General features: G+C 40.0%; 8 protein-coding genes, 1 long non-coding RNA gene and 1 pseudogene across 25 annotated transcripts in view; 3 read left to right on the forward strand and 7 right to left on the reverse strand.

The window, feature by feature from the left end:
* Positions 1–3,909, reverse strand: part of SHOX (SHOX homeobox) — a 25,358-nt gene extending 21,449 nt beyond the window's left edge. For all 3 annotated transcript variants that reach the window (XM_070751818.1, XM_070751819.1, XM_070751817.1), the window contains exon 1: positions 3,582–3,909. In XM_070751818.1, the coding sequence (XP_070607919.1) occupies positions 3,582–3,909 (328 nt within the window). The remainder of the gene's footprint in view (positions 1–3,581) is intronic.
* Positions 3,910–170,025: 166,116 nt separating this feature from the next.
* On the reverse strand, positions 170,026–279,687 carry LOC139167351 (uncharacterized). 3 transcript variants are annotated; one of them, XR_011559110.1, is made up of 4 exons: positions 279,545–279,687; positions 253,838–254,001; positions 228,860–228,961; positions 212,338–212,450 (listed from the first exon to the last, which is right to left on the reverse strand). It is a non-coding gene; the product is annotated as an uncharacterized lncRNA (long non-coding RNA). The 3 variants fall into 3 exon arrangements; XR_011559109.1 differs by lacking the exons at positions 212,338–212,450; positions 228,860–228,961 and adding an exon at positions 170,026–170,586; XR_011559108.1 differs by lacking the exon at positions 228,860–228,961.
* Positions 279,688–279,859: 172 nt separating this feature from the next.
* On the forward strand, positions 279,860–337,795 carry PPP2R3B (protein phosphatase 2 regulatory subunit B''beta). Its single transcript, XM_070750908.1, has 14 exons — positions 279,860–279,976; positions 285,006–285,426; positions 310,387–310,572; positions 321,059–321,162; positions 322,459–322,561; positions 324,235–324,309; positions 324,991–325,077; positions 327,067–327,223; positions 327,497–327,545; positions 328,264–328,353; positions 329,527–329,702; positions 331,463–331,581; positions 331,676–331,782; positions 336,678–337,795. Exons 2-14 carry the CDS (start codon positions 285,082–285,084, stop codon positions 336,820–336,822), a joined length of 1,743 nt encoding a protein of 580 aa, XP_070607009.1. The 5' UTR covers positions 279,860–279,976; positions 285,006–285,081; the 3' UTR covers positions 336,823–337,795.
* A 1,319-nt stretch (positions 337,796–339,114) lies between these two features.
* Positions 339,115–415,076, reverse strand: LOC139166809 (cohesin subunit SA-2-like). Of its 6 annotated transcripts, none has more exons than XR_011559048.1 (34): positions 414,973–415,076; positions 408,448–408,539; positions 408,064–408,208; positions 404,792–404,876; positions 402,027–402,173; positions 401,789–401,885; positions 399,299–399,375; positions 397,331–397,402; positions 395,861–396,065; positions 394,546–394,697; positions 392,991–393,064; positions 392,452–392,575; positions 391,446–391,544; positions 387,949–388,028; positions 383,810–383,929; positions 380,661–380,769; positions 379,673–379,790; positions 378,890–378,990; positions 375,188–375,280; positions 375,013–375,102; positions 374,342–374,545; positions 370,533–370,612; positions 368,483–368,570; positions 367,620–367,700; positions 363,816–363,908; positions 362,370–362,532; positions 361,073–361,224; positions 359,017–359,118; positions 350,996–351,222; positions 350,766–350,894; positions 344,756–344,946; positions 344,386–344,560; positions 342,014–342,092; positions 339,115–339,674 (listed from the first exon to the last, which is right to left on the reverse strand). XR_011559048.1 is itself a non-coding variant. In XM_070750903.1 (34 exons), exons 3-34 carry the CDS (start codon positions 408,111–408,113, stop codon positions 339,666–339,668), a joined length of 3,591 nt encoding a protein of 1,196 aa, XP_070607004.1. In that variant the 5' UTR covers positions 408,114–408,208; positions 408,448–408,539; positions 414,973–415,076; the 3' UTR covers positions 339,115–339,665. The 6 variants fall into 6 exon arrangements, 5 of the variants coding, with proteins under 5 accessions (XP_070607004.1, XP_070607003.1, XP_070607006.1 ...); XM_070750903.1 differs by having other exon boundaries at positions 350,996–351,159; positions 383,810–383,917; XM_070750902.1 differs by having other exon boundaries at positions 350,996–351,159.
* A 260-nt stretch (positions 415,077–415,336) lies between these two features.
* Positions 415,337–429,943, forward strand: GTPBP6 (GTP binding protein 6 (putative)). The gene is made up of 10 exons (XM_070750909.1): positions 415,337–415,811; positions 417,039–417,176; positions 418,770–418,840; positions 420,211–420,341; positions 421,903–421,973; positions 423,134–423,292; positions 423,629–423,837; positions 425,767–425,915; positions 427,538–427,690; positions 429,151–429,943. The coding sequence occupies exons 1-10, from the start codon at positions 415,403–415,405 to the stop codon at positions 429,290–429,292; spliced, it is 1,632 nt and encodes a 543-aa protein (XP_070607010.1). The 5' UTR covers positions 415,337–415,402; the 3' UTR covers positions 429,293–429,943.
* Positions 429,944–435,834: 5,891 nt separating this feature from the next.
* Positions 435,835–452,391, reverse strand: PLCXD1 (phosphatidylinositol specific phospholipase C X domain containing 1). The gene is made up of 7 exons (XM_070750910.1): positions 452,007–452,391; positions 444,853–444,989; positions 442,982–443,118; positions 442,454–442,582; positions 440,616–440,771; positions 437,044–437,227; positions 435,835–436,155 (listed from the first exon to the last, which is right to left on the reverse strand). The coding sequence occupies exons 2-7, from the start codon at positions 444,974–444,976 to the stop codon at positions 435,917–435,919; spliced, it is 969 nt and encodes a 322-aa protein (XP_070607011.1). The 5' UTR covers positions 444,977–444,989; positions 452,007–452,391; the 3' UTR covers positions 435,835–435,916.
* A 9,983-nt stretch (positions 452,392–462,374) lies between these two features.
* On the reverse strand, positions 462,375–474,007 carry RGN (regucalcin). Its single transcript, XM_070750911.1, has 7 exons — positions 473,605–474,007; positions 470,064–470,234; positions 469,584–469,766; positions 468,368–468,583; positions 465,409–465,540; positions 463,751–463,899; positions 462,375–462,679 (listed from the first exon to the last, which is right to left on the reverse strand). Exons 2-7 carry the CDS (start codon positions 470,224–470,226, stop codon positions 462,629–462,631), a joined length of 894 nt encoding a protein of 297 aa, XP_070607012.1. The 5' UTR covers positions 470,227–470,234; positions 473,605–474,007; the 3' UTR covers positions 462,375–462,628.
* A 7,565-nt stretch (positions 474,008–481,572) lies between these two features.
* Positions 481,573–538,145, reverse strand: JADE3 (jade family PHD finger 3). 7 transcript variants are annotated; one of them, XM_070750915.1, is made up of 12 exons: positions 537,809–538,113; positions 531,954–532,037; positions 514,804–514,863; positions 512,511–512,593; positions 506,047–506,204; positions 505,102–505,292; positions 496,655–496,866; positions 491,776–491,943; positions 490,737–490,853; positions 489,268–489,738; positions 488,528–488,645; positions 481,573–484,710 (listed from the first exon to the last, which is right to left on the reverse strand). In XM_070750915.1, the coding sequence occupies exons 3-12, from the start codon at positions 514,850–514,852 to the stop codon at positions 483,818–483,820; spliced, it is 2,460 nt and encodes an 819-aa protein (XP_070607016.1). In that variant the 5' UTR covers positions 514,853–514,863; positions 531,954–532,037; positions 537,809–538,113; the 3' UTR covers positions 481,573–483,817. The 7 variants fall into 7 exon arrangements, with proteins under 7 accessions (XP_070607016.1, XP_070607015.1, XP_070607014.1 ...); XM_070750914.1 differs by having other exon boundaries at positions 531,905–532,037; positions 537,809–538,000; XM_070750913.1 differs by lacking the exon at positions 531,954–532,037 and having other exon boundaries at positions 537,809–538,145.
* A 5,054-nt stretch (positions 538,146–543,199) lies between these two features.
* On the reverse strand, positions 543,200–553,551 carry RP2 (RP2 activator of ARL3 GTPase). Of its 2 annotated transcripts, XR_011559111.1 has the most exons (6): positions 553,253–553,522; positions 548,155–548,820; positions 546,866–546,980; positions 545,660–545,745; positions 544,690–544,831; positions 543,200–543,487 (listed from the first exon to the last, which is right to left on the reverse strand). XR_011559111.1 is itself a non-coding variant. In XM_070751821.1 (5 exons), exons 1-5 carry the CDS (start codon positions 553,385–553,387, stop codon positions 544,748–544,750), a joined length of 1,086 nt encoding a protein of 361 aa, XP_070607922.1. In that variant the 5' UTR covers positions 553,388–553,551; the 3' UTR covers positions 543,200–544,747. The 2 variants fall into 2 exon arrangements, 1 of the variants encoding a protein (XP_070607922.1); XM_070751821.1 differs by having other exon boundaries at positions 543,200–544,831; positions 553,253–553,551.
* A 12,807-nt stretch (positions 553,552–566,358) lies between these two features.
* Positions 566,359–569,513, forward strand: LOC139167153 (SCAN domain-containing protein 3-like; annotated as a pseudogene).
* Positions 569,514–571,684: the final 2,171 nt, after the last annotated feature.

The following is a 571,684-nucleotide window of genomic DNA, read 5'->3' on the forward strand; positions in this document are numbered from 1 at the left end:
GGCGTGGGGTGGGGAACAAGTCTCCATTCACGAGAAGGTGGTGGGAAATGTCCTTAACTTGCTCTTAAACAGTTGAAACTTGGAGGGGAATATAAATACTTAAATATAAATGATAATTTAAATATAAACGATAATATAAATATTTAGGAAACTCGACCGCTTGGAAAATAAACGTGCGGGAGACACGGAGTCTCCTCTTCACCCACTTTTGTGCAAAAATTTAGGCATCCCAAGGATTCCACTCGACGTGCGTCTCTTCCTCGGAGCTGTTGCCTATGGGGGGGAGTCCTCGCTAAAGACACCAAAGGGCCTTCTACCGTGAGAGACACACCAGCACACGCATAGCCCTCCGGGCGTCACGCTAACACAAAGAGCTTTGCAGAGGGTGACCACTGAGCGCCGGGAAGGACAGGAAGAATTTTCGCTGGATCGGGGAGGAGAAAGAGGGGAGCGTCCTTTTCTTACAAATTCAGAAAGAATGAAAAGGAAGGAAGGAAGAAAGGAAGGAAAGAAAGAAAAAAGGAAGGAAGGAAGGAATAAAGAAAGAAAGAAAGAAAGAAAGAAAGAAAAAGAAAGAAAGAAAGAAAGAAAGAAAGAAAGAAAGAAAGAAGGTTTGAGTTGGCAAGCTAGAAAGAAAACACAACCGCCCGTGGGGTTCTTGTTGGCAAGGGGGCATCTTATAAGGCCTGGGCCAGGAAAGGATGGGGTAGGCAGAGATGGGGCAGCGTGCCCTGGGCTCTGCCTTGGAGAAAGCAACGGGTCTCCGAAGGCAGATTTTGAGGGCCGTTCTGGAAAGCTCAGGATTAGATTCCCAGGTTCCCCCCAAAAAAAATCACTTAAAAAAAAAAAACGAGCGCGACTGAGCCCTCTTGGCTCTTTTTTCCAGCAATAGTTTTCTCCTGGCTCGTGCAGCAAAGGAAGCGCCAGGATTTCCCTTGGTAAAAGTTCCTTATAGAGATGGGTTTCCATATAAATGCACCCTTTAAAAAAAAAATCGGCTGCAATTTAAACCGGTTGCTGGTTTCCTTTTAACTTCCGCCCCCTTGGCTCAATGAAATCAGTTCTCTACGCTGTAGACCTTAAAATTCGGAGACTGTTCATTTTAGGAGACACTGCTTGGAAGTCGTTTCGAAAAGGATTCCTCTGTGGCAGCCCAAGAAAATTGTAGCGGAGATTTTTTTGAAAGAGCTTTAATTCTCAGTCCAAGTCTCCCAAGGAGCATAAAAGAGGCGGCGGGCCGGGGAAAGGAAGAGCAATAGTTCCGAATACAGTATATACTTCCAGACTATCAGAGCTACACATTGTAGTTAGATTTTTTTTTTTACACCATCACCAGATCAAAGTTATAGGAATCTAACCAACTACGGTCGCGAATACTCGAATCTTTTTAAACCCGGTCAAAGTCTCGATCCAGGATTTCCCCTGAGTTTTTTGCCACCAACTTCCAAAAAACAGTGCTTCCTTTACAAGCAATTTCAGATGTTTTATCCAACATGTTTATTATGCTGCTTTATGGACTTTTCTTATTTCTATGAACTCCAGCCTTGCGGAGCTCTAAACACTTCATTTCAGACTTTGACCGCAGACGTTAATTTTGTAAGGGAGGTTTGGATATTGTGGATAAACAGCCCATTAGAGATGCAGAAGTGGTAAGCATTAAAATCACTTTTCTATATAGAGATTAAATAGAAGATAGATAGATAGATAGATAGATAGATAGATAGATAGATAGATAGATAGATAGATAGATAGATAGATAGATAGATAGGTAGATAGATAGATAGATTCGTATATGGTGCATTCATATACATGCGTTTGGGGAGATTAAGCACACATGTATGTTGTAAAACTATTTAATCTTTACAGGGTTTTCTACATAATACGGGTGCTTTGGATTTGTTAGCACCTGAGTATCCTGGATAATCGTTAGAACTTTATTTATATTCAGTCATTCTTGAACTGATAAACAGATAGCTAGAGACCCATCGATCGATCTTAAAATCATTACAGTTAAGGCCGCTGGGAATATATAAACTATCACTTCATCCTAAAGCCAAACCTCTCTTTCTTTGATCCCAACAGATCTAATAAAAAGCATAGGCAAGTCCAGCTGATACTAACATGGGATTTTAGCGAAAGGGTCTTTCTAACACCGATTGAACATCTGCTCGTCTGAAACCTTTTAGAACAGAGGAACCTCCTAAAATACAGTTTATTATTTTTGTTTTTCAATACACACGTCGAGATTCGTCTATAAATTACCAGGCATCAATAATGCCAGTGCTTCGCATTGTTTTAGGGGGGGGAGGAGGAGAAGAAGAAGAAGAAGAAGAAGAAGAAGAAGAAGAAGAAGAAGAAGAAGAAGAAGAAGAAGAAGAAGAAGAAAGAGAGAAATGAAGAAAGAAAGAAAGAAAGAAAGAAAAGATTCCTTTAAAAAACGGAATTACAATTTTTTAAAGGAGTTGTTCTTCCCTGCTCCTGCTTTTAATATTAAATCAGTCATCACCGAAACTGCCCTGCTTCCGTTTCGAACCTAAGAGTGCCTTGGATTGCATTCTATCGGGTTTCGCCGGAAGCAAAAAGTGGCAATAAAACTCCGTCTAAAGTGGCCGAATAAATGCCCGCTTAACTTCCTATATTGGTTTCCCCACCCCACCCCTCCATTTTCCGTAGACCGCATTTAAAACTTCCTACACTGTAGCCCCAACTCTTTATTCAAACCCTTGAAGACCAAAAGCAAAAGCAGTAGAGCAGTTGAGGCGGAAAAACTCATCCCCACCCACCCTCAACTTAACAACAACAAAAAGATTTGCGGAATGTCCTAAGTGAGGGAATTTTTACGCGTTTTTCTCCTTTTGCCTGACAAAAGCTTTCCGGCCAACTCATCTTGAGTTTATTATCGCTCTTCCCCAATCCTCTAAAACTCCCCACATGGCTGAAATAACGTTAGCTATTCCGGCCGAGATTAATCAATTCTGCCTACTAAGTGCCCCGAACTTTAAAGTTGGGCGCGAAGGGAAAATGGGCCGCGCGCGCGCTTAGCCGAAGACAGGGGCAAACTCTTTTCCTTCTATTGTATTAAAGAAAGGGGAGAGGGGGAACCAACCGGGACTGTTGAAGTTTGAGATTCGTTTTTCTCATGTTGAATATTCTTTCGCTGCTGCTATTATACTGCTCAAAAAATAAAAAATAAAGGGAACACTTAAAGAACAGAATATAACTCCAAGTCAATCAAACTTCTGTGAAATTAAAATGTCCACTTAGGAAGCAACACTGATTGGCAATACTGTACATTTCACACGTAAACTTTGTACAGAACAAAGTATTCAATGAGAATATTTCATTCATTCAGATCTAGGATGTGTTCTTGGAGTGTTCCCTTTATTTATTTATTTTAGCAGTTTATTATCACTACCGCCACCACCTCTTCTCTTATGACCCGTTTCCCCCTCGGCCCCTGTTCTCTCTCGTGCCAAAGCGGCACCAGGGAAGGAAACCCGGGACAGCCAAAGAGGGGCATCCGCTGGGCGCCTGGTGTGTCTGCGTGTAGCCTGTGTTTGTGTGATAGATTCCTCTTTTACCTTCCGAGGTCCGGCTGGCGTGGTTGAAGTCCTTGAGCTTGTCCTTGTCGCTCTCTCCGGGCTCTTTGAAAAGGTGGACCGGACAGTGGGGTCCCCCTTCGGCCAGCTCCTGCAAGCTAGGGGCATCGGAGCCGCCCAGCTCCCGAGTCCGCGCCAGCCCGCTCTCCAAAACTTCCCGGTACGTGATGGACTCCTTCTTGTGACCTCCGCCGCCTCCTCCTCCGCCGCCGCCACCACCACCACCTCCGCTTCCGCCGCCTCCTCCACCACTGCTCTCTTTGCTTTTCTGGTCAAAAGATTTGGACACAAACGCCGTAAGTTCTTCCATGGCGACCCGGCCGGGTAAGGGGTGAAGCCGGGCCCTGCAAAACCCAGCCGCCACCAAAGCGCCAGGCCGGCTTGCGTTCCACCCGCCAGCGATCCTGCTTGTGGTTGGGCTTTTTGCGCAACTCGTCGGAGGAGAGTCCTGGCCGCGGGGTCCCTCTTGTCCAGGCTGAGGGGAAAGGAGGGGGGGCTGTGGAAGCGTGTGTGTGCGTGCGCGCGCGTGCGCTCCCGCCTATGTCTGGATGTGTGCGCGTTCCCTGGCTCGCGCGCTCGGATACCCCCGCGTCTAGGAGCTTTAAGAAACGGAGGATCGGGGTTTAAGATCACTCCCGTTGTTATTTATGCCTTTCAATTTGAGAGGCCACAATTTATACCGGGCTCCTTCAGCCCAGCCCCCCCCCTTTCCCCAATCCTCGCCGTCTCCAGCAATTATTGCCTCCTTTCCGAGTCGCGGGCAGACGCCCGGAGAGCGTTTTCCCCCCCTCCTCGGGCCAGCAATTGGCTTGCTTTCCGTTTCATCACGCGCCGGCGTCCGCTGCACCCTCGTTTTCGGGAGCCAAAGAGCAGAAAGAGGCGGAGGGAGGAAACCAAACGGCCCCTCCCTCCCTCCCCGCCTTCCCACTCTCTCCAAACAGGTACCTCGTGGCCGGCGCGCTTTGTCAGGGTTTGTCAGGAACTCCATCGACGTGGGGTGTGCGGTGATGGGGTGGCGTCGGGGGGAGGGGAGGACAAAAGTGGAAGAAGACTTTATCGCCTGCCACGAGCTCGCGTGCCACGCGTGGACTTAATAGGAGACGGACAAGCAGGCAGGGCAGGAGAGGAGAAGCCGAGAGAGGAATGAGCGGACGGTTCGATCCAAAGGTAAAATCCGGTCCTGCTGGAGAGATCAGCGTTGTTTTTGTAAGTGTTTGGATCTTTCTTGATTTTTGGGGGGTCGCCCTTCTGCCCCCTCCCTTCCCTAAATCGTCAATATGGGGCGATTTGGGCTGTGAGTTCCCTCAGGCTTTCGGTGTGGCGAGACCGTTGCGCGCAGAGGATGGAGAGCGAGAAGTCGGGAGGCTTCCAGGGCGTTTGTTTCTCTCGCCGCTCTTTATAAGTTAGGACACACAGAGAGAGAGACAGAGAGAGAAAGAGAGTCAGGGAGAGTCAGGGAGAGAGTGAGAAAAAGAGAGAGAGGGAGAGGGAGAGAGAGGGAGAGGGAGGGAGAGAAAGAGTCAGGGAGAGTCAGGGAGAGACGGGGGAGGGAGGGAGAGAGAGGGGGAGAGAGGGGAGGAGAGAGAGAGATAGGGAGGGAGGGAGAGAGAGCCCTCAGGTACCGAAAGGGAGGAGTCCGGGATCCAAGAGAGAAAGAAGACCCGCTTCCATTCTCACCTGACAAAACACTGCAGGCAATGCAAGCTTTGGTTCCGCGACCGATTAAAGAGGAGCGAGATCCTGGTGGGAAAAGAGCTTCCGGGGGAGGTGCTGTGGGGGGTTTCACCAAGTGGGGGAACAGCTCCAGAAGACCCAACGGCCTTTGCGGGCCTTGCAGCGCAATCCCCTGCCCCAAAGTCGACCCCGCTCAGATCCAGAAAAGTTCTGGGCAAAAAGAGCATCCCAGAAAGGCAAACTTTCGCTTTGGGGGCCCTTTTGCCTTCCTTTGCGCTTTCCTTGACGCCCCCCCCCCCTTCAATCTGCCAGAGCGGCGCCCGGGGCGATCGAATCGATCCCCCTTTGTAGATCGAAGCGATCGCTTCAAATCGCCCCAGGGAAGGAAAGAGAGTCATCTAAGGCGGGGGTGAAAAGCAGGAAAGGGTTCTCCCCGACGCTTTTTCCCCCTTTCTCCTGCCGGATTCAGCACTCAGAGGTATAACCTCCAGGACAAGAAAACCTACCCACGCAGGTGCCCAGACCGAAGGCAGCTTCCACGCTGGCTGGCGGTTCTCCTCCCCTGACCGTCCCTCCTCCCTCTCCGGGTTAAGGACCAGTTCTCAACGGCGCTTGGGCTTAAGAACGAACCCCCTTTCCCCATCAAGGGATGGCGGAGCGTCCCTACCGCCTCCTGGGCCTTTAGCTCCACTGAGCAGAGCAGAGCCGGCGCCGGCAGAGTTTGAAAGGCAACGCTCCGATTTTGCTCCGACGTTGCCACACCTCCCCCCACCCCTTCGAGGGTTACTCCAGCCCTTCTCTCCCTCCCTCGTTTACTCTCTCCCTCTCTCTTTCTCTGGCGAAAATCGCCTCTTCGGGGTGGTATCTTGGAAGGTCAAATTCTGGGTTCCCTCTTGCTTGGAAAACTTATCACCAAGCTTAAACTGCCCGCTCTCTCGCTCTCGCTCTATTTCTCTCTCCCTCCCTCCCTCTCTCTCTCTGACACACCCTTTCTCTCTCCCTGACTCTCTCTCTCTCTCTCTCTCTCTCTCTTTCTCCCTGACACAAACACACTCTCTCCCCCTCCCTCTCTCTCTCTTTCTCTTTCTCAGACGAAAAGCGCCTCTTCGGGAGGGGGTATCTTGGAAGGTCAAGTTCTGGCTTCCCTCTTGCTTGGAAAACTCACCACCAAGCTTAAAGTGCTCTCTCCCTCTCTCTCTGACATACTCTTTCTCTCCCTGACACACACTCTCCCTCCCTCCCCCCGCCCTCTCTCTCTTTCCCTCTCTGCGTGTGTGTGTGCGTGCGTTCTCGAAGTGCCCCGACTTAAATCCGGGGGACTTACTGCCCAGAACAAACCCACTGGGATATTCCAAGCCTGGATCCTGACCAAGGGCGGAAAAATCTCGCGACAGGATCTACCTCTTCTTTATCTGCCAGAGAGAGGGGCGGTGGAAATATTTTAGTAGATTTCGTTTCATCTTTTCCACGGGAATACCTTCCTCTCCCTCCCTCCCTCCCTCACTCTCACTCTCTCACTCTCACTCACTCCGCCCATGCACAATGTTTGCTCCTGAGTTCAGGGAACCCTTGAGTGCTGTAAACTATTTTGTAAAAACTAACTACAGTATACCTGTTCTGTGCACTTTTAGGAGTGAATCTTCTCGAGTGTGTTCTGCGCGCAGGGTAGCTAAGGAAGAGCGCCTTCCCCTCACCCGCCTTCCCTTTTTTTCCGCTCCCCCCCCCCTCCATCCCCTTTTCTCCAAGGGCCTTTTTTTAATTAATCCGCTGATACCCACAACAGCCTCAGTCTTGGCACTTCCACCAAGGGAGAGTGGAAGAGGGAGGGAGGGGAGAAAAAAGGAGAGGAAACAATTAATAAAAGCGCTTTTTTCCAAAGGAAAAAAAGGAGACCAATTCCGGCGTGCATTTTAAAGTAATTATCTGGAGGAACTAGGATTGGTCGTTTGATCTCGGTGCAGCGGGCGGGGGGTGTCGAGAAGGCCTGGCCGCCTCCGAGGAGGACAAGGCAGGTTCAAGTCAACGAAGACCAGGCGAAGAGAACCGAAGGTGGTATCCCCAGGACCGCGCTGATCGAGCGCCAGGAAACCGAGCCGTTTGGAAAAGGCGGCGGCGGATAAGAGACAGAGAGAGAGAGAGAGAGAGAGAGAGAGCGCGCTTCTAAAAGGAAACGTTTCGGAGAAGCCACCGGGCCTGTGTGGGGACTGTTGTCTGATCAGACCTGGCTTTCTTCTTCAACCACTTCACTTTACACACACACAAACACACACACAAACACACACACACCCTTCCCCGTTCTATTGAAAGTCTATTGGCTTTCTTTGTATCTCTTGGAGGAAACTTTGGGAACATTGTGGCTATCTCACTTTAGACCCCCCCCCCCAACAACTCTGCCAGGTAGGTCAGAAACATAGATACATACACACACTGCTGGGATCGTTTGGATTCAGGAGGAAGGAATTGCAGGTTTCACACAGTTCCAGCACCCAGCAGCTCTGGGGGAGGTTCAGGTTTAGGCAGGATATAAACGATTGGAAAAAAGCAAGGCAACCACCCCCCACTGAAGCAGGCAAGTAATTTACAAGTAAACTATCTGAGGGTGGCAGTGGCCAGAGGTGATTAAAAATGCAGATCGCTCTTGGACCTGGGGAGTGGTTCTTTAGGACTATTGGTAAACGAACAGGCGAGCACCAAGCAGAGAAGAAGACATTTTCTGGCCTAAATGTTATGCAGTCAATAACCTTGGTTGTTTTCTGAGTATTTGTTTTAGGAACAGTTACTAGGGACGTTTTCCTCTCCTATTTTCTTCACTTGCAGGGATGTTTCTCAACTTTGCTGTCTGTCTGTCTGTCTGTCTGTCTATCTTATATATTTATCTACTATACATATATATATATATATATATATATATATATATATATATAGAGAGAGAGAGAGAGAGAGAGAGAGAGGGAGGGAGGGAGGGAGGGAGAGAGAGACAGACAGACAGACAGACAGAGACAGACAGAGAGAGAGAGAGAGAGACAGAGACAGAGAGAGAGAGAGAGAGATCTATCCTAGTCTCCCTTAATTTTCAAATTCAGCAAAAACATGTGACATGTATATGTACATGTATATCTGTGTGTGTGTGTGTGTGTGTGTGTGTAGGGATTGGATACTGTAACCTAGACTAGAGGATAATTCTCTGCTTACAAGGCAAAGGTTGCAGATTCAAGTCCCAGTGGGTATGGCTAGCTGATGAGGCCAAAGTAAGGCCGAAATATATCTATCCTAGTCTCCCTTAATTTTCAAATTCAGCAAAAAAAAACAAACCAAAAAACATGTTATACAGTATGGTGAAATCACATTCACCATCATCAGGCTGAAGTTGTAAGCTTCGTGCTGCTGTAGATATAGTTTACATATTACACGGGGCAAAACCCGAACTCAGAACAATCTACATACATATACCCGTAAAAATCTACGAAACAAATAGATAGATAGATAGATAGATAGATAGATAGATAGATAGATAGATAGATAGATAGATAGATAGATAGATAGATAGATAGATAGATATAGATTAGATTAGATTAGATTAGATTAGATATCTATATCTATCTATATCTGTCTGTCTGTCTGTGTGTGTGTGTGTGTGTGTGTGTGTGTGTAGATTGTTCTGAGTTCGGGTTTTGCCCTGTGTAATATTTTGCATGTCTATGCGACGTTTCGGCGAAATCACATTCACCATCATCAGGCTGAAGTTTTAAGCACAGAGAGAGAGAGAGAGAGAGAGAGTGAGAGAGAGAGAGAGAGAGAGAGAGAGATTTACCTGGAGTTATATTGTGTGTTCCCTATATATGTATATGCATGTGTGTATGTGTGTGTGTCTATATATATATATGTATGTACTGTATATGTATACATGCATACATACACAGAGAGAGAGAGAGAGAGAGAGAGACATATGTATAGGGTTTTTTTGTCAGTAGTCCACATGACCTCACCAGAAGGAATGTGAAATCCTCAATCCGGCCAATGGCTTAGAGACCACAATTTCCACCATCCCTATCCCCGCTCCAACATAGCTGAACAGCACCAAATTGGAAAAGGCTGGACCTCAATGAGGCGTTAGCCTTCTCACCAATAGGGGAACCAGAAAGACCCCCTGCCTTTCACCCACACCTCCGAAATCGCCTCCCCCACCACTCGCAGTTCTTGCCAGGGCAATGGCGACCTCTTTCCGACCCTACCAAGTGCTACAACCCGGCACCCACGGAACAATGTCACCTGCTTATTGGCTTCCAGCTTTGAACCTTAGCAAGGTGTGCAACGTGGTCTCCTCCCGCCTGGATTGCCTTGCGTATTTGAAAAGTTCAGACGGCCTGGCAATCTGAAGCCCATTTCAGAAAAGTTGGGAGAACAATTTCCCAAGTAAATTCCGCAATGAATGAACCCCACCCCCATGTTAAAGCGAATCAATTACATGACAGAGATAAACCCCATGGATGCTAACATTGTGCATGTTTTAGATTCCTTTTTTAAGCGACTACGGTGTTTAATCGTTTTTTCCAATCATCCAGGGTATTTCCTCCTCGTAGAAGCGTTTACTTGGGCCATCCAGAAACGGGGGAAGGGCAAGCATCAAAGAAACGCGCTTTGAGATCTGCCTGAAAAGGTCTTTGCATTCCTTCACAGCAATAATATCTGCCTCCCCACCGATTGCCCTGCGGAGCCATCCCGACTGAACCCGATGCCTTAACCGTGGATTCCGTGCAGACATGGAAAGGGAAGGGAAGGAAGGAAGGAAAGAAGAAAGAAGGAAAGAAAGAAAGGAAGGAAGGAATAAAGGAAGGAAGAAATAAAGGAAGGAAGGAAAGAGGAAGGAAGGAAGGAAAGAGGAAGGAAGGAAGGAAGAAATAAAGGAAGGAAGGAAAGAGGGAGGGAGGAAGGAAGAAATAAAGGAAGGAAGGAAAGAGGAAGGAAGGAAGGAAGAAATAAAGGAAGGAAGGAAAGAGGAAGGAAGGAAGAAATAAAGGAAGGAAGGAAAGAGGGAGGGAGGAAGGAAGGTGTGTGTGAGAGAGAGAGGGGAGAGAAAGAGAGAGGAGGAATGGTCGCCTATATGCTGGACACAGGCCCGATTTTCCTTGGTAGATGTTAATTGTTTAAACTTTTTTAGAGAGAGAGAGAGATTGGGAGCTTCTACTTTGGACATTTTCGGTTCCTGGGAAACAGAGGAATTCTGCCATTCCCAATTATTCAGGCAGCCCTAAAGTGGGGGGGGGGGGGGAGCCTCAAGGTTGACTCAGCCTTCCATCCTTCCCAGGTGGATCAAATGAGAACCCAGATTGTTTGGGGCAATATGCTGATTCTTTAAACCGCTTAGAGGGGGCTGTAAAAGCACTATGGAGCGGTATACAAGTCTAAAGGCTATGGCTATATCAGGGCCCTACTAAACGATAGCCGGGAAGCCCAAAGCCACTGTGTATATTTGTTTTGCTTTAGACGATTTTACCACCATCCCACGCCAAAGACAGATTCGCCTTGATTGATTAATTGATTGATTTGATTTGATTTGTATGCCGCCTGTCTCCAAGGACTCGGGGCTGCTAACAGCATATAATATAACAATATAGTACAACGGCAAATCTAATTAAATTTAAAATTACAGTACAATCTAAAAATCCAATATTTAAAAACAATCATACCGGTTCAATCATACAACATATATGTCATTTTGTTGGCCAAGGGGCTGAGACCTAATTGCCCCAAGCCTGGCGACATAGGTGAGTCTTAGGACTCTTAACGGAAGGCAAGAAGGGTGAATATTCAGCACAAATGAGAATTCCTTCGGAGCATCGGATGCCACGGTAGAGCGAGAAAGAAGGTGGCACAAAAGAAAAGTTGTTTTTAAAAAAAATTACCAAACTTTTGCTTTCCTACAAAACAAGTTTGGAAATTGAAGCAACTAGCCCGCGATGTACTTGGTCGCTGAGAAAGGAGAGGACATTCTTCGCTGCCTCGCCTGGTCAAGGCTGGATGAAATCCCAGAATCCAACTTCGGGGGAGAGTGGGGGTACCGCCTAGGCTTCATCCCTAGGGGATTGGGGATAGGGGGCCTTTCGTACGCAAGAACGGTTTCAAAGAATGCCCCTTGGGCAGAAGCCGAGCTGCTTTCCTCAAGACCTGGCCTTTGAGAAGCATTATGGGGGGCGCCCCGGTAGACTCAAATGTGGGAACAGATCAACTTAACGAGTTTGCAAACCAGGCGGCCCACAGGGGGATTTTTGTGGGGGTGGGAGTAGGTTAATTCGATGCAGTACTGCCAGCTACTTCTGCTGATCACCGGTTGCCAGCAGTTTAGCAGATCGAATCCCACCAGGCTCAAGTTGAATCAGCCTTCCACCCTCCCAAGGTCGGCCACACGAGGACACAGATTGTTTGGGGCAATATGCTGACTCTCTGTAAAACCGCTTAGAGATGTCTGTAAAGCACGGTAAAGCGGTATATAAGTCTAAATGCTGTTGCTAACTCCTGATTTTGTCCATTCTCCTCTGAAACCGAATCGAACGATTCTCTTTAAAGTCGCCCTTATCGAATTCTCCCCCATTTCCCTCGCCCTCGATTTTTGATTAACTCCGGCTTCTATGGACACCTTTGTGGCAACCTTTCTGACGACCGGCACTCACAAGTTACACAGAGGTTCCACAAGTTTGGGGACCGGCTGGAGGCAAAGTGATCAAGTTTCCTCCATCTGCCTCAATTCCTCCAGGGACAGTTTGAAGCTATCTCTAATTTAATTAAGTTAATTTATTAGACTTGTATGCCGCCATTTAGCGACAAGCTTTTGCCCGGAGAGGCCCTATAACCAGTCAATATAGTGCAGTGAAATAAATCTGAAAAGCAACCTGGGGTAAAAAAAGGAAGAAAAGAAATGTTTCCCATACAGTGCTGCAATTTTCCGCACTTCCACTCGCCTTCCCAACTTTTTCCTGGACGTTTCCCCAGGTAATATTCCATTGTTTAGACCAGTGTTTCCCAAACTTTTTTGAGCCTCGGCACATTATTCACATTTAGAAAATCCTGGGGAACATTGAGCGGGGGGGGGGGGGGCTAAAAAAAAGTTTGGACAAAAAAATCTCTCTCTTCCTCCCTTTCGCTCTATTTCTCTCTCTCTCCCTCTTTCTCTCTCTCCCTTCGTTCCATTCTTTCCCCCTCTCTCCTCTCCATCTCTTTGTTTCTCCCTTCCTTCCTCTCTTTTTTGCCCTCCTTCTCTCCCCCTCCTTCCCTCCCTCTATGTCTTTCCCTCACCCTCCTTTCCCCTCTTTCTCCCTCTCCCTTTCTCTCTCTTCCTCTCCTGCTATCTCTCTCTCCACCCCTCTCTCCCTCTCTTTCTCTCTTTCCTCGCTTGCTATCTCTTTCTCTCTCCCCCCCTCTCTCCTCTCTTTCTCTCTCTCCCTCTCTTGCTATCTCTTTCTCTCTTTCTCTCCCCCCTCTCTCCCTCTCTTTCTCTCTTTCCCTCTCTTGCTATCTCTTTCTCTCTCTTTCTCTCCCCCCCTCTCTCCCTCTCTTTCTCTCTCTCCCTCTCTTGCTATCTCTTTCTCTCTCTTTCTCTTCCCCCTCTCTCTTTCTCTCTCTCCCTCTCCCCCCTCTCCCTCTCTCTCTCCCTCTCTTGCTATCTCTTTCTCTCTCTTTCTCTCCCCCTCTCCCTCTCTTGCTATCTCGTTCTCCCCCCCTCTCTCCCTCTCTCTTTCTCTCAGCAGCCGCAGCGGGTAGTAGCCGTGGGGCGGCGGCAAGGTCGTCAGCTGTGAGGCGGAGCTCCGGAACGGAGGCACCGACGGCGGCAGGCAAGTGCCAGCCACGCAATTCTAGCATGTCCAGCCGCCGCCGTCTGTCCCTCTGTTCTGGAGCTCCGCCTCACAGCTGACCACTCTGCCGCTGCCCCACGGCTACTACCCGCTGCGGCTGCCGCTGCCGGCGCCATCACCCTCCCGCTGCATGCTGCCCTTCCGCTGCCGTTCCCCTCCCACCAGGCCCCAAAGCTCACCTGCTGCAGCTGCCAGGGAAGCTCCAGCCGGGCGGGGCGCTGCAGTTGCCGGAAAACTTGGAAGGCGCTAAGAAGGAAGCTCAGCTTCCGTTCTTACAACTTTTTGCTCTTCACAAAAAGTTTCGAGACCAGTAGCTGAGCTGCTTTCTTCGCGGCACACCTGACCATGTCTCGCGGCACACCGGTTGGGAAACACTGGTTTAGACTTCCGAAAGGCTTAGACTTGGGGCCCAGACGGACCGATATAGGGTCCATTCTTGCCCTATAACTCAATCCCGGGACTAACCCAGGAAAGCTTTAGATGCAATAATAGGCTGCTGCCCCCCAGGGGGAGGGAATAAATTTAAGCACTATTTATTAAATACTTAATAGTATTTTATTGTCCTTCCTTCTCTAGTACCTTAGTATGATCCTTACTTACTTTTAAAATAGGGACTAATTAAAAAGTATGTTTTTACCCATAAACACTTTAATCGTTTTTATCATTATCCAGAACTGAATTTTTATAGCAATTAAAGAAAATCGAGCTACTTTACTAATCTGTTATCATACTGAACCTTGTGGCCTCAGTACAAACCTTAAAATGTTACTGTGCTCCTCAACAAATAACGCTGTCCATCGTTGGTCCTTTTTGTGCCTATTCAAATAATGTGACTTAATCAACTGGGAAAAAAAGAGTCCAAGCACCTATTTGAAAACTTATCTTGGTCGGTAAGCCACTCCCACCCAGTCACATGACCTTTAGAGCCACCCCATCACATGATTGTCAAGCCACTCCCACCTGGTCACATGACCAGCAAGCTATTCCTACTCGGTCATGTGACCATCAAGCCACACCCACAAAATAAGCCATGACCACAGCGTGGCAGTAAAAATTTTGGAAGCCCATCACTGATTAGATGGATGCTGATTGAAGCACTTGAGAGGCTAAGCCACTCCCACCTGGTCACATGGCCGGAAAGCCACTCCTACTCGGGCATGTGACCATCAAGCCACACCCATAAAATAAGCCGCCCACAGCGTGGCAGTAATGATTTTGGCAGCCGACCACTGCACAGGTGAGTGGCTGACTGAAGCCTTGAGAGGCGAAGGGAGGAAAGATCCCTTCTTGGTCGCTTGACTGGGGAACTCAGCGCGGAGTCTCTCTCGCTTTCTCGGAATGGCTTACTAGGTCCACTGTGGATCCCTTCTGACCCTTTTTGGCTTACACAATTTACACACCCAGGTCTTGGTCTTTCTAAGAAAATCACCTTCAAGTCTCTCTCCCCAAGCCCACTTCTCTCTCCAATCACAAACACAGCACGCACAACTCACACTCTCACACACTCACTCACTCTCTCACACACTCACTCACACACACACATATTTCTGACTGCTAGATCTGCAGGTCAGCGGTTCAAATCTCATCACCGGCTCAAGGTTGACTCAGCCTTCCATCCTTCTGAGGTGGGTAAAATGAGGACCCGGATTGTGGGGGCAATATGCTGCCTCTGTTAAAAAGTGCTATTGCTAACATGTTGTAAGCCGCCCTGAGTCTAAGGAGAAGGGCGGCATAATAAAAATCGAATAAATAAATAAATTTCCACAACGCATCAGTCCAGGGACAATTTGTTTTATAAGCTGAACGCCGGGGCCGTGTTAATTACGATAGCCTTCCTTGTATTTTTTTCTTCTCTCCGCTAAATTCTCCTTCCTATTTCCCCACTCCCCTCCTCCTTCCGTCTTCTCCTAGGCCGGTTAAATATTTATAAGGATCGAATCGATAAGGGGATATTTTTTTGGTCCTTAGCACATTTCGTACGAGAGGGTTTTTAAAAAAAACCAACCCACACAGAGAAAGCGAGACTCTTTTGTGCGTTTGATCGATTTGGACCCCGGGCCGCGTCTCTGGTGGAGGAGCTAATAGATTTTAATTCAAATAGGTGTCCTCGGACCTGATTATGAATGGATTGGATTGATCCAGCCCGGCCACATTGCCCATCCATACAGTGTAATAATAATTTAAAAAGCGCGATTTCACGCGCGGTTCCTCCCCGCTCAATCCCTCCCCCAACCTAAATTAAACTATTTCTCTGGACGTCGTCGGGTGGTCACTACAGGAGGGAAATGCAGGGGGAGGAATCCACGCTCCAAGGCCAACGGGGGAGGAGGGGCTCAGGGAGCCGGGAGCTCCATCCGTCTCCAAAAACTTGAAAGGGAGCTAATTTGCCCTCGCACATTATTTCCCCCTCGAATCTGGTTGATTGTGACGTCACCTCCTTCTCCTCCTCTTCCTCCTTCTCCTTCTCTTCCTCCTCCTCTTTCTCCTTCTCCTCCTCTTCCTCTTTTTCCTCCTCCTTCTCCTCATCTCACCATCATTCTTCTCCTCCTCTTCCTCCTTCTCCTCCTCTTCCTCCTCTTTCTCCTCCTCCTCCTCTTTCTCCTTCTCTTCCTCCTTCTCTTCTTCCTCCTCCTCCTCCTCTTTCTCTTTCTCCTCTTCTTCCTCATTATCCTCACCTCCTCATCATCATCCTTGTCCTCCTCTTTCTCCTTCTCTTCCTCCTTTTCTTCTTCCTCCTCTTCCTCCTCCTCCTCTTCCTCCTCCTCCTTATCCTTCTCTTCTTCCTTCTCCTCTTCCTCCTCCTTCTCTTCCTCCTACTCCTCCACCTCTTTCTCCTTCTCATTCTCCCTCTTCCTCTTCTTCCTCCTCCTTATCCTCATCTCATCATCATCCTTCTCGTCCTCTTCCTCGTCCTCTTTCTCCTTCTCTTCTTCTTCTTTTTCCTCCTCCTCCTTGTTCTCTTCTTCCTCCTCCTAATCTCCCTCTTATCCTCATCTCCTCCTCCTCCTCCTCCTCCTCTTCCTCTTCTTCCTTCTCTTCCTCCTTCTCTTCTTCTTTTTCCTCCTCCTCCTTCTTCTCTTCTTCCTTCTCCTAATCTCCTCCTCCTTATACTCATCTCCTCTTCATCATTCTTCTCCATCTTCTCCTCCTCCTTCTCCTCTTTCTCCCCTTTTTCCTTGACCTCATCCTCCTTCTCCCCCTTCTCCTTCTTTCCCCCCTTATCTTATTTCTTTTATGAGATAACTTTTAAAAACAGCCAAGTTCCTTATGAGATATCTACTGCAACTTGAGGTGACCAATAGCCAGAGATTTCTTTTCTCTCTTTTTTTTTTCTTTTTTCTATTTTGTAGGGAGAACCTAAGTTCAGGAGAAGATTTGTCCAGAAGAAGCTTCAAGAGTCACACGGATCTGAGTGCAACATATCCTGTTGGCAAATATTAGACCTCAGGGTTTGATCCAAGCAAAGTGAATGTTGGGGATTTATTCTGAAGTATCTTCGGACTTGCCTATGAAATTCTACACTTCCCTTCCATGAAAATGTAGGAAACCAGAAATCACTTTACTTAGGACCATCAGAGTTAATTTTGGCTAGCGCCAAAAACATTGATCATCATAAACAATCAATTCATGCATTTTTCCAAGGTAGTTTATTTATTTAGCATATAGCAAAAATGTTTTTTTTTAAATATATATACAGTATCACAATTACATTCTCCAAGATAAAATATGAAATTATGTATTTACAAATTCAAAGGTAGACTATTCCTGTAGTCAATTCATGATGGAGTTGCATACAAAAGCCAGGATTTCCCTGGCTCGGAGGCTCTTTTTTGGAGGCACCACTCCTGCTTTCCAAAGAGCAGAGCTTGCCCCATTTATGAATTACCACACCTGCCATGTGGAGTCCTCATCCTATTGAGGATTGAGATTATATAGCCAGTCTAGTTTTACCAGCTAGATTGAATTCTTTTGTTTTGGCTGTAAAATGGGGGATGTTGCAACACTCTGAAGAATGCAATAGAGAGGGGCAATAGGTGACAATTCTTTGGCCCAGGCCTAAAGCAGATCGAAGTTGTTATCCAGCAAGTTTCTGTCTGTCCTTTAAAAAAAAAAAAATTATTATAAGTTTTCAAAAGTTTTACAAACAAAGGTAAGGACAAAGAATAACAACAAAACATATGTAACAAAAATAATACAAGTAATATAAGTAATGTACAAAGAAAAAGGGGGGAGAAGAAACATGCAATATCATTATTAGAATTTAACTAATATTAGCTTCCTTGACATCCATATGATATATATTTCTTTCTTTTGTTCATTACGGCTGTCCTAATAGGTAGATGTCTGGAGTGAAGCCTGTTGTTCGTAGCATTAGTGATATCTGCATTGATAGGTGGGTGAATGTTCCTAATTATTTTCCTATACTCTCACAATGAAGCATTTTCCCTTTGTAGACAAGGTGAAGGAATGTGGCACAAAAATTGGTAACCAGAAAGTGGGGATAAACCTTATCATGCCCAATATGATGCACATGATATGATTCAGTGCATTGATCAGTCTGGGGTGGCTGCTAAACTGAGGAACAACATTCTGCTGTAGAAAAGATGCAGCCAAGAAGAGTTGGAATTCTATAAAATCTGGGATAGGGTCTATATTTGGTTGAATAAAAGAAATTCTCAATGAATTCAAAGGTTATATAAATTTATTATTCTGAATGCATTTAAATAGTGAAATGAAGTAGATATCTTTTTCTGTTTTCTCTGAAATCAACAAAAGTTTTTCTTTTCTTACTATGTAGACTTCTATTCTGAGTGGAGCAGTTGTAGCTCCTTTTTTTGTTTTGTGTTTTGTTTTGTATTTTTATGTATGTGTGTTGTGTCTTGTATTTAAAAAATAATAAAAATTTACAAAAAAGAAAAGATGCAGCCAAGAGTTGAAGACCACAAGGTGGAAACTGAGGAACCCCACAGTGTTTGCAAGACGTTCTTCCCTGGTCACCACCTGTTTTAGATGGGAGTTAATGCAGTTGATGATTTGAAGAGCCTGGTTTGGAACCCCCTTCATTTTCAATGGCACCTCATTTTAATTTTAGATTGTGAAAAATCTAATTTAAGTTAAAAGGCAGCCAATTCAAAATCCTGATACGGACTTCTATCAATTTGTGAGATCCAGACGCCTATTTTGTAATTATAGGACAATACACCCACAAAGTAGATTAATGTTATGGATTGGGGTCCAGACCTAACAACCTCGAAGCAATAAAGAAGATTCTTCAGAGCAAATGCAGTAGCCTTTCTTTGGCCACAGAATTACCCTTTCACATAGATTTGTGAGAGGAGAGAGAGACAGACAGACAGACAGAGACAGAGAGAAAGGGACAGAGAGAGAGAGAAAAACAGAGAAACAGAGAGAAAGGGACAGAGAGAGACAGAGACAGAGATAGAGAGACAGAGACAGAGTTAGAGAGAAAGGAACAGAGAGAGAGAGAGAAAGGGGCAAAGGGAGACAGAGAGAAAGAGATAAAGGGACAGGGAGAGACAGAGAGAGACAAAGAGATGGGGAGAGACAGAGACAGAGACAGACAGACAGAAAGAGCCAAGGCAGAGACAAACAGAGACAGAGAAAGAAACACAGAGGGGGGGAGGGAGAAAGAGTGAGTGAGAAATTTCCTATGCAGAAAGTATGTGGACATCCTTGTAAGTGCAATCCATATCCATCTCTCAGGTTAGGACATGTAGCAAACCTGAAAGGCTACACTATGCCTGTCATAATCAGACCAAAAAGTTTTCCACTGGACCAGAAGTTTTAGGGTTGTTGATGCCAAAAAGCTGAACCCAGATATTCCAGCTGATCTTGAACAATTTGGTTACCTTTACTGCTCAAGGAGAAAGATACCCTCTTGGCAGGAGTCTTTTGTCAGGAAGATCTGATCTCCCAGCAATTTTGGGGAAGTGGGTTCTCTCTTCCTGATATTTACATCAAAGGAAAATGTGTGATCTTTGCCATCCCCACTAAAGTAGAAATTTGCCATGGGGCGGGGAGGAGGGGCAGAGAACCTGCACTGTTTTGTGTCATTTTTTATATGTGTAAATGGCAGAAAAAGTAAGGAAAATTCATTAATGCGAGAAGGTGGGAGAAAACATTGTCTTTCCACAGTTTTCCAATGTTCAGAGGAATTTTCTGCAGGAAGAGGAATGAGAAAAGAAGAAAGAAAGGCATTACACTTACAACCCCCAAAGGATTTCCTTTTTTCTACTAGTTTTTTCTCATCATTCCTATCACCCATTTCCTCTCACTTATGACTGTATGACTGTAACTTGTTGCTTGTATTGTTAAGATTTTTATTAATATTGATGGTCTCCTCGTTGCTTATTTGACCCCTATGATAATCATTAAGTGTTGTGCCTCATGATTCTTGACAAATGTATCTTTTATTTTATGTACACTGAGAGCTTGTGCACCAAAGATAAATTCCTTGTATGTCCAATCACACTTGGCCAATAAAGAATTCTATTCTATTCTATTCTATTCTATTCTATTCTTCTCCACTATTTTCAGAAAATAATTTATGGAATTATAAAGTGATTCCTAGAAATATTGCACACTAGAAATTTATCAGGGATTGCACACTATTTCATAATTATTCCCATACATCAGAGGCCCCCAAACTTGGCAACTTTAGGACTTGTGGACTTCAAGTCTCAGAATTCTCCAGCCAGCAGAGCTCAGAATGTTTTACACACCAATAAGTCTAATCAGCCTAGAGTCCACTTTGGAGTTGGGAAGCTTATAAATCTAACAAGATAGATAGATAGATAGATAGATAGATAGATAGATAGATAGATAGATAGATAGATAGATAGATAGATAGATAGATAGATAGATAGATAGATAGAGATAGATAGATAATAGATAGATAATAAGATAGATGATAGATAGATAGATAGATAATAGATAGATAGATAATAGATAGATAGATAGATAGATAGATAGATAATAGATAGATAGATAATAGATAGATAGATAGATAGATAGATAGATAGATAGATAGATAGATAGATAATAGATAGGTAGGTAGGTAGGTAGGTAGGTAGGTAGATAATCAATTTGGTAAGGCTTGCTCTCAATGCTAGTGCATCAAACTTGCAAGGAAAGGTCCTGATGGGCCAAGTTTAGACTTAGAAACTAAGCAGGCTTAGATCTACTTAATCCTTGGATGAGAGACCATTAAGACAGGGGTTTCCACCCTTGGCAACTTTAAGAGTTGTGCACTCTTTATTAAGACATCTACATTAGGGAACCCCAGACTGAGCTAATCAGCTAGTTCCCCAAACCTTCCTTGAAAGAAAGAATTCAGGGTGAAACCGCTTAGTTACTATTACCAAGAAAACAAAACTGCATACACTGAGAACATGTGCACCAAGACAAATTCCTGGTGGGTCCAATCATACTTGACCAATAAAATTCAACTCTCCTCTACTCTACTCTCCTCTTGTCTGTCTGTCTATCTTTCTATCTTTCTTTCTTTCTATCTATCTATCTATCTATCTATCTATCTATCTATCTATCTATCTATTGTTTTTATATGCCACCCAACTCCCAAAAGACTCTGGGCGGCTTCCAATGAATAAAAAATAACACATAAAACAGCATAAAAGCAATGATAAACCCAGCCAGCATACATACTCTCACTCACATCCATAACAAATTTAGGTTCCCATTCACTCAATAGTTCCAGGCCTGCAGGAACTGACTAGTTCTCTAGAGTCGGAGCCCCCACAGAGAAGGACCTTCCCTGGGGGGCCCCGCCAGCCGATATTGTTGGGCGGATGGGATCCGGAGAAGGTAGTTTGGTCCTGAGCCACATAGGGCCATATTTTTTTTAATTCTAAAAAAAAAAAAATGCCTGCGCAGGACTCCAGCTCTTCGGCAATTAGTCTTTAGGATTTAAAGCGTGTCCAGTAGAGAATTTAGCCAAAGGCTGACTCAAGACGTCCCGAGTAAATTAACTCTTTGGGTTTGACTTTGAAGCGTTTACCGCCAATGAATGCGCTCGTTCGCCTTCCCAGCAATAGACGCCGAGACTGGGAGAGGACCGCAGTGCGCCCGGCATCATCCGCTTCTCCCGGAGTTCACTTTCGAGCCTGCTCCAATTTAACACCACCCGCCCGCCGTGCGCGCAAAGGCTGCCCGGCGGCGCATCCGCCAAGCCTTTAGGAAGCAGCGGGCTCCTTCGCTTGGAGTAGGGGCTCCGCGGGAGGAAGTCCGGCGGGTCTATATGGGGGCCCGGGGGGGGTGTCAGGAAGGGGAGGCGGGCGAGGAGGCAGGCCGGGCCCATCTGCTTTCCATCTCCCTCGGCTGGTGCAGACAATGCCGGGGGGCAGCGGGAGAGCCGATCTAATTGAGAAGCCGGTGATCCAGCTGCAGCCACTGGCCGGCCGGAGTTGGGGGAGGGGGGCAGCTCCTTCCTCCCTTCTCTTTGGGGGCTTCTGACAAATCTCAAGGAGCGTCCAGACGACCTCTTGGCCGGGCGCACGCGTCCGGCGGCCCCTCTGCAGCCCCTCTCGGCCCCGACGGGGTTTGCTGAAGCGAGGTGGCGGGCCGGTTCGTCTCCACACACACTCCCCGAGGCGTTGAGGCAGGTTTGCGGGTACAGCAGCCCCAGCAGCCCCAGAGGTGGGCTGCTAAAGTGGGACGGTGAGGTGTGCTGCCCCCCCCCCCGTCTCTGAGTGTTAGCGGAATCCAGCGCAATTGGAGTCCATTCTGCTGCTGCGCCTGGGCAGAAAGCGCAATCGCGCGCGGGCATGCAGATACAGTAGCAGAATTGCGCTGGACTCCGCTAACACTCAGAGCCACGGGGGCGAGCACACCCCACCATCCCACCTTAGCAGCCCATCTCTGTCCTTTTCGGGATTGAGTGAAGGAAGGGTTGCGGGTCCCGCCGAAGAGGACCTTTGCGTTGCGCTCGGTCTCCGGATTCAGAGGTCACCTTCTGAGCGCTTGGGAATGTCTCCCCCTGGCCATCAAGGGAATCGCCGTCTCCTTGGATTAGACCAGTGTTTCTCAATTATTTTGTTACGCACGCCCCCCCCCCAGGAAGAAGTAAACATTTCGTGTGTCCCCCCCCCCAACTCTCAATATTATTATTTTCATTATTATTTGCAATATTCAGCAGGTTTTCACTGAAAAAACTCAAGCGGCTTATCAGCGTGATTAGCGTGTAATATGTTTAAGTGACGCCCAGAGGTGGTCTATTGGGGGGGCGCATTAAGGTAGCGAAAATGGAGCTCCACCCCAGAGTATCTAATTTTCACTGAAAGGTGTTGAAAGAAAATGCATAAGCCACGGCCATAGTGTGGTAGTAAAGATTTGGGTAGTCCTTCACTGCTGACGCCTTAATTTATTTGGCTTCATGCTGTCCACTGCCAACATTTTTAGACACAGTAAACATGCTGGTCTTTCTTCATCTCCCACCATAGTCACAGTGAAGCCAAGTGCTACATAGGCTTCTTCGTCATATTTCCTCATCTTAGCTTTCGGGAGACTTACATTTGTCTCACTAACTCCGTCTCTCTCCTCCTTTCTTTTTATCCCTGTTCGATATTTTTCCTTGGTGTCTCTTACGGGTTTGTTATCTGCACTTCATATGTGCTACTCTGGTGCTATGTCCTATTGTTTGGTGCAAAAATACCCCTACTCCCTGCTGCAAAAAAAAGCACATTCCCAGGGGTCACACGCCTGCCCTGGCATCACTGCCCCCCCAGGGTGGGTCTGCCCCACTATTTGAGAAGCACTGGATTAGACAATGGCACATGTTGGAATATTGAATAAAAGGGATTAAGTAAGTGATTATTATTTTTTGCCAGGACTATTCAGACCTGGCATTGGGAAACCGAAGTAAAGTCCCAGGCAGCGAACCTTTTAAGCCTTAATTCTTTACTTTTTACCCTTAACCCTTTCATCTAAGTCAACCTTTCTAATGCCGCGACACTTTAATACAGTTTCTCATGTTGTGGCGACCCTCAACCATAAAAAAAGTCTAAAGCCAATTCTCCCAACAGAGCTTTAATCTGATTGGCAGGGAGGTCAGAGGGACACTCCCACTATAAATGCCCAATTGGTCAGATTGTAAAAAATATGTTCCAAGGCACCAGAATAGAAGCTTTAGTTCCTAACAGCACAGGAAATTTGTCTTTGCCCATCCTCTTAGGCGACCCCTGTTGAAATGGTTGTTGGATCCCCAAAGGGGTCCTGGCCCCCAGGTTGACAACCCCTGATTTAAGCCCTTAAGAACGGTGCTAGACAGAGAAGTTACTCTTCTGTCACAGGCCAATTGACATGCCAACATTATTAGCATTAGCATTTATTTCATGCTGGAGCCATGATTGTTACTTTCCACTTTGGACCTTTCTTCTGAAGAGCCAAAGACATTGCACATTCTCTGTCTCTTTCCTCTGATGATTTTTTTGCTAGCCAGTCCAAGTGGGATAGGCAGGAGTTGGGTTTCCTTCAGCCAGTAAACCACTAACCACCAGCACTATAGCCTAACGTGTGCTAATCAGGAAACGGGATGAAGCAAACCATTTTTCATTGAACTGTGGCTAAGCCCTGAGGTATCCAAGGCAGTGAATGTCTAGAGCCACTTCATAATCAATTAATGTCACTTATGTTCTGCTCTCTCTCCCCCAATAATTCAAAACACCTCATGGGGTTTTCTGGGTATTTTTTAAATTTTTTTTTTATTATTTAACCCTCACAGTAATGAAAGGAAAAGACAGTGAGAAAGAGCCAGAGTGACGCAATGGTTAGAGTGCAGGACTGCAGGCTGCTTCAGCTAACTGCTAGCTGTAGTTCAGCAGTTCAGCTCTCACCACTGGCTCAAGGTTGACTCAGCCTTCCATCCTTCCGAGGAGGGGAAAATAAGGACCCAGGTTGTTGGAGGCAAGTAGCTATTCTGTTTTTTTAAAAAATTATTTAATCCTCACAGCAATGTAAGGAAAAGACTTAGTGAGAAATAATTGATGCCAAATCAGCAAATATGTTCCCTGGCTAAGAGGGGATTGGGATCCTTATTACAGGTTCTAACGCCTCGGTATATAACAGTGATAGTGAACCTTTTTTTTGTTGGGTGCCGAAAGAGTGTGGGTGGGTACTATCATGCATGCGCACATGCCCACACTCATAATTCAATGTTTGGGGAGGACAAAAACAGCTTCCACCACTCCCCAGAAGCCCTCTGAAGGTCAAAAATGGCCTGTTTCCCAACTTCTGGTGGCCCCAGTAGGCTCGTGTTTTGCCCTCCCCTGGCTCCAAAGGCTTCCCTGGAAGCCAAAAATGCCCTCCCAGAGCATCTGTGTGAGCCAAAAATCAGTGGCTAGCACACACATGCACATTGGAGCTGAGCTAGGGCAATGGCTCATGTGCCAACAGATATGGTTCTTCATGCCAACTGTGGCACCCATGCCATAGGTTCACCATCACTGGTATATAACATTCCAACTGCAGGAGGGTAACCTCTTGTCTTGAAGATGTTTTGGGCTATAATTCTCTTAGTTCTTTTCCATTGCTCTAGTTCAGGGGTAGGCAAAGTTGGCTCTTCTATGACATGTGGACCTCAACTCCCAGAATTCATGAGCTAGCATGATTGGCTCAGGAATTCTGGGAGTTGAAGTCCACAAGTCATAGAAAAGCCAACTTTGCTTACCCCTGCTCTAGTTAATTGAGGCAGATCAAGGTTACAGCCCCAACATTCTGAAGAGTGGTCATTTGTCTGCCACCTGCTTTAATCACACTGGCATGATAAGCATTTATGCGGCAAACCTGTAAGTCCCACCATACCCCTATATCCCTCATAACTACAACTCCAGAAGATTGCAGATTGACTCAGCCTTCCATCCTCCCAAGGTGGGTAAAATGAGAACCCAAATTGTTTGGGGCAACATGCTGACTCCGTTAACCATTTAGAAAGGCCTGTAAAGTGGTATATAAGTCTAAGGGCTATTGCTATTGGTCTTGGTGATCAGAGTGGCTACTGCTGAAATATAGAGGATTCCACCTTATTGTATAAGCAGACTTTCAGTTCACAACAACATTAAAGTCTTTAAGAAAGTGGGTTTAAATAGGTTGGTTGGCTATATAGAAGTCCATCTAAGCATCTCCTAATGGTGGGCTCTTTCCACCTGATTACATATAAATATGGCATGGGATGGGCCAAAACAAATGCTCTCAACTCCAAGACATTCTCAGACATCTCTGGCTGCCTGGAGGTGGTGCTTAACCCTTAGATATCCAAAGAGAAGGGCTTTCCAAATAGGGAACTGGGTGAGATTTTTTCAGAACTCCAGCAGCCTCTGCAAAGATGAATATCTTGAGTCTCCTTCTATAAATAGGACAGCATTTATCAATCAAGAACCCCCATCTCACAATCGCTTCACTTTTGTAGGACTGCTGCAGAAAGGGTGCACATTTTCCTTTCCTTTCCTGCTTTTCTGGATAAATTTAAAAACCACCACCCGAATAGGCTGCTGAGTAAAAAGATCCTTCCAGGTGTCCAATCCCGATTCGTATTTGTTAAATCCCTTCACAGTTTCCCCCTCTCTTTTTAAACAAGTTCCACGTCGAAGGATGCCACATATAAGTTTCTTTTCTTGCCAGCGCAGCACCCACCAGAAACGAGAAGAAATTTAGTTCGGTGGGGGTGACTTCGATTTTTAAAGCAACTTAATTATACCTTAAGCTTTGGGGCTCTTCTCGTCGAGAAACTCCTTGAGTTCCTACACAGAGAGAGGGGGGAGAGAGACACAGAGAGAGAGAGACACACACACAGACAGACAGACAGACAGACAGACAGACAGACAGACAGACAGAGAAAGAGAGAGGCAGAGACAGACACAGACAGAGAGAGAGAGAGAGAGAGAGAGAGTAGTATAGGCAGTAAACAATCTGCTGCCTCGCTTATTGGATCGCAGCCCTGCCCAAAATAGCTCTATTTCACAGGAGAAATACCCACCCACCAATCAACCAAATTCTAAGCATTGAATGATCTGGTAAAGCTTGGACGCGGGGGTGCGCTTGAACCAAGCTGTCTTGAAATGGGACATGAGTTTGAATCCGTAAGGGGTTTTCTGCCTCGGAACCGAGTTCAACCAAGAGGCGACAGCTCTTGCCATTGGGGTGAGGGGTAAGGAAGTCAGCGGAACAGTCTGGTGGTCATCCAGCCCTTTTTAGAACCGGTGTTGGCGCTCAGAATTCCCTTCGATGTTTTATAGGTTCTTTTCTGCCCTTCTAACCCAAGGATTTCTGTTGCTCCGCCAGACGAAGAGGCGGTGCTGTTAAAAGAATCCAGAACGAGGCTTTTCAGAGTTGCAGTTAAAAGCAAGCGGATGAGAAACCCCGAAGAGTTTCCTGGCTGACAGAAGAAGAAAGAAAGATACTGCTCAAAAAAATAAAGGGAACACTCAAAGAACACATCCTAGATCTGAATGAATGAAATATTCTCATTGAATACTTTGTTCTGTACAAAGTTGAATGTGCACAACAGCATGTGAAATTGATTGTCAATCAGTGTTGTTTCCTAAGTGGGCAGTTTGATTTCATAGAAGTTTGATTTACTTGGAGTTATATTGTGTTGTTTAAGTGTTCCCTTTATTTTTTTGAGCAGTGTATAAGAACTCAACCGCGAAAAGGAAGTTCAGGGCAATCGCTTCAAATCCTGAGTCTAACTTTATTTTACTGGAAGCAAGGAATCCCGTTCGTTTTGGGGCATCCTGACTGCAATTGCATTTTTAGAACCGAGGAGACAGGTCAATCAGTCTTCCAGTTAGATTATAGCAGAGGTAGGCAAAGTTGGCTCTTCTATGACATGTGGACTTCAACTCCCAGAATTCCTGAGCTAGCATGATTGGGAGTTGAAATCCACAAGTCATAGAAGAACCAACTTTGCCTACCCCTGGGTTATAGCATCAATTCAGAAGAGAGGATCCCTTACGTACGATAGAGAGGGGCTCTTTCTCCTTCTCTTTGGGGCCCGAAGAAAATTTAAAGAAATTAGTTCTGATCTGAGTAGGTATAGCCATATACAGGGGCTTCTTTCCAAAGTCAAACAGCAAAAGATTGTGGGAAGTACAGTACTGTAAGCTTTACTGAAAGTTACTTCTGGGTGAACGCGCACAACGTGAGTGATGAAACTTGGTCACTCTATTGGAGTTCTTTTATGTTGGTGGTGGAGGAAATAAAGAGAAACGAGAAGCAGCACTCCATGTTTTGTAAAGTGAGTTGTTCCGTGTCTCATTATCCTGGAACTTTAAATTCAGCTCTCAGATTATTCCACAGCCACACCTTAACCCACAATTCTGGGAGCTGAAGTTCGCCAGTCTTAAAGGTGCCAAGTTTGGAGATCCCTGCTCTACAGTTTTGTTCATTAAATTTTATTTATAAAGTAGCCAGCCGCTACTTTAATTTTTAGCCAGTATGCCCAGGAGTTCTCTACTGTTTGCCTAAATTGGAAATAAGCGAAGTGGGTTCCTCTATTTTGACCAAACCTCCTGCCACATGAAGTCAGTTGATCTTGGAATTCAGAAAGGAAGCTCCATCACTATAGGACAAAAAAAATGTTTCCAAGGGACTTCTTAATGTCAAAAGTCAAACGGATATCTTTAGTGTTGACTAGGAAGAGTTTGCAAATTAAAAACAGTCAGTCTATACAAGAAATTGGGCTGGATGGATTAGTTTACCAATTCGATCCTGTACAGTATACACAGCACAGTCCTATCCTATGTAAGGATCCTGGTTCACCTCACCGATTGTGTTGATAGGTTTTATTACTTTATAATCCTAATCAAAATCGAGCTAGTTATAAAATGTCTAGACTCTTAAAGAGAGACTATAATTTTAATCATCTCACTCTCTCTTCAATATTTTCTTACCCATACTGCACTGAAATGAAATAGAATTTCTTTTCCCTGAGTCAGAACTCAATTTGGACAGGACAAATGGGTCAGCACATTTGAAGAAATCATGCCGCTGTGTTTAAACTTCTTAAATTTAAATTTAAACTTAATTTCCCTTTTCTCTTTCAGAAAAGGAATGAAGAATTCTAGGTTCCAAATTCATAACATTGTAAACTGGCCCCAGTTCTTTTTAGCCTCAAATCCTATTAGGTTTAGAAACTGGCTATGCTAACCAAGGGTGCTATAATAGGCTTGTTATAACTCATAGAAAAAAAACCTAGTAGGAATTATGATCTTGAAAAGTAAACTGTTTCCAAGTAGACATGGCTTCTAAGGTTAGATCTGAAATGCCAGAAAAACAATTCTGAAACACCTTTGAAGTATTGTAGGGAAAAGATGCTTACTCGTCTATTTCATATCCACATAGAAAATGTATTCCCTAGTTAAGGATCTCAATTTTCTTTCTTTCTTTCTTTCTTTCTTTCTTTCTTTCTTTCTTTCTCTCTCTCTCTCTCTCTTTCTCTTCCTTTCCTTTCTCCCTCCCTTCCCTCCCTCCCGCCCTCCCTCCCTCCCTCCCTTCCTTCCTTCATAACTGCAACCAAGCCTGCAGAGTTGTTGGTACAGTATTCCAGCTCTGCCTGCCTCTCCCGTCTCAAAACCCTTGTTTCATCACCTCTACGACCCGTAATGTTGGGACACAAAACAGCAAAAAAGCGCTTCAGCCCCGATTCAAACCCGTAGCTTTATCACGCTCCGCTTAGCGAGTTGCACGCGTTGCCCTCCAAGCCGCTGCCAGATAGTTCGTGGATATCGTGGGGATCAATCCACCACCGCCGCGAGATGCTCCGTGGGGAGTGGGGGGAGAGACAGGGTAAATTTTCCCTCTGAATACCTTTGCCAGCGAATGAACAGAGAAAGCTCCCCGCCTCCTCAAAGTAGGTGTTTTGAGACAGTTGGAGGGGAGTCAAGTGGAAGTTGCCACGCCAAACTTTCTCTTCGAGGCCTTTTTTTGTTTCAAACGCCCCACCCCCAAAATGTTGCCTAAGCATCTGTCTAGTAGCTAGGGTTTCCTGCCTAAGCAGGGGGTTGGACTAGAAGACCCCCAAGGTCCCTTCCAACTCTGTTGTTGTTGCATTAAATTGTTAAATAATTATTACATTATTACATTATTACATTATTACATTATTACATTATTACATTATTACATTATTACATTATTACATTATTACATTATTACATTATTACATTATTACATTATTACATTATTACATTATTACATTATTACATTATTACATTATTACATTATTACATTATTACATTATTTATTAGATTTATATGCCGCCCCTCTCCGGGTAGGCTCACAACAACAATAATACAATATACAGAATACAAATCCAATATTAGATAAAAAGCTAAATTTAAAACCCATAAATATTAAAAACAATCAGTACTGCACAATCACACCATTCTCATGTATTAAAGTCAGAAAAAAGATGTTGGTGGAGGAAGAGATAGATAGTCCCCCCCCCCATGCCTGGCAACATAGATAGGTTTTCAACATCTTGCGGAAGGCGGGAAGAGTGGGGGCAATTCAAATCTCCGGGGGGGGGGGTTGATGCCAGAGGGCCGGGGCTGCCACAGAGAAGGCTCTTCCCCTGGGTCCCACCAAACGGCATTGTTTAGTCAACAGGATTACATTGTTACATTATTACATTAATTATTACATTATTAATTTAATTCTTAAATTCTTAAATTATTATTTTTGGTGGATCTCTTTGCTTTTCCAAAGGCTCTGCTGACTTTCTGTTTCTGGGTCTTGAAGGAGTAAAGCTTCACCCTGCCTTACTTGGATGGAGGAAGGCCTAACCCAGGAGGATGAAAGTGGGGGAATCCCAGCAATTCCTTTTTCAGGAGAGTGAAATGCGGCTACAGCTGAACAACTGAGCAGAAGTGAGGAATGCTGCCTGTTCTATTATTTTGCTCAAGATTAAATTAAAGCACCAGTTACAGGTTCCAGTCCTAATTTTTCCATCCCTGTTGGTGAGATAATCAGTTTATTTATTCCCAAAATACTGTGGAAAACTCCCTGACTCCATAATTTGGGATTAAGAACAGGACTCTAATAAGCAATAGGTGAGTGGTTGTCTTCTATGGCTGTTGCTTCTAGTCACTTCTGGGATTTCACCAGCCAGTAGGGGGAAAAGTGGGACCCTGCAGGATGAATGACACAGGGAGGAAGAGTTTTCTCGGGAGTTTTCTAGACCAGTTTGCTTCCTCCTCCTCTCAAACCCCTTTTGGACACCTGCCAATTTAAAATAAAGTGACATGAGTGTAGACACTAAAGCAGAACTAGCCTTGGTGGGGAGGGAGACAAACTGTCCTGATTGTACAAAGAGCAAGGATATATATTGTAGATGAACCTAAACTAGTCTGACTGTATGTTTCAGGGTCAAGTGATTGAACCTGACAAGTAGAGAGAAACTGGCACAAAAAGGGCATAAAAGCACAGTTGTTTCTCTCCTGTGTAATATATTAAGGACCTGTATACTGCAAAAAAAGTATACAATATAGTCAAAAAAAGGGCTGTGAAAATATTTACAGACACCTCACATCCCGGACACAAACTGCTTCAACTCCTGCCCTCAAAATGATACTATAGAGCGCTGCACACCAGAACAACTAGACACAAGAACAATTCTTTCCCAAACACCATCACTCTGCTAAACAAATAATTCCCTCAACACTGTCAAACTATGCACTACTATTAATCATTGTTGCCATCATCCATCTCTTTTCACAAATAACTGCATGACTGTAACTTTGTTGCTTGTATCCTTACAATTTATATTGACTGGTTCCTAATATGATTGGATTTTATTTATTTTATTTTATTTATTTGATTGTTATGCCGCCCTTCTCCTTAGACTCAGGGCGGCTTAAAACATGTTAGCAATAGCACTTTTTTTAACAGAGCTAGGCTATTGCCCCCACAATCCGGGTCCTCATTTTACCCACCTCGGAAGGATGGAAGGCTGAGTCAACCTTGAGCCGGTGATGAGATTTGAACCACTGACCTTCAGATCTACAAGTCAGCTTCAGTGGCCTGCAGTACAGCACTCTACCTGTTGCGCCACCCTGGCTTATTTGCTTATTTGTAGCTGGAGTATCATTAAGTGTCATACCTTATGATTCTCAATGAACTTTTCTTTTATGTATATATATGTATACAGAGAGAATGTGCATCTAGATGAATTCCTTGTGTGTCTAATCACATTTAGCCATAAAATTCTATTCCATCTCATCCCATTCCATTCCATCCCATCTCATCCCATTCCATTCTATATGGCAGGATCAGTCAAGGAATGATGGTTAGTGGGGCCCAGGGTATGTGCTTTTTGTGTCATAACAACCCACCCAATTGAACATTTCCCATCCCAATGGCTCTTCTGACTTTTCAAAATGACCAGTGTCTGGGCCCTGACTCTGCTAGTGACCATTGGTTGTGACAATACGCAATACTACAATACTTTTTCAGAGTATAAGACACACCTTTTTCCCCCTAAAAGAGGCTGATAATTTGGGTGCTTCTTATACTCTGAATGTAGCTTTTTCAGCCCTAACTAGCTGCTAAGGATCTTCCCAACTCTTACCTTATTCTTTCATTGTTACTCTCTGCAAATAATGTTTTCCAAGCCCTAAATCTTTGCAGGTTTTTTCCCCATTGGTCTAACTTGCTCCAAATGTTTCTTTGCAACCTTAACCAGGTGCTAATGATGTTCTCAGCTCTTACTGGATTGAAAGCTCTTTCATTATTACTCTCTTCCAATAAAAAATTTTTTAAGTCCTAACCAGGGGATAAAATAATGTGCTGAAGCTGACCAGACTAAGGACGTTAGACAGGTGAATATCTGGTCAGCAGATTCTTTTCCCTATTTTCCTAGTCAAAAACTAAGGTGCATCTTATATTCTGGTGCCTCTTATACTCCGAAGAATACGGTGTGTGTGTATATGTGTTTCTCTGTGTGTGTGTGTATACACAACACACACACACACACACACACAGTATATATATTTTAACATTGTTTCCTGCCCAGAGTCATTGGCTGAGATGAGCAAGCACACTGAATGAATAACTTTTATTATTGTAGATCTCTTTCTCTCTCCCTTCAAGTGTATAGAATGGTAGCTGGAAACACACTAATGGAGAGAGAAAACTCTGCAACTTGACAGGCCATTGTGGAGATTGTATAGTGACCAAAAGGGGAGAGGTTACTTACTTATACCTCTCAAAGTCTCTTGTCTTTTTCTTAATTCACGTTGAACTTGCATGCTCATGAACTATGTCTCTACACATAGGCCCTGACCCAGGAGCGGTTTACTATTGCGCCAAGCCCAGCTTACGAAACTAGATTCTCCCTCTGCTTCCCAATATTCTGTTTTCTTTCTGCACTTTCTGAAACATAGGAAACAGCTGAGAGTCTCTGATGTAGGTTCTGCTTTTTCATTGCAAATAGTGCATTCCCCCAGAGAACCATAATTGTGGATGCATCCCTACTGAGTTCTCCACTTGTAGTTCAAAGTAGAATTGTAATGTCATGATAATCCAAATGTTTTCTCTTTCATCTCCTCTAAAATCCTGATTTAAATCATTGTATGATACACCTCAGGTAAATAAACAATTGACATAGTTTCTCTCCTACCTCTGTTAGGTTCAGGTAGTCCTTGTTTAGTGATTGTTTGAAGTTACAACCACACTGAAAAAAGTGACTTATGATCATTTCTCACAGTTTATGACTATTGCAGCATCCCCATAGTCATGTGATCAAAATTAAGGCACTTGGCAACTGGCATGCATTCCTGACAGGATCATGTGATCACCATTTGTAACCTTTCCAGGCAGCTTCTGATAAACAATGTCAATGGGAGAAGCCAGATCTACCACAGTGATTCAAACTGTAGATCACATGGTGATCAGCTGTAAGCTGAGAGCATATACCCAGGGGTGGGCTACTGCCTGGACGGGGGGAGGAACCCAGTGGGGTAGCAGAAATGGAGCTCCACCCCAGAGCACCCAATTTTCACTGAAAGATGTTGAAGGAAAATGCAGGGCGTCCGGCATAAGCTGCGTCCACAGTGTGGTAGTAAACATTTTGGTAGCCCTTCACTGCATACCACTTCGATATCGGATTTCTTTGATATACAGTGGTCCCTTGACTTTCACGGGGGATACGTTCCAAGACCACCCGCAAAAGTCAAATTTCTGAGAAGTGGAGATGCTCCCTTCCTTCCTTCCTCAACCTCCCTCCCTCCGCTATTCATGGTTTTACTTATTCCCAGAACCCACAGGGGCAACAGGGCGGCAAGCTGGGGGCTTTGCTGCGCTCGCTGCCAGAGTCTCCCATGGCAGCGGAGGCAGCACTGGTGCTCAGGATCAGGACAGGGGAAGGGGAAGCTCAAGGCAAGAGGGATCCAGGACAGGACTCAAAGCTTTCAGGCCGGTCAGCTGGGAAGTCGGACGCTACCACTAAGGGAGACAGCATACAGCAGTAAGCGGCAGTGGAAAAAGAGGCAGCTGTGCCTTTTGGTGCTTGAGATGACACTGAACTGTGGGCAGAAGCTACCGGAGGGTTGCAACAGGCCCACCACAAGCCATCCCCACGATTATCCCCCTGACCCAACAATTCCCTCAGCTCCTCCCCCCTCGGGCGAGTTAGTATGGTCTTGTCCGCTCTCAAGGCTCAGCTTCAAGTGGAGCGTACCAATGCTCCAAGAATTAAAGGGGAGGGATTGGGAAGCTGGGGCAGAAGCAGGCTATACCATGGGTTTTGAAAACCCGTGGTATAGACTTTCCGTGAAAGTCAGACCTGTGAAAGTCAAGGAACCACTGTAAACGATAGAGGGTCTAGACCCATGATAGTGAACCTATGGCACATGTTTCAGAGATGGTACTTGGAGCCATATGTGTCGGCACACGAGCTGTTGCCCTAACTCAGCTCACTGGCCAGCTGATTTTTGGCTCGTGTGGAGGTTCTGGGAGGGTGTTTTTGGCCTGCAGAGGACTTTGGGGGGGGGTTGAGGCCATTTTTGCCCTCCGCAGGCTCTAAGGAAGACTCTGGAGCCTGGGGAGGGTGAAAAACAAGCCTATGAAACAGGGAGGGAGGGCCGCACACACATGCACAGGGAGGCAGGGCACATGGGGAGCATTGAATTATGGGTGTGCATGCTTTTGCTACCTGAGGGAAAAAAGGTTCACCATCACTGGTCTAGATATTGGTTTTTGAACATACATATTTTTAATGTGTATATTTTATTGTGTTTTACTAATCTAGTATCCATCTAAGGAAATTCTATCCAAGTCTTCACAATCTCTGGAGCGGATATCAGAAACATGGCTTTGAATTCATCAGGATGATGATAATAATAATAATAATAATAATAATAATAATAATAATAATAATAATATATTGCTAGTTTATGTATGAGACGCTAAATAAATAACTGCAGTGACTTACTAACAACTGTAGCAAAAAAAGTCAAAAAATGTGGCACAACTCACTTAACAACTGCCTTGCTTAGCAACAAATTTTGGCCGCAGTGTAGTTGTAAATCAAGTACTATCCATAGTTATGAAATTTAGGAAACACAATTTCATGGCAAAGTTATGCTCATACTATAATTAATGATATCAGTAATCACGTGAAGAATAAATATTAAACTTTGTCTTGTGTGTGCTGTTGCCAAAAATTTGAAGAGACACATCAATTTTACTGGGACTTTGGTGGTGATGATGTTCAGTTGTTTATTTGCTTCCACCTCTAGATGACCTAATCAACATCGCATCACCAGAATTGTCTTCCAACAACTGCTTAAGGGCTTGTAAGTTCCTGCTTTGTGTCATCAGATAGCATTCAGCTATCTTCTCTCCTCTAGGTCTGTTTTTGAAATCTTTTTCCAAGCATCAAACTCTTCTTGCCTTGGCATAAGCTGTTCTAAATATTTAAACTTTGGCTTTGTTATTAGTGTGTCTGGTTTTTCTTGTGTACTGAGCATTTTTTTCTTTTCCAGTCTCAAGAATTTTCATTTCCTCCAGCATCACAATCTACATACATCAGTTTGTCTTTTTTCAGCCTTTCTGATGCTCCAGCTTTATCTTTATAGTTACATTCTAAGTCTAATATGTGTGTGTTATTTTTCTTTAATGAAATGTGAATTATGATTATATAGTCTGTAGGAATTAGAAACAAAATCTGTTAGAAATAAACCTGAATCAAAATGTGTTTCTTATATCTTAAATGTTGGGGCTTTTTAAAAACAATACAGCAGTTAGTATACATCTAGCAGTAAGGATATCAAATATAAGAAATAGTAATTAATTATGTACGTATAACTTTGCTATCATTATGGCACCTACGCACAGACACTGAGTCTAGAGATTGCAGATCAAATGATCAGATAATTATTATGGTCAGCTCACAAAAGTTGAGAAGCTGAATGTGGACAAGAAAGTAAGTTAAATTACATTGTCTGGGACAGTCAAAATGATGGCTATAATCTCAGTTAAAAATCCATCCACTTTTAATGTCACATCGCATGGTTGTAGCCCCTTTCTTTAGACACTAGAGATTTATGGTATATTTTGCAATAATGTGCAATTATTGTAAATCTAAAGGCTGAAGTACAAGTGTAATTGCAGATTAATCTCTTTTGCAAATGCACAAACTCAATAAATACAAAACCAAAATCAAAAAGTCCAAGTCAATAGCTCCTAGTCATCTTTATACAGTTTATGTATATATATATTGTTGTATCTGCTCAGTTACAGCCGCAGATTAGAGCCGGGCGATAGGCGTCCCTATCCAGGGTGCTGATTGGCCGCCAGCCCCAGTTACAATGTAAGCGGGAAGTTTCTCTCTGCGGGATTGGGTGCTGCCTCAGGCAGCTTGTTATATATAAACCTGTGTGTGTATTATTTGCTTAAGTCTGTACCTGCCAGGCCTGGCATGAGTTCTGTAATAAACTTCTGAGTTAACTGTGGCCTCTATTACATTGGCGACGAGGTAGCGAGCCTATGCTGAAGATTGACAGTGGAGACAGTAAGTCAGGATGTCTGTGCATTTAACATTCCCCCCCTTTGATCCTCAAGGGGAGACGTGGGACTCCTATGTCGCCCGTTTTGATTGTTTCCTGATCTCTAATGGATACCAGGACATTTCTGGGGATAGAAAGAGGTCCTATTTTTTGGGGTTTTGTGGACCCGATATGTTTGAAACAGCTCGTGCCCTGTTTGCCCCAGTTTCCATCCATGATGTGGCTTGGGATGATTTCTTGAAAACGTTACAAGATCATTATGCCCCTGCCCCTTCGAGGTGTGCTCGTCGCTACACTTTTTATCAGCGAAATCAAGCCGAAGGGGAGTCTATTAATGACTTTCTGGCTGCTCTCCGTAGAGCGGCGTTATATTGTGAGTTTGGGGACCTTAATGACTACCTTTTGGATAGACTAGTTTTCGGAGTCAGAGACGGTCGCCTCAAGCGGCGTCTCCTGGCGATCCGGGATTTAACCTTCCAAGCTGCAGTGGCGGAGGCTCGTGCTTTCGAGCTATCTACACAATCTTTGGCTTCTATGGACAGCTCAGTTAATGCCACGCAAAAGACAACCCCTGTCCCGGATAAACCCAAGCTGGCCCCGGAGGAGGTGGGCGATTTAGGGGGCGAAGAAGAGGAAGAGGTCTGCAGATTGACTACTAATCGGGCTAGGGAAGCACCGACGGGACGTCCTCGTCCTCCTTTGTCGCCGTGCCGTGGCTGTGGGGGGGGTCATTATCGTTCAAATTGCCCGTCCCGAGATGTGGCATGTTGGCGGTGTGGTGCCAAGGGTCACATTGCCAGAGTTTGCCGGTCTCGTAGATCCCCTGCTGCCCCGTTCCGAGAGCAGCGTGAGTTTTCTGGCTTCAGTTCTCGGGGTCAAAGACGGTTTCCCCCCCCCAGAAGAGATGACTGCAACGCGGTGTACAGCTGCCCTCGTCCTGTTCCATCTTATGTCAGGAGGACCGCCGGCTCGGCTGAGAAAATTTCTGTGGTGGTTCAATTGGGGGGTTCTCGTTGTAACATGCAAGTAGACACCGGATCTGCTCATTCATTAATTTCATGGGCCACCCTCAAGCGCTGTTTCCCTGCCTGGAGGAAGAGTCGTTTGCTGCCCTGCGCTTTGAGCCTGAGGGATTACCAAGGAGCTGCAATTCCTATCATTGGAGAAGGTCGTTTTGCAGTCCGCTTCAAGACTTTCGCTGGTCGGCTGCCTCTCGTAGTGGTGGATGGACCCTTTGCCAGCCTGCTTGGACTGGACTGGTTCTCTTCTCTGGGACTCTCCGTTGAGGGGGTTAATGCTATCGTGGGGGAGTCGGGATTTGAACAGCTGGCACAGGAGTTCCCTGCCGTTTTTGACAGCAATTTGGGTCGGTATACGGGCACCCCCATTTCGTTTAATTTAGATCCTAAGGTTCCAGCAGTTCGTTTAAAGGCCCGTCGTGTCCCCATTCCCCTCCGTCCTAAGGTAGATGCAGAGTTGGACAGATTAATTGCCCAGGGGGTTTTAGAGCCGGTAGATCAGGCTGCTTGGGAGACCCCTGTGGTGATTGCTTTCAAGGGGGATGGGGGAATCAGACTGTGTGGGGATTATAAGTGCTCTGTGAATCGTGCATTGGCCCACCATTCATACCCCTTGCCAGTGGTGCAACAGCTGCTTCATACTCTGGGGGAGGGTCGGGTGTTTGCCAAACTCGATTTGTCCCAAGCGTACCAGCAGCTCCCCGTAGACCCCCTGACAGCCGAGGCTCAGGCGATCATCACCCATAGGGGGGTGTTTAAGTGCCACAGACTGCAATTCGGGGTTTCCATCGCCCCCGGCATCTTTCAAGGTTTGATGGAGCGCCTGTTATATGGACTGGAAGGAACTGTGCCGTATTTCGACGATGTTCTGGTGTCGGGGAGTTCCACAGACGAACTAATGATTCGAGTAAGGAGGGTTTTGGCTAAATTTAAGGAAGCTGGGCTTAAACTGAAAGCTAAGAAATGCGTGTTTGGGGTGCCCAGAGTCGAGTTCCTGGGTTTCACGGTGGATGGGCAGGGAATACACCCCACTCCTGAAAAGATTCGTGCCATCAGGGATGCCCCCAGACCAAAATCCAAGGGAGAGCTCCAGGCGTTCCTGGGTTTACTTAATTTTTATGCGGTCTTCATCCCGCATAAAGCATCAGTGGCTGAGCCCCTGCACAGACTTCTGGACAAACAGTCCCCTTGGCATTGGGGAAGGAGGGAGGAAGCCGCGTTTTTGGGGGTTAAGGAGCTACTCACTTCTAATAATATCCTGGCTCAATACTCACCTGGACTGCCCCTGGTACTCACCTGCGACGCTTCTCAATACGGGGTGGGCGCAGTCTTAAGCCACAGACTGCCCAATGGCACAGAAGCTCCCCTGGCTTTCTTCTCCCGCACGCTGGCTAAAGCGGAACGTAATTACGGCCACATCGACAAGGAGGCGCTGGCTCTGATTGCTGGAGTCCGAAGATTCCACGAGTACCTGTATGGCCGTCACTTCGAGCTGGTGACTGACCACCAGCCATTATTGGGTTTGTTGTCTGGGTCACGTCAAAGCCCTGTGGTTATCTCCCCCAGGATGTCACGATGGATAGTTTTCCTTGCTAATTATAGTTACACTTTATCATACAAACCTGGGCGCCATATTTCTCATGCAGATGCCCTTAGCAGATGCCCCCTGGCCGAAGTTTTAGTGGACCCCGCACCTGCATGTTCTGTCTTTGCGTTGACAGATGGGGGTCATATTTTATCTGCAGCCGAGGTAGCCTGGGAAACGGGGCGGGATTTCACTTTGTCCCAAGTGAGGCAATGGGTGTTAAGGGGGTGGCCTGTCTCAGCCCCTGCCGAGGAGTATGTGCCTTTCTTCAGGTGTCGAGCCGAGTTCTCCGTGGAAAGGGGAATTCTGCTGAGAGGGTGCAGGGTGGTAATCCCGAGTAGGCAGCGCAGCCAGGTGTTAGCTCTCCTGCATGATGGCCATCCAGGCATTGTGCGCATGAAAAGCCTGGCAAGGGATTACGTGTGGTGGCCGGGGCTGGATAAGGGGGTAGAACAAAGAGTGGCAGATTGTAGGACATGCCAAGAGCACCGGCCTTTCCCTCCCCGAGGAGAGCCATTGGCCTGGGAGCCGCCTGCGGGCCCCTGGGCTCGGATACATATTGATTTGGCCGGCCCCTTCATGGGGCAGTCTTTCTTGGTAATAGTGGACGCTCACTCTAAGTGGGTAGAGGTGGTGCACCTTAAATCCACACAGTCACAAACGATTACAGAGGCTCTGATGACAGTATTTGCCACACAGGGGTTCCCTGACCTCCTGGTTTCGGACAACGGCCCGCAATTCACATCTGTACTGTTCGAGTCGTTCTTGGCATCGGTGGGCATCCGCCATGCGCTGACCTCGCCTTGGCACCCGGCCAGTAATGGGCAGGCGGAACGGGCAGTGAGGTCAGTCAAGGAGTCTTTAAAGAAGATGACTGGGGGTTCATGGCAGAAAAGGTTGGCAGATTTATTATTAGCACAGCACACGACACCCTGTGTGGCCACTGGCAAGACCCCTGCTGAACTATTAATGGGTCGCAAACTTCGAATAGTCTTAGATAGACTTCATCCGTGGTATTCACAGTCGGTGCCCTGGCCAGAAACCCCGGCTAGAAAGGTGAGAGTAGGTGACCGGGTGTTTGCGCGCTCATATTCTGGAGAGCAGAATTGGGCTGAAGGAGAAATAAGCAGGGAGTTGGGTCCCAGGTCGTTTGAGGTCATGTTACGGGATGGCCGAGTGTGGAGGAGACATTTGGACCAAATTCGGTCAGACAAGGGAATGGCTACTAGCGAGGAAAGAGGTCAAGGCCACCCCGGAATCGTTATGGAGGAAACCCTAAGCCGGGGCGGAAGTAATGGGGAAACTGACAGCTCGGCAGAAGCCTCGCCGTTTGGAAGCGAGGGAAGCAGAGAGGCGAGTCTGGAGACCGGGGAGGAACAAGTAATAGAGCCACGGAGATCGGGACGTCTTTGTAAGAGGCCGGAATATTTGAAAGATTATGTATGTGCTAGCGAAAGGGATAGGAGTGTTGTATCTGCTCAGTTACAGCCGCAGATTAGAGCCGGGCGATAGGCGTCCCTATCCAGGGTGCTGATTGGCCGCCAGCCCCAGTTACAATGTAAGCGGGAAGTTTCTCTCTGCGGGATTGGGTGCTGCCTCAGGCAGCTTGTTATATATAAACCTGTGTGTGTATTATTTGCTTAAGTCTGTACCTGCCAGGCCTGGCATGAGTTCTGTAATAAACTTCTGAGTTAACTGTGGCCTCTATTACATATATTTTGGCTGTAATTGTTCTCACACAGAGGTTTCTTCATAGTTGAGAGCTCTTTATTATTACTGGTTTGTCTCAGTCAGCCAGATGTCGGCCTATTGAGTCCTTCCCCAGAACCTGGTATAGTTTATTTTTTATTATGTTAAAGGTATTGTTGACACAAGCTGTTTTGAGTAAATCTTCCTTTTACAATTGACTGGTGATGATTTTGTCAGTGCCAATAGAATTCAAATGGTGCTCAGTTGTTTTGAGATTGTACCCAAAACAAAAGCATATAACTATTGCTAATACAAATACAAAGACCTACAAATAGAAATAGAACAACTCTGCAAAGTAAACAAAAGTAGAACCATTAGTATTAGTTTTGTTTTCTTTTGCTACAGTTGTTCTATTTTTATTTGTATGTCTTTGTATTTTGTTATCTTCTCCAGTTCTCTCTTTTCTCCAGGTACTGCTATATCAATAACAACAATAGCAACAGCAACAACAACAATAATAATAATATTCACACAGTCAGCCAGAAATAACAACAACAAACAACAACAATGATAGATATAGAAGTACCTGGAGACAGCAGAATAGGAAATAAAGAACTGAAGTAGATAACAAAATACAAAGACATGCTGCACCATCATCATCATTATCATCAATATCATAATTAATAATTAATACTGATATTAAATATTAATATCAATTTTATTTCCCATCTATCTGATGTTCAAGGTGACTTTGAGCACTTATACAACTAATTTGGTGATAAACCTGTTGTTACAGTGCCATTAGGTTAAGGTCAAAAACTTGAAAAACTCAGAGCCATTTGGACCCATTTCCCAGCTAAAACAAAACACTCAGAGCCACAAATATAGGTGGGTGTGGTCAACTCGATGTCACTCCCACTGAGTCATATGACACCCCCCAGCTGCGCCTACCCAGGTTTTGTGGCTCTGTTTTCTTTTCTTTTCTCCCTCCCTCATCTCTCTCTCTCTCTCTCTCTCTCCAATCTCACTCTTTCTCATCCTCTTTCCTCTTCTCTCTGTGTGTGCTGAAGAATAATTGCTACTCCCAGCTTTTCTTTGGATGACCCTCCTCTCCCTCTTGCGACTTCCTGGCTGGCAGTGGTGCGTATGGGGAGACATTCCTCAAGCGAGCGCCAAAGTGCACATGGAGGGCAGGCGGTGGGTGACTGATCACTTAAGGAAGGTCTTTGGAGCTTCTCTCCTATACTAAGGATCTGGCCATTGCCTTGCCATGTCCCACTCTTTAGCCAAGTGCACCTTTGCTGAAGGTCTCCCCATGCATGTGCACACTACTGTCCCCACCACAGCCATCCAGGCAGCCGAAGGGAAGTCTCAGCTGGTGGTAGCTATGTTCATCCATCAGTGCCAGAGAATCAGCCCCAGCTGCTTCTCCATTCACACCATCACCCTTATGTTCTCAGGGAGGGAAGAGTGAGGTCAGCCAGTGATGGGACAGGGAGCCAAAGCAGGGGGCCCAAAGAGCCGAATGCGGCTCTGGAGCTGTGGGTTGCTCACCTCTGCACTAAGTTAAAAAGAATTGTTCAAACATGAGCTAAAGCTTAGGGTAGATTACAACAGGCTCATAATAATGTTGTGCAAGACCTCTTATAGCGAGATGGACAGCATATAAATATAATAAGCAGTAATGGGCAACCAAAATTTTTGTGGGTGTGGCTTATTTTGTGGATGTGGCTTAATAGTCATGTGACTGAGTAGAAGTGTCTTGCCGGCCATTTGATCAGATGGGAGTAGCTTGAATGATAATCATCGTTCAAGTGAACTGTTAAGTCTTCAACTTACAACCTTACCAGTGTCGCTCCCTGGGGTGACAATTTGCTTCGTGTTTTCCATGCTCTCCTTCCTGGGTTGCCCCCCCACCCACTGCCTCAGGCTGGGTAGCTAGGCGAATGGGTGCTGCCAGAAGTAGAAATGCTGCCAGTGGCGCTTCCACCCATGCCTTCTGCTTGCACCTCAGGCAGGAGGTGTCCACATTAGGTTGGAGGGGAGCTGAGCAGGAGAGAGGGAAGCCCATCCGAGGCCAGGAAGGAGGAAAGAGGAAAAAAGCAAGGAGTGCATACACAGCAGCAGCCACAGGGGAAAAAAGGAGAGCCAAGCCGAGACCAGTAATCCAGGAAGTGGCAGCCGCCGATCAGCTGGAGCTGAGCACACATCTTTATTTCCACTGGTTGAACTGCGTTCCATCCTGTCCTGCCTGCTGCCCACCCCTGGTAATAAGTGAATGAATATTTTTTGACATATATCAATGTTTTGCATGCTAACAATATCAAGTCTGGATCATCTTTTGTAATATGATAATGCTGAAGTGAATGGATATAATACTGAAATATGACATTAAAAGTGATTTCAAGGTTACATTATTGTTTAACATTGTTTAGTAGGGGGGGGGTTTTTAGAACATTTTTGGAAATAATGATCCAAGCTAAACATGCTACAATCCTATTGAATACTCATTCATACAAAGGAAGAGTCAAGAGTTAGACTCATGTTGATGCCTTCTTCTTCTTTCTGGCACACCAGAAAGCTAACAATACAACTAGAATCGATGTCACTTTTGATTGTTGATTTTGGAGTTTATTTTATATAGATTTCTCACATTCCAAGAATATCTAGGATAGACCCAACATGATAGGCTAACCCACATACACCTAACTCAGGTATGGATTAATGTATACCCAATGTCACATACAACAGTTGGGATTGCTGTAAGTAGTTTTCCAGCCAATATTTCTATGGACACAATATACTTTGATAAACATGTTACTGAATGCAAAATTATAGTAGTTCTATCAAGTACAGTGGCAAGCTGGGTCAGATAGCACTTAGGTTTGTATACAGCTTCACAGTGCTTTTCAGCCCTCTCTAAGTGGCTTACAGAGTCAGCATATTGCCCCCCAACAATCTGGGAACCCATTTTACTGACCTCAGAAGGATGGAAGGCTAACCTTGAGCCGCTCGTAATTGAACTCCTGGAGTGAACAGTGAGAATACAGTACTGGATTCTAAATACTGTGCCACTGCAGCTAATAGATGTTAGTAACATTCTTTTAGGTCCACTATGGTCTGTGAAAACTCACTGACTAATATTGACTCAAATCTTTGCCAATATTGTCTGGCTCCACTTCACAGGCAGTGGTTCCCAAGACAAGTCATAATGACACCAAAATGACACATGAAAGATATCCTCAAAGAATGCCAGAATTATATAACTGTGTCACAATGTCTGGAAATGCACACAGAACACTTGTGATTGTGCCATCATGCACATATTATATTTGCCCCTCTTTTGCCCATCCGCAGGGATATTACAGGAAAAGAATGAAAGTGGGAGTGCTACCTAGATTCTCTTGAACCTGGGTAGGATATAAGGTAAAACAAATAAACAAAAAATAATGGTCAAAAAACCTTTCCATCTTCAGAGGAATGATGCTGAAGATTAGTCAAAACAGAGCTTTCCTTATTGTGAGGCAGTTGTGTGAGGTTATAAACAAGTGGCAATTATATTCACAGAAATGGTGCTTGTGTGATTGCAGAACATAAACCAAACAAAACAGAGATGTTTCCATCATGAAAGCTTATCTCCACAAGATCATGTTAAGCTTCATTTTCTACTAGAGGCATTAATGGGAGGAGATGAAGACTTCCAAAAAAGACAAGATGGTGCCAATGACCACACAAATAAATGTATGGATGTATTTCATGCTTGATACATATATAAAAAAAGTAATGAGGTTTTTTAATGTATAGCAGCCATCTTGACTATTTTGATCCCTCCTGGGACATCCCCAATTTGCTCATAAACTATGATAAGAAAAGTCTTCTATTCCAATTGTATAAGATGAGTATTTCTCAGATACCAGGATACATGTATGCAGATTGCATATACTTCAAATGTCAGACAATGATTATTTATTAAGAACAAAAGAAATATATACATATGCCAATGTCAACAAGGAGACTTGAATTCCAACTCTTCAGTTCAAAGTTTTGTATGCATGATAATCAATAGACAAAATGGCTACAAGCTAGCCAAATACTAAGAAAGCTCTTTTCCTCTAAATATACTTTTGACTAGGAAGAATCTCTTATTCTGAGAAACCAAATACAGTCTCTCACGAGTCACCTGTTTCAAGAATGATGTGAAATGATCTGCTCCCTGAGGCTGCCATTTTAGCTAATGATTTGCTTACACTTTTTATGTACCCATGATACAGATGCTGACTTCGTTTTGTAAACTTTGTACCTTCACATTATTGAATGTGATAGTTTGTACACAACTGGTGCTTATTTTTCCATTTGGACGTACACGCTATTTCTAACATGTGCTTTATATCTTGTACCTTCATGAAGGGATCTGGCTGTGTTTCCTCTTTACGGTGGTAACTCTGTCAATAACAGTTTAACTTGGACATTCCATGCATCAAATTATGGAAAAACAGTTGGCGGGCCTGTATGTAAATGAGCTTAAAATAGCTTTGTGGGAAGATGAAAATGATATAGCAGGTAGAACCTGTTTGTTTGGATCATTATTTCCAATGACTTGGTTGCTCAACTTGAGTATTTAACTCAAGTTAAATACTTTTAGACAGTTCATGCCACTGGCTTATGATATGAGAAGAACATCTATTATGACTTGATACTGAAGAGCCAGCCCCAAGCAAATTCCTTTATTTGCTTGGGGCTGGGATCCAAACCAGGAATCATTGTGCCAACCACATAGATTGTATGAAATTACTACCTCATCAAAAGAGCCAGTTGATACAAAACCACAGAAGTAGAAATATGGAAAGGGATTGTTTTGCAGTAGACTAATACTCTCGAGCAGCCAAACTTTTATATTCATAACTGATTGGAGATTAGGACTATGTGATTACTCTGCTCTGAGTCTTCGGAGAGGGGTGGCATACAAGTCTAATAAATTATTATTAATTATTATTATAGTCTCCCTCCAGAAGATAGCTTGACATCCATCCTGATGGTATTCCAGAAAAATGGTCAAAATTGGGGGGTTTTGGAAGAAGATTAAGGAAGATGATAATGTTACAATCTCTATTGGTTATGATACTGGTGGCTTTTATGAGTTTTCTATTAACATTGCTTTTTAAATATCTTTATAATATTAAGTGCTGGAAGTCATAGTATGCAAAAGTAAAAAAGGAAAGTAAAAAAAACAGTTAAATACAACACAACACAACTGAGCCCCAAATTTCTGTTGTTAAGTGAGACATTTGTTCAGTGAGTTTTGTCCCAGTGTATGATCTTTCTTGCCACAGTTGTTAAGCAAATCACTGCAGTTGTTAAATTAATAAGGTCAGAGTGAAAGTCCTATTTGCCATGTCTGGAAACACAGTTCTCACTTTCATTTGGAGTTATAGTCAGGTTGGGCAACATGGGTGGAACTAGGAAAGTTAAATTTGATCACATAAATTATATTAGTATAATTAAGATGCATATAATTTGACCTTTTCTGTAATATCTACAGCATATATTACTAAGTTATGTTCCCATAGCCTTTAATTGAACAAAACAGTACATAATTTTTGACCAAATGAGGTAAATGCATCCAAAATCTGGGGCTCACGATTTCAGTGGAATTGAAATTTGGCACCTTTTAATAATAATAATAAATAAATAAATTTGGCAAATTTTATGACATAATACAACAATACAATATATAAAACATTTCCTGTGTTCAAATCATGAAGTTTGATTGGGCTATTTAGGTTAAAGTGGGCTACTTTCAAGCAGATACATCTGTGAATTTTTAAATAAAGATACATCTCTTGCATTTTTAAAGAATTTTAAAGAACTTTTCAAGTACATTGGAAGCTCTATCATTATTGAAGGCATTGAGAATTATAAAAAGCAAATATTCCTAAATGAGAACCCAATTCAATTATTAAATTGAGAGATATAATTTGGAAACAACTTTTGAAGGAACCCCTGGAAGCCATACTTTTGAAGGCCATTCACAATCCTCAAATCAAAGTTGCATGGTAGTGTGCATAAATATTATCTTGTACTACATTTTTAAAGATGAGAAACCTTAAGATGTGTGGACTTCAACTCCCAGAATTGTGGGAGTTGAATTTTTCATATTTTATAGTTGTTGAGCTATAGAAACACCGATCTAGTCTATAATATATGTGACAAAACCCATTCTTTTTTCTCTGCAATATTTTTACAAAGTCATCCCAAGCTACGTTAGAAGTAGTTTCAGACACTGAAGATAACATTGTGAATCATTTGAAAATCAACATCTTTCCCACTGTTTTGGTTATGCCATGATAAATAAATTGGTATCACTGCCTAACTTTTAAACTTCTAAAACACTTCTAAATAAATGTTGACATGATTGATTTTATAGTTGCTGAGTTGGCAATGATTGATTTTACTGCCACTGGGGTTTTAGATTAACTAGTTTTAAATTAATTGGATTAGGATGTTGCATTTTTTTTAATATGTTGTAAGCTGCCCCGAGTCCTCTGAGAGTAGCGGCATACAAATCCAATAAATAAATAAATAATAATGATAATCAAGCTTCTCTTTATAGTCTTGTGTTGTGATACCACTGTGTGGGCAGGGTTTACATAGTGATAGTACTATACATGCAAAGATTTCCACCATTAACTGGATCTACTAACTGAAAGGATACTAGCTACAATTATCTGCTGCTGGCCTGGTTTTGTCCAGAAGGAATACCCGAAGGAAAGGATTACAACCTGAATTAAAGATCTACATATGATGTTCTAGAACTGTAAGTATTAAGTTGATGTAAATCTTGCCATCATGACAAAACATAGGGTATGTTAAAGATTGTTTCTCCAGCAACAGAAGGATACGTGCATTTCCCATTGAACTGCCTCAGAGGGGAACGTGAAAAGATTCTCTCAATCAGTATTTTAAAAATTAGGCATTTATCAGGCAAAGGATTTAGTGCAACGTAATTTGAGCAGCTATTCGTTTATGTTCCAACTTTAGTCTGTTGAAATCTGTTTAATTCAAATTCCTTAATTCTATATTTAGTAGGGGCAAATTCTTTTGCAATGCAGCTAGAAGCAGTGTTGATCTGAGTAGAGATGAGTTTGGTTAATGTTTAAATTTCTGTTTATATCAGCCTCTTAAGCTACTCTACTCTTTTTTTTAAATTAATATTTTCAAATTGACTCAAAAGAAACCCCTTAAACAAAAGTTCCTTTCACATGGCCTTTCAAGACCATTTTATGGATCCTTGCTTGGTCTCAAATTAAAAATTCAAAGATACTGAACTGTATACAATTTGAACTGTTTGCCCAGTTTTTGTAGGTTAACAAAAATAATTCAAGAAATATGGCAGCCTAGATATTTTTCCTGGCCTATTCAACTACAGTTGGCCTTTACATATCTTACTGTCACGACCTTCCTCAGCTCTTTTACAGGAGAAATACTGCAAAATTCCCAGAGCTCACCATCTCTACCCTTGTGACAGAGAAGTGGTAGAATCAATAGCATATTTTTAGTTTTATTATATTAAGGCAACAGAGCTGTCAGCTGGACAGTTCAGTGTTGATTATTTGATTATAAAAGTGTACGGAAGATTGAACTCTTACTGTAAATTTCTATCTGAATTTAAGCATCATTCTGTTCATTAGGTCAAATCCCAGCTAAAACTATAATACTGCTGCATTAATTAGAATGTTAATTAATTGAGGCTTTTTGTAAAGGAAAACTTTAATCAATAATCAAAGATATTCTTTAGAGAGACCTCTGCTTTTCTTATGTTAGTGCAAAACAAAAGGTAAAAAAAATAAATATTTTGCTTTAAACAAAAGTATTTCACAAAATATTTGATATTCAGGTTTTGATAAAGCTACAAATCGGTTTATATGTATTGGACAGTATTATCAGCTATGACAACTAAATAGTCCATAAAATGTATTTAATTGGGTGGAATGTTCATTAGCAAGTTTTGTGTACTTAATAGCTAAAGTTAGCCTATACTAGCTGAAGCATTTACTAGACAAGAACCATCTCCTTGCTAGAGTCCAAATTATTAAATATATTATGACATATGTGCATAAATTTGAAAAGGTTACATAAATAAATCAAATCCATTTTTAAAGATGAGAAAATAATAAACTTGAAACATTATACATGGAATTATTTTGGTAACTCATTTTTAATTTTTAACAATGTTTTGCTATATTTTTCTAATAAATGGTTTAACTGAAGATTAACAGCTATTACGGGTTACATTTTAATTGCATGATCAGAATCAGATTATATTCCCACCAAGTTTCTGCCAATAAAGTTTAGGCTATTTTTCAGCTAAATAGTAGGAGGCAGACCATGTGCTCTCTTTAAATTATTCAACACACAAATACATTTAATCTTGTAAAATAGGTTAATTCATAGCTACAATTTCTTTGCCACTTAGGATAAGAAAATGACCTCTATAATAATAAAAACTCCTCATGCAGTGCTTATAGTTCAGTTGCCAACTTGCCACTAAGGACCTGATTAGCTATAAATTTATGGGAATCTGCAATAACGGGTGTTTGTCTCCTGATAATGTTTTCTGACACATTTCAGGAGACTCAGCTGATCTGTGTTAGAGATCACTGTACAGATTCTGCAGTTTATACAGGCAATACATAGAAAGTAAGTCCATGTGAGACCTTTAACTATAGAAAAGCACATAAGGAAAGTGGTTTCCATAGAAACATGCCCCAAAGCTGTCGTTAGTATAGGAAAAATAGTTTTATGATTATTTCAATGAAGTCTCATCTTTTTGTTTTCAATACCAGGTAAATAAAATACACACAAGGCAAGTGGAGTATGAAAATGTTGCTTGGAACATGGCCCTTAGCACAGTCCTAGCAACTTGCATCATTGTCTTCCATCAAGAATTCCATTAGTTCATGGATACATTCTAAAATGATAACCGTGTTATTTGCTTGTAACCAAAAACAAAAGATTTCCTGGCACCTTAAGGATCATCACATTTACTGACTAAATCTTCGATGCATCAACATCAGCATTGGAGAGCAGATACTTAGTCTGCAAGTGCCTGTAAGTATGTAAGTATCCTCTGACTCATCATCCATATTATTAAATCGTGGGTCAGGGCTGACAGGAACAGACCAATACCTGCGAGATTAGGGGGTCTGTGCCAGATTGAGAAGCAATGTGGGTATCAATAATTGGGCCTAGGAGTTCATCTACAAGTAAGGCAACAGATGCTGGAGCAAGCTCCTCGAGGGGGAGGGGTAAGGGGCAGCAGCTAAGGTCATCCGCATAGCCTAACTGTCGGCCAGGGCAGTAGTGCAACTGATAAGAGTATGAGGCAAGAAATTCCAACCACTGGGACATGCAAAGTGAGAGGATGTGTGGGCTCTGCCTGTCGTTGGCCATCTACTCTAAGAGAGGTTGGTGGTCAGAAATCAAATAAAAGCACCTGCCATAAAGGTAGTCATGAAATTTATGGATGCTGGCGACACAGGAGAGGGTCTCTCTATCCATCTGGCTATAATTACATTATCCTCAGCATAAATAAAAAACCCCAAGAACTCAACTTTGGGGACTCCAGTGCGACATTTCCTCCCATAACCTAAGCCAGCTGCCCAGAAACAGAGGAGGACAGCCCGTAATTTGCATACGAGGTCAGAGTGGCTGGAAGCGGAGTTTAGGATGTCATCCAAATAGGAAACCATCCCCTGCAATCTTTGGAGTAGCTGTTCCATGAAGTTTTGAAAAATGCTGGGGGCTACACTCATCAAAAACTGAAGGTGCTTGCGCTTGAATGCTCTCTGGTGGGTGACAATGGTTTTGGCCAAGGCAGTGGACTCATCCTCCAGGAGTTGCTAATATGCTTGTGCAAGGGTCAGCTTGGCAAAAATGGGGTCCTGGCCCAAGGAGTGCAGGAGGTGCTGTACTACTCGGACAGGGTAGGTTTGGCCACACAGTGCCTTGTTAAGTGTTGCTTTATAGTGGGCACAAATCCTGATGGTGTCATTGGATTTTAGGGGAATTAAAATAGGAATTTCCCATTTGGAGTGATCTATAGGTTCTAATATCCCTTGGGCAGCAAGTTTATCCAGTTCTAGATCTACTTTAGGCAGCAGAGTTAAGGGGACATGGGCTTCAACCAGATTGGGGCCACCTGGGGGTCCAAATTGAAAGAAATGGGACTCTCCGTATATTTACCAAGGCCTGGGCTAAAAACATCACTGACAATGAAGTCAGGGGTGAGGGCATCCAAGGTGTCATCATGGTAGCATAGATACTGGTGAAAACAAGGTCCAATCGAGCCCCGGAAATGTTGATCTTATACAATGATGAGAGGCAGCTCTCCCTGGAAACCCGCATGAGAAACATGGAAAAATTCACAACTCATAGTAGGTATTAGCTCACCCTGGTAGTGTCTAAGAGACACTAAAAAAGGTTGGAGGCAGCTTATGTTGAAGTGTTGTGCCTTATGATTTTTGATTAAAGTATATTTTCTTTTATGTACACTGAAAGCATATGCACCAAGACAAATTCCTTGTGTGTCCAATCACACTTGGCCAGTAAAAAAAATCTATTCTATTCTATTCTATTCAACGCATCAACATGTTGCATATTTTTAGGCTTTGAGTCTTAGTCACTGAGTGTTAACTAATAGTGTTGCCTGCATAGAATATCATTACTATCGAAACATTTAGAATATAGACTATGCAATTTAATTCAATTTGGTAAGATTTATCTTATTTCCTTCAAGGTATATATCTAATTCCAAGTGGGATGAGGATTCTAATTAATTAATTGATGTGCTTAACTATTAAATCAGTACATTTAGCTTTGGATTCAAAATGAAAATATTAATGATCCAGTGTGGGTTTCAATGCTGATGGCATTTTGCTTTTTTTAAAAAATCATTTAGGCAATATATTCAAGAAGTTTCTTATGCACAAATTATTTTAAATGTTAATACTTGGTGTACTGTATGTCCTTATAATTACTTTATTAAATGACTCAATCAAAATATTCTGGCATTGTGTTTTTTATCAGAAAAGAGACTTGACAGATTATGTCTACACAATACATTTAACTCATAGTGGAACAAACTATGATTTATTTGATTGTGGGTGAAATATATCATGTAGAAAGAAAGGAAGATTTGATAATCCTCAAAATTGGGTAATTTTGAGGATTATCAAATCTCCCTTTCTTTTTGTGGTTTACCAATTTAACCAAATTTCCTGAGATTGTGTGTTATACAAACTCATAAACTGAATTTGTACAATACATAAACTAAAATGGGGCTAGACACAATCTGGGACACAGACACAATCAGTTTGATGGAAATTGCTTCTTCTTATATACAATGGCATTAATATATCTTTTGGTTGCTTCCTTCCATTCCAAAATCAAAATCCAAGAAAACAGAATTGCAGGAAGTATAATACCCAAATAAGTGTGATAGGAGCTGTCCTACTGTTAGGTAGAATCGGGGAGGGCTACTGCCTGGATGCGGGGGGGAATGCTGTGGGGTAGTGAAAATGGAGCTCCACCCTAGAGCACCCAATTTGTACTGAAAGATGTTGAAAGAAAATGCAGGGCGTCCTGCATAAGTCACGCACACAGTTGGTAGTAAAATTTTTGGTAGCCCTTCACTGGGTAGAATGTAATAAGCACTTCAGGGCATTCTGAAAAGGAAACAAATAATTACTTTATTCATTAATTCATGTTCATTCATTCATTAAATTTCTATAGCCATCCATCTTAGGTCAATGATTCTAAGCACATTACAATTCCAGAACTTAAAAAACAATAAAAACAAATTTAAAAACCTATGTATTTTATTCCCCAAAAGAGGAGAACCTTGTGGATTTTTTTTTTTACTGAATTGTCATTATAAATTATCCAAAAGTAGATACTAATGTTGAAAGAGCACAGGATTCCATTAACTAAAGTTTGTATTTTAAATCAGGGATCCCTCCTCGATGGGGATGGACTGATATCAGTCCACACAAGCAGTGGACAAGCACACAAAGCTCCATTTGCACATGTACAGGAGGCAGATTGAAAGCACAAAATCATCCCTCCCATTGCCACCACTGATGTGACTCTGCCAGACAGGTTGGAGTGGTGCTTTAAATGACAAATACATGGCACAAAACATTTTGCTATAAATTAACATTTTTGTTTTTCTATTTCTTCTTTCAATCTAATGCAACCTGTAGAATTGATCTAAGGCTATACAAGAGTTCGGAAAAAGAACATCTTATATGTTTGGAGAAATGGCAGGATAAAAACAATTTCCTTCTTCCTTTAATTTTATCATTTCTTTCTACCAGACTCTTTTTCTGTGGGTTACCAGGAAAGATACAGTATGTACCTATCATCTTTGCTACTGTCCAATTGTAGGCTAATAAACAAAAGAGCAGGAATAGTTAAGATCATAATAAAAATTTGTAACCTTCCAATGGTTGCTAAATTACAATTTCTACTAGAAAGGTCACTGTTGAAAATTGCAGTACAAAACATTTGGGTGGTCTTATCTGATAGATTTCTATATGGCTATAATTCTGAGATGACTCTTGGGTCTAACTCACAACCGGTATTGGACATGTCTATTTCAGTTTGAGATAATTTACTTTGACTGTGCTGCTTCTGTACTTTGTGCTCACATTTCCCAACTTTGGGCCTGCAGATGTGCTAAAGTTCAATTCCCTTAAATATTAGTTAACACAATCCTGTTGGCTGAAGATGATAAGTAGTTTGATACATCCGCAGAGCATCAAGTAAAGCTAATTGTACATTGTTTAATTTCTTCAGTGGAATTTCTGCATGTTTCTTTCTTTTTGGGTTTTTTTTTTGTGGTAATACAACTGGATAATTGTTACACAGTGAAAGGAAGTTTATTTTGACCTCTCTTCTAGGCAGAGTATCCCTCTAGAAAGGCTTAATGAAGAATGAATACAGGAATACCTTAAAGAGTAGTAATAATAAAGAGATGCTGTGGGATAGAGGGTGAGGTTAAAAAAGTCAAGATGATGTTGGTAACTGTTGTAACTCTGCCCCTTTGTTACCTTTATTGGGCTTTCACTGCATGGATGTAGCCACTATCTGGCCTTTTTTAGCAGTGGATGCCTCTGAAAAAGAAGAGAAAACAATAAAGACTGATATCCCATTTCAAACAAGGCCATGGCTTTGAAATGTCTGTTACTAATTTGGAAAAAACGATTCCCAAAGAGAGATCATTCCTGCAATTGGATAATACACAAAAACGTTGCTGCAAATAGTAAGAGCCAATATTTCATTGCTAAGCACTTTGTGGGTTGGAATAGCTGTTGCTTTTTAGGGAAATGTTATTGGTTACAGTCTGCAGACAATTCAGTATAGAAACATAGGAATTCCACAAGCAAATTGTTCATTGGAAACTGTTCTCTAACTTTAGCGTAATGAGATTGAATTAGACAAAGCCGAGCAAGGACATTAGAAAAAGTGTGCAAGAGAGCTACATTCATGAGGGCCAATTCTGTAATCTTTGCTTTTTTAACATGAAGCCAGTCTACAATATTTGAACTGAACTACCTTGCATGCAAAGAAATTCCTGAAGGTTTTATAACCCCAAATGTCTTACTGCTCAGAAATCTTTTTCTTTGGCCTCAATTATTTTTAATGGAATGATTATCTATTTGATTTGTATCCTTAAAAATAATTAAGGTAAATAAAGCATTAATATAAAAATTGGAAGGGTAATATGAAAAGGGAATCAGAGTGTTTTATGTGATTTTATGTGGGAAGATGACAACCATTTTAGTTTCCATAATTTATGTCTTAGTTAGATATAATAGATCTTCCTAACAGCAGCAATGAAAGAGAATACACATTAGTGACATTAAAGGAAGATGACTAGCTTATATCCTACACACTTACACACATTTACATACATGTTTACTTACAAGCCAAATGCAAGTTGTCACTGACATGATTGGCAGCATATACATTTAAATAAATAAATAAATTCCATTCAGATTAGTAGGATTAATTGCCAGGTAAGTGTCTAATTCATATCTACTTGTCCATCATGAATCATTTGGGTTTCACAGATGAATATAGATTTACAAAATACTATATGTTAAATATTTATATGAAAAAAAAAATCACTCTAACCACATAGTCCTATATTTTTCTGTATCTTTAAGTATATGATCTAGGAAGTAATGATGTTAAATCCAGATCTTCAAAGACTGTTGTCCAGCACACTAACAAACTAACATGCAGCAGTCCAGTAAATCTCCCGTTTTGGTAGTAAGGAACTCTATATAAGAAGTTATCCTATTTCTACAACATTCCTTCAAAACTATGTGAAACAAAAATAGAGTCTCATTTTACTATTCAAGTTCAGGTCCAAAAAGGTCTGGAAATCTGGCTTCTGCAAATACTTTCTGTTTTTCACTTTAAATAAATGCATTAATTGGTTTGCCTACAAATACAAAGCCTTGATAATGACCAGTCATTGCATGTAGCAGAGAATGCAAACTTGCCTCTTGTATTTGTCTAGTATTGAGTGCCTTTTTCTGTGATGGCTATTCACTTTCCTCTTCTTTCGTATTACCTTCTTAGGAGAGTTTGTACTATGTTTCCCTGAAAATAAGATCCTGTCTTATATTTTTTTGAACCCCTAAATAAGTGCTTGGCCTTATTAGCTCCCCTTGCCACCTTACCTGATTTCCAGCTCTATGTATCTAACCCTAACCAGAGGAAATGGCAGCAGCTGGCTGTGCATTTTGGGTAAGTGTTTATTTTCAGGGAGGGCTTATTTTAGTGCATGCACTCAAAAGCCTGATTGGACTTATTATCAGGGAATCTGTTTGGGGGAAAATATGGTAGTTCTCATTCAGCTGTCCACTGCCGAACACCTTTTCTGAAAATCTAGTTCATCCTCACCAATTCATACACTGCTTGCTAAAATCTGACTGATCACTAGATAGAAGCCAAGAAAAACCCAAACTTTTTTTCCATTTAGGGATTGCAAAGTCAAACCCTCCACAGATTGACTCAAAGTGCCAAGGATTTTTTTTAATTAAACCAATACACAAGAAAAGCTAAAAAATAAAATGAAATTATAATGTGTGGAATAACTAGAGGGTTCTACATGACAATTGGATGAATCTTTTAACATGCCAGATGACAATGGAATTTCAGATGAATTGACTAAAGAAAATTTGTACTATAAATTGCCATGAAGTGATTCTAAACTGAACAATTTACTCAAAAATAGAACTAAATGATCTCATTGTCCTTGTACACGTAAGCCCTTTGTTCTTTATTTCAGTGACAACAATAATTTTAGGCAATGAGGGTGATTATTGTATTACAAATGATTGTTGCATTTTGGATGTCATAAGTCCTTTAGATCTGTTTAAAATCATGTAGAAATACTCCCCCCTGCATTATGTTATACCAAAGATGAACAGCTTTTCTGTAAGAATATTCATGATTGGGAGAGCCAGTGGTAACAAAGTCAGCCAATGAATAGACATAGCATTTAGATATATAGTATTTAGACTTATATACCACTTCACAGCACTTTACAGAGAGTAAGCATATTGCCCCCAACGATCTGGGTCCTCATTTTACTGACCTTGGAAGGATGGAAGGCTGAGCCCACCTTGAACCTACTGTGATTCAATCTGCCAAACTGCTGGCAGCCGGTGATCAGCAGAAGTAGCTTGCAGTACTACACCCTAACCACTGCACCACTGAGGCTTTTTTGCATAGCCAACAGGAGCTAACCACTTCTGAGTATACAAAGAATCAAAACTGGAAATTTAGCTTATGGCTGGGCATGACTCAGCCCACTCTGTCCATTCTGAACTCTGCTGAAATGAAACTAACTGTTCTCTGATGTCTGTAACTGATTGAAGAACTCTGCCAATGATATTGTAAATTCATCTGTTATGATGTTTATAAAGAAATTATTGAATCCAGCTGAATGTCATTGGAGTGTGCTTCTGGTTTTGATTTTTATGCAACAAACTTTAATATTTTCTTTGTCTGATGAAGGTTGCCTTATTTAAGGAATAATCTATTGTAAAGCTACTACGCCTGTGCTTCAAAAATCTGAAGGAGCTGCAGATGAGAGTAAAGCCTTTGGTGCCATCAAAGATAAGTCTGAAACAAGCAACAAATGAAGCAAGAAACACAAATGAGAGTGGACAGCCATTTGTTCTCCAACAATTCCTTTTCCCTTCCAGCATCTCCTCTCAAGCACCACGCCTTGGAACGAAGCCAGGGAGCCCTTAGCAAAAATCTGGATCACCATATTTTTCAGAGTATAAGATGCACTGGAGTATAAGATGCACTGGAGTATAAGATGCACCTTAGTTTTGGTGGAGGAAAATAGGGGAAAGAATCTGCTTAACAGATGTTCATTTGGCTAGCATCCTTAATGTGGTCAGCTTCAGCACATTATTTTATCCCCTGGTTAGGGCTTTAAAAAACCTTATTTGGAGAGAGTAACAATGAAAGAGCTTGCAAACCAGTAAGAACTGGGAACATTGTTAGAACCTGGTTAGGTCTGAAAAGAAACATTTGTAGCTAGTTAGAGCAATGAAAAACCCCCTGCAAAGACTAAGGGCTCGGAAAACATTCTTCGCAGACAGTAACAATGAAAGAACCTGCAAGATAAGAGCTGGGAAGATTGTTAGTACCTAGCTAGGGCTGGGGGGGGGGGATGTTTAAAAAAAAGCTGCATTCAGAGTATAAGACGCACCTGAATTTCCAGCCTCTTTTAGGGAGGAAAAAGGTGCATTTTATACTCCGAAAAATACGGTAATCCTATGATCAGGATTATAAAATTAATTTATGGGTTGTAGGTTGTTCCCCTATATTATACCACACTCTTGCATTTCTCAAAGGTGACAGTGCTACATTTTCACCCTCAATATAACATGCAGGCCCTTTAGAGCAGACAAATGGGTGTCACATAAATATGGTAGATCTAAACTAATTCCTTCTTTTTTATGTATTTATATTATGGCATACTTAGGTTTTTTTGTAGGTTTTCCTTTCATGAATTCCCAACGATGAATTACTTAACAGTGTAACTAAAAAAATATTCTAGCTAGGCAGAGTATTGGCATAACAAATTATTTTAAACTAAACAGACTTGTTTTTCAAAAGGTACTCTTGAAATACTTGGCAGCATAAGAAAGGCTTAATTAGAGCTTTTAAAATGAAAACTAATGAGGCCATTAATGATTCTAGGGTTTGGATTGAGCAAGTGAGTATTCACATTAGGCAGGCCTAGCTTAAGTGGAATGTACTACATTTGGAAGCATTTAGTAGCATTTACTTCAATCACAGTCTAACACTCCTCACCTGGTGATGTACCCACAATCTGGGTATTTTCAAAAGCATCAAGATTCAATTTAAAAATGTTGAAAAGCAAAACCTTTTTAAAATTCAATTTTGTAATGATCATCCATTCATTCGTGAGGGCTTCCTGCCAAAACAAGTAGTGTTATGTACTAAAAATGCACATGGAGTTTGCTAAAACTATTACAATGTTTGTAAAGGCCTCTACTAATTCGACTAATCCAGATTCAGGTGCATTCAAATTTAATCCAATCAGGTCTACATCATATGTCTTCCAACATTTACAAAATATTTTTTTCTAATTGGGACTTGTATAGAAGCAAATGAATCAAGAATAGAATTAAATGAAAACCAGGTCACGTTATATACTGTACTTGTAACTTTACATCTGTATCTCATTATGATGTTCAATTTCCCTAAACTCAAGCAATAAAATCTGAGTAATCTGTGGCCTGTTTGTCCATCACTGCAGAATTGCAAACTTATAAATCAAACTGGCTGAAATGATCAGCATCTGGCTTTACCTGAACACTGAATAATGATGCATGATAGATATTTCTGAAAGCAGATTGAAAGGGAGCAAGATTAAAAAAGATGAAAATATATATGCAGAAGACATAGCTGTAGAGATATATTTTGGAATTTATAGAACAAAGTACAGTATTTTTTGGAGTATAAGACACCCTTTTTTCCTCCCTCAAAGAGGCTGAAAATTTGGGTGCATCTTATACTCCAAATGTAGCTTTTTTGAGCTACATTTATTTTACAGCCTTAACTTGTTGCTAACGATTTTTCCAGCTTCCTATTCCCTCCAAAGAAGGTTTTTTCCCCCTGTCCTAATGTGGTGCTAATGATGTTCCTGTCTTGTAGCATTTTTTTTTATTACTACTCCCTCCGAAGTAGTTTTTCCTGCCTTAAGTCTTTGCGGGCTTGTTTTCAATCTTACTCCCTCTGAAAAAAGCTTTTTCAGCCCTAACCAGGGGATAACATAATGTGCTGAAGCTGAACAGACTAAGGATGCTAACCAAATGAATACCTGGAAAGTAGATTTTCCCCCCCTATTTTCCTCCCCCAAAACTAAGGTATGTCTTATACTCCAGTGGGTCTTGTATTCCAAAAAATATAGTATATTAATGTGGTGTGAGAAGGAAAATTCATCTGGTTCAGTTCCAAGCTGGGAGAAAGATGCTGGAAATAAAATGAAGGCTGGAGCCTGATTGGAAAGAGGGTCCATTTATTGATGAAACAGAACAACCAACCACATGTGATTCTGGGCATTTGACAAAATCGAGTTGAGAGTGAGTGGGTTTTCATACCTTCTTTAGGCTTTGTATTTGAGCTTTGCAAGAACATGTCCTTTAATATTATATTGTCAGATTTCTCTGGGGATCATTTAAGTGTCATAGCTGGCTCTATAGGCAAAAGAGGAAATGCAAATCCTAGGTGTTTGTCTGAGCTAATCTGGCCAACTTCTGGCTTATTGTTTGTCTGAGCTCATGTGACTTTGAAGTTTGGACTGCTCTGGGGGTGGTGCAATGAATGGGCTTGTGTTCTAAAAGGGTGTTGGGCAATTCCTATTGTGGCTAATTGCTTTCATACTGTGTTGTATCTTGGATGAGGGGTTGCTTTCTAATCCTTTTATTCTACCCAAGAGTTTTGAAATATCCTGTTTGAATTGATTTCTGCCTGCAGTACTTGCATAGGATAGGGTAGGATAGGATAGGATAGGATAGGATGGAATGGAACGGAACAGAACAGAACAGAACAGAACAGAACAGAACAGAATAGAATAGAATAGAATAGAATAGAATAGAAAAGAATTCTTTATTGGCCAAGAGTGATTGGACACACAAGGAATTTGTCATTCGGGCATGCTCTCAGTGTATATAAAAGAAATGAGCAGGATAGAGTGCTGTACTGCAGGCCACTGAAGCTGACTGTAGATCTGAAGGTCAGCGGTTCAAATCTCATCACCAGCTCAAGGTTGACTCAGCCTTCCATCCTTCCGAGGTGGGTAAAATGAGGACCCGGATTGTGGGGGCAATATACTGGCTCTGTTAAAAAGTGCTATTGCTAACATGTTGTAAGCCACCCTGAGTCTAAGGAGAAGGGCGGCATAAAAATTGAATAAATAAATAAATATAAAAGAAAAGGTACATTTGTCAAGAATCATGAGGTATAACACTTAATGATTGTCATAGGGTACAAATAAGCAATCAGGAAACAATCATTATTAATATAAATCATAAGGATATAAGCAACAAGTTACAGTTATACAGTCATAAGTGGGAAGAGATGAATGATAGGAATGATGAGAAGACTAATAGAAATAGTAATGCAGCCTTAGTGAATAGTTTGACAGTAGTGAGGGAATTAATAATAATAATAATAATAATAATAATAATAATAATAATTTATTAGATTTGTATGTTGCCCCTCTCCAAGGACTCGGGGCAGCCTTATTTAGCAGAGTGATGGCATTTGGGGGGGGGAAGTATCCCTGTGTCTAGTTGTCTTGGTGTGCAGTGCTCTATAGCATTGTTTTGAAGGTAGGATGCAATTTATGTCCAGGATGCAAGAGGTCAGTAAATATTTTCACGGGCCTCTTTTTGACTCATACAGGTCCTCAATGCAATTCCTCTTTCAATAAGCTCTTTATCTCTCAAGTGCTGGAATCTGTTGTGGGCTATTGAAGTCTTCAAGGCTGCTTTCTGTCTTTACGAACATGTTTCTCCATTTCTCCTTTAAGGAAATACAATATTCTGCCTTTCTGATATTTACCACAATATTTCATTGTTCTGCTGGGGGGAACTTCCCACAATGGAAAATGTGTTATTCAGGCCATCTTTATGGCATGAGGCTGTTTCATGGGGAGAAAGAAGTCACACTCTCAAATTTTCTGACTTTTTGTAAATCTTTGCAATATAGAGTGTTAGCAGAACTTCTGGATTTTATAAAAATCATGGGTAGCAGATTTCTTCCCTACTTTTTGACCTGAGCAGTTTTTCACCATTGAAGGGAAGTTTTGTATCAGAGAATTTGACAGAATTTATCCTGATCAGCTGCTTATCAGCTGAAGTGGAAATGTATGGCTGTAAGCCCCAAATATATAAATGGGTAGAATATAAACTCCCCCCCTTCCTTTCAATCATGTCTAATTCTCAGAGACTACCTAGACAAGTCCCTGCAATTTTATTACATTTTGAAGAATCCCTGTCTGTGTTGTCTTTAAATGATTCCTTTATGTGGTGAAACTAACCCCCTCATGCTTCTTTCCTGCTACAAAATAGTTGGATGGTTTTACACAGAATGTTAATCTATAAACCATGACTTGCAAATCAGAGTGGTTGTGTTCACCCAACACCACACTGAGGATGAAACACCATATGTTAACCCAGCCGCTATGATGTATAAACTGTGATTTTTGATTTAGATTAGATTTATTAGATTTATTAGATTTGTATGCCGCCCCTCTCTGGAGACTCGGAGCGGCTCACAACAGCAAAACCCAGTACAAATCCAATGATTTTTTTAAAAAAGTTAAAACCCTTAATATAAAAAACAGTCATTCATCCCAGACAAACCATACATAAAACGGAACGGCCCAGGGGAATCAATTTTCCCATGCATGATGGCAAAGGTGGGTTTTAAGGAGTTTGAGAAAGGCAAGGAGGGTGGGGGCAGTCCTGATCTCCGGGGGGGTTGATTCCAGAGGGTCGGGGCCACCACAGAGAAGGCTCCTCCCCTGGGTCCCACCAGACCACATTGGTTCATCAACAGGACCCGGAGAAGGCCGAGTCTGTGGGACCTAATCGACGGGACCCGAAGAAGGCTGACTCTGTGGGACCTTTAGCAAATTGTGTGAAGTATGTAGCTCAGCCAGATCCAGTGTGAATATTAATTAATGTATAACTCTGTTGATTGATCAAATCTCCTAAAATTTAGAACGCACAGATCTAAAATAGCCAATAATTCAGAATTAATTCAGATTAATTCAGAATTAATCATATATTTTTGGGGGGGTATAAATTTTTTATTGTTTTTTACACCTTACAGAAATTCCAATTTACATACCTCAAATTAAAATATAATACAATATAATACCAAATGTCAAATTCTTAATCAAATTAGTCAAAATTTTCTAATTATTTATCCAATTTATTCTGGTATATATCATTCATCCTGTGCTACCTCTTTTCAAAATACTATCATCTGGATTTTAGATATTGTTCTTCACCTTCATTTGCATTTAAGTGCTATAGCTATCTAGATTTCTCTCGGCTATTTGCTGCTTTTCATAACTATGCAATCATGCTTCAGTCCATGTCTAGCATTCTTGCTAAACTCATTCCTGCTTTTATTTAAAATCCCTTGTTTTATCGTAGCTGCCCTTAACAAAAGAAATATCCAAATTTACTTCTCTTTAAAACCTGGGAAGGAACACCATTCATATCGTATCTTTAAGTATAACAATGTCAATATACATAGGAGGAAGGGTTGTTGTTAGAAATTTTAAAATGTATTTCCTACTCAATTCATTTCTTTCATTATATCAATATATCATTTCTACTTTAACAAATCAAAAAATATAAATCATATTGTTAGTAATCTGAAGTTAGCTGGGGGAAAGATCAAAAGCAACATGAGAAAATATTATTTTAATGAAAGAGTAGTAGATCCTTGGAACAAACTTCCAGCAGACGTGGTAGATAAATCCACAATAACTGAATTTAAACATGCCTGGGATAAACATATATCCATCCTAAGATAAAATACAGAAAATAGTATAAGGGCAGACTAGATGGACCATGAGGTCTTTTTCTGCTGTCAGACATCTATGTTTCTATGTTTCTATTGTTCCATTATTTTTTGCGAAAAGTATCTTCACAAGTTTTTCACTGCCGTTGTTAGTGTGATAGTCTTCCCTAATCTATAAATTCCACTGCCAATCCCAGTGTAATTTTCTTCCCTAATCTATGTGTCACTGTCATATCAGTGCAATAATCTTCCCTATTCCAATTGCTTTCACTGTTAAATGCAGTGCAATAATCTTCCCTAATCTATATATTTCCCTAATCTATATAGTTTCCCTAATTCTATATATCTTCCACTATCGAACTCAGTGTGATAATCTTTCCTAATCTATTCAATTTAGCTCTTCCTTTTTTCATCTGTCTTTCCATATGATGCCTAACATAATTAATACTAATTATTATCTCATATTAATCCTACTCCTGATATTATATCACTCTTTTCTTTTCTTTTTCCCCTTCCTCCTATTTTATTTATCACCATAATCAGATAATCAATTTATAATCCAATCAATCAGAAGAAAAAGAAAAAAGAACAAAAAAGAAGAGAAAAAATATCCAAAACGATAATTAGCCAGAAATAATGATAACCATTTTCAAATATCTCATCCATATTAAGCATAATCATAAGTATTTTCAATTTTCTCATTCATAAACCATTAAATTTTCTCCCCTTGTACAATTCTTCCATTTTAACATTTTATATCTCTTGCATATATATTTATGTGTAAAATACATTATTATTACTATTATTATTATTATTATTATTATTATTATTATTATTATTATTTAGACTTGTATGTTGCCCCTCTCCCTTTCCAATAATAAACTCCAATAAGATTAAAATATTAATAATTCCAATTCATTACGCATACTCATTTCTTTTTATAATTTATAACTTTGTGAGAAAAGAAAAAAACCATCCTCTTCCTCTGCTTTATGGTACTGGTAACTTTAATGTCTTTTAGTGCCTTCTGGATTTTCTTAAAAGTGTTTAATTTCAAATTATATTATCCAATGTGTTTTTAGTCAAATCAAGCAGTCCTATCAGATCAAATCAAGTCAAATCAGTCCAGTTCAGTCAATTTCATCTTGAATATTTTCTTCCTTCCATGCAATAGCTGATCCACCTTCTCATAGCCAGTCAATGTGAAAGCCAAATAGATGTGTAGAAATAAAGTATGTTTATAGAAGAAGAACTTGAAAGATTAAAGATAAATAAGGCAATGGGTCCAGATGGCATCCACCCCAGAGTTCTTAAAGAACTCAGATCTGTCATTGCTACCCCCCTGACTGATTTGTTTAACAAATCCCTGTTAACAGGAGATGTTCCTGAGGATTGGAGAATGGCCAGTGTTGTGCCTATCCACAAGAAGGGCAGTAGAGAAGAAGCTGGTAACTACAGGCCAGTTAGCTTGACAGTCAGTTGTAGTTAAAATGATGGAGACTCTACTCAAAAAGAGGATAAATCAGCATCTAAAAAACAATAACTTATTGGACCCAAATCAGCATGGCTTTACTGAAGGCAAATTGTGTCAGACTAATCTCATTGAGTTCTTTGACTATGTCACAAAGGTGTTGGATCAAGGTGGTGCCGTGGATATTGAAGTTAGTTGGGGGAAAGATCAAAGGCAACTTGAGAAAATGTTATTTTACTGAAAGAGTAGTAGATCCTTGGAACAAACTTCCAGCAGACGTGGTTGGGAAATCCACAGTAACTGAATTTAAACATGCCTGGGATAAACATATATCCATTGCAAGATAAAATACAGGAAATAGTAAAAGGGCAGACTAGATGGACCATGAGGTGTTTTTCTGCCGTCAGTCTTCTATGTTTCTATGTTTCTATGACTGCAATGTCAAAGTCTTTAAGGAAAATAAAAACTACTATATTTCCTCTGGCCACAGGATGGCACTAGATAACAGATTTTCCAGCTCTTTTCCGGACAGCTCTTTTTCATCTCTTTCTGGTTTTTGATGTCTTCTTCCGTTATTTTACATTCCTTTTTGTTCATATAAAAAAAGAAAAATATAGCTTCCACAACAAGAATTTAAGGTTCCAGATTCAAAAGGGCAAGTTTAAAAGAAAACCAATTAGATAATTTTAAAAAATCCAATGATGGGCAATTCACTACTTTTTAAAGCTATCGCTGAATGCCATCTTGCACAGATAGCTGCTTTCTTCAATCTCCGGCAGTTTTAGCTCCATCCACAAACCAATAAAAAAATAAAAGTCCAAAATCCCTTTCAGGCACTCTCAACTTACCACCAACAGCTGGATATCCCTTCCTTTCTCTGCAGGTAACTCCTCCAACTCTTTCCAGATGTTACCATTCGGCTTCCATCCCAACGTTGTGTTGTCTCCACAGCTGTATCAGCTCAAGCATGGCTTCCTGTCTGGCTTCACCACAGCCGGTGCAAGACAGGCCAGTTCGCCTGGCATGGCCAGGCCGGTCCCTGCAAGGCTTCTGGCAGCGTCCCATGCATCACTCTCCCTGCAGGAGGGATCTGGTCTGGTCCAAAAGGACTAGAAGCCCCGGGCAATGGGAATTCAGGGCCATTCCCAAGAGAGAAGGGATGGCCTCACTGCTGCGGCCATCAGGCCCCACCCCTCTTCCCCAATCGTGTTTTCATTGAGTCCAAATAAACAAGTGGGCCTTAAATAAATCATTATTGTATTATTCTACATGGATTTACAGTAAAAATTATTCAATCTGATTCAACCTAATAACTAGTTTCCACATTAAGGTCAGGTGTATGCAAGTAGGCCTGAAGAAATCAAATGGATAAATTCCCAACAATTGTATTTTTAAAGTGACAGGATATACAGTATCTGTCACTTTATTTTTAAAGTAATCAGGATATATTATCCTGATTCATTTTCATTGTTTAGAAAAGATGTTGATCAAGCAGCTGGACATATTTTCTATATTTTAGCAATTTTTCAGCCTTTTCCCCTTTAATTCTTTCCTGATTGACATAAAAATAACATTTAAATATTGAATAACTAAATAATGGTTATAAGTTGAACAAACAAATAATGGAAGATTTCAATTTAGCAGAAATGTTTGTATTATTATTAGAATTATATAAGCTTGTTAAAAGTAATAAAGATGATTAATAATATTTCATTCCTATAAAAAGGTATGACACTTGGAATAGGGTGATTGGCATAGAAATGACATGTTGAAATATTCAATGATTAAATAATGAAAGATTATAACTTAATAAAAATATGTGTATTGTAAGCAAATATAATTAATACTATTTTATTTGTATTAAAATGTATGACACTCAGGTGCCACACTGTTCACACATTAATATGTTTGTAAAAACTTATTTTAAAAAGTAGCTGACCATAAACTCACTGAAATACTTTTCAGAAAAGTAGATGTTCTTGCATTATTGAACTGGGAATGTATTCTGCTGTTACCCATAATACAATTTTGTTTTTAAATTTTAACTTCTGTAAAACTGCTACTGGTGTTTCTTGCTGTAATTCATTTCTGGATTCACATGAGCAAAGCTCATAAACATTTGAAATACATTTGTAATAATATGTTTGTGCCCTACTTGTTTACTTAATATCTAGAAATGGAAGTAGAATAATTCTTTTTAGAATATCTGTAGCCTTGTTTCCTCCTCCCCGTGGCATGTAGTTCAGTTAAACATTGGATGGGTGCATACATTGAAACTCATTTGTACCTGGTTATGTACAGTTGTGCCAACAGGAAACCTGGAAAATTCTTCTCATAGGTCACCCAAGACAACTTGTTCTCCTTTCTGATACCCAGTTTGAGAAGGTCTAGGACAGTGATGGCGAACCTATGGCATGGGTGCCAGAGGTGGCACGCGGAGCCATATCTGCTGGCACATGAGCCATTGCCCTAGCTCCGCTTCAATATGCACGTGTGTGCTGTCCAGCTGATTTTTGGCTAGCACAGATGCTCTTGGAGGGTGCTTTTGGCTTCCAGAGAGCCTCTGAGAAGTTGGAGAAGGGTGTTTTTACCCTCCCCCAGCTCCAGGAAAGCCTTTGGAGCCTGGGGAAGGCAAAACATGAGCCTACTGGGCCCACCAGAAGTTGGGAAACAGGACATTTGCAGCTTCCAGAGGGCTTCCGGGGAGTGGGGAAAGCTGTTTTCGCCCTTCCAAGGCATTGAATTATGGGTTTGGGCACTCATGGCGCACACCCATAGTCTTTCAACACCTGAGGAAAAAAAGGTTCACCATCACTGGTCTAGGACAACTCACCAAGCCAACTCACCCCAGCCAATTTTCCATGGCCAATTCACCAAAGGAGTTACACTAATATTGAAGGAATGGTGGAACAGAGTCCTCAAATAAATAAATAAATAAATAAATAAATAAAGGGAGGGAGGGAGGGAGGGAGGAAGACAAAAGTGAGACAAAATGAAATGTGAAATTATGACAAAAACTAAAATGTTGTTTTAATTACTTAAAATAGTTGACTTGAATTGTTGAATTGTCCTATGATGAGTTGTCCCATAGAGAGTTGGTAACACCGAGCTATCATGTGGCAAACTGGCCATAGTGAGTTGACCATGATAAGTTGGCTGTGGCCAGTTGTCCCATTTTGTATTGAGATTGGTTCGGGACTAGATCTGCTTCTGGAAGGCAGCAGACATGGTCTCACTTCCTCTGTCAAACTTTAGAATGTGCTGCTGATAGTGATAGTTGGAATAGTTGTGAGCAACACTTGATCATATTTTTGAACACAGAAATAATTTCACACCCGTAACATCATACACCGGCAATGCATAAACATTTGTACAAATGGCTGTTCTCAAGTCACTGAAGACCGAGAATACATTGTGTCCCATGCTTGATCTCTTATCCTTGAAATATCCACCAACATTGTGTTCAGTTGTGTCACAGTTTTCAAAGTGTGAAGATACAGGAAATCTCAGTAGAGGTGCTGTAAATCCACTTTTTCTTAAAGTGAGATTTCAATGCATCCATGTTGTATCTTCTATACAGAATTTGGTGAGGCTGAATGAACAGTTGGCCTTGAACTCCTCCTAGACCATTAGGTCACAATACAGGTCAGGAAAAAGGTAATTTCCCTAGATTTGTAATAAGATCTGGGAGTTGACTTCTGGCCTTAATGTCACCAGGTATTCATTATCTCCATACAAATGATATACACTGTCAAAGAAACATACATTTTTTATGGATCTTCATGAATGATCACGGATACCTTGCATTTGATAGGTTTATGACCTGAGTAAGGTCTTAATAGTACAGCTCATCAATTTATAAAGCATAGCTTGCTTCTTCATATTAGTACAGCCCATTTGTACTTAATTTGAAAAAGTCAATAAGCAAGAGTAGATGTCACTTAGCTAACATTCAACAAGCAGGTTATAGTGGCAATATCAATTTCTTTCTAATTAAGTGCTTAGCATGCAGGTCTTTCAATATTGACAGACTGCTTTGCTGAATGCAGATCTAAAAACTACAAATCAAAGGCTGTATGTATGCAGCTTTTTAAAAGCCGTTGATAAACATCTCAGAAGGAGAAGCATCATAATCGCCTTTCTGCTCCATGTTCCAAAAAGAGATTTTTTTAAAAAAAAATGTTGCCAGAGTATGCTTGTAATGATTCTGCTACATACTAATGCAGTATACAACAATTATCTCTTTTCACTATCTATATATCTGAAAGAAGCTTCATTTGCTAGCTACCTAACTTTAAGTTAAATTCCTATTGAAAGCACGTTGGAATAGGAAAAGCATACTGTACCTAAATTTTAGGTTTACTAGAGCTTTTTAATCTGTAAATCTGACCTAATATTAAGAAAGGCAAGGCACTTTAGTCTTTGCAAATTATTTTTAAAATATTGTGAGGTGTGTGAAGATATAATGGTACTCAACACTACCAAAAATATTAATCTTAATTGTCTTATGTTTCAGTCAGGTCATGTTTTATATGTTGATGTTATGTGGAGTTTGGTGTGTGTCTGATTTGTTTATATGTATATTTGTATATACATGTGTTTTTTTTTTAAACTATTCAATAAAAAAATTGTAAAATCAGTGCACTGGAGACTGATTCAATTGGTAAACGATTTATTCGTAACAGGAACAGAACAACCACAATCTTCTGTAACATCAAACTCCAACAACTCCTTTCTTAGCGCGGGAACTTTTCAGACAGCCGTTTATTTTTTGGCGGCTTTTTAGAGCTAGCCATGTCAGAGCCAATCAGCAACTAGTTAGCTTGTTTTAGCCAGATATAAAAAAAAATATTATTATTTTTTTAAAATTGTGAAGTGTGCATTGTTATACAGGCAGAAAGAGGGGGGGGGAACCACTTGCAGAGACATTTTCTTTTATTATTCAAGGACTGTGCCCATAGGGATAACACCATCTCAAGTCATTCTTTGATGGATGCCCAAATCCCAGTGTCTATTGTTGTTGGTTAGACTTCTCTACAGGCAGTCTATTCTAATGGATTAAAACAGGCTGGAAAATTACTCTTTTAATTTCCCACAATTATCCAAACAGACCATTTGTGTACAATAGAAGATAGGTGCTAGCTCTTATCCTTTTTCCACTTCAGCTAATTGAAATAAGGCCAGAAATTTAAGGTAATGCCTATTGCATCAAAGACAGGCTGGAGATGGCTGATTCACCCTTTCCCCATTTGGGAATTTGAGGAACTCTGATGGTTGGATGGCCCTATAAAATGAAAATATTTAAAAATCCAAACAATCATTTGATCCTTGCTCAAGAAAACCACTCTAATGAAAAGAAACCAAAACATTTATTTGGACATTTATAGCACAATGCTGAAATACCAGGCAATTAATAAATTGAAGAAAGAGTACAGAGAGAGAAATGTGTATCTTGACGGCACCTTTTGTCACACCAATTTTCAATGCAAATTACATATGTGTGTGTGTGCGTGTGTTGTGTGTATGGTTTTTTTCTGTCGAATCACCCTGGTATACCCCAATATGGGAGGAAGCATACTGCATCCAGGCAGTTAATTTTATAACCGACAAACTATTTTCTATGTGTGTAATATAGTTTTTGATAATGAAGGGAAAATAGTATAGACACTATTTCAAGCTATTTAGCTCTTATCAGCTAGCCACACCCTCACCGGGATTATTATTATTATTGTTATTGTTATGTATTTGTATTTATATTATTATTGTAAGCTGCCCTGAGTCCTTCAGGATTGGGCGGCATAGAAGTCGAATAAATAAACAAATAAATAAAATATAGATACACAGATATACATACATACACGCACACGCACACACAACACACACTCTTGTATTTTGACCTGGATTTGAACATATATATCCATAAACAACCAATTACAGTATATGGATGCCCAGAAAGCAAGCCAAATAAAGTTCACCACATTTGTCAAGGGAATCATTGCAGTTGTTAAATTAATCTGGCCTTCCCCACTGACTTTGCTTGTCAGAAGATCGCAATACTTGATCATATATCCCTAGGCAGGTGTCAAAAATAGCATCTGAATTTTGATCATGTAACATTGTAACTGTTGTTCAAGGTACTATAGTGCTCTTCTTTATGAGTCAACAATAGTGATGGGTGAACCGAACCCACACAATTCAGGTGCATACCGAATTTTGCGGTGTTCAGTATGGCGAACATGAACCCAAAATTTTTTCAAACTTTGGGCAAAGTTCGGGGTCGTGTTCGGCGTTCGGAGCTTAAATGTCATCGGCAGGTTGCTAAGGACGCCAGGGTGATCACTTCCTGGATTCCATGGAATCCAGGAAGTGATCACCTTGGCATCCTTAGCAACCTGCCCGTGACGTCAAAGCTCCGCCCCGGAATCTCTTCGTGGGAGGGATTCCCTGTTTGGGTTCGGATTCGGTTCGGGTTCGACCGAATTTTGCGTAAAGTTCATCCGAACTTGCCGAACCCGAACACCGTTGGGTTCACCCATCACTAGTCAACAACTTATAATTTGATTTCCATTTCATCACATTGTTTCCCATTTTTACTTGAACCTCTTTCAGCCGGTTTATTTTTAGTGTATCTTACCACTGTTTTCCAGGTTTTCACTCTTCCATGTCATATATACTTTATGTTTTATTAAAGTAAGTTAAACTAAGTAAGTTAAAATTATTGTTGATTTCCAGTTGCATGAGCTTTTACATATAATTTTACCAATAATTCATTGAATACCAACTTTTTTGTACAATGTCCTATGGCTAATATCATACAGTTTCTGCCTTTTGTACAGAAAATACATCATATTTCATAGCATATCATAGTTTGACTGACTGTGCAGAGTTTAGTACAGTAAGAAGTGTCACCAAAGCAAATCAGAGAGTTTGTCTAGATAAATAATTATTTGAGAATGCTCAAAAGCACTCCAGCTGAACAATAAACTGAGACAATAAACTGCATCAATTTTTACAAAATATATCATTTCATTCTCTCATCATACCTTGTTTGCTCTGCTAGTTCTGCCTCACAAAATATTCCCCACAACATGCAGAATAATAGTATAGTTAGAATGTGCTATATCCTGGACCGACATCAGTTAAATTGTGCAATTCTGAAGTTGTGATCCACAAAGCAGTGTGGATACTTTTTGAACAGCTCTCTTTTACAACATACATATTCATATATGCTTCATATTTCAGGAATTAAATGGACTGAAAAATCTACTGGTAATGATGCAGCTTTGTTAGCTATAACAGAGATTTCCCATTAAATATAAAGCAATTTTTATGCATAGCCCCTTAAAAACCATTGCCTCAGTGAGGCTACCTTGTTGAAGGTGGTCTTAAGGACTTTCAGCAATGGTTGGATTGTGCATCTTTTCACATTGCTCAGTTTCACTATGATAGTCTGTAGCATTTATTACACATTTTTGTTTTAATCATCCTTAGGTATAAACAAACAAGATATAAATGTTCATTATCAGCAGAATAGAAACAATAATGTGGAAGAAAGACAATATATTATCTACATATATAATAAAAAAAACTGTGGGGCTGAAGTGGCCATCCATTAGAGCCCACCATTTGGAAATACATTAAGGAACAAATTAGCAGGAAATAAGGGTTTGGGAGGGGGAAGAGGATTAATTACCACTCTGCATCTCAGAGAGTGTTTTTCCATTAGCCACAATTAGTACACGAAGCCTAAATTAAAATTATGCCCCATTTTCAACACTGCAAAGAAACATTAAAGAAAGAAAAGAAAAATAGCAGAAGGTTGAAGGAGAGGGAAAAAACCCTTAAGCAGAGTAATTAATATATTGGCATTTCTGAATTACCTCAGTGTTAATCAGTCAAGGAGTCTTTTTAATTGTTTATTATACTAATTCCTGTTAGGTAAGAATCTTAAAGAAGCTGCAGCTTTGTGGAAGGTATTTATTGGGGAAAAGGGTAGTTAAGAGCTTGGACTTTTATACAAGAAGGAAAAAGATACAATAAAGCTACCACTTATCCAAGACACGTTACTGTGAAGGACAAAATGTCGGCACTTAAAAAGCCATTTTATGAATCCATTGTTATTAAAACCATTGTCAAGGGCTATAACAATACAATAATACACTACAATAAACAGATGCTTATGGGCATCACTGCACCTGAAAATATCTCCAGAAGTCCCCCTTTTACTTTTGTGATTGACTACACCTAAAATTTTTGAGTAGTATGCAAGAAATGATATTCAAGAAATTATTTGGAATTTCAATATGTGTGAATTACATACAAAGGTTGGAGTTTGTGTGATTATGTATGTCTCTCTCCTAGACATTGTGGGTATTTAGGAGATGACCAAAATCATCTTAAATTCAAGTAGGAAAACATAACAATAATTACAGTGTAGTTTTATCTACGCTGAATTCAGGGGATTTACTCTCAGGAAATTATATTCAAGATTGATGCCTAAGAATTAGAAAAAATGCTTACAAAATATATTTAACTGTAATTTTGTAAATTTTCTTCTGAAAGAATAACAAAGATGTCCAGGAAAAGTATATCTAACAGAGGGAAGGTTATTTCTTTTCCCTTGAAAATAAAATGTTTCAGTTTAACATCTATAGACGTTTCCATTTTATATAATCTGCATCTTTATTAATATAAAGATTAATAAATATTTTTCTGGAGATGAATTTGGATTTTCTGGACAAAAGATATACTTCAAGAGTCTTTCTTTTCTCTCCCTTTTCCTCAGTCAACTGTAGCATGGGATATATTAGGGAAGAGTAGGTGTTTAAAGAAATTGATCAGCACAGCTCAGAGCTTTCCTGTTCTGATGGTTATATAGCATTCATCAAGATTGTTGCTTATTTCTTTAAGATGCATTTGATTCTTTCATGACAGTTTTGGAATCATTGCCTAGCAGTAAATAAGGAGCAGATGTGTGAGAGGAAGTAAAGAAAGAAAGTTCTGATTTTCTTGTTGGAATGATTAAACCTTTCCTCCCCCCAAAATAGTGATTGAAAGTGGTAAAGTCCTTTCAGAGTGAATATTTTATTTGATGGCTAAGCCAATATTAATGCAATAATAAAAGAAAGTCAAACACATCAAATGGCCCAGAGCATCACAAACATAGGCAGTTCCAAGGCTGTTTTTGGTTACCAAATGAGCAATGGACTAATTGTGTAAATGCTGTTAATTAGTTGTGCAGAGCCCCTAACTGGGCTTTCTCCTGTAACTAATAAGAAATCAATTAGCTAATGAAGTGGCCATTAAATGCGATGCTAATCATTGCTGGGGTATTTTTAATGTTTCTCCTTTTTTCCTCTTTCCTTATGATCCTTCCTAATTGCATCTGCCATACGGAGCTCACAGCTTTCAGCCTGTTTAATGAAACATCATTATATCATAACTGGCATTCTTGGAAGAGTTAGTGGCAAATCTGCTTCCCAATTATTTTTAATTGCCAGACATGCTCATAATTGGCCCTTTTACCAATCGGTTCAGAGCTTTGCACTGTCATGAACTAAACACAAAGATAGTGTTTGCCTTTCCTTGCATATAAAGACTGACAGAATTATTGGCCACACTGAAAATATATCTCGCAACTCATATGAGAATCCATGGCAATAGCCTTTTCATTGCTTTTGATGGGAATTGCAGAAGATCTACTGCTTCCCCATGGAGCCAGGCCAATCTTAGCATGCAAATCTTGTGGCAGCTATTCAAACAGTAAACTTTATAAAGGCAGATTTTAATTTTTACAGTGAGCTGATTGGGCATCAATACAGGAAGTAGAAATTAGGAGAAGCTGATATCCTAACATTTTCATATTAGATTACTCCAACAGAATGAGTTCTACATCATGGGCACAGAAAAAAATTGAGTTCTGATCAGTCTTACGTCTGAATACAATAGGCTATTATGAGTAAGAGGGATGAAAAGTTACAGAGAAAGGACCAGTATAAGGAAGGGTGGGGTTACAGTCAATTACAAGGCATAGAAATACATCAGACTCTTAAAAATAATAATTGTAAACATATAAAATATATAAAACAGAAGTATATAGATAAACAAAAGTCTAATAAAAATCTAAAAGGAGAAGTAGGGTATTAAATAGGTGTAGAGGAAATAAAGTTTAGTACACAGTCGATGAAATCCAGTGCAGAACATTCTAAAATGATCAACGAGTTCAGAGGTAGGCAAAGTTGGCTTTTCTATGACATGTGGACTTCAACTCCCAGAACTCCTGAGCTAGAATAATTGGCTCAGGAATTCTGGGAGTTGAAGTCCATAAGTCTTAAAAGAGCCAACTGTGCTTGCCACTGAACTAGATGCTAGTTAAGACTAGTTTATGGCACATATCATCATCTGTTGAATTTTAAGTGCTGCTGAGCAGAACCTGGCAACCTTACATGTTGTAGCAGGGTTAGCATTTAGCAGTAGGGAGGTATAGAATTGTCATGCGCACCCTGGGCATTTATGCAATAGTGGTGACACATTGATAATAATAGTGACACAATAATGGTATGAATGTCTCTGTAGTACAAGCATTGCAGTAATACACGTTCTGCTGTTTATAGGTGTCCAGAGTCACAGGGATGTTCTCCTAAGAAATATTCTTGTATCAGCCTTCAAGGACAGCTGAGGGGCAGGCATGTCATTGTATGAGAGTAAAGGCCCTCCAATGATCAGGTACTTTGAGATTAGTTAAGTAACAATAGAAGGGAAAGTAGAGTACCTGTTGGACTTATTGGAAAGGATCTGAATCTTGGGTCTTACAAGCCTATTGCAAGGATCATTGATGCTGAATTTTTTGGGTTTTATTTGCAAGTTGTGTTTGGGATGTTTCAATATAGTTTTTATAAATCACATAAAATTCCATTTCTCTAAATTCTCATTTTTGTATGAGGGCCCTTTTGCAATTGTCATCATTGGCAACCTTCAGTCTAGAAAGACTATAGTACAATGCTCTAAAAAGTAGTTCTCAACATGGGGCCCACGTCCCATGGGTGGGGGGATTTGATTTTTAGCGGAGGTGATTGGAACCTTGTTTAAACTAAATTAATGGCCTTTTAGGCTTCCTCTAGGTGAGTAGTATTTCACTTTTTGAATAGTAAGAATTAGATATAATGGGGGGGGGATCAGGATTTTAGAGATGCTTAGGTGGGGCATGGCCAAAAAAGAGTTGGGAACCATTCTGGGAGTGGCAATCCCTCCTACTCTGAGGGCAGATCCATCCTGAAATTGCATTTTCACAATAAAACACGCTTGTAGATTTTCGCGGGGGTTACGTTCCAAGACATCCCGCGAAAGTCGATTTTCCACGAAGTAGCGGTGTGGAAGTAAAAACACCATTTTTGGCTATGGACAGCCAAAAACTACCCCCATGCACCCTTTTTCAAGGCAGCGCAAGGAGCCGGGCTTGAAATTAGGGCAGGGAGTGACAAAAGTGCGGAGGCCGGCAAAGATTGCTTTGAATGTCAGCTGCCCCCGCCCCCCCCAGCGCCTCCGGCCCCCTCGCCGCTACCGCCCGCCTGCCCGATCCACCCCTCTCAGCGGCTTTCTTCGGACACGGGTCCTCCTGCAGTAGCGCTGGCGGCTACGGCTTCTCATCCTCCTAATTCGGCCGGTAGCCGCTCTGAGCGCTTTGAGAATGCCTGCCTCGCCCCTCTCACAGTCCCTTAGCTGAGAGCACTTTTGTCCCAGCTATCAGCGAGGGGGCTGCAGGAGAGGTGGGGCAGGCGTTCTCACAGAGAGGGAGAGGGAGAAAGAGAGAGAGAGCAAGAGGGGGGAGAGTGGAAGGTAGAGAGAGAGAGAAAAATGATAGAAAAAGGGAGAAAAAAGAGACATGAGAAAATGATTGAAGCAGAGAATGACAGGAAAGAAAGAGAAAGAGAGAGAGAAGTGACTCTTGATGATGACGTATGACGTCATCGGGTGGAAAAAACCGTGGTATAGAAAAAAAACCGCGGAGTATTTTTTTAATTAATATTTTTTGAAAAACCGTGGTATAGCCGTTTCGCGAAGTTTGAACCCGCGAAAATCAAGGGATCACTGTATACACATATATATGAAAATATATATGCAAATGTGCTGAATAGCCATTAGCTATTAACTAATACCTAGGAGCTCAGGTATAGGGTGAGGCAGGGATGGGCTTCAAAAATTTTAACAATGAGTTCTCTGCCTGGTTGCTGGGTGGGTGTGGCATGTTGGGTGTGGCCTAGACAACCTCCTGCACCACAGTGTGGCAGGGAGCAGTTTTGCCCTCCCCTTGAGCCTCCGAGAGCAGCAAAACAGCTTCCCCACGCTGCGCAGGGCTTCTGGAGGACAAAAGGTAGTCCATTTCCAGCCTTCCCAAACTTCTAGTGGTCCCATTTTTCACTTTCCCTGCACCTCCATGCACACCTGCACTTACCTGCATCCAAAATGGGCCACGTGGGGACTCTCACTACGAAACATTGAAATGGCATGCCTATATTGTTTGGATTTCCTTCAGGGATGGGCTATGTGCCAGAACAGTGGGAACACCATTTCAGTGATGGCAATGGAGTGTGTGGTTGTTGTTGTTGTTGTTGTTGTTGTTGTTGTTATTATTATTATTATTATTATTATTATTATTATTATTATTATTATTAATTAGATTTGTATGCCGCCCCTCTCCGTAGACTCGGGGGAGCTCACAGCAATAATAAAAACAATGTACAATAACAAATCTAATATTTAAAAATATCTAAAAACCCCTTATTTAAAAACAAGACATACACACAAACATACCATACATAAATTAGGTTAAATTAGGTTAGCTCCATTGCTGTCAGGCGCGTTTGCACTGTGCATGCCAAACCAGTGCAATTCCGGTAAAAATTATCAGGTTTTTTGCTCCCAGAAGGACATCCACGCATGAGATTTTGGCTGCTGCTCATGCGCAGCACCCGAATCTCACTGCAGCACCTAGAGCAGCAGCTTGGGCCAGCAACTAAAGCAGCCTACCTGAGCTCCAACCCTGTGGCCTGCTCTCTGATCTCCCATGCCATAGGAGAGAGATGCCTGTGGCATGTGCAGCCAGAGCTCAGGGCCACCCAGTCGGCTCCCTGAGCCATGGCCCATCCTCTCGGAGGTCATGCGCCGGAGCAAGGTAAGGCATGGCAGGATGGCAGAGTGGGCTGTGGGCAGGCCGCTTGCAACAGAGCTGAACCTCATGGCAGGAAGCAGGGGGACCAGCGGCAAGCAGGGCAAGTGGCAGTGAGCAGCGGGGAAAAGCGGCGGTGGTCACTTACCTTATTTTGGCATGTTCCTGGCCCATTCCGGTAACGCTCCTGATTTTCTTATATATTAGGAATCAGTATATGCTCTGATAGTACATTTCCACTTCATCCTTAAAATGCCATTTCATAGCTTAAGGGGTATTCATTTATATTTTCCTTCTTTGTTTGGACACTTCTTTTAAGAAGTGTCGCATATTGCATAAAGCTTTGCAGTGGAGCAAGATTAAAATTAAATACACAGTCTACTAAGAAAATTTCCAGATGTTCCACTCCATTTCAATGTTATTTGGGCCATGATGAAAGTAGTAATGGAGTACATCTGGAGAACACAAGGTTGGGGAAAGGTGACCTAAACAATTAAATTGATCTCAGTTGTTATCCACAATTTTCATAGTACTATTCCTTTGTTGATTGGTTAACTGTTTTTCTTCTTTTTCTTTTTTTACTTTACAAGGGGGAAAAGCTAAAATGAGAGAAAGTGACTCATAAAAGGCAATCCAGTGAGGTGATGTCTGGTTAGATTTTGAATTCAAAACTAAATCCCAGAACTTTGTTCAAATTTGGTTATAGATAAATATTGCTATCATGTATGATATTTAGATATGATATTGTATATCAGATCATGTCTTAAGTTAAAATGATTGAAAGAAATAGAACCTCCTTTTGATAAACAGGATTAGAATGTAATCTTACACATGCCTAAAAAGGAAATATCTCCCCTCAATTGAAATAGATTTCTTTTTTTATATAATGTATTTATTAAATACATTATTAAAAAAATTGAAATAGATTTCTACGACTTCATGGACTCATACATCTTTTTGACAACAAATATGGAAGTTATTTGCTATTGCCTTCATCTAAGACTTTTTGTTTTTATTTCCAGCCTCACCTAAACTCTGGTGGTCTTCCAGCCAAGTAATAATCAGTTACAATGCTGCTCAACTTCAGCCAAAGTTGCCTTAATTGCAAATAAAAAAATCTGTATATTTAGATTTGTGATGTTTGACCTCAACTGGAGAAACTGACTTCAAATCTCTGCTCAGCTTTATCTGTCTTTAAGTTTCCCTAACCAGGTTATTCTGCCATGACTATATGATCTCCTCCCATCTTTATCAAAACTGGGAAATGATCAGCCTTACGGGTTTGCTGCAAAAATGCTAATCCAAACTATAAGGAGAAATTTCACTTCATTATTTCTATAAATTGTAGTATTTTTCATGATAACTTCCTATATTTTTATCTCAAATATAAATACAAAAAATACATATTAAGTACAGCCATGATTGACATTTTTTCGTTGGACTGAGATACCACTGGATAATTAAATCACCATAATTCCAAACGTCCTGCAAATATATTTGCAATAAAGTTGGTTTGATTTTAGCAGGATTAAAAATGGCCTTTGCCTCTCTGCCATTTTATAGTAGTTCGCGAAACATCTGTTCACAACATACGCATATGTGCGTGCCCGCATATATAGACATTTAAAGAATATTTTCAAAAGGGATTTTGTTTGGGATGAAATGCAAATTGCCTTGGTTAATTCTGCACCTCTGTTTCAGGAAATCTGCCACTAGCAGCTGCCACTGTTTCAGATGTCAGGAGGATGCAGATACACTGTGACATTTTGTTCATTAAATAAACAAACCAGGTTCATGGTAACTACATTAGATAGAAAGCCCCATCAATTCTTGTACATTTTATTCATGCAATGGGACGTGACAATTGTTCCTTAGTTTCATAAGTGCTGTACTGAAGAACAAAAGGCGTAAAAGAAAACATATACTATGTGGCAACTGCAACCACATTTAGCATACAACCCAGGAAGCTGATTTGGATTAATGAGACGTATACGTTTTTTGCCCAAGGCTACTTATAATAAATATGGCTGCAAACATGGCTACTGGGGGAAAACAGCCATTGTTATTCATTCCTTTCTCCCCACGCCACGCCACCCCAAGCTCACACACATACACACAAAACACACACACAAAACACACACACACACACACACACACACACAGCTTTGATCTTGCTTCTTTGACTGAAACAAGGTTTTCCCCAGAACTGTAGAATAAAAATTCAAAGAGGAAACTAACTCTGCTTATTTACAAAGGTTTGAATTAATCTGCATGATAATGTTATAACTGTGGATATGTCATATAATTAGAAATACAATTAAAAGTTATATATGTATGATCATTATAAATAGGTCCCTCTGAGCTGACTTTCAGATAAGTAGATACAAGACTCTTTTCAATTTAGCAAAAATAAAACCCAGATAAGAGCTATCTAAAATCCCATCAATGTAAAATATGTTGCACAAAAATCCATGTCAGAACTCCCATTGATTCATATAGAATTGGACAACTCAATTTTTGAACATTCATGAAATGCTATTTCATCAGCATTTTAATTACTCAAATATGTTCATTTAGAAATGTCCCCATTCTGTGGCCTTTTCAATACACTCCCATATTTTCCTCAGAATTCCATGCTTGATTGAAATGTTACGGATTACAGTTGCTTCATAGGCCTAAAAGAAACCAGGATTCAAAAGTAACTTTCACTGAAAGCAGTATGCCAACTAATATTGACGAAGTCTAGAATGAAAAAAGGCCTAGTTTCAAATCCATTATGTTAGTCATCTTCACCTCAGCTTCATAAAGTGGTTCAGATCTGCAGTCCAGAGTGGATATTTCATTTCCATGACAGAAGAGACATTTGAGTCCTCTGGTTGATGACACAGCAGACTTAAAGTTTGCCTAATATTACACAGCCATGTTTGATTTCTCATGACTTCTCCTATTTTTAAACTACAGGTAATCTTCATCTTACAACAGACAGTTCATTTAGGAGCTGTTCAAACTTACCACAGCACTGAAGAAAGTGATTTCTCATTGTTTTTCACAGTGTTGTAGCATCCTCATGGTCATGTGATCAAAATTCAGATGCTTGGAAACTGATTCATATTAATGATGGCTGCAATATCCCAGGATCATGTGATCAACTTTTGTGACCTTCTAACAAGCAGAATCCATGGGGAAGCCAGGTTCACTTAACAACCTTGTTATTAATTTAACAGCGGCACTGATTCACTTAACAACTGTAGCAAGAAAGGTCATAAAATGTGGCAAAGCTTACTTAACAAATGTTTCACTTAACAACATAAATTTTGGGCTTAATTGTGGTCGTAAGTTGAGGACTACCTTTACTATTGCATAACATTGCACAGCACGCGACTCTGATTTGCCAAAGTAAATGTATGCACTAGAATGAAGTATTACAGAATCAAGTGGTGAGAGAATCAGCAAGTCTGAACCAAATCAGCAAGTCTGAATGGTACTTGTTAAAATCCATGATTTTTGTAAGATCAAAAACCATGATTTACAAAGGGCAGTTACTGAATTAAACAAAGGAACATTGCTGTCTTGTTTAGCCTTGAACATACACTTGAACATTCTGCATGCGCAGAAGCAAAAAACAAGATGGCAGCATCTATGGTGCTGCTGAGAAAACTGCCTCGGGGGCATGGTAGGCCTTGGTCAATGCCAGCTCCAGCAACCCAGGTTGCCAAGTTACTAATGATTCTATAGAACCAGTCTGAACAGGTAGGAACCCACCTCTGCTATGGACTTGTTTAGGAATAACATACAGATGATCATAGACATCGTCAAAAAATAATGGTACTTGGAATAATTAATTGACTCATTCCAATTTAGCTGATTATATAATCTTGAAAAAGCATAACAAATGAGTATTAATTTTCAAGTTGGTTTTCCCACGCTGGAGTACAATTTCCAAGATTCTAAACTACAACAGCCCTTCTCTAGCCCAAGGCTGGACGGAATTGATGTCTAAATAGCATGGAGCAGGATTACATCCAATTTAACCTTACTTCACAATTTCCTTCTGCTAACAGTAGTTTCTCATTTTCAATAATCAAAATTAAACAATATATGACATCACCCACAGATTATTTCAAAATATATACACGTACATAGGTCATAAAGCCAAAACAATTACAGTTATCATCCTTTATTAACTAAAGTTTCCATCTTAGTCAAACTTTATACTTATGGCTAACAGAGAATGGAAACGATTTCTTGATTATTTGATTTCTCATTTCTTATGTTATGCATATTGGAAGCAGAGTAGCTTTGAACCAAAAAGAGGCCTGAATTCTCAGCTCTATCAATTAAGATTTGTCTCCACCAACTAAGTCTTTGGGGAGGAAATAACTTATTGATTTAAAACAATCTAAGATTGTAGGTTTAAATGTAAGACCATTTTCACTTCCAGTCTTTTGCACGGGAAAATAGATTTGTTGTCTTCTGTGGCAATATATCCTGGGTGAATTCTGTAAACACTGGAAAAAAGAAAATGCAATACAGGTAAACCTGCCAATTTCTTCTGGCATGTCAGGTAACCAGAATCATGGAAGACAATTTTTGCTGATGTTCTCTTTTATTGAAGATTAAGCCCCCATTTGTTTTCAAGCATTTGATGTATCATTCCTAATGATCCTCCAGACTCAGAACCAAAGTTGTCTTCCTGACAGCAAGTGCCAAGACTGATTACACACACCATACCACAGATCCTCAGCTCGATCTAGCTTTTTCCCAGAATCCAATCATTGTCAAGCTAGACAGGAGCCTATGTTGCCAACAGCCAAAGGCATGACAGCCAACACCTCCCCACAACACTCCACCTAAAATAGCTCTACAGAGGCCATCATAAATAAAGAAAATCTATTTCCCTGCAACAGAGATTGACAAATAAAGATGGTATGTTTACATAATTAGATATTGCTTTTGCCCTGCATTGCTTTGTTCAGTGATGACTTTATAATACATATTCTAAATAACATGGGATTATCTAACTCTGAATCAATACTGATGATTGAGAAGTGTTCTAGGGGTACACAAGTATGACAGAGGGGAAACCTATAATATACACAGAATATATTTTTCAAAATATCCTTAATGTGGAGCTGTAGATGCTCCCCTATTTTGGTGCTCTGAGTATGACAGGCTCTGTTGGATAAACAATTCATTAAAAGTTAATTAAAAGGTGAAGTTCAACATGCAGTTTCTTTTAGCTAATCCTCATAAGACAACTCAGTATGGCAGAAACATATCTGTTGGGTTGTTGTTAGAAAACAAAAGGGCAACTTGTCTAATTAAGAGGTTGGTGTTTACAACGGAGAGATTTTCTGCCTGGCAAAGATGAATTCAAATTAATTTTAATGCAGTTTTCTTTTACTACATCATTCACAAGGAAAATTGGGCCATTCCCTAATGAGACCTTTACTATCATTCTCTGTAACAATTCTCCTACAGTCTTAATAATATTTTGTTTATTCTTAAAAGTACCACTTGTGAAATCTTCTCAAGCATATAGGCAGTCTTTCTTGGATCAAGTATTTGCACTTGATTATGCAAGTCTGGAAGAGAATTATTTGAGTTTCATATTCCCAATGTCATGGCTACATTTTTACATGACATGGAAAGCAAAAGCAAAAGCAAAATTTGAGCAATCACTTGAGTTGTTGTTAAAAAAATTGTCAGATAATAGACATGTACAGTATTTATCCCAAGCATGTTTAAACTCAGTTATTGAATGATGGAGTTAGACACAAGTCATTCCAGGATGCTAAGATGTCTTAGTGTTTATTCCTTTTTATACAGTTTTCCAAGCAGCACAAGGTAGAAGAAAGTAACAGCATGGGTGGGATGACAGCTGCTATTGCCAAAGGGCAGCTGTTGTATCCTGTAATGGCTACCTTGTAACTCTGTAAATAGTTTGTTCCTCTTTCAGCGCTGTCTGAGCCCAAGCAGGAAGTCGCTCCTGATTGGCTCAGACGCGGCCGGCTCTAGCTTTGGCGGGAACCGCAAATATATAAAAGGAGCGGTTTCTCCAGGCAGAGTCAGTCGGTACTCGCTGAATTGTCACTTTACCTTGCTGAGCTGTCACTTGTTCTCTGAGCTGAATAAAAGTACCGATTGCTCAAAACCCTGTCTCTGGGTCTACTTCACTGGCGACGAACGGACGGAAGAAACTTCGCGTGCAACATGGACAAAATCCAGATCGGCCAGGCTCCGGAACTCTTCGATCCCGAGAAATCGACATGGGACGAGTACATGGCCACCTTCGAGATCTTCCTCGAGGCGGCGGGAATGCAGGACGCCAAAGCCGATCGCAGACGGGCTATTTTCCTTAACTACTGCGGCGCAGAAATCCGTAGACTTGCCCAAACTCTCACCGAACCGGAACAAGCAAGAGCCACAGCGTGGGACGTCCTACAACAAAAACTGGCGAGCCATTTCAAGCCGACCAAACCAGCCATGGTTTTTCGGCATCAATTCCACATGATGGCTCAGAGGGAAACCGAGTCGATCAGCCAGTTTACAACGTGGCTTCGAACGGTACTTGCTCAATGCAAGTTTAAAGACCCGGAAGCTCGCCTCACCGACGCCTTGGTTTTCGGCATGAAAAGCAGCACGGTGAGAAATAAACTCCTCATCGAAGAAGAGCCGAGCCTACAAACCGTGATTAAACTGGCGCAAACCGCAGAAGCAGCCGACGCAGCGGCGAGAGAATTGAAAGAGCACGGAAGGCGAGAACTCATTGCAAAAATCGACTCCGCGTCTCCCAGCGCCGTGGAAACAGACAACAGCCAACAAATTCCCAGCGGAGACAACTGCCTCCTGGTGCAAGACCAGCCGAGACACCTGAGAGCTACTCACCCAGCCCCCTGCGCGGGCTGCCGGGGAAATCACCAGCGCCATCGATGCCCCTTCCGAGACGCTACATGCCGCCGTTGCAACCGGAGAGGCCACATCGCCATCGCATGCAGAGCAACAGCACCAGAGGAAACATTTGCCACACCGCAATACCAGCGACCTCAAAACCAGACCCCCCAAGCGCGAGAAAGGAGACCATTCCGCAACGCGGGTCAAAGGAACTACTCAACCGCTAACCGCGACTACTATAGAGGTAACTCTCAATTTTCCGTGAATAACACGGCAACCAAAAAAGGGGCTAAAATTGTTATATCACTGTTACTCAATAACCAACCTTGCTCAATGGAGCTGGATACGGGCTCTAGATATACCATCATGCCCTGGGAAAAATTTAAACTGTATATGCCTAATGTATCTAAGGCTGACCTAAATCAAACCTCTTTGGTGATTAGAGACTTTCAGGGGGGAGTAATCTCGGTCTTGGGAACAGCAAATGTACCTATCGCATTCAAGAATGTTAAATGTACCCTTCCCATGCTTATTGTAACAGGGGCCAAGCACTCTCTTCTGGGTCTAGCATGGATGGAACCACTGGGGATCGAGATTTCGGGTGTGTGTAATGTAAACTGTTGTGATATGCCTAACTTTGTGAAAGAGTTCCCTGAAGTGTTCAGCCCCACACTGGGATTGTATAAGGGGCCCCCTATATCTTTCTCTATTGACCCCAAGGTCCCACCGATCAGACTAAAACCTCGCAGGGTCCCCCTGCCGCTCCTCCCCAAACTAGACATACAGCTGGACAAACTCATTAGCCAAGGCATTTTGGTCCCTGTGGAGCAGGGGCCATGGGAAACTCCCATAGTTACCCCTCTGAAGCCAGATGGCTCTTTAAGAGTTTGCGCTGATTACAAATCGACCCTAAACAAGGCACTCCAACACCACCCCTACCCCATCCCGGTTGTGCAACAACTGCTACACTCCCTGGGGGAGGGGAAAAGGTTCGCAAAGATCGACCTGGCGCAAGCTTACCAGCAACTTCCGGTCGATGAACAAACAGCAAACGCTCAAACAATTGTAACGCACAGGGGGGCTTTCAAATGCACGAGGTTACAGTTTGGGGTAAGCATAGCCCCAGGAATATTCCAGAGCATTATGGAACGCCTATTGTCAGGGGTAAATGGGGCCATTCCATACTTTGATGACATCTTAATTGCAGGGGAAAACCAGGAACAAGTAAACAAAAGAATAAGGGAAGTACTTAAGAGGTTACAGGACAAAGGTTTAAGAATCAAGCCTGATAAATGTGTCTGGGGAACCAACAGTATAGAATTCCTAGGATATAAAATAGATAAGGAAGGTATCCACCCCACAACAGAGAAGCTGAGAGCAATTAGAGAAGCCCCAGAGCCACGAGATAAGAATGAGTTGCAGGCATTTTTGGGCCTCCTTAATTTTTATTCCGTTTTTTTAAAGCAGAAGGCAACAGTAGCAGAGCCTCTCCATCGTTTACTCCAGAAGGAAGCCCGCTGGACATGGGGGAAAACTGAACGTGAAGCTTTTTCTCAAATAAAAAATTTATTAACTTCTAAAAGTGTAGTAGTCCAATATAGTGCTTCACTACCCATTAGGCTCACGTGCGACGCTTCGCCGTACGGCATAGGAGGAGTCCTAGCTCACGTTCTACCTAATAAGACAGAGGCCCCAATAGCATTTTTTTCAAGAACCATGACCAGCACAGAAAGGAATTATAGCCAGTTAGACAAGGAGGCTCTAGCATTAGTGGCAGGGGTAAAGAAGTTTCACAATTACATATTTGGAAGAAGCTTTGAGCTAGTCACTGACCACAAACCCCTACTAGGCCTGCTAGCCCCCAACAAGCCCACTCCACCTTTTATGTCTCCAAGACTAATCAGATGGGCTCTTTTCCTCTCAGGGTATCAGTATGAGCTCACCCACAAGGGGGGGAAGGAAATCAATCATGCAGACGGTCTCAGCAGATGCCCCATAACAGACTTAGTGGAAGACCCTGTTCCTTCCACAGATGTGTTAATGATAGAACTCGAGGAAAACCCACTAACCACAGCAAAAGAGGTAGCTGCACACACGCAGCAAGATCAAATCCTTAAACAAGTGGTGAACTGTGTTCTAAAGGGATGGCAAAATGATGTTGTGAAACCTGAATTGTGTGATTTTAAAAACAAGAGACTTGAGTTATCGTATGTAAAAGGTTGTTTGCTGTGGGGGGATAGAGTGATCATCCCCAAAAGCCTAAGGGGAAAGGTACTCAAAATGTTACATGTGGGTCATCCTGGGATTGTCAGGATGAAGAGCCTGGCAAGGGGGCATTTATGGTGGCCAGGGCTGGATGCTGATATTGAAAGTTGGGTTTCAAAGTGTGATCCGTGCCAAGAGTCACGGCCCAGTCCCCCCAAAACAACTCCGGCTGAGTGGGAACAGCCTGCTGGTCCTTGGTCTAGAATCCACATTGATTTTGCTGGCCCAGTGGGGTCTCAGTATTTTTTAATAGTGGTTGATGCCTTCTCCAAATGGTTGGAAATAATAGCAATGAACAACATAACCACAAGTGCCACTATCAAGGTATTGAGCAGACTGTTTGCATCCCATGGGTGCCCAGATCTCTTAGTGTCTGACAATGGGCCACAGCTAACAGCCAGGCAATTCGAATTGTTCCTAGATGGCCTAGGGGTCAGGCATGCCCTCATCTCGCCTTATTCGCCCTGGGCTAACGGATTGGCAGAACGTTACGTACGGGTGGCAAAGGAGGCATTGCGCAGGTCAGGCCCTGGGGATGTGCAACAGAACTTGGACCAATTCTTACTCACCCAACACATTACCCCTAACTCGCACACACATGTAAGCCCTGCAGAGTTATTGATGGGAAGGAAGTTGAGGTCACCACTAGACAGGTTAAACCCAAGGTTCTGTGTTAATAATAACCAAATGTGTACAAAACCTGAAAGAGAAATGTATTTGGGACAAAATGTATATGTAAAAAGTTTTGATGGAAATGTAAACTGGATGAAGGGAATTATTGTTAAGCAAAATGCACCTAAGACCTATGTTGTTAAACTAGAGGATGGTCGTTTGTGGAAACGACACATAGACCACATTCGGAAGCGAACAGAAAATCAATTGCCACAAACCGCTGACATGGACTCTCCCCCTTCAACAGACTTTAGTACATTGCCCGAAATAAGAGACACGCAAAGAGACTTATCGGGCCAGGGGGAACCATCCAGCGACGCCGAACCATCCTCGTCCTCCGAAGCCTTCGTTGGGCCCGCCAGGCCAAGTCCGCCACACCGGGAGAACAGCGGCGAGCCATCCTCCACAGTCGGTGGCGAAGGAGAAATTGAACTGCGCAGGTCAGCGCGAGCTCCTCAGAGGCCCCACCGATTGGACGACTTTGTCACATGGCTTTCTTGATGGATGTGTCCAACTATGAGGGGAGGGGTGTTGTATCCTGTAATGGCTACCTTGTAACTCTGTAAATAGTTTGTTCCTCTTTCAGCGCTGTCTGAGCCCAAGCAGGAAGTCGCTCCTGATTGGCTCAGACGCGGCCGGCTCTAGCTTTGGCGGGAACCGCAAATATATAAAAGGAGCGGTTTCTCCAGGCAGAGTCAGTCGGTACTCGCTGAATTGTCACTTTACCTTGCTGAGCTGTCACTTGTTCTCTGAGCTGAATAAAAGTACCGATTGCTCAAAACCCTGTCTCTGGGTCTACTTCAGCAGCTATTGACAATTAAACACAAACTGTATGGAATTCCTGTATGGAATCCTCACTGCATAACAGACATTAATACAATTGAAGGAGTCCAGAAATACTTCACAAGAAGAGTCCTCCACTCCTCCTCCCACAACAAATTACCTTACTCCTCCAGACTTCAATTACTATGTTTAGAAAATTTACAGTTACACTGCCTCCGAACTGATTTAACTGTTGTTCATAAAATCATACATCACAATGTACTCCCTGTTGGCAACTACTTCACCTTTAACAACAACAACACAAGAGCATGCAATAGATACAAACTAAATGTAAATCGCTGCAAACTAGACTGCAGAAAATACGATTTCAGCAATAGAGTGGTCAATGCCTGGAATTCACTACCGGACTCTGTTGTTTCTTCCCTCAATCCCAAAATCTTCAACCTTACATTATCTACAATAGACCTTTCCCCTTTTCTAAGAGGTCTGTAAGGAGCGTGCATAAGTGCACCTTTGTGCCTACCGTTCCTGTCCTAATGTGTTTTTATCTTGTCACTGGACAACTGGAATGATAGGATCAGATTGGTCGCTGTGGCCATCTGGAGAGTCACCTTTGCCATTTCTGAGACGAGATCCATGACATCCTTGGTTAGGCGGACGCAACGCACCGGAGGTTTTGTATAAGCAAGCACAGCAGCATGTCCCCATCCCCACATTATCAGAGGGACTGGCCCCAACCATATTTTATCTGGAAATGTCCGATAATATACTAGAGGGGGAGACAAAGTTTTACTTTCTGTTGAAAGTACAGGTGAAACTTGAAAAATTAGAATATTGCTCAAATGTTTATTTATTTCAGCAATGTAACTTAAAAGGTGAAACTTAATATATGAGAGATATTAATAACATGCAAAGCAAGATAGTTGAATCCATAATTTGTCAAAATTGTGATGATTATGGAGCACAGTTCATGAAAACCCCAAATCCTCCATCTCAGAAAATTAGAATATTACATGCGGTCAATAAAAAAAGGATTGTACATAGAATAATATTGGACTTTTGACAAGTGTACTTGGTTTGGGCCCCTTTTGCAGCAATTACTGCCTCAATGCAGCGTGGCGTGGACGCTATTAGCCTGTGGCACTGCTGAGGTGTTATGGAAGACCAGGATGCTTCATTAGTGGCCTTCAGCTATTCTGCATGGTTCTGTGTCATGTCTCTCATCTTTCTCTTAACAATGCCCCATAGATTCTCTATGGGGTTCAGGTCAGGTGAGTTTGCTGGCCAATCAAGGACAGTAATACCATGGTCATTGAAGCAGGTTTTGGTGCTTTTGGCAGTGTACACAGGTGACAAGTCCTGCTGGAAAATTTAAGTCACCATCCCCATAAAACTCGTATGTGGATGGAAGCATGGAGTGCATAGTTCCCTCTAAGTTGAGCAGTGAGCAATCGCTCACTTAAAAATCATCATCAACTCAGAGTTTTCCAAACCTGCCCAGAAGCCGAGAGGGAAAGAGTGAGAGGGAAGGAGAGAGAGAGGAAGAGAGAGAAACAGATAGAAAAAAAGAGAGGAAGGAAAAGAGAAAGAAAAAGAATGGGAGTAAGGAAGAAAGAAAGAAAATCAAAATCTAGTTTGAAACTAGCTCAACTATTTAAGTGGCATTTTGATATTTATAGAGTTGCCCTATTATGAGCTCACTGTTATAGACACACAGTACAGTATTTTATTTTGAAATTCTCTGAGGCAAAACAGGGTGGGTTTTTTATTTGTTTGTTGGTTTGTTTGTTTGTTTATTTATTTATTTATTATTTCTGTGCCACCCAGTCCTGAAGGGACTGCCGCTCAGACACTATATTTTTCCGCCCACCCCCCCCAAAAAATTAGAGGGAACACTGATGGAGTGCTCCAAAATTTCCTGGTAGACAGTTACGTTGACCATGGACATATGAAAGATAGTTTTCCAATCTTCAGGTACTAAAATATGATTTCTCAGAGTGGCTTCCAGCATTCCCTGCATATAGGTACTTCCCAAGCCCATGTCTCTAATTCCTTTTCTAAGTTCCATTAAAATTGCATATGACAAAGGATGATATTTCACTACTTGAGCTACATTGATCTACTTGTCCTGTGGCATGCACTGGACATACAGAAAACATATTGGTAATTTCTTCTATATTCACCCTCCACCCCTTTTGTCTAATTGTTCCTCTAATATTTACCTTATGGGAGTGTACAATGGCCGTGGAGAAGCAAAAGAATTAGCCTCTCCAGGAGGAGCTGAAGGTCCCATTGGAGATGATTTCAGGGTGACAATTTTTATCTGATCATAATCAGGTGGGGGGCTGGTAGTTAATTGTCCTGCCAAAGCATCAAAGCCCAATTTTTCCTCTGCTTGATGGCATTGATACCATCAATGTAATATCTGTACTGGAGCTTGGAGTTCAAGATGTAAATTATGCCCTATCTTTATCCAATCCTGTAAATGGAGCATCCCATGCTCTGGATACCAGGGACAGTGTTTCTCTACCTCTTCAACCAGCTTCCTTATATCCACCCCAGGTGCTGCCACACCTGATTTATATAACAGGAATCGGAGTTCCTTTACAGGCTTATGCTGGTGTTGAGATAGATTGCAACCCATACTGACCTGTGAGGGATCCTGAAACTGAAGGATGAAGGTGCACATAGGGTCTGTTCCAGACAATGGTAAGTATGTTGGCTGCTGCTCCCCATGGGTGAGGGGCAGATGATGGAGTTAGAATCAAGTCATTTCAGAATGCTAAAATATCTGACTGCCTTTGCAGTGTTTATTGTTTTTTTTATAGTATTCCAAGCAGCAAAAGGTAGAAGAAAGTAACAGCATTTTTATTGGTGAATTCTCCTCGCCAATCCTTAAGAACATCCTGTTGATACAACCTAAATGAGATCACATACCAGCCAGGGATAATATCCTAAATCACTCTGGCTATGTGAACTGGGTGACATCATGTAGGCATGAGAGGGCTATTAGAGGTCGGCAGTTTGCTGCACACAACCTCCACATGGCTTACACCTCTACAATTGATGACTGATTCTCTACTTCTACTGAAAGTTGGTTCTGAGCTTCCACTACTCTTTCTGTGAACTAATAGTTTCTAACTTTATTTTCTTATTGGTTTTAGAAAAGAATCTTGTTAAATCTTCTTTGCAATGGGGCAAAGAAGAAATGGAGACCAATCAAATCCTACAATAATATTTGAATGAATTAAAGATTAATTTGTTATAAATAAAAGATAAGAATTTAAAGTTGGTTTATTTGATTAAGATTAAAATACGTTGGAAAGAGTTTTTTAAAAGAATTTGTCTAATATCTATAGACAAATTCATTAAAAAAACCTCTTATCAACAGTTCTGATTTTGTCTGCATGTTAGAGAGTATCAATCAATTACTTTACTTGCTTGAAGTTGCTTCCTTGTATTTTAAAATTTGCTGAATTAATATTTTTAAAATGCAGGATTTATGTAGACCTTTTTCTTTTACTTTCTTTTTTCATATTTTAAAAATAGTTTTGCTATTTTAAAATGTCTTTAGGCTGCTTTCATCCTTTTAAGGTTTTATGTAAATCCACCTCTGTTGAGATACTAATGCAACCTTAATTAGAGGCTATTTAATGAGCCTGATTTAGCTTTTTAATAGGAGAGTTACAAGCAGTCTAGTGGTCAGCAAAACCCTGCTTCAACTCTGGCTATTGTTTACTAAACAAGGTTGATATGATTTCTCGTATTCTTAACCTGGATAAAGCAGCTGGGTAACTTTTATGGTGACTGTAAATCCTACTGGATGAAGACTGTCCTGCATTTAAAATTTTCTTCTGTCTGAAGATAAACCACTATCAGAATGAATAATAGAAGTGTAGAAATCTTCTTTCAATCATCAACATTTGGGTAATTTAGACTGAGAGTCAAAACAAAGTCTTCTCTACTTTGAGAGGAAATATTAAGTGATGGCCTGCTAGCGGAACAGTAAGGTGTTACATTTCGGTAGCGATTTTTGGGATGCATGCACAGTTGCACACCCTTGATGCATGCATGTGCAAATACATGTGAGTTTTGGCTTCTGCGCATGCGCAGCAAGCAAAACCTCATGCAAAGATGCTTGTGCGAGTGAAATTTTGGTGATTTTTGCCGATTTTCTGCTTCTGCACATGCAGATGTTTGTTTATTGTATGTACTATTTATTGTTTTAAGCTGTCCTGAGTCCCATTGGGATTGGGCAGCATAGAAGCCAATTAAATTAAAAAATTAAATTAAATTAAATTAAATTAAATTAAATTAAATTAAATTAAATTAAATTAAATTAAATTAAATTAAATTAAATTAAATTAAATTAAATTAAATTAAATTAAATTAAATTAAATTAAATTAAATTAAATTAAATTAAATTAAATTAAATTAAATTAAATTAAATTAAATTAAATTAAATTAAATTAAATTAAATTAAATTAAATTAAATTAAATTAAATTAAATTAAATTAAATTAAATTAAATTAAATTAAATTAAATTAAATTAAATTAAATTAAATTAAATTAAATTAAATTAAATTAAATTAAATTAAATTAAATTAAATTAAATTAAATTAAATTAAATTAAATTAAATTAAATTATCAGAACTTTTATCGTTGTTTTGAAGGTTATCATTGCTTTGAAGATTATCATTCAACTTCTCAGTTTCCACCTCTTTATAAGGCACCAGGCTGGAAAGCAAAAGACTGTGAGTTTAAGACCTGCCTTGGCCATAAAAACCAGCTGAGTAATCTTGAGAGTCACTATCTCTCGGCCCAACCCATGTCGCAGAGGGAAAATTGGAAGAGGAAAGTATGTTGGATATGTTCACTGCCTTGAGTTATTTGTAAAAGGAATAATGGTGGTCAATGAACTAACTATGTTCTTTTGTTAGCAAAAACTTCAGAAGAAAAGGATTTAGGATTTAGGGGTAGTGATTTCTGACAGTCTCAAAATGGGTGAACAGTGTGGTTGGGTGGTAGGAAAAGCAAGTAGGATGCTTGGCTGCATAGATAGAGGTATAACAAGCAGGAAGAGGGAGATTGTGATCCCACTGTATAGAGCGCTGGTGAGACCACATTTGGAATACTGTGTTCAGTTCTGGAGACCTCACCTACAAAAAGATATTGACAAAATTGAATGGGTCCAAAGATGGGTTACAAAAATGGTGGAAGGTCTTAAGCATAAAACGTATCAGGAAAGACTTAATGAACTCAATCTGTATAGTCTGGAGGACAGAAGGCAAGGTGGGGACATGATCAAAACATTGAATATGTTAAAGGGTTAAATAAGGTTCAGGAGGGAAGTGTTTTTAATAGGAAAGTGAACACAAGAACAAAGGGGCACAATCTGAAGTTAGTTGGGGGAAGATCAGAAGCAACATGAGAAAATATTATTTTACTGAAAGAGTAGTAGATGCTTGGAACAAACTTCCAGCAGATGTGGTTGGTAAATCCACAGTAACTGAATTTAAACATGCCTGGATAAACATATCCATCCTAAAATAAAATACAGGAACTAGTATAAGGGCAGAACCATGGACCATGAGATCTTTTTCTGCCATCAGTATTCTATGTTTCTATGTAACTAAGACATAAGACAAGTTCATCTATGTCTTGTGCTAATGAAATGTCAATTATTTGCCCAAGCCATAGGCATCCATTGGACTAGGGTGGGGTAGGCAAAGTTGGCTCTTCTATGACATGTGGACTTCAACTCCCAGAATTCTTCAACTAGCATCATCGGCTCAGGAATTCTGGGAGTTGAAGTCCACAAGTCATAGAAGAGCCAACTTTGCCTACCCCTAAACTAGGGAGCAAGAGGTTGGAAGTGGCAAAATGGTAATCACAAAATATTTCTCTTCTTTGGTGGGCTTGAAATTACTATTAGGCAATAAAATGATAATCCTCATTACTCAGCAATACTTTAAATCCTCCAGTCCTCACTTACCATCTACAACCTTTCTATCTTCTTTCCACATACAGGATGCCTTCTTTCCCTTCTTTCCCAACCATACATCAGATGTGAAATCTCTCACTCCAAAAACACTCCTTTTCCCCCACCCAGCCTCCTGCGTTAACACCATCTCTTTCACAACTACGTTAATCTCTTCCATGCTTCACCTTCAACCACAGCAATACATGAGCACGTAATAGAGTCAAACTAAATGTAAACCCCTCCAAACTCAACTGCAGAAAATCCGACTTCAGCAATAGAATGATCAGTGCCTGGAATGCACTACCTGACTCTGTGGTTTCTTCCCCAAATCCCCAAATCTTTAACATTAGACTGTCTACAGTCGACCTCTCCCCATTTCTAAGAGGTCTGTAAAGGGCGTGCATAAGTGCACCACTGTGTCTACTGTCCCTGTCATACTGTCCTATTGTCCTCTTTTATAGTTACTTTTTACTTACCATATTTTTCGGAGTATAAGATGCAACTTTTTCCTCCCTAAAAGAGGCTGATAATTTGGATGCATTTTAAACTCTGAATGTAGGGGGGGTTTTCAGCCCTAACTAGCTGCTAATGATCTTCCCAGCTCTTCCCTTGCAAGCTCTTTTATTGTTTCTCTCTGTGAAGAATGTTTTACAAGCCCTAAGTCCTTCCAGGGTTTTTTCATTGCTCTAACTTGCTCCAAATAAATTTTCTTTCCAGCCCTAACCAGGTGCTAGCAATGTTCCCCGGTCTTACCATCTTGCAAGCTCTTTCATTGTTACTCTCTGCGAATAATGTTTTCCAAGCCCTAAGTCTTTGCAGGGTTTTTTCCACAGCTCTATTTGCTCCAAATGTTTCTTCTCAGGTGCTAATGATGTTCCCAGATCTTACTGGCTTGCAAGCGCTTTCATTGTTACTCACTCTGAATAAAGTTTTTTTAAAGCCCTAACCAAGGGATAAAATAATGTGTTGGCTAAGGACGCTAGCCAGATTAATACCTGGTAAGCAGATTCTTTTCCCTGTTTTCCTCCCCAAAAACTAAGGTGCGTCTTATACCCTGAAAAATACAGTATGTTATGTTTATACAAACTACTACTGTCCTATACATATTTGACAAATAAATAAATAATAAACAAATGCTCAATGCAGAAAATCAGAGAATTGAAATTTCTTGGAAACCCTTAATAGAGTTTATGAATCCAATTCATTTTTCAGGCACTTACTTTGCCTGGCTTGGATTGTTGGACGGAACAGGAGTTCCCTCCTCCTGCTGCTTTCTAAAACTAAGTACTGAGGTTTCAACCCACTGAAACTTAGGAAGCCTCCCAGGAAAACTTGTGTTCATTTCTGGCAGCCTTTAGAATGGCGGCGTATACCAGATGGACCCTATGCCATTGTTGAAAGGCTATGCAGTCAATCTTTGCCATTGAGATTAGACAAAAGTCAGGATTAGGCTCCTGCACGTGCAAGTATCTCTAAATAGGCTCACATGCTGATTAAGCCTTTTCTCTGACAATCTGGCTTTTGTACCACGTGTAAAAATAGACTGCGTCCAAGTATGTTGGGCATCACAGATGTCAGAGGAAAATGATATGTGAAAACACTGTACTTCTTGAAAAGAAGCTGCACTTCTCTGCCTCCTTAAAAGAAACTTTCTTTCTCCTTCTCCCCATTCCTCATCCACCCACCCCCTAGTCGCTAGTATTCCTTCCCCCCCCTGTTGCCAGTTAAAATGAACTGTCAGAGCCTGGATAAAGATACAAACAGGATTGCGTACCTTACTAAGGCGGCAGAGACTGGTAGACTTTGATCTAATTCTGTTTGCTGCTTTATGATGCATGGAGCTGTCAGATAAAGAGGTGTTCAAAAAAAAATATTCGCCTGAGCTGTCAGCCCTGACAAGCCCTGTGATGAATTACAGAGAAAACAAAAGGGTTATCACCTTAACCACAAACATTTATATCTGTTTTTTTTTCATAAGGGTGCCTGAATCAATGTGTAGTTACCAGGATGCAAGTAGTTGGGAAGCCTGTAGAAAAACAGATCCCATGGCACATGTTGAATTAGAATTTAGAAAGTATATCTTATCTACTCCAGTGCTAATATGAAGTTGAAGACATGTGGTCCTGCTCATTTATTTCAAGGAGGAGAATCCTATCGTTTTAACAGGTATGATTTTTCCATGGAGAGAAGATTTCCTTGGAAAAATGCTTATCCCATTTTATCAAAAGTTATCAAGGTTGAAAGTAAAAAAGGAAACTTACTTAAAAAGAGGCAGTGTTTCAAAGAGTGTTAATATTATATTGCATGTGAAAAATGAAAATTAATTCTATCCATCTATCAGTCCATCTGTTCATCCATCCATCCATCCATCCAACCAACTAACCAGTCATCCATCCACTGCTATTACTTTTACTATTAAATGAATTCAAGAAATCAAAATGGAGATTTGCTAGTTTGCATGCTCTTTTAGCACTCTGAAAACAATATCTAAGCAGCTTAAAATGAATTAGTTTTTTGCTTTCCAAAGGGTCTCAAGAAAATCATTATTACACCAAAGAAATTTAAACTGATCAGGATAACTTAGTATGTTGGGAAACAGTTAACTGTTTTTCTAGTTTGGGATTAAACAACAACATTCCTCTTGTATTTAACAGATATAGTTTCCTCTTTTTTGCTCACTATATTTCTAGGAATGTAAAATTAGCATGCTTATCTAGACTTCCATTCATCTACATGTTCATAGGTGTCTTAGGTAAAGTTTACTTACTTTACATCAGGGAAGGCACTTGGGATATAGTTTAAACCATATCTTGAATCCTGTTTATCAGTGATCTTTGTAATACAATGCTGTATTATTTACAACTACATGCTTTTCCTCTAAGAAATGACTTCTATTAATTCCTTTGATTAAAATATAGATGTCAACAACATCAGCTCCATTTTCCTGCATGCAATAATCAGTTCCCCATAATTGGCTGGTTGAACAGATTTTCCTAGAATGCTGTTTATTATTTTAAGTCATTCAGTTGCCTGAAAATGATTTTTACATCTCTTTGCTGTTCTACTAATGTTTGAGAGTCTATGGTCCTGGATGGTTAGATCTGAATATCATCAAGGAATATTATTAAAGGTGGAAAGCTTAAGACTTTTATAGTGATACTGTCTGAGCTCATTGTTATGTCAATTGTTTATAGTTTTAGAAATTTTGACTTCCATCTCTTTGTATAATACTACATATATTATTAAGCTGTCTTAAAAGAAATAATCATGCATATGATTCAACTTTTTGAAGTATTTTAGCCAAATCATCAAATAATCCAACACTAAGTACCTTCTTTTATGGGCTGAAGATCCTAGTTGTCTCCAGATGGTAAAAGACTGTAACTTTCAACACTTTAATCCCATCATTATCTGTGTAGTTGATAACTGTGGCATTAATATGGGAAATAGGAATGGCAATGACCATTTTGCCTTTTATTAATTTTTAAAGTGAATATGATTGAAACAAGACTATTAATAAACCTAGGTTACAATATATCATAATTGCTATAATTATTCCTAAAATTATAGATTGTTATAGATTGTTCTAATTAAGTAATTACCATTGGGACCAGCAGCTCACTCATTAAATGACTGCTTACATCAACTTTCTTTCTCAAATGTCATAGTATAAAATTGTGAAATATGGATGGTGATCCTAAACAACCCATAACAAAAAAGTTAACTACTGATTCTCATCATGAAAAAAAAATTAACACTCCGCAATGGTAGAAGTTTGATTTAGCTTCTTTGCTTGACCTGACTTTGCTTGAACTGTGACTTAGCAGGAGTAAGTAGGAAGAGTTTATATGGAATCATGCAGAAGACAATCAGAACAGTTTTGTTCGGTTTTCAACTATCCAAAGTTATTCATTTGATATAAATCCAGGAAACTATATCTACTTTCATCTGTATTTTAAGACAAGGATGGGAGGCAGTGAATATAGGTTCCAAGGTTCTACATTTAGGCAAGAAAAAACAAATGCACAGGCATAGAATAGGTCAGAAGTATCAAACTCTTGTCGTCATGGTAATGTCAAGTGACATATCAGGATTTCCTCCCCCCTCTGCTAAAATGGGTACATGCATGGCCAGCTTGACAGTGTTGGTATAGGTGATACCTGGCTCAATAATAGTAACTGTGAAAGGGGTCTTGGACTTCTTGTGAACAATCACTTAAATGTAAGCCAGCAGTTTTCTGCAATTGCCAAAAAAAAAAAGCGCTAATGCAATCCTAGTCTGCATTAAAAGATATACAGAATCAAGATCACGTGAAGTTTATAAAGTCTTGGTAAGACCACACAATACTGCATTCAGTTTTGGTCATCATGATATACAAAAACATGTTGAGACTCTGGAAAGAGTACTGAGAAAAGCAACAAAGATGATTAGGGGACTGGAGCCGAAATATATGAAGAATGGTTGAGGAACTGGGTATATCTAGTTTAATGAAAGAAGGACCAGGACATGATAGTAGTGTTCCAATATTTGAGTGACTGCCACAAAGAATAGGGGGTTAACCTATTTTCCTATTTTGTCCTGTACCTGAAGGCAGGACAAAAGCAATGGTTGGAAAGTAATCAAGGACAGAAGCAATCTAGAAATAAGGAGAAATTTCCTGGCAGAACAATTAATCAATGGAATGACTCGCCTCCAGAACTTGTAGATGCTCCAAGACTTGAGGTTTTTAAGAAGAGATTGGACAACTAGTTGTGTGAAATGGTTTAGAGTTTTCTGCCTGAACAGGGGGTTGGACTATAGGACCTCCAAGATCCCACCCAACAGTGGTGGGTTTCTCCTGGTTCAGACCAGTTCACCTGAACCGGTAGTGACCCACTGGTGACATCATGATTTATTCATTCATTCATTCATTCATTCATTCATTCGACTTCTATGCCGCCCAATCCTGAAGGACTCGGGGCAGATTACAATAGTATAAAACACAACGATATAAAGAAGAAGTCAAATATAAAACTGAGTTATAAAACCATTAATTAAAATTAAAATAATGTCACAGATCTTGTTCACTTGGTGCAGATCTATGGGTGCTGCCATTTAAAAAAAAAAATTCCTTCTGTGCATGTGCAGAAGGCAGGCTTCCAGCGCTGTGCATGCTTGCATCTTGTTTTCAGATTTCATTTTATTTTATTTTATTTTGCACATGCATCAAGGAAGAGAATCATCAGAGAGGCAAGTTAGAACCCAGCCTTGGGTTGGAAGGAGAGGACATAGGACCCAGGGAGCTTCTGCCTACCAGCATGCCATGGGTGGTAGGAGATTGTAAGCTGCAAGGGCTCTGGGTGGGTGTTTCGGTGCCAGTCATGCCAGGCTTCCTGGCCTGCTCCACCAGCCGCCATCCCCAGGGCATGGGAGACCCCAAGGAGCACCTGGTCTAGGGTCCATCTGGACTTTGCAGGCCCTTTCCTTGGGCATCAGTTCTTGGTGCTTGTGGACGCATATTCTGGTTGGGTGGAAATTGACCTCATGACCTCCATCACAGCTGAGGCACTCATTCATACCCTAATGAGATTGTTTGCCACTCATGGCCTGCTGGACATGGTGGTAACAGATAATGGGCCGCAGTTCACTTCTATCAGATTTCCATTGTTCCCCGCATCCACGGGCATTCACCAGACCTTAACTGCTCCATTTATTTATTATTTATTTATTAGACTTCTATGCCACCTGCTAGCAATGGATTGCCAAAAAGAACAGTGTGGTCAGCCAAAAAGGCCCTAAGCAGGCTGGAAGCTTCAAATTTATTTTTTTATTTGTTTGTTTGTTTGTTTGTTTGTTTGTTTGTTTGTTTGTTTGTTTGTTTGTCTGTCTGTTTGGTGTGTTCGTTCGTTCATTCGTTTGTTTGATTGATTTTTTATGCCGCCCTTCTCCTTAGACTCAGGGCGGCTTACAACATGTTAGCAATAGCACTTTTTTAAAAACAGAGCCAGCATATTGCCCCCACAATCCGGGTCCTCACTTTACCCACCTCAGAAGTATGGAAGGCTGAGTCAACCTTGAGCTGGTGATGAGATTTGAACCGCTGACCTGCAGATCTAGCAGTCAGCTTCAGTGGCCTGCAGTACTGCACTCTACCCACTGCACCACCAAATTGACAGGGCAGAGAGGCACATTATCTCTTAGCCCAGCACTCCACTCCCTGCCAAGGATGGAAGGAGGGAGGGAAAGAGGGAGGGAAAGAGGGAGGGAAAGAGGGAGGGAAAGAGGGTGGAAAAGAGGGAGGGAGGGAGGGAGGGAGGGAGGGAGGGAGGAAGGAAGGAAGGAAGGAAGGAAGGAAGGAAGGAAGGAAGGAAGGAAGGAAGGAAGGAAGGAAGGAAGATTGTAACGAGAGACAGTGAGGATCTGAGATAAATCATGCCTTAGCACTTGGCTACCAGCAGCCCTGCTGCCTTTGACATGTAGCTTCTGAGGTGTGCATTTTGTAGAATTGACAAAATAAATGCTAAAAATGGTAATCAGTTTGGGACTAAATTCCAAATGAAATTGGGTCTTCAGGGTAAGGAGACATGAAGAGCTATCAACTTCAGGTTTTAAAAATCTTATTTAAATGATGTTGTGGTTAGCTCTGGCCCAGCTCCTGCCCCAAGGAATGTGGAGGTGGATGTGGGGGAGACATCCACATGCCGCAGGCCTGTTTTGCTCCCAGTAGAATGTGCCAATGAAGTTTCCTCTGACCAAGGAAGAAGGGAAGAGGGGAGATTGGCAGACAGCCCAGGAGGAGATTAGTCATCTGTATCATCCCTGGATTCTGAACAAGAATTAATGACACATCCACACATGCGTAGAGTGATTCATAGGAGACAACAATTTAAGGATTATTACAAGAGAAAATGAGGCCACCTGTGGTTGAGTGGGGCTGCTGTAATTAGTGCTATAGATAAAAGTGCAGCCTGGTGTTTTAGCCTCATGGCAGTTTATCTGATTCATTGTTTTGTCAAGATCGTGGTTTTTGCTCTTCAGGATTGTGTGTGTGGACTCTCTGGACTTTAGAATTGGACTCAATTTCCCAGTTATTGGGTGAGCAATTGGACTGTATTTAACCTGTGCCTTGTGTGTACCAGAAAATCCCTTTGACATTTAAAAAGGGAGCTGTTTCTGTTTTTCTGTTTATAAAAACTTTTGGGTTTTCCTTTTATTGTGTGGTGTGTGTCTTCCTGGACTAATTACCCTGTAATTATGGGTGGTTAAATAAATGCTCAGAATGAGAGGGAGAAAAAGAGATGGGGTCCCAATGAGGGTCTTGGCTACTTAACTCAGATATAACAAAATGACAGACTTTGGAGGTCTTCTAGTCCAAGCACCTACTCAGGCAGGAAAATTGAGGATGCCAAAATCTGAGTAGAGGGCCTGGGAAAGGTGTCAGAGTAACATAATAACACTTAGAAGGGATCTTAGGGGACAAGGAAACCATATACAATTTCAGAGAAATGGCTGTCTGGTCTCCCCTTGAAAACCTCCAGTGTTGGAGCATCCAGAACTTCTGGAGACAAGCAGTTCCACTGGTTAATGTTCTCACTGTCAAGAAGTTTCTCTTTAGTTTTAGGTTGCTTTTCTCTTTGTTCAGTTTTCATCAATTGCTTCTTGTTTTGCCTTCTGCTTCTTTCGAAAATTCATAGCACCCTCTCCCTTCTTTGTGGTAGCACCTTAAAAGCCTGTTGCCTATCTCACTCTTGGGCAAAGCATGTGAGCCATTTCCTTCTTTCAATGGCCTGTAAAAGTACATCAATAGCATGTAGATAATAAAGTTGAAAAAAGGTGAACAACAGTTTTACAGAACTATATATTCGTTGGGGCTGGGTGTGACAAGAAAAGGCTGGGAGGAGGGGCCAGGTGAGACAATCCTTGATGTCAGTGATATTGAGTTGGCCACACCCACCCAGTCACATGACTGTGAACCCAAGCCCACTCAGTCACATGACCATGAAGCCATGCCTACAAAATAAGCCATGTCCAAAGAAGCAGCATTTTAGAACCCACCGCTGCCTTCCAACTGTTATTCTTTTATTCTCTCTCTCTCTCTCTCTCTCTCTCTCTCTCTCTCTCTCTCTCTCTCTCTCTCTCTCTCTGTCTATCTATCTATCTATCTCTCTGTATACATACATACATATATACAGTACATACAAAGATACATTACATACATATACATACACACTGATATGTGTGTGTGTGTGGCTAATTTCCTATTGCCATTCACTAATCTGCTTTCAATTGCCAAGGAATTGAGTAGAGAAAAAGGAAGGAAGACTCCCATGGACATCACAACCAACCTTCCGAATATTAGGTTGAGCAACTTTTAGAGACTAATTGAAATCTATCATACATATCTACATCTCTATATTAGAGGAAGGATTCTAAAGTAGGTTTATTCTGGCTATGCAAGTCTTCTGCATAAAAGATGTCCTTTTTAATTTGTGATCTTTAATCCTTTCCACTTAAACCACAGATACACTCCAAAGTGGTTAGTTGAAACTATTGATTTTTAAATGTAGAGAAGTAGAATTTCATATTAATTAATGTACATTTCATTTCTAGCATAAAGCTATTCGTGATTTTTATAGTATTAAAATATCATATCCCAAATTCCATTAATCTTTGTTGAAAACAAGAGAAATATCAGCTATTACAGACAAAACAGAAGGATACAAAGCAACTATAACTGCTGATTCTGCCTGCTACTTGTAGAATCTAATGAAAATCCATGGCCAGCAAGCATTGCCTGAATTATCCTCAGCAGTACATGCAATTATAAGAATGGTATTGCCTGTAAGCTGAATGAAATATATTAATATCTTTAAATTGTGATTTAATGTTAATATGTATATCCGAGTGCTACAATATATATAAGTACTCTCTTTTTTCCAACACTAACATTAACACAATTAATATAACTCATTGAGAAGCGTTGATAAAGAATGGAAAGAGAATATTTTCATTTTTCTATTGAGCTACCATGGGTTCTTTTTTAATGTGTCTGTGTGTGTAGGTGGGGAGGGAGGGAGGGATGGAGGGAGGAAGGAAGGAAGGGAGGGAGGGAGGAAGGAAGGAAGGAAGGAAGGAAGGAAGGAAGGAAGGAAGGAAGGAAGGAAGGAAGGAAAACGGAACCCTTATGCATGTTTGTTCCAAAGTAATCCATTATATTAAATGGGGTGTATTCCCAAGCAAATGTGCATAGGATTGCTGCCATAGAAAAAGAAGACAGATGGGCTGCTTTTACAACCCACCTGCTGTCATCACCCCATGGGAATGTGCTGGAATAAAAATGGGGAGAAAAAATAAGAAGTATGAATGTTTTAAAAATGAACAAAGTCAATTGCATAGAAGGGAGAAGTGCAATAAGGATTGTTCAGGCGTATATAAATCAAAATTTCAAAAGCAATGTACTGAGAAGGACACTATTATATGCAAGGGATGTTTAGAAGATGCTGTGAGTTTTGATTAGTCCCCGGAAGTAGGAGGGAAGAAAAGTAAGTTGGAGAATGTGGGGTTATTAAATACATTTTATTCAGGCAGGATATATATTAAAAAGTTTCTGTTATCTCAACAAAATACCAAACCTTAACAATTAATGAGGTGAAGTCCTCCATTTTTTTAAACAACAGTGGAGGCATCAGAATAGCTATATAGTAAAGATATGATTGGGAATAATTGTGTGGACATTTTGTGCACTGGGTTAACATTTTTACAGGAATCTTTCTGCAGAACTTTGAAAGAGTTGCACAGCTCATCTTTGTTCTAAGTATCCAATTAGTGACTTACCCAATTACAGTCATCCAACCCTTGTTGTGCAAAAATAACATGAATGTGCTGGAATAAAAATGGGGAAACAGTCTGCATTGCTTCAATGATGGCTGGGTAGTTTTACAAAAATGCTCTCAATCCCCAGTGGACAAGCCTAAAATTAGGTCACTACGCTAATCCTCATAACTAGGAAACAAATCATAGAATGCATTAGGGTTATACTTGAGTGGATATGTTTAGAAACGTATTAAAAACTATAGACTCTATAAAAAATTGGAGCACAGACTGCTATTAAATCAAGTAATTATGTGGAATTGTTAAGGACATTTTTAAAATTAAGTTTATAGTATTTTTAATAATTTTACAGCATGCCAAAACCCACATATGTGAAATCATTTATTTTGAATTCCATAGGGATGTGTATTTGTCTTGTTCCATGGAATTTGGAAGCAAGAAGCTGCTTTCCATTAATAATGAATATTAGGATTGTTTATCAGCTTTTATATAGAATTGCTATTGTGTGTCTAACCTGGCTCTTCAACTTTCCTTCTTCTAGTTAGAAAACGCTTGTCTAAGAAGAAATGGAGGCCCTTAGGTTAAGTTTAAAAATGTACACAACAAATGTTGCAAACTATATTTCTTAATTCCAGACAGGAGTAGTCATGTTTAGATCACCAGCCAGTCAGTTATTCCTCCTGCAGGATTTTATATGCTGTTAAATACTTCCTTTTCTAAGAGAATGTTCTGCATTTATATTATGCTCAATCTTTAATGAGCTTCCTCCTAGCCCCTGCTTGTGGGGTCTTTTTCAGTTTACAAGAGTATCTTTGAATTGTTTTGAACCTGCTTGCATCTTATGCCATATTTCAATGGCAGAATTTCAGCTTCTGCTGACTACCATTTAGATTTATATATCACCTCACAGTGCTTCACAGCCTCTCTAAGCAGTTTACAGAGAGTAATCATATTGCCCCCAGCAATCTGGGTCCTCATTTTACCAACCTTGGAAGGATGGAAGGATGAGTCAACCTTGAGCCTACTGAAATTCAATCTGCCAAACTGCTGGCACCCAATGATCAGCAAAAGCAGTTTGCAGTACTGTACTCTAACTACTGCGCCACCAAGGCTCTCTACCCAGATGGCTATTAAAAAGAGCATTTTTTTCACATATTGTCTATAACAATAATTATGTTGAAGATGTGAACATTAAGGATTGGTGGATTTCAGTTTTTAGGAAGTTGTGTTCACATTGTCTGTTGTGGTTGGCTCTGGCCCAGCTCCTGCCCCAAGGAATGTGGAGGTGGATGTGGGGGGAAATATCCACATGCCACAGGCCTGTTTTGCTCCCAATAGAATCTCCCGATGAAGGCTCCTCTGATGAAGGAAGTGTGAGTAGCAGGGAAGAGGGGAGTTTGGCAGACAGCCCAGGAGGAGATCAATCATCCTTATCATCCCTGGATTCTGAACAAGAACTTATGACAGACCCACGTATTCGTAGAGTGATGCATAGGAGAGAACAACTGAAGGATTATTACAGGAGATAAGTGAGGCCATCTGTGGTTGGGTGGGGCTGCTGTAATTAGTGCTACAGATAAAAAGAGCAGTGTGCTTGTTTAGCCTTGTGGAAGTTTATCTGATTCATAGTTTCATCAAGATTGTGGTTTTGCTGTTTCCCTGTTTCCTGTGTGGACTTTCTGGACTTTGGAATTGGATTCAATTTCCCAGTTACTGGGTGAGAAATTGGATTGCATTTAACCTGTGCCTTGTGTGTACCAGAAAATCCCTTTGACATTTAAAAAGGGAGTTTTTTCTGCTTTTCTGTTGATAACGATTTTTGGTTTTCCTTCTATCGTGTGGTGTGTGTCTCTTTGGACTAATTACCCTGTAATACAGGCGGTTGGGACACACCGGCAGAACATCGTCTTACCCCGAACTAGACTACTAATCAGAAAATGGTTAATCTAGCAATGCTTCCAGAATGAACAGATCAACCAAATAATGTGAAAGCATGGGTCGCCTTTCTTAAGATTTGGTGATAACTCTAGCAGGATAGTTTGATCCATGACAGCCTGTTCCATAATCCATGCTGAGGCAAATTTTCAATTTAGTCACTTTGGGATATTATGTCTGAATGGCACAAAGAAGATAAATTATGAACATAATCTATGTAACTTTCCTAGGAATAATATATAGTGAAATGGCTTCCCATTGTCTTTTTTAAAGACTGTATTCTGGTGTAGCCTACAATTATGGCATTCTTGGGAGATTTCCCATTCAAATATTAAATAATTTTCAAGCACAGATTGTGTTAGCCATGTGCCAAGATTAAACTGGAGTGATTAAACAACTGAATGCTCTTTTTCCTATTCTTGCCTGCCTCTTAAATGTAGAGCCATGGCACTCTACAAAATTGGCTTACATCTTTCCCTTTAAAAATTCAACAATACATTACCAATAATATACTGACTCTCCATGATATATAGAATCAGCCACTTTATTATTCCATCAGAGATCTTCTCTGGGTGCATTATGGATAGAAATATCATCATGAAAAAGTAAAACAACTTAAATCCACATCCACACTAAGGTCAAGCTCAATATTTATTGTCCTTATATCATGTACCCTGATAATGATACATTTAAGATACTGATCCACTGAAATCAATCACTTCCAGTCCCACTTCAAATATTTTAAAATATATTTTAAAGCTGAGGGGCCTTAACTAGTGAGGAAACAAGTATACATGTGTAGATTAGTGCTTTGAAAACTTGCATATAAGAATTAAGTCATGTTTTCTTATAATTAGGTTCACTAGAAGAGAAGGCAAAATCCTATCTTTTTCTCACTTCCAGCTCAAAGAGGCCACTTCAACTCAACGATTATTAAATGTGACAGAAGTATGCCTGGTAATGCTAACTACAGGATTAAAGCTTTATAGACCTTTTAAAACCAGTCAGACAGCTACAGTACAATAGTTTTCACCATGTTTTAAGGAAAAAGCAGGCTAGCTAAATCAAACTGTTTTTTAAAAAAATATTTTCTCCTCCTCTATTTTGACATCAAATAGTCTTATTAAGAAATATTGTCTTGGCTAGGATCAAGAAATCCTATAAATAGTTCAAATTAGATTGTTTTCTGAAAGAGACAGCAGCCTTTAGTTCATGTGATAAGATGAACTACTTTTGAATCAGCAAGTTTTTTATATGGTTCAATGGGCTGCTACCCAAAAGAAAAGAATTCTGTAATTTCGGTTGGGAATATTAAATATTTCAAGGAATGTGTAAGATACACAGGATGATAAGATATCAGAAACTAGAAGGTTTGCATATCATTGCTTTGTTTTTAATACACGTATTTCAGCTTATGGAATCTCTTTTAAATGAAATATCTACAAACAGCCAAGCTTAGAGAGCACCAAAGACTCTCCAAATATCTTCTCTTGTCATCAGTCTAGAAAAAAATGGTATTAGTGTTACATGATTTCTGCCATGAAACACAATGCTACTGGGTTGTATCTAGTCTGCATTTTATATGGTTATATTGCCTCTTTGAAAATATGTACCATCTAGATATTTAAATATACAGTATATATCATGCTACTGTATGTGTTTCTAGGATTTATAAACATGAATTCACCCTGCACTGAATGCCCTAGTTCACATGACACAACAATAACTTACTCGATAAGGGGAAGAGGAGGTAAAGCAGAGGAGAGGGGAGGGGAGGGGAGGGGAGGGGAGGGGAGGAGAGGAGAGGAGAGGAGAGGAGAGGAGAGGAGAGGAGAGGAGAGGAGAGGAGAGGAGAGGAGAGGAGAGGAGAGGAGAGGAGAGGAGAGGAGAGGAGAGGAGAGGAGGGACACAAGCTTCTATACCATGGTTGGATTCTGGCACACTACAAGAAGGCAAACTTCCAGTGACCAGATTGCCTAAGATTTAAAGAAAAGATGGAAATTATAACTGTAGCTAACAGAATGATAATGCACAGCAGGTGAAGCAATGTCACACATATGGGCCAAAACGTACCATCTAGAACTTGGTTTTGCCACTCTACCATTTGCTATTATGTTTTCCTCTGATTTCTCATTTGAGCTGTGGATGTGGATTCAGGAAGAGTGCAGTAGCAGACAGTTGAAAAAAATCTACAAAAATCAGAAGCTTAAAATGAGGAGATACCCAAAGGATGGCAATAGAACAAGGTATGAAACCATCGGTAAATACATTTTAGGATGAACAATTTGAAAATATGGTAGTAAATGGAAAGAAGGAAGTTATAAAAATCCTCAGCAAGTGTTGTGTACTGAAATTTGCATGTTAGCTGAACTGTTTACAACCTGGTCCGTTTTATTGATTAAAGGTGCTTATTGCTGATTGGTTCCTTTGCTGCTGGGGTGCTATATTTAAACTGGGGCTTCCCAGTAGACCTTTGATGAAGTTTGCTCACTGTAACTAATAAAGAGCTGAAGTCACTCCACCAACGTCCTACCTCTTCAATATTGAAACCCAGCAGCAAGTTCTTCTGAACATTTAGAAGAATAGAAGAATAGAATTTTATTGGCCAAGTGTGATTGGACACACAAGGAATTTGTCTTGGTGCATATGCTCTCAGCGTACATAAAATAAAATATACATTTGTCAAGAATCAAGAAGAGAAGATATATGAGATATAGGAGTGACAATAGGACAGGGGACGGTAGGCACTCTGGTACACTTATGTACGCCCCTTACTGACCTCTTAGGAACTTGGTGAGGTCAACCATGGATAGTCTAAGGGTAAAGTGTTGGGGGTTAGGGGATGATAATACAGAGTCCAGTAGTGAATTCCGTGCTTCGACAACTCGATTACTAAAGTCGTATTTTTTACAGTCAAGTTTGGAGCGGTTAATATTAAGCTTGTATCTGTTGTGTTGTGTTGTTGTGGTCTTGGTGCATATGCTCTCAACGTACATAAAAGAAAAAGATACATTTGTCAAGAATCATGTGGTACAACACTTAATGATTGTCATAGGGGTCAAATAAGCAATGAAGAAACAATCAATATTAATAAAAAAAATCTTAGGATACAAGCAACAAGTTACAGTCATACAGTCCTAAGTGGGAGGAAAAGGATGATAGGAATAATGAGAAAAACTAGTAGAAATAGAAGTGCAGATTTAGTAAAAAGTCTGACAGTGTTGAGGGAGTTATTTGTTTAGTAGAGTGATGGTGTTCGGAAAAAAAAAGATTAAGATTTAAGATGATAGAATATAGCTGGAATAGGCAATTTTACTTCTTTTTTGAAACTATAGTGCTCTTGGAAAAATCCGAGCTTGGCCAGTAAATAAATACTAAGATACTTGCCCATTCAGTGATCCTCTTGCCTGGTTCATCAAAGCAAAAATCCTCACCACACCACCCTCACTTGCAAAAAAGTGAATTGAAGTAAATTGACAACCTGCCATCTGATCATTATGGTGACTATAATATAGTACACTATACTATACTCCCTGTTCTGATGACTTTGTATTTGGACTTTTTTCTTCTCCTTGCCATAGCAGAATATCAGAAGTTAAAAGGTGTCAGTACTATACATTGCACTGGTTGGGCTTGTTAATATATGAACTAAGCAGCAGTGTATGTTTGGAGGAAATAGTATAATGTTACTTTTAAGGACTAGGCTGCAATAATGTTACTTTAAGGGCTAGGCTGCAATTAACCATAAAAGGGAGACAGATGTGCTACTCTCTATTGTATTGTATTGCATTGTATTGTTGGTTGTTGGTGGCTATTGCTCTTAGTCTTGATAATGCTTGTGCTAAGTCTTGATAATTGCTGTGTGCTAAGTTTTGCTGTGTGCTAAGATATAGCTGTGTGATTAATACTGCTGTGTGCTAAGATATTGTTATGTGCTAAATAATATACTATATTGCTGTGTGCTAAATATTGCCCTATGGATTGTATTATGGTATTGTATGGAACTGTGTGTAATATTAATGGTTAGTGCTGTATGTTTAGAACTGTTGCTTAATTTGGATTTGTATGTAGCTGACTGTATATGCTGGTAAGTCTATTGTATACATTGTGAATAATATTTATAATTTTACTATATTGGTCTGTGTTATTGGCTGAACAACCACCACTGCCACATATTCTCTGTTTGAAATCTGTTATTCTAACATTGGTTAGCCCAGTGTGGAATGCTAACAATAGGTCAGAAAAATCTACTTCAGCTATCATGCAAGTCACTCTAGGTGACATTGTAAACTTTCCTGCTCCTTGAAGAATGGAGTTACAAATTTTAGGTATGCAACAGAAAGATACTGGAAGAGAATGAAGGTCAGTCCCCTGTGATAGCATTAACTGATCAGTAGAGGGCTCTATTCAATATCACTTTCCAGCTGCCCTTTGTCTGGAAGCACCCTCGATTTTTGCTTCCTTGTTAGGAAAGGTGAATATTACAGTAAGACAATGAACAAATCCAGTTCTTGTTGGAGATGTCTACATTTGTTTTTGGTTTTTTGCCCTCTGCCCTGTCAATTTGGTGGCACCAAACCAAATTTTCAGGTTACAACTGTTGTGCAGATTTTGACAGGAACAGGTTCTTTGCTAAAATGGACAGAATGTGAAAGTAGCCACTGTATAGAATGGAATAATCTTCTGAAATATACCATTTGAGATTAATTAATTTCACCACTATGTTAAATATTGCATTGCATTCTAGCAAGATTTCATATAAGGGGGAAAACCTGAACAAAACATTTTTTCATTTAAAGAAATTGTTATGGTCATGGCCTGCTCCTTCATATTTTAAGACTTGGCAAATAAAAGGTGTTGAATCCTATGTAAATAGTTGGTTCCATGAAAAAAACGCTGTCTGTGCTGAAACAGGAAGTCGCGCCTGATTGGCTCAGACGCTGACTGCTCTCTTTTGGCGGGAGCCGCAAAAGTATAAAAGAGCGGCTACTCTCCATGTTAAGCCAGACGTGTTCCCGCTGATTGTCACTTCCCTTTAAGAGCTGAATAAAGGAACTGTCTTTACTTAAGTCTTTGTCTCTGGACTCTTCACTGGCGACGACGGACGGAAGAACCACGCGTGCAAGATGAACAACCTTCAAATCGGCCGGGCTCCTGAGTTCTTCGATCCGGAGAAATCCTCCTGGGACGCCTACATGGCCAAGTTCGAGATCTTCCTCGAAGCTGCCGGAATGAGGGACGCTGACGCCGAACGGAAGCGGGCAATTTTCCTGAATTACTGCGGCCCAGAGATATTCGATCTCGCCCAGACTCTCACCGATCCGCTTCCAGCCAAATCCGTCGCTTGGGACGTCCTGCAAACCAAGCTCACGAGCCACTTCAAGCCTACGAAACTAGCCGTCGTTTTCCGGCACCAGTTCTCAAGAATGGCCCAGCTCGAATCCGAATCCATTAACCAGTTCGCTATGCGTCTTCGAACGGTGCTTTCAAAATGTAAGTTTGATAGCCCGGAAGCTCGCCTCACTGATGCCCTAATCTTCAGCATGAGAAATGCCATGGTCCGAAACAAGCTCCTCACCGTAGATGAGCCGTCTCTCCAAGCAGTAATCAAGCTGGCACAAACCGCAGAGGTCGCCGACGCTGCTGCCAAAGAGCTGAAGGAGCATGACAAGCGGGAAGTCGTCGCCAAGATCGACTCCACGGTTTCCCGTGCAGAGGCCCCAGACAACCTCAGCCCACCTGCCCTCAACGAGGACAGCTGTTTTCTGCTGTAACAGGACCAGCCGAGACAACCCAGATACCCTCGCCCCGTCGCCCTTTCCGGGACGCCATTTGCCGCCGCTGCAACCGACGCGGCCACATCGCCGAAACCTGCAGAGCACCCTTGCCTGAGGAATCTTTTTCCACACCTCGTCCTCCTCGGTTCCAGACCCAAACACCTCAACCGTGCGAAAACCGGTTTCCTCGGTTTTCCGGCCGCAAGAACTACTCAACCGCTAACCGCGACTACTCAAGAGGTAACAATCAATTTTCTGTAAATAGCACGGCAACAAAAAATGGGAGCAAGATTGTAATCTCACTGCTCCTAAACAACAAGCCATGCACTATGGAACTTGACACGGGGTCTAAATACTCCATTATGCCATGGGAAAAGCTTATAATGTACATGCCTACCTCTCAAAGTCTGACCTTTTACAAACTTCATTGGTAATTAGATATTTTCAAGGGGGGATAATACCTGTTCTGGGCCAAGTGAATGTACCTATTATGTTTAAAACTGTTAAATGTACCCTTCCTATGGTTGTTGTTGCAGGGGCTAGACACTCTCTCTTGGGGTTGGCTTGGATGGAACCATTGGGAATTGAAATTTCTGGTATTTGTACTGTTAACTCTGATAGCATTCCAAATTTCTTACAGGAATTCCCAGAGGTGTTTAGCCCCACCTTGGGATCATATAAAGGGCCCCCTATCTCCTTTTCTATTGACCCCAAGGTTCCTCCTGTCCGGCTCAAACCACGCAGGGTACCCCTCCCGCTCCTTCCCAAGCTTGACCTACAGCTAGATAAGCTCATAAGCCAGGGCATTTTAGTTCCTGTAGAGCAGGGGCCTTGGGAAACACCCATAGTCACGCCTCTTAAACCTGATGGCTCTTTGAGGGTTTGCGCTGACTATAAGTCAACGCTCAACAAAGCCCTCCAACATCACCCTTACCCCATTCCAGTGGTACAACAGCTCCTTCACTCCCTGGGGGAAGGGAAAGTGTTTGCAAAAATCGATTTAGCCCAAGCTTGCCAGCAACTCCCTGTCGATGAACCGACAGCACTCGCACAAACCATTGTCACCCACAGGGGTGCGTTTAAATGTACCAGATTACAATTTGGAATAAGCATAGCCCCTGGGATTTTTCAAAGCATAATGGAACGTTTGTTGTCAGGAATTAAAGGGACCATTCCCTATTTTGATGACATTTTAATTTCAGGAGAAAACCAATCTCAACTCAACAAAAGAATAAGAGAAGTATTACATAGGCTACAAGATAAGGGGCTAAGGATCAAACCTGACAAATGTGTGTGGGGAACCAGCAGTGTAGAATTCTTAGGATATAGAATCGATGGGGAAGGCATCCACCCCACTACTGAAAAATTAAAAGCCATCAGGGAAGCCCCAGAGCCACAGAATAAAACAGAATTGCAGGCATTTTTAGGCCTTCTAAACTTTTACTCTGCTTTTTAAAACAGAAGGCAACAGCAGCAGAACCTCTACACCGGCTGCTTCAGAAAGGAACCCTTTGGACATGGGAGAGAACTGAGCACGAAGCCTTTTTACAAATTAAGCAGTTGTTAACTTCCACAAGTGTAGTAGTCCAGTATAGCACTTTGCTACCCGTCAGGCTTACATGCGATGCGTCCCCATATGGCGTGGGAGGGGTCTTGGCACATGTTTTGCCGAATAATACAGAGGCCCCAATTGCTTTCTTTTCCAGAACAATGCCCAGGCAACGGGGAAACCCCATCTTCGGCTCCTCGCTGCTGCCGCGCTGCGGAGCAGATCAGCTGTTGGGCGGCCGAAGGAACCTTCCCTGGGTCTTCCCGCTGCCCAGGCAAAGGGGAAACCCCAAGATTGCTTGCCGCTTGCCACTTGCCCGTCACCCGCTCGCCCGGCCGCTCGCTTGCCGCTTGCCGCTTGCCCGTTCGCCCGCCCGCCTGCTCACTTGCCGCTTGCCGCTTGCCCATCACCCGCTCGCCCGGCTGCTCGCTTGCCGCTTGCCGCTTGCCCATTCGCCCGCCCGCCTGCTCGCTTGCAGCTTGCCCGTCACCCGCTCGCCCGGCCGCTCGCTTGCCGCTTGCCCGTTCGCCCGCCCGCCTGCTCGCTTGCCGCTTGCCCGTTCGCCCGCCCGCCCGGCTGCTCGCTTGCCGCTCAAGAGCAAGAGGGGGAGAGATAGAGAAAGAGAGAGAAGGAAAGAAAGAGATGAGAGAGGGAGGAAGAGAGTGTGAGAGAGGAAGAAGCAAGATAGAGAAAGAGAGAGAGAAAGAAAGATGAGAAAGGAAGGGAGTGACGTCATCGGGTGGAAAAATCGCGATATAGCCTTTCGCAATGATCGGGATCGCGAAACTCGGGGGATCACTGTATATAAAAAACAGGCACACAGTCAATCAATCAACAAAACAACATGGGCAAGGGGGAGGTGTTTTAGTTCCCCCATGCCTGACGGCAAAGGTGGGTCTTAAGGAGTTTACGAAAGGCAGAGAGGGTGGGGGCAATCCTAATCTCAGGGGAGAGCTGGTTCCAGAGGGTCAGGGCCCCCACAGAGAAGGCTCTTCCCCTGGGTCCCGCCAGACGACTTTGTTTAGTCGACGGGACCCGGAGAAGGCCAACTCTGTGGGACCTAACCGGTCGCTGGGATTCGTGCGGCAGGAGGCGGTCCCGAAGATATTCTGGTCCGGTGCCATGAAGGGCTTTATAGGTCATAACCAACACTTTGAATTGTGACTGGAAACTGATCGGCAGCCAATGCAGACTGCGGAGTGTTGGAGTGATATGGGCATACTTGGAGAAGCCCATAATTGCTCTCGCAGCTGCATTCTGCACGATCTGAAGTTTCCGAACACTTTTCAAAGGTAGCCCCATGTAGAGAGCGTTACAGTAGTCGAGCCTCGAGATGATGAGGGCACGAGTGACTGTGAGCAATGACTCCCGGTCCAAATAGGGCCGCAACTGGCGCACCAGGCGAACCTGGGCAAACGCCCCCCTCGCCACAGCTGAAAGGTGTTTTTCTAATGTGAGCTGTGGATCGAGGAGGATGCCCAAGTTGCGGACCCTCTCTGAGGGGGTCAATAATTCCCCACCCCCAGGGTAATGGACGGACAGATAGAATTGTCCTTGGGAGGCAAAACCCACAGCCACTCCGTCTTGTCTGGGTTGAGTTTGAGTTTGTTGACACCCATCCAGGTCCCAACAGCCTCCAGGCACCGGCACATCACTTCCACTGCTTCGTTGACTGGACATGGGGTGGAGATGTACAACTGGGTATCATCGGCATATTGATCATACCTCACCCCATGCCCTTGGATGATCTTGCCCAGCGGTTTCATGTAGATATTAAATAGCAGGGGGGAGAGGAGCGACCCCTGAGGCACCCCACAAGGGAGAAACCTCGGGGTCGACCTCTGACCCCCCCACTAACACCGACTGCGACCGACCGGAGAGGTAGGAGGAGAACCACTGAAGAACAGTGCCTCCCACTCCAAACCCCTCCAGCCGGCGCAGAAGGATACCATGGTCGATGGTATCGAAAGCCGCTGAGAGGTCAAGGAGCACCATGACAGAGGACAAGCCCCTGTCCCGGGCCCGCCAGAGATCATCCATCAACGCGACCAAAGCAGTTTCCGTGCTGTAGTCGGGTCTGAATCCAGACTGCTGAGGACCTAGATAATCGGCTTCATCCAAGGACCGCTGGAGTTGAAGTGCCACCACCTTCTCGACAACCTTCCCCATGAAGGGAAGGTTGGAGACTGGACGGTAGTTATTAAGCATGGCTGGGTCCAGGGAAGGCTTCTTGAGGAGGGGGCGCACAACCGCCTCCTTATAAAGTGGCGGAAAGGACCCCCTCCCCAAGGAGGCGTTGACAATCTCCTGGACCCAGCTCCGTGTCACCCCTCGACTGGCCGAAACAAGCCAAGAGGGACACGGATCCAGTAAACAGGTGGCGGAACTCACAGCTCCAATGGCCTTGTCCACTTCATCAGGTGTCACCAAGTCAAACCAAATTTAACCAAATTGGAAAGAGACTAGAATGTGAACAACGTTCTAATTTTGTAGGCACACACCAATTGTATATACCAAGATACTCACTAATGCAGTTCTCTCATCTAAGAGGTGATATGTGCAGGGCTCAGGAGAAACATCTGATGTATCTAGTTTATTGCCTTCAAACATATAATCGTTGCGGCAGGTGCTTCACACTGCCTAACAATATGACCAGGTAGGTCTTCTAGCTTTATTTTCAAAATACATATCAAAACCAATAAGATTAAAATGTATGATGTAGCAGTCTGATATGATCCAGCCTAAATCTATTTGAAGCTGAATAGATATTTTGAAAGGATATAAAGAAAGTCCTGAAAGTGCTATCAGCTATTGATTTAACACAACTTTAACAAAAACAAAACTGCATTTGAACTGTTATTCCTTCCCCTGCAGGTAAACCAACATTGAAATTCACCTTCCATGTACAAATATATACACATCAGTTTTCAGAACTACTCAACGGGGAAAAAAGCTTTATTTTTATTATCTTTTCAGGAAACTATGGTTTTTTTCTTGAACAGACAAGGGTGGAGTCCTTAAAAATCAATGCTGTTATTGTGGTGCTAATAGACTTTGCCATATTCAAGACAATTTTAATTTTGGCAGTGGCAAATTTCATTAGAACATGTCTCAAGAGACCTTAGTGTTTCATATCCCTTTTAGAAGTCTGTGTTTTCCTTCAAAAGATATTCAAGTGAAGGTTTGACTAGGGGTGTTTTCCTTGATCACTATGCTACCCCTGGGGATCTCAAGTTATTGGAATTTTTGTTGCCTGATAATAGGGGTATACTCTTTGTCCTTGAAATTGTTTGAAGCAATCTACATTTCTTGTATTGTACTGTCATATGTGCAGTGCTTACTAGTTGAAGTATATTTGCTGTGTGTCTATGTCTATATGACTATGTGGATGAGGATAGTTTCCTTTCCTTCTGCTGTTCATTTTCTTTGAAGAAATACATGCTATGCAACGAGGGGGTTAAAGCTATGTCAGTGAAAACTATATGACTGTGCCATTTCGTTTAGACCTGACAAACTCTATGAAATTCAGCATGAATTTTCTGATGCCCATAATGTACTATACTGACATTGGGAATAGTTGACAAAACTCGAAAAATCAATTTCAAAAATGTCAACTTTTTGATAGACTGGAAAACCACAGAGGAAAGTGCTTCCCAGTCATCTCTCCTTTTATGACTTTGATAGATTGGTTTTATTTTGTCTCCAGGTGACCTCTTTTGTTGTTGAAAAACCAGATGAATGTAACTCATTTAGAGAGATAAAGTTCACAAAGGTTACATAACTAGATCATTGAACACAAGACACAAGTAGCACCTCGAAAGCAACAAAAATGTTTCTCCCCCTTTTATCTATTTGTTTAGTAATGATTGTCTTGTTTCTAATAATGAATGCATGTGTTATTGTATATGTAGAGTTGCACATTTGGAGATTATTATTTGGACTTGTTATAGATTCAGATATAGATATATGTATCTCCCCAAATGGAGAAAATCTGGCAAGAGATGATTGAAGTCTTTGTGATTTAGTGTCACGTTCTTTCAAACTTGGGGCTCTGCCTTGTAAATTAGGCCATTCAACCAACTGTCCTTTGTTAATTATGGATAGATAAAAGGAAGACAGACCCATAAATTTGAAGGTGAAAAAGAAGTCATTAGAAACATAGAAACATAGAAGTCTGACGGCAGAAAAAGACCTCATGGTCCATCTAGTCTGCCCTTATACTATTTTCTGTATTTTATCTTAGGATGGATATATGTTTATCCCAGGCATGTTTAAATTCATTGCCACCCAATTCCTCCAATATTATTGTGTGACTACCAAGGTATAGGGGTAATTTCTTGGTTGTGAACTAACAATCTTGTTTTCTATAATATTCAAGGAGTCTTCTCCAATATTTTTCTCAATAGGGTTATAATTATTAACACTAATTGTAATAATGTTTATAAAATAAATTACTAAATACTGCATAAAAATAGCCTAAGAGAGAAAATAAGGTGTTTAGCGCATAAAGTGTATTTTGTTTAAGTTTTCTGGGATTGTATAATTTAAAAAGTACAAATGAACATACATGAGACTTTCAACTTAAAAAACAATTAACAGTCCCTCTTAAAATTATATCTCAAACTATATTGAGACTTGTGAAAAATTGCATTATGATGTTATATACAGAGATACCTTTGAAGTTGCCTTTAGTACAAAATGTTAAGCAGCTAGCCATATGGCAGTGGAATGAGGTTGCGATGTCTGAATGGAAAGATCTACATTTAGCACTGCTTAGTAGCCATAATTTTTCATGTCATTATTTACCTTTAAAATCCTATGTCCCTTAGGTCTGATATGTGAAGATCTTTCCTGTTACAAATCTATCAAACCATGAAAAATCACCAGCATATACCCTTGCTTTTAAAAGACCCTTAAGGGAAAGGCTTTCCCTTGCACTGCTTCCAAACTATAGAACTATCAGAACTGTGCTACAAGAAAATCCAGATGTTTATTACACAGCTGCAAAAAGGTAATCCACACCTGACAGCCACATGGAATATACTCCTCCCATAATGCTATTTGGCCCCCACACCTCCATTTACCAAAAAAAATATTCAAAAACTCAAATTTTGCTCCAATCCAAATAAGTTAGAAAATTCATTTTATAATGATAATATTTTCTGTTTTGAGATTCCTGCTTTGAGCAGAAAGACAAGGTCTATCATTCCTACTGAATTCCTGATGAGCTACATAATATTCTTTTAAAATAGGCTAATTTTTTAAGGAAGGACAACCAATCTTATTGTGTTATTCATTCTGTGTTTAAGAGATAATGTCATATAGTAAACTTAGGCTAAGGTATCAAATTAGATACAATGGGTCTGTGTGATTTTTTTTAAAAAAGATAGTGTGGGGGGCAATCTTGCCTTTATAGAGTAGTAATGAACTACGCCAAAGGCTTAACTATGATTATGTCAATAGTTTAGCACTAATCTGGATCAAAACTCAATAGAGCATTTCAGTCTCTTTAAAAAATATGCAAGTTTAAGAAACAGCTTGGAAAGGGAATTAGTGCATGGGCAAAGCTAGGGATAATTTGCATACAGTTGAGACAATTAGAACAAGAGAGTTTTCCACTGAAAGAATAAGTTGTTCAGGGAAAAACAAGTTTTGCTTTTATAGAAGTCGGACTTTTGTTTATACCTGATTAGATCTCTTATGGAAAAAACAAAGAATAATATGGAATAATGTCACAAGCCTGGAGATCATGTTACTATATTTTTTCTGCATCCCTCTCTCTCAACTCAGTCTCACGAGTCAGACATTTGAATCAAAAGGACTTCTGGGATAGGATTTTCACTTAGAGATCTCCATTCTTACGTGGATTAAGAGGATTAAAAACCATTAAATGACCATCCTCTAACTCCTAAAACAGATTTGTCTTTCTCCCCTCCATATCTTTCTTCAACCAGGGCAGATTTGGGGAGGGGCTGGAGTGACACACAAAAGATCTCCCTTAGCATAACAAAAGATAAACCAATCCACTGAATGACCATCCTATTAGACAATGCAGTCCAGGCAGTCTCCTTGCTTCATTTTCCTTGGAACAAATTATATCCAACATGGCAATGACATTGGTTGTCAAACTTGAGCACAGGGTTGCATTTATTATTGTTGTTATTATTATTATTATTATTTTATTTTTCCCATTCAAAGCACAAAGTGTCATATTAATTATTTAAATCTTCAGAAAATTTCAGATGTATCCTCCAAGGCTCCACTCTGCACCAGAAGGTCTCCAATCTGCATTAGCTTTTGTTAATTAGAGCTGAAACAAGCACTTTGATCTGAATGAATATAATAACCAAAAAAAGGAGAGCAAAACTTCCTGTGCGATTTATCTTTTTATTTATTTTTTTCTGCCTTTGCTGTTTTTCTACTCTATTAGACTTTGATTTACCTTGTCTGGGTAACATTAAACAACTTGTCTACAAAAGAATTTAAGCTGCTGATTCAAAAGCCAGTAGATAAATGCTGCACAAAGCAAGCATCGGTTTTTAAAAGAGAATGACACTATTTTTTTTCCAAAGATTTATAAATGCTAGTTGCAATGTGTGTTCCACATACAAGAATGTAAATCTGAACTATCACAGGGTTTTCCTGTTGGGATTGATCTTACCTCATTAAGTGAATTGTTTCTCCATGCTTAGTGCTGGCTGAAGAGAAGACCGTTGAAATTCAGCAAGATGGGCTCCATCAAATCTGTCCTTGCCTGAGTTTTCAACTGTGCTTAGATCCAAGAGGGTCACTTCCAGGGCTTGCCTTGTTAAAAGTTTCCTCATTAACATTTCTTTTCCAGAAAAAGGTCTGAAAAGCAAATTTCTCAAGTCTGGAATATATATATATATATATATACATATACACACACACACACACACACATATATATATATATATATATATAATATATATATGAGCATAATAAGCTCTAAATAGATCTATACTAGTCTCCATTCCTTTTCACTATGAGCAAAAATATGTTACATGTATGTGTGTGTGTGTGTGTGTGTGTGTGTGTGTCAAATTCAGCAAAAACGAGGCCAAAATAGATCTATCCTAGTCTCCCTTAATTTTCAAATTCAGCAAAAAAAAAAAACATCTGACACATACAGATAGAATTGTCGGCTATCAATAAAATTAACTGCCTTGGAAATGGCCTTGGGTTGGGTCGAGAGGCAAAAAAGGAGCTGTGATGTTCCTTCAATACACCAGGGTGATTCGACACAAAAATATGTAACCCTTCCCTTGTGCAGAGCTGAAAGGGTTGGATACTGTAGCCTACAGTTTAATTCTCTGCCTTACAAGGCAAAGGTTGCAGGTTTTAGTCCCAGTGAGGGTATGGCTAGCTGATGAGGCCAAAATAAAGCCGAAATAGATCTATCCTAGTCTCCCTTAATTTTCAAATTCAGCAAAAAAAAACACGTGACACACACACACACATATCTTTATCTCTTTGCTTATTATACCTTTAGTTCTTTATCAGTTCTTTGTAATTTTGAAGCTATATGTGTGTGTATATATATATATATGTATAGTTAAGAACTGCTTCAACACAGCCCTGTGGTTTTATCTTTCCTTCATCATGCTTACATTTAAATAGGTTCTTTATTATCTCCTTTACTACTACTAAAAAAAAAATATTCCAGCCTATATTCAATGAATAGAAACTTATATTTACAGTATTTAAAATACCTGAGAGTAGTTTTTAAACAATAATAGGTGAAGAATTGTGCTTTCGAACCTCATTAACAAAAACATCGAGTTTTGAAAATGCAACCCAGGTTGCTTCACACAGGATTATGAAATCCCAAGAGAGTAGTCATTCCTCATTTTATCATTTTAGAAGGACCTAAATTAAAAGGCATATAGATTCTGAAAATCAGAGTAAACACAGGCTTAAAATAAAGACCAAGAATGCCAATCATTTACTGGATGACATGGTCTGCCAGAACAGAATTTTGAAAATAAAAAAATAATAAGACATAGGAAAGGATTAAAATGCGGAAAAAAAATAGGAGACAGTATGGTAACAAAAAAGGCTGTAATCCAGAGGTGGGTTGTTCCTGGTTAGAACCAGTTCTTTAGAATCCATAGCAGGATTTTCCTCCTATTCGCTGAACTGGGAACAATCACCGTTTGGCCACATCCCCGAACTGTTTTTGACTTCCATGCATACGGAAAAGTTGTTTTTTGCTTCCGCATATGCACAGAAGTTTGGGTTTTGCCACTATGCATGTGCACAGCCGCACAATGCACAATGCGCATGCACTGGTGTGGGAGGAAGTGAACTGGCAACAAAGTAAGTTAGAAGCAGGGGTGGGCTACTGCTCAGACGGGGGGGGGGAATGCAGCGTGGTAGCGAAAATGAAGCTCCACCCCAAAGCACCCAATTTGCATTGAAAGATGTTGAAAGAAAATGCAGGGCATCCTGCATAAGCCAAACCCACAGTGTGGTAGTAAAACTTTTGGTAGACCTTCACTGGTTAGAACCCACCCCTGTTGTAGTCCTGTTCTACCATTCCTGCCCAGAGTAGAGCATGGCAACCTTTTGTGGGTCAACAACTGCATGTAAGAATTGAATAGACTATAATTGACCCTACTGCAAAAGTTGGTAAGGTCAATTCCAAAAATTGCTCTCAAGGTTATGATAATTAATTATATTTGATATGATTTCCCATGTTTGATACTACATAAAATTTGAAAAAAATTATTTTGGTTTCTTCAAATCATATAAATTGTCTACCTTTTAAAAACCAATCGACATCCAGGACATAAAATCTATAATTGGGTCTCAAGTTTCCGAAAGGATCCCAGCGACCAGTTAGGTCCCACAGAGTGGGCCTTCTCCAGGTCCTGTCGACTAAACAATGTCATCTGGTGGGACCCAGGGGAAGAGCCTTCTCTGTGGCCGCCCTGACTCTCTGGAACCAATTCCCCAGAGATATCAGAGTTGCCCTCACCATCCTTGCCTTTCACAAGCTCCTTAAAACCCACCTCTGTCGTCAGGCATGGGGGAATTGAAATTTTCCCTTCTTCCCTAGGCTTATAGAATTTATAGATGGTATGCTTGTATGTATGATTGGTTCTTTAAATCGGGGATTTTAGATTATTTTTAATATTAGATTTGTTTACATTGTCTTTTTATTGTTGTTAGCCGCCCCGAGTCTTCGGAGAGGGGCAGCATACAAATCTAATAAATAAATAAAAATAAATAAATAAAGTAAGTTCTTAGCTGGGAAAAGTTGAAGACCAGTTTTATAACAAATACATTTGAAAAGCTCTATTTCCAAATAAAATTGTCTGTCTCTTGGCCTAGTCTATTCGGTATATCTTTTCAAAAATAATGTGAGGTAATTGTATTTACAGATTAACATGAATACATGTTTAACTTAAACTAAATTGTCTCTGTTGATAACAGAAAAGTTTGCTTCCCTAAGATTAATACATAGAACAGCTTTCTATAATCTGGCAATTTTCAAACATTTTGATATAAGACTCCCATAATTAATATCAACTGAGCATAATGCAGTGGTGCTGGCTTATGACTCCAAAGATACAGATTTAATTTTTCTCATAACCATGAGAGTTCTTTGGGTTATTTTGGATTTCTTATTCGTTCTCAGACAAGCCTACATTACAACATTGCTATACTGTAGAGCAGTAGGGAAAGGAAACTTCCATGAAAGTTACATTAAGATTCTGTAGAAATGATATATTTTAAAATAATGCATCTATTATTCTATATCCTGCATTCAGGAACAAGAGAGAACATATTTGACCTTCTTCTAAATGACATCATTTTAAAAGAAAGCTATCATATCCATCATCCTGCCCTGAAGCTGTCTTTTCTCAAGGCAAAATATATCCATCTCTTTCACTGTCTCATCATAGAAATTAGTTTCTAGTCCCCAACTATACCCATTGCCCTTCTCCAAACCTATCACATTTTTTCTGAATCTTTCTGAATATATAGTAATCAAAACTAGACACACTGCCTGACATGGCATATCACTGAGCAGAATAAAGTAGCATTATTACTTCCAGTGATTTGGAAATTATCCTTCAGTTGATGCAGCCTTCTTTTCTTCAACCACATTGCTCTGCTGACTTATATTCAAATTATAATTTTAAAAAATACAATAGTTTATTTCTAACTGTTATTATTGAGCTATTCTAAACTTGTGCATTAGACTTTTGCTTCTGAAGTGAGGAAATTACACTTTTATCTTCAGCCTCTTACCCTGTCAAAATAATTTTGAATCTTATTTCTATTTCTATCCCATCCAATGATTTGTCATTTTCAGAAATGATAACATTCCTTCAACTTTTTCATCCAAATCATTAACAGTAAAGAGTAAGAAGATGAAAATTGATCCTTAAAGCACCATATTCAATAATATTCTCTGGTTTCATAAAAAACCATTGATGAACACACTGTGAATATTATTCTGAGTTAGCTATGCATTTATATATCCTTCATTTCTCTTTCTTTTTATTTAGAATCATGAAAAAAGTGTTATGCTCCCCACTGTTTGTTATTCTTTTTTATTGAGACACTCAGAACACATAGAAACAAACACAAGTTTAAAACCTTTATTGCTTACAATGTCTGTCTCACATGCTTGCATTTACCACACTCTGTTAGTAATCTATCTCTTCTTTTGGGGCTGCTGAAGTTTTCAATTCTTTTAAAACTAATCTCAAGTATAATCACAGAGTCCCCTTTACCATTTTTTATCTAAGTATAATGCATTTATAAACTTAACCACTATGCTACAAATAATCAATAGTCAGCTATTTTTTAGGCAGTGTCATTTCCAGAATAACAGCTTGAGTTGAAAAAAGATGCTACACCTACCAAAACCAGTCTTCTAATTGGGCACATTAAAATTATAGTGTGTAAACTGATGTTGCTTATTAGCTAATTATATACATACTAGCCTACTTAACTGGAAAATACTTTTCTAGGAATACATAGCTTGGGAATAATGCTGGGTGGTTTAAAATATAAAAGGAAGAAATGCCATGATATCATACAATTATACAAAGAGTTTACAGATGATCCCTCATCTGTAAATTCATACAATCTTATGGTTACATCTCCCTCAAAGAAACTAAACGATTGCACAATTTCCAGAGTAGGAATAACTGGAAAAAGCCAAACTAATATTCAACTCTAATCCATTTTATCATAAATATTCTCAAATACATGTTATTCAAACAATCCATCACCCCTAACACAGGGCTATAATCCCAAAGAAATATCCTGTTATGGGATAGGATTGTCCTTTAGTGTGCTCTCTGTGCATTCTTTTACTTGGGAATTATGTACATAGTATGACATTTTTGACTGTAGACATTACCTGAGATATCTGACAAAAGATGTTAACAATCATGGTGGCCAGAAGCTATTGGAGACTAGCCAACTTTAGTGATAAACTAAATACAAAGTATCAGCCAGAGGTATTTCAAAGCACGAGGGTAAAATGTTATGCATTTCTGACTTAGGCAATGAAGAATTCAAACATCCCATTTCTAGAAATATTGTCAAAATGAAATTGAATGGGCTCTGTATGTCACTGAGAGGTAAAATAAACTATTTTTGAAAGCCACTGTGACAAATTGGGCATGAATGGGAAAAACGGCTATAGGGTGTATTTTGGCTTTACTCCTACATCACCCATATGATAAATTACAATAGGGATGGAAAATCTTTCAAATCCCAGTTATTTCTGATTGAATTCCCAGCAGCTTGATCCATGATACAGTAGTTTCTGGCAAACAGTACTAAGAGTATAATTTAGCAACCTCTACAAAATGTTGACCTTTTAAGTTAGGGGCTAGATGACAAATGATCCACACATGTATTCTTAGCTGATGTTTAGTTAATGAGTTGTGCAGAATTAATAGTTATATATCTAACTTTTTATTTGGTTGCAGGTGAACATCTCTAGAATGACTATCCGACTGGCTACCAATTAAATCTCACATTACTTTTTTTTATAGGTTAGTAGTCTTGCCAAAAGTCCTTTGTACAACTTTGTGCCATTTTATTTGACTTTGTCTGGACAAATTGCTAGTGTATTATAAAAGTTACATGTCCTTGCTTCTAAAGTATAACTGAAACTGTTTCAGTGCTTCCCACAGTATCACTGCTCTTGATTCAACCACTCGAGTCAATCATTTACCAAATATCTCTAGCAGATTGACAGTAATAAAATGCATATTTATACATATTTCATTTATATACGTGTATTTCAAATGTGGTTCACTATGCAACCATCAGTGCTGTTCCAGGTTGTTGACTTTGTTCTACCGGCGTGTCCCAACCGCCCGTAATTACAGGGTAATTGGTCCAAAAAGACACACACCACGCGATAGAAGGAAAACCAAAAGTCTTTATCAATAGAGAAGCAAAAAACCTCCCTTTTTAAATGTCAAAGGGATTTTCTGGTATACACAAGGCACAGGTTAAGTGCAATCCAATTTGTCACCCAGTAACTGGGAAATTGAGTCCAATTCCAAAGTCCAGAAAGTCCGCACACAGTCTTGAAACAGCAAAACCACGAACTTGACAAAACTATGAATCAGATAAACTTCCACGAGGCTAAATCAACACGCTGCTCTTTTTATCTATAGCACTAATTACATCTGCCCCGCCCAACCACAGGTGGCCTCACTTATCTCCTGTAATAATCCTTCAGTTGTTCTCTCCTATGCATCACTCTATGCATGCGTGGGTCTGTCATACGTTCTTGTTCAGAAACCAGGGATGATAAGGATGATTGATCTCCTCCTGGGCTGTCTGCCAAACTCCCCTCTTCCCTGCTACTCACGCTTCCTTCGTCAGAGGAGCCTTCATCGGGAGATTCTATCGGGAGTAAAACAGGCCTGTGGCATGTGGATGTTTCCCCCACCTCCACCTCCACATTCCTTGGGGCAGGAGCTGGGCCAGAGCCAATCACAACATGACTTAATGCAGAAATAGAAAACCTGTGGGCCTTCAGATGTTGCTGAACACTGGCCATGTTGTTGAAGCAAATAGGAAAGGCAATTCTATAGTATCTCAAAGGTCACGTGTCTTATATTCATGGCTTACCATCTTATAGGCTATTGCACTAATATATAGACTATTTATCTTCTCACAATGAAAAATTATGAAAATGGAGAGAGTAACAAACCTTTTTATTTAAGGGGAAAAAATCACTTATTCCTGAGCTGCCAGGAAAGTATATGGAAGCATTTTGCTCACTAATAGGTTTTGTTCCCTCTATTAACTTTGGTGGCATTTTGACTTTGTTATCCAACTCAATGAAATGAAAGTGTGGCTCCAAGTGAAATCAGTCCGTACTCTGTTCTCCCCTTCTCCTCTGAGAAGAGACTTGTATGAGATGGATTCACAATGCATACTTACAGCTGTTTGTGCTGGTAAGTATGAGAAGATTGACTCTCCTTGGACATGAAAGGGGCACGTCAATTTCCATCAATTTTCCAGACAGAATTACTGAAAGTAAAAGGCAGAAGTGTCAGAAATTCAGTTGATAAGAGACGGTGCTGAAGGCAAAAGAGCTGCTTAAGAGAAGCAAATACAGTAGAATCAGTCCCCTCAACCCTGCCTCTTTCTTCTCACTTTTCAGTAGAGCAAATCATGTTGTACCTGTTAGCCAGTTAGAGTAACTAGTGCAGAATAAGCACTTTTTTTTTCCAGATGGGATTCTGTAATAAAAGGTGCTCCTTGTAGTTTTGAAAGGAACAATAAAGTGGGGTGAAGAGATCACTTATTCCATTTGTTAAGAGGGCTTATCTGAAAATTTATTTAACCTGGCCTGAAAGTATGGCTAGCCCAGAGGAATTAATCTGGAATGGTGCCAAGTGCTCAAAAGAAAGTTAAGGTTTTAGTAGACCTGAATGTCTGCTGTTGAATAACCACTGAATGAATTCATCTTGAAAGAAGTATTCAAATATAGGTGCGCACTTGCAGGCATGCACAACAGAGAACATACTGAACAATATTTTGTATTAACTAACAGTCTATCCTTTGGCCAGGAACTGTTTCTTTACACTGCAATTAATTTAGAATAGACAAATGATAGATATAGACTATATATAAATCAATGCATTGAAAAAGAAAATATGAGGCCATTACTGAGAGCAGCAACTTGTATTATACACATTTATGATTACGTATGGCTGATTGACATTATAAAGAATTGTATTCTACATCTTTGTAAATCTTATTAAGAAAATTATGAATGTAACGTTTTAGGAAAATTGAAAAGATCTAAATCGATTGTGTAAAACTCAATGAAATGATACAAATACAAATGTGCAATTTAGTTTTATTCTTTAATTTTTCTTCACCTTGAAATTTCAAGTTAGATCTACAAAAGCCAGTAGACACTTTGCATAACTCTAGCTCAGTGATGGCAAACTTTTTCAGCACTTGTCTGGGATACAACCCGGAAGAGGAAAGCCTAGTGGGCATGCGGGCACTGGAAAATGAACTTCCAGTTTCTGGAAAGCACATGTGCACCAGCCAGCTAGACTTCTAGTTAATGGTGTGCAGGCATGTGCGACAACCAGCTGGCCAGCGCATATGCTCATGCTGGAAAACAGAAGACCGGCTCTTCCAGTTTCCAGCATACAGCATACTAAGACCAGCTGACCATCACATGCATATGAGCACCAGAAACCTGGAAGAGGAATGGGCAACACCACGTGTGCCAGGCAACATGACTCCATGTGCCATTTCAGCCACGTATGCCATAAGTTCGCCATCACAGGTCTAGGTGGTTCATCAATCCATTCAAATGACTTTGTTCTCAGTCCTTGTCCTTAGGATAATTTTGACTCCATGCCATAACCACGTGGAATCATAATGCTTCAACAACCTTTTAAGAATAATATCTGTATTATAAAATCATATTTTAGTCATTGGATGAAGCAGTGTTTTAAACCTCTTCCACATGTTTCCAACCAAGATGGTCCTGCAGGTTTTTTTGCCAACTGGTCCCGCAATACTTGCTAATCTCATCGATTCATTTTGTTTTAGGTTTCTTTCATGGACACTGAACAGGTGTGCTACTTGAACATAAAAACATAAGAAGAGCCATGCTGAATCTGGCCAAAGCCCATCGAGGCGATCATTCTGTGTCACACAGTGGCTCACCAATTGCACAAGGGGATTTTGAGCAGAAAGAGAAGGCAAAACCCTCCCCTTCCCTTGACCCCCAATAAATGGTACCCAAGAGAATCCTGCCTGCCTGAACCAACATAGAGGCAGCACTTGGACATCTGTTTCAATAACCACCAATACATTTGACATCCATGAATCGAACCTGTTCTAATATATGTCAGTGAAACATAGACACTAACCTCGTAAGTGTTACAAAAGTTACTGTATGAGTGGTGCAAGGAACCACGGATAGATATATCCTTGGCATTACAAAACAAGATAAAAAGATATGCATATGGATTATAGAAAAAATTGTACAATATTATCAAAAAAGTAAAAGCATTGAAATGGAAATGGGCTGGTCACATAGCCAGAAGAATTGATGGCAGGTGGATCAAGGCAGTCCTAGAATGGCTTGATTTTAAAAAGTATACTGCTCAAAAAAATAAAGGGAACACTTAAATAACACATCCTAGATCTGAATGAATGAAATATTCTCATTGAATACTTTGATCTGTACAAAATTGAATGTACACAACAGCATGTGAAATTGGTTGTCAATCAGTGTTGCTTCCTAAGTGGACAGTTTGATTTCACAGAAGTTTGATTTACTTGGAGTTATATTGTGTTCTTTAATTTTAATGAATTTATATGTAATTTTTATTCAAAATTATTAAAAAAAGTAAGAGCCTAATTATAAAGCAAAAGTACTTAGTGCCAAGCCATAATTCAATTCTTTATTTAAAAAATAAAATAAAACCATTGATCCGGTGGTGGATTCAAATATTACCCTAAGCAAGATGCAATCATATTATAATTCACTATTATGTGTGAAGCAGGTTTCTAACTTAACAAACAAATCTATAAATAAAGCACAGATGCATGAAGAAGGAAGGGGACGCCATGAAAGTTGTAATTGAAACTGATGTAATCCTCTAAAAAAAGAGATGAAAAGATTAAAGAACAAGCTTCAGCAAAAATGGTAGATATACTGTAATTAAGGATTATTTGCAAGGACATAAAGTTATAAAGAAACATAGTGCCTTTCACATGTTCATGTGAAACAGGAGCTATATTTTGTAATGGCAGGATGGATTTATAACAGCATCTGAATGACCAGTGGTCACACCTATTGGCTTGAGGTTTTGGAATAAATCAAAGACTATTTCATCCAAACTGCTAGTGATGATAGTCAGAGTCATTTGTTTGTCCATCAGCCACCCAAACTATTTTTGAATAGTTTGTTACTTGTAATTCTTTGCAAACAGTACAGAGACAATGCAAGAATATAGTACTTTGATTTATTCAAATGGAATAAATTTGTCATACATTCCATCATCTGTGTTAAAAAAAACCCTTAAATTTTATTTACTAATACAGAAGGAAGCAAAATATTTTTAACATTGGACATATTAAAATATATTTTTAACACCGGACTCAGAAGTTAATTTTAAGTTAATTTGTCTGCTATAGATAGGTCATGTTTTAAAGATGTTGTGAAAGAGGACAGGTTTTACATAACAAGATCCAGACCTATTTGAAAATGGACTTCATGATATCAGACTACATGAATGACAGAGAAAAAGATGTTACACAGGGCATATAACAGAAATGTGTTAATGTCTAAATAATTAAAAAGAATATACAAATAATAAACCAGCTAGATAATTTTCCTATATTGTATTTAAACTTTGAAGAATTTTGCCTATCTACCTATTCCAGGCCATTGGTAAAAAACTCATTAGGTAGACACAAATGCCAAATCTCCATATTAAACATCTGATTGGTTATGAGACAATCATCATCATAATAATTTCCATGTAATTTTACAAAAAAAACCCCATACTGTTGGGAACTGCATATAAGATGCCACCTTAGTAATTTATAGATCCTTGTAAATTACCCATACATAATAACAATAATAGGCAATTATTTTTTGATTGTGCCAAAGATACTCTCTCTGGAAATAAGTTGTTCCGAATAAAGCTGCCTTTTGTAATTGACATATGGTGGTTTTGTCAATGCTAATGAAGTTCAAGTAATGCTCCAATTGTTTTTGTGATTGTACCCAATGAGTTAACAGGTACCCCTTGACTTACAACAGTTCATTTTGCAATGTTTTCAACTTCAAAATGGATCGGACCTGCCGCAGCCATTTTCTCCATTTATCAGCTTGGGGGGACGAGAGAGCTCTGGAATGTCAGACCAGATATCAACAACCTACTATCTCATGAGAACCAAGGTCATCCCAACAGGTGCTGGCCAGAGACTGGAAGAGGTTACCAAGGAGATACCAGAACACCTAATTTGGCAATGTGACCTGTGAAAAGGAGTGGCCGGGGGGGGGGGTCTATTCTTTAGCTATAATAAAAGTGCAGGAATTAATCAGAGCTGATTTTGCGTTTCAAAAGTGCTGATATGAAATACTCAATAAAGCAGTTCTTTTAGAAAGCCGAAAGTCTCAGAGTTGCTAAAATGGTAGGGTTCATTACTCAGAACTTTGACAGATGTTCAAAGTTACAACAACACTTTAAAATGACTTATGACGTATGACTTCAGAGTTACAGCATCCCCGTGATCATGTGATCAAAATTCAGATTCATATTTAGGACAGTTGCAATGTCCCAGGATTATGGGATTACATTTTCCAATCTTCTGACAAGAAATGGTGAAACCAGGTTCACTTAACAACTTAACAATTGTGGCAAGAACTGTCATAAAATGGGGCGAAATTCAAACATCTCACTTAATAGAAGAAATTTTGGGCTCAATTGTGGTCAAAGGTCAAGGAGTACCTATATTACTATTGGTACTATCTTTGCTTCTTTTTGCAATAATTGGTCTACTTCTCTTTGCAGGTTTTTCTAATTTGCTGCCACTCTCCCAGATCCCATATGAATAAAAACACCAAATCCAGTCTAAATATCTGGCTGATTGTGTGACCAACCATTGCTTATTTATCTAAAACTTCAGGACTAACCTAAGTCTTAGTCATATAATAGTGACTTCTTCTTGAGACCTCCTCTTTCCTCTCATTTTTCTGCTCATACTTTCTTCCAAATTCTAATCATTTTTCATATCTATATTGTTTAGGTACTGGAAGTTCTAGCAATAAGTAAGCTATCCTGAATGTCAAGATCTTGAAGAAAGATGATGTCATTTATTTCTGAAATATTTCTTTCCCATCACTCAGCTTGAGATGTTCCAAAATTTATATTTACAATTTTGTCTTGACGCAAGTTATTTTGAACCTCCTTAAATTCCTCCTGGATCCCAGTGCCCTGTTATTAAAGTACCATTAGATTAGATTAGATTTATTGGATTTATATGCCGCCCCTATCCGCAAACTCGGGGCGGCTCACAACAATAACAAAAAACAGGACAGTACATAATACCAAATCCAATGCCCACCAATCTAATAACAATTTAAAACTAGTAATCTCATAAAAACGGTATATATAAAAAACAGGCACACAGTCAATCAATCAACAAAACAACATGGGCAAGGGGGAGGTGTTTTAGTTCCCCCATGCCTGACGGCAGAGGTGGGTCTTAAGGAGTTTACGAAAGGCAGGGAGGGTGGGGGCAATCCTAATCTCAGGGGGGAGCTGGTTCCAGAGGGTCGGGGCCCCCACAGAGAAGGCTCTTCCCCTGGGTCCCACCAGACGACATTGTTTAGTCGACGGGACCCGGAGAAGGCCAACTCTGTGGGACCTAACTGGTTGCTGGGATTCGTGCGGCAGGAGGCGGTCCCAAAGATATTCTGGTCCGGTGCCATGAAGGGCTTTATAGGTCATAACCAACACTTTGAATTGTGACCGGAAACTGATCGGCAACCAATGCAGACTGCGGAGTGTTGGAGTGATATGGGCATACTTGGAGAAGCCCATAATTGCTCTCGCAGCTGCATTCTGCATGATCTGAAGTTTCCGAACACTTTTCAAAGGTAGCCCCATGTAGAGAGCGTTACAGTAGTCGAGCCTCGAGGTGATGAGGGCATGAGTGACTGTGAGCAATGACTCCCGGTCCAAATAGGGCCGCAACTGGTGCACCAGGCAAACCTGGGCAAACGCCCCCCTCGCCACAGCTGAAAGGTGTTTTTCTAATGTGAGCTGTGGATCGAGGAGGACGCCCAAGTTGCGGACCCTCTCTGAGGGGGTCTATAATTCCCCCCCCCCCAGGGTAATGGACGGACAGATAGAATTGTCCTTGGGAGGCAAAACCCACAGCCACTCCGTCTTGTCTGGGTTGAATTTGAGTTTGTTGACACCCATCCAGGCCCCAACAGCCTCCAGGCACCGGCACATCACTTCCACTGCTTCATTGACTGGGCATGGGGTGGAGATGTACAACTGGGTATCATCGGCATATTGATGATACCTCACCCCATGCCCTTGGATGATCTTGCCCAGCGGTTTCATGTAGATATTAAATAGCAGGGGGGAGAGGACCAACCCCTGAGGCACCCCACAAGGGAGAAACCTCGGGGTCGACCTCTTACCCCCCACTAACACCGACTGCGACCGACCGGAGAGGTAGGAGGAGAACCACTGAAGAACAGTGCCTCCCACTCCCAACCCCTCCAGCCGGCACAGAAGGATACCATGGTCGATGGTATCGAAAGCCGCTGAGAGGTCAAGGAGCACCAGGACAGAGGACAGGCCCCTGTCCTGGGCCCGCCAGAGATCATCCATCAACGTGACCAAAGCAGTTTCCGTGCTGTAGCCGGGCCTGAATCCAGACTGCTGAGGACCTAGATAATCAGCTTCTTCGAAGGACCGTTGAAGTTGAAGTGCCACCACCTTCTCAACAACCTTCCCCATGAAGGGAAGGTTGGAGACTGGACGGTAGTTATTAAGCATGGCTGGGTCCAGGGAGGGCTTCTTGAGGAGGGGGCGCACAACCGCCTCCTTATAAAGGGGCGGAAAGGACCCCCTCCCCAAGGAGGCATTGACAATCTCCTGGACCCAGCTCCGTGTCACCCCTCGACTGGCCGAAACCAGCCAAGAGGGACACGGATCCAGTAGACAGGTGGCGGAACTCACAGCTCCAATGGGCTTGTCCACTTCATCAGGTGTCACCAAGTCAAACTCCTCCCAGACAGATGGACAAAGACGTTTAGCCCCAGTCACCTCGACTGACTCATTGTCAGTCGACTCTGTTTCACAATTGGAGTCGAGGTCCGCTCGGATCCGGGCGATTTTATCAGCGAAAAACGTGTTAAAATCCTCGGCACTACTCTGCAAGGCTCCCCAACTCCCCTCTGATTAAGAAGGGAGCGGGTTACCCTAAACAGAGCGGCCGGGCGGGATTCCGCTGATGCAATCAAGGCGGCATGATACGCGCATCTTGCCGCCTTGAGCGCCACTTTGTAAGTCTTAATATGAGCTCTTACAAGTGTTCGATCGGATTCGGACTTACTCTTCCTCCATCGCTTCTCCAGACGTCTCTTCTGGCACTTCAACACCCGGAGCTCCTCGTTGAACCATGGAGCTCTACGGGGTCTAGTGCCGCGGAGAGGTCGCAATGGCGCAATCCGGTCAAGAGCCTCCCCTGCAGCCTTGTTCCAGGCCTCAGCAAGAGACTCTGCCGAACTGTGGACAAGTGTATCTGGAATAACCCCAAGCGCCATCTGGAAGCCTTCTGGATCCATCAGGCGTCTGGGGCGGGGGAAGGATTGGAGCCAGGAAGTTAAGCCGCAGTAGGAAATTATCTGACCACGACAAAGGCAATACTTCTAAGCCCCTTAATCTCAGATCATTACTCAATTGCTCAGAGAGGAATATCATATCGGGTGCGTGCCCACCCTCGTGAGTCGGACCTGAACTACTTGAGTCAGGTCCATGGCTGTCATGGTGGCCATGAACTCCTGTGCCAGTCCAGAGGAACCGCCGAGCGACAGCAGATTGAAGTCCCCCAGGACGATAAGTCCGGGGAACTCCACCGCCAGCCCGGCCACCTCCTCGAGTAGCACAGGCAGGGCTGTTGACATACAGCTGGGAGGCAGGTGCATGAGTAACAAGCCCACCTGAACCCCTAAGTCCAACTTCACCAGGAGGGACTCGCAACCAGCAACCTCTGGAGCAATGAGCCTACGCAGGCCAAGACTCTCCCTGGCTATAATAGCCACTCCTTCCCCCCTTCCCTGGGGTCGAGGTTGGTGCCATACCCGAAACCCAGCTGGGCAAATTTCAGAGAGAGGAACTCCTCCCTCCGGGCCCAGCCAGGTTTCGGTCACACAAGCCAGGTCGGCCTCCTCATCCAGGATCAGATCCCGGATGAGGAGAGCTTTATTTACCACCGACCTGGCATTGAGTAGCAACAACTCCCTTCACCAGGCACAGTATGACATACAGTGGTACCTCAAGATACGAACCCCTCGTCTTACGAACAACTCGTGATACGAACCCGGGGTTCAGAAAAATTTTGCCTCTTCTTACGAACTTTTTTCGAGTTACGAACTGGCGTTCAGAGACTGCTGGGAAGCTGCGCAGCTGATTTAAAAGGTAACAGCCGGGCAGCGGGGCTTCCCAGAAGCCTCCTGAACACCGGTTCATAACTCGAACAAAGTTCGTAAGAAGAGGCAAAATTTTGCTGAACCCCGGGTTCGGTTCGGGAGGTTGCTGGGAAGCCCCCCAGGCCGGCTGCGACCTTTTAAAACACCTGCGCCGCTTCGCAGCTGTCTCCCGAAGCCGAACGCGGAAGTTCGGCTTTAGCGTTCAGCTTCAGGAGACAGCTGCGAAGCGGCGCGGGTGTTTTAAAAGGTCGCAGCTGGCCTGGGGGGCTTGCCAGCACCCCCCCCCGAACCCCGAACCCGGCTTTCGGCGACTGCTTCCGCGTTCGGCTTTCGGCGACTGCTGGGAAGCCGCACGGCTGTTTTAAAAGGTGACAGCCGGCCTGGGGGGCTTCCCAGCACCCCCCTGAACCCGGGTTCGGGGTGGTGCTGGCAAGCCCCCCAGGCCGGCTGCGACCTTTTAAAACACCCGCGCCGCTTCGCAGCTGTCTCCCGAAGCCTAACGCGGAAGTTCGGCTTTAGCGTTCGGCTTCAGGAGACAGCTGGGAAGCGGCGTGGGTGTTTTAAAAGGTCGCAGCCGGCCTGGGGGGCTTGCCAGCACCCTTCCGAACCCCGAACTTTTGCCGAATTTCTGGGTTCGGGGTGGTGCTGGCAAGCCCCCCAGGCCGGCTGCGACCTTTTAAAACACCCGCGCCGCTTTGCAGCTATCTCCCGAAGCCGAACGCGGAAGTTCGGCTTTAGCGTTCGGCTTCAGGAGACAGCTGGGAAGCGGCGTGGGTGTTTTAAAAGGTCGCAGCCGGCCTGGGGGGCTTGCCAGCACCCTTCCGAACCCCGAACTTTTGCCGAATTTCGGGGGGGTGCTGGGAAGCCCCCCAGGCCGGCTGTCACCTTTTTAAACAGCCGCGCGGCTTCCCAGCAGTCGCCGAAAGCCGTTTTTTTGCGGGGGGGGTTTTGGTTGCACGGATTAATTGACTTTACATTGTTTCCTATGGGAAACAATGTTTTGTCTTACAAACCTTTCGTCTTACGAACCTCCTCCTTGCACCAATTAAGTTCGTATCATGAGGTATTACTGTATAATGACAATTCCCATTATTAATCCTTATTTTTAATCCCCTCATTTTATGCATTCAGTGATACACCCTGCCTTTCAACTGGTTGAAGAGCCATAACTTATAATAAAGTACAATTTATGCATCAATTATTATTTGATAACTTTCCTAAAAATTCTTGTTTAGATATCTCTACTTCAGGAAACTTCACATCCTAATTTGGTGAATAATAATTACATGGAATTGAAAGAGACTAAACATTAAATATGGCTTCATTAAAGGAATATAATACAATTTCTGAAAATCTGTACACAGCTCTATGCATGGCAGCTAGCCACTGGCATAACTATGCCACAATTTTTTTTCATTCTTCATGAAAGCCATTAATGGATTATCTGTGGCAGTATATTTTGTAATAAAATACCCAGCCTTTTTGCTACACAGGCTTTATTTAAATAGAGAGGGGGTCAACTCTTGGGGTGAAGACTAGGACAAAGCATATTTTCACTTCAGTGAAACTAAATTAATTGCAGTTTATGATTATTGATTTTACATAATTTTCACCTTCTATCACTTTAAAAATGATTATGTTTGATGGCAATTTATGGAGAACCACAGAAAAGATTCTGTTGTGCCAGAAGATATTTATTTATTTTATTTTTATTTATTTTATTAATTAGATTTCTATGCCACCCTTCTCGAGATGACTCAGAACGGCATACAACATTATATATAACAATATACAAGAAATCTAAATAACTATAAAAATTATAAAAATTTATTTAAAAACCACATTTTAAAAGATCCCATATACAGTCTCATCACTCATGGCCCCCATGACTGCCGGCAGAGGTAGGTTTTTTAAGCTTTACGAAAGACCAGAAGGAGGGAGTTGTACGTATCTCTGGAGAGAGTTAATTCCAGAGGGCTGGGGCCACCACAGAGAAGGTTCTTCCCCTTCAATATTGTCTTGCCGATGGGACCTGGAGAAAGCCGACTCTGTGGGACCTAACTGGCCGCTGGGATACATGAAGCAGAAGACAGTCCCGAAGATAATCTGGCCCTAAGCCATAAACATCTATTCCATAAACTATCGTATTTTTCAGAATATAAGACACACCTTTTTCCTCCTGCTAATTTGGGTGTGTCTTATACTCTGAATGTACTTTTTCCCCCCCCACCCTAATGAGCTGCTAATGATTTTCCCAGCTCTTACTTTGCAGGCTCTTTCATTGTTTCTCTCTGCAAAGAATGCTTTCCAAGCCCTAAGACTCTGCAGGGTTTTTTTCATTGCTCTAACTTGCTCTGAATAAGTTTCCTTCCAACCCTAACCAAGTGCTAACAATATTCCCAGCCCTTACCGGCTTGCAAGCTCTTTCATTGTTACTCTTTGCATAGAATGTTTTCCAAGCCCTAAGTCTTTGCAGGTTTTTTCTTTTTTTCATTGCTCTACTTGCTCAGAATGTTTCTTTCCAGGTGCTAATGATGTTCCTAGCTCTTACTGGCTTGCAAGCTGTTTCATTGTTACTCTCTCTGAATAAAGTTTTTTAAAGCGCTAACCAGGGGATAAAATAATGTGCTGAAGCTGATCAGACTAAGGACACTAGCCAGATGAATATATAGTAAGCAGATTCTTTTCCCTATTTTCCTCCCAAAAAACTAAGGTGCATCTTATACTCCAGTGCATCTTATACTCCGAAAAATATGGTGTGTATGTTTTTGCAATAGGCAGGTTATTTCATGTTCTACACAGCCTGAAGGCATTCATGGCTACACACAGCCCTGTTCCCTTTGATATCTAGGCCTCTCTTTCCTAAAATTGGGGAAAAAATCCAAAATGTTGTTATTTTCTTCAGCTTCAAATAATAGAGTCATTTAATTTTCCAAACCAGATTTCTAATTAACTTTTTCCCCTAAGCTTCCTTGAAAGAAAGTCAGTTCTGTTCACAGGCTTCCCATTATATGCTCTGATCTCTAAAAAACGCTTTTGCCTTCCTTTTTTTAATTTTCTAAGAAATTTAAGGTACTTTTTAATCTCTCTGATTTCCCCATTGCTACTAAATTCTAATCATGCTTTCTACTCCATGCAATAAAGCATTTGCTGTGTTGACGTGCTAAACAAAGCAAGGTTCACATGCTTTTATCTTCTTAGTCACCTGCCCATCTTTTAGTCCCACTCAAGCAGTTGACAGCGAAGAAAAGGATACAGAAGATTAGCTGGTGGGACATTTGGCCAACACCATCCTCTTTTGGAAAAATTAGTTTTGCTTCTTGTGTGTGCCAGCCTCTTGTTCGAGGCTCACTGTTTCTGCAAGGATATCTTTTAATTACCCTTTCCTTCCCATCCACCCACCCCCTATCCCCCAAATGACAGCTTTCACTACTGGAGTTGGGTTCTTGGACATTAGCAATTGAATAGGAAGCCTTCATACTGTATATCATTTTAATCTTTCATGTTAAAGTCAGCCAGATGGCTTATTATTATAAGCTGTGTTTAAAAAGAGAGTGTGAGAGAGGAAAAATAAAACACCACAAACTTTCTATCAGAGGATTTGTAAGATGATTGGGGGGGAAGAAGGTGGGGATTGTGCATCACACAAAATAGCCTGAATTTTAATTGAGCCTCATAGTTTGGCAGTAATTTTTCCATAATTACCACTCTTGCTAAATGAATAGATGGATTAAATGGATAACTGAAATAGCGCTGAAGGTTCCTGGCATAATGATTTGTCCTTAAAAAATGGAATGGCTGAGTAAAGTTGTCACTTACTTGTGCGTAATTCACAAATCTTGAATGCTTTTCCCAGACACACAAACTGTTTTGCTATCTATTAAAGCATTGGTTGTACTTTAGCAAAAGGGGGGGGGGCAGGGAGAGCTATCTTTTCTTCTCTCCTGCCAAATACTCTTCATTATGTTGCATACAGAAGGCTTTGATTGATGAAGCAAAAATATGAAAACTACTTAATGTTTTGCTTTGGGTGGCATTTTGTAAATATCAGGCAAGATCCCAGCCAAGATCTCTTGGCAGAAGGCCCAAAATCTGCACAATATTGCTTGAACACATTACAGTTTACACGTGTGGACCATAAAAGTCAATGGGACTACTCAGATGAATTAAATTCATGTTATCCACTAAGGTTATGGGACCACTAAGGGCATATTGGTATTTCCACCTTCAACAGATTATATCAAATCATTTTAAAATCCCTCAGGGCTATAGGTTACAGATTGCTTAAATAAGTGTTATGTTGCCCTAGTAAATCCCTGGCATCTATATTGTCCTTTTAATTATATTTGGCCAGATAATATTAACTGGAATTTAAATGTTGCCATTTCCCAATTAGTGTTAATCTCCATGTAACATTATCTGTTGAAGCCTTGCGTTTTCCAAAACAAAACAGTCATTGATTGCAATGACATCAGGAATAGACAGGCAACCCTTTAAATAAAGAGCAGATGGCAGCGCAACTCAAATCCAAATTATATTACTGTAAATTCTAGTACAAATGGTGCATTAGTTTTTGAAAAGAATGCCATGCCCTTAAATTTACTGAAATAAAACCTGATTTTTCCAAACAACTTAGTTATTTCCAGATTGGGGAATTTCTTGGAAAGCTTGAGAAAAGTTTAATCAGTGTTCACTGCTTTTTACCCAAGTGGAAGGAAATATCTTTTACCAAGGCTCAAAAGTTCCATCCTGAAATGAATCTCTTTTTTTCCCAAGCCAGGTGCCAAACTTACCTTTAAACTATTCACCAAGATTTAGACATGTAACATCTACATGCTCCCAAAGGTTGACTGGGATTTTTCAGTGGGATTTTTAAAAATGTATTTCCTTTGCTCCTTTCTCATATATTTCAGTGCTAAAATGGAAAATTAAAAACAGAAGACTAGTGGAATGAAGTCAGCTGATTCTAATTGTTCTTTTTTCCCATACTTGGTACTTATCCTACCTTATCCTACATATATATACAAGACCAACATATATAAGAAAAAAAATTAAAAATGGGAAAAAGTTTATATATATGTATTACAGCATTGCATATCGCTATCTTAAGTCTGTTATGTTCTTAACTTTTTCTTCCTATCCTTATTATCTTTCACCACCCATCATGTCCTATATAATATTATTTATTGTATCAATTTTTGTGTGTGTTCTAATCATTTGTTTGTTTGTTTGTTTGTTTGTTTGTTTGTTTGACTTATATGCTGCCTTTTTCTGAAGAGGGCAGCTAACAACATATACCGGTATACCAATTCCTCCAAATTTTATAGAATTTTGTGTCTTTTTTATCCTGTAATAAAAGGATCTAATAAGCAGGCTGATGGCAGGAGAAGAAATGAAAGAGAACTGACAGGTATCCTTTCCCACCTGTATCCTACCGCATTTTCTCTAGTTGCCTTTCTATAATCAGAGTTGGGTTAATCCAAAGAGTTCTGCCAAATGAATTTGTCCAGTATTTCAACTGAGAATCCTTTTTTAAATATTAAGGATTCATCTGACTCTTGAAACCAAAAAGGAGAACCTAAAACCTTTTCAGCCTGCACTTCCAGAGCAACCATCCGTGAATGATAGCTCTGAGCAGCTGATCACTAATTCCAATAGTAAGGAATTAGACCTAGTTCTTTGGAAGATGCCAGGCCCCTAATTACCCTCCCAGTAAAAAAGACCTAAATAGCTGAAATTAGCATGTTTTTGAGAAGAGAGGCATTTTGGTAATGCTTAGTTTCATAGAGTTAAGATATTGTTGAAAACTATCTTGGTTATGTACCATATTTTTGGAGTATAAGACTCACTGGAGTATAAGACGCATCTTAATTTTGGGGAAGGAAAATAGGGAAAAGAATCTGCTTACCAGGTATTCATCTGGCTAGCGTTCTTAATCTGGTCAGCTTCAGCTCATTATTTTATCCCCTGGTTGGGGCTTAAAAAACTTTATTCAGGCTTGGGGCTTGGAAAACATTCTTTGCAGAGAGTAACATAGAGCTGCAAGCTGATAAGAGTTGGAAACATTGTTAGCACCTGGTCAGGGCTGGAAAGAAACTTATTTGGAGCTAGTTAGAGCAATGAAAAAACACTGGAAAGACTTAGGGATTGGAAAACATTCTTCACAGAGAGAAACAATGAAACAGCCTGCAAAGTAAGAGCCTCTTTTAGGGAGGAAAAGGGTGTATCTTATACTCCAAAAAATACTCTGTTCCTCTGACATCCTGTTCCATGTTCTTCCTTAGTTCTTCCCTGTGATCACACCTCTAATCTGATTTTTGCATTTGCCTCTGGTCAATACAGAGCAAAAAAATGATTAGAGAATCTTTTGATGATCTCAGCATTCCTTCCTCCAAAAACTGTGCTAACAGATGGCTATTTGATTACATTTTCTTTTAAATTATAAATTTAGGGAAAGGACTCTGAATTTCTGTACTCACTGACTGGGTTTTTATATCTTAATATTACATTGTCTTAAATAGTATTATGAACTTGTATTACAACAATGAATTTTTATAGTCATACTCCAAGCTTGGAATGATGATTGTAAATTTTTTTGGTGTGTTTAATAAATAGGAGCATTGTATGTGTTTGCTGCCTCTTCTATTTTTCCAATTTTCTATGCCCTTTCATTTTTCTTCTTATTGCATCACCTAGTTACTTTTCATGATTATCTCAAATACATATAATCCTATTTGTAATAACAGTCACAATTACCTAAAGTATTGCAAACAAGGAGTTTGTTTAAGTATTTCAAAGATTTTGTTAATAAATCTACCCTATAGCGAGAGAGAAAATGAAGCTAATTACTGAAATTGTATTTTAGTGTAAACACTTTATTAATAGATTAGCTTATACCATAGCAAATCTTTTAGACAATGGTATAGACAATGAGTGCACAAACAGCACACACAGGACCAAACTGAAAGGTGTGTACACACATGTGAGGACATGCGTGTGGACATGCACAGACATGAGCGCATGCACAGCAGAGATATGAATTTCAGTGGGAGGTGGGGCATCCCAATACCAGCAGCGTGGTAAGATCTTTTTCTTTCATGAGATTCTGTTTCTTTGTTTGCAGGGAAACAGAAGCTCACAAAAGAAACACTACGAAAACCTGACCTGGGGCGACAGTGCACCTACCAGCAGAGAGGGCTCTGTGTGCCATCTCTGGCACCCATTATTTATTATTTATTATTATTATTTATTAGATTTGTATGCCGCCCCTCTCCGCATACTCGGGGAGGCTCACAGTAATGATAAAAACAATATACAGTAACAAATCTAATATTAAAGTTTAAAATAACAATTTTACATTAAAAAACCTAAAAGCCCCAATATATAAAAAAGCATACACACAAACATATCATACATACAGCTACATAGGCAAGGGGGGGTGTCTGAGTTCCCCCATGCCTGACGGCAGAGGTGGGTTTTAAGAAGTTTACGAAAGGCAAGGAGGGTGGGGGCAGTCCTGATCCCTGGGGGGAGCTGGTTCCAGAGGGTTAGGGCCACCACAGAGAAGGCTCTTCCTCTGGGTCCCGCCAGGTGACATTGTTTAGTCGACGGGACCCGGAGAAGGCCAACTCTGTGGGACCTAACCAGCCGTTGGGATTCATGCAGCAGAAGGCGGTCTCGCAGATATCCTGGTCTGGTGCCATGAAGGTCATAACCAACACTTTGAATTGTGACCGGAAACTGATCGGCAACCAATGCAGACTGCGGAGTGTTGGAGTAACATGGGCATACCTAAAGAAGCCCATGATTGCTCTCGCAGCTGCATTCTGCACGATCTGAAGTTTCCGAACACTCTTCAAAGGAAGCCCCATATAGAGAGCATTACAGTAGTCGAACCTCGAGGTGATGAGGGCATGAGTGACTGTGAGCAGTGACTCCCAGTCTAAATAGGGCCGCAACTGGTGCACCAGGTGAATCTGGGCAAACGCCCCCCTCGCCACATGCCATAGGTTCGCTACCACACACTTATACAATAAGGATAAAGTTACTCCAAATTCACCTACTCCAAATTGAAACTTATTATGGAGGATTTGGTGGTTTACAAGTAGTACATAATCTAGAAGCCTGGGTTGGCAGTCTTGTGACAAAGCTTCAAATAGTCATGCTTTATCAGCTAAAAATAGCACATAATAGAAGCACCACCTTTTTGTCCTTGTGTTAGTTGATAAAAAGCCTACATGTCAATTGTGGTTACAGCCCTTCCCCTCGATTCTCCCCAGCAATTGTAATGATAAAGAAGATCCATCAGTGTTTTTGAATGCAATCAAGGAAGTTCCTAATGGCCAACCTGTCACCATCTTATCCTTATGAAACTTTCAAAATTCAATATCCCCTCCCCCCCATCTTTCTCTTGGCTTCTCATTCTGATAATTCTTCAGCCTACTCTGATGCATCTGATCAACCTTCTCTTCTCAACTCTAACACTGATCTAAGAAATGAACCCCTTCTATTGTCAATTCCCTCCTAACTCTGTTCAAGAGTGTCATCCTTCTGTAAAGGCCCCTCAACATTTATTTAATGTGAAAAAGACAGCTTTCTGGAGCAGGTTTATTTTAAGATTGCTTTCTATGGAAAGTATATTCAATAAAAGTAAAATGATTACTTATTCTTCCACAGTTATAAAAGATTTACAACTGATAGTTGTAAAATGAAGACATATGAGACCAGGCATCAAGGATTAAAATTAAATAATTATATGTATGCAAAGCCCCTCTGCTCTTGAATTGTAGACTGACAAGAAGATAGAAACTTCTGGGGAAAGAGCAGGAGGGAAAAAGCTCTGCTAAGCAGACTAAATGTTAAGCATATACTGAGGAAGTTACATTATTATAGAAATATTTATATGGCTGTTCATGCCAAATCCAATAATTCATGATAGCAAGAGGAAACTTTTGTTAGAGATAGTTTTGTATGTAGCAATTGGTTGCTGGAAATTTTTCAAAAGTAACTACTTGAAAAATAATGTTTAAACATTGTGGTATCATTTGGGTCCTGACATCCATTACTTTCAAATAACTGTGACAGTTTGGATCAATTGCAGTTATATTGTTAAGAGGATGGATTAATACTAGGGAAAACTGATCTACATTGTATCCTCAATGGGTATATAACTACCATCTTAAATGGAATTTCCTGATATTTTAAATGAACTGTGCAGTTTATTTTGGCAGTATCTACAGCACATAACTAACCAATTATAATAATTATTTCGGTGCCATTTTTAAACTGGTTTCATTTTGTTTAAAAAGATAAACATTGGAAACTTGAACATAATGAATAGAAGAAAGGTAAAGTCCAAACAATAAAACAAAACTTCTGGACTACAGTTAAAAAGAGTAAACTTCTTGACTGTTCCTTCTATTACTGCCGATGTCTTTTTATTGTCTGTTTTCATCTCCATTTTACTTTATCTGAGAAACTATTTTGCATTTCAAGACATTTCCACTCACCTTGAGTTCCTGGTTCAAAAAGAAACAATAAAGTTTAATCTTTTCTCTTGACAATGATGTATGGGTTTGCTGAAAAACACTTTTCAAGTATTATCTTTTTTTCAAGTCTCTCTCTCTCTCTCTTTAGTTTATCCTCTCCCTTTGATGCGGGAATAAATATAAAACGTAATACACCGGAAGAGCTTTATCAAGAGTTTGAATAATACCACTGAATTTGAAATTAAACTCTGAGTAAGTACGTTTTCTAATGCACAGTGTTCTTTCTAATTATCTAGACTTTCTTTTTTCAATTTACGTAGATTTTACAAAATTACCAACATCGAACAAAAGTTTCAAATTAAGATCTTTCTTACCTGTTCCAATTGTATTACTTATTAGTTGTGTCATTCAAAAGTTACCTACTTTTCTTCTTCCGTGGTGAATAAAATTGGTAAAGCCATAAAACTGCTATATATTCATCTAACAAATATTCTCCTTTATTAGAACAATGATTTTCATTTGGGGGGAAAATAGTGCAATTAATTCAGCACAAATTCTACCTATTTACTTTTTCTGTTGCTGCTGCTCCTAAGAATTCATCACCATCTTTAAAAATACATACATGTAGATAAGTGTGTGTGTGTGTGTGTGTGTGTGTGTGAACTTTGTAATATAAATGCTGTTGTATCCTGGAATGGCTACCTTGTAACTCTGTAAATAGTTTGTTCCTCTTTCTAGCGCTGTCTGAGCCGAAGCAGGAAGTCGCTCCTGATTGGCTCAGACGCGGCCGGCTCTAGCTTTGGCGGGAACCGCAAATGTATAAAAGGAGCGGTTTCTCCAGGCAGAGTCAGTCGGTACTCGCTGAATTGTCACTTTACCTTGCTGAGCTGTCACTTGTTCTCTGAGCTGAATTAAAAGTACCGATTGCTTGAACCCTGCCTCTGGGTCTACTTCACTGGCGACGAACGGACGGAAGAAACATCGCGTGCAACATGAACAAAGTCCAGATCGGCCAGGCTCCGGAACTCTTCGATCCCGAGAAAACGACCTGGGACGAATACATGGCCACCTTCGAGATCTTCCTCGAGGCGGCGGGAATACAGGACGCCGAAGCCGATCGCAGACGGGCTATTTTCCTTAATTACTGCGGCCCAGAAATCCGTGGACTGGCCCAAACTCTCACCGAACCGCAGCAAGCAAGAACCGTAGCGTGGGACGTCCTACAGGAAAAGCTAGCGAGCCATTTCAAACCGACCAAACCGGCCATGGTTTTTCGGCATCAATTTTCCATGATGGCTCAGAAGGAAACCGAGTCGATCAACCAGTTTACAACGCGGCTTCGAACGGTACTTGCTCAATGCAAGTTTAAAGACCCGGAAGCTCGCCTCACCGACGCCTTGGTTTTCGGCATGAAAAGCAGCACAGTGAGAAATAAACTCCTCACCGAAGAAGAGCCAACTCTACAAACCGTGATTAAACTAGCGCAAACCGCAGAAGCAGCCGACGCAGCAGCTAGGGAATTGAAAGAGCACGGAAGGCGAGAACTCATTGCCAAAATTGACTCCGCGTCTCCCAGCGCCGTGGAATCAGACGACCTCAGCCAACCAACTCACAGCGGGGACAACTGCCTCCTGGTGCAAGACCAGCCGAGACACCTTAGAGCTACTCACCCAGCCCCCTGCGCGGGCTGCCGGGGAAATCACCAGCGCCATCGATGCCCCTTCCGAGACGCTACATGCCGCCGCTGCAACCGTAGAGGCCACATCGCCATCGCTTGCAGAGCAACAGCACCAGAAGAAACTTTCGCCACACCGCAATACCAGCGACCACAAAACCAGACCCCCCAATCGCGAGAAAGGAGACCGTTCCGCAACTCGGGTCAAAGGAACTACTCAACCGCTAACCGCGACTACTATAGAGGTAACTCTCAATTTTCCGTGAATAACACGGCAACCAAAAAGGGGGCTAAAAGTGTTATCTCACTATTACTAAATAACCAGCCTTGCTCAATGGAGCTGGATACGGGCTCTAGATATACCATCATGCCCTGGGAAAAATTTAAACTGTATATGCCTAATGTGTCTAAGGCTGACCTAAATCAAACCTCTTTGGTAATCAGAGACTTTCAAGGGGGGGTAATCTCGGTCCTGGGAACAGCAAATGTACCTATTGCATTCAAGAATGTTAAATGTACCCTTCCCATGCTTATTGTAACGGGGGCCAAGCACTCTCTTCTGGGTTTAGCGTGGATGGAACCGTTGGGGATCGAGATTTCGGGTGTGTGTAATGTAAACTGTGATAATATGCCTAACTTTGTGAAAGAGTTCCCTGAAGTGTTCAGCCCCACCTTGGGATTGTATAAGGGGCCCCCTATATCATTCTCTATTGACCCCAAGATCCCACCGATCAGACTAAAACCTCGCAGGGTCCCCCTTCCGCTTCTCCCCAAACTAGACATACAGCTGGATAAACTCATTAGCCAAGGTATTTTGGTCCCTGTGGAACAGGGGCCATGGGAAACTCCCATAGTTACACCTCTGAAGCCAGATGGTTCTTTAAGAGTTTGCGCTGATTACAAATCGACCCTGAATAAGGCACTCCAACACCACCCCTACCCCATCCCGGTTGTGCAACAACTTCTACACTCCCTGGGGGAGGGGAAAAGGTTCGCAAAGATCGACCTGGCGCAAGCTTACCAGCAACTTCCGGTCGATGAACAAACAGCAAACGCTCAAACAATTGTAACGCACAGGGGGGCTTTCAAATGCACGAGGTTACAGTTTGGGGTAAGCATAGCCCCAGGAATATTCCAGAGCATTATGGAACGCCTATTGTCAGGGGTAAATGGGGCCATTCCATACTTTGATGACATCTTAATTGCAGGGGAAAACCAGGAACAAGTAAACAAAAGAATAAGGGAAGTACTTAAGAGGTTACAGGACAAAGGGTTAAGAATCAAGCCTGATAAATGTGTCTGGGGAACCAACAGTATAGAATTCCTTGGTTATAAAATAGATAAAGAAGGCATCCACCCCACAACAGAAAAGCTGAAAGCAATTAGAGAAGCCCCAGAACCACGAGATAAGAATGAGCTACAGGCATTTTTGGGCCTCCTTAATTTTTATTCCGTTTTTTTAAAGCAGAAGGCAACAGTAGCAGAGCCTCTCCATCGTTTACTCCAGAAGGAAGCCCGCTGGACATGGGGGAAAACTGAACGTGAAGCTTTCTCTCAAATAAAGGATTTATTAACTTCTAAAAGTGTAGTAGTCCAATATAGTGCTTCACTACCCATTAGGCTCACGTGCGACGCTTCGCCGTACGGCATAGGAGGAGTCCTAGCTCACGTTCTACCTAATAAGACAGAGGCCCCAATAGCATTTTTCTCAAGAACCATGACCAGCACAGAGAGGAATTATAGCCAGTTAGACAAGGAGGCCCTAGCATTAGTGGCAGGGGTAAAGAAGTTTCACAATTATATTTTTGGAAGAAGTTTTGAACTAGTCACTGACCACAAGCCCCTACTAGGTCTGCTAGCCCCCAACAAGCCCACTCCACCTTTTATGTCTCCAAGACTAATCAGATGGGCTCTTTTCCTCTCAGGATACCAGTATGAGCTCACCCACAAGGGGGGGAAGGAAATCAATCACGCAGACGGCCTCAGCAGGTGCCCCATAGCAGACTTAGTGGAAGACCCTGTTCCTTCCACAGATGTGTTAATGATAGAACTCGAGGATAACCCACTAACCACAGCCAAAGAGGTAGCTGCACACACGCAGCAAGATCAAATCCTTAAACAAGTGGTGAACTGTGTTCTAAAGGGATGGCAAAATGATGTTGTGAAACCTGAATGAGAAATGTATTTGGGACAAAATGTATATGTAAAAAGTTTTGATGGAAATGTAAACTGGATGAAAGGAATTGTTGTTAAGCAAAATGCACCAAAGACTTATATTGTAAAACTAGAGGATGGTCGTTTGTGGAAACGACACATAGACCACATTCGGAAGCGAACAGAAAATCAATTGCCACAAACCACTGACATGGACTCTCCCCCTTCGACAGACTTTAGTACATTGCCCGAGTTAAGAAACACGCAAAGAGACTTATCGGGCCAGGGGGAACCTTCCAGCGACGCCGAGCCATCCTCGTCCTCCGGAGCCTTCGTTGGGCCCGCCAGGCCAAGTCCGCCGCGCCGGGAGAACAGCGGCGAGCCATCCTCCACAGTCAGTGTCGAAGGAGAAATTGAACTGCGCAGGTCAGCGCGAGCTCCTCGGAGGCCCCACCGATTGGACGACTTTGTCACATGGCTTTCATGATGGATGTGTCCAACTATGAGGGGAGGGGTGTTGTATCCTGGAATGGCTACCTTGTAACTCTGTAAATAGTTTGTTCCTCTTTCTAGCGCTGTCTGAGCCGAAGCAGGAAGTCGCTCCTGATTGGCTCAGACGCGGCCGGCTCTAGCTTTGGCGGGAACCGCAAATGTATAAAAGGAGCGGTTTCTCCAGGCAGAGTCAGTCGGTACTCGCTGAATTGTCACTTTACCTTGCTGAGCTGTCACTTGTTCTCTGAGCTGAATTAAAAGTACCGATTGCTTGAACCCTGCCTCTGGGTCTACTTCAAATGCAATCCAAGATGCAACCTGACTGAGTAAAAATTTGGATTTGAATTTCCCTTTTACAATCAATTATTTTAATATTACAGTACACATGCTGTACATTGTTTCTATAATTCATCAAGTCAAGAATGAATCAAGAAATAATACATTTCTTTATGCTTTTTTTCAGTGCTAACCAATAGTAACCTTATGTTGGTCATTGTTTGAGCAGTAGATTCTTAACTAGTAATAGCTATTTATCCAGTTTGATTTCTTCAAGTCTGAAATCTGGAATATTTAAATAATAGATCACTGAGATGCTCTACTATTAAAGAACAGACATTTCTTGTACCTTCTATAGTAGTGATATTGAACCTTTTTTTCCTCGGGTGCCAAAAATGTTTGTGTATGTGCTATTGAAAACATGCTCACATCAATAATTCAATGCCAACCATGCACTATCTCCCCTTGTGCATGTGCGTGCAACCTCCCCGCTGCCCCCGCTCATACACATGACCCCCCCTTAACACCGCCATTCTCAAACTTCCAGTAGGCTTGTGATTTCGTCCTCCCCAGGCTCCAGGGGCTTTTTTTGGAGCCTGGCGAAAACAAAAATGACCTGCCCCACCCCAAGAGGTCCTCCAGAGGCCAGAATCAGTCTGTTTTTTGACTTCCAGTTGGCCCAGTAGGCCCATTTTTTGCCCTCCCCAGGCTCCAGAGGCTTCCCTCCAGCCTCTGGAGCCAGTTCTTTAGTTACTATTTTATTTTAGAATTTTTAACAAGAATAAAATTAAACAAAGTGGATTGTTTTAATTGTATTTGTTTTTGACTGTAATAAATATCTAACTGACTAAATTCTATAGGACTTGTCCATCACCCAGTATCCACTGTGTAGCAAGCAAATGTATTGTTCAGTTGCACAATAATCAGCCATAGTTGGAAATATTCTAAATGTATAGAAAACCTCAGAATATTTAATATTAGCCTGTTATCTCCAAATCCTTAAACCTCAATCAGGTTCTTTTAAAGTGGGTCTACAAAGAAAGTTCAATCAGACTAATTGTACCATTTGCATTAATAGATACTTAGCATGTTATGTTCTTTAGATTTAGGAAAATATATGATTCAGCATGTAAAAACAAACCTATACTCATTAGCACTGAAAATGAAAAACATTATTTGTTTTAGCTTGCTATTGAACATTGTGGTTCTTTTTTTCCCCTTCAGAACCTCAAAACCAACTTTCTGTTCTGCATATAATGTGAATGAAGTAGATAAAGGGATGAGAAACACTGGATAAAATAGGTTGTGTTAGTGTTGAAGCGTGGAACTCATTACCGGACTCCGTAGTATCATCCCCTAACCCCCAACATTTTATCCTTAGACTATCCACAGTTCACCTCTACAGATTCCTAAGAAGTCAGTAAGGGGTGTACATAAGCGCACTAGAGTGCCTTCCATCCCCTGTCCTATAGTCTCTCCTATATCTCGTATTTCTCCTCTACTATATCCTCTATAACCTTCATTATGTATTATTGTGTATTGGACAAAATAAATAAATAAATAAATAAATGAATGAATGAATGAATGAATGAATGAATGAATGAATGAATAAATAAATAAATAAATAAATAAATAAATAAATAAAGTTGTGTCCAACCCATCACAACCCTATGGACATTCCTTCAGGCCTTCCTGTCCTCTACCATCTCCCAGAGTCCATTTAAGCTTACACTAACTTACTGCTTCAATGATTCCATATAGCGACCTCATTCTTTGTCATCCCCTTCTTCTTTTACCTTCAATCTTTCCCAGCATTTGGCTCTTCTCCAGTGAGTCCTTCCTTCTCATTAGGTGGCCAAAGTATTTGAGTTTCAACTGTAGGATCTAGTCTTCTAAAGAGCAGTCAAGGTTGATATAGGACTGACTTGTTTGTTCACTTTGCAGTCCAATACACTCACAGGAGTCTTCTCCAGCACCATAGTTCAAAGGCCTCAATTCTTTGGTGCTCAGCCTTCCTTATGGTCCAACTTTCACAGCCATACATTGCAACTAGGAAACCATAGCTTTGTTTGCACTTTTGTTTGCAGGGTTATGTCTCTGCTTTTTAGTTGCAGTCTAGAAACTAAATTTTCCTATTCTTTTATTGACAATGAAGTCTATTCCTTTTCTTCTGAGGGATTCTTGCCTGTAATAATGTACCTGATGGTCATCTGAATTAAATTCACCCATTCCTGCCAATTTTGCTGATTCCTAAGATGTCAATGTTCAGTCTTGTCGTCTCTTGTTTGACCACATCCAGTTTGCCTTGATTCATGGATCTTACATTGCAGGTTCTGATAGAGAATAGATATTTACATTACATCAGACTTTCCTTTCACCACCAGACACATCCAGAGCTGAGTGTCCTTTCAGCTTTGGCCCAGTTGCTTCACTCTTTCTGGTACTACTAGTACTAGCCCTCTGGTCTTCCCCAGTAGTATATTGGCATCTTCTGACCTGAGGGGCTCATCTTTTACATCATATATTTTTGCCTTTTGGTACTGTCCACGGGGTTTTCATGACAAAGATACTGGAGTGGGTTGTCATTTCCTTCTCCTCTGGTCGTGCTTTGTCAGAGCTCTCTGCAATGACCTGTCTATCTTGGGTGACCCTGTAGCTTATAGCTTCATTGGTTGGATACTGGTGCCTGGTGGGTGGATGATGCTATGAATTCCTAACATGGAATTTGTGGACTCACATGAACATATCAAAAGTTTGTATTCATTAGATATGAATACTCATTCTTCATACATCAAAACAAGGAGAGGAGAAAAGCCAATGCAGATAATCATCACCACTCAAAAAGAACACAATCTGGGCAAAAGCATAATATATTCATTCTTCTTCAATGGCAAAAGGAATTCATATTTATGGATTTCTTGGAAATTTAGACAAGAATATTATATTCGCCTGAATGGAAGACTACATTTTAAAATAAAAAATAGGAGAATCCCACTCTATATGTTAGAGAGATAGAGACTGAGATGGTGTGTGTTACACATACATGAACCCACACACGTTTAGACACTCAAAATTCATATCATTCCTGTATGGCGTGATGAATTTACCATCAGATAAATTAACAAAACCATAATTGTGTTAATTAATGAATTATCAGTTCAAGCTATACTGAATTTCCCAAAGACACTAAGGAATTATTCTTAAAAAATAAAATTATGTTTGAATAAAAGATGCCTAAAACCTGTTTATAAAAAAGATTGCTTTAAATTTAGAGAGACTCTGTGGGCTTAATTTAGAGGGGGGATTAAACTTGGTCCATTAAACAAAGAACGCAAAGTTACTTCTCTTGCTATTAAAAAGATATCTCTGCACTGAGATGAGAACAAGGGCATATACTACATGCAAACGGTATGTTATAATAGGCCCTCACCAGTCACCATACAGCTCTTTGCAAATCCAGTTCTTTTGATCTCTACCATATTGCAATATCTGACAGAAATTAGAGCTTGTGCTGTTAAGGGCTAAATTGAGTATTCCTACATGTATCCCAAATTTAGACCTAAAGGTTTTGAAATGAAGAACCGATCTGCTAAAACATTGCCATATGCTATGGCTTTCTCATTCTTTTAAGCAATTATTGTAGTTAGCACTATTGCAAGTGATCCTTCAAAGTCAGCAGCAAAAGATCCTTTCCCCCAGGGTTTTCTACAGTCTTAGGTTGGAGTGTTTATTTTTGAGAATTCTTTTAAAGCCTTAAAATGAGTTCTAATTTGAATGTTCCAACATATAATATTGTACAAAGTAGGGACTGGTTTCTAGGAATTAGAAAGTAAGTTTCCCTTAAAAATTACTAATGGAATATGTAATCATGATATATGATTTAGCAAGTAATTAAAGATAAGAATCAGAAGCTAGTCTGTCATAGTACAATTATTGCTATCATTTGAGAATTGAGAATCAATTATGGCATACTGTTGTTTTTTTATACTGTGTTTTTATAAACAATTATAAGATGATTATTATTATTATTATTGTTATTGTTATTATTATTATGTCAATACAACTCAGCAAACGAGATCACTATGCTCGATTTTGCATTTCATCACAAGTCGGGCGCTTCCCAAGCACCTAGGATTGTGTGATGTAGCAGCGAATTATGTTTGCCGATCCCAGTAAAGCAGACTTTTGCAATTGACAGATGGAGATTTTGTCAATTCCAATGGTTTTCAAATGTCCACTGAAATTATTTATTATTATTATTTATTATATTTGTATGCCGCCCCTCTCCGAAGACTCGGGGTGGCTAACAACAATATAAAAAGACAAATCTAATATTAAAAGACAATCTAAAAAATCCCAATTTAAAGAACCACTCATACATACTAGCATACCATATATAAATTCTATAAGCCTAGGGGGAAGGGAAATTTCAATTTCCCCATGCCTGACGATAGAGGTGGGTTTTAAGGAGCTTGCAAAAGACAAGGAGGTTGGGGGCAACCCTGATATCTGGGGGGAACTGATTCCAGAGGGTCAGGGCCGCCACAGAGAAGGCTCTTCTCCTGGGTCCCGCCAAACAACATTGCTTAGTCGATGGGACCCGGAGAAGGCCAACTCTGTGGGACCTAACCGGTCGCTGGGATTCGTGCGGCAGAAGGCAGTCCCGGAGGTATTCTGGTCCGATGCCATGAAGGGCTTTATAGGTCATAACCAACACTTTGAATTGTGACCAGAAATTGATCGGCAACCAATGCAGACTGCGCAGTGTTGGTGTAACATGGGCATGCCTTGGGAGGCCCATGATTGCTCTCGCAGCTGCATTCTGCATGATCTGAAGTTTCCGAACACTTTTCAAAGGTAGCCCCATGTAGAGAGCATTACAGTAGTCGAACCTCGAGGTGATGAGGGCATGAGTGACTGTGAGCAGTGAGTCCCGGTCCAGATAGGGCCGCAACTGGTGCACCAGCCACCAGGTGAACCTGGGCAAACGCCCCCCTCGCCACAGCTGAAAGATGTTTCTCTAATGTGAGCTGTGGATCGAGGACGCCCAAGTTGCGGACCCTCTCTGAGGGGGTCAATAATTCCCCCCCCCAGGGTTATGGACAGACAGATGGAATTGTCCTTGGGAGGCAGAACCCACAGCCACTCCGTCTTATCCGGGTTGAGTTTGAGTCTGTTGACACCCATCCAGACCCCAACAGCCTCCAGGCACCGGCACATCACTTCCACTGCTTCATTGACTGGACCCTTTGGCACTGCACACAGCGTGCCAAGTACCACTGGAACCACTTTCACTGGCTTGTGCCAGAGTCGTTGTAGCTCGATTTTTAGATCTTTGTATTTCACTAATTTATTATTTTGTATTATTATTATTATTATTATTATTATTATTATTATTATTATTATTATTTTATTGTTGTTATTGTTATTGTTATTATTATTTTTGTTTTTATTTATTTATTTGTTTGTTTGTTTGTTTGTTTGTTTATTAGATTTGTATGCCGCCCCTCTCCATAGACTCTACCTGGGTCTACTTCATTTTTATTAGGAATTGGTTTCTGTTCTATTTCTATTTCTTCTATAGCCACCACAAGAACTTCCTTTAACCCTTGCTAATTAATAAAGACAATTCAAGTTTTTCTAAGGCAAAAGTCATCCCAACTTCTAAAGATTCTTTACTTGAGTTATGGAATGTTAAATTTAGACTTAGACTGCTTATTCATTTAGTTTTGGTTTCTTTATGCTTTTTGAAAACATATCAGTAGTTTAATAACCATTTTATGAATTCTTTAATAAACAAGACCAAGGCAAATTTTACTGCATTGTGATTCACATAGCTCCAGGAACTTGAAAATTAAATGTATTATTTAATATATTAATTATGGTGATAAATTTGGCAACAATGTGCCTCTCACTGCTGTAATTGTGTTGATCATCTTACTTCTATTTATCCTCTTCCTCTCTTCCCACCTGCTTTTCTCAGCATTACAGCCTTGTCCAAAAAATCTAGGTCTTTACACAATGAACAAAAAGTAGGATCATTTGTGCCTGGTCTTTTGTTCCTAGTGTTAGAACTGTACGTTGATTTATCTGATAATCTCTTTGTTTCTTTTCTTGGTATTTTCAGGTCTTCTTGGTCTTTTCAAACACCAATATTCAAAAGCATTGATACGTTTGCTATAATGTACTTTTTCTTCAAAATCTAAATTTTGATTCTATTGTCAGAGGAAAAATCACTGCCTGAATCATTCTGTTTTTTCATATTAAAATATTAAAATACAAGATATAATTATGGTTTATTTTTCTGTCTATATTGTTTTCATCCTTTGAGAGAGGGAGGGAAGGAAGGGGAAAGAGAGAGCGCTATTAAACAAAATCCTTATATTCCATTTCCCATATGGGGAAAGTTCATTCTGGTTAATTGTATTTTTAAAGTTCCTTTATTGTAGTGTGATTGCTGATAGGTATTATTCACAGCTAGAGAACAGGTGGCATATTCTTTCTGTAAAGTGCATAGCAAGGCAAGGCATCCATCATTTCTGAAATTGGAAATTGGAAAATGAAGGATTTTTCCCAGCAGTTGAAATAGAGAATGTGATGCTACACTACATTTATAATGATTGGTAAATCAAACTATGCATTTAATTCTCTGGGTGGATTTTAGGTGGGCACAAAAATTCACTTCAGGTTATTCTCCTCTTCCCTCCAAATGAATTAACTGCCTGAGGGAACATCCACTATCAATTTGACACTAATGCAGACTTCCCCAACTAATACCTTTCACCTATGACAGTCACAGGTCAATCCAAGCATTTGGCACTTTATGTAGATACAGTATCAAGCTGAATTTTTAGCAATGATGAATAAATAACTGTTGTGGAAATCTTGCAAACTATTTGGGCTGGAGATAAGTTTCTCTAAATGCTCGATAGATTTGTTGCAATGAGAAGGAATGTAGCTTCTCAGTAGTAACTTTTACTGTTATATCTGAAACCAAGTTTCAAATATATTTTAATCCAGTTTTACAAACATCCAGTTTCCCGATATACATGCAGTTCAATCCAAAATGACTGTCAATGCTATTAAGTATAATAATTGTTCATGAGTGAACAGTGTTTATTGTCTCTGTTCATTTTGCCTCTGAGGCAAGCTTCTTACTCAGCTGAAGCCAAGGGTCATCTGCTAAATCATGCATACCCACAATCCCTTGTGGATTATGCAGTTGACAAACTGCCGTTAATGATTAGTTCAACCTGCATTAAAACCCTGGCATTAAATTGATATTACATGAGTGATGGATTACACCTCTAATGAGCAGATTATTGCCACAAGTGACCTTGTTGACTAAAAGGATGTGCCCATATAACTCATATATCTAACCTTCTCCTGTCATAGCTGGACCACAAATATAGATATAGAGACATTTTTTTTCTTTTTAATATTTTTGTAAAATACAGATTTGTTGTTTAATAAAAATATTTGCTTCATTATTTCACAGCTGTTTCCCAGGTAGCAGAATGTCAAATGCAAAATGTTCAGAAAGCTGAAAAATTCTGAATTGTATACAATGCTATTGTCTCTTTTACCCAGTGATGGACTACCAAATTTTTTAGTACCACACTGTGGCCTTGGCTTATGCATTTTGTTTCAACATCTTTCAGTGCAAATTAGGTGTTCTGGGGTGGACCTCCATTTTCGCTATCCCACTGCGTCCCTCCCCAAACCAGGCGGCAGCCCACCCCTCATTATCTACTATATAAAGTGTATGTACATATACGCACGCACAGTTCTTCTAAAATTATACACATTCAACCTCATTTACTGCGATAGGAAAAACATACCCAGAGTCCAGAAGGGAAAAAAAGGGGGAAATATCAAAATTTTGTCACCAGTACTGTGTACCTGACTGTACCCGTAGGAGCCCACCACTGCTTTTACCTTTATAGTGTTAAAATTCTATTGTGAATTGCTATCTTGTCTGTAGAGACAATCCCATGCTTACTGTGAATTTTTTGGTAGGTGTCTTCTCTTCACAAAAGTGTATTTTATGCTTTTGAGTGACTCTATCTTAAAAAAGCAATGTTTCTTTTAGTCAGATATAAATATAGGTAGACACATGGCAATTTATACATTAAGTGTTTTCCATCGTATTGATTTGTACACTTTTCTTTATAAAACGTTAACTCTTGATAATCAATGATATCAAGGAACTGTAGAATCACAGATAATTTGCAAGGAGGAGGATGACAATTTTCATAAGGGTTTCAGTAAGTAAATAATGCCCTCAAAAAGTCCTTTGGCACAGATTAAATTACTTTTCTTTTTATTTTAATAAATCTCCCATATGAAGCAAGCACTGGCCTTTGTCCATATATAGTTAACAGTATATTCGCAAATACTTGTCATCTTGCCTGAGAACAGATGAGCCTGGGACAGAGGAAGGAGGTAGTTGAGAAGCTCTTTAATGACGGAATTAATTGAGCATAATCTATGATGACTGGTTAGGTGGAAAAGGAAATCACATGAGAAAAACAAAACACATATGCTTCACCGCTAATTTGCCCGAATCATGAATACACAGCTATGAACAGATAAAGAAAAGTTGTGAAAGGGTTGCGGTGGGAAGGGGACAGTGATATACACTCCCTATTATCAGCCACAAATCTGCTCCCATCAGTGTAAATCAAGAAAACAACCCTGTGGAGACAAAAAATAATAATGGAATAAAAACATAGCTAGAGTGTTATGAAGCTAAATGAAGAAACACAGCCAGCAAAGTTTGGTAGGAAGCATTCATTGGTATTTACAGCAGTATTTGCATTTATCCTATAATACAGAGAATATTTTTCTAGCATTATAAAAAGGAGGAAAATGCTTTTATATTGGGCATTATGTAGGCAGTTTTTGTTTGGAGTAAAAAATAGGAATAGTTTCCATGACGTAGTCAACCATTACTGACCATAAAGGAGACTGTCAAATTGTATGCCTTGCCAGTTACAGTACTGTCAGTCACTAGGACACATACACAAAGAAAATGTTTATTGTATAAAAGTCTTCCAGGTTTTTTTTAAGCTTTAAATTGTAGGCAACAACAGACAAACAATTGCATTGTGGCAAACTGTCCAGGGTCATGTCATACTGCATTCAATAAACAAAATCCTTTGTTATTGTTTGGAAGATAATAACTGTACTCTACTGGATAAGAATGAAGCTGAATAGATATTAAAAACAACAAGGGACAGAAGGATTTGGACTCATCAACAAGAAAATCTATAAATTATAAAAGGCTGTGGAATATATTTTGTTAGCAGCTGGACAGATAGTGAAAACTTAGTGACTGGTGACTTGAGGCTTGGAGACAAGTGATTAGGAAGAACTGGTGACACCTCTGAATGAAATTTGAAATTGCACTGATTCTGCCAAAAAAATTAAAAAATCTATTTTTTATCTGAGAAGTGTGATTTTAAAGTTATGGAGGGAATTGATCATGAAGAGATTGTTGATGTTTTTAAAGAATTACTTAACGATCTCAGAAGAGCTTTTGGAATCAAAGTACATGGAAAAGAAAAGAATGAAAAAATGGAGAAGATAACAATAGAAGAAAATGAAAATGATGATGAAGTGGGAAAGAATATTGATAATTAAATATTGATTAAAGATTATGTTGATGAATATGTTGATATTTATAATGATTCCACTGGGGTTTACAGTGACAAAAGAGAAAATGATATTAAAAATGACGATTTTCAGATTAATGATGATGATGATGAGTTTGAGAAGTATAAGGTTATATGTGCATAAGTGCACCAGCATGCTTTCCATCCCCTGTCCTAATGTCTCTCTTATATTTCTACTTGCTCCATTTATATGAACTCTATTATTCCCAATGATTATTTCTTCTATATTATTCCTAATGTCTTTCCTTCTATTCTACTATTGATCTATTTTACCATGATTATATCCTCTTAAACCTACATTATATATTAAACAAAATAAATAAAATATAATTGATCAAAATGTACAAGAATATACTTATGACAATACTGTAACATTTGAAGATATATCTGGATTTATGTATGAGAGTTGGATTTTAAAAAAAATTAAAAAGTTTTTGAAAAGAAAACAAAGTCCAGGTGGTTTTGACTTGCTTCCTAGAGAAAACAATGCTTTGTGGAATATGGATTCCATTCTGGTATAAAGGTATGTTCAGAATTTTCTTAAAATGTATGGAAAGCTCCAACTGTTGTGGCTCTCTTATTATTTTTAAAAGTTGCAGCTACTACACTCATTATTTTGGACTTCGAGCTTGTAGTCAATCCTAGCAGTTCAGATAAAGCTACCATTTCAGAGCAAGCTGTTTTTTGGCTATATCAATTTACTGCAACAAATTTATTACACAAATAACCATTGCATAATAACATCTAGCCTTAGCTTTGTATGAATTATTTATTTGACTAGAATGTTAATCTCCAATCTGATTGCTCATCAAGGTCTACTCTTTATATTTTTATCATTATTTTAATTTAAAACATGAGAACCTTGCATGCTACAAATCTAAGCAACCATCCACAGCATCATAGCTATTTCCAGGACTTTGTCTGGGCTCTATTCTGCCAGCATGTGCCACACGCCCTTAATTATAGGTTAATTAATCTAAGCAGACAGACACACACAAAATATAATGCAAAGAAATGTTCTTTATCAACAGAAAAGAAGAAAAAACTCCATTTTAAACTTCAAAGGAATTTCTTGTACAAACAAGGCGCACTTGGAATACAATCCAAGAATGATGTCCCGTAATAAATCTAATTACTAACCCAGTAACTGGGAATTGGCTCACAGCTACTGCTGTCCAAATGCTGATAAACACTCACAATGAATTTTAGTCCAGAGTCCGGGAATCCTAACAAAGTCTTGAATACAGCAAGGCACGGTCTTGACGAACTACGATCAGCTAATCTTCCACAATGGCTAAGCCAGCACGCTGCTATTTTATCAGCAGCTGTAATTACTGGAGCCCCACCCAACCACAGGTGGCCTCTCTTATCTCCTGTAATATGTCTTAAGTTGTTCTCTCCTATGCATAGCTCTGCGCATGCGTGGGTCTGTCATAAATTCCTCATCGGAATCCAATGAAGATAAAGAAGATTGATCTCCTCCTGGGCTGTCAGCCAAGCCCCACTCTTCCACCTCACCCACACTTCCTTCGTCATTGGATAATTCAGTAGCTGACTTAGTCGGTGTTGTGATTCAGCCTGAGGCTCCTCAGGAACCGGCTGCGTCTCTGGTGGATCCATGCCCAGAGGAGGAGGACAGTGAACAGGAGGGGGAAGACCAGGCAGACGGGGGAGAGGAAAGTCAGGAAGAGGAGGAGGGAGAGCAGCCTGAGAGCCCCGGGGGGGACTCTCCCCAGCTAGTAGCCTGGACTCATTGGATGAAGCAGCACAGGCTATAATTCACATGAGACAGTGACGTGCAGCTCAGAGACGGGATCAATTAGAAAGGTATTTGCATCACTGAATTGGCAACAGCTGGGTTTGGGTGTGGTTCTCCTCAGCAGAGTTTAAAAGGCAGGCCCGCCCTTGCAGCCTTGTGGAGAGTTATCAACTGGAAGTTCTGTGACCCTGCTTCACTTCTCGGCGTCTCTGATCTTGGCTTGTGGCCTAGAAGTCTGGAAGACTTGGGGGAGGCGTGGGTTTGTTATCTCCAGCGTTGCTTTTGAATCCTGTTTTCTTTCATGGCCTTCGTGAAACCTCTGTGAAGTTCCAGTGTGTTCCTGTCTGTAAGAACAGTTTCTGTTACCTGTGTTTGCTTTGAATTATATAAACTGTCTTTGCTTTTTACCAGTGTGTCTGGATTCTCTTTTTGGTTGGTGTTGGCTTCTGGAGCGACCCAGACAGAACAGTCAGGAGCAAAACAGGCCTGTGATTTGTGGATGTTTCCCCCACATCCACCTCCACATTCCTTGGGGCAGGAGCTGGGCCAGAGCTAACCACAACAGTCCCCAAATAGATACTATTCATTTTCTTAGAAAATAAAAATATCTCCCACTGTAGCATGCAAGATCCTGAGGGCCTTGTTTGCTCATGTGCCCACCCCTCTTCAAAATCAAAGCCTTGGGAGGAACATTAGACATCTTCTAAAGAAAAGGTCCAGGTTAAAAGGGGTAGGCACATTCATGATAGCAAATTCACATTTGATTCTGTCTTCTATTAATGCTACCATATGATTTATCAAGCATTCCCTACATCTGTTTTGTGAGAACATTCACAAATGTTCTTAACATTCCATGTATCTTGCCAACTCCAAAAAGACTGGAGACCCTGGGCTGTGGAAAAGGGATGAGAACCTTCCATCCTCCTATGGTAAGTATTGTCTCCAGTCATTGTACATTAAATGAGTAGATTCAAACCATCAAGACAGGTTGCATAATTTAAGAAAAATATCCATAAAACGGTCTAAGAATAAAGGATGCTAGTTTGCTTCATTATCCATTGGCTAGTGATTCAAATAATTGCATTAACAGTTGCCCATGTATTGCCATTTATAATGGAGCAAACTAAGGAAAATAGGTGAATCATGAGATATATATTTGCTAGAATATAGCAAATGGTCAATAGTCAGATGCAAAATATTGGCCATTTACCTTTCTGACTACTTTCCATGGTGTTCATGGATGTATGTGTATGTATACACATTTGTATGTATGCACAAACATATGCCCACAAAAATATTTGTGCAACACAGAAAGTATTTGGATATTGACTTCCTCACATGAAAAGTTGGGAATTGTGTAAATGGGGGGGGGGGACATGGTAGTATCTTTTGCACCTTACCTGTAAAAGGAAAAATCTTTTGCATGTAGGTCTAGACAGTTTATTCTTAAAATGGCTTAAACTTAAGCCAGAATCAACACAGGACAGTGTTGCAAATATGCCCAGAGACTGCAGACATGACTTACACATCAGCCACATTTTTCCTTTTTCTGCTTCCCAGTTTTTCCCCATTTTGTCTGATGGAGAAATCTTGGAACCTGAAAGCCTACCGTTGCTGTTGGGTTATTATGAATTTAGATTTTCTTCTAAAATTAGGATGTTATTAAGTTCTTTCCAGGAATATAAAACTAGCTTGTCCCCTAGGAAATAGCAGTAAAATGGCTATGAAAAAAGGTAATTGGGGTTGGCTCTGGTTATTACTTAGATGGAAAATTGCCAAGAAATTGAAGAATGGTTTATACTGGGAGGTTAAAATCATCCCAGAAATTGATAGCAAACTTTTTCCATTATTGCAAAGAAAACTACATCGACATCCTCATGTTGTTACAGGAAGCCAGTATGTTTCAAGAGAGTCTTTGCTTTTTCAAACAATTGTTTTTCTTCACTGTAGGCTTGCTGAGACTAATTACTGTAATTACAATTTTAAAAAATGAATAGGAGATAGAGCAGCCTTCCTGTACTGTATCCTTCAGGTTAGCCTATTGCCCTCCGATCAGTGGTGGGCTATGAGCCGGAATGCTAAATTGCTCTCGCCGCCACAGCTCATAAGTTCTTACGTGACCAGTGCTATTTTGCTGCTGCACCTGTGGAGGAAGCAAAATCACACATGGAACCACAGGTGCACCCGTATTTTGGTGAGGTATTTTTGCTTCCGCACATGCTGAAACTCAGGCGCACCTGCGGCTCTGTGCACGATTTTGCTTCCTCCACAGGTGCAGCAGCAAAATTGTGCTGGTCCCGCAAGAACTTACAAGCCACGGTGGCAAGCGCAATTTAGTGTTCTGCCTCATAGCCCACCGCTGCCTCCAATGAATGTTGTATGTCATCTGTCACCCATTTCTTTCTATGGGTGTTGTGGTTGGCTCTGGCCCAGCTCCTGCCCCAAGGAATGTGGAGGTGGAGGTGGGGGAAACATCCACATGCCACAGGCCTGTTTTGCTCCCAATAGAATCTCCTGACGAAGGCTCCTCTGATGAAGGAAGCGTGAGTAGCAGGGAAGAGGGGAGTATGACAGACAGCCCAGGAGGAGATCAATCATCCTTATCATCCCTGGATTCTGAACAAGAACTTATGATGGACCCATGCATGCATAGAATGGTGCATAGGAGAGAACAACTGAAGGATTATTACAGGAGATAAGTGAGGCCACCTGTGGTTGGGTGGGGCTGCTGTAATTAGTGCTATAGATAAAAGGAGCAGCGTGCTGGTTTAGCCTTGTGGAAGTTTATCTGATTAATAGTTTCATCAAGATTGTGGTTTTGCTGTTTCCCTGTTCAAGACTGTGTGCGGACTTTCTGGACTTTGGAATTGGACTCAATTTCCCAGTTACTGGGTGAGAAATTGGATTGCATTTAACGTGTGCCTTGTGTGTACTGGAAAATCCCTTTGACATTTAAAAAGGGAGTTTTTTCTGCTTTTTTGTTGATAAAGACTTTTGGTTTTCCTTCTATCATGTGGTGTGTGTCTTTTTGGACTAATTAGCCTGTAATTACAGGCAGTTGGGACACACTGGCAGAACATATGGGTGTCTTCTAAGGTGTCTTCTTCTCCCCCTTCAATGTCTTAGGGAGAAAAATACTTTGGGCTGGGAGATATGAAAAGGCCATTTAAATGTGAGCAAATGGGGATGATTTTCTGCAGTTCAGAAGGTTCCTTTTAGTCTTAATGTAAAGGAATGGAGACCAAAGCAATCAGAATGGGGCTTTTGTTGCTTACCAGTTGAGAAATGATGGTAGCAACTTCCCACTTCAAATCATTGCTGTTGCATTTCATATTTTAAAGCAGTTGCCTTGTGCTGTGGAGCTTTGAACATAATTACTTTCCACCGTAGTCTAACAGAGTCACTAAGCAGCTGATAAAAGGCAAAGGAATCAAGACTATTTTCAAATTGAAAAAAGGGCTTTTTTTATTGGAACTGATAACTCTCACCAAGAGCTCCAGGCTTTTGTTACATCAATTTGAGGAGCTCATAATCTTTGCATTATGAATGTTCAACCAGGCTATTTCCTGCTGAAGTGTCTGGCACACCGTGAGTATTGCCTGCTTCTCTTGTCATCATTGAATAAACAGATTTGGACACATTTTCAATATGATTACATTAGAACAAGTGGGCTGTGATTGATAACCTAATATTCAGGCCATGCAAATCATCAATCACTTGAAGTATATTAATTATTCAATGTAACCATCTAATGCAAGAATCAATGCTAGAAATGAAGAAAAGAAACTCACAGTTCCCAATAGAGTCTACAGTAGATAATAAAAAAGGAATACTAAATAATCTGAGTTTATAATAATCTTTTTAATAGAATCCATTTATTTAGCTGTCAAAAACATAGTTCAATTAAGTTTTAAAGAAGAAAAATTGCTGAATGTAAATTATTACTTTTCCTTTAAAAAGACATTCATACTTTTAAACCGGAATTGCATCAACGTTTTAAAAATAACCTGTAATGAGAAGCAGAGATAGATTCTAAGATAAACTGTACCACATAGGAATAAAGAAAGGATATGATACTTAGTTCCAAAACTATGTGTGTTTAATTTATACCTATGTATCATTTTAACCAGTTTCTTCAGGTAAAATCATGGGCACTACAATTCTATCAAAACTGTTATTCCTAGTATCCCATTGACAATGCTTTAAATGTCTTTTACCCAGATAGTTATGAAAAGGTTTTAATGAATTACAACTTAAAGGTGCAAATGTGTGAAAAGATAATATACAAATCAGTCATATTATTATCGCCCATCTTTCATTCTTAGTGAAATAACTGTGTTTCTCACAGTATTTGAAAACAACTTTACATTCTCCTTCTGCCCTGGTGGCACAGTGGTTATAATGCAGTATTTCAGGCTACCTCTGCCCACAGTTTGGAGTTCAATCTTTCCAAGGCTCAAGGTTGACTCAGCCTTCCATTCTTCCAAGGTCAATAAAATGAGGGCAAAGATTATTTTGGGCAATATGCTGACTTTGTAAACCATTGAGAGAATGCTGTAAAGCACTATGAAGTGGTATATTAGTTTAAGTGCTATTGTTAAAATCAAAATAGCTTCAACAAAGTAATGAAAATTTGGTGTGGGTCCTCAGGAATAAACACAACAGTAAGTGTGAGAAGTATGTAGGACAACCACTTGAGCCAGTAGTATACTGAAGCTGCCAAAAAAGCCAATGCAGTTTTACACTGCAACAACAAAGAAGCAGTATCAAAATCATGTATCATGTACTGCTTTAGTAAGATAGCACTTTGAATATTGCATCCAATTTTGGTCATTGGGATACAAAAAGATATTGAGACTCTAGAAAGAATGCAGAGAAAAGCAACAAAGATTATTAGAAGATGGAGGCTAAAACTTATGATGAATGTTTTCAGGAGCTGCATATGTTTAGAGAAGGATTTGGGATGACATGATAGCAGTCACCTCTCATACTAACCGAATGTGTTCTTCCATAATGTTAGTATGGAAGAACTAGCATTAGGATATTGTTCAGGTATACCAGGACTCCCCGATACAAGTGTTCATGCAGGAGCTCATTAATCAACTGCATGAACACAGCCAGGGCAACCTGCATCCCAAACGGCATGACATCAAATTGATAGCTCCCCTTGTTTTCCATTCATCTCTTGGTTTGATATGCACCCAGTAGCACGCCTCCCTAAGGTCAAGTTTCGTTAAGATGTGACCAGTCACTAGGGTGGCAAGTAGATCTTTCAAGAGAGGTAGATGGTAGCAATGCTTCACACATACTGCATTCAGGCTCTGAAAGTCCACACATAAGCAGAGACCACCATCGTTTTTATCTCAAATCAAATCAGGTGCAGCCATTCTTGACCTACTAGGTGTAATAAAACCTCTGGCCAAATTTTTATCTATGTAACATCGTAGCTCTTTGAGTTTTTTAGGAGTCACGGAGTATATGCACAGCTTAGGCAATGTCACCATGAGAATTAGTTCTATGGCACAATCGGTAGGACAATGGGTAGAACGATGAGGTGGTAGGATGTCACATTCCTCCTCACTAAAGACCTCTGCCAAATCACCGTATATACTCGGGAAATTTGACTGGATGGGAGATTCTTTTCTCTCACCCCCTTGTCTGTCTCCCGGCTGGTGGTTCTATGCCCACTGTAATCCACAATTTCCAGAAACCTCTTTCCCACCATATAGTCAGTTTCCATTTATACAACCAGGCCAGCTCCAATATGATAGGTTCAATCATCTTCTCTATGACAATGAACCAAATATTCTCCCTATGTTCACCTATCCCTAAGGTAACAGGTTCTGTAAAATCTCTTGTGTGGCTGGGAAACCGCCCAACACAGACCTGTCCATCTGCTCAAATTTAGTGGCACATCTGCACTGCCCTAACCCCCAATTCATCTATTGCACTATGGCGGATTAAATACTGAGTACACCATAAGTCTATCAGAGCCTTGTATATAGCTTCTTGTAATGTCTGGTGATTCTGGACAGATACAATGATCAAATCTTACATACATGCCTATATAACCAATTATTTGATTGAAGAAGAGGGCCACGTGGTCCAGACTTCCATCAAATGTTGCTTGTATTGGTGGTGGCCCCCAGGACGCAGGTTTAGGCTATGTCCCAGGACCCCACTGAGGTTGCTGATCCTGCGATGCGCCACCCCTAACATGGCCATTTCCTTGATCGGTCACTGGATCCCTTCCCCTTGTCTGTTGGTCCCTGTCTTGTAACATAACTCCTCTATGTGATGCTTTATCTAAACCTCGCATCACATCTTCCAAAGAAGAACTATATGTACATGAACTTAGTTGCTCTTTAACTCCCTGCCATCTGTTTATTGAATCCAATTGCAGCTTGCAAAATGAAAACGGGTATCCAGTCAGGTATCATTCTGTTAGGCCCCTGTAGGTTCCACCCCTTTGACCCGGGCTGCCAGGAGGGCGCATCACAAAACTAGCCTCTTGAACCATTCCATTAGTATCTCCATAATATTACTTCCAGGATCAGTGAGGTAACTCCGCTTCATCCTCATCATCCTCAACCCAGCGTTTTTCCCTCCATCCTTGGAAGGGGGCTCCATCATGAGAGGGTGTGGTTCTAGAATATGCAGGCCCAGTCAAGGCAGAGCTATGTCCCCACTCCCCTGATGACTTTTGGCAAGCCCAATTTCATGGGGGATTTGACTATCCTCCCTGCAACCCTCCTTCCAGGGTTCATGCTCTTTAGGCCTCACCACAGGCAGAGAAGTCTCCTCAATAACTGTGACCTCCTTCTCTTTTTCTGCCACAACCTCTACTTCCAATTCTGCTGGCACCTTACCTTCTGCCATACTGCAGCTCCAAGATTCACTCCCCTCAACAGAAATGGAAGTGATAAGGAATGGCTGACTTTCTCTCAGCCTATCCAGGAACAGCGTGTACAAGTAAAGAAGCCACAGCTGTAAAATGCTTTATTCTGCTGCAAGCCAAGACCTTGGAATGCAATGAATTTGATTATCAGTTAAAGTCAGCCCTGGGAGCGTTTGCTTACCAGCGCTGCTTATTTATTTATTTTATTTATTTATTAATCAGATTTGTATGCCGCCCCTCTCCGCAGACTCGGGGCGGCTCACAGCAATCGCCATACAATGTAAACAAATCCAATATTTAAATTAATTTTAAAACACCACAAGTTAAAACCAATCATACACACTAGCATACCATACATAAATTTTATAAGCCTAGGGGGAAGGAACATGTCAATTCCCCCATGCCTGACGACAGAGGTGGGTTTTAAGGAGCTTACGAAAGGCTAGGAGGGTGGGGGCAACTCTGATATCTGGGGGGAGTTGATTCCAAAGGGTCGGGGCCACCACAGAGAAGGCTCTTCCCCTGGGTCCCACCAAATGACATTGTTTAGTTGACGGGACCCGGAGAAGGCCAACTCTGTGGGACCTAACTGGTCGCTGGGATTCGTGCGGCAGAAGGCGGTCCCGGAGATATTCTGGTCCGGTGCCATGAAGGGCTTTATAGGTCATAACCAACACTTATACTCATAAGCTCACTCAGCAACCCAACCACCATCCATCAAGGCCACTATATAGCTCCACCCCTCCATCCCAGATGCATGCAGATTTCTTCCTTTAATGTTCAAACTGCCTGGCCAGCTCAGCTATTCACCTCTGGGTCACGTCATGTCATCATCCATCAGAGCCTCATAGGAGCTGCGTAGATCTGGAGTTTATCACCCTTCGTATTGCTGTTTGTTTTTTAGCACCGCTACCTCTTTGTTTGTTTGTTTGTTTGTTTGTTTGTTTGTTTAATTCAACTTCCATGCCGCCTAATCCCGAAGGACTCAGAGTGGCTTAAAAAACAATAACACAATATAAAAAGGTACAAAGCAATAAAATAAGTCAAATATAATATCTAAAAACCAAACCCCGTAATAAAACCCATTTATTATAAAAGAGGCATAATTGCATGCATTCACACCATTCATACAGTTTGGCTGTGAAAGATGTACAATTTATGGCCCCGAGGTCTTCTGGCAGAGCAGGTCTTCGTGGCCTTATGGAAGGCCAGTAGGGTGGGAGCAATATGGACATTTGAGGTATTTGTTTCCATAGAGCGGGGGTAGCCACAGAGAAGGCCCTCCCCCACGGTCCCGCCAACCTACATTCCTAGTCGACGGGACCTGGAGGAAGCCAACTCTGTGTGTTCTTATTTGTCTCTGGGAGGTATGTGGTAAGAGGTGGTCCCATAGATAGTCTGGCCCTGAGCCATGTAGAGCCATTTTCACACACACACACACACACACATGTGTGGCGAGCCTTGGAACTGGGCTTGATGCAAAATTGGTTCCAGAAAGGGACATTCTCAAATATTTGAAGGGAAATGGGCAAAGAACATCTACAAACACAGAGCAAGGATTAAAATATATATTTTTGATCATAACTCCCATCATTCCATGCCAGCATGAATTGTACTATCCTGGATTAGAATAATAGAATTGAGGCCTAATGCATATGGAGGACATCAAGTTGGTAAAAATTGACTTCTCAATCGTCATAAAAGAGAAACACTCATAAAATGAAAGCATTAATTTATTTTATGCCAAATAGTCCTCCTGTCTGTGATGTCAATTTGAGTCATTAAAACAATCTTGTTCTTTCTTCACAGGACAGTCATCAGCCACCTCACCATCAAGACATTGGTTGTATGCAAATAGCTGCCAAATACATCATTGCCTATTGCCGCATAGCCCCTGAGGGGGTTTGTACTTATGGGACATGCTATTGTCACTCCACTTCCACATGTACCTTAATTGTGTTATTCATTTGGCAAGAAGTATGTGGAAGAGTCTTTCATCCTTCTTTGCTGATGATCTGCCTGCAAAAAAGGACGTGAGAGCAGAAAACCTGGGGAAGAGAACTTTAAGGCAAGATTCAAAGACTATGATTTCTCTATTTTTTTAAAAGGTAAGGGCTTCATTACCAGATAATTATAGGAACTTGCTGAACTTCTTCAGAAGACATGTATCAAGAATAAATTGGCATAAAATCTCTGCAAAATTCAGAACTTTTAAACTGTTGGCCCACTTTGCAGTTTGCATTAATACCAGACATATTCATAACTGCAAGATGCCTTCTTGATCACAGAGTATTGGTTGCATCTTGCTTCCATCCCAAACAACAGTCTTAAACCAATTGAAGCCCCCCAAAAAACAGTCTTAAGATAGTCCTTTCTGCTCCTGACAGCAACAAGTTCTTTCTGAAGCTAACCAAAAGTCATAAGGCTCTGTTACTCCTTTTTAGGGAGGCAAAATTGGATAACCTGTTGCAGGAGTCTCTTGGTGGATAGAAAAATATACACAAATTTTTCCCTTAGGTGGATATACCAGGATATACCAGATATACTTAGCTGGCGGGATATACCAGCTATATCATTGATTTGATTTGATTTTAACCAATGGTTGGTCTGAAAATGTTGGCATCCTGTGTTAACAGAGAATGGAGCCATAGACAACACAACCCAAATTATCTGTCATTTTTACATCTACACAATGAGGACTGGCTTGCAGATTAAATCACTAGTGAAGAAAAAGAAGTGTTCTGGGTTTGCAAGATTGCTGATGCTAATCCCATTCCACAGTGTCTGAAATAATTGATACTTTTAGTGACCCATTACAGATTGCTCATTGGTTGGAATCTAACATTACATATAAAGATGTCCATCCATGCAGACCTTGTCCATTTTTCATCTTCTCACTGAATATCCTTTTAGGTGGGGGGGGAAGAGAAAATAACATTTCAGTAAAGACTTTGAATTACAGATCTGCACTGTATTTTATTTGCCTTCAATAGATTATACAAGACTGAACAAAAAAAACCCTGAATTTTGTCACTTTTGAATAAAATGAGAAGGCGGATAAGGGTAGAAAATGGCTGGAATTTCATATATTACCAGTTCTGAATATCAACCTATACTCAGAGAGTGAGATCCATTAGTTTTCCAATCAATACGATTTCTATTACTTACTTCATTAAAATCAAATTTAGCACATTCAAGCATTTTATTGCTTTACCTTATCTTAAAACAAGGAGAAAACCATTAAATTATGGCAAGTGAGTATCGATCAAAAGAGGAGTTCCAGTTATTCATGAAGACATATTTCAGCAGTTATTCTCAGTTATTCATATAAACCTGCACCTGGAAATATCTGACATATTCAGGTAATAGCCATCAAGGCATTTCAATTTGCAATTGCCATCAATGACAAAGATGATGGTAGCTCAGATAGGAGCCAGGCAATTTGTAGTCACTTTCAATCCTGACTGTAGGATCTTTGAGCACTTAGGACTTTGATGCTCTTTATGGATACTCGAATCTGGAAGAAAAAGAACGTGTGATAAATGGATTTTGTAGAAAATAGGATTTTGTAAATATATATATATATATATATATATATATCTGCAAGGGTCGTATTAGGAGGAATGGAACTATGTTGCTTTGGGAGAATCTCAGCAAATGCTTGATTTTGCATCCCTTTGAACCAGTACTTCAGTCCTTATCATTCTGGTTTGGTATTGATTTATATAGTAAATATTGATAATAAAAAAGCCACCACCACTCAGGTCAGCTAAGGACAAGACTAGAAGTTTCCAAACTTGGCAACCTTAAGATCTATGGAGTTCAGCTTCTAAAATTCCCCATGCTTACTGATTTTGATGAAATATCCTTACCTACAAATATTTTCAACTTATGCACATGTGCATATCAAATAGTTAAATAGTTTCTCAGCAATATGCTCTCCTCAAGCCATCCCAACTGGGAATAAGTCTTATTCTAAATGTTTTGTTTTCTGGTCTTTCAATTAAAGCTTAAGAACATGGGGGAAAACAATATCTGGAGAACCATATGCAATCAAGAGGCATTGTTGCTAGGTAAACATGTTTGATTAGCTATGAGACTTGTGAAGAACTCTCACTGAACTGTATTGAACAGTACTGAACTGTAATTTTGAGCAAGGTTAATATCAGGAAGATCTAGATTCTACTCCATTCTCCGCTACAATCAAGTTCTGTTAGCTAAGACTGCTTCAAAGGATTATTGTGGGATAAATAGAACAAGTTCTATGTACACTGCATTGGTTTTCCCTACAAAAGTTAATAATCAAAACTGCTGATTTTAGCTTATGTGTTGCATGTGTTAAAAAAAAAACCTGAATTGTGTCTTATTGAACAAACCAAGATTAAATAACTACCGCTTCTTTGGAATATAAAACGCATTGGAGTATAAGACGCACATTAGTTTTGGGGAAAGAAAACAAGGTAAAAAGGCCTCTGCCTCCCAGCAATTTGACAAACAGCAAACAGCAAATATACACTATTTGCTGTGTATTTCTTTGCATATGTGCCTGACCCATACAAATAGCAAAGAATTGGGGAAATGTACATTATGGCAGTATATTAACACCAGAATGTTTTCTTAAATGTAAGAAACTATTACATACCTCCCAATTAAGGGGCATGCATAAGTGCACCATTGTGCCTCCCATCCTTGTTCTATTGTCTTCTATCATTACTTTTCATCATTGATTTTCTAATGTTTCATTTATAAAAATTGCCATACTATAATTGTTTGACAAATATAAATAAATAAATAAAATTTAAATAGATCTACTCTAAAAATGACTGTCGGGATTTAACTCAGCTGCCTTATCTTAATCCTAAAACTGGACACTTATATTTCAGATTATACTTTTGTAAATCTTTAAAACTGACGTTGATTTCTGGAAATATACATTGTTCTCTATTATTTAAAAGAAAATACAATAGCACTGGGCCTCTTCTGATCAAACATTTATTTTTTTTAAAAAACTTCTTAATTTTATTAAGTTGTCTAGAACAATAATAAAGCAGGTTTTTTTTTTTAAAAAAAAGTCTAATATTTTGAACATTCTATAGACATTTATAGTTATTACTTACCTCCTTGCATCCAGATTCAGCAACTGATTAGCAAAAGAAAAGAAAATTCTGCCTCTTCCTCTTCCAACTACTATTCCAACAGATCCCCAGCTCTTCCTTAGCTCCCATCCAACCTGAAGGCCATCCAACTCTATGTCATCACTTTATATTTTATAAATAGGAGTTCTTTACTATTGCTTCTCCTGCACAGTATGAATTGATGCTTTTACCACTGTCATTAAAGTGATTTTGGCATCTTCCTATATAGTTGCTGGACAGTATAGATGCCTGCTTGTTAACTGGGTAGCTGGGATGACCTTCATATATTGGTGACCTTGTTGGAAAAATACATTCTTGACATATATTCCTGATATTCTTAATTCATCTCTCTTATGAACACACAAGCACACAGAGAGATATGCTGCAATAAGCAGCCTAGCAATATTGGTGGGGGGGAGTTGCATCAAATAGTTTACAAATATTTGTTTTTAAAAGGGCAAAAAGAAGTGCTACCTTTAATTATTTACATATTGTATTACTTTAAAATTATATCATATTGAATTTATCAGTTCTGCTTCAAAATGCCTATTTTTATTGTTTTTAAAATATTAAAATTTTATTCACATTCCTAAGACCTTCAGATGTTCAAGTTGGAGGAAATAAAAATAAAATAAAATAAAATAAACATGCTTTTTAAAATCACTTATTGGTCTCTGGAGATCTGTTCTCTGTCTCAGAGTTTTAGTTTAATAGAGAGATAGAAAAAAAGGAAAAGCTTAAGCTAAATTCCTCTGGAGTTCTTTATGTTATCCTATCATTATTTAGTTCCGAAAGCCATATTCTCTGCCCCAATCTCATGTTTTGTCCATAATACCTCCAGTCACCTCTATCCAGAAATTGTTGCAAAATCTCTGTAGCACATCACTACTACTGCCACAGATTTAGTTCAACCCCCAGTGACTTTTCCAAAATGAAAAAGTGCCATACAATATTACAAGTTCAGTTTATTTTACAGGATGTTAAAAAAAACAATTCAGAAATACAATTGAGCAGAAGGGTTCTTGCAGTACAACTCATCTCTTTTGAGAAGTTGTGTTCCCATCATTTTTCCATTTGTTCAAGGAGACTATAAGAAAAGTGGAAATTTACATGATCATTCCTGACAGATCTTGGCAACTAGGAAGACAAAGAATGGAAAGGATCACTCCCTTCCAATCCAAGAGTATATTTGGATTTCAGCACAAAGCTTATTTAGACAGCAATTACAGAACCACAAAGACTTGGAGGAAATTAAATGATCAATGCAAAGAGGCTTATTTAATGGGGATATTAAGTAAACTGCTGCTACAAATGCCCATTTATCATCTACTGATTTCTAATTGGTTTCCTGTTCTGCCAGCATGCAGCATTTTCTGAAGGGATTACCGTCCTTTAGAACAACTCTTGCAAATGCAATAAATCAAATCTATAGATTTGGATAGAAGCTATACCAGAGCCAAATTATCTGATAGCACCCAAAATTAATAGCCATTATAATTTTTAGTTTGGAATACAAAATACCGTATTTTTCAGAATATAAGACACACCTCGGAGTATAACACCCATCCCAGTTTGGGGGGATAAAAATAGGGAGGGAAATTTGCCTATCAGGTATTTTCCTGGCTAGCATCCTTAGTCTGGTCAGCTTTAGCACATTATTTTATCCCCTGGTTAGGGCTGAAAAAACCCTTCTTTAGAGAGAGTATCAGTGAAAAAGCCTGCAAGCCAAGAAGATCGTTAGCACCTCATTACAACTGGAGGAAAAAGCTTTGAAAAAGCTACATTCAGAGTATAAGAGGCATCCAAATTTTAACTCCCTTTTGAGAGGGGAAAGGTGCATTTTATACTCTTTTTTAATTAATATTTTTATTGAGTTTTATAATATAAAACACACACACAACATATAACATATAACATGTGCTCAGTGATCTCACCACCAGACAATCAATCATACCCCACTACCAGTTGGGGTATTTCTTGTATAAATCATTTTAAACCCAAGAGTGAAATATTTCTTTACATATTATAGAGTGATTCCAACTTGTTTCTTATAGCTTGGTCTCGGATCCTACTCGCCATATATCATCTTACCTTGTCCCATCGCCCCATCAGCTGTTGCAAATCAATTTCATTAATCGAATTCATCCCTTTATCTATAATCTCGAATTAAATGTGGTCCACCATATACCTATACCAATTTTGCATTGTCCATTTTGTCACATCTTTCCACCCCAAGACTATTACTGCCTGAGCGCTTTCTATCGCTGTTTGTTTATTTCTCTGTATTCTCCCATCTCACTACTTTTTACTAATACTGCCATTTCCTTAGTAATCACCCATCTTATATTTAATATCCTATTAATATCCTCTTGCACTTTTTGCCAAAGGTTCTGCACCACTGGGCATTCCCAGAGCATATGCATAAACACTCCTTTATCTTGGCATCCATGCCAACAGATACCTTTAACGTTCCGCTGAAAGTGTGCAAGTTGAACGGGTGTGTAATACCACTTATGTAATATTTTCCTTCTCATTTCCCTAACTCTTGTATTCTTGATTTTCCTTATATTCTCTACTGTATTTTCCATCTCTTGCATCTCTAGTTGTATCTCATTTTGCCACCATTTAGTCAATCCTTGGATCACATCCCTGTCTGACTTCACTAAAATCTTATATATATTGCTTGATTGCACCTTAGTACCCTCAGTTTTTTCTCTTATTATTTTCTCTAACTCTATCTCCTCCCTAAATAGTGCTTCTTTATTCTCCCTTTCATTCAGATATGGTGCGTTTTATTCTCTGAAAAATATAGTACATCTGGCCTGGAACAGCCACAATATAGAAAGTAAAAAGTTGTTTTGAAAAACACAGCAAGAGCATTTGTAAGATTCAAAGTGCCATGCCCATGTCAATGTGCTTCAAGTCACCTGCTTCTTTGATTTGCAGTTTTCAGTTCCATCTACTTTTTTTAAAAGTCCAAGGCTATACTAACAGAGGGATAGACTCAAGATCACATGAAGTGTTAATACCACTTTATAATGCCTTGGTAAGAACACATTTGGAATAGTGCATCCAATTTTGGTCGCCACAATATTAAAATGAGACTCTAGAAAGAGTGCAGAGAAGAGCAACAAAGATGATTAGAGTACCGAGGGTTAAAACATATGAAGAATGGTTGCAGGAACCATTTAATTAATTAATAATTAATTAAAAGAAGGGGTGACATGATAGCAGTGTTCCAATATCTAAGGGGCTGCTACAAAGAAGAGGGAGTCAAGCTATTCTAAGCACCTGAAGGCAGGACAAGAAGCAATGCGTGGGAACTAATCAAGGAGAGAACCAACCTAAAACTAAGGATAAATTTCCTGACAATTATAGTAAAACAATTAATCAGTGGAATGACTTGCCTCCAGAAACTGTGGATCATGGATGCTCTAATACTGGAGATTTTAAAGAAAAGATTGGACAATCATTTGTCTGAAATGATAGTTAGGACTAGAAGACTCCAAAGTCCCTCCAACTATGTTATTCTGTTAATTATTCATTTTATTATTAATGTTTCCAACTGAGCAAAGAAAAGAAAACATAACCAAAAACTCATCAAAAAATGTTTTTCTAAACTTACAGCTGAGTTACCAATAGTAGGGATGGATTCTAACTTATCTCACTGATGGTTTGCTTCCTCCTACACTGTGGCTACGCATGTATTGTGCACCCTGTGGCCACACCGCATGGACGCACAATGTCAAAAATTTGAATTTTTTTTTTAAAGCTGAAAACAAGATGGCAGCACATGCGCAGTGCCAGATACTCAGCTACTGTGCATGTGCAGGAGAAAAATCAGGGAAAAATTCCCCCGAAAAAGATGGTGGCATCCATAGATCGACACCAACAGAACCAGCTCCGTAACGTTACCAGCAGTTTGCTGCCAGTTCTAAAGAACCGGTGCAAACCAGGAGAAACCTACCTCTGGTCAACAGCATATTAAATATTGAATGCATCCTTAAAAATCTTCAGTTTAAAAAAATATTTTAATATCAAAGAAGTAACATGTAGTAACCTTCCCTTATCCATTTCTATAATTCCCTGTTTGCTCTTCAGATCATAACTCCTTTGAAGTTCAACTATTTTTTCTTAATAATAGTGAAGATGCCGTTATTGTAGACTTGATTATGGATTTAGAGTATCCACTCTCATTGAGACAAGCTCTGATCCATGAGAGGAGACTAGACAATGCCTATGGAAAAATGGCTTTCTGTTTGCCCATCATGTGCCTTTCAGGATGCTATCTTACCCAGAAAATAGGAAATTGGAAGGTAAAATGAGCCATACACCATACTTTATTTACCTGCTTTTTCTAGCAAAAGCTTTTTTCTGTACATGTCCCTATTTCGAATAGATTCAGACAATCTCTGAGTTTACCTCCTATTGCAGCAATGTATTATTAATCCCATTCAGTAATAATTCAAGAGAAAGGGCAACAAATTAGCTATGGAAATGCCAACTTAAGTCTATTTTGTCACGTACAAATTTTCATGGACTTTTATGTGCTGGAAGAAACTCATACAGCTCTGAGTATTTTCTGTATAGTCTGTTATATGTTATCAAGATTTTGGATCAGGCAGAAAAATTCTCTCTTGGTGGAAGCTTTATTCAACATTTGATGGAACCAGAAGAAAGCACCCACCTCGAGGACATGCCTCAAAGTTACCTGTAATTCTTTTTCAGCTGTTTGGACATAATAGTGAGGACTACTTAGAAAATCTACTGCAGAAAAAACAATTGCTATCAACCTGCCTTCCATTGAGGACCTGTATACTGCCTGAGTCAAAAAGAGGGCTGTGAAAATACATTTACAGATACCTCACATCCTAGACACAAACTTTTTCAACTCCTACTCTCAAAACAATGTTACAGAGTACTGCACATCAAGACAACTAGACACAAGAACAGTTTTTTCCCGAACCTTCAACACTGTCAAACTATTTACTAAGTATGCACCTTTATTAATCTTCTCACCGTTCCCATCTCCCATCTCCTCCCACAAATGAATGTATGAGTGTAACTTTGCTGCTTGTAACCTTACAATTTACATTGACTGTTTCCTAATATGATTGGATTACTTATTTGTATCCAGTCTGTTGTACCTTATGATTTTTGACAAAAGTATCTTTTCTTTTAGGTACATTGAGAGCATATGCACCAAGACAAATTCCTTGTGTGTCCAACCACATTTGTCCAATAAAAATTCTATTCTATTCTGTTCTGTTCTATTCTTTCCCATTCAAACAAATCTTCATACTAAACCCATCTTCTCACTGAATTCCAATTACAAAGAACAAACCTCTGTAATAAAAAGCATCCTTTGTCCCATATAGGTCTTTTCATATAATATAGGATCCTTTGCATGGAAAACAGAGCAATTATCAAGAACTTCTAGAGATGAAAATGTCCATCTGTTTAAGATCACTACTGTCTACATGTGAAAGATAATTCAAATATGGTGATATCAATGTGTGCATTTCATAAGCATAAGTGTCTTACGTTTGTCCAAGTCTGACCAATAATATGTCCAAATAACAAATGGCAAAATTCATCACACAAGCACAGACCCTTTTGTGTTTGTGCGATGCCATTGCATGTACATGCATGGCAGAACAGATGTCCCACTATTGTGATGCTTGTTTTGTTGCTCTGACAAGAGTTTGGGATTTTTTACCTGCCTTAGTTTTAAAAAGATGATTTCCCTGAAATCACTTTGTCTTCTGTAAAATTATTTTACTGCAAATCATTTGCTGTAAGAATGTCTGTTTGTAATGAACAATAAGTGTCTGCTATGTGGTTTTTAGAATGCAAAAATGTGCCTTGCACCCCACGAGTCATGAATGTCACACCCTCATGTACAACTCCTGAAAGTAGCTGCACCTTTTCCCTCTATAGCTGCCAGAGAACCCAGGAAAATGTATCTTTTGTTTAAGGAATTAACAATAAGCAAGGCTGTTATACTCAGAAACCCTAGATACTCAAAAGCACCCTGTCGCTTTTTGAATCTAAAGTCCTGCATAATTTTAATAAGCAAATAACTTTCTTTGTTTCAGAAACAGCTCTTGAAAAAAATATGATAAAGATACAGACAGCAAGCCAAGGATATTAGCTCATCTTTTAAAGCTTAGAATTAGCAGATGCTTCCATTTTCTTAATAAAAATGTTTTGGAGGTGTTTCCAGACATATCTTACAACAACAAAAACCAGATTAGTTACATATGGTGCTGCAGGAGTTAAATATAGATTTGAAGGGGGAAAACCTCTAAATTTCTTGTGGTTCTATGACCAATATGCAAATTAATGTGCCTATTTAGGCATTTACTTAGTGTGTGAAGAATATAGGGCTATACATTAACAGTAATGTTCTTTTAGCAGAGAGAAAGCTCTAAACAATAGAATATATATTACAGAATTGCAACCAATTACTTATTGGAGCAACTTAAAAGTATAATGTAAGGAAGAATATGTTGCGTTTTTAATAAGAGTGGTCAACCAAGAGCATAACCATTCAAAAGGCAGAACATTTTCCTTTGATGCAATTTCCGATGATCATTCATAATATTCTCCAAAAGTGCATCAATTATATATGAGGTGTGATATTTATTTATTTGCAGTAGCTCACAACAAGCAAATAGCTATTAGGCAAACTGGATCTTGTTTCTGTTTTAAAACTGGCATAGTAATTTTGAGGTACAAGGCTTAATCATTTCCTTTTCCTGCTGGCCATTTTCCAGTTAGATTTACTCCTAATCTGTTCCCAAATGACCCTTATCCAAAATCTGAATAATTCAGGGGACTGAATAACCTAGGGAGGAATTTTTTAGCAGAAAATTGGTCAGGAAAAGCTGCAAGTCTCCAACTAATCAAAATAAAACACACATTTTGTTCCTACATGTATGTAATATGTAGGTTACTCCTTTTTTTTAGAAGTTTTTAGAGAAGACTAAACATGTTTTGATAAGAGGTGGGTTTAAAATTGGATAGAGGCAAAGTGTAATGAGAACCAGTATCTAATTTGCAAATATTCCTGAAGGAACCGCCTATTAAGTATGTGGGATTTCCAGAATGTGGAATGGGAATCCTTAGTCCCACTTCTCTCTTCATGTATTCAGACTAGATGGAATAAAATTTTTACAATTATGTTGGATATTCCTTTTTTTAACCAGAATGTAAGATTTAATATCAAAGAAAATATTTGCACCATGTCAAATTAATTAAAATACTTTCAGTTCAGCATGGACAAAGTCAAAGAATAAAATTAATTCTTAGTTAAGACGTGTTTTATCCTTTCCCTTTTTTATTTTATAAACTGCACTACAGGAGATAAAATTAAAACTAGACTGAATTAACATTTCTAAAAGTCAGGAGCAAATGTTAACACTACAGACAATCTAACCATAATATTCTTTACTATTTTCTTTCTTTATTTCTCAGAGTGTCAGCGCTAGAAATTGATAACATTTCCACAAGGGTTCATTTTTCTTCATATTAGATTATTCAGTAGAGCCGGTCAGAAGGAAGAAAACCATTTCTCAGTGTGATCAGGCTGTTGCTATATCAGCTGGAGTTATGCAAAAAGAGGTAAAGAAAGAAGAAGGAGAAAGAGAAGAAAAAGAAAGTTGCATACAGTCCCCAAAGCAATGCAATATTCATATCAAATATTTAACATACGTTTACACATTTTGAAAATATCTGTCTTTAAAATATATTCATGGTAAGAACACGCTCCTTAGGAGTATCAAAAGGAATTGTTTCATTGCCAATAAATAAATCATATAAAAAACAATGCACCATGCCCAAAATTAGTTGTAATAAATACATTTGCACTTTAGCCCGCTTTATTGCTTTTTAAAAACTATGAACACAATATATTTCCAATCTGTAAATCCAAAGTTTGGCAAATTCCCCTTAAGCTAAAAAAGAAAAGAAAAGAAAATGCACAGGGAATAATTAGAACGAGTTATCCAAAATAGCTACGAGTTATTGGGGGAAAGGATTTCTAAAATACCCAGGTGGAGACGGAAAGCACAATATAATAAAGAATCCCTGCTCTGCCTGTGCATATATCGCTGACATGTCGCTTGCTTTCAGAAATGTAAATGATTTAAAGGGAAGGGATAAGCAAAAATGTACATCAGGTTTGCTACAGTTTTACAACCTACTTTAATCACATGGGGCTTTCCTCCAAAGGATTTGGGAGGGTGGTTTTTACAGATGAGATTTCAGTAGGGCGATTAGGGATGCCGAACATATGTGGCGAGCAAAGAGAAAGAGAGGGAGGGGAAAAAATGTAGTGATGGTTAAAGCATAGTTTAATGACTCCAATCTCCATCACTTTTTCGAATGTATTGTATGTGGAAGTCCATAGTACAGCATAATGTGTCATAATTTGGCCTCCAATTCTGACAGCAGTGCCTGACTTGGGCATTAAATCATTGCCCCAAGGAATTCACATTCTGGCAATTCCTGATGGGTAGGGCTGTCATCTCCTCCCACACATTACCTATCACTTTTGACATGATTGAATCAAAATTAGTCACTACATTTAGATGTAAATTAGAGACATCCAAGAATAATAATGAGCGCAAAAATATAACTCTGTGAAATTGACACAGCAACAGCTCACTACAGTTTCCCAGGGTGTCCTAGAAATTATTTAAGCCATGATAATGAAAGTATTGTATCAAAAAAAAAACCGAGGAAAACTTTTTGGAGGAATGTATTTAATCCTCAAATCCAACCCATGTTTTGTAAGATTAACTTTTCTTGCAATTATTAAACATTAAGCAAATACTGTGTGAGCGTGTGGAGGGGGGGGTGTTGTGGGTGTGCACCTGCCATGGAAAGGGAAGCAGCAAAAGAGATAACTGCCTACCTATGAAGTGCACAGGAGCAAGGCTAAGTGCCTGGCAGATGTTTCCCATTTAAATTTTACTTTTAAAAATGCTGTAAAACCATTATTACAAGATCCCTGGATGACAGCAATTATCATTTTCACTTTGCGGATTGAGGATAGCTGAGTGCATGCTAGTAAAAAGGGAGGGGGCGAATCTCAGAGAGTGATGAATCTGACCTGCAGTGAGTTCACATGTGACCATTCAGGATTTCATTAACTAGCTGAAGCAACTTCCTTTTGTTTTCCACTTTATATACAAGCCCTTGCTGTATAAAACCTCACTGTAGTTTTTACATTGATATCTTACCTTGGGCGGTGAGATGCTTGGGTGTATGCGTGAGGATGTGGATGATTTGGATAGAGTGAATGGCTGGAGTGACTGAATTTGTAAGAATGAGAGAGCAAGGGGGGGCTCCATCTCTTGCCCCCCTTGCTGAGTGCGCAAAAAGAATCAGGTGGGGGCACGGTTACAAACCTGGCTTGGTATGAGTGAGATATGTGGCCTGCCGGAGAAGAAGAGAGCTGATGGGGTGAGGGAGGGGATCTCTGGGGGGGGGGGTAGAGCCAGAGTATTATGGTTATAACTGGGAGAGGTAGATATGGCAGGAACTGAGGGGTAAGCCACTCATAGGGAACTAGGACTCACTATTTCAAAGCGATTACCGTATATACTCGAGTATAAGCCGACCCGAGTATAAGCCGAGGCACCAATTTTTGCCACAAAAACTGGGAAAACGTATTGACCCGAGTATAAGCCGAGGTTAGAAAATGCAGTGGCTACTGGTAACTTATAAAAATGGAAAACAATAAAATTACATTAATTGAGACATGTTTTAGAATATTTATTTTAAAGAAAACCAGTAAACTAGCTCTGTAAATTTAAAAGAGGGTAAACAAATTAACAATATTAACAATAAATTAAAAAGTAAAAAAAGTAGCTCGATCAGGAACAAAGCTAAAACCTAAGAGTTAAAATCCTTCAAAACTGGATTCCTTCTCATCATTAATTGGATTTACATTATTGTTCTGTTTTTATATATGCTGTGAGCCACCCTGAGTCCTTGGAGAGGGATTGCATACAAATCCAATTAAATAAATAAACAAACAAACAAACAAATAAATAAGTGTATCCAAAGAAGAGCTTCAGCATTAGCTGCTGTGAGGTTATCAGCATAGAAAACCAAATAGATAGATAGATAGATAGATAGATAGATAGATAGATAGATAGATAGATATAGATAGAAAGATAGATAGACAGACAGACAGACAGACAGACAGAAAAATAGATATAGATAGATAGATAGATAGATAGATAGATAGATAGATAGATAGATAGATAGATAGATAGATAGATAGATAGAAATAGATACAGATAGATAGATAGATAGATAGATAGATAGATAGATAGATAGATAGAAAGAAAAATAGATAGATAGAAAAATAGATAGATAGAAAGATAGAAAAATAGATAGATAGAAATAGATACAGATAGATAGATAGATGATAGATAGATAGATAGATAGATACAGATAGATAGATAGATAGATAGATAGATAGATAGATAGATAGATAGATAGATAGAAAAATAGTTAGATAGAAAAATAGATAGATAGAAAGATAGACAGATAGAAAAAGAATTCCTGTCTAGCTCTGCCTCATAACACATTATTAGATCCTATCCAAGCAAGGACAGCAACTACCACAAAATACCAATGCAGAGAGAGCAAGGAATAGTTACTCACCATTGCTTTTTTCCCCTCTTGGTTGGAGCAAATGGCTGCCTCTGCTTGAGCTAGGGAGAGGAACTACGGCGTGCGAGAGGGGACAAAAGCTGGTGCCTCCTCGCTCTGGCTCAAGCAATGGCGCCCTCGTGTGGTGACTTTGTCAATGACCCGAGTATAAGCCGAGGCTGTGTTTTTCAGCCCATTTTTTGGGCTGAAAAACTCGGCTTATACTCGAGTATATACGGTATGTGTTCCGGCCTCTCTGACTCACCTCGTACACCTGGTGACTTGGGATGTCAGGACCCTGGGCTCAGGCTGCTGCTATTTAATGCCAGGTCTGTTGTCAGCAAAGCTCCCCTTGTTCGTGATTTAATCATGGAGGAGGGAGCTGACCTGGCATGTATAACTAAACCCTGGCTGGGCCAGGAGGGGTGTGTCCCCCCTCTCAGAGACGTGCCCAGACAGAATTCAAGTATCAACTGTCACCCCAGGGAAGAAGTGGAGAAATGGCAATTATAGCATGCAAGAGTCTTCATTCTCCCAGGATCCCTACCCTGGAGATTGTTAGGTGTGAGTCTCTCCTCCTGAAGTTGGATTCTGGGTTTCAGTTGGGTCTATTGCTGACGTACCTGCCTCCCAGCTGTGTTACAATGGCCATGCCTGTGCTGCTAGAAGCAGTAGCTGGACTGGTGGTGAAGTTCCCCAGGCGCATGGTACTGGGGGACTTTAACTTGCCATCACTCAGCAAATCCTTTGATGCAGCTGAGTTCGTGGCTTCCATGACAACCATGGACCTGACCCAAGTAATTCAGGGTCCAACTAATAAGGGGGATCTCACCAGTGAAGGGCTACCAAAATTTTTACTGCCACACTGTGAGTGTGGCTTGTGCAGGATTTTCTTTCAACATCTTTCAGTACAGACTTAGGAAATAGTTTGACAGTGTTGAGGAAATTATTTGTTTAGCAGAGTGATGGCATTCAGGGGGGAAATGTACTTGTGTCTAGTTGTTCTGGTGTGCAGTGCCCATCATCATCATCATTATCAGAAATACACAGCAAATGAAGTTTATATGCTGGATTTCATATCATAATATCACAAGTCGAACGCTTCCTAAGCATCTAGGACTGTATTTTCATATGGTGCGCGCAGAGTATGGTGGTCTTTTGCAACTGACAGATCACGATTTTGTCAAGACTTCTCCTTATCAACTTTTCCTTCAATCTTGTTGAGGAACTGCCCCTGCAAAGCTTTCTTGCGCCAACTGTCAGCTCTGGTTTGCATTGCAGTTTCCCTATATTGATTCTTTGTCTGTTGTACTTCCTTTTTTAAAATAAAAATATCTTTATTGGTTATTTACATTGATAAAAACAAGACAGCATAAAAAGAAAGCAAACATACTTTCAAAAGCTTCCGGTAGTTTACTTTAATCAATGCAGTTTCTTCACTTTCTACCAATGCATGTTTTTCTTCTACTACTGTTTGTTTTACTTGTAAAAGTCCTCTGCCACCACATTTTCTGCGCAGATATGTTGACATCACTATGAGGGGCAAGGGTCATGAGTTTTCCTGTTTTTCTGTCCACATTGTCCAGTTTAGCCTGTGTCCAGTTTATTATGCCAGCAATGTATATTATGACAGGTATAGCTCATGTCTTTATGGCCTTGATGGTATTGCCTCCATTGAGCTTGCTTTTGAGAACTTTTCTGACTCTGTGTATGTATTCTTTGCTGACCACATTTTTAACATGCCCATGTTTGATGTTGTCCAGTTGTAGTATGCCCAAGTAGTTATAGGCCTCTGGTTGATGACATTTTATAGCTTGACTATTAGGCATGTTTATGCCCACGCTTTCAATGATTTTACCCTTCTTCAGTCCTACTGTGGCACATTTGTCCAAACCAAACCCCATGCTGATATCAGTGCTAAAGTTCCGGACAGTGTTGGTCAGAGTGTGAATTTCAGTTTCAGTTTGTTCATACAGCTTCAGGTCATACATGTACAGCAAATGTGAAATTTTATTAGATTTCTTGGATGTTTGATAGCCAAGGGCATTTTTTTGTAAGATTGCTGACGAGATCATGGCAATGATGAAAAGCAATTGTAACAATGAGTCCCCCTGAAAAATTCCTCTTTTAATTTTGACAAATTGTTGTTATTATATTATATTATATTAATTATATTAATTATATTATATCATATTATATTATATTATATTATACTATATTATATTATTATCACAGTCATCCAGATGTTCAGACTGGGCTTGGCATTTTTGTCTACCTATTAAGTCCTTACCACTTGGGATAGACAAGTGTTATTTTTTCTAATTCTTTCTCTTTTGTTCTACTGTCTCTGAGCACTGCCATATCCACTATCCATACTTTTAGTTATTTCTTATCGACAATGGTTAAGTTTGGGGTGTTATTTGTGTGTCTGTTTGAATTCTAAAGGCCCAGAGTAATTTAACTTCATCATTTTCTATTATTTCTCTATTTTATGGTTCCACCAGTACTTACTTGGGGCAAATGGTATTTCTTTCAGATCTTCCAGTGCACAATTGTTGCTAATTTGTCATGTCACTGCTTGTAGTCAATCTGTGCAATCTACTTGCAGCACCTTACCAGGTGTTCCACTGTTTCTTCAGCATCTTTGCATAGGCAGCATTTACTGTCTGTTTCTGTTTTCTCAATTTTGGCTTTGTATGCATTTGTCCTTAAAGACAAATGTCTCCTTTCTGTTCTTCATTTGGCCAATGTTGTTGTTGTTATTATTGTTTTAATCTTCAATTCAATTCACAATCTGCGACTGGTAAAAATAGTTCAAGTCCTAGCCAGGAATCTAACAACTGTTAAGGTAACATTTGAGCAGGGCCGCCATCAGGAATTTTGGGGCCCCATACAGCCTAAGTGTCTGCCCCCCCCCCATTTTAAAACTACTTTATTTTGCGACATACCAATTATGTATTAAATTTACCTTTAAAAAAAAATTAAACCCTGCCATTACAACAAGGTACACTTGTTTGACAGATTAATAATATGTTAATAACACAGAAAATATATTCAAGTGACATCAACATATTACATACATATAAATAAATAACCAGAACAGTGCAAATACACCAAATTAACAAAATATTATTAATTTTGCCATCAACAATATTAAAAGCAGCAATAAGATGGCACAAAGGATAAAGACAAAATACTCCTGCATCACACTAGAAAAATATTTGTTTTCACAATAATACCAATAAATAACAGGTAACCAGAAGATAAATTATACGCAATAATGTTTAAAACTATAGTAAACTCCACCATAGGTGTAAAAAGCACAGTGCAAGAAAAAAGAAGAGAAAGAGGAGGGAAGAGCAAAAAACCCTTCTCCTCATTAACCTCTCCATCTATCTCCTTATAGCATTTTCCAAAGTTTGCAACATTTTAAAATTGCTTTATAAAAAAGAACATACCCTCATGTATCATCAAATCCACATTATGAAGCAAATGTGCAAAAAATCCAAGATTTTTTCTCATACATGTACCTGCTATTGAGTTCCATAACTTAATATATTTAAGCTTTTAAATGTGTAATGTATAATGTCTCTTAACAAACAGCATGTCCATGGCTCTAAGAGCAACACCTTTTTTTCCTCTTTATTCTTTCTTCTTTTCCTAGGATGTTATCGTATCTATTAAACATACGGTGAGATATTACTGTGTATGCATTTAATATAATTTAGAATGTGAAATTTAAAATACCAAACTCCTGCTTCAGATCTTCTCTGCACAAGTCTCAAAATATGATGTGGTTGTTTGTTTTTTGAAAATCCTTAATCCTTAATCCTCTACACAGCTTCTCCTTTGCATATTCAGATCTTCCTATTTCCCAGAATGCTAGCTTCTCGAATCCAGGATGGTGTTTGTTCTCGAATCTAAAATGGCGAGATGGCTCCAAAAAACATGTCAACTCCAAAGCAACAAATATTTTCCTCACACTTAGAAGGGAACAATTTCGAAAAAAACCTAACACCATAATCAAAATGTATACCAAATTAGCTCTGATCCAAACTTCATCTTTAACAGCTATGAAGCTCTTCAGACAGAATAGAGAAAATTAGGCATTTTTGCTGACTTGTACTCTTGCCTGCTCCCGATTGTAACAATTTTGCAACTGAATCCAATTAGCTTCCTTAGCCCTCTCGCGGGGGCCCCCTCATTTTTCAATTTGGCCGGGCCCGTGACGCCTGTACCGGTAATACTGCCCTATCGGCGGCCCTGCATTTGAGTATACTGTATAGACAGTTCTGAGTAAGGTAGTCTTTTTGCAAAGTTGGGATATACAAGTTCAAAATGTCTATGTGCTGTGTCTAGGCAGCCCTTGGGAATTGCTCCAAGGGCTCCTATTACTGTTGGTACAACCATTGCTTTCTTCTTTCATAGTTCTCAACTTATAAACCACAATATTTTTTTTTATTTTTTCACCTATTTCTCTTCAATTTGTACATCACCTGATATTGTAATATCAATGAAACAGGCTTTTTTCTCTTTCATAATAATGATGGCAGGTTTGTTGTGGGCCAGATCCCACAGGATCTTGACTTACTTATTTTCAAGAACTTTGTCAATTTGGTGTTCACAGTAATTTTTGCTGCATTTGAACCCAGGCTTCTGGGAAAGCTTCCAAAGTATAATTTTGGCAACTCAATCATGATATTTTAAATAATCAATCTGTCTGTCTACAGACAGATTTTGCTGCAGCCACCGATAACATGATCTATTGTTTCATCCTTCTCATTTCATAAGTAACATTTGCTGTTGTTACTGACACATTGAATTTTTGCTTTGATGGGATCTGCAATGCTTGTTCTTGGGCAACCAAAATAAAGCCTTCAGTTTCTTTCTTCAGCACTCCTGATCTCAGCCAGCTCCATGTTAGCTTTCCTTCAATGTCTTTCAGATATTGACTGTTCATATGCTTCTATTTCCAGTTAAAAACTCAATACTCAGTTGTTCCTTTTTGATATTGTGCTTTTAGTCTCATTGTTTTAAAGAGCTTTCCATTTTTCACCTCTTTCACCAGAGGCTCTTTTACTTTTTTGTGTGTAGTCATTTAAGCCGTGTTTTCCTTTTCTATGGTTTGTTTTACCTGTAACTGTCCTCTGCCACCCTGAAATCTTGGCAAGCACAATTGATCAACATCACTTTTTGAGTGCAGAGCATGGTGCACTGTCATTAGTTTTCTTGTTTTTCAATCCAAGTTATCAAGTTCTAGCTGAGTCCAATCAATTATTCCAGTTGAATATCATATTATAGACGCTGCCCAGGTATTAATTGCCTTTATGATGTTTTATCACTCAACTTTGAGTGACTCCGGACTCGCTTTATGTATTTTCCTTGACATGGTTGTGCAATAGGTCAGAAGCTTCCAAAGCTCCTAAGTACTTATCCTCCTCTTCTGGTGTTACTGCTTTCATCAGCTGTTCATTTTCAAATTTGAATCCATCATCTTCAACCATTTTCCTGCCTTAAGAACAATTGTTGCATATTTGTCAATGCCAAATTGTATTTCAATGTCTCTGCTAAACTCCTCAGTACTTTTTAGCAGTGAGCTCAGTTCAGCTTTTGTTTCTCCAAGCAATCCTGCATGTAGAGCAAATGGGAAATTTTCAGCCCTTTTTTAGCCAATTCATAGCCACAGTTTGTTTTGTTCAGAATGCTTGTTAATGGCACTGTCAAAAGTGTAAATAACAGAGGTGTAAATGAGTCACTTTGGAAGATTTCTCATTTGATTTCAATTTCACCAAGTTCTTCTCCACAGGCCATCAGTTTAATTTGCCATAGCTTCGTGGAAGACTTCAGAAATTTCTGGATGTTTCTACTAATTCCAAAGATGTCTAAGCATTTAACCTTTGTGGAACAGAGTCAAATGCTTTCTTATAATCAATTCAGATCATGATAACAATTGTCCCTATTTTCTTTGAATTCTTCCAAACCAGTTTATCAATCATCAGTTGGTCTTTAGTTCCTCTTGAATTTTTACAGCATCCTTTCTGTTCAACAAGAAACAAATCCTTGTTTTCTAGATATATATAAATTTCGTTTACAATAATTATAAGTAATTTATATGTTGTTGGCAGGCAGAGGTGGTTTCTTATCAGTTCTAACTGGTTCTTTAGAACCATTGGTAAACCAGTAGTGATGTCATGGAACTGGTTCTGTTGGCTTCTGCACATGCATAGATATTGAGTTTTCAGCACTGCGCATGTACATACATGTGGCACAGGAGAAAGGTAACTGGTGGCGAGGTAAGTTAGAACCCACTCCTGTTGCCAGGTAAGTAATTGGCTGCAATATTCAATTTTATTTTATTTTTCTACATACTTCTGAATGAAAAAAGTTTTTCCCGTTGTCAGCCATTTTTCACTTTCTGGTATTTCCAGAACCTGATTCATCTGAGTTGCTAATCTTGCATGCAGACTTGTTAGTGATTTCAACCAGAAACTCTTCAGCTCATCTAAATTAGGGGCATTCCAGTTTTTCACCTTCTTTGCTTGATTTTGCACCATTTCTGTTGTCATGTGAACATCTTCCATTCTAGTCACTGCTACAGTGCTTTCAATATGCTTGATTCCCTTTGCATTCCCATTGTGCTACTTGCTCTTTTCTCACAAGTTCTTCCAAAATTTCAGGGCATTTTCTTTATTAGATTTTTCTCTTGTGGTAGCACTATGTCCACTTTTAAGGGTCTTATACAAATGATGCTGGTTCATTCAAAATTGTGAAATTTGCTCAAATTGCAATATTCAGTTATCATATCATTTTATTTTTTCTGCAATAGCTACAACTATTTGTTTTAGCTCTTCAACTACAACTGTAATTTCCTTGTTTTCCAGGTCATATTATGTTGTCAGGCTAATTCTCGTTCTTTTGTTTTGTTTTATTCTTCAGGGTTTTTTGCCTCAAATCCTTCAAATTACTTAAACTAAGTTCCATTTTGGTTTTCATTTCTTAATTGTCTTATTCTTTCCAACTTTCAAGCCTAATTCTTCAGTAGTAACATAAGCTGCTGCATATATTAGTCAATTTGTTTGAATTAATATTTATGTTGGAATAGTCTGGGCAACTTCATTCATATATGTCAATAATTTCTCCAAACATCTTGTACTAACCTTATTCAATTATGGCTACTATTATTATCTCTTTTATTCTTTAAACATGAAACTCAGTCAACTGAACATTTAAAAAAGTGTCACAAATGCCACTGACTGGTGCTAATGGTTGATACAGGTTGCTACCAGTGTCCCTGGTATCAACCATTCTTAAAATATATAACGTTCTAAGTAGTGCAGGTTTTTTTACAGTTCCGCTGATATTATTGCAGGAAGCTGCAATTTCTTGATGTGTTTTGTGAAATTCTTGGACATAGTACTAAGTTCCTCAATGACAAAAGGTATCACTGTTACATGTTTCATCCATAGCCATGTAGTTTCGATGGACAGTTTATGATATTTCATAATTTTTTCCCAGTTCTTTTTCTTCAACTCTGGCATCTCCTGGTACAGTGTTATCAATAAAATGTACTCTTTTTCCCTCGACAACTGTTATATCTGGTGTGCTGTGTTCCTGTGTTCCTGGCAATCTGTATTCAAAAGCCCCACAAGATCTTCACTGTCTCATTTTCAGTAACTTTTTCCACTTTGTGAATACAGGTTTGTCATATTTTTTACATAATAACTAATTTAGCAACTTGATTGTGTGTAGCTTTGTAATCAGTTTGTGCAATTTTGCTGCACTCGCATATTAAATGTGAAACAGTTTCAACGTTGTTGTTGCAAAGTCGGCAGTTTGGATTGTCAGTGGATTTTTGTATCTTTGCTTTTATGGCATTAGTTCATAGTGCTTGTTCTTGATGTGAGTGGTCCACAACCAGCTCAGTTAGTCACAGATTCTGAGGAGGATGAACCAGGTCCATCTTGGCACCCTAGGCCAGTGTTCTTGATAGCTGAATCAGAGAGTAATAGTGAGGGAGAATTGAACCTGAGAAACCTGGGGAACCACCAGAGACTGTAGAAACCCCAATTATGTTAATGTCTGACTCAGAAGGGGAGGGAGACATTGGGGACCAGGAGTCTCTATTAGATGCCAGAGTCAGAAGGTTAAGAAGCAGACAGGAATATCTTTATGGGAAAAGTTCTAGAACCCGCTTTCTTCCTATGGAAGAAAATCCACACCCATACAGTATATAAGTGAGGATTTATGGGTAAAGAGACTTGGAGATTCAAGCTTGTAATGGTGGACATCCTAGATCCGGGGTTCCAGAAAGGCTTTGCTGGCAAACTGCTGTTAGCCCTTTAAGTTCATCATGCATAGATGCAGCTGTCTGAGGAAAACATGAAGATTTGTTAGTGTGTGTTTAAAAGGCATTAGTACACTGAAGAATGTCTACATTGGATTTGTCTCCCGGCCACAGCCGCTCCTTATCTATTAGACAATTTGATCAGGAACACTGCCGATATGGACTAAAATCCTGAAAGTTGGACTAAAAGTTGTTTTGTACAAATCATTTTTAAATATAGATGTGTTTTGGTTTAAATTTTCTGCAAGTGGGTGCTCTGGTTTAAAGAGACATAAAGTTGACAATGCTAGAATAATAGTTTCATAATCAGCACATACATCAGGACTTGTTGTTCTGTACTTTGCTCACTCCTTCTCTGTTAGGGTTTTGTTGTTGTGGCCATGTTGAGGCACTCTTGCAGTAATTGAAAGCTTTCTTTTAGTCCGAATAACAGGAGTAAGACAGAGACTAAAAAGAAGAAACTTTTAAATATAAAATTGAATACATTTTAAAATGTTCTCAGAACATTTGAACTTACAGTGTTAAAGCTAAGCAGGCATTGGTTATACATCTATGTATCTGTCAGAAACCCTGAAAAGTTATCATGTAAGAAATGTAACTTGCTGTTATGAAATTGAACATAACTTTGTAAATTGAAATGTTAAACCTAATCATTTCTTTCTATTTCTGGTTAATCCTATCGATTGTGTTCTTTTGTTCTGCTTGTAGTATTTAAAATATTTTTTTTACTAAAGTTAAGAAAAAACTGTGAAGGAACTTTTCCTGATCCAATTCTTGGTGCTTTGTATCAATGACATTGAACTAGGGCGAGGTGAATATCTGCCTCTAGTTCTACAGAGGCAGGAGGGCAGAATGTAAGTTTATGATCACTCTGGCAAATAGAAGTATACAATCAAAATATCCACTTGCATTATTATAACTTGAGATTCATTGAGTGGAGACCACCAGCAGGCTTTAGATATTGTAATCCAAATTAAGTTGCTTTAATGTAATGAGCAAAAAACAAAGTAAAAGCAATTGCTTTGGATCTTCACATCTTTATGCATCAGCTTATTTTGGTGCTCCTTCCCCTTGTGTTTTCATGTAAATACCACTAGATTGACTATTTTGTCCTAAGTTCTGAGGGCATTTACATATAATTTTCTCAATGAGACAGGAGTTTCCTGTTGTAGCCAATTTAAATAATGTTATGTGCACCACTCCAGTGTTTTCCCAGTATTTGCATCTCACGTTTTCTGGAACATTTAATATAGTAAAAATGAAACTTTTTAAAACAAAAATTGTGATTTTTTTTAAAAAAGAGCAAAATAGTTAATATTAATATAGCAATTTCCAAGTTGCTTGTATGTGAGCAGAAAGTTTAAAACTGTTAAGTATGAATGACTGAGATTCAGTAGGATGACTTTCTATGAGCATCATGTATAGTTTTAGCTACTTCACTATATCTAATTACTACCATTCTCTCTGAGTCTTGCTTTTAAATATTTTTAACAGGAATTGGTCACATCAGCACATCAACACCGAAGCAACCCAAAGCACCCTAAATCTGTCATTCCTTTTTCTCCGCTACCAATGAATCCAAGATGTCCTCAGAGAAACAGGACAAGGTGTTCAGTTGGACAGCTGATTCTCCAACTTGAGTAAGATGGGTGGGAAGACCAGGATGAGTACAAGCATGTTCCTTCCAGCCATGAATCAAAAAAGAAGCTGTTTCTCAGAAAAAAACAGCATTCACATTTTACTCAACTGGACAATATGTTGACAAACTACACCTCTGGTGGAGTAACAGTACCAGATATTTCTCAAGCAGGAAATGTGTAGTGTCCCTTGCATGTGGAAATAGACATTAAAAAAACATTGTAACTGAAGTTGAATCATCTAGGTGTATATGTTTCGTAAATATTGCATAGTTTTCCATGTTACTGCCAGGGTGTGTTTAACATAGACAACCCACACAAGCAATTTTTGGAGCCCTTCCTAAATTGTTTTCCCAACTCAGCAGCAAACCGTTAGAAAAAGGCAATGCAATTCTCAGTGGTTAGAACACATTATTGCAGGCTAATTCTGCTGACTCCTGACTACCAACTGCCATCAGTTCAACAGTTCAAATCTCACCAGCCTCCAGGTTACCTCAGCCTCCCATCCTTCCAAGGTCAATAAAATGAGGACCCAGATTGTTGGGGGCAACATTCTGACTCTGTAAGCCACTTAGAGAGCTATATAAGAGCTAGTGCTATTGAAATGAAATGCAGTGTATTTCAAAATTAACAAAACCTCAAAATATAGTTTTTCCTTACTGCCCATCCCACCACTTCCCACAATACAAATAAAGGAAACAAGACAGAGATTACAGGGACAGCCCTCTTGTGGTGTGTTTTGCATTGCTGTCATTTCCATTTTATGCAAGGACAACATGGTAATAGAATTTAATTAAAGTGCATCCCATCCCTATAGCATAATGGTTCCAAGATAATCAAAGAATCAATGGACTGGGCCAAATCTCAGTATAGCTTAAAAGAAGCCAGTGCACCATAAATCATATTCCAGACATATCCAACACACCATGAAACATTGCCTACTCTGGAAGATTTATTTCTTAAAAATTATGATCAATTTTTAGGCAACCAGAATGGTGGACTAGGTGAAAATAAAACAACAGTTCCGGTATCCCCAGAATGTTCCATACTCCAAATTCAGACTATCTCTTTCCTTGATTCAGTTACATCAAAAAAGCAAATGCTGAAAGTCACATCACCTCCCACCTATTTTCACAGAGACACCAAAATGCTATTAACATATACAGTAAGTAAGTTGAGCTTATATCACTATATAAAACTGCCATTTTGAGTTGGTTACCTGGCAGATCTACCCAAGAAGGCTTCTTTTTCTTTACTGATTGGCAGATACTCTAGAAAACCTGGTGAAGAGGTGTTTCTATTAAGAGTTTTATCTGGAAGTATCAGATATCAAAACGGCTGTCATCTTCAGACTAGTGCACATGACTGAATGAGAGAAACTGATTTTAAACTACCAAAAAAGAATAATAATCTTCCAGCCAGACTTTATTATGTAGGACTACACGTAATGGAGAAAATGAACTAGACCATACTCAGTGCTTACATTGTCTTTTGTTTTTTGGCAGTCTTGAATTACCTCACTCATTTTTCCATTTAAAAACGAGTGCCTTTCCCTTTATTTGATCATGATTCAAATATACTTTTTGCACTCATCCTCATTTGCTTAATGTAGGGTTTCTTATCTTGAACAGCAAACATTGCATGTCAGGATTTTGCATCTTGATATATGTTGCTCATTTCCTATAGCCATTAAACCTTTAGAACCTACAATTAATTCTCCCCATTAAAAACTTGTTGCCAATTCTTGGCCTTGAAGACCAACATCATTGCACCAGACGACTGTATTTGCAGCTGGCAACTTTTAAGATTACTGGAGTTGTGAAATTAAAAAGGGTTTAAGTGGTCATTGTTGGCACAGAACGATTTCTCCCAGTGTTTGAGCTCATCATAATGCAGACTGTTGACATGCACAAAAAATCTAATGCGGCGTAGCAAGATTTAGCTCAGTTCGTACTACAGAGGTCTGTCACTATGTTAACATCCAGATGTGATATATTTGGGGAAAATGTCACCACATATCCAGTCTTCAGGCTTTTTTCCAGAGGAAGCATAATGAAGCTCAAACATAGGAGCTTTTACACTGAGCCATCTAGGAAGCAATTACCCAGACGTTGCTTGGTCAATTCATACCACTTATCACACAGAAGGGCCTAAAAATACATTAATACGAGCGATCACAATGATTGACAGAATGAGGATATAGCATAGATTTCTTTATAGAAATTCTATCAACGCTGAACTACTATAAATGTCCTCTTTTAACAGGTTCTTTTTTAAAAAAAAAAAAGTATTTCGTAAGTAAGAAACTAAATACAGCCTTGCATATAGGGTAAGCATCGAACATTGCATCTTTTGGCAAAAAAAATGATTCCTGGAATAATTAACATATATAAGACAGCCTGACAATATTTCTGTTGGTTTTGATATTTCTAGCCATTTTTTTTAGTTTCTTCGATTTTATTCTTTTTCACTTGCTAGCATCAAGTACTTTATTCAGCACATAGATAATAACAGATAAACCTCAAAAGTTGCTTTCCTTCTAATTTGCTATTGCTATCCTATCTGCTTAACAGAATGATAAACATCCAAGCCAAATTGTTATTCTAATAAAAGGGCATATTCTTTAACACATTGTACACTTTGTAAAGTTAATATCAATATATTTCAATGCCTTTCTACCAACAATTTTATATAGTGTTAAGATAATGGTTCACTCATGATTTCCTGAAGATTGAATCGTGTAATGGTAAGGATACAGAATTAAATTTTTATAGAACAAAATTTCACAATGAATTTTTATCTCATTTTTCATTACCTTTCCACTAATCGGCCAATGTGCAAATTGTCAAAAGAGATACTTTTTTCATAGAATAGTATAAAGCTCTAATGCACAGAACAAAAATTCAGTGTTTCCCAAAATGTGGTACACGTACCTCCAGGGGTACAGGAAGAGTTTAGTGGGGATACGCATTTAGAAAAAGTTCTGAAATGCATCTTGCCTTTCCAAACTTCATATTAATGTGAAGTTGCTTTTTCAGCATTTGTAGACATTAAGTCGAAAAAAAGGAACAGACTATTGGACGTGGAACCACATCTCAGATTAAAATTAACAACCAGGGAAACAAATTATGACAATCTGTCATCTCAGCACAATTTCATCCTTCTCATTGATCCAAATAAATGTTATTTATAATATAACTTTTATTTATATTTTATTATGAATAATTTTATTTTTCCTTTATTATTATTTTGGGTAGGTACAAAAAAAGAAAAAATAAATATATTTTTATTAAAATACATCCATTTTTTGACAGGGGTACTAAGCGTTACAAAAATTATAGAAGGAGTACACATATGTCAAAAGTTTGGGAAACACTGATCTACAACAATCTAGCATGATTGTTCCTAAATAGAGCTTTAAGCACATCTAAAAGACATTGATTAATATATACACAAGCCTTAATATTTTAAAGGAGTGAACATTCTCTGTTTGTTTGGATATTGTTGGCTACTTGTTTTATTCATTGCTTCATATTCTGTCCAGTTTCTTAGGAGTGTAAAATAATAATAATTGCAGTCTATACAAATCCTCCAGGTACCTTTTCTTTAGTCTTAATATACATACCAAAGGAGAAGTCTTTAAGTGTAATTATTATATTTTGAAAAGATTTAAAAAGTAAAGGAAGGTGTTACTAATAAAACCCAAACAAATTATGAAATCTAATTTCTGAAAATGTTTCAGCCAAATTATATCATAACTTCTCTTCTTCCTTTTTTGATATGATGTTAAGGGAACCTAATGTGAACCAGAGCCTGACCTGTCTGTTTTTAAAGGGTCTCCCCACTGTCACATATTTTTCACAAAATAAAAACTATTTCATCTCTTTAAAAAAAATAGTATGCAACTGGTATGAGATCTACTGTTATCTGACTAGTTTACAGTTCATTCCAAATAAGAAAGCAAAAGTTTTATACACCGATCAGATTTTGCTGAGGTAGGTCAAATGAATTAAGGGTGGGTGACATCCTAGGGACAGCAGGAATATACAGTAAACCTAAAAATGCCTGGGTAAGATTTCTAAGGTTTGCAAGAATACAAATCCAGAAAATGAATTGTAATTACCACACTGCCACCTGGTGGGCAAGTGGATGACAAAAAATTTAAAAAGGGACCTTTAATTCAGTTTTACTACCGTTGTCCTGGCTAGCTTGTTCATATGTACAATTTAGGATTTATCTCACACTTACCAATGTTATACTGCTGCTGAAGCTCATCTTTAACTTCTACCTTTGCTAGATTTTTTTTTTAAAACCCTATTTCACATTAGGTTAGGAATGACCAGCTCTAATTTTTCTACTGGATATCCTATACTGAGAAATTACCCATTTGTTGTTAGCATTCCTAGAATACTAACATTCCTGGATTCTTGTAAATTGTATATGTGAATGTCCTTGGGAAGCAAGAGAAAGATCTGCAGCCTGGACAACCGGCATATTAAAAATATTTCTGTCCACAGAAGAAGGGAGAGTGCAGGAAACTACTTCCCTAGTTTTCCAGAAAGTAAAAGGAAATGAGAAGATTTGCAAGATTTAATTAACAATGGAATAAAGATAAAATTAATATACACTGACATCCATTTTGCAAGGCAGAAAGTATTTCTTCCTCCTTTCCTTTTACTCTCAGGAAAACTAGGGAGCTTTCTGAAACATTTCACTTATCTTACCTTTCTTTGTGGGTTGAGCTCTATATTTTACATGCAAGTTGTCCAGGCTGCTGCTTTCCAACCAGCAGTTTAGATTATACAAATAAAGGTCTGTTGCCCATATAGCTATAGGATGTGCTATATTCTCTTGGGTAGAAAGGAAATAAAATATTCTCTTTGGATAAAATGAAATAAAATAATAGTGAAGAAGTAATTTACAATTAAACATGAAGAGAAAAGGCTCAAGCAATTATTCTGAATGGTAGCAGATGCAATGGAAGGAAATTGAAGTTCTTTATACAACTCATTGTTAAAGAATGAAAATGTTTTGCTCAGTTTCAAGAAACAATTGAAAAGTTATTGTGGAATGGCTGCTAAATAAATTAATGTCATGATGTCATAATGTAATGTATAACCAATATCAAAGGCAAAGTGGACCCAATACCAATAACCTGGATAAAATTAAGCAAGAAGGACATTCTTGCTGTCAGAGGCATTAATTTGATTGTTATGAAAAACAGAAAGTAATTAAATATTATTTTAGTTGTCAAATGCCTTAAACGCCAAATGTAGCCGATAGTTACATTTGACAAATGTGCATAGTGAGACATGCTAAAGGGATTTGAGTCTGAAGAAGAAACATAAATCCTTAATTGAACATCAGATGTTTTGTGATATCTCCTGCTGGTTGATTTCCTAAACATTCATACAACCACCCCACTAAATATTTTGGCTTACACAAGCATGTTATTGCAAGTGATTGATTTTCATTTTTTTAAGATCAAAACCATAGAAGAACCCTTGATTAAGCTAAAGCAATGATTCCCTTAACTTATGAAATGCAGATTGAAAGTGCTCTTTATGTCTGATAGAATATGGAATCAGGGCAAAGGGAATCTCAAGATGGTGACCTTTCTCCTGTGTTAATATTTAATCAGACACTTGACCTCCTGGATTACAAATTAACAATAATTGGGCCCCCAAAGATTTTCCTTTTCCTGCCTTAGATTTCCCCCCCCCCCCCACTCGATATTCAAACATGTTGCCAGATTTGTTTGCTTTTTTTCTGAAAGAAAATATTTTTTTTCATTCAGATGTGTGCAGCTACTTGTTTTTTCAATTAGCAAAAAAGGAAAATCAATGCCATTCAATAGCTTGACAGTGACATGAGCATTTTTATGTCAATGGGGTTTTTAAGCTATCATTACATTTTAATTGAGTTTCTACATCAGTCACGCCTAACTTAGGTGAATCATTTTGTCTCTGTTTCTTTACCTGTGCTGAAATCATCCAGCAAAAATAGTATAAAAATACAGTAGCAGAAAAAAGGCAAAATTGATGCTTATATAGAAAGATCCGTAGATCACCCAACATTCCACTCAAGACCATTGTGCACTTTGGGAGTTATCCTTGACTCACAGTTCCTGTTTGAAGAGCAGGTGCCAGCTGTAGCCAGGAGTATCACTGCACAATAGCTAGTGGACTGTAACCTCTGTTTGCTGACATCTGTGCTCCAGTCATCTCCTGGTTTTATTTCTGCAATACAGTCTACATGGGGTTGCTCTTGAAGACCAGCTTTTAGCTAGAATTGGTCCAGATGCAGCAGTGCATGTAGTTCTAACTGAACTTTAGTACACTGATCTAATATGATTACTCTACAAACTGTACGGACTGCCAGTAGGCTTTTAGGTACAGTTCAAGGGTTGATTATGGTACAAGACTGGATTATTTGCAGGACCACATGTCAAAATGTTGCAGATACCATGTCCAATGGCACCTGCCTACCGCATACACTGTTGTAGAAGGGCACCCTTCTTGTTCCTTCCTTAAATGAATGCCATCTGGTAGATGCCAGAAAGTATGCTATTCCGATTACCATAGAAATGACTTTCCCCTCAATATGTGGTCGGCCCTGATTCTTCTGGCCTCTAGTAGGGCTTTAAAACATGGGTTTTCCTCAGGAATTGGGACTGAGATGATTTAGAGTACCTACCTGGAAAGTTGTAATGTACATTTAGCTCTCTATTCAGCTATTATTATTATTGTTGTTGCTGCTGCTGTTGCTGTTGTTATTGTTTAATTTAACTGTTTATTTATGAGTTTTAGAAATGTGTATGTTCTATATACTGGCCAGGATCACAATTGTTTAAGATGCATAATTTTTATAAAAAGAAAAATGTTAGATACAAATAAATGTCACTTCCATCTAACCATATTTTTTTAAAAATGAGCGATATCCTGATGCAAATGTATTCACAAGACGTCCATTGAAATCAAAGTGAATATTTTAATCATTAGTAATATAAACCCCAGTTATTTTTTTAGACTATTGTTATTATTTTATTTGCTAAAAGTACAAAGATAAATGTATAGATGAGAGAGACAGAGAGAGAAAATGATAATGATGATGATGATGATGATGATGAAGATAGATAGATAGATAGATAGATAGATAGATAGATAGATAGATAGACAGACAAACAGATAGACAGACAGACAGACAGACATAAATCACAACAAAATTATAAAGTATAATCACATTATAAAATATGCAGACAAAAATATTATCTGTCTATTTTACAATGTGATAGTATAATTGTACTTTATAATAAGTGGCAGATTGACACTGGACCTCAGAGAGCAGCAGATTGACACTTGACCCCACAGAGTTATACTGATTAATGTTTCTGCTATGTCAATAAAGAGCCAGTTTGAAGGCTGAAAGTGAACACAATTCTTCATTCCAGGATTTTACACCTTAAGTTATAGCTTCTTGTTCAGTCACACATGATTATCTTCTTTGCTACATCCCAACTCCAATAAACAATATTTTTTTTCTTAGAAACGAATTAGGTACATAATTTAGTGTTACATTCCCCACTTATATTTAATTGGACAACAAGTCCAAACTATGTCCAAACTATGCATGTTAAAGTTCCTTCAAATTTCTTATGGCTTCAATATAAAAAGGAAAAGGGAAAAAAAGTGAAAGCCATTAACATTATCTGGATGTCCATGTAGCGCCATTTTTATTATTAATTTCCACTTAAACCCATAGCACACAAGTTTCACTATCACTAGAACATGAGAGCACCAATTTGGTAGAATTAGGATATTCGAACTCTGAATAGTTTTGCAAACAAAACAGGCGAAGCCTTAGCTCATCCGAACAGCTGTTCTGTGTACGAATAGTCCCAGGCATCTTAATTAAAAGATAAAAGAATCAGATATCAGGTGATATGAAAGTCCTCAGAGATCTTAGTGACTCTCTGCCTGTCAAGCTACGCTGCGCTATGCAAGATGAACAAATCTGTAGTATTGTGATAGGTGTAACAAGGCTCAACAAGGAGCAGAAACAAGAGGGAAAGACTATTATCACATATCACATGCCGAGGTTTTTTTTAAAAAAATCACCTTCTGCATAGCTACTGGCACTGCAGGTTGAGACGTCTGCTTTTTTATTCCTATGTCTTATGCTGTAGATCTAATCAAGCATCCAAAACTCAGTAATGGGTTGGTCCAATTTATAAGGTTTGTCCATAACCATCATCATTATTCAGTCTTATAAATGAGATTCCATGACTCATTAATAGTATTTTCCTTAGTCACGTCTCAGCTTTACCCAACCTGTTGCTTTTCAGATATGTTGAAATTGCAACATCCAATTACCCTGCCACCACGTCCAAAGACCGCTATGGTCTGTCAATTACTGTCCTTTGTTTCACCAAGCAAAACACTCATCCAAATACTCAGTTGTGGGATTCAAAGATTTTTACTACCAGTTCTGTGGGCATGGCTTAGTGGGCATGGTAGGGGAAGGATACTGTAAAATCTCCATTCCCTCCCCACTCCAGGGGAAGGTTACTGCAAAACCTCCATTTCCTCCCAATGAGCTGGGATCTGGGAGGCAGAGAATAGATGGGGATGGGGCCAGTCAGAGGTGGTATTTACCGGTTTTCCGAGCTACTCAAAATTTGCACTACCAGTTCTCCAGAACTGGTCAGAACCTGCTGAAACCCACCTCTGAAAACGCTGCTGGTTATTTCAACAGTCATATTTTCACCTCATTCTTCTCTATGCATGCACCTACTCTAAGGAAGTAGCACAGCATATATCTGGATTTCATGAATATGAAACTTATGGCTGGCAGATTTTACATATCAGTGATCTTATAAATCTGGATAACATCATATTTAACAGTATGTTCAGATTAGAAGTCAGTTCATGATTTCTTCACCATCCTTCTCAGAGTGAATTCCACAGTGAAGAATTTATTTGTTACTTCCTTCCCTACAAGTTCAGTTTCCCAAACCTTAGTGTTGTGATTAGTATATCTAGAAACTGTATTGAACACTAGAGAAACATATTTTCATTTAGCTCAAATCAAAACATGCAATTAAATAATAAGCGAGATACAACTGATGCAACTTGAGCGTCCTCCTCGATCCACAGCTCACATTAGAGAGCCATCTTTCAGCTGTGGCGAAGGGGGCGTTTGCCCAGGTTCGCCTGGTGCACCAGGTGCGGCCCTATTTGGACCGGGAGTCACTCATGCCCTCATCACCTCGAGGCTCGACTACTGTAGCGCTCTCTACATGGGGCTATCTTTGAAAAGTGTTCGGAAACTTCAGATCGTGCAGAATGCAGCTGCGAGAGCAATCATGGGCTTCCCTAGGTATGCCCATGTTACACCAACACTCCGCAGTCTGCATTGGTTGCCAATCAGTTTCCGGTCACAATTCAAAGTGTTGGTTATGACCTATAAAGCCCTCCATGGCATCGGACCAGAATACCTCCGGGATCGCCTTCTGCCGCACGAATCCCAGCGACCGGTTAGGTCCCACAGAGTCGGTCTTCTTCGCGTCCCATCAACTAAACAATGTCGCTTGGCAGGACCCAGGGGAAGAGCCTTCTCTGTGGCGGCCCCGACCCTCTGGAACCAGCTCCCCCCGGAGATCAGAATTTCCCCCACCCTCCTTGCCTTTTGTAAGCTCCTCAAAACCCACCTCTGTCGTCAGGTTTGTGGGAACTGAACTACCCTTTTCCCCCTAGGCCTATACAATTTATGCATGGTATGTTTGTGTGTATGTTTGGTTTTAATAAGGGTTTTTTAATTATTTTAAACATTAGATTTGTTACATGCTGTTTATTACTGTTGTTAGCTGCCCCGACTCTACGGAGAGGGGCGGCATACAAATCTAAGAAATAAATAAATAAAAACTGGGATCAAAGTCGTGTTTTTCTTCTAGGAAGTTTTCCCCTGTCCCAAGCCAAGAAATGAATAGGAGGCAGCTGAATACTTTAGGCCAGTGATGGCAAACCTTTCTTCCCTCAAGTGCCAAAAGTGCATGCAACTATGATTTAATCCCCAGCGCACTCTTCTCCCTGCCCATGTGCATGAAACCCCCCCTCATACTGCCCCATACAGTCTTTAGAAGGCAGTTCCTGCAGCCACTCAGTCTTGTCTGGGTTAAGCCTGAGCCTTTTGATACCCATCCAGACCCCCACAGCTTCCAGGCACCGGCACATCACATCCACTGCTTCACCAAAGTGACGTGGGGTGGAGATATACAACTGGGTATTATCAGCATATTGCTGATATCTCACCTCAATATGTTGGATGATCTCACCCATTGGTTTCATGTAGATATTAAATAGGATGTGAGAGAGGACCGAGTCTTGAGGCACCTCTCTCCCCCATTTCCATTGGAACCTTGTCAATCTGGCTTCAGATCTTGCTATAGTATGGAAACTGCTTTGGTCACACAAGCCCGAGATGGGTGTCATTCCTCTATCTTAGTGCCACTTGATCTCTCAGCAACTTTTGATACCATTGACTATGGTATCCTTCTGGGACGACTGAGGGATCTGGGGTTGGGAGGCACCATGGTGTGATGGTTTTCCTCCTATCTCTCTGGTCATTCAGTCAGTGTTGGCAGGAGGACAGAAATCGACCCCTAGACTCCTTGTTTGTGGGGTGCCTCAAGGCTCGGTTGTCTCTCCCCTCCTATTCAATATCTACATGAAACCAGTGGGTGAGATCATCCAACGTATTGGGGTGAGGTATCAGCAATAGATAGATAGATAGATAGATAGATAGATAGATAGATAGATAGATAGATAGATAGATAGATAGGCACACAGACATACATACATACAGACAGACAGACAGACAGACAGACAGACAGACAGACAGATATAGATAGATCCTTGAGGATCTTTCAAGATCACTCAAGATCAGAGTCTACGGAGAGGGGCGGCATACAAATCTGATAAATTGAATTGAATTGAATTTTTATCTTTATCAGAAGTAGCATCCATACCATATATATATAAGGAGTTAAAGCATCATAATATGGTGATAATTGCTTTTGAATTGCACATATGCTCTCTTCTTATTCAATGAAGCAGAATTCACTTGAGCAGTTTCTGAAAATAAAACTCTCTTTTGGATAAGCAAATCATATACTATTATAGATAAACAAGACTAGAAAGAAATGTAGCAGTTTTTTAAAAATATAAAATAGTACCCTGAATAGGAAAAAAAACCTACTTGGAAGATTTAAATAATTCTGAGAATCTAATAGATCGTTATAATAAGAGAAGAAATTAATGTTGGCTCTGAAACAATTCTTAGAAATTAAATACTATTGCAGACCCCAGCTTTTTGAATATTTTTTATTGGTCAAGTGTGATGGGACACACAAGGAATTTGTCTCCGGTGCATAAACTCTCAGTGTCAACAAAGTCATAGATCATAAATCACAAGTGGAATCACAAATCATAAGATACAAACAAGTGATAAATCTAGAGTAATTTTCAAGAGAGGGAGCTCAAGCAAATATCCATCCTGAAACACAGAGGCTATTAATATTCCAGATGCCCTGAATAGACATTAATAGATATGTTATGCTGAATAGACATGTGATACTGAATGTGCATTCACCAACAATACTTCTCCTGGGATTGTCAGTTAAACAAAACTGCTCTACAAGTATATGCAGAGGCAGCATAGGAACAATTCTGAAGCAACTCCAGATGTGGCTCCTTTAGTGGTGGAGGACATCACCTAGTTAGAGTGAGTGTCTTCCTAGGGTTGCCATGTGCTTGCCCAGTAAGCTCTCGCTCAACAAAAACTGGCATTTTCCAATGGAAATGATTCTGCTCAAACCAGGACTGCCCTGGCCTCCTTCAGACAGTTGGATAAAATGTATGATGTGCAACAACTCCCACAAATTCTAAGTCTTTCAGAGAAGCAGGCATAACTCTTTCTGACTTCCTCTTTGGCAGCTTGCAGAATTCCTCTCTGTGTGCAGCATTTGCATAGTGCTTTGATGCCTTCTGACTGATTCTGCCATATCCACGTTTGATGTTTTTTCCTTCGCCTCACTCTTACTCCTTTTGCAAATCATTTGGGTTTGTGTATTCTTAACCTGGGCATGTTCTTTTCTTTTGACCATACATTTGACATGATCACCACTAGGTGATGTTATCCTAGCTCAAAAGTCTGAGTTAAAGGCAGGTTTTGTGTGCTTTTTAACCATACACATTTGCTGTATTCATCATAGTGCCTCTCCAGTTCTTCCATTTCTTTTTCCCCTTTAAATGATTTATGTCCAGTTTCAGCTTTGATGTTAGAAGCAAAAGGATAGTCAGGAATGGTGTATTGCCCCATGTAGAGCTAAGTTACTATTCTTTTCATTGTTCAGCCATTAAGACATGGCCACTGTTTTTACTACCATTGTTACATTTTGTATGTATAATGCACAGATGCTTAGTCTCCTTTTACACAACAATCAATGTCTCGGCCATCCTTCTCAAAGAGATGTAACATTTATTCTAATCTATCCAAAAATATATAAAATAGAACTGGTGTTATGAATATTTGGCCTGCGTATTCTCCCACAACTTTTTTCCATATTTTATACATAATCAGGGAGACTTCCTATTATACAGTTCTAAAACTTGGCCATTTGCTAGCAAACCACTTCTCAAGAACTAAATCTTGAGAAGACCGGACATAGTCAGATCATGTGAAAACTCCAGCCACAACTCCTGGGCTCCAGGAGCACATTATAGGCTACAAATAGAAAAGCAACACTTCTTAATTGTTGCCTAAATATTGTTGTTGTTGTTGCTGTTGTACAGATAGTCCTCAACTTCCAACCAAAATTTATGTTGTTAAAGGAAATATTTGTTTTGCCCCATGTTACACCTTTCTTGCCACAGCTGTTAAATGAATCATGGCAGATGTTAAGTTATTAACATCAGGGCCGCCGATAGGCCAGTACTACTGGTACTGGCGTCAGGGGCCCGGCCAAATTGAAAAATGGGGGGCCCGGTTTTGGCCCACCACCATGTGCCGGCCCCCTGGCGCCCGCAGCAGTCATTGTGCCCAGCAGCACCGTTCCCTGTAGGCTGCGCATGCTTGCGCCTGCGACAGCACACCCCAAAATGCCCCCCACACCTTTTTCAAGGGCGCGCACGAAGCTGCGGCCGCTCCTGCCCCTCTTGCGCCTCTAGCCCCCTTGTGCCCCTGGCTACTCGCCGCTGCCCCCTGCCTGCCCACCCCATCCGCCTCTCTTTCTTCTCCGCTGCAAGAGAGGCGGGGCAGGCGTTCTCACAGTGGGGGCCGGCGAAGGCGATTTTCAATGTTGGGCGCATGGGCCGCTGTGCGCTCTCCCCATCCCCGCCAGCCAGCCCGGAACATTCAAAGTAAGAAAAACCTTACTTTGAATGTTCTGGGTGGGCTGGCAGGGGGATGGGGAGAGCGCGCGCCGGCCCGCACGCCCGACATTGAAAATCACTTTTGCCAGCCTCCGGAGAACAAGAGAGTGAGAGCGACAGAGCAAGATAGAGAGAAAGTGAGAAAGAGAGAGAGAGAGAAAGAGGGGGGAGAGAAAGAGATAACAAGAGAGAGAGAACGAGAGAGAGAAAGAAAACAAGAGAGAAAGAGAGAGAGACAGAAAGCAAGAGAGAGAGAGAAAGAAAACAAGAGGGAAAGTGAGAAAAAGAGAGAGAGCAAGAGGGGGAGAAAGAAAGAGAGAGAGAGAGAAAGAAAGAGAGAGAGAGAGATGAGAGAGGAAGGAAGAGAGTGAGAGAGAGGAAGAAAGCAAGAGAGAGAAAGAGAGAGAGAGAGAGAGAGAAAGAAAGAAAGAAAGAAAGAAAGAAAGAAAGAAAGAGATGAGAGAGGAAGGAAGAGAGTGAGGGAGAGGAAGAAAGAAAGATAGAAAGAAAGAAAGAAAGAAAGAGAGAGAGAGAGAGATGAGAGAGGAAGGAAGAGAATGTGAGAGAGGAAGAAAGCAAGATAGAGAAAGAGAGAGAGAGAGAGAAAGAAAGAAAGAGATGAGAGAGGAAGGAAGAGAGTGAGAGAGAGGAAGAAAGCAAGAAAGAGAAAGAGAAAGAAAGAAAGAAAGAGAGAGAGAGATGAGAGAGGAAGGAAGAGAGTGAGAGAGAGGAAGAAAGAGAGAGAGAGAAGAGTGGAAGGAAGAGAGAGACAGAAAAATGATAGAAAAAAGGGGAGAAAAAAAGAGAAATGAGAAAATGATTGAGGCAGAGAATGACAGGAAAGAGAGAGAAACAGAGAGAGAAGTGACTCTTGATTTAAAGCATATGGTAAAAGCACTTAAATAATAACAGAGAAAAAAACCCAGCCCTCACCTGTTTTTATTAATAGTTTTGCTGGTTGTTTTAGTTTTAATAGTAATGGATTTTGGATTTTTTAAATTATTAATTTCTTTTAATAAAAAAGAAGGGATTTATTTATTTATTTATTTGTTTGTTTGTTTGTTTGTTTGTTTGTTTGTTTGTTTGTTTGTTTATTTCTATGCCGCCCAGTCCCACGTTTTTCCTTATTTCCAGATTGCATTTCTTCTTGGTGAGGTTCCGCCCATTGCTTCTTGTACTACCTTCAGGTGACATGGAGAATAAATAGATGCCATCTGCTCTGTGGCAGCCCTTTAAGGATTGGGAAACTACTATTATATTCCCCCTCAGTTTTCTATTTGTTGAGCTAAACATACTCGTTCTCTTAGCCCTTGGTCATAGGATTTAGCCTCTAGGCCAGGGGTGTCAAACTCAATTTCATTGAGGGCCACATCAGGGCTGTGTTTGACCTCAGAGGGCCGGGGGAGGGCTTGCCCAGGGTGTGTGGCCATGGTGGCATGGCACGGGATTTGGGGGGCAGTAGTTTTAAAATGGCGGGGCGGGACCCAGACACTTAGGCTATATGGGGCCCCAAAATTCCTGATGGCAGCCCTGATTAACATGGTTGTTAAGTGAATCTGGCTTCTCTATTGAACTTTGCTATTCAGAAGGTCACAAAAAGTGATCACACGACACTGCAACACTGCAACTGCAATAAATATGAATCAATTGACAAGCATCTGAATTTTGATCATGGGGAGATTGCAAATAGTCATGACTATGAAAAGCAGTCATAGGTCATTTTTTTCAGTGTCCTTGTAACTTCGAACTATCACTAAACAAAGTATTGTTTGTTTGTTTGTTTGTTTATTTCTATGCCGCGGTGGAAGTGATGTGCCGGTGCCTGGAGGCTGTTGGGGCCTGGATGGGTGTCAACAGACTCAAGCTCAACCCGGATAAGACGGAGTGGCTGTGGGTTTTGCCTCCCAAGGACAATTCCATCTGTCCGTCCATTACCCTGGGGGGGGAATTATTGACCCCCTCAGAGAGGGTCCGCAACTTGGGCGTCCTCCTCGATCCACAGCTCACATTAGAACAACACCTTTCAGCTGTGGCGAGGGGGGCGTTTGCCCAGGTTCGCCTGGTGCACCAGTTGCGGCCCTATCTGGACCGGGACTCATTGCTCACAGTCACTCATGCCCTCATCACCTCGAGGTTCGACTACTGTAATGCTCTCTACATGGGGCTACCTTTGAAAAGTGTTCGGAAACTTCAGATCGTGCAAAATGCAGCTGCGAGAGCAGTCATGGGCCTACCTAGGTATGCCCATGTTTCACCATCACTCCGCAGTCTGCATTGGCTGCCGATCAATTTCCGGTCACAATTCAAAGTGTTGGTTATGACCTTTAAAGCCCTTCATGGCATCGGACCAGAATATCTCCGAGACCGCCTCCTGCCGCACGAATCCCAGCGACCGATTAGGTCCCACAGAGTGGGCCTTCTCCGGGTCCCGTCAACTAAACAATGTCGGTTGGCGGGCCCCAGGGGAAGAGCCTTCTCTGTGGCGGCACCGGCCCTCTGGAACCAACTCCCCCTGGAGATTAGAACTGCCCCTACTCTTCCTGCCTTCCGTAAACTCCTTAAAACCCACCTTTGCCGTCAGGCATGGGGGAACTGAACATCTCCCCCTGGGCATGTTTAATTTATGCATGGTATGTCTGTGTGTGTGTCTGTTAGCATATGGGGTTTTTAAATATTTAAATATTTTAAATTTGTCTGATTGCTTATGATTTGTTTTTACATGTTGTGAGCCGCCCCGAGTCTTCGGAGAGGGGCGGCATACAAATCTAAGTAATAAATAAATAAATAAATAAATTGTATGTCGAGAACTGCCTGTACCTGGGTAAAGTAGAATAATTGTAGACAGATAGTCTCCTCTAGTTAGACTATACAGTAGATGCAAAACACCATGGTTGGGGTTTTAATCAACTTTTACAGTTCACAGTTTTTAGTATTCATGAGCTGTTTTTACAGCTAAAATGTTCTAGCAATTTCATTTTCTGCCATCACCCTTAGTTGTACTGGTGTTAAAACAGCAATTTCCTCATTAGTCTAAGGGCAAAGTCTGGTAGCCTTTCTCACCATTAACTTGCATGGAAGTCAAGCTATTGCAGAGATGTAAAAACAGATGCCACAGAGGAAGCAGAATAGGATTGGAAAAAGAATAGCAAATTTGTATAATTTTTTGCAAAGTCCGTGACTGGGAAAGTTTCTACATTACCTTGTACTCAACCAAAAGATTTCCAGCTTAATATAATGGATGGATGGATGGGATAATTTCTGTTTATATTTCCCATTTCTTAATTGCTCATCTCCCACGTCTTTCTTTTTTATTTTCCTGGTCCAATTTATTTCCCAGTGAAAGACTAGTTGCCCATAACAGGGAATAATATGTACTCTTTTTTAAAAAATTAATAACTTTAGATAATAATGCTGGTTTTCTTCAGTAAAGAAAATCATCAGACGGGGAGGAAAAGGATCAAAAATGCTTCCTCAGCACTGTTGATCCAATCTAGACTCTATTGTGGCTGGTTTAAGTAAAAATCTGATCATGGATCTTCCTCAATGGTTTTACTTAATATTCCAACAATATAACATCTGTCATCAGTCACTGCATGGTAATCAAAAGTCAGAAATAAGCATGAACGATATTTTTTTTTAATTAAATGCAAATTACCCTTATGATACAACTTAATTCTTCTTGATCAAGCCCTGGATGATGATAATACATCAAGGAACTACCAAGGAGAAAATTATAACCCTCCCAAAACTGGCAGAGGAAGATTCTGCATATACAGATCAGCAAACCCCACGCACACTTGCACTGTTGATGTTATCTAGTTATGTAATGAAACATCTGCAAGCAAACAACCAAGCTCAGGGAGCACCAAGAATTCCACAATAATATATCATCCCACGTTATCCTTTTTTTTAACCTATCACGTTGTTTTGAAATTTCTCGTTTTTACCTTGAGTGCTTTCTCATAAACCAATATTATATATACAGTAGCTCTTCTATTTTTAATATATATATATTTTTAGGGGGAGGGTGAAATTACTTATTTCCATGGCAGAATCCAAAAGTACAGGGAGACCTTAAGCAAACAAAATGTGTTTAAACATTCTGCTGTGATTGTTTTCTATGTCATAATTCTAAAGGCCCAAAAGCTGTAAACTTTGGGTACAAGTAAGCCTTAAAAGTATCATTAAGTTGCTCTGAGCCTAGAAACAACCACCGGCTCTGAAATTTCAGAAACACTTGTCTTTGTATTTTCTTCCTGAATTTTCCCAGACAAATGTGTACTTGACAGCCACGTGTCCCTTAAAGCAGATCCACAACTCTCCCAATATCCCCAATCGTTTTTTCTCCCTCTCTTTCTCTCTCCCACTCTCTTTCTCTTTCTCTTCCTCTTGTCTCCATCTTTCTCTGCCTTCCCTTTTTAATGCCCACACCTCCACTATCAAGAACAAATATGATTTCTGATTGAACATCACTTTATTTGCCAGTTCTGTGGTCTTTTCTTATCTTGTTCCACACTTCTCAGGCTTTGTGGTTAAATTATGTATTAAGGTCAATGTCAAAACACGGAAGATCTGTAATCTACTGGGAGCTCCCTTTTATTCGTTATTACAGTGAAGGCTGCGCGCAACTGTCAGGGAGCCTGGGATGTGCTCAGCATGGATGTTTGCTACACAGCAGGGCTCTACAAAGCCTCTCTCCTTGTTCTCCCAGGACGAAACCCTTGATAGATTTGCCCAGATAACCCATCTAACTTTAAAGCTCTCTTGTCTCTGCTTCAATCTGAAAGCTGTCAAGTGCACCTATATAGTAACGTCATAAATCAAACATAAAATGTGTACACTAGAGACATAGCAAGTGTCATGTATTCACTTGTACTCTGAGATTTTCTAAAGCAAAATGGTGTTACAAGAAAGAAGCTTGGGAGAATAGTTTTTTTTTAATCCCCCTTTTAAAACACCAAGGTTTGAAAAAGCTTAGTGGAACAGATTATTGCAAATTAGTATTATGATTTGTCACACAGTCGTCCAGATGTTTAGACTGGATTTGGCATTTTGGTCCACTTATTGAGTCCTTCCCAAGGATCTGGAATAGGAAGATGTTGTTGTTAAATAAAATTAAAGATATTATTACAGAATGTAAGCTGTTCCAAGTAAAGCTGGCTTTTGCTATTATTGTTGTAATAATATGGTTTTGTAATTATAATTTTGGTATGCTGCAAGTTAAACAAGGCCTACTGTTTAGTAAATAAAAAGAGAAAGAAGAAAGAAGGGAAGGGGGGAAGAATAGTAAGGTATCTATCTCTAAAGTCCTGTGTTTGGATGCAAGGCTACATATTGATTTTATTTCTTTGGTTTTCTTCTTGACAAGCATTTGTCAACATGGATTTGTATTAGTTCCCAGGTTTGTTTGTTAAATATACATACTTCTTTCTCTGCACAAGAAACAAAGAAGATGGCTAAAACATGGTGTCAGTCAGGGCAAGACAGAAACCTATCGTCATGATGTTTAGATTTTTCCTTAGATCAGAATGAAGAGACCATTTGTTTCATATTCCAAAGGAAGAGTTCAGCTTTTTCCTAAGAGGACCATAGATTTCTTTTCCTGATATTGTGATCACATCATCAAATGGTTTTTATCCTCAAATAGTCTGAGCACTCAATCATGAAATGCTAAAATTATTCAAAGCCTTCTGCATTGAAAGCTTCAGGGTTTTTTTAACTGAAAGGTGGGATCTTTTAATTAAGTAGTTATATAGATTCATGGGACCAGTCCTATGATAGATTGTACACAGTTGCTATAGATATTCAATTGTGGCTCGTTATGTGATTGAGTACCAAAATATGGATCTAAATAGGGACTGGTTGATACATAGAGTTCATTCAGAAAATATTCAGACCCCCTTCACTTTTATCAATTTTGTTATGCTGCAGCCTGATTCTACAGTTTTTAAAATTCACTTTTTTCTCATTAATCTATATAATGACAAAACAAAAAACAGAATTTTAGAAATATCTATAAATTTATTAAAAAGAAAAAACCGAAGGATCACATTGACATAAGTAAGTATTCACATCCTTTGCAGCAACATATGAAATTTAATTCAGGTGTGTCTCAGTTTTCTTGATCATTGCTGACATGTTTCTACACCTTGAATGGAGTCAATCTGTGGTAAATTAAATTGAATGGATATGATTCAGAAAGGCACACATAGAAGGTTGTCAATTAATACTGTAGCACAGGGGTGTCCATGTCCAACCTTTTCTATACCCTGCACCCCTAGAACGTTTCTGATATATTCCGACACCCCTTACAAATGTAAATATTTATATGCATATAATTATGCACATACACTATAATTTTGAAACTTCTAAAGCCACGTTTTTGCACTCCCCTGAAATATGATCTTGTACCCCCAGAATTTGGAACCCCTGCTGTAGCAGAACAAAAGCCATGGAATCAAAGAAACTGCCTGCAGAGCACAGATCTGGGGAAGGCTACAATACATTTTCTGCTGACTGAACGTTCCTAACTACAGTAGCTTTCATAAGTTTCAAATAAAAGAAGTTTGGAGCAACAAGGAGTCCTGCAAGAGTTGGTTGCCTGGTCAAATGGAGCAATCAGGATAGAAGGGCCTTAGTAAAAACCCGATGGTCCCTCTGACTGAGCTCCAGAGATCCTAAGTGAAGTTGCGACAGTGTTCCAGAAGGACAACCATCATTGCAGACATTCATCCATCTGGACTTTATGGCAAAGTAGCTAGATGAAGCCTCTTCTCAGTGCAAAACACATGAAAACTTATTTGGAGTTTGCCAAAAAGCACCAACACTTTGAGGAACAAACTCTTAAGCGGGCTTTCATGTGTTTTGCACTGAGGAGAGGTTTCCATCTAGCCACTCTGCCATAAAGCCCAGATACGTCTTATTATTATGGCTCTCAGAACTTATGAAAAGAGGAAATATTCTCTAAGGGATATAAAAAATACATTGCAAATACAGTATCTTTCAGATCAAAATATTGTTTTCTGCTGCAATAGTCTAGTGATCCACAGTGATGGCCGCGATGAAATCAGTTAGCAGTTCATCATCCTCATGAAAGAAAGGTTTGAGCAATTTTGGAAAAGTTATATTAAAATACAGCACATTTTTGGAGAAAGATAAATCAAGACCTAGTAATATTAAAATAAAACACCTTGTGGAAAATTGTATTCACCAATGTACTGATTAGATAAAGTTGCCCCCAAAAAATCTACAAACAATTGACATTATGCAAAAAAAATACTAGCCTCTAGGTTCTAGAAATAATTTACATAAATATACATACATTGCCATATGAATTTTACTCAAAGTTCATATGGAAATGACTACATTTTTTTCAAACTTCTCTTTTTTAAAAAAAAATCCACGTTGTAAATTGACAACCTTAATAACATATGAGAATATGTGCCACTTTTATTGAACAGATTTGGAGTCTTTCTGGCATCCTCATAGGTTTTCATATCAGCAGTTGTGCCCAATATCTCAATTAGAGACAAGCAGTATGATACTATGGTTATATATTCAGACATACAATTTTCCAAATTATAAAAGAAGTATACTTAGGATGACAGAGCAGATACAAGCATATTATTACAATTTCCACGTTATTCAAGTTCCCAACAGCTTGACATACTTCCCTCAATATCAGATTAAAAAATAAAACTATAAATGATCAGGAATAAAATGCCTAGGGCTATCCCTATATATTAAAAATAAAATGAATTTTCCACTAAGTGGTTCCCAGATATTTAATTGCACAAAGCAAGCTATAGCGAAATTTGATTTATCATTGAGTTAAGTTCAGTCTGAGAGAACAGTGAAAACTCAATCTACAGATGTCAACTATTTCTTGCTTCATGAGGGAATCTGAGCGATAGAAATCACTACAACCTGTTTATATGCTCTCTGTCTTTACTACCATTCTTATTCTAAAATATGGAAGTAAAGCTGAATAAAAAGCCATCCATAGTAAATGAATCTTCTTTTTGGTCTCATTATAAATTCTACTTTCCATATTATAGTCTCATGTTATATAAATAAGAACTTCTCAAAGAGAAGAGCACATTGAGAGAGTGCCATAACCACTTTGCTAACAGTGTTTACTGTTTAAAGTTTGGGCTCACTGCATAATGTTCAGAAAGCATAAAATGTTATGATCATGAGCAACGAACTGCAATCAACAGATACATCAATTATTAGTATTTTCTCATTAATTGTAATTATAGCAAAACAGAAAAATTGTAACATTTGAATTCAGCACTTATTTGTAATTTCAAATAACAATGATAGATGGCAAGCCAATATTTTATTAGTTGTTGTAAATTATTTTTGGTTTACATAATTAAACCAATCCACTTTTTTACAAGACAGTTTATTTCAATTATTTTTAATCTTTTAAAAAGATATAATAACTGCAAAGAGTAAAAAGTACTGTATCTATGCCATCAGTGCTTTGTTTTCTATATGCTATTAAAGTAATGCAAAGAATGACTTCTTTTTAAGTACAGTATATAATATATTATGAATTCTATAGCCATGAAATTAGGAAGTTAAATAAGCCTTTATCTTGAATACCTCTTTCAAAGAATGGCAAAAAAATATACTCAAAAATATATAAATCAGTAATAAACAAAGGAGCAAATAATAAGTGGAATATTGTAATTTTATATATTTTACTATTTCATTTTCATTCATTTTATTTCTAATATAAATTTACTCCTTACATAAAAAGGCAAGCAAACAGGTCTGTTAAATTAGATGAAACTCTTATTACCTTGTTTCCCTTTATAACTATCTGTAGAAAGTATATAGCATGGGTATCAAACTCACGGCGTCACATTGCTGTCACGTGTGGAGCTGGGATGGATGTGGCATGCACTCAGTGATGGGCTCCTACGGGAATGGTCAGGAATGTAGTTCCGGTAGCAAAATTTGGAGCTCCCCCAGAGCACCCAATTTGCACTGAAAGATGTTGAAACAAAATGCATAAGCCACGGCCACAGTGTGGTAGTAAAAATTTTGGTAGCCCATCTCTGCATGCATTCGATGCATCTGGCACGCGGGTCAGCAGTTTGACATCCCTGGTAATAGAAGATGCCCATAAAGGAGAGGGGGAAGATCCATTGCAAAGGCAAAAATCGGATAAATTATACTTGAGCCCAAGCCAAGACAGTAGTTTATTTTAAAAAGTCTCAGACACCAATTCTCTGAATTGGAAACAAGGGGGAGTGATGGGGAAGGTCATGTTGTGAATATTGATGATAGCCTTAAAGGAAAGTCCCTTTATTTATGCAACAATCAGATAAATGAGGCCAGAATCCAGGCCAAGAAAGTGGTTTATGAAAATTCCAATCCACATGAAAATTAAAGAAGTAGAATAAAATAAACATTGGAACTCCAGGAAAAAGACAATACAGAATTTTACAACACTTTGGACAGGTGGTATGACTGGTTAAGCAAAAAAAACACCCTTTAACACTATACACCTCAAAAAGAAAATGAATAAAAGCAAAGAGTAATCTTATAAATCCTTTTAACAATGGTCAACCAAGTAAGCAGACAAACTGTTGTTAAACTCACCCATTGACTCCTATTGAAATACCAATTCACAGTAATGAGAAATAATGTAACCCAGAAAAAGAAACACAAAGAGATATAAACCATGTAATTTATAAAGCATAGTTTACATTAAAGTTAGTAAATGAAATAGAATAAAATATAGAAAATAAAAGAAGTAGGAATGGAGGCACATGGTGTTACTATATCTGTTCTAATAAAAATAGTTTTAGGTCTGCACAGTCTTTGTTTCTTAATCTGCTCTACCTTAAAGAGCTGATACTAACTTTTGATCTCTGCAGAGACCATAAATTAAACAAGGGAAACTCAGACTTCTGCTCCAGTGACTACAGTATTCAGTTGCAAAGAGCTTATAGTTTATTTTCATGAAATTGGATATGTGCTTTTCTTCAGTGAAAAAGATGTTGCTGCTAAGTACCTTTTACCAGGGATAGGTTCTGTTCTGTCGGCTCTTGGCATGAGCCTGTAATTAAATGCAAAAGTAGCCAAAACAGACACACACACACGGGAAAAGTCAACAATACTTTCTTTATCCACAGAAAAATAGAAGCAAAACCCTCTTTTTATAGTCAAAGGTTTCACGTGTAAAACAAACAGACTTAAAGGCAGTGAAATAACAAAAAAAACAAAACCTCAAAGCAATTAACAAGTAGCTGTGAAGTCGTCACAGCTATGCTCATTCAGACTTCGGTTTAACTCACACGGTTAACTATGATTTACGTTCAGAGTCCAGATATCAGAGCACAGGGTCCTTGGAGAATCCGGAGAGCCAAGGCAATCCACAATCATGAACAGATAATCTTCCACACTGAGAGGCCGGCATGCTGCCCATTTAACAGCAGCCCTAATTAATTGAACCACACCCAACCACAGGTGAACTCTCTTATTTTTTGTAATACCTACATAGCTGCTCTTTCCTATTCAAGGCTCTTCGTCTACATATGTCAATAAATGTTTCTTCATCAGAGTCCAGTGAAGATAAAGAGGATGATGCATTACTTCATAATGGGCTGCCTGCCAGGGCCCCCTCTGAGGGTCCATTTCACAGTCACTCCCTGTTTCCGATGATACTTCGGTGTCCAAAGCAGTTGGCAGTAAAACAGGCCTCTGACACTGGGAGGATTCATCCACATCCACCCCCACCATCCTTGGGGCAGGAGCTGGCCCAGAGCCAACCATAACAGGTTCTAACTTACCTCGCTTCTGGTCTTGTTCCTGCTATGCTGCGTGGGTGCACCTTGTGGGTGCATACACCTTGTGGGTGCATACACCCCAAAAAAATACCCTCAATAAGTAAAAAACAAGATGGTGACTGCATGCACAGTGCCAGAAACTCAGCTTCTGCACATGCTCAGAAGAAAAAATAAATTTTTAAAAAATCCCAAATATTTCCCAAAAAATAGGGCAGCACCCACAAACTGGCGTTGACTGAACCGGTTCCATGATATCATCATGCGAACAGGTCCAAACCAGAAGAAACCCACCTCTGCCTTTGACACTGAAATATATCTCAATCTTATCAGCAAAATGGGAGAATAATTTAGGGAATACTTTGAAAAACATTTCCATAAATACTTTTTTTATTTTTCTATAATGTTCATTATCTATGAAACTTTTATAAGCAACCTCTAATTAAGATTTAAATTTAGTATGAGAAAATTGGGTGACATCATTATCTAGGGTTATGCTTTCTACCTTTTGCAAAAGTCTAGTTGTAAAGAAAAAATCCTGAAACTTTGCCTGTTTTCCGACGATCACTATGAACAGTATGGAAGTTTGGGCTTGCTTTCTGTCTATCATTTTAGAGTCTTTGGACACAGAAATGTCAACTTCGCTAGCATTCTGCATATATTTTATAAGTGGAAATCTGTAGCCACATCCTAAGTAAAGTATTTTCAAGTGCCTTAAAAATATTTTATGACGACTAGGCCTAATTATTGCTTCTACAATGACTTCTACATCTAACCCATATCAAAAATATTACAGCCAAGTTGATTCAATATGAACTTTCGACCAGACAAGAAATAGTATAATGAATACTTAATGAAGAGTAATTACTGGAACTCTGCTACCAAAACTCATGGCAGAAGTATATGATAATTAGATGATTACAATCATTTGTAATTTTGTATACTACAATATTTTTAATCAGCAGCAGGAAAATTTGTTTCACAGAATAACCAAATAGCTTATATTTACCCATAGGCTAGAAAACATTTACTCTATCTTGCTCAAGGAAATTACTCAAATACACAGATATTACATTTATAATCTTTATGGGTAAGTAAACCACTAGATTAGGTCTCTCTTGTACAACATGCATCTGTTTTCCTAAATTAAAAAAGTTGAAAGATCTGTAGAAACCTTCCTTACCTAAATGTCATACTGACTTGGAATTATCTATAGGTGAGGAACAATAAAGAAAATTACTCAGAAGTAACTACATATATAGTTTCTGGGCAGTGAAGGGCTACAAATTTTTTTACTACCACACTGTGGGCATGGCTAATTTGTGGATGTGGCTTGTCAGCCTTGTGACCAGATGAGAGTGACTTGACGATCATGTGACTGGGGGTGGCTTAAAGGTCATATAACTGGCTTAAAGATGGCCAAACTGACATCACTCACATCAAGAGTCTGGGTTAGGGTTAGGGTGCCTGGCCTCTCCTCACCTCAAAGAGATACAATTTCCCTCTCTATTTACTATTAATGAACATCCAAAATATACTTTAATTCTATGTATATATGCCATGTGTACATATTACACACAGGCACACAAAAATATACATTAATTACTATATAAACTGTTATGTGTATGTATACACACACACACACACACACACACACACACAGCTCTTTTAAAATTATATGCATTCAACTTCATTTACTGTGATGGGAAAAACATACCCAGAGCCCAGAAGGGGGGGGAAAAGAAAAAAATTCAAATTTTTTCTACTGGTTCTGCATACTTGACCAAAGTTTTTCTACCGGTTCTGTGTACCTGACCATACCCGTAGGAGCCCATCACTGCTCCTGGGGGCCTGACAATGACTGACTGAAAATTTCATATTTGTGAAAAATTCAAAACTAAAAGGACCAGGAAACAACAATTTAGACTGGAATTGAAGAGAACAGACAACTCCATAGTAATTATAAATATCTTTTATATTGGATATGAGATATGACGTATCATTTGACTGCAATCAAATTGGACAATTCTAAGGCTATATATTGTACCCATTTAAGGCCATTTTCAGTACTGGATTGTCCTGAACCAACTTTTCTTTCAAACAAAACAGATGTTTCTGTAAAAGAAGATTTTACAAAGATTGTAAAAACAACAGAAACAAAGAAGAAATAGAATAAATAAAACTATAAAAGGATAAAGAAAAAAGTGAAATATAACATATAAAAGGAAAGAAATCTAAAAAAAAACCCTATTTCTAATCTTCTTTGAAGCCAGTTACTGTTCTAGACTAGCTTATGCAGCTTGAAAACAAAGGAGGAATCCACTCATTAATATTTTCAAATCAGTCCCATAAAGTCCCATTTTTACAAGCCGAAGTCATGCATGTGAGATAATCTTGGCAAGTTTCTCAGTGAGGGTAATCAATAATAATAATAATAATAATAATAATAATAATAATAACAACAACAACAACAACAACAACAATAGCAATAATAATTTATTAGATTTGTATGCTGCCTCTCTCCGTAGACCTGGGCGGCTAAGAGATATCAGTTCCGCAGCAAGGCTGCTGCCAAAGATCAAAGCTACTGGTGCATTCCTTCATGAGATAAGAATTCTACAGTGTCACAGACTTACTAATTAGAGCTTCCCAGCCTCTTAGCAGACAGGCACTTTTTCTCCATGGATTTTTAGCAGGAAAATAACAGGTGGCTAGCCTAACCTGGCTGAGATCTCAAATCATCATCCAACTTCATTGCAAAACATTGTAACTCCACTCTGAATTACCCATACGCCACTCTTAAATATCTATAGAAAGTGGTCAACAATTCCCTAGAGTTAACAAACATAGAAATGTAGAAGATTGATGGCAGAAAAAGACCTCATGGTCCATCTAGTCTGCCCTTTTACTATTTCCTATATTTAATCTTAGGATGGATATATGTTTATCCCAGGCATGTTTAAATTCAGTTACTGTGGATTTGCCAACCATGTCTGCTGGAAGTTTTACTCTTTCAGTAAAATAATACTACTTATTACTAAAATAATATTAAAATAATAATACTTTCAGTAAAATAATAATACAAACTACAGACTACTTCCTTTTTCCATACAAGTATTCTTGTTGTTTTCTTAATTTTCTAAAGCAGGCATCTAGCAAAGGCTCCAGATCTTCCTCCTTCTCCTCTAAATCAGACTGTACTGTCATTGGCATATCTGCCACCTCTGGTGTCTTTCAGGTTCATCCAGGTCGATTTCTCCCTCACTCTCACTCTGTGAATCAGCTGGCAACACCACTGGCCCAGGGTACCAAGATGAGCTTGGCTCAACCTCCTCAGAATCTATCATTACCAGAGGTGGACAAGGACCATTCACAACAGTTACAAATAGCAATGACATCTCCACATTCTTATATTACATATCATCATTTCCCCCTTCCCATAAACTAACCTTTTTAATCCATACATCCTGAAAGCAGCAGGATTTATTTATAAGAAATTCACTTTTATGCATTTTCAGCAAAAAGTCTATAAAGGGTTTCTAGACTTTTATAAAAGTAGTTGCACTTCCCTCCTTAATTAAGTAAGTTCATTTAACCATTTTCCCCAATTCGACCATCTTCAAAATCCATTATTGGTGTGTCTACAGTCTTCTATCTTTGTGCACTAGCCCCATATATAAAACCAATCATCCATGAGTCTTATCTAATTGAGTGTCCATAAGGGCTATTAAGATCCAGTTTTATCTGAACATTAATTTTTAAAACTCTGCATCGCCATACATATTTGTGTTCAATATCTTTTCACTTTTTCATTAGTTCACCATGCATGATAAAATATCCCTTTGTATTTTTCACATTTTCATGGCTCTTTCTTTTGCTGGTATTTATAAAAAGGCACACTCATTTTTCTTGAAAACAGTGTTTTAACCATGTGGCAATTCCTTTTAATCCAAGAGTAATTGAGCAATCAATTCAGTTAAGATGTATTAGTCTAAACAGAGATAATTTCTTTTTCCCATCTCTTTAATCAGTTTCTAAAAGGCATAAAAGGCGAAATTGGTGTTTCTTTCTAGTGCAAAGTTCTTATACGGCATAATAAAAGTACATCAAATTCAAATTTGTATGTAGCTACTGTTTCAAACAAAATAAAAGCTGCTACCATCTATACACAGTAGACCTTTTCTAAATAGTATTATTAATCAAGTTTTTATAATGTTACTTAAAGTAGTAACTCATAGCCACAAAATGCAATGAAAATAATGCCATTTGAGATGGTGAACATATGGAATCTTGACTCTAATCTATGTGTGAGCCAAACTACATCTGTTGTTCAATATTTTTCAGTTGTAAAATGTATATCATTCAAGTATTTTGTACTGATTCTTTTAAAAAATCCCTCTACAGATGTACCAAATTCCCATCTGAAAACCAAGATAGCATTTATTTAATGCAGGTTAAGAACCTTCTCCCCATTTAGATAGTTAAAGGGTGGGAAATAGATATCGATTTTGTCAATATTGTAAAAAAAAACCTTAAGTAACTGAGAAAACATAAAGACCCCACCCATTAAGCAAAAGCTTTGAGTTCATAACATATACAGTGGTACCTCGTCTTACGAACTTAATTCGTTCCGTGACGAGGTTCATAAGAAGAAATGTTCATAAGATGAAACAATGTTTCCCATACAAATCAATGTAAAAGCAAATAATGCGTGCAAACCCATCCGAAAACTCACCCCTTTTGCCTTATTACTGCCAGCATTCTGTTGGGGGTTGTGGAGGAGGCGTTGGGGAGGGAAGACAGCAGAGGCTGCCTGGAAGGAGCCTCATGGGTGAATTGACAAGGGCAGGAAGATGGGGCTTCCACCCTCCTTGGGCTTTATGGCAAAGTAGCCATAAAGTCAGGACATCGAGCCTTTCTTGCCGCCGGGGGAATCTCGCAGCGACAGGCAAAAAAGCCACCAAGACAGAAAGAATTTTCAGACTGCAGTCTTGGGAAGCCAGAATGTGGCAGTGGTGGCACATTTCCTGCCATATGGCTGGTTTCTCACCATGGACCGGCGAAAACTCCAATGGAGGGTTGTTCGGTCCAAGTCCCTCTCCCCAGAAGGGAGCACTCGTCCTTGGCTTTTGTGCACTGAAGCCTTCAGTAGCCAAAACCTCCGTGATGGAGCGCTCCCCAAAAGACCACAGTGACTCCAACGCTCACTTCGCAGCCTGGCCTTCGGGAGCAAGGGTGGGGATAAACCCTGCCTTGCACCCTCCTCCTCCTCTGCCCGGCTCTCCCCACCCCGCCCCACGGGCGTCCTTCTAGTTCCTCACGTGGGCCCTTCTGCTGTCCCTCACAACTTTTCCGCTCTCTTCTTCCTTGGTGGTTGCCAAGGAGACATCGGGAAGGGTCCGCGGGAATGGAAGGTAGGAGGAATTAAAGCCGAAGGGACTCCCCCATAGGAAATGGGTGCCAGGCAAAGAGCAAGAGCCAGGGAGCCTTTTCTAAGGCTGAAGCACTGGTCCTTGCTACAGCTGGGATTCCCCGCCTCCGGGCTGCTGCCACAAGCAAATGGGAAATCCCAGACGCTTCGGCCGGCAACAGTCGGCATTGGTAGTCCAGAGGCAGGGAATCCCTGTGGCAGTAAGGGAACACGCACGCAGTAAGAGAGCCCTTGCACTCAGGCTCGGATTCATAAGATGAAAATGGTTCTTAAGACAAGGCAAACAAATCTTAAACCCCAGGTTTGTATCACAAAAAGTTTGTATGAAAAGATGTTCATAAGACGAGGTATCACTGTACTATCATATGTAGGAAGACTATATGAGACATACTTGTGGTTTTGTTGGATTTCCACTTAGCCTGAACCCAGCCATTTTTATTTTTTAACTAAAAAGATGGTATTATTTATAAATTTAGATGTTGTGCTCATTCAAGCATAGAGATAAATCGTATGCTGCCCCGAGTCTGCGGAGAGGGGCGGCATAAAAATCCAATTAATAATAATAATAATAATAATAATAATAATAATAATAATAATAATAATAATAAAAAAAAATAAGGTTTTGTCAGCCCTCTGAGTTATACCAGACAGAAAACTTAACCAGATGAACAGCTAAGGCTAAGATTAACAGAGTCTTTTGTGTCTGGTTTCACACACTTCCCCTCCCCCTACAACCACTTTCAACCATGTGATCAGTTGAAGGGGGTCCTACCTAAAAAAATTCCTCTTACCAATGGGTACTCCCTATCTTCTTGATTGTTTTTAGGCTGCATATCTTCCTCTATTGTCTAAATGTATTCTCTTAAAATAATGATCAGACAACCATGAACGTAATTAACTTTTAAGAGGCTCGAAGTGAATAGAATTTATACTAAATTCTAAATTATACTAGAATTTATACATTCCAAGTTGTCAAAAGAGAAATAGCTAATTCAAAATATCAAGATTATTGTTGTGCATATTTTCCCTTCCCTTGTGAACACAGCTGATGGAAACCTTAAAAAATGCTTTATGTCTGGTGGAAATATGTTGTATGTGATGAACTACTAATAGATTGGTGAAACATTCTGACAGGTTTATGATTAAATCTGAGAGAATCTAGAAGTCAAGAACCACCTAAAATTAACAGAAATGCTGTTAATGGTCACTATGTCTTGGGGTTTGATTTGGTATCTGCAAGCTTTTTCTACTTCACCAATGATAAATTTCCTTAACACACATTTAAGGTGGTTACATTTCCATTCCCCACGAGTTTTCATCGCAATTGAAGTGCATGTTTTACATGCTGATGCTTGTGAAATGACCCTCTACACATGTGCAGAAGCCTTTGCACATGTCCAGAGGACTTTTGCAATCCACCGTGACTGGAGAAGCGGTTTGGGAGCATGGATTGCCAGTCATTGCTGCCAGTTCAGTAAGCGGTGCCAAATTTCCACTACCAGTTCTACCCCCTTCACTTCCATGTAGGCAAATTCAACAGGGTTCTACATCATATTGCCTTCTGAGATTCTGGCATGAATAAATCTCTTTGTGCCCCTAAAATCACTCTTATTCATTATGGTGAAACCTTGGTAAGGTTCCCCCACCCACTACAATATTGTCTATATCAGGGGTGGGCAATTAATTTTGCCATGGGGCCGCATGAGACATTGGGATGGTTTTTAGAGGGCAAGACTAATATAATTAACTCAATTCTACCCAATATTGTAAAGACCCAGACCCTGGCCTGACCTAAACACCCAGACCCACTCTACAGAGATACAGGCCCCTAATTGTTTGCTTTACGGCAACACGGTGCACCACAGTCACTGCGCTGGAGTGTTTGTGTGGTTTCTGTGCTTGGCCACTCTCAGTAGGAGGTCGGGGTCTGCTCCAGTGTGAGGATGAAAGAGCTCACTGCATCTGCCGGGACTCCTCCAGTTCCTGCTTTCCTCATGATTCATCAGGAAAGCAGGAACTGGGGGAGTCCCGGCAGACGTGGTGAGCTCTCTCATCCTCGCACTGGAGCAGACCCCGACCTCCATGGACCAGTCGCAGGTAGCGGGCGGGCCGGTCATAGACAATGGGCAGTCCGGATGCGGCCTGCGGGCTGTCCCCTGCCCAGGTCTGGTCTAGATGTATTAAAGAAAATGAATATAGGATGCCAAAATATAGGATGCTAATATAACACAATTTCCACCCAATTGTCTGATAGCATTATTTAATTATATAACTATAAATTTACAACTCTCATGTCTGTAACCTGTGTGAAATAGTGAGCCATAGGGTAAAACATTTCAACCCAAGATACTTCAAATGGGCTAACTTACCAAATGTAGCCAAATCTGGAACCCATGACTCCCATCAAACTGAAATTTAACAAACTTTATAAACATTTATGACATAATACAAAATAGCTTAAATATTTCCAGTGGCCAACCCATTTGACTGTGCTATATGTGGGCTATTTCAGCATGGGCTATTTTGAAAGCAGATATAGCTCTGATTATCTCCCTGGATTTTTTTTAAAAAAACTTTTGAATTATATTAGCAATACTGCCATTGTTGAAGACACTGAGGAATCTGGTAAGGAAATCTCTCTGAAAAGTTGACCCAATCGGTCATGGGTTGTCTAGTCTAATTATGATTTAGCATGCTTTCCTTTTCTTGTATATATTAGTTACCTCATTATCCATCATATACAATACTAAATCCAGGTATAAAGTAGATTTTCAGAAAACCTTTGTCCATCTTTGGAATTTTTCAGTAGCATTCATGCTCTTTCAGATTCTATTTTGACTTTTGATTAACAAGTGCCCTATCCTCATTTAAATATGTTAAAAATACTCACCTCTTCTGATTAGCACAGTCTGCCATGCAAGTCCTTTTGCATTGCACTTTCTAATGACTAATGCATGCATTTGGAATTTTGGATCCAGATGTAGTACATGCTTATTCATTTTTATTCTCATTTAATTTAATTTGACAGTCTACTTCTGGTATGCATTTGTGTCAAATGCTGGTAACTGAAGCTACCATAGAGAAGAAAGATGCCTCCATTCATTGTTCATCTTAAAAAGAAAATCCCTGGAAGGTATTGTACATTCAGCCTTTCTCAGTTTAGAAGCAGAACCACAAACAGACAATTACCTACAGTTACAGTTGGAAATATCCTGCTAGACAAAAAAATTATTCTCTTGACGAGGGTACCATGACTAGGATGCAATGACACCAAAGAAAAATGGCACCATTCCATGTACAGCAAAATACAGCTTAAGTCTGATATAAGAGGACATAATAAGAGTTTATAATGTCATCCTCAGGAATTGGATATAACAACATACTCTTTGACTTAAGAGTATCAAACTCATACAAATTGTTGGGAAGGCTAAAAACAGATTACCTAGACCAGTGGTTCTCAACCTGGGGGTCGGAACCCCTTTGGGGGTCGAACCGCCATTTCACAGGGGTCACTTAAGACCATGGAAAAAGACAAATTTCCCATGGTGTTAGGAAATAAAGCTTCTATTCTGGTGCCTTGAAACATATTTTTACAATATGACCAATCAGGCGTTTATAGTGGGGGTGTCACTCTGACCTTCCTGCCAATCAGCTTAAAGCTCTGTTGGGAGAATTGACGCTAGACTTATGATTGGGGGTCACCACAACATGAGGAACTGTATTAAGGGGTCACGGCATTAGAAAGGTTGAGAACCACTGACCTAGACAAATTCAATAGAACAGCTTAAATTGTCTGCAGCAGAATAAGACTTCAGTACTTGCAGAATTCCCTCAATCAAGTTGACTTTTCCTAAGTTCTGTGATCTCGGCTTTTCTCTAGGACACTCTAGCATATCTGAGCTATTTAATTTTATTTCTGTGGAGTAGTCTAGTCAAAGTGTTAACAATCCAATGAACTTCATGCCCAAGTCAGGATTAGAGGAAAGAAGTACCATCTATCCAACTGCCAAGCTCTGCCCATTAATCAGTAATGTCCATGAGCTGTTGGCTTCACATGAGGTTCACAAAAATGATTTAAACACCATAGTTGTGGAATATAAAACATTCCTTTTTCTTCCCTAAAAGAGGCTGAAAATTTGGATGTGTCTTATACTCTGAATGCAGCTTCTTTTGAAGCTTTTTTTCCCCAGCCCCAACTAGGTGCTAACAATATACCTAGCTCTTACCTTGCAGGCTCTTTCATTGTTACTCTCTATGAATAATGTTTTCCAATCCCTAAATCTTTGCAGGATTTTTTTTCCATTACTCTACTTGCTCAGAATGTTTCTTTCCCTAGCCCTAACAAAATGCTAACTATGTTCCCAGCTTGCAAGCTCTTTCATTGTTGCTCTCTGCATAGAATGTTTTCCAAGCCCTAATTCTTTGCAATTAAAAAACAAGGTAACATATTATCTATGGCTATTCCAGCTCTCATGTCAGGTTTATTTATAATTATTTATTATACAAGGGGCAGTGTTGTTATAATCCTGATTCATTACATCTGTTATGTCATGTTCAGATTGACATAAAATGTTAGTTGAGGCATAGTTAACTATTGCATATTTTGCCCATATTTTACTAAAAGTAAAAATATATAATTCTCATTAAAAACTATAAGACCCATTTAATTTTGCATATCGTAATTGTTGAATTCTAGCCCTGGACTATAGGAATTTGGTAATGAAGTATGTTGGATGTGGTATATGTTACTTGTGAGGATCTGAAGAAGATTGCAAAGGTCTTCAGATTCCTCCCTGAATCATGAGTTGGTGCTGTAAAGATTCACATTGCAGGGATAGCAAGAGGCAGAATCTCCAGGGCCACCCCAAAATGGCCAAGAAAGAAGTCTTGTTTGCATCCCATAAGAGACAAGATATCAGGGATGAGCAAGTTGAGTCAGTGGTGGGGAAGCAACAGAAGCATACTGTCAATCATCTGTTCATCAATGCTTGCTGGGGTACCACTGATCAGCTGTTAAAGTTAGAGGAGTAGTAATGAAGCAGACAATAATTTCCAACTCAGTGGCAGTGGTGTACCTCAAAGGAGCAGTGACAGTGACAGAAATTCAGAGACATTTGATTTCAGTGTTTCAGAGAGTGCAGCACCCAGGTGAGAGCTCCGAATAGCAACAGGAACAGGATGGGCTAACATTTTGGAGGACTACAACTGAGCTGGCAGTTGCTGAAAACTACTTATCTTAGGCAGCAGCCATTTTGCCGTTAGCCAAATGCAAAACGAAGGGAATTGTATCCATCTATACGAAGGATATCAAGGTTGAAAACTTAGTTTTTCCTTCAAGGAAGAAAACTTGTACCAGTGGTGAAATCCCAAAATTTTCCCTACCAGTTCTATGGGTGTGACTTGGTGGGCATGGGTTAGACATGTAACTGGGTGGACATAGCCAGATGGATTTCTCCTAAGTCCAAATCACAATAGAATAACATTGTTCCCATATTTAAAATAGAATAGAATAACAGAGTTGGAAAGGACATTGGAGTCCTTCAACCCCCTGGTTAGGCAGGAAACCTCAGACAAATGGTTATCCAATCTCTTCTTTAAAATTTCTAGTGTTGGAGCATTTACAACTTCTGAAGGCAATTTGTTCCATTGATTAATTTTTCTGTCAGGAAATTTGAGGGACTCCTACAAAAACTAGGGAGTCAATCTATTTTCCAAAGCACCAAAAGGCACAGCAAGGAACAATGGATGGAAACTAACCAAAGAGAGGAGCAACCTAGGACTAAGGAAAAATTTCCTAAGGGTGGGACCAATCAACCAATGGAATAGCTTGCCCTCACTAGAGGCTTCCAAATCAAAAAGGTTGTGTGAAGTTTGCAAATCTATGTCTTATTAAAGTTCCTTCTCAGCAAAGTTAGGGAGGAATAGAGTGTTTGTTCGCAATACTATTCCCACCTTTCCAAAATGAAGATACATTTGCTTTTAAGTAAACCAAGATTTGCTTTTAAGTAAACCAAACTTGAGTTGCATTTCTAGAATGAATGGATATAATTTCAATTGCCTTCTTACTCTATAGGTATCATATCTGTCTTCTCTTCAAGATGACTTTTATAACTAATGTGTGATGCAGATCCTTGTGGATCATGGCCTTGTAAACAGCTTAACACTTTTCTTCAATTAAACTATCTGCAGAAATTTGCTCTTTCATCTGGCATTTGATACGCAAATGCACTTCCAAGTTCTCAGTTGGATGGAGATTTTTCAAGTTCGGCCCTAATTTATTTATCTTAAAACAGGCAATGTACTATAATTTTACAATAAAGGCTTCCCAATCAAAGCTTACCTTATCCAGAGGTAATTAATACAAAGATTGTTGAATTAAAGATGTGAGTCTTGACACTTTGGTAGGGGGTAAGGGACATGGTCTCAAAGGCCCAAATTATGCCTGAAACAGACCAATTAACACCATGTATCTTCTTTTATGTTAACTTCAATTAAGGTTTCTTAAAATTTTTGAAGTTATTTTCTTCTTTACAGTCTCAGAATGTCAGAAATGTACATCAAAGAAAAACACTTCAGTGCGAACACCATAGGTAACACTCATTTGCACACAAATCTGCATATTGCAAAGGAGTACAGAACTCAGTTTGCATGCATTATTGCAAGATCTGAGCTGATGAATTAAAAGTCTTAAAGATAACAGTCATATAAAGGATAAAATGAACTATATCTATTTACAGAACAAACTTCCGAAAAGAAAATTAAAGTCAGACTCCATTCATGTGCAAGATATGTATGCTTCAACTCTTTTTAGACATTTAGAAAGCTTACTTAGAGAGAAAACGTATCTGCAACTTTAAACTGGCTTAAATGTCTTTTTCTCTCTCCCTCTAGAGGAAACAAGAACTGTACTTCTGTGTGAATTAGAGAAATTACAATTCCCATAATTCTTTGTAGGAAAACATGGCTATTACAGTTGTAGGAAATCAATATATCTTAGCAATACTAATGTGCCTTCTGATACCATTCTGAAGATCATTTGCACTCCAGTGAAAGGGCTTTTTTAGTATCACCTTTGCCAAATTTGAGTATTCAGTATCTACCTTTTAACAAAGAGGTCAAACATTTGCACTCTGTATGATCTATCTATTCAGCGAAGGAAAACAGATGTTTGCCAAGTAGGTTTAGAGTCCATTGTAGCCAGTTTGCAGATAGAATTGTTTATTTCTCTACCACTATAGGTACCATAGCTATAGAGCAACAATTCATGTAAGTTCGGTTTCTGCTTATTCAACTGTAACTGGTATTTATTTATTTATTATTAGGGTTGAAAGGGTCCTGGAAGGTCATCAAATCCAACCCCCTGCTCAAGCAGGAAACCCTACACCTCCCCAGCCAGATGTCAGTCCAATCTCTTCTTGAAAATGTCCAGACCTCCGCTGGCAGGCTATTCCACCGGGTCGATTGCTCTGACCATCAGGAAGTTCTATGTTTTTGAATGGTGTAGTTTCAGCTTTAATCTTTGTAGTTTCAAGTATCAAGAACAAGGTTGGGCATGTTAATAACAGTCTTCTAACTTTTTGATAACCATGATAGTTATCACCTAAGTTGAATATAACTTGGAGATACAATTTTATGATGTTTTTTTTTAAATGATAGTGCTTAGTAATTCTTTTCAATGTTATTGCCACTGAGCTGAGGATTATGATCTCGCAATATGCTTAACCTATTTATCCACTCCTTACATTAGACCTGACTTCACATAATATACTGTTTATTTTTAAATATTTTGATATTGATCAGTGTTTGCATGTAATGTAAATCTATGTTACTGTTGTTGTTATTATTATTATTATTATTATTATTATTATTATTATTATTAATTAGATTTCTATGCCATCCCTTTCTGCAGATTTGGGGCAGCTCACAAAAATAATAAAATAATGTACAAAGAACAAATCTAATATTTAAAAAATATCTAAAACCCATTATTTAAAAAACATACAACACAAGCATACCATACATAAAACTATATAGGCCTGGGGTAGATGTCTCAATTCCCCCATGCCTGATGGCAGAGGTGGGTTTTAAGGAGTTTGCGAAAGACAACGAGGGTGGGGGCAATCCTAATCTCCGGGGGGAGCTGGTTTCAGAGGGTCGGGGCCGCCACAGAGAAGGCTCTTCCCTTGGGTCCTGCCAGATGACATTGTTTAGTCGACAGGACCCAGAGAAGGCCAATTCTGTGGGATCTAACCGGTCGCTGGCATTCGTGCGGAAAAAGGCGGTCTCAGAGATATTTTGGTCCAATGCCATGAAGGGCTTTATAGGTCATAACCAACATTTTGAATTGTGACCGGAAACTGATCGACAACCAATGCAGACTGCGGAGTGTTGCTGTAACATGGGCATACCTAGGGAAGCCCATGATTGCTCTCGCAGCTGCATTTTGCACAATCTGAAGTTTCCGAACACTCTTCAAAGGTAGCCCCATGTAGAGAGTGTTACAGTAGTCAAACCTCAAGGAGATGAGGGCATGAGTGACTGTGAGCAGTGACTCCCGGTCCAGATAGGGCCGCAACTGGTGCACCAGGCGAACCTGGGCAAATGCCCACCTCGCCACAGCTGAAAGATGGTTCTCTAATGTAAGCTGTGGATTGAGGAGGACGCCCAAGTTGTGGACCCTCTCTGAGGGGGTCAATAGTTCCCCTCCCAGGTGATGGACAGACAGATGGAATTGACTTTGGGAGGCAAAACCCACAGCCACTCCATCTTATCAGGGTTGAGTTTGAGTCTGTTGACATCCATCCAGACCCTAACAGCCTCCAGGCACCGCCACATCACTTCCACTGCTTCGCTGACTTGACATGGGGTGGAGATGTACAGCTGGGTATCATCAGCGTACTGATGATACCTCACCCCATGCCCCTGGATGATCTCGCCCAGTGGTTTCATGTAGATATTAAATAGCAGGGGGGAGAGGACCAACCCCTGAGGCACCCCACAAGGGAGAAACCTAGAGGTCGACCTCTGACCCCCCACTAACACCAACTGTGACCGACCGGAGAGGTAGGAGGAGAACCACTGAAGAACAGTGCTTCCTACTCCCAATCCCTCCAGCCGGCGGAGAAAGATACCATGGTCGATGGTATTGAAAGCCGCTGAGAGTTGAGATGGTATTGAAAGCCACTGAGTTGTCATGTCTATATCCCAATTTTCATCCATAAGGAAATGATATATATTTAATAATCCTTCCTCCCATTTTTCCAGTAATGATCATCTAGTTGAACAAGACAGAGTGACTGATCCAAAAATATCAGTGAGTTTCTATGACTGAAGCTGAATTTGACTCTAGCTTTCACAATTCCCAGTCCAATCATTTAACAATGTTACCCTCTTGAACATTGAAAAAAGGCAGCCATTTTGTGGAACAGACTCCAGACCTCTGCTTTTATCCCTGATGGATATCCCACCCTGATGGATATCCCTGTAATGCAAGGAAGTACTGGCAGGCCATCAACATATCAAAGGTCAAGCAGGCATCTGAAACTTGATTTAGGCTCTGCAATTAATACATGTCTGGATATATTCTGTGGTTGTCAGGTCCTGGCAGAAAAAAGTGGGATGGGGTGGTTTATATTTATCTCCCTGTATTTTTGTTGTTTGTTTGGAAAACATACTGGACATTGCTTAGCACCTGTTTCATGGATCAAAACCTTATTGCTGAAAGTGACCAAACCAAACAGATACCTGTTGGGATTTACACCAGTGTTTATAATCATCAGCATGTGGTTCAGTTATAGTTTGCTTCCTCTGCATCTTCAACTACATAAATGCTGCTTTTATTTGATCCATAATTCAAAGAAATGCATTTATTCCTATTAATACATCATAAACAATTGAAGAGGTTTTCTTCTGTTAGAATTTTGACTCTAACCTGTAGTACAATTGCAGACCCATACAGCTACTATATAACATTTGTGATTAAAACAAATCTTTGCTGGTACACAATGATGTCTTCAATGGGGATTATAGCTTGTCATGACTGCATATGTGGTGTGGGTGTGCATGCCCATGTGCAAGTTTATGTATTCATGCTCTGCGATCTGTAAGTTTCATTCTTAACACACCAAGAAAATGGGACATGACACTCACCACTATGGGACATTCAATCATTTCTGACCCATCTGCACTCTTGGCTTGTCAAGGCCGGGTAGATGTAGGATCAGCCAGCTTTTAACATTATTGCAACAGTGCTGGGAGTAAGAGGGTTTATGTCTTTACTTTAAGACATAGATCTAGCTTTGAAAACAAAACAAAGTGGGGAAAACCCAAGCAGATTCATTCAGTTATGTGCTGAATATATACCACAAGAAGAGCCACTTGGGATCAAACAACGTTTCCAGCTAGATTTTCAGGCTTATGTTCCCAATACTAACTTTGTGCTTCACTGCTTTATAAAAACTGATAAGCACCATTTGATGGCAAATTAGTTCTCCCATATTTTGCCCCTCACCAATTTTTTTGTTTGATACATGGTGCCTCTGGGCATGGAAAAGGTGTCATACTGTCATAGCTACTTGTCAGAGATCAGCCAATTCTTTATGGGTTTGTCTATCTCTGTAGGCATCACTACATAATTTTTTGGTTATTTCTCAAGATTAGGTGAAATATAAAAGTATATATTCTGCCACATATTTTATTGCATATCTATTAATTTATCTGGGAAGTTAATAAATTTAATATATATGTTTCATGTATCTGGAAAGTTAGTCAGTGGAATGACTTGCCTTCAGAAATTGTGAATGCTCCAACACTGAAAGTGTTAAGTCTGTATAAAGAAATTCTGTTAAAATGCTGTCTCCGGGCAGATAATGTAAATAAACCAAGGTCGCGTCTGATTGGTTAAGACGCACGACCGTTCCTTTTAGGCGCGAGCCTCAAAAGTATAAATAGAGCTGTTTTTGACACTGACAGCTCAGACGCGTTCCTTGCTGGAGTCACTTGTAAAAGAGCTGAATAAACGGAACCGTCTTCACAATATCTGTCTGGTCTGCTTCATTTCACTGGCGACGAGAGAACGAAGAATCCACGTGTCAAGAATGAATAACCTCCAGATCGGGCGGGCTCCCGACTACTTCGACCCCGAAAAGTCGTCATGGGACGCCTACATGGCAAAATTCGAAATCTTCCTCGAAGCGGCAGGAATGGGAGAAGCCGAAGCCGACAGGAAGCGGGCGATTTTTCTAAATTATTGCGGTACTGAAATCTTCGACCTCGTCCAAACGCTGACCGACCCGCTCCAGGCTAAATCCGTTCCTTGGGACGACCTCCAAGCAAGACTCGCCAATCACTTCAAACCAACGAAACCTGCCGTAGTCTACAGACACCAATTTTCCAGAATGACACAGCGTGAGTCAGAATCGATAAACCAATTCGCCACGCGACTTCGCACGGTGCTGTCAAAGTGCAAATTTGACAGCCCGGAAGCTCGCCTCACCGACGCTCTTATTTTTGGGATGAAAAACGCCGCAGTCCGAAATAAAATCCTAACAGAGGACGAGCCAACACTTCAATCTGTCATTAAACTGGCTCAAACTGCCGAAGTAGCTGACGCGGCCGCAAAAGAACTAAAAGAACACGAGAAAAAAGAAACCGTTTCAAAAATCTCCGTGGCTGTTTCCCACGCCGAGGCACCAGATGACCTCAGCCCAGCTGCCACGGACGACGACACCTGTCTCCTGCTTCCATCTGACCAAGCCAGACAGCCCAGATACCAACGTCCATCCAACCCTTGCCCCGGATGCCGAGGGAACCACCCACGACAACGCTGCCCGTTCCGAGACGCCATTTGCCGCCGCTGCAACCGGCGCGGGCACATCGCCGAGGCATGCAGAGCGCCCCTACCCGAGGAGTCCTTCTCTGCACCCCGCCAGCAGAGATTCAACAACCAGGCACAACAACCACGAGACAACAAATTTTCCAGAGGCTTCAACCGAAGAAACTACTCCACCGTTAACCGTGACTACTCACGAGGTAACGCACAAACTTACGTAAATTGCGCAAATACGAAAAAAGGGAGCAAAATTGTCATCTCGTTACTCTTAAATGGCAAACCTTGTAATTTGGAATTGGACACAGGGTCAAAGTATTCTATTATGCCTTGGGACAAATTTAAAATGTATATGCCTAATTTTCTTAGATCTGATTTAATTCAAACAACTCTGGTCATAAGGGATTTTCAGGGAAATGTTATACTGTACCTGTATTAGGGAAAGTGGATGTGCCTGTCCAATTTAAGAAATGTAAATGTTCTCTTCCATTAGTTGTGGTTGAGGGAGCTAAACACTCCCTCCTTGGTTTAACGTGGATGTCTCCTCTGGGTATTGAAATATTGGGAATCTGTAATATTAATGCTGATAATGATATTCCTGACTTTGTTCAAGAGTTTCCTGAGGTTTTCAGCCCTACATTGGGCACGTATAATGGGCCCCCTATCTCTTTTTCTCTAGACCCCAAGGTTCCCCCTGTCAGACTCAAGCCTCGCAGGGTTTCTTTACCGCTCCTACCTAAATTGGACATCCAACTGGATAAACTTATAGCTCAGGGCATTCTAGTTCCGGTGGAACAAGGGCCATGGGAAACCCCTATAGTCACACCGCTTAAACCTGACGGCTCTTTAAGGGTCTGTGCAGACTACAAAGCAACGATAAACAAAGCCCTCCAACACCACCCATATCCAATTCCGGTAGTCCAACAGTTCCTGCATTCACTAGGGGAGGGAAGAGTCTTCTCTAAAATCGACCTCGCACAGGCATACCAACAGCTTCCGGTCGATGAGCCCACATCTCTGGCACAGACCATAGTAACCCACAGGGGTGCTTTCAGATGCACCCGCTTACAATTTGGGGTTAGCATAGCCCCGGGCATTTTCCAAAGCCTAATGGAGCGGTTACTGGCAGGCATCAAAGGAACCACCCCATATTTTGATGATATCCTTATCTCAGGGGACAACCAGTCACAATTAAATGAAAGAATCAGAGAAGTATTGTCCAGGCTACAATCCAGGGGTTTGAGAGTAAAAGCAGACAAATGTGTATGGGGAGCCAAAAGCATCGAATTCCTGGGTTACAGAATAGACGGTGAGGGAATCCACCCCACAACAGAAAAATTAAAAGCCATAACAGAAGCACCCGAGCCAAATAATAAGACAGAACTCCAAGCATTTCTGGGCCTTCTTAATTTTTATTCTATCTTTCTAAAACAGAAGGCAACGGCAGCAGAACCTCTACACCGACTGCTGCAGAAGGGAATTCCCTGGACCTGGGGCACACCTGAGCGCGAAGCTTTTCGTAAAATAAAACAATTGTTGACCTCTAAAAGCGTAGTGGTTCAATACAGCTCAATATTGCCCATAAGGCTTACGTGTGACGCTTCGGCTTATGGGGTAGGCGGGGTATTGGCTCATATAATGCCTAACAAGACAGAAGCCCCAATCGCTTTTTTCTCCAGGACATTGTCCATGGCCGAAAGAAATTATAGCCAACTGGACAAAGAGGCATTGGCCCTAGTATCAAGCGTGAAAAAATTTCACAACTACCTGTGTGGGAGGAGTTTTGAACTAATCACAGATCACAAACCCCTATTAGGTCTACTGGCTTCTAACAAGCCAACTCCTCCTTTCATGTCCCCCAGATTGATTAGGTGGGCGTTATTTCTATCAGGATATCAATATGAATTAACCCACAAAGGGGGAAAAGCAATAAACCATGCAGATGGCCTAAGCAGATGCCCCATGCCAGAATTAGTTAAAGACCCAATCCCGTCAGAGGACATATTGCTATTAGACTTTGAGGAAAACCCTCTGACCACAGCCAAAGAGGTAGCTGAATATACCAAGAAAGACCCGACATTGCTAAAAGTTATCAATTGTATACAAAAGGGTTGGTTAGGAGACCCTGAGGAAGCAGGACTAACAGATTTTAAATCAAAAAGGTTGGAATTGTCCTACATGAAAGGTTGTGTTTTATGGGGTGACAGGGTGGTCATTCCTAACAGTCTAAAACAAAAAGTGCTATTTATGCTGCATGAGGGCCCCCCAGGCATTGTTAGAATGAAGGGTTTGGCCAGGGGACACTTGTGGTGGCCAGGCCTAGACACAGACATCGAGCAGTGGGTAGCAAACTGTGACCCTTGCCAGGAGTCACGTCCCAATCCCCCTAAAACAACACCGGTTGAATGGGAGAAACCCACTGGGCCATGGTCACGTATACACATCGATTTCGCAGGCCCTATTGGATCTCAGAATTTTTTGATTGTAGTAGATGCTTTCTCTAGATGGGTGGAAATAATAGCCATGCAAAACATCACTACTTGTGCCACTATAAAGGCTTTGTACCACTTGTTTGCCACTCATGGGTGTCCAGATATCCTGGTTTCTGATAACGGGCCACAATTGACTGCCAGACAATTTGAATGTTTTTTAAGTAATTTGGGGGTCAGACACGCCCTCACATCCCCTTATTCGCCATGGGTTAATGGTCTGGCAGAACGTTATGTTCGGGTAGCCAAGGAAGCACTACGCAGGGCAGGCCCAGGGGAAATACAACACAATTTAGATAAATTTTTATTAATGCAACATATCACCCCCAATTCCATCACAAATAAAAGCCCTGCAGAGATTCTAATGGGTCGAAAAATAAGGTCCCCTCTGGACAGGTTGCACCCCCGTTATTGTACAAATAATTATAATGATGTAATATGTATAACACCTGAAAGAAGTTTGTACCTAGGGCAAAATGTATTTGCTAAAAATTTTGATGGGGGTTTAAATTGGCTCAAGGGAAAAATAATCCAGCAAACAGCTCCTAAAACATATATTATTCTGCTAGAGCAGTGTTTCCCAACCTTTTTTGAGCCGCGGCACATTATTCATATTTTCAAAATCCTGGGGAACATTGAAAGGGGGGGTGGGGGGTGGGGGGTGGGCTAAAGAAAAGTTTGGACAAAAAACCCTCTCTCTTCCTCCCTTTCGCTCTATTTCTCCCTCTTTCTCTCTTTTCCTTCCTTCCCTTCTTTCTCTCTCTCCATCCCTCTTTCTTTCTTCCTCTCTTTTTTGCTCTTTCTCTCTCCCTCCTTCCCTTCCTCTGTCTTTCTCTCTCTCTTGCTATCTCTTTCTTGCTTTTTTCTCTCTTTCTTGCTCTCTCTCTCTCTTTCACTGTCTCTTGCTATATGTCTTTCTTTGCCTCTCTTGCTATCTCTCTGTCTCTCTTGCTATGTCTCTCTTTCTCTCTTGCTATGTCTCTCTTTCTTTCTCTTTCTCTCTCTGCCTCTCTTGCTATGTCTCTCTTTCTCTCTTGCTATGTCTCTCTTTCTTTCTTTCTCTTTCTCTCTCTGCCTCTCTTGCTATGTCTCTTTCTTTCTCTTTCTCTTTCTCTCTCTGCCTCTCTTGCTATGTCTCTCTTTCTCTCTTGCTATGTCTCTCTTTCTTTCTCTTTCTCTCTCTGCCTCTCTTGCTATGTCTCTCTTTCTCTCTTGCTATGTCTCTCTTTCTTTCTCTTTCTCTCTCTGCCTCTCTTGCTATGTCTCTTTCTTTCTCTTTCTCTCTCTGCCTCTCTTGCTATGTCTCTCTTTCTCTCTTGCTATGTCTCTCTTTCTTTCTCTCTCTCTCTCTGCCTCTCTTGCTATGTCTCTCTTTCTTTCTCTCTCTCTCTGCCTCTCTTGCTATGTCTCTCTTTCTCTGCCTCTCTTGCTGCCTCTCTTTCTCTCTCTGTCTCTTTCTCTGCCTCTCTTGCTGTCTCTCTCTCTGCCTCTCTTATATGTCTCTCTTTCTTTCTCTCTCTCTCTCTCAGCTGACTGCAAGCGGGAGCCCTGACGGCAGCTGGACGTGCTGTTGGACGCCGTATATGCCAAGCCCGCAGCGCCAGCAGTACGGCGTCCAGCAGCACGTCCAATCGCCACCGTCAGGGCTCCCACTTGCAGTCAGCTGAGAGAGAGAGAGAGAGAGAGCTCCCGCCGCCTGGAGCTCCCTCTCGCCGCCGCCATCTCCCCGCGACTGCCTGCGGCCGCTGCAGCCACACACCCCGCTCCCCCCGCCAGTGCCCTCCCGCCGGGCCCCAAAGGACACTTGCCGCCGACGCCAGGGCCCGGCGGGAGGGCACTGGTGGGGGGACGGGGGGGTGCGGCTGCAGCTGGGAAACGCGCAGGGAGGGAAGCTGCCTGCCCGCCTGCCTCGGGGAGCCGCGCTTGCAGCCGCAAACCAAAAGGGCAACCCCCGCGCGCTCCCAAGCCCCGGCCCGCCTCTGCGCCCCCGCCCGGCCCACGCTCTCTCCTGTCCTCTCCTGCCCGATGTCGTGGTTTCTGGCGCTCTCCTGCTGGGCCCCAAAGAAGGAAGGCGGGAAAAAGGCGCGAGGAACGAAGCTCTCCATCTTCTTCCTGCCTTCCTTCTTTGGGGCTCAGCAGGAGAGCGCCGGAAACCGCTGCATCGAGCAGGAGCCGGGGGACAGCTGCGAGCGGGCGCTCCAGGTCGGCACCGGCAGCGCCCCGCCCAGCTGGAGCTTCCGTAGCTCTGCGGCACACCTGGCAGTGTCTCGCGGCACACTACTGTGCCGCGGCACACTGGTTGGGAAACGCTGTGCTAGAGGATGGCCGCACATGGAAGCGGCACATAGATCACTTGCGGGGGCGTATAAACAACGAACAGGCCGCTAACGAAAATTCTTCCCCCCAAGCAGACTCTCACACACAGCCTGAAACTTTTGATTGTCAAATGGACTCACCACGGCCAGAAGCATCCCCCAATGACTTCGAGCCGTCCTCCTCGTCAGGAATCGGTGCAACGCCAACGTATCCTCATCCGCAGGCCGGAGCCCCAACTCGGGACCAGCCGCACGCAAGAGACAACAGCGAGCCATCCTCCACCGTGGAAATCCCAGACGCAAATGATCTGCGCAGGTCTGAGCGAACTTCACGCAGACCAAGCAGACTGGAGGATTATATCACATGGCTCACTGATTGACAGTTGTACTCAACCAATGAGGGAGGGGTGTTAAGTCTGTATAAAGAAATTCTGTTAAAATGCTGTCTCCGGGCAGATAATGTAAATAAACCAAGGTCGAGTCTGATTGGTTAAGACGCACGACCGTTCCTTTTAGGCGCGAGCCTCAAAAGTATAAATAGAGCTGTTTTTGACACTGACAGCTCAGACGCGTTCCTTGCTGGAGTCACTTGCAAAAGAGCTGAATAAACGGAACCGTCTTCACAATATCTGTCTGGTCTGCTTCATTTCAGAAAGTTTTTAAGAAAAGATGGTCTGAAATGTCATAAGGTCTCCTGCTTGAGCAGGCAGGTTGGATTAGAAGACTTTCCAACATCCCTTCAAACTCTATTATTCTGTTATTTTCTCTACATCATGTTTAATTTTAGAAGCAAATCTTCATTTGCTTCAGTTGTATGTTAAGGTATGACTTATTCACTATTTTGTTGTAATTCCTCAGATAAAATCTTAAGATATAGATATCAAATATCTTCAGAATAGCTCTACAAAATAGTAAATTTATTATATCATATACCAGGGATCCCCAAACTTGGCAACTTTAAGACTTCAACTCCCAGAATTCTCCAGCCAGCATCCAACCCTCACCAAATATGGCTTGAAAGTAAAGGCATCAAACTTCCTTTGAATTTTATAGAAATCCCTTCTGGACAAAAGCAGGTTGAGTAATACATTTCAATGAATCAACCATATGCTTTCAGAATTTCAATAATTTGTTGTATTCTTAACAGTTTAAAGATGAATGCATAATCCACAATCATGTATGGACCGAGTCTGCGGAGAGGGGCGGCATACAAATCCAATAAATAATAATAATAATAATAACATGCTATGGTAAAATTCAGCTCCCAAATGATTAGTATTAGCAAGAATTAAAATGGGATGTGAAGTCATAAATACTCATGCTAAAATATCAAGTCCCTTCCCCAACCATTGAAATCAGTTCTAAAATTGTTCCTATTCCCATCTTTATACTCATTTAAAGCTCCAAACACCATTTGGAAAGTGCAGTGAGGTTAGATTAAAGGTGATCGCATACCATAATCTCATTTTGAAAAACTGATGGGGTTTTTTTTAGACATTTTCACCCTTCTTAATTAAATTCACATAGTATAGATACAGTGAAGGGCTACCAAAATTTTTACTACCACACTGTGGGCGTGGCTTATGCAGGATGCCCTGCATTTTCTTTCAACATTTTCTTTCAGTGCAAATTGAGTGTTCCCCCCGTCCGGGCAGTAGCCCACCCTTGTATAGATACTATAGATATAGTATGATTTTGCAACTGTAAAAAAAGATTGATATTACAAGGATGGAAGGAGAACATTTTCCAAGAATGGCTGTTGACCTTAGCACAAATCTATGCCTTAACCTCAATTTCTATGTGCAATGCCAGGGATTAAGCCTACAAAATTGCTATGACTCCATTTACTTTTGGGGCTGGTAGCAGTCATGCATAAGTAGGGGAGTCATAATTTAGATTGTGCAATATTGCATATCAAAATTGAAAATGGAAGTTTATTCAACTGCAGTACTTCTTGATTTCAACAATTTAATCCAGATATATGATCATCTTAAAATCCCCAAATACTATCCTACTAATTTGTGTTTAATTATTCTAAGTCTATACTATTGCTTCTAAACGATTTTATAAATATTACATACATAAGATGGATGCTGTTATTTGCAATAATTACAATGAAGGGCTGGAATATCCCATATTAATAAATCAGTGCCTAATAGTTTTAAAAGTAGTAAGCATGTTACTTATGATCTTCAGATGAAACTAATTCAACAAGAGATTTTCTTTTACAAATTCTGGCACCTAAGAGGTCCTTTTAAAGTGTTTTAAGCATTTTTCCAAAGATTTTGCCAAGCATATGTAATCAACTAATCTCCATCTAATTTTTGCATTCTCTCTTTTACTTTCCCTTTCTCTTCCCCATGGTAGAACAGTAATGGGATTTTTCAAATTGGCAAGTACATGCAGAATTCACACCTTTTATAAGGTGTATGGCCTCTCCATTATCATATATGTAGTCCTCAAGATTCATCGGTTTGGTCAGGGAATTAGAACATTCATTTCAGTTCTGCTTTGTACAGATCATCCATGTCATTCTCACCCACTATTTCTAGAATAGAATAGAATTCTTTATTGGCCAAGTGTGATTGGACACACAAGGAATTTGTCTTGGTGCATATGCTCTCAGCGTACATAAAAGAAAAAGATACATTTGTCAAGAATCATTTAATGATTGTCATAGGGGTCAAATAAGCAATGAAGAAACAATCAATATTAATAAAAATATTAGGATACAAGCAACAAGTTACAGTCACACAGTCCTAAGTGGGTGGAAAAGGATGATAGGAATGATGAGAAAAAACTAGTAGAAATAGAAGTGTAGATTTAGTAAAAGGTTTTACAGTGTTGAGGGAATTATTTGTTTAGTAGAGTGATGGCTTTCGGGGGAAAACTGTTCTAGTGTCTAGTTGTCTTGGGGTGCAGTGCACTGTAGCAACATTTTAAGGGTAGGAGTTGAAACAGTTTGTGTCCAGGATGCAAAGGGTCAGTAAATATTTTCACCACCCTCTTTTTGACTCGTGCAGTATACAGGTCCTCAATGGAAGGCAGGTTGGCAGCAATTGTTTTTTCTGCAGTTCTGATTTTCTTCTGACATCTGTGTTGGTCTTGTTAGGTTGCAGAACCAAACCAGACAGTTATACAGGTGCAGATGATAGACTCAATGATTCCTCTGTAGAACTGTATCAGCAGCTCCTTGGGCACAGAAAGAACATTCTTTGTTGTGTTTTTTTGATTATATTTTTGATATTAGGTGACCAATTTAGGTATTGAGATATGATAGAACCTAGAAATTTGAAGGTCTCTAGTGTTAATACTGTGTTGTCGAGTGTTGTGAGAGGTGCAAGGATGGAAGGGTTTCTCCTAAAGTCTACCACCATTTCTACAGTTTTGAGTGTGTTCAGTTCTAGATTGTTCTGGTCACACCACAAGGATAGTTGTTCAACCTCCCGTCTGTATGTGGATTCATCATTGTCTCGAATGAGTCCAATCACTAATATACTCCATCAAGTACTCTGATTTTATTTTCACCCCAAGCCATGTGATCATTTTTGTTTTAATTTCTTCACTGTCCTGGAGACTTCCTGGGTAATGCTTTTTGTCTGTTCCCAAAACTTTTTTAAAAAAAAATCTTCACCAAAACCATTCTTTAATTTATCCGCTTTTTTAAATATTCACCTTCCTTGCTGTTTCAATACACTTCAATACATTTTTATTTGTTTGTTTGTTTATTTATGTGAATCAAGTATTGGATAGTCATTTATATAAACAACATAGAAAGTAATGATAAAAAAAGACAGTAGGACAGGAACAGTAGGCACAATGGTATGCTTTTGCAGGCCCCTTACAGACCTCTTAGAAAAGGGGAGAGATCAACTGTAGACAATCTAAGGTTGAAGATTTTGGGGTTGGGGGAAGAAATGACAGTCAGGTAGTGAATTCCAGGCGTTGATCATTCTATTGCTGAAGTTGTATTTTCTGCAGTCTAGTTTGCAGTGGTTTAAATTTTGTTTGAATCTATTACGTGCTCATGCGTTGCTGCGATTGAAGGTGAAATAGTCATTTACAAGAAGGACATTTTAGTATATGATTTTTGAACTATGGTTAAATCAGTTCAAAGATGTCGTAGTTGTAAATTGTCTAATTTCATATACATTCTATATAATTATCTTTTTCTATAGTATAGGCACTATACAAAGTATAGTGTCTTGTAATTTTTACCACAAATATTCTTTTACGTGCACATTACACATGACCTATATGTGGCCAACCTTAAATAGTATTAGGAACCTACAGCTGGTGCAGAGTGTGATAGCACATGTAGTTTTGGGAGCTCCAAAATTGACCCCTGTGACAACAATACTGTGTTAGCTGCACTGGTTACTTTCTGCTTCCAGGTGCAATTCAAGATGTTGGTGATCACCTTTAAAGTCCTTCATGGCATGGGTCCAGATTACTTGAGGGATGGTCTCACCCCACTGGGATTGGCCTGTACCACTCCTACTGGCAGAGGATGCATGCTGGAGGTCCCATCAGCTCTATTATTTCAGCTGGCAGGGTCCTTCTCTTTTGTGGTTCCTGATCTCTGGAACATCTTGCCTCCCAGTGTAAGGTTGGCCTCAACCCTCCTATCTTTTCAGAAGGGCCTAAAGCAGTGGTTCTCAACCTTGGGGTTGGGCCAGTGTTCTCTCTAAATTTATTTTGGGGTGAGCGGAAAAGTATAGTGTCTGAGCGACAATCCCTTCGGGACTGGGCGGCACAGAAATAATAATAAAATTTCCCTCTTGGCTTCTGGGCAGGTTTGGAAAACTCTGAGTTGATGATGATTTTTAAGTGAGCGATTGCTCACTGCTCAGCTTAGAGGGAACTATGGTTGGGACCCCTTTGGGGGTCGAACGACCATTTCACAGGGGTCGCCTAAGACCATGGGAAAAGACAAATTTCCAATGGTGTTAGCAACTAAAGCTTCTATTCTGGCATCTCGGAACATATTTTTACAATCCAACCAACCAGACGTTTACAGGGGTTGTCCTTCTGACCTCTTGCCAATCAGATTAAAGATCTGATAGAAGAATTGGTGCTAAACTTATAGCTGGGGGTCACCACAAGATGAGGAACTGTATTAAGAGGTCGCGGCATTAGCAAGGTTGAGAACCACTGGCCTAAAGACATGGCTTTGCCAGTCGGCTTGTGGCTCAGGTCAATGGAGTTGGTTCATTAATAACAGATAAGTACAAAATACATGCATGTTTCAATGCCTTAGCATGCCATCCCCCCATAAATAAATATGTGGATCTTGAAATAGAATCAGAAAAATCACGATACATAGAGGATCTATTAAATTAATCGTTCTTTCTTTTACACAAAATATTCTCTGCGCAATAAATCATCCTTGTTAATTTTTCTTGGATACAAACCATGATTTGATTTTGTATGTCACCTTGAAACACAAGGTCTAATTTGGCGCATTGGCAATTGAAATCCCAGTATCCAAGTAGTTTAATTATTGGCAGAATAATTGGCAGGACTGTTGTGTTGATTTTGTGTTCATTATCGCCTCTTAACATTTGTATATGATTCTGTGGTGCCCAATTCATTACTCCCTGAGAACTTGAAAGATACAAGAACCAAACAACCTGAGGAAACTTGAAGTACCAAAGGACAAAAGGGATTTCAAAGTGCTTGAATGCTTTTTCCTGTAGTAGTTCGGAAATGAGATATATATAAAATGATTATGATCTTGCAGGACTGGGCAAGACTGGTAATATCTTCCGTCATAGAGAAATGCACAATAATTCTAAGCAGAGGTGCCTATCATGTTTGCAAATGTAGTTGATGCCTTAGAATACCCCAACAACATTAAAAGTTGCTTGCTTTGTGTTGCAGCTTGTTAAACTTGCCAGGAATTGACTAAACCTCTATTTCTCCCACACAGACGAAGAGCCCCTCCTTTCTGTCTTACCATGCCTGCTGCTAAGATGCTGTCCCCCAAGTGTAACATGTCCAACACATTCATGCAGCTTTTATGCCATTTTCTGTTAATTATGTATAAACAAAAGCACACAAATCAGCTACAGTTCTCCAGCTCATGAGATATCCCTTTGAAGGAGAATTTAGTTCTGGTTACAGTGTTCCCCTTGAAAGGTATCATTGCAGGATTGGCAACACTTTGGCTTTCGTTCTGATCAATTACCCTTCTGCTATCAGTCTATTCACACAAACAGAAAATTCAGTCAAATTATACAAATCAGCGTGAATGCAATATCATCAAGCTACTTAAAAGTATATTCTGCAGCTTCTGGGACCAGCACAAGTCATTTTCTAGACTTAACTGTCTTATCCCAGTTACACTGCTCTTCTTTTAATGCACGCTTTGTCATGGAAGATATTTAATTAGAAGCAGTTTAAAAATGACATTTCTTCTGCTTGTAAATCATTAGCCCTCCCCCACCCCCTAAAAAATAAAATGAATCCATGATGCTTTAAGCTTTAAACTGCACCAAGTTACAGTATTCTATTAGAAGATCACACTGCCATCTACTGATGGTTGTATAATGTTGCTCAGTTTATTTCTCCCACCCCCCCAAAAAATAAAAAAATAAAATGCTGTTAAATAAACAAAGATGACAAAAAATGATGTGCTCCCAGGTGTACCACAGGCTGCCTCCACACTGCTATAGTAATAAAACCTTTAGCCTGTCTCCTGGGTACAAACTACCAGTCTTCTGGTTTCATTGTAGCCAACTGATTCTTTTTCCCCATCTGTGATTCTATACCACTTACCGAGGTTGGTTCTTGCCGGTTCAGACAGGTTCTATAGAACTGGTAGCGGGAATTTCTTCCTGCTTGCCGAGTTGGCAGCAATGGCCAGCTGGATATGCCCCTGAACTGGTTTTCTCGGCGGCGCCATAGAATAGAATAGAATAGAATAGGATAGGATAGGATAGGATAGAATAGAATTCTTTATTGGCCAAGTGTGATTGGACACACAAGGAATTTGTCTTTGGTGCATATGCTATCAGTGTACATAAAGGAAAATACACATTTGTCAAGAATTAAGTGGTACAACACTTAATGATTGTCATGGGTTCAAATAAGCAATCAGGAAACAATCAATATTTTGGTCAACAGGCCTGGGGTCACTGAGAATTTTTAAACACCTACCCTGGCCTATGAATGAAGAATATTAGAATGAAAATGTTTGTTTTTAAATGTAGGGGTTTTTAGAATATTATTTAAGTTAGACTTTTGTATGTTTTGAGTAGTAATTTTTAGTATATTTTAATCTTGGATTTCTTCATGTTAGTATTTGTTTATTGTGAGCTGTCCTGAGTTCCAGGAAAAGGTCGGCATAGAAATCTGATTAATGAATAATAAATAAATTAATAAATATTAATAAAAATCTTAAGGATACAAGCAACAAGTTACAATCATAAGTGGAAGGAGATGGCTGATAGGAATGATGAGAAAAAACTAGTAGTAATATCTCCAGGACCGTCTTCCGCTGCACGAATCCCAGCGACCAGTTAGGTCCCACAGAGTTGGCCTTCTCCAGGTCCCGTCGACTAAACAATGTCATCTGGCAGGACCCAGGGGAAGAGCCTTCTCTGTGGTGGCCCCGACCCTCTGGAACCAGCTCCCCCTGGAGATTAGGATTGCCCCCTTGCCTCCTTGCCTTTCGTAAACTCCTTTAAACCCACCTCTGCCATCAGGCATGGGGGAATTGAGACATCTCCCCCAGGCCTATATAGTTTATGTGTGGTATGTTTGTGTGTATGTCTGGATTTTAAATAAGGGTTTTTAGATATTTTTAAATACAGATTTGTTGTACATTGTTTTTTGTTATTGCTGTGAGCCGCCCCGAGTCTGCAGAGAGGCGGCATACAAATCTAATTAATAATAATAATAATAATAATAATAATAACAACAACAACAACAACAATAGTACTGCAGACTTAGTAAGTAGTTTGACAGCGTTGAGAGAATTATTTGTTTAGCAGAGTGATGGTGTTTGTTCTTGTATCTAGTTGTCTTGGTGTACGGGGCTCTATAGCGATGTTTTGAGGGTAGGAGTTGAAACAGTTTATGTCCAGGATGCGGAGGGGGGCTGCCATATTATTTTTGGCTTCTGCACACATGCAGAAGCTGTTTTTTGCTTCTGTGCATGCGCAGAAGCTGGGTTTATAACACTGCGTATACACACGAGGAAGTGAATCATCAGTGAGGTAAGCCAGAACATATCTCTAATCATTGATACTTTCTAAACTCAAGTAAGGAAGAGTTATATGTGAAAAAAGGGCTGCTTAAAGTCTTAATTGTCAAAATATCCCATCCATCTTCTGTTATTTCTGCCTGCCACTTTGAATCTGAATTTCATAGATTATCAGCAAATATCAGAAGAGGCTGCCCCCTGCTGTTTGACTTCGTTAGTTTGTCTGATTAATTAATTAATTGATTGATTCAGATGTCAGCTTTTGGTATAGATAAGCATTCAAAGCAGGTTTGTATGTCTGAATCTGTGTGCATGTATGTGCATGCATTCACTTTCCTGTTAATTTTGATTGCTGTTTGCATTAGCCATGTAATATCCATAACTCTAATTTTCTTGGAAGCATTTTCATAATGTCCTCGAACTTCGTGCTCTTGAACTTTTTGCTTGGCTTGAGAAAGTGTGACTGGCCCAAAACTCACACAACTGGCTCCATACCTAAGCCAAGATTAGAAGTCATGATTTCTAATATTTAATCTGATGCTTTTAATCACCATACCAAACTGGCTCTCAAAGGCAGCTAATACGATTTAAAAATAAAAGTACAGTGGTAACTCAGTTAATGAACGCCTTGGTTAGCGTACTTTTCGGATAACAACCAAAAAAACAACCAGCTGGTGGGCAGCGGCGGCGGTGGCTCTGGCAGCTTCCTTTCAAGAAACAGCAGCACAGGGGACATTATGTCCATGCCCAGGCACCCAGGCCCCTGACGCTGCTGTCCCCTAAAAGAAGCTGCAGCAGCAGCCAGTGCCCTCAAAGAGAAGCCGCTGCCAGGACCAGCAAACTCAGTGCCTGCCTCATCATAACCGAAACGATGCTTTGCTGCTCCCCTGGCAAGGAGATGAGGGCAGAGAGGCAAGATGTAAAGAGGTAAGGAGAGGGACAATGGGTGTGGGAGGGAGAGGAAAAAATCCTCAATTTTCAATTTTCCCCATAGGAAATAAAGGCTGGGAACCAATTAAATCCATTTCCATTATTTCCTATGGGGAAAATTGTTTTGGATAATGACCATTTCGGTTAACAACCAACCTTCCAGAACGGATTGTGGTTGTTAACCAAGGTAGCGAAAATTTATTTATTTATTTATTTATGCATGCATGCCGCCCTTCTCCTTAGGCTCAGGGCAACTTACAACATGTTAGCAATAGCACTCTTTAACGGAGCCAGCATATTGCCCCCACAATCCAGGTCCTCATTTTACCCACCTCGGAAGGATGGAAGGTTGAGTCAACCTTGAACCAGTGATGAGATTTGAACTGCTGACTTGCAGATCTACAGTCAGCTTTAGTGGTCTGCAGTACTGCACCCTACCTGCTACACCACCTCGGCTCTTAACAGTAGCATAATTGTGTTGGACTCCACTACCACTCAGAACCATGGAGGTGAGCACACGTCACCATTCCACCTTAGCAATCCATCTCTGAATGTAACAATAGTTGCTTAGTGATTTGGGAATGAGGCAAGGAGGCAATGAATTAGTGAGATAGTTTTTTTGCCTATAAAAATAACTCTGCACTATGCCATTATTGGTCATTTTGATTGGTGATTTATCAGCTGATTTTTTTTAACTGTCAGGTTTTTTTTATTCATTTTTATTATATACTGGCCAGAGTCATGAATCTGTGAAATAGGCATTTACATAAATATGATATATAAATTATATAAATTATTATTATATATAATTGTACACTTACAGTATATACATATATAGATATATTGAGAATTGAGACTCTAGAAAAAGTGCAGAGAAGAGCTACAGAGATGATTAGGGGACTGGAGGCTAAGAACAGTTGCAGGAACTGGGCATGGCTAGCTCAATGAAAAGAAGGACCAGGGGAGACTTTTTTTTTTTAATTAATAGAGTTGAAAGGGACCGTTAGGTCATCGAGTCCAACCCCCTGCCTGAGCAGGAAACCCTACAGCACCCCAGCCAAATGGAAGTCCAATCTCCTCTTGAAGGTGTCCAGAGTTGGGGAGTTCACCACCTCCTCTGGCAGGCAGTTCCATTGGTTGATCGCTCTGACCGTCAGGAAGTTCTTCCTTATTTCCAGGTTGAATCTCTCCTTGGTCAGCTTCCAACCATTGTTCCTCGTCTGGCCCTCTGGTGCCCTGGGGAATAAAGAGACCCCCTCCTCACCGTGGCAACCCCTCAAGTATCTGTAAACTGCTATCATGTCCCCTCTAGACCTTCTTTTTTCTAGGCTGTCCATGCCCAGTTCTCTCAATCTCTCTTCGTAAGTCTTGGTTTCGAGTCCCCTAATCATTTTGGTTGCTCTTTTTTGCACCTTCTCCAGAGTTTCGATGTCTTTTTTGTAGTGAGGTGACCAAAATTGGATGCAGTACTCCAGGTGGGGTCTGACCAGGGCATAGTAGAGTGGTATTAGTACTTCCCTGGTCTTGGAGCGTATTCCTCTGTTGATGCAGCTTAGGATTGAGTTGGCTTTTTTGGCTGCTGCTGCACATTGCTGACTCATGTTTAGTTGATTGTCCACCAAGACTCCAAGATCTCTTTTGCAGTCACTACTGCTGAGTGGGGTATCTCCCAGGCTGTATGTATGTCTAGGGTTCTTTTTGCCGAGGTGGAGGACTCTACATTTGTCGGTGTTGAACCTCATTTTGTTGGTATGGGCCCACTGTGATAGTCTGTCTAGGTCTTCTTGTACTCTGAGCCTGTCCTCAAGGGTGTTGGCTACCCCCGCCAGCTTGGTGTCATCTGCAAATTTTATTAGTTCCCCTTTTATTCCCTCGTCCAGGTCGTTGATGAAGATGTTAAAGAGTACAGGACCTAGGAGAGAGCCCTGTGGTACTCCACTGTCTACTTTTTTCCATGTGGATTTGGTGCCGTTGAGGACAACTCGTTGGGTGCGGTTGGTCAGCCAACTGTTTATCCATCTACATGTGTAGTAATCTACTCCATTTTTTTCTAGTTTGTGGATTAGGAGATTGTGGTCGACTTTATCGAAAGCCTTACTGAAGTCCAAGTATATGAGGTCCACTGAGTTGCGTTGGTCAACTGACTTGGTTATGGTGTTGAAAAATGATATGAGATTGGTTTGGCATGATTTGTTTCTGATGAATCCGTGCTGGCTATTGGATATGATCTTGTTTGTTTCTAGGAAGTGGGTAAGTTGTTTTTTGATTATTTTCTCCAGTATTTTTCCAGGTATAGAGGTCAGACTGATTGGTCTGTAGTTACCTGGGTCGGTCTTTTTGCCTTTTTTGTGGATGGGGACTACGTCAGCTCGCTTCCAGTCTTCCGGTAGGTCTCCAGTGATCCAGGATATTTGGTAGATGAGGAGGAGTGGTTCCGCTATGGTGTCTGCCAATTCTTTTAAGACTTTGGGGTGAAGTCCGTCTGGCCCTGGTGATTTGTATTCGTTGAGTTCCCTCAGGTAGTCCCTCACTGTGCTTTTGTCTATGTTGAGTTCGGTTCTGGGGCAGTTTGTTGCAGTTAAATTGCAGATTGGTTGGAGGGAGGTTCCCTTTTGTGTGAAGACTGATGCAAAGTAGGCATTGAGTAGCTGTGCTTGGTCATTGCTGTCTGTGATTTCTCTGCCCACTTCGTTTTTTAGTGTGACGATTGTTTCTTTGATTTTCTTCTTATTGTTGATGTGTTGGAAGAATCTTTTTTTGTTGTGTTTGACTTCCGCTGCAAGGTGTTGTTCATGTTGTGCCTTTGCTGTTTTTATTTTTTGTTTGCAGGAACTGGCTGTTTGCTGATATTCCGCTTTGGTTATGAGTCCTTCTTTCCATTGTTTGTACTTAGCTTTTTTTCCTTTTATGTCATCTGCGAGGGCTATGTTTAGCCATGCAGGTTTAGTTTTGGCTGGGTGGCTGGGTGGCTGGGTGGCTGGGTGGCTGGCTGGGTGGCTGGGTGGCTGGCTGGCTGGCTGGCTGGCTGGCTTTCCATGCTGGCACAATTCTAACACTTTGATGGATTATATAACATATGAAACCAAATAAACATCAATGCAAGCATAAAGCAATAAAACAGCTCCATTTGTACAAAAACAAGAAGTGATAGAAATGGCAAACCAGAATGGCTCGAAAATCTTTCTAAATGTTAAAGGGGGCAGGAACTGCAGGAACTTTTTGTTTCAGTAGTATCTACCTATTCAATCTTAGGAAGGCTTTAATTTTATTATTTTATTGTATATCTCTGCTTTCTGTAAGCAGAATTCTGTAATCACGTAGATCATCCAATACTGGAAGATTGTAATTTATCTGGATAACAGAATTATCAGAACAATAATTTGAATTTGTTTCACATATTACCTCCACAACTGCATTTCACCCTGCACTTTTAACACACCAGGACTTATGCCAAGACATTTATCTGCTTTAAGTTGCATTTATACAATATAAGAAAATTATCTTGTTCTTTCCTCAATTCATGAGGAAAAACCATGTTCCTAATTTATTTATATTTATTTCTTATTACAGAAATCATATTACAGCCATATTAAAGAAAACCTAACACTAAATGAACAGTTGGATTACAGCAGGCTATCTAATATGAATGACCTTTGCTAAAATTAAGCTATATTAACTAGTCACTGGAGGAATACAATGAATAATTGTATGGCTATAAATTAACAATGCAAACTATAAGCAGTGGTTAATTTAGATAAGAATCCAGAAGAAATAAAACAGATATAACCTAAAAAGAGAAGTTTCACTAAATATCTAAAGCTTAAATCTCAAGGAAACACAAAGATAGCAAAGCGTGACTATAATAAACCAATACCTTTTCCAGAAGAAAATGTGTATCTATGTAATAATAGTAGTTCTAGGTAGCATAAAGAAAAATGAAATTTTAATTCAATTTCTCATGGTGTATATAACTGTTCAAAAATAGTTGGTCATTAAATGCCACTAAGTGCTAGATTAGATGAATCAGTGTATTATCCAACCTAATTCTTCTCATCCTACTGTCTCGAAGTTCTAGATTTAGTACTGTTAGCAGTTGCTTTTGTAGTGATGAAATTTTTTCTTCAGCATGTTCAGTTTGAAGATATGGACAAAATTTAGGATCAGAAACGTCCCTATGTAACATTGACCATCTTGGTTTGTTAAGGATGCACAGAGGTGTCAGGTCTTCTTTCCAATCCATGTAACAATAATTCATTTTTTCTTAAAGATATTGTTAGGACCCACTCTTTTCACTTCTTCTTAGTAAGGGTAAATTTTCACATTTTATGGTAATGTACTTCAGTGCTCTGCGATGACCTATTACCAGGAATTAAGGAATGAAATTATCTGAATTCCTTTAAATTTGGCTTTAGGCATAGATTTAAGATTGAGACACCTTAAATCATCATAGCAAATTAATTTATTTGAAGTAGAAACTAGATCATTTCTATGTTATACCTCACAGTAATTTTAAACTTGTATTTTTGGGGGCTATCTTACTATTTGACTTGGGGCTCTGGTCTACAACCTCTTGGCCTATGACATGCCCCAGGATTTAATTTTAGGGAGCCTGCATAAGTTAAATTTTGAAACCTAAAAAGCTATATCTAAAGCTTTGCTTCTTTAAAAAGGGATAGAGCTGGCAAATCAACCCAAGATGAAACTTTATATTTCAGGATAATAATAATAATAATTATTATTATTATTATTATTATTATTATTATTATTATTATTTATTAGACTTGTATGCTGCCCCTTTCCGAAGACTCGGAGCAGCTACAAATCAGTGGAATTTATTTCTATGAACACACGCAGAAGACTGTAATCTTAGTCATCTTGAAATCTAAGAGCAATATCGGATCCAATAGGATGTCAATACTAGATCCAATAGGATATAAAAACTGCCAAAAATTCTAGAATGAATAGGACTGTAGTTTTTGTATCTCTCATGTAACAATGGTTGTCCACTAAGGAAAACAATAATGTTTACTGAAAACTAAAATGAAAATAACCTCAGAAACTGATAATAAAGATATAGAGTTATGGAGGTACTCTTAGCTAATTATTAGATAATGCTAAAACAGAAAACATAGGAATAGGAAATGTTTTAACCAGAACTAAACTCACAAACATTTTTCTGCTAGAACTGTATTCTATTATTTAAAAACCCATCCCTAATCCACCAGATGGTGCTCATTACCATATGTAATATGTAGTTTGCTCTTTCAAACTAACTAAACCCACCCATCTTTTGTCCCCCAATTTTTTTTATCCTGATTCGGATGCAGGAGAGTGGGTGAATTTTTGTTATTTTGAGAATGAATTTCCATTTTAATGTTTTTAAACTTTATACAAACTACAGACATTTTAGGGGCTGGTATAGAAATCAGAAGAAAATGAACAAGTACCACCTGTCAGAAATTCAGTTTTAAAATGTTCAGATAACTTTATATGTCATGCATGTAAAAAAAAGTCAGCGACTAAGAAAATATAGATATAAAAAAATTACCCTAGCTGGCTATTGTGTTTCAATATAGTCTCTGACCAATTATATCATCTCTCTTTCTCCTTTCCATTCTCCTCCTCCTCCTCAGTTTCAGATGTGAAGGACTTGTCTTTTCAGCCTAGTTCATGGGCAATCGCAGTGTGCTGGGAGGCATGATAAATTGCACTCTAAAAAGTAAGAAAACACAGGACTATATACAAATGATGAAGATGTGATTGCTAAATGTATAAACTTCTAATGGGGGGTGGGGGAGGAGGAGGAGGAGGAAGAGGAAGGATAAAAGGGATTACGAATAGATTATAACCATTATTATTATTATTATTATTATTATTATTATTATTATTATTATTTAGATTTCTATGCAGCCCTTCTCTGAAAACTTGGGGCGGCTCACAGAATACAATACAAAAACAATATGTGTACAGATCTAATAATTAAAACTATAAGCTAAAATCCAATTTCATTAAAAAGCAGTCAATTAACTCAATCACATCCACACATAACATTTAATGGCCAGAGAGGGTCTAACTGCACCATGCCTGGTGACATAGATGGGTCTTAAGGGTCTTGCGAAAGGTGGGAAGGGTGGGGGCAGTAGGAATCTCTGGAGGAAGCTGATTCCAGAGGGCTGGGGCTGCCACGGAGAAGGCTCTTCCCCTAGGTCCTGCCAGACGACATTGTTTAGTCGACGGGACCTGGAGAAGGCCAACTCTGTGGGAACTAATCGGTCGCTGGGATTTGTGCGGCAGAAGGCGGTCCCGTAAGTAATCTGGTCCGATGCCATGTAGGGCTTTATAGGTCATCACCAACACTTTGAATTGTGTCCAGAAACAAATCGGCAGCCAATGCAGTCCGCGGAGTGATGGCGAACCTATGGCATGCATCCCAGAAGTGGCACACAATGCCCTCTCTGATTGCACACAAACAATCCAGTCAGTCAGCTACTTTTAGGGTCTCTGCTGTACATGCATGGGGGACAGGGCATGTGTGAGGGATGTGTCCACATGCGCAGGGGTGTGGAGGGGCATGTGCATGTACAGGGGTGGGGGCAGGGTACATGCAGAGGCTCCATCCATGCACAATATTTGGGGGGGGTTCGGGTGCACATACATGCACTTGCATGCGCACATGTGTGCTTTGAGCACTCGTTCCAGATTATAACCACTGGATTATTATATACAGAGAATGTGGCTAAAGGAACTGAAAACTTTTACATAAGGAGTACATTCTTAAGAGAAGAATAAGGGATCATACTTTACAAGCATTTTTAATAACTTTTCTTTCAATATGAGAAATGAGCAGTGTCTCAAATTATTACCAAAGCACACTTTGTCCCAGCGAAAGGCAATTATATCATGGAGTTTATGAACAAAGCAAAGTAATATAAAGTAATAAAAAGGAAGCACAATATAAAGTAAAATCCAGACATATTAAATTCCTAAATGAATATATAAAAGAAAAAGAAAGAAAGAAGTAAATGTGGTTTGCTTTATTGAGAAATTTCCTTTTCATATTTTTAATCAATAATAAAATTCAGACTTCTGAACTTGTGACTTGATTAAAACATGCTTTCATTCCTGAAATCAGTAGTTCCACTTTTTCAAGTCATGATAATAAATGGAGAAACTAATTGTTGTATTATGCAGACTAATAGCATTCTGGACAGATAATTTTTCTATGTGCAAAATGATGTCCCATTAGTGACTATTCAAAAAGAGATCTTTCTAATTTCAAGGAAAAAATTATTGTCCTTTATTTTACAAAAGTGAAACAAAGGTTTTGAATTGAATATTATAAAGGAACAGAGGATAAGAAAGGCTGAAGGTAATTTAGAAATCTACACTGTTTCTTAGTTGCATTAAAGTCACATTGCTATTGTTTTATTGTAATTTTTTAACAAAGCCAATCTGAATGTTTTAATGTAATGGGGCTAATTACTATGGAAGTTTATCAGGGATTCTGGAGTATGGAAATAACTATGCTGTTTGTCTTCCAACAAAATGACTCAAAAGACAAACAGCTTTATTGTACTATTCACAAAAATCAACAGGTAAGTAAAATCTGGACAATTGCAAAAAGAGAAAGAGTGCAAGAGAGAAATCATCATCAGTTATCTTAAATTTTAATAGGTGACCAGGTTTTTGCATCTTGATAGAACCTCGGTAGTAATTTACTGAAAAATGTAAGTTTTCAATCTTTCCAATTTATATAAATTCTGTTCATATTAAATCAAGAACCAATTAGTTTATGAAAGTATAGAATCTGATTGTGTTTTTTCAAAAGCTCCAAAACTATATTTAAAAAATAAATTGCATTATAACAATTGGCTTTTTATTGCAGCAATTTTCAACATTGCCCAGTTTATTTAGGTGTTCCTTATTTAACTAAAATTGTTGCTTTTGTGAAAGATTTGTTTTAATTTTCACATCTCTCTTAAATTGGTTGGTTGGTGCTTATTATACTGCAAGTGTCTGTTGTGTACATGTGAATGTGTATGTTCAAATTAATGTGATTGCAGATATGTATGAAACAGAGCAGGGAGAGGCAAAGAAATTTCCAGGAAAAACAATTACTGGTACACAAAAATTGCTTTCTCATAGGAATCACCATCGTATTTTTCGGAGTATAAGATGCACCAGAGTATAGGTTGCACCTTAGTTTTGGAGAAGGAAAACAAGAAAAAAAATTCTGCCTCTGCCTCCCAGCAATCCGCAAGCAGAACAGATGATATACACTGGGTATTTCGGTGTATGTGTGCCTGACCCATAGAAATAGCAAAGAATTGGAGAAATGTACTTTATGGCAGTATATTAATGACAGAAAGTTTTCTTAAATGTAGTCACACTAACTCCTTCCAATTATTCAAATAGATCTACTCCAAACATGACTAAGACAGCTGCCTTACTAAAACAGGACACTGTTACATTTCAGTCTATACTTGAACAGATGCTGTGGCACTGCATTTTCTTTCAACATCTTTCAGTGCAAATTGGTTGCTCTGGGGTGGAGCTCCATTTTTGTTATCCCACTGTATTCCCCCCGTCTGGGTAGTAGCCCACCCCTGACCACGTGGCTACAGTTTCAATCAGCTCAAGGTCGGGAAGCTGATAATCAGTTTCTTGGCTTAACAGCAGGGGTGGGCTACTGCCCAGACCGGGGTGGGGGAATGCAGTGGGGTAGCGAAAATGGAGCTCCACCCCAGAGGATCCAATTTGCACTGAAAGACGTTGAAAGAAAGTGCAGGGCATCTTGCATAAGCCACACCCACAGTGTGGTAGCAAAAAAAATTGGTAGCCCTTCACTGCTTAACAGGCTCTGTTCTGTTTGCTGCAAGGAGGTAAATTGCTGGGAGGCAGAAGCCAAAGGGTGGGGGTGACTGGGTGGGGTTATATTCAGTGTATAAGACGCACCCAAATTTTCACCCTGTTTTAGGGGATAAAAAGGTGTGTCTTGTGCTCCAAAAAATACAGTATATTACAAAACTATACTTGAAGCCATGTTCAATAAATTTATTTCTTAGTCTTACATTTCTCCAATCTTTTTTTTTTACATTTATAAAAAGTACATCTTGCTACCATAGCACTTTACAAGACAACTGATGAGGAAGCAGACAAACCACCTTTTTAAATTGGGAATCCTTCCACACTCCAGTCTGTTGGATGAAGCATCCCCAGCAGAAAGCAAAGCTTGCCCACTGAAGCTCTGTACTGCAATCCCACTGCAGCATGTGAGTTCTGAGCATTGGGACTTAGTCTCTGCAATCTGCAATCAGACTGGGAGGCATGCAAAAAAAAGATCTGCTCTCCTCAGACAAATACATTTTTTGAAAGAAGTCAGACAACACTAAAGGTTTTATTGTGCATCACTACAATGCTTGAGTTCCCAAAGGTGCTTCCCCCCCCCAATCTTTTTATTGTTTTATAGATACATATATCACAATTTGTTTATACAGTTTACAGGTCTTATCCAACTTTTTTACCGGTTACAGTTGTTATATAGATAATATTAACTTGATACTATGCAATGCATAACAGGGTAAGAACATTCAAATGGTATTTTCATATTTTTTTTTAAGTTTGTACTGCTATTTTGTATAAGATTATACAAATTTTTTCCTTTGAATCCATTCGTGCCAATTGCTCCACATGCTTTTAGGTTCATTGATTCTGTTTCCCTTAAGTAGGTTTGTCATCTCATCCATTTCTGCACATGTGTATATCTTGTCTATTATTAAATTTACATTGGGAGTCTGTTCATTCTTCCATGTTTGCGCTATTGCAATTCTTGTGGCTGTGTTTATGTGGGTCAATAAAAAAAGGGTTTGTTTAGAGTATGATCTTTTCCAAATTCCGAGGAGCATGCCCTCCGGTGAGTACTCTATTTCCTCCTTCGTAATTTCCTTTAACCATTTGTAAATTGTTTCCCAAATTTTTTGAATTTTAGAGCAGGACCACCACATATGGAAGAAAGTTCCTTTTTCTTTATTGCATTTCCAGCATATGTTTTGTAGTGCTGGGTAAATTTTGGCAAGTCTTGCCGGTGGTAAATACCACCTGTAAAATAGTTTGTAATAATTTTCTTTATAGGCTGATGATAGGGTGATTTTAGTTATTGTATTCCATGTTTTTTCCCATTCTGCTATATGGATTTCCCTTTGTATATTTTTCTCCCAGGCTACCATTGGATTTTTAATCATCTCTTTTTCTTTCTCCTGTTCTAGTAGAATCTGGTACACTTTGGTTATCTGTTATTCCACATTTCCTGTTAGATCTTGTCCAGAGTTTGGGTGGAATTTGCTATCCCTGGTGTTTGTTTATCCTTATTATATCTGGATTTTATTTGTATATACGTCCACCCGTCCATCCTATAGTTTTGTGATTCCAATTCTTGTTTAGTTTTAAGTTCTCCATTTGGGTGTAAAATATCTTTATATTTTATGGTCTTGGTTGGGTCTATCAAATTCGGATATACTATGGCAAAGGTGCTTTTTCAAAAGACAACAGAACTTTGCTTTTCCTTGAAGATGTTTCACTTCTCATCCAGGAACCTTCCTCAGTTCTGAACTTCAGTTCTTCAGAACTGAAGAAACTTCTTGGATGAGAACTGAAATGTCTTCAAGAAAAAATAAATCCAGTTGCCTTGGATGACTGAGAATCTCCATAGATACAATGCTTGAGGTCAGCTGAATACAAGGCTGAAATATGCTCCTCCCCTCACCAGTCTCCACATTAAGATACGCAAATGTATTCCTAACTGGTAATGTGCAAACTTCTCTGCACCCAAATTACTCCATGCACAAAACAATTGCTTTCAGATGCTGCACCCTCCACATGCTTCACTCTGTTTGCAATCTGGAACCATTTCAGATTGGATTCATATGAAGTCCCAAAAATACAGTCCTCTAGATCAGTGTTTCCCAACCTTGGCCACTTGAAGATATCTGGACTACAACTCCCAGAATTCCCCAGCCAGCTGGCTAGGGAATTCTGGGAGTTGAAGTCCAAATATCTTCAAGTGGCCAAGGTTGGGAAACACTGCTCTAGATGAAATGCTCACATGCACATGTGCGCACATGCTCTCTCTCACACACACACAAACACACACACATTAATTAACAGCCTTGCACTAAAAAGACTGGTTTATACTCTGTTTGAATTTAGGATGACTGCTAAGTAAGACAGTTCATAGCTGTTGTTATTAAAATAAGTTTTTTAGGGACACTGTGTTGTGCTGCCATCTTTTTTCAGGAAAGTGGGTCAGAACAAATATCTCTGGACTCACTCAGTTATATTAATGTCTGTTATGCAGTGCGGGTTCCAAACAGATGAGCTGTATTCAAGGATTGGTCTAGCAAAATGTATGTATGATACTGCTTTATATGAAGAAACTGGGCTTCAGATGGGCAGTCGCTCTGTGTGGCTTATAAAATTAAAGCAAGTGAAGTTTTAAGAACATCCAAGTTGTATGAATGTCTTGTGTATATGTGCATGTCCAGCTATGCTGAAGTTCATGTCCAAGCAACAGAAATGCAAGGTTTGATTGGCTTGGTCCATATGCTTACATACAATCACCTTTGGGATCATATCAGCTCTGAGAGTGCTGTACTGGGTACTGATTGGTTTAAGGGGCTGGTTTTTACTTATAAAGCCCTTTGTGTCTCAACATACAGTATCTACAGTACTTCCTGGTTCAACCAGTATCAGACAAAATTATCAGAATCTCCAGGGAGCATCTTTTTATATACCCATGTCTTCAAGATGGTCTTGAAGTACTTTTCTGTGGCATTATTGATGATGTAGAACAAGGGTCTCCAATCTTGGACCTTTATGACTTGTAGACTTCAACTCCCAGAATTCCTCAGCCAGAGCATGCTGGCGGAGGAATTCTGTGAGTTAAAGACCACAAGTTGTAAAATTTCAAAGGTTTGAGACCCCTGATGTAGAACAGTCTTGAAGCAGAGATAAAGTTGTCCCATCCTTGATAGATTTTCAGAAAATGTTAAAACTGATTTTTTTATGGTTTTTGTATTAGGAATTCTATGTTGCATTTGTATATGAGATCATTGAACCTGACCATGGATATTTAATTATTATTTTATATATACTGTAAACAGAGTTTACTTCGATTGCAGCAGAGCAGGTGTTTGCTTAGATAAATAAATAATGGAATCACCACCACCCCTGTTAAAATTTTGAATTTTTCCATTCTGAAATGAATCAAGACAAATTGTACAGCACATGGGGTTTTTTTCTCTATGTGCAGGTAAATCGAAGCATACTTTTCTGCACTGTACATACCTCTGGTGTCTAACTTTTTAGGAACATAATGTTATGATTTTAGGGATAACTCACAGATCATCAGATTTCTACTTTCCTATTCTTAGCACATCAACCCAACTATCTTCCAGTCATTCTTTTCTGACTGAGAGCTTGGAACGTGTATCTGGCTCAAATCACATTCTCCCATCAATGCATTTTCTAAGGTATTAGATTTCAAGACTAGGTCTCTAATCTTACTAGCTATTTTCCTTATACTGTCATGCTGGCACATATTGAGGCTACTTAGAGGTTTTCCACAGTCTCTAATCTGGATTTGTTGTATAAAGATTTACATGTCATGCTGTTCTGCTTTTTGTTTCTAAATGTCATAAGCAATCTATCTGTATTTCTTACTTATTCCCCCAGAGTGTTGCAGTTTTTACAGCTGTCTTTCATGAAGAAAAGCATAGTTCAAGAACAAAAGTAATAGTGATGTCAGCCCAAGAAGCAAATTTTATGCTGATTTATTTACAATGATTATGTACTTATTGTACTGAGATACTCTGTTTAATGCAAACATCAGTTTAATATTGTGATCCACCTAATAAAAGAGTTTTAGTATTGGTAAGTAACTTTCGTGTGGAGTTTTTTCTACCAATCCTTCTTCAGTTTTTCTAACTCGTCCACTCAAGCCTTTGACTCAAACTTCCATCCTTTCAAGGTCAGAAAATTGAGGATCCAGATTGTTGGGGACAAATGCTATCTCTGTAAACTGCTTAGAGAGGGCTGTAAACTACTGTGGAGCACTAAGAACTATTGCTATTGCTACTTTCAGAATATTTCACATTTCCAATTACCAACTCTTTATATTTCTGTCAATATACATCCTGAAATATTTGTTAATTGTTAAACCAGTTCAAACAGCAAATTATACTAAGATTGCTATTAATTTATGCTTGTGAATGAATCTACAGGGAGATTTAATATAGAGTAGACAGAATTCAAGACCTCATATGTAACTACATATCACACAAATAGAGGGAATGGTAAATATCACTTAGAACCATTGGTTTTCCAAATTATAATCTATGATAATAATTGGTTTATCTAAACTTGCCTATGATATTGATTGTGAGAATGACATTTTATATTTACTGAAAATTGCTTTTTGATTCTCAGTAAAGGTGTTCTTTTTATTTCAAAATGCCAATTTCAAAATGCTTCTATTTTACTGTCTACATATCTTGATCATTGTTCTCCCAAACTGACTTCCAAGCTAAAGTCTGCTTAAACTGAAAGTATAAAAACAATAAAACATATTAAAGTATTGATTTAAAAAAATGAAATAAAATGAAACACACTGGCAACCATTTCAAAACAATTCCACCTAAATAAACCTGAATTAAGTTTTTAAACAGCTGGGCACCTAGAAGCATTTTTGAACTAGGACCTAAATTAATTCAACCCTAAAGCTAGTAGGAGCCACTGTTTCAGCTATGCACTTCTCTTACAGAAAGTCCATATTAAAGCACCTCAATTAACATTCTGAATGTACAGGCAAAGAGGAAATAATAAGTTATATTTATAAGCTAGTGGAATACAAGCCGTTTTGGCACTGTGCCTTGATTTGGCTCAGAAGCAGCCAAGGCATTGTTTTCAGAATTGATGGAATATAGATCCACCAAGACAAATGAATTGGAATTCTGCCTATCTAAATGTGCACCAATGGCATTTTCCATCAGCAGGTACACTACGGTTGAATTATAGTATATTCTCACATTCTTGTTTTATTGGCTCTTTAGTATTTTCATTTATTTGGAAATGCTGTTAATGTAAGGGAGAGATCCAAAAAGATCATTCTGAATTAAGGCAAGCTAAATTGTTTAGAGTTCTACTCTTGTCTGGTTCAGAACTTAAGGATACAATGGTACCTCCACTTAAGAATGCCTCTACTTAAGAATTTGTCTAGATAAGAACTGGGTGTTCAAGATTTTTTTTGCCTCTTCTTAAGAACCATTTTCTACTTAACAATCCAAGCCAGGAAAAATTTCCCAGGATATTTGAGAGTGGCACAAAGGCCCGTCCAGTTTTTTGCCATTCCCCCTGGGTTTGTTTCTCTACCAGTGTATGGGAGGCAGCCTCGCACCAATGTACAGGAGGCGCGTGCTCCTCCTCGCCGCCTCAGAGTCCCTCTTTTTTTTTTTAAGGCTTAAAATTTTGGATTTTTTTTATTCCCCTCAGCTCACCTTCTTCCTTAAGCAGCGACCATCCTCCTCTTTTTCCTCCTCCTCCTCCTCCCACCCAAATTCCGAGCTTTTATTTCTTTCCTAATGGGTTTGCATGCATTATTTGTTTTTACATTGATTCCTATGGGAAAAATTGCTTCTACTTACAAACTTTTCTATTTAAGAATCTGGTCACGGAACAAATTAAGTTCTTACGTAGAGGTACCACTGTATTTCTATTTCATTTAGGCTACTTCTGTATTCCTGAATATTGTTAATGCGAAATAACAAATAGGAAAAGACTATTCCTATGCACATTCCAGTCAAAATTGGATTTACAGATTTAGAAATATAAGAAAAATCTACATGAACCTTCTCTAAGAAAAGTTTTGTTGGATAACAGTAAAGGTTCATGCAGAATTACATTTTGTTTCAAACAACTGTCTTTGTGAAAACCCCCATCTGTCTGGCACTTACTTCTTCTAGAGATTTGCAAGCTTTCATGCAAACTAGCATGGATTTCAGTCAAGCTTATAGAATAAGTTTAGATATTCTTATTCATATTTTGACAAATAGTTTACTGTAAATCTGCAGTTCAAGGATCTCACTTGTTTGGGGAAATGAAAGGCATGTTGAAAAGTGCACCTTTTCTATTTTCATTTCTAATTGAATCCTCCCTTGACCCCTTTATTCCCCGTGGCTATATTTCAGGTTTTGATGATAAGAAAAAGAATTTTGTGTTTGGATAATACAATTTTCTCACTTGCCTTCAGCGACCTTCAGCTCAATTTCCTCTCTCCAGAGACATTGTGTATTATGGAATTGAACCAAATTCCTTATTCACAGGGAAAAAAAGTTCCAATTTAATCTGAATATTCAGCATTTTACACCAGTCAGGGTGATGGATGGCATATTGAAATGCTTTTAGTTTAGGTAATCAAATGGCAGAATTCAGACTTGTATTGAAAAAAATAATGAAGTCTATTCAATATTCTCGTAAGGTACAAAAATGCACATTACCCAGGGGAAGGGAAGCTTTTCCTTATTACCTTACTGGTATCATCTCCATTGCAAAAAGTACAAGCAGGAATTAAGAATTTATGTGGGTTAGAACATTTGTAAAGCAGCAGCTGCTATGATGATCAAGAGGAGGGCACTTTTCAGATGAATGTATACTAAAAACTCTTAAATTTCTATGCATCAGCAATGATAAATACCAGGTTTGTCACAATGATTCACATTTTCACGTAAATATATATATTTTAAAAATCTACTTGAGAACATAAACAGTGGCAAATCCAGGTCAATTCTGGCAGAATATTATGTTAATGCCACTATTTTGGCATCATATAATTTTGAACATCCCCAGTCTAAACAATCCAGAATGATGGAAGTGAAAAGGAGTTACAGAAGATTTTCTGCATCTTAGTTTGTTTTATTAAAACTGTGTCCATTGTACCATTCTTGGCATTGAGACTCTTCTACAAATGTGTGGGTCGGGATAGTGAGTCATATTCATACTTATTTGGAAAAAAGTATTGATCTAGTTTACAAAACTAAGTGATAAGGGGAAAAAAGGTTACTATGTTGTGTTTGAACAAAATATGCTCAATGAAATAATTAAATCATGATGTCTATATATTATTCTGTTTATCTAGAAAGAATATACTTGGATATAGTTCCACTCAGAATCTAAAAGTTACTCTGTCTTTGCAGCACAATTCTGTTCAGTTCTACCAAGAGTTTTTCAGTGAGGCTTAATGTCAGATAAGTAATAGGAACTTACTTTTCATGACATCAAGATTTTTATTCTTTATTCCGCTTGCTTGCCTCCCGCCCTCCCTTCCTCCCTCCCTTCCTATGCTATAGACCAGGGATCACAACTCAAGGCCCATGGGCCAGATCCAGCCTGCAATGTGGTCAAATCCAGCTCACTGGGCTGCCGTGGAAAATATAAGGAGCATCACTTCGGCCTCATCTACCCAATGTGAAAAGGAAACATTAGGCCAGTATCGCGTCAGCCCAGTCTACCCAAGTCTAATACAGTCTACATGTATTGTTTGGCTGGTTCTACCAATGCAAAGAGGAAACATCATGGCTTTGGCCCAGTCTACCCAATGAGAAGAGGAAAATTGACCCAGCATGACTTCGGCCCAGTCTACCCAGTGTGGAGAGGAAACATACCAGCAGTTTGGGGAATGGTATCAAGTTAGACACACCCACCCAGTCGGTCAAGCGAGGCCGGTCGCCCAGGGTCAACCACAGCCTTGATGAAGTCCTCAATGAAATTGAATTAATGAACTTAAGATATGTTCATTCATCAAAAGAGTCCTGCCCATGCCTAGTGGACACTCCAGTTCATGTCTATGATGTGTATAAATGTTTTTAAGCTGGAGATATGTTTATTCTGATACTAATGATTTGGATTTTTCTTACAATTATCCATTTGTGGATATGATTTTGGAAAGAGAAATAAGGTTAAATAAATTAATGTGATGATTGAATTATATCTCAACATTTGGGCTGTATCAATTATTTTATATGTACAGTATATATATATACACACACACACAAACACATATAATATATGTGTGTGCGTGTGTGCGTGTGTATGTATGTCATATATGTTTTTGCTGAATTTGAAAATTAAGGGAGACTAGCATAGATCTATTTCGGCCTTGTTCTAGCCTCATGAGCTAGCCATACCCTCACTGGTACTTGAACTTGCAGCCTTTGCCTTGTAAGGCAGAGAATTAACCTCTAGGCTACAGTATCTAATCTCTTCAGCTCTGTACCAGGGAAGGGTTACATGGGGGTTTTGTGTGGGTGTGGAATCACCCGGGTATATTGAAGGAGCATCACAGCTTCCTTTTTGCCTCTTGGCCCAACCCAGGGCCATTTCCAAGGCAGTTAATTTATTCATAGCTGACAAAATATATTCTGTATGTGTCACATGTTTTTGCTGAATTTGAAAATTAAGGGAGACTAGGATAGATCTATTTTGGCCTTGTTCTGGCCTTATCAGCTAGCCATACCCTCACTGGGACTTGAACTTGCAGCCTTTGCCTTGTAAGGCAGAGAATTAACCTCTAGGCTATAGTATCCAATCCCTTCAGCTCTGTACCAGGGAAGGGTTATATGTTGGGGGCTTTTGTGTGTGTGTGTCAAATATATGTACAGTATGTATGTCTGTAGGTCTGTATGTATGTATATCAATATATCCAGCTGGACCTATTATTCTTGGTAGGTAACTAAAAAGAAAAAAATCATTTTTACAAAATATTAGAGGAAGTCCTTGAGATACGACCACAATTGAATCAATAACAAATAAGAGACAATTTGAAAAAATTAATGCAAGGGAGCTCCAACATGAGGGTAGTTATATTTGATTACAACTATCATCATTCCCCAAAAAATGATGACTCGAGGATTATGGGAATTGTTGTTCAATACAGAGTAGGTGAGGATCACCAGCTGGAAAAAAATATAATGAACAATTTCTAAACTGTTCTTTTTATTTGTTTCTGGAAATACAAAAGAACCATTTTGGGAGGGCTTAATGTCTGATTTTCCACAGAAAAATATCATTCTAAAATATGAATGATACTAAAGTAAGCCAAGCTAATTGTCCCTGGGGAAGAAAATCAATGCTAGGGAAAAGAATTTTGAGCTGACAAATGACAAGGCAGCTTGCCTCTTTAAAAAACCCACTAAAAACAGTTGAGGATTTTTCCTAATATTAGCATCCTGTTTACCCTGTAATGAGTCACCAATCTTTGTAATATGAGCAACAAGGATCACAATTTAACAGTGGTGGGGAATTTTCTTTTTGGGGCCTCAGGCTTAGAAGTCGAAGCCTTCCTTAACTTTACATTTCTCAAAACAATACAGCTAGCTTTCCTCAATGGCTGCAGTTACTGTATTGAAGCGGAATACAATGCTGCAATATTGACACCAAAGTGGTTTACACAAGCCTGTATCACATTAGAATCAGGCAGCTAAGAAGATAAATGTGATTTATTTATTTGTGCATAATCCAGGGATGTATTTTATCCAAAAAGGACTGATCTAATTCTAGCAGACGTGGTTAATTCAACAATCAGTCATCTTTTGCATTGCCCAAGGCATACCCCAAATGGATTTCATCCCCACAATTAATATAAATCAGTAAAATTGATTGCCGTTAATTTTAAAACCAGAAGGATATAGAAATGAATTATTCTATGTTAATAATTCCAGATCTCTGGCAAATTGGTTCTACACTACATTTGGCAGGCCGCTTGTCTTGAAAGTAAACAAGTGTTTGTCAAAGGTGGCGGCTTTAAGATACGTAGAGTTCAACTGCCAAAATTCCTCAGCCAGCAGAATTCTATGACTTGAAGTGCACACAACTTTTGATACCATCAACCATGGTGTCCCCTTTGGGCTGGCTACAGGGGATGAGGTTGGGTGGCAGGGTTCTGCATTGGTTCGGCTCCTTTCTTTGTGGCAGGTTCCAATCAGTATTGATAAGGAGTGAGAAGTCCAGCCCTCGGCTACTATTCCGTGGTATACTGTAGGGCTCAGTACTTTCTCCACTCCTTTTCAACATCTATATGAAACTTCCAGGTGTGAGATCATCCATCAGCATGGGTTGAGATATATATTGAGATATATATTGTATGCTAATGACACCCAATTTTATATCTACACTCTTGATGACCCAGGTGATGCTGTGGCTGCCCTTTCACAGTTCCCGGATTAGGGACAACAGGCTTCAAGTGAACCTTGGAAAGACCAAATGGCTTTGGATACGCGGGCTCCGGGACTTTTTGATCTTTGACTCTGGATGGGGTATTACTGTCCCCAGAAAGACCCGGTCCACAATTTAGGGTGTTCTTCTGGATTCACAACTCCTGTTCAAGGACAGGTGGCAGTCTCACTTAGGAATAACTTTGTGTTGTGTACCAGTTGTGGTTCTTCCTAGACAGGAATTCCCTCCACTCAGTCATTCAATCCCTAGACTGTTGCAATGTTCTCTATATGTGGGGATACCCTTGAAAAGGGTTCAGAAGGTACAGCTGGTGCAGTATGGAGCAGCATGGATAGTTTAGGAGGCCCCAAGAATAGCTTCAGTAACACCACTGCTGTTCATAAGCTGTATTGATTGCCAGTCAGCTTCTGGGTGCAATTCAAGGTGTCGGGATCCCCTTCATGTCATGGGTCCAGGTTATTTGAGGCGCTGTCTCACCCCATTAGGATTGGCCCCTACCACTCGTGCTGACAGAGGACACATATTGTGGATCCCATCAGTCCAATTATTTCAGCTGGTGTGGCCTTCTCTGCTGTTGCTCCTACTCCTTGGAACATCTTGCCTCCTGATGTGCGGTTATCCCCAACATTCCTATCTTTTTGTAAGGGCCTAAAGATATGGCTTTTCCAGTCGGCTTGTGGCCACAGTGTGTGTGTGTATGGGGGGTTTAGCTCAATGGAGGTGGTTGAATAACAACAGATCCCACCCACCCCCCAACTCTGTCCCCACCACCCCTGTGTGTCTTTGGTTTTTAATGTTTTGTTTTAGCTTTTTATGCTTTAACTTAGAGCCGCCCATACTTACCTTATGGTAAGATGGACGGCCAATGCATTTTATGAATAAATAAATAAACTTAAAGTTGCCAAGATTGAAGAACACTGCCATATATTACCATAGCAAGCTGTCAAACTAAAAAGCTATTCATAATGTAATCCTGCATAATTTTGTCCCTTTTTCCATCCTATAAATTTCCTGCAGTAGAATAGTAAAAAGTGTCAGATACTTTAAATTTATCTAAATTACATCCCCCCCCCCACTTTACCGTCAAGGTGGATAGCATGTGTAGTAAGCCAACATTGTTCACATTTCTTGCCTGCATATGATTCTACTTCTGGATGGCATATGATCTGCAGCTCACTATTCTAGTTCTATTTTTGGTAAACAGCTGCAAGAAGAGAATGAAATGGCATAGCTGACTGATATGGGCAAGGTGCCAAACTATTTGATTTATCCTTTTAGCCCTTACATTAAAAGCTGGCACAGATGTGCCGTGTTTAGTTTAAGAGCATTCTACAGCTAGCAATACCCACTGGGAGATTCTCAGGTTTAAATTTTCTCCAAAATGAGCTGAGGAATGAATCTGTAGTCACATGAAATAGTGCAGCCCTTTTATTCTGGATGACAAGCCCTAAATTCATGAACATTAAGGCTCAAGAGAATATTAAATGGGTAACTATTGTTACAATTATTTTGTAACATGGATAAATTATATTTCTTGTCATAGGATTACCCTTTTTAAAAAGCCCCCTTTCATTTGCCATCACACTGACCAGGATTTGCTTAATTTACTGTCCCTATGGCAACTGCAGTAGATGTTTATATGGCAATGCAACAGGAAAATGTTTAATGTATTTTTAACTCCCCTTTAATGGAATTTAGCAGCTGGATACACAACTGAGAGCCAGGAACACATGACACGAACAGATAGGATTTTGTTGTTTTGTTTTGTTTCCCTCATATATCACTTCAACCTTGATAATTAAACCACAAACTCTTTAGCTATATAACAAGGTCTTGGAATATGCACATATTCTAAGTAATAATGTTTAGTTTTCAGTCAATAGCACAAAATTTGTAGATACCCATGTAATAACATTTGTTTGATAAAAACAATGTTGGGGATTTAGCCTGCATATATGTGTGTGTGTGTGTGCGTGCGTGCATTCATGCGTGTGTATTACGTATACATACATACATACATATATATATATATATATATATATATATATATATATACACACACACACACACACATATATATACAGTATATATACATATACATATACAGTACATATATATATATGTACTGTATGTGTGTGTGTGTGTGTGTGTGTGTGTGTGTGTGTGTGTATGTATTGAATGTTGTTTGCTGAACTTTTTAAAATTAAGAGAAACATGTGACACATACAGAATATAGTTTGTCAGCTATGAACAAAAATTAACTGCCTTGGAAATGGCCCTGGGTTGGGCCAAGAGGCAAAAAGGAAGCTGTTATGCTCCTTCAATATACCAGGGTGATCCGACAGGGAAAAAAAATCCCCAACTTGTTATTATATAGGTATCTCTATACAATTTTGTGCTATTTGGTGCTATTGCTATATATACAATGCTCAAAAAATTAAGGGAACACTCAAATAACACATCCTAAATCTGAATGAATGAAATACAGTGATACCTCGACTTACGAACCCCTCTTCATGCGAACTTTTCATGATACGAACCCGGTGCTTAAGATTAAGATATATAACTATATTCTGTATGTGTCACATGTTTTTGCTGAATTTCAAAATTAAGGGAGACTAGCATAGATCTATTTTGGCCTTATTTTGGCCTCATCAGCTAGCCATACCCTCACTGGGACTTGAACTTGCAACCTTGGCCTTATAAGGCAGAGAATTAACCTCTAGGCTACAGTATCCAATCCCTTCAGCTCTGTATCAGGGAAGGGTTACATGTTATTTGTGTTGAATCACCCTGGTATGTTGAAGGAACATCACAGCTCCTTTTTTGCTGCTCGGCCCAACCCAGGGCCATTTCCAAGGCAATTAATTTATTCATAGCTGACAACTATATTCTGTATGTGTCACATGTTTTTGCTGAATTTGAAAATTAAGGGAGACTAGGATAGATCTATTTTGGCCTTATTTTGACCTCATCAGCTAGCCATACCCTCATTATTTTGGCCTCATCAGCTAGCCATATATATATACACACACACCATACACAAGCGCGCACACACACATTGTATATAGTCTACTTTTCTTTTTAGTTTTCTGATGTTGAACAACTTTCTGACAATCCTTGCTTGCTTCCGATATAAAAGGGGTATGAGTAGACTGAGAATCGACTGGACCAAACTGTAATCTGTCCAGCACTCAGAGCACTGCAGGGTTTTTTTATTGTTCTTGCTAGAACAATATTTTATGATTTAAAAATATCTGCTTCCTATGCACCATTGCTTTTATGTGAATGGCTCAACTTGTTAATGCAAATCAATAGCACCTTCCATAACTCCAATTTTGGATGATCCTACCTTAATCTGAATGACTAACATCAGAGTAAGCTATTCCTTTGCAGAGGAAATATAGATACATACCTAATACACTATCAGCTTCCATTGTTTGAATCAATCTCGTAACATTGCTATGTAGTGATATCGAACTCTCAATAGTGATGGGTTACTTTTCAATACATCTCTTGAGGAAACCTGCATAAAAATGTACCTTCAAAATAAAGGCTTTTTAAGTAACTGAACAGCCAAGTTGTTACATACAGTGGTACCTCGAGATACGAGTTTAATTCGTTCCGGACCTGGGCTCTTAAGTCGAGCAGCTCTTATCTCGAACGACTTTTCCCCATAGGAATTAATGTAAATAATTTTAATTGGTTCCAGCCCTCAAAAAACTCACAAAGTTAGTCTAAATTATGCAGAAAGACATGTTTTTAATGAAGAAATGTACATGTACATATAAATGAATAATGAAGTTTCTTTCACTTAACTTGTAAACTTTCTTAAACTTTTAAATTTACATATGTTCAACTTCTCTGCCACCCAATCCTGTAGGACAGAGGTCCCCAACCCTTTTTGCACCAGGGACCGGCATTAAGCGATCAAGAGAGGAATGGGTGAATGAATGGACGGAGGGTGGGAAGGAAGGAAGGAAAGAGGGAAGGGACAGGAACAGAGGAAGGAAGCAAGGAAACTTATGAAAGGGGAGAGTAAGAGAGGAATGAGTGAAGGGAGGGAGGGAGGGAGGGAAGAAGGTGGGAAGGAGAAAGAAAAGAAGAAATAGAGGAAGGGAAGGTAAAAGAGAGAAAGTAAAAGAGCAAGCAAGAAAGAAAGAAAGAAAGAAAGAAAGAAAGAAAGAAAGAAAGGGGGAAGGGACAGGAACAGAGGAAGGAAGCAAGGAAACTTATGAAAGGGGAGAGTAAGAGAGGAATGAGTGAAGGGAGGGAGGGAAGAAGGTGGGAAGGAGAAAGAAAAGAAGAAATAGAGGAAGGGAAGGTAAAAGAGAGAAAGAAAAAGAGAAAGAAAGAAAGAAAGAAAGAAAGAAAGAAAGGGGGAAGGGACAGGAACAGAGGAAGGAAGCAAGGAAACTTATGAAAGGGGAGAGTAAGAGATGAATGAGTGAAGGGAGGGAGGGAGGGAAGAAGGTGGGAAGGAGAAAGAAAAGAAGAAATAGAAGGGAAGGTAAAAGAGAGAAAGAAAAAGAGCAAGAAAGAAAGCTGCAAGCACCCCCCCCCCCGAGCCCCCCAGGCCGGCTGTAACCTTTTAAAACACGCGCGCCGCTTCGCAGCTGTCTCCTGAAGCCGAACGCGGAAGTTAGCGTTTGGCTTCAGGAGACAGCTCCTTGGCGCTTGTATCTCGAATTTGGGCTTGTAAGTAGAACAAAAATATCTCTCCCCTCCCAGCTCTTATCTCGAGTTGCTCTTAAGTAGAGCAGCTCTTATGTCGGGGTTCCACTGTACTTTCTGTTATCCCTCTAGATTGGCATTGGCGAGGGGATTTAACTATTCTGAGTTCCATTCAACATTTTAAAAGATTTGACTCATTTCTGGTGTACTAGGAAAATTATAAAACTTTATCTAAATCTTTTCAGATTACCAACCTGACCAAAACATAACATATATACAGTGTTCCCTCAATTTTCGCGGGGGATGCGTTCCGAGACCGCCCGCGAAAGTCGAATTTCCGCGAAGTAGAGATGCGGAAGTAAATACACTATTTTTGGCTATGAACAGTATCACAAGCTTTCCCTTAACACTTTAATCCCCTAAATTGCAATTTCCCATTCCCTTAGCAACCATTTAGATTATTACTCACCATGTTTATTTATTAAAGTTTATTAATAATATATTTATTAAAGGTGGACAAAAGTTTGGCAATGACATATGATGTCATCGGGCGGGAAAAAACGTGATATAGGGTAAAAAACCATGAAGTATTTTTTAATTAATATTTTTGAAAAACCGTGGTATAGACTTTTCGCAAAGTTCGAACCCGCAAAAATCAAGGGAACACTGTACAATATACAGTAATCAAACAGGATCTCCTCTGCCATTTGTCTATGAGGCCTTTGGTGCAAGAATCAGATTATCATTATCATGTATCTTCAAAACAAGTGACATGAAGCCAGAAAAGTCTTGCAGAACTCTCATCAGATTTTTAAAATATACTAAATGTGTCCTGCATTGGTAACTTCAGAGAAGTTACTACACATCACTTTTTTGTAATCCCTTTACATTCAAAGACAGAATTTGGTGGTCATGCAGTTAAGAATGATGATGTGAACAAAGATTAAGATTTTCAGCAAATGTACAGTATACAGTGATACCTTGTCTTACAAACTTAATTGGTTCCGGGATGAGGTTCTTAAGGTGAAAAGTTTGTAAGACGAAACGATGTTTCCCATAGGAATCAATGGAAAAGCAATTAATGCGTGCAAGCCCCAAATTCACCCCTTTTGTCAGTCGAAGCGCCCTTTTTTGCGCTGCTGGGATTTCCCTGAGGCTCCCCTCCATGGGAAACCCCACCTCCGAACTTCTGTGTTTTTGCGATATGGCAGGGGAATCCCAGCATCGCAAAAACGGGTGCTTCGCTGGCAACGGAAGTCCGGAGGTGGGGTTTCCCAGTGAAGGGAGCATCAGTGAAATCACAGCATCGCAAAAACACAGAAGTCCAGAGATGGGGTTTCCCATGGAGGGGAGCCTCAGGGGAATCCAACAGCGCAAAAACGGGCACTTCCCTGGCAACAGAAGTCTGGAGGCGGGGCATCCCAGTGGCAGCGGTGGGTTTGTAAGGTGAAAATAGTTTGTAAGAAGAGGCAAAAAAATCTTAAACCCCGGGTTTGTATCTCGAAAAGTTTGTATGACGAGGCGTTTGTAAGACGAGGTATCACTGTACTTGTCTTCCCTCTCCTGAATGAATACATGTTTGTTTAGTAAAATCATGCTTCAATATATCTTTATCTATATGGCCAGCTTGCTTTGGAGTAGTAAAAACAATCTGAAGGCTGTAATCATCCCGGATTCATTTTCTGATGCCTCGAAATACTGACAGTCATTTTCTCTTGCAATAAGAAAGCAGCTTTATTTATCTAATAAAAAGAAACTCATAGCACTCCTGGTTATAACTATTGATAAATTTAAAAATAATGTTCTCTCTGTCGATATCCATTATTTTCCATATGATGAACACAGTTGTTCAAACTATATGCTGGCCATCATTCACTATTGGTGTCCTTTTTTAAACAACTACAGTTTGCAAACGCATTTTCCCCTTCTTCCTCTTGAAGGCATCTTCTAGATATGGTATTGTATATTCGAACCTTGGCTTTTTGATAGTAACACAGCACAAACAATGTCTCACAAACCTCTTTTTATTGTGTAACGTTGCTAATTGTTCTCATTAGCAGTCATCCTAAGTCCAAATAAAGTAAAGCAAGTCTTTTCTTTGTCACAACTGCTAATTATTGTCATTAGCAGTCAGCATAAGTCCAAGCGGAATCAAACAAGTCTGACTAAAAGTTTTCCAGGGAAAAGTAGATCACATGAACCTTGCTCTTCTTTGGCAAGCTGCCAAGGAACAGTTGCAGGAAACTTTGCCAAGTTTAAACAAGAACAAAGTGGAGGCTTGAGTTGCAAAGACAAGATCTGGAAATGAGTTGCTTCCTGCAAGTCACCCTTTCGTTTGCTTCACTTATAAAGCCTATGGGAGGGGCCAATTATCCCAAGCCTTACTCCTGAGTAGTCCTTCTCCTCTAGAACTGTTCTTGCCTTTTGGCAGCTCTGCACACACACGCATTGAGAACAGGTTCCTCCTGTACTATTTCCTCGCTCATGTCAACCTCTAATACCCAGCAGCGCAAAAGCAAAAATATCTACTGCAATAATATTTTTCATTTTGCTACCTGAAATTAAAATCTATTATAATCTGTCAGTCTTCCTAGAGTCGTGATGGTGAACCTATGGCACACGTGCCAGAGGTGGCACACAGAACGCTCTCTGCTGGCACACGCGCCATCATCCCAGGTCAGATCTCCGTGGCGTTTCTATCGAGAGCTTCTTTTCCCCTGCAAACAACAAAATAGAAGCTCACAAAAGAAAAACATCTTACCTGTTGTTGTGCTGCCGATGTTGGGATGCTCCGCTTCCCACCAGCCAGCTGATCTTCAGGTCTCTGCTGCACATGTGCACACACAAACAGTATCTGCAGTGGTGGGCTACAAGACGGAACGATAAATTGCGCTCACCGTCGCAGGACATAAGTGCTTGCGGGGCCAGCATGATTTTGCTTCTCCACCTGTGGAGCAAAATTGCGCATGGAGCCGCAGGTGCGCACGTGTTCTGGTGAGGGTTTTTTGTTTCCATGCATGCCGCAACACGGGCACACCTGCGGCTCCATGTGCGATTCTGCTGGAGAAGCAAAATTGCACTGGTCCCGCAAGCACTTATGAGCTGCGGCGGCGAGCGCAATTTAGCGTTCTGGCTTGTAGCCCACCGCTGCATATCTGCACATGCACATGTTTGCACATGTCTGTGCAGGTGCATGTCCACTCATATCTGCACATTCAGTTTGGGCATGAACACAGGCACAGTTTGGGTACTTGGTGTCTAAAAGGTTCACCGTCACTGTCCTAGAGACTTCCTAGATTTTCTTCAAAACTAATGAGCATTTTTGCACTTTTTGAGATTTTGAGATTTTGCCACACAAACCTTGATTGTAGCTTAAACATTCTCACTTACTATGCTTTAAAGATCTGCACATGTAGATTTCATTTCATTCCCATTTCTAAAATGTCTAATTTCATATTATCTAATCTGACGTTAAACTGCGTTTTTCATCTTCTCCCAGTATAAGTTTCTCTATGAATGATTTATGACTGTGGTAGCAACTATGTCATGATTCAACATAAGCTAGGTTATAACCCTAGATCCTGTTGACCACCTTTTTATCACTAACATTAAGTCCACTAATTCTTTTCTTTAACTTGCTCCACATTAAACCTATGACGACAGTGCCCAAATTGTTCTCATTATTAAGGCATATTAGAAATTAATATTAGTGAATAAAATATGCTGCCATAATTGTTCCTTCCCTATAGACAGAAGTCTTACCAAACAAAAGCAGACTACTTGCACCATAAACATATACTCTGGGGACTATTAGTAGGAGCTCCCACACAATGATGTTGCTTCTTGCAATCTGAACAACATACCATCTCATCTTGAATAAAAGATATTGATATAAGCAAATGACACTGGATGTTTGGGGAATTTTTTGTAAAGTTTGTAAGTCATAAGTTTATAGAAGTGTTTACTATATGGTAAAAATTCTAGGTATGCAATAAATTGGAATAATTCATATGTTGCACATAAATTTGTGGGAGATAATAAATACAGAAGAAATCAATTTTACATTAAAGCTGATATACATTTTGAAGCCTATGTTGTTTCAGCATCCAGATCCACGCTGGTTGCAACTGACCGCCTGGTGCTTGAGTGGCTCGCTTTGAAACACCATCCGGTCCCTGAGGACATTATTACAAATTATGCTGGCCTTCAGGAGGCCGTCCACAGAGCAGATCTACTCCGCAACATGGAGGGCTTTTTGTGAATGGTATAAAAAGGTGGGGTACTCACCCCTCGACCTCTCCACTGTAAATATTCTTCAATTTCTCCGTCATGACCTTGCTGAAGGCCTCTCCCCATATACCCTCCGTCGCCAGTTAGCAGCCTTGTCAACGGTGTTATCCTATCAGTCACTGTACTCTCTTTCAATGCATCCTCTGATTCAAAGGTTCCACAGGGGGACGGTCAATCTATGCTCCCAGTCGTTCAGATTCCCAACATGGGATCTGCCCAAGGTCCTCAATTCTTTCATAAGGGGACTCTTTGAGCTCTTACAAACGGCTTCACTTCGCCATCTCTCTTACAAAGTGGTTTTTCTTGTAGCAGTGACTTTAGTCCATCGGATATCAGAACTGACGACTCTGTCGGTACGAAGCAACCTCTATGCCTTCCATCCTGATGGGGTAGTGTTGAGGTTAGACCCTATATTTACTGCAAAGGTGAACTCATATTTCTACTGAGCACAAGAGACCATTCTCCCTTGTTTCCCCCCGATCCCCATCTACTGAACTAGAGAGACAATGGCACATGCTCGACATGAGGTGAGCTCTGGACATATACATATACCGCACATCCGCCTTTCGACGAACAGAGGTTCTATTCGTCTTGTTCCAGCCTGCCTCCCTGGGAAGGAAAGCCTCCTCCCCGATGGTGGGCTGCTAGATTCACACAGTCATTTCTCTCTCTTATGATCTCCTTCCTCTGCCCCGCCCCCCTTGGGGTGACAGCCCATTTGGCGCGCAGCACAGCAACCTCTGGGCTTGGACTGCTTGAGCATTGATTGAGGAGGTATGCCGAGCTGCCCTTGGTCTTCTCAGATCCCATTCATCTGCAATTATAAACTGGATGCTTTCGCGGCGGGCGAGGCGGATTTCAGCCACCAGGTCTTAGAGCAGGCAGGAATGTGTCAGGATGATCCCAGCCCGATATGGGTAACCTTCCCAAATTATAGGCCACTTTGGCATGTCCCATCCTTAGAGGCTAGTTGCATCCACTATGGAGAAGGGACAAAGGTACACACGATATCCCCATTCTTGTAGGGTGGAGCTAGCCTCCAATTCCCACCCTTCTGGTCTGGATAGCAGGAGTTCTTTTTGTATCTGTTAATGTTTATGCCTAACTGGCAGTGGTCTATGCAGCATCTGTCACTGTTTATATGTTTGTATAAAGTTCATCAGTGTTGGAAGCTGCACGCAGAGTCTGATCTCGTCCTTCATTGAACGAGGGGAAACCTAGGATGGAGGGGGATATTTCTACTGTTTTCAGACTCAGTCCTAATTGGCTAGAGGACAAGGTCATCCCATCCTTGGAGGATAGCTCCATCCTATGAGAATAAGCATATCAGGTACGTACCAACGCCCCTTCTTATATTACTTTATATTATAGTGTGTGTGTGTGTGTGTGTTTTCTGTCAGATCACCCTGGTATATTGGAGGAGCACCACAGCTTCCTTTTTGCCTCTCAGCCCAACATTTAGGCCTTTTACTATATGTGATGCTCCTTCAATATACCAGGGTGATCCGACAGAAAAAATATATAACTCTTCCCTGGCACAAAATTGAAGGGATCAGATCCTGTAGCCTAGAGGTTAATCCTCTGCCTTAAAGGTAAAGGCTGCAAGTGCAAATCCTAGTGAGAGGGTATGGCTAGCTGATGAGGCCAAAGTAAGGCCAAATAGATCTATCCTAGTCTCCCTTAATTTAAATTCAGCAAAAACATGTGATACGTACAGAAGTTTGTCAGCTATGAACAAATTAACTGCCTTGAAATGGCCCTGGCTTGGGCCTTCCCTGGTACAAAGCTGAAGGGATCAGATCCTGTAGCCTAGAGCAGTGATGGTGAACCTTTTTTTCCTCGAGTGCTGAAAGGGTGTGGGTATGCACTATCGCACATGCACCTATAATTCAATGCCTGGGGAGGGCAAAAACAGCTTCACCTGCCTCCCAGAGGACCTCTGGAGGCTAGAAATGACTTGTTTCCCAACTTCTGGTGGGCCCAGTAAGCTCGTGTTTTGCCATCTCCAGGCTCCAAAATGTTTTCCTAGAGCTGGGAGAGGTAAAACTGCCCTGCCCCATCCCCCTGGATGCTCTCTGGAAACCAAAAATGCCCTCCCTGAGTCTCTGTGTGAGCCAAAAATCAGCTGGCTGGCACACACATGCACTGGTGCCATAGGTTCGCCATCACTGGCCTAGAAGTTAATTCTCTGCCTTACAAGGCAAAGGCTGCAAGTTCAAATCCCACTATTTTTCAGGAAATGTTAGCTGTTAATATTTTTTTAAGTTTAATGGAAATATTTTAAACACAAGTTCTGCAAGATAACTCTCGTTTCTAATATGATATTGGCAGCCTTTGAGCTCCTATCAAGGTTTATGGTACCAATTCAGATTCTCACCAAACCAATGTCTGCTCTTTGAAATCTCAAACGTCTTGCTAAATCAATATTGATACCCAAAACCAAGCGTTCTGGACTTGACTGTATATTCATAGGCAAAAACACACCTCTGCCCACATGGGAGCCTCATGCACTACTAAATGCAATACAATCCATGAAGCTAGGATGTGGAAGTGGCACCACAAATAATTTTCCAACACTTGTCCCTTTAAGAGAGCTAAGCAAAAAAGAAAGAGATAAGCCTCTACTGTGAATGTGATGCTCCTTCTTGAGATTAACATTAAGACTGGTTGTGATTGAGAATTTATATTGATGTTGAAATTGAATAAATCAATTGTAGTTGATTTTATCCCAATCAGTGAATTTGGATTTAAACATTAAGTATTCCTCCAGAGACCAGCCTGTTGGCTAACATTCCTGGAAGAGTCAGTGGCATTAAACCAGGCTTTCAATTTAGCAAATTGCTGTTTCCCTGAAGGAAAAAAAAATTACAATTCCTTGCCACTGTTGTTGGGTTTTTTACCCCTGCACAGTCTATATATAAACAAATCTAATGAATTATTATTATTATTATTATTATTATTATTATTGCTACTATTATTACTATTATTATTATATTGTGTAAAATCATACTTTTGTGGTCCAACTCCCCAAGAGCTAACGTTTGCAGAATTACATCGCAGCGATATATTACAGCAAAAGCTTCTAGCAGGCCATTCAGCGTTAGCGTGCATTAGCCGCACGCAGCCAGCCATCACCCAACTAAAGCAACTTTTCAAAACGCGCTTCTGCGCCTTCTGTGGCTACGCCTCCTTTCTTTCACCCACCAATTAGGAGGCGGCAAGAATGACGGCACTATCTCAGACGCTACCGTTGCGAAGCTCCGCCCCTTTATTTCCTGCCCGCTTCTGGTGTTTCGGCCCCGCCCTCCCCACTCCCTCCATCCCCGCCGCCGCTGCGGACGTTTCGGTTGGGTGTTTTTTCCCCCCGTTGTTGTTGTTTCCAGGCCCAACGGAACGCCATTGGAGCTAAAACAGGACCCGTCCGGGAAAATCCGGATGTCTGGTAATCCTATTTATAAACACTACCGTGCTTTGTTTGGAACAAATAACGAGCTTCGGAGCCGTTCCAGCAGCTGAGGTCGGCTCACCTTTTGCTGCGTTTCAGCCACGATTCCACCAACTGTTGTTTCTTTCTTTCTTTCTTTCTTTCTTTCTTTCTTTCTTTCTTTCTTTCTTTCTTTCTTTCTCTCTCTCTCTCACTTTCTTCTTTTTCAACCTGGGGAAAGTTTCCTCTTCTCTTTTTTCACAGAAAAAGAAAATGGAAGGCCCAAAGGCTTGTGTTGTGGCGATGCTTGTAGGCTTAACTCTATTCCGCTTTGGAAGAAACCGCGAGGGTCTTAAAAAAAGACATGAAATTCCCGCGTAGACTTTAAAAAAAACATGGAGGAGGAAAGGAGGTTGCACGAATTATTTGTAGGAGATTGAAGTAAATTTTATGTTAGCAGGGTCCTCTTTCAAGCACTTTGTAGAATAGAATAGAATTCTTTATTGGACACACAAGGATAAGGTCCCACAGAGTTGGCCTTCTCCGGGTCCCGTCGACCAAACAATGTCGTTTGACGGGCCCCAGGGGAAGAACCTTCTCTGTGGCGGCCCCGGCCCTCTGGAATCAACGGCCCCCACCCTCCTTTTCTTTCGCAAATTACTCAAGACCCACCTTTGTCGCCAGGCATGGGGGAGTTAGGATATTCCTTCCCCTAGGCCATTACAAATTATGTATGGTATGTTTGTGTGTATGTTTGGTTTTTATAATAAGGGTTTTTAGTTGTTTTATTAAATTGGATTGTTACATGTTGTTTTTTATCATTGTTGTTAGATCTATTTCGGCCTTATTTTGGCCTCATCAGCTAGCTATACCCACTGGGACTTGAACCTGCAACCTTTGCCTTGTAAGGCAGAGAATTATCCTCTAGGCCAGTGTTTCCCAACCTTTTTTGAGCCGCGGCACATTATTCACATTTACAAAATCCTGGGGAACATTGAGCGGGGGGGGGGGGGGTGTAAAAAAAGTTTGGACAAAAAATATCTCTCTTCCTCCCTTTCGCTGTATTTTTCTCTCTCCCTCTTTCTCTCTCTCTCCCTTCCCTCCTCTTTCTTTCCCCTCTCTCTCCATCTCTCTTTGTTTCTCCCTTCCTTCCTCTCTTTTTTGCCCTCCTTCTCTCTCCCTCCTTCCCTATCTCTGTCTTTCCCTCACCCTCCTTCCCCCCTTTCTCTCTCTCTCTTGCTTTCTCTCTCTTGCTGTCTTTCTCTCTTCCCCCCCTCTCTCCCTCTCTCTTGCTATCTCTCTTTCTCTCTCTCTCTCTTTTGCTTTCTCTCTTTCTCTCCCCCTCTCTCTCCCTCTCTCTTGCTATCTCTCTTTCTCTCTCTGTTTTGCTTTCTCTCTTTCTCTACCCCCTCTCTCTCCTTCTTTCTCTCCCCCTCCCTCTCTCTTTCTCTCTCTCCCTCTCTTGCTATCTCTTTCTCTCTCCCCCCCTCTCTCCCTCTCTCTCTCCCTCTCTTGCTATCTCTTTCTCTCCCCCCTCTCTCCTTCTCTCTCTCCCTCTCTTGCTATCTCTTTCTCTCTCTTTCTATCCCCCCTCTCTTCCTCTCTCTTTCTCTCTCTACCTCTCTTGCTATCTCTTTCTCTCCCCCCTCTCTCCCTCTCTTTCTCTCTCTCCCTCTCTTGCTATATCTTTCTCTCTCTTTCTCTCCCCCCCTCTCTTCCTCTCTCTTTCTCTCTCTCCCTCTCTTGCTTTCTCTTTCTCTCCCCCCTCTCTCCCTCTCTCTTTCTCCCAGTAGCCGTGGGGCGACGTCAGGGTGATCAGCTGTGAAGCGGAGCTCCAGAACGGAGGCACAGACGGCGGTGGCTAGACGCCGTACATTTCTGGCGTTACGCTGGGCATGGACGTGGGGCTTGAGCATCCGTCCTGGTCCAGCCAGCAGGCAAGCGCCAGCCACACAATTCCAGCATTTCTAGCCGCCGCCCTCGGTGCCTCTGTTCCGTAGCTCCGCCTCACAGCTGATCACCCTGACGTCGCCCCACGGCTACTGGGAGAAAGAGAGAGGGAGAGGGGGGGAGAGAAAGAGAAAGCAAGAGAGGGGGAGAGAGAGAGGGACCACCCTGCCACCGCCCCACGGCATGGCTCCTGCCCGCTGCCGCTGCCGCCGCCATCACCCTCCCACTGTGCGCCGCCCTGCCGCTGCCCTCCCACCAAGCCCCAAAGCTCACCTGCTGACAGGGAAGCTCCAGCCGGGCGGAGCGCCACAGTTGCTGGAAAACTTGGAAGGCGCAAAGAAGCAAGCTCAGCTTCCGGTCACATAACTTTTTTCTCTTCGCAAAAAGTTGCGAGACCAGAAGCTGAGCTTATTTCTTCGCGGAACACTGCTCTAGGCTACAGTATCCAATCTCTTCAGCTCTGCACTGTATATATATATATATGTATCATATGTTTTTGCTGAAACATGTATATACACACACACACATATATCACATGTTTTTACTGATTTTTTTTTAAATGAAGGATAAGAAAAAATTCAGCAAAAACATGTGACACATACAGAATATAGTTGGTCAGCTATGCCTTGGAAATGGCCCTAGGTTGGGCCTAGAGGCAAAAAGGAAGCTGTGATGCTCAAAGAAATAAAGGGAACACTTAAGCAACACAATATAACTCCAAGTAAATCAAACTTCTGTGAAATCAAACTGTCCACTTAGGAAGCAACACTGATTGACAATCAATTTCACATGCTGTTGTGCACATTCAACTTTGTACAGAACAAAGTATCCAATGAAAATATTTCATTCATTCTCTAGGATGTGTTATTTGAGTGTTCCCTTTATTTTTTTAAGCAGTATGTGTGTGCGTGTTTGTGCATGTACCGTATATACATACATACAAACACATGATATATAGGAAAGGATAAAAGTCCTATTTTTTTTTTTAAAAACACCCAGTAATTACAATATATTCCAGTATATCTGGTCTAAGTAACTGAGAAAGCTGAGCTAGTCCAAATGTTTTTTACAAACACTATACAGAATAAGAGATATTGAAATACAATACAAGTCAAATACCTCAACTTACATCAATTTCATTTAGTGACCAAAGTTACAGTGGTTGCTGAAAAAAGGGACTTACTGTATTACCATTTTTCACACCTATGACCATTGCAAGGTCATTCAGATGCTTGGCAAATGAGTCATATTTATGACAGTGTTCTGGGGTCATGTAATCCCTTTTTATGACCTGACAAAGGCAAGGGGGAAGCCAGATTCACTTAACCGTGTTACTAACTTAATTGCGGAGTTTCACTTAACTATGGCAAGAAGTTGTAAAATGTTGCAAAACTCGCTTAGCAAATGTCTCCCTGTATTTGTTTGCCCTGAGTTTAAAGAATCCATACTGCTATTGCTTCCCTTGCTTATGATGACCTGTTAAAAAGTTATCTTTAATGAGGAAAAAATATGCCTATGCAGTATATTTCATTGGTGATGTTAGAAACTCTTCATTGTACATAACCTAATATGTACTTTATAATTCTCAGAGGTGAAGTTCCGATAGAAGTATTTTTAATCATGAAATGTTTGATGTATTTATTTATTCCATTTTTATGCCGCCCTTCTCCTTAGACTTAGGGAGGCTTACAGCATGTTAGCAATAGCACTTTTTAACAGAGCCAGCATATTGCCCCCACAATGCGGGTCCTCACTTTACCCACCTCAGAAGGATGGAAGGCTGAGTCAACCTTGAGCCGGTCATGAGATTTGAACTGTTGACCTACAGATCTACAGTCAGCTTCAATGGCCTGTAGTACAGAAATGAATTCAATAGATTTTACTCCCAAATAAAAGAATATGGACTATACATTTTGCCATTTTCTTATTAAATCTGAATGGGGCTGAAATCATGTACTGTATATTTACTGTGGATGCTTCAAAAATAATTCAAAAATGCTTCAGACCACGTGCAAGAACGTTACTGCTCGGCCATTTATAAAGGCATCCATGAGTTTGTTTCAGATTTTCATATAAGTTTGACAAAAGATGTTTCATAAAGAATTACTTTAATAAGCTATCTCCATGGGTTCTGGGTTTTTTTTCCAGGTTTGAACATGGTTGTAGCCGCTTGACCTAATACAGAAGTACTGTTGTATGTCTGTAATGTCTGAAGGAGTTCTTCTAATTTTTTCAAACTATAAACATGATTAACTGAATCCAGGCTAGAGTCTCTGGTTCATGGTTCATAAAATTTAGTTATAGATAGCATTTTTTGACTTTACTAGGGTAGGCTAGTAAAGTTAAGTATGATAAGAAATTGAATGAAGAATGGTATGCCTTAAAACAGCAGTTCCCAAGGATTAGTTTTGAAAGAAAAATTGTCTTCCACAGACTGGGGGTGTATGGTTTGCACACACAACCAAGATCCAGCACATGCACAGATGAAGTTTTGCCTGTTCTCCTTCTGCTTGTGAGACCTTGTGAGACCCCTGCCTTAAATAACCTTGTAGGTTAATACATTTGGGACTTCATTAATTGTTTAATTCTAATTTATGGTGTTAATTTATATTGCACATATCCAGGTCAAATCCTATATCAACCTTCACTTCATTTTAAAATAAGCCTAATATAATGAATAATTGAAAAGGGTGGATTCTTCATATGGTTTTCTAGCCAAAATACAAATACAAAATGGCCACAAGAGATACAAGAAACATTGTTTATTGATCATATGGTATTTTGCAACCCAGATCTAGTATTTCAACATAAAATTGTTTTATAATTGAATATATATATACTGTATATGAAGGTCTTGGCATATTTGGGTTTCTTCCCGTGTAGGATTTAGAGATTTCTGGTGACGTTTCGATGAGGTCTCACTCATCATCAGGCTGGTGCTTCTGTCTTTGTTCTAGGGCGAACACTATGTATGTGTATGTATGTATGTATGTCACATGTTTTTGCTGAATTTGAAAATTAAGGGAGACTATTTTGGCCTCATCAGAATAATCATCATATATATAAAAGTTTAAATAAATCTTTTTTTGTCTTTCAGGTGGAAATTTGTTTAATCTGATTTGAGAAGTTCATCTATTTCATTCAAGCAAAAATTAAATTAACAGAAGAACAAGATGCCAAGTGTGAAAGTTTTACAGCCTGTAGTAAAAATGAAACTGGATGAGCTCTTTTTGTGCTGGTTGAGTGAAACAAAAACTCAAGTGATGCTCAAAGACTATTTAAGGAGTATAACGAGTGAAGAAAAGATTGAAATAGGTAGTGGTGATGCTGGAGACAATGAAAATATTCTTTCTCAAATTAACTATGTCTCCAAACAAAGCATGTTCGGAAGTCTGATGTCTCCTTTGAGTCCAATGAGCCCTCCTCACCTGTCCACTGCTCTCCCATTCAGTACCTCAACAAGTCCTAGGAGATGTTCTAGTATTCGAGGAAAGCACGGATCTTCAAGTAGCAGAAAGGTAAGTGGATAAAGATAAATTATGTGATCAGTTACCAGATTAGATCAAATTTCTTGCACTGTAACAAGCTATTTTGATACATTGGTATGTGGCTGCAGAAATGTTATTTTATTAAAAATGTTCTTGCTAATTCCAGATAACATTTGTCAATTTCAGTATAATAAATTGAGAATGGCATCTGTCCCATAAGGAATTTTATTCACTTTAAATGATCATCCTTCATTTAAAACAACATCAAAATATTATATAAACAATAATTTTAGGTGACTTACCATTACTATGGAACTTCTTGTATTTTGATAGTCATGTTAAACCAGAAGCTTATTAGAAAAGTAATTCACAGAAGGGAAGTGTTATTATGGCACGTAATTGTGTCAATACAGAATATATTTACATAGCAGATTCATTTTGAGGTAGATTATTCAGATTATGGAACTGTTTATGTTGGCAAGTAATGAACATAATTATATTTTTAATTTCATAATTTTCAGTACAAATGGTTTTAATGTTATTTTGTACAGTAATATTTTTTATCTGCAGTGCCAGTATAATATATGTAGCTGTTCTATGTCTACCAAATAGAAATCTTCCCTGTAATCCACATAGGAGAAAATGTGAATGTATTTCACTTATCAATACTAATGCAATGTATTTACCTTTTGAGGGCTATACATTCTCAAAGATTTTCTTCAGTTGAGCTTCAGTTCTTTTAAGCTGTAATAAATCAAGGCATTTAACAGTTTTGGCAATATTCAGAATGGCATAAAGCTGATAGCATCTCATTTGATGCACCAATAATAGGGTAGTTATACCCTAAAATTTATTTTTGTATTTCACAACATTATTGATGCATATTAGTTTGCTTCAGCTCTCAATGTTTCTTCCTTCTTTTCTTCTCTCCAATGAATAGCATATCAGGCAACATTGATGGTAGGGAAATTTAGACATTGCTTCATTAGTATCTTCTGCTTAAAGAAGTTACTTAAATTACATTCTTTTACTTATTAGCATATCTTCCATTCATGTAAGTCAATGCTTTTGAAACTGCAGAATCTAGAGTAATTTTGCAATTATGACTATTTTTTTCTTACTGTAGAAAGCATAATATTTTACAACTCACTTCTGGTTTAGGATATGAAGATATGGTAAAGCTAAATGGTAATAGTGTGTGTGTGTGCGTTTATATATAATATATAAATATTTATATTTGATGGGATGTCTACATTTCCATTAGCTTCATACCAAGGTTTTCTATTAACTCCTTGTAGAATAACTTTATACAGACTAGATCCACAGTAAATTTATTGTACTCTTAAGTGCACATATATAAATGTTATATTCATGTTAAGAATATTTTTTGATGATGGAACATCAAAAATAATTTAATTTTTAATGCAAGGTAAAGTATAATTCACATATTGCATTATGGTTAATAGCACCTTGCATAATGCTAATTTCAGTAGGAAAATTATAGGAGTTTATGAAAAAGTTAGTGGTGAAAATTAGTGAGGTAGCATAGAGTTTAAATATTGCCAAGTTGAAATCTAGGGATTGAACCCAGCCAAAATGAATCAGTTAAGAATTATGTTAAGAAAAAAAAAAAGAAGACATTACTGTTTTTTATTCTGAAAGATTATGGCCATTAATAGTGACATTTCTAATCTATAAAGCATTATAATGAATAATGAATTTTGTTCTGAAAAGAAAAAGTAAAATCTTTATCTGATCTTGGTAGACAGAGCAGTCTTGAAACTCTCCATTTATTACATTAATGCAGGTAACAAATGTAATACTTGGTAGGATATTTTACCATCTGGGTGTTTGTATTTTAATATATGTTGTACTTTTTTCTGTCATATGGTCTTTTACAGAAGCATGTAAGTACAAATTACAGCTACCAATCATTGGAATAGGTTATCATGAAGTGGTTTCCTTCCCTTCACTAGAGGTTTTCAAAGGATGAATAGTCATCTGTTGGGAAAGATGTAATGAATACTACAGTATGCAGGGGGCTGAGCTTCCAACTCTATGATTCTGTTGACTATTGGGAGGCTTTTATTTCAAAACTAAAATGTATGCTAATAATTGTTTTCAAGGAAAAGAAAAGCATAAAATGCCTCTAGATCAGTGGTTCTCAACCTTGGGGTCGGGACCCCTTTGGGGGTGGAATGACCATTTCACCAAAGACAAATTTCCAATGGCCTTGGAACATATTATTTACAATCTGACCAGTCAGGTGTTTACAGTGGGAGTGTCCTTTGACCATCCTGCAAATCAGCTTCGAGCTCTGTTGGGAGAATTGGTGCTCGACTTATGGTTGGGGGTCACCACAACATGAGGAACTGTATTAAGGGGCCACGGCATTAGAAAGATTGAGAACCACTGCTCTAGATAATAATTGTAATAATTGTTGAACATCTTTGCTCATTAACTTTGTTCTTCATAGCATGAAGAATAAAAAGACTAATGAAGATGATTACTGAAGAATGTAACTGTAATAACTGTTGCAAGCTGCTCTGAGAAGGGGGGCATAGAAATCTAAATGCATACATACATACATACATACATACATACATACATACATACATACATACATACATACATACCAACATACCACACAGGAGCCTGGCAAAAGCTATTAGCTAATTATATCTTGTATAAACATGAAAATGCCTTGTACAATATGAGTAGGGGACAACAAGCTGCTTCCATTTATTTGTGACTTGGCATGCCCCACAAGTTGATTTAGTGCATGCCATGAACAGTGGATTTGCTGTGATATCAATAGCATTTATGAGTGAGTCTTAGTGAGAAGTTATATTGATCTCATGCCAAAAGAAAGAATTGCAATAATTGTAAAACAATTTGGTCTCATGTCATGAAGGGCTTTAAAGGTAATAACCAATACCTTGAATTGGACCTGGAAACAAATTGGCATCCAGTGCAGCTCACATGCCAGAGATATTATATGTGCAATCCTAGGGTTGCCCAATATTGTATCTATTGCTGCATTCTGCACCAGCTTCATTTTTTTTTGAATAGTCTTCAAGGGTAGTCCCATGAAGAGTGTATTGCAGTAGTCTGTAGGGAAGATGACCAGGGTGCGAGTTTAACATAATCAAAAGTTATAAAGCCACCATATCTACCACCTAGGCTCTATAGATAGGTGTCTTCAAAATGTAAGAGCTTTCAAAATATATCCTCAACCAGGGCTGATGGCAAATAATAAAAAGAGTCATAATAAAGCTCTTCTAATTAAGGTGGAAGAAGAGATGTTAAAGTGTAATTGTTACTATTGTTGACAACGCTATAGTAACCAAACATTATGCATGAATTCCTTTATAGATAGGTGTCCCTAACACATTGGTTAATCATGGGCTTGGCTTTTTGAAACCCCATTGCAATCATGAGTTCCCAGGCAAAAGGATAAGACCTGATTTTTCTCTGTTATCCTTTTCCAGACAGATCGAAAATTTTCTTGGAGAATTACAGGGACCAGGCTTGGCAAAGATTAATGACAGCTATTGATTGGTGATTAATTAGACTTTTTGAGTGTCAGATAAACAAAAGGCAGAAAATTAATAAATGACTGTCGTGCTTCTCTCCTATAGTTGCACCCAAAGTACATATGAGATGCATCATTAGACAAGTAAAATCTTTAAAAGTTAGATGTGACTTTTCTAATGGGATGCATTAATTATACAGTATAGTTAACCTAGCCAGACATTGTTTCCATGATACATATCTTAAGTTCAAGTGAGATGTGGTCCCTGTCAGTTGCACAATGAAATTTATTTATTTATTCTATTTTTATGCCACCCTTCTCCTTAGACTCAGGGCGGCTTACAACATGTTAGCAATAGCACTTTTTAACAGAGCCATTTTAATTCGTCATTTTAATTTGTTGACAGATCTCCGATCTCCTGTTATATAATAATTATCTCTAAGACCTCTCTTCACCATAGATCAGGGGTCCCCAAACTTGGAAACTTTACGACTTGTGGACTTCAACTCCCAGAATTCTGCCAAGTTTGGGGACCCCTGCCATAGATCGTCTTAGCTAGAATCTTGCCTAGCGTCCATACTGAGGGGAGAAAATATGGATAAGGTTTTTTGAAAGCCTCCTTTCAACATCTACTGACTAACCTCTACTTCAGCTTTTTGGAAAAATCAATGTTGACTGAGCCTCCACAGTGTCATAAACAATCTTCCTTTTCCAGCATGACAAAAACACTTCGTTAGAATCAAACCAGCCAGGGATCCAAAACTAAGAATTAGTCAGTTGCCAATTCCCACAAGCATTTCAAAAGTAGCAATCTCATTAAAGCACCAAAGAATCTGGAAAATAGTTTTCTGGATTATTGAAGGCAGATTTCCCAGCTGTCTAAACTTATATAAACACAGAACTGGAAGGTATATAGCTTATTACTTTAGATTTAAACATTTTGGGCTTTTTGGCATTTGGAGAGTAGATATGAGGCCAATTTCAGGCTTTTCTCAGAACTTTTATGAGCAAGAATGAGAACAGTTTACTTCTCAGAGGTATCTCACTCCTATTTCCATCCTTAAAATATTTTTTTAAAAGAGGGCTGCAAAACGTCAGCTTCTTACCTTTCAGTGATGTCACTATCTTATACAGTCCTTTAAAAATCAGAAGTCTCACTTGCAACCCATGACTTCTTTTCAAATGTTATACACTCTTGTTTTATCCTCTTGTTTTTACATATATTCTGTGCTTGCAAATATTGTCTTTGAAAGTGATTCTCAAAGTCATTTATTTAGGTCTTGAGTATAGATTCCAGTGAGAAGACAATTGGCCCATATTTGTAGGTTGTACTGGGCATTCATTCTTTAAAATGTTCTGAATTTCTGGTGAGCTGAATTTAGAGCAGATGTTGAAGTACATGCATGGTTTATAAGAAGCTGGTTTTGCATTCCAGGCTGTTATTCCCTAAATTGCAAGACTTCATAGAAATTACCGAAGAGAATACATAAAGCATTGTTCAAAGTCTATGATTAAAGGGTTATTATTAACATGAGACACTCAGTTTTACACTGCAGATGTATATGTATCAATTTAGAAACAAACTGCAATAACTTGAATAGAATTCACTTCTAGATATAGGCACATAGGACTATAAAACTAATATAAACGTTATATTAGATGATGTCATAATATAATATTTTATTTTAAATCAGTTCTAATATCTGTTCTGCCAGTGTGTCCCAACCGCCCATAATTACAGAGTAATTAGTCCAGAAAGACACACACCTCACGATAGAAGGAAAACCAAAAGTCTTTATCAACAGAAAAACAGAAACAGCTCCCTTTTTAAATGTCAAAGGGATTTTCTGGTACACACAAGGCACAGGTTAAATGCAATCCAATTTCTCACCCAATAACTGGGAAATTGAGTCCAATTCTAAAGTCCAGAAAGTCCATACACAGTCTTGAACAGGGAAACAGCAAAAACCACGATCTTGAGGAAACTATGAATCAGATAAACTGCCACAAGGCTAAACCAGCACGCTGCCCTTTTATCTGTAGCACTAATTACAGCAGCCCCACCCAACCACAGGTGGCCTCACTTATCTCCTGTAATAATCCTTCAGTTGTTCTCTCCTATGCATCACTCTACACATGCGTGGATCTGTCATAAGTTCTTGTTCAGAATCCAGGGATGATAAAGATGATTGATCTCCTGGGCTGTCTGCCAAACTCCCCCCTTCCCTGCTACTTCCTTCGTCAGAGGAGCCTTCGTCAGGAGATTCTATTGGGAGCAAAACAGACCTGTGGCATGTGGATGTTTCCCCCACATCCACCTCCACATTTCTTGGGGCAGGAGCTGGGCCAGAGCCAACCACAACAATATCTAAATGCAATTTTAAAGGGTTGGTGTAAAAATGGTGTAAAAGTTTTATTGATAAGATATAATTTTCCAAAACCATTTTATTATGCTAACCTTCTGTAACCTATAATCTTTTCTCCTCTCCCGTCCTCCTCTCCTCTCCTCCCACCATGGGATGAATTAATATAAATATATACTGATTCAAAAAGTCATAATAAGTATCTATTATACTAAGGTAATGTACATTAGATAGACTCATGATTCAGTTGTCCTTTGGAAAGCCCTGTTTTTATTACTTCAGAAGATAGTCATAGTGAAAGAAACCAGAGGATCAGAACAGCCACTGAAAAAGACCACCAGCAAGCCTTATCCTTCCACATTCCCCTACAATCAAGAACCCACTAATAGTTTCTCCTAGATACATTAAACTGGGAAATAGCTGCAGATAGCTAGGCACCAAGTCAAGTAACACTTTATAGGTCCTCAACTTACAACCACAATCAAGACCAGAATTTCTGTTGCTAACCAAAGACAGTTGTCAAATGAGTCACACCTGATTTTATGACGTGTTTTACCACAGTTGTTAAGTGAATCATGTAGTTGTTAAACAAATTCAGTTTCCCATTGACTTTGCTCGTCAGAAGCCATCTAGGAAGGTTGCAGTTGGGTATCGCTTGAACTCAGGATGTTTGAGGCATCATAAATACATTCCATTTGCCAATCACCCAAGTTTTGATCATGTGACCCTGTGCATACTTCAATGTTTGTAAATGTGAGGACCATTGTAAATCACTGTATTCAATTATATTGTAACATCAAATGAATGGTTGTAAGTCAAGAACTACCTAAACCAGCACTTTAAATTACATCTAGAAGCTTATTGATAAACACCAATTAGGACAAAAGCCATTGTAACTTCCAAGTGATCTTCAAAGTCAGCCCCATGTAGAACATGTCTAAGCCAGTCTTAATGGGGCATGAATCGTTGTAGCATCATCCTTTTCCGTACAGGTAAATTGTCACAGCTTCGGTGCACCATCAGAGCTGGTATACACATCATCCTGGACTGTAGCCTCCAACTTCAGACGTTTTTCTAGCAGGAGCTGTGAGTCAAGAAGAATCCCATTTATGGATCTTCCCCTTTCTGTGTAGTGCCACCTCTTCAAGAGATACCCTAATTCTGCTTTCTCCATCCGGACCCTGATATCATCCACCCATTGGGACAGGGTTTCAGAAACATCATAATGTGTCCTGGAGTGTAAATGTAAAAGGTGGACATCATCAGTACATTGATGATTCTAAACCCCAAATCTTTGGATGAACTCTGCCAGTAGTTTCATATAAATATTGAATAGGTATGAAGAGACAATTGCCTTTTTAGTACCCTGCAAGAAGGTAGGCAACAGGTTGATCTCTCCTGCCACCTCATCAATGACTGAGTAGAACTGTCAAACAAGAAAGGAATATAACCACTGGACAGAGGACTCCTAGTCCTCTTCGCAGTTGGTCTAGAAGATGCCATGGAACATTTCTAGAGCAGATAGAAAAATGAGCCATAAGTGCTTTGAAAATGATGCAATTATTTGTAGGGGTCAAAGTGACTTTATTAGGGAAAAGTATAATCAGACTAATGATCTTTTGCATTAGCTAAGTTCCACAATATGTTGTGAGTATGTTGTGGGCAAGATATACATTGTCTTTTAAAAACATTTGACAGTTCCCCAGGACATTCTGTTTCAACAAGGTAGTTAAACATGACTGATTACATAACATAGATCCCCAGTTGATTTGCAAACAGCATTCATAAAGTGATCATCAGTTGTTTCTTCTTAACCCTGCTGTTCTGTTTAAGAAAAGTAACAAATCTTATGTTCCCGGGTCACCCTGACCCGGACCGAAAACTCTTCATTTGCAGTGCTTATGTTTGGTCTTTTTGAAAGCTTTTTTCACTTGGAAAGTAGTCTGAACATTTCTGCACACAATGATATGAAAATTGAAATGAAAAAAGTAAATCTTATTGGTTTATTTTGCGGATATAATGCACGCCCCCCCTGTTTTTGTGAAATTTTTTTCAATTTATGGATAGTTTTGCTTGCAATATGCATTCTATTTTACTAAAGTTGGTATGGGATTGGTAGCTTGAACATTTCTGAACATAATGATATGAAAATTGAACTGGAAAAATTGCTGCATATTGGTTTATTTTGTTGATGAAATGCACGCCACGCCCCCCGTTTTTTTTAAATAGTCTTCACTTTATGGATAGTTTTGCTAGCAAAATACATTCTATTTTACTAAAGTTGGTGTGGGATTGGTAGCTTGAACATTTCTGAACATAATGATATGAAAATTGAACTGGAAAAATTGATGCATATTGGTTTATTTTGCACATAAAGTATGCCTCAATTATTTCAATTTATATAAAAATTATGCTGTTAATTTCAAACTTACATACTTTTTTTTAGTAAAATGGATTTGTTTCATAAAATTAGTTCTCTGGCTACAATGTGGTTGATTTTCAAAAGGATATTCCAAATATTTCTAGACAAATATGTATAAACAGTGACAATAATGGCACACAGCAAGGCCGAGGGGGGGTGGCCCTTTTGTGGCAAAAATAAACCAATAAGAACCATTTTTTTCAGTTCATTTATATTTTTCTTATATTCAGAAATGTTCAATTTAGTATATCAAACCTTTTGGGGGGAAATTCCTTAGGGATTTGTAGCCTTAAAAAATAGAAATTGACACGAAATTAAAAAAGGATGGGGGGAGGGGCTTTTTGATCAAAATAAAAATATAAGTCTCAATTTTTCCAGTTCAATTTTCATATCATTATGTTCATAAATGTTCAAACTAGTTTTCCAGTTGAAAAAGTTTTCAAAAAGATCAAATTCAAGTACCTAAAAAAAATATTTTTGGTCCGGTCACATACGAACAGAAACAGATTCAAAGTTATGATTTTTTTTTGCCCAGAAAACAATTAGCCACCACCCCAAAAATATTTTTTGATGATCAGCATTGTTAAATTGAGTAAATGAATGCCTAAGATTTTAAAGAATATTTCGGATTTGGAGCATAAAAAAATAAAAAGTGAAAATGGTTGCAAGCAGCCAAGGGGGGGGGAGGCCTTATTTCTGATGTTAAAAAACCAATAAGAATCATTTTTTTCAGTTCCTTTATATTTTTCTTATATTCAGAAATGTTCAAGCTACCAATCCCACACCAACTTTAGCAAAATAGAATGCATTTTGCAAGCAAAACTATCCATAAATTGAAAAAATTTTCACAAAAACGGGGGGGGCGTGCATTATATCCGCAAAATAAACCAATAAGATTTACTTTTTTCATTTCAATTTTCATATCATTGTGTGCAGAAATGTTCAGACTACTTTCCAAGTGAAAAAAGCTTTCAAAAAGACCAAACATAAGCACTGCAAATGAAGAGTTTTCGGTCCGGGTCAGGGTGACCCAGGAACATAAGATTTGTAACTTTTTTTGCCCAGCAAAAACTAAGCCCCCCACCCCCCCAAAAAAATTCTCATAGAGAGAACCCCTGAAATGATGAACCAACATGAAATTTCAAGTTTCAGATATGCAGGGAAAATTTTTTACAGGGACTCAAACTTGGCTTCGGGTCACATACGACCCGAACAGAACAGCAGGGTTTTAAAGTAATTGAGGTGTCAAGTATTGGCTATATAAATTACTGTAATTTTTTTAAAGTGAGATTCTTTCTTGGTCCACCATGGTGGCAAGGACTGCTACTCATGTGGCTGGGGTGGTGGTAAAGGTGTAATTTTCTTTTAATGAGTTCACAGAATCTTCCAGCACATGGAATCATTTGCGAGGGTTCATGGTCTTCACTGGCTGCTCAACAAATAATCAAAAAACATGGGAGAAGATCACTATCTGATGATAGTGAGGGCTCAGTATGATCCCTTCTCATATCTGAATAAAAGGCTGAAAGTTATTTTAGATGTTCAACCCTAATGGAGAAAAGCTGCGAAAAGCCTGTTAAATGGGTAGAGATAAAATACAGTCTGCTGCGCAGCAATAACACTCTTCCTTGTTTATAAAGTCCAGTTACAGATAGATATTTTAAAAGAGTGAAGCTCCATTAGGTACATTTTCTGTACCACGGGTCAAAATGAACTATACCTCTTAAGACTGTGTTAAAACATAACATTTATTTTGTGCATCCGTTGCTTTTTGTTAAGTCCGTTCTATGTTAGTCAATTCTTGCGTTTTACAAACCTAGCAAGAACATGAACCAAATCCACTTTCCTAGATGTTTTATTCATAGGTCACATAACTTTCACCTCTCTTTCCATATACCCTTGCTAATTTGCTTGGGAGGTAAAGTTTTCTTCCTGGCAAGGCTCCACCAATTAGGCAATTCCCCGGCTGCCAGAATTTCAAAAGTATCTGTCCCAGCTATGCTCTTGGACAGAGAGCACGGTTGGCAATTTGGACCAAATTGTAGTCACACCAAATGCAATTCCTTGCCTGGGTGATGTCCCCTGCATTCCACTTGATAGTGATCCTTCTGATCTCCATCAGCTGCCCAGGACTTTGCAACAGTTGCAGAAGGGAGAAGTTAAAAAGTGACAGATACTAAAAATGAATATGAGAAAATAGCATCTCAGTTAGCTGTTGATTGCTTAAGCTATTTATTGAGTGTTATGCTCTTTGCTGACAAGGGAGAGGCTGAACCAATGGAATTGGGCTAGCCTGGTCCCTGGTTTAAAGTTGGTGTCTATAGATGCAAACTGCTTTACATAGTATTTAAAGAAACTTTTCTAACTCTGGTTTTTTTAACGGGCAAAGAGAAAATGCTGCTTGTATTGCAGATAAAACTGTATGGATGCATTACCAAATAATATACAGTACTTTTATTTTGTTAATATACAAAATTCACATAAATAACAAAACTGAACATGTCACTGAAACAAAGTGAAACATACTATAATTCTTAGTGTTATATGCATCTGATGAAATCAGTTTTTCAGCCTGATTTTAAAGTTGATTGGAAAGAGATAAAGACTGTCATGGATACCCATTTGTGGAAAGAGGAGTATGTGCTTTTCATCAATATTATGAGAATAATATTGATTCTTATCAATATTATTCTTACTGAATAAGATTAATTCTTATTTTCCCTTTGGATTTTGATTCACATAGTAATCAAAACCACAAATGAAAATTAGGCTATAGAAAAGAAGAATTTACATAAACATTTAATTTTCATTGGTAGATTTGAATATTATGATTAATTAAGAGTGGATGGTCAACTGACTGTTACTTTCCAGTTACTGTTTCTAAACCATAATTATATGGTAAAATGGTAAATATATTTTGGACAAATTCTGTTAGCTGGCAAGTCTCAAAAAGGAATATGTTTTACAGAAATATTTTTCCCTTGAGAAAATAATTGCAAATACCAAAAACTAAAGAAGCTCAAATTTATAAAATTAAACCTTTTTGAATAGATTGCTACTAATCATAAAAATATTACTATTTAATTTTATACCTGCCGCCCCCCCCCCCCCCCCGGCAAAGGTCTTTATTGTAGGCCTTTGCTTGAATCCTCTTCTTGATGAGGCTGGAAGGGGTGGTTTTGTTTTGTTGTCTGATGGCTGAACTTCAAGGTTTCCTCTAGGCTTTTAAAAAACATTGTATGTTATTGCCAAATGATCTATGATGACCAATGGTGAAATCTACTTACCTTTCCTACTGGTTCAGAAGCAATGGCGATGTCCAGTTGGGTGGGTGGACACCACCAGCTCCGAACCACCAGCAGCGGCCATTACTGGTACATACAAACTGGGCCAAACCGGTAGCATTTCACCCCTGATGATGACCTTCTCCATGTTTTCTTTCAGTTGGTTGGTGGAATACAGGTGCCTGGCCATGCTGTAGAGCTTCTTCTCCTGTTCGGCCACTTTCTGACTTTTTTTATATATACTTGTCTTAAAGGGAGGATATAGATGATTTGGTTCAATTGACATGGCTCATCCTTATTCACACGATATTTCAGTTTTATTACTTGTATAAAATGAAGTAGATCTACACTGGATGAGGGGGAGCTTAGGCACTGATAAAATCTAGTCAATGAAATATTCCATGTTAAATTTAAGCTTTTCAGAGATATTTCCTTTTAATCTAAGTGTGCAAGGAAAAAACCTCCAATGTTTTATTAAGCTTCTGTTTATAGTTGTCTATAGGGTTTGTGAAAGGACAAGGAGGTAGAACAAAATGTATGCTTTTGCTTTTTTTACAAATTATGATAATAAGTTAGTCAATATCCCTCGTCCATGAAAATGATTTTTATATATATATATATGCAGCTTTCATAAGCAAAGTTAGTATTCTGATGTTGTTGGAAAAATAGGAGAAGAGTATATTAGATATGTTTGCAGCTTTTAGTTATTTATAAAAATAATAAAAGTAGATACAAATAAATAAAAATGTACCTTGTATTTCAGTTTTTTTAGGATATACAGTAAGAATATGTGAAAGACCTTTGCAAATTCCAAAGGGCCTCTAGACCTAATATTAAATAGACTACTCTGACACTTCATTGTTTTTACTAAACCAGATATTTTATTGATGGTTAAAAATGTCACTTTTATGAGAAGCTCACATATACACCATACCATTAAAACATTGGAATGTGTGAAGTAAGGGACAGGCTCTTAGGTTGCTTTCCTGTCTGTGTTTGCAGTCCTGGCAAGTTCCCTTTTAATGTATGGAGCAGGCTACGCTGAACTGGCTCTCAGAATAACACAGAAGTAAAACGCAGCTGCTACTTTAAGTGGCACTGTGTGATAATAGGACTCTGCTGTTTACTGGGACTCAACAGCCCGGACTGGTGCACACATAAGTATTATATGAAATCTGAAAGCATGAGGATAAAGGAGATTTCTTTACGACAAGACCCTGATCTGCGAAAAGAATTGGCATTATTGGCTCGAGGATGTGATTTTGTTCTGCCTTCCAGATTCAAGAAGAGGCTCAAAGCTTTCCAACAAGTACAGGTTTGCTTTCTATTATGCATTTGGCTAGAGTTTGTGTTTTGGGTTTTTTGAGGGGAATAAAATTCCTGCTTTGACTAGAAATGAGATCCATGTGCCTTACTCAATGATTCAAACTGAGAAATCTGGAAAATGTTCAGCTTGGTAATAAAAATGAATAAAAATATCCCTAGATTAGAATCATTATTAGAAAACTGCTTTAGTTTCCCCCCCCCCCCTTTTTTTATTTAGCCTTCTGACACAATTCTGTCCAAGAATTGAAAAAACATATAACTTGATCCGAGCGAGGCTTTCCCCCCCACCCCATATTTTATTGAGTAATTATACATTTGAAAATAAAGAATGCATTACATGATGTTATTTGTACTGTAAAATGACATAAAGCACATTTAAAAGAAATATAAGTGAGTGAACATAATTTTCTTATGGGAGAAAATCATATGCATCCTGAAGTGTTGATTTATTATCATTATCTTCTGCGGGATATATTTAAGATCAAAGAATAATATTTGTGACCAAATAGAACATACTAAGAACTATTAACTAGCTTCAGTGTTCAGTTCTTTCATTTCTATCAACTTGCTTTTCTAATACTGGTATTTTGTCCATTTACCGATGAGAGAAGCTCCACATAGTTGGACAGAAGATTAAATTTTCTTTCTTAAAGCTGTAAACAAAGCTTTAATAAGTATTGGCTGTTGTCAGTAGCAAAAAGTTAAATCTGCAAATTTTACAATTCATCATCACTTTTTTTCAGAGGTATATAGTAAATACTGGTCTTGTAAATTTTTATTCCCGAAAGTTTTTCCTGATCCCCTATGCTCAGAAGTTGACTTTGAAGTGTATGTGTTCATGCATGCAGAGAACTTGCATAGCATGGAAGATTTCGGAAGAGTCTAGTTTTTACGCTATATATCTATGACTATATAGATTGTGCAAGGTCGATCAGAAAGAAAGAATGATATCAATATAGCTGGGATATATACGATGGCTCTTCAAAATACAATGATAGGTTCCACAATCTGCTTTCCTTGTGAGATTTGGATACAGGCTGGAGGCTGAACAAAGATTTGAATTTCTCAAAGACTAGAATGTTCCCTCTCCCCAAGATGGGGAGAGAGTGAAAAATTATAAACAAACATGACATAACTGAAGTGTTTTGATTTGTGGGTTTTAAGTTTTCAATCTCCCCCTTTTTTAAAAAAAAAGGAATGTTAAACTTTTCTGTGGATTTTGTTGGTGGTGGTTTTGTCATTGCAAAATTGTCCAACTTTCTTTATATATAAAATCTAATGATTTAAATATATTCAACAAAATGCACTTTCCACAATAATTTAATAATATCTTCTGGCACTGAGGAGATCAGTTGGAAAAGGCTAGATTAGGTCTGGCATCCAGTGAATTCTTTCTGGGGGGAAAGATTTACCGGTAAGCTATGCCCTCTTTTGCAATCAAACTATCGGCTTCTCTCAGAGTTACTGCTTCTGTTCCAGATGTCTTTGCACAAAAGCTTCAACTATTGTGAAACTTCATTTGAAATAATATGGATCACTTTTTCAAGAAGAAAAGTTGAAGCATTTTAAAATCCATTAGTAGTAGTATAAGAAGTTGAACTTAATTATTGGTGATTCCATTTAGTACAATAGCAATAATACAGCAGAGAATTGTTTCCCTCTGGATTTTTTTTTAACTTTCCTTTTTAGCAGAGTACACAGCACTTTTCAGTATTAACTTTTCCTTCTAACCACTTGAAGTTCTCTTGATGCCAGTACTCAGAAATGAATATTGTGTATCTTATGTACGCAGGCGGCTCCCTAGATATATATAGCAAAATAGATTAAGAATGAACTCCTCAGGTTCTTGAAATGGCAATATGAAATAGATGAAGAGGATATGTCTTTGCAGCTGCCATTCCTTCTCATTGGTGGCCTGCCTTCCTCTCCACTGGAATCTTTATGTCCTAAATGAATTCTGACCATGAAATCTAGATGTATCCAATTTTCAGATTTTGCTAGAGGTGTTTGTAGCTGTGAGTTGGAGATGGAGAAACTTGTTTTGGATTGAAAAACTGTTCTGTTATAAGATCTATCTCTTAAAGAAGCGTTTAAATATTAAAATGCATGCGTTTTACTTTATTTTAATTTACCCTTTTATGGTTTTCCTTCTTAATGTTCTATTGTGCACCAAATGAAACATAAAGATTTATAAGACATTGCATATGAATATCAAATATACATTGATGTGATGTCAACAATGTTGGCCCCTCAATGAAGACTTAATAAAAATAGGCCTTTCTTAGTCTCAAAATGCATTGCTGAATATTTTCTATTTATGCATCCTGTTATGGAATATTTTAATCTGGCTATTTTAATTTGCTTGATTTAAGAATGAGAAAGGTAGTATTTTATTTACTGTTGGCTTTCTCTTCAAAGCCCCTAATCAAATAAAAATATAAGAAGCAGTTCAGGAGAGAAGCACAGTCATGTACGACCGACTACAGCCTGGGAATTTGTAGACTTCTATTGAGTTTTTAGAACTTCCATACACAAATCAACTGCCACTTTGCTCCTAGAATTCGGAGACCGTTGCCAGGAACTGTCATCTGATCCGTGTTTTGCTGCTCCCTGATATAGCTATTGACTTCAACAGTTGGATGGGATTGTGCAATTCCTGCTGTTACATTTTATTCTTTTGTTGATGAGAACTGACTTTTAAATAAGATACTTCGAACTTGATTGTGATTTGTCCTATATGGCAGGTTGGAATTAAAAGCATTATAGGCCTCAAAATTGGATGGCAGCTTATCTAGACTACAAACTTAATGGGTTCATCTATGTGGTTAATTACATAATGTAAAATATTCAGAACAAACGCGTAAACTTTGAAGGGCCATTAGTGATTTAGCGCAAATTGCTTAGTACAAAATTTAGTACAGAGTTATGGGTACTCCATCACTGGAAGTTTTCAGGAAAAGATTGGACAACCATTTGTCCAGGATGATGTAAGGACTAAGGATGTAAGGCAGTTGAACTAGAAAACCTCCAAGGTCCCTTCCAGCTTATGATTCTACAAGAATCCATGTTAAAGCATTCCTAACAGATGGTTATGTATCCCTATCTGAATACATACAGTGAATGGAATCCCATTACTTTCCTGAGTATTTGCCTCCACTATCACATTCCTCTTATTTATTTATTTGATTTATTTATTAAATTGTGTGCCACCATTGTTTCTGCAAGGCGACTCCTTGGTTCTTTCCCCCCCCAGACATTCAATCAGAATCTGCCTTCCTGCAGTTTAAACTGAATATTTTGTGTCCTGTATTCTGGAATTATGCAAAACAAAATTTGATCTTATGTGTAATATGCTTTCATATAATTCAGAGGTTCTACTGTATAGATTCTCACTCTTCTCATAGCCAAGTCTTCTCATAGTTGTCTAAGCCTCCCCCCCCCCTTTTTCTCTGAATCTGTTCCAGTCTCTGTGAATGCATCTTAAAAGTACAGTACAAACATAATATTTGATTATGGGATATGACTGAAGAAATGTAAATTGGAAATAAATTCTGGTTATTTGGAAATTAGACTCCTATTGTTTCAGCCAAAATTGTTTTTCCTTTTTTTGTAGTTATTTCACACTTCTGACTCATAGTCAACTGCAAATGGAATGTATTTCCTATAAGTACTGTTATTAAGTCAGGTATATCATATGCTATACATGCACATTAGAATTTGCTTTTTAAATGAAGAATTTTACATCTCTTTCTGTAAAATGAATGTCATTCAATTGTTCTTGGGTGATTTTTTTTTAAAAATCTTTGTTTTGAATTTTATTTCTAATTTTTGCAGTACTTTATTGATATTAGCTGATTCATCCAATTGCAAATTTGATCGGTGTTTCTTCCACCTTTTCATTCAATTTATAAATAAAAATATTTTTTTAAAATATGGAATTCCTTATTGAATCTTGGAGCATCCCACTGCATGCCTCCCTCCAAATTAATGAGAAATTGTGAATGAACATTCCTGGAGTATTTTTAAGCCAGCTGTATGGCATCTACCTGTGATACCTGTGCTTAACTAACCCTGAGCAGAATGTTTGTTTATTTTATTTATTAATTAGATTTGTATGCCGCGCCTCTCCGTAGGATATTTTTGCCAAACTGTTTCCTGAAATCAAGATATGGCACCAGCAGCTCTCCAAACTACCGTATTTTTCAGAGTACTGTATAAGATGCACCGCAGTATAAGACGCACCTTAGTTTTGGGGGAAGAAAATGTGGGGGGGGGGGGATCTCCCTATCCGGTTAGTCTGGTCAGCTTCCACACATCATTTTATCCCCTGGTTAGGGCTGAAAAAAGCTTTTGGGGGAGGGAATAGCAATGAAAACAAGTCTGCAAAGACTTAGGACTCGAAAAAAACTCCATAGTAGCAATGAAAAAATACTGCAAGCAGTGAAGATCATTAGCACCTCGTTAGGGCTGGGGAGGGCTTCAAAAAAGCTACATTCAGAGTACGCACCCAACTTTTCAGCCTCTTTTGGGGGAGAAAAGGTGCATCTTATACAGCACATTTAATTACTATAGAATCCTCCCAGATATCAATATCATACTAACTGAAATATAATTACCAGGTCATTCCTTTGTCCCACTCAAAATATAGGGCAACATTGCCTTCTTCAGTTGTCTTAGCATTTCACCAGAATTCTCCAAGATCAGATGTAAAATTTCAAGCTGACTATGAACTTTAGAACTTCAGTACTTTAGGACAGAGCTCACCTGGGCATGGAGATTAAAATATGTAGCATACATACCCTTAGCATATTTCTCCCAGTCCTAAACTTGAATCCTTTTCTTCGTTTCCCATTTCACAATTGTCTACGATTCATATTCCTTCTTATCAGAAAAGATTGAACTAAAATAAGAGTCGAATACGTTGACTTATTATTTTTTAGCATTTTGCTACCTCCATTGAATATATCCAGTGTGCTGATTGTTTTTTCTTTATTCTGACTCTATCTAAAGAAGTTATTTTATAGTTCTTGATTTCCTTTGCCAATCATCTCCTTTTTGCAAGAAATAAGACAAGAATGCCAGTAACTCTGCTCCGTACTATCACTTTTCTTTAAAGCTCAGCATTGGGAAAGGTTCTTTTAAAAGCGCTTTTAGTAGTTACCTATATTACAAACCAATATATTTAACTATTTTACAATGAGACAAAATGTAAATAGAAATCAATTATGTCTACATGGTCAGATATGTTTTCCAAGCTTTAATATATACAGAATTTAGATTGGCTAATCACGATTGTTTGATTGTGTGACTCATGTGAAATGGAAAGAAAACGAATTTGAATTGTAAGTCACTTTATTGGCTTTAAAATTTTGGACTAGATTCACGGAGCTGTACACAATGTTTTGTGCCTACCCCACGGCTCTTCTGAGCTTCCTCTTCCTGAATAAGGCTTTCATGCATCCCATTCTAGCCTCCAGTAAGGATTTCTTTCCTAATGAAGTACAAAACTTCAATAGTCAGTAGATTATATTGACATACAAACATAACTTTGAATTATTTTTTAAACAGTATATATACAGGACAATTGGCAACTGAGTTTAGTACTGTATAAAGAATAGTATTCCTGATATTTTGGATGTCCATTATTCCTAAATATGAATTGTGCTAGCTGCAGCTCCTAAAATTGTTCAAAACATCTGGAGGACCAAGTTAGATCTCTGTTACCTCACAATGGATAATAACACTAATAAGACACAAACACAAAGTCTAGGCTTTCTTTAGCAATGGCTTCTTTGTACTATAAAAATTATAAAGCATACCATTTTTTATATCAAAAGTGTAGAAATATATGCATTTTAAGTCAAAATGCTTGGCAGTATAATTGCAGACATACAGTTAATAAGCACCATTTTATTTATCTAAATACATGAGAGAATGGAAAATCAGTGTATTGTTGCTCTAGTATTACTGAGTATTGATATCCAGTTCTGTTCATTAAATAAAATGAATGTAATTCAGTGTAATATATAATTGGAATAATTCTCCCTATTTTCTTTCTGTACTTCTATTTCAAAACAAAACTAATATACATTTCTTTTCAGGCACAGAGTTCAAGACAATGTGATATAATGAGGCATTAGGGCAGTCTATTTGTGCTTTAATGCTTAAAAGCATTACATTCAATTTTGATAAATAAATCAACATTAAATGTTTCTGTCTCATTTTGCTCATAATAGGAATCTACCTTGAGCAATGAATTGTTAGCCATTTTTCAGAAAAAAATGCAATTTTTTCTGAAATTTAAAGAAGTGTATACTTAAATATTTAAATGTTTAACCAATCCCTGTTGACAGGAGATGTTCCTGAGGATTGGAGAATGGCCAGTGTTGTGCCTATCCACAAGAAGGGCAGTAGAGAAGAAGCTGGTAACTACAGGCCAGTTAGCTTGACATCAGTTGTAGTTAAAATGATGGAGACTCTACTCAAAAAGAGGATAAATCAGCACCTAAAAAACAATAACTTATTGGACCCAAATCAGCATGGCTTTACTGAAGGCAAATCATGTCAGACTAATCTCATTGATTTCTTTGACTATGTCACAAAGGTGTTGGATAGAGGTGGTGCCGTGGATATTGTCTATCTGGACTTCAGCAAAGACTTTGATATGGTTCCACATAAAAGAGCTGATAGATAAATTAGTGAAGATTGGACTTAATCCTTGGATAGTTCAGTGGATTTGCAGCTAGCTGAAGCGTAGACATCAGAGAGTTATTGTTAATGGCGAGTATTCTGAGCAGAGACAGGTTATAAGCAGTGTGCCACAAGGGTCTGTTCTGAGTCCTATTCTTTTTAATATGTTTGTGAGTGACATAGGGGAAGGCTTGGTAGGGAAGGTTTGCCTATTTGCCGATGACTCTAAAGTGTGCAATAGGGTTGATATTCCTGGAGGCGTCTGTAATATGGTAAATGGTTTAGCTTTACTAGATAAATGGTCAGAGCAATGGAAACTGCAGTTTAATGTTTCCAAATGTAAAATAATGTACTTGGGGAAAAGGAATCCTCAAGCAAGTAGGATGCTTGGCTGCATAGCTAGAGGTATAACAAGCAGGAAGAGGGAGATTGTGATCCCGCTATATAGAGCGCTGGTGAGACCACATTTGGAATACTGTGTTCAGTTCTGGAGACCTCACCTACAAAAAGATACTGACAAAATTGAACGGGTCCAAGGACGGGCTACAAGAATGGTGGAAGGTTTTCAGCATAAAACGTATCAGGAAAGACTTAATGAACTCAATCTGTATAGTCTGGAGGACAGAAGGAAAGGGGGAGACATGATCGAAGCATTTAAATATGTCAAAGGGTTAAATAAGGTTCAGGAGGGAAGTATTTTTAATAGGAAAGTGAACACAAGAACAAGGGGACACAATCTGAAGTTAGTTGGGGGAAAGATCAAAAGCAACATGAGAAAATATTATTTTACTGAAAGAGTAGTAGATCCTTGGAACAAACTTCCAGCAGACCTGGTTGGTAAATCCACAGTAACTGAATTTAAACATGCCTGGGATAAACATATATCCATCCTAAGATAAAATACAAAAAATAGTATAAGGGCAGACTAGATGGATAATGAGGTCTTTTTCCGCTGTCAGTCTTCTATGTTTCTAAATGCAGTGTATCCTTTGAAATCAGGATGAGCCAAATCTGGATGAGTCAAACAGTTTTAACTACCTTTAATTAACTCTAAGAGTCTAATGTGATTGGAAAAAGTAACATATATATATGTATGTATGTATGTATGTATGTATGTATGTATGTATGTATGTATGTATGTTAAAATAATGTTTTTTTAATTCCAAAATTTAATATATTGCTCAGTTGTCCTTAAATTGGTTTCCAGAGAAAGTAATTAAGGCCTGTAGGCTTAAATTGCATGTTGTGTTGTTGACATTTTAATTTCACTTTAAATTGTCACAAGAGGTTTTCTGTAAACTTAACTTTTCATTTCTTTGTAGAAAGCACTGAGGCGAGATAATTGGAATCTTCTCCAACCTCTTTAAAATTTGCTCTTCTGTTTAAGGCAGTGATGGTGAACTTTTTTTGGTTCACGTGGCAAAGGGGGTATTTGTGGGTGTGATAGCATGAGTGCACATGCCCAAACCCCTTCCCTCCCCCAGCGCATGCACGCCACCTCCCCATCCTGCTCCCCCCACCCCATGCATGTGTACAGGCCTTTCTGAAGCCTGGTAGGTGGGGGGGAAATTGCTCAACGGGCAAACCAAAAGTTTGGAAAAAACAAACTTCTGGTTTGCCTTTGTGCTGTTTTTTGCACTTTGAATCCTCGCCAGCCAGGAGTACATGTTCAGGGCTTCTTGGGTTGCGGGAGGGGGGGGCGGCAAAGGAGCTATCTCCAGTCCCCAACCCCTCAGTAGCGCAAGAAACCCTAAATGTGCAGCAAGGATTCCAGGCATCCTGGCTGGCGAGAAGGCAGAATTGGCAGCGCGTCAAGTCAAGGTCTCTTGCACTCATCAAGCAGCTCTGAGCCCATGTGGGTTTTGCTCCCGCTCCTCATTTGCTTCCCTGAGACAGACTTTCGGAGACGACAGACCCTCCCCTCACTTGTCCTCCCTTCCCTCCCTTTTGTGTCAAAACAACAAGGATTCCAGGGTGACAGCAGGCAAACAGGAAGGACAATATTCTTAGCCTGCGATAACCATAACTTCCCAAGCTCCTCAGAGAAGAAGCTTGAAGTTATGTGTTGTTTTTAAAAAGTCCTCCTGTCACACATGTGTGTGGGTGGACATGCGCACGGGTATGCAAAAAGGGCCTGTTTTGTCTCCCCTTAAAGCCATCCCCCCAACCTTGGTTGATATTTCCATCTGATTCAGCGTGCTTCGGATCCTAGCTCGGGTCTCTAGCAGCCTCCATGCAGCTGCGTTCATTCCCAGCGGACCTGCAGGGCTGAGCCAGGCAGCTACGCTCAAGCTTTATGCTGGATGTCCTGCTTTTTCCCTCTGGTGCGCAAGCTCCAGGTACTGGGTTTGCTGAAGGCAGATTCCCACCATTGCACATTTCCAGGATCTTGATCCCCTTTCCTGCTTCCAAAGTTAAGGACAAGCTGATGAAAAAAGCAACAACAACAAAAACCCATCCCACAGTTTCCCTCCACTGCTTCCTCCTCTCCCCCGCCCCAGCAGCAACCAAACAAAACTACTCACCACAAGCATCACCTCATTAGTTTCTCACCGAAGCAGCAAGGATTCCAGGCATCTTCGCTTGTTCTAGACTACTCAGGCTGCTGAGGCGGGGGCAAGGAACGGAGATAGCTCCTGCCACCCATTGGGTGATTTTTTTGCCGCCACAGCTTCAGAGAAACGTTCCTGAAATGTCTGGAGGGCAAAACGGCTTTTCCCAAGGCCAAAAATAACTTGACCAGCACACACATGTGCACTGGAACCGACATCGGGCAACACCTCACGTGCCCTGTGATATGGCTCCACGTGCCACCAGTAGCACACGTGCCGTAATTTCACCATCACAGGTTTAAGGCAATAGGTTATGAGGAGCTATATTTTTTTATTACAGTGGTACCTCTACCTACAAACACCTATACTTACGAACTTTTCTAGATACAAACCGGGTGTTTAAGATTTTTTTTGCCTCTTCTAACGAACCACTTACGAACCCAAAACTCAACTTCCTTTCTTCTTGTTGCTCCTCCGCTGCCTGCAGTTGCTCATAAAACTGCCGATTTCCTTCCCGCCATTTTTACAAATTATTTCCATAGTAAGAGAAAATAATTAACTATACAAATCTTTTATGCTGCTAATGCAAGAAGTGATACAGTTGTAAGATATAATATAAAATGCAAAAATGTAAAGTTATGTGTATTCTTAGAAGTGTCTTATTTCCACAGAAATATTTATAAAATTATATCTTCCTATCAAAATATTTAACATTAGATTGGTTATCCATGCACAGGAATGTAAAAGATTTCTAATAATTTTATACCATTTATAATGCAAAACCTATATTTAAGGCCCATAAAAAATTATAATATGAAAATCTTTTCTTTAAACATTGAGTGTTTTGCACATTTTTTCCAAAGGATAGATTGCTAAATAAAAAATGGGATTGCTGGATGTAATAATTATTCTGAAAGTATCCAAAATGTTATATACTTTGTAAAATCAATATCAAATATTACATTGCTTTTGAGCTTTTAATGAAACTTGCCTATACTTCTGAACCAAATGGAAAAGTCCATCCTTTAACTCATCACAGACACGTTTTCTACTCTAGGAACATTAAGCATGTTTTCCATTTTTTCATAACCTAATTAATTTTTTTCATTGTAGCAGTTGATGAATAGTACTGGTGAGTTTCAATCCCTAGAAATGATACATACAGTGTGGTCCCTTGACTTTCACGGGGGATATGTTCCAAGACCGCCCACAAAAGTCAAATTTCTGCGAAGTGGAGACGCTGTCTTCTTTCCTTCCTTCCTCCTCCTCCCTCCTCCATTTCTGGTTTTGCTTACCCCCTAGAGCCCGCAAGGGCAATGGGGCGGCAAGCTGGGGGCTTTGCTGCGCTCACTGCCAGCGGATAATCAAAGCTGCCCCTCGGGCTCCTCCGCCGGCTGGATGCATTGAGGGGATGCCCGCCCACTTCTCGGAAGCTGCTGCCATGCACCCCGCCTCAACTGCCCGGTGGCAGGTGTTCTGGGCACTACTCCTGGGGTCCCTGCCGGCACTGCCCCAGCAACGGCGGCGGCTGTCCCCAAGACTGCCCGGCAGTCGTCAGCTGGAGACCAACGGCTCGGCCCCAGAGATGAGTGGGGCGTGTGGCATCCGGCGGGACGGGGCTTGGCTCCATCAGCCCCCACCCTAATTTCCCGCCTTTGGGAGGATGCAGCAGTCGGCAAAAGTATTCCAAGCAGAGGGCTGTCAGCTGCAGAATTCCCGAGCTGAGGCCGCCGCCATGGGAGACGCCAGCAGCGAGCGCAGCCCCATTGCCCCGGCTTCAAGTGGAGCATACCAACGCTCCAAGAATTAAAGGGGAGGGATCGGGAGGCTGGGGCGGAAGCGGAACTTTTATTTAAAGAAGCAGGATGGCTTCTTTAAATAAATTTTAAAAATTTATTTCAAAAATTTTATTTTATGTGTATATATATATATATGTATGTATGTATGTATATATATAAAACCCGTGGTATAGGATTTTTGCAAAAGTCGGACCTGCGGAACTCAAGGGACCACTGTACTGCATTTTGATTTGATCCCTGGTAATTTTTTCATTTTAATTGTAAATAGTCAGAGGTTACAATTTTGAGATATTGCATATTTTATCATTAACTGTGTGCAGTAATATTTCCAGAAGATTGCATAACTGTTAAGGACAGTCTGCCTTCACAATTTTTATTAATTTGTTTTCCAGTAATGTCACTGCTGCTTTTAAATTCTGAGTAGTGGAATATCACAGCTATTGTGAGAGTGTTTTTTCTCTCTCTCTCCTTAAATGGAGACTAATTTTAAAGCAGCCACATACATCTCCAAGAAGACAAATGTGTTTTCCCACCCCTTATTCTCCCCATCTGACTTTGGAGTGGAAAGTGTGTGCTCTCAGGGAAGATAGGGATATATCAAAGTGAAAATTAGAGTGTAGTCACTTCTAGCTAAGCTATTTATTATTTGCTTGTGACTTGATGGGGAATGCAGTTTCCTGTAATAGATAACCTTTTTAAAAAGTGCAAATATTTGTTAGAAATGTGTTTCTAAAACTAGGACAAATGGTTGCAGGGCAAAATAAAGCTTTTGTATCAGGAAAAAACCCTTCATTTTCCATTTCTTTCCCTCAGATTTGAGCTTTATTAAAATCTTAATACAAGTATCATGTTTTGATATTACAGCCCAATCCTATCCACCTCTACTGAGAAGTCTCATTGAGACCAATTAAAATCTCCATTTGTGTTTAGTTTTTGTATATTTGCAGGATTAAAAAATAATAATATTGTGCGATTGCTGAAAATCCTCTTTTTAAACTGTCACTTTCCTTTTATTCCAGGTTCAGTCAAAGAAAGAAGAATCTTTAAAACCATCTCTGAGCCAAACCATTCCTACATTTTATTTTCCTCAAGGGTGTCCAAAAGAAAAAGTCAACATTGATGCTACCATTGCAAAGATAGACAGAACTTTCTCCCAATTTCCCAATGAGCGAGCTACATTAGAAGATATGGGCAAAGTTGCAAAGGTGAGTGGTGAGACATTTTCTTTTTTTTAATTGTTTATTTATTTATTTATTTATTTATGGGATTTATCTACCGCCCAATTCCATTGAACCCTGAGCGGCTTACAGTACTGAAAATAAATATCAATAATATAAAATATATATGAATAACAATACGATAAAATAGTATAAAATGCATTATAACCCTAAATAAAACCCCATTCATACACTCACTTACTCATGGTTCCAGGCCTGCCATCAGATCTTAACGGCTTTCCGGAAGACCAGCATGGTGCGATAAAACGGACCTCCAGGGGCAGTTGGTTCCATAGTGTTGGAATGACCATAGAGAAGGCCGTTCCTCGAGGACCCGCCAACCAACACTGGGACCTGGAGAAGGCCAGCTCTATGGGCCCTTATTGATCATAGGGAAGTATGAGGTAGAAGGCGGTTCCGTAAATAGTCTGATCCTGAGCCATGTAAGGCTTTAAAGTTTTTTTGCCTACAAGATGCAATAAGAACCTTATTTGCATTGAAATGTTGTCCAATTTAATCCTATTTGGTTTTATTTAACAGTACTTAAAACATTTACTATATTACTACAGAGCCAACTTAATTCTCCGTACTGAAGGAGCGGGTCCAGCAGTCACATGGGTTGCTCATGTCCAATCCGGTGGAACTGAGCCTAGTATTAAAAAAGCTTGCCGGATCCGCCCCTTCCCCAGAATTCGCTCAGTTCGCATATCCTGCGGTTGTATTGTGATAGCTCGTTCAACATTCTAACACCTTCCCTTCGATCTTTTTCTTCAAAAGTAGTAAGATTTGTTTTATCATTATTATTTACTTGCACTAATAGCGCCAGCCGTTTGCGGCTCGGCTTTTTTCCTTTGGAGAAGTTGCGGTTTCGTTTTCCCCCGGCGGTTTTGCCGGTTACGATCCCAGCGGCCGCTTGTGGATTCTTCTAATCCTTTGGCCTGGAGGTCCTGGTGCAAGTATTAATCTATTGATTTATTGATTATTTATTGTATACAAATATTTAAGGGCTTAATAAATACCTCCTGCGGAGTGAGACGCCTTCTAGTCTCCTGGACTTAGTCGATCGCTTCCCCTTTAAGAAATCTTACGGAGCGATTTTTTCGGCGCGAAGGCCTTCGCGCCCTTTTTAAATCTAGGCCTCTCGTGTTGGCCTCCTGCCAGCCGCGTAGGCCTCAGTCCACCGCGTGGATCCCGGAGCGGGCCTTGGGGGTCCCAGGCTAAATTCTCCACCGGCTAAGCCTCCAACCAGAGTGCCTTGGTTTACTTAATTATAAAGTTTAGGGAGGCTGGCCCCGCTGGATTTGGGGGCACGAACTCTGGGTTTGCCCAGATTGTCCTCAAGTTTCAGCAGCTTCGAGGCCTCGAAGCAGGATCCATTCCTCTTGGGAAGTCCTTGAAATTCTTCTCCTTATTATTCAGTTATTGGCTCAGCCTTGTCTTCTGTTAATTGTCAGACTATGGCTACCTTTCCCAAGAGAGGCACAACTAAAGGTCCCAGAGAGGCCAGGCCTACAGGCGATGAGATTACTAGTATCCCCCAGGCCTCTTCCTCCTCTTCTCCAGGGGCCCGCCCCTCGACCAAGGTCACCAGGGCCGAGAAGAGAAGGGACCTAGCCCTACAAAAAATTCATGACAAATCAGCAAAACGTTTGAAAGTGCAGGCCCAAGTAATCAGTAGTCAAGACCCCCCAGAGGCTTCTAGTCTACCTCCTTCTGGGGTCCCTGTGTTATCTCTGGATGAGCCAAACCTAGACAGACCCCAACCTAACCTATGGGGCATAGGTCCAGAGGAACCAGATATTATTGAAGATTCCTCCCAGCCAGGATCCTCCCAGGCCTTTAGGGATTCTTCTGCCATTTCTGCTGATATTTCCAGTTTACCTCCTGAGTTCCAATCTATTTTTGCTGTGTTGTCCAAAGCCATTGATGCCAAACTCTCCACCATCAATGAGCTGCCCTTACCTCCTCCTCCTCCTCGTCCCTCCCGCCCCTTGGGTTCTTCCCCAGCGGTCAGAGCTCCTATTCAGGATGATTCAGATTCCTCCCAGGACGAATATGAGGATATGGAGGATGATGAGGATCCTTTTCAAGGCTTATCAGATGATGAGGAATCCCAAATAAAGGTTCCATCTCCAATCACTATTTTTCCTTCTCAATTATTCAAATCTCTCCTCCTCAAAGCTAGAATTTCTACGGGATTAGCGGCCCAGGAGAAACAAGCCTCCACTTCCACTGATCCCCCGGAGGAGAATTTACCCTACTTCACAGAGGAACAGGAGGATAACGAGGTAATTCCTATGCCTAAATTGTTTAAAGATGCTTTACTCAAACAGTGGGAATTTCCAGCCTCTGGCCTTAATCCCTCCACCAAGGACAGAAAGTTGTACAAACTTTCCTCTTCCTATGAAGAGCTTCTATCCTTTCCCAAACCGGATGAACCTGTCAAGATCCTTCACTCGGCAGCGGCTGTGCCAGGCGAGGCGGAGGAAGTCCTCCGCCCAGAGGACAAGCGCATTGAGCAAATGCTCAAAAGAGGATTCACCGCTGATTCCTGGGCCATTAAAAGTTCTGCAGCGGCTTCCTTTTTCTCCAGAGCCATGCTGCTGTGGCTTCGCCAACTTCAACAGCATATTCCTCCCGATGACTTGAGAGGTCAACAAGACTTCAACAAGGTCTTTGCAGCTGCCCAGTACGTGGCTGATGCCACCTTGCAATCTACTAGATTTTCTGCTAAGTCTATTGCAGCTTCTACAACGGCAAGAAGACTCCTATGGATTTGCCCTTGGCAAGCGGGAGTTCGCCAGAAGTGGCAGTTATCCCAGGGTCCCTTAAAGCGCGACCTTCTCTTCGGTGATCTTCTGGATCCACTCCTCACGGAAACCACGGATAAGAAGAAAGTTTTGGGTCCAACCACAAAAAAGGCTACCAAAACGCAGTCCTTTCGTCGCCCAGGGCGCCAGCAAGATCAAGCGGCTTCCTATCAGAGATCTCCAGGTCAGTATTCCCCCCGCTTTCGTTCCCAAGGTAGGAACTCCAGGGGCAGAGGTTTTCGCTTCCAAAGGGGAGCGTCCTCTAACAGGGCTTCAAAAAAACCTAGATGGTAATTTTTCCTCAATTCCCATAGGGGGTCGCCTAGCCCATTTCGCCTCTAATTGGCGTCTCACCTCCAAGGACCCTTGGGTCATTGACACTGTTCAAACAGGCCTTCTTTTAGAATTTATTTCTCCTCCCCCTAAACGTTTTATTTCCTGCCCTTCTCCCAGGTCCTCCTCAGATTGTAACCGTATGGAGGAGGCCATTTCTCATCTATTGTCCATCAGAGCCATTCAACCGGTCCCTTCCGGTCAGAAGGGCCTAGGTTTTTACTCCATCCTATTTATGGTTCCAAAGTCCTCCGGAGGTTGGAGAGCTATTTTGGATTTAAAGAAACTAAACCTATTCATCAAATATAGGAAGTTTAAGATGCACTCCTTATCTTCTATTTTGGCCGCCATTCACACGGGAGATTTCATGGTCTCCTTAGACCTCACTGAGGCCTACCTTCACATTCCTATAGCCAAATGCCACAGAAAATTTTTACGTTTTTCCTTTCAAGGCAGGCATTTCCAGTATAGGGCGATGCCATTTGGCCTTTCCTCGGCCCCTCGGGTCTTTACAAAGCTCTTGGGGTCCCTGGCGGCCTATATCCGGGCGTTTCCCATCCACATTTTATGTTATCTTGATGATATTTTGGTCCATGGGAACTCCCTAGAGAAAGTGAAAACTGACCTTTCTGTCACCATGTCAGTCCTTCAGGACCATGGATTTTCCATCAACTTTGATAAAAGTCACCTCCTTCCTTCCACATCCATTTCTCACCTGGGATCCATTATTGATTCAGAATCCTCCCAGGTTTTTCTCTCTCCCGAGAGAAAACTCAGTATAGTGGAGTTAATTTCTAACATGTTATCTAATTCTTCAGTATCCATAGTAACTCTCTCTTCCCTTTTGGGGAAGATGGTGTCATGCATAGGCATCATTCCCTGGGCTCGCCTTCATGCTAGGGAACTCCAGTGGCTCCTGTTACCTTTTCAGAGATCGGGGCACAGCAACTCAAATCGGCGCATTGTCATCCCACTAAGTGTTCGCAGATCCTTCAAGTGGTGGAAGTCTCCGGCCATGGACAGAGGATCCCCGTTCAGGTGCCCGGATCAATTTGTCATCACCACAGATGCCAGTCTATCGGGATGGGGCGCCCACGCCCAGGGGATGATAGCCCAGGGCACGTGGTCCCCAGAGGAAGCTTCCAGGCCAATCAATTGGCTAGAGTTAAGAGCCGTTTCCCTGGCTCTGAAGCATTTCTCTCCTCGCATTCCCAACCGGCACGTTCTCATTCTCACCGACAACATTGCCACAAAAAGCCATATCTGCAGACAGGGGGGCACGAGATCCAAGGCTCTCATGAGGGAGGCCCTCAAGTTGGGCCTCTGGGCGGAAAAACATCTCCAGTCGCTCCTAGCCGATCACATCTCGGGGAGCCTCAACGTCCAGGCGGATTGGCTATCCCGAGCAACGATAGACCCAGGAGAGTGGAACCTCCACCAAGACCTGTTCCATCAAATCAGCCTCAGATTCGGCCTACCAATCCTGGATCTCTTCGCGACCAATGCGAACGCCCAACTCCCTCGCTTCTTTTCCAGATTTCCATCCCCGGGAGCGGAAGCAATCAATGCCCTCCGGAGTCCATGGCCTCCAGGCCTACTCTACGCATTTCCTCCAATTCCAATCCTCCCGGACGTGATTCACAAGGTCCTCACCGAGAGGGCCCGAGTAATCTTAATCGCCCCTCATTGGCCCCGCCGGCCCTGGTTCGCGGATCTCCAGCAGCTGTCCGTCCAGGACCCTTGGCGACTCCCCGTTTCGGGGGATATGCTGCGGCAGGGGGCCTCTTTCCATCCAGACCCGGAGTGGTTCCACCTCACCGCCTGGCTGTTATCAGGAGAGACTTAGAACTGCGTGGTCATGACCCCGACTCAGTGGAGGTCATTTTAAAGGCCAGAAGGGGTTCGACCAATCGAATATACGACCACACGTGGTCCAAGTTTCACCAGTGGTGTCTACAGGAAGGTTTTTCCCCTCTGTGCATCCCCATACACAGAATTATTTCCTTCCTTATGCAAGGCTTCCATAAAGGACTTTCCACCAGTACCCTCCGGCGTCATCTGGCTGCCATTTCATCTGTCCTAGGGGGCCCCCGCAGACAGCCTCTCCGAGCCTTCCCTGAAGTTCAGGAATTCCTCAAGGGCATAGCCAACCTCAGACCTTCCAAGGTCCACAGGTACCCATCCTGGGATTTGCCACGGGTTCTCCATTCCCTCACGCAGGCACCATACGAACCCCTAAAATCGGCGTCCCTCAGGTACTTATCCTTTAAGGTAGCATTCCTGGTGGCTATTACCTCTGCCCAACGCATTTCGGAGTTGGCTGCCCTTTCAATCAGACAGGACCTTTGTCAATTCCATCAGGACAAGGTAGTCTTGCGACTGGACCCCACCTTCTTACCTAAGGTTAGTTCCATGTTCCACAGATCTCAGGATATTGTCCTACCTTCCTTCTGCCTCCAACGAGACCATCCCTTGGCGATTAGATGGCACACCCTGGATCTCACCAGAGCGCTGAGAATCTATATCCAACGCACAGGACCCTTTCGGAGGTCAGAAGCACTTTTTATAGCCTATCATCCCAGAGTCATGGGGGCCAAAGTGTCTTCAACAGTAATAGGCCGTTGGATCAGAGGGACTATATCTAAGGCCTATGAGTCGGCCTCCCTCTCAGTTCCAAGGAACATCACAGCGCATTCCACCAGGAGCGCAGCCACCTCGGCCGCTTGGGCGACTCAAGCCCCGTTGGAGGAGGTCTGCAAAGCAGCCACTTGGGCCTCGCCAAATTCCTTCATCAGGCACTACAAGATTGATTCTTACGCTTCAGCGGACGCTGCCTTCGGCAGAAGGGTACTCCAATCCGTTATCTCACACGATAGCAATCTAATCCCTCCCTAGGGACCATCTATTGGGTATGTCCCATGTGACTGCTGGACCCGCTCCTTCAGTACGGAGAATAGGCGTTGATTGCTTACCTGAACGCCTCTTCTCGTACGGTGAGCGGGTACAGCAGTCACTTCCCGCCCTTGTATGTGTCTTCTTTACCTTTCTCTATCCTTCTTCCTCTAACAATGAGAGTTGAACACTGCAGAGCTTCACAACTGAGCCTAGTCTATGGATTCGCGAATTCTGGGGAAGGGGCGGATCCGGCAAGCTTTTTTAATACTAGGCTCAGTTCCACCGGATTGGACATGAGCAACCCATGTGACTGCTGTACCCGCTCACCGTACGAGAAGAGGCGTTCAGGTAAGCAATCAACGCCTATTTTATTTCATTTTGCTTTTTCTGCCAGGATTAAATATACATGGCACTAATATAACTTAAGGAATAAGATAGACTATTAAACTCAGCCAAAACAAATAAAAATAATCTAAAATAGTAAACAAATATTAATATTACTCAAAAAAAATGAGCCATATTTTCTTTTGGGGAGTGGGTTTATACATCACACTACTTCTCCCCTCCCCTTGTATTATCGAACAAATACATTCTGGAAAGGAGCAGCTCTGCTTGCATATAGTAGATATTACTAGACATAGTAGACATTGAAGTTAATTTTCTTCAATGAGCATCAAAACCTGATGTTGAAATCTTTTTGGTTAATTATTTTTAAGTCTCAAACCATGCAAAAATGCAGAGATTTTGACATTTTTCTGTGTTTCTTGCACAGGGATGAAATTCAAAATTTTCCCCTGCTGGTTCTGTGGGCATGGCAGGGGAAGGATATTGCAAAATCTCCATTCCCTCCCACTTCCTGGAGGAAGGATATTGCAAAATCTCCATTCCTACCCCATTCTGAGGCCAGCCAGAGGTGGTATTTGCCAGTTCTCTGAACTACTCAAAATTTCTGCTACCGGTTCTCCAGAACCTGCTGAATTTCTCCCCTGTTCTTGCAGGGATATGAAATTTAGAAACATGAAAAATGATGCTGAATTACTGATCTCTTTATTTGTATCCTGCCTTCATTATTTTTACAAATAATTCATGGTGACAAAGACACTTTCCTCTTCCTATTTTCCCCACAATAATAATAACAACTCTGTGAGGTGAATTGGTGAGAAAGTGACTGTCTCAAAGTCACTCAGCCAGCTTTCATGCCTAAGGCAGAATTAGAACTCAGGCTCTTCCGTTGTCTAGCCTGGTGCCTTAACCACTAGGTCACTGTAAAACAAATAAGACTAATGGACTTCAAACCATTAGTCTTTATAATACAGTGGTACCTTAAGATACGAACTTAATTGGTGCCGGGGGGAGGTTCGTAAGACGAAAGGTTCGTAAGACGAAACATTGCTTCCCATAGGAAACAATGTAAAGTCAATTAATCCGTGCAACCAAAAAAACCCCCGCAAAAAAACGGCTTTCCGGCTGTTTTAAAAGGTGACAGCCGGCCTGGGGGGCTTCCCAGCACCCCCCTGAACCCGGGTTCGGGGTTCGGGGGGGTGCTGGCAAGCCCCCCAGGCCGGCTGAGACATTTTAAAACACCCGCGCCGCTTCGCAGCTGTCTCCTGAAGCCGAACGCGGAAGTTCGGCTTTGGTGTTTGGCGTTCGGAGACAGCTGGAAACCCAGCGGTCTCCCGAACGCCGAAACCGGAAGGAGCAAGGTGGGGGGGGGGGAGAACGGGAGGCTCAGCATTCCGTCAGTCGCAGCGCTGGCTGTCAACTTTTCTTTTTAGCACTGGGGAGGCAAGTCAGCTCCTGCCCAGTGCTAAAAAGAAAAGTTGACAGCCAGCGCTGCGGCTGACGGAATGCTGAGCTTCCCGTTCTCTCTCCGCCCCCTCGCCCCTTCGCCCCCATGTTCCTAGGATAAGTGCTGGTGAGGAGCAGGTCTGTCTTGCCTCAATCCCCAGCACTTCTTCTAGGAACACAGGGAGGCGAAGGGGCGAGGGGGGGGGGGAGAGAGAACGCGAGGCTCAGCATTCCGTCAGTCGCAGCGCTGGCTATCAACTTTTCTTTTTAGCACTGGGGAGGCAAGTCAGCTCCTGCCCAGTGCTAAAAAGAAAAGTTGACAGCCAGCGCTGCGGCTGACGGAATGCTGAGCTTCCCGTTCTCTCTCCGCCCCTTCGCCCCCGTGTTCCTAGGAGAAGTGCTGGTGAGGAGCAGGTCTGTCTTGCCTCAATCCCCAGCACTTCTCCTAGGAACACAGGGAGGCGAAGGGGCGAGGGGGGGGGAGAGAGAACGGGAGGCTCAGGAAGGGAGCTCGGGAAGGAGCCCACGGTCAGTCGGCTGCGGGCGGGAGGAAGGCGATTGTTCCGCTGCCGCCAGCATGGCATGGCTGGCAGCGGAAGATGTAACGGAGCCCACGGGGGATTGGCCTTCCTCCCACCCGCGTCCGACTGATCGTGGGCTCCTTCCCGACCTCGGAGAGCTTCCTGGTTTTCGTCCGTGTTGGATTCACGAGCTTTCATGCCCAGGAAGCTCTCCGAGGTTGCGAAGGAGCCCACGATTAGTCGGCTGCGGGCGGGAGGAAAGCGAATGTCACGGGGCTGGGCTCGGCTCCCCCCCTTACCAGCCCCGCCGCGGAAGGCTCCATTCTGTTCCCTGCCGGCCCGATTGAGCGGCCAGCGGTCTCCGCCACGGAGCCCGGCCCCGTGGGCTCGGTTACATCTTCCGCTGCCAACCAGGCCATGCTGGCGGCAGCGCAACGAAGAGAGACATTTGCTTTCCTCCCACCGGCCCCTCAATCCGGCCGGCAGGGAACAGAATGGAGCCTTCTGCGGCGGCTGCCTGCTGGGCTGGTAAGGGGGGGAGCCGAGCCCAGCCCCGTGGCATTCGCTTTCCTCCCGCCTGCAGCCGACTGATCGTGGGCTCCTTCCCGACCTCGGAGAGCTTCCTGGTTTACGTCCGTGTTGGATTCGCGAGCTTTCATGCCCAGGAAGCTCTCTGAGGTTGCGAAGGAGCCCACGATCAGTCGGCTGTGGGCGGGAGGAAAGCGAATGTCACGGGGCTGGGCTCGGCTCCCCCCTCGGCTCCCCCTCTTACCAGCCTCGCCGCAGAAGGCTCCATTCTGTTCCCTGCCGGCCCGATTGAGCGGCCGGCGGTCTCCGCCACGGAGCCCGGCCCCGTGGGCTCGGTTACATCTTCCGCTGCCAACCAGGCCATGCTGGCGGCAGCGCAACGAAGAGAGACATTTGCTTTCCTCCCGCCAGCCCCTCAAGTTGGATGCACCCTCGCTGGCCCGCTCGGCCGCGCCTCCTCGCCCGCCGTCCGCCCAGGATGGAGACCTGCTGCCTCGCCCCACGCCCGCCGATCCTGCGCATCCTGCTTCCCCCCCCAGCCAAAAATACAAAGGCGGTCAGCCGCCGCCCGCGGAGCAATGAGAAGCTGAAGCCGCCGGCGGTTTCAGACTCCCTTTGCTCCAGGCTGCTCTGCCCTGCCTGTCAGACCGTCTTTGTGTTTTTCGCTGGGGGGGGAGAGCAGGAGGATCTTCCTGACTCCCTCCCCCAGCGCCGGACCTCCTGCCAGACAAAACCCCAAAGTGGCCTCCCGAACCCGGAAAGAAGCCCCGCCGCCGGCTGTCACCTTTTAAAACAGCTGGGCGGCTTTCCAGCAGCCTCCGAACGCTGAACCCGGAAGTTCGGGTTTGGCGTTCGTAACACGAAAAAAGTTCGTACGAAGAGGCAAATTTTTTCTGAACCCCGGGTTCGTATCACGAGTTGTTCGTAAGACGAGGGGTTCGTATCTTGAGGTATCACTGTATATCATTTGCAGTGTTTAGGGAAAGAAAAGAGCCTGACATTCATGTTGTCCATGGCATATGCCTGTTTGTGCACTTTTGTTCAATGCATGGCACACTTCTTATTGGTTCTCTGGACGAGACAATTTTTTTAATCATTCAACATTTACTAAACATGCTGGTTTGCCTGGAAAAACATGATATAAATATTAAAATAGAGAGAAATTGGAATCATTATTCCATTTTCTGGAATAATCTTAGCGGGGTATCCAGCAAACCTGGAAAACAGAAATCAGGGAATTAGCAGGGAAATCGGTGGTTCGGGAAATATCAGGGAATTAGTGGAAAAAATGGAATAAATCAGGGGGAAACCCAAACTGTATTAAAATGTTTAAAAGTCAGAGGAAAATCATGTAAAACAAATGGAGCATAACTGTGGCAACGCCCTGCTTCCTCAGCTACTGATATTTCTCCATGGTTTACCATTTGGTATGACGTCATCTACGACCGCGCCTTAACTAGATTGCAAGTTACAGGGAAATGTCAGGAAAATATCAGTGAATTTCAAAATGCTTTTCCCCTGGACACCCTGTCTTAGGCATTGAAGGTGTGCAAGGATAAATGCCAGTTGTTGCTTTTTAATGATACCTCTTAATTATAGGCCTGTGACTGCCCCCTTTACTGGAAGGGTCCATTATTTTATTGTGCTGGAGGAGAGCGCACAGGATTTGTATCAGTTCATAAGTTTGTTGCTATGTGGCGAAAGTAAGTATGCATTTCCTTTATTATTACTGTTCATTTACTTAAGTTGTTTTAAAATATTATTGGAAAGGAAAATCTGGTTATTATTTTAATGAAAAAGACAATTAGCTTTTCCATTAAACATAGCTATTTTCATTTTCATCCACCATTCTCTTTGAAATTTGAGTGAGAAGAGAATTTGGCTTTTAGGGGGTTTTTTCCCTCTCTTCAATGGACTTTTACTTTCAAAGAACCCATGCTTGTGTTACTAGTGGTGAAGTGGATCAAGACTGCCCATTTTATATATACAGTGGTCCCCCGATCATTGCGAGGGTTCCGTTCCATGACCCATCGCAATGATCGGTTTTTCGCGAAGTAGCGCTGCGGAAGTAAAAACACCATCTGCGCATGCGCAGATGGTGTTTTTACTTCCGCCGCAGCAGCGAGGAGCCGAAGATTGGGGTTTCTCCACCGCCCACGCAAACTCCTCGCTGCCGCTCGCCCGCCCACGCCGTTCGCTCGCACCGCTTTCCAGCTGAGTCCTGAAGCCAATTCGCTTCAGGACTCAGCTGGGAAGCGGCGCGAGCGAACAGCGTGGGCGGGCGAAGGGCGGGCGGGCGAAGGGCAGGCAGGCGGCGGACAAGCCGGCCGTTCGCTCGCACCGCTCGCTCGCGCCGCTTCCCAGCTGAGTCCTGAAGCCAATTCGCTTCAGGACTCAGCTGGGAAGCGGCGCGAGCGAACGGCGTGGGCGGGCGAAGGGCGGGCGGGCGGGCGGCGGACAAGCCGTTCGCTCGCGCCGCTTCCCAGCTGAGTCCTGAAGCCAATTCGCTTCAGGACTCAGCTGGGAAGCGGCGCGAGCGAACGGCGTGGGCGGGCGAAGGGCGGGCGAGTGGCGGGCGCGCGGGCAGGCAGACAATTTTATATAGAGTCAGATATTTGTATATAAATTCAGGTGATGAACAAGTCAATACCTTTTGCCTTAGTGAGAATACATATGAGATTTTTCTTTTTTCATCTCAGTGCTGAATCCTATGTTATGCATGGTTGATCATTATATATGAAAACAAGCTGGAAAAGGGAAGGCATCAGTCTGCAATAACTTTGTAAGACCGATTTGAAAACAGACATCTATCTAGTCACCTTTCTTCTTCCAAACTTTTCATAGTGTTCATTCAAAAGGGCCATATACCTTATTTATTTCTGGTGTTCTGTGTGGCCCAGGACAAATGTTATTCATACTTGTGAATACATCTTAAGATTGAAAAACAAGATAAATAAATTTTCTATATGTGCGTAAATTAGGCAAATTATGCTTTGCAGAATATTACAGACCTGTCATGATGCTGCTACCAAGTTTGTTCACCTTCTAAAGAGTCCTGGATATAATTATCTGGTACAAGAAGACTTCATTCCATTTTTACAAGTAAACTCCTATTATTATTATGGTTGTGGTGGTTGTGGTGGTGGTCTCGTTGTTGTTGTTATTGTTATTATTACCACAGAAATATAAAGTAATACCTCGTCTTACGAACCTAATTGGTTCCGAAAGTAGGTTCCTAAGGTGAAACGTTTGTAAGACGAAACATTGTTTCCCATAGGAAACAATGTAAAAGTGATTAATCCGTGCAAAAAGAAAAAAAAATCGCAAAATGGCGCTCCGCTGGGCGCCGCCGCCCAGCTGTCACCTTTTAAAACAGCCGGGGGGCTTCTCGGTGTTCTCCCGAACGCCGAACACGGAACTTTGGGTTCCGGAGGCCGCCGAGAAGCGCTGCCGCCCGGCTGTAGCCTTCTGAAACAGCCGGGCGCTTCTCGGCGGCCTCCAGAACCCGAACCTTAACTTCCGGGTTCGGCGTTCAGCAGAACGCCGAGAAGCCCCCTGGCTGTTTCAGAAGGTGACAGCCGGGCGGCGGCGCTTCTCGGCGGCCTCCCGAACCCGAAAATATCGGGTTTGGGTTCGGGAGAACGCCGAGAAGCCCCCCGGCTGTTTTAAAAGGTGACAGCTGGGCGGCGGCGCCCAGCGGAGCGCCATTTTGCGATCTGTGGTGGGTTCGTAAGCCGAAAACAGTTTGTAAGAAGAGGCAAAAAATTTCCGAACCCCGGGTTCGTATCATGAGGGGTTCATATCATGAGGTACCACTGTACACCAATCACCCATCTTCCCAGAACTATTAGTTGACTCAGTTATGTTTCATTATTGGGTAAGAAGTCAGAAATAGCTAAATTTAGTCTACCAAGCCTTTGACATGCTAGCTGGTGGATAGAGACTCATTAGATTACTGGAGAAATAGGAAAACAAGAGAATTCTGTTCACTAAACCAGCAATCTTCAACCTTTCTAGCGCAGCAGATGGACAGAGGAAGTGGGGGGGGGGAGTTTTGTGTATGTGCCCTGCTTTCACAAATGCAGCTTTCGCCCACCGTATCCTCGGCCTAGTTACAAATGAGCCATAGCCTGGCACTGAGTGGCGGACCAAGGGTTGGGGACCCCTGCTCTAAACTGCTTTCTGAGTCTTTTCAATGCTTTTTGATTCATCGGCTAAATTGTAGATTTGCCTTCTTCTTCTCTTTCCATTAGATCTTCCAATCCTAATACGTTTCTGATTCATTTCTTTGCATTTCTTGTCTCTTGATATTGAAAACTTTTTCTAAAGAAACTGAATTTTGCATGCATTTTTTTAAATTTAAAAATGAAACTTACTGTATTTTTTTGCACTATAAGACGTCCCAGTGTATAAGACACACCAAAATTTCAAAGAGGTAAGTAAGAAAAAAAAAGATTTGCCCTCCCCCAGCCCCAGGAACACTCTGCAGACCTCCCAAACCCTCTGCGCACCCATTTTTGCACGGAGGCTAAAAATGGCTGTATTCAGTGTATAAGACATACCAACATTTCCACCCTTTTTTAAGGGCGGGAAAAGTGCATCTTATACTCTGAAAAATACGGTAAGTTATATTATCTTGAAACTATTTTAATATTTTGCTTATAATGTTATAAATGAACCCTCTATATGGCGCTATTATTTGTCAGAATTAAAGTTTCATAAAATTGTAGTTCATAAAATTCTGAACTGATTCTTCTTTCATCCTTCATACTTAGGATGTGGTCAATAGTCATCCTAGTCTAGTCTTCTTAAAGGAAGCATCAGAATTTCATTCACACTACATTACAACAGTAAGTGTTTTCTGTATAGAAAATATTTTTCATGTGGATCATCTAGCTATTGATTTATTGATCTAGGAGGCAAGCTATTCCATTAATTAGTTATTCTTAATCAGGAAATTTGTCCTTAGTTCCAGACTGGATCTTTTTTTTTTAACGAAGCTTCCACCCATTGCTTCTTGTTCTGTCCTCAGATGCCTTGGAGAATAAGTCAATAGCATCCTCCCTGTGACAGCCCCTCAGTTACCATTAGACAGGCATCATGTCACCCCTAATCTTTCTCTTCATTAGGCTAAATAAGCCTTGTTCCCATAAAGGTTCATCAGCCAGTTTAGCCTTCCATTTTCAAATACAGCTAAAGTTTGATAGATGCTGCTATTTTCTGTAAATAGTTTGGAATAATATACAGAGTAGCTATGTTTTATTTAATTCCAGATGGAAAGGATATAATCTGGAAAAAATACAAATATTCTGAATTGATTTAGTCCTCCTAATTGGTAAATGCTAAATATATGTACGCAAAAATATATTATTTATTTATTATTTATTGGATTTATAGGCCGCCCCTCTCCAGGGACTCGGGGTGGTTTACAGCATATAAATGAATAAGATGGGAAATTATTGTTATATGTAAGCACTTGGATAATAATGTATATGATTAATATAACAGTCACACCCTATATTTTCTTGTAGGTAATACAAAGGATATTTTATACAGTAAACAGGTCATGGTCAGGAAGAATCACTTGTAATGAACTCAGAAAAAGCAGCTTTTTACAGGTATGGCAGTTTTGTAAATTTTACTGATTAACATTTCAGGCGGGTCATTAAAATAGTTTATTTCTCTATAGAAATGAATTTAGGAAATTTTTCATTCTTGATGGCTTTACTTTATTTTAACTTGGCGTAATAGAAACCAACATTTGTGTCTGCTGTACTTTTGCAAATTCAGTAATAGTAACTTAAAAGTTTCTCCACAGATTTCAATCAGTATAAAATTTATCTCAAGTTTTGATGCTTATTGGTTAAGGCATCCTAGGAAGTGATGTGTGACTGGGTACAAGCAGAGATCAATTCATTCTTTAGTGAAGGTGTGATTCTCTGTTCACTTAATGGGAAGGTAGTCCACACTTTCCTCAAGAAAACATTATTAATCCCAACAATGTCATACGATTTCTGACCAGGTCCAGCATTTCCTGTCTGGGAAATATTGTTGAGAAAGTGGTCACACTGTAGCTTTACATGGTTTTGGAGGAAATAACAGTAGCTGGATCCTTTCCAGTCAGGATTATCAGGGTGGTTTACAATCTGAACCAAGAAGGCATTGATGGCATTTTTGGATGTCTGAGGACAAGACAGAAATGGTGGTGATACATCCATCCTACTCTTCCTTGATTGATCCATGATCTTTAATGCCATTGATTATCTTTGTGGAGTTGTTCAGGGGATTTGAAGTAGGGGCTTCATTATTGAATGATTCCCTTCCTCCGTAGCCCATTGATGGAGTAAGAAGTAGCCCTTGATTTTACTTTGTAGAGGGCCTTAGAGCCTGATTTCTCCCCACTTCTGTCTAAACATCTATATGTACTTATATATATTTACCTATAAGTATATCTCAGCTCATGTACAACCAAATGATGCCACTGAAGTTTTGTCTCTGGGAGGGTATGGAATCTGCACAGAAAAAAACCCAGATTAATTCTAGCAAGATTAATGTCTGTGGATTTGGGAGCTGCCTGGATCTAGGGAAGCATTTATCCATTCATTCAATTGATTTATATATATAGCTATCCATCTAACAGTTGCAACTCTAGGCAGAAAACATAAGCTTTAAACCAGTAAAACCAAAATAATAAATAGCAGTAATTGTCCATCCTTATTTCTGGATGGTGCCACACTGCACATGCAAACCCAGTGTACAGTATGAGGGTCCTCCTAGACTGACAGCTTGTGTTTAAAGAGCAGATGCTGTGTAGTTCAGAGGTCCTTTGTACAAATCCATCTTGCATTGCCAACTGTTCCATTACTAGAACAGAAGGCCCTTCATGGTCACTCATGACTCTGAATTACTGCAGTGTGCACTATATAAAGCTGTCTTTGAAGACCACTCTGAAACTGTATGTGGTGAGAGTACATCATGGGTTGTTATAAGCAACCTCTGTATAACAATGTAACACTGCACAGGTTGCCAGTAAACTTCCAAGCTAATTAAGATAGCTGGTCATCAGTTATAAGACCCTTCATAGGACAGCGCCTGGTTATTTGTTGGATTGCCTGTCTCTAGTTTCCTCTGTCCATCTGATAGGTTTTACGTGCTTTGGGTCCTGTCCCTTAAGCAATGTACTTATTTGTCACTATTTGTCACCTGCTTCATGGAACAGTGTTCCCCATGATGGCTCTGATGCTGCCTACCTCCTGAAAGACTTTGAAGACCTGTCTTGAGATTTTATGAGTCCATCTTGATTTATGATTTTTGTTGTTTGAGTTCCCCTGACCACAGTGTGCATTACTATACTTGATGTTTTTGCTTCTTGTTATTAGTCATTTTTACTTGTGTATACCACCCTCAGTCATATGTTGAGTGACTATATTATTTTGATTGATTGTGTATCAATTGTTGATGTAAGCATGTAAACTAAATTGCCTGGTATTAATTTATGGAGTAAATTCCCAATGAGGTTAAGATATTGGAAACTTCAACTTGTTGTAACCTATCCCAATCAATGAGTTTGATGCCTTAATTTTTTCAATGTTTTTCTCTCTCAATAGAATGTGGCATTGTTAGAAGAGGAAGTAGATATTAACCAGCTGACAGAATACTTCTCTTACGAACATTTTTATGTAATTTACTGTAAATTTTGGGAGCTAGATACAGACCACAATCTTTACATCGACCAAAAGGATTTAGCACGACATAACGATCATGGTATGATATGATGTCAACTTAGTTAAAAATAAAATTTTATGAGTGTTCATGGATTATGTGCATATTTTATTTATTCAATTTCTGTAGTCTCCCAACCCAACCAAATGAGCCTGGGTAGTTTACAATTCAAAAATTATAAAGCAATTAAGAATTTTTTTAAAATTGCTGATGCTGTTTAAAAATGGGGGGAGGGGTTTACACAATTTAAAAAGTATAAATGAATAATTTCAGACATAACCAAATTGAATGTTACTATTTTACCTTTTTTCACAGCTATATCTAATCGGATGATAGAGAGGATTTTCTCTGGAGCTGTAACAAGGTATCCTTTTAAAAGAAACATACAGTATATATTTCCTATCATGTACATTATGTGGCAAAGTGTCCTATAATAAAAAGCCCCTTAAGTATAAACAGAGCAAATAAATATAAATAAATAAATCTGGCCCTCAAATTAGCTAAAAAAAATTATAAAATCCACCACAAAACCCACTGGTTATACTAGTGTAAAAGAGATATTTTAAATTAATTTTGTAGCATTATGTATAAAATATATGGAAGTGAAATGTTTACTACATGCTCTGATTAAATTACCCCTTACCACCAATTACTGTATGCAGAGTTGTGTATATGCTGCAATTGAGCAATGTAAACTCCTGCTTGCAATCGAATATCATTAGCATTGAGATCTCTATCCAAGCTTTGGCTTTTCAGCTCTGTAATATAGTGGCATTCCTGACAGAAGGGGACAGCTTTCCATGTCATTTTCCCCATGCTTTGCGGTAATAAGAATCAAAACATTTTATAAAAAATATTTTCCTAGTAGAAAATCAGAGGAACATGTAAAACCAAGTGAATACAATTGTGTTTTATAAGAACCTTACTTCACGCAATATTATGTATTCATGCCCATTTTATACTGTCTTTGTCCACAGAACACTCAAGGCAGCTTGTAGTCAAATGTTTGAAATTGTAAAATGCTGTATATATAACTATGTATTGTCTCCCTCCCCCTTTTTTTATTAATCTCAATTTCAAAGGGGCAAGAAAGCACAGCGAGAAGGAAAAATCAGTTACGCAGATTTTGTGTGGTTTTTGATATCAGAAGAAGACAAAAAGACTGCCACTAGGTAAGAAAAAAAATGCTGTTCCTAAGATTATGTTATTATGCTGTGAAAGTTAGGTCACCAAAGTATTATATGACAATATATTCATTGTAATTGAATTATAATTTATAGAAAGCCAGTTTGGTACAGGTTGTCCTCTCCTACTTATTCACTCATCATTAAAAGTTGCAACAGTGCTGAAGAAGTGGTACTTGCAATTTATCCTTGAGATTTTAGCCATTATATCACTCCCACAGTTGTATGATCATGATTTGGCATATGGCTTGCATTTATAATGGATTGCAACACCACACAATCAAATGATCATCATTTGCGATCTTCTCTGTTGGTCTCCAACCAGCAAAATTAATGGCAAAGCCAGCAGGTCGCTCCAGTAAGTTCTTCCAGCCTGTCTTCACAGCACCATACCATCCCTCCTTGTGCTTGGACTGCATTGGGCCTCCTCGGGCCTCCTCCGTAGCACCCATTTCTTATCAGGAACTCTCACTTAATTTTCACTTAATGACATATGCATTTTGGAGTTACAACAGCAGTTAGAATTGGCAGGTTCGGCATTGCTAAACAATGCAATGATGTGACATCTCACTTTATGACTGAATTGCTTAGTGATGACAGTCCTGATCCAAATTACCATTGTATCATCAGGCTAGATCAGGAGACCATGAATTCTAATTCTGCCAGGTGAGTGACTTTGAGCTAGTTGCTCTTTCTCAGTCCTAAGAAGTAGGCAGTGGCAAGCCACTTTCAATAAACAATTGGAAGAAAACTGAAACCAGCCTTGACTTGCAGACATTCACATGCATAAAAATACTAATCACCCAGCCATTGGAGAAAAAGACAAGAAGAAGAATATAAGATCTGTGGAATCAAGCATTCTTTGAAGTGTTCTTTCATTTTGCAGGCATCTTGGTGGGTGAGAGAAATGCTTCATGTATATTCTGAGAAAAAGTTCATATACAAATAACCGAATCATATGGCATGAAAGGGAGTCCAGGAAAAATGAACCTATATAAGAAGTTTCTAAGGATTATATTTTGGTGTTGCTGGTCTAAAAGTCTAGAGATAGATGTCTTGAATACTTAATCATTCTCAAATGGGATTTCGTGTTGCTTCTCAGAACACAACATAAAAATGAACATAAAATAAATTGCTAAATTGTTTAATGATTCATTTCAGCATTGAATATTGGTTTCGGTGTATGGATCTTGATGGTGATGGCGTATTGTCCATGTATGAACTACAATACTTTTATGAAGAACAGTGTCAAAAACTGGATAATATGGCCATTGAACCTCTGCCATTTGAAGACTGCCTTTGCCAGATGCTTGATCTTGTGAAGCCAGAGAATGAAGGTGATGGATCTTTTCCATCTCTATTTGTAGTATCTTTGTTAACCAGGTTAATACAGTCATTCAGTATTTGGCTTTAAATGTTTTTATAAAGCCAAATTTTGTTTATTGCAATTTGGCAGGTAAAAAACCCATCTGTTTGTCTAACTTTCTGTTTTAATTTTCATTCAATTTGAAAATTGAGTTGTGCATGAATCAAGATCAGCAAAAAACCTTGCTAATGTTAGAACTTTCACTTAGGTTAAATTAGAAATGTTGAAATTTAGGAAGGTACAATAGTGAGAATGTAGTAATAAAAGGTGTTAAGGAATGCTAAAAATAGAATCCTTGTATTAAAGCACTATTACTGTATGATAGACACATTAGAAAAATGTAAGAATGAAGTAATGGCTAATATGTATTTGTTATATGTAAATGTTATATTATTATAAGTTGAAAAGACAAATGAATAAGAAGAATGAACGTAGGATAACTGTCTAAAAGTATTTGTAAAAATATTTCTGAACATAAACGTTTAATAAAAAATATTTTTTAATAAAAAATATTATTTTTATAAAAAAAGAACTTTCATTTTTATCTTCTTCTTTTTTTAATATTTTATTTATTGATTTTTTAACAATTTAAAATCACACAACATAAAACAGTGCATAGTGAAATGTGAATTGTGCCCATCACCCCGACATACACACATTCCCCACCACCAAATTGGGGGTATTTCTTTTTTAATCCACTTAACCCAAGAGCAATATCTCTGTCTACATATTATAGAGTGATTCTAGTTTATTTCTTGTAGCTTGGTCTCGGATTCTGCTCGTCATATATCGTCTTACCTTGTCCCACCGTCCCATCAGCTGTCCCAAATCAGTTTCATTATCCAAATTTATCCTTTTTTCCATAATTTCAAATTGAATATGATCCACCATGTACCTATACCAATTTTGCATTGTCCATTTTGTTGCATCCTTCCAACCCAAAACTATTACTGCCTGAGCACTTTCTATTGCTGCTTTTTTTATTTCTCTAAATTCTCCCATCGCATTGCTTTTTACTAGTACTGCCATTTCCTTAGTGATTGTCCATTGTATATTTAACATTCCATTGATATCCTCTTTCACTTTTTGCCAAAATTCCTGCACTATTGGGCATTCCCAAAACATATGCATAAACACTCCTTTATCTTGACAACCATGCCAACAATTCCCCCTAACATTCTGCTGAAAATGTGCAAATTGAACGGGAGTAAAATACCACTTATGTAATATTTTCCTTCTCATTTCCCTAATTCTTGTATTTTTAATTTTCCTTATAGTATTATGGCGGGAGGAGACAGGGTTAGAGAAAATAATAAGAGAAAAAAGTGAGGGGATAAAGGCGCAAGCAACTAATATATACAAACTGCTAGTGCAGTCAGATGGGGACACGATTGATGGATTGACTAAATGGTGGCAAAATGAGATATTAGTAGAGGTACAAGAAATGGAAAATATAGTAGAAGATATAAGGAAACTTTCATTTTTATCTTGAGAAGGAATATAGCCAGTTTTTGTAAGATGTTGTAAAATTGTTTTTATTAATAGCCAATGAAATTCTTAAGCCAAACCCCTTACAGTCTTCCTAACTGAGGAGTTTACAATTTTAGGTGATACTAATCTGCCACTAATTGTACCTGCTCAATTCTTAATAAAAACAAGCACTTAAAATTTACATTTTACATGGGATATGTGCCACAATCTAAATTTTTCAATTTGTTTGTGTGTTTCCAGGAAAAATAACTCTTCATGATTTAAAGAGATGTAGAATGGCAAACGTTTTCTTTGACACTTTTTTCAATATTGAGAAATATTTAGACCATGAGCAGAAGGATCAGTTTTATGTGCTGAGGGTAAGGACAATTGGTGCTGAAAAGGATTTTGTTTATAAAGTCAATCTTAGTGTTTTCTCAGTTTAGTATTAAATGCCTTATGATAATATTTTAGGGCACTGAAAATGAAAATCAAGACATGTCTGATTGGGAAAAATATGCTGCTGAGGAATATGATGTCCTAGTTGCTGAAGAAGCAGCTAGCGACCAGTGGAATGATTGGTAAGTAATGTTTACACCATTATTAAAATATTTGTAGCACAGGGTTGAACTGTGATACTTGGTGTTCTCTGAGTTTGTTTTCTTGCAAATGTTTCATTGCCATAATATAATTGCTAGACATCCTTTATCTATCATCACCAAAGAGATTACATCTTTATCCCTCTAAATTAAATAAATAAAAGTTAAATCAATCAATACCATTGAAACTAAGGAAGTTGTAAAGCCTAAATCTGACCTGGCTATGGCCAGTACATTTCCAGTGGGGTTTTTGTTTATTCTCACATGGATTCAGGCTGACACAAGCTGAAGGAGAAGAGTGGAGGTGGATAGAGTCTTCAGCTAAAACACATTCCAACTCCTGCTGGCCAGAGGAGGAGAGAAGTTACCAAACAACCAGCCCTTATGCCAATGGGACAATGTGATATATTGTTTTGGGGAAATGAAAAACTTATTTTAAGTGAGGTGGAAAGTACAGGAACCTTCACTACTGGCTTTCCACCAGTTTGTAACAAGAGGGCAGCATACAAATCTAATTAATAATAATAATAATAATAATAATAATAATAATAATAATAATAATAATAATCTAAATAAACCTGGGTTTTTTTAGGAAACTGACTGCCTGGGAGTTCTGTTTGCAGTGGGTACATTAATTGGAACCTCACAGAAGTGGTATCTTAAATGTAGTAGCACAATATGTTTCTGAGTCATCGTTGGTCATCATTATATTGGTTCTGGTACTTTCTGCCAACATGCCTTGCTGCCAAACAAAATGCTAATTATACTTTTAAAAATAGTATTGTCAATTATTTTTATTGTAGAGTTAATTAAAGGTAGAATTGAATGGAGGCAAATTTTGCTGGAGTTGGCTTGCTTGTGCCCTCACTTAAATAGCTATTACTATATTCATTTATTTCTGCTTAACACAAGAGCCCCTTTGAACCACGTCTCATGGGGATTAATCTGTCTGGGGAGAATCATCAGCACCAGCTGTCCTCCTCCTTTTGGGATTCTGATAGCACAAGCAATTAGCTAATTTTGGTACCACTGAAATGGAACATAAGTAGCAGCATCCTAGCTATAAAGGAATGCCAAATGGGCCTTTTTATTTAAAGGCATCATTGCTATTCCAACATAGGAAGAGTTACTTAATGTTGGTGGGAAAAGAGACTGGTTTTATTACAATAAAAATATTTAAATATATATTTAGGGATACTGTGTTCTCTTCCGTGAACAAAAAAAAAAAATCACTGAAAATGCCTTCAACTTCTCTAGGATATATTTTAGACCAGTGATGGAAAACATTTTTTGGTTTGTGTGTCAAAAGGGGGGAAAGCATGGGAGATTGTGCACATACGTGTCGATACCCATAATTTCACATGCTCTCCCTGCACATATGTGAATGACCCCCTCCCAGCATGGGATGGCACAACCATTTTTTGCTCTCCCTAGGCTGCAGAGCCTTTCTAGGAGCCTGTGGAGGGCAAAAACAGGCTTTTCCCTGAGGCCCTCCAGAGGCAGAAAATGGCTCATTTGCCAACTTCTGGTTAACCATGCTGTTCTCTTCAAAAACACTATACACTTGTACTCTTCCCAGGTTTATTTGACCTGGACCGAAAATTGCTTATTTTAGGTACTTATATTTGGTCTTTTTGAAAGCTTTTTCACTTGAAAACTAGTTTGAACATTTCTGCACACAAGGAAATGAAAATTGAACTGAAAAAAATTAATGCTTATTGGTTTATTTTGCACATAAAAGCCACCGCTCCCCATTTTGTGAATTTTTTTTCAATTTATAGATAGTTTTTCCTGCAAAATGTGTTCAATTTTACTAAAGTTGGTGTGAGATTGATAGCTTGAACATTTCTGCTCATAAAAGGGCCTCATAAAATAGGCTTATACTCAAGTAGGCTTATACTCTAGTATAAGACCCTATGGTCTTATATTCAAAAATAAATGAAATAAGCATGAATTTTTTCAGTTCATTTATATTTTTCTTATGATCAGGAATGTTCAATTTTGTATTTAAAACCTTTTGGGGGGAAATCCCTTGGAGATTTGTAGCCAAAAAAATAAATAAACTGACACGAAATGCTCAAAACTGGGGGGGGGGGGGGATTTTTAATCAAAATAAACCAATAAGCATCAATTTGTTTCAGTTCAATTTTCATATCATTATGTTCAGGAATGTTCAAACTACTAATTCAATGCAAAAAGGTTTCAAAAAAGTTGCAACTGCCAGGCTAAATTGAAAATGATTGCATACGACCTGGGGGGGGGGGTGTGAGGCCTTATTTCTGATTTTAAAAACCCAATAAGCATCATTTTTTTCAGTTCATTTATATTTTTTTATGTTCAGTAATGTTCAGACTACCAATCCCATACCAACTTTAGTAAAATTGAATACATTTTGCAGGTTAAACTATCTATAAATTGAAAAAAAGTTCACAAAAAAGGGCCCCCGCCTTTTATCAGCAAAATAAACCAATAAGCATCCATTTTTTCAGTTCAATTTTCATATCATTGTGTGCAGAAATGTTCAGACTACCTTCCAAGTGAAAAAATTGACCAAACCTAAGCACCTCAAGTGACCTGAAAACAGTACAAGTGTGACTTTTTTTCAGCAAGAAAGAAGCCCCCCACCTCCCAAAAAAATTATCATAGACAGAACCCCTGAAATGATGCAAAGTCGTGAAATTTCAAGTTTCAGATATGCAGGGAAAACTTTTTACAGGGTCTCAAAGTTTGAAAACATGTCTCACAGACCCGAAGAGGACAGCTGGGTTAAACCAGAAGATTTGTTTTTTTGCTCTCCCCAAGTTCCAGAGTCTTTAGGCTTTCCCCACCCCGCCAGAGGCCAGAAATGGTTTGTTTCAAGTTGGGAAATGGGCTGTTTCTGGCCTTTGGAGGGCCTCGGGTGGGGGTGGATGAGGGAGGCCATTTTCGCCCTCACCAGCCTCCAAGAAATGCTCTAGAGCTTGGGGAGAACAAAAAACAGCTCTTCCCCACCTACCCCTCCGGAGGCTGGAAACAATGGGCCCAGAAGGCCCAAAAATGAACAGGTCAGCTTATGCGTGCAAGCAATGTCCACCAAACAGCTCTCATGTCCACCAATTTGGCTCCATGTGCCACTTGAGGCACGTGTGCCATAGGTTCGCCAACATGGTTCTAGGCAGAGGATGGTGCAAATACACTCTAATATCACTGTTTTTTTTAAATTACACTAACTCCTTGAGTGTTGGATATACATACATGCCAGTGGTAGGTTGCTCCCAGTTCAGCCCAATTCTGTGAACCAGTAGTGGCGGAAGCGGGAAGCTCTGCCCACCCACCTGGGATGTGTGTGCAAGGGTCACGCAAACCAGTAGCAATGGGGTTTAGAACCTCTACTGATACACGCAGATAAATTGCTTAGTGGTTAATCTATCATGATTTTTTTTGTCCAGGAAGGACTACAGACTTAATTTATGAGGAAAATCTATATGCCTAAAGGTCCTTTATTTATTTTATTTATGTATTAATCGGATTTATATGCCACTCCTCTCCGAAGACTCAGAGTGGCTTTGAAAGCTTTGCTTAACTACTTTAACATATTTTAACCGGATTATTTTTTAACAGAGTTACTAACTCCAAGCCTTTCAAGGTAAAAATCTGTGTTATTGGATATTTTACTAGATTTGTTGATTGGGTTATTAAGAATTAATATTAAATAATTGGAAGGAAACATCCTGACTATTGTTAGAGAAATCCAGTATTGTGGGAACTGGCTAGAGAAAAGGCTCTCAACCCCCTGCCCTTTCTGTGTTACAGGCTCCAGGAACAATTCTCAAGATACATAGGAGAAGCGATGTTTCATCTCCTTCTCCTCTTTCACCACAGAAGCAATTCTGTCACCACACTTAATTTATTACTTTTAGTCCCAACAGATGGTAACCAGTTGCCTCCAGGAAATGCACAAAGGGGACAATTTTTACCCAAAATGGACACATAAAATAAGAAATAGGGATATGTTACCTGTTACATTCAATTTCATCTAAAATTAATTCTAGAAATTGCAAGTGCTTCCGATAATGTGGGTTTCACTGAGAGAGGACAGAAACTACCCCAAATAGTGCAGCTTAGTTTTGAATAAGTGGACATAAACTTCCCAAATAAAATACATCTATACATCTATATTTACTTCCCCCATTTAAAGAGGGAAAGTTACTTCAAAGCATGCAAGGGGACTCATGCAACACCTGTTGGCAATCCTTTAAAGCAGCTATGTCTTTTGATGGGCTCTCACAGCTGTCCTCCACAACTGCACTTCAACCCTGGGAAAAATAGTTCGGTTTAAGCAGCTGTCCAAAAATATTAGACATGCACACTCCACCCATTGCTCCATTTGAATACAAAGCACTATCCAACACTAATGGATATTGTCTTTAAAATTACTGTAGGTAATAGTGCGCAGTAAAATTTGCCTATTTCCTCCTCTTGTTATTCAGACTATGGAATATGATGTAATAAATACACAAGTAACTTTTACAAATATGTATACAGGAAGTCCTTGACAGCCATTTATTTAGAAGTGGTTTAAAGTTATGAGAGCCTTAGAAAAAAATAGTTTGGGCACTTGGTAACTACCTAACATTTATGCATGGTTGCAGCATCCCATGGTCACATGATTGCAATTTGGGATTTGAAGGAGCCCATTGAGGAAACTGGATTCATTTAACAGCCATCTGATTTGCTAAACAACCAAACTGATACATTTAATGACTGCTATAAAAATATTGTGAAATAATGTTCCATTCTGTTTACAATCACAATGACTTATGATAGAAATTCTGGTCCCAATTGTGCTTGTAAAATGAAAAAACTGTCAGTCTGAAGTTGTTCCTTTTTCTTTTTAGTTACGAAGCTGAGCTGATTCCTGGTGACCATCAAAAAACCAACATACTAAAATATCAAATGGAGAAAAGACCCTTTTTTGATATGCCTTCTCCTTTGGCAGATGTTGACTTGGATGATTATGATTATGAAGATGATTTTGAATAAACTTTATTTGTAGAAGTATAAAGACTGTCTGCAGCAGGTCTGCTAAATCTGTAGAATTGTCTCCCCCCCCCCCCCAAAAAAAAGTAAAATTGAGTTTTTTATGCTGCAAAATTAATACTTTCAAAATATCTAAATGGTTACATTTGTATGGAATGACACTTTTTATTTATTTATTCAGTGGATTGTTGCCTAGGAAAAAATAAATTATTTATAGACGCCCTTTCTTTAAAGAATTACAGTATAAAAGTACTGGCTTGTTTTTATACAAAATACTAAACTTTCTCTTGATCACTATAATAATAGAAGTCCTTGCTCTTGCAGTCTCCAAGCTAAAACTAACTGTCAAGATTCAAAGAAAAAAGTCATGATTGTGAATAGAGATCGCAGTTCAGAACTCAAGTAAAGCATCACTGGATAAGCTAGATACACACTGGCACATGTAGGAAATTATATCCTGCCTGAAAACGGGCTATAATTTCCTACCCTTTAGCATTCATTTTGTTCTACTAACTGCAATTTAAAAACTGGCTTTTATTGCTCACTTAAACAGTTATGGATATTATATTCCATGTCAAGGGAATCAATTGTAAGTTTTACTTGATCTGTGATGTGCACTAACCTTGTATGGGCATTTAGTGTGGTTTTTTAGTGGTTGGCTAATGACACATTCCATGAATATTGTTACCAACAGTGTCAAAGTAGCTGAACTGTCTGATGCTTTATTTACCTACATGAGGTGAGAGACTGCTTATAGGGCAAGATAGATATTGCTGTTCTGGTTTTTTTTTAAAGTATAACGTTTGTAGTGCCTTAATTATCCTTATGTTCACACAAGAAATGAAATACAGTAAAGGAAATTCTAGCTGTTAGGTTTTCCCAATAAACAAAAAACTATCTTGTTTGCTGTGTAGATCTGTTAAATATTTAAAATATCATGTTCATATTTTCAAATAAAGGTTTTTTTTCATACATGTAACTCAGCAATTTTTTTAATGTATCATCACAGAAATTATTGAAAGTGATTTCCAATTTGAATACTAGAATTATTTTCATATAACATTAGTAGATGTACACTTTGTTAGTAGATGTATACATCAACATCTGTTTTGCTAATTGGCCAGTTCAGACACAACTGAGAAAGTATCTAATCTGAAATACTAAAAAGCTGTTGCCCACAACAGGGACCAGTGATTCTCAATCTTGGTAACTTCCCAGATGTGTGAATCTCAACTCCCAGAATTCTCAACAATATAGTGTGGGTTGAAAATGACATATGCCAAAGCTTTTAAGATGGGAAACACTCAGTATGTGTAGTTCTGGATGGGTAAACTCTCTGTAAGATAACTTTTTAGGATGCTTTTCTCAGTAGGCTCAAAACTTAGGAACAATGTATTGTATGTAATAAAAGTGAATATTTTTAGAAGTGCTGTAGTCTAGAATATAAATTAAGTAACAAATATGTATACAAGAGACATGGATTGTTTTACCATTAATGCTACCCTTGTAAATTATAGTTGTCCTATATTGCAATTTACCCATTTGGGAAAGATTACTATGATATCCATGCCTATGCCTGTTCTGTCCAGCTTGGTCAATTAGCAGCAATTAAACCCCAATGAAGACTCAGAATCCAAAGGAATATATACAATAGTCTATTTACAGAGCAACGTGCTGAAAACAGTGTGGAAATCAAAGGAATAGCACTTCGCCTGCCAAGAATCCAGCGTTATCAGTCCAACTGATAATGAATGTCCAAAAGAAAGTCTTAAATTAAAGCCATTAATTCTTGGCGTGAACAAAATGTTTCTCAAGACTAGATTTTGCAGGGTTGCAGCCAGAAAACACTGTCTGTTAGCTCTCTCTATTCAGAAAGGAACGTTGCAATTCTGCAACAAACTTCATTTTTTTTCTCCCCTTTTATGCTAACTGTGATAATGTGATCTGTGTTGCCCAAAATACTCCTGTCTCCCTCGCATTCTTCTGACTATTGCATCTAAAATGGGGTCCACCATTCCCCCACCCTCCTCTGATTCTGACACCATCACAGCTGGGGGGTCTGCAGCCTCTGGAGTACCCCCATGCCCCAACTCTCCCTCACTTTCACTGTCCGACTCCTCTGATAAATACACTGGCCTATGAAGCCCCCAGACAGACCCGGTTCATTCTCCTCAAAGTCCGTGACCAGGGGAGCCAGATGTGAGCCAACCACAACAATGCCCTTCCTATGATGCAGTATCTTTTTCACTTTTCCCATTAAAAGAAAAAAAATGACTTGCTTTAAAAATACAGACAGACAGAACAGATCACTCAGTTTATTTTACAAACAGCTGAATATAAAAATGTGAAATGAAATGTCTTTTTAAAAAAAAAATATGATAAACACGTTGGCAGAGTGAACATTTTGTTGTGATACCTAAGGCAGCACACAAGAAGTTTGTATAGTTCTTCTGATTTACGTTAATTTCTATAATTTTGCTCTTTGAATCTTTTGGCTTTCTCTCTTGAAAACAGATTGTCTACCTTATTTAAATACCTTATTCCATTTTGCCATAGAATACTGAGCTGCAACTTCTTGATAGTCTACACAGTCTAGACTCTAGAACTACATTTTGGGTAGAAAGTCAAGTGTGCTTGCAAAAACTGTATGTGAGCTGGTAACATCAGAAAGTATAGAAAATACTGGCTGAAGAAGCTTCCATTTTATAGAGGTCAAATGTTGAGTTGTACCGATCAGGCATCCAAATAATTCTTGCAAAAATAGTTCAAAACCCATTTTACATTTCGGGTTGGCTTTTTAAAAAAATTAAATAAAAAGTAGAGGCATTTCCAGCGATCTTTCTCTTCTAGGTATCCTAAGCAGTAAAAATAAGACAATTAGTGACAAAGACAATGTTTTAAAAGACAAATGTATTAAATTATGCTCCCTCAGAGCCTCTTACAGTTACTACCATTCCTTGTACCCTGTTTTCCCCAAAATAAAACATTCCCTGATAATAAGCCCAATCGGGCTTTTGAGTGCAAGCACTTATTTCAGGGTTCAAAAAATATAAGACAGGGTCTTATTTTTGGGGAAATACAGAAGATAAAATACTGTTTTGGAATATATATACCTCTCCTATTTATAAAACAATTTTAATTATTTAATCTGCACTCACTAGATTACATGCGGTCCAAATGGCATATTCAATCTACATTTTCTTTTGACTATAATTCCCTAGATTTAATCCATTTTACTCTTGCTAAAAAAATTCCCTTGTTGAGAAAACATACAGCTCCAGAGATTTATTCTTTTGTTATCACAATTTCCACAGGAACATATTAGTCCGTAAATAAGAAAACAAGTACACTAGTCTCTGCCACAGGAAAAGCACTAAACTCAAGCCATGCTCACTCAGGGCAGAAGAATGACAGTTGATGGGATATATCAGCTATGGCCATTTTTAAAAAAATTCCCCTTCTATTGTTCCAATGTCAGAGCAGGTGGAATTAAGATAATAGGAAGCTGTTAAATCCAGATAATTCAAAGCCATCTTTATCATTCAAAGCCATCATATCACTTTACACACTTTACACATGTGACATCTAGCAAGATTCTATTACAGGGATCACAGAAATAAACATATGTAAAACCCGAGTACAGTGGTACCTCTACTTACGAACTTAATTTGTTCCGTAACCAGGTTAGTAAGTAGAAAAATCCGTAAGTAGAAGCACTTTTTCCCATAGGAATCAATGTAAAAGCAAATAATGTGTGCAAACCCATTAGGAAAATCCAAACTTTAAGGCTTAAAAAAAAGTGGCAGGTGGAAAAAGTGAAGGCTAACAAAGTGGAGATGGACAGCGAGGAGAAGCGATGAATGGAGGTCCTACCGAAGGCTAACACCGCCCCAAATCGCTCCCAAAATCACCCCTCCAAATGCTTCCTATGTCACCCCAAATCGCTCCCAAAATCACCCCTCCAGATGCTTCCTATGCCACCCCAAATCACCTCCAAAATCACTCCCCCAAAAGCTTCCTACAAGTCATCTCCAAAAATACCCCTCCAAAAGCTTCCCACGCCACCCCAAATCGCTCCCAAAATCACCCCTCCAAAAGCTTCCTACATCACCCCAAATCGCTCCCAAAATCACCCCTCCAGATGCTTCCTATGCCACCCCAAATCGCTCCCAAAATCACCCCTCCGAAAGCTTCCTACACCACCCCAAACCGCTCCCAAAATCACCCCACCAGATACTTCCTACACCACCCCAAATTCCTCCCAAAATGACCCCTCCAAAAGCTTCCTACGCCACCCCAAATTTCTCCCAGAATCTTCCAAAACCACCTCTCCTTTCAAAATGCCTCATTTCTCCTTGCTGCAATCCATTTACCTTCGTTAGGACCTCGATTTGGGGTGGCATAGTAAGCTTTTGGAGGGGTGATTTTGGAGGCAATTTGGGGTGGCGTAGGAAGTGCCTGGAAGGGTGATTTGGGGAGTGATTTGGGGTGGCGTTAGCCTTCATTAGGACCTCGATTTGGGGTGACATAGTAATCTTTTGGAGGGGTGATTTTGGGAGGATTTGGGGTGGCGTAGGAAGCTTTTGGAAGGGTGATTTTGGAGGCGATTTGGGATGGCATAGAAAGCATCTGGAGGGGTGATTTTGGAGGCAATTTGGGGTGGCCTAGGAAGCGTCTGGAAGGGTGATTTTGGGAACGATTTGGGATGGCACAAAAAGCGTTTGGAGGTAATTTTGGAGGCGATTTGGGACGGAATAGGAAGCATATGAAGGGGTGATTTTGACTGAGATGAGTCAAAGGAAACGGTAGGCTAGAGGGGATTTTGGCAGCAGATCGGGGGCGGCTGCGGGGAGCAGAGGAAGCGGAGGGGAGCAGAGGAAGCAGAGGGGAAATTGGCAGGGATATGGAGCGACTGGAGAGCTCCTCCAACGCGCGCACGCCATTTTGGCTGTTCCTCGCAGCAGCAGCAGCTGAGAGAGAAGCAATGGTTCATAAGTAGAAAATGGTTCGTGAGTAGAGGCAAAAAAATCTTGACCACACGGTTCGTATCTCAAAAAGTCTGTAGGTAGAGGTGTTCGTAAGTAGAGGTACCACTGTATTACTAAAGTAAATTATTTCAAAGGGATTAATTGATGTATTCTTTCTATTAGTGAAAGAAAAAATATTTTAAAACTATGTTAGAATCATTCCTAACCTCCTCAGCGCCAACATCAATATCAGCTTCTTCAAGGGGATCTTCTCCCAAATCCTCTTCCTTGACTGGAGCCTGGGTACTAAAATGAGGAAGCGGGGGGACAGAATAGTTTCTTGTCTTCCAAGTGAAATCATTTGCTTGGTTCTTGTTAATTTTTACAATAATAATTCTGAGAAATCAATATTTAATCATAATAATTTAGGAAACAATATAATAGTTTGCTTAACACAAATTTCACCCTAGCATTATTAGTTTCTCTTTCAAAAGAAATATCATTTCTATCTGAAACTCAAAAGCTGCTGACGTTGTCCCAAACAACACTAAAGTAAATGGAACAATAATCTGATTTAGAATATGACAGCACTGTATGTTCTTCAACAAAGACTCCATTTAAATGTCATATCTTCTGTCCATATGCTCCACTCCTTTTAAAATCATCAAAGAAACCTAATGTATTTAGATGTTTCTAAATAGAACTTTTTTGAATGGAAGAAGTTCCTGCATCACACCTGTTTTGTAACTTTCGAAAATGGTTTTCTATTCAGCAGAAAAGACAGGAAGCATTACAGTGATCCCTCTATTATCGCGAGGGTTCCGTTCCCAGACCCCTCGCGATAATCGATTTTTTGCAATGTAGGGTTCCGGAAGTAAAAACACCATCTGCGCATGTGCGCCCTTTTTTCCATGGCCGCGCATGCGCAGATGGTGGAGTTTGCGTGGGCGGCGGGGGGAGACCCAGGGAAGGTTCCTTCGTCCGCCTAGCAGCTGATCTGCTCGGCAGCGTAGCACCAGCGAGGAGCCGAAGATCCGGGTTTCCCCGCTGCCCACGGAAAGGGGAAACCCGGATCTTCGGCTCCTCGCTGGTCCCCAATTCCGCCAACATCAGGCTCTCCACACGCCCTTTCGCCGTAACACGAGAGCCTTCCAAAAACTCTTTCCGAGCGCCTCAGAGCAGCACCCCCACCCCTCTTTGATTCCCTCAACCCGCCCGGCCCCTCGCTCCCCTTTTCCACACTCCAACCGAGAGAGGAGTCCGCGCTGCTCCGGCTGCCGTGTCTCCTTCTCCCTCCTCCTCCTCTTCTTCCCCGCTCTTCCATCCTCTGCCGCCGAGGTCGCCAGGAAGGGAGAAGAAGAGTCAATGAACGGCGCCAGCCTCCGCTTCGCCCAACGCAAAGCGCGAGAGCCCAGACCTGGAGGCAACGCGCTCGCTGTCCGCGGCGCTTCGAGTTTCTCCTCCCGGAGGCGCGCTCGGCGCTCGCTGCAGCCGAAGATCCGGGTTTCCCCTTTCCATGGGCAGCGGACGAAGGAACCTTCCCTGGGTCTTCCCCCGCTGCAGCGAGCGCCGAGCACGCCTCCGGGAGGAGAAACTCGAAGTGCTGTGGACAGCGAGCGGGTTACCTCCGGGTCTGGGCTCTCGCGCTTTGCGTTGGGCGAGGCGGCGGCTGGCGCCGTTCATTGACTCTTCTTCTCCCTTCCTGGCGACCTCGGCGGCGGAGGATGGAAAAGCGGGGAAGAAGAGGAGGAGGAGGGAGAAGGAGACACGGCAGCCGGAGCAGCGCGGACTCCTCTCTCGGTTGGAGTGTGGAAAAGGGGAGCGAGGAGCCGGGCGGGTTGAGGGAATCAAAGAGGGGTGGGGGTGCTGCTCTGAGGCGCTCGGAAAGAGTTTTCGGAAGGCTCTCGTGTTACGGCGAAAGGGCGTGTGGAGAGCCTGATGTTGGCGGAATTGGGGACCAGCGAGGAGCCGAAGATCCGGGTGGGGAAACCCGGATCTTCGGCTCCTCGCTGGTGCTGCGCTGCCGAGCAGATCAGCTGCTAGGCGGCCGCTCGAGAGCAAGAGGGGGAGAGATAGAGAAAGAGAGAGAAGGAAAGAAAGAGATGAGAGAGGGAGGAAGAGAGTGTGAGAGAGGAAGAAGCAAGATAGAGAAAGAGAGAGAGAAAGAAAGATGGGAAAGGAAGGAAGAGATGAGAAAATGATTGAAGCAGAGAATGACAGGAAAGAAAGAGAAAGAGACAGAGAAGTGACTCTTGGTGATGACGTATGACGTCATCGGGTGGAAAAATCGCGATATAGCGTTTCGCAAAGAACGAGATCGCGAAACTCGAGGGATCACTGTATAGTAGTTGTCATAAGTTTGAAAACCATGATGGAATTATACAAAATATTAAATAATGGTTTGGACTGTGACCTGAGGATATTGTTTCAATTAACCCCCAATATCAATTGTTTAAACTGCAGTCGGACTGATCTTAGGTCACCAAAGAATCTTGGATATATTTTGAAGAAAGAAAACACTGCAACTTCTAATGTATCTAATGAACTCGATTTGATGGCATATCCTGTTTAACAGAGTAAATCCAACAAGTCTTCTTACCTATGTTTTCTCTTTGGAGTAGCAGAACCCAATGGGAGGGAATATTCTTGGTGATAATTATCATTAGATTTAAGCCTCTTCCTGTTTCTCATTCCCAAGGAAGGCAGGGAGGATGGATAACTAGTCTCAGAAGTCCTGTTCGTCCTGTCTGTGGGACTGATTTTAGTCAAGGACCCTGAAATAGATAATTTCATCATTCATACTTTAGCAGCATTCAGCCATGTTTCTCACTGAACACTGATGTAGACAGATACAGATATTACTGAGGCCTAAAATCATCCTACTTGAAGTGGTATATCAGAAATGTTAATATGTCATCAACCCTATCATCCAAATGTAGCTTTGTATACATATTTCAAAAATGTCATACCTTCAGCTAATTTCCTTTTACAAGAAGATGTCTTTGTAATACTGACAGATGGACACTCTTGTGAGCTGCTGCTAGCAGAATTCTCATCATCATCACTAGCCAACAAAGACATTCTGTACCAAGCCACTGAGTGCCATGTATCTTCTTTACAAAGTGCTGTTTCGGGTACATATCTTAGGAAATAACTATATCTAAATGTGAAGATTGGGGGGGAAACCATTATGTTACTTTTTCCAGCTTTTAATTAACATTCTTTCAGAAAAGATGCAAATACTCATGATATTACATTTAAATTAGACTTAAAATGTGACACCCTCTAACCTCACTTCTCATCCCAAATGTGACAACAGACCATTGGTAGTTCCCTTATGCTGCAGGATATGTGAAATCTACCTCGCTACTCATCCAAGGAACTTACCCACTATTCAGTCAACACTAAAGAAGCTTCTTGGATGAGAAGTGAAATATTTTCAAGGGAAAACCCCCCAAAAAAGTCCAGTTGTCTTTTGGGAAAGCAACCTTGGGACAACCATGGCCTGGATGATTGAGAATCTCCATAGATATTTAACTGTCCTGGATTTTAATAGCACTGTTTTTAATGTGTGGTCTTTTTTTTCCTGTTAAACATTATGCACTTTTTATACAAAGTGGTATATACATTAATAAGAACACTTACTCTATTGAAGCTGGTTCCAAAATATATTTAATTGCTAATTTATATATTCTAATCTAGACATTAAATACAATCATTTTTCATGACTTGGTCATCAACACATGCTCCTCTGCATGCATAAATGCATATAAATATACAGTCATTATTGAAACATATTCATCTCCATTGATATATCATTGTCAGAGTTACCAAAAGGTCAGCCTAAAATAATGGAAAGCTCATTTCTTCAGTGTAAACACAAAGAACGTTGAACTGTCTTCTCAATGCACTGCAAGGAGAGTCCAACATGGGTAGTACTTCAGCCCTATTGGAAGGGACTGAATTAAAAATTTGCATAAATAACAGGTCCTGCCCCCATGCTGCCCTTAGTGGGTCAGTCTATAATAAAAACGAAGTCATAGTGTAAGTAAACCAAGAACTTTTATTGAACGTTAATAAACTCAAATAACTAAAGTACGGAACTGTGCCCCTCAGCCAAAAGGCTGGGAGGGCTTGGACTCTCCTTGCAGTGCATTGAGAAGAACGTTCAGGTAAGTTCAACGGTTCTTCTCCACTGCACTGCTACGGAGAGTCCAACATGGGATATACCCAAGCTTACTCCACTAGGATGGGAACAGGCTGGACCAGGGGCGCAGGATTTTGGCACACCCTCTGCAGCACTCTGCAGCCGAATGCTGCCTCAGCCGAGGCGTACGCATCCAGGCGGTAATGCTTGATGAAAGTATTGGGAGCGGCCCAGGTAGCAGTGCAACAAATGTCTTCAATCAGTGTTTGCTTCACCCATGCTGCAGATGTGGTCGCACTCCTCGTGGAATGGGCCGTGATGCCTTTTGGAGATGTAGATCCTGACTTGTACGCTGTAATGATACAAACACTGATCCAGCGGCTAACGGTTCTAGGCGAGATTCTAGATCCCATGGATGGTGGGAATTAGGAAACAAATAGTGATTCTGTCTTTTGAAATGAACTCGTACGTCTGATGTAGATCTTAGGGGCATGTCGGACATCGAGTTTGTGCCATTTCAGTTCCAATGGGTGCATCCCATGGGTGCAAAAGTCAGGTAAAGTGATTTCTTGTGCTCAATGAAATACTGTGTTTATTTTTGGTAGGAAAGTCGGGTCTAATCTTAAAACCACTCTGTCTGGGTGAAAGATGCATAAGTCCGGTCTGATTGACAGAGCTGATAACTCTGATACTCTCTTTGCCGATGTTATAGCTACCAGAAAGGCCATCTTGAGGGATAGTATGCGCAGTGGCACCTCACGTAAAGATTCGAAAGGGGGTCTCGTGAGGGCCTGCAGTACCAGAGGTAACTCCCATGTCGGAAAATGATGTATTGTTGGGGGCCGTATGTTGGCTGCTCCCCTGATGAAGTCCTTCACCCATAGGTGATGTGAAATGGCTGAGAGAAGTCCGTTTTGAGGATGGTGGCTATGGCCGCCACCTGTCTGTGCAGGGTGTTGGGTGCTAAGCCCCTTTCTAAGCCGGCCTGTAGGAATGACAATAGTTGGACAACCGCGGGGCACTGTGGATCGAAGTTCTGGGTTCTGCAGAAGGTGCAGCATGCAGCCCACGTAGCTTGGTAAATTCTGGTTGTAGACGGTCTCCTTGCTGCCTGCATGGTGTTAATGACCCTTTCTGGCACTTGCCCCCTCCTTAATCTGTCCCCCAAACGTGCCACACGGCACGTTTCCACCAATGGGGGTCTGAATGCGATATTGACCCCGGTGTCAATGATATCCAGTGACGAGGTATGCGCCAAGGGGGAGAGATTGACAAGTCCTTCAGATCAGCAAACCAGGGTCGTCTGGGCCAGTACGGGGCTACTAGGAGGACCTCTGCTCATTCCTGTAGTAGTTTGCTTAGCACTCTTGGGATCAGACACACCAGTGGGAAGGCGTAGAGCAGGAGTCCCCAACCACCGGGCTGCGGGGCATGTTGCACCGGTCAGTGGAGTCAGCAGCTGCCGGCCCTCATGCCGCCACCCCCTCCCTCCAGCGCTTCGCCTCCCGCCGGGCAAGAGGCCTCGGGAGGCAGGTTCTGCCGGCCACAGGACGATGGATGGGACAGAGGGGCTGGAAGGACCGAGAGGCTCAAGCCTCTTTTGGCTTCTGCCGTGGGGCGCTTTTGCATTTTTGGCTGGGGGGAGGCAGGAGGGCCAGCCTGACCCCCTCTCCAGCGCTTAGCTCCCGCTGGGCAAGAGGGCTTGGGAGGCAGGTTCTGCCGGCCACAGGACGATGGTGGGAAAGAGGGGCGTGGAGGACCAGCACCCCCATGCTTAATCCCGCCCCCAACCACGCCCCTTTCCGCCCCCACTGGGCCATAGAAAAATTGTCTTGCTGAAACTGGTCCCTGGTGGAAAAAACGTTGGGGACCACTGGCGTAGAGTAACCCTTCTGGCCATGGGCAGAGTAGTGCGTTCACCTGTTCCACTCCCGGAGTTGGAAAGCGGGTGAAAAACCTTGGCAATTTGTTGTTGTGATGTGTCGCAAACAAATCCACTTTCGGTTTCCCGTATCTGCGGATGATGTCTTGAAACAGATCTGTGTTCACACTCCATTCTGAATGGAGTCATCCGGCTCAGCCAATCTGCCTGAATGTTCAAGATGCCTGAGATGTGCTCGGCTCTCAGAGAGGCCAGATGTCCTCTGCCCACTTAAATAGGTTATGGGACTCCAGCATGAGGCGGCCCGACCTCGTACCCCCCTGGTGGTTGATGTGAGCCCTTGTGGCTAGGTTGTCCATTAGGATACGGATGTGCTGTCCCTCCACTAGCAAAGCAAAGCTTTGTAATGCTAGGCAGACTGCTCGGAGCTCCAGAAGGTTTATGTTGGGGATCCCTAGTTCCTTTGGAGTCCACAACCCCTGGGCTACCCCTGCGGTGGAATGGGCGCCCCAGCCTGAGAGACTCGCATCTGTTGTTAGTCACTTCTTGTAGTAACAGGAACGGTGAGCCCTGTTGGAATGCCAAGGACGTCCACCACATGAGCGATCGGCACACCTGTGTCGTAATTGGTACGGGTCTGTGAAAGTGGCTGGTTCGTCCCTTCTGACTAGGCTTTTCTGCAGTGGCAGGCCGAGTCCGCCATTAAGGGTCTCTTCCCTGTGTTAGTGATGCTTTGCTCAGGCTTCTCTGGCGGTCTAGCGTAATTTCCCCTTGCCTTCGGGGGTCCGCAGAGGTCAGAAAAGCCCCTCAGGGCCATGGCGATGTCAAGTCTCCCCTGCGTCACTGAGCACGGTTTGGGCAGGAAATTTGAATTTTGACTCCCTTGCTGTTGTGTCGCCCAGAGCAGAGTTTCGTTCCAAGGACCGTCTGGCTTAAACAGATCACCACGTTGGTCGCAGGGTCTGGGGGTATAGCTGCGCAGGCCGGGGACCCCCCCTTGCGACTCCCGGTCCTTGGAGCAGTACCCGCGCAGGGAAGAGGCTCCAACCGAGAGGAAAGGTTGCAGGCAATACTCCTCAGAGAAGGGGCCTGATTCCAGCGATGGTAAGTTGTTTTGTTGTACTTGTAATGAAAGAAAAGAGAGAAAAGTATTATTAGTAAGTATAAATGTTCTATGCCGCCCTGAGTCTACGGAGAGGGGCGGCATACAAATCTAATAAATAATAATAATAATAATAATAATAATAATAATAATAATAATAATAATGACAACAACAGAGAAAAAGGTAATTTTAATTCAGACTGAAGAAGTCATAGGAGAGAAAACTCGCATGTCCTTTCACTGTGACTGAGTTTTTAAGACTGACCCACTAAGGGCAGCATGGGGGCGGTACCTGTTATTTATGCAAATTTTTAACTCAGTCCCAATAAGGCTGAAGTACTACCCATGTTGGACTCTCCGTAGCAGTGCAGTGGAGAATGTATGTAACCCGAGCAGTTTAAAAAACCTAAAATCAAATAAAAGGTAAAATACAGCTATATGTCTTATTTGGGCAAATGTGTTAATTTATTATTTATATTTTGTCTTGATTATTTTTTTAGAAATAACTCAAGGCAACCAACATCAAATACATCTATTTTCCCCCAACAACAACCTTGTGTGTGGATTGGGCTGACAGCGAGTGACTAGCCCAAAGTCCCCCAGATTTGTCTAAACTTAGAGTTTTCTGCTTTCTAGCCTAGTGAGCAAACTGGCGAGACCACTAAACAAAACACATAACGTAAGAGCAAATGCATCATCCTTGACAATACCTGGATTTCTAAAATAAAATACTGTAGGTATTTTTAAATGACTGAACTTTCACACAATTTTAAATGTAAAATGTCACATAACTGCACCAACATTTCAGGGGCAAAGCTATCAAATACTGTCATATGGGGGGTTTTCTGTGCTACTTTCTATGATTGTGTTTAGTTAATCCTCGCAAACTTCTTTATACAGTGGTACCTCAGTACTCGAACGCTTCCTTCCTCGTACATTCCGGATAACGAACAAAATTTTCGGCAAAAATTTGCTTCGGTTTCTGAACAAAAATTCAGATACTGAACAGCCAGAGAAAATTTTGTTCATTATACGAAATGTAATCCCGGCAGCTTCAGGGGGCTGAGGAGCTCTCTAAGAGCTCCAAGCTGCAGGAAAGGTGGGGGCTGCTGCAATCTTGGCAGCTTCTGGGGGCGCCTTTCCTCATTGCTTCCTTTTATTACCTGTAAGCAGCTTCAAAAACTTTCTCCTTCCCTGTGGCTGCAACACCGGCGATTTCCCTTCCAGTAGCAAGAGCGCCGGGAAGTCACATAATGAAGGGAAGCTGCTGGAGCGGCAGCAACTGCTGAGATGGCTCCGGCGGCTTCCCTTCATCACGTGACTTTCCCGGCGCTGTTGCTACTGGAAGGGAAATCGCCGCTGTTGCAGCCACAGGGAAGGAGAAAGTTTTTGAAGCTGCTTACAGGTAATAAAAGGAAGCAATGAGGAAAAGAGCCCCCAGAAGCTGCCAAGATTGCAGCAGCCCCCACCCTTCCTGCAGCTTGGAGCTCTTAGAGAGCTCCTCAGCCCCCTGAAGCTGCCCGGATGGCAGCTTCTGGGGGCTCCTTTCCTCATTGCTTCCAGCAGCCCCCACCTTTCCTGCAGCTTGGAGTAGCGAATTTATTTATCCCATTGGAAATAAAGAAAATAGATTTAATTGGTTCCCAGCGAGTTAACAGGGGCTGGGAACCAATTAAATCCATTTCCATTATTTCCTATGGGATAAATAAATTCGGTACTCGACCAAATCGGTTCTCGACCACACTTCTGGAACAAATTGTGGTCGAATACCGAGGTACCACTGTATATTGGCTCCTGTAATACTCAACTTATTTTCCCAGAGGAACTAAAATCAAAAGTAACACTTACACAAGTCTTTTATCAGGCTTTAGAAGCTTATTGGAGAATTCACTGAGGATGATGAGAAAATTTAAGTTAGGAGGTAGGCACGTCCCTTCCATTCCAGCTGCCCCTTGGAAGGCGAATTCAATACCTTCCCTTTCAACGGGAGTAAGGAAGAAATGTAAACAGAAAGGATATTTACAACATGGACATCCTTCAAACAGAAGACTAAGGGACAACATGTAGTTGGCACATACTTGTGTATCATAGCTACTGATTCTCGACTTTTCACCTGGTCCCAGACAAATGTCAAAGAAAAGCGCCGGGCGAGCTCTTTAATGTTGTTGAAGGAGGTGGTGGAATCCAAGTTATTGCTGCTATTGCTGCCATCACCTTGGCTTTCAACATGCTTCTGAAACAGCTGCAGATCACAGACATTGGTTCAAAGTTTATAGGCAATAAAACCATCCCCAAGAGGACATACCTGGCAAAGAACCAACAAATTCTTTGCTCAGGTTGCAAGCATACACCAATTTATACAATAATCCAATTATATATTTTAAGAATCCCATCAATCTGAACAAGAATGTGAATCAAGAGCAGGAGGTTTAGAGACAAGAACAAGATATCATTAGCATGCGAAGACATATTGACATATTTGCTGAGAAAAATGTTCCCATTTTAAACAAGGGTTCTGATTTTTGTAACGAGCATAAAATGCACTCTTATAAGTAGCAAAAAGAGCAATTATTTGTCTCCAGTTATGTGCTGCTGATTACAAAGACTTCTTGATAAGTATTTGTTCACTTAAAAAATAATATATTTTTCTTTTCATCTTGACAAAGTTCTATTTTTATTTACAGTATTGCAATACAGCATACATTACTGCAGATTTAAATTTTAGTTCACACCCTTAAAAAGTAGAGGTCAGAATAGCATATATAAATAAAACATAGTTGATAAAATTGTTATCTTCTAAATTTTGCTTTGGAAGTGGAATTTGTAGCAAATTAAATCTGAAGTTGCAAATCTATCTTTCACAACAAATATATGCCCGGGATGGAACATTGAAAAATAATTAGGTATTCTTTCACAACAAATTATTTTTCTAGATGTACTATTTAGAAATAATTCATTTTATTATTTACATGTATAATAAATACTTTCATTAAATACTTGTCTAAAACAGTTACTGTTTATTTGATGCATTCTGATATATCCCTTTATTGTTTTAATCTGATAGATTTATGTGACCTAAGATTTCTGACTTCCTGCCAAATTCTCCATTTTTACTTGTGGGAAACCAGCAGGAAAGGTCACAAATTGTGATCATGTGACTACAGGACACTGCAACAGTTAAAAATGCGGGCCAGTTGCCAAGGGTCTGAGTTGTAATCTTGTGAATGAAATTCAACAACTAGACATAAATACAACAAAACTGTTTTAAGTTCAAATGGTCACTGAATGAGGACCATCTGTGTTCAATTATAAAGAAAAAAATTGCTGTAAGGACATAACACTGCCAATAATTTCATTATGGACTTAAACCAGCATATGATGGCTACCAAATTGATTTACAAAAAATGAAACCTGCATGTAAGCCTGTTAATGTATTCTTATATTGAAAAGCTAATGTAAAGAGATAGTTCCTAAAGGGTTCCACGATAATGGAATTTCTTTCCAATAGAGAATATAAGACTAAGCTATTCTTATATTTAATTCAAAAAATTGTATCTGGGAGATTTTTGGAGACACAAATTAAGACAAATAAGGAAGACTTTCCAATTAGTTTATTATATTTATTTATTATATTTGTATGCTTTATATAAAAATATAAATATACATATTTTATTGTACCGTGAAATGTTAATTAAAAAGTGCCAAATTAAACGGTATCAATACAGCTGTATATATACTGTATCTATCTATATATCCCAAAACAAAAAAGAAGGCATACTCCATTTTCCCATGCAGATTGGTTAGATGGATTATCTGCACCATTTCAAGTTCAGTCTAAACTGGATCAGTTGCCTATGCGATATGTAAACACAGGTTTCTGACTATGTGAGCAGAACTTACGACTTACTGAATGTTGAGCCCCCTCTTATCTCAGGTTTCAGGGGACAGCTTATGAATCTTCTTAAGTTCATTTTGATAACATGTGTGAAATCCAGTGAGGTTATATATCAGCTATCTGAAGAGGAATGTTCTGAAGCCTGGAGGCTGCCATAGATATTAGCTTCACGCAGCTCGTTCTAAACAGTTAAGTAGGATAACCGTGTACACTAAAGCAATACCTTCAGTGCAGCTTGCTTGGAAAGCATGTTGCTAGTAAATATCCCAATAGTTTTGCAGCCTGTGAGATCATAAACTTCTCTCACTAGATCTATAGAGACAGTCAGCTATCACCTTTTCTCCCAAAATATATTTGTCTAATACGTTTTTGTTGAAAGAGAATTTTTCCATTTATTTTGTTTGTCTAATCTTAATTTGTGATATGAAATAGCAAAATAAGGCGCTATGGTCCAATTGTCGTCATACATCATACGTACAATATCTTCCTTTGTTTCTGTGAATTCTGCTCTATATATTTACTATATTTATGTGCCAGTCAGTTATCTCAGTCAAATGGAAGACTCATTACTTTATATTCTCTTTGAGTCCCTTCATTTATAATTCCCCAGTGCAGGATTCTGAAGGGACCATTGGGAGGAAGGCTAAGTGTGAAGAGGATGAAAACTCTGCTCCCTTGCCATTTCTTCAACGCTTCCAATCAGCCTATTAGTACTCAAGATTGTGCCTATGCTTCCAAATTATCTGAGGATCTTTGTCTCAAATTTATATCTCAGCTCACTTGCGAGTCCTTCTTGAAACTGAATTTAGACCCAAATTGTTACAACCCATATCCCTAGTAAATAATAGAAAACCTATAAGCGCACGCCCATGCGCACATACACACACACACACACACACACACACACACACATTGTTGATGTTGTCTGGGCTTCCAAATCCTTCTTGCAGAAACCACGAAAGAGAATATAATCCTTGCATAAAATTCTGGTAATTCTCCTGTATTATTCTATAATTGTGTACTGATCATTTCCATCAATAATGGCTGTCCTGTTTCACCTAGCCAAGACAAATCCTTGTCGGTGCAATCTGTAGGAAATTCTGCAGGCTGACCCACATAAAATAATTAATTATTCTAAAATGTAAAGATCAGGAATTGATCCTGGTCTCTTCCAAAACTTCTCTGGCTAACCTACACAAGAGTGCAAAAACATCAGCTAGGTTGTATGTTGTTTTGCTAGCTGAGATAAACATTATACTAAATGCTGTGTTTATTGCATTGTGGCCTTTTGCAGACTAGTTATTTGTAAACCTGTTGGTGTTGCAATAAAGCTATAGCAAAGTACTACAGAGACAATGGGGTTCCCTGAAGGTGGGATAGCATTTCTATGATCAAGGGTAAGATTCTCTGCCTCTTTTAAGAGAGTGGATCCCTTACAAAATCGATCAGGAAGCAGACTCTAAGTTGATTAGACTTTATTGAAATAGGCTATTGTAATAGAATTTTGCAAGTCTTGCCTTTTTCCCCACTTCCCTCTTACACCCCCAGAAGTCATAGAGGAATCAGTCTGAATTCCTTTCTAATACTTCCCTTGTTTCCCAGGCTCTGAATAGTTTCTCCAAGGAATCTTCACAAGCTCCAAATAAGAATACTGGCTGACATCCAGTGACATCTGCACATGGATAAATCAACCAGAGCAAAATAAGAAGGAACCATGTGTCTATTGTGTCTAGCATTCACAGATATATCCACGAAAGGCAGTATATCATGATTTCTTAAGAGGTACAAGGAACTAAGATCCCAATCAGAAAGACCAAAGCATTGAAAAAGAAAGATTTTTCTTTATTCTTGAACACATGAAGGTAGGGTCAAAGAGGAGAATATCAAAACTTATGCTTCCCACTACAGAGTGACTGCAAATTCAAGTACATTACTGACTAAAACTACCCATTCAGATAGAACAACTGAATATGTGTAAAATAGTGTTCCAGATCCCAACTTTTGTTATCCATAATCAAAGATATCAAACACTGACAAAAGATCTAACAAAAAGAAGAGGAGTATTTCACCATCAATGTCTGTGTTCTACCAGACCATCTAATTCTATTTCCACCCCATGGCTGAGTATGAACTCAGTTTGGCACAGATATCTGTTTCCTGTAAAATCTTTTGAAGCTAAGGATGGATGATTTTGGACAACATGTGAAAAATGGCTGGATGTACAGCTGAGAAACGTGGCACCACCTGTTTCCTCTGAAAAATCTTGACAATCCACCAGATACAGTTACCTTCAACCTGGCTGCCCTAAGGAGCCAGTAAGCACGTGAAGTAACCGCTTCAAATAAAAAAGTTCTATCCACTTTCTTGAGTTCTATAAAATCAGAAGAATCCCAGATAATCACACAAGACCTTATCACTGCTGTGGATTCTGCAAATTGATTTGAAACTGAGAGCGAATCAGAGTGACATTATCTACAAAGAAATTAGCAAATGTATTTAGTATGCTGACAGCCACTATATTCCATCAATTTTTCCTCCAAGAGATCCAGGTAACTTTGAACAGGCCTGGCAGTTGGAAATCTGTAGACATTACCATAGATGTGTGAAGAGGTGAGGCTTTGCTGCTCTTAAAACATTACTCCATTATAGTTTAAGTTACCAGAAGCCAGGGGTGGAGTTGCTGGGTGGTTTAAACTCACAGAAGCTGGAAGTAGGATTACTGGCAGGAAATTGGGAGTCTGAGTGAGAGAACCAGGAGAAAGGTAGGAAAAAACCTCACTCCATTATACTTTAAGCTCACAGAAGCTGGGGGTGGAGTTACTGGTTGTTTAAATTCACAGAAACTGGGGGTGAAATTACTGATTGGAATTTGGAAATCTGAGTGAGAGAACCAAGAGAAAGGTAGAAAAAAATCTCATCCCATCATAGTTTAAGCTCACAGAAGCTGGGGGTGGAGTTACTAGCTGGAGAAAAGTAGCAGCCCGCGCATCATGTAATCATATAACTGTAAACCAAAAATAGTAATACATTCAGGGTTAGTGCACTTGAGATTGCAATTTTATTTCAAAATGACAGTCTTAGTTCAGTGTAATATTTGTTTTGCAGCTGTGTTTCAAAGTACTCTTTTCAAATTTGGATACTATCCTCTTTGTAAACAAATTACTAGTTTGCATGGACAGATTACCTAGCTAGAATCTTTAATCTGTGCTATGCAAGCAGAAATTAGGTGCCCAATTCAGCCATTCCAATCTATTGAGCTGCCGCACTATCAGCCCCCTCTATCACAAATGTCCTGCAGGAGAAGGGCAATATGGACAACTGTGGGATCTGAAAGGGTGAGAGCTATGAACCATAAACACAAAGCTTTTGCTGTGTCCTAACATAACAGATGCAGTGCCCTTGCTGACCTTAATAGGGACACTAAAGCAACAGGTCCAGGTAATTGTGATAATGATTAATCAAATAAACAGGGGGACATAGTCAGAGAGGAAGAACTTATTTTGGAAAGGGGAAAATGTGAATCAGGTATTACACATCAGTCACACAAGAGCAACAAGATAACGAAAAAGATAAGCCAACTTCTGGTTGGTTATTGTAAATTTAGGAAAGAATATTGAGGTTTTGAAAGGGGTCAGGTATCTGTCAGGTGCTACTGCCAGCAGAGACAAGAGGCGTATTCTTAAGATAGTCAAGGATGCCAGTAAGGACTGTGATGTTGATGCTATTATACATCTTGGCACAAATGATCTGTCCCCAAAAGATGTACTTTCTGTGCAGAATGACTTCCAGAGATTGGGGTATGGACTTAGTATCAATATCAACTTTATTTGATTAGTCAATTGACCATATCAAAGCGAGAAAAAGGACCACATCGGTCGTCATAAAACTGTGACTGGTTAAAATACAATAAAATTGGCTAAAATAGAGGGAATTTGAATAAATAATAAGTTAAAATGCAGTTTAGTAAGCTAAAATTGAGTAGTAAAACATGAGAATATAACTCGTGCAAAGGATTATATTAAACAAATCTAAGATACTGATATAAAATATTCTTAAGTAAGTTCATCTCCTTAGTAGACTTAGTAGTATAGTTGTAGGCTTATCTTTTCAGAGGTTTTACCTGTATATAAGGAACAAAAAGGGAAAGGCCAACGTGTAGCCTGAAGCAGAGTTTAACGTGTGGCTAAAGAAGTGGTGTAAAAGGGAAGGATTTGGTTTCTTTAATCATAATGTCTGGGGCTGGTCCAATGAAAAACTGTACAAAAGAGATGGTTTCCATCCAAAGAAAGGGACGGAGCTACTTGATATTAAATTCACAGATACCCTGCATAAACATTTAAACTGAATAGTGGGGACAGAGATTTAATTGATACAGAACGTTTCTGTCCCTAGCAATCTAAAATTAATATGGTTAACAGTACACGCAACATAGATATATACATAGATACGTATTAGTGTATGAGGATTTATGTAAGAAACTTGTCTTTTTGACCCAGGAACACTCAACCCTCTGCAATCCCATAATACCAGTGATGGCAAATTTTTTTTGGCTTGGCTGCCAAAAAGATGCACATGCACCCCCGCACCCATAATGCAATGCCCTCCCCTCATGCATATACACAACCCCCATGCTGCCCCTCTGCACATGCACACAAACCCCAGCACTGCCCCCCTGCGCAGGTGCACAGGCTTCACTGAAGCCTCCAGATTTCCGGTAGGCCCGTTGTGCTGTTTTTAGTTCTCCCAGGGTTCAGGAAAGCCTCTGAATTTCCAATTGGGCTGTTGGAATTTCGCTATCCCTGGGGATAGCGAAAAACCGCCCAACCGGAAATTGAGCTGTTTTTTGCATAGGCTTCAGGCGGCTTTCCAAAAGCCTGGGGAGAACAGAAATGGCCAAAAAGAAGGCTAGAAATAAGTTCTCATGCCCTCAGATATAGCTCTGCATGCCATAGGTTCACCATCACTGCCATATACAGTTAGAGAGCTAAAGAAGTTCTCTAACTCAGTGTTTTTCAACCAGTGTGCCGCGGCACACTAGTGTGCCCTGGGACATGGTCAGGTGTGCCGCGAAGCTCAGAGAGAGAGAGAAAGAAAGAAAGAGAGAGAGAAAGAAAGAAAGAGAGAGAGAGAAAGCAAGAGAAAGAGCGAGAGAGAAAGAGAACAAGAGAGAGTGAAAGAAAGCAAGAGAGAAAGAGAACAAGAGAAAGAAAGCAAGAGAAAGAGAGGGAGGGAAGGAGAGAGAAAGACATAGAGGGAGGGAGGGAGGGAGGGAAAGAGAAAGAGAGCAAAAAAGAGAGGAAGAAAGGAAGAGAAAGAAAGAGGGATGGAGAGAGAGAGAGAAAGAAAGAGGAAGGAAGGGAGAGAAAGAGGGAGAGAGAAATAGAGCGAAAGGGAGGAAGAGAGAGAATTTTTTTGTCCAAACTTTTTTTAGCCCCCACCCCACCCCACCCCACTCAATGTGCCCCAGGGTTTCGTAAATGTAAAAAATGTGCCGCGGCTCAAAAAAGGTTGAAAATCATTGCTCTAACTCATCTCTCCATTCTCTCATTCCAAGGATTCTTCATCAGTCCTCTCTAACTCTTACCAGAACTTTCCAACAGTATTTTAAAATATCATGACTACAAGATTTGATAATCACTGAATCAAATGATTAAGAGCGGGATCCAGAAGTGCATGGAGCTGACTTCTATGATCTGGTAGCTATAATCAGTGCAGGGTGAGAAGTCATTTTCATTTTTTTAAAAAAAAAAATCTCCTTTTTAATCAAAAAAGATTGCAGTTATCTATCATGAAATCAGGCTACCTTCTGCAAGTGAAGCTCTTTCCTTTGTAGACCGCAAGGAATAGAGCCAGGGTGGCGCCGCAGGTAGAGTGCTGTACTGCAGGCCACTGAAGCTGACTGTAGATCTGTAGGTCAGCGGTTCAAATCTCATCACCGGCTCAAGGTTGACTCAGCCTTCCATCCTTCCGAGGTGGGTAAAATGAGGACCCGGATTGTGGGGGCAATATGCTGACTCTGTTAAAAAGTGCTATTGCTAACATGTTGTAAGTCGCCCTGAGTCTAAGGAGAAGGGCGGCATAAAAATAATAATTAAAATTAAATAAATAAATCTAAATGCAGCATATTTTCTAAGGTTCATCACCAAAACAATGTTCCTGAACTGTTCTCACAGAAAGCATAGCCGTCCAGAGGAATATTCTCACCTGCTGTAAGCAGAGGATCAAAGTTCTTGCACTTTGAATTTTGTTGTTGTGCCTTGTCCGGCTCAAAGTCTCTTTAATTATATCTCCAAAGTCATTATATGCCTGTCAAATGGAAAAAAGGAACACGGCTTTTTAGATCAAGGTAGAATGTAAAAAAAAAAAACCCTCAGAAATTTGAAGCCTTAAAAAAATGATACTATTTAATTGATAGCTATAAATAGGCAATATTAGAGGCACATAAAAATTTTTCAAATCTGAAATACTCAAAACAAATTGTGCCCCGCTTAGCAGGAGTATTTGTCCTTTCTGAACTTGAGGTTGCTGTTTCAAAACAGGTGTTTTGAACTGAAAACTTGTTGCTTGTTGACAACATTTGGTCTGAACAGTGTTGGAACATTTCCAATATGCCCAGAACAGCTGTCTCACATTTGAGGCAATGTTTCAAGCATGTAATGTTCTGGATACTATTAATATTTGCAGAACAATCTTCCCTATAACTAGATAAAAGTACACAACAATGTCCAAATTCATATCTACAGTTTGGATAACCAACGTTTTGTACCCAGATGTGTGGGATTTTAATTTTCTTCAGCCCTTGAAAACAGTTACGGAACTAGAAGTTATAGTTCAAAATATACAGAGGGCAGGCATATAATTGTCTACTCCTGCATTGTCACCTTCCAACCTTAGATTATTTTGCAGATAACTTAATTATGTTTGAGAAGTAGCTAATTTCTTTAATCCAAAATCAGATTCAATTAATTTTATTAGAATACAATGCCAATAAAACATGTTTAGAGACATATTTAAAGCAACACAAAACCCACAGAAGAGTAAAGAAGAAAAAGCTGACATTTGGATGATCTCATAAAGATTAAAATACTATTACACTCAATACTATTGTACTGAAGATCTACAAGAATTCCATAGAAGTCATGAAGAAGTCATGAGCCCCTGCTATCAGCACACAAACAACATAGTTATATAATTTGCATCATTTACTTCAGAGTTCCCCAACCTTTCCATGGGGGTGAGGAGATGGTTCTGCTCATAGCCACGAAGTACGTGGGCCCAGTTCCATTTGTGCAAATGGCATGCACACGAACATGCCATTCACACATAAGAACATAAGAACAGTAATGCTGAATCAGACCAAAGCCCATCGAGTCCAGCATTCTGTGTCACACAGTGGCCCACCAATTCTACATGGGGATCTTGAGCAGAAAGAGAAGGCAAAACCCTCCCTTTCCCTTGACCCCCAACAAATGGTACCCAAGGGAATCCTGCCTGCCTCAACCAACATAGAGACGGCACTTGGATATCCGTTTCAATAACCACCGATATACTTGGCATCCATGAATCTGTCTAATCCTGCCTTGAAGCTATTCAGGCTGACAGCCTGTCGTGACCTCTTCTGGAAGTGAATTCCATAAACCAACAACACAAATGGGACATGTATGCACATGCTTGCCCACTGCTCATGTAAGTGGGAAGGCGTGCACCCACCAACTCCACACTCCAGTTGCACTTATTCCTTTTGTCCCCATCCCCACCCTGTCCCCCCATTGTACAAAAACATAAGTTTGCCTTTTCAAGCATTTACACTGGATATAAGCAGCAAGCTTTCCAATTAAAAACAATAAATTTATAGGCTTTAATATGCCAAAGGTTTTAGAAAATACAATGTTGTATTGCTGTGAGCCGCGCTGAGTCTACGGAGAGGGGCGGCATACAAATCTAATTAATAATAATAATAATAATAATAATAATAATAATAATAATGTGCATGTGTTACTTCACATACATGATTGCAATATAAAGCTCAAAAATTGCAAAATTTCTTTCCATGCAGCTTTGTTTCAGAGTGAAACAACAAAAAAGTTCATGTATAAAGTAAACATTTTGCCAATTATCATAAACTGGTGTCTCATACAATCTGTAGTCATCTGTTTATATTGTGACCCATGCGTCAATGGAATAACATTGAAATATTTACCAAAAAATCAGAAGTTAATATTATAGTGCTTGAAAGACATCAAAGGGAATATGCCATTACCTTCATATAATGTTTATAGATTTCAGCAGCAGCTGTTATTTCAACAACATTACAGATAATCAATTTGCAGTAAGCTGCAAGGAGGCATCGCTTTAAATACAAAGCATCTAACTTCTGGTTTTCCTTTACCTTCACATCACTTTCTCTCATATCTGTAGAGAGGAGTTTGATTAGGTTTCATTCTAAAATGATAATGAATGATATATTTTAAAAACAAGAGAAACTCCAGTATTTCATCAGTTCTCTAAACCATTACAATCACACACCCTTAAATGTATTTCCAATAGAAGTGAATATATGCAGCTGATGGTTGAACTGTGGAATCCTTAGTGTTCTCTGAGCTTGATGATTTGTTTGCAAACTGCATCAGTATATACTGATGATGTTATCTAGTCAGGTAATGAATTGCCCGTAAATAAACAACCAAGCTCAGAAAGCATTAAAGATTCCACAGTATTTCTCTGCTTTTTAGATAAGAGATGTTCTTTGCAGACATCATAGCGTTAGTTCTTTTCTTGCTATTACCAGTAGTCTTCGAGTTACAATTGGGACTGGAATTTCAGTTCCTAAGTGGTGAGTCATCACACAACCAGACTTAATTTAACAACCATTTGATCATGGTTGTCAACCAAATCACCATGATTAAGAAAATCACATGGTCATTAAGTGAACCTGGCTTCCCCGACTGACTTTGTTTGTTGGAAGCTGGCTTGTTGGAAGTTGGCTAGGAAGATCACAAATTGCAATCATGTGACTACAAGAAGTTGCAACCATCCTAAAACAGGGGTGTTAAACCCACATCCCGTAGGCTGGATGTGCCACATAAAAATAATAATAATAATAATAATAATAATAATAATAATAATAACAACAACAACAACAACAATAACAAGAACAACAACAACAACAACAACAATAATAATTTATTAGATTTGTATGCCACCCCACTCTGAGGACACATGCTGGCCATGCCCACCGTTTAGCGAATTGGGGAAAAGTTGCAATAAGTCAAGTGATGACAATGTGACATGAGTTTGACACCCCTGTTCCAAATGAACAACTATGTTTTTGACATTTGTTTAATTGTGTTTTCTTCATCTAGTCTTTAGGATTTGAGTGGCAAGCAGATCACATTTTAGATAATATTTATGCAGAAATATTAACATTTCAAAAGGATTCACAAACTTTAACCTCTACTTTTAACTATCTACTAACTCTTCTTATCCTGAATGATGGAATGCAAAGTGAAAGAAGCAAGCATTAGGAGCAAAATGCATTTACTGAAACATATTGTTACCTTTGGTTTCTTCTTCCTCTCCAAAAACATGATCCCGAATAAATAAGAGCATTTTTGTCTGAAGAGATGTACTGGGAAGATATTCCAGTAACCCAGCCGCATCATTATTGTTTGAATCCTGATGACTTAGAATTAACAGTAGATCACACAATATCATAAAAGCCTATAAGTACAAACATAAAAAATGACTTACACATCTTAATATAATATTACAGTATTCTGACTTTCTTTTTCAACTAAGATGCAAAGTGAACTTTCTAAACTGAGATTGAAATTGTAATCACTGGTTTTTTAAGCAATGCATATTGTTTGTATAAATTTATATTCAACATACTACAAATTTGGATAAATAATAACATCTATCAAAGACAATCAATAGTCTAATCAAAATACATCACAGAACATTGTATAAAGATGTTTAAGGGTACCTATATTTCCTACAATTCTTCACTTCATAATCACAATTGTGGTTTTTTCAGTTAAAAGCAAATAGAAGTTAAGAAAGACTTTAAAAGCCAATGAATGATTGGTTCAGCCCAACAATTACAGAATGGTTGATATTTGCATACAAAATCTCCTTAAAAGTTTCATAAAGTTCTTGGGAATAATTGTCCAGTCAGAAATTGCTGTGCTTCTGGGTAGACCTGAACTCTTATTTAAATTATGGACATATCACTTTTGCATAACTCCATCCATCATCTTGATGTTCCTAGTCCAGCTAACTAAAATTACCTCTGACTGACTTCTTAGATTATGACTTATTTATTATCTTGAGTGCCTTTTGAATTATCTCCTAATTATCTGGTTTTCTCTAGGTTTTCTTTTTTTGTGAATTATCAGGTTGAATATTGATTCTAAGATAAATTGCAGCCCTTCCCAACTATGCTTTCATCTCTACTAAGCCCACCAGGGTTATCGAGTTGCCGAAGCATGGAATTCACTACCGGACTCTGTAGTATCATCTCCTAACCCCCAACACTTTACCCTTAGACTATCCACGGTTGACTTCTCCAAGTTCCTAAGAGGTCAATAAGAGGCGTACATAGACAGTAGTGCACCAGAGTGCCTACTGTCCCCTGTCCTATTGTCTCTCCTATATCTGCTATATCTTCTCTTCTATACCTATATCTTTTCTTGCTAGTCTCTCATAGTTATATTTTACTCCTTTATTTTCTCCTCTATTCCCTCTTTAATACATTCTACCTGATTATATCCTCTATAACCCTCATTGTGTATTATTGTGTATTGGACAAAACAAACAAACAAACAAACAAATAAATAAATATGAGACATCTTCCCAGTTTTCTAAAGACTTTAATATAGATGGAGATACTCCAAAACTAGGAGTGGAGATATAGTTTTTTAGGTATGTGAACTTAATCCTACTGTCATTAATTCAGGGCATGCTTCAAATTTTTAAAGAAACCATGTTTTTACAACAATTACCTTTTCACGTAGGTCTCTGTTACAGTGGCTGAGGTAGTTTGTGCAAATATTGCAGTATTGCCTCAAATGTGTCCTCAAAAGAAACAAATTTTCCTTTAAAAAATAGAAACCAAAATAATATTTTTCTGTTTTGTAGTTAAATATTATTGTTATTATTATTATTATACTCTCACCATATTAGATGTGATAAATTTAGGAAAAGCTCAAGTTTTATTTGACTTTTCTTGGTGCACAAAGCTGAAAGCCAGGCATTGTTCCAGTAGATAGTTCGAAATGCACACCTTGGCAAAGATTATTGCAAATAAGACATCTGGTTTTCCTTACGTTAGAAGTATATGCTGCCCACAAGCTTGAGATTTCAACCCTACATTTATTGACACCATGGGAATAAAACATGGCGGTTTCAGAGGATTGTTCAGATAGGAAAAATTCTCTTTACTTAGGGAACCTCTTTTTACAACCCTCAGATCTCCCAGACCTCACTCAAATTCTAAAATATCAATGTAAATCTCTCAAATGCTCCTGATAGTTTGATCCTAAATTTATTTGTAGTGAAATTACCAGAGCCATATGACTCTCCCATATTCAGTGATACATTTTTGAAATGGTGAACCATTTCCAACCCAGCAAGTTAGTGGATTATATGGTCACTTTTCACACCAAAAAATAACCATGGTGTCTTTTCCTGTTACATTAGCAAAACTATGGAAGAAAAAGCTATTTTTCCAAGTATTATGAATTTCCTAAATCAAGAGGACTTATCTCCATGCAAGTAGGTTTAAATTTAAATGACTTATTATCAGTTGTTTCCAAGACAACAAGATGTCCTATCTCAGTGACAATAGTAAGTACACTTTTCACCAAGAACAATGAGTTCAGCCTGATAGTTCTCAGTTTTGAATACTTAAACGAACAGAAATAGAAATGCAAAATATAGAATCAATCAGGTTGAAGACATTGTTAGACACTTTTATCCTGCCAAATGGTAACTTTTATCTGCATGAAATCTCATCATTATGGCAAATCATAATGGGAAGTGCTAACCAAAACCATCAACTAAATATCAGAATGCCAAGTTTGTTTCTGAGAGGTGGATTATAAAGCAATGTCTGGGAATTCCCTCTGAACTATTCAATATTTCAGTTTTGAATTTTACTGGGTTAAAAAAGCTCAAACATATTTTTTTCAGATAATTAAAGGGTTGATATAGGTTATGAGAAATCTTGGAAATAAAAAGAGGCATCCTGATTAATGTCATTTCCTGTTTATATTCTGAAAGTTTCATTCCAAAATTGTTTTGAATGGTACAAATAATCTGTCACAAAATCCAGACTGCTCCACCATACTGTGGAACTAACCAGTCAAGAAGTTCCACTTTAGTTATTTTCCACAGAATTCCCTACACCCATTAATATACCTCCTCGGAAAATCAAAGTATCCATACTAAGTATCTGTAATTTATTTAAAAATATTACAAACACTTGCAATATATTTAATCGTTTTGGATACAATCCCTTAGAAACATAGAAGCATAGAAGATTGACTACAGAAAAAGTCCTCATGGTCCATCTAGTCTGCCCTTATACTATTTCCTGTATTTTATCTTAGGATGGATATATGTTTATCCCAGGCATGTTTAAATTCAGTTACTGTGGATTTACCAACCACATCTGCTGAAACTTTGTTCCAAGCATCTACTACTCTTTCAGTAAAATATTTTCTCACGTTGCTTCTGATCTTTCCCCCAACTAACTTCAGATTGTGCCCCCCTTGTTCTTGTGTTCACTTTCCTATTAAAAACACTTCCCTCCTGAACCTTATTTAACCCTTTAACATATTTAAATGTTTCAACCATGTCCCTCCTTTCGCTTCTGTCCTCAAGACTATACAGATTGAGTTCATTAAATCTTTCCTGATAAGTTTTACTCTTAAGACCTTCCACCATTTTTGTAGCCCATCTTTGGACCTGTTCAATTTTATTAATATCATAAAAAGACACATGAAAGAAACTGAACAAATATAAAGCAAGCCTTTAATGGGATTTCCTTGCTCTTTCCATTATACCTCTACAGACTGGATACTCCATCTATTGGACATACATGTTGCAAACTAAAGCAGTTTATAACAGTAAGAGCAAACACTAAATCAAGAAATTAAAAATGTACCATATTTTTTGGAGTATAAGACACACCTTTCCTCCCTAAAAGAAGCTGAAAATTTGGGTGCATCTTATACTCTGAATTGAACTTTTCAAAGCTATTTTTTCAGCTCTAAAAAGATGCTAATGATCTCCCAGCTGTTACTGGTTTGTAGGCTTTTTCATTGTTACTCTCTGCAAAGAATGTTCTTCCAGCCATAAGTCTTTGCAGGCTTTTTTTCATCGCTACTTGCTTCAAATAAGTTTTTTTCCAGCCCTAACGAGGTGCTAACGATCTTCCCAGCTCTTAATGGCTTGCAGGTTTTTTCATTGTTACTAATTCTGAATATGTTTTTTTAAGCCCTAACCAGGGGATAAAATAATGAGCTGAAGCTGACCAGACTAAGGATGCTGACCAGATGAATACCTGGTAAGCAGATTCCCCCCCCCCCTATTTTCGTCCTCAAAAACTAAGCTGCATATTATACACCAGTGCGTCTTGTACTCCGAAAAATATAGTATATCCCAAAATTACATACTTTAAAAAAAATAATTATACAGATTATATAAAAAAGCAAACCTGGCATGACTTTTCACAGCTTGCAGCCAGTATATACACAATCAAAAAATACCGTGATCTTATCAATGTTACACTGATTTCATAATTCATAGGTTATGAATCTGCAGAGTCTGCAGAGAGGGGCGGCATACAAATCCAATAAAATAATAATAATCTATACCTAAACCTGTACACCCCTCCAAATTAAGATCAGCTCTGATATTATACATTGAACATCATTCCATTGAATTAGTAAGGAAAAAGTGAGATAGAGTATATTTTGTACAAAAATGTCTGTGTTAGAAGTATGAGTTTGAATATTATTATCACTCTAAATCATGGGTATCCACTCTGGGCCTCAATGAGTGAAGGGGAATTGTCTCAGGCATCATATAAAATAGAATATACCATATTTTTCAGACTATAAGAAGTTCCAGACTGTAGGAGGAACCTAACTTTTGGGGAGGAAAGTAAGGAGGGGAGGAATCTGCCTCTGGTTTCCAGCAATTTGCCTCCTTGCAGCAAACAGCCTGGCCAATTTCAGTACAGCCTGATTTAGCACAAGCAGCTGATTGGAGGCTGGATCGGCCTCCCAGATCGCCACCACCACCAATCACTACCAGCGCCACCTATCACTGCCTCCCTGTACCCCATTTTTGGCCTCCATGTGTCCTGTTTTTGGCCCCGCAGCATGAAACAACTGATCGGCAGTATTGCGGGAGACAGATCCAAACACCAATCAGCTGCTCATGCTAAATCAGGCTGTACTGAAATTGGCCAGGCTGTTTGCTGCAAGGAGGCAAATTGCTGGGAGGCAGAGACCAAAGGGTGGGGGCTGGCAAGGAGTGGGGCTTCGACAACATTCACTCTATAAGATGCACAGACATTTCCACCTACCTTTTTTAGGGGGAATGTGTTTTATACAGTGAAAAGCACAGTTGTTAATGTATATAAATCACAAAATAATACTAAAAGTTTACAATCTTGTGAGGCTGTATTATTAGCTGTCCAGGGTCGCAGGTTGGTCATCCCTGATCTAAGCTGACTAAGATAGACATGTAAACAAAAATCTTGGTAAATGATTTCTTATTATTGTTATGAGCCTAACCTTGGAAGACGGAGACTCTGCCATTGAAGGGAGCTGCCAAAGTAGTGCAAAATAAGCACACTGTAAAGAAGGCAAAAGAATCTGCAAAAGAGACAATCAAGCAAAAGCATAAGCATAATTTAAATATGTCCTATCAAAGAGACCACAAAATCCTGTATTATTATAATAAATCTAATGTTTTCGCTGCAGATTACCATGAATAATACAGGCTAAATCACTGAATTTAGAATTTGTTTTGGCAAATTAATTAATTTCATATCAGCTGAAATTCAGTCTAATAAAAGGAAGAATAAAGCCCTACATGGCATCAGACCAGATTACTTGTGGGACTGCATCCTGCCGCATGAGTCCCAGCGACCGGTTAGGTCCCCCAGAGTCGGCCTTCCCCAGGTCCCATCAACTAGACAATGTCGCTTGGCGGGACCTAGGGAAAGAGCCTTCTCTGTGGGGGCTCCCCCCAGAGATTTGCACTGCCCCCACCCTCCTAGCCTTTTGCAAGAATCTGAACACTCATCTTTGCCGCCAGGCTTAGGGCCATAAGACTCTAGCCCCTGGCCGAGGAATGCAATATATGTTTGTTGTTTGAATGGGAATTAAGTAACTGGGGTTTTTAGATTAGCTAGTCTAAATTAATTGGATTTCGGATATTGGTATTGTTTTCTTTTATATGTTGTAAGCCACCCCGAGTCCTCAGAGAGGGGTGGCATATTTATTAATTAAATAAATAAATAAACAAACAAACAAACAAACAAACAAACAAACAAACGGATGGATGGATGAATAAATGTGTTCAAATGTAATATGGATGTTCAAACAAGAAATATATTTGGGAGAGAACATATTCAATGCTCAGTTAAAATTACCTGAACAGGTAAAGGTCTCTGTTCCAAGTCAGAAACAAGTAGTTTATATATCTTGTCATACAGGTTCCATTTGGTGAGGTCATGGGCACTACATAATCCACAAAGAAATAAAACATAAACCAAAATACTTTCAAAGAGTCTGAACAAGTTCATTTTGGATATTATGTTCCTATTGACATGTCTGTTTTACATTCACTTAATTTTATCTGCAAAAACTCTCCAGAATTTCCCAGGCTAGCGATATTGAAAACACAATATAGATTAAATTAGCTTTTTTTAAAATAAATTATTTCTCTCAGGGGAGTAAATGGAAGTAATTTATTTAATCAGTACCATTTATAGAAAATCAAGATCTCTCTTGATTTCAAGCAATTACATATATATATATTTGATTTAACTTCTGCTAAAATATTTTTGTTACCAAAATTTTGTATTAGAATAAGTTAATGCATTGTATTGAGAATATCTAACATACCATCTAAGAACTGAAATACTCAACAGGACATTTTTTTAAAAAAAATTAAATTTATCCAAAGAGCACTCATAATTTAATGCATGGATGGGGCACAGAATTTTGAAACCTTTGACATTTTTCACATAAACTCTTTGCGTATTGAAAAGCAATTTTAATTTGTAACACCAACATTTGAACCAGGGGGCTGCACTCTCTCCTTTCTCCTTGTGTTTTGTCTAGGGATCACTCATAGCATGTGAAGAGATCACCAAAGTAGAGGGGGAAAAATGTTTGGCCCAGTTTTCCAGTGCTCTGAAAGGGAGAAAATGGATGCCATGTCTCCGAAGGCTCAAGCCAAAAAGTAGGCCAAAGGACCATGAAAAGAACATATGACAAATTTGCAGAAGAAAAGCTTTTAATGAAGAACTTTTCATTAGTCTCCACTCTTTAGTCTGAATTTCAACATATGGTATGAAAATCTAAAAACCAGAGCTCCCGAGTGCAGTGTTTCCCAACCTTGGCAACTTGAAGATACAGTGTTCCCTCACTTTTCGCAGGGGATGCGTTCCGAGACCACCCGCGAAAGTTGAATTTCCGCAAAGTAGAGATGCAGAAGTAAAGTACACTATTTTTGGCTATGAGCAGTATCACAAGCCTTCCCTTAATACTTTAAACCCCTAAATTGCGATTTCCCATTCCCTTAGCAACCATTTCGATTATTACTCACCATGTTTATTCGATTATTACTCACCATGTTTATTTATTAAAGTTTATTAAAAAAAACATTTCTTAAAGGCGGACAAATGTTTGACGATGACATATGACGTCATCGGGTGGGAAAAAACATGGTATGAGGGGGAAACCGCGAAGTATTTTTTAATTAATATTTTTGAAAAACCGTGGTATAGACTTTTCGCAAAGTTCGAACCCGCGAAAATTGAGGAAACACTGTATTTGGACTTCAACTCCCAGAATTCCCCAGCCAGCAAATGCTGGCTGGGGAATTCTGGGAGTTGAAGTCCAAATATCGTCAAGTTGCCAAGGTTGGGAAACACTGCTCTAGTGACAGCAAATCACACCTGAGCTATTTTCAAATACCCCATTAGTCTTAAATAATTCTTCCTCATTGCACTATGCATTTTCTTCTTTCATCTTTTTGATACTTGATTCTGGATCACCGTACTCCTATGGACTGCTATATGAGAGATTGGTTGTTCCCCAAAAACCTCATGAGGCCTAATATTTGTGGTTTCAATGGCTTCCCAGGCCACCCTTATTAGATCCTTTTTCTCAGAAGACGAGCCATTTAAAAGAACTGAAGTAATTTTAAACATTGTGATGGGTTTTAAACATTCATTTCTTCCCACACCCTTTCACCCTCCCAATTCAAAACCAAAAGGGGGGAAAGGAGACTGAAATTTTTCATCCTTGTTCATTCCAGAGGGGATGTCCTGAATTAGAGAAGGAGTTCAGACCACTAGCTTCAACTTGGTGCTTTCTCTTGGATTGTGTAGGCAAAGCATCTAATTCTAACTATACTTGATTACACAGCATCATAATGTGAAATGAGCGATTGGAATTTAAAAAAAATCTCACTTATGAAAAGCCGCTAATTGTCTCAAAGAGGACGTCAGATGCTGAATTCCTTCTTCTTCTTCTGCAGAAACACTGTCTTCCTAGAATCATATGCAGAAAGGATAGAAATGGATGAGCAGTGCATGAATAGCTAATAGCCTGTGCCCGTTGGATGCTTGCCATAAATGTCTTTCTATTGCTTGCAGCTATTTAACATTTGAACAAAATGTTAAATATCTTAAGAGCTGAAAGAGACTAACTGTATCCTTGTCTCCTCTTCTCTCAAATGCCCATATCCATGCTCCATGCTCCAGCGCTATGTACAGTCCCCTTCCAATTATTTTCATTTCAATCACTGTTGATGTTACATGCAAGTTGCCTTAGCAGAACTGAAAGGGAGGATATTCTAAAAAACAGAGCAATTCTTAAAAAGGGGAGAAATTGTAATAGTACTAATAAAGTCAGGCCTTCAGGGTAATCCAGACAGAAACAAAAATCATGTGTAGCGATGTAGGGATGAGGGCCAGGTGAATGGTGTGCGTCAGAATATTGCCTACCTTAAACGGGCCCCTCATGCCTACATGAGATCATCCAGTTCACATAGCCAGAATGATCTAAGACAGTATCTCTGGCTGGTACATGATCTCTCAATAGAATATTCTTGAGGATTGGTGGGAGAGAATTCACCAATGAAAATACTGTTGCTTCTTTCTACCTTTGGCTGCTTGGAAAACTGTATATAAGCAATAGACACTGTGAAGGCAGTCAGACATCTTTGCACTATGCCATGATTTGTCTCTAATTCCATTATAGTGACATTTTTTTTGTATGGTTACAGTAACAGAAAATTGCAAGTCCGAAACATCCTCCTTCCCGTCCTTACTGTCCAGAGAACCAGGGAGTTGCCTTCTGAGACCCTTTTTCCACTCCCACTCCTCCTCTGAGCTGATTTTGTTTATCAATCCATTATCTAGGCCTGTGATGGCGAACCTTTTTTTTGCTCAGGTGCCAAAAGGATGTGTGTGTGTGCGATATCATGTGTGCAAGTGCCCTCATCCATAATGCAACACCTTCCCCTCGCACATGCATGCACAACACACACACACACCGCCCCCTGCATGAGCGCAAACCTCAATGAAGCTTCCAGACTTCCAGTATGCCTGTTGGGCCATTTTTTTGCCCTCACCCAGCCACAGGAAAGCTTCCAGAGCCTATGGATGGCGAAAAACGGGCCCAATGGCCTACCGGAAGTTTGAAAATGAACTTCTGGTAGGCCCATTGTGCCATTTTTTGCCCTCCTCAGGCCTCAGGAAAGGTTCTGGAGCCTGTGAATGGCAAAAATGCTAGATCTCTTTAAGAAAAATGCCCTCATTAGCAAGATGCAGCAAATTTGAAGAACTAGAAGTTAAAATTAAACAAATTTAGTTAATTCTCCTAATTTTGAAATTATTTATAAATCTTTTATCTGTTTTATTTATTTGTTTGCTTGCTGCATTTATATGCCGCTCACTCCAAAACGGACTCTGAGTGGGTTTTCTTTGTTAACTGCAATTCCAAAATTATTATGTGATCAGATTATAGAACTAAAATGTACAATGCAAATGTTTGCTGGCCTCACTGTATAAACGGCAAGTCCAATGCAAAATGTATTATTCTTTATTATCTACAGCCAAAATAAACATGGTGTTTGATTTTGCCTAATAATTTTTTTTAAAAGCTATCAGGATGAACTCTTACCCAGTGGAATGTCATCTGTTAGTCATGGCACAGTTGATCAACTGTTGTTGAACTAAGTCTGCAAGCTATTCATATTTCCAACAGCTGCTCTTATATTCTTAGAACTAACTAAAACCTTTTCAAGTATTTTTGTATTCCCCTCCCCCAATGTATAGAAATGGAAAAGCCATATTTAGCATTTAAAACATCTTACAAATATTTTCAGCCAGCAATTTACACGTCCAACAAAACTTTAAAACTGATGCAAGAGAATGTTCTAATGAGCCACAATATGAAACAGGATCTGTTTTATTTCAATTAATTCCTCTTTTAATCTTTTCTAGTAGATCTCAGTAGGCAATCAACAAAATACAGGCTTTAAAATAATCCAATAATAAAGTATAACTTCTTCAAAATTAAATAAAGATAAATCCGTTCTTCCATTTTATTCTTATTTTTAGCACGAAGGAGAAGAAGTGGTTCATAAGGGTTTTAGCTGAGTTAATGTGCTTTCACACTATTTTATATTTATATAATATGATTTTATTTTGTTATGTAACAACGAACTATTTCTTTCAAAAAGAGTAGGAAAGTCTTAAATAAAATCTTTTTTTTAAAGTAAACTTTGGCAAGAATATTCACACATTACACAAATTCTAACATTATTTTTTTCCACTGAAATATATAATCAAATGAACTACAGACTTGCCTTAACATGTGCAACACAGATATCTTTACTAATTCAGAGGTAGCAATAATAAAAGTAGCTAATTCCTTCATGGGTTGTCTCAGTTATCCTCATAGCAGTCACTCGTGTCCTCATCACCTCGAGGATCAACTACTACAATGGTCTCTACATGGGGCTACCTTTGAAGAATGTCTGGAGACTGCAATTGGTTCAAAATACAGCCGCGCGAGTTGTCATTGGCCTTCCTAAATATGCCCATGTGTCGCCATTACTCTGCATGCTGCATTGGTTACCTACTAATTTCCAAACACAATTCAAAGTGTTGGCGTTGAACTTTAAAGCCCTACATGGCTTAGGACCAGATTACCTACACATCCGTCTCTTGCCTCACGTATCCCATTGACCGGTCAGGGCCCACAGAGTTGGCCTTCTCCAGATCCCGTCAGCCAGACAATACCAGTTGGTGGGCCCTAGAGGAAGAGCTTTCTGTGTGGCAGCCCCTGCCCTCTGGAATCAACTCCCTTCGGAGATTTGCACAGTTCCCATTCTTCTGGCCTTCCAGAAAAGCTCAAAAACGTACTTATGCCAGCATGCTTGGGGCTGTTCAGCTTGGTCACTCTGCTCTTTTTACTCTTTGATTGGTGGAAATGTGATTGAGTTGTATGTGATGCACTCATTATAATGTTTAAAGTTTTGGGATGTTATTAGGTTTTAACTAACTTTGATTTCTCCTATTGTTCTGTATTATTATATTGTAAGCCGCCCTGAGTCTCGGGAGAAAGGCAGCCTAGAAATGAAATAAATAAATAAACTACAGAAGGGGAAAGAATATCAGTATTGTGACTGGCAAACGATCATATGTATAAAATATTAGATAATCTTCACTTTCTATTGACATATAGGAAGTGCAATGACTCAGCAGTTAAAGACGCTGAGTTCGTCAGCTGGAAAGCTGACAGCCTAGGTTCAACATCCAGGCGCCAAGCAATGGGGTGAGTTCCCATTCTTGCTGCAGCTCCTGCCCACCTAGCAGTTTGAAGGCATACAAATGAGAGTAGACAAATAGGTACCACTTCAGTGGGAGGATAACAACATTCCATGTGCCTCATTGTCTAGTCATGCTGATCACATGATCATGGAACTTTCTTCAGACAATGCTGGCTCTCTTGGCTTAGAAACAGAGACAAACACCATCCCTAGAGTCGGACACGACTGGAAAAGACAAAACCTTTTATCTATTGACATAGTTTAATAGATATTCTTTCCTCAGTTTGTAAATTAATCATATATGAAGATGGCACTTGCTTTTATGCCTCAGATCTCTCCAACATAAAAAAAGTGTATTTAACATTTTAGGGGGGAAATCTTTATTTTGTTTCAGGTATCTAATTTTTGCTTCTGATTAAATAAAAAAGCTCATATTTACCTTATGCCAAAAAATGATTAGTTGTTGATCTAGTTTCTCCACCAATTCATTCGTCAGTTCAGCTCTTGCAAAAGCCACTTGATTATGAATGGTAAGTTCTTCTCGGGAAAGAATACTGTATAGCCTGGAACAGGTCTCTAGGATATTAGTGTTGGAGTGTATCATTACAATAGCTTTCACCTCTCTCAATAAATCATCGAGGTTCTGCAAAAAAAAAGAATTATAAATATCCTAAGCAGTAAACAAGTGTAGTTTGCACTAGTACTGAGCTTAATTTGAATTTAGGAGCATATTTGTTTAGCCATAAATCCCTCAAATAGTATAAAATAAGAAATATAAGCTCTAATTCAGAAATCAGTTTATCATCAAGCCTTGCAGAGCATCTAGTATAGTTAGATATACAGAAATAAAAGGTGAATAAATCAAGAAGGGTTTTAACTTTCATATCTGCAGTCTGAAAAATTACCCTTCAAATTATTTCAAGTGAAAATGCTTTTGCGGCAAAGGCTGTGTTTTCTAACCATGTCCTAGACATCACTTTAATTTTTTAGCAGGGTGGTGAAAGCAAACATAAGAATGGCATTTTTTTCAGTAGTTAAAATGAATCGATCAATGAAAGTTTTTTTGTCACATTTCTCACAATTCTGTATCTTTCGTAAAAATGAATTCACCTTATTGAATGAGCCAATACTGTACCGCTCTAAATAGAAATACTGTGAGATCTGCAGAAGGTTTGTCACTTTTTCTGTATCTAGTAAATACTGCAAAGGAAAACAGGATATTAGTGTGCTGCTGAAATTCAAATTAGTTATTGAATATGCATTCACAAGCACAGCTGCACGTTACCTTTGCCAAGAGTCGAGGAAGCACCACAATAAAGTGTTCAGTAATTTTAGCACAATCTTCCATTTGTATTTTCTTCTCTTTGGTAGACAAGATCTATAAACAAAGCACTTTGTTGTAATTATAATCATGCCACTGTTCATGATTGAAATGAGCTGCATGATTCAAATTGTATGTGGCAAATTACTAGGTACAAAAGCATCAAATTGCTTGAATTCTGTGGCTAATTTATTTTAAAAATATTATCCTTATTATTATTATTTTTTTGAGCATAGCTATGTAATGAAAGGAAGGTTAGCTGCTTTGAATCCTTTTTCTATTCTAAGATATATCCATGTTTGAGCAAGGGAATAGAGAATACAGATAAAGAAACCTCTAGGCATTCCAAACATATCAGTGGCTTAGAAAGAGTTCAGCACTTCTAGGTTCTAAGAACAAGCTGTGCATATCTCACAACTCTTTCAATAGCAACAAGTTGGTACTCTTTAAGATCATGGTTAAATAAACTGTCCCAATAGCAAAATAGAACTGCTTTGAACTTGTAGTTAATAAACAAATCTTAGAAGGTCAGAGTGATTTGCAGTTGCAACATGATCATGGTTTGTTTCCTGTTTTAACATATGCACTTAAACTCGCATATTATTCCAAACATAACAATAAACTGTGATTTCATCCAGTTGGGAAGCATTCCATTAAGTTCAAAGCAGGGAGGAAACCTATAAATTTAGGAAATGTTCCCAATCCCTAAAATATCTTTCCCAACTTAGTGCCTTTACGTTGTTTTTGACGACATCCCCAGCCAATAGGACTTCAGAGGTAGATTTATTTTTTCTCACAAAATAATAGTTTCTTATTCATTTTTTAAAATCTGTTCTCCAGGGAAGATTTAAAAATCTAAGAGATGTGGTAAACAATACTTTAAAAACAAATTCAAAAAACTAATACCATCCATATATTATACATATAATTACAAATAATTGTCATTATTTAATGATTAAGATAAATCAACAAACCAAACTGATTACACTTGAATATTTTTCTTAAACTTAAGTCCAATCGTAAATATTTTAGAGTAATGTTGCCTTTTATAACTTGTGGGGGAGAAAATGATCCATGTGATCTTGGACCTGCTCACTTCTGAAAACATAATGCATTTTTGAAAGGTGCATGAAATACATATAGTGCTGTTCATTTATTTGCACAATGTATGGCTTGCCTGACTCTCACCAAACCAAGTACCTATCCAATAGGGACTCAATCATCACCCTACCTAGAGCCTGGGAGAACACCAGGTCATTAATAGCTTAGTGAACATTTATTTATTAATTGGATTTGTATGCTGCCCCTCTCCAAGGACTCGGGGGGGGGACATGATCAGGGAGGGGACAGAGATCTGGAGGGATATCATAGCAGTAAAGGCACCCTTCCTGGCTCTTGAAAAGTTGACATTCTTAATTACATCGGACCCAAAGCATGTCCATTCTTCCTGATCTCACCAGATGAACAGAGACAGCCAGTTCCTCATGCAAAAATGTCTTATGCCCAAAAGACTTTACAGGTAATAATCAGCACCTCAAATTCCATGTGGAAAACAACTAGTGTAGCTTGTAGCGTCATGATGCCACACAGTTCTAAGTAGGCACATCCAACACACAAATGTATTATGGGCCAGCTATAGCTTCCAAATAGTCTTCAAGTCAGCCCCATATAGACTGTATTATAATAATCCATCTGTGAGATGAGCAGAAAGTTAGACTGACTGAAGGAGTAACCTAGTCCCTGAAAGAATACAACTGAGTAAAGACTCTCTTGGACAAAACAGGCATTTGCTCTTTGAGCAGGAGCTACAAATGCAAGTCCACTGTTAAGTTATGCACCAGTCTTGAATAAGGAATGCATTCCCTATTCCCACAAATTCTTGGATAAGACACAACCCTTTGAGTAAGCATTTAATATTACTTTTTTTTCAACTACAAAGTGAAGGACTATTCTACAACAATCCTCATATGGCATTGGTCATGATTTTGGATGACCACTACTATGGGCAGAATGAGGCTGGGGGTATCCAACCTTGATCTCCTTGACCTCTTTTGACACCATCAACTTTGGTATTCTTCTGGATTAGCTCCAATGGGGAGTAATAAACCCATTTGTTCCAGGACTATGCCAATTTTAGTGCTGGGTGGTGCTGTATTGCCCCAGACAGAGCCAATGCACAATCTGTGGTTTGTTCTAGCCTTATGACTTCTGTTCGATGAAAAGCTGGCAATTGTGGATTTGAGGGGATTTGCAGCTTTGTCTTGGGCACCAGTTCTACCCTTTTCTGATCAGCAGCCCTGCCTACAATCACTAACAACCCAATCACCTCTAGATTGGACTGCTGCACTGTGCTTAACCTGGGGCTACCCCTGAAAAATATCCAGATGTTTTAGAATGTAGGGAGAGTAGGTAATTATGGGGCAGCATTCTCCTAGACCAGTGCATGTCACCTCTCTTCTATGAGACATCTGGGTCCAACTCAATGTGCTGGTTTTAATCTTTAAAGTCCTTCATGGCATGGGACTGAGCCATACTTGGTTATAATCAGTCTGCATCATCAGATCTGACAAATAAAACAAGTTGCAGGTTCCATCACCCAAAAATCTACATTTGGTGGATCCTAGAAGATGTGCCTTGTGTGCCGTGCCTCCTGCCTGATGGAACACATTTCCCCCCCAAATTAGATTAGCTCCATCCCATCTGATAGGGTACCAGAGACTTGCTGAGATGGCTGTATTGTTGTGGTGGTTATTTTATCTCTCTCATTGCCCAGGATTGGCAACTTTGGTTTTTATTATATTTATTAATATGGATTTTTATATTTTATAGGTGTGGTTTTTTACACTGTTATTTTGTCTCATTGTTATGCACAACCTAGAACAGTGATGGCGAACCTTTTTTGGTTCGCGTATCAAAAAGGGGCACATACGTGTGCACATGCCTACACCCATTCCCTTACCCCCATGCATGTGCACCTCTCTGTGCTGCCCCTGCACATGCGCACAACACCCCCCCATCCTCGCACATGCGCACAGGCCCCACTGAAGCTTGGGACAGTGAAAAAATGGCCAAACGGCCAACCTGGAAATTTCCAAAAGCAGACTTCTGTTTTGCCCATTGTGCTGTTTTTTGCAACCCAGAGGCTTTGGGGGAGCTTCCTGAAGTCCCAGAATGTGAAAAACAACACAACAGGCAAACCGGAAGTCCATTTTTCAAAACTTCCAGTTTGCCCGTTGGGCAGTTTTTCGCACTGTGAGGCTTCAGGGAGGTTTCCCTGAAGCCTCCAGAGGATGAAACGACTTTCCCCAATGCCAAAAATCAGCTGGCTAGTGCGCGCATACATACTGAAGCTGACATAGGCCCTCTGATATGGCTCTGCGTGCCACCTGTGTCACGTGTGCCAAAGGTTCTCCATCACTGACCTAAAGTCTCTTTTAGTGAGATGGGCTGTTATATGCATTTGATTAACAGAGGAATATTAGGTTCTGTGGGAGCAACTATGTTTTTTTTCCCCCGCATTGGAAAGTCAAGATAACACATTTGCTCTCCACCCACCATTTGGTTCTATCACTGCAGAAAATTGAATTGCTGGCACTGTTTAAGGGCAACATAAAGCAGAAGGTTTTTGCTACCAACAAAGTAAAAAATAAATAAAGCTCTACTGACTTTCTTGATTCCTCCCCTGCTTGTGGGAGGACCTTCAACAGCTTGTCGAACAGTCGCTAAGATTATTTCAATGAGGGCACCCTCCTGGACATCACTCAGTGCTGTAAACAAAACAACGGAGAATCTATTCAGTCTCCCACAGAAAGAAGTAGAGTTCTGAGAATCTGGAAGCCCACAGTAACTTTAGATATTAAACCTAGGGATGTTTTGATGTAACTAAAATAAATTATCTAGGCCTACTTCTTTTCCTCTATAAATTATTTTGGATTGTGTTGGTAGAACTTACCTTACAGACTAAAATAAGAGACAAAGATCTAAGGGGGTCAACAGATGCTAAAAAAAATATCAAAAAAGATAGATAAAACTAATCATCATTGACATGCCCTTTGTGGAAATAGATGCTTCGTACTTCAAGGTAAGCCTTAAAGCCTTAATCTGCTTCACTACATTTTATTAAATTAAAATACATACACAGAACGGTATCACCAATAATGGTATACAACACATTAAGTCAAACAAATCCTCTTGTTGCTTTCCAGAATTCATGGAACAGCAATGTGATACATTCTTTGCTGTGACATAAAACAGAAATCAGATTGGTTAAGCTGCTCAATGGAGGTCTTCAGAGCATGCAGCCTTTTAAACTAGTGTCTCTTTATGACAAAGGTTTCCTGCTCTTGAAATTCTCATATCCAACCTGGGCTCATATTGCTGATACTCTGGATTGCCCCTTTCAAAGCCAGACGGTAGCAACGAAAGCACTAAGCTTTATGGTCCACTTACCACTTTCAGATTCTCTGGCATCCTCCAGTAAGAGAGTTGTCATACACTCCCAATCTTTCAATAAACTTACGGCCCAATCCCACAGGCTGTCTATAAGATATGTGACGTGATTATGCAGCTAAAAGAAATAATCCAAAAGGACAAGCTACTATTACAATCCTAGGAAGCAGTAAAGTCAAGCAGAAATCTGTATGTTTTCAATACTCCTCAAAAGTAGAAACTTTCATGACACCAATATTTGATCTATCAATATATTTTCTCTTTGGCTCTAGGAATATCCCTTTTATGATTGTAGCTTGTCATATTATTTTGCCGTTAAATGTACTACAACAACGCTAAAAGATAAGAAATACTTCTTTAAACATTCATCATTTCAGCACCAGTGATTAGAATACATTCAGAAAGAAGCATATTTTGCCAATGTATAAACAAGCAGGTCTTAAAATAGCCATACCCACATTAAAATTGTAGACATTTATGTTCAACAGGAGTTTAACTTAATAACAGTGAAACAACTAATGTGACAAGTTAGTTGTCTGAATACATTATAATTTATCACATTCCTTAACACAAAAAAAAGTACTGCCTTGGCTGTTTAGCAAATGTATATTTTTGAAAAGTTAGCCTTTCAACAGTTTCAATAAATGATGTTTATTATTAACTCAATCTTTGATGTATATTTTTGAAAAGTTAGCCTTTCAACAGTTTCAATAAATGATGTTTATTATTAACTCAATCTTTGATTTCTTCAGGCATATTTCTCAAAACAAATTATAATTCACTGTATTCTTCAAATCTTCCACTATAACTACAATTATCCCAAACTAGCAATAACAATATGAGGCAGTACTTTCTAACACACTTTGTTTAATAGCAAATTAACCCAGTTAATATTCGCCTACTCTCAAACCTTCACATTTGCCCCTTAATTGTATTAGTTGTCTTTATTCAGCTGTTTCTCCTTTGTAGTCTTTGCAGGAAATTTTACCTCACTTTCCAAGAAAAAAACTATTAGTGTTTTCAGCTGGCTAGTAATAAGTTCCTGGTTTCCATTTGTTTTGTTGAATGATTCTGTCTCAATTCCCTGGATAATCAATCTGTCAAAGAGACAAGGAGTAGATCAAAAGCAAATCCCAAATTCTGATTTGCAGCAAGCAACTTCAATCAGTGTTACTTCCAGTAGGTGGCTTTAAGATTGTAATAAAAACTTTCAATCTTAAAAGAAAAGTATTACTCGGGATCTTAAAGATAGTCTTGAAAACATGAGGGCAATGTCATGCCTGCTTTCAGTCTTCCTTCTCTACAAATTGTTCTCTTTGGTTGAGTACAAATCTTAAATATTCTATTTCATTCCAACAGTGCAGGGTTCATATAATAGGCAAGATGAATTTTGTTTTCTAAGAAAAATCTTCCTTTGAAATATTTTCAATTAAAGGAATGGTATAAGTTCAGCACCATAAAAAATGGACTATAATTTTTTCTAGGGCTGTGCGCGGTTTGAAAATGATTCAGAAGTGCTTCAAATTTGATATAAACACCACACTTTTTTTCATAAAAAGAAAGGCTGTTTTAGTGAGAGGCAATGAATTCATTGTAGAGTGGTACCTCATGATACGAACTTAATTGGTTCCAGGAGGAGGTTCGTAAGGTGAAAAGTTCGTAAGACGAAACAATGTTTCCCATAGGAATCAATGGAAAAGCAAATAATGCATCCAAATCCTTCAGGAAAATCCCAAACTTTAGAAGGGAGGCGAACAGAGGGCAGGGAGGAGCAGCTAAAGGGGGCGGGTGGAAGAAGCAAGGCTAGGCTAAAGGGTGAGTGGGAAGGAAGAAAGGCAAGGGGGGCGCCCTCCTTTTTCTTTCTTCAAAAGACACCCTTTCAGTGCCTGTGCAAGCACGCTGTTCTCCTACTTTTTTAAATGCAAACTCTTTCCCCCTCCAAGCCGCCCCCCCCTTTTCTTTCTTCAAAAAAGGGGGGGAAAAGAAACCCCTTCATCCCAGCAGCAGCGGCTTGGGTTCGTAAGGTGAAAATAGTTCGGAAGAAGAGGCAAAAAAATCGTGAACACCGGGTTCGTATCTCGAAAGGTTCGTTAGAAGAGGCGTTCGTAAGATGAGGTACCACTGTAGTTCAAAAAGAAGCCACAACATTCACAAAAGATCTATAAAGCTTCTTTTAAATTAATATTTGTACAGTTTATTTTCTTATTACATTACCAAGAACAGTTAAAAGGTTTTGTCTGGGTAACTGAATGTTCATAGCTGAAGGAAACCCGGATGTTTTATCCCATTTTCACATTGATAATCCTAGTTTAGTAGTAGTGGAATGTGGAAGAAAAAATCCTTTGCGATTATGGTAATTACACAGTGTAAATCTTTCACAACAAGTCAAGCAAGTGTAGCCTGATGAAAAAAAATTACACAACCAACAAACAAGATAAAGGTGGATATACCATATTTGGCCCTTGTGAGGCTATCCCTGAGTCATTTCGCATTGAAGCCATGACTTTAGTAATCGGTCTTAGCAAAATATTTTTATTTTATTTTCATTGTTGCATCTATTGAATGTTAGTAACCAGCCTGCTGATTCTTTTGGTGAAAAATATAGATTTTAATTCTGTTCATTTTCTATTGTTTTCAATTATTTGTTTAATTTATATAACATGTAAAAGTTCAATTTCAATCAAACAGTGTATTGTCTGGGTACAATTATTTTTAGGAAATCATAATCAAAATGTTTACGGTAGTATTCACCACAATAATATTAATTCTATAATAATGATAATATTTTACTTGTCTACTTTAACAAATTTCCTTTATAACATTAGTCCTTTTTATATCCCCATATTTCTGTTTTTATTATCTAACCATTGGTAAAATAAGTCCCATATCAAGAAATATTCAGTTCCTTCTTTTTCCTTAATTGTAAGTATTAATCTGTCCATTTCTGCACATTAATATTTTTTTGATTACTTTTTTTGTTTGTTTTCTATTTTTGATGTAGCTATAGCTCTATTTTACTCATATCTTATAGCAGTGTTTCCCAACCTTGGCAACTTAAAGAGATCTGGACTTCAACTCCCAGAATTCCCCAGCCAGCAAAGAGATCTGGACTTCAACTCCCAGAATTCCCCAGCCAGCAAATGCTGGCTGGGGAATTCTGGGAGTTGAAGTCCCGATCTCTTCAAGTTGCCAAGGTTGGGAAACACTGTCTTATAGAATGAGACGTAAGATACCCTTCGAGCATCTTTCATACATAGAAGGAAAGAACATGTCTACATTCAACTTCCCTGCTTCTAATGAGACAAATCTCCCAACACTTGCTCCATTCATGAATTAAATGGCTGGGTTTTTTAAAATCAGGACAATCTGGTCTACCCAAATATGGGACAGAGCAGAGCATGCTGCTTCCACTTTCTGCACTATGCTCCATCCCATATTTGGGTAGATCAGGTTGCCCTAATAAAAAAAACACTTAATCTCTCCCCTAGTATCACCAACAAGGCTAATAAAGCTTGTGGCTTATAGGTTAATACATCTATCTAATATGTAAGCATCCCAAATTTGAATCCCAGAAGAATATGGCTTGCTGAAATACTGTAGCTCAAATAGATCTATAGTCGTCTCCCTTTATTTCTTTATCGATAAATATAAATTTAACACACCATTCACGGATGTCAAAATTAAGCAGGTGTCCACAGAACAAGGGTTTGCTTCAGTACACTGCTCCTCATCCCTCCATTCTTTCTCCGGAGAAAGATATAAAGATTTAACAGTTTGACTGGATTACTTTACATTGTGCCAGTACCAACACAAGTGCTAAAGGAAATATACATAAAACATCACTAAAATTGGTTGGATGAATGGATATTGAGACATTCTATTTTATTAAACCACTGATATGATTCTTGTATTAGTTCATAAATGCATTTGCAGAAACCGGTATCAGTCTCATTACGAAAAGATGAATGATAGAAGAGAACAGAAATACTCAATAAGAAAAAAGCAACAGCACTTCGCTTAAAGAGAACATGAAAGTAGTTTTGAAATTCCATCAAAAATAAAAAGCAGATATTCTTCAAAAAGTAACTTTTCAGAGTGAAATGTCTCCCAGATGAATTTAACAAATAAATAAAATACCTGTTGTAAAGTAATTCCCCAGCTGCTACAGCCAATGGTCGGTGGGTGCTATAAACAAATTGGTACAAGGTTTCACAGTCTTCAGATGATAAGGCATCATCACAGTTCCTGTACAGAAATCTAATATTAAACATGGTTTGCCAAAACATATGTTTGATATTCTGACAGCATCATATGCATGTTTTCTCAGAAGCAAGACACAATATATTGAATAGGGTTTAACGATGGGTAAATGCAGCGTAAAAACAATTAATATTTTGCCTCATATTTTATTCACAAGGGCAAAATAAGCTAAATGTATGCCATATAATTAAAATTGTATATTAATTTTATGACCTTCTTTCCCCTGTTATTTTTTTTAACAAGCACTGAAAATCAGCTATCATATATTTGATGCTGGTGACTTTGTATTGTAAGACTGTAAACATATTTGACAGGGTTGGTTCTGGTGTAGATGGGTCCCAGGGAGTTGAAGTCCATAAGTCTTCAAGTTGCCAAGTTTGGGGATACCTGTACTACACCAAGAACTCCTCAACAAATATTTCAGTAACCACTGGATTTGATACATCACTAAATGGGATTTTTATATAGAGAAGTTCTTAAAACTGATAAACATCTCTTAATGGGATTGCTGTACAGAGAAGTTCTTAAAACTCCTATCTTTTAAAAAAATGGTCATGCTCTCAAAAATTGGTCATACCCTCATTATAAATACATAAGTTGAGTGATTGATAGGCCTATTGAGAATGGTCATTATTGGCTTGTTTACTAGGAGATAAGACATCTTGAAAAATAATGCAAGTTAATAATTATTTGATCTAACATTTTCAGAAAGCTGTGAGTCTTTTCCTTTTAATAAAAAAAAATTTTTTTTTAGAAAATACTTTACATAAATGTCCTAGGAGAGTCATGGTTTAATCCCCCCCAAAAAACCCCAAGCAAGAAACATTCAAAAGATAAGAACAAAGAGGCAAAATATACAGCTTGGGGGGGGGATTAAAATCACAAGGCTGAAGCATCATTTATGATTTTTCAAAAGGACTGTAAAACAGGAGTAACATTTACCAAATTGGGGAATGGGGAAGTGATTTCTTCCTCTAAAATAAGAATATTTGACATTTCACATGATTTCTCCTATTATATCTACTGTATATGTAAGGAATCAGATTTAAAAGATATTCGTTGTCTATTTATTGTCTGTTCATTTCTAAAAGAGTTTGTCAAAAATTGGAACTTCTATTGAGATATTCAAAAACAGGGTTTACACTAGTGAAGTACAAATACTTCACTATCAGAAAAACGATAAAATTGTGTTAAAGTCTATACCTGACTGGAACATAAATAATGTGTATACTGTAATAGCATGTGAAGTATCTGGCAATGTACCATACTTGTGTATAATAGCAAGAGGAAAAAAATTGGAAAAAAATTCCCCCCAAAAGATGGCGGTGTCCATGGACTGGTACCAACCAAACTGGATCCATGATGCCATTGTGACATCACCAGGGGGTCACTACCAGTTTGGACGATCTGGTCCAAACCGGCAGGAAACCACCCCTACTTTTGTGTAGCTGTGCCTACCTTGTGGAAGTCTCCCAGCTTCTTTTGCTTTCTGAGAGACTGTGAAAACTTGTTTTCAGCCCCAAAGTGGAGGCAATATAAGTTTTAAATGTTTATATTGTTATTTAATTTTCAGTAGTTGTTTTATTTAATATAGGTAGCCACATAAATCTTTTAAATAAATAAATAAACCCCAGGAATATTTTTGTGCATAGACATGTATGTGCACATATTGCTTGAGAAGACTCTCAAAGCTATTTCTTTCCTTGGAATGATGAATGATACAACCAAGAAGTAACAGTATGTAATTAAAGCATCATCAAATAATTCACACAGATCTAATGGAGGTGGGTCCTTGCTTAACAATCACCTGTTGAGTAATCATTTGAATTTACAAGAGCACCGAGCCAGTAGCACTTATCAGACTTTGAATTGTGAACAATTCCAGTAGCACTTATCAGACTTTCCTCATACTACATGGATCACAGTATCTCCATGATCATGTGACTGTGATCCAGCAAAGACAAAGTTGAAGCATCCTGCACTCATGCGACTGCCATTTGTGACTTACTTCTTACAAGCAAAGTCAATGGGAAAGATGGCAGGAGGTTGTAATTGCCCTCATTTATTGACCTGCCATGATGCACTTAATGACAATAACTGGAAGTACCAGAATTTCCATCACTAAGCAACATGGTCATGTGATGTCACACTTTACATCGGCATTGTTCACAATGGAAAGTTTGATTCCTATTGCTATTGTTAAGTGAGGACCAGCTGTATTTAGCTTCAGGTTGCAGCCCTCTGCATACTTATCCTGCTAGACATGAGATTTATTTCTAGACAGGACATTAGCTAATCAATGTTTAAATGAACAACAGAACAAATGCAGACAGAAGTGCTCAGCAATGCAATATTTGTCCATTCAGAAGTTGAACAAGCATAACATTAATGGATACAATAACATTGTATGATAACAAAAGCACATTACTCCTCCTAGTACAGATCAACATGAGTACAATGATAAGTGCAATGTATTTTGCTCTAGTTTCTAACTGCTAGAAATTTATGTCATCTACCGATGACATAATGCTGCTGTTTTCAAGGGTCCTCTGTCTACTGTAGAAATTGCCAATACAATGCTATCCACATCTCAACCGCAAAGCAGAAAAAAGAAGAATTATGGCAATAAACCAATATTATTCATTACTATATTTCTAAAAGTGCTCTATTTTATGTTAATACTTGACCAAGCAAAATAGGAATAAGAAACCGCAATGTATTATTTAAGGAAATTAAAACTCAACTTGATCATATTCAATTATGATCTATGGGAAAATCAATAGAGAAATGTAGTAAATTCAGATAGCCACATTCTTAAGTTTAAAGCAGCAATATATGCTACAGGTATGTTGTGGTTGGCTCTGGCCCAGCTCCTGCCCCAGGGAATGTGGAGGTGGAGGCAGGGGAAACATCAACATGTCCTAGGCCTGCTTTGTTGCCGGCAAAGTCAGGGAGTGCAGTTTCCTCGGATGAAGAAGAAGGTGGGGGTGACTTGGAAGAGGGGGGCTTGGCACACAGCCCAGGAAGCCAATCACCATTATCTTCGATCGATTTGGATGACAAAGTGTTAGACCCACGCAGGCGCAGATTTATGCATTGAAGAGACCAATTGAGGAAATATTACAGGAGATAAGAGAGGCCACCTGTGTTTGGGTGGGGCTCCAGTAATTAGAGCTGCTGCTATAAATAGCAGCGTGCTAGTTTGGCCGTTGTGGAAGATTATCTGATCGCAGTTCTTCAGGATCGTGCCTCGCTGTGTCTGAACTTTGTGGATTTTTCACGCATTTGACACCAAAGCAGAGTAAAGTGTGTATGTGTTTCACTTCGTGGGAAGGAGGGCTGTGACGTTTCTTCACAGCTACTAGCTAAGTACTTAAGGACTGATTAAGGGACTTGTACAGCCAACAAGGTTGTTTTGGGGAAGAGTGCTCTTTGCAATACAAAAAGGGTGCTTTGTTTCTTTTGAATTTTGTGATAAAGGACATTGGTTTGAATTTTCAAACGTGTGTGTGTCTGAAATTTGTACCCATGAATTTTCAGGAGGCTTCTACCAGAGAGCCCGGCAGAACAAGGTACCTTTGGTGTAGTGACATATTCACAAAGCTAAATACAGAATATAGCAGAAACAATACAGATGATGTTTCAAAAAAACACTATGAAGAAACACTGCAGACTAAAAAAAGGTAAAAGCAACTTCTCTGTTCAACCTATCTGGTTGAAATCTAAGAGTAACAAAAGCAAGTTAGAGTAGTAAAAAAATTAAATTCCAAAAAAAATGTGCACATTTTTTAAAATTTGCCTGCAAGGCATAAGACTTAATAATGTATTTGCAGAAAACACTTGTACTTAATTGTGTTGTTTCATTACATTTTGAGCATATCTCAATTGTGCAGTAAAACTTTACAATGATCTAAGGGCAACTGCATATTTTGCATATCAATGAGGACTTAACTAGTTACAAAACTAGTTACAATACTTTAAATATCACATCATAATTAAGTGAAAAAGTTATTTACTGTGACATAGCCATCAAGAGTTTCATGGCTTGAACCGTTACTTCATGGTCCCTATCCAGAGCCATGGACACAATCCGATCCTAAATGGATATCAAGCAACAAGAGAGAGATTGAATTACTTTCTATTCAAATTGATTTTTGCTACAGAAATGTATCCTTTTGACACAATGCTTCGGATGGAATTAACTGCTCCAATTTTACTAAATTACAATAAAAGATAATAGTTGGGGATTTTAAAAGAACCATACATAGCAAAATAACTCATTGCTAAATAATGTCCGGCGGGGGGGGGGGGGGGATTATATTGTGTGAAACAACAACCCGCAACTATTTTTTTTTTAATTTTCTTTTAGCTTAAATGTTGATGTTTAGATTTTGCAATGGATGGTTGTAGCACCCCCTAGAGGCTTGGAATATTTGGAATCCTGATTCAAAATAGACACATATCTAAAGCTACTGATTCCAAATATATTACCGTAGATGAAACATATTGCTGTAGAAATGGCTGAAGAGATATTGGTTCTAATAATTGGAATCACAACAAAAATTGGTAATGCTTATCAATTAGTTTTATAAAACATGCCTTGCAAAAATATTTTTATTTCCAGATGAAATTCCAGAACAATTTAATACTTGATTTTGAATTAACCATGTTTTTTTCTTTTTTTACTAAATAAATCATATCACAACAAAGTGGAATGAGAAAGGTTACCAAATGAGAAAAGTTACCAAATGCATACCTTCAAAGGAAAAACATTAATGTACAGGAACCTAATATATTAAACTATTAATTGGCTCTGTCAAATGGTGTGTGTGTGTGTGTGTGCGCGCGCGTGCGTGTGTGAAGAATGTGAGATGGTTGATGTTCTGAGAGTGTTCTGTCCAGTTTTTAAACTTTTAATATTGCACACTTATATTTTATATAATATATTTTATATATCAACCCCTAACCCCCAACATTTTCCCCTTAGACTCTCAACAATTGACCTCTCCATGTTCCTTAGAGGTCAGTAAGGGGCGTGCATAAGTGCACCAGTATGCCTTCCGTCCCCTGTCCAATTGTCTCTCCTTATCTCATTTGTCTTTTCTTCCTTTCAGTTATGTTCACCTATACTTTTATATCTTTTCTTCTTTTCTTTTCTTTATTTATATTACAGTGATCCCCCGATCATTGCGAGGGTTCCGTTCCAGGACCCCTCGCAATGATCGGTTTTTAGCGAAGTAGCGCTGCGGAAGTAAAAACACCATATGCGCATGCGCAGATGGTGTTTTTACTTCCGCTGCAGCAGTGAGGAGCCGAAGATTGGGGTTTCCCCACCGCCCACGCAAACTCCTCGCTGCCGCTCGCCCGCCCTTCGCCCGCCCACGCCGTTCGCTCGCGCCGCTTCCCAGCTGAGTCCTGAAGCCAATTCGCTTCAGGACTCAGCTGGGAAGCGGCGCGAGCGAACGGCGTGGGCGGGCGAAGGGCGGGGCGAGCGGCGGGCGCGCGGGCAGGCGGCGGACAAGCCGTTCGCTCGCGCCGCTCGCTCGCGCCGCTTCCCAGCTGAGTCCTGAAGCCAATTCGCTTCAGGACTCAGCTGGGAAGCGGCGCGAGCGAACGGCGTGGGTGGGCGAAGGGCGGGCAAGCGGCGGGCGCGCAGGCAGGCAGGCGGCGGACAAGCCGTTCGCTCGCGCCACTTCCCAGCTGAGTCCTGAAGCCAATTCGCTTCAGGACTCAGCTGGGAAGCGGCGCGAGCGAACGGCGTGGGCGGGCGAAGGGCGGGCGAGCGGCGGGCGCGCGGGCAGGCAGGCGGTGGACAAGCCGTTCGCTCGCGCCGCTCGCTCGCGCCGCTTCCCAACTGAGTCCCGAAGCCAAACGCGGAAGTTCGCTTCAGGACTCAGCTGGGAAGCCGCGCGGCTGTTTTAAAACGTCGCCGCCGGCATGGGGGGCTTCCTAGCAGCCCCCCAAACCCGGGTTGGGGGTCCGGGGGGTGCTGGCAAGCCCCCCATGCTGGCGGCGACATTTTAAAACAGCCACGCGGCTTCCCAGCTGAGTCCTGAAACGAACTTCCGCGTTTGGCTTCGGGACTCAGTTGGGAAGCCGCGCGGCTGTTTTAAAACATCGCCGCCGGCATGGGGGGCTTCCTAGCAGCCCCCCAAACCCGGGTTGGGGGGTCCGGGGGTGCTGGCAAGCCCCCCATGCCGGCGGCGATGTTTTAAAACAGCCGCGCGGCTTCCCAACTGAGTCCCGAAGCCAAACGCGGAAGTTCGCTTCAGGACTCAGCTGGGAAGCCGCGCGGCTGTTTTAAAACGTCGCCGCCGGCATGGGGGGCTTGCCAGCACCCCCCCGAACCCGGGTGGCCGGGCGAGCAGCAAGCGAACGGCGGGTGGCCGGGCGAAGGGCGAAGGGCGGGCGAGCGGCGAACGGCGGGCGAGCGGGTGCTGGGGGGGGCTTCTCGCCCTCCCGCCAGCAAGAGGGGGAAGACCCAGGGAAGCCGCCCAGCAGCTGATCTGCCCGGCGCCATCTACGCATGCGTGGCCATAAAAAAAAGGCGCGCATGCGCAGATGGTGTTTTTACTTCCGGGTTGAAAAATCGCGATTTAGCCCGTTCACAATGATCGGGATCGCGATACCCGGGGGATCACTGTACTACATATCTATTCTCTTCAATGTGTATTATGTATTGGACTAACTAACTAACTAACTAACTAAATAAATAAATAAATAAATAAATAAATAAATAAAATAATTCTGTTTTTAAGTTCATTCTTATTGTGCTTTTATATTCTGACAAGTTTTCATTGTAAGCCACTCAGAATCATAAGATGGGTGGCAGAGAAATGTAATAAAAATACACATATATTATAAAGCATCCAAGCCTTGAAATATGACTTTGTGTAATGAAAAAGAAATTCACACTGAACACTCACAATGAAGGGATTTATGTTTCTAATCTCCCCCCCCCCCCAAAAAAAACCCCAAATCTGAGGGCCTGTAATGAGTCTAGTTTGGTTCTAAAAGCAATCCTAATATGGTGGTACCTCTACTAAGAACCCCTTTACTTACAAACTTTTCTAGATAAGAACCGGATGTTCAAGACATTTTTGCCTCTTAAGAACCATTTTCCACTTACAAACCCCAGCCTCCAAAACTGTAACCGGAAAAGGCAGGGAGAAGCCTCCATGGGGCCTCTCTAGGACTCTTCTGGGAGGAAACAGGCTGGAAAAGGCGAGGAGAAGCCTCCATGGGACCTCTCTAGGAATCTCCTGGAAGGAAACAGGGCTTGAAAACGTGGGGAAATGCCTCCATAGAGTCTCTCCTGGAATCTCCTGGGAGGAAACAGGGCCTCCACCCTCCCTGTGGTTTCTCCAATCGCACACATTATTTGCTTTTACATTGATTCCTATGGGGAAAATTGCTGCTTCTTACAAACTCTTCCACTTAAGAACCTGGTCACGGAACGAATTATGTTCATAAGTAGAGGTACCATTGTATCAACAAATTGATTTTAACTTACCTTGAATCTGCTAGTGAATAGATCCATTTTACAAACAACCTCTTTTTGACAATATATTCCCTGTAGTGCCTGAAGGCACTTCAACCGTACTTCAGGAAGCTATAAGGAAAAGAAAAATGGAGTGGGAATTATAGGCACAAGTTAAATTATAGGGATATCAATATCTCTCAGTAGTCAATGGCAGAAGACTCATTCCTCAGGTGCTAATCTTTTAATAACAAAACCTGTCCACACCAAAGAGAAAAGATTTCAACATACTGCTTTGCTTATGATTCTTTGCCTACAATTTGGGAGATAGCTTGGAACAAATTGAAACATGTGTACTTTTCTGGGTAGTTTTTTTTAAATCCATGAACATGTATGGCTTGGGGATATTATCTTAGCCAAGATTTATATAAATGTCATTAAATTTGGGACAGAAGGGCTACTTGGCTTTGGATTCTCAATTTTTTTGGCATTTTCAGTATTGGCCTATACTCTTCCTTGTATTTGATTTTTTGAACATGCAATCGGTCTCAAAAGTAAATCATGGAAATGTATATATAAAATATTCTGAATTTGGAACACTTTGAATTTGAAATGGACTATTCTAACTTTATGGTGCCCTTCTGATTTTTAGCAGCAGTGCTCCAACCTAACACCAATCATATTATCAATCTTGTAAGAAAACTAGACAACTACTTCTGCAACTGTTTTGATTTAAATTTATGTTTGTTTATTTGTTTGTTTGTTTGTTTGTTTATTTGATTGATTGATTGATTGATTGATTGATTGATTGATATGCCGCCCTTCTCAGACGATTTGCTTTTCTATTTGGTTTTCTAAACTGGAAAAAGAGAAAATAAGAATACATTATACAGGTATGTGTTGTCTTTAACCCTATTCTTCAAATTTAGTTTTGTTATTCAATGGAAGATTATCATGTAAGCATGTATAAACGAAAACACTAACTTAATATTTGAAAAAGGAGATTGATTTTTTTTCAGTTGTTAATAAAAGAACTCACTTTATCATACAGCGTCCATCCAAGATATTTCAAGTAACTATCAGTTAGGAATTTTTCAGGATAAATTCTCATCCAGTTGCCCATTTCTTCAATGCAAATAGCCCGAATTTCTGGATTAATATCACTTTAAACAAATGACAAAACATATATGTGATCTTCCATGAGCTGGTTCATACATTCTTACATCTTCTATACTTGATACCATCGGCTATAAATAATCTTTATTAAAAGAACACTATAAAACTGTATGAAGTACTCCAAATGTTCTTGATGGAACCAGTCAAATATGCAGACGCTGTATTTCAATATAATACCTGAAATCTGCAGAAGACTCTTTATACCAAATCTCTCAACTGCATAAGGATCTGGATAATGAATGCAAGCTGAAATCAGGTGCCATGTAATATCTTAATACAATTTATCCTAATGCTTAAATATTGTTAATTTTATATTGCAACTTCAAATGATTACATGCAAATAAACTTCTCTGTCAATCTATTCTTAATAAATTAAACTCTTTGGAAAATAAACATTCTTACCGATAACGTGGCAAAAAGGTCCCCTTAAAAATCGCATCCATCATATTTCCTACTTCCAAAGATTTCTGTTCATACTGAAATGAGAAAAATTGAGGGGGGGGTTCCACATAAAAAAGGCTTTCATCCAATGATTTTTTTCAGGTCACACTTCCACTTCAGAGGATTTCATTACTGGTTATACTCCCAAAATGTAGCATAAACAGGATAAAAAATGAGGTTTGAGTTCATTGTAATTACATTAAAATAGACCATGATTTTTTTTAAATTTAGTTTACTTTTACATTAAACGTACATTAAATTAATGTAAATTTATATTAAATTAATGTTTTACTAGTTTTTCACATCTTCATTTTCTGTCATCTTAAAAGCTACAATTTGGCAGAATCTAAGGAGGATTGTGGAAGCTATGTTTAAAGCAGATATACTCTTAGGGCAATTTTCTTTCTCCTTCTTTCCATTCTCTTGTGATTGCTATATTCTCTGCTGAGCTATATTCAATTTGCTGGTATCAACAGAGCAGTCATACAGTAATCTGAATATAATGGACTACAATTTCCATCAACATCACTATCTGTGGGTAACAGGAATTTACTTCAACACACTTCCTAGAAGTTATCAGGCCAAGAAAAACTGCAATAGACTTTGTTAGAAAAGCAATACAGTGGTCCTTTGACTTTCGCGGGGGATACATTCCAAGACTGCCTGCAAAAGTCAAATTTCCGCGAAGTAGAGATGCTCCCTTCCTTCCTTCCTTCCTTCCTTCCTTCCTTCCTTCCTTCCTTCCTCCCCCTCCCTTCTCCATTCCTGGTTTTACTTTCCCCCAGAACCCGCAGCGGCAACAGGGCGGCAGTAAGGCTCAGCTTCAAGTGGAGCATACCAACGCTCCGAGAATTAAAGGGGAGGGATCGGGAGGCTGGGGCGGAAGCAGAGCTTTTATTTAAAGAAGCAGGATGGCTGGGGGTGGTGGTGGAAGAGAGTTAAAATACACAGTATTGTACATCGGCTGGCCGCGGGAAAACATTCAAATGTTTTTTAAAAAGCGGAATATTTTTTATTAATATTTTTAGAAAACCCGTGGTTTTGCCTTTCCATGAAAGTCGGGCCTGCGAAAGTCAAGGGACCACTGTATATAAAAAAAATCAGGATACTTTGAAGAGGTTCGTACAGTTATGATGTCATTCAGTATTTCCTTCTGGGACAGTTATCTACTGCAGAAAGCAAGCTCAACTTCTTTTTCCTCTAAGCAAGCTATGTTTGCCATTTCATAGTATGGAAAAGGGAGAGAAGTCACAATTCTTCCAGTAGATATTAAATTCAAATAAAATGGCTCAGTGCCTTATAGATCTTAACACCTGTATTCCTAAACATTATTCAACTCTTATAGTATCATATGAGAGCATGATTCTCCAATAAATGGCAGCTTTTGTAATCAGGGATATTTGTGCTATGCAAATCCCAACCAGAAGCTTAAATGTAGGGCACTGAATGGCAAATTTAGTAATATTGTCTCAGGTTCATGAATTACATTTTATCTCCCCTTTAAACATTGCCCCACCTCTCTTTTTTTTCTCTCAAGCTGGTCCAGTCTAGAATTGATTTTCTTTTCCACGATCCTCTTCTTTTCTACCTCATATAATCTTTCAAGGTTATCTTTACTTACTTCGATATTTAGATTTAGATTTACAAGTGCTGTAAGAAGCTTCATAGCTGGAAACAAAAACAAATAGAATTACAAAATCAAGTCTAGAATGTTAACATTACGAATTTAGAAATCTAGGGGGAAAAAAGAAAGGAAAGCTCAGGAATAACTTACTTTAGCTGTGAGCACCACCACTAACTTACTTTAGCATAAACAACATTAAAGGTGCCAAGAGAAATTACACACTGATTGGAATAATACCAGAAATATGCAACTCAAATCTCCAGAAACTGGGATATGAAGCATTCCAACTGGCCACATTTTCTAGCTCTGAAATTTTTGAAATGTATTCTGAGATTTCAGAATCAAAAATGGCAACAAGTCCTAACTAAAGCTCAAACCTAAACCTGGGGATATAGCATTTGTTAGGCAATATGAGATCTTCCATTAGTCTAAATGCTATTTTAGAAAAAGAAAAATCAGAAATAGTTCAGGTATATATCCTGAAGGTATAGCTTTCATACTATAAACTCCCAAGACCAAGAATAGTTGAAAGAGTAAGTATAAACTTTTCCACATCAGAATGATCTTGACTATGTATGTTTCTACTTTAGCTATTTGTCTGGACAGCACCTATTGTTTCATCAGTAACATTATCAATCATGTATCACTAGATAGTTCCTCCAATCCACAAACAGATGGTATCTGAGTTCACAGGATCATTCATTTATAATAGAAAATAATAGATGGGAGACTACCCCAGTGTTTGAATCAGTGGGTAACCACTTGCAAACAGAATGCTTTAAATAAGCCAGCAGTTTCCCATATTTCAGGTATTAAAAGGCACAACATTTGCCTCATATTCAATGGTAGCTCTGCAAAAAGTCAGCTAATTACATACTTTAGAAAAATCTTTTGGTTAAAGACTAGATAATTTTTTGTATCTTCCACAATTTAAGAGTGATAACATTTTCCATATTAGCACTATATTCCTTAGTTTTTGAATTGCATGAAGTTCCATAAAGACAAGCAGATTTACAAAGTGCTACAATGCTCCTTTTAAAAGGACACCTGATAAATTCTTTTCAAACTGCTATGTACCTGCCACCAGGGCTTTTTACTCTAACTTTCCCAACAATCCTTATGTCTTGACCATTTAAGCAGTGCAGACCATTTAAGCAGTGTAGGCTTTCAACTACTAAATAGTAATAGTGCATATTGTTGTCCATACCTGCCAATGTACTGGTATGCCTGAACGCTCTGACATGGGAATCTGCCAAACCCGTAAGGAGAGAGATAATTGTGTCCATTAAATAGCTGTCATACAAAATGCTGTACTGACATTGTTGAACTAGTACTGCAGTGAATTCACAAAAATTAGTTCTGAACTTCTTCCAATAGGTCCCTGGTTTGATGAGTGGATAGTCTTCATTGCCCTGCAAGAAATGTAAAAATATACTATGATCTCAGGACATTGGATACGAAGCTGTTCAATTTGATGGAGGAGAACCCAAGGCATCCAGGAATAGTGCAGAGGAAAATGCTTTGACATGAAAGTTTACACAGGGCTTTGACATCTGGAATTATGGCACACGTGAAAACAATTGTATTCAGTCTGAAGGGTCAAAAACTTTATAGACACTGAATTTTAGAAGATTATTCCATAGGACTTGCTAAAGGCCTTTAATATGCAAAATTATCATTGTACATAGCATTTCTTTCCTGAAATGACAGTGATTGCCCAAATCAGCGTAAATCATGATTGTAATGTTAGACCCAGCTTTGTCAATTAGTTCAATCAATACTCAAGCGCTAAAGAAGATCTCCTTATGCTCCACAACTTGACTCCTTAGCTTCATTTAGCAAAAGATTCTGCCTAGATGAGTTATAAGATTAATCTTAAATTGCAGATTAGAAAGAAGTCATACAAACATGAGATTGGTACCTCTACAATAGGGTTGTCAAACTCCCGCTCCAGGGGCCGGATGCGTCACACGCTGGACACGCCCACGCCCAGTTTAGCAGATGGGGCGGGGTAAAGTCCCAATACATCATGTGATGCTACTGTGATAACATGAGTTTAACACCCCTGCTCTAGGGCAACTGGGTTTATGCTCCATATGCCTGGGAACAGTAGTCTATTTCATAAACTGCAACTATCCGTTTTATTAGAGAGAAATTTTTTATTATCTGTATTAGAGGGTGCCCTCAGCCCTCACAATTAGCTCTGAGAAGGCTCACTTCAGCTCTAGCATTTCACACCTTTCCTACCTCTCCAAACTGGGAGGATATGAGATGGAATGAACAGTACAGCAAGGTAAAATTAAAGAAGCCTGCATGTATTTTTCTTGACTTTGTTAGCAACTGACCACATGTTGTCAGCATACATGAAAATAACTCCATTTGTTTCAAGGGAGGAGAAGGTGGTGCATTAAGCAACAAAATGATTTTCAGTTAATAAACATAAAGAATTTCATTCATAAGAATTACATATAGAAATACATGATAAAAACTGACTACCCAGTGAACTCCTACTGATAGTATAGAAAGTGTATTGAAACAGATCCTAGAATCTTGTGAAAATTTGCAGCAATCTTGGTTACTGTCACAGCATGTATTGCATACAGTTTAAGAACCTTATTATCCCTACATAAATTCCAGCAAAATAAAGGGTTGAGTATATATTAAATAATTACTTTACCATGTCCACTGGCCAAGTAACAGTCAAAATCCAGGGATAAGCCATAAACCTTTTATATTGCAATCCTGTTTCCTATAATAATAAAGGCAAAACAAAACTTAAACATTGATGTTTAACAACATTAATGTTCTCATAATAATGAAATACCATTATAAACATCCATAACTAAGTTCAAACAGTTTTTGTGTATGTTGATATTTCTGTATAAGTAAGGATTTCTTTATCACCTCCAAGGTATTGGCAATATCCTACATAAGGTATGTTTTCATTTTTCAGGAGTGAATCTGTCATCAATATTTAAGTCAATGAAGAGGCACACATAATGAGCTGTTATATAAAATATTTGGAAACATTGAATATTAGCTTTAAATATCTTGGAGTTCTCAGTAGAACTTGAACATTAAAATAAACACAGGTTTACTATCCTTCTTTAAAAATCACATCCACTATAAGCATCAAAAGTATAGCAGGCGATATGTAGTCCAAGATAGTCAAAGAAACTACAATGTTCCTTCCAACATATTACCAATTCTTTTGTGTTTTTCCTTTTTTGTCACTACTCACTCCCTTTACTTCCCTCCAGTATTCTCAAATTTTATGTTGTCTTCAACAATCCATGTCAATCCATTCCTGCTTTCAGATCTCCTCTAAATTTCTCTGTGCTGTCCCACACCCACTCCTCCCATCTATTTTTTATTTGATCTATAGCCTGACTTTCTGTTCTAGATAGGACCAAGGCAGTTAAGAACCACATACAAAGACATACAAAAACATAAGTATGTGTACACACACACATATATTTATATGTGTGTGTGTATCCACATACATATATATTTGTGTATGTCTGTCTCATTCATATGTATGTATGTATGTATGTATGTATGTATGTATGTATGTATGTATGTAAAGTATACATCATACTGTATATGAATAGGGTATTTGTGTGCTTATATATACACGAATATACATATATACATATATACACATACCAAAGTTAAAAATACAGATTAACATTAATAAAAGAAATGTTTAAAATTTAATATTTAAAGGTCTATTAAAGGAGAAAAATATTGACATATTTCCTAAACCCTAAGATGTGTGGACAAATGCAGTTCCCAGACATTTCTCAATATAAAGAACCCAATAGTAGCTAAAAGAAAAGGTAACCAGGTCAGAGATAAGCTTTTGCCAAATCTGAACAGCTCAAAAAAGGGCTAACCAACACATCCCATTAATTGTGCAAAGGTGCTTTTATCATAGCTACCAGCTGCAAATCCAGAAATCTTAGGATCAAGGAATACCCCAAGAATTTTATCTTCTTTCCATCAATTTATTTACTGTAATGTGTATGTTTGCATGGGAACATTTAAGCAGTTCAGTCAAACAATGTGGATCAGTGAATTCCCGAGTGAAATAATCTCTAGATAGTGAAAAGTAAAATATCAGATTATCTGTAAATCTGAATGTATGCTTACAATTTATGTGACAGCACAACCTCAAAATAAAGGTTGTGAAGCATACAATTTGACTAGAGTGCCTACACTTTTGTTGGCTAATATGTATCATGGTTGTTGTTTTTTTGAAGCAAACCAAAATAGATATGGTACATAGCATCTGTTTTTCTCACCACAATGCTGTGGCACAGATTAGCCTAAAAGAGACAAACTGATTCAAAATTATCCAGTGAGCTTCCATGACAGAGAGTGGAATCTGGATTTCCCAGACACATTTCAATAGGTAAACTGCAGTGCGCCTGTTACAATGATTTTACAAAGCTGCTACTTTTATTTATTCTGCTATTGAAGTCTTACCAAAATGTAATTAAAAATAAAAGCTATGTGGTAAATTAAATTACAGATTAAAAATGACTCTCAGCAGTTTTGGACTATAGCCTTCTACATGCCTCTTCCATGTGTCCCTCAAACCAATGAAGCTGTGCTCTCCTGTCTTAGGAAAGGAAGGACCTACTTCATCGAATTTCTCTGTCATTTTATGCATCACTTCACATTTCTGTAAACTTTGGAACATCTCTGCGGTAACCATTCCTATGGAAACAACAATAGGAAATTTAAATGAGCCTTTAATGTATTGCAGTAGTATGCACATAAACTTTCTTTTAAAACAATGATAAGATCACAGTGTCAGATTCAAAAGTCAACAAAAAATTAGCATCCAGCATGATAGATATTAAGTGCCATTGTACTATGTTGCCTTTTATTTAATTATGAGATTTAATTACAATTGTATTCTCATCTATGAATAATTCAGTGGAATGCACATCCAGGTGAAAAATGCACAGGATTGATAACCCCTGGTACAATATTAATAAGCATACCTCAGATATGCTTAGCAACTCAGAATTTCCAATGTTTTCAACATTCATTTTCAAGATTCCGGATTTTGCTTATAATACAAGGTCACCAATAAAACATAGCTGGATAACTTGTTTTATTGCAAACAAGATAAAAGCCTTATAGGTGCAAAAGAGCTGCATATGACAAAACCCAAACAATGGCCTAGACTAGCTTGCTCCAGTGTTTAAATTCTGTAGTTCTTCTTCCACTTTCTAAATCAATAGAAATTTGGCAATTCTTTCAGGGAAACCTAGAAAAAACTGCTTTTGAACATACAAGTCCTAACTGAAAACCTAGATAAAAAGTTTGATAAATTAACAACAGTTTTAAATCAACCCAAAGATGGCACTCGGATGCAAGTAACAGCAGTTAAACCAGACTTAACAATCAGATGGATTGGAATTTAATTTGTTACTGACATATTTAAAATTAGGAGCCTGGTTTGAGAATTGCAGACTTGTTAAAGAAGGCTGAAAGGGGCATGAGTTCAAAGATTTAGGGATGGCAGAACTGATGAGTGATGGACTGGACTTTTTTAAGAAGATGGGTGGAGATTGGGGAATGGACTTACTATATCCAAGGTGGGTAAAATGAGGGCCAAGATTGTGGGGGCAATATGCTGGCTCTTTTAAAAAGTATTATTGCTAATATGTTTTAAGCTACCCTGAGTCTAAGGAGAAGGGCAGCATAAAAAAATTGAATGAATGAATGAATGAATGAATGAATGAATATCCAATCAAAAAACAATTGCCAACAAATGTGCATTTCAATTTGTAGGAAGATTCTTTGAACAATTGCTGGGGAGATATTTATAACAGAGATTCATGATTTTGGGGAATGAGATTGGGAATGAAAAATTTTATCATTAAAGAGAATAAATAATATTTAATCTTGGATTTATCAGAGATAATGATCGCAGTGGTTCAGGGTAGATTAGAAGCCATTATGGGCTTTCTGGAGTTAAATACAATAATAGATTGTTAAGGGGGCATTATAATGCAAATTTATTGTTGAGTTTACCTGTTAACTTTTTTTTTTAATATAGTAGTTTATGGTTGTCAAGCTGCCAAAGCCATTAATCCTGCCCATGCAAGACCACTAGTTTGCCCTGCCCACATTGCTCCACCCACCCTTTGGCTAATCACAGGACTTAGCTTCACGGGCCCTGCAAGCTGGAATTGAAAGGTAAGTCCAACATTTTTGGCCTGCAGAATATTCCTAGAGATGGGAGGGGTGAAAAATGGGGCATACAGATGTCCCAGGAGACCAAAAAGAGGGTGAAAACGGGCCATTTTTGCCTGTTTTGGGTCTGCAGAATGCTGTTGGAGGCGACAAGGTAAAAATGGGGCATGTAGATGCTTCAGGTGGCCCAAAAATGAGCAAAAACTGCCTGATTTTCACCTCCCTGCCTCCAGAAGATAAAGATACACAGACAGAGAGGGGGGGGGGGAGACAAAAAGAGAGAGAAAGAGATAAACGGAGAGACAGAAGGAGAGAGAGGACGAGAGAGAGAAACGGGACTTCTCAAGCTCTCTGGGGCTGAGAAGAATTGCTGCAAAAATTAGTTTCCTGAAGTGGACCACTAGACTCCTAAACAACTGAAAAAAAATTAATTTGTGTACATTATTTAATGGACTGTTAATTGGCCATGCCCACCCAGTCACATGACCACTTAGCCACACCCAGCCAGCCAGACTGGCCCCCCAACAGTCTGAGGGCCTGTGAATTGGTCTATTTATGAATATTTTTTCCAAGTTTGGTTTAGAATTGTTTTGTTTTGTTCTTGTATTTTTCCTCATTTGGAGTTTGTATTTTAACTTTGTGAACAAAACATAAGAAATTCATTAAAAGAAATAGAAATGTTGATTTTTTTTTTCTTCCCAAATTTGAAATTAGGAAATATTTATTCATCTATGCACACAATAGTGGTTCTTCTAGTCTAAAAACAGATGCTTCTCATTTTTGCAAGCTTCTGTCCACCCTTATGTCTACCTGGACAAATTACCAACAAATATAATCCGGCATTGTGAACAAGAATTGAATGTATATTGAAAATATATTTTAATCATTGTCTCTCTTTGTAATGTAGAAAAAAGATTTTTACCTTGACAGCCTGAACACTGAATGAAGAAGTTAATGAGATCCAGAAGTGCCACATCTCTATCTTTTTTGTAGGCTTCAATCCAATCATCTACTACAGGCTGAACCAGATTGCAAAAAAGGATTAAATATTTTAAAAATGGCATATCTCACCAGTGAAATAAAAGAGAGAAAATCAACAATTTTTCATAAATAGTTTGATTTATAGCGGTTCAATCAATCCAGAAAATACGTAGATGTACCTGCATAGCTCTTTTTCCCATACTGACCACCTCAAACAATGTAACCGCTTCAATCACTTCTCCATTTTGCAGCTGGCTTGATCGTCTACACCTGGAAGAATTTCTTCTTCTGTTTTCACATTGTTCTCGGATTTTTCTTTTCCCTTTCTAAAACCATAAAGATGAAATCCGCTCACTGACATAGGAACAGCATGAAGAGACAAAGTCCTTGACAGAACTGTTAAAAACCAGGCACAGAGGTGCCAGCTACATTGATCCAGCATTATCAACTGGGAGGAATGTTCAATTTCTCAGTGTAGATATAGGAAATATATTTACAGACAGTCTTCACGTAAACATTTGTTCAGGATCTTTTTGTAATTGTAATGCTGTTACCAGAACTGCTATTGCTAAGTGGTACAGTCAGGTGTTTCACTAACAACTGCTTCACTTACTGAAGGAAAGTCCTATTTCCAATTAGTGCTGTTAAGTGAGGACAACCTACATGGGCATTTACAAAATGTAACAATTTCACATTAATAGCAGTATAGGTCAACTCTATACATACCCTTGAACTTCAATACAATGGTACCTCTATCTAAGAAAGCCTCTACTTAAGAACTTTTCTAGATAAGAACCGGGTGTTCAAGATTTTTTTGCCTCTTCTTAAGAACCATTTTCTACTTAAGAACCCAAGGTCAGAAAAATTTCCCAGGAAATTTGAGAGTAGCACGAAGGCCCGGCCAGTTTCCTGCCATTCCCCCTTTAATCCCAGCCATCTCGGACTGTTCTGGGCTGCCAGAGGATCCTTTCGGTGGTGCTTAAGGAGGCTATGGCAGTCCAGAGCAAATGAAGTACAGTGATCCCACGGGTATTGCGACCCCGATCATTGCGAAACGGCTATATGGCGATTTTTCAACCCGGAAGTACAAACACCATCTGTGCATGCGTGCCCTTTTTTTTCTATGGCCACGCATGCGTAGATGGCGCCGGGCAGATCAGCTGCTGGGCGGCTTCCCTGGGTCTTCCCCCTCTTGCTAGCGGGAGGGTGGGTGATTGCAGCTTAAGCCCAAGCTTTGTGGGTGATTGCAGCTTAAGCCCAAGGAAATCCTGCATCCAGACATAATTAAAATGGAAAGCCACCATAAATCTTCTGCTTGTTTAAAGGCCCCCCCCAGCACCCGCTCGCCCGCCGTTCGCCACTCGCCCGCTCTTCGCCCGGCCACCCGCCGTTCGCTCGCTGCTCGCCCGGCCACCCGGGTTCGCTCGCGCCGCGACTCAGTTGGGAAGCCGCGCAGCTGTTTTAAAACGTCGCCGCCGGCATGGGGGGCTTGCCAGCACCCCCCCGGACCCCCAACCCGGGTTTGGGGGGCTGCTAGGAAGCCCCCCATGCCGGCGGCGACGTTTTAAAACAGCCACGCGGCTTCCCAACTGAGTCGCAGCGCGAGCGAACGGCATGGGCGGGCGAAGGGCGGGCGCGCGGGCAGGCAGGTGGCGGCCGCGGCAGCAGCGAGGAGTGGGCGGCCGGTAAGACCCCCAGCGCCGCTTCTCAGCTGGGAAGCGGCGCGAGCGAACGGCGTGGGCGGGCGAAGGGCGGACGCGCGGGCAGGCAGGCGGCGGACAAGCGGCGGGCGCGGCAGCAGCGAGGAGTGGGCGGCCGGTAAGACCCCCAGCACCGCTTCCCAGCTGGGAAGCGGCGCGAGCGAACGGCGTGGGCGGGCGAAGGGCGGGCACGCGGGCAGGCAGGCGGCGGTGGGGAAACCCCAATCTTCGGCTCCTCGCTGCTGCGGCGGAAGTAAAAACACCATCTGCGCATGCTACTTCGCGCAAAACCGATCATTGCGAGGGGTCCTGGAACGGAACCCTCGCAATGATCGGGGGATCACTGTATTTTCATTTCTCTGGGCGCTTGGAGAGGGAATAAACCTCTGCCAGTGCCCAGATAAAAGAAACGCTCCCTTCGCTCTGGGCAGCCCAGAGCAAACAGAGCGTTTTCCTTTCTCTGGGCGTTAGAGAAGGAATAAACCACTGTGGTGACTCCCTCGCACTGCCTCCCATACACCCATTACGAGGTTACCTCCTGGAGCATCTGGGCATGGAAAGGCAAAAGGGAGCACTTTGCCCCAACCGGATCACCTCGGCTTCAGCCAAACTAAGGAGTCACCACAATGAAGGAAAGGCACCGGCTAAAAAGCAAGCGAGTGAAAGGAGAGGGGAGCCGTTCAGCATGGGAAGGAAGAGGAAGCAGGTAGCAGCAGCAACAGCAGCCACCTTTCGGTCAAAGGAGCAAGAGGTTCCCCCATCTTGCCCGCCTGGGTTTCTCTCTCTGGCACAGTGTATGGGAGGCAGCCTTGCGCCAGGTGTATTTTTTTAAGGCCTCAAAGTTTTGGATTTCTTTGATTCCCCTAACCTCACCTTCTTCCTTTGGCAGCAACTGTCCTCCACCTCTTCTTCCTCCTCCTACTCCCACCCAAATTCCGAGCTTTTATTTCTTTCCAAATGGGTTTCCTAATGGGTTATTTTCCTAATGGGTTTCCTAATGGGTTACTTTCCTAATGGGAAAGTACATTGATTCCTATGGGGAAAATTGCTTCTACTTACAAACTTTTCTACTTAAGAACCTGGTCATGGAATGAATTAAGTTCTTAAGTAGAGGTACCACTGTATATTAAATTGACAGTGCTCCCCCCATATGTTTTAAGCTATAAACTGCACCTAGTGATGTTCAAGACCAAATTCCAGTTTTTCCCATCTAATTTTATGAAGTTTGAAATCATAGCACTTACAAAGACTTCAGTGTTGCCATTTCTCAAGCAATTCCCATTTGGTGTAGTGGTTTCAGGGGCAACCTCGTCTTGGATTCCATTTTCTCTGAAAACAAAAAGAGTAGAGAATACTATTTTATAATCTTGTTAAAGAGATTGCTAGCTAAATCAATGTATCCACCAAAGAGAAAAAATACATTAGAAGTGATATTCAAAAGCTACTTTCTTAAAACAATGAATGCATCAATATTTGCCTAGAACAGTGATGGCAAATCTTTTTTTGCTCGGGTGTCAAAAGGGCACACGCACATGCGATAGGTTGCATGCCTATGTGCCCACATCCACAATGCAATGCCCTCCACCCCATGCATGTGCACACAACCACCCACACTGCCTCCTCTGCTAATGCTTGCAGATCTCACTAAAGCCTCTGGGCTTCCGGTAGGCCTGTTGGGCCATTTTTTGCCCTCCAAGCTTCAGCAAGCCTCCAGAGCCTGTGAAAAATGGGCGGCCAAACAGGCCTACCGGAAGTTCAGAAACAAACTTCTCATTGGGCAATTTAGCTGTTTCTTGCCCTCCCTGTAATGGTGCCCTGTTGATGGCGAACCTCCACAGGTGGCACATGGAGCCATATCTGAGGGCACACGAGACATTGCCCTGCATGAGCTCCAATGCACATGTGCATGCTGGCCAGCTGATTTTCTTCATTCCAGAGGATGGGAGGAGACCATTTTCACCCTCCCCAGGCTCAGGAAAGTCTCCTGAAACCTGGGGAAGGTGAAAAACAGCCCACCAGACCTCCCAGAAGTTCAGAAACAAATTTCCATTAGGCCCATTGAGTCTGTTTTTCACCATCCATGGGCTCTGGAGGTTTTCCTGAAGTCTGGAGAGAGTGAAAACGGCTTCCTTCCCCCCATCCGCTCAGCGTGCTCTCAGATATTGTTCAGATACTGTTCAGATATTGTGACACAGGTTTGCCATAAGGGCCTACAGTAAAGCTGTATTTATAGCTAACATAGAGCCAGAATAGATATTCCACAGAACATGCAAATTTTCTAACACTTGTTTTAATGAAAATTGACTACATAAAGCTGGAATTAAGTTTCCCTCTACTGCTAAATATCTGTGAATGTGATTTTTCTCTCTATGAGAAATCTGAAATGAATCTTCTCCAAACAACTGGCACGTTTCCTGTTAGGTGATGCTCCTACATTTTACTGAAAATCAAATGCACATAAAATAAACAGGAAAATATTTTCACATTATCTGTTCTGTTTAGTTCTACAAATGCAATAAAGCCATTTTGAAATCTATCAAACAAGCACTTATTCTTTTACTATATATATATGTATAAAGTAAAATAAAATAAACTCCAATTATATAAATAGTGCTAGTCACTGAATACCCATGGTTCACTATGAAAATATATGACTAGAATGTCATGTGCTGGCCACATCCACACCCCTTTAGCAAAGGGGTAGCATCAGAACATGTTAATATAAGGCAACTGGCAGTTGGAACAGAGTTCTTTTCAGGTGGGGAGGTGGAGTAGCATATCTAAACTCCCAGCCTACAGGCCAGACTTACATACTGGCCAGACGTACATAATGGCCATGCCCATGTCCAATATTAGAACATTGAACTCCTTACCATCAGACCGTGTTAATACTGTATATAAAAATACTAATGATCTGATTGTCATTTCAAAAAATCCTTTCTTAGCAAGCACCTAGAAGCCAAGTTTCAACTTTGTAGGCTTTAGAATTCTCTAGATTTCATGATGAGTGAGTGGTATTTGGCTTTTATATAAATAGATTGGTTCCATAATAAAATTACAAACAGTTTTATATTAGTATTTCAATCAATTTTCTCACAATCTTGTTTAACGTAGGCTAACATGCAGGTAACAATCTTTAATTTGGGCTTGATTTCCTTTTCGAGAGAAAAATGTGGCAGCAATTCCAAACACTGTCTGTCTCACTGTCCAATTATCTATTTAGTCTGAAGAAGTGCTTATATATAGTGCTTATATATATTCAATGAAAATAAATTAGGATATGGTATGAAATTTGCATCCAGAATGTCTCAAATTCCATTCAGCTGACTTGATAGTAGGAATGTTATAATTGATGCTTAGTCAAATTCTAATTTACTGTATTATTAAAGACAAAAGCAATGACATCTGTATGCAGAGGGGAAAATCCCAAGAGTACAACCAAAATTAATTCTAAATCTGAAGCACCTTCAAAATGATTTTTCCCAAACCATTGTTTTGAATGAGCTAGATAAGTTTAAGTTTCATATTTATTTCACAGAATAGTCAAGTGTCAGTATCTAAAAACTTAAAATGGTATCTGGTACTGCTTACAATGTTGTTTTTATTGCAAATGGAATTGTCGAATTATGAGTTATTACAATAAAAGAAAGCCGAACAGAGGGTCTTTTCCACATTTCCATTCAATTTAGGCCTGTCTTTCATCAAAGTACCTGTTACATTAAGTACAGATATAGGTAGTCGTTGATTTATGAACACAATTGAGTCCAAAATTTATGTTGATAAGTGAGACGTTTGTTAAGTGAGATGTGCTCCATTTTACAACCTTTCTTGCCTCCGTTATTAAGTGAATCACTGCAGTTACTATGTTAGAAACCCAGGTTTTAAGTGAATCTGGCTTCCCTATTGACTTTTCTTGTCAGAAGGTTGCAAAAGGTGATCACATGACCTTGGAAAGGTCATAAATATGAATCAGCTGTCAAGCATTTGAATTTTGATCACATGATCATGGAGATGTTGCAAAGGTCGTAACTGTGAAAAATGCCATTGTAACTTTGAACAGTCATTACAACTGTTGTAAGTCGAGGACTACTTGTAGTCAAGGCCTTGGCAACATACACACACTTTACAATGGAGAAGCAGTGCCAGGATGGTGAGGCATAACATCCAATCTGTCCCTATCATATTATTCTGTATTCCTTCCTTATTCTGGCCATCGACAACGCAAGCATGTCTAGGCAAGAGGTCCAGGGAATGAACACTGCTTGTATCCTATATATAATCATCCCTCTATCTCCTTCCCTGCTGCAAATTCAGGATCGAGATATCTATTCTAAGTGGTATAGCAAATGTAGGCGAAGAAGTTCTTTTCTTTTTTGAGGAAAAAACAATTACTTTGGATGAAGAGGCTGGTTCTCTTGTTTACAGTAAAATAAAAAGTATTTTTTAAAAGCAGAGCTTTATTTTCCTCCCGGAGTAGAATGGTGTGTTTAGATATCAGGATTGGCTAAGTACTCACCCACGATCCTCTCTGACATCACTGAATTGACATCTTTCTCCTGGAGACATTCACACTCAAAGTATGTGAAGAACAATCTTTGAATGTATGGAATTGTGAGTGCTGGCATTCACACAACTTTACAAATAGCAAAGTAGAGAAATATCTGGAAACCAAAACACATACAGTATTATTCACCACAACTTCTCTACAGTATAGCAATTTCAGAGATATTGATGGGCATTATCTGAAACATTAACTAAAAAAACTCTGGTTGGGAAACACATGAACAGGTCTATAAATAAATGTAATACCCACATTTCCAACCATAAATATAACTTAAAGAAGCATAGTTTTAAATAAAAATGCCAAGGTAATATTTTTATGCTATTCTTAAAGACTTACTTGTGGTTAGAGAAATTGGCAACTGAACTGGATTCTGCTATTACCACTACATCCTCTCAGCAGGGTAGAAAGTAAATAATCCAAAGCAGACACTTCAATATGAAAAAGAATATAAACAGAAAAGAAAAAGTTTATTCTCCTTAGCAGCCCTGCAAACAGCAGTAACAAAATTTCAACACTGAAATACACAGTCCCCATGAAACATTTAAAAGATACAAAAGTAGCAATTCCCAAGGAAAATGTATAATTAAATTTTAGCAAAATTAAACTTCAGTAACATTTTAATCAATGACATTATGCAACAATGTTCCTACAGATATCACAAGAAATTTAGCAACATTTATGATGAAAGCCAGTTATCTAATTGCAGACAGCAGTCAGTACACAAATGAGGAAAAATACTACCATTTTGAGGCCTAGAGTTGATGTGTAGGGTATTTAAGGGAAAACAGACACTCTTTGCAAGGATTATAAATATACTCAAGCAAGAATAAGGAATAAGGAGATCGCTGACCATTTCAATAGCTACTTCTCTTCAGTTTTCTCAAAAGACACTTTACAAAATAATACTATAGAGCAGCGTTTCCCAACCGGTGTGCCGCGAGACACCGTCAGGTGTGCCGCGGCGAGAGGCAGCGGAGGAGAGTGGGCGGATCGGGCGGGCAATGGGGCAGGGCGGAGAAGCCAGGGGTGCGTTTGGCCGGAGGCACCTACTGCCGCACCTCCCTGCCCCTGCCTCCCCACGGTGCCTCCGGCCAAACGCGCCCCTGGCTTCTCCGCCCTGCCCCATTGCCCGCCCGATCCGCCCACTCTCCTCCACCACCGCCTCCTGCCTTGGGGCGAGCAATCCGGGAGTCCAGGACTGTGTGGCTTTGCGCCATGAAGAGAAAACGGCCGACTTTTCCCTGCTGCCGTTTTCTCTTCATGGCGCAAAGCCACACAGTCCTGGACTCCCGGATCGCTCGCTTCTCCGGTCAGCAAAGCCATCTGCCCAGGAAAGCGCCGCGCTGGCCGGAGAAGCGAGCGATCCGGGAGTCCGGGACTGTGTGGCTTTCGGCCGGGCTAACGGGAGGCGGCGCGAGGCCGGGCGCTGGGGACGTCTGGGAGGGCGAGGAGGCTGATGGCTGCTGCGCACTCCACTCTCTCTCCGGCTCTCTCTCGCTCTTTCTTTTTCTCTCTGTTGCTGGCGTGGTGAACAAGAGAGAAAGAGAGAGAGAGAAAAAGGAGGGGAGAGAATGAGAGAAAGAAAGCAAGAGAAAGAGAGGGAAAGAAAGCAAGAGAGAGAGAGAAAAAAAGGGGGAAGGAGGGAGAGGGAAAGACAAAGAGGGAGGGAAGGAGGGAGAGAGAAAGAGAGCAAAAAAGAGAGGAAGAAAGAAAGAGGGATGGAGAGAAAGAAGGGAAGGAAGGAAGAGAGAGAAATAGGGAGGGAGAAATAGAGTGAAATGGAGGAAGAGATATTTTTTTTGTCCAAACTTTTCTTTAGCCCCCCCGCCCTCCCCTTCAGTGTTCCCCAGAATTTTGAAAACATGAATAATGTGCCGCGGCTCAAAAAAGGTTGGGAAACACTGCTATAGAGGGATATAGCATTGCTTCCAGCTGTACAGATTCAGCTCCAGTGATCTTAGAAGCCGATGTCTTAGAAGAACTTGAAAGATTAAAGATAAATAAGGCAATGGGTCCAGATGGCATCCACCCCAGAGTTCTTAAAGAACTCAGATCTGTCATTGCTACCCCCCTGACTGATTTGTTTAACCAATCCCTGTTAACAGGAGATGTCCCTGAGGATTGGAGAATGGCCAGTGTTGTGCCTATCCACACAAGAAGGGCAGTAGAGAAGAAGCTGGTAACTACAGGCCAGTTAGCTTGACATCAGTTGTAGTTAAAATGATGGAGACTCTACTCAAAAAGAGGATAAATTAGCATCTAAAAAACAATAACTTATTGGACCCAAATCAGCATGGCTTTACTGAAGGCAAATCATGTCAGACTAATCTTATTGAGTTCTTTGACTATGTCACAAAGGTGTTGGATCAAGGTGGTGCCGTGGATATTGCCTATCTGGACTTCAGCAAAGCCTTTGATACGGTTCCACATAAAGAGCTGATAGATAAATTAGTGAAGATTGGACTTAATCCCTGGATAGTTCAGTGGATTTCAAGCTGGCTGAAGCATAGACATCAGAGAGTTATTGTTAATGGCGAGTATTCTGAGCAGAGACAGGTTACAAGCGGTGTGCCACAAGGGTCTGTTCTGGGTCCTATTCTTTTTAATATGTTTGTGAGTGACATAGGGGAAGGTTTGCCTATTTGCCGATGACTCTAAAGTGTGCAATAGGGTTGATATTCCTGGAGGGGTCTGTAATATGGTAAATGATTTAGCGTTACTAGATAAATGGTCAAAGCAATGGAAACTGCAGTTTAATATTTCCAAATGTAAAATAATGCACTTGGGGAAAAGGAATCCTCAATCTGAGTATTGCATTGGCAGTTCTGTGTTAGCAAAAACTTCAGAAGAGAAGGATTTAGGGGTAGTGATTTCTGACAGTCTCAAAATGGGTGAGCAGTGTGGTCGGGCGGTAGGAAAGGCAAGTAGGATGCTTGGCTGCATAGCTAGAGGTATAACAAGCAGGAAGAGGGAGATTGTGATCCCCTTATATAGAGCGCTGGTGAGACCACATTTGGAGTACTGTGTTCAGTTCTGGAGACCTCACCTACAAAAAGATATTGACAAAATTGAACGGGTCCAAAGACGGGCTACAAGAATGGTGGAATGTCTTAAGTATAAAACGTATCAGGAAAGACTTAATGAACTCAATCTGTATAGTCTGGAAGACAGAAGGAAAAGGGGGGGCATGATCGAAACATTTAAATATGTTAAAGGGTTAAATAGGGTTCAGGAGGGAAGTGTTTTTAATAGGAAAGTGAACACAAGAACAAGGGGACACAATCTGAAGTTAGTTGGGGGAAAGATCAAAGGCAACATGAGAAAATATTATTTTACTGAAAGAGTAGTAGATCCTTGGAACAAACTTCCAGCAGACGTGGTTGGTAAATCCACAGTAACCGAATTTAAACATGCCTGGGATAAACATATATCCATTGTAAGATAAAATACAGGAAATAGTATAAGGGCAGACTAGATGGACCATGAGGTCTTTTTCTGCCGTCAGTCTTCTATGTTTCTATGTTTCTATGTTTCTAAGATGCTTTGATTCTGCGAGCAACTGATGTATATAATTTGTTGACCAATTGATATACTGTATATAATTTGTTGAGGCATCTAGAGGGGGTTAGAAGATGAAAGAATGCCATATCAGCTTTCAATAACATATTTAGTCCCTTGTGTACATGGTTGTTTTGCCAGACCCTCTCCTGAAAAATTAAAGATAAGCATCCCATTCAAAGAACATTAGATGATATTCCTACTTGTCCAGGGTCTACAGCAGTCCTAGGGGGTTGAGACATATTTCTTTTGAAAGCAGCATATATTCCTCAGTGCTTATCCAAATTTAATTAAAATGTGGGAAAGTATGTACTTTCTGTCAATTTGTCTCAGTTTTCCTTTCTGAATTACAGCTGCTTACTTTTTCTTCTATTATTGTTTTCAAGATATATTGCATCTTTGTAGCCTTTCCAGGGGTTTCTCCATCTTAGCACTTTTTAAATTAGAAATTATTTTGTCTACTGCTAGTCCTAACCAGGGAAAGATGGGTTGAGTTCTCATACACTCCCAACGCAATTGTTCCATTTAGTTCTCCATTTAATATAAGAAGCATTGTCTCCAATTAATAAGATCCCTGACCTTATTACTTACATTATGATTTGAGCTGATTCCCTATTTATTATATCCCTTAACAAAAATCATTCCATTTTATGGTCACAAGTTTATTCAATAAGCACAGCCACCTTTTAAAATAAAGAGAGAAAAAAACTTGTGGGTAAAGTTACTTGCTGTGTTATCACAATAAACTACTGTCAAGAAAGATCCTATAACATATAACATCAGAAAGTAAGCTGCTCAGACATGTGTGTGAGAGCAATTCACATAATGATTGGGGCAGGGGTTCCTAAGCACAGGCCTGTTCAGAAACCAAGCCACACAGCTGGGGGTGAGCAACAGAAACCATCCCCTTCCCCAGATCCATGGAAATACTGTCTTCCACGAAATTGGCCCCTGATGCCAAAATGGTTGGGGACTACTGGAATAGGGGATTATATATTCAGACTGTTAGCAAACTTGCTACAAAATTGCATTCAGAAAATTACAGAAACATCAAAATGGTGTGCATTATGACAGCATCACACAAATGCTAATAATATATACTTATATCCTAACATCTGACCCAAGAACGTAAGTCATTGCAATCTGAATGATGACATAATCAATATGTTATTTGTCCCTGCAGAGGTCCAAGCCTCTTTTCATTAAGGCCTTCCATTATTTAGTCAGGTGCTCACCAACATGTTTTAGGTTAAAAGACTAACTTAATAAATATGTACATGCATCTCATGAATCAAGCATAATTAAAGGGAGTTGTAAAGATGGGGGGGTTTTTGTAATGTTATTCTTTCAAAGTTTCCTGTCATTTCTGATAACACAAAAGGTGCAGTGGCTGCTTTTTGCAGATATAAACTAACATGCAATGCAAGATCAGAGTTCAAGACAACTATAAATAAAACATGAGGATTATGTAACAGGTATTCCAAGATAAGTAGAATTTTAAGATACTGTGGAATACTAATGTTGCCATACTTTTTATTAAGGGAAGCCACCTTGGGAATTCAATAACAAAATCAAGATTAACATGTAAATATTGAACATTTTAGGTAAACAAATCATTTTTTTTTAAAACAGAAGTGACAGTTTAAGCACTCTTCAGGAAAATGGTCCTGTTCATGAATGTATGTGCAAACCCCACTGAAACAATAACAACGGTGTAATGAAATATGACAGAAAAAGTGGTCCTACAAGTTCCAATCACATTTAACAATGGTTTTCAATATGGAAATAGAATTATTAAAACAACCTTGCAATGAAGATTCTAAGAGATTTAAGTCTTCTTAAGAAACTATGTAGTAATAGATGCTCCACCAGAAGGTGCTATACATTTTAGGAAAGGCACCCAAAAGGGTATGAAAGCCTCCTAGTGTGTGGTTAACAGGCACAATCAATGAAACATCAATAAATCTGAAGGTTGTTGCTCTAAAATTCAATCTAAACACACTCACATTCTTAAGTGTCTATTGAAAATATCTTACTACAATCATTCTAATAATTTGTCTATGGAGATTCTCAGTCATCCAGCTCATGGTTGTCCCAAAAGTGCTTTTTCAAGAGACAACTGGGTTTTCTGTTTTGAAGATGTTTTGCTTCTTGGATGAGAAGCGAAACGTCTTCAAAGAAAAAGACATCCTAATTTTATTTTATTTTATTATTTTTATTTATTAGATTTGTATGCCACCCCTTTCCGGAGACTCGGAACGGCTCACAACACAAAACAAACGATTAAAAACGATTAAACGATTAAAAAAATAATTTGTTCTTGGTGAAATACTCTTACTCACAGTTACAGTTACAACCAGGAAAGTCTCATTACCAATTTCATCTATATTGTGTGAATCATCAAAATGCAAAGAACCAGATGGTCAAATCCTATTGGGAATTGAAGTCCCAACTGAATATTTGCATTTTAGATTACTATAATTACAGAAATTATATCATACAGGACACACTATAAAAACAGAGAAAATTACAGTTTCAAGAGAGAGGGAGGGTGGAAATTATGTAAAACTTATATGTGATGGCTTGTTATAGCGATATCGCAGTATATAATATTCTAATATCTGACAGGTAGGAAGCTTTTTCTCTACCTCCTTTCCTCTGAAGTTTAAATCATTACTTCATTCGGATGTTAACGGACTGTACAAAGCTGTGTAACATGAAAATAAAGTCCTCAACGGGATGCAAAGCTGCACAAAGTATAGTGCAATACAGTGCAATGCAAAAAGGAAACATTTCACATCGCCGTGGGCAAAAATCAAAGGCAAACATACAAATATGGCAGCAATGTACATGAAGGAAGAAGTTTACCTTGCCCTGTCAAAGTCAGATACCAAAAAGGCACAGGGGGGGAAAAACCCTCCCAAATTACAAAGACGCTACCCGCCAGTTTTTTTTAAACTTTGAGCGCAAAGTTAACGGCCGTGCACGGGAATTAAACAAAGTCTCAGCCATGGAAGTTTTGGGTTTGCAAGATAAAGAGCTTTGAATGGGAAGGGGGCCATCAAGAAGGAGGCTATGCATTACGAGATATTTAAAGCCAGTATAAAGGAGGGCGGCGGAGCAGCTACAGAAAGACAACGAGGGAGGGAAGCTGTAGCGGAACGGGAAGCCTATTGCAAACCCCGCGGGATTCAGTCCCCGGGAAAACCAAAGAGGGAGCAAAGCTCTGTCCACGGCCGGCTCAGCCCCACCCCGAGCCCGGCCCTGCGCCCCTACGGACGGAGACCCGCGCGCGCCCCCTACCCAGCGGGCTGCGCCGGTCCCGAGAAGGACTCGATTCGGACCCGAAAGAACGAAGTAGGGCAGTCCCAGCGTCAGTCTATCGTTTCGCTTCTCCCGCCGCTGGCGCAGAGCCAAGGCCAAGTCCCGCCCTCCTCCCATCGCTCTCCCTTCACGCGCCTCGACCCACCCAATGAAAAAGGAATGTGATAGCCGCCCGGAAAAGGATTACTACTGTATCGGCTCGCTATCTGGAAGGCTTTCTTCAAACCCCGCCCCTCGGTGGGTGTTTGTTTGTTTTTTCCCCTTTCCCGGGAGGAGAGGAATGGCGGCGTGCTGCACCAACCGGTGGGAATCAACAAAGAAGGCACTTCCGTTCCGCCACAGATCTTGTTCTTAACTGAGCTAGAGCCCCCTTGGGGGACTGCAATGAGCGTTGCACCTAGTGATCGCCATGGCTTCCCAGTGGCGGCGATTGCAATGCTTGATGCAGATATTACGGCCGGAGGTTCGCCTGCTGCCAGCTAGCTGCTGTCAGGGACGAAATCCCGTTAGGTTGTGGCACAGCTCTGCTGTCAATTATCGCCAGCCGCCAGCCGGCAATGGACCGGCTCGGGGAAAGAGTGGGGCTGGTACGCTCTCTTCCTGGGAGGCTGAAGACAACGAGGAGGGGGACCTCGTAGACATTGACGATGATGATGAAGACGACGACGACGACGACCTGGACGACATCGAAGACCTGGATGTGGAAGACCAACTGTTGGAGGACTGGAGGTTACCGTTTGTCATGCCGGAGTCCCAGAGAGTGTTTATTGTACACCCGGCTGTGAAATGGGGACCTGACAAGCCGAAGCTGACCACAGGTGTGATCAAGTTGATCCCAGGGACTGCATAGAGTGGCCAACCAGAGGATGCCTAAAAGACAGTATGCTCTCGAGTGACCATGCACAATTTTTTGCAGTACTGAAAAGAGATATGAAAGAAGCCTTCATTTAAAGTTAACATTTAAGTGAAAGCTAATTAACAATCAATCTCCTATCGTGATTTAGTGATTTAATCATATCACATTTGCGCTTTAATCATACTTGATGGTCTTTGGGGGAAGGGCAGAGTTTCTTTGGTCCAAAGTCTTCCAAATGGACAAAGCATAAACTTTTTTTTTTTAACATGAATCAAATCCAAATATTCTTCACCCATTCTCAGCTATTCTACAAATGGCAGGCCAAGAATTGACATTTTAAAACTTTTTTAATTTTTTTAAAGCAATAGCAATAGCATTTAGACTTATAAATCGCTTAACAGTGCTTTACAGTTCTCTCTAAGCGGTTTTACAGAGAGTAACCATATTGCCCCCAACAATCTGGGTCCTCATTTTACCGACCATGGAAGGCTGAGTCAAAACCTTGAGCCTACTGAGATTCGATCTGCCAAACTGCTGGCAGCCAGTGATCAGCAGAAGTAGCTTGGAGTACTGCACTCTAACCACTGCACCACCAAGGCTCTTTTTTTTTTACTACAGGTAATATTGATACCCAAATATACATGTTTTTAAAGGAGAGAATATTGAGCGGTCATATTTTTAAAAAATTGGGATTTTTATTTTTTGCTACTGTTATAACACTCTAAACAGGACCAATATCTCATGAAATTTGGTTTGTGATTTAAGCCATTTCATTATCTTAAATGTGTAGCCATTTCATTATTTTAAAGGTAGCCTTTTTATTGAATGTTGGTGGGGATCATATGCCATATTATCAAATTGGCTTATATGGTGGTTCTCAGAAATCTTTGTTGCTGTTAAACTGCTTGTAAATAAAAAGATAGAAAAGCACTGATCCAATTTCCGTTTTATCATTTAATGCATTCAGACTTGAATGAATGCATTGACATTTATTTATGACTGTGCTAGTGATATATGGAAGGCTGCTAATGAAATTCCTTATTTCTGTAGTACTTCCCCTTAATTTCAAAGAAATAAATATTATAAAGTATCATTACATCCATTTTAATGCAGTTGTTTATATATAGGCAAATGTTAGAAATATATTATGTGGAATTATTGTTATAATTATTTTTCCCCAATTTTGTAGCTGAATTGCAGCTAGCTGAAGCTGTTACTCTAATAAACACGCTTCAAAATTGGACCGTGATAGATAAAATCATTCTGCCTATACAAATTCCTGATAAGAAATTTATCTTTCACAAAGGAAATTTTCAACTTCTAACTGGTAAGAAAGTATCTCAAAACTTTTCTTAATGTATGTAATACCTATATAGCTAATCTCCAGGTTACGAGCATTCCCTTAGCAAACATTCGAAGTTACATGATAAGCACTCCCTAGTGTTTACGAAGTAGTCCCAAAATTACGAATGTTGCGGCACCATGGCAGTAGTTCGCCCTTACAAACAATCACACAGGCTATGTATGCAACATTCACCCTGTCTATTCACACATACACCCCTGGCTGGATCTTCACAAGCACTCCAAGTCTCATCTTTCAAAGATCTTTCTGTCACAGTTTCTTTGTGTACTTCTTTGATTGCGTTGTTCATAGAGAACAGAGATCTGATGAACCAAGAGACATGCTACTAATCTTTCATGATTTTGCATTTTAAATCTCTATTCTCTGTGAATTGAGGCCTATGCATTTGCAAACAGAGGGAAGACTTCAGATCTTCCCTCCATTTGCCGTTTCCTTACCAAAGTCTATAGGCTTCAGCAGCCCTTTATAGGCACCAGCGAAGCTTGGGAGGGTTGGACGCCTCCGTCCAAAGCTCTGTTCCTACTGGCAAAGACTTTGCAAAGGGCCGCTAAAGCTTACAGGGACTCAATCCTCAAGTGCTTCAGTGGCGAGAAAGGAGGCTTGGAGATGCATGTGTGGCCCTCCATGCCTTTTTCATTGCCAAAGCTTTCTCCAGGCAGTTCTGGGATGAGAAAGGAGGCCTGGAATGGCACGCTTGGTTCTTCGCGCTTCCTTTTTCACCACCAAAGCAGTCGTCCAGTAGTCCATTTGTGAGGAAGGAGGCCCAGAAAGTCCTCCAAGAGAGGGAGAATGAGGCATCTGTGGGTTGAGGGAGGGCTTGCATGGTCTGAAGCAAGTGGCCTGTTCCATCACTAGTCCCCCCACCCTCCCATGGCCTTCCCCACCCCGATATATCCGTTTTATGTATGCTTCCGTTTTATGTATTGTTTTGTTTGTATTGTATGAGTGTTTCTTAATCAAGGGTTTTTTAACTGTTCTACTGTTTTAATCATTGGATTTGTGTTTTGTATTCTTGCTGTGAGCCACTCCGAGTCTTCGGAGAGGGGCGGCAAACAAATCAAATAAATAAATAAATATCACACGTCCACTTAACAAGCCTCACATTATCAAATGTGTGGGCAAAAGGAGGGAGTAGTCGTGTTCAAGGTACGAGATTCACTCCTATGAATCCTTAGGTTACAAATAGAATGGGCAGGCTCCATTCCATTTGTAACCATGGACTACCTGTAATTTAAGTTCCTATGAATGTTTCTAGTTGTATGAAACCTGGGCCAAATCCTTGTTTTCAGTGAAAATACAGTATTGTCATATTTTAAATGTCTGTAATTTCAGATAAATTAGAAATATTGGATATGATAATTGGATGTAATCAAATACTGGATACGGTACAAATTTTTCTTTGACGTGAGTGATGCTATACCTTATCAGAGATTTGATTCATACGTATTTGAAACATGGTTTAACTGAATAAAGTGTTTCAATATTATTTTGTTCATAAAATAAAAAAATACTAGATCTTACTTTGCAAATATAATTATCTTAATCATTTCCTTTCAGGAAAAATTAAAGGATTGCCTCTTTTATCTTCTGTCTTCGTAAATGTAGAAATGCTCTCTCCGGTAACTAAAGTAAGTACATTTTAATTTGAGTATATCTATTCTTTTAATTCAACTTTTTGGAATTTTTAATATAAATATGGTGTGCATGTTTCCAGTAAACCTGACACAGCCATAGCATTAACCAACTGAAAAAAGCCATATAAAATTGGAAAATGTGAAGAGGCTTGGTCCATAGAAGTGTCAAGAATCAACATACGGTAATTGAATGGATAGCAATTTTTTTAATAATAAATATCTGACCAGTAATGATGCCAAATGCCAAGCATAACCTGGCTCAGATTTTCTGGTTGTAGTGAGATACGCAGGAGAATAACATAGAAGCCAGCATCAGTTAGTTTTTGTGGTTGGTTACTTCCTAATTCCCACTTAAAATATTAAATGCTGATTTCAGATAATGGCAAACCAGCATCTGCAAATGCCTAAATAAGCCATTAAGGACGTTGCTTGAATTCAGGGATTATGGAAGTTTAGAGTTTTTTGTTCAAGTATTTATATTACTTCATGATTGAGATTACCAATAGAGAAAGCGGAATTCATGCTGGTACTATTTTCTGCCAATTCTAAAATGGTAACAATTTAAATCAACCAAGGGAGAAAATCCTGCAGCTTTCTGTTATTATCAGGTCAGAGTCAGCTGATCCTCTTGCATCTTTCTCCACCATCATTTCTTTCATCTGTGTGTGTGTGTGTGAGAGAGAGAGAGAGAGAGAGAGATCTGCAAGACAAGTCAGGAATTTACTAGAAAGGCTCTGCGCGGCACAGCTTGTCTTCCATCAGATGCCAGGCTAATTAAAATCCTCCATCATGTAAGGGTGTGTAAACAGATCTACTCAGTAGCAATATTTTCATTGGAATAGTTTCCCCACAAAGTGACCTTTTTCCTGTTGCCAGTTTGGAAGACTGCCAAGACCATAGTTTTCAAATGGCTCTTGAGGTTGGAGAAGCAATTTCTATTATAATAGGAAATATTGGGAGTAGGTATTTTATCTTATCTCAGAGTTTACATGATGTATTTGTATTTATTGAATATATTTTAAATGTTATGCTCAATAGCAGCATGTTTATTGTCAGCTGCCTAGAATAAGAGGAGGCATATTCATATATGTAAATAAATATTTAACTTTACGTCTATACTTATTCAATTTAGTTTGACATACTTTACTTTTCTGGGTTCTTTGCAACTTTTCACCCTCAAATACTACACTTATGAAAAGGGATGACCCCTAATTTTTATTTGTAATTAAGAGGGTACTGTATGATGATAACACACAAAGAATTATCCGCTTTGGTGAATCATTCATTATAGACTAGACAGAGGCTTGAACGCTAGTAAATTTGCAGAAATATTAAACATTTTTATTTATGTTATATTTGTATAGAAAGAACTTGAAAAGGCCTGGGGCGTGAAGGTTTTTGACAGATACACCATTGTCCTTCATATTTTCAGATGTAATGCTCAAACAAAGGAGGCAAAACTCCAGATATCTTTGGCTGAACTCCCACTTCTAAGGTACACAAAGTAGTGAAAATAATGTTAATATCAACAACATGGAAAATATATTTTCAGGTAATAAATAATACGTAGCCTACTTGCGTTAGATTATATCTTTATACATTTGTACAAGGTTTCACATAAGGAAATTTAGACCAAACATGGAAACCTGATTATTATCATTGCACATAATGATACAGTATTTTCTTTTATTCTGTCACTTTGTGTTTGAAGATGTATGTGTGTAAGAGACAGAGCTTTTGGCAATCTTGAAATAACTTATTACATCAGTTTCTGGACTAGTTCTCAATATACTGTATTTTTCGGAGTATAAGACATATTTTTTCCCTTCCTAAAAGAGGCTGATAATTAGGGTGCATCTTATACTCTGAATGTAGCTTCCCCGCCCTGACCTAGTGCTAATGATCTTCCCAGCCTTAAGTCTTTGCAGGGTTTTTTCCATTGCTCTACTTGCTTCGAATGTTTCTTTCCAGGTGCTAATGATGTTCCCAGCTCTTACTGGCTTGCAAGCTGTTTCATTGTTACTCTCTCTGAATAAAGTTTTTTAAAGCGCTAACCAGGGGATAAAATAATGTGCTGGCTAAGGATGCTAGCCAGATGAATACCTGGTAAGCAGATTCTTTTCTCCATTTTGCTCCCCAAAAACTAAGGTGCTATATTCCGGTTCATCTTATACTCCGAAAAATACAGTATTTCTCATATTGAAAGCATCATTTGAACGTCAATGTTACTCAAAAATAGATTTTACTCCAAATTTATTTTAAATTATTACAGATGTCAACTGATGGCAATATATGTATTTTTAATAATAATTAGACTTACATAACCATAATTGTATTATTTATGCATTACTTTCTATATTAAATAGTATTTACTTGTATATTACTTTGGCTTAAATACTGCTCTGCTCTACTTCAAAGGATTCTGAACGGCTTATGATTAACAAGATTTAAATTAAAATATAGGAAATCAATAGCATAACTGTAATAGCAACAAGGCCATTATGTACCACAATTTGGGAAGCAAAATCTTTAGGAATATTTGAAAGTTTATATTCATTGACATCAGTAGAGCTTAATAAATATATTAGCTGAGTTGAAGCTTCAGATGGTTTTCATATTACAACTATTAATTTAACAATGGTTAGAATTAGGTTGGAATTGAAAAAAGTGATTTATCTACAAAGGTACAACCATCGTGCCACCTCTATGGTCACATGAACATAATTTGAGCACTTGGAAACCAGGTTGCAATCATCTTCTCCCTGAACTTTCAACAAGCAAAAGCAGTAGATAAATTGACAGGGAATGTCACAAATTGATATCATTTGATGTCTCAATGTTGGTAGTGATTTACTTAATGATCATGTCAAAATTCATAAAATTAGTTGTATTCATAAGACCCCTTGTCTAATGGGCATACCACTTAGTAACAAATTTTCTGGACATAATTTGTGGACATAATTCAAGGACTGCCTGTGTTATCATTGCATTTTAAGCTTTCAGTAGACTAGTAGACCCATTCAAAGGCTTAAAATATTCCTTCTGTCTTTTTCCAGAACCAATGTAAGAAATGAGGTTGCTCAATTAGATCAACAGAGAGGTGGCTCAAGATACATTATGGGATCAGGTACTATGAATAAGTTGGAAAAGAAAATATCTCAATAACCAATCAAAACATTCAAAAATATTTTTCCATAAAAGAAGCTATAAACCTTTCACTTTACTTGAAAACAATAATTGTGTCTGTTTACAAAGTATTTGACCTTGTACTTAACTGACATGCCATTTTTCTCTATGTAATAGCAAACATTCTTGTTAAAATCTAACTGACTTGTAGGTTTAAAAAGTCCTGTAGTATTTGGTCATCTACATGTATGGTCCTAAAAACACAATTTGGAACTAAGCTTTTATAGAACTATACTTATAATGGTAAACAAACTTAAAATTAAAATATTTGCTTGGATCTGATTCTGAGGATTCTCCATGGAAAGCACCAAACATTTTTTATTCTTTCCATAGATTGTTGATTATAAAAATGACTTATGTAAATCAGTTAATGTTTAGAGATTGCCGTAGCTATGGTACGTTGATGAGGGCCTAACTAGCCTTGAAGAATAGGATGAATATTTAAGGAATATACTGTATATCCTTTGTGGTATTCTACAGTGGTCCCTTGATACTCATCGTTAATTGGTTCTGGGAGGCACAATGAGTACTAAAAAAATTTGTGTCAAGATGCCTTGAGTACCAAATTCAATGAGTTTTAAACAGTTGAGTACCAAAGAACCATTGTATTAATCATCTTTTGAGTTCTTGATTCCTTCTAAAATTCCTGATTGCCATAGAATACATTCAATTTTAATAATTATCAAAATTTATAAGATAGAATTTCAATAAAAGTGTAAAGTTTTAGAAATATACACTGTTTCCTCCAAAATAAGACATCCCCTGATAATAAGCCTAACCGGGCTTTTGAGTGCATGGCAATAAGGCCAAGCGCTTATTTCTGGGTTCAAAAAATATAAGACAGGAAAACATGATATAATTTTTGAGATTTAGAGAACATTTATTGTCATTGTCAGAACTATTATTGGCAGAATTGCAGCAAATTAACATAGTATCTCATTATATGCTCATTTACTCTGATTAATGTAAATATTGCAGACTACTGATGGCACCAAAATATTAGTACAAAATAGGATTGCTGCATTTTTATTTTTATATTGTATATAGGTATAAAAATAAAAATGCAGCAATCGTAATATTCTGTTACTATATTTTTAACAGGTGAAACCTTCATGGAAATTCAGCTTCGCCTCTTAAAAGAAAAAGAAGTTAAAATTCGAAAGGCTCTAAGAAAACTTAAAAAAAATAGAGGTTTACTCAGAAAACAACGGAAGAAAAGTGAATTTCCAATAATTTCAGTAATGGGCTATACTAATTGTGGTAAGGATTATTATGCTGGATATTCACGTTAAAATGTATCTGCCTTTGTATAGCGGAATGTTTAAGTTGTGGAAAACATGATGGAAGATCCGATTGGAAAATTGGCATGCACATTCTAAATTATAGTTGTAGCTTTTCCTGTCCTTTCCACCTAGCAGACTACAGGAAAAATTAGATTTTAAATTGGGAGGGAATTTCCCAATTTCAAGTAAATAACATATGCTAGAGAGTGATGCATTCAGTTGTGATTTTCTATGATTGTCATTATTTATGTCTTTTAAAAAAGATTACATGAAGCGAACTCTTCAGTTTATATCACTTCTGTCTTTTTGTTAGGGAAAACCACTCTAATCAAGGCCCTCACAGGGGATGCAAAGTTACAGCCTCGAGATCAGCTTTTTGCCACATTGGACATTACAGCTCATGCTGGCTACCTGCCATCGCGATTGACTGTTCTGTATGTTGATACCATTGGATTTCTCTCTCAGTTGCCCCACAATCTTGTTGAATCGTTTTCAGCTACATTAGAAGATGTAGCTTGCTCAGTAAGTACCACAGCAATTACACATTTCTTTGTTCATTAATTTTATCGATTCAAAAAAGAATAACAGGTCCAGTTCTAATTTAGGAGTAAAAGGAAAGAAAACCAGTATATAATACAAAAAGTAGCGAAATATCATTTGGCAGAACCGAATGTGGACTTTTTGAAAGACAGTAAGTATCTTTAGTTCAAACTACATTTCTGACTTATGCAGCTAAGCTGTATGGTTGCGGTGAGGAATTCAACCTTTTATTTAAACAGCTTTAGGAAAAGCTAGTATTGTAGTATAGTTTTGTAAGTTTAAAGTACACATTTTTGGAAGTAATAATTGACTTCCTGAGGGTTGGCATGACACCATGGTTAAGAAGCTGGACTTGGTGAAAGAAACCCAGGTTCTAGTCTTAGTTTACTCACCGATGCCAGCTTGGACAATCACTATCCCTCAGCTCTTGACTGCAAAATCAAAAAGTACAACATACTATATAAATCTACAACATACATTGGAGCAGTCTGGTAAATAGATTATGATCCATAGCTTTCAGTGAAAAGGCCTTCATCCAGGATTTGACTTATTCCAGTTGAATAATCGTGTTCATCATTTGCTTTAGACATAGGCAGCATAGTACAGGGGTCGGTAACCAGCAACTCTAGAGCTGCATGTGGCTCTTTGGGGGCCCTGCTGTGACAGAGTAGTGGCACAGCGATGCAATGGCCAGATCTTTAGGGCAGGAGAGAAGTGGCCCTGTCGCTGCCTTCACACCACATTTGTGTGTAAGGAAGCCTTCACTTCCTGCCGATTTTTGGGCTGGAGCTCATGCTCGCCCTGCTCAGCCGAAGAGCTGGGGAACGGGGGGAGACAGCAAGGCAATGGCCAGATCCTCAGGGCAAGAGAGAAGACCCGCAAGTGAGCAACCGTCCGCCACCCACTCTCTGCGTGTACCTTTGCGCCTTTAGGGTCTCCAGGCACGCACCACAGCCAGCCAGGATGTCATGAGGGAAGGAGGGTCGCCCTAAGATAAGCCAGGGGTGGTAATCATTCCTCAGCACACAGAGAGAGGGAATGAGAGAGAGATGGGAGAAAGAAAGAGATGACGGAGGGAGAGGGAGAGAAAGAGAGAGAGATGGGTGGCTAGGAAGGGAGAGAGAGAGATGGATAAAGGGAAAAAGAAAGATGAGAGGGAGAAAGAAATGGAGATATATATATATACCTTTTTTCTCATAGAAAACAGTCACAAAACCTGGGGGGGCTCATGTGACTCGGTGGGAGTGAGGTCAAGTTGGCCACACTCACCCAGGTTTCGTAGCTCTGGGTGTTTTGTTTTCTCTGGGAAATGAGTCCAAATGGCTCTGAGCTTTTGTTTGTTTGTTTGTTTGTTTGTATGTTTATTGATTGATTGATTGATTGATTGATTGATTGATTGATTGATTGGATTTGTATGCCGCCCCTCTCCGTGGACTCAAAGTTGCCACCCCCTGGCATGGTAGAATGCTTTGTGATACTATCTTAAACCTACTTTAAATTACACCTTGTAATGCAACTAATAACTATGATGAGATTGTTCATATATTGGGACTAACAAAAAATACCGAGCACCTTCTTAATTTTAGTTTCAGTTAGGCTACTATTGTAGTATATATATGTAAGAATCCTGTCAGCACAGCATCTTTCGAATAACATTGGATTAATTGATTGGCATCAATTGTGAGTTTGTGTTGAGACACAAATTGAAGTTTACATTTGGATTTTACTATGCAATTTCTTTCTACTTTATGGTATTTCTTGCAGCATTCATGCTAAATATCAGCCATCTAATCCCTATCCAGTATAGTTTACTTTCAGTTTTATATCTTGTATTGTAATGCCTGCAGAAAATCTACCTTTTTTTCTTCCGATCAAATTACTGAGTAATTTCTCTGTGTTATTTGCTGCTAGGATTTAATTGTTCATGTGAGAGACGTTAGCCATCCAGAAACTAACCTCCAGAAGAACACTGTATTGTCAGTTCTCAAGAATCTTAATATTTCCAATAATCTACTTGAATCCATTATTGAAGTACACAACAAAGTGGATTTAGTAGATAGGTAAGAAATACCCTACTGCATTTTTCAGACTATAAGATGCACTTTCCCTCTCCATCACCACCATCACCCGTAAACGTGAGTGGAAATCCCTGTGCATCTTACAAAGCGAATGTTGCCGAAGCCCTGTCCACCCACCAACCTCCATCCTTCGGCCTCTGGCTCCCAGCAATTTGCTTCCTTGTCAGCTTCAGCACAGCCTGATTTAGCATGAGCAGTTTATTGGCAGGTGGATCAGCTGCCCATCACCCCCTCCATGCACCCTATTTTCAGCCTCTCCGCATCCAGTTTTCCGTGCATCCCATTTATTGGTGATAGGTGGTGGCAATCCTTTCTGCCTGGAATGGGCCGAAAATGGGATACGCAGTGGCCAAAAATGGGGCATGTGGAGGCTGAAAATGGCATGCACGGAGGACAAAAATGAGGGTGCAGAGGCCAAAAATTGGGCGTATGGAGGTGGCTATCCCCGCAGCCTGGAACAGCTGATTCTCCTACTAAATTAAGCTGCGCTGAAGCTGACATAGGCTGTTTGCTGCAAGGAGGAAAATTGCTGGGAGAGGCAGGGGGGTTTTCTTGTTTTCCTCGGCCCCAAAAGTTAGGTGCATCTTTTGGCCAAAGCATTTTATAGTCTGAAAAACAGGTACATTTTCAAAATGCTATTGTAGTTTATGGTTTGACTATCTCAGTTCACAAACAAACTAAGCCCAAAGGTGTTTGTTTAGAATTACTATGGTAAATGTTATCAGTTATCATTGAACTATAAGAAGCAGAATATTTTGTATCCCAAATTATTTTCAGCAGGAATTTAATTAATCTGATCAACGATTCATTTATAATTGGAGAAAATTAGTTTCTGAAGGATTCATTTTTAGCCTAATGATGCTTCTAGATGGACATAGTCTGTAGAAGCATAAATTGTGCTGATGGCTAAGTGTGCTATTTTATTATTTATTTATTTAAATTTATGTCAGCTGCATTCTTCTACAGGGAAAAGTTATCAGTGTACATTGGAGGTCTTCAACTTGGCATAGCTGGCTAGAGAATTCTGGGAGTTGAAATCCACAAGTCTTAAAGTTGCCAAGTTTGGGGACCCCTGGTTTACATGGTACATTTAAGACCTCTTTAAAAGAAATAAAATACTAGGATTCTACTCAAAGAGCAGGAATAACAATTGAGTGGATTTGGGATGGAAGAAATCAACATAACAAGTTTCTGAGATGACTGTTACCTGTCTTAACTTCATCCTACATGGCAGTTGGTGTAATGGTTCAGATTTTAGAGAGAGAAACAGAAAAAACAAAGATTCCAAATGAATGTATACATGACTTCTTTCCCACTTCGGAGCCTCTTTGATACTTTTAAATTCCCCTCCAAACAAAATTGTCTTATTATGTAACACTACTACATACTTAGCGTGTAATGTAGGTTGTTTTCCAACTATATGATATTAATATGATATGATAAATATCCATCAGAAAATAAAAGTTTCTTATTTACAACAAACTAAAATATGAAATCTATAGTCCTATAAAAGGTGTGTGTGTTATGTAAACAAGCTAAATTTCTATAGTTATACAATTGTCTCTTATGCCAATGTCTATTTTATGATGTCTATTTGCTGCTAGGTATCAACCTAAAGAACAAAATGCTATAGTCACTTCAGCTCTCCTTGGACATGGTTTAAAAGAGCTGAAAGAAGAGATTGAGGCAAGAGTTTTGAAAGGAACTGGGAAAAAAATTATGACAATTAAAATCAATTTATCTGGACCCCAGCTCAGGTCAGTGACAACTACCAGCAATGGCTGGAAAATCATGCCAATTAGTATCAAAATTCTACTTTTTAGAATCAGTTTGCTTTTGGTTCTTTTTGTTGTATTGACTCCGTAGACAAGTTTAATACTACTTGCTCCTCCATTTATTTATTTGCTAAGCCCATTTAACATCTAACAATATTTTTTCTCTGCTAATTTATTAGCTGTGCATTTACAAAATGTTGCCCTACCAACAGCAAAAAAACAAGTTATAGGTATGATAGAGCAGTGATGACAAACCTTTTAAAATTCCTGTGCCAAAAAGTGAATGCGCTAGCACACAAGCATGTGCCCACATGCATTCCCTCCCCCGTGCATGCACCAGTCCTCCACACCCCTGCATATGTGCACAGGCCTCACTGAAATCTGGGACAGTGAAAATACGACCAAACGGGCAAACTGAAAATTTGGAAAAACACACTTCTGATTTGCCTGTTGAACTGTTTTTCTCACTCCGGAGACTTTAGGGAAGCTTCCTGAAGCCCCGGAGTGGAAAAACCAGTACAACTGTTCTTTGCACTCCGTGGCTTCAGGAAGCTTTCCTATAGCCTCCGGAGTGCAAAAAACAGGACTTCAGGATGATGCAAATGGCCATAAATGCCACTGTGTTCCGGAGCACCCAAAGAGCAATCACATGACTGTGGAGAGAGCAACTATTGGAGCTTAGGATCTGGGTTTTAAGTCCCCTTTTGGAGGTAGGTGATAACTTCAAACAGTTGATAAGCGAATGGTCACACGTTGAAGACTATGTACCTGTGTTTATAAGTCTCAAACCTCAGGAAACCCATTTCAAAAAGTCTTTCAAACTATCCTTGCAGATTAAAATTACAGTGTTCCCTCGATTTTCGCGGGTTCAAACTTTGTGAATAGCCTATACCATGGTTTTTAAAAAAAATATTAATTAAATATTTTTTTCTATACCACGGTTTTTCCCACCCAATGACGTCATACGTCATTGCCAAACTTTCGCCTGCCATTGCTGATTGGCAAAAATCTCAGGCAACCAGCGTTATTATCACACACAAAAAAATTATAGTTAATAAATAATTATGTTTATAAATATCAGGATCACTAAGTGTCTTATTCAATGGTGAGTACCAGTAATAATGATGAGTAAATGGTTGTTAAGGGAATGGGAAATGGTAATTTAGGGGTTTAAAGTGTTAGGGGATGGCTTGTGACACTGTTCATAGCCAAAAATGGTGTATTTACTTCCGTGTCTCTACTTCGCGGAAATTCGACTTTCGCGGGCGGTCTCGGAATGCATCCCCCACCAAAATCGAGGGAACACTATATTCAAATTTACAAAAAGTAACAGAAAACATGCAGGCTTGGAATGTATTTCTTCGAAACCATGGGATTTGTGATACTCTGATTGATGTTATTTCTCTAGTAATAAAACAAGAGTTGGATTTGTATCATTGCAGTTGGCTGTACAAAGAAGCAGTAGTACAAGAAGTCGATGTGGCTCCTGAAGATAATACAGCTAAAGTAAAGGTCATTATAAGCGACTCTGCCCTCTGGAAATGCAAACGATTATTTCCTCGGTCTAGTTATTTGTCTTCATAGCTGCAGCCTGCTTTGCTTCTGGGAGAAAAGTCCTCCAGCAAATTTTTAAGAGACAAGAGCTCCAATCACAGCAATGAGACTGCAGACACAACCTTGACTCCAGTGGACTTAAAAATTAATATAAACATGGTTAATAACAACATTACTCGTTATATAAAGCTTGTCAGCTTTTCAACACAGATGACAATGAGAAGAAAGCTGTTCCAGGACAATTTTAAATTTTTGTACAAGAAGTAGTTATCTATACGCAACCATTCTATTGAATAAAAGTTAATTGTCAGGCAATTCTGGGCAGCTTACAACATCATAAAAACATTAAATACATGTTTTATACAGCAATATAAAATGCTATTAAAACACTGGGTGTTAGCATAAAACTGGGTAAACCATCATTTTCTTAAGTCAACTAACTACCTATAGCAGGTGAACTCCCATCAGGGCCCTAAGCCAGGTTTCTAGCCCTTTCACAAGGCCAAGAGATTTATAATTAGTATGCTTAATGCTGTAAAATATAAACTTATAGGGGTGAGTATATGCGCCTTGGCTTTGATTATATGATGGATGTTGATGATATAATGCCGCCCCGAGTCCTCAGAGAGGGGCGGCATATAAATCCAATTAAATAAATAAAGTTATTTGGAGTCTCTTCAACTGTTAGAATAATATGCGATTGTTTTACACAAGATGCAGAGTCTTAAAGCTAAAAAGTATCTATAGCTGAAGAGGGAGAAAGTAAATAAGCAGCTCAACCCGGAAAAGCACAGCTCAAATGGAAATACCTAAGATACATATGCTGTATGCTTATCCATGTAGGTTGGAGGTTTCAATGCATAATATTACCCATTAGTTTAATTCTATTTTTGGGCTACAGAATTAGTTGCTATCACTTCTACAGGTATTGTGGAAGACTCTCAGAGCAAACATTGTAACAAACAGTTATTTGGGATGGTAGAATCAAGAAAGTGGCAGAGAGGGTGCTAATCACAGTCCACTTCCCATTCCTGTGAAAGAAGATAGAAAGATGACAGCAGAGTTAAATCCTGCTGCTTTGTTCTTTCAAACAAAATTCCCAGGGCAATGCTGAACTATTGGCCAAGTGTGATTTAGTCTAATCACACTTGTCTAATATAGATTTGCATATGCATCTAAAATATAGATTTGTCAAGAATCATGAGGTGCAACACTTAGTAATTGCCATAGAGTACAAATAAGCAATCAAGAAACATTATTAATATAAATCATAAGGATACAAGCAACAAGTTATAGTCATACAGTCATAAGTGGGAGGAGATGGGTGATAGAAATGAGAAGACTTAAAATTAATGTAATGTAGTCTTAGCAAATAGTTTGACAGTGGTGAGGGAATTATTTAGCAGAGTGATGGCGTTTGGGAAAAAACTTCTTGTGTCCAGTTGTTTTGTGTGCAGTGCTCTATAGCATCATTTTGAGGGTAGGAGTTGAAATAATTTATCAGCAGCTCTTTGGGCAGTTCAAGCTTCTCACTGTGTTAGTACAGAAATAACGTTTTTGTTGTGCTTTTTTAATGATGTTTTTGATGCTATGTGACCATTTTAAGTCTTGAGATATGATAGAAACTAGAAATGTGAAGGTGTCTACTGTTGATACTATGTTGTCTAGTGTAGTAAGAAGTGGTAGAATGGGAAGGTTTCTCCTAAAGTACCACTATTTTTATGGGTTTGGGTGTGTTCAGTTCCAGATTGTTCCAGTCACACCATAAGCCTAGTTGTTCAACCTCCCATCTATATGCAGTTTCATCGTTGTCTTGAATGATGCCAATCATTGAGAGAACAAAATTAGTCCCTCAGCAATGGAAAAAATGTTTAAATAGTCTTTATTAAGTTTTTTTGTTAAAAACAATATATTTAAAAAACCATACAAAAATACAAGACAAACAAAGAAAAGTATATAAGCCCTTTTACAGCTTTTTCATCATACTTCTAGGTACATTTACACTTTACATTGTTGCAATTTACATTTTAAAGCTCGGTATTATTTATCCAATTCATCGTTAATGGATTGAGTCTCCTACAATATTTTCCACATTTATTCCTTCCACTTTATTTATTTATTTATTTACTTACTTACTTACTTACTTACTTACTTACTTACTTACTTACTTACTTACTTACTTACTTATCTATTTATTTATTCGATTTTTATGCCACACTTCTCCTTAGACTCAGGGCGGCTTACAACATGTTAGCAATAGCACTTTTTAACAGAGCCAGCATATTGCCCCCACAATCCGGGTCCTCATTTTACCCACCTCGGAAAGATGGAAGGCTGAGTCAACCTTGAACCGGTGATGAGATTTGAACTGCTGACCTTCAGATCTGCAGTCAGCTTCAGTGGCCTGCAGTAAGCACTCTACCTGCTGCGCCACCCCGGCTCTCTAATTTAATTACAAATGTGTCTAGGAAATTTTATTGACTGATCCAGTCAAACATTCTTGGTCTCTCCATATTTTAGCTAATGCATTAATATAAATTAATTGGCTTTTTTCCTGGTACCAACTCTTTGGGGAGTGTTATCCACAGTATGTCACTCATAAATCAAGTGTGACCTTGAACTGAAATGTGCTGGCCAAAGAAATACTTAAAATTTAGAGCTGGTTGTCCCAGAGATTTTTCTTTTTCATTTTATAGCTGAGTTTATGGAAAGTTTGAATTCAATTTTCAATTTTACAGCTGCCAATAAAGCAACAAATACTCTGAAATCCTACTTTTTTTATACTTGAAAAAGTTAGCCAAACCTGAGAGAAATTTTAAAATAGAATTAAAAATCAATCTCTTTTTCTTTCCGCATCTTGCATACTGCAAAGCATCTGGCCTCTTTAAACACTTAGTTTTATAGTATACAATTAGTGCCAGTAAATATTTAATTATATTTACATTTAAGACATTGGGCTAGATTTTCAATTCTGCCAAGTTTATCCTCTGTATGTAAAAAGGGCATGCTAAGCTTTCCCCTCCTTTGTTCCGAAGAGCTCACAAAAGCTCAGGAAATGTAGCTCATTTGTATTAAAACTTTGCATGCATAAGATCCCATGTTCAATTATTATTGGAACCTACAAATAAAAGCTTGCTTAAAATCCTAACTGGTATTACTTAATATCAACACGTTTTGGGCTAGATGCATAAACAATTCAATAATACTTGAACTTGGCAACTTTAAGACAAGGATTTGGGGAATTGAAGTCCATATGTCTTAAAGTTGCCAGGTTTGAAAAATACTGTATTTTTCAGAGTATAAGATGTACCACAGCAGTACAAGCACCTTAGTATAAGCACAACAGCACCTTAGTTTTTGAGGAGAAAATAGGGGGGGGGGATCTGCCTGGCATCCTTAGTCTCGTCAGCTTCAGGACATTATTTTATCCCCTGGTTAGGGCTTTTAAAAAAACCTTATTCGGAGAGAGTAACAATGAAAACCTACAAGCTGGTAGAGCCAGTAACGTTGTTAGCAATGAAAAAAAGTCTGCAAAGACTTAGGAAAAACATTATTTGGAGAGAGTAACAATGAAAAAACCTGCTAGGTAAGAGGTGGGAAGATTGTTAGCACCTAGTTAGGGCTGGAAAAAAAGCTTTTAAAAAAGCTACACTCAGAGTATAAAACACATCCAAATTTTCAGCCTCTTTTGGGGAGGAAAAAAGTGTGTCTTATACTAGGCAAATCCACAGGGCAACGACAGCAAGTCATACACAAGATTCCAGGTGCACAAGGTTAAGAGTCTAGAGGCAAGGGTCAAAATCCATAGGCAGAAACAAATCAAATCAGAATTTTTCCCAGGCCAGGGAAGTGCACTGCAAAGCAAACAATTGTTCCTGGCAAAGACACCCTCCCTGGCCTCTACTTAATTCAGCTCAAGCCAGGTGTTCCTTGTGAGGAGTAGCAAGATGACCTTCTGGCAAACAACCTCTCAGACCTCCTTTGAGTTTGCCTCTTCTCCACTCTCCATGTCCTTGGATTGACTGGAGGAGGCAGATGTTCTTCATCAGAGGGGATCTACTGCCTCAACACCACTACTTATCTACAGCCAAACCTCCCCCATGTTTTTCAGGGAAGGCAGCTCCCAATTTAGTTGTCCACTTCCTTCAATGCCTGAGAGACCTGGGGCAGCAGCTTTTTCAGCCCCTGGCCTCTTCAAGCATTCGAGGGGAGAATGCCATCCCTGTCGGATGGTCCCAGTTTCAACTCTTCTTCCTCCCCTGAACCGGAATCCGACAGGGCCATGACACAAATGTATCTGAGGAAAGCATTACTAGCTAAAATGCACAATTTCTTTTCAAGCATGATCTTGGAAGGTATGATGACTCCTCTGGATGTGTCACCATATATCTGTTATTGTGAATGGTGGTATTGTGAGCAGAGACAGGTTACAAGCAGTCTGTTCTGGGTCCTATTCTTTTTAATGTGTTTGTGAGTGACATGGGGAAGGTTTGGTAGGGAAGGTTTGCCTATTTGCTGATGACTCTAAAGTGTGCAATAGGGTTGATATTCCTGGAGGCGTCTGTAATATGGTAAATGATTTAGCTTTACTAGATAAATGGTCAAAGCAATGGAAACTGCAGTTTAATGTTTCCAAATGTAAAATAATGCACTTGGGGAAAAGGAATCCTCAACCTGAGTATTGTATTGACAGTTCTGTGTCAGCAAAAACTTCAGAAGAGAAGGATTTAGGGGTAGTGATTTCTGACAGTCTCAAAATGGGTGAGCAGTGTGGTCGGGCAGTAGGAAATGCAAGTAGGATGCTTGGCTGCATAGCTAGAGGTATAACAAGCAGGAAGAGGGAGATTGTGATCCCACTATATAGAGCACTGGTGAGACCACATTTGGAATACTGTGTTCAGTTCTGGAGACGTCACCTACAAAAAGATATTGACAAAATTGAACGGGTCCAAAGACGGTCTACAAGAATGGTGGAAGGTCTTAAGCATAAAACATATCAAGAAAGACTTCATGAACTCAATCTGTATAGTCTGGAGGACAGAAGGAAAAGGGGACATGATCGAAACATTTAAATGTGTCAAAGGGCTAAATAAGGTTCAGGAAGGAAGTGTTTTTAATAGGAAAGTGAACACAAGAACAAGGGGACACAATCTGAAGTTAGTTGGGGGAAAGATCAAAAGCAACATGAGAAAATATTATTTTACTGAAAGAGTAGTAGATCCTTGGAACAAACTTCCAGCAGACGTGGTTGGTAAATCCACAGTAACTGAATTTAAACATGCCTAGGACAAACATATATCCATCCTAAGATAAAAAATACAGGAAATAGTATAAGGGCAGACTAGATGGACCATGAGGTCTTTTTCTGCCGTCAGTCTTCTATGTTTCTATGTTTCTATCTCTCCAGATGTCAGGCGAAGGAATAACCAATCCCAGGCACAGGAGGTGCTAATCAATGGCTCCAGGCAGCTGGCTGACAGGGATTTGGCTGAGGTGCAGCTACAGCATGGCAGCTCTGAGGCTTCATTTGGGGAAAGCATGCAGCTGCAGCCAGTTAGCGATGAGGAGGACGTCTTCATGATGTCAAAGCTCCGCCCATGGAATTCCCTATTGGGATTCCCCACCTCCTTTCTAGCCTCCAGATCGGCCGAAAATGCCGCCGCCGATTGCAAAAACTGCGCTCCGCCGAGTGGCGCCGCCCGGCTGTAACCTTCGGAAACAGCCGGGTGCTTCTCGGCGGCCTCCGGAACCCGAACCCAAACTTCCGGGTTCGGCATTCGGGAGAATGCCAAGAAGCCCCCTGGCTGTTTCAGAAGGTGACAGCCAGGTGGCGGCGCTTCTCGGCAGCCTCCGGAACCCGAACCAGAACTTCCGGGTTCTGCGTTCGGGAGAACTACGAGAAGCTCCCTGGCTGTTTCAGAAGGTGACAGCCAGGCGGCGGCACTTCTCAGCAGCCTCCCGAACCCGAAAAGTTCAGGTTCGGGTTCGGGAGAACACCGAGAAGCCCCCCGGCTGTTTTAAAAGGTGACAGCCAGGCGGCAGCACCCCGCTGAAGCACCATTTTGTGATATTTTTTTTCTTTTTCACAGATTAATCGCTTTTACATTGTTTCCTATGGGAAACAATGTTTCATCTTACGAACTTTTCACCTTACGAACCTACTTCCGGAACCAATTAGGTTCGTAAGACAAGGTATTACTGTACCTTGAATTCATTGGTCATTGCTCTGTGGATTAACATAGGTCTGCTTTTGGATGGATTTAATTGGGACAGTTCTGAGGTTTTGGTGAAGGCAATTGCCAGGGAACATTAATAAACCTACTAAAGCACCATTTACATGTGTGTGTGTTGGTGAGTGGGACAGCAAAGAGGTGATCAAACATTCAGTACTAACCAGTTGATCAAAGTTGTCCATGTTTCAAAATTCTGTAGATGCTGCATGTTTTGCAGGAGGACCAGTTTTTCTGTGAAATATTTTTTTAAAAAACAAACCTTGTGACATTTTCTACAGTGATGCATAAATACAGTTTTTAAATAAGAACCATGCATAACTGCAGGTTAAAAATATGAGAGTGAATTATTTGCTGTATTATATCCTACTTTATCCTTGCAGTTAGTCCCATCATCTCCTTTCAAAACATGATCAAAATAGAGCTATTGTAAAATCAGTTTGCTATTAAGATTTATCACATTCTCCACAAAATTATTCTTTTCTATGAAGTCTCCAGCAATAATGTTAATGCAGTCCTTTTTTGATCCAGGATGCTGTTTCTTTACCCACAAATTTAAGAAAGGAAGAGCCTTCAGAGTCATTTTTTTAACAGAGCTGCTTATGTTTTTCAAAATATATCCTAAATCTGCAGTAAGATTGATTCCTGCGACAAATAATCCATCTGGAAGAGGGGAAAACAGAATGAGAATTACCATTTGATTCTTGTAACAATTACCAACAATTCTCCAAAGAAGGGAATGTAACTCGCTTTATTTGCAAACTACATCATTATGAGCATCCATAAGGTGACTTGCAACTAAGGGACAGAAAGAATATACCTTTCTTACATCTTATTTGGATGAATCCCAAATTCAGTCTAGAAATGTCTGCCTGAGTAATCCCAAATCAACCCAAATTAAAACAGGTATTTTCAACATCCTTATTCAGTATATCAAATGTTGCTATGCTCATATTAAAGCATAAAAAAATAAAGAGAACACTCAAATAACACATCCTAGATCTGAATGAAATGAAATATTCTCATTGAATACTTTGTTCTGTACAAAATTGAATATGCTGACAAGAAAATGAAATTGATTGTCAATCAGTGTTGCTTCTTCCTAAGTGGACAGTTTGATTTCACAGAAGTTTGATTTACTTAGAGTTATATTCTGTTGTTTAAGTGTTCTCTTTATTTTTTTGAGCAGTATATAAAAAAAATATTTCCACATATATCCATCTGACTGCAAAGATGGGAACACATTTCTAAATTATGTGAAAATTTTGGAACCTTGTTTCCAAAAAAAAAAAAAAATAGGTTGTAGGAAATATCGTCAAATTGGAGTAATATCTTTAGGGACAGAGGAATATCGGTGACTTCTTCTTGATCTGATTCACTAGACCTAAAGCAAATCCTCATAAACTGAAGATTGCTTGTCTTTTGTGGTTTTTGGTCCATTATCATAAAAGCTGGTTGCTGAGTTTTGGTGGTTATGTGTGGGAATGTTCATGGAGGGAAACTCAGGAGTTGATTCTGGATATACACCATATATGCAGAAGGGACAAATACCTGGACGACCACCTTCCTTCCTTTTTTCCAAGAACTCAATAAGCTTTTGTGCTGTATCCTTATTTCCCCACCAGTATGGAATTGCAGGCCACAATTCACTATGATGTACCACTTGAATTATTTCGTCATAAGACACAATAACTTGGTAGCCATTTGACCACATATTGCGTAGGGTTGGAATAATCTGAAAGGAAGAGTAAGATAACATATTTCATTTATTTATACCCCATCCTTATTATTTTTTTATAAATAATTCAAGGCAGCAAACATATGCAACACACCTTCCTCCTCCTATTTTCCCCACATCAACCACCTTGAAAAGACAGTTATTAGGAGCTAAGAGAAAGAATGATTGGTCCAAAGTCACCAAACTGGCTTTCATAGCTAAAGTGGGACTAGAACTACTTACTTACTCACTTACTTACTTACTTACTTACTTACTTACTTACTTACTTACTTTACTTACTTACTTACTTACTTACTTACTTATTTATTTATTTATTGGATTTGTATGCCGCCCCTCTCCGTAGACTCGGGGCAGCTAACAAAAGTAATAAAAACAGCACATAAACAATCCAATATTAAAACAGTTAAAAACCCTTATTATAAAACCAAACATACATACAGACATACCATGCATAAAATTGTAAAGGCCTAGCGGGAAAGAGTATCTCAGTTCCCCCATGCCTGGCGGCAGAGGTGGGTTTTAAGAAGCTTGCGAAAGGCAAGGACAGTGGGGGCTATTCTAATCTCTGTGGGGAATTGGTTCCACAGGGCTGGGGCTGCCATAGAGAAGGCTCTTCCCCTGGGTCCCACCAAGTGACATTGTTTAGTTGACGGGACCCGGAGAAGACCCACTCTGTGGGACCTAACTGGTCGCTGGGATTTGTACGGCAGAAGGCAGTCCCTCAGATAATCTGGTCCGGTGCCATGAAGGGCTTTATAGGTCATAACCAATACTTTGAATTGTGACTGGAAACTGATCGGCAACCAATGCAGACTACGGAGTGTTGGTGTAACATGGGCATATTTGGGAAAACCCATGATTGCTCTTGCAGCTGCATTCTGCACGACCTGAAGTTTCCGAACACTTTTCAAAGGTAGCCCCATGTAGAGAGCATTACAGTAGTCGAGCCTTGAGGTGGTGAGGGCATGAGTGACTGTGAGCAGTGACTCCCGGTCCAAATAGGGCCGCAACTGGTGCACCAGACGAACCTGGGCAAACGCCCCCCTCGCCACAGCCAAAAGATGTTTCTCTAATGTGAGCTGTGGATCGAGGAGGATGCCCAAGTTGCGGACCCTCTCTGAAGTGGTCAATAATTCTCTTCCCAGGGTGATGGACGGACGGATGGAATTGTCCTTGGGAGGCAAAACCCACAGCCACTCCGTCTTATCAGGGTTGAGTTTGAGTCTGTTGACACCCATCCAGGCCCCAACAGCCTCCAGACACCGGCACATCACTTTCACTGCTTCGTTGACTGGACATGGGGTGGAGATGTAAAGCTGGGTATCATCAGCGTACTGATGATACCTTACTCCATGCCCTTGGATGATCTCACCCAGCAGTTTAATGTAGATATTAAATAGCAGGGGGGAGAGGACCGACCCCTGAGGCATCCCACAAGGGAGAGACCTCGGAGTCGACCTCTGATCCCCCACTAACACCAACTGTGACCGACCGGAGAGGTAGGAGGAGAACCACTGAAGAACAGTGCCTCCCACTCCCAACCCCTCCAGCCGGCGCAGACGGATACCATGGTCGATTATATCGAAAGCCGCTAGAGGTCAAGGAGCACCAGGACAGAGGATAAACCCCTGTCCCGGGCCCGCCAGAGATCATCCATCAACGCGACCAAAGCAGTTTCTGTGCTGTAACTGGGCCTGAAACCCGACTGTTGAGGACCTAGATAATCGGCTTCTTCCAAGGACCGCTGGAGCTGGAGCGCCACCACCTTCTCAACAGCCTTCCCCATAAAGGGAAGGTTGGAGACTGGACGATAGTTATTAAGTACGCCTGGGTCCAGGAAAGGCTTCTTGAGGAGAGGGTGCACAAGTGCCTCCTTATAGGGAGCCGAAAAGGACCCCCTCCCCAAGGAAGCGTTGACAATCTCCTGGACCCAGCTCCGTGTCACCTCCCTGCTGGCCGAAACCAGCCAGAAGGGACACAGATCCAGTAAGCAGGTGGCGGAACTCACAGCTCCAATGGCCTTGTCCACTTCATCAGGTGTCACCAGATCAAACTCTTCCCAGACAGGTGAACAAGTACAGGCCCCAGTCACCTCAACTGACTCATTGTCAGTCGACTCTGTTTTCCAATTGGAATTGAGGTCCACTCAGATCCGAGCAATTTTATCAGCGAATAATGTGTTAAAATCCTCGGCACTACTCTGCAAGGGCTCCCCAACTCCCCCCTGGTAAAGAAGGGAGCGGGTCACCCTAAACAGAGCGGCTAGACGGGATTCCGCTGATGCAATCAAGGCGGCATGATACGCGCATCTTGCCGCCTTGAGCGCCATTTTGTAAGTCTCTAATATGAGCTCTTACAAGTGTTCGATCGGATTCGGACTTACTCTTCCTCCATCGCTTCTCTAGACGTCTCTTCCGGCATTTCAACTCCCGGAGCTCCTCGTTGAACCATGGAGCTCTACGGGTCTAGTGCCGCGGAGAGGTCGCAACAGTGCAATTCAGTCTAGGGCCTCCACTGCAGCCTTGTTCCACGCCTCAGCCAGAGAATCTGCAAAACTGTGGATGAGTGTGTCTGGAATAACCCCAAGTGCCTTCTGAAAGCCTTCTGGATCCATCAGGCGCCTGGGGTGGAACAACTTAATCGGTTCCGCCTCCCTACTTTCTAGCCTATTGACTTAAATTTTAATCATTAAAATAAACTGGCTATTATTCATATCAAATAGACTTGGGATACAGCTGTGATCAATTTTATTTATTTATTTATTTATTTTATTTTATTTATTTACGTACCCATTGGTGGTATATAAAGATATAATAATGTTTATATACATGATACTAGTAAAAGAGAAACATTAGGATAAGGGACAGAAGGCACTCTGGTGCACTTATGCATGTCCCTTACTAACCTCTTAGGAATTGGGAGAAGTCAACAGTGGATAGTCTAAGGGTAAAGTTTTGGGGGTTAGGCAGGGGTGGGCTACTGCCCGGACGGGGGGGAAATGCAGTGTGGTAGCAAAAATGGAGCTCCACCCCGAAGCACTCAATTTGCACTGAAAGATGTTGAAAGAAAATGCAGAGGATCCTGCATAAGCTACACCCACAGTGTCGTAATAAAATTTTTGGTAGCCCTTCACTGGTGTTAGGTGATGATACTACAGAGTCTGGTAGTGAGTTCCATGCATCAACGTCTCGGTTACTAATCGGACAAGTTCTGCAGGGGTCATTTAGCATTACCCAGGAATTGTTCAAATTTTGCCAAGCATTACAAAATCACTCAGAGTTGTATATGACCACTGTACATTCCCTCAATACAATATCTGATCATACCAAAGTGAATTAGTAATCTAGTCTCAAAATCTGAAAACTAAGTTTTCTAAGCAACTCACATTTCTAGGGCACAAAATAGAACTGAAGATCTTCTTTATGCAGGAGACCAAATGATTGTGATGATTCTCCTCCAAGCCGTCAAAATTTCTGAAAGCTAGAACAACAACCTCCCAAGGATGGTTTTTTAACCATCGTAAAATGTCCCACAGAACAACCTGTAAAAATCAATGTAAGACTGAATAACATCTGATATGAGACATGGCTTTGTAACAGATGTAAAATGAATCAATTATAATTGGCAAATTTCTCAATGATATTGTATCATATTATCTGACCAGGAAATGTTCATTGCACAGGATATTGCATGTGGACTGGAAACTTGCTATTTGCATATTATTTCCTGTTTGATAAACATAAACTTATAATGGGTAGTGATCATCTAGCAAACCATACAAAATCAAACTAAATGTTACCATAACTATGAAATATTATGTACATTGTGATTCCTAGAAAGCTTAATTTCGATTTTCATGTTTTAGAAGTATTTGTAATCCAACAAACTAAAAACTACTATGTTAAAAAAATGCTATCCTTCTTAAAAAGAACATTATCCAAAAAGACAGGAACAACGCTACTCTTTTTCTTCAGAATTGTTACTGTGCTCTTTAATTCCAACCCTCATCCTAAACAGATTGTTGAAATTCTGCAGAATTTTCCTGTACAAAGCATTCCTTGGCCAATCATTTGGGAGTCACTTTCTTGACTTGATCCTAAAAAAATTAGTTGCCAAATAGGGGAGGGAGGGAGGGAAGGGGGAGGTGTGTGTGTCTGAGAGAGAGAGATTCCAACCTAACAATGTTGAAATCTATTAAAAAAATAAATCAAGGTACATAAAAGCATAAACAAATGAATTTTGCTAAAGAGAGTCATGTTATTCAGAACAATTGGGGTTGTTGTTTTTTACTAAGTAGGAATTTATGCTATAATTGTTGTTCAGTACACTGTGGAATCTTAATAATTTTACAACAGAGCAAAATATGTAACTGGATGTAACATGGAGCTGCTGTGGCATGAATGCCAGAGTCCATATGATCATTTCTGAATCTTTACTAAGTACTGTACAAGTTTTGTAGTTGATTCAAGCACTGATTATCAGGAAATTCATATCTTGAAAACTGGTCACTTCCTGACTTTATCCAAACCAACTTCATTTAATGTATATCCTATTGAAATTTTCCAATTTTCCAAAACGTTTTCTTTCTTCACAAGGTGGTTTCTATTTGTATAACCGAGTTTTTTAATACTTTAAAATTACTTTTGGTGGAGAGCTTGAGCTTATTTTGTTGCTGCAAAATGGTGACACATGGTATGGACACAATGTATATGCTCTAAAAATCACGGACAGAACTACGGGGAATTACTGGTTCCAACATTAGTTTCCCCATTATGCTTTATGTTGGTTCACAAAGCTTCATGTTGGTTCACAAATTTTAAAACAATCTAAAAATATCTAAAAATAAATCTAAAAATGGGACACAAAATAGCAAATGTTTACATTTCTAGAATTCTTCAAAAGATATGACGGGTGTTGGACAAGAAGTCAAAATGGAAATTCTGGACCAAAAGCAGTTGTTAATGGTAGGGGTTATCTATATTAGAGATCAATATCTAGCTTTTAGGGACAAAGGAAATAGTTATTTTCTAATTCTGATAATATAAATTACTCATGGAAACATTAGTCTCCATTCTGCCAGAAAAAGGGGGGGGGGAAGCATATTACTATCAAAAATTTGGATTTCCTCACTTCTGCACAGAAAGGACACTTCACAACACATTTTTTAATAGTGTATTTCACTTAAAACAGTGATTTCAATAGAATTCTGTTAAGAAAATGTACCTCTACTTCCACTGTCGTATATAACATATGAACAAAGTATAATTTCATAGAAGGATCATCAGGTTTGTGAGCTATTCTAAAATCGAAATACCTAATTCCAGCATCCAATTGTTCCAACACAGTCAGATCCTGAAAAGTTTAAAAAAAAACGGTTTCCAAAACGTTTGCAAGAAAGATATATTTAATTATGTTTCAATGATATACATTTCATAAATGTTGAACAGTTTTAGGAAGACAATGGTTTTGGATTGCAGTCTACAAGTCTTTGGTAAAACCCATAATGTTTCTAACACAAAATAAATAGAAAATTGATCACTTTCATCCAATGATTTTGCTCTTTTTTATGATACCTGTATTATTCTATGTATTACGGAAACAAAAGGATTGCAGAAACAAAAAAGCCGCCCCGAGTCCCTAGGAATTGGGTGGCATAGAAGTCGAATTAATTAAATAAATAAATACAAGCAAATTTAATGTTGTAAAAACAGAGCTCCAAAAAGACAAAGTGGGAAATCCAAAAATATTTACCTGTGTTATTGACCATCTCAAAATAATAGGGTGCACTATCCAATGCATATGTTTATCCAGTAACTGCAATAATTTGGATCCATTTGCACTGACTTCTGACTTCTTATCCAGACAATATGTCATTGCATCATGACTACCTATATAGGATTAAAGACAAAGTCAACCTATTCCTAATTGTTTGTCAGACTTACCACTGCATCAAAGTTCACTCTAAAACTCTTCTTACTCTAATCTAAAACCAGACAAAACTAACTGCAGAAACAGACCTAGTAGTCCTAGTATTCTGCTTTTTGAGTTTTTTTTATATTTCCCAGCAAACATTATTATAAGTAATGAATACAAGTAATAAGTCTCACCTGAGAGCAAAAGGGTGGCATGTGATCAGATAATCAAATATGGTAAGTGCTATCTAAGATACACACGCCCCCGGATGGATCAGATGAGCTCTACCTCTGGTACCAGTCATCCCTTGGGAGGTGTATGGTGCAGTGATTTGTGTCATTGTAATCTTCCGGGGTTCTTCTTTAATGTATTTCACCCCCAATTGGGGTGAATTTCATCACACTTTAATTTAGAAATTGATAGGATTTGGTTGGGACAGGTGTCACACGTGGCGCGCAGAGGCATATCTGCTGGTACATGAGCCATTGTCGTAACTCAGCTCCAATGTGCATGTGCTGATTTTCAGCTCACATGGAACCTCTTGGTGGGTGTTTTCAGCTTCTGGAGGGCTTCTAGGGGAAGGGGGGGCATTTTTGTCTTCCCCAGGCTCTAGGGAAGCTTATGAAGCCTGGGGAAAGTGAAAAATGAGCCTACCGGGCCCACCAGAAGTTGGGAAACAGGCTGTTTCCGGCATCCAGAGGGCTTCCAGGGGAATATCATTTTCACCCTCCCCAGGCACTGAATTATGGGTGTGGGCACTTGCACTTGTGCAATAGCGCACACAAACGCACTTTTGGCACCCAAAGAAAAAAAGGTTTGCCATCAGTGCATTAGAGCAACTTTTGGTCCATAGGGTTCTATTTATTTCTTTATTTCTTTATTTCTTTATTTCTTTATTTCTTTATTTCTTTATTTCTTTATTTCTTTATTTCTTTATTTCTTTATTTCTTTATTTCTTTATTTCTTTCGTTAGTTAGTTAGTTAGTTAGTTAGTTAGTTAGTATGCCGCCCCTCTCCGCAAATTTGAGGTGGCTAACAACAATAAAAAGACAATGTAAACAAATCTAATATTAAAAAAACTAAAAACCCCAATTTAAGAGATCAGTCATACATACAGTCATACCATACATAAATTTTATAAGCCTAGGGGGAGCGAAAGCTATTAAAGCTATTCTGGGAAGTCTTATACATTTCTTTAAATCAGGTTTATGGAGGTTGGGAAACTAAACTGGGGGGGGGGGATTTATCTGATTCGCAGATTCAATGGAAAGAAGGATATATCCCACCCATCCAACTGGATAGGTTGCCACGACAGACTGAGCAAGGAAAAGAAAAAATCCTTGTGAAGCTCTGGTGATTTTTTTTTCTTCAAGGGGTGGTTTAAAGCTTGGATTTCATTAATATCCTTTTTTTTAAAGATACATTTTGACAAGATGCACAGAACACAATATAATGTTCTAAAGTTCACGCAGTTATATCTGTGGCGGTGGGCAAATCCATCATTTATTTCTACAACTTTTGAAGAACTGTGTTGAAAAGATATTAGGAAGTTGAAAAGATAATGCTAAATATGTTCTGTTGTGTTGCGTTGGGCTGTGCTGTTATGTTATGCTATACTGTTCTGTTATGTGTTATTATGTGTTATATTATGATGTGTTGTGTTGAAACAATTCTTTCCAATTATCCAAATTTCAAAAGGCATTACTTACCTGGTAATGACAGATTAGAGAGAGGTACAACCCAAAGGCTTTCTGGTAAAACAGACATCCACTGGTCAGTTTCACTGCCGAGGTTAATGGATTTTCTTTTGGGCTCTTTCTTCCTTTTTCCCATTTTAAATAATCTTCTTGAAAATAAAAAAAAATAGGTTTTAACTCTGTTCTGCAGGTTCAAATTTAATTCACCCAGTATCCTCACATGTCTCCCATCCTGATGACATTATCAAAATCCTTCAAAACCTGGCTATTTTCCAAGGTCTTGAAGTGGAATAGATGCAAGTTGTTTCTCTTGCTGTGTAGGGCTTTCTCTTCTGAGTGTATATAATCTGTTTCCCAATTCTTTGCTTCTTGCTTTTCAAGTACAAGCTACTCAAAATAGTTTGGTGTGTAGTGGGTTGATGGGAGAGAGAGACACAGAGAGAGAGGGAGGGAGAGAGGGAGATTGTGAAGTGATAATAAATCTGCCCAGTGCTACATACAACCTATTTTCAAAGTTACGGTGACTGCACATACACACCTGCAGTCATGTGATTGCATATAGGGAACTTGGCAACCAGCTCATCTTTTATGGCCATTTGCAGCACTTCAAGCTTATTTTGTGGCTTTTTTGCCTGTTTCCAATGTTTACTTCTGCTTTGGACACAGATCATTGGGGATATGGATTTGTTTAATGAATGCAGCATTCTTTAAAAAACTGCGCTATTCGTAATTACCACACCCAAAAATATTGAAAAATCAGATCCAGTCACATAATGCCTTGAGTTATGATTGCAACCATAATTCCGAAATATTGGACAATAATTGCTAACTTGGGAGCTCATTTATACAGCTCTCATTCTGGTGCCTTCCTCCCAGTTTTAGATCTATAACCAGGGGTGGGCTGCTGCCCGGATGGGGGTGGAACGCAGCAGGGTAGTGAAAATGGAGCTCCATCCCAGAGCATCCAATTTGCACTGAAAGATGTTGAAAGAAAATGCAGGGTGACATCCATAAGCCACACCCACAATGTGGTAGTAAAACTTTTGGTAGCCCTTCACTCTCTATAACCTATAGATTTCCCATGCTTTACACAATTCTGGCTCAGCATCAGTGATGTCCACACTGTGGACAAGGGGAGGACTAAAAACAGGTAAGGGAGCCTCATGATCCAAGCCCTTCCTATTTCATTATATGTGTAATATAGGTCCAAAAGGGGCAGAATGTGGATTGTGATGTCACACTTACCATCTTACAGATTTTGACACACACACACACACAGATGGTCATGGATGCTGTTCCTCAGATTTCCTGAGAGCTGTATCACAAAACGTAGAGAAGGTTGCCCTGTGGGCTGTGGTAAAGGAAAGCAATACAGTGGTACCTCGGTACTCACCATTAATTGGTTCCGGGAGACATGATAAGTATAAAAAATGATGATTTCAACCAGATGAATTTTTCCATAAGGAATAATGTAATACGTCACAAGGCAGGTGACACTGACCATTTCTAGTTTGGGCATTGAGTACCAAACAAATGAACAAACAAATGCCAGGATAAAATTTCCAAGTCAAAATTCATTGAGTATCAAATTTAAATCAGTTTCAAAGCAACTGAGTACCAAGGAATAAGTAATATGATCATCTGAAGTCATCCCAATAACAATGACAACAACTTCTTTCTATAACTGGTACATATGGGGACATAACCTTCAGTGACAATCCAATAGATTAAGATAAACTAAACCCACATAATCAGGATCAATATATGTATTGCTGTCTCCAAAGCCAATTCACTCTAATAAGCTATCCAGCGAAAACAGCTATTTCTAACAAAAGATTCAGACAATCATTTTCAATTGGTTTTCCAAATACAGTGGTTTCTGTGAATTGATGGGTTTCTATGAAAAACTAAGAACAAACACCCCCCCCCCCCCCAAAGTAGTTCACTTAAGCCTAGCCAATTTTCTATACTAGACTTGATTTCTTAATCAGGATGCTAGGATTTTTCTTTTAATTAATTGGTTCTGAGATTTGAACATACCATCCCCAAGGATTATAGAATAATCTAAATTAAACAGATGTTCATATCTGTCACAACCTTCAGTAGAAATTCTATTACTACATATTGCAATTGTTAATTTCATATTGTTTATGTTTTTACCTAATGTTATACAATGTCAAAATGAAAACATTGTATAGTATTGCATTTTTCACTGAGTTACAACCCCCCCCCCCCAAATAATACAAATTCCAATATGATTAAACATCTGTAATTTGGGAGAAATTGATTAAAAGGCATGCTGTTGTTCAGTGTAGTCTAATTTATGTCATGCACTTTGTTCAACATGCTCACTTGAATGTAACCTCATTCCACATAGATATTTTATGGCTTTGCCAGCAGATTCTACAAGATGTAAACAGATGCAGCCTGATTATCTGTTCCTTCCTCTATTGACCTATTTTTATATAATCCTCTTGAGCGTTGCTTATTGTTTCTTAAATAGGTCATTTTTCTGCCCCCATAAACTGTCAGCTAAAAATACAATTGTTGGAGGAGTGTGTCACAGAGGTACTTGAACTTCTTGAAATTATATCAATGTGCCACGTTCCTATTATCATACACTCTCGTGGAATCAGATGATTGCAGATTAAAGATAAATCTACCAGATTTGGTGGGCACCAAAAGTTGTTCCAAATGAATTTTTGAACCAAATAAGTAACTCCACTATAAACAATCTCTTCCACAGATACCCAGATTAAAGCAGTAAGAATGTTATCAATTTGATTCATCTATATGACCACATGCAGTTAATTTGATCTAGAAATAATAATCATTACTAAAACCTGTTTTTTTCACTTCTCAATCTGGATCCAAACATGGGCCAGCTAGCACTCAAACGACCCCTCAAAAGAGATATATCGGGCTTGTGTGTTTTGGAATGTTCATGGAAGGATGGAAGGATGTATTCACTGCTTTTCATCCATCACTATTGTTTTATTATTTGACTTCTTGTATTTAGGCTTCTCTTGATCAGGTTGTCTACTTTTTGCACTGGGTTGGTATGTATAGAGATGCAGTTCCCTTTGTGATCTGACCATGATAACTCTGGTACTGTCTTTGTCTGCTGGGAAGATGATGATGGTTTGGTTCTTCTTGGGTTTTTGTCCTCTGCTTTGAATTGGCTCTGGTTCTGTGTTCTTATGTGTTCTGCCGGGCTCTCTGATAGGAGCCTCCCGAAAATTCAAGGGTACAAATTTCAGACACAGACACGTTTGAAAATTCAAAACAATGTTCTTTATCACAAAATTCAAAATAAAACTAAGCACTCTTTTTGTATTGCAAAGAGCACTCCTCCCAAAACAACCGGGTAGTCTGTACAATTTCCCTTAAGCAGTCATTAAGTACTAAGCTAGCAGCTGTGAAGAAACTTCACACCCCTTCTTCTTCCAACTAAGTGAGACACACACACCCACACACACGTTGCTCTGCTTTGTTTTTCAAGACGTGAAAAAGCAACAAAGTCCAGAAAACACAGGATTCCTGACAAACTCCGAACAGATATTCTTCCACAACGGCCAAACCCACATGTTGCTATTTATAGCAGCAGCCCTAATTACTAGAGCCCCACCAAAACACAGTTGGCCTCACTTATTTCCTGTAATATATTCTTACTTGGTCTCTTCTACGCACAATTCTGCGCTTGCGTGGGTCCAAAATGTCATCATCTGAATCAAGGGAAGATAAGGGAGATTGACTGCCTGGGCTGTGTGCCAAGCCCTCCTCTGCCGAGTCACTCCCACCTTCTTCTTCGTCTGAGGAAACTAAACTCTGAACTGATTCTGTCGGCAATAACACAGGCCTGTGACATGTTGAATTTTCCCCTGCATCCACCTCCACATTCCCTGGGGCAGGAGCTGGGCCAGAGACAACCACAACATTATGGTCTCTGGTTTTTTTGTCCTCTGCTTTGAAATGGCTCTAGTTCTGTGTTCCTATGGTCTCCAATATGATCATCTGTCTTACATTCTCTTGGGTTTCTGTGATAAGCCCTGTGGTTTTAAATACTGCCTCCAAGGCTGCAAAAAATTCTAACTGACATCATTTACAGTATGTTATAATTGAAGCCTTTGTGTAGGGTGTTGTGTTCTGTCATGAGTAGTGAGCAGCTGGTCAAGTTGACAACTCAGTCGGATTCAGGTATCTCTTTCCTCCTGGGGTTTAGTTTGAGCAGTTTGCTTTGAAGCTTCATTTTTTTTCTTAGCTGATCTTAGAAATGTAGTCTTGATGGCAATTGGCAACACTGTACGTTCTGGGATATAATTCTAGGACAGTGTTTCCCAACCTTAGCAACTTGAAGATATCTGGACTTCAATTCCCAGAATTCCCCAGCCAGCATTTGCTGGCTGGGGAATTCTGGGAGTTGAAGTCCAAATATCTTCAAGTTGCCACGGTTGGGAAACACTGTTCTAGAACACCAGTTGCTCCTTGGTATTATCTATGGTATGCTAATATTATTTTTTAATATAAGATGCACATTCTTGATCATTGTAATTATACTTTTTGCCCACTTTAGAATAGAACACTCTATTGTCCAAGTGTGATTGCACCCACAAGGAATTTGTCTTTGGTGCATATGCTCTCAGTGTACATAAAAGAAAATATACATTTGTCAAGAATCATGAGAAAAACACTTAATGATTGTCATAGTGGTCAAATAAGCAATGAGGAAACAATCAATATTAATAAAAATCTTAAGGATACAAGCGACAAGTTACAGTCATACAGTCATAAGTTGGAGGAAATGGGTGATAGGAATGATGAGAAAAAACTAGTAGAAATAGTAGTGCAGATTTAGTAAATAGTTTGACAGTGTTGAGGGAATTATTTGTTTAGCAGTGATGGCATTTGGGAAAAAACTGTTCTTGTGTCTAGTTGTCTTTACTATTTTTCATCCAGTTGTGCCATTAACTGGAGTCCGTATCTGACACTTGTGGACACGCTATTTTAGGCATTCATGCAGAAAGGGCAGATGTTCCTGGGTGGAGGTTTGCCTGCATGCAAATTTCTCTCATTTTGTATGCTTTGTGAAGCATTTGATGCCTTTATGGGGAACCCCAATGTCAGTGGGGAGCTGGCAAGGAAGAAAATATATGCAGTTCAGAATTGAACTGTGGAGTCCTCTGAGCTGTTTTCATACAGAGGTTTCATTGCTTGAGAAGGTAACATCTTGAGTGCTGGAAAAGAATTGGGTTCACTTTCTTTTATATAAACTTGCTTGCCCTATCAGGGTAGATTGGGTAATGTTTTCTCCTTGGTAGTTTCTTCATGTGGCTGTTATTCCACAAGCATTACATTGTCTACATAGCCATTATTTTTAGCAGGTGTTTAGTACAGACAGTTCTTAACTTACAATCATTGTTCAATACGCTCATTTAGTTACAACCCTGATAAAGAAAGTGGCTTACAACTGGTGTTCACACTTAATAATAACAACAACAGAGTTGGAAGGGACCTTGGAGTTCTTCTAGTCCAACCCCCTGCTTAGGCAGGAAACCCTACACTACTTCAGACAGATGGTTGTCCAACATCTGCTTAAAACTTCCAGTGTTGGGGCATTCACAATTTCTGGAGACAAGCTGTACCATTGATTAACTGTTCTGACTGTCAGGAAATTTCTCCTTAGTTCTAAGTTGCTTCTCTCCTTGTTCAGCTTCCACCCATTGCTTCTTGTTCTACCCTCAGGTACTTTGGAGAATAGGTTGACTCCTTTTTCTTTCTGGCAAGCCCTGAGATAATGGAATGCTGCTATCATGTCTCCCCTGGTCTTTCTTTTCATTAAGCTAGCCACGCACAGTTCCTGCAACTGTTCTTAGCCTCCAGTCCCCTAATCATCTTTGTAGCTCTTCTCTGTACTTTTTCTAGAGTTTCAAAATCTTTTTTGCATCGTGGCGACCAAAACTGAATGCAATATTCCAAGTGTGGTCTTACCAAGGTCTTAAAATTGTTGCAGTGTTCTAGCAATCACATGATCATGATTCAGGTCCTTAGAAACTGTCACACATTTATGGCGGCTGCAATATCCCATGGTCATGGAATTGCTATTTGTGACTCTCCCCGTTGGCTTCCAACAAGCCAATCAATGGGAAAGCCAGTAGGGAAGGCCGTAACTCTCAGTAATGTGAAGTCTTAACAACTATGGCCAAAAAAATAAAAGTTGTAAAATTGTGTACAGTCACATGATTCCCCACTTAATGACAGCATCGCTTAACAACAAATTTTATGGTGCTACTCTGGGCATAAATCAAGGGCTACCTGTATTGCTACTTGGTGGTTTCCAATCTAACTATTAGATTAGTCCAAGATCAGCTGAGTGCTGTCAAATGACAGGACACAGTTCTAAGCTTTTGGACCAAGGTCATATAATGCTTTCTGAGAAACTCAACTTGAGCTTGATCTGACCCCCAAATTCTACTGAGCCACAACATGGCATATTTGATTTTAGTTTAAGCAATTTATTGAAATGAGCTAAACGTTTATAATGGTTTATTATGGCTCTAGTCAATAATTGGAATGAGGGTCATTGCAAGGATCTTTTATTGTGTGGTTGCCCTAACAAAGAGCATCTCACACACAACTTCCATCTTAGAATGGTTGCCCATTCTTTTCTCCCCAAAGAAAGTTTGCTAAGAAGGGGCAAGTGGGACCCTATTCAACAGAATCACTACACACTTGGAGTAACCCAATAAAAGCATCAAGTTGCAAAAAAAAAAATCAAGCAATATAGTCCGACTCTTCTTCTTCTTCTTCTTCTTCTTCTTCTTCTTCTTCTTCTTCTTCTTCTTCTCCTCCTCCTCCTCCTCCTCCTCCTCCTCCTCCTCCTCCTCCCCCTCCTCCTCTTCCTCTTTTTCTTCTCCATCTCTTCCTCTTCCTCTTCTTGTTATTATTTTGCCAAATTAAGGTTTCAATGCTAAAGTGAAATATCCCAGAATACAGAGTCCGAGGTCCCTTTGTAAAATAAAGTGGCAAACCTATTCACACATTTCGTAAACCAAAATAAGAATTTAACTGCGAGTAATCAGGGAGAATAGAACCAACAACAACTCTTCTCATTCATTTTACCATTATTAAAACAAAAGAGGAAAAAGAAACCCCATTCTGTTACTTACTGACAGCGAATAAGCCAGCGGACCAATCAATCAAAGCCGCTCCGTTCCAGGAAACCGACTGAAGAGTTTCAAAAGCCGCTGTTTTCAAAACAGATCCCACGCTGCTCTCGGGGGATCCGGGAGTCCTCAAATCTTGGGTTTTCCTTCCCAATAGGAGCGCAGCGCTTTGGGATTTGGGGTTGTTTACTCCCTGTTTTAAATCAGCATCTGAGCAATCTTTGCAAAGAGAGAGCGAGCGAGAGAGAAAGCGACCCGAAGGGATCCGCATTCCCTCCAGAGGAACCGACTGGGATCTCCTGCCGCAGCCCCGCCGCGAATCTTGAGCTTCTTTGCATAGCTGCCACGCGATTGGTCTGCTCCGACAGCTCGGCTCCTCCTCCTCGACTCGAACCGGGCGGGAAGCGCAGGTGTAAGTGGGGGCCTGAGTTTAGAGTGTGCCTGAATACGGTAAAGTTGGACCGCATGGGTGGGGATGCACGTGTGAGGTGCAAATTTTTTTTAAAAAATGACAGGGAGCATCCCCGGCTGACTGTAGACGATCTAAAGTAAAAACTTTAACCTTCGACTGTCCTCATCCCATTCCTAAGTGGTCTGTAAGTAGCGGGCATAAGTACACCATAAGTACTGTCCAATTTACCTGTACCTACTTTGCTTATGTTTATGTTTATTCCAATAGAAAAGATGTCCGGGACAGTATTGTATATGTATGTCACATGTTTTTGCTTAATTTGAAAGTTAAGGGAGACTAGGATAGATCCATTTTGGCCTTATCAGCTAGCCATATCCACACTGGGACTTGAACTTGCAACCTTTTCCTTGTAAGACAGAGAATTAACCTCTAGGCTACAGTATCCAATCACTTCAGCTCTGTACCAGGGAAGGGTTACATATTTTTTGTGCCGAATCTCTCTCTCTCTCTCTCTCTATATATATATATATATACATGTATGTATGTATGTATGTATGTACATATATACACATACATATATACATATACATATATATACATACATTCATACATATACAGTAGGTATATGCATGTATATATATATGTGTGTATGTGTGTGTGTGTGTGTAACATTTTTGCTAATAATGAAAAGGAAGGGAGACTACTATAGATTTATTTTGGGCTTATTTGCCCTCATTAGGTAGCCATATCCGACCAAAAAAAATCACACATACACATGTTTTTGTAGATTTTCCCATATATAGGTATGTAGGTCTTGGCATATTTGGGTCTTTTCCCATGATTCTAAGATTCTACAATCTAGATAGAATTCCAAGATTCTATCAATCTTACATGGGAACAGACCCAAATACCCCAAGACCTACATATACGTACATATATAGGGAAAAAGGAAAGTACTATGCTTCCTTCCATATGGAATAGAATAAAATTTTATTGGCCAAGTGTGATTGGACACATAAGGAATATATATATATATATATATATATACACACACACACACATACATACACACACACACACACACACACATACATATATATATATATTGCCGCGCATCGGTAACTGCCCAAACCCATAATTCAATGCCTGGAGAGAATGAAACAGCGTTCCCCATCCCTGGAGACCCTCTGGAGGTCAGAAATGGCCTGTTTCCCAACTTCTGGTGGGCCCAATACACTCGTGTTTCACCCTCCCCAGGGTCTAAAGACTTCACTAGAGCCAGGGGAGGGTAAAAATGTCCTTCCCCATCCCCCTGGGGGCTCTCTGGAAGCCAAAAATGCCCTCCCAGAGCCTCTGTGTGAGCCAAAAATCAGATGGCCACCACACACATACATGTTGGAGCTGAACTAGGGCAACGGCTCGCATGCTAGCAGATATGACTCTGCGTGCCACCTGTGGCACCCGTGCCATAGGTTCGCCATCACTGGTTTAGAAAGTCAGCATATTGTCGCCAACCATCTAGGTCCTCTTTTTACTGACCTTGGAAGGATGGAAGGCTGAGTTAACCTTGAGCCAGTCAGAATTAAACTGCTAACAGCAGAATTAGCCTGCAATACTGCATTCCAACCACTGTGCCGCCATGGCTCATATATATATACAGTAAACAGAATGTATATCTATTTATATGTGTGTGTATGTGTGTGTGTAACATATTTTTGCTGATAATGAAAAGGAAGAAAGACTAATATAAATCTATTTCAAGCTATTTTGCTCTTATCAGCTAGCCATGCCCTTACTGGGATTTGAATATATATATAGGTCATGGCAGGTCAACATAGAAATCATAATAAATATGACCTAGTGGAAGAATCTATAAATAAATAGAATTGAGGGGAAAAAACAGTGGGAAGAGCTTGGGTGATGATGTGGCTCTCTGTTTTTAATGTGCCATTTCCTCTACTTAAAAAGAGTAAATTAGATTAACATCTATTCCAAACTGCTGTTGGTGAACCTTGTTCCATCTTACTTAATGAATTATATAGTCATACATCATTTCTAGTTTGAATTATTAAGCTATTAGTACATACGGCACTTAATGAGAAAAATGTAGGTGTAAAGCTGCTATTCTTTAGAAAGCCATAAATGTGGAGAGCAGTGCAGTCTTTCACAAAACAAGTATGTATTACATCACCCAGGATCCCCTGTTTGGAGCACCCAAATCAGTAAAGTGACTTTAAAGAAGAGCTGGCAAAGACTCAAATCAGCATTAACTCTAAGCTGCCGGCATGGAACAAGGGCTGAATCACAACTATGCCTGAAAAAGAAGGCAAAAATTTCAATGCTCATGATTTTTAATCACAAACTCATGATGTGATGCTGAAGGAAAGAACCTGGCCTCCTTACCCACAAGAATTCAGAGCAGCCATAAGTATCATAGTAAAACTGCCTGCAGCTCAATGACTGGTTTCCCGAGATGTGAGTTTTGTCAGCACAGAGCTATTAAGAAACCTCTTCTTTGTCATTCATACCATGCTCAACGACACTTCCTGACTAGCATTTATATTATGCTGTAAAACTGTAGAAGGCCATTAGAGACCTAGAATTGCAGGAAACAAACAAGTGATTTGATTACCCATAATAGTCAAGACAATTAACCGTAAAGTCATTAGCTCACTGGGTGACTTTGGTCAAAGTAGAATTTTAGGGAAGAAAATGTTTCTCTATACCTATGATGGTGAACCTGTGACACCTGTGCCCAGCGGTGGGCTATGAGCCAGAACGCTAAATTGCACTCGCCGCTGTGGCTCATAAGTTCTTGCGGGGCCAGCGCAATTTTGCTGGTACACCTGTGAAGGTTGTAAAATCACGCACGGAGCCACAGGTGCACCTGTGTTTTGGGGAGGTTTTTTTGCTTCTGCACATGCCAAAACATGGGCATACCTGCAGCTCCGTGTGTGATTTTGCTACCTCCACAGGTGCAGCAGCAAAATCGTGCTGGCCCCGCAAGAACTTACGAGCCACGGTGGCAAGCGCAATTTAGCATTCCGGCTCATAGCCCACTGCTGTGTATGGCACAGGTGGCACGCAGCACCCTCTCGGTGGGCATGTGAGCCATTGCCCCAATTTAGCTCTGCCATGCATGTGTGCACGCCTCCCACTGGCCAGCTGGTTGTCAGGTCTTTGCCATGCATGTGGGAGATGGTGCGCATGTGGGGGAATGTGCATGCATGCATGCGGATAGAACACATGTGGCGGTCATGCATACATACATGGGGGGTATTGTACATACTCCTGGTCAGTTGGAGGATGATGAAGAACTTGAGGACTCGGATACAGATAGTGTTTATGAATTAATGGTGGGCCCGGGGTTACAGGTAGTAGAACAGGTGGGAGTCCAGCCACAGGATGTTGCTATGAGTCCAGAATCTAGCAAGGAAGAATCAGATGTTTGCTGAGTCAATCCTAAATTCAGAAGGGTCCAAAAACGTAAGGAACAGGTGTTTGGAAGAAGATATTAAGTGGAGGAATGGGTTAAATACTGGAGTGATGTATTTGGTACGTCAGGGGGTCAGTGGGGAAGAAGGGTGGAGTTTCAATGTTGTAGGGCTAAAATGAAAGGTGTTTGCGTTCAGCTCCCAAGCAAGCAAATGCATTCTGTGTTATTTTACAGTCATTTCTGCTGTTTTTGAATCATGCTGTGAGTACATAAATCTTGTTAAACGGAGGAGGCTGGGAGGAATGCATGAGGAATGCAATTAAGAAAGATAACGAGAGGAAGAGGAATGTGCTAGTATGAACTATATTTTGAGTACGGAAGGAAAGAGAATAAAGATGGAGTTTCTTTGTTTATGAAATACTGCATTTAGTAAGAGTTATTTGTAATAGCTAAAGTTCTACCAGAAACCAGAACAGGGGGCAGGGGGCATGTGGGGAGTCATGCATGCAGGGGCTGGGGGCCATGTGGGTGTGGGTGTGCATGCACATGGGTGAGCACATATTGCATTTTGGGGGTTTGGGCACATTAATAGAGAGTTGCAGAGTTACAACCCTGAACCCTAGGCCAGTCTTCCCTAAGTATGATATTAAGAAGATTAGTAGAAAGGTATCTGAAGTAATAGGACTGGGAGAGGTAAAAGCATTTAGAAAATGTGAATGTAAATGGTAGATTAAGGAGAAAAATTGCACGGATTCATTTTTACAAAATAAAAAAAAATATTGTGCCTTAGAGATTAATTATGGTTTTACTATAAGCCTTGCTTGCTAGCATTTTATGGTTTGTAATTCATGGTTTAGCCAATTATGATTTGATAAACCATGATTATGCAGATTGTGCTTCAGTTAATTGTATAAATATCTATTTTGGACATAAATGCTAATAGTAGCAGCAAGAGTAACATGCTCTACTATGCAATAAAATAATAAGATATAAGGTGACCTCAGGTTAATTCCATCAGACTGAGCTATAATTATAAATGCTTTAGCAGAAGTGGGTGATATTATCTAGCAATTTCAAGTATATATCCAAAGAAATGAAGGGAGAAAGCAAAATGCTTTCGGAATTAAGGTTTCCAGTAGCAAAATAATGATTTGAAAAAAAATTAATTTCACAAACATGAAAAACAAGACAGAAGCAGTTATGAAAAGGCTGACAAGCAAAATTATTTAAAGATTTAAAAATGAGGAAGTGCACAGCTAATTTTCGTTTGTGTGTCAATTGCTTTGGCAAATCAAATTAGCTACATTGTTATATAAATTATCCAATATCATCTTTGGAATGCATTCTCTTTGCACAAAATGGTAATGATGTTTGTTTGGTTATGACTCAGTAGGATATGAAACTCAACCACTCTAGTTCACTCAGTGATCATACCAGTAGTTAAACAAATATTGGCTTTGTGCAATCTGTGAACCTCTTTATATAGAGCTTGAGAAAGAAAATCCTCTTGACGGCATAGAATTAAATGGGAATGTTCTAAATGGTCTATCACTCTCTGTTCCTGTTCTGTGCATAAGCCCTCGGAGCAAACCCCAACTCAGAAATCACTTATTTTATGATAAAATCCATCTCTTTATTTGAACACAAGCATGTATAATGAAACATATGGTTTTAAAATGGCACAGAAGAAGAAATTACTTTTCTCTTTAGCTGTAATCTATGTCCCATCTTAACCTTAATCTTAATCTTAACCGATCTGCAGAAATGCCTGCACACTAGTGTGCAGGGGGGGGGAGCAGAGGGAATAAATTAAAACTTTACCCCCTGCTGTGGCTGGGAGGGGTGGAAAGGGGCGCAAGCAGCAACTGTGTGATCTCCTTTAGGGCACCTCTTGTGAGGTGATGGACGACCTCCTCCCTGTACTACAGGGCTCAGCCGGCTTGGGTAGAGGAGGGGGGCCGCCCTTGTGGCTCGCTGCCTGGAGGCGTGGCTTGGGGATGGGGGCAGGCATAAGGAAGCCACTCCCCTTCGCCCGGGCAAGGAACTTTCACCCTATAGTTGCTTAGAAAGGTTTGACTTAAGGCTCCGCGCCCTTTTGATTTATTTACACCTCTGCAGGTCATACATTCAGTGAAATAATTAATTAATTAATTATGTAAATTAATTAATTAATTATGTAAATTACAATTGTACAATTACAATTATGTAAATTACAATAAAGTGACCCGTTATACCCACTATATATCTGTGTCTGAGTGTTACTCCGCCTCCACTGCAAGGGACCGTTGGCCACTCACCTGGCCGGCGGTGTTTGCGGCGGGTACGGGGGAGAGAAGGCCTCCATTAATTACTTCATCCATTAATTACTTAAACATATGCTTTTGCTCACCGAAGGCTTCCCAGCACAGCATCCAACAAGGAATGTCCCTTATTGAAGCAGAACTCATGATTTTAAAGCCTTGTTCAATCACACCCTGCTGCCTCATGTCTCTTCCATTGAGCATTGATTCTCACCACCCCATTTCCCACAATCCTTTTCCTTTATACTGCCTGGAAGTTATAACACACCTCAAAGAGGCTAAGGCTGTAAGCTAATACCTTTTACTCTGTAACTCCTCACGCCTTCGGAGCAGTCTTCTACAACAAGGGTCAATCCAATGTCTTTCTACTCTCATGTCTTCCTCACTGTCTCACTGGGACCACTCACCCATTGTCACATCAGCCCCCTCTAGTGGTTCCTCAGACTCACACAAGTCACTTTTTGCCTCACGCTCGCTCTCTACTTCATCTGGGTATCCTGAGGGGCCTGGCTCATCCCCCTCAGAATCTGACATGTCCTGAAGTGGACAAGGAGCACTCACAACAGTTCCTAGCTATAGGTTGATCATGCTGAATCTGGAGTGTCAAACTCAAGGCCTGGGGACAGGATTGGGTCCACGATGTGCTTAAATCTGGCCTGGAGGGGCCACCCTGAAAACAGTGAAGGACCAGCCCACGGTGCCTCTGCTACTGAAAATGAAGTTTGGGAGGACTGCACACAACTGGCTGGAGAATTCTGGGAGTTATACTCCACAAGTCTTAAAAGTTGCCAAGTTTGAAGACCTCGGCTCTATTGAATCTAATTCCAGATAGGTTTGGTCATTGGTGAAATACAATTGCAGCTACAATCCAGTAAGAACCAGAAGGTCACACATTGCATAGTGTAACTGTGCCCAATAAACACAAATTATTAATAAGAAGCCTTATTAATTTCTCTTACTAATTACTATGTACTGAATAGGTTAATAATTATAGTAATAAAAAAGTGAAAGCAGTGTACAAAACTATTGCCTTTTTCCATCTTGGCTACTTGATTCTTCAAAATAAACATTTTTAAAAAACAGAACTACTTCATTTCTCCGGAAGGTTTGTAGAGTGATAAAGAAAAAAAATCAAGAGGTAGCTTATTCAACAGTGAATCTATGCCATAAAAATAGATTAATTGTGCTATAATATGCCAAGCTAGAACAAAATGTGGACAACCTTGAAGGTCGGAATAAATTTGGTTAAAGCCACCAAAAACCTACTGGGGAAGAATGTCTCAGTTCTCCATTCAAAACCCAGACCGGGTTTTGTTGCTCTTCTCCTGAAATTTAAAGTATCATGAAACTTCATTTAAAATTCTTTCTTGTTAGTAGAGAGACAAGACAGGTGTCATCATTCAGATAGAAATTGTTAATGTGCAATTGTCCTGTGGTACTTCTTCCATTGAATTTTAAGGGAATTCTCTATTTATAATTGATTTCCCATGGTTTCTTCAATCTTTTCACCCTTTTCTTCAAAAAAATGAAATGGTAGCAAATTATGAGTTTTTAATGTGCCATACTATAATTATTGCATTTTCATTGCCAGGGAAAAGAGAGATTACTGTTTGGAATTTCTCTTAGGTACCAAACTCTTAGCTATTGTGAGAATTACCAGCTTACTATCAATAAACAATTAACATTTAAGAATATGAATAAAGTCACACATTCAACATATCAAGATCTAAGATAATTAACGGAAAATAATAATAAAGTAGTCATGAGTAATTTATACATAAGCCAGTGGCTGGTTTGGTTAACTTAATTATGATTTACTCAATAATTTAAATAATGATTGATTCATAATTATGTGGCTAATACTTTGAATAATACACTGACCCATAAACTAACCATAGGCTCAAATGTGGTTGAATAATTTGTGGTGTGGTATGCAAATACAGACATTAAAAAAAATCTTTGCTAATACAGTACAGTAATTCTTGAGCAGACTCTTTTCAACTTAAGTTTTCTGCAGTGGTATTTTAACTCTGAAAGGAAATGGGATATACATAAGATATGCAACAGCAATGTATAAACAAAGGGTAGAGTTTGATTGTTCTGCCACACACCCCATCTCTGTTGTTTTGCTTCTCCTACCCTCCTAGCTGCACTTCAATGCTGCTGTCCTGTTCAACTATGAATAGGAACATTTCTCTTCTATTATCTAGATCAGGGGTATCCAACCTTGAAAACCTGTGGACTTCAATTCCCAGAATTCCCCACCCAACATGGCTGGGTGTGGAATTCTGGGAGTCGAAGTCTACAAGTCTTAAAAGTTGCCAAGGTTGAATATGAAGAAATGAATAAAAATATTCCTAAATGTGTAAGAAAAATAAATGTGATAAACATGACCATAGCATCCAGACCATTATATAAAAAAATAGAAAGCTAAGTAAATGAAGAATAAGGAGACACACTATGTATGTATGTATATATGTAGTTATATATCTATATATTGTTAAATTTATTTGTCTCTTATCTCGCCAAGGGGCTGCTGTAGGCAAATTACAAGCATAAAAAGGAAGAAATGAAAAGAGTGTAAACAAAGCAGAAGTAAAATAATAGAACAATAAAACAAACAATGAAAAAGGAAATGAGAACCCATAAATACGATAATCAAAAAGAAGGATGGTTGCAGAGCAGAGAGCAAAGGGGGAGGACTTGGTCATCAATCCAGCAGCCACCTCCAGCATGGAACTCCCCCTTTGGGTCCCCAGTGAATGCACTAATCAGCCTTTTTATAAATGAGCCAGGAAAGCTCAAATTTCTATTCTTGTGGTTCCCCAGCATAGGAGATGCTGTCTGACCATAGAGAGTAACTGCTAGAACATAAACAAAAAAGAGGCAGGGGAAGAATTTTGAATTGTGGAATCTTTACAGCCAGCATGTTCTTAACTCTCTCCTATAAATGGTCAGCAAAGAGACCCATTTGCGACACATATTCTCTGCAGGTAATTGTTCTCACCTGGGCTTCCCCAGCAGCACAAAGCCAAGTCTGAGTCCCAATAAATCTCTTTTATTTAATTTACAGTAAATTCCTCTCCAGCAAAGTTTTTCCTCTCCCAGTCTTTCAAGATAGTTCACAATTACTGACCTTTATCAGGCTTGGAGAGTGGCCCGTCTGATACCTTTCAGTTGCTGCAATACTTGGCAAGAATGCAGAAATGAGCTAATTATGTCCTGCAAACTCCACTCCTCTTTCAGTCCTCTTTTATACTCTCTGGGACGGGGCCATTCATCGTCCACCTGTAGCTTTACTCCCAAGTTGACCCTTGTTCTTTAGCTGCTTATTCAATTTGACTTATATGCTGCCCAATCTCAAAAGACTCACGGCTTCCAGATGTTTCCTGCATCTGGAACTCTGCACATACACACAGTGGGAACAGGCTCCAGCTGTTCATCTGCCTCAATGCTGTCGGACTTCAAAGGCAACTGATAGCTGTCAGACTGCCCTGGCCCTATCTCTGCCTCTGACGCAGAGCCTTTCACAGACTCCAGGACTGGCCCCTGTTCCTCCCCAACCTCCTCACTGTCCAAAACTGCTTGCCAGTTCTGCTGGCCACTGGCAGGTCACAATAATAACCATTTTTGAGTGCCAGAGTGAAAGGGGCAGATGATGGCTAATGGAGAAGGGTAGCTCCTTTTGTCTGCATTCCATGCTCCATTATTCTGACTCTGAGCTCTGAGCCAGATTGTGAAGATAAGTTACAAGCAGAGTATTTGTACTCAACAGTCCCAAGCTGGCCAACAGAGATGAGTTTTCAGAGACTTAAAAAAGGCCAGAAGGGTGGGGACGGTGTGAATCTCTGTGGGGAGTTTATTCTAGAGGGCCGGGGCTGCCACAGAGAAGGCTCTATGCCTAGTTGATGGGACCAGGAGTAGGCCAACTCTGTGGGATCTAACCAATCATTGGGATTCATGAGACAGGACACAGTCCTGTAAGTAACCTGGTCCTAAACTATGTAGGGCTTTATAGGTCATGACCAACACTTATATGTTGTGGTCAGAGGGATTATAGAAATCTCTACTAGAATAAAAATATAGCATCTTGGCTATAAGAATGGCCAATGAAAAGGGAGGGAAAATAGTTGATACTGGATAGGATCCAGTAGGCTGTGAAGATAAACTTTGTGAATCTGCGGAGAAAGACTTGTGGATGATAAATTCACACACATACAATATTCATATATTTGAAACTTTATTTAAAAATATTGATTTAACAGAAAGGAAAAATATTTTTTTAGTCATCTATAATAAAAAATCAAATTGGGCACAATTCAAATCTGAATTCATGGCTTGGGAATTTCTTCCAGTATTCCTTGGTCTACCATCCTTTTATAGCTTCTAAAAAACGAGACAGATAAACTGTGCAGTGTTGCAATGCCATCATTTCCTTCTGTCCTTGTTTTGATATTTGCATCTTCAAGGGTATGCATTATCCTGCATAGGAATATGGTGGGATTCCTTTCACCCCAAGGCCAGTAATCTGTTTTTTAAAAATGAGGATATGAACATGATACTTTCAAAACTGTCTCATCATTCCTAATAAACTGAAAGCATTTATTTCAAAAGCAAATATTTGCCTGCATATCATGATTCGTTTAATTAGATTTGCAGAGTTTCTGACTCCCAGATAACATTGTATGGCTTACATCCAAGGACAAGAGACAATAAAACAGTAAAAAGAAAACAAAACAAAAAGGAGCCACACAAAATAACCCAAAACTCCAACAAAACAACCATCAGCCAGTCTAATACTAAACCAGAAAGCAAAGTTAGGCATTAAAAGAGATAGCATTGACTCTGCTATCTGCTTCCATTTTACATACATTTTTAAAAAAAATCATATTGTAATTTCTCTTGTTAAAGTACGTTTAAAAAAAAAATGAATGCTCTTTGGTTGGTTTTTTTAAGATGTTTAAAATTTAGCTCTTAAATCCAGTCAGTTAAAACAGAGATCAAGAGAGGAAAATACACTGCTCAAAAAAAATAAAGGGGACACTTAAACAACACAATATAACACCAAATAAATCAAACCTCTGTGAAATCAAACTGTCCACTTAGGAAGCAACACTGATTGACAATCAATTTCACATGCTTTTGTGTACATTCGACTTTGTACAGAACAAAGTATTCAATGAGAATATTTCATTCATTCGGATCTAGGATGTGCTATTTGAGTGTTCTTTTTTTTTTTGAGCAGTATGTTTGTAAGTCAGGGTTGAACTATGAGATCCTTGACTCTCATCTTGGTTGCTCTCTTGTAGATGTTTCAGAACCCAACTAGTAATATTATCAGTATTCTCCCCTCTGCCTTCTGCATCAATGTACAAGAACACCTAGTTGTAATGAAATGTCTGGCAGAAAACAACCAAACTCAGAGAGTACCAAGGACCTCAATGCTGGGGAGGGGAAGGATAAAAATTATTAGAATAGCTGCCATCATGACTTTATTGAACCCCGCCCCATGCCCGTAGGTTAAATTAATCAAACGCTGCCCCCCCATCACTGTATCGATGATATCATGATTTCAAATGTACTGCAGCTCTCTGATTACCTTGAAAACGCCACCAGCCTGGGGTTGTCGTATGAGAGACGCTTCATCCAGTCCAGCAGAAGTGACATAGAGTTCTGAATAATCAGATCCACCAAAAGAACAGGAAGTTGTATTGTCTATAGGCAGCTTTACTGTCTGAATTCTTTTTCCTGTTAAAACAAATCAGGTTGTTTCCTTAATAAAGGGCAGCAGACCAGCAGAGTGGAACCAATACATTTCTCTCCTTACATTTGGGAAAAAAGTAAACACCCATCCACCAGAAATGAGGGAGTGAGGGCTGGAAATGGCAGGCTGGAGTCTGCATACAAATCTGCAGGTTACATGTACTATCCTAAAGAAACAAAATGCTGAAAAAAAAGAGATTGATAATCTTTGCAATTTTTCAAAGGCAAAATACTTATTGGATGCATTGTGCATAAATGTGAACAATTTGTAGGAAACAGGACTTTTGAAGCAGCTGTCTGGTTGTTCTTGTACTATGAAAGATGTGAAGATTGTATGCCAGATGACAGAATGGGATAACTTGCCACAGCCAACTCATGGCCAACTGACCATGGCCAATTCACCATGGGAAAACTTGCCATAGAACAGTTTAAAAACTTAATTTAATTATTTAAAATAAAGGAATAAAGTTTAATTTTGGTCATTCATATTTTACTCTGTCCTTTCTTTTGCATCCTTCCTTTAATGATTCTATTCCACCATTTCTTTGATATTGGTGTAACTCTATGTTATTCTATTTTATTATATTCTATTGTCCCACAGTGAGTTGTTTCAGGATGAGTTGGCTGGGACACGACTAGTTGTCTGCATTGAGTTGGCCATGGTGAGTTAGCCCCAGCAAATTGTCATTAGACCTACATACAAAGTTTTTTTTACCTATCTGGCAAAATCTATAGAATTGTGTTGGGCACAGAGAGAACTTTCAAATTCTTTGATCCTTTTACCTGGCGATGTAGAGGATTGAACCAGGTGTGGGTTCGGACCAGATTGCCCAAACCACTAGTGACTCACTGGTGATGTAATTTTGGTGTCACCAATCCAGTTCTGTCTGTGCCAGACTGTGCGTGCCGCCATCTTTTGTTGTTGTTCAATTTTTGGCAATTTTTTATTGTTTGTTTGGCTTCTCCTTGTCCTCTACTGTGAAAAAAGCCCTCCTGTCCAACCTTGAGTTAATACTGACCTTTATTTCTTCCTCTGAAGCACAGCTGAACAACTCCTCGGCTGTGTTTTGGCCTGAAACCACCTTCCGAGCATGCGCGGAAGTGAAATTGAATGAAGGGATGTGATGCACACTGGTAAGTTGTACCCTGGATTGAACCCAGGGCATTTTGCACATAAATCTAGCTTCTGGATCCCATGCAGGAAGGCATGGCATTTGTGGGATGACATTATCACAGAGGTTTCACCAGTTACCAAAGGTTTTCTGAATACATTGACACATAAACTAAAGCTTGGCCTGCTTTGCATTTCAGATGCAGTAAGACTTTTTTATACATTATAATGTATAACCATTTCTACATGAGCAAAGGAATCTTCTGGAACTAATAAAACTCACATATTGGGTTTGCTCCAGATCCCTTACACCAAACAGCTTGATCTCAGGGAAGAAATCTGGATTCAGTGGATTCCTCAGCCCACTCCCCACAATTGCTAACCTGTTTCAGGATCTATGCGGATTACCCGTCCTCCACCATAACACGCCACCCAAAGCTTCCCTTCTGTATCAATACACATCCCATCTGGAATGGAGTCTTCCTTTTCCATTTTGTACATGCTCCTGCGGTTGCCTGAAAAAAGCCATTGAAACATGTCACAAGCTAAGCCACACGTTTCCCAAGTAATATTTTTACAAGAAGAAATGCAAAGGAAAACATCATCAATTTATTTATCTTGGGTTCATGCTGGAGAATATTCTAAACTGTAAATCGGAGTCTTAGGGAACCAGGCTTTTATTTGTAATTTAATATTGTAGCAAAAGGAGGGCTAGAGGTCAATTTCTCTGAATTACTGACATTATCTTCCAGCATGTATATTTATCTTGAATGGATAAGATTAACTGAACTACAGTACATAGTTGGTAAAACAAATATGGATAAGAAACATACTTTTGGATATCAAGTTAAATTTAGCATGGATGTGCTGTATCTAGGAAAGTGGATACATTGAGCTGTGCAGGGCTATGTTCCTGAGATGGGCAGACCTAGATCAGTGAGGCATGCATGCCATAGGTGGCACACGGAGACCTATCTGAGGGCACATGAGGCATTGCCCTATGCCAGCTCCAGCTGATTTTCAGCCTTCTTTTAGGCTGATTTTGCTCTTCCTGTGGCAAAAATGGCCCAATGGGCCAACCGGAAGTTCACTCGTGTGTTCACCCTCAGCCTCCTTTTCACTGTCAGAGATCTTCAGGAACTTCTTTGGCTTTTGACAGTTGCACCCAGGCCTCTCACATCTCGGCCCATTTCTTCCGTAGCCAGGAAGGCCTTCTTGAAGGCCTGTGTAGCCCATAGCAGAGCTCTAGATTGATTCGGAGCTCTGTTATCAGCTACACAGGTATTCAAGAAAGCCTTCCTGGCTGCAGAAGAAATGGGTCAAGGTGTGCAAGGCCTGACTGCCACTATCTGAAGATAATTAGTAGGGCAGCTCCACTTCCTTTCATTTCCGAACTTCCATTTGGCCTGTTGGGCCATTTTTCGCCATCCGTAGGCCTCAGGAGGCTTTCCTGAACCATGTGAAGAGCAAAAAACAGCCCGACAGGCATACTAGAAGTCCAGACCTCTGTGTGTGTGTGCGAGGTGGCAGTGCGGTGTGTGTGTGCACATGTGCAGGGCATTGCATTATGGGTGTGGGCATGCATGCGCTATTGTGCACCCCCTTTTGGCACCCAAGTTGAAAAAGGTTCACCATCACTGACCTAGATTAATGCTTTCTCCTCATAGCTATGTTATTTGTTTATTTGTTTAATTCTGATGCTGGCCATCTCCCTTATAAAGTGGTCACTTCTGGGTGGCCACAAATATGATTCCTGTCTCACACAGTAGACTCCCAACCCACCCACCTAAAAGACGATGGGTTTTTTCCCTTCATTTTTTGATGTTTTTTTCTCCCCAGAATAATTTATACCGGTACATTTGTTTTGCTTTTTTTACTTTACATTTTTTCTTTTATGGTACAGAACAGAACAATGTTCTAATTGCAAGCAATCACAAGATAGAGATGGCAAAAGAAGACTTTGGATCTGCTTAGCAGTAGCCAAAAAGGGAGGAGAAACAGAGCAGGCATGATGCTATCAACTCTGAAAGGGAAGAAACCAGAGCCAGTGATATTAGTGCTTATTGATATATTTTGTTTATTGCATGTTTTATCATGGCTGTACCAAGCATCTTAATATCACCAAATGCGTAAGTGAAACATTCCTCCTCAAAATATAAAAACATTGAATCTTCTGAAAGGTACAGAATAGTTGCTTCAAAGGCTTCTCCAACTGTGTGTAAGTGTGCATGCCTGCAATGACATTATACTGTGGCTACCACTGAAGTGAAGCCATTGTGTGCATGAGCAACTGGATGACCACAGCTGGGGAAAGCTTTAGAACCAGTCACTTCACGCTTCTGGACTTAAGAGTTGCAAGCAGATGTGTGTTATGTTGTGCTTTATGTTAATATTGTGTTTTGTGTGATGTGTGTTGTAGAGTGGTGTGTTAATACACACAGATTATATCGCATCCCCTATCCTTGTGGGAACAGAAAACTACCATATTTTTCAGAGTATAAGATGCATCGGAATATAAGAAAGCACCTTAGTTTTTGGAGAGGAAAATAAGGGGGGGGGGAATCTACCTACCAGATATTCATTAGTCAGGTTAGCTTCAGCACATTATTTTGTCTCCTGATTAGGGTTTTAAAAAAACCTTATTTGGAGCGAGTAGCAATGAAAAAAAGCCTGCAAAGACTTAGGGCTGGAAAAAACCTTCAGAGAGAGGACCAATGAAAAAGCCTGCAAGCCGGGAAGATTGTTAACATCTCGCTAAGGCTGGGGGGGAAAGCTTTGGAAAAGATATTCAGAGTGTAAGACGCACCCAAATTTTCAGCCTCTTTTAGGAGGGGGAAAGGTGTGTCTTATACTCCAAAAAATACAGTATGTTGCTGAAACTAGTCCTTTCTAACATGCCCAATAAAAGTTAAAGCTGTGCTTTAAACATTGGAATTTTATATAAAATGACATGTGACTCTAGACATTCTACTACAGTGGAATGTGTGTTATGTGTGTGCACATCCCCTCAAGTCAGTGTTGATTCCTGTCAAAAGCCTGAATTAGCCCCTACAGTTTCATTGATGACATTTCAAAAGTGCCTTACCACTGCCACCTTTTTCCTAGAACAGAGAGTGACTGGCCCAAAGTCACCTGGTGGTTATGGGCCTAAGACTATAACTCATAGTCTTCCAGTTTCAAGTCTGGCGGCATAGAAATCCAATTAATAATAATAATAATAATAATAATAATAATAATAATAATAATAATAACCACTACACCAAGAGTGGGGGGAGAGAGAAAAAGCAGCAATTTTAAAATGGTGTTTAGAAAAACATTTCAAAACATGGAAAATAGACATACAAAGCTTCCCAGCTTGCAGGTCATAATCGAAGGCGTCAACGCGGTACGAAAGGCTGTCGATGTAGAAGAAGGTTTTGTGATCCAGAGACCAATCCAAACCGTTGGAGATGTCCACCTTCTCAAAATGTTTCACCACAGAATGGTCGGGAAAGAGGGTGTAAAGCGAGCCCTGGTGCCGCTCAACGACCGCAGGGCGAATCTCCTGAGACATTGTACCTACAAAAAACAGAGAATTAGCAGAATTCAGATAATGAAGCACCACAGAGACCAATCGGTTTCTTTTCTTCCCAGTGGCCTGTCCATAATACGATGCTTGCCAACTGACTGATATTTATTATGGTTGCAATGTCCGGGGGTCATGTGACCCATCTTTTACTACCTTCTGACCAGGGGCGGGTTGCACTTACCTGCATACAGGTGAGCTGTGTGCACATCATCACATTTTGCATGTGCACTTGCTATGCATGCAAGCGCATCCCCTCATTCAATTTTGCTTCCACGCATGTGCAGAAAGCAAACAATCACCAAAATCTTGCAAGAGGACGCTCGTGCATGTGCAATTTACAAATACTTTGTAAATTAACCATTTAATGCCTTAAAATATATTGTTTGCTGAAATTTTTGGTGGTGATGGAAGTAATCCAATTGAAAATATATATATTTTGGGAAGAATTTAAAATTAAAACAACTGATTCCAAAATACAAGCTATCCCAGTTAAAATAAGCTTTTGTGGACAAAAGGAAAATGTACACATATCCAGCACTTGGAACTGGGTAGGAAGATATGATCATACTGTATGCACACGCTACTGCAAGTAACTATAACAAGGGCAGGATTGATATAACTCCTGAACATCAGTGTGATGATCAATGAAATTTGCAGCAAAACACAGTGATATCATAAGGATGTCCCACAATTTATCCTAAAATGCTTCCATTATGACTGAGTCTTATAGCCTGATGCAAGTACATAAGCCACAACATTTGACTTAGATACATTGCCCATTCCATTCCTCAAATAGCCCATGGTATGGAAGTATAAATATAGGATCTCATTTTCTCCTCAGCAAGTCAGCCCTCCCTATGGAAGGAACAGCAGAAATAAAGGTCCTATTGCACGGAACAAGAAACTACCATCTTGCAAAGAATACAATTTGTTGAGAAAAAAATGAATAATTTTAATAGATTGAATTAAGACCTAGTTACTGCTAGTTACCTGCAAGTAGTCTTCCTGCAGGATCCACTTTTCCATCATTGAATCGGTTGTTGGGTTTATCCTTCTCGACATCAGTAATGGTGGTAGTGGACTTCTTTTTCCAGTCAAGAACTGCAAACTGGGTTCCCAGTGTAATAATGTAGCCACCAGATTTACGAAGTGATACAGTGCTCACTGGGGCATCTGGAAACCATAGTAAGGGGGTTAGGACAGACCAGTAAAGAACTGAATTCTATTCTGTTCAGAAGAAAAGGTAGTAACAAAAATAATAACTGTATACCTAACAACTTTGATAACTTCCGTTTGAAAGTTATTGTGTAGTACTTTCCAACAACCAGCTTGATCTCCATCCATGATACCATGCTGGTTTTTAGTGGCATTCAACTATTAACATGTTTCTATCACTTAAGCTGTAGAACATTAAATATTCAAGAACAAAGGTAAACATTTGGCTTATTAAAATGAAACAGTTTTACTTACCCACAGAAATATTTTGTACTTCTTTAGTGAGAGAATTCCACCGATAGACCTTTTGGCCAGTTATATCTACAAAAAGAAGGGAATTTTCTTTTTCCTCCCATACAGGCGATTCTCCAATCTTGCAGTTCACTGGCACAACACATTCAACTTTGGCAGACGACATTGTGTCTTCTTTTCCAAAGGCAATCAAGGAATAAATGCAAATGTTAGCTTTAATTGGCCAAAACTGGATATCCTTTCAGACTTTAATAGCAGCTAAATAAAGAAGTTCTAGACCTTTGGTTGTTTGGCTCAGCAGGATTTCAATCATTAATCTGATGATTTAAAGTACAATTCCAAAAGTTTACCCAATCAGTTGCCTCTGTTTTTCCCTGGCTTCCAAGATCTCCCCAAACTTAAAGCAGTATTGCTTTAAGTATTATTGGTAATCTTTCAAGGCAACTATTATCTTCACAGTTAAATATTGCCAAATTCCTGCTGAATGTGGGTTCTTTGGATGTTTGCCTGCCTGCAAATACTAACCAAAGATCAAAAGATCTTTGGTCAGCATTCTTTTCAAAATGCTTGCCTGCTAAGAAGAAGAGAGAGAGAAAGTGTTGCATATTGCTATGATGTTTGTTCAGTGGAAATGTTCTGTGGAAATGCATGAAAAATAACTTTAAAAAGGCAGTAGACATTGCACTCAAAAAAATAGCCACACGTACTGCTGACATCTAACAGTACTACTGTAGCTATGTGATTTCATTAAACTCAACATGTTTTCTCAATAACACTTTGGCATTGAAAAATTATTGGTAAAAACTTTACTGTGTCAAATGTAGGTGAAAAAAACTATACTGTATTGGCAAAAAAACCCAACCCCACCCAAACACTGAGCCAGAAGGATTTTGCAGAAATCAAGATTCAAAGGGCAAAATATTATTCTGAGTAGAACTGACGTGTAGTGCCTTATAGGAACCACGTAAACCAGTGTTTCCTAACCGTGGGAACTTTGAGAACAGACAGCATGGGTAATTCTGGGAATTTTGAAGTCCACACCCTTAAAATTTCCAAGGTTGAGAAACAGTGACCTAAATCTAATGTGTCTTTTACTGGGGTTATATAAGCATCCATGGGGGCCAGCCAAGGATGCTCAGAGAAAGTGCAGCTAAGATGTTCAATATATGCACTTCGTTCTGGCCCTCTCTACAGACCTACAGTATTAGCGAATAAATTGTTCAGTGTGTCCTGAGATCCTGATCTATGGATTGTGTTATGGTTCTAAGATATGACTATGATGAGTGCTACTCTGTTTTAGAGATCGGAATGGCACTTTCAGACTCTAAAACAGGGTCTCCAAACTTGACAACTTTAAGACTTGTAGACTTCAACTCCCAGAATTCTCCAACCAGCATAGCCAGGAGTTGAAGTCTACAAATCTTAAAGTTGCCAAGTTTGGGGACCCCAAGTGTAGATCTTCCTTTGATTCACTTTTTGATACCTTGCTATTATGGCTGCAGTGGCACAGCTGTTGGAAAAAATGCTGAAAATTCCCAAACATCAGCTGTTAAAATTCATACAGCATGCGGAACTTGCGGTTTTAGAAATCATCTGGCATTCTTGCATTCCTTCTTTTTAAAATAATGTTTATTGACGTTTAAAAGTATAAAGATACAACACTAATGCATTAAGAAAATATTAATTCCCTGCATGTATATAGGGATCAGGATGTATGTATGTATATCAGGAATCAAAGTGAGTAACTACTTTTGAAGTAGATAGATTAAATGTTCTTGGTCTGTCCTCTTGGTTGCCTTAAGTTTCCCACTGAAACTCAAAATTAAAGATTGTTATCAGAATTAAAAACCATTCTGTGTGTCTGGATTAACCTACCACACTTCCTAGTAATTCATGTTATATGATGGAATTTGAAAACACAGTTAACAGTGCATTACAGATATTCTTGTTTATGGTTAATGGATCAATTTTTGCTATTATCAGATGTAGGGAATTGCTAGTTTTGCAACTATAGAATATTTCCTTTCACTAGCCATTTATCTCTTAAATCTATAACAAAATAATGATTTTAGGGCAACTTCTTCCTAATTGTTTATCCGCTTCCTAACAATGGAAATAGTTATAATTGCGATAGACAACATTGTTAGAACACGGTTTGTATTTCCCATAATTTTAGGAAATTTAAGTACAATATATGGGAGTCGAAGTCCACAAGTCTTAAAGTTACCAAGTGAGAATTCTGCCGGGTAGGAAACTTAAAATATATGAACACTCAAATAAAAACCAGGATTGCTTTCCAGGGCTCCTAAAAATTAGATACATCGGTTCGGTCGGGCTACCACATGCTGAAATCAATCAAGTAGTAGCAAAGAGGTACTTAAAAGACGGGATTTTTCTTCCCCAGCAATGGTAGTCAGACAATCCGATCCATAAGCAGCAAAAACATGGAGCCCAAATATTATCAACAAATATGTACATTGGACTATAACTCTACCCTTTAGCTGCTGAGGGGAATTAGGAAGTGTTCTAAATTCAATTATTTCTCTCTGCACTGCGGTGGATACTCATGTGGATGTTTGCCAACTGCATAGGCAGTGTGATAAAAATGTCTTTACACTGCAAAAAGAGCATTTATCTGAAGGGCTGGGGGGGAGAGAAACAAAGAAAACAAAATGCTGCCTTCTTTAAACTGAAGCGGAGTTGGGGGTTGGACTAGATGACCTCCAAGGTCTCTTCCAACTCGTTAGTTAGTTAGTTAGTTAGTTAGCTAGCTAGCTAGTTAGTTATTTGATTGATTGATTTCTATGCTGCCCCTCTCTGAACACTCAGGGCGGCTTACAACATATAAAAAACAAGAAGTTACAATGAAAATCAACCCAATTAAATTAAGAATTACATAACTATTAAAATTCCTAGCTACAGTATATTAAAATCAATCGCACCCATTCGTACAGCAGCCATACAATCATTCCTTGGCCAGAGGCTAAGATAATTGTTATTGTTGTTGTTGTTATTATTGTTTATTATTATTATTATTATTATTATTATTATTATTATTATTATTATTATTTTCACAAAAAACAGTAATGCACAGCAAACAAGATTTATATGCTGGATTTCATATCACAATATCATAAGTCGAACACTTCCCAAGCATTTGGGACTGTGATGTATCATCATCATCATAATCATTATTATTATTGCTTTCATTCTTCGCGAGTGGGAAGCCACATAACTCCCTGTATATCTCTTTTCACTAGCGACAAATACACGCGGAGTACGAAGATCGTCCCTGGTCAATTTTGGGGATGAAAGTGAATTTGAAGTAACATTAAGGAGGGGACGCCGATCCTATCACCCCTCAATCTCCAGGCTTAATCTATATGCGAAAAGGAAGCCTTGCAGCCCCTTCTTGCCCGGGATCCCGGAAAGTAGGAAGGCCCGCTCTTCCCCCGGCCGACGTCACAGACGGCCTGGCTTAGGAGGAAGCGCAGCGAGGGGGCGCCGCCTTCGTCCGGTGCTGCCTAGGCCTCTCGTGACTCACCGGCGACGGGGCTGCGGTGGTGAGGAAGCTCCGGGTAATCTTCGAGAACAGTGTCTGGGAAAGGCCCGACCGGCTCTCCTTCTCTGTAGGCGTTGTTGAGGAATTCTGGATGCACCGACGCCCGAGAAGCAGAAAGTATCGATTCTCTAAGGCCGCGATTTCAGCTTTAGAAGTTATTCATTCTTACTCCGAGGTGGAAGTGACTCTGCTAAAGGGCATCAAACTGGGATGTGAAGGTGGATCCCGCTTGTTTGCAAACTGTCCCCGCTGGCCCTCTTTTCATTAGAGACAAAATACTTGCGGAGTACGAAGATCGTCCCGGCTCAGTTTTGGGGAGAATGTGAATTTGAAGCAACATTGAGTAGGACGCTGATCCTTTCACCCATCAGTCTCCAGTCTACTCGTAACTGATAGGTTAGCACAGGATTAAAAATACCGGTTTGGCAAAAACCTGTTTTATTTCCCCATGAATTATACTCCTTAATTATGAGTCATTCCCTGTGAATGGACCAATTTTAAAGATCATCCCGACCTTACCATCACAGATTTTGATGAAATTTGGCACATAGTTTCTTTATTATATAAAACTATGCTGTGCAAAATTTTAGTTCAATGACTTAAAAATTGGGAGTTCTAGGAGACCTCAAATAATGTTTGCAAAATGCGTCGGCAAAAATGACATTTTGGGCCAACTTCTAGCAGCTGTATAATTTCTTTATATCATAAAGAAACTATGTGCCAAATTTCATCAAAATCTGAGATGGTAAGGTGGGGACCACTGGACACGGAATGACCCTTATGCTTAATTGTTTTCCCCTTTTAAATTACATTATGCTATATAATATGGTTATACAGTATATTATATTTGGGCTGACAAGGATCGAGAATCCAAGAAAGCAGGAGCAAGGTTAAGATGAAGAGCTATAAACTCTTTTGACATTTAGAGCAAAATCTCAGTTCATCAAAAATGCATAAATATGTCCATAATACTCTTTGCCATGATTGGCAAAACTCAGGCTGGTAAAGAAGACAGCATCCTTAAGCTGCTTACTTAACTTTTATTTGGTAACCACCCTGCAATTTTTTAAAGCAGCTTTGCCATAATTGATAATTACAATGCTGAGTAGATTAAATTGCGATTGTATGACTGGATAAACAAATATATTTAAGTAAATTTGCTTGCTTAAATTACATTTGTGTATTGACATAGTTCAAATAATGCACTGAGCTGAAACCAAATCTATCCCTTAAGTGAAGTATTCCAACCATTTGCCTTCATTGTCTGACCAGATTGGTCCATTATGCTAAGTAATAGTAATGCCTTCAATTGTGATTCAATACACTCCTCAATTGTTGGGTTTGCATAATAAAACTATAAACCATTATTTAAAACCATACTGTTTAAACCAATTACATTGTAGTTTATGGGTAAATCGGGTCACTTAGCTGATTTCTAAACCAAGAGGAAAACTGAAGCTAAATTAGCCAAAATCTTTTTTTTCTTTCTTGGTGTTGGAGGAAGCATGGTATGGATAGACCAAACTTGCTTTACTTGCAGCACTCCCAATAATTTTTGTACCGTAATAATTATATAAAGTAAGCCAGTACCATGTTTACAAGATGGCAAAATAAGGAGTAGCTTTCCTAAATCATTAAGCTTGAGTTAAATATTGCAAATTAATGTGGCATACATGTGTTGTCATGCTACTGCACCATTAGTGAGGATTGGTAGATTACCTGTCACTTATTGTCTGTCTGAAATGACTGACATTTTGGATTTGTGAAACTGGACTTTGAGACTAAGGCATGTTACATGGAAGAGTGTGAGATGGCTAGGTGCCTGGTATTAGGATTAGGATGATTTGAAAATTAGCAATCTGTTCATTGTGCATATCAATAAAACTATTTGGGTTCCCTGTAGCTTGGGATGGACTTAATGTAATATGAGGCTAGGACATCTGTGCTTCTGTAACAGGAAAGCAGGTAGCAAACTACTTGATAGTACTGTAGTTGCTAAGAGGTTTGACATTAATCTGTCTTGATACAGGATGAATGTGCAGATTTTCCACCCTTGTGATATTTTACAAATCACCATCTGCTTTGAGGTCTGAAGAAATCTACTACTGGCTTTAAACTTTCAATTTCTAGTAACTTTTGCCAAATGGCCAATGAGAAAATAACCTGAGAGTTGTAATACAGCAGTAACTGTAAAGCCACATATTCTTATCTCTGTAGGACACCGAGTGACGGGCTACCAATTTTTTTACTATCACACTTTGGGCGTGGCTTATGCATTTTCTTTCAACATCTTTCAGTGAAAATTGGGTGCTCTGGGGTGGAGCTCCATTTTCGCTACCCCACTGTGTTCCTCCCCTGTCCAGGCCCACCCCTGGATACAAGCTTTCTAAGGTTAGAATTTGAGAACAATCTGGACCATACACACTTCTAGAAAATTAGTCAGAAATGATTCAAGAATGCAAAATTTAATGTTACTAAGCTTAAAATCAGAGATCACCATTGCCTGTTGTTAAAAAACAACAACTCTAATAGCCGCTTTATGCACCTATTTCCAATTTCTTTATTCTAATAGTACTGTATATATTTTTTCCTGTAGCATGAGCTTCCTTGAGTAGAGCAAATGATCAGAAAGAAATCTGAATTAGCAAAAAGATCATATTTTTATCAAGTGGCCCATTCTAACCATTTAATACTGTATCACACAACTATTACATACAGATACAATATGTACTATATGTGTAACTGAGTTAGCTAGAAGAAAACTAATTTAACATAGAAAATCACCAGAAAAACATAACAAACTACAAATGTTCTGCTTTTGTTTCCATTAACAATGTATTATTTATTTATATTTCATATTCCTAAATGACCCATCACCCTCGAGGGTAAAAATTAAGATTAGAAATTAAAAATTAAAATTAGGGTTAAAAATTCAAAATTAAAAAGAATGACAAACATAAAAAAGGGGGCAGAACACTAAGATGCCCATATGGTGTTAAGATTATTACAGGAAGGGAGACTCTCAAGGAAGTAGCCAGCCCCATGTTGCATATTCCTCTGTACTTTCCATGCAAAGCTACACCATGTTTTGACCCTTTGCAAAAGGCCAAGTGATCCATGCCTAAGTAGCCAGATGGGCTGATGAGATTTGACAAAGGCGGATTTGTAGATAGCTTTATAGGTGATGGCCAACATGTTGACTTAGACTTGGAAGCAAACTGGTACCCAGTACTGTTCACAGATCAAGGGTGTTATATGCGCTCTTATTTGGGCGCCTAGTATGACTCATACAGCCACATTCTGCAGCAGAAGTTTATTGATTTATTTTATTTTATTTATTTATTCGATTTTTATGCTGCCATTCTCCTTAGACTCAGGGCAGCTTACAACATATTAGCAATAGCTCTTTTTAACAGTCAGCCTATTGCCCCCACAATCCAGGTCCTCATTTTACCCACCTCGGAGTCAACCTTGAGCCAGTGATGAGATTTGAACCGCTGACTTAAAGATCTACAGTTAGCTTCAGTGGCCTGTAGTACAGCACTCTACCTGCTGCACCACCCCAGCTCTTATAAGATATAAAGTATCCAGATACTTTTAAGAGGCAGCCTCATGTAGAAAACGTTGCAGTAGTCCAATCAGGAGATGATAGGGCATGAGTGACCAGATATAGACTCCCAGACCAGGCAAGGATGTAATTGGCATACAACACAGAATTGGGCAAAGGGCACCCTGGCCCCAGCACTTGGAGCCGTGAATCCAAGAGGATCTTCAAGTTACACACCTGATCTGTCTGGAGCAGTACACCACCATCCAAGACTAAAGATGATGAATTCCTTGGTATAGAAGGGTTCACCCACAGCCACTCTGTCTTATTAGGGTTTGGTTGAAGTCTGTTGTTCCCCATCCAGACTCCTATAGCCTTCAGAGACTCCAACATTTATTTCACCTGGGACAGAGATATATAGATGTGTATCTCCAACATATTGATAATATGTCATCACCAATATTTCATATTTTATGCACTGTGCCTGTAACAACTTTTAAAAATAAACTGCATCTCTACAGGAGAGCCTCAAAAATGACTGTAGTATAAATAACCTCTAGTGCATTTTTCTCCTTTCCCCCAGTTCACTTTGCAGGATGCAATATTTAACTGACAGATCTTTCCTAATAAAAACTGATGAGGAATCTATTTCACTGTCTGCGCTCCTCACATCCCTGTTAATGTTTACTGCTTGGGTAAAACTGCCTGATGCAGCTTCTGGTCAGCCTTGCAGAAAGGAAACCTGACTATTAGCACAGCTCTTTTCCCAACTGACAGACACTGGTTAAGGTACAAAGTAGAAAAAGTGAGCATTTCTGCCACTGTCTTCCACATATCAAGATTATCAGTCTAGATCCATGATGGCGAACCTATGGCAGGCGTGCCACAGGTGGTACGCAGAGCCATATCGGAGGGCACACGGGATGTCGCCCTATGTCAGCTCCAACGCACATGCGTGGGTGGCGCAGCTGGTAGAGTGCTGTACTGCAGGCCACTGAAGGTGACTGTAGATCTGTAGGTCAGCGGTTCAAAATCTCATCGCCAGCTCAAGGTTGACTCAGCCTTCCATCTTTCCGAGGTGGATAAAATGAAGACCTGGATTGTGGGGGAAATATGCTGGCTCTGTTAAAGAGTGCTATTGCTAACATGTTGTAAGCCGCCCTGAGTCTAAGGAGAAGAGCAGCATAAAAATCGAATAAATAAATAAATAATTTTGGGGCTTCTTTTCAGCCGTTTTTGTTCTCAAGCCTGAGGATGGTGAAAAATGGCCCAATGGGCGAACCATTTGTGCCTACTACAATTGGCTTGTTTGGCCATTTTTGTTTGGCCATTTTTGCAGTCCCCAGGCTTCAGGAGTCCGTTGAGGTTTGTGCACATGCATGGAAGGGCAGTGGGGAAAGTGCGCATGCAGAGAGGAAGTGCACATGTGGGGACGGGGCATGAGTGTGTGCATGCACACATGTGAAAAGGTTCACCCTCACTGGTCTAGATCATCATTCCCAAATTAATAATTTTCAGGCTAGTATCTCCAATTATTTGTAACCATCTTATTTGTTGGTTAATACAGTACTGTATTTATGCACTGCTGCATTGAAAGTGTTGCTTTCCATTGTGCCTATTACAATTCTGGTATACTAATAACTACAAAAAAAGAGAACATCTGAGAACATCGGTAGCTACATAATGTTACTTCTCAGAAAGTATATAGAAAACAAAGGCTGGATAAAAAGAAGCAGGTATTTTAAAAAAGCAGGAACCATAGAATTGTAATCCTGTTTTCCATGGATCCTTTGAAAGAAAGTAAAATCCAATTAGTATTGTCTTGCAATCAAACCAATGACATCCACATAGTGCAATACAGATACCCAATGTTTTTAATGTAACTATGACTACTGAAAAACTGAAACTAATATTTGGTAAATAATTTGATTTTTTACAACAAAACACAACTATTGAACTTTATTCTTGAAAATAAAGACTGTTTTGATGCCGCAGTTATGTGCATAGCTATACATAAATCTTAAAAACCAATTCAGATTCTTGAGTTGTATATAACGTATGTTAACAGAACCTATTTCACATATTTTGTTTAAATTAGGATAATGTGAAGTTCTAATGCTTCTGAGTCCAAGCAGGGGTTGGAATTAAATGGTCTAATAGGCCTACTGTACTGAATTTGTTAGGTGCTACATTTAACCACCAAACCTCTGTCCCCTGTAAGGGAGAATGTTTTATATTAGAATTGTATCACTTGCTCTTTCTGTCAAATTTAGGAGAGCGGTACTGATGGAGTTAGAGACAAATAATTGCAGGATGCTAAGATGTCTGACTGCCTTGGCAGTGTTTATTGCTTTTTATAGTTTTCCAAGCAGCAAAAGGTAGAAGTAACAGCATTTTTATTGGTGAATTGTCCCTGCCAATCCTTAAGAACATCCTGTTGATACAACCTAGATGAGATCACATACCAGCCAGGGATAGTGTCCTACATTATCCTGGCTATGTAAACTGGGTGAGATCATGTAGGTATAAGAGGCCTGCTTGAGGTAGGCAGTTTGCTACACACAACCTCCACATGACCTCTATCTCTACACAATATATTATTATTGTTGTTGTTATTGCTGTTGTTGCATTAAATATGAAAGTCAGTCTAATAATAATAATAATAATAATAATAATAATAATAGTAATATCTGACTTGCAAAGACTGAGTGATTTACAAATTATGAAAAACATTTAAAAACAAGAAATCAACACAAAATGAAAAGGAAGAAAAATGGCAGAAATAACAGATCCAAATGAGAACAAAAGAAGAGGTTTAAATGACTCTTTGCCTAGGCAAAGAGCCAGGTTTTCAAGGATCTTCGGAAACATCCAACAATGTGGGAGTTATTCAAATCTGGAGTAACCTAATTCCAGAGTATTGCTACAGAGAGGGTGTGCTTATGGGATCTCAGTAGATTGCATTGTTTTGAGAGAAACCTGGACTGTGTCAACCCTGACAGTTTGAATCAGCCAGGCAGATACTATGGAAGATAGGGAGTCCTTCAATAAATCAGCCCGGATGCCATGTAGAGTTTTATAGGTAGCAATCAGCACCTTGAATCATAGTCAGAAGCAAATTAGAAACCAGGGCAGCTCATGAAGGTGTTATATGGCATACTGAGGCCTGGCCATCATCATTGTCCACTGCATTCTGGACCAGTTGAAGCTTTGAGGTGGCCTTCAGTAACATCCTTTGTGGGGCTCTTTGCAGTAAAGCTGTGAGGTGACCAGTTCGTGAATGTCTAAAGAGTTCCCAATCTAAGAAAAAGCACAACTGGCCCATCAGATCAACGTGTACAAAGGACTTTCTGGCTAAAATTGCCACCTGCTCATCAAGCAGGTGTTAAATCCAGGAAGATCCCCAAATTGTACACTACTCTTGAACAGGCAAATGATATCCCATTCAAGATCAAAGATGGAATACCCCAGATCTTGGTGATGCATACATCCATACACACTGGCTCTTGGATTAAGTCAGATAGTTCCTTTCCATCTAAAACCACTCTCCACAATAGCTCTACAATCAATTTCGCCAGGGTTAAAAGACATAATTGGATATCATCAGTGTACGGATGACACCAAATCAGAAGATAATCTTTCTCAGCAATTTAATGTACTGTATATGTTGGAGAGAAAAAATAAACCCCCATGGCACTCCATTCTTTTTATATATATGTATGTGTGTGTAATCAGTTGTTTCTTAGGCCATTATAACTGACCTACTTTATATTTAATATATTCATATTTTTAATCAAATATTTAACTTACTCTAAATTTAGAAGCTGTCTGGGGATCCCTTTGTTAGGCCAAAAACGCATGTTACACATTTCCTAAAAGTTACACATTTCCTAACAGTAATGCCATGATCTTAAAACTACAGTAATTGCAAGAAATAGTAGTAAGTGCTCCAACATTCCAATGCTAATTGTGTAAAAGCAAGCAAATGAAATGTACTGTGCTAAACTAGGCAAAAGGTTGCATATGTATTTCTGGAAAAAAGTTATCAAAGACTGCCATAAGAGGCATTCCTACTTCCCTTGTCTTATATAACATGGCATGCCTTTGGTCTAGTAGTTAAAGCACCAGACTAGAAACCAGGAGACTGTGAATTCTAGTCTCATCTTAAGTATGAATGTCAGCTGAGTCAGGCATTCTCTCTCTCAGCCAACCCACCTCACAGGGTTCTTTGTTATGCAGTAAACAGGAAGAGGAAGGAGTATTAAGTACAGTATATTCACCGTTTTTTGTTATCAATATAATAAATGCAATAAATAAATGTCTTTTCTAGGACAAGACATTGTAAAAATGTTTCATTCAGAACTTTTGTTTGATAAAGGAACAAATTAATCAAATGCACAGAATTCATTACAACTCATACAAACTTATTTATATTTATTTAATCTTGATTTTTAGTCCTATAAAAATTAAGAGTCATACATTATCAAATCTTTATATGGAGACTATCCTGGATTAGATGCAAGTCCTTTAAGATCCTCAAGGCCACTTACACACATCTGGGGTTGCCCAAGTGCTTTTGTTTTTGGAGGAATGTTACTACTCTTTCATGAATTAACTAAATGCAGTCTTCCTAAGTATTACAGCCTCTAAATGATCACAATGGAAAAGGTAAGGTTAGCAATTTCATAATTTAATGAAAAAAGTATTGTAAAAAAAAGACGTCCAAAAAAGACAGTCCATTTTTTTTAAAAAAAAAACTGGATTTGGGTATGCATGTGTGTCAAAACAAGAAAACAAATTAAAAGGTAACACTGCAAAGTTAACTACTGAACACTTTGTGAAAACTATCAATTATATTTTGGAGACAGACACTTGAAATTAGTTAAAAGGTCATATATCTATGGAAATCATATAAAAATATTAAAGAATAACACTATTGCCTGATGAGATTTATTTTAAATCATTAACCTAAAATTTGCAAAACAGTTGTAACTTGTAGAAGCACCATTTCTTTCTTTTTCTCAATGCATGAGTCATTCATTGTAATATTTTCTCCCTCTGGCTGCTGACAAATTATATTCCAATTTAATCAGAACCAGTATGTAGAGAAATGAATTTTCTAGCACCATTCTGAATGGCTCAGAACACAATGGCTACCTTTTCTCAACAAACTTAAAACGAAATACAATTGCATATTTACATCAAAGGAGATACCTAGAAAATACATTTTTTAAAAAGACAAAAAATAGATACAAAAGTTGACAAAGCAATTTTAAATATGTCTAAAACAAAAAAGGACATCTGCCAAATTTATTATGTAACTTTCATTAGTCAATTTATTCTTTCTAAGTAAATTGAATAGTATTAAGGCTTTCAAGGACATCAAGGCCCTCATTCGTTGTTATTGAATTCGAAATGCACAGCAATTGTTGTTTCACATTATGGCATTACATGACCAAACTAAATATGTGATTGCTCCAAAAATAAAATGATTTTTATTTTGATTAAAAATTGGGTGTGCAGCAATGTATGCAGCAATGAACAAAATATTAAATTATGTAATGATATTATGTGTGTGCATTTTATAATATTACAATATGCTGGTTTAAAAAAATAAATAAAAGTAGTTATGAAGATGTTTGGGAATCAAAAATACTTTGATTTTTGATTTATTTAAATCTAGAATTCAATGTACACAGACCTTTGCATAAACTGATTTTAAACATTTTGGCTCAGAAATCTGAACATATTTGTTAGCTTACAAAAAATACTAACATGTTGGGAAGGGGATCAAGTTTTAAGAATATATGGGAAAATTTGGCATCACCAGTGATTGCCTGAATATGTTAAAGAAATTAAGTACTTCTAGTTTTAAACATTATCCACAGACCAGCCATTTTTATTGGCTGGCTGCATAACCTATTTTACAGGTGCAATGAACAACAAGTTACTATGTACAAAGGGATTAAAAACAATTTAAAAATACTAGAAGTTAAAAGGTATTTACAGAATATAGCAATTTATAATAGTGAAAAGGAACAGACGTTTACTACTGGGAAAAATCTAGAGGTCAGTGTGTGTTTGGCAGCATTAACTGTGGAGTTTATAAACCTTCCTCAATAGATTAAGAGGATATATAATATATTCTGATCATATATAATGTTTATTTGAAAGTAAGTCCCGCAGAGTTAAAATCAGTCCTACTCCTAGGGAGTTAGGCTCATATAATTTGTTCTAATATTGACTGAGAACATGATTTTTTTTCTAGTAGTCACATGACTCAATTCAGGAAAACACTTTAGCAGACATTATTTCAAATGTGAAAATTCTTCCAAAAGCTAAGCTTGAAGTGTTGTCATGAAATGAGAATCTATTACAGCTGCAACAAGAATTATCTAGTCATTTTGTAGATTGTCTACGATTGTAGATTTGTAGATAAAAGAGCTTTTTGAGTCTCCCTCCCCCCCCCCAAAAAAAACAATGGTGGGGGCAGGGGAGGGAGCAATCTCCTCAAAAGAGCAAGAGTTTAGAGAAACATTGTCACTTGCTTGTAGACCCTGCACTCTAACCTGGAGATTTCCCAAGGTTTATAATCATTACTCTTAAATACCCACAAAGCTGAGCTGCTTTCATTTTCATGGAGTTCTATCACCTTTGCACTGAACTATGAGAAATCAAGTTTCTTTTCTTTCTATTTTGACAATCTCTACTGAAGTCTTTATTCGGGCTTTCTCTGCCTAAGCTGCTTTTCCTCAATCTGATCTGTCCTTTATTCTCTTCACTCTCTGCTTCAGAATCACTGAGTTCCAGATCAGGGCAATACCCATCATTGTCTTGATAGGGGGCAGTCCCCATTTGATATTCAAAAGTCTGCTTGCCCCATGGACGCTCTCTCACCGAAAGCCTTCTTGAGGGTTTTTCACACCTGAGATCTTCAGTAGTCCTCACCAAACTGTTGGTTGCTTCTTTGAAGGACCTGCTAAAGTGTTCCATTGTGGATTTTCTGAAGGTACTCTGGCTAGCCTGGTGGGCAGAGAGTACTGACTGTTGTTCATATGTTGTTTGGCTGGAGCTGTTTCGCTGAGTGATATCTCCAACTCTGCTCATTAAGCCATTAGATTTTTCTAATTTAGAATTGTGTTGAATTTTCCCATTCCCAACAGAAGACTGTCCATGCAATGCAGCTTGAAGCGCCAAGGGTTTGCCATATGATTGTCCAGGATGGAAAAGTTCTGATAAGTTCTCAGACCCAGATTCCTTTGCTACAATTCTAGATTTTGTAATGCTTTCCAGTAAGCCGTTGCTTCTGTTTTCATGCTGAAATCTTGAGTAGGACTTCATATTTGAAATAAACGTTTCCTTGGATAGTGAAATACCTCTTTTATTATAAATCATGGCACTATTATCAGGAGAAAATGTTTTGGTACCAGTTTTTAAGTTGCTTTTGCAATCTCCCAATGATTTTGGCATTTTTAATTTTAAAGTGATTCGAGGAGGAGGGTAGAACAATGTATTGTCTAGTGCATTTGTCAGGGAATGACCTGAAAGAGATAAGAGAGATATTTAAGACTCAACTTTTATCATGAAAATATGTACAATGTATCTTTATAAAACTGTTACATAAACAGTAGCAACAGCACATATTTATAAGGTAAATTGCATTTTTTGAATATTCCCCATTTCTTTTTTTATTTGTTAAATTTATTTGCTACCGATCTTCCTGTGGGGCTACTCTGGGTGGCTTACAACAATAAAAATAGAGAAATTAAAAGTGCCAACATAACAGTGGCAAAGTAATGGAACAATACAATGAAAAAGAGAACAATGAGAACATATGATATGAAAATAAAAGATGGGCAGGTGAGGAAGCAAGCACGGAGGGGAGGGATCTGCAACCAATCTGGTAGCCATCTCCAATATAGTAACCCCCCACTCCCAATTGTGTTCCTAAGCCAACCAGCAGAGCGAAGTCTTCAGGCTTTTGTGGAAGGACAGGGGGGTAGAGACACCTTAGACAATATGGAGTTCCAAATGGTGGATACTATGTTCTATTGGATCCCAATAGTCAAGAGTTCTTTGACTAATGGGATCTACAGTAGGCCCTCTGCCAGCACATATGGGGCAGGCTTGTTTAGTGGGATGAGACGGTATCTCAGGTAGCCTGGACCTATGCCATTAAGGGCTTTTTAAAAGTCATAACCTTGAACTGCATCCAGAACCAGACAATGAAATTCACAGAACAGAGATGTAAAATGGGCATTCTAAGGGCCCCAAAGCCTGCCACACTGAACCAGCTAAAGGTTCAGATTGGATTTTAAGAGTAATCCCATACAAAATGCATTGGAGTAGTCCAAACTTGCATAGCCGGTCCAAAAGGAGACCATGGTAGATTGTATTAAAAGCCAGTGAGATGTCAAGGACAACAAGAATGGTTGCACTACCCCATCTTGCTCACACCAGAGATTGTCCATAAGGGCAACCAAATCTGTCTTTGTTCCAGAGCCAGGCCTGTTTTAAAAGGGTCCAGAAAATCTGTTTCATCCAGGACCCTGTGAAACCACCTATCAACCTCCTCTATTACCATCTTCTCTAAAAAGGGAAGATGGGAAATTGGAAGAAAGTTTTCCAGTTAATTGGAGTTTAATGATATTTTTTTTAAGGAGAAAACAAATAAAAGGCTTCCTTAAAAGATCCCAGGAATGTTCCTTCCTGCAGTGAGAAATTTATCACTGAATGAATCTACCTGCTGGTCACCATTCTGGAGGCTTTCACCAACCATACATTGCTGCACACCAACATGGCCTAAAGATGATAATTCAAACCCACTGGTCTAGATGGGTTTGGGTGATCTGAGACAGGGCCAATGGGCAACACCGTAGAAACAATAAGAGTAGAGAACTAGTGTTGTTTTGCCATTTTTACGAGATATGACTTAATAGTTCTCTAAGCCATGTCCAGCTGGAGTCATCATTCATTTTTCTCCAGTGGCATTCTAGGCATCTCTTAACCTATTGCAGAACACTCAGTTCCTCCATGAACAATAGGAAATGATGAATGCAATGGTTGAGAATGGTCACATAGGAGCAATCTTGTCCAGACTCTCAATGGACTTATGGTTCCAAGCCATTATTTCATTTATTTAATTTATTTATTTATATTTAATTGGATTTGTATGCCACCCCTCTCCGAGCCCTCTCCGAGGACTCGGAGGACTTTAGCATTACTAAAGCTTTGGCAGCATTGCACAGCAAATTCTTAAGGAGATCCCACAGTTCCTTCTGGGACCCATTTGGATTCCTCAGTCCCCAAGAGCAGACTGCTTGAATGGGTCCAGTCACTCAGTATGGAAAGTGTAAGAGAGCATCAGGGATATCAAGGAGTGATCTGATCAAGGTCTTTTTGCTCTCCAAATACTGTTTGTTTGCAGATATTAAAGCTGTTTAAAAATACAAATGTAATCCATAACAAAAAAATGTTATTAAAACCCCCCAAATACTTATGTATTGCTTGTACAATTGAATGTAGATGTCTGTTGGTGTCTGGACTGCATATTTTTAAATGAGAAAAATTATACTGTACAATCCAAAGGGCCGCTCGTTTTCAGCGCTATTGGTACACCCCCCCAAGACCATTGCGGGCCACATGTTTCCATCGGGTATGCCTGCACCTGTCAGCACAAGATTTGGCTTCTCCACATGTGCAGAAAGTGAAATCTTGTGCAAGAACACACATGTGAGTGAGATTTCAGCAACTTTTGCTGATATCTCGCTTGTGCGAGCATCCTCACACAAGATTTTGGTTACTGCATATGCATAGAAGCCAAATCTCGCACAGGGGCGCACATGCAGAACATGCAGCTGTGTGCGCATCCTGGAATTTTCTACCGGAATGGAGCACTAGACTGCACCGGCTGCTGCCCACCACTGGTACAATCTAACAAAACCAAATTATTATACAGTAGTACCTCTAGATATGAGCTGCTCCACATGCGAGTATTCCAAGTTACGAGCTCAGATGCGAGCAAAATTTCTGTTTGACACCCGAGCTCAAATTCGGGATACAAGCCGAGCGTCCACTAGGTGGCGCAAGAATTCCATTTTTTCCAGTTATCTCGGCGCGAAAAGCAAAATCTAAATGCATTCGTTCGAGATATGAATTGATTGACATACGAGCTTGGCTCTGGCATGAATTAAACTCGTATGTCGAGGTACCACTGTACTGTCTGAACCTGATGGTGTAGTAGTGCTAGGAGTTGTTAGGGAGCTCACAGACTACCAAGCCTTGTCTGATTATTAACTACTACAACTGCCAGGACAACATTCTTGTGTGGCTTTTTCTTTTTTTAACTTTCACTTTCCCACTGTCTTTACTTGAGCCTTGCATTATTTACAAAAGAAAAATCCAAAGGTAACAGTCAACTGCTTTCTTGCTGTTAAGTTCTAGTTTAAAAGCTAAAAGGCTAAAAATGCCAACATGAGTACCAAAGTCAGTATAATACAATGATTTTGGGAGTAATTTTGCAAAAGGAGAATATAGATTTAGATAGGCTTTGAAGAAATTAGGGCCAAGCCAGGGAAAAACAGTGGAACAAGGTGAGATTCAGAGAAGAGGGATGATTCTATATCCAGATATGGAATTCTATACAGATTCTCTCTGAAGCAATGCAAGCTTCACCAGATGTCTATTCCCACATTCTAGTATATGCTAATTATCCAGAGTTATTTGCACAGTGAATGTATTACAATTACATAAATTGAACTATAGCATAGAAGTACAGTGGTACCTCTACCTAAGAACGCCTTTACTTACGAACTTTTCTCGATAAGAACTGGGTGTTCAAGATTTTTTTGGCTCTTCTCAAGAATCATTTTCCACTTACAAACCTGAGCCTCTAAAACTCTAACCGGAAAAGGCATGGAGATACCTCTGTGGAGCCTCTCTAGGAATCTCCTGTGCAGAAACAGGGCTGGGAAAGGTGGTGAGGAGCCTCTGTGGGGCCTCTCTAGGAATCTCCTGAGAGGAAACAGAGCCAGAAAAGGCAGGAAGAAGCCTCCATGGGGCCTCTCTAGGAATCTTCTGGGAGGAAACAGAGCCTCCACCCTCCCTGTGGTTTCCCCAACCGCACACATTATTTGCTTTTACATTGATTACTTGGGGGGAAATTGCTTCTTCTTACAAACTTTTCTATTTAAGAACCTGGTCACGGAATGAATTAAGTTTGTAAGTAGAGGTACCACTGTATTATATAACCTATTTTCATAAAAAAGAATGTTAAGATTACTATCCACTGAAAATAAGGTTTTAAAGGTTCAGAGAGATATAAACGTATAGAAAATAAGTATGTTATGCATTCATTACCTGCAGCAATTTCCTGATTAATAAGTTGGACTTGTAAATTGAAGACCTGTTCATGTGCTTTGCTATGAGAAAGTTTTATTTTTTCTCTTCTGCTTACCATGTAGCAAAGATTCCTTACCTACAGAAAATACAAAATCAAGCACCTGAAAAAGCTTGCAAAATATTTTACAAAATAATTAATAATACATTCCAAATATTATTCCTAATAATAATTATAACCATATATTTAAAATTATTTACAAAAATTAAATCTAAAGATTCAAATTGCATTGAATTATCTTGGCTTAAAGCACATCTGTGTCCTTTGTATACAGATCTCAGGAAGATAACTTTCATTTATAATCTTTGCAGTTTATCTTGCAGTTAATGTTGTATAATTTTATGTTCATCTGAGCACTTCCTTTATGATCCCTTTAAAATACTCCAATTTTTCAAAAAATTCCCCTTTATACTTTTTTACTATCCATTCACTATTTTACTATCCATTCACAAATCATTCTTTTGGATAATTTAAATGTCCCCAATGAAAATATTATCAGTGGCCATCATGTCTGAGAACCAGATTAGTCCCTTTCCTGTTTATTGGAATTAGTTTCTAAAACCAGAGTAAAAAAGGAAGTCTGTAAAAACCTCATCAATGATGTGGTGTCTTCCATGTATTACTCTAGCCCTCATTCTCTAGTACAGATTTTTTTTTTCTTATTCCAACAGCTTCATTTATAACCGCATCAATTACTTACCCTCTCTAAATCCTGTCTTAAATGCATAAACATTCTCATTCGAGTATGAATACTATCTTCTTTTGGCTGAACCAAGCCATTTTCTTCATCCTCCTTGGGAGGAAATAATGGTTTATTAAAGTTACTCTTCCTTTTTAATTTCCAGTAATTAAAGGTCAAGTCCACAGTGAGCTTAGGAAGCCCAAGTTCTGCCGCAACATCATCTATTCTCACAAGTGAGTAGAACTCCTCCTCCAGTTCCTGAAGTTTCTGAGCACGCAAACTGATTTTCTCACGCTCAGATTGCTTCTGGTCTACTGTGCTCTTGAGGTTCTCTGCATCAGGCATCAAACTTTGCTTGGTTTTGCTATGCTTTAGACAATATGACTTGAACTTGACTTCATCACCATCATCCAGGATTGTTTTCATTTCTAAGCTATGCTCAAAGGCACATGTGACATGAAAGGCAGTGATACAACTCTTCACAGAGCACTGTTGAATGAAAACAAACCAAGCATCAACAGACACGGAAAATCCCCTTAATAAAGCTCCCAAAATCATAATGGCCAATTCCCTGTATTACAGGGAAAAACTCAAGAAACCCTGCTTCCAGCTATGCACTTATATCTCTCCCCCCTCACCACCAAAGCCTTTGACCACTTCTAGAATTCCTCCTAATTCATCCTCCTCAAAAATAGATCACTCTAAACAATTCACCACTACACACACAGTAACAATTCAAAATTTGAACAGAACTTTTAAACTCCTTAGCTTATGATTCAAAATTGGCTAAAAGAAATCCTAAATTATGAAATAGAATTAAAACCCGAAACATATATTTTAGAAATTATCAGAGCAGAGGACAACACAAAAAGGCAAATTACTACTTAATAACACACATATTAACAGCAGCAAGATTGGTTTTTGCACAAAATTGGAAAAAAGAAAACATACCAATTGATGATACAGTGATTAGGAAAATACTAGACTGTGCAAAACTGAGTAAACTTACATTAGAATTACAGAACAAACAATAAAAAGAACATTACATCATATGGGGGAAACTGTAACTGGATAGAAGGAAAAAAAGGAATTAGAATAATTGTTAAAAAGGGGGAAACTGAAGAAATAGAAATGTAAATACAAGTTCATATTAAATTCAATGTCTTTGTTTTGTTTTTAAAATTCAATTTTAAAAAAAATTAAAGAACTTTTAAGCTCCTTCAAGAAGTTACATGTTTTCCACAAGTTCAAGAAAAAACCATGTGCCAACAGTATACCCTAACGATCTTGAATGTCCACTTTCTTTATCTGAAAACCAAAGATTTCTAGAAGCTGCTTACCAGGAAACAAAGCGGCTGCTAAACTTGTATTGTTTCCTCATATTTTGAGGAAGATATTTGATACCAATCAGAATGAAATATGCCTGGCTAGTGAACCATTTCAATTCTTTTAAGTTCAAAGACTACAACATAGAAATTAGTACATACCTGGATACAAGCACCAGTTTTCACTTTGCATAAACTGCAAACTAAAGCCCATCTACTTGGGGGAATGTGGGACACTTTTGTAATCGGTTCCATCCTTTCTGGACAAGCAATGCTTACCTAGAATGCAACACATCCAAAACTACTTTCTTTTTCTACTTTAGCATTTCGTAAAACAAAGAAAACATTTAAGCCACAGTAGCAATGCTAATATGTTAAAATGAAACTAATTAAATTTCTGACAAGGTTGTCAGGATAGCTAATACAGTAAAAATATAAAAAAATACTATAGATTTTTTGCTCTGAATAGAAGTTATTAATAAATATTATAGAACTGATAGAATGATAACCATGATACAAATAGCACAATTGCCATACTAGCATCAAAGTATCCAAGGATGGGATTTGTATCATGATATGATCTGTGCTGCAAATTTTCATCAGTATGGCTCACTAGGTGCACCACTGGTTTATAAAGGAAGTTGAGGTTTTGACATATGTTCAACAAAGACTAGGTTGGATGAGTGTGGCTAACAGACCCCAACATGAACCAACTGAACTCACCCTGACTCAGGTTTTTTGCTGATGTCTGTCAATTACTTTTAACTAATTGGGCAGATTAATAATAAAAAAGATGTCTAAGAAGGGCAACCCTCTAACTGACAAAGGGAGTATGGCTATGAATCAAAGACAGCACCCTGAATTAGTTATAAAATGATGAAGAAAGAGGAAAATGTCCCATATTTCCTCTAAGTCCAATCAAATGCAAAAACCAAGATATTGGTTTTATTAAGGGCTGTATTAAGGTAGAAGAAAAAGCTTGAAAACTAAAAAAAAAAGCTCCTAAAATTACAATGGAGACAAATTGGTCTTTTTTCAAGATAACAAAATTGTCACACTACAAAGAAGAAAGCCTTCAAATCTCTAATGGAAGAATTACTCAAAAAAAGATAAATGGGAGGTCGCTTTCATGCAAATTAGATTTCAATCACAAGCAAAATAGATTAGTTTTATACTCCAGTCTTAATTAATATAAGCATACCTCTGGAATCCAGAGAGCGCAACTCACATGTGCCCACTTAGTACCCGTTCTTGTGGCTTTCATAGCTCCACCCCTCTTTGGACACAAGAGACACTGAGGATGTATACCTAAAACACAGGTACGGCAAAGCCAACTCCCCTCAGGAACCTTTAGGATGCCATAGCATGCCTGGAGATTTAAAAAAAGCACTGTTTTATACAAGAAAGAAGTATACTGTATATTATTTACCTTTCCAGTTTAACTACAGAAAATGTTTACACAAAACTTATTTTCAAAGCAAAAACACAGTGATCAGAAAAATCACTTTTTCATTAATAAATTCCATTTTATTTTATTCTTAATGATAAAAATTGAATATCCATCAAGGGCAGAGGTGTGATTTCTCAGAAGAAAAGGGAACTTGGGTAGCAACTTTTCTTCAATACCAGTCCTTTTTTTCAATTTAACAAGGAACAGACCAAACAAACAAGGAATAGAACATGAATATAAAGAACAATTCTTTTTGTAATTATTATTGATTTAGGAAAGGAGCTTTTTATGACACCCACAGATCTCTTTTACATGCTTATGTCATTTATAAAATAACCTGGGAAACTACTCTGGTCTTAGGAGTAAAGAATCTCAGAAAGACTGTTTATAGGTACAGTGATACCTTGTCTTACAAACTTAATTGGTTCCAGGACAAGGTTCGTAAGGTGAAAAGTTTGTAAGACGAAAAAATGTTTCCCACAGGAATCAATGGAAAAGTGATTAATGTGTGCAAGCCCAAAATTCACCCCTTTTGCCAGCCGAAGCACCCGTTGTTGCGCTGCTGGGATACCCAAGGCTCCCCTCCATGAGAAACCCCACCTCCGGACTTCCGCGTTTTTGCGATGCTGCAGGGGAAGCCCAGCAGGGAAATCCCAGCATCGCAAAAACAGGCGTTTCGCTGACAACGGAAGTCCGGAGGTGGGGTTTCCCATGGAGGGGAGCCTAAGGGGAATTCCAGCAGCGCAAAAACAGGCACTTTGCTGGCAACGGAAGGTCCAGAGGTGGGGTTTCCCAACAAGGGGAGCCTTCGCCTGGCAACAGAAGTCCGGAGGCGGGGCATCCCAGCGGTGGCGGCAGGTTCATAAGGTGAAAATAGTTTGGAAGAAGAGGCAAAAAAATCTTAAACCCCAGGTTCATATCTCAAAAAGTTCATATGACGAGGGGTTCGTAAGACGAGGTATCACTGTAGTTGCATCAGGAATGTACAGTTTTATCCAGTAGGGGGAACTCTTAGCTAAGCATAAATTTTTAAAAAATGAACATCGTTTTCATGAATGCTCTGGTGTTAACAAGAATCACTCTTGTTAATAACACCAATGAGTTAAAAACTCTTTGTGTTCTGTTCTGTTTCTTTCTAATTGTTCATAGACCTTTTTAGAAGATAATTTTACTAATAATTTTATGAATTCTTAAAAATATTAATAGAATCAGATCTGGAAATCTAATTCCTCATTCAATGTAAGAATTAATTTAAACCATGGCTTCCCAACCGCTACCTGAATGCAGAGATATCATATGCGCAGCTAAGACGCATTAAGAAATACTCTTCTTTCCTCTATGACAAGCATAAGATTGATCATTACATTGGTTGCATTCAAAATTTGAATGACCATTGATAGACAGTGCAAATCCAGGCATATAAATTCAGAAATCCTGGGTTATTTCCCAAAGCACATACTTAGAAGTGGCATTCAGAGATTCCTCTCCAATACTTTTTAAAAAAGACAAAATCTTGTCTTTTTAGCTTTGATCCAGTTGGGGATTGTACTCATCTTCCCTAACGTTCACTGGAAGAAATAACTGCTATTCAGACCTCAATTTCTGGCAAGAGCTAAAGCAAGACACAGAAGTACTCTACCGATTTCCAGAGAATGCCTTCTGTGGCTCTTTTCACTTGACCCTTCTCCTGGGGCTTGGAAATCATGTAATGCTTTTTACAAGTTGGACTGCTAATTTAGTGAGTGACTAATACTAAATAGGACACACAGCAACTGAATATTTGTACATTACTCTGCCCCACATTCTGGAATGTGATTGGTGAACAGACGATGCGCAGTGTGAGGACACTCTATGCCAGGGAAGGAATCTTCAACTCAGTGGACCATTCAGTCAGAGATGTAGCAAAGGTTAAATTGTGGGGAATATTAAAGTAAGATGTTTCTGTATCAGCATACTTTCTACCCTTTCAGGGACAGAAGAAAAAATACATTGCAAAGGATGTGAGGAACATTGAACCATTTGACTCAATTTTAATACTTCTGGCGGCCCGCAGGCCAGATGCGTCAGGCCCACCCCAGCTCCACCAAAAAAACCCATGTGATACGTCATATGATGGCATGATGGGGCAATTTTGCGACCCATACTGTATGGTGGCCTGAACTAAAGACTGCACCTAAAGTGAGATAACGTGCAGAGTAGGTTGAAATTACTTCCAATGATTGAAATCAGCTTTTTTACTGAGGTAACTGAAAGTTGGATTTGCATGCTTCGTCATTTTTATTTCTTTTAGTGCCATAACCTGCTGAAACAGTCAGCAATAATCAATGCTGTTTATTATTTCATATTAATGTCCAAAAGCTGCACTTTTGCTAAACCGTAGATGTAGATTTAGATTTTTTTTAGCTAGGATGTTGGTCATTTTCATATTTTATACATTACACCCTCAGCATGTGCTTTCCTGTACAGTAATACTTAGTTCAGAGATTTTATTTATAATAATTACTTTTATTGTCTTCATTTATATTTAGTCCACAAATTTTGATTAACATTTGCAAACATTGCTCAATATTTATTAATAAAACAGCATCTGAATAAATTATTACTGTATCTTCTTGGCATGCTTCTGAATCTTCTTTGAAAATAACTTCAGAATATATCGTATTTAAAGATCAACAATGGCAATGCACACACATTCTTACCATACATAATATCTGAAATAATTTTCTTCTTTTTCCTCAACTTTAAAAACTGCTGTTTGTTTCTAATATAAATTCATAATGATGCTCTACCCTGTCTTTTTCAATATATTTAGTTCCATTAAATTAAATGCATTTTCATACAATTCTGAATAGACAAAAAAAATCCACTTTCATATCTCTACAATTTTACTGCTTTTCATATGCTAAAAAGAACATTCTTGCTACCTAGTACATTCCTGAATCCAAGTTATGTTATGCTCAAAACAATTTCACATTTCTGAAAAATCCTAATTTATGTTTGGAAGAACATTTAAAAATATGATTCACCAAGGCTATCATAGAGATTCTCATTACATCTGTGTTTGTTTCAGACAGAATAAGTAAACTTAGATATTAATGTACCCATCTGGAATAATTTCTGAATTGTATAATATGTTGAATTTTTTACAGTTTTATTAATTTGTAATCTTATTGAACTGTTCTATAGTGAGTTATGTGGCATATAAATTTAATAAATAAATATGTAATCTTTTTATAGATATACAGTATAATCAGAGCCTACACTTTTTATTCCTTAAATTGTTTGCATTTACTTCTGTGGGTGAGTGTGATAGAGAGGGGGCTGCTTAGATAATTGTTTAGGTAATTGTAATCTCATGATGTAAAGTAGGGGACTGGACTGGGCTATTGCAACATGCTTTATATGGGGCTGCCCTTGAAGAGCATTTGGAGTAGAATGCAATGGGAAGGGTAGTTAATGGTGCCAGTTATTCAACAAATGTCTCAGCAGTGTGTGAAGCACTGGCTTTCAGTGTGCTCAGATACAGGTCAAGGTGCTGGTAGTTATGTTTAAAGACCTGTATAGCTTGTGACTGGGTTACTTACCCAATCTGGCAAGGGACAGGCTCTGTGTACCAACAGCTGAGGAATGTCAGCTAGCGAGGCTCAGGCAAGGGTTTTCTGTTATAGTGGCTGCCTTTTGGAATATCTTCCCTCAAAGATCAAATTAGTTCTGACCCTGTTGCCTTTTGTAAGACTTTGAAAAGTTGAGTTGCTTTGAGTGTGAAGTCCCAAGTGTGTGGGGTAGCTGATTCTAGTTATGTTAATGTGTTTCTAGTTTTGTATTATGTCTTGTATCTGTTTTATAAAGGTTATATCTGGGACATTTTACAATAAAACAGTTAACAAACAAACACAATACAGTACAGTACAATACAAAAAGTTGTTCCAGGTATATTTCCAGATATGTAATATATTCATAGTTTGTGAATACTGTAATTTCATTTATTCTTAATGCATATATTTAGCTTTCAATATTTCAGTTTCATTACATCTATCACTTATCAATTTTTCTTTGCACTTCAAATTTTTATCTTGACCTGGTACATTTTTGAATATTTTCATTTAATTATTTTTGTTCTTTTAAAAATGCGTTTCTTTCCCTAGTTCTAAAATTTTGTCATAACATCCCTTATTTAATGACAATCTACATCAATGATGCACTGTAAATTTTCTTTCCCTTCGTTCATGCTGTTATTCATATTTTCCAGGTTTCATAATAACGTTTATATTTTCTATGATAAAATTTGGATCCCTGCAGTCTTCCTTTTTTGCTAGTATTTTCTTTTGTCTTCTATCAGAGTTATTTTCTGATTGCATATTTCATCAGAATACATTTTTGCTACTCAGTAACATTTTCTATATATTACTGATGCAACATTCTGCTAGTGTTACCATTAATTGCCCAAAGTTACTGATTCACAGAGCTTATACCGTACCACTATATTATACTAATGGTCATCTGACTATGTAACAAAATGTCATGTTTCCTTATACTTAGCATATTTTCAAAAACCATTTAAAAATCCTTACTCTCAAAAAAAAAGGCTGAATGTTGCATTCATATTGGCAAAGAATTAAACCTAACAAACCTGATGCACACAGATGTTACATTTATCACAAAACACCATATCATTTCCATCTTCACTATCAGGAGATCGGCATACATCACAGATTACATCTTCATCATATTCTATACCAAGCCCTTCCTCTGTTTCAATGGCATGGTTCATATTCTGATGACAGTGACGTTCCAGGACTTCTACCATTTTCTCCATGGTGTTTTCATCAAGCTGTCCATATCCTGACAAATGGTAAAAGGACCGTTTGTGACAGATATAAATGCAGATGAATTTAGCTTTAGTCAGCAGGCAATCTCATTAAAATAACTTGTCACTAGCGGATGCAAGAATCAAAATTGTGCTCTATGATGTCAGTTTGTATTATTGCAAACTAATGAAATAGACTTTTAAGCACATGATTGCTAAGAATTATGATATACTTTACTGGATGCCACTAATTTCAAGCTAGATGTTGTATTATTTTACAGTTCATGTTAACATCTTTATAAATGAAAAAATACTACTAAATTATCATTTCTGTAACTATTAACTGGGTGAAAGAACCGTTGAACTTACCTGAACGGTCTTGTCAATGCCCTGGAAGGAGAGTCCAGCATGGGTTTAGCTCAAGTCTTATTGGTAGGGACTGAGTTTTAAATTAATATAATTAGCATATTAAGTAGGTACCGCCCCCTTGCTGCCCCAGTAGCTCAGTTTTAAAAAACGAATTCAAGTAATAAACAGAATTTATTGAACAACTAACCACAACGATTAACTGAACTGCAACAACTGTCCATGGTTCAATGGGAGGGTTTGGATTCTCCTTCCAGGGCATTGAGAAGACCGTTCAGGTAAGTTCAACGGTTCTTCTCCCATGCCTCTGGAAGGAGAGTCCAGCATGGGATATACCCAAGTTTCAGTGTTCAAGGGAGGGAGATCATTGAATCATGACCCTGCAGAATCACACACTCGTTGCAACACTCTCCTCCCAAAGGCCGCCTCGGCCGAAGCAAACGTATCCAGTTTATAGTGTTGTATAAAGGTGGTAGGAGTGGCCCACGTCGCCGCCCTACAGATGTCCTCTATAGATGCTTGTGTGGCCCATGCTGCTGAAGTAGCCGCACTTCGAGTTGAATGAGCCGTGATTCCACTAGGCAGTGTTTGGGAACCCGCTTTGTACGCTTCAACTATACAAAGCTTCAACCATTGACTAATTGTCTGTGAGGACACTTTGAGACCTAGTCGATGTTGGCCAAAGGAAACAAACAAGGCCTCAGTCTTACGGAAAGGACTCCTGCGTCAGATATAGAGTTTCAGTGCCCTTCGCACGTCCACCTTATGCCACTTAAGTTCCAACGGATGGGATCCATGGACGCAAAAATCCGGCAGGACAAGTTCTTGTGTCCGGTGAAAATGTGTGTTGACTTTAGGGATGAACGTTGGGTCCAAACGGAGGATCACCCTATTGGGTTGAAATATACAGAGGTCAGCTCTAACTGACAAAGCCAACAGTTCCGACACCCGACGCGCCGATGTAATGGCAACTAAAAAGGCCGTTTTGAGGGATAACATCCTTAATGGCATCGTTCTTAACGGTTCGAAAGAAGGAGCTGTGAGTGCTTGCAGTACAACAGAAAGATCCCAAGTAAGGAATCGCCGTATAGGTGGAAGATGCTTGTTGGCAGCTCCTTTCAGAAAGTCTTTAATCAACGGATGGTGAGACAATGACCCACCGTCCTCAGATCGAATAATAGTTGCCAAAGCCGCCACCTGCCTCCTTAAGGTGTTGGGAGCCAATCCCTTCTCTAAACCGGATTGTAAAAACTCCAACACCGACACTAAATGAGCATTTTGTGGCAGCCGATGTCTGTCCATGCAAAAGGCCGTGAATGTGGCCCAAGTAGCCTGGTAGATCCGAGTCGTTGAAGGCCGCCTGGCTGATTGGATCGTAGTGATGACATTCTCGGGAATGTTCCAGGTTCTCAATCTGTCCCCTTCAAGTGCCAAGCGGTCAGATGGAACCACTGAGGTTCCGGATGGAATATCGCTCCCTGAGTGAGGGAGATTTGGTCGTCTGGAATCCTCCAAGGCTGGACAATTGAGAGCCCCATCATATCGGCGAACCAAGCCCGTCGCGGCCAGTGCGGTGCTATCAAAATGACCTCCGCCTGTTCCACTAGAATCTTTTCGATGACCTTGGGAATGAACGGTATCGGTGGAAAGGCGTACAGCAATTCCTTGGGCCACGGAAGGTATAGAGCATTGCTCCCCTCGGCTCCTGGTGTGGGAAATCTGGAGTAAAACCTCGGAAGCTGGGCATTGTGCTGAGTCGCGAATAAGTCCACTGCCGGGCTGCCAAACCGGTTGACCACTTGCTGGAACAGTTGCGGGGTCAGGCTCCACTCCGCCGGATCCACTGCCTGCCGACTGAGTATTGGCTTCCCCCGCGATGTGCTCTGCGTGAAGTGACGCAAGATGGGACTCCGCCCAGTCGAAGAGAAGTTGTGTTTCCTCCATCAACCTGAGAGATTTGGTCCCTCCTTGGTGGTTGAGGTGCGCCCTGGTCGCCACATTGTCCGTACGGACTAAAACATGTTTCCTCTGGAGAATTGGTGCGAAGGTTAGTAAAGCAAGGCGCACTGCTTTTAGCTCCAGGAAGTTGATATTCACTGGACTCAAATCCTGAGGATGCCACAACCCTTGGGTTACATGATGGTCCACATGAGCTCACCAACCGTAATCAATCTGTGTGTGTGACTCAAACATCGCTTTTGGTATGGAAGCAATGTCCATTGTAGTGCTCGGAAATGATACCGTGCCCAAGGGACGATGTCCACGCATGACACTAGGGTCCCTAGGACCTTGGATAAAAAGGCAAGCGGCACCATCCTTTGATGCTGCAGTTTGGTTACTAAGTCCTGAACGTTGCGTTGTCTCTCCGGAGAGAGGTAGACCTTCCTGGCGATGGTGTCTATAACTGAGCCGAGATGGGTGATGTTGGTTGTGGGCGAAAATGACTCTTTGCCACATTTATCGTGAAGCCATGCTCCTGCAACAGCGTTACCGTGTCCCGTAGATCCTGCTGCGCGGTCGCCAGATCCTTGGAGAGCACGAGGATGTCGTCCAAGTAAGCTAATAGTCGTATTGACTGGGACCGTAAGGAAGCGATTAGCGCATCCAGGAGTTTGGTGAAGGTACACGGTGCGGAAGAGAGGCCAAAAGGCATCGCCCGGTACTGATAATGATTCCCCTGAACATAAAAACGGAGGTACCTCCGATGATCCGGATGAATGGGCACATGTAAATACGCCTCCTTCAGGTCGATGGACGACATGAGATCTCGAGGGCGGATTGATGCCAAGATAGTGCGAAGGGAGGCCATCTTGAATCTGCGGTATAACACGTACCTGTTCAGGTGTTTCAGATTCAATATGAGCCTGCAACCTCCCGATGTCTTGGGCACTATGAAAACTCTGGAGTAGAACCCCATGCCCTCCATCTGGGATGGCACCCGCTTGATGGCTTGGATCTCTAGGAGATGCGCAATTTCCCGTTCTAGTAATGTCCGTTTCGTAATGTCTCTGGGAATTGGACAGGACACAAATGAGTTGGTGGAACCTGAAGGAATTCCATGCGTAGGCCCCGGGATACCGTGTCCAAGACCCAAGCGTCGGAGGATGTGGTCCTCCAGGCGGTACAAAACCTTTGGAGTTTCCCCCCCAAAGGGACCTGCCCTATGCAGTCACTTGGGTCGACGGAACGCCCGTTGATTAGATCCCCGAAAGGGGCGTCTTGCCTGCTGATACCCTCTACCCCGCTCTTGGAAGTAGGTTCTATCACCACGGTATGAATAGGCTTGACCATATTGTCCCTGTGAATATGGTCTGGAAGACTGGGTAGTCCCCGAAGCCGGGTCCCACCAAAAGGGCTGTCGGCGTCGATACGGAGTGTTATTACGATCCTGACGTCGAGAGGATCTGGGGAGGATCTTCCTCTTGTCCTTGTCCTCCACAAGGACTGATTCCAAGACCTCCCCGAACAGCTTGGTGCCCTGGAAAGGGGCAGATGACAGACGCCATTTTGATTTGGCATCCGCCTGCCAATGTCGGAGCCAAAGGAGGCGCCAAGAGGAGATAGTGGAAGCCATACCCCTTGCAGAAAACTTCGCCGCATGCAAGGTAGCATCCGCTGAAAATTCGGCCGCCACCAGGAGTTTATTTAAATCCTGCTTTAGGCGAGAATCCTCAGGCCCCATCCTAGCCTGTACCTCCTGAATCCACATAATGGATGCTCTATTGAAGACGGACGCTGTGGATGCAGCCCGCAGGGCCCATGCTGCCATTTGATGTGCCTTTTTCAGGAGAGTCTCAGCTTGTCTCTCATCAGGTTTGAGACTGTGTGCAGTCTCAGAAGGAACGACAGCATTGGACACCAGTGTGGCTACCGGCTTGTCCACTGGCGGAAACTGTAGCAGGTTCTCCATTTCATCATCATACATGTAGAAGCGGCGCTCCAGATTGGAGGGGCCCTGCGCCGCCGCTGGGTGCTGCCAGGTGCGCTTTATATTTTCAAGGAATATTTCCATCGCAGCTACGTTGTCGGATTCCTTGGGTGGCTCCTTACATAGGGAAGCTGAAGTCCTAACTCCATCCCCTGCATCAGTAGGTGCCGCCGCACCTGGCACATCCAAGGCTTGCTTAACCTTGTGCAAAAGCACCCTAAATAACGTCGGTTTAAACAATCCCGTGGGAGATGGTTGTTCTGGAAAATTATACTCATCATCAGACAGCTCATTATCTCCATGTTCGCTGTCCCCTTCCAGAATACCTGTGTCTCCCGCAAGTGAGTCTAGCCCAGGAGGGGGCGGTGGTGCTGACCAAAGATCTCTGGGCTGATACGGGTGTGGTGATGGAGGTGTTGTACGCTGGCCTCCAACCACCATTCCCTGCGCATAAGCGTTAGCAATAATGTCCTGCAGGGATGGAGGGAAGGTCTGCCAGACATCAGCTTGGGATCTAAGCCCTGCAGCCGTTGGCGTGAACGTTGCTGATGGAGCACATGCCTGTGTCCCTGCAGAAAGCCCATAAGTAGGATGGCTAACTGAGGCAGGCCTATCCGGCCTAGTGAGAGGTGAAGGTAAGGGTGGAGGTGGGCCTGACAAAGCCTGTCGGTCAGGAGACCAGTCCCTTTCAGTTGCAATGCCCAGGGCCCCCAAAGCCAATCCAGGTGATGATGTTCTCGATGGGGGAAGTGGCTGAATTGGGGGTATGGCCAGCACCCCCAAAGCAGGAGAAGCTAAGGCCGCCTCTAGCCTTTGTTCCAACGCTTTAATCTTCCTTTCAGCCTCTTTTATGGAAGATGAAGACTGGGAAGATTTTGATTTGGCCTTGCCAGAAGCCTTTTCCTTATTTTTATTAGGCACTGGAGTTGACTGGGGCTGTTCCTCCCCACGATTACCCAGTTGGTCAGCCATCCTTTATTTGTTGATAAGGGGCAGCGTACTCACAACTATTGTGAACCGGTCAAATGTACAAACAGCTATCACCGCAGTCTCCTCTCACAAGAAGTGGCTATGGAGGCTGTGTCACAGCCTCTTAGCTGTCTCTGCCTAGTGATCACGCATCACGTGACCAGGCGATTACCAATCAGGGTCAGTATCCAGGCAGATTAGCCTCAAAGGCTCTTGGCCCACAGCCAAGCTTCCGCATATTCCCTGCCGATAATAACGGCTTTTCGCAACATTTCGCCAGCGAAAATGGCGGGCGCGACTCTCCTCAGCGACCCCAAGCTCGGAAAATCCTCCTCAGCTGGCGAGGTGTCCGCGATCGCTCATTTCGGCGTCGCTTCGGCTCGAGTGTTTCCTCGGCCGTTTATTGCCTCCGCGCGGCTTCCCGGCCATCAGCTGATAGGCGCTGCTGTGATATTCGCGCCTTTCATGTACAGCGCTGCGCTGCCCCCGTCAATGGGGAGGGGCGGACCCCCCCACCTGGGGTGTAGGGCTAGGTCTGACCACGGAGGACAGTGACCTGTAGCCCATCCTCTCCTCTTCAGGGCAGTACTCGCGGGGAGAAGAGGCCCCATGAGGAGTATGATAGGGGTGCTGCCCGCGGAGGGCAGAGACCCCAAGAGCCTCTATACCTGTATAAAGACATAAACAACAACATTAATCAAGAATTATGCAATCAGTACACAAAACATACAATTTATTCATTTAACTCATGTCAGGAAGACAAGCTCAGCGTCCCTATCCTAGACTGAGTTTTTTAAAACTGAGCTACTGGGGCAGCAAGGGGGCGGTACCTACTTAATATGCTAATTATATTAATTTAAAACTCAGTCCCTACCAATAAGACTTGAGCTAAACCCATGCTGGACTCTCCTTCCAGAGGTATGGGAGAATTATTTTACAGTTCATGTTAACATCTTTATAAATGAAAAAATACTACTAAATTATCATTTCTGTAACTATTAATTGGGTGAAATGGATAAAATATTTTCAACCAAGGTACTTCATATGGGCTAACTTACAGAATGTGTCAAAAATCTGGGACCCATGAAACCTGTGGAACTGAAATCTGGTAAATTTTATAAAATATGTTATTTCTAAAAATTATTGTGCAAAAGTTTAGGACAAGATTCAAAATGTCATACAATATTTATTGTGCTGTTTGGATGTGCTATACAATTCAATGGGGACTATTTTCAAGGCAGATACATCTCCAAATGTATCCCAACTTTTCCAATGAGGAAGTACAACAGAAGTTCTGTTATTATTGAAAACACTGAGGAATCTGGTAAGGAAATATCTCTGAAAGGATGACTCAATAGATCAGAAGTTATCCAGTATTTTTGAAAACTTTACAAAGCTATAGTACTGGGAAAGAATGATAGAACCAAATTTTATTTCAGAACATAGAAACATAGAAGACTGACGGCAGAAAAAGACCTCATGGTCCATCTAGTCTGCCCTTATACTATTTCCTGTATTTTATCTTAGGATGGATAGATGTTTATCCCAAGCATGTTTAAATTCAGTTACTGTGGATTTACCAACCACGTCTGCTGAACGTTTGTTCCAAGGATCTACTACTCTTTCAGTAAAGTAATATTTTCTCATGTTGCTTTTGATCTTTCCCCCAACTAACTTCAGATTGTGTCCCCTTGTTCTTGTGTTCACTTTCCTATTAAAAACACTTCTCTCCTGAACCTTATTTAACCCTTTAACATATTTAAATGTTTCGATCATGTCCCCCCTTTTCCTTCTGTCCTCCACACTATACAGATTGAGTTCATTAAGTTTTTCCTGATATGTTTTATGCTTAAGATCTTCCACCATTCTTATAGCCTGTCTTTGGACTTGTTCAATTTTGTCAATATCTTTTTGTAGGTGAGGTCTCCAGACCTGAACACAGTATTCCAAATGTGGTCTCACCAGCGCTCTATATAGCGGAATCACAATCTCCCGCTTCCTGCTTGTTATACCTCTAGCTATGCAGCCAAGCATCCTACTTGCTTTTCCTACTGCCCGACCAAACTGCTCACCCATTTTGAGACTGTCAGAAATCACTACCCCTAAATCCTTCTCTTCTGACGTTTTTGCTAGCACAGAACTGCCAATACAATACTCAGATTGAGGATTCCATTTCCCCAAGTGCATTATTTTACATTTGGAAACATTAAACTGCAGTTTCCATTGCTTTGACCATTTATCTAGTAAAGCTAAATCATTTACCATATTACAGATGCCTCCAGAAATATCAACCCTATTGCACACTTTAGAGTCATCGGCAAATAGGCAAACCTTCCCTACCAAACCTTCCCCTATGTCACTCACAAACATATTAAAAAGAATGGGACCCAGAACAGACCCTTGTGGCACACCGCTTGTAACCTGTCTCTGCTCAGAATACTTGCCATTAACAACAACTCTCTGATGTCTATGCTTCAGCCAGCTGTAAATCCACTGAACTATCCAGGGATTAAGTCCAATCTTCACTAATTTATCTATCAACTCTTTATGTGGAACTGTATCAAAAGCTTTGCTGAAGTCCAGGCAATATCCACGGCACCAGTTTCATCCAACACCTTTGTGACATAGTCAAAGAAATCAATGAGATTAGTCTGACATGATTTTCCTTCAGTAAAGCCATGCTGATTTGGGTCCAATAAGTTATTGTTTTTTAGGTGCTGATTTGAGTAGAGTCTCCATCATTTTAACTACAACTGATGTCAAGCTAACTGGCCTGTAGTTACCAGCTTCTTCTCTACTGCCCTTCTTGTGGATAGGCACAACACTGGCCATTCTCCAATCCTCAGGAACATCTCCTGTTAACAGGGATTGGTTAAATAAATAAATAAATCAGGGAGGTAGCAATGACAAATTTGAGTTCTTTAAGAACTCTGGGGTGGAAGAACTCTGGGGTGGACATTTATTACATTATCAAAAGTTGAATAAATTACTACTTTTGCTTTCTCACCCATTTCAGCAAGGTCTTCATTTACTTCCTGAAGCCAGATGATATCCATGTCATCCAAATCATATCGACACATAGATTCTGCCAATTCTAGAATGTTGATGTAGCCAGGTTCAGCAGACTCTTGGTTTGAACAATGGATGTACTTTCTGGGCCGCGTATAAAGTACTTGCTTTACTTTTTCTGCTACAATTCTAAGCAGCAAAACATTATAGTGAGCTACAAATCCTCTGGTGGAAGAATTTTTGAAAATCAAGTAACAATGACAAGGTATTCCATTTTTTCAGATCCTTAGGTTCAAAGGAGAGAATGATCACAATTTAAAATTTTTCATAATATTATTTACCCAAGGATCACCTATGGATAATTTACTTTATTTTCCCCAAAATAAGATATCCCCTGATAATAAGCCCAATTGGCCTTTTGAGTGCATGGCAATAAGCCCAAGCAATTATTTCAGGGTTGAAAAATATATAAGACAGGGTCCTATTTTTCGGTAAACACAGTGTTTGATCACAAACAATTTGTAACAATAAAGGTGCTGGTTGAATGACAATAGTATGCTTAAACAAAAACGTAACATAAGCAAAATCAATACTGAGTAACCATAAAGAAAAGTACTTCCTTTTTTGGGGAAGCAGCAGAAATTCTATCTGACCTAAAAACAACTGCAAAAAAACCCCTGCTGAAGTAAACTGTATAAATTGCTGCAGTCAGTTCTGCTTATCAGACAGCATTTCTCGGCACTCCACTTGGATTAAAATTTCAAAACTGCCTTCATATATTTTTTATTATTTTCTGCGTACTAAAAATTGAAGCAATATGTTTTATTTCTACAAATATATTGCAGCTGATAACCATCATAGGATAATAAGATGTTAATATTACATTGAGATGGAAGCACAAAATTATGTGCATTAGTAAGGCACACATGTTTAACAGAAATACCTGAGAGAAGGTTGGGGAATAGTTTCTGGGCTTGCAGGGACTTGCACACCTTTTTCCCATTCTTGTTTCCATGTATCTGCAAACAAGTAATATTCATCTGGATTAATATGATGAGAGTCTGGCAGTTTCATGGCACTGATGAGGTCTTTTCGAAACACCTGAAGGCATAATGAGACATAAAGAAATAATCCATTAAAAGCTTCATTTTATTAATTTAATGATAAAAATCTACTAATGTAGTTACACACATTAAAAAAAACCCTTCAAAACCACATGATTAAGCTTGTGGCAAGCATGACATCAAAATTAATAATGTTGGTTTTTTTTTACTGCATTACAATTTTAGTACAAGAAATACAACTAACATTTATTTACATTTTCATAAGTTGACCCAATCTAAGGGCATACAACCAGAAAAAAGAATAAAAAACCAAAACTAAACAGGAAATAATTAACCATCCCAACACAATGCATGGTGATGTGTGTCCAAAACAATCAATCTAACAAGATTCAAAGCACAATGGGCATTGGTCTTATCGGATATGCCCTTTCTCATGGTGATTGACAGGAGATTAGGTAGCTCTAGCCTCTTAGCTCTATGATTGAGTTGAAATTCTGAGGACCACCTCCTTGTTAAAGGTCCCAGTTCTTTAACAAAGGTGAAGTGAATCCTGTAGATCTCCATGAAACTGTAGTGAATCATGAAATCAGCCTCCAATCCAACAGATCTTTACCTGGAATCAGAAACAGACAGACCATCAGGCGGGACTGGACTCTCCCGTCAATCACCATGAAAAAGGGTATATCAGGCAAGGTCAATGCCCCTTCTCCATAGCATTGAAAGGAGAGTCTAGCATGGGACATACCAAAGCTTGGCTGTCCTAGGGTGGATGCTGCTCTGGTCCTGAGTCCCCTTGTCCTCATATACTCATTACAGGACACATCTGCCAAAGGCTGCCTCAACAGAAGCAAATGCATCCAGTCTATGGTGGCGGATGAATGGCTATGGCGACCTGACAAATTTCCTTCATAGACACCTGCATAGCCCACGCCTTTATTGTGGGAGCACTCTTAGTTGAATGCGCCATGATCCTTCAAGGCATTGGAAAAGCCTGAAACTCATAGGCTCAGGCAATACACACCCTTAGCCAATGCCCCACCATGGAAGGTGTGACCCTGTGGCCCAAAGTTCACAGCTGAAAAGAGATGAAGAGGGACTCAGTCTTCGTTAAGGAAATGGTTCTTGCATTGAAAATGCAGAGGACCCTCTTAACATCCAGAATGTGCCAATGTCTGCTCCAAGGCATGGCAAGGCCTTGGACAGAAGTCCGGCAAAATCAACTCCTGTGCCCGGTGAAACAAGGAGTTAACCTTTGGAAGAAAGGTAGTGTCTAACCACAGAATCAACCTGTTCATATAAAAAACGCACAAGGTCCTTTCTTAGTGATAATGCCACCAACTCCGAAATCCATTTGGCAGACATGACAGCCACTAGAAAGGCCACCTTGCCCAAGAGAAGGTGCAGGTTGGTCTCACTTAAATATTGAAATGGTACTTTGGTAAGGGCCTACAACACCCTGGTGAAGTCCCAAGTGAGGTAATGGTGTATCAAGGGGACTTTAAATTGGAGGCCCTTTTGAGGAAGGGTCGCTCTCTAGGGTGATGAGCAAGGGAGCCCTAGACCCCCACCTGCAAAACTGAAGCAAAAATAGCAACCTGGTATCATAAGGTGTTTGGGGATAGCCCTTTTCTCCAGGCTCTCCTGCAATAACTCCAGTTTCTCCTCCACTGAGACCAAGGTGGGATCAGTATGGGTTGCCATACACCAGACACTGAAGTTCTTCCACATCACATTGTAAATGTGTGTGGTAGAAGGCCATCTGGCTACCTGTATCATCCATATGACTTCTCCTGCTTCTGGAACATCAGCTCAACCACCAAACAGTCAGCTAGAGCCACTGAGGTTCCAGATGGATGATGGGACCCTGGCTGAGGGAGACTCTCTGGGGGAATCCTCCATGGTCTGGCAATGAACAGGACAACAAGATTGGCAATCCACGGCCATCTGAGCCAATGGGGAGCAACAAACAGTATCTCTGCCTGGAATCAGGGGAAGAGGGTGGAAGGCATACAAGAGACCCTTGGGCCATGGGCATTGTAGTGTGTCTACCCCTTTCACCACCTGGGTCCACGATCCCTAAGCCACCTGGGGTCTGAAGTGTGCCCCTCATCGAAGAGGTTGGCATCAGATGTGATTGTTTGTCTGGCTCCCTGTAAAAGCAGCCCCGCATGATGACTCAGGACCTCCACTAGAGAAATGAGTGAAGCAGACCGATGGTACTTGAACCCTTGTCATCGAGGAGCTGCAGCACGGCTTCCGGAGGGAAGCAGGAACCACTGGAGTGACCTGGCGTGGAACCATGCCATGGCACTATATCTATATAAAATATCATTTTCCCCAAGAGCTGAGACAGAAATGCCAAAGGTGCTACTCTGTTTGATCAAATCTGGTCTGCCTAGGTCCTGATACTGTCCTGCTGCTCCTGGGAAAGAATGACTTGTCCAATAAGTGTGTCTATGAGTGTCCCTAAGAGTATCAGTCTCATTGTGGGAATCAAGTGACATTTGTCCAGGTTGACCGAGAATCCATGATCCTGGAAGGTCCAGATTGTTGTGTCTATGTTCCTTTTCCGCTTGTATTGATGATTCAACACTTGGCTTAGAAAATTGTCCAAATGGTGTTGAATGCGGATGGGCAAAGCCCTGAGGTATGCAGCTAGTACAGCCATGATCTTAATAAATGCCTGAGAGGCTGATGCCCAGCTGAAATGGAAATGATGCCTGACATAACAAAACCTCAAGAATTGCCTGTGGCTTGGAATAGGGATATGGAGGTAAACCAAGAAGCCAAGAAGTCCCCCTCTCAAATTCCCTGCAGAATTAAACAAAGGAAATGCATCTTGAATCTTCTGTAGACCAGATGCTAGTTGAATCCCTTGAGATTCAAAATAGCCCTCCATCCCCCCACCCGAGGTTTTTGGTATAATGAACAACACTGAATAAAAGTCCATCCCCACTGGTCCGGTGGAATTGGCTGAATGGCCTAAATATCTAGCAAATGAAGGATAGCTGATTCCATGAGTTCCCTTCTGGCAGGGTCTCTGGAAATGGGAAAGCAGAGGAAAAACCTTGGGGGAGCGGAGAGGAATTCCAGGGAGAGCCCTGATTTTATAGTCTCCTTGACCTAGCTGTTAGTTGTGATCTCTTCCCAATGTTCCAAGAAGAGACCAAGGTGATTCCCAATGGGGGGATGAGGTCCGATGTCACTTGGGATGGTCTGGTATTGTTACTACGAATCCCAATCTGGTCGTATAAAGTATGATGAAGAATGGAAGTTCGCCCACCTGACTTGCCCTTTCTCTTGTCTCTGGTCTCTACTAAAAAGGGGTCCAGAGACTGGCCAAATAAACATTCCCCTTTGAAGGAGGTGGCTGCTAATTTCCACTTATTCTTGGTGTCCATGGGCCAATTTCACAGCCACAGCATGCGACAGGCTGTCACTGAAGAGGTAATGATGCGTGCCGAAAATTTGGCCATGGTCAAAGATGCAGTGTATTCGTCCACAGCAATGATTTTGCAAAGTTTCTGATGATACCCGAGGTCCTCCAAAGGGAACTGAGCTTGCAGTTGTCTGTGCCAATGCATCAATGCCCTGGTGAAGAAGGAAGCTGCCATGGAGGCCGAATAGCCCAGGAGTCTGCTTGATGGGCTCTATGAAGGGCTGTCTCCTCCTTCCTTTCCTCAGCCTTTTTAAGGCATCCTCTACCTTAAAGGACAAAAGAAGAGGTTAAAGCCGCCACCAGGGTATTCATCCTTGGGGCCTGGATAAACTCCAGCGAATCCAAGTCCAAGTTGAAGAGAATGTTCTCCAAAAAGTTGGAGCAGGAAGCAATGGCAAGCGAGGCCCACTGTCTCTTTATGAAATCCAGGAATATCCTGGGAATCAGAATGATATTCATCTCAGTGGCCTGCTCGGTAAACAGGAAATCCTCCTGCGCACCGGACTCCAAGGTTGAGTCCTGCAAAACAAAGTCCTTCTCCAGATGAGCAGTACTCCATGCCTTGGCAAACAGGTCTTGAATACAGTGACACGGATAGCCAAGAGGCCATAGGCAGGTGCTGTCTCAACCAGCCACCATGCCTTGGCGATCTGGGCTCTGTTGTCGTGCTTGTTCCAATGACAGAACAGTTGCTACCGTGTTTCCCCGATAGTAAGGCAGTGTCTTACTATCTTTTTACCCCCAAAAGCCCCACTGTGTCTTACTTTGGGGGTATGTCTTATATTGTCTCGGGCAATTTTTTAATTTCTTATTTTAAAATATTTAATAAATAAAATCTAGAAGTGGCAGAAGCGCGGGTGAGTGGAGGCGGGCAGGAAAGGCACGAACCGAGGGTTTTAAGCAGAAGGCGGGGGCGGTTCAAGCAGCATTCCGCCGTCGCCGCTGCTCCTGCGTCTTTCGCAGAAGTTCTTGAATGGTGGCGGCGGCCCTTGATCGCAGCCGATGAGGTTCGGCTTTCTTTGCTTCTCCTGCTGCTTCCTTTGCTTTTCTGCTGCTGACTAAGGCGATGCCGGCCGGGCAATTGGAAGGTACCCGATAGCCCTTTTCGTCGCCTTTCCCGGCAGGGAGAGCAAAGGCGGCGGCGGGAGTAGTGGAGGCAAGGCGGAGAAGAAAGAAGCCGCGGATAGCTGGCGAGGCGCCGGCTAGAGGGCTGGACCCCGCCGCTCCCGCCGCCGCCTTTGCCTCTTGCCCGGCGGGAAAGGCGACGAAAGGGGCTATCGGGTCCCTTCCAATTGCCCGGCCGGCGTCGCCTTAGTCAGCAGCGGAAAAGCAAAGGAAGCAGCAGGAGAAGCGAAGAAAGCCGAACCTCATCGGCTGCGATCAAGGGCCGCCGCCACCATTCAAGAACTTCGCTTCTCCTGCTGCTTCCTTTGCTTTTCCGCTGCTGACTAAGGCGACGCCGGCTGGGCAATTGGAAGGGACCCGATAGCCCCTTTCGTCGCCTTTCCCGCCGGGCAAGAGGCAAAGGCGGCGGCGGCAAAGCGGCGGGGTCCAGCCCTCTAGTCGGCGCCTTGCCAGCTATCCGCCGCTTCTTTCTTCTCCGCCTCGCCTCCACTACTCCCGCCGCCGCCTTTGCTCTTCCCGCCGGGCAAGGGGCTGGGTGAGCAGGCCGAGGTGCTGGAACTGGGGCTGCCTGTCCTTGGCATGAACGGCGGGCAGGTGGCGCTCGGCACTCGGAATCCCGTCTTCTCGCCACCGCCCGAGCTCCCTCCGGAGCCTGCTGCCGCCGCCGCACTTCCTCTGCCGGCCGAGGAGTCCTTATCCCCACCGCGAACTGCTCCGACGCCTCTCTCGCTTGCTTTTAGTACCGTGTTTCCCCGAAAGTAAGACATATGTCTTACTTTCGGGGTATGGCTTATATTAGCCAACCCCCCTGAAACCCCCCATATGTCTTACAATCGGGGGGGTCTTACTATCGGGGAAACACGGTACCACCAGAGGCAGTGATCACCAAAGCATCTCTTCACCCGAGTTCAATCCGCTTCAGTGGAGAGCTTATTGCCACTGGACCTCAATCCACAATCGGGGAAAGCCCTGCCAAACAGCTGACAGCAAGCACAAGCTGTAAATCCTTGCTGAGCTCTCTACTTTGCTAGAATAGGGATTTCTAAAGTAAATCAGTCAAATGCAACTCTTTCTCCACACAAACTTTCTGGAGCTAAACCAGTTGAAGAAATGGGGACCGTTAACAGGGAGGCGGTCCTCAGAATTTCAACTCAGTCATAGAGCTAAGAGGCTAGAGCTAGCCCATCCTGGACTTTCCCATCAATGCTATGGAGGATAAAGCTGTTTTGGCAACTGTACAAATAATGGTGTCGCACAGGTCCCAAAAGGAACAGTGTGCCATAACATGCAAGCTCTTATAGACAAGTCCTGCAGTCTTGCCTTGTGGCTTTTCTATGGGAGAAGATTTGCCATCATCATAAAATATTCTTACTCAACTAACAAATTTGTTCTTGATAGGGCAGTGCCATTTATCCTGCTGCTTTGCCATTTACTTATGACTAAAACTTTGAATTGAGCCGAGAACTTTACAACTAGTAGATAGTCCTCAAGTTACAACTATAATGGAACAAGATTATAAGTCATAACCATTGCAAAATGGATTGGTCCCATGACTGACTCAATTTTATGATTTTTTTAAAGGCAACTATAAATCATAACTATAAGTGTTTCATTTAGTTTGGCATACCTGTCACTACTCTGAAATAAACTTTATAAATTATAAGTCTAATAAATTGATTGTTCATTCATATTAATATATATTCAACGGTTAAAAAAAGGGATATGAAGAAAAAAACATTCAGCTTATACTAAAATGCTATGAATCAAATCAAATCTTACCTCAGCAGGCTTCTTTTGTTCATTTGTTGGTGTTTTTGATTTGCTTCGGTATTTCGAACAAAAGGAAAAAGAAGTAGAAGGACCTATATGAACAGCAAGAAAAAGGAAGAGAATGAAAAGGAAGAAAATTGAAATTTGACTAGAATAGAGACTGTTAAGGCAAAGTTTATTGAATATTTTTTTTATGTGATAGTAAAGTTTGCAGATAAGAAAAAAATTACTGCCTTCTTTGCTCAATTTCTGATTGTGTAGAAGTACAAAAGCAAGAATTTTTAAATAACCCAAACATATCAAAATATCAATTTATGTTTGCTGAAAAAGGTAGCACACATCTGTTGCCTTGGGGTATATGGGAAATTTTCTCAAATATAATTTGTGCAGACATGTATATTTGAGATGAGGATAATATGTGCATAATTTCTAATTATGAACTAGGGAAAAGGTGACAATTGTATTTCTGGATACTTTAATGGAATGTGCATTTGTCCGCATTTTAAAAGTTTATTCTTCCATGAGATTCGTGATTTATTTTTTCGCTAAATGTAGGTTTGTGAGGGATGATGTTGGAGTTTATTTGTTGCAACTATGTACAAGGGGCAATATTCACTCTCAATTTATACTTTTCAATCTGTAAACCGGACTTTCTGTTCATCTTTGGCAAGGCATACATATGCCTTCAGATTTGGAAATTAGGGCCCTGCCTCTTCCCTGTACTTAGAGAGGAGCACAGCAAGGGGGAAAAAACATCCTTAAGAGGAAGAGACAAAGAGTACAGTTCAGCCTTTTAAAAATTTTTGGCTTATATCTCAATTGACTGCCAAGAAGCTTGAACATTCCAAAAATCAGAAATCAGTCATCAAAAGCTTCAGAAAGTAAATTATAATACAAGAAGCCTTGATTGGTGCATCAAACCAACTAATTTAAATGCAAATTAGACTAAGGTATACAGTACTTAAAATTCCTAAAATTATAGGAAATACCTACCATGTTGTAACTATGTTGTCTACTACTGCAATAACTATTTCCATTGTTAAGAAGGAGATAAACAATTAGGAAGAAGTTGCCCTAAATTCATTGTTTTGTTATAGATTCAAGAGGTAAATAGCTGTGAAAGGAAATATTCTATGGTTCCAAAACTAGAAATTCTTGACTTCCTTACATCTCATAACAGCAAACATTGATCCATTAACCGTAAACAAGAATATCTATAATGCACTGTTCTATGTGTATTTTCAAATGTGATAGGTTAATCTAGACACACAGAATGGTTTTCAATTCAATTCTGAGATAACAATCTTTAATTTTAAGCTTTGGCGGGAAATCTAAGAGTACCAAGAGTACAGATCATGGACATTCAATCTGTCTACTTCAAAAGTAGTTACTCACCTTGATTCCATCTTAATCCTTATATACATACAAATAATTAATATTTTTCTTAATTTGCATTGGTTTTTTATCTTTATATTTTTAAAATTCAATAAACATTATTATTTTAAAAAGCAGTAATGCAAAAATGCCAGATGATTTCTAAAACGACAAGCCCCACATGTTGTATGAATTTTAGCAGCCAATGTTTGGGAATTTCCAGCATTATTTCCAACAGCTGTGCTACTACAGCTTTAATAGCAAGATAACAAAAACTGGAACAAAGGAAGATCTACACTAGGGGTCCCCCAACTTTAAGATTTGTAGACTTCAACTCCCAGCTATGGTGTCTGAGAATTCTGGGAGTTGAAGTCTACAAATCTTAAAGTTGCCAAGTTTGAAGACTTCTGATCTACACTGTCGGCTTAAAAAGAGAAGCTGATCAATTGATTACATACATAAAAGAACTGGTAGTGCTATATAGGGTCACCTGGAATTTAAAGTGGTATCTTACATTTATTTATAGTCATTTTATACTTGGGGAGGGAAGCCATCTACAAACTATAACCAAACATTTCTACATATAGAAGTGAGTAAACCAGCAAATCTCCTTTGGAAACAGGAGCTTCAGGATTATATGCTAGAAAACATGCAACCTATTAGAATTATACAGCTTTTTACATTCTACAAAGGCTCTGAAAAAACTGTATTTAATAGTTACATTTAACTTCACTTTGTAATGTTTCTAATTTTGTTTTGATCCCCTCTGATATTACTAAATACCACAGCACACAAGAGGAAATGAAATCGAACAAAAATGCAATTCTCTTTATAGCTGGAGAAAAAGTATAACAGTTTGCCCTCAAACCAAAGAAAGAAACCACAGGAAGAGTTATAGATCAAAGGAAGATTAGATCACTTTATTTACTTTCATTGTCTGAACTGTCACTGCTGCTTAGATGCCTGTGGCGTTTCATTCTGACGCATCCTATAAAGAGCGAAAACAAAAGAGTTAGCAAAATTCTTTCTGCAAGGGAAATAAGCAGCCAGATGCCTTCATTCTGCACCCAAAATTAGTTTTTCTGTGTAATAAAATACAAGGATATCTTATTTATTTATCACATGTATACAGCTACTTAATTACAAAGTAATTGTGATGTACAGTATTAAAATCAAATTAAGAACAATAAGGCAGAAAATAGTAAACATTTTTTAAAAATAAAAACATTTTCTCAACCATACTGCATACCCACAAGGGACTCGCTCCCCAATCTTACCCAATGTTTCAGGAAAGCCCATGTTTTAAGGTACTATTTGAAGGAAACCAGAATAGTGGTAATGCGGATCTAAGGGCGGGGGAGGTGAGAAGAAAGAATGCTGTTCTAGAGTCCAGATGCAACAACAGAGAAGCTTACATTCTAAGGTCACCATAGATAACACTGTTTACAGACACTGTCCAGGCAAACTGTATTCAAGCATCCATATAAACCTACTGCATGAGTTATAATGCACATTGAGATAAACTAAATTCACCCAGATCCCTGTTAATAACAATTATTAATTAGGTACAAAAGAGAAAAATCAGTGTATAATTATTAGGAATAAATCATATATCTCTTGATTCAATCTTTGAAAATATTCACAACTTCATCCACATTTCAATAATTATTCAGTAATTTACTGTTTTCTTATTTACCTAGCTGTCTATAAGAGGATCTCACCTTTTATTCCCTGATACTATTTTTTAAATCAGAGTGTTTTCCAAAAACCATTTGAAAGTCCAAGCAAGCAAGCACACTTCATGAGCATGCTTCATATTTCCAAGAAATTAGCAAGGTTGACTCAGCCTTCCATCCTTCCAAGGTGGGTAAAATGAGTACCCAGGTTGTTGGGGGCAATATGCTGATTCTGTAAACTGCTTAGAAAGGGTGGCACTATTGCTGTTTTTGCTAATCCTAATTAATTTAGCAGAAGCCATGGAAATTCTTCTACATTGGGTTTTTTTTCTTTTTGCTTATATGCCCATTAATTTTATAGCAACTAATGGTTTTATAGTTTATTTTAAAATGAGATTTAAAGCACCAGCATTTGTCTCCATTTTTTAAAATCAGCATTTTAGTGAACTCATAGACAGATTTTAGGATTACCATATTTTTCAGAGTGAAAGACACATCTTTTTATCCCCCAAAGGAGGGTGAAATCTTGGGTGCGTGTTATACATGGAACGCAGCCCCACCTGCTCAGTCACCCACACCCTTTGGCCTCTGCCTCCCAGCAATTTACCTCCTTGCAGCAAACAGAACAGAGCCCCATTTAGCTGCAAGGAGGAAATTGGGAACGAGGCCCAATTTTATTTTCTTGTGCTAATCAGTTGCTGAATCTGGATGCAAGGAGGTAAGTCAAAAACTATAAATATCTATACAATGTTCAAATTGACTTATTTTTTAAAGACTACTCTATTATTGTTGTAGGCAACTTACCAAAATGAAACTTTTTAAAATAAATGCTTGATCTGAAGAAGCCTAGTACTTTTAAATAATAGAGAATACCGTATTTTCCGGCGTATAAGACGACTTTTTAACCCCTGAAAATCTTTTCCAAAGTGGGGGGTCGTCTTGTACGCCGGATATAGGACAGTGGCGCCGATATTTGCGATCGCTGGGAGGGGCGAGAACACCGCCTCCCAGCTGGGCGAGCCTGCGCTGCGCTCAGGCTCGCCCACACGCTGCCTTCGGCAGCACAGGCGTGCCTGTCCGGCCGGGGAAGAATCGCCCCAGCCGGACGTCAGTTTCAGCTGGAGGGGGGGCAGAACACCGCCTCCCAGCTGGGCGAGCCTGCGCTCCGCTCAGACTCGCCCACACGCTGCCTTCGGCAGCACAAGCGTGCCTGTCCGGCCGGGGAAGAATCGCCCTGGCCGGACGTCAGTTTCAGCCTGGGGGGGGGGGGGGGCGAGAACACCGCCTCCCAGCTGGGCGAGCCTGCGCTCCGCTCAGACTCGCCCACACGCTGCCTTCGGCAGCACAAGCGTGCCTGTGCGGCCGGGGAAGAATCGCCCCGGCCGGACGTCAGTTTCAGCTGGGGGGGGGGGCCAGAACACCGCCTCCCAGCTGGGCGAACCTGCGCTCCGCTCAGACTCGCCCACACGCTGCCTTCGGCAGCACAAGCGTGCCTGTCCGGCCGGGGAAGAATCGCCCTGGCCGGACGTCAGTTTCAGCCTGGGGTGGGGGGCGAGAACACCGCCTCCCAGCTGGGCGAGCCTGCGCTCCGCTCAGACTCGCCCACACGCTGCCTTTGGCAGCACAAGCGTGCCTGTCCGGCCGGGGAAGAATCGCCCCGGCCGGACGTCAGTTTCAGCTGGGGGGGGCGAGAACACCGCCTCCCAGCTGGGCGAGCCTGCGCTCCGCTCAGACTCGCCCACACGCTGCCTTCGGCAGCACAAGCGTGCCTGTCCGGCCGGGGAAGAATCGCCCCGGCCGGACGTCAGTTTCAGCTGGGGGGGGCCAGAACACCGCCTCCCAGCGATATGTGTCGTGCCTCGGTTCCGTAGCTCCCCCTGACAGCTGATCTCCCTGCTGCCGCTGCTGGGAGAAAAAAAGAGGGAGAGAGGGGGGGAGAGAAAGAGATAGCAAGAGAGGGAGAGAGAGGGGGGGTTAGCAACAGAGGGACAGAGAGAAAGAGAGAGGGGGGATAGCAACAGAGGGAGAAAGAGAAGGAGAGAGAGAGAAAGAGAGAGGGGGAGGGGGGGCAGAAAGAGAAAGAAAGAGATAGCAAGAGAGGGAGAGAGAGAGAGGGAGAGAGAGAGAAAGAGAGATGGAGAGATGGGGAGAGAAAGAGATAGCAAGAGAGGGAGAGAGAAAGAGAGAGGGTGGGAGAGAAAGAGATAGCAAGAGAGGGAGACAGGGGGTTAGCAAGAGAGGGACAGAGAGAAAGAGAGGGGGGATAGCAAGAGAGGGAGAGAGAGAAAGAGAGAGGGAGAGAGGGGGGAAAGAAAGAGAGAAAGAGATAGCAAGAGAGGGAGAGAGGGGGGTTAGCAACAGGGACAGAGAGAAAGAGAGAGGGGGGATAGCAACAGAGGGAGAAAGAGAAGGAGAGAGAAAGAGAGAGGGAGGGGGGCAGAAAGAGAAAGAATGAGATAGCAAGAGAGGGACAGAGAGAAAGAGAGGGGGGATAGCAACAGAGGGAGAGAGAGAAAGAGAGAGGGAGAGAGGGGGAAAGAAAGAGAGAAAGAGATAGCAAGAGAGGGAGAGAGAGAAAGAGAGGGGGGGATAGCAACAGAGGGAGAGAGAGAGAAAGAGAGAGGGAGAGAGGGGGGAAAGAGAGAAAGAGATAGCAAGAGAGGGAGAGAGAGAAAGAGAGAGGGAGAGAAAGAGATGGCAAGAGAGGGAGAGAGAGAGGGAGAGAGAGAGGGGAGACAGAAAGAGAGAGAAAGAGATAGTAAGAGAAGGAGAGAGAGGAGGAGAGAAAGAGAGAAAGCAAAAAAAGAGAGAGAAAGAGAGATAGCAAGAGAGAAAGAGAGGGAGAGGGGGGGGGAGAGAGAAAGACTTTGATCATTTCCCCAGGTATTTTTGTACCTACTTGACCAACATTATTAGTGGTTGCAAAATTGAATGTATGAACTTGTTCATTTCAATAAAAAGAGCCAGGGAAATGATTGAATGTTAAACTGGATGCATTTATTTCTGCCTGTTTGTATTTGTTCTTATGTTTAACCATTGAAAATGTACTTTTCCTCCAAAAAGAATCATCTTTTCATATTTCTTAGGCAACATTTTAAAATAACTTTAAAAGCTGAGGTTATATTATTCACCCTGCTCTGTATCATAGCACACTGCACAGTACTGAAAATTGGCAGGGTCACTAATTAAACCCGACAAGTTAAAATCTGTTTAAGTGACATTGCAAGAGGATAAAGACAGAAAGTGCGGAAAGAGGAAAAAATGGATGGGCTGTTTGGATTGCCATATCATGATATCACATACAGATTCTCATTCCATAATAGATTCTCACATAGGGGTCAGCATGCTGCATGTTAGACTGAAAGATACCTACAGAATAGATGGTAGGAGAAAGAAAAATAGCCAGGTTCACCTTTTTGTGTTGACAAATTATGATGAGTTATAATAATAAACTTAATTGTGGTGAGGAGAAATATGAGAGGCAGACAAGACAGATAGACAGAGACATATGGAGAGATAGACAGAAGAGTGCTCCCACTTGGCTCTCTCTCTCTCTAAATAATTCATTCATAATTTTAACAATAAGATCTTCATCATTAGTAATTAAAATATTGTGTTATCATGTTCAGAAATGATTTTTTTCTCAATGCAAGTACATCATAGACCTAGACTCAGTTTTTGACAGTCAGAAGAGGGGTAGTCTTATACGGCGAGTATATCTCAAATTCTATATTTTAACTGGAAAAGTTAGGGGGTCGTCTTATACGCCCAGTCGTCTTATACGCCGGAAAATACGGTATATACTTCCAGAAAACCACATCAGTTTTTAAAGATTTGTAAAAGTATAATCTGAAATGTAACAGTGGCCTGTTTTAGTATTAAGATCTATTTAATCTAATTAGTGTGATTACATTTAAGAAAACTTTCTGGCATTAACATACTGACATAATGTACATTTCTCCAATTCTTTGCTATTTCTATGGGTCAGGCACATATGCACAGCAATACACAGCAAACAGTGTATATCATCTGTGCTGTTTGTTGTTTGGCAAATTGCTGGGAGGCAGAGGATTTTTTTCCCTTGTTTTCCTCCCCCAAAACTAAGGTGCATCTTATACTCTGAAAAATACAGTATATACTTTCTGTTAAAAGATCAGTGGTTCTTTTATTTTAATAATTTAAGAATTCTCATGATACCACATGGTCTAGCATTTTAAGATGTTACCCACATTGCCACACTTAATTCTTTGGATTTGCTTCTAGAAACTGTTCAGAAAAAGTATCTGCTTGCTTCCCTTTATTTTCCTTTCCAACAGCTGAGTAGGCTTTCTAGATAGCTACATGTTTGTGATGCATTTTTTATTGTTCAGTCTTTGTTTTCTTAAAATAAACATAGATCTGTTCTCATCTGCACACAGTATGCTAATGATACTCAACTTTACAACTCCATTCTGGTGACCCAAATGATGCTATCGCTCCCTTCTTGTAGCGCTTGGGGGCTGTTGGGGTCTGGATCGGTACAGACATTGGCTTTTTCCAAGTGGCTTTGGGTGCAAGTTTTGGGATCCAGGATTTTAACATCTGGGGAGGGTGAAACATCTGGGGAGGGTGAAACATGAGTCTATTGGGCCACCAGAAGTTGGGAAACAGTCCGTTTCAGGTCTCCAGAGGGCTTCCAGGGGTGGGTGAAACTGTTTTCGCCCTCCCCAGGCATTGAATTATGTGTGCAGGAACTCACGCATGTGCAATAGCACACGCCCTTGCTCTTTGGGCACCAGAGGAAAAAAAGGTTCGCCATCACTGGTGTAGATAGTTCTTGGAGCCCCTAGGGTGGCCCATGTTACTCCATTGTCCTATAAGCTATACTGATTATCAGTCTGCTTCCAAATTCAATTCAAGATGTTAGTTACCACCTTTAAAATCCTTCATGGTATGGATCTGAGGAATTGTCTCACCCCAATGGGACTGGCGTCTGCTGACATAAGGGGCAAATTGTAGAGCCTGGTCAAGAAATTCCAGATGGCAGGGTCTAAGAAAGGCTGTTTTTCCTGCCTTTTGGAATACTGTGAGAGGTGAGAGCCACATCCATCCCTCTGGCATTCCAAAAGGACCCGAAGACCTGGCTTTGCCAACTGACCTAGGACCGCAATGGAAGCACCTTATTCTGGAGATGGTTTACAGACCATGATAAAAACCACACCTCCGTGTAATGTCATCTTGCTCCAATCCTACTTATCTTTGTCATCTTTGTGTACCCATCTAAGCACGAGAATTTGTTCATTTTTTGTTATGACAGAAAATTATTGAACAATAATGATAAAATTAGGATAGGGTTTTTTTCCTGATGGTAGTAGTATTTTTGGCTTTATTTTTTGCTTCAGTGTTAGTGGATAAAACTGCTTTCACTTCCAAAAGAACACAATAAAAACATGAAGTGAACATTTCCAATTGCCATAAAGAAACTTTCCTTTTTGATCATTTTCCATTTCACTTTTCTAAAAAAAAGATTTCTCATAGAAAGACAATTTAAAAGTTACTATCAATAACCTTCTTTTAGAATGTTCTCCTAAGTTGCTTTAAAACAAAAGATAACTCAAAAATTTCTAATCATGCAACTGAATTGTTTCAGTCTATAGCAGATTTATATCCAATGCCAATATGTAATTTGGTGCTATTTTAACAATTTTGGAACCCTAATTCCTTCCCTTTTCCACTGCAAGTCATTCTCCAATTTAAAAATTTCTGGTAAATTTATTTATTTATTGGATTTGTATGCCTAATTTCCCTAATCATTAAGAAAGACTAAAAAACCGTAAAGCATAAAAATCAAGTGAAGTCCCATATAACAACAGGGCTAAGTCACATACCATATATTAACAGTTGATGCAACATCTTGACCCAGTGCCAAAAAGAACCAGGTCCAAACCTTTCAAATACTAGCAATACTGCTGCCATCCATATTTTGGGGGGCATAATGCTCCGTAGGGAAGAGATTGTAATAAGATGATAGAAGGCTGCTCAGTGACATAAGATGGCACTGTTTGATAGATGAGTCTTGGAGCACATCCAGTCTTGTTGGGTAGGCAAATAACTTGAGATAGCAATTTCTTGGCCCTGTGCCATATTTGGGTGAACACCAGCACTTTGAATTGCACCCACAAGCTAACTGGTAATTACTATGGTTTAGTAGTTATATGGATATATATGGGTTATATGGATGTTCCTGTAACTACTCACACTAATGTGCTCTGGATCAATTGTAGCTTCTGATCTTCAAGGGCAGCCCCATGTAAAGCACACTTCAGGAATCTATATGAGAAGCAACCAAGCGATGATTGACTATGAATATAGCTTTCTGATATACAGAAGCAACCAAGCGATGAGTAACTATGAATAGTGTTTCCTGATCTAACTGTCACACAAAATACGTTTGTGTAAAAACTATTGTAGCCATCCTAGTATCTTTTTCAAGTTTAAGAGGATTTCCAAATTGCATACCAATTATGTTGTGAAAAAGTATGATCCCAGTACTAGCCTGAAAGATTTCCAGCACCAATGCCCAACTATCAATAGTCATTCAATCTTGTTAGGATTGAGTTGGAAGTGTATTTCTAGTCTATAGCAGTGATGTCAAACCTTTTTTGGTTTGTGTGCCAAAAGGGAGGAGTGGGGGGGAGGGGTGTTGCATGTGTACAAAAACCCATAATTCCATGCAGCCCGCTCATGCATGCGCGTGTGATTCCCCTGCTCCTGGCATGTGATGGCACATCTGTTCTTCGTTTTTCCCACCTCCGAGCCTTTCTAAGGGTCTCTGGAGGGCCTCGCGGGAGAGGGTGGGGGGCGAGGCCATTTTCGCCCTCCCCAGGCTCCTAGAAAAGCTCTGGAGCTTGGGGAGAGCAAAAAATGGGCCTTCCTGACCCTTTCCAGAGGCTGGAAGCAGACTGTTTCCCAACTCCCAGTGGGCCCAGAAGGACTGAAAATCAGCTGGCCAGCGGGCGCATGTGCGCCAGACTGGAGCTCAGGTGCCCACTGATATGTCTCTCTGTGTCACTTTGGCATGTGTGCCATAGGTTCACCATCATGAGTCTATAGACACTGAGACAGTATCTTGATGGCATCACTTGGACAGAATTCGATATATATAACTGAGTGTCATCAGCATACAGTGATCCCCCGGTTATTGCGTCCCCGACCATTGCGAACAGGGTAATTTGCGATTTTTGAACCCGGAAGTCAAAACACCATCTGCGCATGCGTGCCCTTTTTTTCTATGGGCACGCATGCGTAGATGGCGCCCGGCAGATCAGCTGCTGGGCGGCTTCCCTGGGTCTTCCCCCTCTTGCTGGCGGGAGGGCGAGCGGCGGGCATCAGCAAGGAATTTCCCCACCGCCCACGCAAACTCCTCGCTGCCGCCCGCCCACGCCGTTCATTCTCGCCGCTTCCCACCTGAGTCCTGAAGCGAATTCGCTTCAGGACTCAGGTGGAAATCGGCGAGAGCGAGCGCTAGCGAACGGCTTGTCCGCCGCCCGCTCGCGCGTCCCGCGCCCACGCCGTTCATTCTCGCCGCTTCCCACCTGAGTCCTGAAGCGAATTCGCTTCAGAACTCAGCTGGAAAGCGGCGAGAATGAACGGCGGGGGCGCGGGACAGACAAGTGCGTCCGGCGCCCACGCCGTTCATTCTCGCCGCTTCCCACCTGAGTCCTGAAGCGAATTCGCTTCAGGACTCAGCTGGAAAGCGGCGAGAATGAACGGTGTGGGCGCGGGACGCGCGACGGACAAGCCGTTCGCTAGCGCTCGCTCTCGCCGCTTTCCACCTGAGTCCTGAAGCGAATTCGCTTCAGGATTCAGGTGGAGAGCGGCGAGAGCGAGCGCTAGCGAACGGCTTGTCCGCTGCCCGCTCGGGCATCCCGCGCCGTTCATTCTCGCCGCTTCCCACCTGAGTCCTGAAGCGAATTCGCTTCAGGACTCAGCTGGAAAGCGGCGAGAATGAACGGCGTGGGCGCGGGACGCGCGACGGACAAGCCGTTCGCTAGCGCTAGCGCTCGCTCTCGCCGCTTTCCACCTGAGTCCTGAAGCGAATTCGCTTCAGGACTCAGCTGGAAAGCGGCGAGAGCGAGCGCTAGCGAACGGCTTGTCCGCCGCCTGCCTGCCCGCTAGCGAGGAGCTGAAGATTGGGGGCGGCGCGGCTGTTTTAAAACGTCGCCGCCGGCATGGGGGGCTTCCTAGCAGCCCCCCAAACCCGGGTTGGGGGTCCGGGGGGTGCTGGCAAGCCCCCCATGCCGGCGGCGACATTTTAAAACAGCCGCGCCGCCCCCAATCTTCGGCTCCTCGCTAGCGCTGCGGAAGTAAAAACACCATCTGCACATGCGCAGATGGTGTTTTTACTTCCGCAGCGCTACTTCGCGAAAACCCACTCGTTGCGGGGGGTCCTGGAACGGAACCCTCGCAACGAGCGGGGGATCACTGTACTACTCAAAATACTCAACCTTGCCCCTAGATAATTTTGCCCAGCAGCTTCCTTAATTATAAGACAAACTGATTTATGAAACAAAAATTACCAATAAGTCTTTCAGTTTTAATTTATCTTCTATAGGCAGTCCTTGACTTACAACAGTTCATTAGTGCATGACCATTTTTCACACTCATGATCATTGTAGCATTCCCATGGTCACATGATTTACATTTGGATGTTTGACAACTGATGCATATTTATTACCACTGCAGTGTCCTGGGGTCACATCTTCCCCTTTCACAACCTTCTGACAAGGAAAGACAATAGGAAAGCCAGATTCACTTAACCACCATATTACTAATTCAACAACTTCAGTTATTCACTCAAATTTCTCAAATTTCTTAACAACATATTGACATTGTTAAGTTTTGCAAAAAACACAAAATGTGCAAAAAAAGAACTATAAGCATACGCACACACAAAAATAAAAACAAGACAATTCATTTAAGATATATAATTCCAAAATTCAGATTGTTAAAAAATAAAGTGGCATATTTTAACAAATCCTACTTTCAGTTTATCTGAATAGGGATGTGATTAATAAATTAGTTACAACATTGGTTTATTTTAAGATTAGACAGAAATTCTATATTGCTTTTTGTAGAAATACTGTAAATTGCAAAGAGTTCTACACAATTAAATTAGGCCCATTTTATTTCTAAGTCACATTTATAAAGTAAATAAAAGAAACAGATAATAGCTGAAAACATTTAATGAAAGAAATTCATTTACTTTTAAAATACGTTGTTTGATAAAATACAAGGCAGTTTGAGAACCACAAAACAATACAGCAATATGTTATTTAAAAAAGCTTAAACTACTGCATAATTTAACTAACACATTAAACTTTCCAGTTTCTAAAAAAGAAAGCAATGCAAGTTGCTTTTTATAAATAACTTCAGAACACCCACAATTATGCTTTGAAACAAAATTGAAAGTATTATATTTTAACTGTTATCAAATCGTTATTAAATAGCTATTTCATTAAACTATTACATGTGATATATATATATATATATATATATATATATATATATATATATATATATATATATATATATATATAACTCTATTTTAATAAGATGGGATTTGGATAAGACAATAGATTTTATTATTGCTGTTGTTTTGTGCAATTTTGTTCTGACACCTTGCTATATTTTAGATTTGAAGTGACCAACACAAGAATTTACCAAGTAAATTTAATTTTGTAAAAATATCTCCAATACCATTTGCTTTCAGAACATAGTTGCAGCTAACATAAATCAAATTATGGTAGTAATTCACCTTTACAATTTATTTAGATAGCCACACATTGTTTCAACTCTGTTGTTTCACTTGACAATGTTTACATTTGTGTTTGGAAGAACTCTCTTTTCATTACCCCTTCTATTCAGTTACATGCCAGAAAGAAGGACTTCTGTGTTCATATCCTTCCGGACCAAAGCAAGTAACACTGTTCTTTTTTACTCCTATGCTGCATTTGAGCAGACGTCCTTTCAATGAATAGGTACCCTGTGTCTAGCTGGTGGGAAAGCTGTGGGAAATAGCTAACAGAAGCAAAATGATTATTTCTGATCCTTGTCTGTTTTTACTGCAGTCTGCAAGGTCAGGGACAGTTTCCATTAATTCCTTTTCTACCAATACTTGCTTCAAGAGTTTATGCAAAAAATTTATTCAGTTCAGAAATATTTGAGTGCGTTATGCAGCCAAATAGAGAATTCCCACAAGGAGGGTCTGAGAATTTTTTTAAAAAAAATATAGAGGCATATTAGACTTATAAATAACAAAAGGGAAAAATTGGAATTTAGATTTTGAAAACAAACACCTTTCAACTATAAAGTGCATCACACCCATTATACAAATACCATTGGCAACAAATTGCAACATGAGCATCATGGACAGACATAATTTTCCATATTCAGGTATAACATTTAGTTTGCAATGAAGATTGCTGAACACTTATGGAATAAATATAAAGAGTTCAGATAGAGTTTAAAATAATTATCTAAGGATTTTGTTCTCTTATGTCTTATCTGTTTTCTGTCATTGAGATGCCTTGTGAAAACTAAATAAAAACCAGCTAACTACATTCCTTTATCTTTAGTGGCATTTTGTTCTCTAAAAGTTTCCAAATAAATGCAATAGCCATTATTCCCTATCTCTCTGAAAAGTATAACCATCTCCAAGTCTGCCCTTTAAATTCCTTTTTATGTGCTCTAACAATATATTTATTACAAATATTTATTCCGCCCACAAATATTTATTCCAATTTCTTAATTAATCAAATCATTTATATTCTACTTCTATATTTAATAAGATCGTCATCGATTTTAAAAAAGAAAAGGAAAAGCAATACAGTATTCAGAAAATGAAGAGGACACACCAAAAGCTTTTCATTTTTTTACATAGAAATTTCTTGTCATTATAAATAAGACCACTAAATCTCTTTTAAAAAAATGAAAATACCGGTAACCTGCTAAATAAGTATACTACCTTATAACTACTTCAGGAATTTCTTCCTTAATGAGTCTAGAATTTTTTTTTCTTTTCTGCAGATATACTTCAACTGTAACTTTCAGAGCATATACTGTATTTCAATTGTTTTTAGTTCAGCATTTCCCAAACTAGTTTTTGGAGCACCAGTGTTTCCCAGGAATGTAAGAGGGCTTTCTATAGGGGAAACCAAATAATCAACTGCCTAGTTTCCTGGCAACTGAAAATTCTGAGTGGACAACTGAGCAAAGGAAATGGGGTAGCATACCATTTTAACCTCCTTGCTGTAATAGGCTGAGATTTTCTACATGGTAACTGTCTGATTTATTTGTTGTGAGATGGGAAAGTACTGTACTTTCTTTTCTAAATGTAGACTAAAAGTACTATTTGCTTAGTTTAATCTCAGCTAGAATAAAAATTTAATATACTTCCAGTGAATTATTTTTCAAGCAGATTAATTGAAGAGTATCCAAAGGTGGTGATACATCTGATGGTTTTTTTTTTTTGATATACTTATGAGAATTCAGATTTTATTTTGTCTCAAAAAGGTGATACAGAAATCAATTTGATGCTCTGCGAAATATGAAGATTCAAATTGTTAACATTACTCTGAATATTAAGCAGATTTTTTATCAACAAAACTGAAACATCATTTCCATTAAAGAATTTTGGTGAAGGAATAAGTAGTCAACATACAGCAATTTTTTTCTGTTAATAGTAAAATGGTTTTTGCATAGTGAAATGCACATTTTTACTGATTCAGAATATAGTTTTTAAAAATTATTACCAATGTTTTAGAATCTTTCTATTTTACAGAAGTAGATAATATTAATCTCCAAAATTTTATATTAGAGCTTTAATTAATGTTTTCTCTGTAGTACTTCAGTGTCATTGTCTCAGGTTGTTATTTGTCATTTCTCTGTTTTGATTCTTACTTAACAGGCATTCATAATTTTTGAGATCATAATTGCCTTATGATTTGTAATATTGTGAGAACCTTTTTTTATTTTTAGCAGACTTGCATTATCTTTTTAATCAGTATCTTCTGATCTGGACAGATCTGAATTGTATCTTTATCCAACAAATAATATTTACATTTTAACATTTAAAACTTAAATTGATGTTTACATTTCTCCTTTTTAAAAATACGGATTTTTTTCTTCTTGTGAAATGAAATGAAAAAATGAAAACCATGCCTCTAAGTACAATAGCCAGGACCAATTTATATGTCTGCTCAATAAAAAGCACTGAATACACATACCCAAGACAGACTTCCCAGCCTCCTAATGCCTAAAGAAAGATCCAGATCTTCACCACTTTGTAAAAGCTAATAGTTTAGTAGCCGCCTGTTCTTGAAGAAGGGGGATGTCCAAAGGGCAGGCACCATAACAAATACATTATTCCAGTGATCATCCAGATCAGTGATAACTAACCTTTTTGGTGCCAAGTGCCCAAAGTGTGCATGAATGTGAAATCCCAAAATACAATGCGAGTGCCCCCTGTGTATGTGCCCCCCTACATGTGCGCCACTATGCATGTGCCCTGCCTGCCCATTTTTTACTTCCAGGTTGGTGCAGGTGGCTTTCCAGGCCCACAACAGGGCGCAGGGGTGTGTGCCCCATTTTGTCTTCCAGGTTGGTACAGGAGGCTTTACAGGCCCAAAACAGGATGCAGAGGGGATCACACTCCTATGGACCCCCAAAATAATACGAATACCCCCTGCACATGTGTCCCACCCCCGTGCATGCATGTATGTGACCCCCCACATGTGCCCCACCCCCATGCATGCACTGCAGACACCCAAAGACCAGCTGGCTGGCGGGAAATGAGTGTGCATGCATGGTGGAGCTGGGCTGGGGCAGTGGCTGGTGTGCCTCCAGAGGGCTCTGCATGCCACCTGTGGCATGCGTGCCATAGATTTGCCATCACAGAGAAGATTTGCCATGAATAGGAGCCCTGGAAGTGCAATAGTCAGAATACAGTATTGCAGGCTAACTCTGCCCATAGTCTGGAGTTTGATCCCGACAGGACTCAAGGTTGACTCAGTCTTCCATCATTCTGAGGTCAGTAAAATGAGGACTCATACTGTTGGGGGCAATATGCAGACATTGCAAACTTCTGAGAGAATGCTGTAAAGCAGTGATTTTCAACCTTTTTTGAGCTGCGGCACATTTTTTACATATACAAAATAATGGGGCACCTTGAGCAGAGGGGGGGGGGGCTAAAGAAAGTTTGGACAAAAAATTTCTCTCTCTCTCTCTCCCCCTCCCTTTCGCTCTATTTCTCTCCCTCTTTCTCTCTCTTCCTTCCTCTCTCTCCATCCCTCTTTCTCCCTTCCTTCCTCTCTTTTTTGCTCTCTTTCTATCTCTCCCTCCTTCCCTGCCTCTCTTTCTCTCTCTTGCTTTCTTTCTCTTTCTCTCTCTTTCTCTTGCTTTCTTTCTCTCTCTCTTGCTTTCTTTCTTTTTCTTTCTTTCTCTTTCTTTCTCTATCTCTCTTTCTTTCTTTCTCTTTCTTTCTCTCTCTCTTTCTTTCTCTTTCTTTCTCTCTCTCTTTCTTTCTCTCTCTCTCTTGCTTTCTTTCTCTTTCTTTCTTTCTCTCTCTTTCTTTCTTTCTCTTTCTTTCTCTCGCTTTCTTTCTCTTTCTTTCTCTCTCTCTTTCTTTCTCTTTCTTTCTTTCTCTCTTTCTTTCTTTCTCTATCCATCTCTCTTTCTTTCTTTCTCTTTCTTTCTCTCTCTCTTTCTTTCTCTTTCTTTCTCTCTCTCTTTCTCTTTCTTTCTCTCTCTTGCTTTCTTTCTCTTTCTTTCTCTTTCTTTCTGTCTCTCTTTCTTTCTCTCTCTCTTTCTTTCTTTCTCTTTCTCTCTCTCTTTCTTTCTCTTTCTTTCTCTCTCTCTCTTGCTTTCTTTCTCTTTCTTTCTCTCTCTCGCGCTTTCTTTCTCTTTCTTTCTCTCTCTTGCTTTCTTTCTCTTTCTTTCTCTCTCTCTTGCTTTCTTTCTCTTTCTTTCTCTCTCTCTTGCTTTCTTTCTCTTTCTTTCTCTCTCTTGCTTTCTTTCTCTTTCTTTCTTTCTCTCTCTCTTGCTTTCTTTCTCTTTCTTTCTCTCTCTCTTTCTTTCTTTCTCTTTCTTTCTCTCTCTCTTGCTTTCTTTCTCTTTCTTTCTCTCTCTCTCTTTCTTTCTTTCTCTTTCTTTCTCTCTCTTGCTTTCTTTCTCTTTCTCTCTCTCTCTTTCTTTCTCTTTCTTTCTTTCTCTCTCTTTCTTTCTTTCTCTTTCTTTCTCTCTTTCTTTCTTTCTCTTTCTTTCTCTCTCTTTCTTTCTCTTTCTTTCTCTCTCTCTTTCTTTCTCTTTCTTTCTCTCTCTCTTTCTTTCTCTCTCTCTCTTGCTTTCTTTCTTTCTTTCTCTCTCTCTTGCTTTCTCTCTTTCTTTCTCTCTCTCTTGCTTTCTTTCTCTTTCTTTCTCTCTCTCTTGCTTTCTTTCTCTTTCTTTCTCTCTCTTGCTTTCTTTCTTTCTTTCTCTCTCTCTTGCTTTCTTTCTCTTTCTTTCTCTTTCTCTTTCTTTCTCTTTCTCTTTCTTTCTTTCTTTCTCTCTCTCTTTCTTTCTCTTTCTTTCTCTCTCTTTCTTTCTTTCTCTTTCTTTCTCTCTGTCTTGCTTTCTTTCTCTTTCTTTCTCTCTCTCTTGCTTTCTTTCTCTTTCTTTCTCTCTCTCTTTCTTTCTTTCTTTCTCTTTCTTTCTCTCTCTTTCTTTCTCTCTCTCTTGCTTTCTTTCTCTTTCTTTCTCTCTCTCTCTTGCTTTCTTTCTCTTTCTTTCTCTCTCTTGCTTTCTTTCTCTTTCTCTCTCTCTCTCTTTCTTTCTTTTTCTTTCTTTCTCTCTCTCTCTTGCTGAGCTTCGCGGCACACCTGACCGTCTCTCGCGGCACAGTAGTGTGCCACGGCACACTGGTTGAAAAACACTGCTGTAAAGCACTCTGAAGAAGTATAGAAGTCTAAGTGCTATTGTACTGACGTATGCAGTGGTCCTCAACCTTTCTTTAAAAAAAACATCTTTATTAATTATTAACATTAAAAAGAGGACAAAACAAATATAGAACAAAAACTAAAGAAAAAAACCAAACAAACATAAATTTGCCAACCTACTTGTTGGCATTGCAACTACAGCTTTTTAACTATTATTTTCTATATTCACTTATAAAATCTTGGCTGTGTTAATTTCACACTTATGTCCAATATTTTAAAAAGGAATAATAAAAAGTAACAAGATTGCTAAAGAATAATATATTTGATTGTAATATGAGTATTTAGAATTTTAAATATTTTTTTTGGTTAACCCAATTATACCATCTGTTCCAAGTCTGGTAGAATTCTGTGTTGTCTTTTTGTTGAATTTCCATTGTCATTTTATTCATTTCAGTGATTTCATAAATTTTATTGATTATGTTTAAAGTTGATGGAATATTACTTGATTTCCAAGTTTGCGCAAAGGTAATTCTGGCCACAGTAATTATATGTATTATTAGGTATTTATCTTCTTTTGATATTTTTTGCCTAATAATTCCGAGCATATATAGCTCTGGTTTTAGTGGAATTTGTAAATTGATTATTTGTTCTAAAAAATTTTAAATTTTATTCCAAAACTTTTTGGCCATTGGACAAATCTACCATGTATGGTAAATTTTCTTTTGACATTTCCAGCATTTTGGTGATATATTTGGATACGTTTTGGATAGTCGAGCAGGTGGCAAATGCCACCTGTAGAACATTTTATAAATGTTTATATGTAGATGATATTGTTAATTTGTAATTAATGGTCCATATTTTTTCCCATTCATCAATGTTAATAGTATAGCTGAAACCTTTCTAATGCTGCGACCTCTTAATACAGTTCCTCATGTTGTGATGACCCCCCCAACCATAGGTCTAGCGCCAATTCTCTTAACAGAGTTTTAAGCTGATTAGCAGGAAGGTTCGAGGGACACCCCCCCACTGTAAACGGTAAATGGTCAGATTGTAAAAATATGTTCCAAGTCACCATAGTAGAAGGTTTGGTTCCTAACACCATAATAAATTTGTTTTTCCCCATGGTCTTACACGGCCTCTGTGAAACAGATTGAGAGCCCTCTTGCCAGATCAGGTGGGGCAGACAGAAACCACTATGCAGAGATGATCATACAAATAAAGTGATCCCATGCAAACACATAGGGCTTTACAGGAAATACCCAGCATTTTGAATTGCTTCTAGAAACCCACTGGGAGTCAATGCAGCTCACATAATAGCAATATCATATGAGTATACCACAGTATGCCCAAAATGGCATACGATGCTACATTTTAAATTTATTTTGGCTTTTTTCATTCCTACCTTTTAATTGCTACTAAGGTAACGCATAAAAATTCTGTCTTTCACGTACACTGGATGCAGAGGCTGAATGCCCCTGGAGCAGGGGTGTCAAAGTGGTGGCCCATGGGCTGGATGCATCACACCCATCCTGGCTCTGCAAAGACACGATACAGCACATAATGTGATCAAGTGTGACACTCGTGCCATGGAAGATGGTGGAGGACAATGAGGACTATCAAACCACTACCTAAAGCAGGAGGTAGGACTAGGACATGGAGAGCAAGATGATTTCTGGAAGGCCTTCAGCTTTCCATTCTACAATCTCAGCTATCAACTATATACAATCTAATATTCAATATAACTTCATTTTTCTGAATTACTATTTATTCAAAACTCCTGAATATTATATTACCGGTAAGTCTACTAATTTGCCTTAATTAATGTAACATTTTATAGAAAAAAAGAAAAAATTGTGCTCAGATTTAGAGTAAAATTTCCTCTAATGAAAATATTTTCACCTTATATAGAGTAAATGCCGTTTTCTTGAATCTAACCTCCTTCCACCGCCTTAGTAATACAGTGGTCCCTTGACTTTCGCGGGTCCGACATTCGCAGAAAAAATATTTTTAAAAAGTCAGTGGTTTTTTTGCACACCAAGGATTTTCCGGGCCCGCTCGATGTACAATACTGTGCATTTTAATTCTCCTCCCCCACCACCCCAGCCGCCCTGCTTCTTTAAATAAAAGCTCCGCTTCCGCCCCAGCCTCCCAATGCCTCTGCTTTAATTCTCAGGCGTTGGTACGCTCCACTTGAAGCCGAGCCTTACTGCCGCCCGCCACCACCGCAGCACGCGCAGCTGTTGTCCCTGCGGGTTCTGGGGGTAAGTAAAACCAGGAATGGAGGAGGGAGGGGGGGAGGGAGGGAGGAAGGAAGGAAGGGAGTGTTTCTACTTCACAGAAATTTGACTTTCGTGGGTGGTCTTGGAACGTATCCCCTGCGAAAGTTAAGGGACCACTGTATCTCCAATAAAGTTATATAGATAAGACATTTCCTATATAATCACAGGTAGTTCCAATATGACAGTGAGTTTTAAATCCTTACATTGTACTTTTTTTAAAAAAAAATAACTTTCTGCATCCATGGTTCTCAAACTGTGGTCCGCAGACTTCTGGATGCTGTAATGTAATTATATGAGGTCAGCGAAGGCTTGAAAAGATCTTATGACATCTATCTATCTATCTATCTATCTATCTATCTATCTATCTATCATTTATTTATTTGACTTATATCTGCTCCAATCCCATAGAACTCAGGGCGGCTTACAACAAGAATAAAAACAAAATGGTTAAAATGCAACAATTAATACTATAAAAACCCTTACATATACCCTTACAGTCATACTATAAAATATCCCAATCAAATCATGTCTAGGCCAGAAGAAAGATGTCAAGTCTCACGGCCCCCAGGCCTGCTGACAGAACCAAGTTTTCAAGGCCGGCCATTGGAAAGCCAGTAAGGTGAGGGCAGTATGAACTTTGGGGGGGTTAGTTAATTCAAAGAGTTGGGGCCGCCACAGAGAAGGCCCTCCCCCATGGCCCTGCCAACTGACACTGTTTAGTAGACGGGACTTGAAGAAGGCCAATCCTATGGGCTCTAATTGGTCTCTAGGAGGAATGCAGCAGGATACGGTCCTGTAAATAGTCTGGACCTAAGCCATTTAAATCTTGAGTTAAATCTTGGGGAAGCATGGGCATAGACTGTGGCAACAAAAAAATATTTATAGCAGATCTCTGTTGAAAAAAAGATTAATTTTTTTAATCTTTCCTACATTGTTGAAAATTAGTACCAAAGGAATCTCTTCAATATTCTGTAATATTTTAGGAAATCTCTAGTCACAAAATACTTCAAATCCCCAATTAGAGATTTCATTATTTCTTTAGAAATTTAATATGCTGTCTTTTCACACAGCATTAGTAAATTTTAATCTCTAAGCATCTATTTCAGTTAATATATAAAATCTTCACTCTTCAACAATATACATTTACAACTCTCATACTTTATTAAACCCGATCAAACAATTCCTGATGGCTTAAAAGATCAGATAAAAATCAAATCTTCTACAATTATAATTAAGTAGTAAGAAGAATGGTTTTATCAGACTTTTCAGTACAGATAATCTTTTTATTCTAAATATCCTTCTTCATTGAAATTAAAAAAGGATTTTAGTAATTTCAGTTCTCGACCCAATTAAGGTTGGTTTTAATGGCAATCTCACATTTATTATTAGATTTGTTTGCTGCCCATCTTGCTTCAAAGCGACTCAAATTTAAGAGATCCAAACTTATTTCATTCCATTTAGGAGCTTTATCCTAAAAGAGATTTACTGATAGCAACTTCAAAAAATGGAACTGGACTCATGAATAAGCAGAACCAATTTGGTAAATATTTCAACTGTTGCATGATACAGTAAGTTACATTAAACTAGTAAACAACACCAAGTAAAAGTTATTCCAGTTCTGTGGTGAGTAATTGATATAATCTTCTACAAACTGACTTTCTATATACACACACTAAAAAAAAATTAGTAGCTGTCCAAATATTTGCAACCCAGATATGGTAACTCCAGCTGCATCTGTTTGCACAATTATATTTTAGATATGATCCATTCACTTACCAAAGCAGATTTATTTTCTGATCATAGCACACTGTGGCTTTGAATATATATATTGTTGGGAGTAGTAATTCAAGAATTAATTTTTCTCCTATAAGACTGTATCTCTAATAATGTCTTTCTTTTGCTTGTACACAGAAGGCATAGCAAACAGATCCTATTTGGCACAAGCCAACAGGTCCCAGCAAAAATACTAGAAATAAATCCAGTCTCTCACTGGCTAGCAGAATTAGGAATGAGAGATAATGCTTAACTCAACTGGACAATTAATACAGAAACAGGAATTATTACAAAAGTGACAGACACATTATGTGTCAGTCAGGTCTAATGCAGGAAAGATGAAACAAAAAGAAACAAGAAGAGCAAGCAGCAAGGTGAATGGAATCAGTTACAGTAGCAATGAGTGCAATGCTGAAAGAGCTGAAGAACCGGGGTAGGGACAGATTACCATGGATAAAATACAGTGGTACCTCTATTTAAGAACTTAATTCGTTCCGTGACTAGGTTCTTAAGTAGAAAAGTTTGTAAGTAGAAGCAATTTTTCCCATAGGAATCAATGTAAAAGCAAATAATGCATGCAAACCCATTAGGAAAGAAATAAAATCTCGGAATTTGGGTAGGAGGAGGAGAAAGAAGAGGAAGAGTTGTTGCCGAAGGAAGGTGAAGTGAGAAGAATAAAAAAAATCCAAAACTTTAAGGATTAAAAAAAAAGAGGGACTCTGAGGTAGCGAGGAGCACACACCTCCCATACACCCTGCGCGAGGCTGCCTTCCATACACTGCGCCAGAGAGAAACCCAGGTGGGCGAGAGGCTCCTTTGACCGAAAGGCGGCTGCTGCTGCTACCTGCTTCCTCTTCCTTCCCATGCTGAAGGGCTCCATTCTCTCGCTCGTTCGCTTTGTAACCTGCGCCTTTCCTTCACTGTGGTGACTCCTCAGTTTGGCTGAAGCCGAGTTGATCCGGCCGGGTGTATGGGAGGCAGCGCAAGGGAGTCACCACAGCAAAGTGGTTTATTCCCTCTCCAAGCACCCAGAAAGGAAAACACTCTACTCACTCTGGGCTGCCAAAGCCTCCTTAAGCCCCACCAAAAGGCTCCTCTGGCTGCCTAGAGAAGCCCGAGATGGCCGGGATTAAAGGAGGAATGGCAGAAAACTGGCCAGGCCTTCATGCCGCTCTCAAATTTACTTGGAAATTTTTCCAGGCTTGGGTTCTTAAGTAGAAAATGGTTCTTAAGAAGAGGCAAAAAAATCTTGAACACACGGTTCTTATCTAGAAAAGTTCTTAAGTAGAGGCGTTCTTAAGTAGAGGTACCATTGTATATGTTTGTGATTGTTAAGACTCAATAGCAACTGCAGAAAAACATTTGGGCACATAATCCTCCCCAAATGAAAAAAGGCCAATGGAAGACCAAGTGATATTGTAACTAAAAACATACTGGCTCGGTTTAAGTCAAAGCAAGAGTTTTGATGGTAATGAAATTATATTCATCGGGTCACAAAAACTTGGAAGTGTATACAACAACAGAGGATTTCAATTCTCTGGATTCAAGCTACTACTGTAATAGGATGGAAATCCCACTGTTTCTGACCTGGAGCAGATTCAGAAAAGCTGAAAATCCTGATTACAAATCCTCAAGATACAACCATGATGTGGGCGCTACAAAAGTCACACAGGCTATGGAAGAAATTGCCCAGCAGAATCACAACCTAACGAATCGGTCTGAGTCATTTTTTGCACATTCAGCAACCTAGAATTCAGGGGTCCCACAAACTTGGCAACTTTTTAAGACTTGTGGACTTCAACTCCCAGAATTCTCCAACCAGCATAGTCTTAAAGTTGCCAAGTTTGGGGACCCCACATTTAGATTATGCATTTTTAAAATTCACTTGACTGTTTGAAGGAGTCTTTTGCAGAAATTTAAATTTTTAAGATGAGCATTTTGAATTTTATAAAAGTAAATCAAAGCTCATGTCAAATTATTAAATGAGTGTAATCTTTTTGTTAACAGGTATTCTTTTGAAAAGCACAAATGAGATTGCTCTCTAGTTAATGCTTCTGATCTCCAAACCGCACTAGAATAAACAGCCTTGCGATCCAAGTTTATGCTTTCAGGCTAGTGTAGTGGTTTTATTTATTTATTTATTTATTACTTAGATTTGTATGCCGCCCCTCTCCGAAGACTCGGGGCGGCTCACAACATGTAAAAACAAATCATAAGCAATCAGACAAAGCATCTCTAAAATCCTCCCACCCCCCATATAAGTCTTATAATTCAAAAAGTGAACTCCTACTCATGTGGAGGAAGCCAAAAAGGCCATTAACTTGGTTTAAACAAGGTCCAAATTGCCCTTATTAAAAATCAAATTAACACCCACCCCCCCAGCATGGGCCCCACGTTGGGAACCAGGGGTCTAGTGTCTTCAACTGCTAGGATACTGGAAGTTAAAAGCCCACAAGTCTTAAAAGTTGCCAAGTTTGAAGACCTCTGACCTAGATGAACGGTAGCAATTTAGTAAACCACGGCAGACCTGTTAACTCGCCCAAACGCAACATTATCCAATGGCAGTAAATAAAACACACTGCAATAAGCCAAACGAATAAGTAACTAAAGGGCGGGTGTTCTACCTCACTTCTGAGCATACCGATTCACTAGCCCACATCAATGGAAGGCCTGAGTCGGTGCTGTAAAGCCGCCACCGCCCCCAGCCCTGAAGGGGGGCGCTGAAGCAAGAGGAGAACTTATTTTCTTTCCCCCCCCCCGCCGCCCCCCCCCCCCCCTCAGGGCCGGGAACAGCCAAAACGGCCACCCGCCCGACCACGTGCCCCCTCCCAAACACGGGCAAGCGGTCCCTGAGGCGGCGCTTAAGCGCGGCGGCTCCTCCCCTTTCCCCGCTCACCTCATGGAGACTCAGCCCCTTTCCCGCCCCGCCAGCGTGACTCCAGCGGCCAGGCCTTTGGCGCCAAGCGCCGCCTTATGCGTGGGTGAGGGGGGGGGGGGGGCGGCACGAACTCGGAGCAGCAGCGGGAGCGGCGATTGGGGTGAAAGCGCCAACCCCGAGCTCGGCCTCGAGGCCCCCACTTCAATCGCGGCGGCTGAGCTGGCCAGGGTCGGGAGCTGCTGCCCCTCGTTCCGTCTCTCCGGGCGGCTGGCTCCGGCGCACTTCGCGTCAGTCTTCCGGCCCTGCCCGCGGCGCCAGGCAACCTCCTCACCGCCGCCGGAGGGCGGGGGAGGGGGGGTTGTCTTCGGCAGCTCACCTTGTGGCTCTGGAGGGTAGGCGGCGTCCAGAGTTTGCGCTCCCGACAGGCCTTGGAGCTCGGGTCTCGCTCGGGCTGCGGCTATCTGGCGTCGCTCATTGGTGTCCTCCTTCAATCGTCCCGGCGCTGCTCCGGGACCTGCGCGTCCTGCCTACGGCCCGGCAACATGCCGCCTGCTTCCCCCCTCTTTCCTCTCGCGCTCTGGGGGAAGCGGGCCTTCGTCCTTGCAATCTCCCTCTTGGCAGGCCAGGCGGCGGTACAACAGCCCTATTGTATTATTGACACTACTGCCGCCGCCGCCTCTCAGGCTCCGCCTCTTCCCCTTCCCTTCTCTCCCACCCTGCCGGCAGCGGCGGCGGATCGGCTCTTCTCTCGCGGTTGAGTCCGGCCGGGCTCCCTGGCACCTGCCTAGCGAAACGCTCCGCCGACAACCCTCCCTCCCACCCCCCCCAGGTTTCTTAGCATCCCCAGCAGCTCAAAGGAAACTTTTCAGAGGCCCATTAGCTGCTTTTGTCTTCCAAAGCTTGGTAATCTTTGTTTTTAAACTCCCTTTTTAAAAACCTCAAATTGTTGAGAAACTCGGTGTATGCCTACTGTCGTCAGTGCGCTCCTATCTGAAGAGCGGTTTTTTTCAACCATGTTCTTTCCCGTTCTACCCACCGCGTAGCTGAGAATAAAATGCTTTCATCCACCAGAGAAATTTTTATCATAGCTATGTACGCCTTATAATCAATCTAGTCCCGTCCTGTCCTACTATTTCTCTTTTACTAGTATCTGTTCTGCCAGCGTGTTTCAACCGCCCGTAATTACAGGATAATTAGTCCAGGAAGACACACCACAGGATAAAAGGAAAACCCAAAAGTTTTTATAAACAGAAAAACAGAAACAGCTCCCTTTTTAAATGTCAAAGGGATTTTTGGTACACACAAGGCACAGGTTAAATGCAATCCAATTGAGTCCAATTCTAAAGTCCAGAGAGCACACACAATCTTGAACAGCACAAAAATCACGGTCTTGACGAAACAATGAATCAGATAAACTGCTATGAAGCTAAAACGCCAGGCTGCGCTTTTATCTATAGCACTAATTACCCAACCACAGGTGGCCTCATTTTCTCTTATAATAATCCTTCAGTTGTTGTCTTATCACTCTACCCATGCGTGGATGTGTCATTAATTCTTCTTCAGAATCCAGGGATGATACAGATGATTGATCTCCTGGGCTGTCTGCCAAACTTCCCTCTTCCCTGTCACTTATACCTCCGTGGTCAGCAGATTCCATCAGGAGCAAAACAAGCCTGCAGCATGTTGATGTTTCCCCCACATCCACCTGCACATTCCTTGGGGCAGGAGCTGGGCCAAAGCGAACCACAACAGTATCATGTATATAAATATTATATCTCTGTATACAGTGATTCCTCTATTATCGCGAGGGTTCCGTTCCAAGACCCCTCGCGATAATCGATTTTTCGCGATGTAGGGTTGCGGAAGTAAAAACACCATCTGCGCATGCGCGCCTTTTTTTCTATGGCCGCGCATGCGTAGATGGTGGAGTTTGCGTTCCCCGCCGCCCACGCAAAGGGGAAACCCGATTCGGCTCCTCGCTGCTGCTGCGCTACCAAGCAGATCAGCTCCTGGGCGGCCGAAGGAACCTTCCCTGGGTCTTCCCGGCCGCCCACGCAAAGGGGAAACCCCGGCTCCTCGCTAATGCTCGCCCGCCCGCCAGCAAGAGGGGGAAGACCCAGGGAAGGTTCCTTCGGCCGCCCAGCAGCTGATCTGCTCGGCGCAGCAGCAGCGAACAGACAAAGATCGGGGTTTCCCAGCCGCCCACGCAAAGGGGAAACCCCGGCTCCTCGCTGATGCCCCCGCTCGCCCGCCCGCCGCCCGCCAGCAAGAGGGGGAGAGATAGAGAAAGAGAGAGAAGGAAAGAAAGAGATGAGAGAGGGAGGAAGAGAGTGTGAGAGAGGAAGAAGCAAGATAGAGAAAGAGAGAGAAAGAAAGATGAGAAAGGAAGGAAGAGAGTGACGTCATCGGGATCGAGATCGAGATCGCGAAACTCGAGGGATCACTGTACAGCCAATACGTACTTGACAAAACAAAATATTTTTTAAAAGTGCAGAACAAACTACTTAATGTGTTGGTATACGTGGAAGCAGCTAACCTGCATTTGTTTTGCTAATAAATAGCAAATGCCTCCCACCAGAGAAATTTTATCATACCTATGTACGCACTACAATTAATATAGTGCAAAACTAAACTGTTTAATAGATTGGTATACATCAATGATGGTGAACTTTTTCCCTTGGGTGCCGAAAGTGTGCGCATGCACACTTGCGAACGTATGAGTGCCCATACCCATAATTCAATGCCCCCCTTCACCTGCACCTGTGTGTAAGGCCCTTCCATACTATCCCGCCCCCTGTGCATGTGGGCACATTCTCTCCCTCCATTTCCAGACGGCCAGATGGGCCCATTTCTGCCATTCCTGAGCTCCAGAAGCCTTATTGAAGCTTCAGGAGGGCAGAAATGCCCCCCCACAGCCCTCTGGAAGCCAAAAACACCCTCCCAGAGCCTCGGCGCAAACTGAAAATCACCTGGCCAGCGCGCTGGAGCTGAGCCAGAGCAACAGCTCTCGTGCCAGCAGATATGGCTCCGCATGCCACGGGTTTGCCATCACTGATATATATGGAAGCAGCTGCTTTCGTTTTGCTAATAAATAGCCGTGGGGTTCACCCAAAAATATTCATGCAATTCTTGAAAGAAAATACATACCTTATACCCAGCTTAATTTTATTTAATATTTGAAGGTAAGCATAGACCTACAGTAGTTGCGGAATTATTTGGATGACTGGGTGTTCATGACCATTTTGATGTTACCTAGCCTGAGAAATTGAAAAAAATCCAAAACAAAGAGGGGAACCACCTGTCTGTGTAACACTGCTAAGAAAACTGGATGCAGTCACCAGGAATTACTTGTATAATTGACAAACAAGTAGGAAAAAATGATTAGAAAATCAATAAATCTTCCTTCACTCTCTGAAGACAAGACATATTTCAAGTAAGGAATTTTAGGAAGAATCAGGATGAGTTGGGAACTTGGGATAGAACAAAAATTTATATATGTCAACTATATGATTGAATAAATAAACCACTTAATACTGTAGCTGGTATGCATTATCCTAATGCTGATAAAAATAAACAGCCTGATAGTCAATACTTGCACTTTTCTCTTAATACAAAACTTAGCACATTTAGGGAAGTGCTATTATCCCAATACAATGCAATTTTGTCACATAATCTCTGAGATGCTAGAACAGCTTGCAGCATAGTGCCAATTTCATAATCTCCATTTTGAACAAAAGTTGCGACATGGAAAAGCTGCTGATTCACATTCAATTATTTGTAGAAAAAGATTCCTATGTATGAAGTCACTTCATTCATAATGAAATCATACAGTAGCTAAATTATAAAAATACAGCAAATTTATCAATCTAATTTGGAAATTAGATAAAACTAATCCTGTTTGATGTGTAGACAAATAAATTAAAATAACACTATAGAACTCTAAAAATGAAATGTAACTGGTAGTGATGAAAGACTATTTAAGAAAAACTTTATCCACTATGTGCTTCTTTGGTTAGATACATAAAGCAAGAAGACAATGGTAAGTCACTTCCAAAAACACCAAGAATATTATACCTTACCAGGAGTAAAGACAGACTTGGACACATTCTCAAAGCTATGTGAATACTTACTGAGGTATTGTTTTTGTACTCGATGTCCAAAGTTGTAGAACTTAAATTTCGAAGAACCAATTTCAACCTAGCAAAATTGTGATTCTCAGCAATTCTGAGTGATGAATGATAAATAATAGCTGAAACGGTTCTAACTACTGCTACTTTCCTGTATGGTAATTGTTATGCTTTCATAAAATTGTATTTGCAGCTTGATAGCATACAAACAGTGTTCCTGATAAACATATAGTTCTATTCATACCATAGTACTACTATTAGAGCAAATATACTATGTTTGACATTGCTCTGTTATAAAACATTGTATTAACCCAAAATGTGAATGGAACTTTAAATGGAAGTCTACTACTATAGCTTAGGAACCAGTAATATATCCTCAAACAGAATATAAACATGGCAGTTATCTCCCAATCATATTTGCTGGTAGTAAATTAATTGTAGGATGATATAATCACAATGTGAACTTATTTTCCATAAATGTAACAAAAAAAATTGGTCTCTAGTTAGGCACATGCAAAACATAACTAGCTCAGACTCTTGTTTGAAGTTTAAAATACTGAGCACATCCAGATCCAAAATAAGTATTTCTCTCCCCTGCATAAAACTCATTGGTTTTGTACCATGTGGAAACAAAACCAGCAGAGGATTATTCTGAGTAGTATGTTCACATTGTTATTTTATTAACTAATGCTAGGAAAATTAAGAGCTGTAATATCATTTTGTTGCTTTTACCTGGTTGAGCAGAGAGATTTAGAATAAACGGATGTGCTGACATAACTTTGTTACCTCCCTAGTAAATTCATTGCTTTTTCATTTTTAGCTTGGGAAAATTAAATGAATAGACAAAATTATAATTTTTTGCTGGTTCCTATGGTCAGAAGACTTTACGACAAGATTATTGAAGTAGATAGTCCTTGATTTAAATGCATTCATTTAGTGATTGTTCTAAGTTAAAACAGCACTGAAAAAAGTGACTCATGGTCACGTTTCCTACTTAGATCTTTGCAGCATCTCCATGATCATGTGATCAAAATCTTGCCAAATGGCATATATTTTATAATATCAGGGCCCCCATATCATGTGATTAACGTTTGAGACCTGACAATGGGAAAATCAGATTCACTTAACAATCATTTTACTAACAACAACTGCAGTGATTCACTTACCAACTGCGGCAAGAAAAGTTGTAAATTGGGCCAAAACTCACTTTACTGCCTTATTTAGCGGTGGAAGTTTTGGGCTCAATTGTAGTCATAAGTCAAGAACTACCTGTGACCCATGATCCATCTTTGAAGTTATGATTACCGCAACATCCCCAACCTGGTCATATGTTGCATTTTGGGCAGTAGGCAACCAACTCACATTCATGACCAGATGCGTTATTTCATGGTCACATGAATACAATTTGTTACCTTTTTTGCTATTTTCCGGCAAAAAAATACCCTTTGGATATGCTGGATCCACTTAACGGCACTTGACGACTCACCTTATCTCCATTGTAAAAACAATCATAATATTTTGTCATTTTGTGATCATAAATTGAATCTATATAAGCTTAAAGATTTAGGAATTAAATGTGTGCAATACTGGCCATGGTTTTTGTTTTTTTAAAACACAATATATCATAAATAAAGGGAAGCTTTCATTTAAGTATTTATTATAAAATACATTTCACAAATGCTAGACAAGTTGTATATAAAAGCTATAACATACGGTATAAATTTTTCTTAAATTCTACACTATGGTATCAATAAATTCAATTCATAAACAATATGAAATACATAACAATTCAGAAATAAATTCATGAGTCCTTCCATTTTGATAATATAAAAACAAGTACATGTCTGTGATGCTTCCATTGATTAAATTGACTGCCAATGTACAATGCAGAATTTTTCTTCTCTCTTTTTTCCTCTTACAGTTGTTTTCTGTTAAAATGTACAGGTTAAAATTCTATACACAATATTTATCCAACATAAAGTGCTAATATAAGAAAAAAACCACCAGTATTTACATATAAAACATTAACTATACAAATAGTAATTTTACAGTTGTGTAAAATATAAAATGTTCATATACCAGTAAATTTGCACTATAATCCTTAAACAGCAACATTTACTCTATTTAAAGGAATCTCTTGGTCAGCTACAGCATGGCTAAAAGCCATTTTGCTATACTCTAAACAAGTGATAAACTGATTGCATTATTCTTTTTTAATTCTTATAATTCATATTTTACCATTCTAAACCACTTCAACAGTACAAATGTGTACTGTTTTGTATCTGAAATACTGAGAAAGGATTTGTGTAGATGCTTCATTTTAACCGTTATTTACTAAACAGTAAATTTGTGAGGAAATTTTGAAGTGGCCTCTATTTGAGTTAAAAGGATCATATTATTCAATTATGTGCATGGCTTTTGGGTGGAACAGGCTGTGCAATATGCCGACATTTTGGTTTGTTATTTATTAATGGGTAGGTGTTGATATTAGAGTTCCATTTATGAATTGGATGTATTTTGGAGGGGGGGGATTATACAAATCTAAGCAGGGCTCCCTCAAAAATTCAGCAACAAGAACAATAAAATCTACTGTTGGAGATATTCATCAGAAGCCATAGCAAAACCTTTTGCTATGTTTTTTCTTGCACTGTTATGTCATTCAAGCATAATCGAACAATTGAAAGTCACTGTTGGACTAAGCAACTATTTTTCTCATCGTCACTAATTTTATAGTAATGAGACAAACCAGCCAGAATTAAAATCTCTTGAATGATACTGATTTCATGTGAAGTGTTTGAAAATTTCAGGAGATATTAATTGTTAGTAATGCTTGTTCAATGTTATAAAACATTCCGTTGTCAAAACTGAGTTTATGCTCAAAGATATAAACATACATTAAAAAATATTCAATATGCAACAGCTTTCTAACATCTATACTTCCATCTAGTGTACCATTATAGCTGAAAATGTTATACTGTAATACTAAAATATGCAGGAAAGAAAAAATCACATTACAGTTAACAGAGATTAGAGTTACTTCAATTTTATAGTATTACTGAAAAATCAGTATTATAAGGAAAAGGCAGAAAAAGGTTTTAAAATTTCACTTAATTCAAAGTGTTGTACAAACCTAATGCTCAATTTAACTATCAAGGTAGATATTTTTCAGTAAGGTGCTTTTGTTTCTTTCACATTCCCATCTGCATATCAGCAAAATTATAGAAACTGTCTATTTCTCTTGAAGCAGACAACTTGTCCTCAGATACAAAAACCTGTATTTTAGAATAAAAAAGAAAGCACAATTAAGATTTAGAACTCAAGTGGATTATTCCAGAATTTTAATTTGTTTTTTTTAAAGATAGTAAACTGGTTCAGATTAGAATGCTAATCTAACTGCAAACTGAATGACACAAACATAATATAAATATATTCTCATTTTCAAAAGATCTTTGAAATTATATTATCTGAGTCTTTAAATGATATAGACTTGGTATCTTTTAGCTAATACATAAGATAATTCACCTCAAAAACTAGTTTAACATAATTATTCAACATTTAGTAATAATGGGACAATAGTTAACTAAATACTAAAAAAATCACCATGTATTTATTAAAAGTATTGACATCTAGATTCCAAATTCATAAAATACATAATAACAATGTAAAACATATTAATATTGTAAAAATTTAAAACATTGTTCATTGCCCCCGTCATCAGGGCATATTGACAATATAGATCAGGAATGTCAAACTTGCAGCTTCATGTCATCACGTGTCATATCACAACTTTTTCCCCCTTTGCTAAACTGGGGGTAGGCATGTTTAGCCCGTAATGCATCTGGCCCATGAGTTTGACACCTGTGATATAGATATTTAGAAAAACATATGTGCATTTGTAGAAACGGAGTGGATGTATCTTTATTTATTACCATCACCAAATAGAACCATACATGTACCCTATCTTTTTCAAATTTCTAAAGAAAGGACAGAATTAATTTCATTTTTAAAAAAGTTAAATTCTGTGGAGAAAGTAGTACACTGGAAAAACATTGTATAATTTCCAGAAAACAGTTTCAGGGAGAATCTGCACCACTACTCACCTGAGCTCCACTAAAGACATTAACAACAATGTCTTGACAGGCTGCTATAGAACCATCTCCATTAAACTCTAAAGCAACAACAGGGCCTAGAAAAGGAATAATTAAGAATTAATATCTTGATATTAAGTTGTCTTCAACTCTGTATGGCTGGAAGTACAAGAAACTGAACAAAATAATCCTTTCTGAGGACTTCTCCCAAGCCTACTCTGGATTATTGGGAAAATATACCAGATACAATTCTGTATTTTGATGATGGATCCCCTTTTAACTTTTGATGTTGTCAACTATGGTACCTTTCTGAATTGTACAAATTGAGAATACTGTGTTAACTATATTGGACTCCTACTTGCATAAACAATAATAAATGACTGTATTTCTGACTCTGGAAGATCTGTTGTGGAATGTCATAAGGTATTAACTTGATCCTTAATATTATTTAACATTTATATGAAACCACTGAGAAGAATCTCCAGGAGCTTTGGAACTACACCTCATTATTGTTACTTTATTTTAAATTATTTATATGACTGCCAGACTTGCAAGTTATTACTTGGGGACAACTTACACATGCAAATATATGCTTATATCAATACAATGTGAGGTTTTCCTTCCATTTGATCTAGAAATGGCAGTGATGTAGATTGCTGCTGAAGCAACTGAATCACTTTAGGTTAGAATCTGAACCAAGTTCAGGATTTTGCTTAAAATGTATACGTTTGGACCAGAATCCTGATGGGCCATCTTTAGTGTTACAGATCTAATCAAATGCTGAGATTGTGGGAGAGGTTCTGCTATGTCTGTCAAATGCACAGTGTCATTTTGCATTCTGACAGATGAGCTTTCAATGTGATTGCACCTACATTATAGAATTATCACCCCTGACAATTTATGAGGCACTCATTTTACAGTACTAAAACATTTGTCAGAGAAACTTCCCTCACAAAGACCTTTTCTAGTTGACTGTAGGATAAGTGTGAGGGATTTTTTGTTTCCACTTCTGATTTCAATCCCCCTGATTTTATATGTTTTATTGTATAGTTGTTATTTAATATTTTATATTCTGTATATCCCTGCTTTTTTTGAGTTGGGAAGCAAATAAAATGTGCCACTTGTGACAAGACATTTTTAAAAAGATTTATATACAGTATAATTTTCATTGCCCTCTGCCTTGGGAATTACATTCAGATTTAAGAAAAAGATTTATACCTTTGTCAAGTAAAGAGATGAATTCAGATGCTTTTTGCTGGAACACTCGTTGAGCATCATCAGCTTTCATTAAAACTTCTTTTGTTTGTATCAGCCAAAAGCCTTTGCCAGTCATCTATTGAATTTCAGTAGTATTGGAATATATATGAAATATGTAAAAAATGTTAATAAATAACATACAGAAATAATCCTTAGAAAAAACAAAATATTTTTTAAGCAAATGTTTCTTCCTGCATAGCAATTTCCCTATTATTTAAAGCCATCTATATATCCTCTAAATCATAATAAATTGAGGGGGGGGGGCACATAACATTGAACCATATGAGAGCTCAACATCATTATGTGAATCAGAAATAGACTGAATGGGACCTAAGTCAAGAAAATGAAGCATCAATCAGGGAGAAAGATTATTGTAAGTCCAATGGAGAATAATTTATGACAATGTATAACAATTCAAATTTAAATGCCTAGATGATTTAATTTGGATTTTGTCATAAGCAGGAAAATGAACTCAATGATCTATATGACTCCTTCTAACTCAGATGCTAAAGAACTGTTAGTCAGACATTGACTGACTGAAAAATTTCAATTCCTTCTTGAAACAAGGATGTACAACTTCTGCTGGTCTGAGGTCCACTCCAGCCTTGTGTAAAATATAATGTAATCTAACAACAGCATCAAAGCTCTTTCGGGAAAGAGATTTAAGCATTTGCAAAGGCTTAAGTATCTATTTTGTGCCTTAAGACTCTTTAATAGGCAGTGAAAATCCAACAAACAGCTCATCCCACTCTGGATGATAAAGAAATTTGCATGTGGCTCCTGGACCCTTTTCTTCTTTTTTGTACTTCTGCCCTAGCAAAACAGTCTTGCAGTAAAACGAGATTCCTATCCTAACCTTAGATCAAAGAACTTGGTTTGACATTTTTTGCACACCCACTGATCTTTTCTGAATTAAAAATGAGATACAGAAAAACATTTACCATGAGGATATTACAAACAATTTTACAAGATTCTCTTTAATGCTGTACTAACAGACTTCAACTTATGAAGTGGGATTCTTCTCCCTTTGCAACCCTCATGTGTATCCTCAAATTATATTATATTATTAGAATGAAAAGCATAGGCAGTCAGATAAAGGAACACATTTCAAACTTGCATTATGTCAGGATTTGATTGCGCCTTGTAAAAGACATGTACAAGCTACAGATTTGTAATACTTTCATTTCTAAAAAGGCAAAATAGCTTTAGTTTTAAACCCAAAGTATAAAGTATAGAAAATTGTGTCTTACCTCATCAATTAACTTCCTTGCATTGGCAGTTGTATAATCTCCAGCAAAGAACACCACTAAGCAAGATTCCTCACTTTTTTTTTGCCGCCCTCCCAGGGTTATTGGAATTATGCTCTTGTTGACATCAGCTGAAATCCTCACGGCTTTCAATTCTTCAGAAGTCGGCAATGGTACATAGTCTTCTACTAAAGCATCCTCAGATAGAAGACCCCAATTATTTTCTCCTGAAACTGGTGTGAAGTCATGGATATTGCTCCATGTATTGTTAAAGATGCTTAGCCCAGCATCTTTCAACTGCAAAGCCAGCTCTGGATAATAGTATTGGAAACATCCAAATTTCATACCTGTAGAAGATTCAATAATGGGCTGGGTGGTACAGCACAGAAATACTTCTATCTTTCGGCAGTCTCGAGTACGAAACTGTTGGCATGCCACAACACACTTACAGTCTTTGCAGTCACGCAAAAACACACTGCCTTTTACAGGTCCTAGAAAAATTTGGCAGTTTATACAGTCGTCAACAGTGATTGTAGCAGAATGATCAAATATATAAATGTTGCAATTCTCACAGTCCTGAATGACAAACTGTTGCCCTGCAACTTTCCCAGGTAAACGTCCAACTGTTTCATTCTTGAGTCCAGAAAACATGTAATCTTTTGGATCAATCTAGAACAAAAGCAATATTTTATAATCAAGATATATTCTTAAAAGTCCTTATCATTTCAAGTCTGAAAATAATTTAGAATCAATATTTACTATACTATATTGTGCCAAATATCTAGTATCAATGTTATTTTATTGCTTCTCTTAAGATAGTCAACATTTTTATTCCATTGTTGAAAAGACTAAAGGAAAAGGATTTTTTAGCCAGAGACCGTCTATTAAGAGCTTACAAATTGTTAATCAATACAGAACAGTATTCTGTATGATAGTTCAAATATGCTATTTATTGGTGAAATACTATTCAATTACAAAGTGACACCACAGCACAAAAAGAAAATGAAATACAGTGATACTTCGTCTTACGAACTTAATTCGTTCCGGGACGAGGTTTGTAATGTGAAAAGTTTGTAAGATGAAACAATGTTTCCCATAGGAATTAATAGAAAAGTGATTAATGCGTGCAATCCCAAAACTCACCCCTTTTGCCAGCCAAAACGCCCATTTTTGCGCTGCTGGGATTTCCCTGAGGCTCCCCTCCATGGGAAACCCCACCCCTGGACTTCCGTGTTTTTGTGATGCTGCAGGGGAATCCCAGCTGGCAATGGAAGTCTGGAGGTGGGGTTTCCCAGCGAGGGGAGTCTCAGGGAAATCGCAGCATCACAAAAACACGGAAGTCCGGAGGTGGGGTTTTGAGGACTACCATGTTTTTGCGATGCTGCAATTTTGCTGAGGCTCCCCTCGCTGGGAAACCCCACCTCCAGACTTCTGCTGCCAGCGAAGCGCCCATTTTTGCACTGCTGAGATTCCCTGCAGCATCGCAAAAACATGGAAATCCAGAGGTGGTGTTTCCCATGGAGGAGAGCCTCAGGGGAATCCCAGCAGCACAAAAATGGGCACTTCGCTGGCAACAGAAGTCTGGAGGTGGGGCATCCCAGTGGCGGCGGCTTGGGTTTGTAAGATGAAAATAGTTTTGAAGAAGAGGCAAAAAAATCTTAAACCCCAGGTTTGTATCTCGAAAAGTTTGTATGACGAGGAGTTTGCAAGATGAGGTATCACTGTATTTTGTAGGCATGGGAGAACCTGGAGGCAGAGTAAAAAGGGGGATCAGCTTAGAATACCTATGTAGCCACAAGCAAATTAAGTCAAATCATGCTTGAGTGCCACTGACCCCTTATTTTATGTTTAACCAATATTGACTGTTAGTTGAGAAGATTCCTGTGCATAGGCTTTTAGCAATAAATGACTGTAATTGAACCTTCATGTGTGAATCTGATCTTTTGCACTTGCCATTTTTACGTTTACGTTTATTGATATAAAATATTCCTTTGCAAGATGGCAATAGAATTGTACTTCTGAATCTAATATTGAAGTAATGCATTAAATATTTACATTTTAAAATATGGATTTTATCAGAAAAGCATAACAATTTGTCTGAAAATGTGTTATTTGATTTAATTAAGAAGTGAGCCATAGTTACATAGATATATAGGTTCTAGACCAGAGGTGTAAAACTTGCTGCCCTTGGGCCAAATGTGTCACATTCTAACGAAGGGGGGGAGAAGTTGAGATACATCACGTGTCATGAAGATGCAACTTTAACATTCCTGTTCTAGACAATGCATATAAGTCAAGTATCATATTTTGAGGAATCATATCACATATTCCATTCCTAGAGAATACTGAAAAAATATTTATCCAGATAAAAAATAAAATGTATAATTTCTTACTTGGTTGCACATTCAAGATATAAAACAGGAAAACAGCAGGTGCTAATTAAAATTAAGCCAAATGGAATTGAGAAGCTTTGTCACAACTAATTGACCTAATCTGAAAACACAAGCAAAGTTGTTCTGCAGAAATTGACAGACTTGTGCAAATAATGGCAAAATAGTGTAATTCCACATGCTATCATCTTTTAAAGCAGCATTTCAATTCAGCTTAGCTTCATCGAACATGAAAATGTTCCCCATCATTTCAAGGGGGAAAAATCTAAGCACACCTTTAAATGGATATCACAACCAAAGTTAAATGATCCATTGTGTAATATTTGTAGTTCCTACTAAAACGATTTACTATAAAGCCTCATCTAACTTATTTTCAATTCTTCCTTATATTAGAACAAGTTAAATTTATTACTTGGCGTAACCCATTCTAAAAAACCACCTGATACAAAATGGTATTTGAAAATAAAAATTGAAAGTTATAAATTACCTTGTTCCTGGAAAATAAGACTCTGTCTTACTATTTTTTTTAACCCTGAAACAAATTCTTTGGCTTATTGCCATGCACTCAAAAGTCTGATTGGGCTTATTATCAGGGGATGTCTTATTTTGGAGGAAACAGGGTACTTAAAAGATACAATTAATTTCTGCAATTTGTTTTCAATTCAAAATTCATTTATAAATCTAAATATTGATATTACATCCATAATCAGGGCCAAGCATTTAAAAGTTACCAGTAATATGCATAGTGTAGAAAAATAGATGTCAAACAGATTAAAAGGATGTTTATTAGAAAATCAGGAAATATTGGGGAGGGGGTTGGAAGGGAGTAATCTCATATTTCACTTTTAAACATTCTGCGCTCCCATATTTTTAAAAAATAAGTGAAAAAAGTCACTTAGCCTTGAAAATTATGCCATATGTGGCCCAATTGTTCCTGGAAAGGAAATCACTGGGGAAATCCCAGGTTGATACGTTCAATTCAGCTCAATGGAGCAAGCAACTCAAAAATACGACAAGTAAAGCTATAACCCCACCCCAAAATGCAGATGGAAGTCCCTAAAACTTCCAGCCTTTGGTCATTGCAAATTATAGAGAAGTTATTTTCATAACTCAAGGAAATGAGTCAAAAAATATTTCATAGTTTCCTTAGGCACCAAATGTAAAGGACAATTGAAGGTGGCCCTCTCTTAAAGGGGACAAAACTCCAGGGTTTGTGTCAGGTATTTTGAAAGAGGATTCCATACAGCTTCACTTATGAGAAGAAGAAGAAACCCCTCTGGGAATATTAAAAGCTTGTGTCACTACCTGCAGTCTCATTCTTTATACACAAGAGATATCTAGATAGAAAACAATGGAAAATTATATCTTTGATTATGTACACAAGAATACATTGATGCGCTCTGAACTACCACTATTGTGTTTAATATTTACCAAGCCCAACCCAGATTAAATTATAATGAAGTCAACAAGAAAGGTGGTGAAAATAATAAACTAGTAGCTGTGATAATTTCACCAACTTGCCTACACTTCAAAAAATATGGGTTAACACCCTGATTTTAAAAATTTCAATATCTTTCAGTATCTCTAACTTTGCAGCTGTATTGATCTATGACATCCATGCACCAATACAGTGTAATAATCTAATTTAAATACCATTTATCTGCCCAAGGAAGCCCAAATCACAACTTCCAAAGGCTGGAAAGCTCCATACCACACAGAGGAGAAAGCTCACCACATTTCTTCAAATTCATCAGGATGGTTAAAGGCTGGTAAGGAATATCTAACCACGCATCGTTTGAGATGACAGGAATAACCAACCTTTCACATCCTGAAGCAGCTGCAAATAATGCTATTTGCCAAACAGGGAAGATCATCTGCCAGTTACAGAAAGGATCTGACAAGACCAAGCAGGCAAGCAAAAACATTGCCAAAGGTGATGGTGGGCTGTCAGATAGGCTAAAAAAGAAACTTCCCCAAACCAGCACAACAAGAATCCACATTCAGAATCCACATTCAGCACCATCCACTGTGGATAGGTTTTTTGAGAGTACCCCTCCCAACAAAGCTAGAGTGGGATCCTTTTTGAAGTGAGGAAAATCTCCTTGGAACAAGATGGGAAATAGTTCCTGCAAGAACAGGATAATAGGACAAGACAACTGAGACTGATGATGTTACCTAGTCTGTTAACAAAACGTTCAGAAAGTCCACTGAAACAAGCTTAAGAGAGAAAACCAGTGCCAAAATCTAAAACCCGAGCTCCCAAATATTTCTATTATTTCAAAGGAACGGTTGGTGTTCTCCCAAATATGCTGTCACACAAGGAAATGGGATTCTTTTAAAAAAAAAAATAATAATAATAATAATAATTATTATTTAATTTGTATGCTGCCCCTCTCTGAGGACTCGGGGCAGCATACAAATCTAATAAATAATATTAACTCAATTAATCCCAATAATTAACTCAAACTCCCAATTAACTGAACTGATCGGGTTCACACGACACACTGATCCGTAATACTAGCCAAACTGGCGAGGGCTCGCGCGACACACCGCCAGCCAAGCCCCATTGCATCCCAATAGGTTGTGCAAACCTACAAGGATTGTAGGTTGTGCAAACACAGTCAGTAAAGAAGAGGAAGTAGCCCTGTACGCTCAGCAGCGAATCCCACCCCACCCCACCCCACTCTTTCGAAGGAGGAAATCGCAGTTACCTTGGCTCGCTGGTCCCAACTATACTGTGGCTGTTTGTCGGCCTCGGCGGACAGAGAGCCATTCCGATCTCCGCTCTCGGCGCCAGCCTTTGCCTCTTTGGCCTGCTTCCGTCTCTTGGAGAAGAAGCAGCCCATAATCTGTTCCGCACACACACACACACACAACGGGCACTGCAAACACCTTCGCCGTGCCTCCCTCCAGTCCAAATAGCCCCGGCGGCTCCCGCGAAGGAAATATAACTGAACACGCCCCACCCTCTTACACTTAAAGCGCCCGCTTCCGGCTTCTCCCTCACCCGTCTCCCAGGGCGACCGTGGCTCCGCCCTTCCCGGCCTTTCTCCCAATCAGCGTCGTGTGTCAAAAAAAAGATTTCCCTCCTATCTGGTTGGCTGACAAATAACGAACCGCGTCGTCGACCTCCTCCACCCCCCCATCCGCAAGCTCGCCAATGAGTCCCGTGGGCTGGAAGCCGGGAAAAGAAGAGTGTGTGGGAAAAGAGAGAGGTCAACGAAGCGCTGTCGCCATTCTGCGCGCGCTCCCAAATACCGTTGCTTTTGCAGGGGCGGGGGGGGGGGGGGCTCTAAAGAGTTGAGTTAAACCGTATGTCGCTACTGAAAGTGTCGAGTATGGTGTACACCCCCCTCGGTGGGGTGGGTGGGGAGCATTCTGCAGAGGCAAAAGGAATAGTATAACCAGCCTTAAAAATCATTTATTTTTATTTATTTGTTTTGTCACGTGCGTATCGGTGGTATACAAAGATATAATAATATTTATATACATGATACTAGTAAAAGAGAAACATTAAGACAGGGGACTGAAGGCACTCTGGTGCACTTATGCACGCTCCTTATGGACCTCTTAGGAATCGGGAGAGGTCAACAGTGGATAGTCTAAGATAGTGATAGGAAACCTATGGCATGAGCCATATCTGAGGGCATGTAAGCTGTTGCCCTAGCTCAACTCCAGCATGCATGAGTGCACTGACCAGCTGATTCATGGCTCACACAGAAGCTCTGGGAGGGCATTTTTGGCTTCCAGAAGGCCTCGGGGGATGTGGGAGGGCATTTTTGCCCTTTCCAGGCTCCAGGGAGCCTGGGGATGGTGAAAAATGGGCCTATCAGGCCCACTTAGAAGTGGGGAAATAGGCTGTTTTTGGCCTCCAGAGGGGCAGGGAAGGCAATTTTCATCCTCCCCAGGTATTGAATTATGGGTGTGGGCACTAGTGCAGACCTGATAGTGGGTGTGCATAAACTTTTGGTACCCAAGGGAACAAAGGTTTGCCATCACGGGTACAGCATCTCCAAACTGCAGTCTTAACTCATTACAATTAATGTGATGTTTTTCTTGAGGCCAGCTTCCCCTGCTACTGGTGTGCTCGAGATCCCGCTCTGTGTCTCCGGAGGTCATGCACATGTGCCAGAGTGAGATTTTGCTTCTGTGCATGCATAGGGAGCAAAATCTCACAAGGGGACGTGTGCACTCACAAAATATCGGCGGTTTGCAATTATCAGAAGATATCGGTGGTTTGCCGATATTGTAAGATATCGATGGTTTTCCAAAAATTGCCAAAATCTTGCCCGCCTGCGCGTCCTTTTGCGAGATGTTGCTTCCTGCATATGTGCAGAAGCCAAATCTCATTCCGATGCGTGCGCCCACCTGCTGGTCACCCGAGCTGTACATGCAGCTCCATTTTTTGCTACCAGAATGCTATCACCCATCGTCCAGGTAATAACCCAATACCGATGGTCACTCTTTATGGGAAACTTTTCTTTGCAGTACATTGGTTTTAACATTAGATTTCTTAGCTTTCTTAATTGAAAGAGGAATTTAAAAGAATTGAGGGAGCTCTTCCCTGCTATAGTTTTAAGAATACCGTATTTTTGGGAGAATAAGACATACCAGAGTATAAGACACACTTTAATTTGGTGGAAGAAAATAGGGGGAAAATAGTTTGTCTACCAGGTATTCATCTGGCTAGTCCTTATCCCAGTCAGCCTTGGCACATTAGTTTGCTGGTTTTGAGCATGCGTGCTTTCTTTTTATCCCCTAGTTGGGGATAATAATAAACCAGTTTCTAAAACACTTCGCTTCTCTCTTCAGAGGGAGAAACAATGGAAAAAGCAGGCAAAGGGAAGATTGCTAGCAAAGCATGGAAGATCGCTTCATTGTTAGCACCTTATTAGGTCTGAAAAAAGGCGGAAGATCGCTTGCTAGCAAAGCAGAGAAGATTGCTTCACTGGCATTAGGGCTGAAAAAAGGCTTCCAAAGCACAGAAGCTCAGCTGATTGTCCCAGGGAGCAGCTGTGAAAAAAGCAGGAAAAGGGAAGATCACTTAGCTAGCAAAGCATGGAAGATTGCTTCACTGTGTAGGACCTTGTTAGAGCTTAATAAAAGCTACATTCAGAGTACAAGACATGCTCAAATTTCCAGCCTCTTTTAAGGGCAGAAAAGGTGCATCTTATACTCCAAAAATATGATATGCAGGAGGAAAGTCAAGATAGTGAAGTGGTATATAAGTGCCCTCCCTTCCCTCCCTTCTCTTCCTGTCCCTTCCTTCCTTCCTTCCTTCCTTCCTTCCTTTGGGTTCTGGTTCAAGTAAGGGTAAAGGTTAGTATTAGAGTTAGTCTAAGTGCTATTGCTGTAATTGATCATTTTTGTAATCACCATGCAAATAGGAGAAGGATCGTAGAGAAAGAGTGGTCATGGAGTCAGTTCCTTTTTCTGGTAGGCATGGGGGAGCTGTGACACCTTTCCCCCAGGTTTTTTATATTTTATGTTTGGTATGTATGTGTTGTTTGGTTTTTTAAATATGATAGGGTTTTATATGCTACTTTTTAATATTAGATTTGTCTCGCTATAATATTGTTTTTTATTACTGTTGTGAGCTGCCCCGAGTCTTCGGAGAGGGGCGGCATACAAATCTAATAAATTATTATTATTATTATTATTATTATTATTATTATTATTATTATTATTATTATTATTATTTGGACCAGGGCAGGATCGTAAAAATAATAAGGAGAGCAGACCAAAGAGATGGACATCATGCTTTCCATTGCTCCGAAGCAGGAAGACTCAGGTATTATCTTCAATCTCCTGAAGAAAATCTGGGAATTTCCAGATCATGACTTGGAAAACACAGTCTGAGGGATTGAAGAGAGAATTCCTGCCCCTCCCTCAGCCATTTTTAGGCTGATCTTAACCTCTTCATTATCTGGGAGTTGCAAATTCCCAAGCCTTACCTGCCAACCTGATCTGGAACTGAGTATAGGGGAATTTTAAAATTTGCAATCCCAGGCCACCTGGACATGGAAGCTTCTTTGAGGAGAAACTTGCCTTGAAATATTTTTTTTTCAATTTAATGTTTACGTACATGCTCCTGTAATGAATATTATTTGCAAGGGGATATTGCATATTTCATAGATGCCATGAGCTACTTATTTTGAATCACTTTACCAGCAACAACAACAAGAATTCTTCCTTGACCTTGGCAATTTTAGGGAGGTTCATGATACATATTTTTTTTGCTTTTATGGGGGGAGAGGAAATCTAAGTTTACAACAATGAAATCAATGCTACTGATATATAGTATAGCATAGTGATGGTGAACCTATGGCACAGGTTCCATAGGTGGCACGCAGAGCCAAATCTGAGGGCACGCAAGCTGTTGCTCTAGCTCAGCTCCAGCATGCATGTGCGCACTGGGCAGCTGATTTTTGGCTCACACAGAGGCTCTGGGAGGGCATTTTTAGCTTCCGGAAGGCCTCTGGGAGGATGTGAGAAGGCATTTTTGCCGGGAAGCCTCTCGAGCCTGGGGAGGGTGAAAAATGGGCCTATTGGGCCCACCAGAAGTGGGGAAACATGCTGCTTTGACCTCCAGAGGGCCTGGGAGACAAATTTCACCCTCCCCAGGCATTGCATTATGGGTGTGGGCACTAGTGCAGGAGTGATAGTGTGTGTGCACACGCTTTCGGCACCCAAGGGAAAAAAGGTTTGCCATCACAGGTGTAAGGGTAAAATTTTGGGGGTTAGGTGATGATACTACAGAGTCTGGTAGTGACTTCCAGGCATCAACTATTCTGTTACTAAAGTCGTACTTCCTGCAGTTGAGTTTAGAGCGGTTTACTTTAAGTTTGTATCTGTTGTGTGCTTGAGTGTTGTTCTGGTTGACACTGAAGCAGTCATTGGCAGGAAGGACGTTGTAGCACATGATTTTATGGGCTATGCTTAGGTCGTGTTTAAGGCAACATAGTTCTAAGCTTTCTAAACCTAGGATTGTAAGTCTAGTTGCATAGGGTATTCTGTTGAGAGTAGAGGAGGGCTCTTCTAGTAAAGTATCTCTGAACATTTTCTAGACTAGAGTGTTTATGTCCGAAATGTGGTGTGGGCTCCAGACAGATGAGCTGTATTTAAGGATTGGTCTGGCCAAAGTTTTGTATGCTCTGGCTAGTAGTGGTTAGTAGTGTTAGTTAGTAGTAGTTAGTAGTACAAGTGAAATTACGAATCCCTTCTTTCCTGGCTGTAGTAAAGTATGCTGGATTATGCTACTAACTGGAATGGTCGGTTATTTTATCATATTGTAGATGGAAAAATCATCGTTGGAGAAAATGCTTAAGTTTTGTTTAATTAAATCATGTATTGTGCCCCTAAAGAATGAATTAACCGTTTCCACTAATTGTAACTACCGTGTTTCCCCGATAGTAAGACCCCCCCGATTGTAAGACATATGGGGGGTTTCAGGGGGGTCGGCTAATATAAGCCATACCCCGAAAGTAAGACATATGTCTTACTTTCGGGGAAACACGGTACTAAAAGCGAGGGAGGCGTTGGAGCAGTTCGTGGCGCCCTAGCGGCGGTTCCCTCCGCTTTGACGGCGCTGGTCCGCTCGCTCGTCCCCGCAACCGACCCGTTTCCCCGACACGCGTCTGGAGGGGAGGAGCCGCTCTGCGCAGTTGGGCAGCCCTGCCTGCCGGAAAGGAGGCGGGCGAAGGAGGGCGCAGCTCCGCCCGCCCGCTCGGCTCGCTTCTACAACTTCGGACCAGCGCCGTCCTTCGCCTCACATTTCCGGGTTGGCGAGCCTGGATTGTTTTTCCTGTGAGCGCTGGTCCCCGATAAGCCTTCTGCGCCTGACTCGGCGAGGCGAGAGGGAAGAAGGAGAAGCGCAAGTGGATGCGGAGCGAAGGAAGGATAAATGCCTCCCGGGCGCTCCGCATCCACTTGCGCTTCTCCTTCTTCCCTCTTGCCTCGCCGAGTCAGGCACAGAAGGCTTAGCGGGGACCAGCGCTCGCAGGAAAAACAATCCAGGCTCGCCAACCCGGAAATGCGAGGCGAAGGACGGCGCTGGTCCGAAGTTGTAGAAGCGAGCCGAGCGGGCGGCCGGAGCTGCGCCCTCCTTCGCTCGCCTCCTTTCCGGCAGGCAGGGCTGCCCAACTGCGCAGAGCGGCTCCTCCCCTCCAGACGTGTGTCGGGGAAGCGGGTCGGTTGTGGGGACGAGCGAGCGGACCAGCGCCGTCAAAGCGGAGGGAACTGCCGCCAGGGCTGCTGCTGCGCTGCCGAGCAGATCAGCTGCTGGGCGGCCGAAGAAACCTTCCCTGGGTCTTCCCGACTTCACCCTGTCAATTTGGTCAGTGGAGGCGGGAAACGGCGGCGGGGGGTATGTAAGACATACCCCGAAAGTAAGACCTAGTGGGGCTTTTGGGGGTAAAAAGAAAGTAAGACACTGTCTTACTATCGGGGAAACACGGTAGATATGCCTGAGTTCTGTTCTCTTGCTGTTTCAGACAAGAATGTAACCACATATGATGAAAAGCTAAATAGGCTATGTGTGTTGTTTTTTAGTTTGTAACCATCCACATCAGGTTAGCTGTCATAGGAATGGGATGAGATAGTAGGATATAAGAATGCAATCTGCTTCTATACAAGGTGTGATTCTTCTTATGGAGAATTCACCACCCTTTGCAAACCGTTGAGAATAAAGCTTTGATACTTGGATTCTGAAAGTCTCTTAGGAAATCTTTGGATTTCTGCAGACAATATATTTATGGGTGAATTTAGAAAAAATGGTTTTTATTGAAAATATTAAAAGGCAATTTGACATACAAAAATGAAAGCAGTACATAAAAACACACAAAACAAACAAAACAAAACAACAACAAAAAATATTGCATACATATGTATAGAAGTTTATAACTACTTCTAGATCTCTACCTATTTGAACCTAAAAGAGAAACATTGCATTTCTATCATAACTTCTGTTCATGTATCAATACTCGTTATCAAACATACAGTTATACATATCATTTTCTTTTGTACATCCAAAATTTAACGAATCTTATTCATCATTGTAATACTGGTCATGACGGTGGTATTTTTTAAAAAAATAATATCAATTATCAATTCTAGTGTGCTGTTCACTTCTTATTACTCATTCTTTTTTGCCAAAAATTACCATTGTCTATAAATTCTCATTTATATTATCTCTATACTACTTATATTAATTTATTTTTTATAAATATAATTTATCATATATTTATAGCATGACCTGTAAACATATAATCTCTTGTCCGGAAAGTACCAGCAAGTTTTCTGTTACCCCAGACAAATGTTCTGTTATGGCTCTTAAGGTATAATATTTTACTCTTACAGGTTTTTTTTTTTGTAACTTTACATTAAAAAGTGGAATACAGTAATACCTCATGATACGAACTTAATTGGTGCAAGGAGGAGGTTCGTAAGATGAAAGGTTTGTAAGACGAAACATTGTTTCCCATAGGAAACAATGTAAAGTCAATTAATCCGTGCAACCAAAAAAACCCCCGCAAAAAAACAGCTTTCGGCGACTGCTGGGAAGCCGCGCGGCTGTTTTACAAGGTGACAGCCGGCCTGGGGGGCTTCCCAGCACCCCCCCGAACACCCGGGTTCGGGGGGGTGCTGGGAAGCCCCCCAGGCCGGCTGCGACCTTTTAAAACAGCCGCGTGGCTTCCCAGCTGTCTTCCGAAGCCGAACGCCAAAGCCGAACTTCCGCGTTCGGCTTCAGGAGACAGCTGTGAAGCCGCGCGGCTGTTTTGAAAGGTCGCAGCCGGCCTGGGGGTCTTCCCAGCACCCCCCCGAACCAAACCCGGGGTTCAGAAAATTTTTGCCTCTTCTTACGAACTTTGTTCGAGTTACGAACCGGCGTTCGGGAGGCTTCTGGGAAGCCCCGCCGCCCGGCTGTCACCTTTTAAAACAGCCGTGCGGCTTCCCAGCAGTCTCCGAACGCCGGTTCGTAACTCGAAAAAAGTTCGTAAGAAGAGGCAAAATTTTTCTGAACCCCGCGTTCGTATCATGAGTTGTTTGTAAGAAGAGGGGTTCGTATCTTGAGGTATCACTGTACTGTCAGCAGAAAGCTTTTTTTATACCTCCTTATTTGGGAAGAGGCTTCTAAGGAAATATAAAAGGTTGCTCTATATAGATTATTAACATTCCACCCAGAGTTCTCACTTGAGGCACAAAAGACCAGGATCAAATTATCCTACTTTGGACACATTCTGTGAAGATAGCTCTCTGAACAAGGTTATGTGCTAGAAAAAGTGGAAGCAAGGAGAACAAAGCACCAGCAGTAAGCTGGGTGGATTCAATTATAGTGGTAATAGAGGGAAGATTGGAAAGATCAAGTTAGGGACAGATCATGGAGAAAAAACTATGGTTAGTAAGAGCTAACAATGTCTTGATGGCACATTATCACCCAATGGGAGCATAGGTTTTGATTGTTTTGTACATTCGAGTTAGTCTTGATTCTGGCAACTGGCTGGACAAGTCCCTCAAGTTTTCTTGGCAAGATTTTCAGAATTACCCTAATTTGCCCTTGCCTTTTTTCTAAGGTTTGCAGCATGATTGGTACAGAATTTCACTAATGGCTTTGTCCTGAAGGCTGGACTGGAACTCAGTTTCCTGCTACTCTAGTAAATTTTCAGAACTAGAATCCCTTATACACAGTTTATTTAGTCAACAGCATCTGCCAACATTTTGCTAGGCATCTGAGATAGACAGTATTTATTTATTAAATTTGTATGCTGGGTAGTTCTCAATTATTTTGCAATATGAAGTGCCTATTAAAAGCATGTGAACGGTTAAGAAAGCAGTCCTGTGTATACTTAACCAGAAGCAAGCCAAGTAAAGGCCTTAAGCTAAATCTCAGCTGCTTATCACAATCTAAATATATCCACACACAGTCTTCTTACTATTTCCTTCTCTAACATTCCTCTAACATTTCCTGGTGGTCTATCATTCAAGTATCAAGCAAGTCTGATGGTTCACTTTCAAATCCAAACAAATTACTAACCATGAAAAGTACATCTGATTTCATGGTTTATGTGTCTATATATGTATTAAAAGAAATAACTGAAATATAATTCACATCTGTGGTAATTTGCTACCTATACTTTGAATGTTGAGAAGGCAGTGTAACATGAAATACTATATATCTGAATCATGTTAATGCATTAACTTTACAAGGTGGTTTCTAATCCTTTTCTTGCTGCAGAATAAATTGCAACATCCTATATAAACAGCATGCAATTTATAATTTAGTCCTATTAAAATCAAGGGGAATAAAATTGTAACAGCTCTTAAGTGCAATGTTAGAAAACTGGTTTGTATCAAGATAACCTTTCTGTATGATAATAAATAGTTTTCATTTGTAAAGCAGCACCTTAGATGAATAAAAAGGAGATGGTTTGACTTCCAAAGCCCAAAAAAGAAAGCAGTTATCCCAATCTCACGGCATTGTAGTCCCAGATCTCAGCCTCTTTAGTCTAATACAGTGGTCCCCAATCTTTTGGATGCTGTGGACCAGTTTAGTGAAGAACAGTTTTTCCACAGACCAATTGGGGGAGTAGTTTCATCAGGGTTTGGCATGTGCATGGATGGGTCTTTGCTTGCTTGTGTGGACCAGTTCCTGGCAGGCCATGATCCAGTGCCAGTCTATGAACCAGGGTTTGGGGACCGCTGATCTAATGAACATGTTCACAGGATGTAACTAAATATGTGTTGATTATTCCCTTTTTCTGTGAATTAATTTCAAAATGATACATAAATGCCTAGTTGATTTTAAAAGAAGAACATTATCTCTTGATCATTTGTGACCTTTCTATTCTTGAAATTAGAATTCCAATGCAGCTGGTGAACTCAGAGTCAGATTGGATTGGATTGAAGATGTAGATTGAAGATGTAGCCTGGTAATAAATATTTAATGGTCTGCTTTTGTATTACATGTAATACAAATGGTGCCAAGTATGTGATCAAATATTTTAGATTCTGAGAAAAAAAACCTGCTAACCTTCCTTTATGATACAGAGTACCATAAATCCTTATGTAATTAGGCAAATAAAAAGCAATTATTCCAAAGGCCATGTAAACCTATTTTATGCATGTTTAATTTAACATACTGTATATCAAATAAATATTCATAGGACGTGTTGAGATTAGAATTGAATCATGCTACAAAGTCTTTATTTCTTAATTTTGCACTTGCTGGCATTTATAGAAACTAATCCATTTTAAATGAATGCATACCATGTTTAATTCAAATTGTCACCTAAAAAACTCCATCTTACCTAAAAAACTCTGGACAGTTAAAAATCACAATTAAAAACAGGTTAAAGCATAAATATAACATATAAAATCAATAATCACGCTAAAAACAAAAATAATTATGATCAACAGCAAAATCCATCTCAACAAGTGCCTTGTAAAAGTTCCCATCAATTGCCAAACTTTCATTGCCAAAGTCATGTCTTAAAGGCCATCAGGATTGCAGCCAATATAAGATCTGTGGAAATGATGTTCCAAAGGGTGGAACCACAGCAGAAAAGACTCTCTTCCTGGGTCCTGCTAGATGACACTCTCAGGATGGGGTCCATAATATGCTGCTTCTATCGGATCTGCTGGGACAAGTGGATGCAACTGGGGAGGGAGCCCCACAACCCTGCCCCATGCTATATAGGGTTTTATAGATAATTACTAACACCTTTAATTGAATCAATAAACATTAGCAGCCAATATATCTCCTGGGATAGAAATGCATCATGCACTCATTAAGGACATGCGTAACTGTTAAGTCATATTTTGTACCAACTGTAACTATGCATTTCAATAGTAGCTCAAAGAAGAGCACATTACAGTAATCCATTCAAGGAGTAACCAGGACACAAGTAACTGCAAGCAGAACCTTCCAATGCAGGAACAGTCTCAATTGCACAAGGTGAAATTGCACAGAGACTTCTTGGCTATGGTTGTTACCTGATCTTTGAGTAGGAGTTGTGAGTCCAAGAAAACCCCAGTTTATGCACCAAGCCTGTTTAAGGCAGTGCAATCCCATCCAGAACTAAAGATGAACCCTTGGAACCTACATATTCCCAAACCCACTCAATCTTGCTAGGACTCATCTGAAGCCTGGTGAATACCTACAGCCCCTAGACACGGGCACAATCTCAACAGCATCACTTTATTTACCAAGAGATGAGACATGAAGCTGTCTATTTCCAGTATACTGATAATACCTCACCAAATTAGGTCATATAGATCAGTGCTTCTCAATTATTCTGTTACACACCCCTCCCCAGGAAGAAGTGAACATTTTGCGCTCCCCAACTCTCCACTGACGCACATCTCGCGGGCCACTCTCCCTGACCTGCCACCGCCAAAGTACACCCTACCATGAGAAGCATTTGCTACCTGACACTTGTACCGGTACCTCCGTCACATTCCTCGGTGTTGTGCACCAGGTAACCTGTTCTAAAAGAAAAAATCTCACAAGTTCAAGAAGTTTGATTGAACTTGCAAGACATTTTCTTTTAAAACAGGCTGCCCTGGACACAATGCTGAGGAACATGACAGAGGTACCAGTACAAGTATCAGGTAGGACATAAGAACATAAGAAGAGCCATGCTGAATCAGGTCAAAGCCCATCGGGTCCAGCATTCTGTGCCATACAGTGGCCCACCAATTGTATATGGGGATCTTGAGCAGAAAGAGAAGGCAAAACCCTCCTTTTCCCTTGACCCCAAACCAAATGGTACTTGAGGGAATCCTGCCTGCCTCAACCAACATAGAGGCGGCATATGGACATCCGTTTCAATAACCACCGATACACTTGGCATCCATGAATCTGTCTAATCCTGCCTTGAAACTATGAAGGCTGACAGCTGTAACAACCTCTTCTGGAAGTGAATTCCATAAACCAACGACTCTCTCGGGGGTCCTCACTTTCCTACCTATGAGCTTTAAGGAGTGCCCCCTCGTCCAAGTATTGTGTGATAGAGAAAATATTTTTTCTCTATCCACCTTTTCTATCCCATGCATGATTTTATACACTTCAATCAAGTCACCCCTTAAACGCCGTCTTTCAAGGCTGAAGAGACCAAGGCGCTGCAACCTGGTTTCATAAGGGAGGTGCTCCATTTCCTTGATTATACTAATTTCCCTTTTTTGCACCTTTTCCAGTTCCATTATATCCTTCTTTAGGTGCGGTGCCCAAAACTGTACACAGTACTCTAAGTGTGGTCTCACCATCGATTTGTACAGAGGCAATACAACACTTTCCGACTTATTTTCGATTCCCTTCCTAACATGCCAAGCATGGAATTTGCTTTTTTTACTGCTGCTGCGCGCTGGGTTGACATCTTCATTGAGCTGTCCACCAAAACCCCAAGATCCCTTTCTTGAGTTGTCTCAGAAAGTTTGGTCCCCATCAGTTGGTAGGCATAATTGAGGTTCTTTGCCCCAATATGCATAACTTTGCACTTGTTTAGATTAAAATGCATTTGCTACTTTGTTGCACACTCACTCAATTTCGAGAGATCCTTCTGAAGCTCCCGACAATCAGTTTCACTTTTCACTACCCGGAATAATTTAGTGTCGTCAGCAAACTTTGCTATCTCACTATTTACTTTTACATCCAGATCATTAATGAATAAATTAAAAAACAAAGGTCCCAAAACCGAGCCTTGTGGTACACCACTTCTCACTTCTTTCCAACCAGAGAATTGTCCATTTATTGTCACCCTTTGCTTTCTACAATTTAGCCAGTTACCAATCCAGGACAAGACCTGTCCTCCAATTCCATGGCTAAAGAACTTTTTTAGGAGCCTTTGGTGAGGAACTTTGTCAAAAGCCTTTTGAAAATCAAGATATACAATATCAACTGGGTCCCCTTTATGTGTTTATTTACACCCTCAAAGAATTCTAACAAGTTAGTAAGACATGATTTGCCTTTGCAGAAACCATGTTGATTTTCTTTCAGCAATGCCTGTTTTTCTATGTGCCCAGTAATTTTATCTTTAATAATGGTTTCCATCACTTTGCCTGGATCTGAGTTTAAACTGACTGGTCTATAATTTCCTGGATCACCTCTGGATCCTTTTTTGAATATCAGGGTTACATTTGTCTCCCTCCAATCCTCAGGTACAGTGCCTGATCTTAGAAAAATATTATATATTTTAGTTAGAAGTTCAGCAATTTCACACTTGAGTTCCTTGAGAACTCTAGGATGGATACCATCTGGACCTGACAATTTGTTGACATTTAGTTTAGAAAGGCATGCAAGAACATCTTCCTTGTTTATCTCTATCTGGTTTAATTCTTCTAATTCCTTCCATAAGAAAACTAATTCAGTGGCAGGGATTTGACTTTTTTTACTGTTCCTTTTAGTTTTTTCCTACTCCTTGCACACACACCCTGGCATTGTTCCATGTCCCCCCAGAGGGGCCCGCCCCTGTATTTGAGAAGCACTGATAAATCAAGGGTATCAAACAGGTGGCCTGCAGGCCAGATGTGTTACATTTCGGACACAGCCATCCCAGCTCTGTAAAGGGGGAAACGTCACAAAATGTCACGTGACAGCAATATGACATGGTGAGTTTGACACTTGTGATGTAGATATTGAACAGGAATGGAAAGAGTATCGAACCCTGAAAAATCCTCACCAGGCATGGGATAAATACAGAATCTCTCATTCCCAATCAACATTGATTGGAACCAACCCCAGAGAAAGGAAAAAAACCACTCTGTATAGAGTATACCCAGTACAGTGCTACTCATTCCCAATTCCCAGAACTGGTTCCAAAGGATGCCATGGTTTGAAAAGGATGTCACAATATCAAAAGCCACTGAGAAGTCAAGGAGAACAAGGAACACAACTCCAGCTAGTGCCAGAGATCATCCGAAAGTACAACCAATGCTATTTGAGTCCCATACCCAGGCCTGAAATCAACTGAAATGGGTCTAGAATCTAGTGGTTCCCAAAGTGGGTGGTACCGCCCCCTGTGGGGACGATTGGGGGGGCAATAAGAGGCAAGGTGGGAGCAAGGAGGGTGCTTAAGAGGCAAAGAGTGGCAGAGGAGTGCTGGAGGTGGGACCCTTGCAGGGTGCAATTCTACCTGGGACTCTGTCAGCTACCAGTCAGCTAAGCACTTCCGGTTCCGGGCTGACTCGTTCCATTACCTCCTGTGCCTGTGCGTACTGTTTGCTGGCAGCCATGCTAAACCTCGTAGGTGTTGCTCTATTTTGCCTGGCTCAGCAAACTTTCCCTATTTTTTTAAATTAAAAAACAGGTTTCTACTACCCCCTCCCCTGCAACTGTAACTCATTTCAAATCAGATATTTGATTATAAATATATCACACATATGGCAAATATTCTGATTTTCAGAGCAGAAATGACAAAAGCCAAAAATGAAAGAAGAAATGTAGACAATATAGTGTGGAATATCTGAAGTATGGATATATGCTGGATGTCAGCATTCCAATTAACATCCTAGAAATAAATCAGAGTCCAAACCTTGGCCTTCTTCCCTGTTTCAATTTATTAACAGAGCCATGTTGGTTACGAACTGTAGTCAACCTGATACTAACTTTTCCTACAGTTTATTTATTTATTTTATGTATTATTTATTTATTTTATTTATTTATTTATTTATTTAGATTTGTATGCCGCCCCTCTCCACCAAGATTACAGTTTATCCCTTGTCCCCATCCCCACAAGTTCATCACATGGACCACTCATGTTCTCTCAACGTCCACAATCCTCCCCTGTACTTCCGGTTGGTGCTGAACAAAACATGATCTTGAATCTTTGGAAAGAATTTGTTGTGGCTAGTATTTTTCCTCCTCATGCAACCACACCTCCCCAATTCCCAAAATACTATTCTACTTTTCGTAGGTCAAAGTCTCCAACTCAAAACGATGGATTCGGCCTGACACCAGCACCATCAAACCAGCAGCTGCCACAGTGCCTACTATGTGAAAAAGTACAGTGCTACCTCTACTTAAGAATGCCTCTACTTATGAACTTTTCTAGATAAGAACCGGATGTTTGAGATTCTTTTGCCTCTTCTCAAGAACCATTTTCCACTTACAAACCTGAGCCTCCAAAACTGTAACCAGAAAAAGCAGGGAGAAGCCTCTGTTGGGCCTCTCTAGGAATCTCCTGGGAGGAAACTGGGCCAGAAAAGGCAGGGAGAAGCCTCCGTGCGGCCTCTCTAAGAATCTTCTGGGAGGCAACAGGGCCTCCACCCTCAGGATGCCTCTATTAATCTTGAAACTAACATTTATTCATGGAAATTGGTTTATAAATAGTCTTCACAGATGGTTCCTCCACTAGTTGCACAACTTGTTTTTACACTGGAGACAGTTAATGTGCTCTGAAGGCCTCTTTAAATAAATCAGCTTTATAATCTGGCGGTGGTTGATTACCTTTTGTCCTGTGAATTCTTGATTTTCCGTTTTCCTTGTGATGCCCAATACCTGGTGGCTAATTCATAGTTCAGTACAAGAATGGGCTGAAATTACTGAATCAATTAATGGTAGTTATACAGTTATACAGTGGTACCTCTACCAAAGAACACTCTACTTATGAACTTTTCTAGATAAGAACTGGGTGTTCAAGATTTTTTTGCTTCTTCTCAAGAACCATTCTCCACTTAGAAATCCGAGCCTCTGAAACAGTAACCGGAAAAGGCAGAGAGAAGCCTCCATGGGGCCACTCTAGGAATCTCCTGTGAGAAAACAGGGCCAGAAAAGGTGGGGAGAAGCCTCCATGGCGCCTCTCTAGGAATCTCCTGGGAGGCAACAGGGCCTCCACCCTCCCTGTAGTTTCCCCAATCGCACGCATTATTTGCTTTTACATTGATTCCTATGGGAAAAATTGCTTCTTACAAACTTTTTTACTTAAGAACCTGGTCACGGAACAAATTAAGTGTAAGTAGAGGTACCACTGTATTTTCTAATGAGGCAATGAAGCCTTCCAGACTGAACAAACATTTGAAGAAAGCACAACCTGGACAAGGCAGACAACCTAACTTTTTTTCAATCACTTCATGACAAATTTCAAAAGCACCCAACACTGTCACACGTTTTAAAATGCTTTCCAATAAAACACTGATGGTTTGCGTACATCATACAACATTTCATTGCTGATTGTTAAGTTTGGAAAGCCGCATACTATTGGTGAAGAACTCATCCTACCAGCCATTAGTAAAGTTCTCATTATTGTTTTGCACAACATGATATAATTAAGACAATTCCTCTCAGCAGCAATTCAGTGAAAAGACGCATAGATGAAATGGCTGAGAATATGGAAGATATATTGTGCAGCATGCTATGGACAACAGATTTTGCATTAAACCTGGATGAATCAACTTTGCCAGGCAATAAATCTTTGCTTTTTGCTTATGTGCGCTTTATTAAAGATGAAAGTTTGACTCAAGAGTTGTTATTTGGGAGGCAACTAAAAAGAGATACTAACGGGGAGTAAATATTTCATATTGTTGAGCAATTTTTCAAAGACAAGGAAATTCCACTTACCAACATACTTGCTTGTGCAACTGATGGAGCACCATCAATGACTGATCACAACCGTGGGTGCAGTGCTAAATGTATTTAAAATTTACTGTGTCATTGTTCGCCAACATCTGATTGCAAAACACCTCAGTGGTCGATTACACAAGTCATTACACACTGTCATTACTGCAGCGAACAAAATTAAAGTACATGCTCTCAATGATCGACTATTCCGAGAGCTCTGTGTTGAGAATGATGAAGATTTTGATCATTTGCTGCTTCACACAGAAGTTCATTGGCTATCAAAATGCAACTGTGTGAGACGCTTTTACAATATTTTTGACACTGTTGTGGAGTTTCTTGAAGAGAAGAATGCTTTGCTCAGTGATGAATTCAAAAAGATCTGGTTAATATACTGTAACTGTTTTCAACAGACAGGGAAGTAAACTTTATCACTATTCTCAAAAATGTAAGTATCTAAGGAATTAATTAGGACAGTTGCTGATAATGCAAAATACAAAATAACCAAGAAGTTTAAAATGACGACATGGAAAAAAAAACCCTAAATCTGAACTACCTAAATTTACCTAATTGTGGTTCTATTTACATTTACCAGAAAGCAGGCTCAATGATACTTGTCTCAGAATTGCAATCAAAGGAGTGTACTAAGACTATTATTTTCCATTTGTCTAATAGTTTGGGTGTTTTTATGTCTGATAATTATTATAGCAAAACTCTTGGCAATTATATCCTCTGAGCATAATTATTCTTGTGGTAGGTCATGACTGAAGCAGAGATAGAAATGTTGAACCAAACCCTTTTCAATAACTACTCAGTTTCTTCCCTAATGAAGTATTTACTTTCTCATCACAGTTGGTATTAGGAGAAAACTTAAGATATATTATGTGCAGTTAGAATATTTTCAAGGTGCTGCCATTTTGAATAATTTCATTTACAATGTTAATTTGAAGTAGCTATATAAGCTGTTTAATCATCATTTTAGCATTGTCTATCCCAGTGATGGCAAACATTTTTGGCTCATGTGCCAAAAGATTGTGTGTGCGCATGCTAGAGCATGTGCACATTGCCACTCATGCTCTCCCTGTGCATGTGTACAGCCCATGTGCTGCCCTGTACATGTGCACTCTCACCCCACTTCCCCGCGCATGTGCACAAGTCTCACAATGGACTCCTGAAGCCTGGAGATAGTGAAAAATGGCTGAATAGGACAAACGGAAGTTCAGAAATAAACTTCCAGTTGAGCCTTTTTAGCTGTTGCCAGGCTTCAGGAAGCTTCCCTGAAACCTGGAGAGTGCAAAAACAGCCAAAAAGAAGCCATAAAATCAGCTGGCCAGCACGTGTACGTATGCTGGAGGTTACATAGGGCAATGGCTTGCAATGCACTCGTATATGTCTTCATGTGCTACCAGTGGCATGAGTGCCATAGGTTCGCCATCAAGGGTCTATCCACTGCAGCATGAAGGCTACTTCTGCATGTTTCTAACCAATAGAAACCAAAGCTTTCTTTTGCTAATTTGTTTTAAATACGGTGGTACCTCTACTTAAGAACTTAATTCGTTCCGTGACTAGGTTCTTAAGTAGAAATGTTTGTAAGTAGAAGCAAATTGTCCCATAGGAATCAATGTAAAAGCAAATAATGCGTGCAAACCCATTAGGAAAGAAATAAAAGCTTGGAATTTGGGTGGGAGGAGGAGGAGGAAGAGGAGGAGAACAGCCGCTGCCCAGAGCGAAGGGAGTGCTCTCTGAGTGCTGGCAGAGGTTTATTCCCTCTCCAAGTGCCCAGAGAAAGGAAAATGTTTTCTTCGCTCTGGACTGCCAAAGCCTCCTTAAGTGCCTCCGAAAGGCTCCTCTGGCAGCCCAGAAAAGCCCGAGATGGCCGGGATTAAAGGGGGAATGGCAGGAAACTGGCCGGGCCTTCGTGCCACTCTCAAATTTCCTGGGAAATTTTTGCAGGCTCGGGTTCTTAAGTAGAAAATGGTTCTTAAAAAGAGGCAAAAAAATCTTGAACACCCGGTTCATATCTAGAAAAGTTCTTAAGTAGAGGCATTCTTAAGTAGAGATACCACTGTATATATCGTATTTTATAAACCACCATGTGAAAATACTGCACCTGAAAAACAAATTAGAAAATCGCCCAGTACTTTGAAGAGACTTAGTGAAGTAGAGACTTTCTTTAAGGACTGCAATACACAAATCCATGCAGCAAAATCCCCTCTATAGAAATCGTTAAAAGATTGCCTGTTCCCAAGTGAACGTGCTTGCAGAAGGGACACTCTTGTACCCAGTGATGATTCCTATCAGTCCCAGACACTAATACAATCCTAATTGCCTTCACCCAACCTGCTTGTCCAGAATATACCATGATAGTTCTCCACAAGATTCCAGATTTGAACCACATTCCAAGTTGTAATTGGCCACACGGACGAGCAGAAGAATTGGGAGGTGATCAACTCTGGTTTAAGACCTCGGTTTGAGGCTTGGTTATTAACAGAAAACCCAAATTTTCCCAGCATTCCTATCATGTCCCACTTATGACTGTATGACTGTAACTTGTTGCTTGTATTCTTAATATTTTTATTAATATTGTTTCCTCATT

Source organism: Erythrolamprus reginae, chromosome 4 (genome assembly GCF_031021105.1).
Source record: "Erythrolamprus reginae isolate rEryReg1 chromosome 4, rEryReg1.hap1, whole genome shotgun sequence".
NCBI lineage: Eukaryota > Metazoa > Chordata > Lepidosauria > Squamata > Dipsadidae > Erythrolamprus > Erythrolamprus reginae.

Bases quoted from the DNA above. Each gene is read 5' to 3' on its own strand.
- PLCXD1 (XM_070750910.1), bottom strand. From the start codon at position 444,976: ATGGGAAAAAGGAAGAAAGAGCCCAAAAGAAAATCCATTAACCTCGGC. The intron at 440,772-442,453 runs GTACATTTTCTT...TGATTTTTACAG, and splicing joins ATACGACAGTGGAAGTAGAG to GTTGTTCTGTGGGACATTTT. The intron at 436,156-437,043 runs GTATTTGTCCCT...CCCCTCTTCCAG, and splicing joins GAAGGAAGGTGGTCGTCCAG to ATGGATTATTTGTCGCAGGA.
- RGN (XM_070750911.1), bottom strand. From the start codon at position 470,226: ATGTCGTCTGCCAAAGTTGAATGTGTTGTGCCAGTGAACTGCAAGATT. The intron at 465,541-468,367 runs GTATGTCTATTT...GGCTTTTTTCAG, and splicing joins CCTGCAAGCTGGGAAGCTTT to GCAACCGCAGGAGCATGTAC. The intron at 463,900-465,408 runs GTTAGCAATTGT...TTGTTTTAACAG, and splicing joins CCGCATAGATCCTGAAACAG to GAAAAAGAATTCAGACAGTA.
- JADE3 (XM_070750913.1), bottom strand. From the start codon at position 514,852: ATGAAACGCCACAGGCATCTAAGCAGCAGTGACAGTTCAGACAATGAA. The intron at 491,944-496,654 runs GTTTGTTAGGTT...TTAAATCTCCAG, and splicing joins GTAACATCTGTGTGCATCAG to GCATGCTATGGCATCCTAAA. The intron at 490,854-491,775 runs GTATGCTTATAT...GTTGCATTCTAG, and splicing joins GCGCTCTCTGGATTCCAGAG to GTAAGCATTGCTTGTCCAGA.
- LOC139166809 (XM_070750902.1), bottom strand. From the start codon at position 408,113: ATGTCTCCAGGAGAAAGATGTCAATTCAGTGATGTCAGAGAGGATCGT. The intron at 404,877-408,063 runs GTGAGTACTTAG...TTTTGTTTTCAG, and splicing joins GATGTCAGAGAGGATCGTGG to AGAAAATGGAATCCAAGACG. The intron at 388,029-391,445 runs GTAAGTTAAAAT...ATATCCATTTAG, and splicing joins TATTCACTAGCAGATTCAAG to GATCGGATTGTGTCCATGGC.
- GTPBP6 (XM_070750909.1), top strand. From the start codon at position 415,403: ATGGCTTCCCAGTGGCGGCGATTGCAATGCTTGATGCAGATATTACGG. The intron at 417,177-418,769 runs GTAAGAAAGTAT...ATTTCCTTTCAG, and splicing joins AAATTTTCAACTTCTAACTG to GAAAAATTAAAGGATTGCCT. The intron at 421,974-423,133 runs GTACTATGAATA...TATTTTTAACAG, and splicing joins AAGATACATTATGGGATCAG to GTGAAACCTTCATGGAAATT.
- RP2 (XM_070751821.1), bottom strand. From the start codon at position 553,387: ATGGGCTGCTTCTTCTCCAAGAGACGGAAGCAGGCCAAAGAGGCAAAG. The intron at 548,821-553,252 runs GTAACTGCGATT...CTTTTGTTCTAG, and splicing joins GTTGGGACCAGCGAGCCAAG to ATTGATCCAAAAGATTACAT. The intron at 544,832-545,659 runs GTGAGTAGTGGT...TCTAAAATACAG, and splicing joins ATGTCTTTAGTGGAGCTCAG to GTTTTTGTATCTGAGGACAA.
- PPP2R3B (XM_070750908.1), top strand. From the start codon at position 285,082: ATGCCAAGTGTGAAAGTTTTACAGCCTGTAGTAAAAATGAAACTGGAT. The intron at 324,310-324,990 runs GTAAGTGTTTTC...ATTTTCTTGTAG, and splicing joins ATTCACACTACATTACAACA to GTAATACAAAGGATATTTTA. The intron at 329,703-331,462 runs GTGATGGATCTT...GTGTGTTTCCAG, and splicing joins TGTGAAGCCAGAGAATGAAG to GAAAAATAACTCTTCATGAT.